Source organism: Bos mutus, chromosome 7 (assembly GCF_027580195.1).
Source record: "Bos mutus isolate GX-2022 chromosome 7, NWIPB_WYAK_1.1, whole genome shotgun sequence".
In the NCBI taxonomy this organism is placed as follows: Eukaryota; Metazoa; Chordata; class Mammalia; order Artiodactyla; family Bovidae; genus Bos; species Bos mutus.
The window spans coordinates 18,047,149-18,623,864 of NC_091623.1; the positions used below are offsets into that span (position 1 = coordinate 18,047,149).

Sequence of the window (576,716 nt, forward strand, 5' to 3'; positions counted from 1 at the left end):
GGAGAAGGGGATGACAGAGGATGAGATGGTTGGATGGCATCAACAACTCGATGGACATGAACTTGAGCAAGCTCCAGGAATCGGTGATGGACAGGGAGGCCTGGCATGCTGCAGTCCATGGGGTCACAAAGGGTCAGATACGACTGAGTGACTGAATTGTACTAGGTTTTTATGTGAACCTGTGTTTTCACTCCTTGCTGAATTTCAGAGGGCATGATTATTGATCATATGGCAAGAGTATGTTTAGTTTTGTAAGAAACCACCAAACTGTCATCCAACATTGGCTGTACCATTTTCCATTCTAGCAGCAATAGAATGGAAAAGGAGCAGTCCTATCATTCCCCTGCCCAGAGAAGGGTTTGGTTTTGTCAGGATTCCAGATTTTGTCCCTTCTGATGGGTATGTAGTGGTATCTTGTTATTTTAATTTGCATTTCCCTGATAATCATTTTATATGTTTATTTGCCATCTGTGTATCTTATTTGCTGAGATGTCTTTTAAGATGTTTCCCTCTTTTCTCAGTTGGATTGTTTGTTTTCTTATTGTTGACTTTTTAAAGTTCTATGTATATTTTAGATAACAGTTTTTTATCAAGTGTATCTTTTGCAAATATTTTCTCATAGTCTGTGACTTGTCTTACTCTCTTGACATTGTCATCCACAATACAGTTTTTAATTTTAGTGGAGTCCAGCTTAGTTCCTTCATAGCGTGTGCTATTGGTGTTATATCTAAACAGTCATCACCATACCCAAGATTACCTAGGTTTTCTTCTACATTATCTTCTAGGAGTTTTATAGTTTTGCATTTTTCGCATTTAAGGCTCTGATCCATTTTGAGTTAATTTTTGTGAGGAATGTAAGATCTATCTCTAGGTTCATTTTTTTTTTTTTTTTTTTTGCATGCAGAGGTCCAGTTATTCTATCATTGTTTGTTCAAAAACTATGTTTTCTCCATTATATTACCTTTGCTCATTTGTCTAAGATCAGTTGATTAAGTTTATATGGGTTTATTTCTGAGCTCTCTATTCTGTTCTATTGATCTGTCTATTCTTTCACCAATATCACCCTGGGTTGATAACTGTGTCCGTCGTGTCAGTCCTCCAACTTAGCTCCTCTCCTTCAGGATTGTGTTGAATATTCCAGGTATTCTGGGTCTTTTGCCTCCCCACACAAACTTTAGAATTTGTTTATATCCATAGCTATAACTTGCTTGGATTTTTATTTGGATCTCATTGAATCCATAGATAATGGGAAGAATTAATCTCTTCACAAAATCTAGTCCACCTTTCCATGAGAATGGAATATCTCTCCATTTTTAGTTCTTCTTTGATTTTGTTCATCAGAGATTTTGAGTTTTTTCATATAGATCTTGTTCATTATTTGTTAGCTTTATACTTGAGTATCTCATTGGGGGGCTTATGTAAATAGTATTACGTTTTTAATTTCAAATTCCAGTTGTTCATTGCTAGTATATAGAAAAGCAGTGAAATTCTGTATATGAATTTTGTATTCTGCAACTTTACGATAATCTCATTAGTTTCAGTTTTTTGGACACTTTTTTGAGTTTTCTATACATAGATAATCACATACCTGCAAAGAAAGATGTTTACCTTTCTTCACAATCTGTATGTCTTTCCTCCCACCTTTTTTTCTTTTTGTCTTATTAGCTGGGACTTCTAGTACCGTGTTGAAAAGGAGCAGCGAAACTGGCAGACCTCTTACTTTTGACCATGTTTTATTCTCCAGTTCCTACTCTGGAATTGAACTTTAGTTCTTGAAACTTTCTTCAAGAATGCTGTTTTTGGTTCTTCTTTCCAACATGCCCTGTAGTTGTTTTTCACTCTCATACCTAACCTGAATCCCAGAATTCTAGTCCCGACCAAAAGTACTAAGCTGCTTCTCACCCCAGAGAGCAGCTCAGGAAATTTTGGAATGGTCTGTCACATAATCATGGTCCAAATCATTGAGTGGCATGAAAGTGAAAGTCGCTCAGTTGTGTCTGACTCTTTGTGAACCCATGGACTGTAGCCTGTCAGGCTCCTCTGTCCTTGGAAATCTCCAGTGGAGATACCCTTCTCCAGGGGATCTTCCCAACCCAAAGATCGAACCCAGGTCTCCTGCATTGCAGGCTGATTCTTTACCATCTGAGCCACCAGGGAAGCCCAGTATTGGCATGGTGAATAAGTAAATAATAACAATAGTAAGTAACTGAATTTATGATCTCAGAGATATTTTGTGATATTGTTAAAACTGGGAAAAACACAAAGCCTAAAAAACATTTTATAGCATCCTATGTTATAGTATGGGCTTCCCTAGTAGCTCAGATGGTAAAGAATCTGCCCGCAATGTGGGAGACTTGGGTTCAATCTCTGGACCAGGAATATCCCCTAGAGAAGGGAATGACAACCCACTCCAGTATTCTTGCCTGGGGAATTCCACGGACAGAGAAGCTGGCAGGCTATAGTCCATGGGTCACAAACAGTCGGACATGACTGAGTGAGTAACACACATGTTATAATATGTCCCTGAAAATTTCCTATTTTGGACCCTACTTTATAATATGTTTTTTGATCAGCAGACCATTCTCTAAATTAGTTAAGATTTGTAAGTCATAAACTGAAACATTTAAACAGACTCATATGACTTGAAAATAGAGCAGTTAGAATTTACGTATAAATGTTGTGCCTGGAATGTAAGAGGGTGATGACTTTCAATAACATGATTTAAATGGAATAGTGAGCTACTTGTACATGGAAGCCCAGCCCCAAATACCCGTCTATTTGCCAAAAGAGCCCTGACTATCCTGAAATGGGGCTTCTCTGGTGGCTCAGGAAAGGGGACACAATATAGGGAATGCAAGTTCTATCTCTGGGTCAGGAAGATCCCCTGGAAAAGGAAATGGCAACCCACTCCAGTATTCTTGCCTAGAAAATTCCATGGACAGAGGAGCCTGGCAGGCTACAGTTCATGGGGCTGCAGAGTCGGACACAACTGAGCATGCACACACAACATGTTGTGGCTACTTAGAGCCACAGAGAAACATATCACATCTACTGGTAGTATCCATTTTACCTCATAAGCAGAAATTTAAAATCTTATTTCGCTGTGACTGAGACAGAACTGCATGATCTGTATCTCCCCTCCCCTCTTTTTTTCCCCTCTGACCTCATCGCCTCCTACTCAACCCATCATTCACATTGTTCCTATCACACCTTGTTCCTTGAGCAACTCCAACTCCTGCCTCAGGGCCTTTGCACTTGCTCTTTACTCTGCCTGGAATGTTCTTTGTGCAGATATCTGGATAGACGGCTATCTCACTTCCTTCAGGTATCAACTCACTTATCCTCACTGAGGACTTTCTTAGCCACTCTATTAAAAATTATACATCACTGTATGGCAAAAAAAAAACACACACACCACAATATTGTAAAGTAATTAGCCTCCAATTAAAATTAATTCATTAAATAATTATATATCTCCATCTTATATTTTTGAATCTTCTGTGTTTGATTTACTGTTTCTCCATAGCACGTACTGCAATTTAAAATACTGTACACTTTATTGTTTACTTTTATTATCTCTATATTCCACTAAAATATAAGCTCCATGAAAGCAGAGGGTTTTTTAAGTTATAGAAAGATATACAACAGTAGAAAAATATTAGAGTGAATCTCTATTATCACTCAGCTCTAACAATTTTTAATATTTAGCCAATCTTGGTCCTTCAATTTTGCTACCATATTTTATTTCTTTTAAGTAGTTGAAAACAATTCTTAGACATAAGAGTTCATGTTATTCACATATGAATTCCTTAGTGTGTCTCTGACTGATAAGGCTTTAGTTTTTAAATTTTTAAAAATCATCAGATCATTATCAAATTAATGCTAATTCTTTTGTACCATTTATTCTGTTTGCATTCAAATTGCTCTGATTAATTTACCAATGTGCGTTCACATTTGATTTATTTCTGTTGGAATCCCAACATGATCCATAAATTACACTTGATTTTTCCCTGCTAAATCTTTCCTTTCCCCGCTGGTATTCACTTGTTGGGAAAACTTTGTCCCCTAGCATGTCCCACATTGTGGATTTGGTCTATTAGTTTCTTGAGGTATCTTCCCCTTAATATTTTCTATAATCTCACTGTTATATACAGAGATTCAAGTTCATTTTTATGGGCAAGAATTCTGAATTGTTTCCTGTTATACTGTATCACAGGGCACAAAATGACTGGTTGACAAACTTTAGTGAGGCTTAGATAAATCAGAAGGTTAAAGTAGTATTATCTTGATTCTTCCATTATGAGATTCCCTGTCAAAATTTTACTTGATGGTGTAGCACTTAGTGACAATGGTTGCCTATAACTAGTTATTTTATTTGATACTTTCTGTGCATTTATTATCCGGAATACAGCTTTAAATGACCTTTCTCTTGACCCTTCCTTGTTAAGTGATATGAATTTTTGACATATTGTCTAGGTGTCACAAAAACATAGTATTAATAGTTAGGGCTTTTTAACTTCTTTTTACAAAATTATGGAAGCCAAGATATCCTTTTTCTATGAATCCTCCCTGGAAAAGTTTTTAAATCACTCTTTCTACACTGTATCTATTTGTAATCATATAAAATCAGTTAATCAATTATTAAAAATTACTGAGACCCTATTATGTGTCAGACACTGTCTTAAATGCTGAGAATAAATTATTGTCATGGACCATCAGTATATAGTAGGACTAATACATTTAAAAAATGTATATACACACTTGTAGCCAGCATCTAAAATGGCTCCCAATGATCTCCACCTCCTGTAATTAATACCCATGTTAATCCCCTCCCATATCATACCAGAGTTGGTCTCTATGACCAATAGAATATGGCAGAAGTAATGATACGTCATTTCTGATTAGGTTATAAAGGACAACTTCCATCATGGTTGCTGTTTCTCTCTTGGATCTCTTGATCTGAAGGATGCCAGAAGCCACATTTTTGACAAACAGGCCTTTACACATTGAATTAGCTCTGTAATCACAAGGCTTGGATCTTAAAACACATGTCAAAATATGAAACCAGGTCCTGGCCTGCATAATGTAGGAAATTAAGATTATACCTGGGCACAAAACTGACACTTGATGTGCCCTTATCCTGGTTTGGAATTTAAATTCAAATTTGCTACAAAGTGTAGGAAAACCAACCTCACAAAAAATAAAAAGTAAATAATTAGGTAAATAAATAGGTAATATTGTCCTAGATTCTTGGTCTAGGACATGCATGTGTGCTCAGTTGCGTCCAACTCTTTGAGACATGCACTGTAGCCCGCCAAACTCCTCTGTCCATGGAATTCTCCTGTCAAGAATATTGGAAAGGGTTGCCATTTCCTACTGCAGGGATCTCCTTGACCCAGGGATTGAACCCACGTCTCCTGTGTCTCTGGCATTGGCAGGCGGATTCTTTACCGCTATGCCACCTGGGAAGCCCATCACACATAAATATCAGTGCATAAATTTTAAGTAAAGTTTAGCAGTTAAAATAGGGCTTCCCTGGTGGCTCAGATGGTAAAGCAGCTGCCTGTAAGTGGGAAGACCTGGATTCGATCCCTGGATTGGGAAGATCCCCTGGGAAAGGGAATGGCTACCCAATCCAGTATTCTTGTCTGGAGAATCCCATGGACGCAGTTAAAATCCAACAGCACATTTAAAATAATAATGTATCAGCACGGAGACAGATTCTAAAAATTCAATAAAAAAATAATTACATTATAAGAGTTAAAGAGAAGTATCATGTGATCATCTCCATTTATGTAAAAGAAAACTTTTGAAAAATTTAACACCAATTCTTGTTAAAATCATTCAGATGGATATTTCCACAAAATGTTAATACATATAATATATATATACATATATCAACATATACATACAGATAATACGTATATAATGTTTATGTATAATATATATTTATGCCCATATATAAGTGTATACACACATATATTTTACATATATGCATGTATGTGTGTATGTATGTATATATGCATATGTGAATATATGTGCATACATACACAGGTATCCATTTATATATATTAGTATTAGTATCACAGTGAAAGTAAAACATTGCAGTTATTTGCACTTAGGAAAAGAGCAAGAATGCTCATTGTCAGTACTGCTATCTTTACCATTTTTACCATTATATTTTTTCCATTTTTACCATTATATTTGAAGTATTAGTCAATGTGGCCAAAAGAAAAAAGGTGCATAAAAAACATGTTTAAAAATTTAGAAGGAGAAAGCAAAACTATCACTATCTGTGGTTGACATATTGCATACCTGAAAACACTGAAAGACTTTACTATAAACTATAAATAATAAGAGAATCAATAAATAAACTATAAATAATAAGAGAATCAATAAGGTAGAGAATCAATATCAGTAGTCTGCATATCTAGAAACAGCAACCTGGTAGAAGATAAAATAGAAGAGAAAACTCAGTTTACAATAGCAGCAAAGGGACTTCTCTCGTGGTTCGGTGGCTAGGACTCCACTTTCCCAGTGCAGGGGCCTGAGTTCCATCTCTGGTCAGGGAACTAGATCCCACGTGCTGCAACTAAGACCCAGCGCAGCCAAATAAATAAATAAATACTTTTTAAAGACAAACAATAGCAACAAAAATATTAAACAACTAGGAATAAATAGTTATTCCTAAAGTAAACTGAGGCATAACTTTTAAAAAATGCATAATTTATATGCAAAAATTTAAGTAATCCTAAAATAAATCCAAAAGCTGATTTGAATGAATGAAATGTTTTTAAATAGAAAAATACAACATCACAAAGATATTAAGTCTTCCTAAGTTATAATTCACAAATTCAACCTAATCTCAAAAAAATTCCAAAAGGATTTGTTTAAAGAAATGGCTGGACTGATACTAAAGTTCACACAGAAAAATTAAAAAGAATGGCCAGAAAAAAATTTTAAAAACAAGGGTTGTGAGAAGCAAATAACCAAACCATGTATTAAATTACATTATGAAGCCTTGATCATTAATACAGTGTAGTAATGGCACAAAAATAAGATACCGGAGTGGAACAGAATGGAAAGGTGAAAATTAGACTCATATGCGTCAAAGGATCCAGTGGTATCTTCAGTTCAGTCGCTCAGTTGTGACCAACTCTTTGTAACCCCATGAGCTGAAGCACACCAGGCCTCCCTGTCCATCACCAACTCCAGGAGCTTGCTCAAACTCATGTCCATTGAGTCGGTGATGCCATCCAACCATCTCATCCTCTGTCGCCCCCTTCTCCTGCTGCTCTCAATCTTTCCCAGCATCGGGCGCTTTTCCAATGAGTCCATTCTTCACATCAGGTGGCCAAAGTATTGGAGCTTCAGCTTCAGCATCAGTCCTTCCAATGAACATTCAGGACTGACTTCCTTTAGGATGGACTGATTTGGTCTCCTTGCAGTCCAAGGGGACTCCCAAGAGTCTTCTCCAACACCACAGTTCAAAAGCATCAATTCTTTGGTACTCGGCTTTGTTTATGGTCCAACTCTCACATTCATACGTGACTACTAGAAAAACTAAAGCTTTGACTAGACAGACCTTAGTCAGCAAAGTAATGTCTCTGCTTTTTAATATGCATAGGGCTTCCCTTCGGAGAAGGCAATGGTAACCCACTCCAGTACTCTTGCCTGGCAAATCCCATGGATGGAGGAGCCTGGTAGGCTGCAGTCCATGGGGTCACTAGGAGTCGGACATGACTGAGCGACTTCACTTTCACTTTCACTTTCCACTTTCATGCATTAGAGAAGGAAATGGCAACCCACTCCAGTGTTCTTGCCTGGAGAATCCCAGGGACGGGGGAGCCTGGTGGGCTGCCGTCTCTGGGGTTGCACAGAGTTGGACACGACTGAAGCTACTTAGCAGCAACAGGGCTTCCCTTGTGGCTCAGATGGTAAAGTCTGCCTGCAGTGCAGGAGACCTGGGTTCAATCCCTAGGTCGGGAAGATACCCTGGAGAAGGAAATGACAACCCACTCCAGTACTCTTGCCTGGAAAATTCCATGGATGGAGGAGCCTGGTAGGCTACAGTCCATGGGGTCGCAAAGAGTCGGACACGACTGAGCAACTTCACTTTCTCACTTTCTCAGGTTATTAATAGCTTTTCTTCCAAGGAGCAAGCATCTTTTAATTTCATGGCTGCAGTCACCATCTGCAGTGATTTTGGAGCCCAAGAAAATTAAGTCTGTCACTGTTTCCATAGTTTCCCCATCTATTTGCCATGAAGTGATGGAACCAGATGCCATGATCTTACTTTTCCGAATGTTGAATTTTAAGCCAATTTTTTTCTCTCCTCCTTCACTTTCATCAAGAGGCTCTTTAGTTCTTCTCTTTCTGCCATAAGAGTGGTTTCATCTGCATGTCTGAGGTTATTGATATTTCTCCTGGCAATCTTAATTCCAGCTTGTGCTTCATCTAACCCAACAGTTCACATGATGTACTCTGCAGGTAAGTTAAATAAGCAGGGTGACAATACATAGATTGATGTATTCTTTTCTCAAGTTTGAACCAGTCCATTGTTTCATGTCTGGTTCTAACTGTTGCTTCTTGACCTGCACACAGATTTCTCAGGAAGCAGGTAAGGTAGGCTGGTATTCCCATCTCTTGAAGAATTTTCCAGTTTGTTGTGATACACATGGTCAAAGTCTTTGGCATAGTCAATAAAGCAGAAGTAGATGTTTTTCTGGAACTCTCTTGCTTTTTCTATGACCCAACAGATGTTGGCAATTTGATCTCTGGCTTCTCTACATTTTCTAAATCCAACTTGAAAATCTGGAAGTTCTCAGTTCATGTACAATTGAAGTCTCACTTGGAGAATTTTGAGCATTACTTTGCTAGCATGTGAGATGAGTACAATTGTGTGGTAGTTTGAACATTCTTTGGCATTGCTCTTCTTTAAGACTGGAATGAAAACTGACCCTTTCCTGTCCTGTGGCCACTGCTGAGTTTTTCAAATATGCTGGTGTATTGAGTGCAACACTTTAACAGCATCATCTTTTAGGATTTGAAATAGCTCAACTGGAATTCCATCACCTCCAGTAGCTTTGTTCTTACTAATGTTTCCTAAGGCCCACTTGATTCCACACTCCAGGATGTCTAACTCTATGTAAGTGACCACACCATCATGGTTATTTAAGTCATGAAGATCTTTTTTGCATAGTTTTGTGTATTCTTGCCACCTCTTCTTAATATCTTCTGCTTCTGTTAGGTCCTTGCCATTTCTGTCCTTGATTGTGCCCATTTTGGCATGAAATGTTCCCTTGATATCTCCAATTTTATTGAAGAGATCTCAGTCTTCCCCATTCTGTTATTTTCCTCTATTTCTTCACATTGTTTACTTAATAAGGCTTATCTCTCCTTGCTATTCTCTGGAACTCTACATTCAGTTGGATACATCTTTCTCTCTCTCCTATGCTTTTCAGGGTAAATCAAATGCCACAATAGAAAATTGGCAAATGGGGAAAGGATAAGAACAGACAATGTCAGCTTAAGAAAGAAAGTTTTCCCTTAAACATGAAAAATGTCCCTACATCAAAAGACAAGATAAAATTTTTTTTAAAACTCAATAAGATACCTACAGAGATAATAGTTTGTATTCATCCTCAAATTAATGAGAAAAGAATGAACAACAAAAGAATAGAACAAAGAGGCAAAATACTTGAACTGGAAATTCATAGTAAATATGAATTAACATGAGAATATGAAAAATTCCACTTCAATGCTAATCAGGAAAATGCCATTTAAAAAGCAATGACGGTGTTTTACACTCATCAACTTGTCAAAAATTAAATACAGTTGCTAAAAGTTGAAAACAACCTAACATCATCAAAAAAAGACAGATCAAAAAATAGTGCTATATTCAAACCAAGGAACACTCTAAAACAATGAAAATACTATTGAGTGAAAAATATAAATCTTTGCAACAGTATATGAATTTTTAAAATATATCAAAAAACACTAAGTAATTTTTGAGACATATATTTGTGTATTAAACATATTAAGATACAAATGGGAAAGAAAACACAAATTCAGAACTCAGGAGAAAAAGAGACAGGATAATGGATTGGTAAATATAATTAACAATTCAACTGTATTTATGATTTTGTATTTCTTAAGTTAGGTGATAGGTACTTAGTTTTTCATTTTCTCTTTACAGATTTTATATGTCTGAAATATTTCAGGGAAAAAGGAGATAAAAGAAAAAGAGGACAAAAGCTTTTTGAAATCAGGGCAAAACTCAATTTCAACCTCATCTCTGCAACTCACTAGTTGTGGGACCTTGATGGGCTATGTCAAATAGCCCTGAGCTTCAGCTTCCCTGGGCTTCTGCTTCCTCAACTGTAAAATTTTGATAATCATAATATGTGTACTTCCTGAAACTGTATTTCAGAAGCTAGCAAAGTAACAAGTATGTGGTGTGCTTTTAATGTATTTGATATTTTTCTGAATTATGTCATTAAGGACAATATTGATTAGTAAGTATGTGCATGTACATTCCAAATGTGTGTGAGCATATCTGTGAGTTTACATGACACATACTTCTCAGTTTTTTGGAGCACATCACATGTTGGGTTCTTACTATTTTACTATCCTTTGTTACATATCGTCTTTTTATTTTGCACTTCCTGTTATAATGTTAAACACTGCGCTGCTGCTGCTAAGTCGCTTCAGTCGTGTCCGACTCTGTGCGACCCCATAGACAGCAGCCCACCAGGCACCCCCGTCCCTGGGATTCTCCAGGCAATAACACTGGAGTGGGTTGCCATTTCCTCCTCCAATGCATGAAAGTGAAAAGTGAAATCGCTCAGTCGCTCAGTCATGTCTGACTCTTCACGACCCCATGGACTGCAGCCTACCAGGCTCCTCCATCCATGGGATTTTCCAGGCAAGAGTACTGGAGTGGGTTGCCATTGCCTTCTCTGGATGTTAAACACAGGAGGGACAAATTCTAGACAATCAATAGAACAGCTGCTAGGGGAAAAAATAGAAATGAAATGGCTAAATGATTGAAGGTTGACACTTAAAAGAATTGTTTTGCAGTTAATAGCTATGTATCTCAGAAATAAAATATCTGATAAATACGTGATAATGAAGACCAAAATTGCTGATATTGAAAATTCATACCTAGAGCACCAAAAACTATTGAAAAACAATGACAAAATGTCAGTATTGACCTTAACTTTCTAAATGGGTTATAGTCAACATGAATGGAAGCAGAGAAAATTATAATAAATCCACTTACAAGGTCTAAATTTTATGCCGTTTAAGGCATAAATTAACACTGTGGAAGATACTTTAGATATCATGTTAAGTTCTCAAAACAAGCTTCGGAAATTGAGCAAGTAAATGGCAATGTGCTCTTTTAGCTCTAATAGTTGGTCTCTGCTCTTTCTCTTTTTGTCCTGTGATCTTGGTCTGCCCACAAACACCACACTGAGTCACACACACACACCAGTCTTTTGTCTCTCGTCCTCTCGATGGTGGAGTCCTTTTGTGTTCTCTGTGTGATAAGGGCGCTTATGAAATTAGAGAGCCTGGGTATCCTTCTGTTGAGGTTGCATTTGCTCAGTGTGACACACTGGATACTTTTTGTCTCTGAGCTTCAGTTTTCCTATTGTAAGACAGGCATTAAAGTGAGTTAACATCTAACATAGACCTCTAAGAAGAAATTTGGAAGCATCCCCAAATGCAAGGTATTATTCTTTATTTTGAGAAATGCTGTGACCTGAGTAGTAACAAGGATCAGTTTCTAGGTGGTCTTCCTCCCAGAAAGAAAAATAAAACCTTGGTCTATTTGGTTTTCTGTTTCTGTACCTCCCAGCTACACCCAAAGTAGATTTGTATGAATATCATTGTACTGCCTTCCTTAGCTGATATGTACTTTCCAGTTCACGTGGATGACAAACACATTCACTTATTCATTTAACAAGTTTGAACTGAGTACCTTTTGTACCTTGCACAAGTCAGGCACTGTATTTGGTATTTTGGAAACATCTGTGGGGGGAAAAAAAATCTTGCTCTGTTGGAGCTCAGCATTCAATCTGGGGTGGAGGATGTAACAGATAATAAGTAATAAATATTGAAAGTGACTAGTAATAAATCTTGAAAGTGACTGTATGTTGGAGGATGACAGTGCTATGGGAAAATGGAACAGAGCAGATAAGGGGCTTCAGAGAGCTGTTGGGAATGTCAGCCGATGGACAGAGTGGGCTGGATACATCATCTGTACTGCTCCATGAGAAAGTGACTTTTGAGGGACTTATCCAGGAGAATATGTGAAGAATAAAGCTCTATGAAAGAGAATATGATGTGTTTGCCGTATCCCTGAGTTTAGCACCAACCTTGAATTTGATGCATGGTTGGTTGAATCTGCAGATGCCAAAGGTGGATACTGAGGGCTGACTGTAACTGAGGGCTTCCTGTATTCATTATTCTATTGCCATTATATTAAGGACCTTGAGCACCAGGGATTTTTGGTATCCATTCCTGGAACAATACCCCACAGACACTGAGGGACAACTGTATCCAATGCCAAAGCCCCAAGGGGAGCTTTCTTGGCACGTTTGAAACCAGCAACTAGACTCTTGTGTCTGGAGAGGAGTTCAGGCAGAGTAGCAGGAACGTAAATTAGAAAACAACATCTTCCCTCAAACCACCTTCCCCAGACTTTAAAAGATAAACTTCTTTATTGTGTACATTATTAAAGCAAGAAACCTTCCATTTTTGTTGTGATGCCTAGAATTATCTCAATGAATGTGTGACTGTTTCTTGTGTGTTACTCCTTACTGGTTCATAGGGTTCTCAAGTCTCTTGATGAAAGTGAAAGAGGAGAGTGAAAAAGTTGGCTTACACTATGGAGAACAGTGTGGAGGTTCCTTTAAAAACTGGAAATAGAACTGCCATACGACCCAGCAATCCCACTGCTGGGCATACACACCGAGGAAACTAGAATTGAAAGAGACACGTGTACCCCAATGTTCATCGCAGCGCTGTTTATAATAGCCAGGACATGGAAGCAACCTAGATGTCCATCAGCAGATGAATGGATAAGAAAGCTGTGGTACATATACACAATGGAGTATTACTCCGCCATTAAAAAGAATACATTTGAATCAGTTCTAATGAGGTGGATGAAACTGGAGCCTATTATACAGAGTGAAGTAAGCCAGAAAGAAAAACACCAATACAGTATACTAACGCATATATATGGAATTTAGAAAGATGGTAATGATAACCCTGTATGCGAGACAGCAAAAGAGACACAGATGTATAGAACAGTCTTTTGGACTCTTGGGAGAGGGAGGAGGGGGATGATTTGGGAGAATGGCATTGAAACATGTATAATATCATATAAGAAACAAATCGCCAGTCCAGGTTCCATGCAGGATACAGGAAGCTTGGGGCTGGTGCACTGGGATGACCCAGAGGGATGGTATGGGGAGGGAGGTGGGAGGGGGTTCAGGATTGGGAACACGTGTACACCCGTGGCAGATTCATGTTGATGTATGGCAAAACCAACACAATATTGTAAAGTAATTAGCCTCTAATTAAAATAAATAAATTTAAATTTAAAAAAAAGTTGGCTTAAACTCAACATTAAGAAAATTAAGATCATGGCATCCAGTCCCATCACTTCATGGCAAATAGATCAGGAAACAATGGAAACAGTGAGAGACTTTATTTTCTTGGGCTCCAAAATCACTGTAGATGGTGACTGCAGCCATGAAATTCAGACACTTGATCCTTGGAAGAAAAGCTATGGCCAACCTAGACAGCATATTAAAAAGCAGAGACATTACTTTGTCAACAAAGGTCTGTCTAGTCAAAGCTAGGAAGAAGGAAATGGTAACCCACTCTAGTACTCTTGCCTGGAAAATCCCATGGACAGAGGAGCCTGGTGGGCTACAGTCCATGGGGTCGCGAAGAGTCAGATATGACTGAGCGACTTCACCTTCACTTTTCACTTTCATGCATTGGAGAAGGAAATGGCAACCCACTCCAGTGTTCTTGCCTGGAGAATCCCAGGGATGGAGGAGCCCGGTGGGCTCACACAGAGTCAGACACGACTGAAGTGACTTAGCAGCAGTGAAAGCTATGGTTTTTCTGGTATTCATGTATGGATGTGAGAGTTGGACTATAATGAAAGCTGAGCATGGAAGAATTGAATATTCATTGGAAGAACTGATGCTGAAGCTCAAACTCCAATACTTTGGCCACCTGATGGGAAGAACTGACTCATTGGAAAAGACTCTGATGCTGGGAAAGATTGAAGGCAGGAGGATGAGATGGTTGGATGGCATCACTGACTCAATGAACATGAGTTTGAGTAAGCTCCAGGAGTTGATGATGGACAGGGAAGCCTGGCGTGCTGCAGTCTATGGGGTCGCAAAGAGTTGGACATGACTGAGCGACTGAACTGACTAACTCCTTACTGATGGAAGAACACATGTGGTGTCCTGCCATTCTCTACTCTCCTTCAGCTCTTTCCCCCTTTATGACTATAATCAGCTTTGAAAAGCATGAACCCTTCTCTCTCACACCCTACCTTGGCATTAACAGCTGCAGTAGTTTATAGTTTGCTCTCCAGGTTTTATTCCCTACTTTCCATCAAATTCTCTCTAAATGATTACCCAAAGGGGAAACCTTCTCTTTCCCTTCATGCCTTTCTTCCAGCTGCCCAAAGAAAACAGGGGAAAAACTTAATGGGTATCTTCTTTTTCACAAGAAAAAGAAGAATATGACAAACCCAGTTGCAGATCACATAAATTTTAAAAAATCAAACTTACATTTACCAGGTAAGCCTGTTCTATATTTTTTGCACTAGGAAAGGTTTAGATTTTCTGAGAAATTTTAATAAAACATATACTGTTTCCACTAAGATTATCATTAAAAATTCAGACTCTTTGATCTTTAGGGCAGGATTTTTTGAAGATTTTAATTATTTTTTAACACCTCTATGATGCATCATTATGCTGTTGTATGGCACATTTGGATAAAAATGTTTTATTCATTTTATCCAAATCTTGTCATCATATACATCTGGCATTAAATTGTTTTGTTTAGGATTCTACTTATAAGTATCTGGGTGTCGAAATAACAAAATAAGAAGAATAAACAAAGAGAAAATGTCTTCCCTAGTGTGGCAGATTTTTATGGATGCAATCCAATATATAACAGAGAATCATGTCACTGGGGAATTGAGTATAAAGGGTATTTGAGAGAGCTTGCATTCTTTGCTAAGCGCTGGACTGGAAGAAACACAAGCTGGAATCAAGATTGCTGGGAGAAATATCAATAACCTCAAATATGCAGATGACACCACCCTTATGGCAGAAAGTGAAGAGGAACTCAAAAGCCTCTTGATGAAAGTGAAAGTGGAGAGTGAAAAAGTTGGCTTAAAACTCAACATTCAGAAAACGAAGATCATGGCATCCGGTCCCACCACTTCATGGGAAATAGATGGGGAAACAGTGGAAACAGTGTCAGACTTTATTTTTCGGGGCTCCAAAATCACTACAGATGGTGACTGCAGCCATGAAATTAAAAGACGCTTACTCCTTGGAAGGAAAGTTATGACCAACCTAGAGAGCATATTCAAAAGCAGAGACATTACTTTGCCAACAAAGGTTCATCTAGTCAAGGCTATGGTTTTTCCTGTGGTCATGTATGGATGTGAGAGTTGGACTGTGAAGAAGGCTGAGTGCCGAAGAATTGATGCTTTTGAACTGTGGTGTTGGAGAAGACTCTTGAGAGTCCCTTGGACTGCAAGGAGATCCAACCAGTCCATTCTGAAGGAGATCAGCCCTGGGATTTCTTTGGAAGGAATGATGCTAAAGCTGAAACCAGTACTTTGGCCACCTCATGCGAAGAGTTGACTCACTGGAAAAGACTGTGATGCTGGGAGGGATTGGGGGCAGGAGGAGAAGAGGACGACAGAGGATGAGATGGCTGGATGGCATCACTGACTCAATGGACGTGAGTCTGAGTGAACTCCGGGAGTTGGTGATGGACAGGGAGGCCTGGCATGCTGCAATTCATGGGGTCGCAAAGAGTTGGACAGGACTGAGCGACTGATCTGATCTGATCTGATCTGTGCATAGTCACTCAGTCGTGTCTAACTCTTTGCAACCCCATGGACTACGTAGCCCATCAGGCTCCTCTATCCATGGGGATTCTCCAAGCTAGAATACAGGAGTGGGTTGCCAAGCCCTCCTCTAGGGGATCTTTCCAAACTAGGGATCAAACCCAAGTCTCCCACATTGCACTCTGATTCTTTATGGTCTGAGCCACCAGGGAAGCCCTCTATGCCAAGTAGGGATTATTAATTGGTACAGTTCAAAGAACTCTAAAACCTTATAGTTGTCTATTCTTACCTAGCCTGCTACCACCAGTTTGGTTAATTCTGATTTATGGACAGAAAAAACACATGTCCCCTGTATAGACACATTTCATCTCCTGAAAATGCTGTATTTCCTAATGGGAATGGATAGAACCATCACTACTTTCCAACCATCTCAGCAATAGACAGACATTGTTTCTGATGTCCTAGCCTCCCAGAGATCGAGTTGCTGGTTTCTATTTGTTCAGAAAACCAAGGTTTACATTGTGTGTGGGTCATCCTTCAGGCTCTCTTGAGGAAAGTAAAAGGGATCTGGCAAAAGCACACATGCTACAAAGTTTTCTTCTGCCAGTTTTCAAGATCAACATGATCCTTTTTTGAACAAGTGATCACATTAACCAGTCAATCAATGACAAAGGATAGAGGAAAACAGTGGGTATCTTGAAAGTGACGGGGGAATAAATAATGAAAAAACATTAGCAGATTTGACTGTATAATGAATTTTCTTTATGAAACTAAATACATTTCCATATATCAAAATATCATAAATACATAAAGTATATCTCTGGAAAGAAATGCAGAAATGGGTTTCAGTGGTTGTCTTCACTGAAGGAAGCACTAAGAGATTAATTTCAAAGACAACAGTCTGCTTGATGGGAGCACAGTGAAATGGGCACTCTCAAACTGCTATCTAAATCAAGCATGCTGTCAAAAAAGCAATTTGCAATATCAATCAAGGACCTTAAAATTTCTGTCCCAGTAATTCCATTTTAAAGAATTTGTCCTAAGGAAATGAACTAAAATGTACAGGAGTGTGTTTTTACACAAAGCATGTTAGTATAATATTTCTTATAAAAGTGAAAATGTAGGAAATTGTAAAGGCTACCTATAGGGTAGGTTTAAGTAATCCTTTTCCTATTTCCTGATTATTTTGTACAGACATTTATTTTAGCAGCTGTCATGCTGGGTTCTTTTTATTTGCACAAGTATCTCCTTAAGAAACTTAGGGCTTGGAATGGGACAAAGAACTTTCATCTCTTAGATCCCAGAGTCTACTGTAATAATTGGGTCCACTACCAGGGCTTCCCTGGTAGCTCAGATGGTAAATAATCCACCTACAATGCAGGAGACCGACTCAATGAACATGAGATTTTGAGTGAACTCTGGGAGTTGGTGATGGACAGGGAGGCCTGGCGTGCTGGGATTCATGGGGTCGCAAAGAGTTGGACATGACTGAGTGACTGAACTGAACTGAACTGAACCGGTGGCTCAGATGGTAAAGAATCCACCTGCAACGCAGGAGACTTGAGTTCAATCCCTGGGTCAGGAAGATCCCCTGGAGAGGAGAATGGCTACCTACTCCAGTATTCTAGCCTGGAGAATCCCATGGACAGAGGAGTCTGGTGAGCCACAGTCCATGGGGCTGCAAAGAGTCTGACATGACTGAGTGACTAAGCACACACAAGCTGTCTTAAAAGGAAGTCTATTGAATTTTATCCTCCTAGCTCAACTTAATCACATCCCAGGGCAATGAAAAAAATTGCAGAAGAGTTCATGGAATGCTTTTGGAAAACTGTTTTAGACTGTCATTTGAAAGTTGCCTGCACACAGAAGTGTAACAGCTGCACTTCACTTCAATCCGATTCTAGTCTTTGTATTTTACTCTAAGATGTGCCAGTCTTCAGTAAATTATGTGAGGAGGGAAAAATGCAATCATTATTTATCCAAATTGTAATGCATTCCTATCTTACTCCGGGAGTAAAATTCAGTAGGTCAATAATTGAAAGGGTTCATTTGTGGAGGATTAAGTACCCACGCATGCAACTTTTATTCAGGTTTTGAGTGGGAGGATGTAGAAAATGATTTCAGTATTAAAGAATTGGAATGCTAGTGGGTTTTTTTTTTTTTCCAAAGGTGTGAACAATTAAATCCACTTACTCCTTGAGAATCAAATCTTATAAGTGGATCATATTTTTAAAATACATGAAAAAAAATTAACTGATGGGCAAGAAAGAGAAAATTTACCTTAAACAACTCAAGCAATTCCTCTAGGAAGGAGAAATTAGGAAAGGAGGAGGGGAAATGGTAGGAGGGAGAGTGGGAGGGCAGTGGGTAAAAAAAGAGCTTGTGGAGTGCCAAAGCCACAATCATACAGGATGTTGATGACCTCCCAACCAGATGGACCACAGAAGAGCCCTTAACCACCCTGAAGGCAGAGAGTACAGCACACCAGAAATATGTGCATTAAAAACCAAAAGCCCTAGAATTCTGAAACTCAGTTTTACTATCACCATCTGAAACAATCTGTTCAAAATAATTTGTCTCCACTTCCACATATGAAAATGTGCTTCGTTCATACCATAATATCTTATAGGGTAAAATAATACATTTTCTGCATAACAAAACTTTTTCCAAGTACCACTCAGTAAGTAGCACATTTCCTGCTTCTCGGAGATATAGGGTCAGGGTGCATACCAATCCAAAGTTTATTTTCTGAACTCTTCAAAGATTGGTGTTGGTACTTTTTAGATGAATGAAATGCTTGTAGCTCCAGGAACCCTGCATATGAAGCTGAGTCTTAACTTAGGACTCATGAGTCTTAGATTTAATGTAGAGAGAGTACAACTGAGTTTTATATTGTAAGAAGGTTGTTTGAATATATAGTTGAGCCTTGAACATCAGAGGGGTTAAACTCAGAGTTGGAGTAAAAACCAAATAGCAAAATGGATGGAACATTTTCCCCCTGGTCAATCCTTCATTGGTTCATTCATTCAACAAATAGTTTATCGATTAGTACATATGAAGAAAACACTCTGCTAAGTGCTAGAGCTATGATGGTGAGCAAAAGTAGACGTGGTCTTCCATGTAGCTTAAAATCCAGGAACAGAAAGTGAACAAAAAATTCCTAGACTTGGGGTAAAGGGAGGGTTGTAGTCAAGATGGGTGTTCTTTAGGAAGGTATGCTCAAGCTGAGATAGGGTGAGTCAACTGGCTTAACCAGCTAAGGGTTGGGGGGAGTCTCAGTTAAGGACAGAGGGGAAATTATTTACGATAACCCTGCTGTCAGAGGGAACCTAGCACATCTGAGAGTAAAAGAAAATCTAAATGGCTAGGATAGGAGTAAAGGGGCAAATAATTGAAGGGGAGAGGGGAGGTTGATAAATGTCAGATGATTTTCTTTTGAAATGCAATGAGAAATCATTGGAGGGTTTCAAGCTGGAGGAGTGATGTGGAGAGAAGAGTAATATGATCAGATTTGCCTTGTGAAAACTCCCCTCTTCCTAAGGTGTGAATGGGAGGGGAGAACAAAGCTAGATAAATCAGGAAGCTATTGCTGTAAGTAACTGGTGCAAATCTAAGTCCATTGTAAATGTTTTTAGTTGCTCTTCCCTCTCTGAGAAGCTAGGAAAAATACTTTAGTTCCCAGAGAAAACTCACCTTCTATGGTGAAGATGGAAGGAAGTGGATTAATTGAATATTTAGAAGATAAAGTTGACTGCTGCTGCTGCTGAGTCGCTTTAGTCGTGTCCGACTCTGTACGACCCCATAGACGGCAGCCCACCAGGGTCCCCCATCCCTGGGATTCTCCAGGCAAGAACACTGGAGTGGGTTGCCATTTCCTTCTCCAATGCATGAAAGGGAAAAGTGAAAGTGAAGTCGCCCAGTCGTGTCCAACTCAGCGACCCCATGGACTGCAGCCTACCAGGCTCCTCTGTCCATGGGATTTTCCAGGCAAGAGTACTGGAGTGGGTCGCCATTGCCTTCTCTGTAAAGTTGACAAGACATAGTAATTAATCAGATATGGATACAAGACACTAGCAGTAGTCCAGGGTTTGGACAACTGGACAGAGGAGAATGCCACTCATTCAGAGAAGGCTAGAAACTTACAATGAACCAAATGGGTAATATTTACTGAGCATGTACTATGCAAGCCATTTTTCTAACTACTTTACACATTTCATAAAACTTTCTCTTTATAAAAACTCTGTGTATAGGTATTATTAGACTTCCCTGGTGGCTCACACAGTAAAGAATCTGCCTGCAATATGGAAGACGTGGGTTCGATCTCTGGGTCAGGAAGATCCCCTGGAGGAGGGCATGGCAACCCACTCCAGTATTCTTACCTGGAGAATCCTCATGGACAGAGGAGCCTGGTGGGCTACAGTCCATGGGGTTGCAAAGTCAGACATGACTGAGCAACTAAGCATACAAGCACACACATAGGTATTATTATTGTTCTCTCCATCTTAAAGATGAGGAATTGAAGCAAAGAGATATTAAGTGACATGTCCATGTACGCATAGAAACAAGTAGTGGATCCAGGTACTGAATGCAGAGCCAGGCTTTTAATCAATTTACTATGCTGTCCCGGTGCTCATAAACATCTCCAGCTGCCCTGCTCCCAGAGTTGTTGCCCTTGGGTTGCTCACGCAAAAGGACCTTGTAATCCTTTCTACCTCAGTGGCTTTCCTTCTCTAATGTTCTCAATGATAGTTTCCTTTTTTTTTTTTCAATGATAGTTTCCTAATAGCTAAGTCGCTATCAATTCAATTCCACAAGTCAAAAAAATATTTCTGTCTCTGTGTTGATACCTCCTTTCAGGGCCTCAAGTTATCACTGTGAATTGGGGTTGAAGGAGGCAGAGAAAAATATTCCAATTTGTGTTCCTAATGGTCAGATATAGGTTTATGGACAAAATAGATTTTCTCAGTCTGCTCAGACTGCCTTAACAAAATATTATAGATTGACTTAACCAACAGAAATGTGTTTATTCACAGTTCTTCGGGCTGGAAATTCAAGATCAGAGTGCCAGCATGGTCAGGTCCTGGTGCAGTCTCCCTTCATGACTTACAGATGATGGCCCTTCTTGCTGCATCCTCATGTAGCCTTTCCTCAGTGTGTGTGCTTGAAGAGAGGGAGAGGAAAATATCTCTCTTCCTCTTCTTATAAGGCCACTGATCCTGTTAAATTCGGATCCCAGCCTTATGAATTAGTTTAACCTTGATTACCTCTGGAAAGCCCTATATCTGAATGCAGTCATATCGGAGGGAAGGGCTTCAATACATGATTTTGGCAGAGGGGAAAACAATCTAGTCCACAGCATGGACCCAGGGATCTTCTTTAAGAAAAACAATGCAGAATTAGTACAGACCTCTCAAAGGCCCCTGACACTGCGCTTTCAAAAGTTTCACAGTAATTCTGCCTCTGATTAAGAAGCCCATTAGGCTTCCATTCAGATCTAACTTGGTGGAGTTGAGGAAAGCATGTAGGCAACTCATTGAAATGAAGACTTGGGAAGATAGGGGAGGCAACTCTTAGTTGAACGAGCATGACTGAATGAAGCAGGAGGTCACCCTTGCAGGGAGTGTTGGCAACGGCTGCTTCTAGATGCTTCAGAAACCCCAAGCCCTCAACTGCAGTTCAGTTCAGTTGCTCAGTCATGTACGACTCTTTGTGACCCCATGAATCGCAGCACGCCAGGCCTCCCTGTCCATCACCAACCCCCAGAGTTCACTCAGACTCACGTCCATTGAGTCAGTGATGCCATCCAGCCATCTCATCCATCCTCTGTCGTCCCCTTCTCCTCCTGCCCCCAATCCCTCCCAGCATCAGAGTCTTTTCCAATGAGTCAACTCAGTGATGATCACTAATGTCCATTTCAAAAATGGAGGCTAAGAGGACTTGCTCAATAGCACAGATGCAGCCTCTTCTAGGGACTCCAGAAATAAGCAAAACAGGTTATGAAGTGAGTTGGAAGGCCAGATATAGCAGGTGGGAGTATCTAGAGAAGGCACTGAAACTCTGATTCTGCATACTTCATTCCCAGTGGTGAATCCTGCTGCTGTTGCTGCTAAGTCGCTTCAGTCACGTCTGACTCTGTGGGACCCCATAGATGGCAACACACCAGGCTCCTCTCTCCCTGGGACTCTCCAGCAAGAATACTGGAGTGGGTTGCCATTTCCTTCTCCCATGCATGCATGCATTCACTCTAAGTTGCTTCAGTTGTGTCCAACTCTGTGTGACCCCATAGACGGCAGCCCACCAGGCTCCTCTGTCCACAGGATTCTCTAATCAAGAATACTGGAATGGGTTGCCATTTCCTTCTCCAGGTGAATCCTGAGGGCATACACATACATGACCTCATGACCTCACCCAAGTTAACATGGCTCTAATTTTAAGTCAAATTTAGACTAAAATATTCTTCCACCAATGTTAAACTCTAAGAGTCAGTCTCATGCAAAACATTCATGTATTCTTATTTTTAATAGCATAACTCTAAGCATATTTGCTCTATGACAATTACCGGGGGAAGCTGTCCTTTCAGTGCTAAAACCTGAACAGTCCAGACAAACTGGGACACCTTGTCACTCTAAATCTAACTCTGACTCTAAGAAGGTAGGAGATTTCTGCTTGATGGGACCAGAGAAAATATTGTCACCATGTTCCCAGCATAGGGTGCCTAGACCCAGCAGGTAATTCTCTGTTCTGATTCAACCTGGAAGTGGATCCTTCTTCTTCCTTAGACTCTTGAGAGATAAAGAAAGACTGTTATTTGATCAGAGCCATTGTGTTATATGCAAAAACAAGTGGCTGGCCCATGGCTATAATTTGTTGATTTGATTTTTTGAGAAATTGCCTTAAATATTACTTATATTGATTACTGTGTTTGGGGGCTTCCCTTGTGGCTCAACTGGGAAAGAATCCACCTGCTATGTGGGAGACCTGGGTTCGATTCCTGGTTGGGAAGATCTCCTGGAGAAGGGAACAGCTATCCACTTCAGTATTGTGCCCTAGAGAATTCCATGGAGTCACAAAGAGTCAGACATATACTGCGTGACTTTCACGGTGTTTGGATTACCCCTTAAATTTTACTCCTGGGACAAAGGTTCATTTGTTTCACTTTACTCTGGCTTTCCCAACAAGCCACAGGCTTAGAATTCAGGTTCTCAATGCTCTTAGTGGCAAGTAACTGGCCCCCAATAGTCCGGTCCTCAGACTTTTCCATCAGATCAAACCCACAGTCAGACTAACCTGAGATCCCACTGGCCTGCCAGGTGGACTGTGTGATACTCAAGCATGTAGTGGGTTAACAAAGTTAGGCTTAGGTTCTGGGGTCTTTTTCCATACTTGTGTTAAAATCAAATGTTGGTGATTTGATTCTTGGAAAATAAATATACAGTTCAGTTCAGTTCAGTTGCTCAGTCATATGCAACTCTTTGCAACTCTGTGAAATGCAGCATGCCAGGATTCCCTGTTGATCACCAACTCCCAGAGCTTGATCAAACTCATGTCCATCTAGTCAGTGATGCCATCCAACCATCTCATCCTCTGTCAGCCCCTTCTCCTCACGCCTTCAATCTTGCCCAGCATCAGGATCTTTTCCAATGAATCAGTTCTTTACATCAGGTGACCAAAGTATTACAGTTTCGGCTTCAGCATCAGTCCTTCCAATGAATATTCAGGACTGATTTCCCTTAGGATTGACTGGTTTGATCCCCTTGCAGTCCAAGGGACTCTCAAGAGACTTCTCCAACACCACAGTTCAAATGCATCAATTCTTTGGCACTCAAACTTCTTTATGGTCCAGTTTTCACATATATAATTGACTACTGGAAAAAACATAGCTTTGACTAGACGGACCTTTGTTGGCAAAATAATGTCTCTGCTTTTTAATATGCTGTCTAAGTTGGTCATAGATTTTCTTCCACAGAGCAAGTATCTTTTAATTTCATGGCTGCAGTCACCATCTGCAGTGATTTTGGAGCCCAAGAAGATAAAGTTTGTCACTGTTTCCATTTTTTCCCCATCTATTTGCCTTGAAGTGATGGGACCAGATACCATGATCTTCGTTTTTTTAATTTTGAGCTTTAAGCCAGCTTTTTCACTCTCCTCTTTCAAATTCCTCAAGAGGCTCTTCAGTTCCTCTTTGCTTTCTGCCATAGGGTGGTATCATCTGCATATCTGTGGTTACTGATATTTCTCCTGGCAATCTTGATTCCAGCTTGTGCTTCATCCAGCCTGGCATTTCACATGATGCACTCTGTGTATAAGCTAAGCAAGCAGGGTGACAATATACAGCCTTGATGGATTCCTTTCCCAATTTGGAACCAGTTTGTTGTTCTACGTCTGGCTTTAACTGTTGTTTCTTGATCTGCATACAGATTTCTCAGGAGGCAGGTAAGGTGATCTGGTATTCCCGTCTCTTTAAGAATTTTCCACAGTTTGTTGTGATCTACACAGTCAAAGGCTTTGGCATAGTCAATAAAGCAGAAGTAGATGTTTTTCTAGAATTCTCTTGCTTTTTCTACGATCCAATGGATGTTGGCAATTTGATCTCTGGTTCCTCTGCCTTTTCTAAATCCAACTTGAACATCTGGAAGTTCTCGGTTCACGTACTATTGAATCCTTGCTTGGAGAATTTTGAGCATTACTTTGCTAGCATGTGGGATGAGTACAATTGTGTGGTAGTTTGAACATTCTTTGGCATTGCCCTTTCCTGATGGATCAGAGGTTAAAGCATCTGCCTGGAATGTGGGAGAACCGGGTTCGATCCCTGGGTCGGGAAGATCCCCTGGAGAAGGAAATGGCAACCCACTCCAGTACTCTTCCCTGGAGAATCCCATGGAGGGAGGAGCCTGGTAGGCTACAGTCCATGGGGTCGCAAAGAGTCGGACACAACTGAGCAACTTCACTTTCCTTGGGATTGGAATGATAACTGACCTTTTCCAGTCCTGTGACCACTGCTGAGTTTTCCAAATTTGCTGGCATATTGAGTGCAGCACTTTCACAACATTATCTTTTAGGACTTGAAATCACTCAACTGGAATTTCATCACCTCCACTAGCTTTGTTTGTAGTGATGCTTCCTAAGGCCCATTCAACATCAGACTCTCTAGGTGAGTGATCACACCATCATGATTATCTGGGTCATGAAGATCTTTTTTGTACAGTTCTTCTGGGTATTCTTGCCACCTCTTCTTAATATCTTCTGCTTCTGTTAGGTCCATACCATTTCTGTCCTTTATTGTGCCCATCTTTGCATGAAACGTTCCTTTGGTATCTCTAATTTTCTTGAAGAGATCTCTAATCTTTCCCATTCTATTGTTTTCCTCTATTTCTTTGCATTGATGGCTGAGAAAGTCTTTCTTATCCCTCCTTGCTATACTTTGGAACCCTGCATTCAGATGGATATATCTTTTCCTTTTCTCCTCTGCCTTTCACTTTTCTTCTTTTCTTAGCTATTTGTACATCTTCCTCTGACAACCATTTTGCCTTTTTACATTTATTTTTCTTGGGGATGATCTTGATCAGTGCCTCCTGTACAGTGTCATGAACTTCCGTCCATAGTTCTTCAGGCACTCTTGTTTATCAGATCTAATCTTGTATATATAATGTACAGCATATACAGTAATAAATATACAGTATATACTTTAAATTCCACAGCAGAGGTGTATAATCCGATGCAGAAGACAGTATGATGTTAGGAAGAGCACAACCCTTAAAATCAGAGGAGGGCTCTGACATTAACAATTACTTTGGACAAGTTAATTAACCTAATGAACCTCAGTTCCATCAACTGTAAAGTAAAAACAATACCTACCTCACAGAATTGTCTGTGAGGATTACATAAATCAATAAATGTAAAGTGTAAGTCGAGTGCCCTCGCAGAATGGGGATGCTGTGAATGCTGATTCCTTTCCCTCGTCACACAGCCCGCATGGATTCCTCACCACTTCTCGAATGCTGATTCCTTCCCCCGTCACACAGCCCGCATGGATCCCTCACCACTTCTCGAATGCTGATTCCTTTCCCCCGTCACACAGCCCGCATGGATTCCTCACCACTTCTCGAATGCTGATTCCTTCCCCAGCCACACAGCCCGCATGGATTCCTCACCACTTCTCGAATGCTGATTCCTTCCCCGTCCACACAGCCCGCATGGATTCTCACCACTTCTCGAATGCTGATTCCTTCCCCCGTCACACAGCCCGCATGGATTCCTCACCACTTCTCGAATGCTGATTCCTTCCCCCGTCACACAGCCCGCATGGATCCCTCACCACTTCTCGAATGCTGATTCCTTTCCCTCGTCACACAGCCCGCATGGATCCCTCACCACTTCTCGAATGCTGATTCCTTCCCCCGTCACACAGCCCGCATGGATTCCTCACTTCTCGAATGCTGATTCCTTCCCCCGTCACACAGCCCGCATGGATTCCTCACCACTTCTCGAGTGCTGATTCCTTTGCCTCGTCACACAGCCCGCATGGATCCCTCACCACTTCTCGAATGCTGATTCCTTTCCCCCGTCACACAGCCCGCATGGATCCCTCACCACTTCTCGAATGCTGATTCCTTCCCTCGTCACACAGCCCGCATGGATCCCTCACCACTTCTCGAATGCTGATTCCTTTCCCTCGTCACACAGCCCGCATGGATCCCTCACCACTTCTCGAATGCTGATTCCTTTCCCTCGTCACACAGCCCGCATGGATCCCCTCACCACTTCTCGAATGCTGATTCCTTTCCCTCGTCACACAGCCCGCATGGATCCCTCACCACTTCTCGAATGCTGATTCCTTCCCCCGTCACACAGCCCGCATGGATCCCTCACCACTTCTCGAATGCTGATTCCTTCCCCCGTCACACAGCCCGCATGGATCCCTCACCACTTCTCGAATGCTGATTCCTTCCCCGTCACACAGCCCGCATGGATCCCTCACCACTTCTCGAATGCTGATTCCTTTCCTCGTCACACAGCCCGCATGGATCCCTCACCACTTCTCGAATGCTGATTCCTTCCCCGTCACACAGCCCGCATGGATCCTCACCACTTCTCGAATGCTGATTCCTTCCCCCGGCCACACAGCCCGCATGGATCCTCACCACTTCTCGAATGCTGATTCCTTCCCCGTCGCCACACAGCCCGCATGGATCCTCACCACTTCTCGAATGCTGATTCCTTCCCCCGTCACACAGCCCGCATGGATCCCTCACCACTTCTCGAATGCTGATTCCTTCCCCGTCACACAGCCCGCATGGATCCCTCACCACTTCTCGAATGCTGATTCCTTCCCCGCCACACAGCCCGCATGGATCCCTCACCACTTCTCGAATGCTGATTCCTTCCCCCGTCCACACAGCCCGCATGGATCCCTCACCACTTCTCGAATGCTGATTCCTTTCCCCCGTCCACACAGCCCGCATGGATCCCTCACCACTTCTCGAATGCTGATTCCTTCCTCGTCACACAGCCCGCATGGATCCCTCACCACTTCTCGAATGCTGATTCCTTTCCCCGTCACACAGCCCGCATGGATCCTCACCACTTCTCGAATGCTGATTCCTTTCCCTCTCACACAGCCCGCATGGATCCCTCACCACTTCTCGAATGCTGATTCCTTTTCCCGTCACACAGCCCGCATGGATCCCTCACCACTTCTCGAATGCTGATTCCTTCCCCCGTCACACAGCCCGCATGGATCCCTCACCACTTCTCGAATGCTGATTCCTTCCCCCGTCACACAGCCCGCATGGATCCCTCACCACTTCTCGAATGCTGATTCCTTCCCCCGTCACACAGCCCGCATGGATACCTCACCACTTCTCGAATGCTGATTCCTTCCCCGTCACACAGCCCGCATGGATCCCTCACCCTTCTCGAATGCTGATTCCTTCCCCCGCCACACAGCCCGCATGGATCCTCACCACTTCTCGAATGCTGATTCCTTCCCCGTCCACACAGCCCGCATGGATCCCTCACCACTTCTCGAATGCTGATTCCTTCCCCCGTCACACAGCCCGCATGGATCCCTCACCACTTCTCGAATGCTGATTCCTTCCCCCGTCACACAGCCCGCATGGATCCCTCACCACTTCTCGAATGCTGATTCCTTTCCCCGTCACATAGCCCGCATGGATTCCTCACCACTTCTCGAATGCTGATTCCTTCCCCCGTCACACAGCCCGCATGGATTCCTCACCACTTCTCGAATGCTGATTCCTTTCCCCCGTCACACAGCCCGCATGGATCCCTCACCACTTCTCACTAAAATCATTCCCGTGACTCTAGCATTTGTGGGCCTAGAATTTTGCCTCAAGAAATACACGGGACATATTTTTAAATGTTTTAGAAAGAAAATAGTTACTTTTGGCATTGTACTATTAGGTTCAAAGTATAGTTTGCTTTGTGTTTCCCTGAAGTGTTTGATACCTGAAAAGTAAAACACCAGGCTAAACGTTTCTAAAATCTGATATGATTTTTAAGAAAATATATATTGAGCACAGCAATTTTCCTCTCCAGAGTCCCTTGATAATACTGGTTCTCTACTTCAGGCTTGGATATGAAGGTTGAGAGTAGAATGCCGCTGTTTCCAGTACTCTCAACCAAGAGCTCCCCTTGGGCAAAATGCCTTCCTCCCTCATACTCTCTCTGTCCTTGGGCTCACTGCTTTCGCAGTCCTTGCTTCCAGCAGTTACTTCTCTGTGAGTTAAAACCTTTCCATCATTATCATGTGGGAAAAAACCGCTCACAGAGCAATCTCAATTATTTTTCAACATTAAAACAACAACAACTTGATTTAGAAAGTACATGATAAAAGAAGATACTAGGAAAAATACCGGTGGCAGCTTCTCTGGCTACTTCTTTATGCTGAGACATAGGAGCAACGGAACTTTTTAAATCTCTTGTTTCATGCTACAACAGTAACATAAAGAACACTAGATTCAAAACAGACTATCATCTATTAATGCCTGCATTTCAGTGGGGAATGTAGTGTTCAGAATCTAGTTCTCTGCTTGTGGTTCAATTCTTAAGTTCAGTCACTCAGTCATGACCAACTCTTTGTGATCCCATGGACTGCAGCATGCTAGGCCTCCCTGTCCATCACAAACTCCCAGAGCTTAATCAAACTCATGTCCATCAAGTCAGTGATGTCATTCAACCATCTCATCCTCTGTCATCCCCTTCTCCTTCTGCCTTCAGTCTTTCCCAGCATGGGGGCTTTTCCAATGAGTCTGCTCTATGCATCAAGTGGCCAATGTACTGGTGTTTCGGCTTCAGCATCAGTCCTCCCAATGAATATTCAGGACTGATTTCCTTTAGGATGTACTGGTTGGATCTCCTTGCAGTCCAAGGGACTCTCAAGAGACTTCTCCAACACCACAGTTCAAATGCATCAATTCTTCAGCACAAAGCTTTCTTTATAGTCCAAATCTCATATCCATACATTATGGAAAAACCATAGCTTTGACTAGATGGACCTTTGTCGGCAAAGTAATGTCTCTGCTTTTTAATATGCTGTCTAGGTTGGTCACAGTTTTTCTTCTAAGGAGAAAGTGTCTTTTAATTTTATGGCTGCAATCACCATCTGCAGTGATTTTGGAGCCCAAGAAAATAAAGTTCTATCACTGTTTCCATTGTTTCCCCATCTATTTGCCATGAAGTGATAGGACCAGATGTCATGATCTTCATTTTTTCAATGTTGAGTTTTAAACCATCTTTTTCACTCTCCTCTTTCACTTTCATCAAGAGGCTCTTTAGTGCCTCTTCACTTTCAGCCATAAGGGTGGTATCATCTGCATATCTGTGGTTACTGATATTTCTCTCAGCAATCTTGACTCCAGTTTGTGCTTCATCCAGACCGGCATTTCACATGATGTACTCTGCGTAGAATTTAAATAAGCAGGGTGACAGTATATAGCCATGACGTACTCCTTTCCCAATTTAGAACGTCTGTTGTTGCATATCTGGTTCCAACTGTTGCTTCTTGACCTGCATACAGATTTCTCAGAAGGCAGATAAGATGGTCTGGTATTCCCATATCTTGAAGAATTTTCCACAGTTTGTTGTGATCTAAACAGTCAAAGGCTTTGGCATAGTCAATAAAGCAAAAGTAGATGTTCTCTGATTCTCTTGCATTTGCTATGATCCAACGGATTTTGGCAGGTTGATCTCCGATTCCTCTGCCTTTTCTAAAACCAGCTAGAATATCTGGAAGTTCATGGTTCATGTACCATTGAAGCCTCGCTTGGAGAATTTTCAGCATTACTTTGCTAGCATAGGAGATAAGAGCGATTGTGCAGTAGTTTGAACATTCTTTGGCATTGCCCTTCTTGGGATTGGAATGAAAACCGACCTTTTCCAGTCCTGTGGCCACTGCTGAGTTTTCCAAATTCGTTGGCATATTCAGTGCAGCACTTTCACATCATCATCTTTTAGGACTTAAAATAGCTCAACTGGAATTCCATCATCTCCACTAGCTTTTTTTGTAGTGATGCTTCCTAAGGCCCACTTGACTTCACATTCCAGGATGTCTGGCTCTAGGTGAGTGATCACACCATTGTGGTTATCTGGGTCATGAAGATCTTTTTTGTATAGTTCTTCTGTGTATTCTTACCACCTCTTCTTAGTATCTTCTGCTTCTGTTAGGTCCATTCCATTTCTATCTTTTATTGTGCCCATCTTTGCATGAAATGTTCCCTTGGTATCTCTAATTTTCTTGAGGAGATCTCTAGTCTTTCCCATTCTATTGTTTTCCTCTATTTCTTTGCACTGAAAAGAAAAAGTCTTTTTCTTTTTGCATTGAAAAGGTCTTAATCTTATCTCTCTTTGCTATTCCTTGGAACCCTGCATTCAGATGAATATATCTTTCCTTTTCTCCTTTGCCTTTAGTTTCTCTTCTTTTCTCAGCTATACGTAAGGCCTCCTCAGACAACCATTTTGCCTTTTTGCACTTTTTTTTCTTTGGGGATGATCTTGATCAATGCCTCCTGTACAGTCACAAACCTCCATCCATAGTTCTTCAGGCACCCTGTCTATCAGATCTAATCCCTTGAATCTATTTGTCACTTCCACTGTATAATCATAAGGGATTTGATTTAGGTCATACCTGAATGGTCTAGTGGTTTTCCCTACTTTCTTCAATTTAAGTCTGAATTTGGCATTAAGGAGTTCATGATCTGAGCCTCAGTTAGCTCCCAGTCTTGTTTTTGCTGACTATATAAAGCTCTCCATCTTTGGCTGCAAAGAATATAATCAGTCTGATTTCAATATTGACCCTCTGGTGATGTCCATGTGTACAGTATTTTCTTATGTTGTTGGAAGAAGGTGTTTGCTATGACCTTGGCAAAGCTCTATTAGCCTTTGCCCTGCTTCATTTTGTGCTCCAAGGCCAAATTTGCCTGTTACTCCAGGTACCTCTTGACTTCCTACTTACATTAAGTTCGTTTCTTAATGAAATTCTTTTATCTTTCCAACAACTAATGGAATATACCCCAAGGCCTGGTGACATCAGATGCATTTTAGAAAATTACTATTTTATATGAGAACTATTATGCTTATTTTAATTGATGGGACTTGCATTAAATCATCAGAAAATAGTTATTTTAAAGGAAATAGTGGCAATGATGTTTGCAACTTTTTTCCCAAAATGTTATAATGTATCAACTTTCAAATTGCTGTGTGTGTGTGTGAGAAAGAGAGAGAGAGAGATTCATAAGAGACTTGATTTTATCTTCTGACCTTGACCTAATCACAGAGACTAGAAGAAATCATGGAGATTTTCTAATTCTACAGTTCATTTTACAGATCGCAAACATTTTAATGACATTCCTGAGGTCAAAAATCTGGGTTAAGGCAGATCTCCAGAGCTAGGATTCAGGTTTCCTGGTATCCAAACCAGGACTTGTCCCAGCCAACTGCACTCCATAATTTTTGCAATGGTGTCGTTGCATCTTCCTGTCCACAAATATATTTATCTGATAAGAAGAATGAGCTGTTCACATCATAGTCCCCTTCAGGAAAAGTGGGGCTGCATGATAGCTTCCAAGTGGAAAGCTCAAAGACCTGAATTCTAATATACAATATAAGATATAAACATCTGTTAAAATTTCAGACTAGAAGAGGAACTCCTGTCCCTTTTTCTTGTCCTCAAAAAGCAGAAAAATCAAAAAGCAGAAAGAAAGAAAAAATTCTAAATTTCTCAAGTTTCAGGAAAAATGCTCTATTAGTGAGTCAGACTTTCAAAATAATGTTAGCAGAGGAAGTGACTGTCAATGCGTGGGCGAGATTTTTTTTTTTTTTTTTTTTAGAAGTCACATGAAAAAAAATAGCTCTGTGTGTACAGTTCTGGAAATTATTTCTCCGCTCTTCAAGACTTCCTCAAACGATCAGGCTGCCATGGACTAATTTAGGTTTATTTTTCTTTCCCACCTTCTGCTTCATGCACCCCAAGAATCAATCCAAGAATACTATCACTTTCTTCCAATAATCCATGGGTCTTAGCAGTTCTGTGACTTTGCTATTGCTCTTCTGTCTGCCTGAAATATTCCCCTCCTTCTCCACTTTGCAGAATCTTAGGCATCCTTCAACGCCTGATTTAATACCACCTCTTCCTTAACTCCTGCTGATCTGCAAACTCATAATGACTCAGTACTCCCATAAATCTTTTGTTGTACCTCTTTGAGAAATTAATCCACTCTACCTTGTTCTGTACAGACCATGAATGTCTTCCCTGCTAGACTCAAATCTATTTGAAGTCTGGGAAAATATCTCATTTTCATACACGCCAGGGACATGCTGTATCCAGGATTTCAGAGTCAAACGATAAGGCCTCTGGCTTTAAGAAACTATCTAATGGCTACCATGCAAACTTAGATCGTATTCACGTATCAGAAAGTAGATTTTGGCAAAAGGATTTGGATGCGAATAGTTTATTTGGGAAGTGAGGAGGAAGAATATGAGCTATTAAAGGAAAGAAAGCCAAAAGAGAAGCATTACTAGTGAGCAGATTTCTGCAGAAACAAAGATCGGGGATTACCCGGGCATGAGGGGTAGGGCAAGTGGGGAAATGTTAGTCAAAGGTTATAAACTGTCAGTTATAAGATGAATAAGTTCCGTGGGTCTACTGTACACATTCAGTTAATAACACTGCATTGTACACTTGACATTTGCTTGGAGAGTAATCTTAAGCATTCTAGGCATTCTCATGACCGAAAAAAACAACTGAAACTCTGTGAGGTAATGGATGTGTTAACTAACCTGACTGTAGTAAACACTTCACCATGTATATGTGCATCCGATTATCTTGTTGCGCTTTAAATATGTAGTTTTATATGTCAAATATACCTCACTAAAACTGGGGGGAAAAGAATGGACTGGTTTCCACTGTGGGCAACCAGCGTCCAGTCCTGCTGAGGACCCTCTGAGAAGCCAGATAGACCGTGCCTGAGATGAGGGCCTAGGGTGTAAAGCCCACAGTTCTGCCTTCCTCGTCTCAGGGTTGCTGCTGCGGAGTTCACTGCAAGTCACCACTGGCCAGTCTAGCATTCCTCCCTGTGGACAGAGAAGCCCCCGAGGCAGAGACCTAAGTGTTTGAAGCAGGAAGCTCTGGAAGGGCCTGCTCGTCCACCACAGCTGATATGACCTCGGGGTGGGCCAGAGGACAGAGGCGGAGCAGCAGCAGCCTCAGGGCCATAAATGCTTACTGTGGAGTTCACTTAAACTGTTGAGTTGAAACGAATCTAGTTGCCGCACTTAACAATATGTAAATGCTGAGAAAGTATTGACTTCATTCTTTTCCTAGGAAATGAAGGGTGGTTTTTTTTTTTTTTTTTTCAGTTTAATTTCTTTACTAAACCAAAGTATGTATCGGTTGATTTTCCATGAATTACTGAGTTATTAAAAAAAAAAAATTCTGCTCTCATGAATAAATTAGATTGTTCCCGATATAGTTCAGTTCAATTCAGTTCATTTGCTCAGTTGTGTCCGACTCTTTGCAACCCCATGAATTGCAGCACGCCAGGCCTTCCTGTCCATCACCAACTCCTGGAGTTCACTCAAACTCACGTCCATTGAGTCGGTGATACCATCCAGCCATCTCATCCTCTGTCGTCCCCTTCTCCTCCTGCCCCCAATCCCTCCCAGCATCAGTCTTTTCCAGTGAGTGAGCTCTTCGCATGAGGTGGCCAAAGTATTGGAGTTTCAGCTTCAGAATCAGTCCTTCCAGTGAACACCCGATATAGGCTACTCACCAAAAGTAGGTTTGGAAACTGCTTCTTATCAGAAATAGACTCTTTATTTTCCTGAAGACTTTATCTTTCTCATGTTTAAGAGAAAGATGGTAGTTATAGAAAACCACAAGAAAATAAAATAATTTGGTTCCACCAAATACTTGTACAGAAAAATAACATGGAATTACTCTGATGGTAGGTCCCAAACGTTTCCCTTAATAGGATTATCTACTAAATAGTGCCTCACTATGTTAGTGATAAATTTATTATATAATAAATTTATATTATATATTATAAATATATATAAAAATATATTAAAGGCTGCACTTATTAACTATCATTTTAAAAAGCCTTCTCAAGCATTATCAGCAGCCTAAAGAAAGTATTGCTGCTTATGATAGCTCAGACGGTAAAGAATTTGCCTGCAATGCAGGAGATCCAGGTTTGATTCCTGGGTCAGGAGATGCCCTGGAGAAGGAAATGGCTACCCACTCCAGTATTCTTGCTGGAGAATTCCATGGACATAGGAGCCTGGCAGGCTACAGTCCATGGGTTGCAAAGCGTTTAAAACGACTAAGCGACTAACACTTTCAGTTTCATAGTGCAGCCGTGGAATTTTTAAAGCTATGTGTTTGTTTCTGCTTTCTAATTATTCCAAACAATGGTAAGAAATTGTAGTCAATCTGATATTAATATCCGAACATACTGAAATTTCATCTTGACCTAGTATATGACTGGTTTTTCTTAAAATACGAATTTCTCAGAAAAGCTTTATAGCCATAGCTTTTTGTAGGATATGTTTGTCCCACTTTCTTCATACTAAAATCTTGAGGCTTTCTTAGATAATAGTATTGTACTACACTTCGCATATTCATTTACTAACCAAACATTTTAATAGGTCCAATGAGTGTACCAGTTTTGTCAGTTATGACCCCCTTCAAGAGGTCATAGATAGAGTCTGCTCTTCTACTCGTTATAAACTTGAAAGAATAAAGTTCTCTGAATGTTATCCAGAGCATGTTGAGACAATTTTTCCAGGAGCGAAATAGAGGAACTATGTATTCAGGATATATGCAGAGAAATACAGTCCATTCAATCCTATGTCAGAAGGATACCTCTGTCTAAGTATACTGCTCAGAATTAAGCTACAAATTCACAAAGCATTCCTCATTATTTCTCATGAGACCAGCTCTATTCTTCCTGAAGCTCCCATGTTCCCTTAAAGTTTACAGAAAACTCAGGAGATAAAGAAAGTTGTGAATATGAAAGAAGATGTAGTCCTACCATCTTCTAGTCATCCTCAAAGGAGATGACAAAACTGTTTGGAAAATAGTCTGTCACCAGAGCATGTAGTCTGCTTTAAAAATGCATTATAGGCGGTTCTCAAGAGATTTCCCATTACATTCTCTGAAGAACCAAGAACTTACAACTCCAGAAATATCCCTGTAACTGTAAGAAAAAAATATTAAAGAATATATAAAAGAAATGAACTTGAATCCTTGTGCAATACATCTTTTGTGATACTACTAAAAGTAAAACCAAATAAGAAGGTGGAGCACACAGAGACCACACTGGTTTATTGAACAAGACTCTTTAAGCAGTAATAAAATTCAGCTTCTGCAGACAGTCGACTGTAGAGCTTTTCTATTCTTTTGGAGTCTTCATAAAACTTGACCTTGTTGGAGCTTTGACTATGAATCTACTACCACATCTCCTATTGGTCTTAATATTAGAAAATGTATTTCTCTGAAAAAATATGTTTGCTCCATGTTCAGATAGCAAATTCACAACTTTTGGACAGTTATGTGTGATTAAATTGAGAACAGGCTACATTAATTTTGGGAGAGAAATTTTTCACTGAGGATAACAATGAGTCATCAGATGACATTGCTTCACAGTTTAAGAAACTGATTTCCCGTCCTGAAAGAGTTAATTACTACAGTTTACTAAGAAATCCAAATTCCAAGAAAGTGGTTTATAGATTAGAACAGTACCACCATTTTCTAACGTAAATTCTGAGATACAGTCTCTAGGCCTACGGAAGTCAGTATCTCTTGGTTTGGGTGGTGTGAGGAAATACAGCCCCCAGTCTCATACGTATATTTGTACATACACACACACACACACACACACACACACACACGCACACACATGCAGATTGCCAAAATGGAAAAAAAGAGAATTTTCTTTCCTCCTCGAGAGCAGTAGCTAATTGTTTTTTTAGTACCATGAGAGGCAGAGAGAGAGGCAAAGAGAACTGCTTTTAATATAATCTTTGCCCCTTTTCCATAATATCTTACTATTACTCTGAGTTTAAGGAAACTATGCAACTCTCTTGCTTCTACAGCTGATAATCCAAGCAATGCCGCATTTAAGACACAATGTCCTAGACCTGTTATCAAGAATATCAAAAGTAGTAATTTGATTCAGATCTAAAATGTATAAAATTTAGAGTTGCAGAAGCAAAAACAGAAACTGGTTAGTGCTGTCATTTGCGTCAATGCAACAAGATAAATGAAAAACATCCTGAATGTCTTCACTGGTTCTACCTAAACTTTCAAAGGTTCTAGAATGCTTTTGCTAATACAGAAAAACTGAGATGTAAAGAATTTAATTTGTTCCCTAAAGATGTAATGAAAGAATAGTCAGAAGTATTTTCATCCATGAGGGACAAATGTGACTAAAAATTGATTGTATCAACAATTAAATCCTGCTCTAAGTTACCTTTAGTAGTTTAGAATATATATATTCTTACTGGCTTTTAAAATTAGCACTGAAGATGTTAGAGTATTAATTACCCATTTCATCCTTAAAAATAAACTTATGAATCTATATTCTACATCCCAGAGGCTAAAACTATAGTGATTTAAATAATTTGGCTAATCTAATGTGTTTTGTGTTCCAGAATATTCTACTTCAGTTTTACTTGTAATATTGTTTAATTTACTGTATACTCCCAGAATATATCAAAACTTATGTGTATTATAAACAGGTATATTGGAAACAGAACATGCACACATGTAAAAGACAACATTTCATCTAGCCAAGAACTATTCACTGAACATTTACAATGTTCCAGGCACAGTGATAGATCTTTTCAAATAAATGTTTGTTTAGAGAATGTCTTCTTGTCATCAAGTAATTAACTAAATATTTAAGTATTTAGAATGTATGTGTATAGAGAATACTTCCTACATGACACACACATACATATAAAGAGAGAGAGAATGCCAAAATAAAACTCTTTAAATTACTTTATTACTTATACGTTATTATTTTTCTGGAGAAAACCTATACTGTTATAATTTATTTCAGAGAGATAAAGGATTACTTAAGAAATGCTTAAGTTTCTACTACAAAGGTACATTTTTATTCAATGATATTTTAAGTGGCAATATCAAATTCACATATCGGTGTGGTTTTAAGATGCAAACAAAGATGTAAAGATCTACTTATTAATATCATAATCCTAAGCTCAAAAAATATTCAACAAATATTTATTCAAACTTCATTCTGTCCCAGGAATTGCTTTAAGTCCTGGAAACGCAGCCGTTAACAAAACGAAGATCCTATCTTCATGGTGTTTAGCACTATTATGCAATGCAGTGGAATCAACATTACAGTTTTTCTGATTATCTTTATCATATGCTCTCAGAACTTTGATTACCCATCTTGCAATCAGACCATGTTTCATACTCCATGGACTGATAATAAATATTAATCAAGGAGTATAATAAGTCCTAGAAAGAAGAAGCCTTCCATTATGGTTTTGATGAACTAGATACATGGTAATGCAGATTGATATATGTGAGCCAGATGCATTATTTAAGTTGTTAGTTGGTGCATATAGAAATGAAATTACATTCTAAATCTTAAAAGTAAAAGAATCAGGCACCAGCATAAGAATATGAGTATTGAAAGCATTCCTCTGTGCCTGATTTATTTTACAAATAGACTTGTAATCTTTATAAAGCCACTACTAATTGTTCCACTTGCAAAACATTTAATTAAAAGGAAGGTTTATGGCTCCAACACTATTACAGTAGCAGGAAAAAATGTCCAGCCATAGGGCTAGGAACTGGGAATTGGCTTTGGTTTGAGCAATGATAATTATGTTACCAACATCTAGAAATAATACAGACCAGACTTGTATCTTACTCTTACTTAAAATGAGTCATTATAATTAATAACATTTTTAAAATACCAATGTTACCATGCACTGTATGTTTCATGAGATGTGCTGTGCTTAGTTGCTCGGTTGTGTTCAACTCTTGGCGACCCCATGGACTGTAGCCTACCAGGCTCCTCTGTCCATGGGGATTCTCCAGGCAAGAATACTAGAGTGGGTGGCCATGCCCTCCTCGTACATTTCATATATATCATCTATTTGCTCCACAGTAAGTGTTTCTACCAGATGGGCATTATTCTCCCATTTTACTGATGAGGGAACTGAAACTAAGGGAGATGAAGTGACCTGTCCAAAACCATAAAGGAAAGGCAACATTCAGAATGCATTTTTGTCCCCAAAAGTACCAGACACTTTGGTGCCTATTTAACCTACTACACCCACTAAATGAGCCCTGAGTGTCAAAGTAGAAAGTCTGTCATAGAGCATATAATTCAGTCAACTAGAGCAATACAAATGATTTGGAAAAAAAATTTTTTAATGTGTTGAAGTGAAGTCGCTCATTCGTGTCTGACTCTTTGCGACCCCATGGACTGTAGCCTACTAGGCTCCTCTGTCCATGAGATTTTCCAGGCAATAGTACTGGAGTGGATTGCCATTTCCTTCTCCAGCAGATCTTCCCAACCCAGAGATCGAACCTGGGTCTTCCGCATTGTAGACAGAAGCTTTACCGTCTGAGCCAACAGGGAAGTTTAATGTGTTAGGGTCAGGGATATTTCAGATAGAGTCTGGATATTTCCTTGGCTTTCTACTTTAACTTTTCTTCACATTAATCCATAAAAGGAATGAGCCTGAAAACACAGGCAATTAAGCCCATAGTTATTGTTATTTTATTATGAATGTACTTGGAGAAAACCTTCTCTTGAATTCTCTGAGTTGGCTAAACAGTCCCAGAAAATCCTATGTTGTGACCAATGGTCTAAATTAAATACATACATATTTACCATAAGCCAGATTTGTAATATCTTAAACTATGACCAAGTGCCGCTGAGTAATTGGGTGTAATAACAGTCTCCATATTTCACTCCTCCTCTTCCCTCCAGTATCGTACTTGCTCTCCTAGTTCAGTAAAATAACTTACTCATGAGGAAGTTGCAGTTTAGCTTGACAGATACATAAAAGGGCAAGAGGTTACTTTTTCCACTGTCAGGGTCTTTTGGAGTGTTGTTGCTGTTCAGGGGGCCAGTCGTGTCCAAATGTTTGTGACCCCATGGACTGCAGCTTGCAAGGATTCCCTGTCCCTCACCATTTCCCAGAGTTTGCTCAAGTTCATGTCCATTGCATCAGTGATGCTGTCCAGTCATCTCATCCTCTGACGCCCTCTTCTCCTTCTGCCCTCAATCTTTCCCAGCATCAGAGACTTTTTCAGTGAGTTGTCTGTTCTCATTGGATGACCAAAATACTGGAGCTTCAGCATCAGTCCTTCCAGTGAATATTCAGGGTTGATCTCCCTTAAGATTGACTGGTCTGATCTCATTGCTGTCCAAGGGACTTTCAGGAGACTTCTCCAGCACCACAGTTCGAAGGCATCAATTCTTTGGCATTCTGCTTTCTTTACGGTCCAGCTCTCACAACTGTAAGTGACCAACGGGAAGACCATAGCCTTGACTATACAGATCTTTGATGTCAGAGTAATGTCTCTACTTTTCAACACACTGTCTAGATTTGTAATCGCTTTCCTGCCAAGAAGCAATCATCTTCTGATTTCAAGGCTGCAGTCACTGCCCATAGTGTTTTTAGAGCCCAAGAAGAGGAAATTTGTCACTACTTCCACTTTTCCCATTCTATTTGCCATGAAGTATTGGGGCCAGATGCCATGATCTTAGTTTTTATTTTATTTTATTTTTTAATATTTAGTCTTAAGCTGGCTCTTTCATTTTCCTCCTTCACCCTCATAAAGAGTTCCTCTCCACTTTCTGCCATTATCATCTGCATATCTGAGGCTGTTGATGTTTCTCTTGTTGATGTTTCCAGCTTGTAACTCATCCAGCTGGCATTTCTCATGATGTGCTCAGCATATAGGTTAAACAAAAAAGGTAACAGCAGACAGCCCTGTCGTAGTCCTTTCTCCGTCTTGAACCAATCAGTTGTTCTATACAGGGTTCCAACTGTTGCTTCTTGACCCGCATACAGATTTCTCATGAGACAGGTAAGATGGTCTGGTATTCCCATCTCTCTGAGCTTTCCACAGTATGGCATGATCCACACAAAGGCTTTAGAGTGGTCGATGGTACAGAGATAGATGTTTTTCTGAAATTCCCTTGCTTTCTCTATAATCCAGCCAATGTTGGCAATTTGCTCTAGCTCCTCTTCCTTTTCTAAACCCAGTTTGGACATCTGGAAGTTCTTGGTTCACCTAATACCGAAGCCTAGCATGCAAGATTTTAAGCATGACCTTACTAGCATGGGAGATGAGTGCAATTGTCTGATGGTTAGCACATTCTTTGCTACTAACCTTCTTGGGAATTGGGATAAGGATTGACCTTTTCCAGTCCTGTGGCCACCTCTCATCTTCCTGATTTGCTGACATATTGAATGCAAAACCTTGATGGCATCATCCTTTAGGGATTTGAATAGTTCTGCTGAAGTTTCATGGTATCCACTAGCTTTATAAATAACAGTGCTTCCTAAGGTCCACTTGACTTCACATTCCAGAATGTCTAGCTCTGGATGGCTAACCATACCATCATAGTAATCCAGTTCATTAAGATCTTTTTTATACAGTTTTTCCATGTATTCTTTCCATCTCTTCTTGATCTCTTCAGCATCTACTAGGTCTCTACCATTTTTATCCATGATTGTGGAGGTGATCCTAATACAAATAGTGTGTTTGGTGGCATATACACATACAAATAGTGTGTTTTGTGGCATACACTTTCAATGTTTTTCTTCATTATGAATTAAGATATCCAATGGACAAATAGTGGAATATATGGGCTTCCCCTGTGACTCAGCGGTAAAAGAATTCACCTGCAATGCAGGACAGAAAGGAGATGAGGGTTCAATCCCTGCATTGGGAAGGTTCCCTGGAGGAGGAAATGACAACCCAGTCCAGTATTTCTTGCCTGGAAAATCCCATGGACAGAGGAGCCTGGTGGGCTACAGTCCATGGGGTCATAAAGAGTCAGAGACAACTGAGCGACTGAGCACACATACTGCCAATGTTTTTCTTAACTATGAATAAAAATACTCAATGGAAAAATAATGCAATATGTAGTGGTTGTTCTCATTGACGTCTCATGTTCTAGATTTTGGTAATTAACTGGTGAGAAACACCTGGAATTTAGAATTGACAAGTAGACATTTAAGGTAAAGAAAATTTTGGTGGTAGACTTTCTCATGGTGAACATTCAAGAGAGGAATTTTGAAATCCATCTGCTTTATTTTGAAAGCGGCCTTTGATGGAGCTGTTTCCAAATGGGTGAGATTCATTTAAATAATTTCCTCCACCCAAAGAACTTGACTTTGACAGACATGGACTAAACAAATCTAACCTGTTTTTCAATATCAGGATCTAGTGGGAAGCCAGCCAACCAAGTAGAAAAACAACTGTGTAGTGTAGGAGAAACAAAATCACATAGAGAAGAGCCAAGGGAAATGTAGTTAAAGAAGGCCACTCTGATCTGTCAAAAGTAGGCTGAAATTTTAGGAGTCAGTCCCCAAACCAACTTTGGACTCAGGATGTGGAAGAGAAGAGGTTAGTGAAACAGGTATGTGGAAAGAGAAAAAATGCCTTTCTTTAAGTTGGTTAGTGAGTCCTTCAGAGGTGCGGCCTGGCTGAATGCCAAAAGCAACAGGAAAACTAAAGTATTTTGCCAACCCATGCCTAAAGACTGGTATTTGTATGGTGAGACTGTGCTGGGATTAGCCTAGGAGCAGAGAGGGGTCCTCTTAAAAAAAAAAAAAAAAAAAAGTATGTTTGAGGCAGAAGTAGTGCCAGAATTGGAAATTTAAGACTCAAATTAAGGAAAAAAGAAAAGTGATACTTCTAATTTTCACTTTCTAATAAGTATTCACATATGGACCTTGATAATATCATTACATGGTATCTTTCAACAAATTTGTAGACAGCCTAAGCCTCTGGAAAACATGAAGGTATTTTCTTATAAACTCTAAACTCATGGGAATATAGCAATTGAAAAACAAAGATTCTCTGATTTCATTTAGGGGAGATAAAAAGGCATTGTCTATCAGACATTGAGAACAGACTTGTGGACACAGTGGAGGAAGGAAAGGGTGGGATGAATGAGACAGTAGCATTGAAATGTATACGTTACCATATGGCAGACAGAGAGCTAGTGGGAAGTTGCTATATGACACAGGGAGCTCAACCTGGTGCTCTAGAAGCAGGGGATGGGGTGGGGGGTAGAAGGGAGGTTCAAGAGGGAGGGAACATTTGTGTACTTACAGCTGATTCATGCTGTTGTATGGCAGAAACCAACACAACATTGTAAAGCCATTATCCTCCAATTTAAAAAAAAAGGCATTGTAAAAGAAGATAGGGAATATGTTCCACTATTTAGAATCTCAATTCTTTCTTCTATTTAGGACCCAAGATCTTTTTAATTCTAGTACTTGTTTCCTCTTTGCCTTGCAATAAAATGAGTTTGGATTTGCTGTATATAAATGACATAGATAGTTGCCTAAATGAAGTTTTTTAAGGAGCATTAGAAGATCCTCTCAAAATTTCTTCCATGGGCCTTACATTCTGCCATTATCATCATCCCTTGGCTCATTGGATCATCATTCCTAGGGTACACAGTTAAAGCACACTAATATTTCAGAGGGCCATGACTCATTAGACTGTCATGTGGTATAACCTTTCCGTGATGATTTGTATACCAGATTTCATTCCATGGTAGCAACTATCTGAGAGGAAATCCAATCGAGGGTAAGCTCCTGATAAACATTGATTAGAAAGAAGAAGAAGACAGAAATGGACTTCTAAGAGTTAATCACTGAAGAGACTTACTCCAAAACCAGAGCTGAAAACACATATGCACAACATCTGGTGGGCCTAAAAATATATTTCCAGCCCACAAAATTGATACTAACCTCACCTTTAGCTTTACTGATATAGTTTTATTTCAGATTTTATTGTTAAAAAAAAAAAAAAAGATGATCTAGCTCAAACTGTTCTAATAGAGGACATGAAAACTGAGACCCGGACCCATGTTAAGTGATTTGCCCGAGTTTACTAACAGGTCAGTGGCAGAATCCGCTCCAGACAACTAGGTCAGCTTTCTCCTTGTTACTCTATGCCATTGTTTGCTATTTTACAGCCATTTCTATTTCCTTTTTACTTTTTGCCTCATCTTACCATCACCAGTACTATATTTTTTTTGAAATTTATTCACTGTTTTTGACGTAATACATTTATGAAAGAAGAAACTTTTTATTACTACCACAAATAGAAAACCAGAACCATAAAGAGAAAGTAATGGTAAATATTAATACAATAGGATAAAAATAGCAAAATGTAGTAATATATTTTAGCTACTATCGTACCTGATGAAACTCTGTCAGAACAGCTCTACCTTGTTAAAATGGAGGATTTAAGAAATTCAGACACAGATTAATACCAAAATACAATTTCCTCCTTTATATAAATTACAAGGATTGAAAGACACTTACAGAGAAAATAACATAGTCCTCATGTCCCTGTGGATGGTGAATGAAATGAAAAGATGAAAATGAAAGGTGAAATGAAAAGATGTTTCCTCCTTGGAAGAAAAGCTATGATCCACCTAAGTGATGTATTAAAAATCAGAGACATCACTTTGCTGACAAAAGTCCTTATAGTTAAAGCTATGTTTTTTCCAGTAGTCATGTACAGATATGATAGTGGGACCATAAAGAGGGCTGAATTCTGAAGAATTGATGCTTTTGATCTGTAGTGTTAGAGAAGACTCTTGAGAATTCCTTGGACAGCAGGAGATCAAACCAGTCAATCCTAAAGGAAATCAACCCTGAATATTCATTGGAAGGACTGGTACCAAAGCTGAAGCTCCAATACTTTGGCCATTTGATGCAAAGAGCCGACTCATTAGAAAAGACCCTGATGCTGGGAAAGATTGAAGGTGGGAGAAGGGGACGACAGAGGATGAGATGGTTGGATGGCATCACCGACTCAACAGAAATGAGTTTGAGCAAACTTGGGAGATGGTGAAGGACAGGGAAGCTTGGTGTGATGCAGTCCATGTGTTGGCAAAGAGTTGGACACGACTTAGTGATGGAACAACAACATGTGATTCAGTGCTAGTTAATGCCATATCTGTGAAATTTATGTCATATCTGGTGCCCCTCAATTGGATATTACGCGTGGTAAATGTCCCATCCTTCTGAAAAGACACTGCTTAATGATACTCTGGATTGATAAACGGAGTTAAATAGAATAATACTTAAATTTCATGGGATAATGCTGATTGAATTCCAGGTCCAATAGACATATCAATTACCTGATTTTAATTATTTGGTGGTGACTTAAAAGTTTCTTAATTGCCACCTGAGAGGGCTTCAGGAATTCCACTAATCTGATGTTTTTTGGATAATCAATATCTTAGGGGTTGATCTGTGGCCTTCAAAGCCCAGGTGGCGCTAGTGGTAAAGAACCCTCTGCCAATACTGGAGACGTAAGGGATGCGGGTCCAATCCCTGGTTTGGGAAGATCCCCTGGAGGAGAGCATGGCAATCCACTCCGGTATTATTGCCTGGAGAATCCCATGGACAGAGTAGCCTGGCAAGTTACAGTCCATGGGGTTGCAAAGAGCTGGACATGACTGAAGCAATTTAGCACAGCACACAAGCACCTAGCATGAGGGGCTGGGAGAGGGCTGTTCCAGATGCCTCATCCTGCTGGGGTCACAGTCTGACCAGGCTACATCCTGGTACAGAAATATATCTGTATCCCAAACTCTCAGTAACTGCACTCTGCAGCTGAGAACAGCACAGCTGCCGGATGACAAAACATTAAAAGTAAACATGTGTCTCAACAGCTGAAATACCTGAATACCCAAAAAAGACTCCTATGCAAGTAATTACTAAATTATAAAGGACATTTTTTTTTTCCAGTGACTTGCAGGATACTGAATTACTTGAAATTATGGGCTAAAAGCCCGAATACTAACTCTTGACTGATAACTAATTTCTGATCAGCTCTTTGGTTCAGCACGTAACAGAGCCAGCCCTAAAAGCCATTGCCTCTCAACTCCTGGGCCTAATACTGGCCAACCTTTCCCCACCCAGAATCTGCCTTCTATTCTTGTGGGTTAGTGACTATGCAGTCAGCTATAAATAAAGTGAAAGTTTGTCCCTCCTCCAAATAACAATCATAATTATTACTAACACAATGAAAAAGCATATAGAAGCTTGACTGTACTTGTATTTACCTTGGAATCAGAGACCCACATTTAGACACTTAGTTAGCTCTACCGTTTAATAGTTAGGACAGCTGGGGAGAAATCATTAGTGTAGCATATTTCTGCATTAAGAAAAAATGGATAATTAAAGTATTCATGGATTGTTACAAGAATGAAATTGAGTTAACATTTCAGGCTAGTTGGATTTGACTAAATATTGGTTTAATTACTTGATGTGTTCATTCATTAAAACTTCATCGTTCTCTAAAGTTCTTTATTTTCCTACAACAATACTATGAATAGCTTGTCTATGGCTATAGCTCTAAAATAATACTTTGTAAAAATTAAGCATATTAGTAGATTTAAATATTTTGTATTTTAAAGAATAGGGGAACTAGCATGTTGAAACCCACTCTTTAAAAATATTATGCTTATTATCAATCATCTCTTACTAAATCCCATGACTACTTTTCCAAACAGAATTTTTTAGAGTAATCTTTCCTGAGTTTTCAAAGAATATGACTTGTGAGTAATAGACCAATAAACAGACTATGCAAAAGTATATGGTTAAACTAGGATAAACTCTGTACCAAATTACTGAGTTCATCCTTGTTTTAATATTAATAAATAATATAACTCTCAGCAAATTCAATTTTTTCAATAATACATATTAAGGGATTAGAAACTATTCCTAGCATAGTTACAGATTTGGGAAGATAGAGAATACTTCAGGATGTCCTGAGAATGCTGAATGTGTATGGGGGAGAGGAGGTGTAAATAATATGTATATGTGAAAATAAGTTGGACTGATCAAAGAATAAAGAACATCTAGCCAAGTATATAGTGTTACAATTGAGTAATGACTTTATTTTCATATCTTAACTGCTGCTGCCGCTGCCAAGTCATGTCACTCGTGTCCAACTCTGTGCGAACCCATAGACGGCAGCCCACCAGGCTCCCTCGTCCCTGGGATTCTCCAGGCAAGAACACTGGAGTGGGTTCCCATTTTCTTCTCCAATGCATGAAGGTGAAAAGTGAAAGTAAAGTCGCTCTGTCGTGCCTGACTCTTAGTGACCCCATGGACTGAAGCCGTCCAAGGTCCTCCGTCCATGGGATTTTCCAGACAACAGAACTGGAGTGGGGTGCCATCGCCTTCTCCGTATCTTAACTTACATTCTACTTGTCTTTCTTGATGTTTGGCATTTAAGCTATAAAATATTTCCTAAAATGAATTGTAAAACTATATTTTCACCCTATAGCACCTCAGAATAAAACCCTTGCAAAGAAAATCAAGAAATATATCAATACCTTTTTCCTGTGTAAGCAGCTCTTTCGAGATAACTGTGTATAAAGTTGCAGTCTAATTTTAATTTTCTCTTTGCATCAGCTCTGCTATTTAAACCACCTCTACAGTGTTTGGGTTCCAAAGTTGTACAAATAGTCGCTATGTTTAAATATCCAAAGGTAGGTGTGCCTCACAAAGTGTGTTGTGATGACTGTTTTTATTAAAAATCAGCTGAGAGGGCTGATAAAAGGCCAATCTCCTGGGCTCCACCACCCTAATCCTACTATGGTAAGCAGATAAATGGCTCCCTAAAGATGCTTGCATTCTAATCCCCAGAACCAGTGACTGTGTTATTCTATATGACAAGGGAGAATTAAAGTTACGGATAGAATTAAGGTTGTTTGTCAACTGATCCTAAATTAGAGAGAGATCCTAGATTATCCAAAATAGGTCCAATGTAATCACAAGGGCACTTAAAAAAGTAGAATAGGAGGCAGAAAAGGGAAATCAGTTTGAGAAAAATGCAATTATGGAAGAAAGATACAAAGCAATGCAATGTTGCTAGCTTTGAAGATAGAAGACAGAGTCAAGAGACAAAGAATGTGGGCAGCCCATAGAAGCTGTAAAGGGCAAGGAAACAGATTTTCCCCCTAGAGGCTCCTAACACCTTATGTTAACCCAGTGAGACCTGTGTTGGACTTCTATAAAACTGTAAGATAAATCTGTGTTGTTTAAACCACTAAGTTTGTGGGAATTTATTACAATAAGGTATTATATAATTATATGATGAATATATATTATATAATTTATTATAATAGCAGCAAGAAAATAACGTACCTACCAAATCAGTGTACCTGGATATGAAGTCCAGGAATTTGCTTTTTTATCATTCTTCTAGGTGATTCCTTTATACTCTAACATTTGAAAACCTAATACTCATTTTGGGTTTTAATATTAGTCTTGAGTTCCTTTTTAAAGCTTACAGATTTTTAAGGAAATCTTAATTCCCATCTTTAATTTATAGGCAGAAAAGAAGGAAAAGAGTAATCAGGTTTTGGTTTTAAAGATTTACAAACTTAGAGAAGTTAAGAAATAACAAGGTAATCGACTTATTCAGTGATGTATACTGAACACTTTTTACCAGGGTTATTAAACTTTTCTTAAAGGATTAGACATAATGTATTTTCTATTCAAGTGCAATAGAATGTAAAGAAGAGAACGATTAATGTTAGTTGGAAACGATGTGAAGGATTAAAGGGATTTTCAGTGACATGTGGGATTGAACATACATGAAGTGTTAAAGATGAGAGTATTTAGAAAAGATACAAAGATACAATGTTGAGAACTGGAGTGGTATATTTGGATGCTCCATGAAACTAACTTGATTAATGTGTGGCAGGGCTGCTAGTGAAGCTGGGAGGAGACAGTACCTGTACTAGGGAATTCTGGGACATAAATTCAGACGGTTAATGGTAATAGAAAGCTTTGTCAGCCAAAAACTTTTGCCCAAACTTTGGACAAGTTATTGTTGAGTGGAATGCTGTTGGGTGTTTCTTAGCAAGGTTATCTGATAAAAGTAGTCTTTAAGGGATCGACTAGTGCTGTGTACAATAAATAAGGGAAAGAGCCAAGGCAACCACTCAGTCAGGAGGCTTTCAAGTAATTTATGCTTACAGTGTCTAAGGCTGGATTCCAAAATATGGTAGATACTAGACTAGAGGTGGAGACATTAATATGAACTCATGCTTAGCTTAATATAAATACAGATGGTCACATATAGAAGTATTTATAGGCATGTGTATATACATAGACTAGTATACATACATATATTTCCTTTCTGTGTCAGTTGAGAAGGCTTAAAAGCAACAATATTTCAACAACAATGGGTACACTCAGTGCCCAAATTGTGGCTTCTAATTCCATTCTCCAATAAAAGGAACTTGGACTCTGGAGAAATGGTTGATTCAATGGCTATGGCAGTATGATAGAAAGAATAATCCCCCCCAGAGATATTCGCATCCTAACTCTCAAAACCTGCAAATGTTATTTTAAATGGTGAAAAGGCATTAAGGTAGCAGATAGGATTAAGATTGCAGATCAGCAGACATCAATATGGGGAGATTATTATGGATTTTCCAGGTAGGCCCAGTGTAATCACGAGGGTTTTCAAATTGGAAGAGGGAGGCAGAAGAGAAGAGCCAAAGAGATTGCTCTAGAAGAAAGATCAAGCTGACATTGCTGGCTTTTGAGATGAAGGAATGGGGCTGTGAGTCAAGAATGCCACTGGACTCTAGAAGATAGGCAAGGAAGAAAAAAGAAAGAAAGAAGAACTCTCCTCTAGAGCCTCCTATACATCGATATATACAGCCTTGCTTATACATCGATGAGATTAGTTAGTCCAATGAGATCTATCTTGGAATTCTGACCTCCATAATTATAAGATAATAAATTTTGTGTAATTTTAAGCCACTAAGTTTGTGGCAAGTTTTTGCAATAGCAATATAAAACTGATACCAGCAAAAGTACACAAGATGACCCTAGAACATCTTACAGTGTCAGAAAGTAAGGAAGTGCTATAAACTATATGGAAAAGAATTTTTAAAAAGAATATAGATGTATACATATATATGTATATGTATTACCAAATCACTTTGCGGTACACCTGAAACCAACACTAAATTTTAAATCAACTATACTTCAATAAAAAAATTTTTTTGAAGTAAGGACGTATTTAAAACAAACACACACATCAGGAAAGTCTATCAGAGGGACATAGGAGCTAAGTGGAAGATCTCCCAATGGCTAAAGGTGGAACAATTTGAATAAGAAAGTAAATAACACAGTATTGCATTATAACTCTAAGTTTAAAATACATATCCATGAGTCCACATTGATATAAATTAAGTCAATAAATGGGAATCCTATATAAATCTCCATGCAGAATTCCACATAATTCTGTAGATACTCTGTTTTCAAGCGGAGATTGAAAAGAGGTGATTACCTGCTCTTTCAGTGTGGGCTGCACATAATGACTTTCTTCCAAAGAATATAGTATGGAAAGGCAGAAAAAAGAATAACTTTATGGTGGAGAAGTCTGACTAACACAACATCAACCAGATGAACAAAGTTAATGCTGACAGTACTAAGTCTTGTTGAGAGCATCTACTTTTGATGTGACATGATGAGAATAGCACCTTACCTCAGTAGTCTTTCTCTCCGAAACTTATCTCAGTCTCCTTGTGAGAAAAACTTAAGACTTACTCCGTCTGAGGGGAAATATACAAAATACCTGACCGATATTTTTCAAAACTGCCAGGGTCATCAACAACAAGGAAATTCTGAGAAACTATCACAGCCAAGAGGGATCTAAGGAGATACAACCAAATGCAATGCGGTATCCTGAATGGGACTCTGAAACAGAAAAGACATTAGGTAAAAACTAGGGGAGTCTGAATAAAGTATGGACTTTGGTTGATACTAATGCATCAATATTGTTTCATTAGTTGTGCCAAATGTACCATACTAATGTTATATGCTAATAACAGGAGAAATTTGTTATAGAGTATAATGGAATTCTTTGTACTATCTTTAATCATTTCTGTAATTCTAAAGCTATTCTAAGACATGAAAGTTATTTTTAATGACAGAGAGACTTTAGAGGAAGAAATGTTTTATGCAAGATTTTAGAGGAAGTAACAACTGGTTTGGTGATTAACTGAATACAGGAGATCAAAAATAATGAGTCACAGATAAGGCTTGAATGGTCAGGAGAATATAATGCCAGTGACAAAGAGTAAAAATGAGAAAGGAAGCTTGCTAGTGGTTGAGCAAATGGTAAATTTGGGCACAACAAATTTGAGACAAAAATAGGAAACTCAAGTATAAATACAATCAGTAGCTGGAGATGAAGAATTTGATGTTGGGTAAAAGCTCATGAATGGAAATGTGAATTTATACTTAATTAGTCAATAAGAAGATATACATAGAACAACTGCTTTTAAGCCCTTGTATAAAGAAGGTGAAGGAAGTATATACTAACACGCAAAACACTGGGGAGTTGAAGCTTTTGTCTACATAAAGATGACAACAGAAAACAGTGCCCATGTTGAATAAGAGAGCAAAAACAAGCAGCGTGAGAGTTTAATATAGATGCCCCAGCAAGCATACTTCATTAGTATAAATGCAATCTCTGAGGAAACATGGTGTTATAAATTGGATGTTTATGTTCCCCCCAAAATGCATATACTCAAGTCCTATTCCCCAAGGTTGATGTCTTTGGAGGAGGCACCATTAAGAAATAATGAAAAGAAATCATAAAGGCGGGCCCCTGATCTAATAGAATTAGTGTCTTTGTGAGAAGAGACATCAGAGACCCTTTCTCCACCCCCAAGCACAAACCAAGGAAAAGCCATGTGAAGACACAGTGAGAAGACAATCATCTGCAACAAGAAATAAGGCCCTCATCACAAACTAGAACAACTGAAGCCTTGATCTTGGACATCTAGCCTCCAGAACTATAAGAAAATAAAATTCTACTGTTTAAGTCTGTGATACTGTGTTACTGCAGCCTGAACAAACTAATACAGGGGGTCATAAGAGGGCAAATGAGGAAATGTGAATAAGAGGGTGGTAAGAAGAAAACCAAGCATATACGTACACCAAGGAAGCCAAAGAAAAAGAAGACTGCATATATTCATAAATATTTATTTAGAATTTATCTTGTACCAGACACTGTATTTGGAGAAGGCAATGGCACCCCACTCCAGTATTCTTGCCTGGAAAATCCCATGGACAGAGGAGCCTGGAAGGCTGCAGTCCATGGGGTTTGAAGAGTCGGACACAACTGAGTGACTTCACTTTCACTTTTCACTTTCATGCATTGGAGGAGGAAATGGCAACCCACTCCAGTGTTCTTGCCTGGAGAATCCCAGGGACGGGGGAGCCTGGTGGGAGGCCATCTATGGGGTCACACGGAGTCGGACACGACTGAAGCAACTTAGCAATAGCAGCAGACACTGTATTAGACATAATACATAATAAACAAGACTCAACTGCTACCTATATAGAACTTATATTCTGTGACGAATCACAAACAAGAAATAATATAGACAAATAAATCGGCCAGATCAAGACCATAACAAATACTCCAAAGGGAGATGCAAAAAAGAATAACTACATATTGTGCAGGTATGCCTTGAACAGTCAAGGAAGAACTCTGGGGAGTTGGCATTTAACCTGAGACATAAATAATGAAAATGAGCTAGATGTGCAAAATGCTGGGGTAAGAGCTTTGTAGGCAAAAAAAACAGGAAGTGCAAAGGCTGGGGTGTCAAAACACATTTGGGGAATTTGACAAACAGAAGAGAGGCAAATGCGATTGGTATATGGTAATCAAGAGAGAACATGATGAAGGAATCTTTGTAAAGATAGATGAAAGCCGCATCATACAGTCTTGTAGGCCAGCCTCAGAAGTATGGATCTATTTCTAAGATGCTGAGAAGCCATTGAATGGATCTAAGGAAAAAGTGACATGGCCTCACTCATGTTGTTAAATGATAACTTTGGTTGGAATGTGAAAGAAATATTTTTGAATAAGAACAAAAAGAGAAGCAAAGAGACCAGCTGAAACCTACTTCAAAATGTACAGAGAAGAGATTATGGTGGCTAAATTTAGGATGGTGCTATATTGAGGGAGGGAAGTGGCAAAATCAAATATATTTTGGTCATAGAAACAAAAGAACTGGATGATGATTGGATGTGAGGAACTGCAGACAGGAATTAAAGCTGATATCTAAGTTTATGCAAGAAAGTGGTGCCAAATACTGAGAGGAAGAAGAGTAGAAAAAGACTAAATTTGTGAAGAAAATCGGAAGCCCAGTTGGGCAAGGAATTTAATTTTGAAATCCATCAGCTTATTTTAGTCCACCCTCTCTGTCCATGGGTTCTGCATTCATGGATTCAACAAACCGTGGATAGATCAAAAATTTTTAGAAAAAATATCCCAGAAAGTTCCAAAGAGCAAAACTCAAATTTGCTGCTCTGGCAACTATTTACATAGCATTTATATCATACCAGCATTATAAGTAACCTAGAGATGATATACAGTATGCAGGAGGATGCATGCTATATGCAAATACTATGCCATTTTATATAAGGGACCCAAACATCTGAAGATTTTAGTATTTGTGAGGACTCCTGGAACCAATCCCCCATGGATACCAAGGGACAACTGTGAAAATACTTAAACCTATGAAAGTGAATGAGATCACTTCAGAAGAAAGTTCTGAAAGAATTTAAAAGAGGACTAGCTCTGAGCCTTGTTAAAGAGAAGGAATAAGAGAGTGAGGCAAGAGAAAAAAGCAGGAGGGTGGTATCAGACAGCCAAGAGAAGAGAAGATTCCAAGGAGGGTGTGTCTATCTGTGTCACACAGTTAAGGCATCTGGTGAGATGACAGAGGAGCTAAGTTTGGCAATACAGAGACTGGGAAACCTTGACAAAAGGAGTTTCAGTGCAGAGGTGGAAATGGAAGCTAGATTAGAATGGGGCGAAGAATTAATTAGAAGTAATCAAGAGATGATAGTAAGCAATGATAACATGTTCCATATGTTTAACAGAAAGATACAGAGAAATAGGGAAATATCTGCAAAAGAACATGAGATCCACAGAAGGTTTTTTATTTTTTATTTTTTTTTAACATGGGACATGTTAGTGTGTTAACTGGCGTAATCAGGAGAGAGTGAGAGGTTGAGGAGACAGATGCAGATTTCCGTTCACAAGAAAGCAAGAGGGGATTAATTCTAGAGAAAAATAGATGGGTTTGCACTTGATTGGGCCAGGGATATTTCTTTCCCAGTAACCCCAGGGCACAGGTTCTGTTTGACTAGATTAAGAGTGGGAACATGAGGGCGTTTGCCGTTGATGCATCTTATTTCCTCAGTTAAAATGTTAAAGGTAAAGAGAAGGTTTAAAACAGTCATCTAAAAAAGTGAAAAGCAAATTTACTAGGAAAACATACAAGAGTACTAGGCAGTACTGAATGAGCTTTTGAAGTTTGAATTTTAAGTATTATCCGTCAGTCTTGTTTTTTTCTGCCAATCTTCAGCTTTGTTGTTGCTATTGGTTAGTCACTAAGTTGTGTCCAACTCTTGTGGTCCCATGGACTGTAGCCCCCCAAGTTCCTTTCTCAACAAGGTTTCCCAGGCAAGAATACTGGAGTGGGTTGCCATTTCTTCCTCCAGGGGATCTTCCCAACCCAGGGATCGAACCTGCATATCCTGCATTATCAGGTGGATTCTTTACCACTGAGCCACCCCAGGAGAGCCCCAGTGTTCAACTACTGAAGTCTGTAGATTGGATGACAGTGGGTTAAAGAATTGCAGTGATGGTAGAACAGAATGCGTGAAATAAAACGGAGGTGATGGTCATAAAGTAGGATACCTTAAAGATTTAGGTGGTGGTTTATTTACTGATGATGACAAATCCCAGTACTCATGTGAGCAGGTGGCAAATGTGGAGTTGAAGAAGAGAGTGAGGAGAAGTCAAAGAATAGAGAGGCTGACATTTAGGGTATTTCGTGCACATGGTTCTTGCAATCACTAAGAACAATGGCAGGAATTAAGATATACAGGAAGGCAGTGAGTCAGTAGTTGAAGTCTTAAATGAATGAGGAGAAATGATTAGAAAGGTAGCTAGGAATTATCACCAAGAAGTTATAGGTAATAAAACTAGATAGGCATCCACAGAATACCTGTTCAGCTAAGTCTATAAGGCTATTGTCCTGAAGACAATGCAGCATGGCTTTATAAAGTAAATTATATGTATATTATACTATCACATTACTACTAATGCTTTCTAAAATGAATGACTTTCTTACAAATCACATACTTCTATCAATAAAGATTTTTATTATATACTATAATATTTATGTATTTATAAATTACATATATGCTACTCTAAAGATATTTATCATGAAAGACATTTTAAAGGATGAAATTCATATGAAATAAACTATACTTAAGGGCTTCCCTCATACCTCAGTTGGTTAAGAATCCGCCTGCAACGCAGGAGATCCCAGTTTGATTCCTGAGTCGGGAAGATCTGCTGGAGAAGGGATAGGCTACCCACTCCAGTATTCTTGGGCTTCCCTTGTGGCTCAGCTGGTAAAGAATCTGCCTGCAATGTGGGAGACCTGGGTTTGATCCTTGGGTGTTGGGGAGATCCCCTGGAGAAGGGAAAGGCTACCCACTCCGGTATCCTGGCCTGGAAAATTCCATGGACAGTATAGTCCATAACGAGTTGGACACTACTGAGCAACTTTCACTTTCAAACTATACTTAAACCTATTTCATTATTACCATTACATAACCTTTTTGCTCTCACTAGAAAACTACTATTAATCATTTTATAATTGAAAATATTTTTTACATCCTATTTTATGCTTTGTAACTGAGGTATCTGAAGGTCTGGTATTGCTTAGTTTATATCATTCCATGTTTTTAGTGACTTTCCTAACTGACAGAGAAACTTCACGAAAATATTTATATCCAAATGAAAGAAATATATTGTTAGTTCTGTTTACCAAATTCTGGTACTCATTTTTAATCCCATCTGACATGACTGAGCAACTGAACTGAACTGAACTGACCAAGTATATAAATATTTTTAATAATTTTATATGATAAATTTCTCTTTTTTTTAAATTGAGATATAGTTGATTTACAATGTTGTGTTAATTTCTGCTATATGGCAAAGTGGTTTCATTTACATATATATATATATGTATATACACATTCTTTTTTTCATATTTTCCATTATGGATTATCATAGGATACTGAATTTAGTTCTCTGTGTTATATATTAAGATGCTGTTGTTTATCCATTCCACATATTTAATAATTTATACCTGCTAACTCCAACCTCCCTCTCCAACCCTTCCCCAATCCCCCTCTGCCTTAGCAAAACGTCTGTTTTCTGTGTCCATGAGAGTCTGCTTCTGTTTCACAGATACGTTCAGTTGTGTCATATTTTAGATTCCACTATAAGTGATATCCCATGGTATTTGTCTATTTCTGAGTTACTGCACTTAGTATTATAATCTCTAGTTGCATCTAGATTGCTGCGAATGGCATTATTTCATTCTTTTTTACAGCTTTTTATGGCTGAGTAGTATTCCATTTTTTGATTGCACTGTTTGGTTTTTTGTTATTGAGTTGTATGAAGTGTTTGTATATTTTTGAAATTGAGCCCTTGTTGGTTGCATCATTTGTAAATATTTTCTGCCAGTCCATAGGTTGCCTTCTCATTTTGTTTATGGTTTCCATTGTTGAATAAAAGCTTGTAAGTTTCATTATGTCCCATTTGTTTTTGCTTTTATTTTTGATAGCCTTGGAAGATTAACCTAAGAAAACATTGGTACAATTTATGTCTGAGAATGTTTTGCCTGTGATCTCTTCTAGGAGTTTTATGATGTCATGTCTTATGTTTAAGCTTTTAAGCCATTTCAAGTTTATTTTTGTGTATGGTGAGAGGATGTGTTCTAACTTCATCAACTTACATGTGGCCTTCCAACTTTTCCAACACCACTTGCTATAGAGATTGTCTTTTTCCCATTGTATATTTTTACCTTCTTTGTTGAAGATTAATTGACCACAGTTGTGTGGGTTTATTTCTGGCTCTCTGTTCTGTTCCATTGATCCATATGTCTGTTTTGGTGCCAATACCACACTGTTTTGATTCCTGTAGCTTTGTAGTATTATCTTAGGTCTGGGAAGATTATGCTTCCTGCTTTTTCTTCAAGATTGCTTTGGCAATTCTGGGTCTTTTAAGGTTCCATATCAAATTTTAAGATTATTCATTCTGATTTTATGAAAAATATCATAGATAATTTGATAAGGATCTCATTAAATCTGTAGATTGCTTTGAGTAGTATGGCCATTTAAACAATATTAAGTCTGCCCATCCAAGAGCATAAGATATCTTTCCATTTCTTTGAATCATTTTCAGCTTCCTTTATTAATGTTTTATTGTTCTCAGTATATAACTCTTCACCTCCTTGATCAGGTTTATTCCTTTATAGATGCTATACTTAATTGTTTTCAGTCATGATGTCCCATAAACATGGAAAATTTTGTAAAGATTTATATTCAAAATCCTTTCTCTGTAACATTCAGGTCTCTCAAAAATAAGTTATTCTCTTACTAACTGCTAAAATACAATTTTTATCTTTAAGAAATAAATTTAATGTAAGCATTTTTTAGAACATTGCTGGGTAAAATACATAACAAAGCAATTGTCTTTTGTGATGAAAAATGGCATACTCATTTTGGCCTCATTAGTCCTTGGGATCTTTGTTCACTTACTCCAGCAGCCATTGCAACAACAGTCTCTCTGGACTTCAACCAACTTCACACACATGCAAACTAACAGTGCCTATCCTCCAGCCCTGAGACTCTCTTTTTGATGCTAAAACATAAAATACCATAAGACTGCTTGGCAGACGTACAAAAGCCAGAAGTGTGGGGGAAATTAAAGCCCAATGGGCTGAATCTTTGTGTTAGTTAGGGTCCTCCAGAGACACTCCATGTGACTTCCCTGGTGGCTCAGACAGTAAAGCGTCTGTCTACAATGCGGGAGACCTGGGTTCCATCCCTGGGTTGTGACGATCTGCTGGAGAAGGAAATGGCAATCCACTCCCGTACTATTGCCTGGAAAAATCCCATGGACAAAGGAGCCTGGTAGGCTACAGTCCATGGGGTCGCAAAGAGTCAGACACGACTAAGCGACTTCACTTTCACTTTCACTTTCCAGAGAAACAGAATCAGTAGGACATGCTGCTGCTGCTGCTAAGTTGCCTCAGTCGTGTCCGACTGTGTGCGACCCCATAGACAGCAGCCCACTAGACTCTCTGTCCCTGGGATTCTCCAGGCAAGAGTACTGGAGTGGGTTGCCATTTCCTTCTCCAATGCATGAAAGTGAAAAGTGAAAGGGAAGTCGCCCAGTCGTGCCCGACTCTTAGCCACCCCATGGACTGCAGCCCACCAGGCTCCTCCATCCATGGGACTTTCCAGGCAAGAGTACCGGAATGGGGTGCCATTGCCTTCTCCGGGTAGAACCATTAGGGCTCCTCTACTACCTGTGACCCAAAGATGAGTGTTGGTCCCTCTGCTCTCCAAGTCAAATGCCATTGTTTTATTATACAGAGGCTACCTGAGAATCTTTTTCAGGAAGTCCAACAGGTAGGTGACTTTCAAAACTGAAGTGCCAACAATAGGACATATGCATATATAAAATGAGATTTATTATAAGATATTGACTTATGTGATGATGGAACTAGCCAGTCCCATAATCTGGCATCTGCAAGCTGAGAACCAAGGAAAGTCAGTGATGCACTTTGAAAACCTTAGAGCTGGTGTAGATTCCAGTCTGAGTGTGAAGTTTTGAGAACCAAGAGTGCCAAGAGCAGTAGAAGATTCAGGTCCCATCGCAAGCGCTCGTTCAAAGCAGAGAGTAAATTCAACTTTTGTCTGCCTCTTGTCCTTTTTAAACCCTCCACAAATCCAATGGTGCCCCCTTCCTGGACACTTCCCAGATACTGCTGCTGCTGCTGCTAAGTTGCATCAGTCTTGTCTGACTCTGTGCCACCCCACAGACGGCAGCCCAACAGGCTCCTCTGTCCCTGGGATTCTCCAGGCAAGAACACTGGAGTGGGTTGCCACTTCCTTCTCCAATGCATGAAAGTGAAAAGTGAAAGTGAAGTCGCTCAGTCGCGTCCAACTCTTAGTGACGCCATGGACTGTAGCCTACCAGGTTCCTCTATCTGTCGGATTCTCCAGGCAAGAGGACTGGAGTGGGTTGCCATTAACACAGCTTTGTTTTGGCTCTTTCTCATTCCTGCCACACTACCCTTTTCTCTCACATGAGACTGTAACACATAAACCTTCCCTTCAGGCTTTGAACATAGCTAATATACATAGTTTTCCCCGAGGTAAGTTATGAACCTTTTATTATATAAAATATATTCATGGTAACACCTCTTCTATAATATTTCAGATAATATAGGAGGTATAACCACCTGATCTATTCAGCCAAAAACTCATAAACTGCATTATGTGGTAATATGATTTTACACAAATGTTCCCTCCATGGTATAGTGAAGTCATTAGTCATCTATGCCCCACAAAGAATTATAGCCAAATAGGTAGGGAAAATAATATTCAGAAATTATAAAAAATTAATTTAAATTACTTCCTGAAATGATACAAGGCAATGCAGAGGATCTTTTTCTTGAACAGTTATTTGTTAATTTCTTTCTCAGCATCTAAATATAAATAATTATTCATTTTGAGATAAATTGCTCTATCATAGGTTTTATGTATCATCTACCACTAATTTCATATTTTAAGTATAGCTATTAATTCTGAGCCTCAATTGAAAATATTTGGCATTATATTCATAATTATCAAGGACTGATTTAAAGTATATTTCCTCTGATATTAGTCATCTCCTGCCCAACTCATTTACACTTTAGCCCTTAAACTGATATTTTCTATTCTATAAAAAGTAATATGTTTATTCTGCATTTTTTTAAGAATATGTATTTAGTTCATAATAAGCTTTGCAGACATTTGGGGAAAGTTTACCTCATAAAACAGGTAAAATTCTAACAGCTGCATACTGGCCAAAGGTTAAGTAAATAATGTTTAAAGTTATAATTTAAGCACCAATTGTGATTAAGTATATTATAAGTTTTTCTGTATAACTTAAATAATTGTATATCAGATGACATTTTAATCATAATCTCCAATTTGCAGGAATATTACAGATATCTTTTTAAAAATGTTCATTTGTTCACTCTCATCTTTCTAATCTAAGATGACTGCCCTATAGCCAGTCTTAGTATCATAATAGTAAATAGTAATACACTATTTACTATAACATTTATAAAGCAAGTAAACTTTCAGATTACATCTTCTGGGAAGATGGCTCATAATTGGATCATTCTCTTAATGTGGATTTGCCAGAAAGCATGGCCTGGAAACCTGGGCTGTTACTTTATTATAGGGCCTAGTTCCAGGGAAGCAAGAGTGAGAAAAACAGGCTGAGGCAGAGTGCAACAGAAAGAGTGCACTCTCCGGTTACCATTGTTCGGTATCAAGCACAACAGATTGCTTGTCATGCGACTGTCTTCCAAGAGACTATATAAATCACTGCTTCTCCAGACATTCCATAAAAGAAGGGAGAAGAATTCACAGGCCAGTTCTTATTTCCCACTGGAAGTTCTCTGCACAGGAAATTACTCTGTTGCTCCGCCAAGCTGGGCATGCATGGGTTATGACTGAGTCTTAGAGCCTCTTATGATTCAGAGACAACAGGGAAGTCCTGGCGTGGAAGGTAAGAGGCAAACGACACAGGCCTGAGGAGATGTGCTGTTGCACTGTAGCCGGGAGAGATTGATTCCACAGACACAGCACAGCATAGCCGTAGAAGAGTTCATGCCAACAGTGGTGGCTGAGGTAAGACAAGAATGTCTGAGGAAGTATCAGAGTTGTCTTATGAGTCACCAACTGTGTATCAATTTCCCTCACTTAAACAAAAATCCAAAAAGTAACACAGTTCTCTCATGGAGAAAGAGTATTTTAGCAAGAAAAACACAACCAAAATTACTATTTTTATTTAGTTGAATCCTCATCCAAAATTATATTTGTTTCCTTTCATTACTCATACAAAGGATATCTAAATTTTTCTAAAACTATTTACTTAAATAAACATATTAATACAATCTCATGGTAAAATTTCAAAATAGAGAAAAATATAGATACAAGTGAGAAAGCAACCTCCATTTCTCAATCATTCTTGTCCCAAACCCTCAACCTTGTCCAAAATAATAGTTGGGTGTAGGATTCTGCCAAGTCATTTTCTCTACATATATATGTATATACACATATATATATGGTTTATAAATAATATACTTTATTTTTAATAAGTAAGATTAAATATAGATTATATGTATTAAATACATATAAAGATCATATATATAAATATTCCATGAACTACATTATTCATTTAATTGCATCTTTCATATATTTCCATGTTAGAATACCTCAAAATATGCCAATCTTTTAAAATTATTTATTTATTTGTTTATATTTATTTATTTATTGGTTGCACTGAGTCTTCCTAGCTACATGGGCTTTTCCCTAGCTGCAATGATGAGGGCTACTCTTTAGTTGAGATGCATGGGCTTCTCACTGAGGTGGCTTCTGTTGTTGCAGAGCACAAGCTCTAGGCACACAGGCTTCAGTAGCTGCATCTCTTGGGCTCAGTAGTTGCGGCTCATGGGCTCAGTGCTGTGGCGCATGGGTTTTGTTGCTCCACTACATGGAGAATCTTCCCAGACCAGGGATTGAACCTGTGTCCCCTGCATTGGCAGGCAGATTCTTAACCACTGGACCACCAGCGAAGTCCTATGCCAATCTTTTTAGATAGTTTTACAGAATTACACAGTATTAATACATGCAATGAATGTAACTTTTTAATGAATATTTGTGTAGTTTTAATTTTTTCACCATTGCAAACAATTCTCAATGAATATTTTTGTTCGTATATCTTTATATACATTATTATTTAAGAGTACAGCTTTCCTCAGTTTTCTCATTTGTAAATAAACATATATATATATTGCAGATTAGTTCCATTATCAGTTATTACAAGATACTGAATATAATTCCCTCTGATATACAATAAATCCTTGTTACTGATCTATTTATGCTTAGTAGTTTGTATCTGCTTATTCCATATTTTTAATTTATCAGTCCACACTTCCCTCTCCCCTTTGATAACCATAAGTTTGTCTCTGAGTCTTTCTGTTTTGTATATATATTTGTTTATATTATTTTTTAGACTCTGCATATAAATGATATATAGTAGTTGTCTTTCTCTGTTGGACTGATTTCACTATGCATAATATTCTCTAGGTCCATCCAGGTTGCTGCAATGCAGTGACAATATTTCATCCTTTATGATGGATGGTTGAGTAATATTTAAAGATAGATAGATAGATAGATAGATAGATATAGGCTTCCCTGATTGCTCAGCTGATAAAGACTCTGCCTGCAATGCAGGAGGCCCCAGTTGGATTTCTGGGTCGGGAAGATCCCCTGGAGAATGGATAGGCTACCCACTCCAGTATGCTTGGGCTTCTCTGATGACTCAGTCAGTAAAGAATCCAACTGCAATGTAGGAAACCTGGGTTCAGTCCCTGGGTTGAGAAGATCTCCTGGAGGAGGGCATGGAAATCCACTCCAGTATTCTTCCCTAGAGAATCCGCATGGACAGAGGTGCCTAATGGGCTGCAGTCCATGGGGTTGCAGAGTCAGACATGACTGAGCAACTAACACAGTACAGCCCACATCTTCTTAAGCTGATTGTTTGTTGATGGGCACTTGGGTGATTTCTTATCAAAATGATACATTGTCAGTATAAAAAGTTTAAACAATAAGGAGAACTGAAACAAAAACATCACCCCAATTCTCACTGTTGACAAATTTTCATTGAATGTTTCCTTTGTTCATTCAACTAGATACTGAAGATAAAGCAGTGAACATATCCAATAAATTTTCCTGTCCTCATTGTGCTCATATTCTAGAGGGTCATAAATCCTATTTGACATTGGAATAAAAATAATCCCAGACATCTCTTTACATAACTCTATACAAATGAGAGAATAGTTTGATAGAAAGAAGTAATATGTTATAATGGGATGACACACCCTGTTTCAAATGAAAATATTAAAGTTAATTTTACTGGAATTTGCCAAAGGTAAGAAGTCCTAAAATAATTGAAACAAATAACATCACATAATTCTTTCTTGATCTCCAAAGATATTAGGTGCTTTTTGAATCACTCCACCTTGAGAAGATATTAAAATCATTGAGTTTGAAGTCATTGTGTGTTTTTTAAAATTTCTTGTTTTAATTTATCCATTGTTGATTGACTTCCTAATAATAAATAGAGGGATCCAGCATGCTTAAAATCTTCCTTTTGTCTCCCTTTTATTAGCTCCCAATTTATCAGCTCCCAATTCCTATTGGTGTTTACTTATCAATTTGAATAAAATCTACCCTCTGTCCTCTGACTAATATCCTTATTACTTAGTATTAGTTTTAGATTTAAATGCATTCAATATTCACCAGAGTCCTTTTATCACAATTTCCCCATTTCTGAATTTTATTGTGATCTTTTGTGTCTAGTTTGGCTGGACTTATTTGAATCACAACTCTTCTCTGGGTCTCCAGCCTGCCAGGCTACCTTGCAGATTTGGAGCTAAACCTCCAGAATTGTGTGAGATTTCAAAGTTCTCTCTCTCTCTTAATGTATATATCCTGTTGATTCTGTCTCTGTGGAGAGCCCTGACCAATACAGTAGTAGAAATTCTTTCATTATTTTCTTCTAACAAACTTTTCATGGTTATTCTCATATTCCAAGTCAAATTAAAAGTTATCTTGTGAATTTCCGTAAGCAACACTATTAGAATTTTTAATTTTATTACATCAAGCTTGTATATTAATCTTAAAATGATTGGTATTGTCTTAAAATGATTGGTATTGTCCAAAAATGAATTTTTTCCCTTCAGAAATAAGGAAAATCTTACCAGTGACTCAGAGTTCTATTTATGTTCTTAAAAAGCAGAAACTAATACAACATTTTAAAGAAACTGTAGCACAATTTAAAAAAAAAAAAAAGAGAAAAGTTTTATAACTTTCTTCATAAGGAATTGTACACATTCTCTTCTTTTATTTACAAATCATAAATATTTCAAACATATAGTTAAATTAATATAACGACCATATACTCAGAATTCAGTTGAAAACAATATAAATGTCCTCCCATGCTTGTTTAAAATTTTTATTTAAATAAATAAAATATTTGAATACAGTTGATACTCCTTTGGTAGTTGTCCCCGAATTCCATTTCCTTTGCAACATTATTAAAGTACCTAGTGATTTTCCTTCTTGCCCTTATTTTTATACATCTAGATAATTATAGGAACCTGGACAATATAAAGAGCCCACCTGTCAATGCAGGAGACATAAAAGATGCGGGTTCAATCCCTGGGTCAGGAAGATCCCCTGGAGAAGGGAATGGAAACCCAATCCAGTATTCTTGCCTGGAGAATCCCATGGACAGAGGAACCTGGCAGGCTACAGTCCATAGGGTCGCAAAGAGTCACAGACAACTAAAGTGACTTAGCAGGCATGCACACAAACAATATAAAAATTAGTTTTTTAAAATGTATAAAATGATTTGATATATTATCTTTGTGTAATTTGTTCTTTTGATTAAAAAAATACATTTTGGAAAAATATCTGTATGGATACTTATAGGTCTAGTTCACTTATTTAACTTGATCCGTATCATTCTACTGTAGAAATATTCAAAAATGTATTATTTGTTCATTAAGGGACAATTAGATTGTTTCCAGTATTTTATGGTCAGTGTTGCATTGTGGATGTTGTGCACATGTGCAAGATTTCCTATAGGATATAAAATAGATATCCAATTTCCAGTCTTGAGGATAAGAACATGTTCATCTTTACTATATATTGACAAATTGCTCACCAATGTAGTTTGCTAAATAGGGTTGTTATCCAACCAAACTTAGGTCAACTTGCCCATGCAGTAAAGTCAATCTACTGACCCCAGGTTGTGGTGAAGGAAAGTGTAGCGTTTATTGCAAGACACCAAGCAAGGAGTCCAGGCAGCTAGTGCTTAAAGGGCTCAAACTCTCCTGTGGCTTTAAGAAAAGTTTCTAAACACAAGGTGAGGGAGAGGGGTTGTGGAATGCAGGATCAATTCACGGCCATTCTGATTTGTTAATGGTGAGGTAATCTGGAGTCAACATCATCAACCTTCTGGTTCCAACCAGTCGGGGGTCTACATGCTTGTGGGCAGCATACAGTTAAATTCTTCCACCTGGTGGGGGTTTCAGTTTCTGCCAAACAGCTCAGGATATTATCTAAAGCCCTTGAGGGGGAATTAAAGATCCCTGACTTTGTTTAATTGCTCAACAATCATTATTTTGTCTTGCTTGACTATTTTCCTTTCTTTCTGTGTTTTCTCATTTCTCTGATTAAAATTATTCTTTGGAACTTGGAGCAGTCCAAGGAGACTAGTTTTTCTGCAACCAAGAGATGGATTGAGGAAATGGGGAGGGGTATCCTGTCCTGGGATAGTCCCATAGGTACCTGCTCAGTTATAGAATGGCATTTGGCTGCAAGTGTAAAAGAATCTAAGTATAACAACTGATATGCAAGAGATAGCAATTCTCTTTGTCTTTTATCTGTGTGTGGTGACAGGATAGTTGCTACAGCTCCAGCCATCAGTTTTGAGTACAAATAAGGAAGTGAAGTGGCTAGGACAGAGACAGCAAAAGTTTTCACAGAAATAGTCCCAAAATATGTATCCTTTGTCTTATTGGCCAGAAAAGCTTCATAAGGAGCTGCTGTCTGCAAGGATGGCTGAGAGAAAGGAGACAAGTCATGACTGGGTCAGACTAGTTATGCTTCATCATCTGGGCCTCATCGTTTTTTGTACTGCACAATATTGTGCACTTATTCTTTAGGAAGGTAGATAGGCAGCTAACAATCAATGTCTGCTACAGCGGTTTTTCAAGTTTATGCTCTTATTAGCAGATTTTCTGTTTTTGTTTTAGTTGGGGGTATGTATGTGTGTCTTTTACATGCTTTAAAGCTTTTTTTTTTTTTTTTTTTAGCATACTCTAAAGGCGTTTTTTTCTGGTTAATTCAAGTTCTATATGGAGAAGGCAATGGCAACCCACTCCAGTACTCTTGCCTGGGAAATCCCATGGACAGAGGAGCCTAGTAGGCTGCAGTCCATGGGGTCGCTAGGAGTCGGACACGACTGAGCGACTTCACTTTCACTTTTCACTTTCATGCATTGGAGGAGGATGGCAACCCACTCCAGTATTCTTGCCTGTATTCATCCCAGGGATGGGGGAGCCTGGTGGGCTGCCGTCTATGGTGTCGCACAGAGTCGGACACGATTGAAGCGACTTAGCAGCAGCAGCAAGTTCTATATATCTGTCCTGTATTATATATAAACTCAATTGTTCACATTGGCATGCATTTTTCTAACACTGAAATAGTTGAGCATTGTTTCATATGTTTATTAGCCTCTGAGTCTCTTCTGTTAACTGTGTTTATGTCTGTTTTGCTATTCTTCATCTGTTTGAGGAGCTCTTTATGTAGTCTAGATATGAAATATTTTATAAGTTGTATATGTTGTAAATATAACGTCTGTGACTCGGACATGACTGAGCGACTGAACTGAACTGAACTGACTAGTCTTTTAATTTTATTTTGATGTCTTTGTTGGATCATCGATTATTAATTTAATGTTATCAGATTATCAATATTTTCCTTTTTGCGTCTAGGTTATGAAATTCTTTCTTATCCTAAAGTCATAAATTCTCCTATATTGTCCTTTTGTTCTTTAGAGTTTTGCTCTTTATTTTTAAATTTAATTCATCTGCATTATATTCTCAGAAATAGTGTAAGGCAGAGATTTTTATTTCTTCCCATGTGAATAATAGTTGTCCCAGCATCTTTTATTGAGATGGCTTTTTCTTTCAAGCTCTGAATTGTAATTCCATGCCTTTCATATGCCAAGTTTTTACATATGTGTGTCTATTCCTATCTCTGGGTTTTGTTTTATTGGTCTATCAATTTATTCACAAAACAACAACACAGCTTTATTAATATAATTTTAGGATATCAATATTCAGTAGGAAAATATCAGTGACACATTTATGCATTGCACGGGGAAATGTTAAAGCGTTGTTTCAACCTCATTAGCAGCTGGCATACAGATATTCTATTGATTTTGGTACCTTGCTCTTGTAGTCAGAAACTCTGCTTAACTGTAACATTAATTCTAGTTGTTTAGTTGCAGATATTATTGGATTTCTGTTCAAATAACCTTCAAATAATAAATATTTGATTCTTCCTAAATCATACAACTGTTATTCTTTCTTATTTCATTGGCTAGAAACTCCAGAGCAATGATGATTACTTGTGGAGCTAATAAGTATTATTTGCTTGTTCCTAATACTTATGGGAATGCTATAATGCCCAAACATTATCCTGGGATAAATCATCCTCACCCATAATGTACTTTAAAAAAATACTCATTTGATTTAATTGGTCAACACTTTAAGATATTTGCATGTGCATTCATAAGAAAGGTTAACCTATCATTTTGTTTTTCTCTTATTTGCTTTTCTGGATTGGGTATCTAAAATACATTAATCTCATAAAGGCAGCTTTAGAATTTCCCCTTTTTTTTTTTTTTAATTTTCTTCATAAAAGAGGAAGTTTTCTGTCCTTTGAAGCCTGTCTATAAAATTGTCTGGACTTCATGCCTTTATTTATGACAGATTTTTCCTGCTGTCTTGCTTTCTCTGGTGGTTGTCCACTCAGATACAAGCTTACTGTTTTTGAGTTAATTTAGATAATTTAAATTTTTATAGAAAGTTTTTCATTTGAGTTAGTCTTAAAATTTATTTTATAAAATTTAACATAAAATTTATTTTATAAAATTTAACATAATTTTCTTAAGATTTTGGGCATTTTAATTTGTACTGTATCTGTAATTATTTTATTTTATTGTTAATATTACTTATTAATATCTTCTCTTCACATTATTGATCAATCTTACTGAGGATTCTTTATTTTTATTACTCTTTGGAGGGTCCATCTTTTGGTTTATTGATCAATGTACTTAATCAAGGACCTAATCATCTTTCTCCTTGTGGTATACAATCTTCATCATGTGGTCTCCATGGTCACCCCAAAATGGGAACAGAAAATGGAAGAGCGAAAGTGAAAGTCTCTCAGTCATGTCCAACTCTTTGCAGCCCCATGGACTATACAGTTCATGGAATATAGTCCATGGAATTCTCTAGGCCAGAATACTGGAGTGGGTAGCCTTTCCCTTCTCCAGGGGATCTTCCCAACCCAGGGATTGAACCCAAGTCTCCCGCATTGCAAGCAGACTCTTTACCAGCTTGCCCAACAGAAGACAGGGCACATAAATGATTTTTGTGTATCAGGACTAGAAGTGTCATGGATCACTCTGTTCACATCATCCCAACCAAGTGGAAGAGATCTGAGAAATGTATTTGAACTGCTGTCCTGGAAGAAAAAGGGAAAGGGAAACTTCTGTGACCATTTTACTCTATTTCTACATGAAGAATATACTCATCTTCTCCCAGGGAAGACAAACTGAAGTCCCTTTGAGTCAGTGCATTCAAAGTCCAAGATATCCAAGAAATGTGCAGTCTTCTCCAACATGTGACTATTTGACTTCTCCTATAATGGGATCCTATGAATGACAGATAAGTTTGGGACTTTCCTGGTGGTGCAGTGGATAGGAATCCACCTGCCAATGCAGGGGACGTTGGTTCAATCCCTGGTACGGGAAGGTTTCACATGCCATGGAGCAACTAAACCTGTGTGCCACAACTACTGAAGTCCATGCAGTCTTGGGCCATGCACCACAGCTACTGAGCCTGAGTGCTGCAACCACTGAAGCCCTCAGATCTAGAGCCTGTGCATCTCAACAAGAGAAGCCACCACAAGGAGAAGCCCACACACCACAACAAAGAGTGGCCCTCACTTGCCATAACTAGAGAAAGCCCACACATGGCAACCAAAAGAAAGAAAGAAAGAAAGCGTTGTTTAAAAAAAAGGAAAGACAAGCTTATCTTCACCATCATTCCCAAACACACATCTAAAAAATATATAATAATGGATCACAACTAAGATAATTATGAGAAAAATCTGTTCAGTAAGGGAAAAATGGAGGACATATAGAAGAACCTAATGCATACCTGTCTTCAACAACAGATCTCAAAAATCACTGCAGAATGGAAGAGTCTGAAAGATCACACATCAAAAGAGCTAATATACCAGACCTGCTGCTGCTGCTGCTAAGTCGTTTCAGTTGTGTCTGACTCTGTGCGACCCCATAGACGGCAGCCCACCAGGCTCCCCCGTCCCTGGGATTCTCCAGGCAAGAATACTGGAGTGGGTTGCCATTTCCTTCTCCAATGCATGAAAGTAAAAAGTGAAAGTAAAGTCTCTCAGTCGTGTCCAACTCTTAGCGACCTCATGGACTGCAGCCTACCAGGCTCCTCCATCCATGGGATTTTCCAGGCAAGAGTCCTGGAGTAATATACCAGACCTAGAAGTACCAAATGTCACTTGGATATATCCCATTGGCTAAAAATCAACTACATTGTTGCAATAAAATTATAAGAAGCCTATGGAAGGAGTTTATCTATGCACCAAAAAAGAAGAGGGGAAAATGAATATTTATGAACTCTAGCAGTCTCTCACCTCAATCAATTCATCCTTTTATCATTAGGTAATTAACTTCCTTAACCCTAATAGTGATACTGCTATTAAGAATTTGTTTTTTGTTTTTTTTTTCTGATATCAGTATTACTCTGCCAGATTTATTTTGGCTGGTTTCTTTGTGTAACCCTTTTCACTCCATTATTATCACCTCATTATTTTCAATTTGCTGAAATTATTATATTTTAACTGTATTTCTTGGAAAAAAAAAAAAGTATAGCTTAAGCTTAGATATAATGAAATCTAATCTGAGGATCACAATAAACTGTGGAAAATTCTGAAAGAGATGGGAATACCAGACCACCTGACCTGCCTCTTGAGAAACCTGAATGCAGGTCAGGAAGCAACAGTTAGAACTGGACATGGAACAACAGACTGGTTCCAAATAGGAAAAGGAGTACGTCATGGCTGTATATTGTCACCCTGCTTATTTAACTTATATGCAGAGTACATCATGAGAAAAGTTGGGCTGGAGGAAGCACAAGCTGGAATCAAGATTTCTGGCAGAAATATCAATAACCTCAGATATGCAGATGACACCACCCTTACGGCAGAAAGTGAAGAACAACTAAACAGCCTCTTGATGGAAGTGAAAGAAGAGAGTGAAAAATTGGCTTAAAGCTCAACATTCAGAAAACGAAGATCATGGCATCTGGTCCCATCACTTCACGGCAAATAGATGGGGAAACAGTGGAAACTGTGGGTGACTTTATTTTTCTGGGCTCCAAAATCACTGCAGATGGTGATTGCAGCCATGAAATTAAAAGACGCTTACTCCTTGGAAGGAAAGTCATGACCAACCTAGATAGCATATTGAAAAGCAGAGACATTACTTTGCCAACAAAGGCTGTCTAGTCAAGGCTATGGTTTTTCCAGTAGTCATGTATGGATGTGAGAGTTGGACTATAAAGAAAGCTGAGCACAGAAGAATTGATGCTTTTGAACTGTGGTGTTGGAGAAGACTCTTGAGAGTCCCTTGGACTGCAAGGAGATCCAACCAGTCCATCCTAAAGGAGATCAGTCCTGGGTGTTCATTGGAAAGACTGATCTTGAAGCTGAAACTCCAGTACATTGGCCACCTGATGAGAAGCGCTGACTCATTTGAAAAGACCCTGATGCTGGGAAAGATTGAGAGCAAGAGGAGAAGGGGATGACAGAGGATGAGATGATTGAATGGTATCACTGACACAATGGACATGGGTTTGGGTGGACTCCAGGAGTTGGTGATGGACAGGGAGGCCTGGCATGCTGTGATTCATGGGGTCGCAAAGAGCTGGACATGACTGAGCAACTGAACTGAACTGAATCTGAGTATCTCTACATTTTTCAGGTGAAGTTAATCCATTTTCATTTTTACAAGTTTGATGCTAGGAACAAATATCTTTAAAGAGTAAAACTATTATTCAAAATTTATTACAAAAAAAAGACAGTTTTCAGGAAAAAAAAAAAAAGAGTTCATCATTTGAAAACCCTCCTTAAAAGAAATGCTGAAGTATGTGGGATGCAAGAAGCAATGCCAATGTTTAAAAAAAAAAGTGGTAAACATGTTGATAAATTTTATTAGACACTGTAAAAAGTGACTAATTTTAGAGTACTTAAAAACACTTAAGAATTTAAAATACAGTGTAACTAAATATAGGAGTGGGATATCAACCTTAAAATATTTCAAACTAGTTGAATTTGGAGGAAACTAAAGAGAAATAGTTGTGGAAACTGTGGGCTACAGGAATAGATTTGGCAACTACTAATAAAGACAGAAGGAAATCGGAAGTATTTTTGGATGAAGCTCTTTCTCTAGCAGGACAAGAGTCTAAGTTATTCTAGGTAATATAACAAGATAGCCTAACAGCTCTGAAGAAGAATTCAAAGTGTACAATGGCTCAAGCACAATAAAACTCTCTTTTTCGCACAATAAACAGACCAAGACAGCTTCAGGTTCCTGGGTGGAGATAAGATTTGGCCCCATGCAGTCAATCAAGGACCCCGGCAGAAGGTTTTTCTGTATCTTCCACAAATAAATTTCCAGGTCATGGTGAGCATCAACATCCAGCCAGTGCAAAAGAAATGAGCACATTGGGCCTTTCTCACTGCAGCATAGCAGGAGGCACAGGTGCTATGTGTCTTGAAGTTGACATCATCAGTATGAGATGTATCAGCATCACATGCCTCCTGCTATGATGCAAAGAAAATGGAACATCACTTCTGTGACGAACTTTCCAAAAATGCTGAATCTGAATGTAATCCTGAGGAGGTGTCAGATAAACCCAAACTGAGTCACAATTTTCAAAATATGTGACCTTTACTCTTCAAAAATGCCAAGGTCATTAAAGACAAGGAAATATTGAGGACTCTCAGATTGGAGGAAACCAAGGAGACATGACAGCTAAATGCAATGGGTGATCAATTAATGGCATTTGAATAATATCTATAAATTAGTTAACAGTTTTCTCAACATTAATTTCCTGCTCTATAGTTGCTGGTAATCAGATGTTAACATTGGAACTAGCTAAGTGAAGTAAATACAGAAATTCTTTGTAATATTTAATAATTTATTCAGTTGTATCCAACTCTTTGAGACCCCATGGACGGTAGCCCACCAGGCTACTGTGTCCATGGAATTCTCCAAGCAAGATTACTGGAGTGGGTTGCCATTTCCTCCTCCAGGGATCTTCCCAACCCAGGGATCAAACCCACGTCTCCTGAGTCTCCTGCATTGCAAGTGGATTCTTAACAACTGAGCCACTAGGAAGTCCCAATAACTTTTATAATCCTGAAATACTTTTATTTTAAAAAATTGCTAATGAATAAGCAAATTAATTCCCATCGTGCTTCCACATAGAGGGACAGCTGTTGTCTGACAGAAAAAGGATTGTAAAGACCACTCATGTGCCACTACTCTTCATTTTTCATCCTATATCTAACCTCAGATATTCAGATGATACCACCCTAACGGCAGAAAGCAAGGAGGGACTAAACAGCCTCTTGATGAAAGTGAAAGAGGACAGTGAAAAAGCTGGCTAAACTCCACATTTGAAAAACTAAAATCATGGCACCCGGTCCCATCACTTCATGGCGAATAGATGGGGAAACAATGAAAACAGTGACAGATGTTATTTTCTTGGGCTCCAAAATCACTGGGGATGCTGACTGCAGCCATGAAATTAAAAGATGCTTGCTCCTTGGAAGAAAAGCTGTGACCAACCTAGACAGCATATTAAAAAGCAGAGACATCACTTTGCCAACAAAGGTCCATATAGTCAAAGCTATGGGTTTTCCAGTAGTCATGTATGGATGTGAGAGTTGGACCATAAAGAAGGCTGAGCACTGAAGAATTCATGCTTTCAAATTGTGGTGTCGGAGAAGACTCTTAAGAGTCCCTTGGACAGTAAGGAGATCAAACCAATCAATCCTAAAGGAAATCAACCCTGAATATTCACTGGAAGTACTGATGCTGAAGCTGAAGCTCCAGTACTTTGGCCACCTGACACAAAGAGCCAACTCACTGGAAAAAAACCTGAGGCTGGGAAAGACTGAGGGCAGGAGAAAAAGTGGGCAACAGAGGGTGAGATGGTTGCATGGCATCATTTACTCAACAGACATGATTTTTAGCACACTCTGGGAGATAGTGAAGGACAGGGAAGCCTGGCGAGCTGCAGTTCATGAGGTCGCAAAGAGTTGGACACAACTAGTGACTGAACAATAACAACAAATATCTAAATTATCATTAGATTAGCTACATTGTGTAATCTTTTTAATAACCCATTTTGGAGCGTAGCGAACAAATAAGTTTCCCTGAGAGTATAAAGGTTCAATCCCTCACAGTCCTGCAATAGTAGGCATTCAGATCACAACTTTACCAGCTTTTCAAGTTTCCACACTCTCTCATTTATGCCTCCAGCATTCCTCTCAGGCTCATTAGTGTCTGGAGAGACAGGGAAGTCCAGTCTGCCTCCAAGCATTAGCAATGGCAGAGTAGCAGTATGGAAGGTGGGTGATACCTGGGCTCTCAAATGTGTCAGATTCTAAGGTGGTATTGTCTCCAGCAATCTTGACTAATCCTAATCCAGGATTACATTCAGTTTACAGAGTTTTTATCCAAATCCAGGGTCCTTTGAATTAAAGGAAATGGAACAGTTGAGATTATGGCCAGTGCTACTGAGCCCAAGATGATATGGGAACACGTCATTTTCTGTATAAATGATACAGGCTTAGAGGGAAGGCTCTAGTGAAGACTCAGCTGAAAGGGATGGGCTACAGGAAAAGAGCTGGCAACTGTTCTCATTTAAAAAGAAAATTATAAGTGTATTCTCTGATGGGGTACTTTGTCTAGGTCACTAAATTAGCTAGGATATTCTAAACTGACTAAGAACTGTAATAAGTTGACCCCAAATTGCATAATGACTCAAACATAATAGATGTGTATTCATGTTTTTTAATTTTGTTATTGGTGTATAATCGCTTTACAGTGTTGTGTTAGTTTTTGCTGTACAACAAAGTGAATCAGCTACATGTATATATATATCCCTTCTCTCCTGAGCCTCCCTCCTGCCCTACCCCCATCCAATCCATATAGATCACCTCAGAGCACTGAGCTGAACTCCCAGGGCTATAGAGCAACTTCCTACTAGTTATCTGTTCTACACATAGTAGTATATATATGTCAATCCTAATCTCCCAATTTGTCCCACCCTCCCCTTCCCCTGTTGTGCCCACATGTTCATTCTCTATATCTGTGTCTTTATTTCTGTCCTACAAATAAGTTCATCTGTACCTTTTTTCTAAATTCCATAAATATATTGGCTTTTCTCTTCCTGACTTGCTTCACTCTGTATGACAAACTCTACATCCATCCACATCACTATAAATGACCAAATGTCATTCCTTTTTATGGCTTATTAATATTCCACTGTATGTATGTATCACGTCTTCTTATCCATTCATCTGTTGATGGACATTTAGGTTGCATTCATGTCCTGGCTATTGTAAGTAGTGCTACAGTGAACATTTGGGTGAATGGATCTTTTTGAATTATGGTTTGCTCAGGGTATATCAGTGGTGAACCACTCCAGTACTCTTGCCTGGAAAATCCCATGGATGGAGGAGCCTGGTAGGCTGCAGTCCATGGGGTCGCACAGAGTCAGACACACTGATGTGACTTAGCAGCAGCAGCAGCAGGGTATATGTCAGGGCTTCCTTGGTGGCTCAGCAGTAAAGAATCTGCTTCTGCACTGCAAGCAGTGCAGATCTTCCTGGGTCAGGAAGATCCCCTGAAGGAGGACAGGGCAACCCACTCCAGTATTCTTGCCTGGAGAATCCTATGGACAGAAGAACTTGACAGGCTTCAGCCCATAGGGTCACAAAGAAATCAGACACACTTGAAACAGCATACACGCATGCAGGGTATATGCCCAGTAGAAGTATTGCTAGGTCATATAATAGCTCTCTTTTTTAGCTTTTTATGAAACCTCCATAAAGAAAGAAAGTGTTAAGAGCTCAGTCATAGCTCAGTCGTGTCAAACTCTTTGAGACCCCATGGAGGGTAGCCTGCCAGGTTCCTCTCTCCATGGAATTCTCCAGGCAAGAATATTGGAGTGGGTTGCCATTTCCTCCTCCAGGAGATCTTCCCAACCCAGGAATCCAACCTGGGTCTCTTGTATTGCAGGCAGATTCTTTAGTGTCTGAGCCATCAGAAAACCTCCATAATGTTCTCCAATTTACATTCCAACCAACAGTGCAAGAGGGTTCCCATTTCTCCTTGTCCTCTCTGGCATTTATTGTTTGCAGATTTTTTGATGATGGCCATTCAGACCAGTATAAGGTGATACCCACTGTAGTTGTGATATGCTTTTCTTTAATAATTAGTGATGTTGAGCATTTTCTCATATGTTTGCTGGCCATCTGTAGGTCCTCTTTGGAGAAAGGTGTATTTATATTTTCTGCCCATTTTTTGATTGGGCTATTTGGTTGTTGTATTTTTAATATATTGAGCTGCATAAGCTGCTTGTATATTTTGGATATTTTATTTCTCTCATACATAAACAGACCAAGGAAGCTGAAAAATTTTAGGTAGCATTGAGATTTATTTGCCTCACTGTTCATTTAGTGGTTCAAAAGATAGACTGCCAACTTCCACATATGCCTTCCAAGGTCATCCTTTAGAAGTGAAAGGGAAAGGAGCATGTGAGATCACATGGACCCTGGTCTGATAATGACACACCACACTTTCTCTTACATTCCATTGTCTAGAATTCAGTGGTATGGACATACCTAAAAGCAAGGAATGCTGAGTAATATTTAGTGGTTTGTTCAGTAATAAAAGAAAATGTTGTAATGAACAGAGGTTAGCATGTGTCAAAGATTTCCACATATACATGCTTTGTAAACAATTAAATTTTTAGCATTTTTATATAGGCTCAGGAGACTTTAAATATATATATATATAAATATATATATGTACATATTAGAGTCTTTGTTCTCTAGAAAACTACAGAGATTATAGATGTTAGGATATTGGAAGCACTCTACTTTACTCCTACTCTTCCTAAGGTATGCGTGTGTGTATGTGTGTGTGTGTGTGTGTTAGTTGCTCAGTCGTGTCTGACTCCTTGCAGCCCCATGGACTGTAGACTGCCAAGCTCCTCTGTCCATGGGATTTCCCAGGCAAGAATACTGGAGTGGGTTGCCATTTCCTTCTCCATTCCTAAGGTATAAGCTTTACTTTATGACAGATGGAGAGGAGGTCAGACTTAAAGTAGGAAATATGTGTTCCTTAAGAGTATCGTTCTCTCTTGTGAGACGAATAGACCACTAGCGAGTACTGGTGCTTGCATCAGATTGCAAACCTTCAAAAGTTAGTTCCTCTTCACTACCTTTTTAAAATCCATCCTTCCTATCCTTCTGTAATTAATAAACGTTTCTGTAAAGTATTTTAAGAATCATGAAATCAATCATGATATCATCACTTGGGAGATCCATCAGATTCCCTTTGTTTTGTGGCTGCTCCTTTTGATTTCTTTCAGTTGATAATAAGAGAGTCAAACCAAAGTAATTTATGCAAGCAATTTCTATGAAACAATTCAAAGCCTTCACAACTTTTAGAGAGAACATGAATACAATTTTTAAAATAATGTTAACCCCAAAGCATCTCTTTATAAACTAAATACAGCATGTTGTTGTAAGAATACAGGCAAACTGTGGGCTGTCTATACATTAAGATGCTAACTGGAAACAAATTCATTTCTGCAACTATAGCTACTCTCTCTTAACTGTTCCAATTTTTAGATCCAAAAGTATATTGGATTCAGAATTAGAGAACAGTTCTAGTTCCTATTCTGCCACTCAGTAACCTGAATTTTGGCAACCTGCTTTCTCTCTGTAATTTATTCATCTGTAAAATGGGGATAACAAGAACTGCTGTGCCTCACCAGGATGTTACAAGGTAGAAATGAAATACAATATATGACAACTTTTATATCACTATACAGATTACATTTTTACATGATCACTAATGGTCTTGAGACCAGAGTGACAAGAATCTGACCCAGGGTGTTTTCTTACTTCTGACGTTACCTCATGCTCTTGGCCATGGTTGTTGACCTTCAGGGCATTGTGCCAGAGATACCTTTTTGTGTTTTTATTCCGTTCCTGGTTTCCTGCTAGGATATGTTTTTTTACTTCTGTTTTTTATGCAAAATTTCATTCTTCAGCAAATGTATTTCAGTTGATTATGGTTTTTATTTTTATACCACCAGAGCTCTGTCATTTATAAATCCATTTTATTAAATTTAAAAATAAATTCATTTCAAAATGATTAAATAATTTTAAAAGGCCAATAGAAATACTCCAAAGATTTTCACAAAAAAAGGGAAATTCATTGCTATATCTTAATTACAAAAAAATTTTGACAAAAGTGGTTAATATGAAAAGAAAGCATTATAATGAAGGAAACAAGTAAATTTCCTATGATCAGTGATAACACATAAAAATATGTACATATATCTAATTATTTATTATAATATGGAAAAGCATTTTAAAAAACAGTAAGTTTTCCATGCGCACAAATGTTCCTTTATTTGCAGATCACTGCTGCAAAGTTACTGGTTTACTCAGACTTTCCCTAGGAAACAGTCACCATCTGCCTGATTAGTCTGTTTCCTTGGTATCCTGCCCATTCTCGCTATTTAAGTTTCTGCTCTATTTCGAGAAACGCACTCATTAGGATGGTCACATCTGTTATCATTTGAAAAGAAGTACACATACTCAAAAAACAAAATAGAACCTTGATATTTTATTAACTATAAACAGGAAAAGTCTCTTTTCAACTATCTTATCCTTAAGTGCTAACAAAGGATAGTTTGATCTTTCAGGTCCCTCTCTCATATTCCATGAACCTGAAATAAAGAAGGAGTGCTCAGATAGTAAAATGACAACTCACACATTTTCATTATGTGCATACTGAGAAGCACATTAAAAATACCATCTATTAAAATTAGTTGACTGAATACTAGCATAGAATAACAAGTAAAACAGGAATATTTTGCTGTTCTTAAGACTATTTATATCTGGCTATCTCCTAAAACTAGTAATATACTAGAATCTTTCATATATATGTATGTATACACACATTAAACAAAATACTCATTATTACAAACTTCATACTCATCAGCCTATGATCAATGGAAGGTCTCCGACCACTGTCAGGATTCATGCCTAAATGAACAATCATTCAAGAGATAACAAAAACAACATTATTTTACCCACACTAATAGCTGTTATAGCACTGTTGTTTAGCTGCTAAGTTGTGTACAACTCTTTTGTAACCCCGTGGACGGTAGCCCACCAGGCTCCTTTGTCCCTGGGATTTCCCAGGCAAGAATACTAGAATAGGTTGCCATTTCCTTCTCCAGGGGATGTTCCCAACCCAGGGATCAAACCCCTATCTCCTGTATTACGAGTGGCTTCTTTACCACTGAGCCACCAAGGAAGCCCAATTCAACCTATATTTCCCCTAAACTTTTTAGAGCGTATGCTCCACATCTTACACGGTATGGTATTTTCATATTAAAGAGTCAGACACGACTGAGCGACTGAACTGAACTGAACTGAATGTGTCCCAAGTACTGGGCCACATGTAAATATCTGACTCTTAGGTAGAATTCTATGATGTCCTTCCAAGATTCCCAGTCCCTGACATACACATATCTTCTTCCACTCATTCAGTCAAAAACTATGTGTTGGTGTGAAGGGATTTTACAGATGTAAGTAATGTCTAAAATCCATTGACTTTAAGATAGGGAAAGCACTCTGGTGGGCCTGAACTGATCATCTGAGTCTTTAATAACAGAGTTTTTCTCTGCTGATCACAGAAAAGGAAGTCAGAGAGATACATTTTGACTGGCCTACAAGACAGCAAAATATTGTGAATAGGGCCACGCAGCAGGGGATAAAGGGCAGCCTCTAGCAGCTAAGAGCAGCCCACAGCTGAATGCCAGCAAAGTAGGGTCCTCAGTCCTGCCAGCACAAGACACTGAATTTTTCCAACAACCTGAACGGGCTTGGATGAAAACCTCAACCCCAGATAAGAAGTGCAGACTCGAGCAACACCTTGATTTCAGCTTGATGAGACCCTACGCTGAGAATCCTGGAATGTTGTGCCTAGACTTCTGACCTAGAGAACTTAAAGTTCCCTTTGATCTGGCCACTCTCGTGACCTCTTTTTTTTTTTTTTTTTTAATCAAGAAAAAAGGATCTTCCAGCCTTGGCAGATGTATTTTGAACAAGTTTATAGGTCATAGTTAGGGAATAAAGTCAAAGAACATGTTTTGAAAGTGACAATATGGTACAATGAATTAATAATACATCAAGGCAGAAACAAAGTTGCTTAAAAAGCATTCTGATAGGGGTATATTTCCCCTGATCTTCACCACCGAGTACCAGAAGATTTTCTTTTCCTTTCTTTTTTAATTTATTTGTTTTGACTGTGCTGGGTCTTTGTTGCTGTGTGCAGGCTTGCTCTAGGCGCAACAAGTGAGGGCTGCTCCTCATTGTGGTAGGCTGCCACTGTTTGCAGATGATGCGATTGTGTACATAGAGTATCCAAAGACGACATACCAGAATTAATCTAAGATGAATTGTAGAGCTAAACGTGAAAGCTAAATTATTAAGCTTCAAGAAGAAAACATAGAAGAATATCTTCATGTCTTTGGAGTAGGCAAAGATTTCTTAAATGCGACAAAAAGATGACAAACTGAAACAAAAAAAAAAGATGCATTGCCCTCTTTTAAAGCTTAAAATTTTTATTTATCAAAAGATACCATTAAGAAAGTAAAAAGGCTAGCTAGAGTGTGGAAAAATATATTTGCTGTTTATATGATTAACAAACATTTCAAATCTAGAATACATAAATAATTTACAAATAAAGAAGAAAATGACTGATAATTCAATAGATAATTGAACAAAAGACTTAATAAGGCACTTCACCAAAAGTATTTCCAAATAGGCAATAAAATATGAAAAGGTAAACAACTTAAATATTTGTCAGGCTAATGCAGATTAAAACCATGAAGTGACAACACTATATTACCAGCATTGTTAAAATTTAAAAGAGACAACGTCAAGCAAGTGCTGGTGAGGATATGGAACAACTGGATCACCTATATGCTGTTGAGAGTGTAAACTGGAACAACCGCTTTAGAAGTGTTTGGCAGCACCTACTAAAGCTGAATATATGCATATGTTCTAGGAATTCCATCCCTTGTTATAAACTCAACAGAAATGTAAATATATGTTCAATATGGGTAAAATGCTTATAAGACTGATTGTAACAGCCAGAAGTTGGAAACAAGCCAAATGTCCATCTACAGTGGAATAAATAGTTGTATGTTCATACCATGGAACACTAATGACAATAAAAATAAATGAACTACAACTACAACATAAATGAATATCACAAACAAAATGCTGAGTAAACGAATCCAGACATTAAAGAGAATATACTGTATGAGTCTATTGATACAAGTTTCAAACAGGCAAAATGAATCTGTGGTATTAGATTCAAGTTAATGGTTACCACTGGGTAAGAAGTGTAGGAACAGGAAACAGGTTTCTGAGATTCTGTCATTGTTCTGTTTACTGACCTTGTCACTGACTACGCAGGAGTGCTCATTCCGTGAAGTCAATTTAGCAGTAGTTATTTGTATGAGTGCATGCATGCTAAGTCACTTTAGTCATGTCCAACTCTTCGTGACTCAATAGACTGTAGCTTGCCAGGCTCCTCAGTCCATGGGATTCGCCAGGCAAGTATATTGGAGTGGGTTGCCATGCCCTTCTCCAAGGGACCTTTCCAACCCAGGGATCGAACCTACATCTCTTGTGGCTCCTGCATTGCAGTTGAAATCTTTACCACTGAGCCAAGAGGGAAGCCCCAGTTATTTGTATACCTACATGTATATAAGTCAGTAATATCTTATTAAAAAGTTAAACTAAAACATTGTCCATCTCACCACCAAAAAGTCCTTAACAGAATAGCACTTTACTTACCTGTCTCTATGTACCTGAAAACACAGAATAACTGAAAACTTACACTTCAAAGTTTGTTAAGCTGGGAAATGTAAATCAAAACTACAATATCATTAGAATGGCTATCATGAAAAAGAACCCAAAGAACAAGTGTTGGTGAAGATATGGAGAAAAGGGAACCTTCATACACTATTGGTAGGAGGAATATAAATTGATGCAGCCACTATGGAAAATATTATGGAGGTCTCTCAAAAAACTAAAAATAGAATTACTGTGTAAACCAACAATTCCATTCCTAAGTATTTATCCCCTAAAATCAAACCAAAAATCTCCCACTACTTTAAAAAGATATACACACTCCAATGTTCATAGCAGCATTATTTACAATTGCCAAGATACGGAAGCAATCTAAGTGTCTATCAACAGATGGGTGGATAAAGAAGATGTGGTACATATATATAATGGAATACTACACAACCATTAAAAAGAAAGAACTTTTGCTATTTGTAACACCATGGATGGATTTGAAAGGCATTATGCTATGTGAAACAAGCAAGACAAAGACAAATACTATGTGATATTACTTATACATGGAATCTAAAATTAGTAAATATAAAAATCCACCTGCCAATGGAGGAGCCGCAGGAGATGCAGGTTTGAACCCTGAGTCAGAAAAATCCCCTGGAGGAGGAAATGGCAACCCATTCCAGTATTCTTGCCAGAATAATCCTATGGACAGAGGAGCCTGGAGGGCTACCGTCCATAGGGTCACAAAGAGTCAGACACAACTGAGCAACTGAGCATGCAAGAGTGAATATAATAAAAAAGAAACAAACTCACCAATATAGAGAATGAACTAGTAGTTGTCAATGAGGAGCTTAAAGTGGAGAGGAAAAATATAGTGGTAGGGTATTAAGAGGTATTATACAAACTATTAGGTATAAAATAAGATACAAGGGCTTATTGTACAACACAGGGAATATAGCCAATATTTTATAATAACTATAATGGGGTGTAACCTTTAAATGTTGTGTAACACTATATCATATACCTATAGCTTATATAGTGTTGTATATCAACTATATACTTCAATAAAAAAATAAAAATAAAATATACTTGGTAAAGAACTATTAGAAAATTTTTAAAAAGATTGTTAAGCCTATTGCTAAAACTTTAGATAAAACTATACAAGTACTACATATTCATTTGAACAAAAAACATGCTAGTAATATATAGATATTACACACAGATGCACACAGTTTCATTCTTTTGTAATACCAAAGGTAATTATTTATAATTAATCAGCATCTGGACATTAATTTATACTTTAAACATGTGACTAAGAATATTGTCAAATTATGTGATTAACAAGGATTGAGGAGGAGGTTTGGTTTGTCAGTGATAATTAATCTTCTAATTGGATGTTCTAAAACATTAAGATGACGGTAGTCCAGAAGTGATTCGATTACTAATTTATGCCAGAGGCCATTCAAGTCTAAGGTTTGAATAATTAAGAACAAAGAAGTACATCAACCAGGGTCATCCGTGTCTAAAAATTTCAAAAAATAGGGTGTGACACTAATATTTAATGTGCAAGATAAAGCAGCAAGTGAATTATAATAAAGTTATAGGTGCCATGTTTTCTATTGTTGCATAAGGAATTGTCACAAATTTTGCAGCTTAAAAAAGGCACAGACTGACTTGTCATGGTTTCCATTGGTCAGGAATCCAGGTAGGAGTTAACTGCGTCCTCAACTCAGGCTCTCACCTGGCTGAAATCACAGGGGCAGCTGGAGCTCTGATCACATCTGAAGCTCTGGAGTCCTCTTCCAAGCTCACTGCTATTGGCAGAACTCATTTTCTCCCCATTGCAGGACCAAGTTCCCTGCTTTTTTGCTGGCTGTCACCTGGGATCTGTTCTCAGCTTCTGGTGGCTCTCCACCATTCCCTGCTGCTTGGCTGTCTCCATGATATGGCAATTCTTCAAGGTCAAAGGAGAATTCGTCCCTTCAGTCAGCTTCGGTGGAGTCGTATATAATGTAACCTAATCGAGGGAGTGACTATCCGGCCATATTCATAGGTCCTGTCCATACTCAAAAGGAGTGTCTGTAGACCAAGAAGTGTGGTTACTAAGGGTGATTTTAGAATTCTGCTTACACAGGTGCATATTAATCATATATGAATTTCCAACATAAGAAACACATTTAATGAAATCTTAAAAACCACTCTGTTACAAGGCGAAGATTAGAAAGGAATGTGAGAGATTTATTTAAAGAAGGAGGAAGAGGAGGAGAAATTGTGATGGTTTGCCAACAAAGGTCCATCTAGTCAAAGCTATGGTTTTTCCAGTAGTCATGTATGGATGTGAGAGTTCGACTATAAAGAAAGCTGGGTGCCAAAGAATTGATGCTTTTGAACTGTGGTGTTGGAAAAGACTCTTCTTCAGAGTCCCTTGGACTGCAAGGAGATCCAACCAATTCATCGTAAAGATCAGTCCTAAGTGTTCATTGGAAGGATTGATGTTGAAGCTGAAACTCTAATACTTTGGCCACCTGATATGAAGCGCTGACTCATATGAAAAGACCCTGATGCTGGGAAAGATTGAGGGAAGGAGGAGAAGGGGATGATAGAGGATGAGATGGTTGGATGGCATCACTGACTCGATGAACATGAGTTTGGGTAAACTCGGGGAGTTGGTGATGTGCAAGGAAGCCTGGCATGTTGCAGTTCATGGGGTTGCAAAGAGTTGGACATGACTGAGTAACTGAACTGAACTGAATGTTAAAAATACATAGGCAAAACAACATAAATGTAAAATAATAGAAATTTAATATTATAATCCTAAAGTACAATATACAATTTTAAAGTGGAAAGAAACCATTTGGGTCACCAATATTTATACTTTTTATCCTAAAATAGCTCATCTTAAGAGAAACAACTCATGCAAGGATGTTATTGAATTTTTCTAATCTCCTACAAAAAGCGTTGCTCTAGAGATTATTTGCAAAAAGACAGGAAGATTTTTTTGTAGCTAACACATCTGTGAAACAAACTGTCATTGAATTTGTTTAATAACTTTAAGCATTTTATATATATCCACAAGCATTTACACATATCCTAGAGCTTAAATTGTATTCAGCATTTCTAAAATAAAATGCAGCATTTTATTCCCTGAAATTCCTGTTCTTTCTGGATTGGTCTATTTCCATTCATGGCATCATCATCCCCCTAGTCACTAATAATAGAAACTTCAAGTCATCTTACATGCCCTTCCCTAACTTATTCACATAACAAATAGTGTCACTAAGTTGTATTATTCCCCTTATTCATTAAATAAACATTTAGCAAGGACCGGCTGTCTTTAGGCACATGCCAGGCACCAAAACTGTCACAATGAGTAAATCATAACTCCTGCTTCTGGGAAGGACCACAGGGCCCAGTATAGTGGCTCTTCAATGTTTTCTTTAACTTCCATTGTCATTGCACTTGCTTTATGTCGAAAGCCTCCTAAATACTTGTCTCGCCTTTAAATTCTCCTTATGCTTGCTTTGTCCTGCATACTGCTGCCAGATGAATAATTCACTCATTCAGTGGCAATTCTGTTAGACACTTGTCTATGTGCTAAGACTACAGCAGTAAACAAGTTGGCCAAAGTCTCTGCCTTCAGGGAGCTGCGTCACTAGACGCTAGCTCAAGTAGGAAGATACGTGTGTAAAAAAGTGCATCGTACAGCATCAAGGAGCCACAGTTATTCTGCAGAGCCTCCTTCACTGTGTCGCTCCAGCTCAATCTTCATCTGCATTTAATGCTTAAAAAAAATCAGTCTTTAACTTTTGGGCCTTCCTCAGTGAGCTTTTTCCTCCTTTTCATTTTTTTTTTTTACAAACCATCCCTTTAGTGAGGCTAGCTTTTTCAGTTCTTCATTTTACAGCTTGCATGCCCATGCCTATCTTTCTTCTCTCCCTTCTGGCTTCCTTCTTCCTTCTACCTGACTCTATCTAAGCATTCTCTCATTCACTGACTGATTCAACCCAAAATGTTTTCCCTCTTCTGGCCTACTGAGAGTATCAAAGCTCATGTTTTCTGGTATTATCGTTAGTTGCTTTTTTGCAAGGATATATGTGTCTCATATTTCTACCAGGTCCCCCTGCTCCTGGAGGGTAAAAAACTGTTTCTTTTGTGTCTCAGTATCTTCAATACTAATTTTAATGAAACTAGAAATGAATTATTCTCTCTTTCAGAATTAATCCCGTATTCAATACATAGTCCCTGTAGACAGCAGTCATTGTCAGATAATTAAATCATTTATATATAATTTTTCCTCAGAAAAAATGGAAGGGTACTTCATGTAAAAAAAATTAATTGTAAAAAAATTAATTTTGTATTGTAATCACTAATACAAAAGTAAGAAGGTTGTGGGAAATAAAGTCCTGATAACTTCTTGTAGAAAGTCTATAAAAGTAACAAGACTTCCATATCCAATCTATTTTCATATTCCCCAGAGTGCATTCTTTCCAAAATTTTGTCATCTCCAGAGCACCATCACTTTGACATCCTAGTCACTCATTCCATAATATCTATATTGAGCACTAACTATGCTCTAGGCATTATGCTGAGCATTTTATAAATATCGTCTTCAAACCTTACCCCTGTCCTAAGATAGCCACTATTCCCCAGTTCACATAAAGACAGCCTTCCATTTCCAGTACTATGGCAATTTATGTCTGAAAAATCCTCCAAAAGAACACACCTGAAAATGCTTGATAAATTATAAGAAATCTCCTTTTGAACACATAACTGAGCTTACAAGAAAGTAGAGGAAATTGACCTAGAGGTCTAGAGCTTAAGGTGTGAACTGATGGTGGGTTGTCTGAGGGAGGGCACAGGAGGGATCCTCACTTGCTATAAGCATAGATATGAAGGGGGCACGACTTGAGTCAGGTAGGGTGAGGGGGTTAGAACTGAAACCCTCTGCAAAAAGATAGACTCACTGCTATTCAGGGAAATGGTGACGTAGAAAAAATAAACCCAGTGTACCAGGCGACAGAAAGGCATGTCATTGCCCTGCATTCTGGATGAGAAAACAGCCTCCCCAGAATTTACCTCAGAGCAGCTCTCAGATTTGAGATTAGATGTTTCACTCTCTGCAGGGCCTGGAAACCTTTGAGCCAAGAAATTCCCAGCCTCCGTGCCCACTCCCTGCCTCATTCGTCTAAGACCTGCTCTCTTCTCCCTGTGTGTCCATTAGTATCAAAGCTAATAATATACATAGGGAGTTTGCAGAAAAAAACACCAAATCAGTATATAAAATGATTTCTTTATCCTTGGCAATATTTTTTTGATTTGGAATTGATTTTATTTGGGTATTTCTATAGCCACTCCAACTTTCTTTCCTTTGGTTAGTGTTGGCATTGTATATTTTTTCTATCCTTTTCCCTTAAAACTATCTTGTTATTTAAAGTGGGCTTCTTGGAGATAGTGAATAACTGCGTGCCTGTGTGTGCTCAGTGACTTCAGTTGTGTCTGACTCTTTGAGACCCTAGAGTTAGGTCTTGCTTTTTATCCAATCTATCAATCTCTGACTTTCCATTAGGATGTTTAGAGTTGAGGAGACACTCTAGAGGTCTCTAGAACTCTTTCCCTACACAGTTCTCCCCTTCTTGATACTATGCAGTGTAAACTCCAGCCTCCTTGGCCTGCCCACATTTCTGGTTCCACCTCTTTACCTCAAAAAAAAAAAAAAAAAAGCCAGTCTCCTCTTCTATGCCCTTTTCCTGGAGCTCACCTTACTCGTTTCCCATCTCTCAGGATTCATTGTCTTTGTTGCTTAATGTTGCTTGTCTTTTAAAACTGTTGCTTAATTATTTTGTCCAGAAATTTAGTTATTTCAGGCAGGAGGATAAATACAGTCCCTGTTACTTCATTTTACCTACAGGTGAAAATACAAACTATTCAAGAAGGACACACAATACAAGATTACCACAAATATAGCTCCCATTGCAATGCACTCACAATCCAAAATTATAAAACACATGAGGAAATAATCCATTGTGAGTGGGTCAACACATACAAGAGATAGCAGGCTTAGATCCAAGAACTTTAGGAAGCAGTATTATTTAGATATTGACTATAATGTATTTCAAGTAACTCAGGATTTTTTAAAAAACCTGGGAAAAGCAATAGTCTCAAATAGTATACTGGAGAAGGAAATGGCAACCCATTCCACTATTCTTGCCTGGAAAATCCCATGGACAGAGGAGCCTGGCAGGCTACAGTTCATGGGGTCACAAAGAGTCGGACACAACGGAGCAATTGAGCACACAAATAGTATGAAGCAACTTTGAAAGATATCAAATAGGACTTCTAGAACTAAAAATATACTCATTGAAGTTACATGTATATAGAAGTAGAAGTTTGTTAAGTTTGATTTGCCTAAGATCACTCTACTTGTATGTGGTGAATTTGTAAAAACAATGCCCGTAATCCTTTTGTTATACTGTATTCTGAATTTAGTGGGAAAATGAATAAGCAAAGAGGGCTTTCTATTTATAATTTCTCCTCCAGTCTTTTGACTTTATATTAACTAATGTTTGAGTCATTGATAATGAAATTAATTTAGCATCTTTATAATTGTGACCTTAAAAAGAAGCACTAACACACATGCTTTAGGCTAAAGCAAGCTTAGCTCATTTTATTGAACTGAAACTTGAATAAAACTGGGCCTACTCTATTTCAGCTTCAGACCCATGTCAATACATCCAAAATAAATATAGATATTTATTTATAGATATAACTCTAAAATCAAATTATGCACATTCCAATCACCCTTCAAAATTTCATTAAAACCTTTTTTACATGGCTTGCTTTCCCTCAAAATCCTTTCTCTGCCTAATAAAATCAACACACACAACCCTCCTCCCTGCCTCCATATTGCTTTTTTCCTTATTCCTTCTTTATGATGCCATGTCTCTATTATATTCAATCTTATTCTGTTTCTCTCATTTACATCTTTGTGACATACTTGAAAACAACTTTTATTTTTTATTTTTCTTGGTCCTTCCACCTCACTGTATACCTTTCTTTTTTTTCTGAAATAGAGATGAAAATAAACATTATTTAACTTCTGGCTTGAATCACCAAGAGGGATCTGGCTTGGCAACTAACCATACCACACTCACTAGCCCTTTCCTCCTGTTCTTTTAACTAACATTTTTGCAGAAGTGAATCCTGATAAAAAATGAAGCTATACAATTAGAAAAAGTTGAGTGAGAATTCAGTACAAATGTAGCTTTAATGTACCTCAAGCTGTTTGTCTTAGTTCATTTCAAATCAAAGGATATTTGAATCTTAGAATTGAAATAGATGTTAGAGGATATATATATACACACATATATATATATATATATGTATGTATGTTAATTAGTTTATGTATTTTGGTCCTCTCTAATTTAAATGCCTTGGTGTTTTTATTTTATATTCTAAATTTGCCTTAACAGCTTGAATAACAGTGAAGAGAAAGACCGTTTGTTAACAAAAGAAATAATAAATAGCTACAAAACTATGACATAATGTCCTAAAAGCTGGGGTGTGATATTGACTCATAACAACTAGTCAACCACACTACTGGAGTGTTGTAATGCAACTTCAGTCTAATGAAAAGACATTGTGTTTTTAAGAATGTTTGGTAGATGTCTTCAGATCCATTTGTACTGTCCTCCTTTCAGGCTTTTCCTTCATCTTGGCTTGTCAAGGGTTATTTCTGAATGCTTGGGATATGGTAACTTTTTATTACTAGTTGTTGCTTTCTGAGGTGAGCCCTTCTCACCTCTTGCTGGAAATTCTTCTCCCACTGTTCTAAGGATCTTTATACAAAGTGAGGTATAAATCACTAATCAAAGTTTAAAATGTTACACTTTTCCTTTCATTATGGAACTTTTCAGGTATACATTAAAGTAGAATGAATAGATGATAAACCTCCAAGTACCATCATCAACCAGCTTCAACAAGTACTGAAGTTTTTTATATTTTCTAAAATCTATTTTAATAGGATTCACATTAATTTAAAGGGGATCCTCCTATAGTCTATGTGCCTAACCTAGGTTATAATTTAAAGGAGCTCCTCCTATAGTCGGGAATCACGATCCACTCAAAGGAAACAACGCACGAAGCTTATCTCCTCTACAGAAAACAAGAAGTGATTCCTTGTTTTGTTCAAAAATAGTGTTTTACTACCAAAGACCTCTGTTTAATTTTCAAAAAGTGTGGTGCCAGAAATCTTTATTTTTGACACACACAAATTTTTAGCAAAATTTTGTATGAGTCCTCATGTTTCCCATATATTTATGGAAGTTTCTCTTTTCCTCCTTGGCATTTTCACTCCAATGTGGGTGTTTGTATGAGGTAGAAGAAGCAAATGGCATTTCAAAAAGGTTGATCTTGATCTCCCATTATCCAAACTTTTAAATATGATAGAAGCTTTCCCTGAAGGCCTAAAATAATTAAAATATGATAATCTTAATGGCTGGGGCTTCCCTGGTGGCTCAGATGGTAAAGCGTCTGCCTTAATGGTACTTCCTCCTTTTTAAAAAATTTTATTGAAGTATACTTGATTTACAAGTTATTCCCTACTTTTAATAATACCTCATTCTGAAAGTCGAAGATTTTTTAAAAGCAAAGTGAATGTGTAAGGGGAGGAAAAACAAAGACAATAATATGTGTATGAGGAGGAGGAAGTTACATTTAGAGAGAGAGAGAGGAAGAAGGTGGATGACTACTTCACTCCTTATTCCAAAACAAATTCCAGATGAATTAAAATTTAAACAACCTAGAAAACGAAACCATTAAAGTACAGAAAATAACTTAGGAGAATTTCTAAAAATAATATTATAATGGAGAAAGTTTTTTTTAACAATGACAAAAATCCAAAAGCCATAAAAGAACCCAACTGGATCACAAGGCCCTATTTAGTTATCAGGTGGATAAGAATTGATTTTCTGCCAAATGGGAACAGAGTTGTTAAAGACTAGCTTGGAGCAGTTAGTATTCATTGCTCAAGCAGGCTATAATGCTCTTCTGAAGAAGTCATGATTCAGTTAGCAGGAAAGGAGGTGTAAGTTTAAGGATAAACAACTAACAAGATTTGCCATAAGCACTGTGTCGGTTCTCTGCAGAATCCTTCAGCTTTGTCATAACGTTGCCTGATTTTATCTTCTCCTAATATTTTAATAACTCGATGACTAAGCAGTAAATAATCTGCCTGCAATGCAGGAGATGCTGGAGATGCGGGTTCAATCTCTGGATTGGGAAGATCCCCTGGAGGAGGAAAAGGCAACCCACTCCAGTACTCCTGCCTGAAAAATCCCATGGACAGAAGGACCCTGCTGGGCTATATAGTCCATAGGGTTGCAAAGAGTTGGACATGACTGAGAACAATATTTTAATTAAAATAAAAGTAAAAAAAAGATGCCATTTCAAAAATTAATAAAATATATAACATAAAATATTTGCTAAGACAGAACATGAGACTAACATAAAAGTTTATTTTAGATAATATTATTGTTATAACATGGAACAATATAATAAATTAAAAGACTATAAAAGAGCAAATTGTTTTAGATAAAAATAAATCACAGATTTTTATTCCTTTAATAAATTTCAGAACTTTTCTTCACATCAGATGAGCAATATAATATGAAACATTTATAGTTGCAAAATATAGAAAGGGAAAAATAAATGTAACCATATCATCTTCCAATAATTAAAAAGCTAAATAAACATATATCACCTAAGAGCAAGATTATATAAGCAGCATATTACCCATGACTTCAATCAGAAAGCTCAGGAAATAAGATCATCAATACATAATACATTTAAAAAACGTAAGGTCAAAATCATTAATGTAAATATTAAGTCTGATTACTTGAGAAAAGCAAAATTTTAAAAAATTTATTTATTTTTATTTGGAGGATAATTGCTTTACAATATTGTGTTGGTTTCTGCCATATTCAACATGAATCAGTCATAGGTATACATATGTCCCCTCCCTCTTGAAACTCTCCCCCACTTCGCACCTCAACCCACACCTCTAGGTTGTCACAGGGCACTGGGTTTGAGCTCCCTGTGTCATACAGCAAATTTCCACTTGCTATCCAATTTTACACACAGTAATGTACATGTTTCAATGCTACTCTCTCAAGTTGTCCCGCCCTCTCCTTCCCCACCTATGTCCACAAGTCTGTTCTTTACATCTGCATCTCCATTATGCCCTGCAGATGGGTTCATCAGTAACATTGAGGATTGCACAATTTTAAACAAATCAGGCTATATACATAAGTCATAAATTTTTAACTACTAGGAGAATAATATGGCTCTATATTTTTCAACCTATTGTTTTGATTTTTCAGCAAAAAATTATTGACCAGCTTTTCTAGTTGATTCAAGCATCTTAAAAAGTATTGAAATTTAATGGATATCCTTTTTATTAGCTAAGACTTAAAAAGTATTTGTACCAAATAACAAAAAAAAGTATACCAAAGTAAAAATTCAGAAACCCTCATAACCTTTATAATTCATTAATAAACAAAGCAAATGGACAGATGGCAAATTTGAAAATATAAAATTAGTTCTAAAAAAATTGGATCATACTCTACATGTTTTTATAACTTACTTTATTCATTCCCTGTTATATCGTGAATATACTTCCTTGTCAATAAATTTTAGTTCTAATACATCAGTCTAAAAGAAAAAAGAATTTCCATTCCGAACAAAAACATAATTATCTATGTTATCTATTATTATGATGATTGCTCAAATTCTGTAAATAACTTAATGCATTTTGACCTTAATGGCTATGTAGACAGTTCTGTAGATAATTCAGATTTTAAAACCTTTCATTCTTCAGTAATCTTCATAATCTTATGATATTTTTGTTATTCCGTAAGGTAAAAAAGCTTATTTATAATTCAGATTTTAAGCTATATAAACTTGTAGCATTCTCAATCCATTAACATAATCATAAATCACCATTATTTTTCACTATGCTGCTGCTGCTGCTGCTAAGTTGCTTCAGTCGTGTCTGACTTTGTGCGACCCCATAGACGGCAGCCCACCAGGCTCCCCTGTCCCTGGGATTCTCCAGGCAAGAACACTGGAGTGGGTTGCCATTTCCTTCTCCGATTTTTCACTATATTTGACTCTATTTGTTATAGGCCCATCACTTTTATCAGTCAGTTTTGATTCAGGAACAAATGATCCTAGAAATCATTTAACTTTTTCCTTGCACACATTACATATTGACTAACAAGTTTGCCTACAGTTTTACTCCGTGCATATTTTCATTTTCATTTTCTGGGACCTTCACTGGAAACAGTCTCTATGTAGAACATTCTATCCTTATTAACAATGAGAAAGACCAAGACTGTTGGTAGAAATATTCAATGGCATGTGTGGCTTCTGTGTACACACCATTGACCAAAACAAATCACATGACCAAACCTGACAAAGTGTTAGGAGAGTATACTCCTTTGGACAAGAGGCACTGCAAGTCCCATGGCAATGGGTAGGGGCACATAACCATCTTACAGATAAGCAGGGAGCAACTCAGGAGGAATACAGTCTATCAGTCCTATTCTGTTGGGCTTAAAATATTGGCATCATTTTACAAAAGCCTTTGTCGTCTTTGCTTCTCACTTCCAGCCAGTTCCAAACTCGCTCCAATTCTTTCTCTGGAGTACTGCTTGATTTGAAGATCAACCTAAGAAGAATCTACAATCTAAGAGAAGTTAGAGAATACTAATGGCAACGTGGTTGTGTGAATGGACTCCAACAAAGAGTTTCACAAAAATTACATCTTAATCTACTGAAACAATTTATCGATGTGATTATAGACTCCCTGATAAACTGGATGAGTTGTTATAATGATTATAACAGAAACCAGAAGATAGATGTTGGATACATGTTCTGATTAGAAGAGTACTGTAGTACAGGGTGACTTTGGCAAGTAGTTTATACTTGGGAACTTTGGCTTTCCCATTACTAAATGGGACTAGTAATACCACTTCTATAAGGCTACTGACAGGATTAAATGAGGTAAGATATAACACAGAGTAGAATTTTAAAATATTAGCTCTTTCTTCTATTAAGAAAAGTTTTCAGAAATATATAATAAATGTATCAGTGCCTAACAAAGCTTTAGTAAACATTATCAACCAACTGCCTAGAGTTTAGAATGAAAACAATGACTAGTTATGTTCACCAAGAGGAAATTCACAACAAGATATATCAAACTCTCCTTCATTTTATTTTGTTTTGTTTTTTAAGGTTATTAATATGATAGGTGGAAAAATGCTGTAAAGATTCTTTTTGAAATTAGCAAGATTTATTCAAAATCACTTATAATACACATAGAAATAAGATAAAGGTGGGTTAAGAGAATGTATTGCTTGTTGAACAAACTAAGATCATGGCATCCGGCCCCATCACTTCATGGCAAATAGATGGTGAAACACTGGAAACAGTGGCAGACTTTATTTTTTTGGCTCCGAAATCACTGCAGATGGTGACTGCAGCCATGAAATTAAAAGATGCTTACTCCTTGGAAGAAAATTTATGACCAACCTAGACAGCATATTAAAAAGCAGACACATTATCAACAAAAGTCCATCTAGTCAAGGCTATGGTTTTTCCGGTAGTCACGTATGGATGTGAGAGTTGGACTGTGAAGAAAGCTAAGCGCCGAAGAATTGATGCTTTTGAACTGTGGTGTTGGAGAAGAGTCTTGAGAGTCCCTTGGACTGCACGGAGATCCAACCAGTCCATCCTAAAGGAAATCAGTCCTGAATATTCATTGGAAGGACTGATGTTGAAGCTGGAACTCCAATACTTTGGCCATCTGATGTGAAGAGCTGACTCATTGGAAAAGACCCTGATGCTGGGAAAGATTGAGGGCAGGAGGAGAAGGGGACGACAGATGATATGGTTGGATGGCATCACCAACACAATGGACATGGGTTTGAGTAAATTCTGGGAATTGGTGATGGACAGGGAGGCCTGGCGTGCTGCAGTCCATGGGGTCGCAAAGAGTTGGACACAACTGAGCGACTGAACTGAACTGAACTGAACAAATACACCTAAATAGTATTTGAAAATGGATTCATGATCACATTGAGAGGTTTCTGCTTTGTAGTTGTTCATCATATTATTGATTTGACCCTGAGTGGTAATATATATAATTTGCTTTTCACAAGTTTGGAGTCTGTATCTGCCAGCGTTCTCCAGAGGAACAGAAATGAAAGGAAGTAGATAAATACATGATAGACAGATAGATAGACCTATCTATCTATAATCTATCAATTGATATCTCTCTTGCTAAGGAGATCTCTCTACATACTTACATCTGTCTCCATCTCTATCTATATGTCATATATGTGTGTGTGTGCATGTATCTCAGAGAGAGAGAGATTAAGATATTATTTTTAGGAATTTGCTTACATAATTGTGGAGGAGGCAAGCTAAAAATCTGCAGGGCAGGTCAGCAACCTGGAAACTTGATAGGAGCTGACACTATAGTCTTAAAGTAGATCTTCTTCTCCAGGGAATCTGTTTTTGCTCTTCAGGCCTTAAACTGATGAAGCCTAGTCATATTATTAAGGTTGATATCCTTTATGTATAGTCAACTGTTGACCTCATCTTCAAACTGCCTTCAGAGTAACACCTAGACAGTATTTAATTAAATAACTAAATAATATAGCCTAGCCAAGGCTTAGGCTTGACACAAAATTAGCCATCATGGATATGAAAAAAAAGTGGAATAGTCAAAATATTTTATTATATAATATGGATTAAAAAAAATCTTGAAAGCCTAAAATATTAAAGTAAAAGTATGCACCAGATTAAATGCTATGAACTGCATAAACACAGCATTGGGGAGACTTTACTTGGTTGAATGTTCATAGGGAAAATGTTTCAATAGTAATGGTTCTAAACTCAACATTTTTCAACAGCAGGTGTGAATTACCAAGAATTCTATTCATTCCTTTCATTCTTCCTTCCTCCTTTCTTCTTTTTTCTATTCTTCTTTCCTTCCACAGAGATTTGTTAGGAACTTACTACATGGCAGGCACTAAGCTCAGCAAACAGAACACAGCAGTTAACACAGGCAGAAATCCTGCACTCACGAAGCATATAATCTATCTGTGGAAGCAGACATTAAGTAAATAAATAAAAACATGCCATCACTTCAGGCACTGAAAAGCACTAAGATGGAAAGTCAAACAGTGTAAGTGGAGGCTTTTTGTGGTTAAAGCGGTCAGTGCAGGACCTTATGAGGATATGACATTTGAGCAGAGTTCAGTGAAGGGAGGAAGTAAGCCAGGGAAAGTTCTGTTGAAGAGTAATTCATGCAGAGGGTGAAGTAAATTTAAGGACTCTGAGACAGTAGGACTGTTGGGTGTATTCAGCAAGACATTCACTGTGACAGCACTGTAGTGGAGGGATAGAGGTGTGTGTGAGGAAAAGGTCATGCCCCGGAGGACCTTACAGATCATGGGAAGAAGTTCTCATTCTATTATGTGTGATGGGAGGATCTTAAAAAGGAATATGAAGTGATTCGATTTACATTTTTAAAAGGTCATTCTGGCTAATGTGTGTAGAATAGGCAAGAGGAGTAAAAGTAGAAACAGGAAGATTGTTAGAAGATTCTATTGTAAAAGTCCAGGTAAGAGACGATGCTAGCTTAGACTGGGTTGGTAGCAATTAAGACCGAAATGTAGTTAAATACAGGATATATTGTGAAGGTAGAACTGACAGGATGAATGCATGAATTAAATGTGGGATGTGAGAAAAAGAGAGGAACCAGTGATGTTATTTAAGTTTTTGGCCAGTAAGGGAGCAGTGATACCGCTTGCTACAGTAAGATTCCGAGAGAGGAGCTTTTATGTGTAGGAAACTCAAGAGTTTTATTTTGAACTTGAGATATTTGAATGAAGTTGCCAAGGGACAGTTGAGCTAAGAGGAGATGCTGGGGTTAGAGATGTTAATTTGGGAGCTATTTGCATATACTGTACTTGGTATTTAAAGTCATGGATCTGGATCAAATTATTTAGAAGTAGTAGACAGTAAAAAAACTAAGGGTACGCCCAACATTTACAACTTATAAAAGGTGTCTTGAAGGACTTACTTGTATCCTCAAGTATTAAAAGGGCTCTATTTTCAATACAAATTTAGAAGCACGAACCAGGACTAACGTGCACAAGTCACCAAGGAGCACATTTCTGTTCAATAAAGGGAATCACTTTTTAACACTTATAGCTAATGCCATGTCTTAAGAACATGGACTCACTGCAAATGTTCATATTTTCACCAAGTCACAGACTTTCCAGAAAGGCCTTTTGTATTGGGTAGATTTTTCTGGGCTCCAAAATCACTGCAGATGGTGACTGCAGCCGTGAAATTAAAAGACGCTTACTCCTTGGAAGGAAAGTTGTGACCAACCTAGATAGCATATTCAGAAGCAGAGACATTACTTTGCCAACAAAGGTTCATCTAGTCAAGGCTATGGTTTTTCCAGTAGTCATGTATGGATGTGAGAGTTGGACTGTGAAGAAGGCTGAGCGCCGAAGAATTGATGCTTTTGAACTGTGGTGTTGGAGAAGACTCTTGAGAGTCCCTTGGACTGCAAGGAGATCCAACCAGTCCATTCTAAAGGAGATCAGCCCCTGGGATTTCTTTGGAAGGAATGATGCTAAAGCTGAAACTCCAGTACTTTGGCCACCTCATGCGAAGAGTTGACTCATTGGAAAAGACTCTGATGCTGGGAGGGATTGGGGGCGGGAGGAGAAGGGGACGACAGAGGATGAGACGGCTGGATGGCATCACTGACTCAATGGACGTGAGTCTGAGTGAACTCCGGGAGTTGGTGATGGACAGGGAGGCCTGGCGTGCTGTGATTCATGGGGTCGCAGAGAGTCAGACATGACTGAGCGACTGATCTGATCTGATCTGATTGGGTAGTACTTACCACAAATTCTAATGTCTTTTCAAGATTTAAGACTCAATGTTCATCCTTCAATTTTTTTTCATGATGATCTTCCTTATTCAATAATCTTCAGAAGCTGCCTGTTTGCCTCAAGAGAAAATCCTAATGCCTCTGATTAGCTTTTAAAAACTTCTTAACTTTGCCCTAACTTGTAAGTTCATCTTCCTTTGTGAATCCTCCACTCTAGTAAGGCTGTTTCTTCCTTCTCTACCACAGAAAAATGTTCTTCTTACCTTCTCACCTTTTCTTATCCCCTGGCCTGGGAGATCCAGTCCTTCTTCTTTCACAGTTAAAGGAGTTAGAAACTCAAGGAAAAGCTTTGCCCTTTTTCTTTAGGATGCAATCTATCTGACTCTTCTGAACTGCCACTGTGGCAGTATAACTCATGTTCAGTTCAGTTCGGTTGCTAAGTCATGTCCTACTCTTTGCAATCCCATGGACTGCAGCACACCAGGCCTCCCTGTCTATCACCAACTCCTGGAGTCTACTTAAACTCATGTCCATTGAGTCAGTGATGCCATCCAACCATCTCGTCTATTGTCCCCTTCTCCTCCTGCCCTCAATCTTTCCCAGCATCAGGGTCTTTTAAAATCAGTCAGCTCTTCTCATCAGGTGGCCAAAGTATTGGAGTTTCAGCTTCTACATCAGTCCTTCCAATGAATATTCAGGACTGATTTCCTTTAGGATGGACTGGTTGGATGTCCTTGCAGTCCAAGGGACTCTCAAGACTCTTCTCCAGCACCACAGTTCAAAAGTATCAATTCTTCGGCACTCAGCTTTCTTCACAGTCCAACTTTCACATCCATACATGACCACTGGAAAAACCATAGCCTTGACTAGAAGGACCTTTGTTGGCAAAGTAATGTCTCTGCTTTTGAATATGCTGTCTAGGTTGGTCACAACTTTCCTTCCAAGGAGTAAGCATCTTTTAATTTCATGGCTGCAGTCACCAACTCCAGTGATTTTGGAGCCCCAAAAAGTAAAGTCTGACACTGTTTCAACTGGCACTTAATAAATATTTTAAGTGGAAGAAAAGATGTAATAGAAGCCACAAGTAAGTAAGCAGGAATCACGAGATAGAGAGTTGGGGAGAGAGGGGTGGTTGAGGGTGTTTGGTACTGGGGTCACAGTCAAGATGAGTGATTGTGTTGAGTAGAGAAATAGAATGAAGTCGTGACAGGGTTCTTGAGTCATGGGAATGGTGTCGCCACTAAAGGAGATAATAACATGGTCCCCATTCTTCAGACATAACCACAAGCATGCCTGCTAGTTCCCAAGAGCTGCTTGTGGATTCTGAACAATAAAAAATATTACAGTTCCCTATGAGACTAGATATTTTACTGGGGGACAGTTTTCTTATTTTCCCTTATTCTCCAGGAATCCATATAATAAACCTCATCACTTAAGGCAAGTCAACCACACCTTTGGAACTCAAATGCTTACAGATTCGTTAACTGAAGACAGTAATATTGTCATACTTTTTCAGAATTGTGAAAGAGTGCACGTGAAGTCACTTTGACAATTTAACATTTTTCTACGAATACAAGGCATGAATTTGGACCACTTTTAATAAAGCAAAACATATTATCACATTATTTCTTCACAAATGCCATTGTAATACTCATGATAACTCTCCATGAATTTTTCCCACTTGGTTGTGAATAAGGAGCCCGGTAGTCTACAGTCCATGGGATCAGAGAGAGTCAGACACGACTGAGCGACTCACACTTTCACTTGTTATTGTTGTTCGGTGGCTCAGTCATGTCTGACTCTTTGCAACCCCATGGACTGCAGCACTGCAGGCTTCCCTGTCCTTCACTATCTCCTGGAGTTTGCTCAAACTCATGTCCATTGAATTGGTAATGCCACTTAACCATTTCATCCTCTGTTGTCCCCTTCTCTTCCTGCCCTCAATCTTTCCCAGCATCAGGGTCTTTTTCAATGAGAGAGCTTTCACATCAGGTGGCCAAAATAATGGAGCTTCAGCTTCAGCATCAGTCCTTCCGATGATTATTCAGGGTTGATTTCCTTTAGGATTGGCAAGTTTGATCTCCTTGTGTCCAAGGGACTCTCAAGAGTCTTCTCCAGCACCACGGTTCAAAAGCATCAATTCTTCAGTGCTCAGTCTTCTTTATGGTCCAACACTCACATTCATACATGACTACTGGAAAAACCATAGCTTTGACTGTATGCACCTTTGTCAACAAAGTGATGTCTTTGCTTTTTAATAAGCTGTCTAGGTTTGTCATAGCTTTTCTTCCAAGGAGCAAATGTCTTTGAATTTCATGGCTGCAATCACCATCTGCAGTGATTTGGAGCCCAAGAAAATAAAGTCTGTCACTGTGTTCATTTTTTCCCCATCTATTTGCCATGAAGTGATGGGACCAGATAGCATGATCTTCTCTTTTTGAATGTTGAGTTTTAAGCCAGCTTTTCACTCTCCTGTTACACCCTCATGAAGAGACTCTTTGGTTCCTCTTCACTTTCTGCCATTAGGATGGTATCATCTGTATATCTGAGGTTATTGATATTTCTCCCGGCAATCTTGATTCCAGCTTGTGCTTCATCCAACCCAGCTTAACACATGATGCACCCTGCATACAAGTTAAATAAGCAGGGTGACAATATACAGCCTTGACGTACTCCTTTCTCAATTTGGAACCAGTGTATTGTTCCATGTCCGGTTCTATCTGTTGATTCTTGACCTGCATACAGGTTTCTCAGGAGACAGGTAAGGTGGTCTGGTATTCCCATTTCTTGAAGAATTTTCCATACTTTGTTGTGATCCACACAGTCAAAGGCTTTAGTGTAGTCAATGAAGCAGAAGTAGATGTTTTTCTGGAATTTTCTTTTTCTATAATCCAATGGATGTTGGATCTCTGGTTCCTCTGCCTTTTCTAAATCCAGCTTGTACATCTGGAATTTCTTGGTTCATGTACTATTGAAGCCAACTTGAAGGATTTTACTAACATGTGAAATGAGTGTTATTGTGCACTGGTTTGAGCATTCTTTGGCATTGCCCTTCTTTCGGATTTGAATGAAAAACTGATGTTTTCCAGTCCTGTGGCCACTGCTGAGTTTTCCAAATTTGCTGGCATATTGAGTGCAGCACTTTCACAGCATCATCTTTTAGGACTTGAAATAGCTCAGCTGGAATTCCATCACCTCCACTAGCTTTGTTTGTCATAGTGCTTCCTAAGGCCCACTTCACTTCACACTCCAGAATGTCTGGCTCTAGGTGAGTGATCACACCATAGTGGCTATCCAGGTCATTAAGACTTTTTTTTTGTATAGTTCTTCTGTGTATTGTTGCCACTGTCTTCTTAATATCTTCTGCTTCTGTTAGGTCCATACCATTTCTGTCCTTTAATTGTGCCCATCTTTGCATGGAATGTTCCCTTGGATCTCTAATTTCCTTTTAGAGATCTCTAGTCTTTCCCATTCTATTGTTTTCCTCTATTTCTTTGCATTTTTCACCCAGGAAGGCTTTCTTACCTCTCCTTGCTATTCTTTCAAACTCTGCATTCAGATGAGTATATCTTTCCTTTTCTTCTTTGCCTTTCATTTCTCTTCTTTTTCTCAGCTGTTACTAAGGTCTCCTCAGACAGCCATTTTGCCTTCTTGCATTTCTTTTCTTTGGGAATGGTTTTGATCACCACCTCCTGTACAATGTTACAAACCTCTGTCCGTATTCTTCTGGCACTCTATCACATCGAATTCCTTGAATCTATTTGTAACTTCCAGAGTATAATCATAAGGGATTTGATTTAGGTTACACTTTCACTTATACTAATCTATTTTATGTCCAGCACATAATCACTTCTGCTTCTATTCTATCATTTAGCTGAAAATTCATGTTAAAAAAAATGACAGAAAATATATTTGGAATCAAGCAATAAATGGTTCCAAAAAGAAAATCACTCGCTCTGGCCAGAAATGCTCCACTGATAATACACATGACTGGGAAACGATGAGTTCTCATCCCAGTCACACCATGATTAACACTGATTAAGCTTCTTAGCCATTTGTGCTAAATAGCCTTAGTTAGGTCATAGGATAGGATAAATTACATATAATGTGGTTCAAGTGTAACAAATAACATCCCTATATTTAACAGAAATACATTCTTCATCACAGGGGTTCTCAAACCCTGCTGTAGTAGAACTGCCAGTGTCAAACCCCTACCCTCTTGGCATCCACCTATTCTACGCAAGCAGAGGCCTGTCACTGCTAATGCTAGTTACCCTCTGCCTAAGGGCTTTCTCTGGCCTGGGGAGATGCTCAGGCTGTACATTGGGCAGTTTGGAGGTGTTAGCAAGGAGATGTTTTCAGAAGCTGCCCTCAGCCAAGGGTAAGCGGGAGCTGAAGAATAAAAACCACAGTTTCTGTGTCCCTCAGGTGTGCCTCCTCCCGGGGGCTCTGTGCGATCAGCCAGACCTCCGTGGTAGAACTGAGCCCCAGTTGCTTTTAGCAGTAACCAGCTCATTAACACATTCTGTATTAATTTCCTTCCCTTCTCTACTCTATTGAAATTTCCCAGGATGTCCTCCCAAATAAACACTTTAACACTCAAGTCCTAGTTTCAGTGTCTGCTTCTGGGGAAACCCAAATTAGGATACCTGGTCTATAAACCAATGCCAATTTTTAAAAATCCATGGAAAAATGGAAAAGAAGGACATAATACATACCCTGCACATTTCATGAAGCTAAATTTATGTGATTCAAAAGACTTTTTTCCCCTGATATTGATTCTTCTTTTTTTTTCCCTCTGTCCCTTCCTTCCTCTCTCCCTGTCCCCTAGTCCCTGATCTCCTTTTACTATTTCTGACCTGAAATGTCTTTTCATGAAACAGAGTTGTAGAAAATTGTTGTTAATAGTAACAAAATATTCCCCACTTCACAAAATTCGTAATTCAGTAGTTTTTGTTGATGTAGATTCTGTAAAATCTAGAAAACTAGAAGTTACTGCTGCTATATATACTATATGTTACATATCATTGTTATTTTCACAATTAGATAAAGAAAAAAGAGAAAGTTAAAAAGTTTAAGATAACAAGTGAAATTGAGTTCTTCAAAAACATGTATTAAGAAAAATAGTTAGAAATATCTTAGAAAGATAGTTTTAGTTAGGTTAAGTTTCATCACCCACAACTTCTTCTGATGTACTTAAAACTCTCACCTTATTTTATCTATAATTATCTCAAGGTGCTATTTAACCCTTTCATTGTATAGTTATTTTAAAGCCTATTGAAGGGGCTTATGTATTTGATGTACTAACTAAATTTAGAGAGGATTGGGTTACTGGGAGCTCCTCCAGTAAATCCAAGAAAGCAACCAGAATTAAGAGACTTTGCAGAATTCCAAGGTGAAGAGGCCAAAGGTTAGTTGGATTCCAGGACTCGGTTTCAGGTGGTATTTAAACTGTTTCAGGTGTTTCAGGTAGTATGTAAATTGTTGCCACAGAGGCAAAGAATAGGAGTTAATTATGAGGAAAATGTGAACTGGAGTCTCACACAACCCTGAGTCCCCCATTTCCCTTGCCCTAAAACCATTCCGCTTCCTTTTGTCTTTTACTTCTAGCATAGTGCATTATCAGGTAAAGGAACCCAGGTGCGGAAAGGAAACACAGAGGAATCTAGTAGATAAAGAAAAACAAACTAGAAATGATGGAGAAAAATTTCTGATGTAGAATAATGAAAGACCAAAAGATAAAAAACAAACACATTTTTCTACTCTTTCAAGAGAAGGGATATTTATTCTCAATCCAATTGATCTAAGCACCTTTAACCATGAAAAGTGAAAGTGAAAGTCGTTCAATCCTGTCTGACTCTTTGCGACCCCACGAACTATAAAGTCCATGGAATTCTCCCGGCCAGAATACTAGAGTGGTTAGCCTATCCCTTCTTCAGGGGATCTTCCCAACCCAGGAATTGAACTGGGGTCTCCTGCATTGCAGGTGGATTCTTTACCAGCTGAGCTGCCAGGGAAGCTCCACCTTTAACCATATATAAGCTTAAATGTTTTAAGAGGGCTCTAATAATTTTCTTTAAAGTTTTACAGCTTCAGTTCTTTAATTTCTCCATGGTGTTTATAATTTTCTTCAAGCTTATTTAGTTATTATACCACATACTGTAATTTCTGAAGAGCTATTTACTTTTTCATCAAAATAATTTCCATTAACCTATATCTCCTCAATGTTATTTGCTCAAAACATCTTCTTAGTAAGGAAATTTATGCTCTTGAAAATTTTAAGATGAGGTCAACAAATGCACTAAGGATATTAGAGGTTAGGAGTAAAATTTTGGGGTCAATGAAACCTTTAGACATTATTTACAGAAACCTGGAAGCCTATTTGTTTAGCTGAATGTGTACGAGGGCATGAAACACAATTATGCTCTTTATCACTTCTTGCATAGTATTCCCCTCAGAAATGTTCTCTAAAATTGTATTACTGAGTCAGTTATCTTTTCACATATTGAAGTACCAAATCTGTAATATATTTTAGAGTGCATTATATTCATATTCGAGTTACCAGTAAAATCAGAATGAGTCATTCATTTTTTAGACAATTAAGTGTTCAGATTCTTTTTACCCATATATCTTTGCCTGGCATTTCTGATTATTTGTTGTTGTTGCTCAGTTGCTAAGTCATGTATGACCCTGGGAACCCATAACTGCAACATGCCAGGCTTTCCTGTCCTTCACCATCTCCTGGAGCTTGCTCAAACTCATGTCCATTGAGTCAGTGATGCCATCCAGCCATCTCATCCTCTGTCACCCTCTTCTCCTCTTGCCCTCAAATCTTTCTGAACATCAGGGTATTTTCCAATGAGTTTGCTCTTCGCATTAAATGGCCATGGTATCAGAGCTTGTTTCAGCATCAGTCCTTCCAATGAATATTCAGGGTTGATTTTCTTTAGGATTGACTGGTTGGATCTCCTTGCTGTCTAAGGGACTCTCAAGTCTTCTCCAGCCACAGTTCAAAAGCATCAATTCTTCAGTGCTCAGCCTTCTTTATGGTCCAACTCGCACATCCATACATGACTACTGAAAAGCCATAGCTTTGACTATACAGACTTTTGTCAGCAAAGTGATATCTGTGTTGCTTAATACTCTGTCTAGGTTTGTCATAGCTTTTCTTCCAAGGAGCAAGAGTCTTTGAATTTCATGGCTGCAGTCACCATTTCCAGTGATTTTGGAACTCAAGAAAATCTGTTACTGTTTCCATTTTTCCCCCATCTATTTTCCATCTATTATTTATTCTTCATTAAATGCTGTTTAATTCTATATCCGGAGTAACTTTTATCAAATCACAGATATCAAAGATTGTTTTACTAAGAGTAAAAGCTATTTGGAATTTTCCTCTCTTTTTTTGTATATTGTTCGGTTTTTCAGTGCCTCCCTGTTTAATATTATCTGTGAATTTAATTAGCAGACTGTTTACTTCCCTTTGTTAACTAATGTTACATAACACCACACCTAACATCAGTCCCTGCAGAAACCCTGTAATGCCTCTCTTCAAATAAATATTTCATTAAAAAAAAAATGTTCTTCAGTTTTTGACTTAAGAAACTTCAAGGAGTCCATTATCTATGTCAGGAAATTCAGGGACTTGGAAGAAAAGGAAAGGGAAACACAGAGGTAGAAATTGAGGGAGAAATTAGCAGAAAAAAATTAGACTGTAGATACTATAAATGAAAGACGGAGAGGTCAAGGTGAATAGAAAAATAAAAAAGGCAATAGAAAAAAATAAAGAAGGCAAAACATTTAGCCTTTTTTGGAAAAAAATAATTCACTGAAGACAGAAGACTGATTTAAGGGAGTACACAAAGAATAATAAAGATCAAGGCCTAGATCCATCCAATAAACAGAATCTGTAAAACATTTGAAAATATCTCATCAGAAATGTGTGGTAATCTCTTTAGATGGAAAAGACAACAGTACTCTGACTGAATATAATCTAAGACAGTGGTATTAGGTTGATATATACAGAGTAGATCTCTCACACTGGTTGAGCAACTGATATCTAAAGATGTGAGCTGATCTAATTTAGTATTTTTTAAAAGAATCGAGACCTGTTCAAAGCAATTGACAAAGATGCCTAGCATTAGGTTAGGCAGTAGGTTAGACTACAAGTTGTGTCTGCAGTGTAGGAACTACAAAATAGTACACGTGGGTATGTAATTGGTGTTGGACTGCATTAAATATTGACCTTTAGATGCTAAAGAATTTCCAGAAAAGGGAATAGATGTAATTCTGCAAATTAGTGAGTCTGACCTGGAATCTCAGGCAGAATAACTATGCTGTGTGTTAACCCAGAGCTGGTGATTACCCACCAGTCCAGCGTCTTATGTTCAGAGGTGTTGCATACCATTCTGAACGACAATGGTGTTGCATACCTTTTTCTTGTTTAGCATACTATATTGGTTCTTAAATGTAAACGTGCAAATTTGGAGAATTCATTAAAACAAGACTACTGCATTTTTCTGATTCAAGAGGGTCTGCGGTGGGGGTCTAAGAATTTGCATGTCTAACAAGTTCCTGGGATACTGCTGGTCTGAGATTATTATTGTGATTAGCCCTTCACTCTCCCTACTGCATTAAGAGGCAAGAATGAAGGAGTCCTTAGGACTACTACTAATTACATTGTCATTGATTTGGCAACCAGGGTTATGGAAATATACATTTCTAAAGGAAAACATTTTGTGTGCACCTTGCCACCTCCTTTAGTCCTCTTTTCCTTTTTCCCTTGGCCTCTTGTTACATGAGGCTTCCCTGGTGGGTCAGACAGTAGAGTGTCTGCCTGCAATGTGAGAGACCCAGGTTCAATCCCTGGGTTGGGAAGATCCCCTGGAGAAGGAAATGGCAACCCACTCCAGAACTCTTACCTAGAACATTCCACGGACTGAGAAGCCTGGTAGGCTACAGTCCATGGGGTCGCAAAGAGTCGGACATGACTGAGCAACTTCGCTTTCTTGTTACACAGCCCCTTCCCATCCTCAATGTGCTTCTTGTGGGTTTGACTATTACCCTTAGTAGAGAACATATTAATCTCAAAGATCAATATTTAATGGTATTTAGTGTGAAATTCCTCCTGCTACTGCTACTGCTAAGTCACTTCAGTCGTGTCCGACTCTGTGCGACCCCTGAGACGGCAGCCCACCAGGCTCGCCTGTCCCTGGGATTCTCCAGGCAAGAACACTGGAGTGGGTTGCCATTTCCTTCTCCAATGCAGGAAAGTGAAAAGTGAAAGTGAAGTCGCTCAGTTGTGTCTGACTCTGAGCGACTCATGGACTGCAGCCTACCAGGCTCCTCCGTCCATGGGATTTTCCTAGGAGAATGTAAAATAAAAGCAATATATATGAATCCAAAAGGTCTAATCACAGATACTGGAATTAAAAAAAAAAAAAGGAAATTATTCCTCCACCTACCTTTATACATTTGTTGTTGAGTCGCTCAGCTATGTCCCACTCTTTTGCGACCCCATGGACTGTACCCAGTCAGGTTCTTCTGTTTATGTGATGTCCACGTGTTCTTCCCTCCTCCCAGACAAGAACCCTGTAATAGGTTGCAATTTTCTTCTCCGGTTCTCCGGATCTTCCCCAACCAGCGATCGAACCTCCGTCTCTGTCATTGCAAGCGGATTCTTTACAACTGAGCTACCAGGGGAGCACACTTTTATACATATTCCACTATAAAAAACAAAATCCATTGTATTTGGATATGTAAAGGGTGAAATTTCAGTTTATTATTTTTGAGGATACATAATTGTAGCTGACACGTTGGCTCCTTCTTGACATTTGCTGGTTGAAACTGCTCTGTACATTCATACGTATACCGTGGAGTGTGCCCTGCCGTGTTTTGTGCAAAAAAAGTGCATTGATTAGCGTTGTCTGGGGACCTCTCCTCTCCTCACCTTATTATACACAACAGACTTGCAGTGGCAAAGGTGGTGTATGTGGGTGTGAAAGAAAGGGAAAAGAAAGAAAAGAATACAGGGAGAGTCGGAGAAGACAACAAAATGCGTACAGTGACAGAAATCCGACTCACAACCACTGCTTCTACTAAAATTCTTAGCCCTCCCCATGTCTCCCCAGTTATCCATTTCGTTTTGAGTCTTCAGTTCAGTTGCTCAAGTCGTGTCCGATTCTTTGCGACTCCATGAACTGCAGCATGCCAGGCCTCCCTGTCCATCACCAACTCCTGGAGTTCACCGAAACTCATGTCCACCGAGCCGGTGATGCCATCCAGCCATCTCATCCTCTGTCGTCCCCTTCTCCTCCTGCCCCCAATACCTCCCAGCATCAGGGTCTTTTCCAATGAGTCAACTCTTCGCATGAGTCTTAGAATCTATTTTAAAATTTTTTATTATTTTTTTTAGCTTGAAATAGTCATATAGTCATTTATATAATGAAAAGAGAACGGAAACACTAACAGGACTCTCTCGGACCTCCAGGCAGGTATCCCTCCAACCGCCAACCCCCGCAGGCCTCGGCCGTCGGGTTTCTGCGCCGCCGGCCACAGCGTCCGCTCTACAGGTCAGGAAGCGAGGAACTGGCTTTGCCGCATCTTCCTTTCTCTTTCCCTCTCTCTTCCCTCTTCAATAACCCCTCCTCGTCGCTCATAGGTTTGTACCGCGCTGAGCGGCCGCGTGCTGGGGACCCACTCTTCCCCTCCGCCGCCTAACCCGCCTCTCAGACAAAGCCCAGTCAGCCAGGCGCGCGCCACCGGCCACACCGACCGGCGAGGCGGCTGTGCCGCCACGCGCTTCCCCACCGGCTCGGGACGGTGAGCTCGTGTCCCACACCGCGTATCCCCGCCGCTTCCTTCCCTCCAGATTCTTCCTTTCCCTCCTCCAGGCCCAGCGCGCCACCCCCCACCCCAACCCGCCGCCTCCGCGCTGGGAGTGCGCCTGCGCAGAAGCTGCCCTCTCGCCCCTCCTTCCCCTCCCTTCCTTCCCTCCGCCCCTCCTCCCGTGCCCCGCCTTCCTTTCTCTCGTCGATGTCACTTTAGCGCTCCAGGTTGGGAGCCTTTAGGTTGATTTCCCCGCTACCCCGCCCCCCTTCCTCTTTTTCTCCCCACCCCTCCCGCCTCAGCCGGGTGGAGGATGAGGCGGCCGCAGTGGCCCCAGCCCCTGCAGCGGCACCGGCGGTGGTTGCGGTGGGGGTGGCCGGAACTGGGGTGGTGAAGAAGCGGTGGCGGCGGCGGCGGCTGAGGGAGCAGCAGCCGCCTCAAGCCGCTTTCCCCCCCCCACCTCGCTTCCCTTCCTCTTTAGTGCAGCCAGGAAGTTTTTCGCTTCTGTGCATGTGTGTGTGTGTGTGTGAGTGCGCGCGAGTGTGGGTGTGGAAGGTGAAGGTTTGGGCGGCGTTTGTGCAGGCGTTGGGGTTTTTTGCCCACTTCTCTTCCCGTAACCCGGGGAGCTCCCGATCCTGGGCTGTGGCCCGGAGAGGGGGCGCGGCGGCGGCGGGCTTTCTCCTTTTGTTGTTGTTTCCTCCGCCCGGGGAGCTGAAGAGGGGACGCGCCTGGGTGGGGCGGCTCGGAGCCCGGGCCTGGTGGCCCCTGGGGGCTCCCGGGCGGGCAGGGTAGGGCCGCGTAGAGCGGGCTTCAACATGATGGCGGCCGAGGCCGGCGGTGAGGAGGGCGGCCCGGTCACCGCCGGGGCAGCGGGAGGCGGCGCGGCCGCGGCCTCGGGTGCCTACCCGGCGGTGTGTCGGGTGAAGATCCCCGCGGCCCTGCCCGTGGCCGCCGCCGCCCCCTTTCCTGGGCTGGCGGAGGCCGGCGTGGCCGCGACTCTAGGTGGCGGAGCCGCTCTGGGGTCAGGCTTCCTGGGACCTGGGTCTGTGGCGGGGACCCCGGGGGGAGTCGGACTGTCAGCCGGAGGCGCTGCCGCCGGCGTGGCTGGTGTCGCCGCCGCCGCCGCCGGAGCCGGCGGGGAGATGGCTTTCGCCAAGGGGACCACTTCGTTGCCTACTGAGACCTTCGGGGCCGGCGGCGGATTCCCTCCTCTGCCGCCGCCTCCTCCTCAGTTGCCCACTTTGGGCGCTGGCCTGGGAACAGTGGACGAAGGTGACTCTCTGGATGGACCAGAATACGAGGAGGAAGAGGTGGCCATCCCGCTGACCGCTCCTCCGACTAACCAGTAAGTCAAGACCGGCGTTTTGGGGGAAGCTGACTCCTCGGAGAGAAATAGGAAAAACAGGTCTAGTTCTTTTCAGCTGTGACTGGTAGTGCTTTCAGCTGTGACTCGTAGTGCTTTCCGCTGTGACTCGTTCAGAAAAAGTTTTGAAGCTCAAGGTTCCGTGCGTACGGATTTAATTTGATCACTCATCTTCCCTACAGGCACACTCCCTGGCGTCTTGGTGTATTTATTGCTCCTCTGGGAAGATGTAAAGTTTTCAAGATGGGAAGCATGGGAAAATGTGTATCCAGGGACAACCGGATATGGTTCTGTCCCTTGCAGATTGAGGTGGCGTCCTGGGATTCAGCTGAGCTTGCAGCTACCGAGGCAGTCGTAGTCTGTATTAACCTGGTTGCATTCCCTGTTGAAGCTAGACGATTAGTGAGAAGCTTTGAATATTTGAGTGAGTATCGTGCTAGTATTGTTTGAAACATGCCTTTGTCGGATTGCTTTGTTTTTGTTACACTGCAATTCCTGGCTTCTGGCTGTTGAAAGCACTGCGATGCAGAGAAGTCTTTGGATTGCTTTTGAGAACGTGGGTCAGCGAGAAAGGAAAGTTCTGTTAATTACTGGTGTGGTTAAGGGCCTGTACTCCAACAATATTTAACATGTGCAGTAGAATTCCCATTTACTAATATGCTACTATAATTCTTCCGTAAGTTGAAACTTTGTAAGTACAGTATTGAAACGAACTAAAATTAATATTGTGCTTCCCTTCAACATCTTTTGTTGGTGGCAAATACAGTATTCTATTTGAAAATTAATTTTGACAATCTTCTGCAGAATATACAGGACAAATGACTTTTATATATATAGTACCTTCCCCCTTGTTCTCTTCGTAAGTGAACTTAGGTTTGGATCCTGAGAGGAACATGTTGATGGGCAGTAGGCAAAACTTGTTTTATAGATCCCTCATATCTGTCTTAATTGTCCTTTAGAATTTTGACAACTTTGGTGAAGTATCAGAGGAAGAAAGATTTGATTCCTGTGTTGACAATCACTCTAAGACAGTTGAAGGTGTTTTTCGTGTCTGTGTGTGTTTTTTTCTTTTCTTTTTTTGGATAAGCTTCTTTAGAAGATTTAGAAAGGACTTAACAAATTAAGACATTTTTGACTTAAGGCTACATACATCTTTTGATGGAAAAGTAAAGTTAATCTTACGTCAGCCATGGAACAGGGGAGTTTTATTCCTTTGATATTGTTCATCATGAGTTCAATTTTTTGTCTAATTTAATTTCAGCTTATCATTTCTTATCTACATATTGCAGACTTCTCTGAAGGTGTTCTGAAAGTATTAAAAATTCAAAATTTACAGCACTGTTTACACATCTTTAAGCCTTTTTTTCAAAACTACTTAAGTATTAAGGGCCCTGTGGTTATGATAAAGTTCATCTTTTCATAATGAAAGAATATAGTCTTATGCCAGTTCTTAACTAAATTGAACTAGGCATATTTAGTGTGTTGCAGTTCTAAGGTTTTTTAAAAATAGAATTTATTTGGTAGAGCAGTTTTAGGTTCACCGCAGAAATGAACAGAAAACAGTGTTCCAATTAAATTTTTAATAAATATAAGTGAGAACCTAAGAAAAATTATACTTGTCAGAAGTCCACTGTAAGATCTTCAACATTTGGGTTTGGGAGTAAAAATATTATTTGTGTAACTGTGTATATGAGAATTGTTCATGTTCTAAAAAGTATCGTCTGTTTCAGTATAGTTTTTAAAAGTTGCCACCGAGAAGCACAAATTTCCCTCTCTTTTTTTTTTTTCTCTTTTTTTATCTTAGATATCAATCCAGACTTACTGGAGTCAATACAGTGTAGGGGTTAAGTGTGCAAATTCTGAAGTTAGACAAGATTTGGGTTGGAATCCTGACTCTGCTACTTACTAGCTGTGTAATCTTGCAAAGGTCAGTTTCCCCATCTGTAAAATGGGGTAATAATGGTATCTCCCTCATATGATACTTTTTAAGGTTAATGAGAAATCCCTGAATGTATTCAGCACAGTATCTGATACGTAGTAAGTGCTCAATAAATTAGCTCAAATAATATATAATTTTATCATTAAATTGCTTACCAATTCTATAGGAACTCCCATGCTAATAGCTGTTTGAGAGAATGTTTTGAATTCCAAGGGCCTGTCTACCATGATTAATTATATCAAAATTTTAATTTAAAGGCTTTCAGCAGGTGAAGCACGTTTAGAGATGGAATTCAAATGTTTTCTATAAATTCCTAATTTTAAATAAAGGGAAAAGCCTTAGAGACTTTGTTAAATAATGTAAAATCTTTCATGAAAGTATTGAAGAAATTTTTTTGGCTAAATTAATATATGATTACCAGTGACTGGTCACTTTAGTTATTGTGACTAAAATAACTAAATAACTAAATAATATTTAGTTATTATTTATATTAAGGAGGTTCGAGTTCACAGTGGTTTGTTAGATAGACTAGGGTTCCTGAATCAGAGTTTCAACCATGTGTCCAGGTTGTTCAGTGCTGTTGGTCACAAAAGAATCAAGTGACAATATGTAGATACACCAGTGCAAATATAACAACACTATTATTTGTATCTTGTTTCTCTGTGTACATGGTGAATCATTAGTCTCATGTTTATTACTGAGCATTTGCATTCATTTGGTTAAGGCCAGAAGTTTAAGTTTGTATAATTGTACCTATTACATTTATTTGAATACTCTTTTTTTTTGCAAAATTTAGGAAAAAAATTTTAAAAGAAAAATATTCTCTGCATACATTTGTTATGTAGAAAATGTCCTGTATCTAAAACAGCTAATAATTTTTTTTTTTTCCCCCAAGAGAGAAAAGTTCACTGATACTTCGTTTACTATAATGGAGCTTTTTTTTCGTGGTCCTCTTTTCTTCCTTTCTTCCTCAGAGGTGAGGGGTGACAGTAAAGTAGTGTGGTTCCTTTAGTCCACCTTCTATTATGTATAGAGATTTTAAACTATGAGCCTGCAGTAGCAGGAGCTTCTTGGGCTGAATCCAGTTGAGAGATACATAATGCTTGTTGTTAGTGTATTTGGAGCATTGAGTGGATTAGTTGCCACTTTTAAAAATAGCAAAACTTCATGTTTAAGAAGTCTTGATTTCTAGCATCACTTGAGACTTGGCTTTACCTGGTTGCTGCTAGTGCTGGAGAATAGTTTTCTATAGCTGAGTAGTGATTGCCCCACTGAAGTTCTGAGCTCTACAGTTAACTGTGGTCTCCACCAGGCCTGCTTCACCCTTGATATTATTTGTGTGGCGTTTGGCTAACTAGATCTTACCCTGGACCTAAGATCTAAGATGGAAGTTTTCTCAAGCCTGAAGGTTGAAGAAAAAAGAAATAAGGAATGTAAATAATACTTTTCATTTCCTTAGAAATCGTACTGTTTCTACAAAAATATAAATCATTCTTAAGTCAAATAATTGTTAAATGTTAGTACTAAGACATGTAGTGTGCATTAATTTTGTCACTGCATTATAACTCTGGGTGAGTCATTTCTTAATAAAAGCGGGAGTGAGAATTGCAGAGATTAGGTATGGACATAGTGACCATAGAACCTGAACATGACCAGATATTTGTATAAGTAGGAGAGCAGTGTAGTAGGGGCTTAATTTAAGAGATACAGCAATGAGTAAGATATTCCTTTTCTTCATGAGTCTCTCTTCCAAGAGAGTTTTTGATCTAGTAGAAAGTTAAATGGGCTTCCCTCATAGCTCAGTTGGTAAAGAATTTGCCTGCAGTGCAGGAGACCCTGGTTGGATTCCTGGGTTGCGAAGATCCACTGGAGAAAGGAAAGGCTACCCACTCCAGTGTTCTGGCCTGGAGAATTCCCTGGACTGTATATGCCATGGGGTCGCAAAGAGTTGGACACTATTGAGCAACTTTCACTTTCAGAAAATTAAGTAACTTCAGTAGCTGAAGAAAAATATCATGAGTAAAGTATGAGCACATGGTCATGGGAGTTAAAATAATAAGACTTACATAATTATGATCAGTAAGTTTTTAGAGGAAAAATAGCAGGTATGTTTTCAGTAATTGATTCCTTTGACCTTTGCCTAATAATTCTGTCAGGTAAAAAAGAATTACAAATTAATGAGTATAATTTTTTGATCTTTAGTAAAGTGTCTGTCCTCAGTTCAATTGCTCAGTCATGTCCGCCTCTTTGCAACTGACCTCATGGACTGCAGTATGCGAGACTTCCCTGTCTATCACCAGCTCCCGGAGCTTGCTCAAACTCACGTCCATCGAGTCGGTGATGCTATCCAACCAACTCATCCTCTGTCGTCCCCTTCTCCTACCTTCAATCTTTCCCAGCATCAGGGTCTTTTTAGAGTCAGGTCTTCGAATCAGGTGGCCAGAGTGTTGGAGTTTCAGCTTCAGCATCAGTCCTTCCATTGAATATTCAGGACTGATCTCCTTTAGGATGGACTGGTTGGATCTCCTTGCAGTCCAAGAGACTCTCAAGAGTCTTCTCCAACACCACAGTTCAAAAGCATCAATTTTTCAGCTCAGCTTTCTTTATAGTCCAACTCTCACATCCATACATGACCACTGAAAAAACCATAGCTTTGACTAGAGGACCTTTGTTGGCAAAGTAATGTCTCTGCTTTTTAATATGCTGTCTAGGTTGGTCATAGCTTTTCTTCCAAGAACTCATAATTATTTACCTGTGGTGTGGAGTAGGTTGAAGGGGGTGCCTACAGTAACTGAGAATACAGAGCGCTGCTGCTGCTGCTGCTGCTGCTAAGTCACTTCAGTCGTGTCCGACTCTGTGCGACCCCGTAGACAGCAGCCCACCAGGCTCCCCCGTCCCTGGGATTCTCCAGGCAAGAACACTGGAGTGGGTTGCCATTTCCTTCTCCAGTGCATGAAAGTGAAAAGTGAAGGTGAAGTCCCTCAGTCGTGTCTGACTCTTCGCGACCCCATGGACTGTGCCTACCAGGCTCCTCTGTCCATGGGATTTTCCAGGCAAGAGTACTGGAGTGGGGTGCCTTCTCTGAGAGCACTGCTAAAGGCTTGAATTAGTCTGGGTCATAGATTAGTCACTTTCAGGAAACCAGGCAAGCATTATTGACAGAGACAAAACAACACAAAAATCCAACAGGGGTAATTTAGGAAGAAGGGGAAAATGAAGAGGTCTTTCAGTTGCTTCGTTCCCTGTTTACTAGCTGTTACAGAAATGAAAGATTGCCTTTAAGAGCAGCTCAGATACTCCAAAGAATACCTTAGTGGGGGCAGGTTGATAGAACTTTTGTTATTGACAGTAACCACTATTACTGCTGACATTTTTTGGTTGCCTACTACCTAATAGGAACTGCCCTTATTGATTTACTGGTGGTGTAGTTGTGTATTGCTTTGCTCCAGAACTTGGTTGCTAAAACGTTTATTTGCTCTTAATTCTAAAATTTGGGCAAGACTTGATGGGGACTGCTCCATGTGTCACCTGTTGGCTGTAATGTCCAAGGTAGCTTTTTAACTTGTAGATCTGGTACTTCAGCTGGACATGTGTGTGTGTGTCCATGTCCCAATAGCCCACCCCCTGCCTGTACTCTTCATTCCGTTAGCTTGAACTTCTTCACAGCATGGCAGATGGGTTCCATAGGGAGTGTTCCTGAAGGACAAGATGGACCATGCCAAAGCTCTGTGTTCTTCATGTTTGCTAGTGTTCCAGTGGCCAGTGCTAATCATGCGACTGTCTACATGTAGCGTGGGAGTGGGCTATACACGGGCACCAGCAACATCAACAGTATATGATGTTAAATTCGTCCCTTCTTATCCACGGCTTGATTTTCCACCATCTCAGTTACTCTTGGTTGGTTTCTTGGGGGTGTCAAGAGTAACTGCCTACTGCATGTGTTATTCATCTACAAGTAAATATTAGATAATATTAGAGTGCTAGTAATTAGGGGAGGCATACAAGAAAGGGCAAGTACTATGAAGTTTTTTTTCTTAGGGTCTACATGGCAAATTGTCTTTCAACAAATGGTCCAATTATCCCAACAATATATTTTGTATCTGACCACCATGATCTTAATTTTAAACCACAAATGCTGAATATGGATGTTGTTTATGGCTCATTGCTTGAATATGCAAATATATGTATATGTATAGGTGTGTTATCTTGAAATCACCTGGAGTATATTTCTGTTGTGGGCTAAATAAAAAATAGTTATCAGGTAACATTTACAAATAACTTTTCCCTATGTCTAACCACATCAGTGGGATTTGGATAAGCCTTATAGGTATTTCAGTGATTACATGATTTTGTGAGTGAAACAATGAACATTATGGGGGACGGAAATATAAAAGAATGTATAGTCTAGCTGGACAATAAGGCATTAATGATATAGAAAGAGGATAAAATTAACCTATTGACACATCGTTCAAATGTATTTTTCATATTAAGAGGATAGTTTTGGAAGAATTAAAGAGTGATTTTGAAGTTTTATACTAATTCTCTTAAGTTTTATAGAAAATTTGAGTAGCTTTTGTAGCATCAGTATATGACATTATGGGACTTGCCTGGTGGCTCAGTGGTAAAGAATCTGCTTGCCAGTGCAGTTGACATGGATTCGATCCCTGGGTCACGAAGATTCCCTGGAGAAGGAAATGACAACCCACTCCAGTATTCTTGCCTGAGAAATCCCATGAACAGATAGAGGAGCCTGGTGGGCTACAGTCCGTGGAGTTGCAAAGAGTCAGACACGTCTTAGTGACTAAACAACAAAAACCTATGATGTTAAACTAGTCTCTCCTTATCCACGGCTTCATTTTCCACCATCTCAGTTACTCTCGGTTGATCATAGTCCCAAAATACTAAATGAAAATGTCCAAATATAGGCAAGTCATAGTTGGAAGAAGTGTACACTTTTCATTGTACAGGGACAGGGAGCAAGGCCATTCCCCAAAAAAAGAAATGAAAAAAAGCAAAACAGCTGTCTGAGGAGGCCTTACAAATAGCTGTGAAAAGAAGAGAAGCAAAAAGCAAAGGAGGAAAGGAAAGATATACCCATTTGAATGCAGAGTTCCAAAGAACAGCACGGAGAGATAAGAAAGCCTTCCTCAGTGATCAATGCAAAGAAATAGAGGAAAACGATAGAATGGGAAAGACTAGAGATCTCGTCAAGAAAATTAGAGATACCAAGGGAACATTTCATGCAAAGATGGGCACAATTAAAGGACAGAAATGGTATGGACCTAACAGAAGCAGAACATTTTGAAAAGAGGTGGCAAGAATACACAGAAGAACTGTACAAAAAAAATCTTCATGACCCAGATAACCACAATGGTGTGATCACTCATCTACAGCCAGACGTCCTGGAATGTGAAGTCAAGTGGGCCTTAGAAAGCATCACTACAAACAAAAGCTAGTGGAGGTGATGGAATTCCAGTTGAGCTATTCCAAATCCTGAAAGATAATGCTGTGAAAGTGCTGCACTCAATATGCCAGCAAATTTGGAAAACTCAGCAGTGGCCACAGGACTGAAAAAGGTCAGTTTTCATTCCAATCCCAAAGAAAGGCAATGCCAAAGAATATTAAAACTACTACACAGGTCACACTCATCTCACATGCTAGTGAAGTAGTGCTCAAAATTCTCCAAGCCAGGCTTCAGCAATACGTGAACCATGAACTTCCAATTGTTCAAGCTGGTTTTAGAAAAGGCAGAGGAAACAGAGATCAAATTGCCAACATCTGCTGGATCATCAAAAAAGCAACCAGAAAAAACATTTTTTCTTTTTTATTGACTATGCCAAAGCCTTTGACTGTGGATCACAATAAACTGTGGAAAATTCTGAACGAGATGGGAATACCAGACCACCTGACCTGCCTCTTGAGAAACCTGTATGCAGGTCAGGAAGCAACAGTTAGAACTGGACATGGAACAACAGACTGGTTCCAAATAGGAAAAGGAGTATGTCAAGGCTATATATTGTCACCTTGTTTATTTAACTTATATGCAGAGTACATCACGAGAAATGCTGGGCTGGAAGAAGCACAAGCTGGAATCAAGATTGCTGGGAGAAATATCAATAACCTCAGATATGCAGATGATACCACCCTTATGGCAGAAAGTAAAGAAGAACTAAAGAGCCTCTTGATGAAAGTGAAAGAGGAGAGTGAAAAGTTGGCTTAAAGCTCAACATTCAGAAAACTAAGATCACGGCATCCAGTCCCATGACTTCATGGCAAACAGATGGGGAAACAGGGTCAGACTTTATTTTTTTGGGCTCCAAAATCACTGCAGATGGTGACTGCAGCCATGAAATTAAAAGACTCTTACTCCTTGGAAGGAAAGTTATGACCAACCTAGACAGCATATTAAAAAGCGGAGACATTACTTTGCCAACAAAGGTATGTCTAGTGAAAGCTACGGTTTTTCCAGTGGTCATATATGGATGTGAGAGTTGGACTGTAAAGAAAGCTGAGCACTGAAGAATTGATGCTTTTGAACTGTAGAGTTGGAGAAGACTCTTGAGAGTCCTTTGGATTGCAAGGAGATCCAACCAGTCCATCCTAAAGGAGATCAGTCCTGGGTGTTCATTGGAAGTACTGATGTTGAAGCTGAAATTCCAATACTTTGGCCACGTGATTCAAAGAACTGACTAATTGGAAAAGACCCTGATGCTGGGAAATACTGAAGGCGGGAAGAGGAGGGGATGACAGAGGATGAGATGGTTGGATGGCATCACTGACTCAATGGACATGAGTTTGAATAAACTCCGGGAGTTGGTGATGGACAGGGAAGCCTGGAGTGCTGCAGTCCGTGGGGTCACAAAGAGTCGGATGTGACTGAGCAACTGAACTGAACTGACACTTTTCAGAGCAGTGTGATGAAATCTTACTCCATCCTGCCCAGACGTGAATCATACCTTTGTAATCATATCCAGTGTATCCTGCCTTCACATAGTAGTTGTTTCTTGGAGTTCAGATCAGAACTCTTGCAGTATCACAGTTTTGTGTCAAGTAAGCCTTATTTTACTTAATAATGCCCCCAAAGCGCAAGAGTAGTGATTTTGGCAATTGGGATATATCAGAAGAAGCTGAAAGTTTTCTTCTTAATAGGGAGCAAAAGAAATCATATGCTGCGATTATGATCTGTGGTAGGAGTGAATCTTCTGTCTGAAATTGGGAAGGAAAAAGAAATCCATGATAGTTTTGCTGTTGCACCTTAAACTGCAAAATATACCATCAGTGTGTGATAGGGTTTAGTTGAAATGCAAAAGGTGTTACGTTGTACAATAAGACATTGTGAAAGAGACTACATTCACATGACTTTATTACAGTATATTGTTATAATTTTCTATTTTATTATTATTGTTAATCTCTTACTCTGCCTAATGTATAAATAAATTTTATCATGGATATCTGTATATGGGAAAAACAGAATGTGTATGGGATTCGATACTAATTCAAGGTTTCAGGCATGCCTGTGAATCTTGGAATGTATCCCCTGAGGATAAGAGAGAACTACTGTGTAATCAGGACAGTGATACGCATAGATAAATAGCATTTTAGTGATAGAGGAAACTGTCATTGCCCAGTGTAAAAACAGACTCCAGTAGAGTGACTCGAGGTCACACATCTAGGTAGTGGTTGGGAATCCATTTCCCATGATGTTTCAAATGTGTTTATATTTGAGTAATAAAATGTTTAAAAATTTTTTGTGTGTGGGGAAGGAAGTGGAAAGGCAGAGGCCCATTACTGAGTAATCATTTACTATATTCTAGGTACTTTACATAGGCTATCTCATTTAATTTTCATAATTATGTAGAGGGAATAGATATTATCCACTTTTTTATTGTTGAGAAAACTAATAGAATTGGATTTCCAATGCAGATGCTACGCTTGTTCCTTTGTCTTACCCATTCCAGTACATATAATATACACAGATAGAAGTATACCCACACAAAACTTAATATACTCCAGAACTGACTAATCACTGGGTATAATGGACTGAATTATATCTCTCCAAAATTCATAGATTGAAGCCCGAACCTCCAGTGTGACTGTAGAGTTAGGACATGTAAGGTGATAATTGAGGTTAAATGAGATCATAAGGTGGGTCCATAATTCACTAGGACTGGTGTTCTTAGAAGAGGAGGAGACAAGGAGTGCACATGTGCAGAAAAAAGGCCGTTTGAGTTCACAGTGAGAAAGTGGCCATCTGTAAGTCAGGGAGCGATGCCTCTCGAGAAACCGACTCTATCTGTTGTGTTGTTTGTAGTCTTTCACTTGTGTCCGACTCTTTGCAAACCCATGGACTGCAGCCTGCCAGGGGTTTCCTGGACAAGAATACTGGAGTGGGTTGCCATTTCCTTCCCTAGGGGATCTTCCTGACCTGGGAACCAAATTCATGCCTCTTCTGTCTCCTGCATTGCAGGCAGATTCTTTCCCCACCGAGCCCGAACTGTTGACGCCTTAATCTTGGATTTAGTCTGCAGAACTGTGAAAAAGTAAAACAACTGTGTTATTTAAGCCACCTAGTATATGGAATTTTGTTATGGCATTGTGAACTGACTGATAGACTGGGTAATCCTGTGTCTTTAAAAATCCTGCATCTTTAAAAATGGCTTTGGATAATTTTGCAGCAGATTAAATGCACATTTACTGCTTGAGAAACGGCCTTCATTGTTTTATTGTCTTTTTTTCACTGTACGAAGGAAAAACTAGCTTCTTTGTGAGTTAGTGACTTATATTTCCTCTTTTGGCTATAGTTGTATTGAAAGATGGGAAACATTTAAATGCATGTCTGATTATTATAGTGCAAAAAGATCCATGTTTAACCATGGGTGGTAGCTGTATGATATCTGTGAGTGAAACATTATTCCAATAGATTTTCTGTATTCACTCTGTGAACACTGTAACATTGTTACTTGTCATATTCCTTTCTATTTTGTCTGTCTCTAGCTAAGGGAAAGACCAATTCTTTATAAAGTCTTTGTAGTTAGTAATTGTTCACAGTTAAGATACATGTATAATAGAACCATATTTTTCTTTCATCCATGTCTATCTACCTAAATATTGACTTATCTCTCAGATTTTTCAAAGTAAACTTATTTTGAGGTAATTGTAGATTCATATTTAGTTGAAAGAAATAATGCAGAGATGTTTCCTTCACCCATTTTTCCTCAATGGCAGCATCTGGTGGTATCACAACTAGGAATCAGTTTGAATTGATGGAGTTCACTTATCTTACTCAGATTTCACCAGTTCTGTGTACAGTGTGTGTCTATGGTATGCATTTAAATCTATACAGTTTCATTGCATGTGTTCAGTTCGGTTGCTCAGTCATGTCCGACTGACTCTTTGCGACTCCATGAACCGCAGCACACCAGGCCTCCCTGTCCATCACCAGCTCCCGGAGTTCACTCAGACTCAGGTCCATCGAGTCAGTGATGCCATCCAGCCATCTCATCCTCTGTCGTCCCCTTCTCCTCCTGCCCTCAATCTTTCCCAGCATCAGGGTCTTTTCAAATGAGTCAGCTCTTCGCATGAGATGGCCAAAGTACTGGAGTTTCAGCTTCAGCATCAGTCCTTCCAGTGAACACTCAGGACTGATATCTTTTAGGATGGACTGGTTGGATCTCCTTGCAGTCCAAGGGACTCTCAAGAGTCTTCTCCAACACCACAGTTCAAAAGCATCAATTCTTTGGCACTCAGCTTTCTTCACAGTCCAACTCTCACATCCATACATGTCCACTGGAAAAACCATAGCCTTGACTAGACGGACCTTTGTTGGTAAAGTAATATCTCTGCTTTTTAATATGCTGTCTAGGTTGGTCGTAACTTTCTTTCCTAGGAGTAAGTGTCTTTTAATTTCATGGCTGCAGTCACCATCTGCAGTGATTTTGGAGCCCTCCAAAAATAAAGTCAGCCACTGTTTCCATTATTTCCCCATCTATCTGCCATGAAGTGATGGGACCAGATGCCATGATCTTAGTTTTCTGAATGTTGAGTTTTAAGCCAACTTTTTCACTCTTCTCTTTCACTTTCAAGAGACTCTTTAGTTTTTCTTCGCTTTCTGCCATAAGGGTGGTATCATCTGCCTATCTGAGGTTATTGATATTTCTCCCAGCAATCTTGATTCCAGCTTGTGCTTCCTCCAGCCCAGCATTTCTCATGATGTACTCTGCATATAAGTTAAATAAGCAGGGTGACAATATACAACCATGACATACTCCTTTTCCTATTTGGAACCAGTCTGTTGTTCCATGTCCAGTTCTAACTGTTGCTTCCTGACCTGCATACAGGTTTCTCAAGAGGCAGGTCAGGTAGTCTGGTATTCCCATCTCTTTCAGAGTTTTCCACAGTTTATTGTGATCCACAGTCAAAGGCTTTGGCATAGTCAATAAAGCAGAAATAGATGTTTTTCTGGAACTCATCACCAAAGTAAAGATTTAGAATAGTTTCATTACCACCAGGACCCCTCGTGTTTTCCTTTTATAACCAAACCCGCCTTTCTTCATTTCTAACTCCTGGCAACTATTAATCTATTCTTCATTTTGTCATTTCCAAAAGATTATATAAATGGAATTGTGTAGTATGTAATTTTTTGGGATAGCAATTACCACTGAACACAATTTCCTCAAAATTTATCCAAGTTGTTGCTTGTATCAGTACTTCCAATAGTTCCTTTTTGTCGCTGAGTAGTATTCTGTGACATGAATGTAGTACAGTTTTTAAATCATTAACTCATCACAAAACATTTGGGTATTTCTGGTTTTGACTGTTATGAGAAAAAAACTGCTGTGAACGTTTGTGTTTGTTTTTGTGTGAACATAAGTTTTTTTTTTTTTAGAATAATGTCCAAGAGCGCAACTACTGGATTGTGTGGTAATTGCATATTGACTTTTATAAGAAACTGCCAGTCTCTTTTCTAGAGTAGCTGCGTCATTTTACATTCTCACCAGCGGTACATGAGTGATGTTGATTCCCTGTATCCTCACTACTCAGTTTTTAATTTAAGGTGTTCACATAGATGCCTAGTGATAGTCTATTGTGGTTTTGATATGCATTTTCCGTAGTGATTGATACTGAAAATCTTTTTAGGTGCTAATTCGTCATCTGTTTATCTTCCTGGGTGGAATGTCTGTTAATCTTTTGCCCCTTTTCCAATAGGATTGTTATGGAGTTTTCAGAGTTTTTATGTATTCTAAATATTAGTCCTTTATCTGATATGTGGTTTGGGAATATTTTCTCTTATTTTGTAGTTTGTCTTTTTCTCTTTTTGACAAGGTCTTTCACAGAGCAAAAGTTTTTAATTTTAATGAAACTTAATTTATTAATATTTTTCTTTAAGGTTGCACTTCTGGAGGCAAGTCTAAGAACTCCTAGCCTGGGCCTCATAGATTTTCTCCTTTGATTGTTTCCAAAAGTTTTATAGTTTCATGTTTTATAGTTAAGTTCATGATCCATTTTGGTTTCTTTTTTTTTTTCATGAAAGATATGGTTTAAATTGATGTTCATACTTTTGCTTCAGTTCAGTCACTCATTTGTGTTCGACTTTTTGTGACCCCATGGATTGCAGCATACGAGGCTTCCCTGGCCATCACCAACTCCCGGAGCTTGCTCAACTATGTTCGTTGAGTCGCTGATGCCATCCAACCATCTGATCTTCTGTTGTCCCCTTCTCCTGCCTTCAGTCTTTCCAAGCATCAGAGTCTTTTCAAGTGAGTCAGTTCTTTGCATCAGTATTGGAGCTTCGGCTTCAGCATCAGTCCTTCCAATGAATATTCAGGACTGATTTCCTTTAGGATGGACTGGTTGGATTTCCTTGCAGTCCAAGGGACTTTCAAGAATCTTCTCCAACAACATGTATCAAAAGCATCAGTTTTTTGGCGCTCAGCTTTCTTTATGGTCCATATCTCACATCCATACATGACTACTGGAAAAACCATAGCCTTGACTAGACAGACCTTTGTTGGCAAAGTTGTTTCTGCTTTTTAATATGCTGTTTCGTTTTGTCATAGCTTTTCTTCCAAGGAGCAAGCGTATTTTTTTTTTTTTTCAAAATTTGTTTATTTTAATTGGAGGCTAATTGCTTTACAATATTGTAGTGGTTTTTGCCATACATTGACATGAACCAGCCATGGGTGTACATGTGCCCCCCATCCTGAACCCCCCTCCCACATCCGTCCCCATCCCATTGCTCAGGGTTGTCCTAGTACACTGGCTTTGAGTGCCCTGTTTCATCATTGAACTTGGACTGGTGATCTATTTCCCATATGGTAATATACTATAGGTTTCAATGCTATTCTCTCAAATCATCCCACCCTTGCCTTCTCCCACAGAGTCCAAAAGCCTGTTCTTTACATCTGTGTCTCTTTTGCTGTCTCACATATAGGGTCATTGTTACCTTCTTTCTAAATTCCATATATATGTGTGTGTGTGTGTGTGTGTGTGTGTGTGAATATACTGTATTGGCGTTTGTCTTTCTGACTTCACTCTGTATAATAGGCTCCAGTTTCATCCATCTCATTAGAATTGATTCAAATGCATTCTTTTTGATAGCTGAGTAATATTCCATTGTGTATATGTACCACAGCTTTCTTATCCATTCATCTGCTGATGGACATCTGGGTTGCTTCCATGTCCTGGCTATTGTACACAGTGCTGCGATGAACATTGGGGTACACGTGTCTCTTTCAGTTCTGGTTTCCTCGGTGTGTATGCGCAGCAGTGGGGTTGCTGGGTCACAAAGCAGTTCTATTTCCAGTTTTTTAAGGAATCTCCACACTGTTCTCCATAGTGGCTGTACTAGTTTGCGTTACCACCAGCAGTGTAGGAGGGTTTCCTTTTCTCTGTACCCTTTCCAGCATTTATTGTTTGTAGACTTTTTGATAGCAGCCATTTTGACTGGTGTGAGACGGTACCTCATTGTGGTTTTGATTTGCATTTCTTTGATAATGAGTGATGTTGAGAATCTTTTCATGTGTTTGTTAGCCATCTGTGTGTCTTCTTTGGAGAAATGTCTGTTTAGTTCTTTGGCCCATTTTTTGATTGGGTCGTTTATTTTCCTAGTATTGAGCTGCATGAGCTGCTTGTATATTTTTGAGATTAATTCTTTGTCAGTTGCTTCATTTGCTATTATTGTCTCCCATTCTGAAGGCTGTCTTTTCACTTGCTTATGGTTTTCCTTTCTTGTGCAAAAGCTTTTAAGTTTAATTAGGTCCCAACTGTTTATTTTTGCATTTTTATTTCCATTACTCTAGGAGGTGGGTCATAGAGGATCCTGCTGTAATCTATGTCAGAGAGTGTTCTGCCTATGTTTTCCACTAGGAGTTTTATAGTTTCTGGTCTTACTTTAGATCTTTAATCCATTTTGAGTTTATTTTTGTGTATGGTGTTAGAAAGTGATCTAGTTTCATTCTTTTACAGGTGGTTGACCAGTTTTCCCAGCACCAGTTGTTAAAGAGATTGTCTTTTATCCATTGTATATTCTTGCCTCCTTTGTCAAAGATAAGGTGTCCATAGGTGTGTGGATTTATCTCTGGGCTTTCTATTTTGTTCCATTGATCTATATTTCTGTCTTTGTGCCAGTACCATACTGTCTTGATGACTGTAGCTTTGTAGTATAGTCTGAAGTCAGGCAGCTTGATTCCTCTAGGTCCATTCTTCTTTTTGAAGATTAGGAGCAAGCATCTTTTAATTTCATGGCTGCAGTTACTATCTGCAGTGATTTTGGAGCCCACGAAAATAAATTACGTTACTGTTTCCATTGTTTCCCCATCTGTTTGCCATGAAGAGATGGGACTGGATGCCATGATCTTAATTTTTTGAATGTTGAGTTTTAAGTCAGCGTTTTCACTCTTTCACTTTCATCAAGAGGTTCTTTAAATACTCTTCACTTTCTGCCATAAGGGTGGTGTCGTCTGCATATCTGAGGTTATTGATATTTCTTCCAGCAATCTTGGTTTCAGCTTGTGCTTCATTCAGTCTGGCATTTCGCATGGTGTACTTTGCATATAAGTTAAATACGCAAGGTGACAGTATATAGCCTTGATGTACTCCTTTCCCAATTTGGAACCAGTCCATTGTTCCATGTCCTGTTCTAACTGTTGCTTCTTGACTTGCATACAGAGGCAGGTAAGGTGGTCTGGTATTGCCATCTCTTTAAGAACTTTTCCGTAGTTTGTTGTGATCCACACAGTCAAAGGATTTGGCATAGTCAGTAAAGCAGAAGTAGATGTTTTTCTGAAACTCTCCTGCTTTTTTGATGATTGGCCTTAATATTGGGTAAAGTGATTCTTCTCACCTTTCAGTTTGGTTTTAGCTATTCTAAGACTTGTGTCTTTACATACAAATTTTAGAACAGGCTTGTTCATGTCTACAAAAACTTTGTTGAAATTTTCATAGAAATTACATTAAACCTTTAGATCAGTTTTGGAAGAGTTGACATCTTTATTGACATGGTATGTCTCCATTTATTTAGTTCTTTTTCCCTTTAATCAGCATTTTGTAGTTAATAGTATATCAATCCTGTATTAATAGGCTTCTCAGGTGGAACTAGTGGTAAAGAACCCACCTGTCAATGCAGGAGATGTAAGAGACATGGGTTTGATCCCTGGTTCAGAAAGATCCCTTAGAGGAGGGCATGACATCCCACTCCAGTACTATTGCCTGGAGAGTCCTATGGACAGAGAAGCCTGTCAGGCTACAGTCCATAGGTTTGTACATAGTAGAACATGACTGAAGCAACTTAGCATGCATGCAATCCTATATTATACCTGTTTAATTTGTAATTAATTTTTTTGTTTTCTTTGAAGCAATTCTGTTAATATTACTGTTAAGTTTCCACATGTTTATTGTTAGCCTATAGAAATGTGGATTGATTTATGTATGTTGGTCTTGCACCTTTGACCTTGCTAAACTTATCTTTTAGTTCTAAGAGACTTTTTACAGATTCCATAGGATTTTCTACATAGACAGTCATGTCAAGTGCAAATATGGAGTTTTCTCTTTCTGATTTTTATGTTATTTCTTGTATATACAGTGACTAGAAATTCTATACTGTTGAATGAGAGTGGTAAGAGCAGACATCCTTGCTTTGTCCTTTGTCTTAGGTGGAAAGCCATCAAATATGATGTTAAATGTAGTAGACTCTTTTGAGAAGAGTGGATAGATACTCATTATCAAGTTGAGGTAGCTTGCCTCTCTTCCTAGTTTACTGTGAGTTTTTAACCATGAGTGGGTGTTGGATATTTTCAAATTTTTTCTTAGTCAATTTATGTGATTATATGATTTTTTTCTTTAGCACGTTGATGTGGTGGATTATACTGACTTTTTTTTTTTTTTTTAAATATTGAACCAGCCTTGTGTGCCTGGAATAAATCTCATTACTGTATGGTGTATGCTAAGCATTGCTGAACTCAGGTTGTTGGTATGTTGAGAATTTTCGTCTTAATGAGAGAAATTCTTCTCTAGTTTTCTTGTGATATCTTTGTCTTGCTTCATTATTTGAGTAATACTGGCCTCGTAGAATGGGGTAAGGACATGTTCCCTCTTCTGCTCTTTGGAAGAGTTTTTGACATATTGGTATTAATATTTGGTAGAATTTTCAGTGAAAACATTTCAGCCTGGGATTTATTATTTCTTTTGGAGATTTAAAATTATGAATTCACTTTTAAATGGTTATATGTTATATTTATTTTATTTTGGCAATATGTGCTTTGGGGTTTTTTTTTGCTCTTTTTTTTTTTTTTTTTAAGTTTCTTGAGGAATTTAAAGTTACTGATTTGGGACTTTTCTTGTTTCCCAAAGTAAGCATTTAATGCTATCACTTTCTCTCTCAACACCTTTTTGGCCTTGCGTATTCTGTATCTTTTGATATGTTGTCTTTTGAGGCATTATACTATCCCTGATAGCTCAGTTGGTAAAGAATCCACCTGCAATGCAGGAGACCCCAGTTCAATACCTGGGTTGGGGAGATCCCCTGGAGAAAGGGAATGGCTGCCCACTCCAGTATTCTGGCCTGGAGAATTCCATGGACTGTATAGTTAATGGAGTCACGAACAGTTGGACATGACTGAGCAACTTCCACTTTCAGTAGTAGCTAGGCTGTTTTTAATGGTAGCCATGTCTGAGGGTTCTAATTGAGCCATGTTCTCGCCATCACTTGTATTTTCTGTTTTTGATTTTTCTTTTTGGATAATAGCTATTCTGATTGGTGTGAAATGGTTTCTCCTTGTGTTTTGATATGCATTTTTCTACTGAATAGTGATATGGAGCATCTTTTCATGTACTTACTGTCCATTTGTATATTTTCTTTGGAGAAATATCAGTCCTTTGCCCATTTTTTAATCAGGTTTTTTCGGTTGAGTTTTGGGAATTCTTTATATATTCTGATTATCAGTCCCTTTTCGGATAACTGGTTTGCAGATATTTTCTTGTGTTCTGAGAGTTTGCTTTTTTACTTTGTTGATGATATCTTTTAATAAACAGGTTTTTAACTTTGAATTCCAGTTTTTTATGAACTCCAGTATGTTATGCCTATGTAGTTTTTATTTCATCCATTTATTATGATTTTAAAACTTCTTGAGAGGAATGGTGGTCTGTTGAGTCTATTTACCCATATTTGTGCTTTTCCCATTGTCCTTTCTTTCTTCATGTGCCAAGAGTCCTGTTTTATCAATTGAAGAACTTTTTTAACCACTTGAAGGATATGTCTGCAAATGACAGATTCTTTTAGTTTTTCATTTGCCTGCTATGTCTGTTTTCCCTTAATTCCTGAAAGATAATTTTGTCGGATACAAAATTCATGGTTGAGAGTTCTTTTTTCAGTGCTTGAAAATTTTTTTGTTACTTTCTTTGACCTATGTGGTTTCAGATGAGAAAGCTATCATTTGAGTTTGTGTGCCCTGCATCCTTTCTCTGTAGTTGCTTTCAAGAGTTTCCTTTGTTTTCAGATACCTGTGTCAAGTTGTAATAAATGTGGGTTTACCTGTCTGTGGTTTGCTCAGTTTAACCCATAGATTTACACCTTTCTCCAGATTTGGAAGTTTTCAGCTGTTTGTTGAATATTCTTTTCTCTTTCTCTTCTCTTCATGGGACGCTAATGAATGGATCTAGGTCTTTTCATTATTGTCCCATCTGTCTATGAGACCTTGTTGTTTTCAATGATTTTTCTTTTTTTTTTTTCTGTTATTCAGATTGGGTAAATTCTGTTGATCTGTCCTCAAATTCATCAATTCTGTCCCCTGTAATTCCCACTGTTGAGTGCATCTAAAGAGTTTTTAGTTTTCTTTCTTATTGTAGTTTTCAATTCTGTAATTGCCATTTGGTTCAATTTTTAAAGTCATTTCTATTTGTTGGCTTAAATTTTGCCTGTTTTAAAAGAATTTGTAATTGACGGAGAATTTTTATGATAGCTGCTTTACAATCTTTGTCGGATAATTCTAACATCTAATTCATATCAGTATTGGCTCTGTTGATTGTCTATTTTTCATTCAAGTAGTGATTTTTGTTGTTGTTCTTACTGTGATGGGTGATTTTTGATTGTATTTTGGACATTGTGTTTTCCATGTAGTTTCTTAAAATCACTTTGTCCCCTTTTACTGTTGTCGTTGCTGTTGTTGTTAGTCACTCAGTTGTGTGCAACTCTTTGCAACCCATGGACAATACTCTGCCAGATTGCTCCATCCATGGGATTCTCCAGGCAAGAATACTGGAATGGGTTGCCATTTCCTTCTCCAGGGGATCTTCCCAACCCAGGGATTGAACATGGGTCTCCTGTATTGCAGACAGGTTCTTTACCGTCTGATCCACCAGGAAAGCCCTTGTCCCCTAGTATGATTAATACATACTTACTGTAGAAAATGGGGACTATTGGAAAATACAAAGAAAAATGTCACTTTTTTTTATTGCCAAAGGTAGTTCCTATTAAATTTTTATATAAATATGTAACATACATATGAAAGGGAGATATGATAATGTGAGTTTCATTCCAGACCACCACAACAAAGTGAATACAGCAATAAAGCAAATCATGTGAATTTTAAAAATTCTATTAATTTCAGTATATTCATGTTAAAATTATAGTTGCAGTGTACTGTCATGTCTGTTAAGTGTACTGTAGCATTATGTCTGAAAAAAGCACATACTTTTTAAATTAAAGATATTTTTGGTTAAATATTTTGTTGCTAAAAAATTTTATTGCTAAAAAGAAATTAAATGTTAACTGAACCTTCAGTGAGGCAAAGTAGTAACATCAAAGATCACTGAGCAAGTTTCACCGTAACAAATAAAATAATAATGAAAAAGTTGAAATATTGTGAGAATTACCAAACATGACGCAGAGACATAAATTGAGCAAATGCTGTTGGAAAGATGGTGCTGATAGATTTGCTCCTTGGAGGGTTACCACAAACCTTCAATATGTACAAAAGCACAATTATTTGCAAAGGACAACAAAGTAATGAACAATACAATGAGATATTTCTGTGTGTATTTTCATCCTCCCAAATATAACTGTAGCTAACACTTTCACATACGAGGAAATTGAGGTAAGGAGAGTTTTAGGCAACTTTCTCAGGTCACAGAACTACCAAATGACTCAGATGCAAGCTTGTAATCCCCAGGTCTATACTTTTAACCACTGTAGTACCATCTGTCTTATTCTGTTTTTTTGCTTTTACTTACCACTTCAGAAAAATTGTTTCAACTGAAAAATGAACTTATTTTGGGAGGGATAATCAATTGACTAACAGCCCTCTAAAAGACATGGTGAATAGTGTTTAAATAGTTCAGTTTATATGTCTATAGATATTTGAATATGTCTAGGTGCATACATGTGTATATTTATGTATTTTGGAAGATTATCTTAGAGAAAGGAGTTTTGATACCTCTGTTTTAGGCACTGGGGGTATTTAAATAAATACCTATTTATAATTAGATGGGAAGCAATAATAGGCTTTTTTTTTTTTTTTCTTTTTGTAAAGTTTTATCTTCTTTGAAAAGGAGGTGGTTGGTTTTTGGTTTTGTTTTTTAAAGTAAATAATGGTTAGTTTCCTCACTCATTTATTGAGGAGCAAATTGTGTAGAAATTATTCCACACATTATCTCACTTGAGTGACGATAAGGTCACCATCGCATATATATATGCAGTGAGCTCGGTTGTTAACCAATAACAGTGAGCTTTAGGGTAACTGCCTAAGCATGGATTTAGGGGAAATTCCTAATTACTATGTTAAATAGTGATTGTATAAGAGTTTAGGAATAATTCACTGCCTTTTAGTTTCTACCTAAGAAAACTAATCCAGGTATCTATAGTGCAATTGTTCCTGTATGTATTTTTACTTGCTTTTTTACACCATGGTAAGGTGATGGTAAGAGAAATTAAATTTAAATCTTCATTAGTTCTTTAGAATCCTGTAGAATTCTCTACATTTGTCATTGCCTGTGATTAAAGACTCCTTAATGGTGTGGTTTATGTTTGCTTTTTTAATCATTACATAAATTAACTATTCATGGAATTCAGGAATAAAAAACACTTACAGGGGACTGTATCCTTTAGTTAGTATTAGAATATATGAATAGTACCCTTAGAATATTTTCGTCATGAATCCTTTTTTGAAATAATTATACAAGTGAATAGTATTTACAATACTTAATCATTTCATTTTGCTACTGTTTTTTAGGGACCTATGTACTTTGGTAATACAATATTTAACATTGTAGAGTCAGAAATCATACAAAGTCCTGAGGAGAAATAGTATATTTTATTAAATTAGTATTAACTCTCATGGAAATGGTATTATTTGCTTAGGGAGCAGAGTCTGTGAGTACAGTGGAAGAAAAATTGAAATATAAAAGCTAGCAGACATATGTTGTAAATGCAATGGTAAGGAGCCTGAGCATTCTCTTGTAGATGTGTAGAATTATAGAATGCTGTCTTTTTCTACTTTTTAAAACTTTAAAAAAAAATTTCAGTTAATTTGCCTTTTTCTTCTTTCTCCACTCCAGTGTAATCATCTCCTGTGATGGTTCTTTTCTATTTCCTAAATTGCTTTAGAATCTAACATTCTTTTTTTTTTAATCTCCTGTGGCTTCAAACCCTCATTTTCTCTTTTGTCCTGTTGGAGAAATCATTAATTTTTCCCTGTCCCCTGTCTCTTTCTCTGCCAACTAATAACTCTAATGGCTTTGAAAATTTTCTAATTTCATTTAAGTAAAAATTAAGAAATTTATTGTACATTGTGACAGAACTTGTGTGTGTGTAAATGCCAAAAAGAAAAGAAAAACCAAAAATGTAAATTGCTGCTTCTGATACATTTTGCTTTCTTTTTAACTCTGCTCTGTTCCACTTAAAAAAAAAAAAAGACAACAAAACTGGTGGAGAGTAGCTAAATTGAATTTGAGGCTCCCAGCAGTTAGAAAAACTGCTTTATATTACTGCCCGCATGATTTTATAAATACAAATTTTACTGTACACTCCCTTTGAGACCTTTTTGTAAGTCTCTGTTGTCTAAAGGAATAGTGGCTTTCAAATCTAATTTTGACCATGACTCGCCAAAAGAAATAGATTTTACATTTGTGACCCAGCACACACATGTAAACAAACATATATAACATGAACAAAAGTTTAACGAAACAGAGTGCATCACAGGTAGGAAGGGTAAGCACTATTTACTGTTCTGTTCTGTTTCACTTTATTTAAAAACAACAATAACAACAAAAACCTGATTAAGACCTACTGATTTCTTGACCCAGTGGCTTGAGATGGGAAAATTAAAGCTTTAGTCTGACATACTATGGCGTTGTACACTATTCTCCAGTATTTACTTTTTATTAATAAGTGGAGAGTGAAAAAGTTGGCTTAAAGCTCAACATTCAGAAAATGAAGATCATGGCATCCGGTCCCATCACTTCATGGGAAATAGATGGGGAAACAGTGTCAGACTATTTTTGGGGGCTCCAAAATCACTGCAGATGGTGATTGCAGCCATGAAATTAAAAGACGCTTACTCCTTGTAAGGAAGGTTATGACCAACCTAGATAGCATATTGAAAAGCAGAGACATTACTTTGCCAACAAAGGTCCATCTAGTCAAGGCTATGGTTTTTCCTGTGGTCAAGTATGGATGTGAGAGTTGGACTGTGAAGAAGGCTGAGCACCGAAGAATTGATGCTTTTGAACTGTGGTGTTGGAGAAGACTCTTGAGAGTCCCTTAGACTGCAAGGAGATCCAACCAGTCCATTCTGAAGGAGATCAGCTCTGGGATTTCTTTGGAAGGAATGATGCTAAAGCTGAAAGTCCAGTACTTTGGCCACCTCATGCGAAGAGTTGACTCATTGGAAAAGACTCTGATGCTGGGAGGGATTGGGGGCAGGAGGAGAGGGGACGACAGAGGATGAGATGGCTGGATGGCATCACTGACTCGATGGACGTGAGTCTGAGTGAACTCCGGGAGTTGGTGATGGACAGGGAGGCCTGGCGTGCTGCGATTCATGGGGTCGCAAAGAGTCAGACACGACTGAGCGACTGAACTGAACTGGTACTGTTTATTCCTTCAATTTGCGGTGCTAATTTCTGTCTATTTGCTATTTATTCAGTGTGGAATGCCCTCTCTCTTCCTTGATTGTGTGATGAACTTCATTCATTTTTCTGAACATAGCTGAGATGTTACTGAAGGTTGTGCAGAATGACAGAAATTTTCTTTTCAAGGAATGACAGTGATCTCATCACACAAACTTGGCAAGAAGTGTTTTCTTAGAAAAGTAAAACACAGTATATCAGTTGAATTAACATGTGATGAATTAAAGATGCTTTCTGTTTAGGAAGACATGACAATAACCAGTTGGTGGTATTGACATGTTTAAAGAGGAAGTTATAACAGGTGACATAGTCATAATGGACTCATAGGAAATGGAGATTTATTAAGGGTGATTGTGTCAGTGATCATCTAAGTTCAAGGGAATCGGAGCCCAGGGATGAAACCTCTTTGTTTCTGGTTCACTTATTTTTCTATCTTTTTATATACATCCACATATTGTATATTATTTTTACTAACCTCTGAGTTACTTGCAGAGATCATGTCACTTTCCTCCTAATACTTATATATCCTAAGAATAAAGGCAATAGCTCACATCATATTCATATATCCTGAATTATTCCTATATCCTTTATATCCTTTTTAATTTTTATATCTCTTTAGTTTCCTTTTATCTACAACTGTTCTCCCAACTTTTCTTCCATGATACTGACCTTTTTTAAAAGTCTCAGACAGCTGTTTTGCAGAACTTATTGCAATTTATATTTGTCTGATTGTTTCCTCATAATTATATTCAGGTTAAACATTCTTGGCAGGAATACTCCATTGGTCATGAGTTATTGGTACATCATGTCCAGGACATACGATGTCAGTTGTCTTATTGATGACATATATAAGTTCAAACTTGCTTTAGGTAGATTCACCATATTTTGCTATTAAAGGTAATTAATAAATAATGCATACCCATGGGTTTTTAATCATCACTTATGATTTTTACCTGAATCAGTTATTACTCTGTTGTACTGTAAAATGGTGATGAGTGTTTTTTTCTTTTTATCATTGCTTTGAAACTTATTAGCATTCTTTGGTACACAATCTTGTGATTATAATTTGGCTTCCCATTTAACCGGCTTGCTAGGGGGAATAATCTGGGAAGAGATGTATGAAGGCATTTATTTTGTTAATAGAAAACTTGTTTTGGTTTCTTAGTCATTTGTGAGCTTTGTAAGGATGGATCAACAACCTGGAATCCAGGCCACTCTTGAAACTTGACTAGTTTGAATTTGAGTAGCAGATCCTGGGGAAGTCACCTTGGGTATTGCTACTCTGTAAAGTCTCTTGGCAGCCAGCAAGTTAATTCTGTTTAGCACCTTACCCCTTTGTTTCATTGTTTTAACAGTGATCTTTTCAAGATAATAAGGGCTAGGAGGATGCATTTCAGAAAAGGTGTTGAGTTTAATGTTGAAGATGATGGATAATTAACAGGAATGCTATTTGAATAAAATGGTAAATGCTTGTAGATAAGCTTAAGGGGTGGTATTTTTTTCCGACTCATTTTTTTTTTAAGGTAATAAACTTAAGTTTTTCAGCAATTTAAAGTTTGAGGAAAAAGTGAACAAAAAATACAGAGAGTTATTATATATCCCCTGTCCCGACACATGTACCTCATCCCCTGCTTTCAACATCCTACGCTGCAGTGGCACGTTTGTTGCAACTGGTGACCCTTCTTTAACACATCCTTCTCAAAGTTCATGGTTTATATTACAACTCATCCTTGGTGTTTTACATTTGATGGGTTTTGACAAATGGAAATGACATGTGTCCACCACTGTAGTAGCACAGGGAACAGTTTCACTGCTTATTCTATTCTTCCCTCCCCATCCCCCCACTTGCAACCCTTGGCAGCTTTTTTTTTTTCCCCTCACTATCTCCATGGTTTTACTTTAAGCCTTTTCCAGAATGTTACATAGTTGGAATCTTACAGTACCAAGCCTTTTCAGTTTGGTTTCTCCAGTCCATCCTAAAGAGATCAGTCCTGGGTGTTCATTGGAAGGACTGATGCTTAAGCTGAAACTCCAGTACTTTGGCCACCTCATGCAAAGAGTTGACTCATTGGAAAAAGACTCTGATGCTGGGAGGGATTGGGGGCAGGAGGAGAAGGGGACAACAGAGGATGAGATGGCTGGATGGCATCACCTACTCGATGGACCTGAGTTTAAATGAACTCCGGGAGCTGGTGATGGACAGGGAGGCCTGGTGTGCTGCGATTCATGGGGTCTCAAAGAGTCGGACACAACTGAGTGACTGAACTGAACTGAACTAAAGGTTCCTATATGTATCTTCATTGCTTGGTAGCTCATCTCTTTCTAGTGGTGAATATTTTTGTATTGTCTGGATGTTCCTCAGTTTATTTATCACTTCACCTACTGAAAGACATCTGGTTTGCTTCCGTATTTTGGCAGTTACCAATACAGCTTCTGGGCTTCGCTCGTGGCTCAGCAGTAAAGAATCCGCCTGTTAATACAGGAGATGCAGGTTCAGTCCCTGGTTCTGGAAGATCTGAAGAAGGAAATGGCAACCACTCCAGTATTCGTGCCTGGAAAATTCCATGGGCAGAAGATCCTGGCAGGCTACAGTCCATAGGGTTGCAAAGAGTCAGATGTGACTCTGTGATTAAGCACTCATGAGCATGTAGGCTAACTTAAGGCTTAACAAAGCTGCTGTAAACATCCATGTACAGGTTTTTATATGGATAGGTTTTCAGTTCATTTGGGAAAATACCAAGGAGCATAATTGTTTAGTTTTATGGTAAAGAGTATGTTTAGTTTTGGGGCTTCCCAGTGGCGCTAATTGTAAAGAACCTGCCTGCCAGTGCAGGAGACAGAGAGATGCCGGTTTGATTCCTGGGTCTGGAAGGTCCCCTGGAGGGGAGGGCATGGCAGCCCACTCCAGTATTCTTGCCTGGAGAATCCTATGGACAGAGGAGCCTGGTGGGCTATAGTTTCGTTTTTAGGAAACCCTAAAAGTGCTGTCTAAAGTTGCTGTACTATTTTGTATTCCCACCATCAATGAATGAAAGTTCCTGTTGCTCACCATTCAGGCAAGCATTTGTGTTGTCACTGTTCCAGATTTTGGCCATTCTAATAGTTGTCAGTCCTTTGCTAAATGTCTTTTGCAAATATTTTTTCCAAGTCTGTGGCTTGCCTTCTCATTCTCTTGACATTGTTTTTCATAGGTCAGAAATTTTGATTTATAAAGAAGTTTAGCTTACCTATTATTTCTTTTAATGCCTTTGGTGTTGTATCTTGAAAGTCATCTCAGTATCCACTGTTGTTTAGATTTTTACCTATGTTATCTTTCAGGAGTTTTATAGTTTTGTGCTTTATATTTAGTTTTGTGATCTTTTTTGAGTTGATTTTTGTGAAGGATATAAAGTCTGCCTAGATTGTTTTTGTTGAAAAGACTACCTTTCCTCCGTTGTATTGCTTTTGTTCCTTTTCCAGTATCAGTTTGACTATATTTATGTGAATCTGGTCCTGGGTTTTCTTTTTGATTTCCATTGATCTGTTTGTCTATTATTTCACCAGTACAGTCTTGTCTTGATTAGTGTGGCTTTGTAGTAAATCTTGAAGTCAAATAATGTCAGTCCTCTGACTTTGTTTTTCTTTTTTAATATTGAGCTGGCAGTTCTGGGTCATTTTTGCCTTTTCATGTAAACTTTGTATTAGTTTGTTGATGTCCATAACATAACTTGCTGGGGTTTTGAATGGGATCCCCTAGAATGTAGGTCAAGTTAGGAAGAAATGACATTTTAACAATATTGAGTCTACCTATCTCTGTACATGGAATATCTCTCCATTTAGTTCCTCATTGATTTTGTTCACGTTTTGTAGTTTTTCTCATGTAGAACTTGCACGTGTTAAATTTATACCTGAGCGTTTAATTTTTTGTAGCGCTACTATAAATGGTAATATGTTGTAAGTTTAAAATTCTACTTGTTCATAGCTGTATATAGGAAAGTTGTTGGCCTCTATATATTAACATTGTATCCTGATGTGTTGCTGAAGTCTCTTTTTAGTTCTAGTGGAGTTTTTGTTGATTCGTTTGGATTTTCTTCATGGATAGTCAAGTCATATGTGAACAATGAAGTTTTGTTTCTTCCCAATCGTGTGAGCTGTAGCTCCTTTCCTTGTCTAAGCATTAACTCTTCCAGTACAACATTGACAAGGAGTGATTTGAAAAGACTTCTTGACTTGTTTTTGATCTTAGTGAAAATGGTGAAAATCTGTTTTTTCACCATTTTAAGTGTGATGTTGCTTGTAGGTTTTTTGTAAAGTTCTTTAAAGTTGTGAGATCTTTATCTAGTTAAAGAAGTTCCTTTGTGTTTCTAGATTTTTGAGTGATTTTCTCATCATTAATGGGTGCTGGATTTTGTCATATTTTTTCTGCATCTGTATACTCGTGATTTTTTTCTTTAGTGTGATTATGTGGTGGACTACATTGATTAATTTTCAGTTGTTGAACCAGCCTTGCATACTTGGGATAAGTCTCACATTATCATGGTGTCAGTCAGTTCAATTGCTCAGTTGTGTCCGACTCTTTGTGACCCCATGAATTGCAGCACACCAGGACTCCGTGTGCATCACCAACTCCCGGAGTTCACTCAAACTCACGTCCATCGAGTCGGTGATGCCATCCAGCCATCTCATCCTCTGTCGTCCCTTTTTTCTCCTGCCCCCAATCCCTCCCAGCATCAGAGTCTTTTCCAATTAAGTCATCTCTTCGCATGAGGTGGCCAAAGTATTGGAGTTTCAGCTTCAGCATCATTCCTTCAAAAGAACACTCAGGGCTGATCTCCTTCAGAATGGACTGGTTGGATCTCCTTGCAGTCCAAGGGACTCTCAAGAGTCTTCTCCAACACCACACTTTAAAAGCATCAATTATTTGGCACTCAGCTTTCTTCACAGTCCAACTCTCACATCCATATATGACCACAGGAAAAACCATAGCCTTGACTAGACAGACCTTTGTTGGCAAAGTAATGTCTCTGCTTTTCAATATGCTATCTGGGTTGGTCATAACTTTCCTTTCTAAGGAGTAAGCGTCTTAATTTCATGGCTGCAATCACCATCTGCAGTGATTTTGGAGCCCCCCAAAATAGTCTGACACTGTTTCCACTATTTCCCATCTATTTCCCATGAAGTGGTGGGACCGGATGCCATGATCTTCGTTTTCTGAATGTTTAGGTTTAAGCCAACATTTTCACTCTCCTCTTTCACTTTCATCAAGAGGCTTTTGAGTGCCTCTTCAGTTTCTGCCATAAGGGTGGTATCATCTGCATATCTGAGGTTATTGATATTTCTCCCGGCAATCTTAATTCCAGCTTGTGCTTCCTCCAGCCCAGCATTTCTCATGATGTACTCTGCATATAAGTTAGGTAAGCAGGGTGACAGTATACAGCCTTGACGTACTCCTTTTCCTATTTGGAACCAGTCTGTTGTTCCATGTCCAGTTCTAACTGTTGCTTCCTGACCTGCATACAGATTTCTCAAGAGGCAGGTCAGGTGGTCTGGTATTCCCATCTCTTTCAGAATTTTCCACAGTTTATTGTGATGCACACAGTCAAAGGCTTTGGCATAGTCAATAAAGCAGAAATAGATGTCTTTCTGGAACTCTCTTGCTTTTTTGATGATCCAGCTGATGTTGGCAATTTGATCTCTAGTTCCTCTGCCTTTTTACTTACAGGCAATTTCTCATCTAAGCATAAAACTACTTCATTCTATAACAGAATCGAGTCACTTTTACCCTCTTTTTTCTCACAGTCCACATCTACTATATCATCAATCTTATAGTTTAAAATTTTAAAAATGTCTTCTCACAAGTCATGCCCTGCTATCCTGGTATAAGCCACCATCAGCTATTGTTTGGGATGATACAGGACTGTTGAACTGGGCTCTGGGATGTTGGCAATATGATCTCTGATTCCTCTGCCTTTTCTAAAACCAGTTTGAACATCTGGAAGTATCGTGGTGTATAATTATTTTAATACATTGTTAGATTTGATTTACTAACATTTTGTTAAAGAGTTTTATATCTGTGTTGATGAGATATTGGTCTACAGTTTCTTCTTGAAGTGTCTTGATCTGGTTTTGGATTTAGGATAATGCTGGCCTCACAGAAACACAAAGTATTGTCTCTACTTCTAGTAGAGAATTTTATTCTCTCTTCTGTCTTCTGGAAGAGATTGTAGAGAATTGGTATAATTTCTTTAAATGTTTGATGTTTCGTAGAATTAACCAGTGAATTCATCTAGGCCTGGTGCTTTCTGTTATTGGAGGTTATTAATTATTGATTCAGTTTCTTTAGTAACGATAGCCTATTTATATCATCTGTTTGATATGTGTGAATTTTGGCAAATTGTGTTTTTCACAATTGATCCATTTGATGTGGGTTATCAAATTGAGTGTAGAACTTTTTATAGTGTTCATTTATTATTCTTTCAATGTCCAAAGAATCAGTCATGATGTTCTGTCAATAATTTGTGATATTATTAATTTGTGTCTTCTTTCCTTTTTTCTTAGCTAGGTTAGAGGTTTATATTAGCTTTATTGGTCTTTTCAGAGAACCAGCTTTTGAATTCATTGGTTTTTCTCTATTGATTTCCTATTTTCAGTTTCAAAAAACTGAGTTTTGCTCTTATTGATGTTTATTTTCTTCTTACTTTTGGTTTATTTGCTTTTTTTCTAGTTTCCTAACATGGAAGCTTAGACTACTGATTTCATATCTTTTCTAATTTATTTAGTTAATGCCACCTGATGTGAAGGGCTGACTCATTTGAAAAGACCCTGATGCTGGGAAAGATTGAAGGCGGGAGGAAAAGGGGATGACAGAGGATGAGATGGTTGGATGGCATCACTGACTCAATGGACATGAGTTTGGGTAAACTCTGGGAGTTGGTGATGGACAGGGAGGCCTGGCATGCTGCAGTACATGGTGTCTCAAAGAGTCAGACACAAGTGAATGACTGAACTGAACTGATGGTCTGTCTTGGTGAATGTTCCATGTGGGCTTTGGGAAGAATCTGTTAACTGCTGTTCAATGAAATAGTCTATAGATGTCAGTTACATTGGTGGTCTTGAGTGCAACTGTGACCTTAATGGTTTTCTGCTTGCTGGGTCTGTCCATTTCTGATAGAGGATCATTAAAGTCTCCAACTGTAACTGAATTCCTGTGTTTCACATTGCTGTTCCATTAGTTTCCGCCCCCCGCTGCCCCTCAGTATTTTGATGCTCTTTGTTAGGCATGTCAACACTAAAGATTGCTAGGTCTTCTTGGAATGTTGATCCCTGTATCATTATGTAATATCTCTCTATCCTCAATAATTTTCCTTGCTCTAACATTTGCTGTGTCTGAAATTGATGTAATTACTCCAGTGTTTTTTTTTTTTTTTGATAACTGTTTCTCTTTTCCTAAACACATTATTTACCTACTTTTTTTTGGTAATAAGAAAGTTTAAGCTCTCCATCTCTTTGTGTGTGTGTGTGTTAGTCAGTCACTCAATTGTGTCCGACTTTGTGACCCCGTGGACTGTATGTAGCCCACCAGGCTCCTCTGTCTGTGGAATTCTCCAGGCAAGAATACTGGAGTGGGTTGCCATTTCCTTCTCCAGGGGATCTTCCTGATCCAGGAATTGAACCTGGGTTTCCCACATTGCAGGCAGGCTCTGGGAAACCCCTCAATCTCTTTATGTGCCTTTATATTTAAAGTTGCTTTCTTGTAGGCAACAGTTGAGACTTGTTCTTTGATTTACTCTGACAGTCCATTTTTTAATTGGCATATTAAACTGTTGACATTTAAAGTGATTATTGATATTGTATGGCTGAGTCCCTTTGCTGTTGACCTGAAACTGCCATAAATAACATTGTTAATCAGTTATGTGAAGTTGCTCAGCTGTGTCCTACTCTTTGCCACCCCTGGGAATGTAACCTACCAGGCTCTGTTCATGGGATTTTCCAGGCAAGAGTACTGGAGTGGCTTGCCATTTCCTTCTCCAGGGGATCTTCCTGACCCAGGGATTGAACCTGGGTCTCCTGCATTGCAAGGAGACGCTTTACCATCTGAGTCACCAGGGAAACCCCAATACAAAATGATTCTGGTGTTAAAAAAATTTAAAAGAAAGTAATTATTGATATAATTGGATTTATCTGCCATATTTGTTGCTGTTTTCTTTGTTGCCCTTGTTTTTATTTCTGTTTATGTCCAACACATTTTTTTCTACCTTTTGTGGTTTTAATTGAGCATTTATGATTGTTTTTGCTCTTTTCTTAGCATATCTGTTATACTTCTCATTTTACTCCTTTTAGTTTTTGCCCTAGAAGTTGCAGTATACATTTACGCCTATTTTAAGTCCACTTACAGATAATACTTTCTTGCTTCACAGATAGTGCAAGTACTTTCCCATAACAAAATATTAATAATTCCTCCCCCTTAAAAATATTAATATTTCCTCCCCGTCACTTGTTTCCTTGCTGTCATTCATTTGTGATCTGTACATAAACGTACCTAATCAAATATATTGTTGCTGTTATTTGGGACAGACTTTGGTAGATTAATTAAGAATAAGAAAAATACAGCTTTCAATTATGCCCTCACTGACGCTCATTTCTTTATGTAGATCTGAACTTGGGACCTATATCATTTTTCCTTTCTCTGAAGAGTTTTTAACATTTCTTGCAAAACAGATTAATTGTGAACAAATTTCCTCAATTTTTGTCTGAGAAAGTATTTCTCCTGCACTTTTGAAGGATATTTTCACAGGGTACAGAATTCTAGGTTGGGGTTGTTTCTCTCTGCACTTTGAATATTTTATTCCATGTTCTTCTTGCTTGCATTGTTTCTGAGAAGTTGGACTTACTTTTAGTCTTTGCTACTCTCTAGGTTTATCTTTGACTTGTGTGAAATTTGACTATGCTATGCCCAGGTGTAATTCTTTTGGCATTTATCCTGCTTGGTGTTCTGAGTTGCCTGGATCTGTGATTTGATGTCTGACATTAACTGGGGGGAAATTATCAGTCCTTATCCAAGCTTGGAGAAGTTTGAATGTTACTTTTCATTTTTCTTTTGTTTCTCCTTATAATATTCCCATTTCATGTATATTTTTTGTAGTTGTCTCACAGCTAAATCTAAAAATTTGAGCTCTTAAAAGTCTTTTTTTAAACTGAAAATGTAAATTTATAAATATATTCAGGAATTGGAATGTTGTAGGTGGCAAATTTTATATTGATGAAGTTCATTATTTTATGGGAAATAGATGGGGAAACAGTGGAAACAGTGTCAGACTTTATTTTTCTGGGCTCCAAAATCACTGCAGATGGTGACTACAGCCATGAAATTAAAAGACGCTTACTCCTTGGAAGGAAGGTTATGACCAACCTAGATAGCATATTGAAAAGCAGAGACATTATTTTGCCAACAAAGGTCCGTCTAGTCAAGGCTATGGTTTTTCCAGTGGTCATGTATGGATGTGAGAGTTGGACTGTGAAGAAGGCTGAGCGCCGAAGAATTGATGCTTTTGAACTGTGGTGTTGGAGAAGACTCTTGAGAGTCCCTTGGACTGCAAGGAGATCCAACCAGTCCATTCTGAAGGAGATCAGCCCTGGGATTTCTTTGGAAGGAATGATGCTAAACTGAAACTCCAGTACTTTGGCCACCTTATGCGAAGAGTTGACTCATTGGAAAAGACTCTAATGCTGGGAGGGATTGGGGGGCAGGAGGAGAAGGGGACGACAGAGGATGAGATGGCTGGATGGCATCACTGACTCTATGGACGTGAGTCTGGGTGAACTCCGGGAGCTGGTGATGGACAGGGAGGCCTGGCGTGCTGCGATTCATGGGGTTGCAAAGAGTCAGACATGACTGAGTGACTGATCTGATCTGGTCTGTATTTACTTAAGACAAATTGACTGGCTTATAAACACATAGAATGTACTTTATTGCCCACGAGATGTGATGTGTATCCTTCAGAAAAGCTGAAAGGAAAATTAAAAATGCTAAATTCACAACTAAATTTCTTGAATATTCTTTTTTTTCCAGTTTTTTTTTCCTCTTCTTCTTCGCTTTGCTTTTCAATTTTGAAAGTTTCTGTTGTCATATCTTCAAGTTCAGAGTTTCTTTCCTCAGTTGTTTCCAGTCTACTAATGAGCCTATTGAAGATCTGTTAAGTGTTATTGATCTCTAACATTTCTTACTGTTGCTTTTGTATAATTTACATTTTTTGCTTATGTTATTCTATTTTTGCATATTATTTTTTTCCATTGAAACTCTTAGCTTTTTTAAAATATTTAGTTTTGGCTACTTTGGGTCTTAGTTGTGACATGTGGCATATTTGCTAAAGCACGGCCTTCTCTGTAGTTGTAGCACATGGGCTCAATAGTTCTGGCTCATGGGCTTAGTTGCATATGGCATGTGGGATCTTAGTTCACTGATCAAGGATCAAACCTGAGTCCTTTGGATTGGAAGGTGATTCTTATCCACTAGACCACCAGGGAAGTCCCCAATTAGAGTTTTCTAAAAAAGATATCTGAGATAACCCTAGCATTCCTGCCATATCTGACTCTCGTTGGGGGACTTGCTCTTCTATCTCTTCAAACTGGCTTTTTTGCTTTTTAGCATGCTTTGTAATTTTTTTTGTTGAAAAGTGGACGTGATATACTGGGAAAGGTAACTGTGGTACATAAACCTTTAACAATGTAGTGCTAAGGTCTGGGAGGTGGGGGAGGAGGTGTTCTGTAGTGGTGTGATTAATTAAGTCTTAGTCTTTTGGTGGATCTTGTGACTTTGGATTGTGAACTTCAGTGCCTCGGTTGTTTTTGTTTTACCCTTTTAGGTTGAATAGAATGTTTATAGAGCACTGGACTTGGGTATTTCCCTTTCTTCAGGTGCATTGGGACTCCTGATAAAACCCTAGCGTGTTAAGCTCTGGTAAATTAATTCCTCTTGAGGACGGACCTTGTTAAGAAAAACAGCATGCTCTGGTGTATTTCAGAATGGTTTCTTTCCCATCTACTTCTAAAAGCATGAGGTGGTTTTTCTCAGATATTCACTGTGAGGATCTGGTAGAACTTCTGAAAGTCTTGGGCCTGCCTTACAACGGAGTTAAAACTCTGAGTTGACCACAGTGAGCCTCCAGTAATTTGTCAGTCATAGTTCAGGTTTCCCTACTCTAGTGCTGGCTCCCTGGGAAGATTTCTGCTTAGGTAAGATACGATTCCCTTCATTTGCTTGTCAGTCTCAGTATTAAGGGCAGTGGTTTGCCTTATGGCTTCAGTTCTCTGATGGATCTAAGACAAATTGTTGATTTTTTAGTTTGTTCAGCTTTTACTTGTTCTTAGGACAGAGTCGCAACTTCTAAGTTCCTCATATGCCTGATTGAAAACTGGAAGTGGCTTAAAGAGGTTTTAGGTTAAAAGTTTTAATGAGGTCAAAGAGTTTGGTTTATGGGAATTTGGTGAATAAATTCTTCAAGAGAATAGTAGCCCGAGGTGATAGCAAAGTAACGGGAACAAATTTTTCAAAGTAAAAGTTCTTCTGAGAATATTTTTATTCCTAATAGTAAATATTTAGATGTCTTTTGAAACACTCAGGTTGAATTCTTTGTTTTTATTCAAATTAATCCAAAGCAAGTTGTGCTTTATTTTCAGTCTATGTTAATACATTTACTCAAATCTAAAGAATTAAGGTAGAGACTTTATCACTGAAAGAAAGTAGCTTGAAAAATGGAGGTGATGACTAACCAGTCAACAGGAATCTACTGTTTAGGTGTCCCATAGTATTTTGTAAATTGCACACTGCATTGTTCAATTATAGGAATTGATTGTGACTTTATGTTTAACAGTTAAATAATTTGGGTCTGTGTTCTTGGAATTATAGAATGCACATAATACAAGATTCCTTAGTCTTTAATATACTAAGCAAATCTTTTTAACTCTGCTTTTCCTAAACTTAAGGACATGCTTAATGAATATTCTTTGTAGAACACGCTTTGAGAAACATAGTTGCTGCTGCTGCTAAGTTGCTTCAGTCGTGCCGACTCTGTGCGACCCCAGAGACGGCAGCCCACCAGGCTCCCCCATCCCTGGGATTCTCCAGGCAAGAACACTGGAGTGGGTTGCCATTTCCTTCTCCAATGCATGAAAGTGAAAAGTGAAAGTGAAGTCGCTCAGTCGTGTCTGACTCTTAGCGACCCCATGGACTGCAGCCTACCAGGCTCCTCTGTCCATGGATTTTCCAGGCAAGAGAAACATAGCAATAGCAAGTAACTAGGTTTCTATCCACCTGGTGCTTACGTGGGAGGTACAGTAATATAGAGGAAGAACTCATAGTTTAGTCTTTGGAAAACTTGAGTTTCTGTTTGCTTTTAGTGAATCCCTATATTGGAAAATTTATTTAATTTCCTCATGCTTTAATTTTCCTTTTGTGAAATACGGTAACTTTTCTCCTTTTCAATTTAATTCACAGTGATGTTGATGTTCTATAATTATTTAAAAAAAGCTTTAGTAAAACATTTATACGTAAAGTTTGTATGTGGTTCTTACAGAAGGTAAACATTTGATAATCTCTCTTTTGGGAGCTGGCGCAGCTGATGTGCATTGTCATAGAAACCAGAAACCTGTTTAAATACTGAAATAGTAAATGAATTAAGTACGTAAGTGAATGGCTTGTTAATGTTAAGTCAAAGCAGCAGGTTTTCATGTAGTTTTTTTCCTTTTGTATATACTACAATATGTGGCCAGGATAAGATAACAGTGACGCAAGAGTAAGTATATATTTTAGTGTTATTCATTAAGATTTACAGGGTTAAGAGGAAGTTTCCTTAATATGAAAGTTTATCCTAATTATTAATGATACAAATATAAACAAGATAGAATACTTGAGGTAAAATCATGCAGTTATTTTTGAGATAACATCTATACTTCTACTTGCTTTTTTTCTAAGAAAGTTAAAACTGAGTTTTAGAATAATGCCTACAGTAATTTGGGGTGGAAGAGCTTTCTAAATGAAGAGTGTAAAGTATTCACATTTTTATTATTGAAAAAACTTAAAAGTGATATGATTGAAGTTTACATAATTACTTAATAAAGTGAAAAATGGTTACAAAATCTTGAGAGGTATAAAAATACACATGCCAAAGAGGCAGAAACATGTGTTCCCATCAGATCTCTAACCTTAGTTGTCATAAGCTGTTAGTCACAGGAGACAACAGGTGAGAGAGGGCTAGAGCCCGGCTCTGTGTCATCCATTGACTCAGCTGCTAGGACTGATTATTGGGCAGAACCTAATGTAAATTTGCAAAACTTCCCACAGTCTTGACATGTGCAAACATTTGGTGGTATTGAGGGTTAAGGGAGTTTAAGTCCAAGATCATATAATAGATGAGGGGGCGGGCAGCAGTATGCTGGACAGTTGTACAGTATGCTGGTATGGGGTATATAATGTAGATTTAACTTTGACTACATAATGTTGTTTGTGTATAAATGTGTATTTAAGCATGTGCCCCTTTAATATTAAAATTAAAGTTTAGTGTGAAGAGTTTTTCTATATTTCAGATTACTTTTTTAAAGTATGCTTTTTATTGAAGTATAATGCACATATAGTATAGCATTGTAAGTTTTCATCTCAATGAATTTTAGCAGTGTTATTAGTAGGTATTATATATGCATGATATGTATTAATACATATTATTTTTTACTATTATTTGCTAATAATATCTGTTACCAGCATCCTAGAAGTCCTTTTCTGTCCCAGTCTAATACCCATGTCACTTGTCCAAAGTGAAAGGCGCTCAGTCGTGCCTGACTCTGCGACCCTAAGGACTTATACAATCCATGGAATTCTCCAGGCCATAATACTGGAGTGGGTAGCTGTTCCCTTCTCCAGGAGATCTTGCTAGCCCAGGAATTGAACCTAGGTCTCCCACATTGTAGGCAGATTCTTTACCATCTGAGCCACCAGGGAAGCCCAAGAATACTACAGAGGGTAGCCTATCCCTTCTTCAGGGGATTTTCTGGACCCAGGAATCGAGCCAGGGTCTCCTGCATTGCAGGCAGATTCTTTACCAGCTGAGCCACCAGGGAAGCCCACTTGTCCACAAGACAAATGCAATACTAACTTCTTACTCTGTAGATTATTTTTGGGTCTTAAAATTTTCTATAAAAAATTTTTTTTTCTATAAATTGAGTCATATACATTCTTTTGTGTTACTTCATTAACTTTGTTACATTTATGAAATATATCCATGTTGTTGCTTGTACAATATTTCACTCTTTCTTGGCTTGTATTTGTTAACACTGACTAACCTGTGTATTATCTTTTCTGCTACAGATAGACATGACAGGGTGTATCTAGTTTTGTCTATTACAAATAGTACAGCCATGAATTTTTATTGTGGTTTTTTTTGTCAGTATATTTATGCAGTTAGGATTAGGTTTACTAGTCATAGGATGTTCATTTGATAGTAAATAGTTTTGCAAAGTGCTTATCCCAATTTACATTCTCAGTAACAAAGTATTTTGGTGGGCGTGTGATGAAATAACCCTTGTGGTTTTAATTAGAATCTTCCAGATGTAATGAATAATAATGGTGTGTATCTTTTCATATTGATTAACTTGTTTGGATAACCTCCATAAATTGACTGTTCAAGTCCTTTACCATTTTTTCTGTTTGCTTTTCTTTCTCTTTCCTAATTTTGAGTTGTTCTTTTTCCTGGCTATGAGTCTTTTGTTGGATATACATCTTAAAGATCTCAATTTTGCATCTTGCTTTATCCTCCTCCCTGTTCCTCCTCCTCCTCCTCCTTCCCTGACCTGCCATTCCCCCTCATCCTTTTAAAAAATATTGATGTCCATCAATCCAGCAACATTACTGAACACCATATTCTTCATGTTTATTGTCATAAATTAATGGCAGTCTGTGTGTGAGCCTATTACTCATCTCAGTTCTATTCCTTTGGTTTACTTGTCTGTTTTTGCAGTAAGTCTTGATAAATGAGAGTGTAGCAGAACCTATGATTCCCTTTTCATGACTGAAAATGACAATTTATGACTTCTTTTGATTAGTTTTGCTAGAATTAACAGTTTTGTTCATCTTTCCTGAAACCACTTTTGATTTGTTTTCTGAAGTTTCGTTATACCTTTGTTCTTGATTTCATTAATTCTGTTCATTTCTATTTTTTGCCTTTTTTATATTTAACTTTGTTCTTTCACTGATTTCTCGAGGTAAATACTTAAATAATTATTGTCATTCTCCTTTTTTGATATAAGCATTTAGGGCTACAGATTTAATTCTTAGGTATAAGAATTTTGGCTGTATGTCACAGCATTTTATATGTCTTATCTTCATTATCATTCATTTAAATACTTTGTTTTCCATTGTGGTTTCTTCTTTGATTAATAGTTAAGAGGTATGTTGCTCAATTCCCAAATAGTAGTGCTGTTTTGTTTTTTAATTGTTTGGGGTTTTTTTTTTTTTTTTGGTTGTGATTTCTTAATATCAGTCCTGAGAACATTGTTCTGAATGGTTTCAGTCCTTTGAAAGGGGTCTTCCTTTTTGATATAGCATATAGCAATTTTGACTCTTGCCTGGAAAATCCCATGGACGGAGGAGCCTGGTGGGCTGCAGTCCATGGGGTCGCTAAGAGTCAGACACGACTGAGCGACTTCACTTTGACTTTTCACTTTCGTGCATTGGAGAAGGAAATGGCAACCCACTCCAGTACTCTTGCCTGGAGAATCCCAGGGACGGGGGAGCCTGTGGGCTGCCGTCTCTAGGGCTGCACAGAGTCGGACACGACTGAAGCGACTTAGCAGCAGCAGTTTTGACACATGTTGCATGTTCACTTGAAAATAATATTTATTCTTTTATTATTGGATGTTATTTCTGTGTAGGTCATTACATTATGTTTATGAGTCTTGGTCATATATTTTTATGTTTAATGTTTTGTTTTCTTTTGTTTGCTGCTTTTATCAACCATTAAGAGAAGCATGTTAAAGTTTCCCAACCTACTGTGGTTTATATTTTGATATTGTGTTATTGGTTATATGCCGCATCAGCTTAGCTTAAATTCCTGGTGAATCGGTCCTTTAATTATTATGAAATGACCCTTATTATCTGTATTAATACTTAAAATCTAGCTTGTCTGGTGTAATTTTTTGTTTCGTGCTAGCATGGTATGACTTTTTCCGTCCTTTCACAATCAACTTTCCTGTGTTCTTTCATTTAAGATGTATCTCTTGTGTTTTATTTTTTTATCCTTTCTGACAGTCTTGATCTTTTAGTGGTTGCCCTAGAGATTACAATACTTATCATTGACTTATTGCAATCTACACAAAATACTTACTTTTACCACTTCCTTAACAATGCTAAGAACTTTGAACACTTTAACTGTACGTATATTATACTGCTGCTGTTTTATACATTATTGTCCTTAATTTTCATTTATGCTTCAGTACTCATTAAACAGTATTGCTTTATATGGTTGGTATTTATTTATTTATCTAAATATATACTTATTTACTGTTTTTACTTTATACTGCATTTCTATGTTTTTCTATGGGAGCCTTTTTTTGTTTTCCTATAGAACTCTTTGAGTATTTCTTTTCCTAAATATCAACTGTCAGCAGATTTGCTCTCTGTTTATCTAAGAACATGTTCATTTTGGTTTTTGAAGCATATTGTTTTTGGGCATAAAATTCTAGGTTTGCAGTTAACTGTCCTTCAAAAACGTGAAGATACTCCATTCTCTCTGGTTTCCAGAATTACTGTTGCAAAGTCAGCAAGGATTTTTATTATTTCTTTGAAGATACTGCCTTTTTGTTTTGTTAGTTATTAAAATGTAGCCTTGTCTTTGATTTTTAGCATCTCTTCTGTAATGTATAATACCTAGGTGAGGCAGGCAGTCTGTCTTTCCTTCTTTCTCTTTTTCTGTCTCTTTCACCTTCTCTCTTTCTCTCCCTCCTTCCCTTCCTCTGTCTCTCATCTTGGGGTTGATATCTTTCATTAGATTTGGGAAATTGTTGTCCATTTTCTTTTCAGATTTTGCCTTTGCTCCATTCTCTTCCTCCTCTTCCTCAGCTGCCACCTTTGTTGTTGTTCAGTTGCTCTGTCACGTCTGACTGTTTGCGACCCCATAGACTGCAGTATATCAGGCTTCCATGTCCTTCCCCGTCTCCTGGAGCTTGCTCAAACCTATGTCCACGGAGTCAGTGATGCCATCCAACCATCTCATCCTCTGTCATCCCGTTCTCCTCTTGCCCTCAATCTTTCCCAGCATCAGGGTCTTTTCCAGAGTCAGCTCTTTGAATCAGGTGGCCAGAGTATTGGAGCTTCAGCATCAGTCCTTCCATTGAATACTTAGAGTTGATTTCCTTTAGGATTGACTGGTTTGATCTCCTTGCAGTCCAAGGGACTCTGAAGAGTCTTCTCCAACACCACACTTGAAAAAATTATCCCATTATTTTATATGCTCTTTTCTCTATATTCTATCCTTTTTTTCTTCTTAATGCTTCAGTAAAGATGCTTTCTATGGCAGTTGCCCATTATTAGGTTTTTAAAAATATATCTAGTCTGCTGTTACTCTTACATATTTAGTTCTTAATTCTGTAAATTCAGTTACTTTTTAATCATTCCAATTTTATGACTAAACTCTAGCTTTATCTTTTCACATATTTTCTTAGATTATTAGTCTTTCTTTTTAAATTTCAAATTTATTCACCTGTGCATCTGAGATTGATAGTTTGTAACATTTTTCTTCGTTTGATCAGTGTTTTTAGAATTTCTCCAAGTTATTAGTCTTTCCAAGAGCCAACTTTTTTTTCCTGCAGTTTTATAGTGCATCTTTGTTTTATTTTGCAGTATGTATAAAAAATTACTCTTTAGTTACCAAAAAAAAAAAAAAATTCCCTTCTACCATTGACTTTCAGTTCTCTAGTTAAACTTTCTAAGATCAACTTAATCAGTTTTTTTTGATATTTATTTAACAGATAAACTTTTTAGAACCTGTCTTATACCAGGCACTGTTCTAGATGCTTAAGATAAATGAATGAATAAATGAAGATACTTTGTTTTTTGGAGATTATATTTTCCTGGGGGAAAGATATAAATGTAAATTATATAAAATATAGAGGAGATAAGTGCCATGATTAAAAAAAAGGAGACGAAATTGAACAGGATTAAGGGGTATTGATAGTGCCAGAAGGGAGTGTGCAAATTTTAATTAAGGTGGTCAGAATAGGACTCATTGAGGAGATTTTGTACTTGTGTATGTTTGGATTATTTTTTTTAAGTGGTTGAATGGTTTTCTGTTGGATATACATAATTTATTTAATTAGATCTCTAGTTATTAAATAAGTTTTATCTATCCTTTTGGTATTGTAAACAGCTATAATAATGGTCCTTGAGTGTGTTACATGAGCACACGTGTGCCTTTAAAATTTTGCTTTTTATCTTGACATATGAAGTTTTTGTGCTGTCAAATCTCAATCTTTGTATTTTTTTTTTCTTTTTTGGCTTTTCAAGCCTGGATTATCATGTATTAAGATTTATATTTAACCTGTTTGATTTAAAAATAATAATTTAATTTCTCTGGCACTTGTTTTGTATATTTTGTTTGGGAATCATTGCTTGATTACTTTCTAAACAGCTAATTGATTATTGCAGGACTGTTAATGAATACTTTTTGTATATTCAGTTTTTATGTGTCATAGGGTCCTTTTCTAGAATTGATGTGCATGAAATGGTTGAAAGATGTGCTGTTGGTAGTGTGTGATGGAAGGAAGTCTTTAGGGGGAAGAGAAAGGGCGTATATGTAATGTTTTGACTGGAGTAAAAGCATGGGTTACTCACGGTAGCAAGTCCTGTCAATGAGCTTATTGATGTTGAAGGTCAGTTAGTGATTGGCTGATTAGAAGTTCATTTCTTTGTGTATAATTTAGACTTATCCGTAAAACAACCCTAAATAACTGCTGAAACTATTTCAGAGGTAAAGAATGTAGCACACATCAAGGAGAAACTAGGGAATTTTAAATGATTTTAAGCCTGTGAGTCAACTGAAGAAAAATTAGTAATCTAAAGAAAATGGAATTGATCATTAAAATATTAATAAGTAGAAGAAAGATTTCAAAGCTCAAAAGTTAAAATCTGAAACATATCAATAAAATTTATGTTTGAATGAATAAAGTATTTGGAAATAGGGTGCTTTGTAACTGAGTTGATCTTATATACAAACAATGACAATGCCAACTTCATAACTAATAGAATCTGGGTGAGGTTAGCGTAAAGATATAGAGAGGGAAGAATTAAATTTTGGGTTACACTATTGATAGTGGCCTTGTCTTCCATTTAAAAGATGGCAGACAGGCTTAGCTCAGATGGTTTAGGTTAGAATAGCTTCCCTAGAATAGACTCTTGTAGTCTGCTTTGACTAGGATATTGACTTCAAAACTTGTGGTTCTTTGAGACCCTTTGGAGTTCTGTTAAGGTTTTCATAATACTAAGCCATTATTTGCCATTTTTACTTTGTTGACATTTGCACTGATGGTGCAAAGCAGTATTTCTATAACTTCAGTATAAATAAATGTAGTGTCACCAAACTGTACTAGATTTCACCACTACCATATAGTTGTAAAGAAAAAAACAAAACAGTTTCAGTTAAGAATGTCTTTGGAGCAGTGAAAATTATTAGTTTTATTAATTTGCAATCCTGGAGTGCATGTCTTTGATTTTTCTTTCTCGCGGCACTGATTTTCCTCTGCTGTATGTGGGTTTTCTCTGGTTGTGCTGAGCAGGGGCTACTGGCAAGTCGTGGTGCATGGACTTCTCACTGCAGTAGAGCTTCTGTTGCAGCACATAGGGCTCTGGGAGCCTGGGCTTCAGCATGTGAGGTGGGGGCTTCAGTAGTTGTGCTGGGGGGCTTCAGTAGTTGGGGCGCACGGGGCTTCAGCCGTTGTGGTGCAGGGACTTAGGTGCCCCACAGCAACTAAGGTCCTGTGGGATCTTTCCAGACCAGGGATGGAACCTGTGTCCCCTGTATTGGCAGGATTCTTAACCACTGGACTGCCAAGGAAGTTCAGGCATATGTCTTTTCAATATTTAGTGTGATAAAATGGAAAACTCGTAATGCTACATCCCTAAGTACACTGTCTTGAAAAGCAGTTGTGTGGTTATTTGAGTTGGAGCTGAACTGGCCGCTTCTTTTATGGCACACTATCTTACTATGGTTGGTCAGACTTGAGTATTTGATAGAAGTTTTTTGGGGGAAAAGAACAAAGTGAGCCCCTTAACAACTGACAGTGTTTGGTGCTTTCAAGCAGAATTTGAGCATTCAAGTAAATATTAGAATTTTGGAAACCTTGTTATCTGCACTATAAGTTTGAGAGCTTTCTAAATACTTAAATGCCTTTTCCAATGACATTTTTTCTGGGCAGAGATTTCTTGTGGCACTATAAAACTGCTTAGCATTTTTTCAAAATGTAACAACTATTTGGATGAAACATTACATACTGTAAGCTTCATATACTTTATATGCTATACTCATATACAGACTGTGTATAGTTTAAGAGAGATTTTTGCAGCTTGTTTCCAAAGAAAAAAATCATTTGTTAAGAATTTGTCTCATGCTCCAAGATAAAGTGGCATGCTTATATTTAAATTCCTAATATATTTAAAATAATACCTCTGATGTTAATAATTTAGACTCTTTTCTTGGGCTAAGAAAAAATGTCAGTTGACAGGCATCTCCAAAAATTTCAGGTCAATGTTTAAATAAACCATTTATTTGAAACGCTAGCCAACCCGTAAACTACAATATATTCTTCACATATGCAATTATAATAGCTAGAATTAGCAACAAACATGACATCTTACTAAAACAAAACAAAAATTAAAACCTTTATGCTGAATTCTAGAACATGACTGTGGTCAGCAAGAAAACATGTAAAATATGCACATGCGGTGCTTTGTATTTCTTGAAGAAAACCTACCAAACCCAGAGTCACGTCAGTTTTTTGAAAGCAGTGCCACTTTTCCTTCATAGTTACACTTACTACCTGAAGGGATTTATGACACCCATGTTATATTGGTGGTTGTTGCTGAAGGTTCCTAAAACCACCTTCAGATTCAGTGATTTTCTAGGGGGACCATCAGAACTTGGCAAAGCTGTTGCACTCACTGTAACAGCTTCGTATAGCCAAAGGACACAGATTACAATCAGCTAAGAAAGAAAGTGCATAGGTCAGAATCCAGGAGAGACTAATTGCAAGCCTCTGGTTGTCCTTGCACAATGGAGTCAGATAGATAGTTCTTAATTCTCCTGGTCACAGTGTGGGGCAGGATGTATGAAGTATTGCTGATCAGGAAAGCTCACCTGAGCCTTGGTGTTTAAAATTTTTATTGAGGTTTAGTCATGTAGGCCTTATGCCCCCTTGTGGCTGACCTTTTTTTACTCCATCAGTTTGACTTCAGAGGTGAACCAAGTCCTCCACTGCAAATAGTGTAAATGGTCTGGCATGGTCCAAGGTTCTCAATAAACAAAGACATTTTTAACTGGACAGGATTTTCAAGTGCGTTGAGGTTATCTCCTAGGAGCGAGGCAAAGGGGAGATAGGCAGTTTAAACAACCCAGGCCAACTGTGTAGTTGTCACACAAAGAAAGTGATATTTTTATATTATAAAATAAAACATGTTAACATTTGGAAGATCTTCATAACTCAGTGAACCAATATTGCCAGGTGGCTAGCTAGTTCACGATGCTACAAAATGTATATGAATAAATGGCATACCAGTGGATTTTATTAGCAGTGTATGGAACATTTCTGGGTGTGGTTAGAGTCTACATTTTAACTTTTAAGTAGCTACATCGAATAGCCATTTTCATAACTTATGAACCAAAACAACCAACAACTGATTGAATTCAGAAACAGATATGAGAATCCGGCTCTCTTAAGTTAGCTATTAAAGAGTATATGCAAATGTAAAATAATGCTAGTCTTTTCACTAAATATTCTTTTGGAACTTGTCTTACATAAGGAATATGTTTTTTATATTGACAGTAGTAACTATTATGTGTTCATTTCAAATATTTGCTATTGATTTAAAATTTTCTCTGTTTCAATTTTTATTAATATTTATAGAAAGAACTTACATAAGCACATTTCTTGGGGGTCAAGTAAGTTTTTAAATATGTCAGAGGACCTGGAGACGAAAAAACTGGTCTAGAGGTAATAGAAGGACGAGATGAACAGCTAAATTAAGGGACGAGTAGGCTTGTAACTGGGATCTCAGATAGCTAAGTAGGGATTTGAATGTTCTCATGAATCTTCAGTTCCATCCTGTCACCTTCATTCTTTGTTATTACAGACTGGCTCTAACAAGTAGTGGAAAACCTAGCAAGCATAATGAACAAAGATTCTTTCTTGCATCTGGTAGCATTTACCTTCAGAAGAAGACTGATTTTCACTTTCAGTGTGAAAAACCCTGCTTGTACCCTGTACCATGGCATGACCAGTATTGACTGGGCTACATTCTTCAAAGAAAACTCCTCAGGAGCTGTGTTGTTGTAAGTGGGGGAGAAACAGTAGCCAGAGGGTGGTGTGAGTGTTGAGTGATTTTCCTGAATGGGATGGGTGCCGAGTATCAGCATCTTCGAGTGTCAGAAATTTGTATAGATTGCCAGTATTGTGGGAGCTCAGAGCAGGAGAGGTTGGGGTATTCAGATGAGGAAACTTAATATCTGCTCAGTTTCTCTTCTAGGAAAACAGATATAACCACAAGCATCATATACTAGATGATTTTTAGATCAAACCATCACGTGGGGCAGAATGGTCTTTGGGAGATGCCATTGAGGAGGTGGAATTTGCGCTCTGCCAGGAGGCATGGTGTTCCCTGGAGGGAAGAGTGATAAAAAATCTCTAGAATGGAGGTGGGAGGACAGTGCAGGTTGAGGAAATAGCTTGAATGGGAGAATGCAAGGCATTCACCGTGTGAATTCCAGTCAGGGATTATGACTTGAAAATTTCAGTGTAGGCAGGAATTTTTGACAAATTTGTTTTTCTTAGCTTCCCACCTGTCAGTGCCTACGATTGTGCCAAGTGCTAGAGTAGAGGACTGTGAAGATTACTTAAATGTCCCAGTATCCTCAAGTACTTTTCAAATCTAATGGAGAAAACAGATATGAAAGTGACTGACTATATTGTTGTTGTTCAGTAGCTAAGTTGTGTCCAGCTCTCTGCAACCCCATGGACTGCAGCATGCCAGGCTTCCCTGTTCTTCCCTATCTCCAATATTTTGCTCAAGCTCACGTTCATTGAGTTGGTGATGCCATCCAACCAACCATCTCATCCTCTGTTGCCCCCTTCTCCTCTTGCCGTCAAGTCTTTCTCAGCATCAGGGTCTTTTCCAAGGAGTTAGCTTTTCTCATTCAGGTGGCCAAAGTATTGGAGCTTCAGCATCAGTCCTTGTGTTGAATAGTAAGTATTGATTTCCTTTAGGATTGAATAGTTTGATCTCCTTGCTGTCCAGGGGACTCCCAGGAGTTTTCTCTAGCACCACAATTTGAAAGCATCAATTCTTCAGTGCTCAGCCTTCTTTATGGTCCACTCTTACATCTGTACATGATTGTCTGAAAAACTAGCTTTGATTATACAGACCTTTGTTGGCAAAGTGATGTCTCTGATGTTTAATATACCATCTCTGACTCTGTGACCCCATGAACTGTAGCCCACCAGGCTCCTCTCTCCATGGGGATTCTCCAGGCAAGAATATTAGAGTGGGATACCATGCGCTCCTTGGGATCTTCCCAACCCAGGGATTGAACCCAGGTCTCCCACACTGAAGGTGGATTCTTTAATCATTTGAGCCACCAGGGAAACCCAAGAATACTGGAGTGGGTAGCTTATCCCTTCTCCAGGGGAACTTCCCGACCCAGGAATCAAACCAGGATCTTCTGCATTGTAGGCGGATTGTTTACCAGCTGAACTACAGGGAAGCCTGACCTTTGTCGGCAAAGTGATGTCTCTGATTTTTAATTCACTATCAAGGTTTGTCATAGCTTTTCTTCCAAAGAGCAAGCGTCTTTTTAATTTCATGACTGCAGTCACCATCCACAGTGATTTTGAAGTCCAAGAAAAGAAAGTCTGTCACTGTTTCCATTGTTTCCCTAATTGCCATGAAGTGATGGGACCAGAGGGCATGACCTTCATTTTTGTAATGTTGAATTTCAAGCCAGCTTTTCCACTCTGCTCTGACTGTCATCAAGAGACTCTTTAGTGCCTCTTCACTTTCTGCCATTAGGGTGGTATCATCTTCGTATCTGAGGTTGTTGATATTTCTCTTGACAATCTTGAGTCCAGCTTGTGCTTCACGTCGCCCAGCATTTTGCATGATGTATTCTGCATAGAAGTTAAATAATCTGGGTGACAATATATACCCTTGATGTACTCCTTTCCCAATTTGGAATCACTCCATCTTTCCATGTCTGGTTCTAACTGACGCTTCTTGACCTGCATACAGATTAATCAGGAGGCAGGTAAGGTGGTCTGGTATTCCCATTCCCATCTCTTGAGGAATTTTCTACAGTTTGTTGTGATCCACACAGTCAAAGGCTTTAACATAGTCAGTGAAGCAGAAGTACGTGTTTTTCTAGAATTCCTTTGCTATCTCTGTGGTCTAACGAATGTTGGCAATTTGATCTCTGGTTCCTCTGCCTTTTCTAAATCCAGTTTGTACATCTGGAAGTTCTTGGTTCATGTACTGTTGAAGCCTAGATTGAAGGATTTTTAGCATTAACCTTGCTAGCATGTGAAATAAGTACAATCATATGGTAGTTTAAACTTTGTTTGCCATTTCCCTTCTTTGGGCTTTGAATGAAAACTGACCTTTTCTAGTCCTGTGGTCATTGCTGAATTTTCCAAATTTGCTGACATATTGAGTGCAGCACTTTAGCAGAAGCATCTTCTCGGACTTTTAAATAGTTGAGCTGGAATTCCATCACCTCCACTAGCTTGGTCTGTGGTCCTAAGGCCCACTTGACTTCACACTCTAATGTCTGGCTCTAGATGAGTGACCACACCATCGTGTGTAACTATATTATAATAAGACAAAATATCAAAAAAATCGTGTAAGAAATAAGCTGGAGCTTGATAGAAGAAGATTAATTATGACCGGAGGTTCAAGGAGATGGCACTTGTGATAGGCATATGATGAATGGCATGAATTTCTGAAGACAGTAAGGACATTTCAAGCCAAAGGAAGAGCATGATCAAAGGGATAGAGGCTTGAAAGTATGCATTTGATGTGTTTAGGAAGCGACAAATGGTCTTGTGAAGAGTGGAAAAGAATTCAGTTCTTTACTGAAAGGGCTGAATTCTTTACTGAATGTCATGTCAATAGTTTGGATTTTATTCTTTTAGCAATGGGACCATTTCAGTTTTTTGAGATGCAGGTCAGGCATAGCTGTTTGGGGAAGTGTTACCGCAGATAAAGGAAATAGAAGAGCAGGAATTACTACAGGACATGATAAGGAAGGATACTGACAGTGGGAAAGGAAAAGATTAGATAAATAAAAGGAATTTGGGATTGTCCAGGCTTTTTGACCAGTTGGATATGAGATAAACAGAGGACTAAGAGCTACTGATGAGAAGTTTCCACTAGGTTGAACAATGTGTAATTTTTTTTAACCTTAAAAATATAGCAATATATAGTTTTAGTTAATAATTTGGGAGAGTGGATTGATGTATAACATAAGTCAAGATGAGAACCAGGGGAGAAGGAAGAGAAAGGATGTGGGAAGTATTATGGTGAGGTCATTTTTTGATGTGTTGAATTTGACTTATCAGTTGAGATATCCAGGTTGAAAGGTCCAGCAGTTGGAAATGCAGGTTGTCAATTATGGCTGGCTGTAGAGTTAGGAATGATTTCTGTTGAAAAATACTGTATTATACCAGGTGAACCTGATGGTTATGTGTTCTAGATCATATACACTCCTCATATTTTGGAGATGCTAAAGAAAATCCTTTTGAATATTATACATGTTGTTGAGTGCATTATATCGGGAATTAGGCAGAATGAAATTATTTAAAATACAGAGTTTTATATTAATATTAAAATTGATGTATTGTTAAAAAAGGGATGTTTTAATTTTCATAGTCACTGTGTTTATAAATAAGTACAGAATTATTTTGCAGCTCTTATTAATCTTAGGGGCAAAAGCTTTCTTTTTAATAAATGTTGTGTTTTTAAAGAAGTAGCTATCTTCTAGGGTTTTCAGAGAATGTCTCAATCTGAAATTATTACAGAGTACAGTTTGTCTCCTGTTTGAATGCTGATTTGAGAGAGGGTTAAACAGCTGTTGGTGTTATGTTTTATGTACTTAAACAAGGAGCAGTTTCAGAACAATAGTCTTTTTTTCCATTGTTTTTATCTAATAGTAATCAAGCAAATTAAATACTTCCTAGCAATTATGGGTATTTGTCTTGCTTAAGAATCAACATTGATATGAAATTGAATATACTTCAGGTAAAAATAAAATTGAATATACCAGGTAAAAATAATTTTTAAAAAATGAATACAGGCTAATCCTTTGATTTCTATTAGTGGAAGTTCAAAAATTTAATCAAATTTTTCTGTGACTTCTTAGGTAATTTGCTACACAATCTATAATTTTATTAACTTTTAGAAAACATGCAAGACAGATGTTCAAATCTATCAAAGTAGGAAATAGAGGAAATGGAAAACTAGAGAATAGTTTGCATGTTTCAACTCCAGTGATGTTGGAGATGCAGTTTGCAAGTTGGCAGAAGTGTTATGGCTAGAGAAATAGGAAGGAGTCAGTTTTGCTTTTGAAATTTTGAGTCTGCTAACTGCTAAGTCGCTTCAGTCGTGTCCGACTCTGTGCGACCCCATAGATGGCAGCCCACTAGGCTCCTCCATCCCTGGGATTCTCCAGGCAAGAACACTGGAGTGGGTTGCCATTTCCTTCTCCAATGCATGAAAGTGAAAAGTGAAAGTGAAGTCACTCAGTCGTGTCCGACTCTTAGTGACCCCATGGACTGCAGCCCACCAGGCTCCTCCGTCCATGGGATTTTCCAGGCAAGAGTACTGGAGTGGGGTGCCATTGCTGTTGCCATTAACAGTATAGAGGAGTAAAGCAGAAGGGGTGTGTGGATGTATGTGTTTGCTTAAGGATAGATGCTGACCTGTAGTTGCCTTAGGGCTTCCCAGGTGATGCAGTGGTAAAGAATCCATCTGCCAGTGCAGGAGACACAGGAGACATGAGTTTGATCCTTGGGTCAGGAAGATCCCCTGGAGTAGGAAATGGCAACCCACTCTAGTATTCTTGCCTGGAAAATTCCATGGACAGAGGAGCCTGGTGGGCTACAGTCAAGAGGGTTGCAGAGAGTCAAACATGGTTGAGTGCATGCACACACACGCAGAGTCACGTTAGTTGAAACTTCTTAGAGGGTACTTGGTAACATAGAAGCTTAACAGGAAAGTCAGCCTTGGAAGAATTTGGGAATCATCATCACAGAAGTTATGCTTTGAGCTTAAGAGATACAGATATTTCCATGAGTAAGAATAGAGAAATAGAAATTTCTGAGGAAATAAAGACCAAAAAACCCATAGAAAATAAAAATGTAGGATGACCTTTGGCTTAGTTGCATTATCTTTTCATCTCCTTAAAAAAAAATGTTAAATAGGAAACATATTTTGAAAAAGCATAGGGAGGAAAACTAAAACAGTGCCTAAACATGGTAGGTGCTTAAATATTTGTTGAATGAATAAAGGTAATTTGTTTAGGATATAAGGGACGTATGTGCTGTGCTTAGTTGTTCAGTCGTGTCCTACTCTTTGTGACCCCATGGACTGCAGCCCTCCAGGCTCCTCTGTCCACGGGGATTCCCCAGGTAGAAATACTGAGGGTTGCCGTGCCCTCTTCCAGGGGATTTTCCCAACCCAGGGATTGAACCCAGGTCTTCCGCATTGCAGGCAGATTCTTTACATTCTGAGCTACCAAGGAAGCCCAAGAATACTGGAGTGGGTAGCCTGTCCCTTCTCCAGGGGATCTTCCTGACCCAGAAATCCAACCAGGGTCTCTTGCATTGCAGGGGGATTCTTTACCAGTTGAGCTACCAGGGAAGCCCTTATAGGGACATATAGGAGAGAGTAATGGACTCGTAGTGGAGAACTTTGAGTGACGTATTCTGATATCCCCAGCCCAGGAGATTATTGTTGAGAGCAGATGAGTGGATCGATCTGAGAATATTTTGAACTTTTAAAATGTTCTTTGAGATCCTCTTTGAGGTACTGAGAAAGTTCAACGAGTGAGGTCTTAAGTCTAGTCTAATTCAGGAGGTTATATTCTTTCCATATTATCTGATAAGAGTTAGACTTGCAAAGTATATTTTGAAAGTTTAAAATATTTTCATGTTCCCATATCTGTATATAAGCTTTTTTTGGCCTTTGCTTGCCTTTACATTTTCCCTCTGCCTGTGACATCTTTCTCCCATTCTCAGTCCTTTGCTTTCTCTGAATTAGTTGCTCCTTACCTTGTAGGTTTCCATTTAGCCATCAGTTTTTTTTCAGAAGGTGCACACTAAAATGCTAAGACTGAAGTTTTCCATTTGCCCCCACATTCTAGTACTTGATGTACCAGATCACCGTTGCCTGTTTTGTCTGTATTCTCCTCGAGATCAGAAACCGTAAACTTAAACGTAGTGGTGTTCTGTGGTGGTACTTGTTTTTCTACCAGGTAGCACAGTTGGCGCTTAGTTTGTTGGCCATGGACTAAAGACCATGCCAGACTGAAGTTTGCTTTTAAACTTCAGACTCGGTATTTTAAAGATGTATCTTAAAATACAGGTTAAGAAATGTTGTAATTACAGTAGGTAGCCACTGAATCACCATACCCTCCAAAGTTTTAGATCGAACACTGAAATTTTTTAAGTGTTTTTAAGAAGAAAAACTGCCCTTCAAGATAGTTTACAACTGTGTTACAGTAATGCATTCATTGGACCAGATAGGTGGTCTCGAATCTCATTTTGTTGCCCCTTTTTTGTGTTCTTAGTTACTGGCATGAACTATAATTGTTGAAGTTCTAAGGAAAACTAAACTGTGAAAAATGGTAGTTTTCTGATAAATGAAATGCCACAGATATAATAGCTGGAAGATGTGAGGTAGGAACTGTTAGTCTCCTGCTGGTAAGTATTATGCTTTTCCTTTTTTTGGTTACTTTTAAAAAAATGTCTTTAATGTGTTTGATTAGTGTACAGCATTTTTGGAAATGGTATGGCTCTCTCTGCCTTTCATTATCTGTTTTTTGAAGTGACAGGAGTTAGGTTAGTGAGAACGAGACTATCTTGGTTGAGTGTACTTCGCTTTAAATTTTTGATTGCATAAGCATCATGTTATTTGGTCCTACCTTTAGTAGGATCAGTCTGTCAGTAAACTGAATTTGTGAATATATAATAGTGCTGTTTCCTTAAAACTACTTCTCCAGAACTTAAACCTCTAGGTCCAAAACCCTGTAAATATGTCACCTGTGGCAAAAGGAAATAGAATTTCTGCTCTTTTCATGAGCTAATTTGAGATACACAACCAGCTGCATAGACACACACACACACACACTGCTTATTGCCTGAACATACAAGTATACTCAAGAGGGCGAACATACACATGAGTATTAATTTTACTGTAGTTGGTCTAAGGATACTACAGCTCTTAGACTTAGTCTAGTGATTGTTCATGTGAATTACTAGTGACCAGATTTTAGTCTGTCTGCATAGTGATATGGGGGAAAAAAAAGACTGAATAAAATCGTTTACTGTAAGGTATCTTTACTTTCCCCTCTAAAAAGTCCATTTATTTTTGTTAACCACCAGCTTACACTGTACAACTGTAAGAAATGTGTTTGTTAAGAGGAAATGGAAGTTGCAGGAGGTTTATAGTAGTTTTAGCATATGTTTTTAGTTTATGTCTTACCGGTCTGAAATAACCAATTTAATTTCAGAAAGGACGGCACATGAGAAAATCTGCTTAACACATCTTTGAGAGTTACAGAAAAACTCTGGTTTGTGAGACGACCAGGCACACAGCGTTCCAGGTGACTCAGGTGACAAGAAATGTTCTGGCAGTTAGATTCCTGCACATGTTTCTCTGAGAACTTCGGTGCCTGTCAGCGGCATAACTAGGAGGAATAGCCTGGTGGAAAGTAAAAGTGACCTGCTAGGAGCTTCAGTGTAGTTTCCTTTTTAGACAAAGGATGTTTGTTGATAGTGCTATTTTAATTGTTTTCTACTGAGTAGACAGTTTCCATTTAGTATTGCCAGATTAGTTAAATAGTTCGAGTTAAGTGTCTCTCTATATTCACACCAGGTTGCTTTCTTATTGTACAGATTTCTTCATTATTCTCCCTGATTAGCCTCTCCAAAGTCCCTTAAACATACTGCACCAGTGTAAAACATGCGTTTATAAAAACATTTATGTGATTCTAGATTTAGAAATATGATGATCCTGTAGCTTGCCCAACTTGTCTTTTCTAGTTAACTTACTTAATATGTTTCATGTCAGATGTTTTATCTTAGATATAGTGATTGTGTAGTGTCTACTATGTCTGCTTGTAAGATTTCTTAACAAAAAATGGCAAAACTAGCTGAGAAAAACATATTTACTTCTTAAATTTCCTGCTGTTTCTTTTTCAAATCTTCCTTAAAAGAGAGACAGAACATGAGAGAGGGATAGCTTACTTTTAAATAGGAGAACATTAGATATTTTACTATTAAAGTATTAGGCAAATTTAAGTCACAGTATCTCAAATGCATGTTGTCCTTGCTATCCCTCCAAAAAATATATCCACATTGGGGCAGAATGAGGCTATTTGAGGGCTTCTAGAAGCCTAGAATTGCCAGGAGGAATGAGAATATTCCAGTGTCAATTAATATGTGTGATCTGTAAAGTTCAAAGAGATGTTTTGGGAAAAGAAATTTCCTCTTAAAATCAGTATTTTAGTAGAAACAAAGATTGGTATTTCCTGTCCTCATCCCAAAATTAGATGGAAAGTAAACAAGACTGGAAAATAGGAAGATAACTGAGGCTTAGGTGATCCACAAATTCAGCAGTCAATTAGTATACAATTTGAGATTTTCATTGATGACGTTGATTTAGTCTTGTAGTCTGTGTATATTGTTTATAATTTATATGTATCAAGTTTTGTATGTATTTATTTATAATAAATTTATGCAACCTTCTGTGAAGTTAGTTGTTATGTGCCTATACAGCCTGTGGTAGTGCTTTTTCATTTTTATGTATTTCTCTGAAGGAGTTTAGGACAAATATTTAATATATTTTAAGGCTGAGATGAAGATTATTTTCCCCCCTTTTTACAAGTGATGGTAATGAGGTACAAAGTTTAGAGACTTGACCATGATTATGGAGGTTTCTGGTAAGTCCTAGTCCCACCAGTCCATTTAGTCTCTTGGAGAAGGAAATGGCAACCCACTCCAGTATTCTTGCCTGGAGAATCCCAGGGACGGGGGAGCCTGGTGGGCTACCATCTATGGGGTCGCACAGAGTTGGACACGACTGAAGCAGCTTAGCAGCAGCAGTAGCAGCAGCAGCAGAGGTGCCATTGCAACCATCTTATCTGCGCAGATGCAGTTGAAATATTCTTGTTAGTATGATTCATCTTGATAATTTGAAGTGAACATAGATCAAGAAATTCTAAGTTTTCTGAGTAAGACCATTCAGGTTTTTTCCTTGAACCTCAGAGACTTGTAGCAGTGTAATGTTTGAACACTTTCGAGAATCACATTCAACTCCATATATGCTCATATGCCTATAATTTTGTTATAGTCGTAATCAAGAATTGACATGTTTTACCTAATGTATTCAAAACTTAAGGGATTTTTGCATAAAGGGACTTACTTATAATCAGGAAACAAACGTTGTTTATTTAGTTTTAAGTCTCTGTCTTGAACTGAATACGTGTTCAAATGCCAGAATCTTACGGAAAGTACTTAGATGTAAAAATTGAAAATCACAGATATAAGTCTTTAGTTACAGGTTTATTATAACGTAGGATTGTGTAATGCCTCATGAACCTCCATGTATCATCTTACAGTGAGCTTACAAAATGAGATTAAAAAAAATCTTTTAATTTTGACGATTTCCTTAAAATACAACAGAAATTTAACATATCAAGTACACAAAAATACTTTGTTTCAAACTGTCCTTAATTTTGTCTCTATTGAACCTGTAAATCTGCTCTCTGTGTTAACTCCACTACTTCAGGTAATAAGGAATGTACCTGTTTGACATTCCAAAGTTGAACCATGTATTTTCACAGCTAAATAAACTTCGAGACTGGAATTTCAAAATTTTGTTCTGATCATCTGTAATTGAATTTTAGCTTTTCAAAGAGCTTTAAATGATCATTGGTCCAGGCCTTTCCTATTAGACTTTAAAAAACCACAGATCTTAATAGTTAAATTTACTTGTCAGTAGCCTCAAAGACGGAGAAGGCAATGGCACCCCACTCCAGTACTCCTGCCTGGAAAATCCCATGGACGGAGGAGCCTGGTAGGCTGCAGTCCATGGGGTCGCTGAGGGTAGGACACGACTGAGCGACTTCACTTTCACTTTTCACTTTCATGCATTGGAGAAGGAAATGGCAACCCACTCAAGTGTTCTTGCCTGGAGAATCCCAGGGACCGGGGAGCCTGGTGGACTGCCATCTATGGGGTCACACAGAGTCGGACACGACTGAAGTGACTTAGCAGCAGCAGCAGCCTCAAAGAATGGTTGAAGTGAAGACTAGGATTTTAGAGGAATGCAGTGTTTATTTGTTGTTCTGCTTCTTCCTCTAATACTAATGGTTTATGATTGTTTTTTTCCTGTTGAGTTACAGTGAAGCTCCAAGACTGTTTTTTCATTATTTGTCTTATACACAGATTTTCAAATAAATAGGTTGGGTTTTAGAAGAAAATTAAAAGTAATTCTTGTGAGAAGTTTTAAGTGTTTTTTTTTTAAATAAACTAAGAAGTCAAGAATAGTAAACTTTCACTACATCAAGCTTACAGAAGCAGTCATAGTACTATAATAATTTTAACTGTCAATTTATGGCTAGATAATACGTCAATGTATTGTTAATGTAAATGTTTATTGTTTTCCTCTCAATGTTTCAAGTTAAGACTGTAAGTACCAAGGATAAATTTGGATGACTAATATAGTGAAAGTGTAAAAATATTTTATAACAGTTACTTTGTAGATTTGTTACTATGCTTATGTGAAAATTCCAATTTGTTTATTTCAATCCATGTGGCTTTTATAGGCCTAGATTGGTAGTGTGAATGATGCTAGGGTTGTAGCCACTCATTTAAGCAGATTATCTAGTAGTATGGTAGGTAGAAGATAGTTAAATTGAGAGCAGGAAAATAGACAAAGTTATTATTTATTTTCCACCTGTTTGTTATATTTGAAGAGTTCAAATGTGTGGTTATGGAGTGGATCATCTTAAGACAAAAGGAAATAACCAGTTTCATATTGAAATGGAAAATGAGAATAGTAGCCTTCAGACAGCATCATTTCCATTTGTCCATCTTACTCTTATTTTTCTAATTAGGCATTTGATTGTAAGAAGTGTTTGTATCTTGAACAGACAGACAGTTCTAGGGGTTTGAGAGATGGGCTGAAATAGAAGAGGTGAATATGTGAGGTGTTTAGTTAAGCCTGAGCTTTATACAACAGATTAAAAAGTGAGTAAATGAGTTCATTATTTTTGAGAGACTAGGAAATTAAAAATAATTGAGTTAAAATTGGAATGAATGTTTCAGAGTAAAATGTAAATGTTACATGTAGGTATGCAAAGTCTGTCATAGTATGTTTTTCAATTACCAATAGTAATTTTATGGTTTCTATTTTTATTCTTATGTTTTAACTTTCTTTCTTAGGTGGTATCATGGAAAACTTGATAGAACTATAGCAGAAGAACGCCTCAGGCAAGCAGGGAAGTCCGGCAGTTACCTTATAAGAGAGAGTGATCGGAGGCCAGGGTCCTTTGTACTTTCCTTTCTTAGCCAGACGAACGTTGTCAACCATTTTAGGTAAGTCTTTATTCCTATTATGAGGCTACATCCTATAGCTGTTTTGCTGTAGTATTCATAAGTATACCTGCTTTAGTGACATTTAAATAATGGATAAAGAAATGTGTTTTCAATTAAATGATTTAATAAGTGTTTTAGAATAGATATTATTAATGCTTATATTTTTGTTTTTAAACAGTATTATTGGACTTTTTGTGCTGATCATAAATACAGTTACTGCTTTTAAAGTACAAAGAATTACAAAGAAACTTTGGTAAAGCAGAAATGATGGATATTTTCAGATCACTGAGTGATAGAAAATGCAGAAACTGTATTTTAAAAGTGCCCTTTATTTCATTTTACCTTCTCTGTTCTGAAACTCTTTCTAGACATTCATTCAGTTAAACAGGTATCTGGATTTTCAAGTACAGCTATAAAACTCTGTATCAATATATTTACATATAGTGTTGTCTTTGATTTCATTTTTATGGGAGATGTTGAAAAAAATCTAGTGCCTGTAAAGTTAAATGAAAAAGTGTTTTATACGCTTAATTTTTAGATTTTAAAATATGCTTTAAAAGTACTATCATCACACATGTGGAATGTGAAATTATTATACTCTAAATATTTCAAGAGCTCTGTAAGCTACTTTTAGCCTAAGAAAATTATTAAAATTGCTCTTTTGTCTTAAATATGGAAAGTAAGGAGAGGTATTTGAGGATGGATTTATAAATATTCTAATGAATTAAGTAATTGAGGTTTATAAGTCAGATACGTATTTCATTTCAAATGTATGCATATATCTTTTCAAAAAGAAATAGCCTCAACTAACTTGGATATGGTGAAGGTATTAATAAGTGGTATTTTAATACAGGGATGCAGGTAAAGGAAAAGTTTGAGAATTACAGATTTCTAATTTCTATGGAACTTGGTCTTAAAAATTGACTATAAAAGTTTTTCTTATATTGTATTTTTTTTTTCCTGTACAAATAGGATTATTGCTATGTGTGGAGATTACTACATTGGTGGAAGACGTTTTTCTTCTCTGTCAGACCTAATAGGTTATTACAGTCATGTTTCCTGTTTGCTTAAAGGAGAAAAACTGCTTTATCCAGTTGCACCGCCAGAGGCAAGTAAAATGTCTTTCAAAACTTTATTATTTCACTTTACTAATAGGATTAGCTCTTGTTCAGATTCTCGTGATGTTTATTATATAATTAAAGATTTAATTCTGGTTGTAGTGTCAGAGCAAAATTGGCAACTTCTTTTAAAAGAGTGATTTTACTTTGTGTTTACCAGATTTTTTATCATACCGTATGATGATACCCTAACAAATATTTCTTAGTAAATGAGGAGTAATTACTGATATCCTAGTACTAATTTGAAGTTGCTCTAAGATTCTGAAATGTCTTGTGCATTATTGGAGAAAGGTTAGTTTATATGTTCTGCAGTTTAGTTAAAATTAAGTGATAACTCATAATACCTTGTTAAAAACATTGGTTATACTGTTAAAAGAATTTTTGTAAAAACAAAAACATAACAAGATGAGCATTTCTAGGATTTGTATTTTTAGAGCCCCAGTAAAAAATAGTTTGATCTTGGGTTCTATAATGTGGATTTTTATTGAATTTTTATGTGGACATACCCAATTTGACTTTGACATAGAAAAGTTTTCTTCTGTAAATCAATTTTTTTATGGTTTCTAGCCAGTAGAAGATAGAAGGCGTGTCCGAGCCATTCTCCCTTACACAAAAGTACCAGACACTGATGAAATAAGGTATTTTATAATATATTTTCATTTATAGGCATTTGAAACAGACTTTGAAAATTTGTAGCTCTTGGACTAGGAAGGTTTTAAAATTGAGGAAAGCGCATCCAGCAAAGCATGTCTTTAATGTTACATCCATTGTTCCTGTCTCCCTGTGTTGGCTTACCTGTTCAGACTGTGGATTTGGATCAGAGAAGCCACAGTGAAGATGACGGAGAAGTAACTTAGCTTTTATTAGACTATCTTACAAAGTAAGGAGAGGGCTGTTATATTCAGTACTCTGTTTTAATTTGTATTACATGACATTTATGCCTCAGCTGTAAATGTTACTCAAGTGATTTAATTTTTATTTTACATTTGAGTGAATAATTTTATTGTTATTAATGGTATAAAACTATAGAACATGATAAATTTTGTTTTTTTATTATATAGTTTGTTTTTATTATGTCTGTATAATTTGATTTATTATATGAGTTGATAACGATCAAATTTACTATATAATTTGATAATCAATTATCAAATTATCTGTATCTTTCTGTAAGCTACCAGCTTTCTGATTTGTTTCTTACTCATAAAATGTTAAGGCTGCTTTTAATAATTACTGGCCCTGAGTTAAACCTTCTCATGGAAATCAACAGCAGCATTTAAAATGTAGTGATAACTTTCGGAAGGTACTAAAAGCCAAAGACAGTAAAACTGTTGGTGCCTTAGCACAAATCAAGACAGTGTAACAAATATATAGTGTTTTTCACTGCCCCATACTTGCAGTTAAACAAAATCGCTGGTTTCACTTATGACTGTTCTTGGTGAGATACGAAAGCATGTTTATTTTCTAAATCTCAACCTATGGCTACATATCTTTTTAATACCTTTGTAATGAGATGGGACATATTCACAAAGCACCTCTACTGTGTACCAAAGTTCAGTGTTTTGAGGAAAAGAGGTACATTGAGAGCTGAACCAACTACCTTTTTTGTGCACACCATTTTCACTTGAGAGAATAACTGACAGGCAAATTATGGTTATTCACACTTGAGTATCTGACCTTTTTTTAAGAGGAATAACTGACAGTATTTGTTGCCAATGACAATTTGAGCTTTTAGGGAAAAATTAGAATTTTGGATACCCTATATTTGCCATCAGGAGTTTGACAGCTTCTTAGATGCTTCATGACTTTTCTGACAAGATTGGTGGTGATATTGAAGAATGTGATGTTTTGATACTATATAACATATTTTTGAGGTTACCAAGTTATGGCTGGGCAAAAGATCTACTCAAAGGGTAAAACAGACCAATAGACGTTATTGGAGTGGTATAGAAAGTTCATAGATGCGTAGTTTAAGATTCCACATTATAATCAACCTCCAAAAAAATACTACTGTCAAGGTTTAGGTTTAATGTCATAGAATATCTATAGTTATCTGAAAGGCTATTAATATACTCATCCCTTTCACAGCTACATATTTGTATAAAGCCAGATTTTCCTCATATACTTTAAGCAAAAAAACTATATAGCAACAGATTGAATACAGAAACAGATAGGAGAATCCAGTAGTTAAGCCAGACATGTACAAAAATGCAAGACAATAATATTCTTACTCAACTTGTGAAAATTATAATTACTTTTTGTATTATGATAATGGGTATGTTAATATTTTAAAGGAGTTAATAAATATTTTTAAATATTTACATTTTAAACTCTAATATGGTAAACATCAATAGATATATAATTCATGTAAATGAATAAATGAGAAAACCTATTTAGGGTATCAGTTTTTAAAAGTGTAAATGGTTCCTGAGAGACCTTCCAAAAGTTGAATACTTCTGATCTAGGAAGGTGAAAATTTAAACATAAATTAGAATGACATAAATATGTATGAAGTTGTGAGTCTTTTTAAGTTTGTATATACCTGAGAGGGCTTCCTTGGTGGCTCAGACAGTAAAGAGTCTGCCTGCAGTGCGGAGATATGGGTTTGATCCTTTCACTGGCAAGATCCCCTGGAGAAGGAAATGGCAACCCACTCCAATATTCTTGCCTGAAAAATCCCATGAACAGAGGAGCCTGGTGGGCTACAGTCCATAGGGTTGCAAAGAGTTGGACATGACTGAGCAACTAACACACACAAGTAACTGAGAAGTTTTTTTTCATAAGGAAAAACATCTGAAGATAAATAAAATTTAATAAAGCACTTTAACCTGTGTTGAAGAAAAATGCAAAATAATACATAATGAATTTTAGGATTATGTTATGTTATCTTACGAGGTGCTAATAAGCTTTTTATTTTTTTTTTTTTTTTTGCATCATAAAAAGTTGGTAGTATAACAGCAATAAAAGAAGTAAACAACTTAAAAAAAACCTCTTATGACTGTATTTGACCAAAAATGAAACATGACATTTCTCATTTCTCTTTGACTTCTTGTCCATATGCACTCCCTTTTTACTTATGATTATTTTCTTAATGTATCTATTTGGTTCTGGAAAAGAATAATTTATTTGGCTAAGTGGTTATGTCTGCCACCTTTCAGCTAGTAAAATATTGGTCACTGTTAAGACCTTTAGAATCAAGGTAGAATGCAGTATTCTGTGCTTATTCAAAATGAGTGTATTTCAAGCATGATACTACTCCAAGTAACCATGAAGCTTCAGAGAGTCTAAAGAAAAACAAAGTTTTCAAAGACATGAGAAGAGATTTACTTACTACATCTTTGGTTTGTATATTAAGTTTGAATATTTGGTTTGAATATTAAGACTCAAAGGCAAATTTGATTAAATAAATACATATATATGACAGATAAGGATATAGATACAGGGTTAGTTGTAGCATTCAGTCAATCTTAAAATCTTAATCACTCAAAAGCATTTGTTCAAGCCTAAAAGGAAAAGTTCAAGGAATTATTAATGGGTTTTATATTGATGAAATACATTAACAATTTTTTAGTTCTGTGATTGGGTAAAGATTGAAAACATCTAGATGACAATGAAAGTAAACTATAGTGTGTGTGTGTGTGTGTGTGTGTGTGTGTGTGTGTATCCCTCCACTTGGATATTGATGACAGAAAAAACATGCATGCATTTTCATACCACTTGGTTCTACTTTTGGAGAAAGAGTGCTATACTTGTTGGACCGTGATAGCTAAGTGGATTAAATAAACCCTTTTTTTTTAATGAGAGAAATGTTAGTTTCATAAGCATCTGTGTGATAAGGCTAAATATGCTTATTTAAAATCAACTTTTTATAAAGTAACCTGTGTATGTGGAATGAGTTCATGTTTATGTTTATAATTTTAGTTTAACCTACTTTTGAAAGAGTAATAACATTGAAACTTAAATTTTAAAGTTCAGTTTTCTTGTAGTTACACCCCCAAAGCTGTAATATATGTATAATTACTGTCCATATAAATTCCAGTTTGAGTCTAATAATAATCCAGTGATATAGTACAATTACCATTATTAAACCCATTTTATACATGATGAAATTCAGATTCAGGTTTACAAGTATCTTCAAAGTTTTACATGTAAATGATGACAGAAACAGAACAAAAATCTAGGGTATTTGACTTTAAAAAAAACCCTTGCATTTTTATAGTATTATCTCTGTGATGTGGTATATGATCATGTAAATTTCCATGTTTCAAAATTTCATTTAATTTTGATAACTTCATAATTACTATTTTCAGTTTCTTAAAAGGAGATATGTTCATTGTTCATAACGAATTAGAAGATGGATGGATGTGGGTTACAAATCTAAGAACAGATGAACAAGGTCTTATTGTTGAAGACTTAGTAGAAGAGGTGGTAAGTTTTATTTTTTCTTCTCCTTCTTAAAACTTTAAATACTTCTTAAATTTGAAACTTGCCCATAATCAGGGAAATCAGCTATAGATACATTTCTTTTATGAAACCTTAATTCATAAATGCAAGTAATTTTTCATTAAAATGCATTTACTGTTGGTAAATGCTATTTATTTGTAAAGCGCACATCCAAGTTAACCACATCATTCTGTAGCTGCCAATTTTCAGAAAATTTTCATGAGTTTCTAAGAATTAAAAATGTTTTAACGTTTGTGCTTGTTTGTATCCCTTTTTAAAAATCTTCTTGGTCTTCCTCGTAAATGATGTTATGTCAAACTGACTGTGGAATCTCAAATGGTTGCACGTGTTTGCTTTCAAATTCTTTATCTCCCAAATATATGTATAATTTTCTAGTAACCTTGGAGAAATTTAGTTACATTACACGTATATTATCACATGGTTTTATATTGTGAATATTTGGCTTGTTTTCAGTGTCATCAAAAAGTACATTATCAGCAGTCTTAGACACAGTATAAATAATTCTATATATGCATTTTTAGATACAGATCAGCATTCAAGCAGCATTTGCACTTCAAATACAGTATTCAGTATCACCAAAACATATTAAACGTTATATTATAGTTTAGGAATTCACTCATTTGGATTTGTCCAGCAGGATGGAATGGTTTTCTGTTATTCTTTTCACAACCTTCAGAGTGACTATTTTTAAATTATGCCTTGAACCTGGTAATATGCTGAAACATGTGCTCTGATTATTGTTCCAGGAGGACGGCAGTGGAGAATATTTTTCTTTGCTATTAATTCTCTTGTCTGCCTATTCTGGCAGCCAGATCTTGATATGTAGAAGTAAAACATACTGAGGAAAAGTGGGAAGAGTTGAGGAAATGGTATGATACATTCCATACTCACAGTCACATCGTTACTTAGGTAGAAGAGTTGGGATTAGAACTAAGGCCTAGATTAGAATTCTGTATTCTACAGCAGAAGAGGTATTTATTCTCTATGGACAAGGCGTATTCAAACTGGAGAATCTTATTATCTAGGTTTACTTAAAAGTTTCTTCATAGTATGTTGAATTTTCTTCCTGCTGTAACACACCTACCCTCATTATGCTGATTATTTAAAGGAATTGAAGTATAGTTAAACTTTTCTTTCAAGCTCTTGGGACTCTGGGTCAAATTTAACAAAACAAATTTTAATAAGGATAAGTGAAAATTATCTGATGAATACAGAAAAAAAAATCCAGTTTGAGATAAAGGAGACATGACCTAACATAAAAGGAAAGAAAAAAGGAACAAGTTAACAGCCCAATATGAGTTAATGATGTGACGTGGCTGTTAAAAATGAATATGGTCATACTTTGAATTAGTAGTGGAATAATCCCAAATTAAAATTACAGTTTTTCTCCAATATTTAGAATGGTCTTTATTGGGACATAGTTAATCCTTGAAGGTTAAAGAGCCATCTGGTGATTATCTAGATTTCAGACATGTGGTTGGTGGTTAGATTTGAGAGATTTTCCACTATGACATTCTGTTTTTAATTACCATTCACCAAACACATTTGTTCTGTTATGTCTTAGTTCTAGAATATAAGCTCTCTGAGGATTTTTGTCTCTGATTCAGTGATATGTTGCCATTGCCCAGAATGATGCCTTGCAGTAGAGGCAGTCAGTCAGTGTTTGCTGAATGAATGGCTGTCTCTATGCCTCTTCTTTTTCATCTTCCTTGACATTCCTACCCTGCTGGACTGATTTGGGAAATCTGATTGTCTCTCAGTTCAGCTCAGATGTTGCCTTTTTTCTTTCAGAGAGATTTTATGCTTTCTGAGACTAAATTGTTCTTGTGTTTTTCCATAGCACCTTGTTAACTTTGTATCCCATTACATTGTAAAATAAATTTATTCTGTAAACTCCCCTTTGGGTGAGAAAATAATGCATTTTGTTTTTATGTCATTTTGTGTTTTTAGTGTTTTGTAGTATAGAAGGCATTTAGCAAGTATTTGATTTTACTTTGGTTAGATATTTGAGTGAGGACCAAGTTGAGAGAAGTATTAATAAATCTACATATACTTAGCCCATTTTTCTATTCCTACCTTTATTATTCAATGGAAACTTGATGCCACAGTATACTGGCTGGGTATTAGGACTACAATTCAACAGATACTCAGTGAAAATTATGTGCCCAGCTTTGTGCTAGTGGTTTGGTGGTAGTCGGTATTAACACAGAATGACTAAGGTCTTAAGATGCTTATAGCCATGATAATGAAATTAATATCACCCAGTATATTATAGCAATATCTAATAGAGTAAGGTAAAGTTCAAGAGATGATGAAAGATGTCTTTTCTACTCAGAGTAGAAGTTGATATTTATGTTTTAGGGACGCAGTGTTATAGAGTAGGCACTGTGTTTGAGAGATCCTGCCTACACAGTTTAGGTTTTAACTAATAGCTAGGAAAGTAGTGAGTGGAAAGGGCATTCTAAGTAAAAAAGAACAAACGACAGTGGTGGGAGAATGTAGATTAGCAAAGAGGCAGTTTATGTGCCTCTATATACCATGGTTACAGTATATAGATACCTAAAGAGAAGTGAGATCGGAAACGTAGACTTGATATCCATATGATAAAGGATTCTGGTTGTAAAGTGAGGAATTGTAGGGAGTAGAGAAGTGTTAAAGGTCTTGTTTTTAAAATTTGTTTACTTTTGTTTTGTTTGGTGTTTCTTAATGCAGGGCGGAGTCGAAGTTGAAACTGATGACTCCATATTGGAGTGGTGTGGGGCACAGAGGTAGTTATACTAGTTGGGCTACTGTTAATAGTTTAAGAAAAGGAAGGAAAAGTGCCTGGATTAGAATAATCGCAGAGAGAGAGAGGGACTAAGGGGAAGAGTTTTGAAAAGACTTTACATAAACAGAAACACCTTTTCCTGTATATACATAAATAAATATGAAGGTTGGGGTGTAGATATATTTGAAGATACAATTTTATTAATTTAATCAAAAATGTATTAATAGTTACATAAAATACTGTCTTGATGTCTTCCCCTTTAGGGCCGGGAAGAAGATCCACATGAAGGCAAAATGTAAGTTTGTGTTAATTATTAAAAGGAAAAAATATACTGTACAATTACTAATTGGAAAACTTTGATCTAAAAATGTTTTAGAAGAAAAGTGATATTTTTTTGAGCTGATTAAAAAATTTATTTGACTCAAGAATTGATTTCTATTTTCTTAAGGACCTAGTGATAATGAAGGTGGCTTATACCTACATACAGCTCTTAGATCACCAAACTAACGACTTTTTGATTAACAGTAAACAGTACATTAGTAACATTATGAATATCATAATTCCTCACACTTTGTTTTCCTGTTGATTACTTCTTAGTTGCCATGGATTGTTTTTGAAAAGGGGAAAAAAAGAGGTCAAATACCAGTAAATATCTAAAGCTATGTCCAGTTTTCTAAGTATAAACTGTAACTCCCACTGGCATTGGGAAATCTTTTTTTTTTAATAATATCATTGTGATTTTTCCATTTTCTGAACTTCATAATTTTCTACTCATTTGGTATTTAGCATAAGATAAATTTGCATTGTTGGTTTATTTTATGTATTTGTCAGCTCCCTGTAACTTCTTAAGGTGTTGACTGGCAGTAGAGCATCCTCATTAACATCCTGGAGTGCTCTTTGAGACTAACCAGAAGGTATAACTAGCTTTATTCCTTTGATGTAATGATCACCTCCCAGTTAGTTTTGCTTGACACTTTAGTTTCCTCAAATCCTCTCTTCCAACAGCTAGAACACCTAAAACATGTATCTGACTGTATTACTTTTCACTTAAAATTCTTATCTGATTTTCTACCTTAGCAGAGTCTGAAAAGTTCTCCTGATCCAGCCCTTGTTTCCTTACAAGTCCCATCTCTTGTCATTTTTAGTTTTTTATCCTCCTCTCCAGCTTGCAAATGTGTATCACTGTTTTTTCTCCTTTGCTCAAGCTACTTCCTAGGCCAGAATTCCCCTCTGTTGTGTTGGTTAATGCCTATTCTTACTTAGAGACTTAACTCATTTATCACTCTTGCCAGCAAGTCTTCTGTAATCTTCTCCCTTACACACCCTACAGAATTGGTGCTCTGTTATTCCAAAAATGCCCTCAGCATGTACCTATCACAGTGCTTTATTATATTTTCTACATTCTTTTTATAGTTACACAATATTTATGTTCCTTTTTCTTACTAAAAAGAGGTCTTTCCTAAGGTCACAGACCCATTTTTCTATTATTGATACAAACCATGTGCTTGAAATAGATTCATTTTACATATAGGTGGTAAATCTCTGAGTGAGGAAACTGATCTAATCCTTTCAGAAAGTGGTATTGCTGATTTGTTGTATAAATGCCATTTGTTGCCCAACACCCCACCCCACCCCCACCTTTATATTCCCCTTTTCTCTTTTATTCTACCTATAGAAGTATAGGATAGGCCTTCAAGGTCATCTAATCAGCTCTCCCTTAGAATACAGAAATCTTGTTCTGCATTGTAATAAATGGTCATTTCGGCCATAGTTGAATGCAGTATGGAACTTTACTGCTTTTTAGGGCAACCTGGACTATTCCAGATATTGTATACTTGTTTTACTTTATTCATAATTAGCAGTGGGAGCCTCAGGGAATTTGAATTCATGAGTTAATTGTTAGAATAAAATTAAAAAGAGGATTTAAATGTTTAACATTTTATTCATGTGAAGAGATAAAAATCCAGTTTTATTTATACTCTGACCAGTAATAATGTAGATAATTTAAAACAGTGGTGAACAGCCTCTAAACTTGTAACACTGGATTTTAGGGCAATTATATGTCTTAATTTTACAGCATTATTTTTAATCATGACTGAAAAGAACAAGTTGGAAAGTGAAATACTATACCAGACCCTGAGAATATATTGTCAGCTTGGTATTAACATACATGTGTTAATTGGCAAGATAGATAATAGTCCTTCAGGTACATGAGAGATTTTAAGTAATTTAATCACTAGTAATTAATTTTTTAAATCCAGATGTATCATTTTTTTCTGAGGTAAATTATTTAAATATTATATGCAGTAGATTTTGGCTGTAATGTCTTCTATAACATTTTCTAAAGTCTTAAGTATCAGAATAGAAAATATTGTAGCAATCTGATATGATAGGCCATTAGCTCAAACAGATATCTACTCTTTCTCATCACTCAATCTTATTGTCTGGCTTTCTGTAAAGTATCAGTACACCACGTTGACTGAAAAGGGAGAACTTTCACGGAAGTTCACTTTGAGAGAAGTATGAGAAAATTAATTGACTAATCTTTTTTGGCAGTTTTGGTGGGCTCTACCTGTACCACTCCCCACTCCTAATAAAAAGAAAAAAAAGAATACTAGCTATGATAATAATTTGTCATTATCAGAATTAAATCCTATTTTTTGTATTGGTAATTAATATGGAAATTGTAGTTCATACTAGATGGCCCATTGTATATTTTGTTGTTTACAAAACATCTGTTTACAGATGTTTACAAAGTGTAGTAATAAATGTCAAAGGAATGAGGTCATTTGAATTGCATTACATTTATTTCATTATGTCAGCTTGAATTAAACTTAACTGTATTGTGTTATTTAGTTTTGATTTAGTTAACAGCAAGAAAGACTTTTTGATTTACATATTTTATTCTCTTTTTAAGATGGTTCCATGGGAAAATTTCCAAACAAGAAGCTTATAATTTACTAATGACAGGTACTTGTATATTCACTTTACTTTTCTAATGTTATTTAAAAAGAAAAAACAACACTTATCATGTGTTTTGCCTTTAGCATTCTTTTGATTTTTATGCACACTGTAATTTCTTGCCTAGCACAGAGAAATTGGTATTTCTGGTGTTTTTTAGCTGAAAACATACATGCAGTATAAAATTCAGTGCACAGTGTGTTTTCTTTCTGGACCAGGGTCCTACAGTCTTCCTTAGAAGCAGTGCCAGATGAGTTTTTTCCTGTATTTCTAGAAGTTTTCTGTCTGTGTGTGCCTGCCTTCCTTACCACAGTGTATACCTTTATACATACCTCCTCACACATTCTCACAGGAACATGCAACACACTTTTTTCATTTTAATACATATTTTGGGAGATTATTCCATATCTGCATATTTAAAACTTCATTCTTTTTAATGACCATAAACTTTCCATTGTATAAATACCATAATTTGTTATAAGTTTCCTATAGAGCAATATTATGTTTTCATTTTCTTGTTGTTTAGGCACAGCAAATGTTCTTGAATTTATCTTTATACACTTGTAGAATTATATACTTGGGCCTTCTTGAAAATATAGTTGTTTTAATATTTCATAAAACTGTTGTTACAGAGATAGGCAAAATAAAAATTGAATGTATTGTGGGTTTATTATTTAAAAGAAAAAGTATTCCATCATTTCATCCTAACTAAAACTTAAGATTAAATTTAATTACCAAATATGTCTTCAGTAAGCCATACTTTAGAAGGCCTTCAGACAAGTTTAATAATCTGTAATTTATAAGTCTTAGTTCTTTAAAAAAAAAAAAAAAAAACGACCAGAGTTCAGTAGTTTCTGTATGCAGTGAATAAACTACTGATTATTTAAAACTGTTATCTGAGTTACTGTTCAAGCCATGGGGCATTACATTTAATTTAATAATACTTTGTTCTTCTGAAACAGTTGAGGCAGTTTTATTAAGTATTCAATTATAGTGTGAGGATACAGATTAGAAATAAAGAACATGATAATGCCATATGGTAGTAACAGATGAAATGCTAAACCAAAGTGACATCCTATCTGCTTTCAAAGTGGCACCAAAATATTTATTTTAATGAATTTACTGAATTTTGAATATAGTTTATATTTTTTGAATTTGCACCAAATACCTGAGGCACTCACTGTTGTTTTAGGCATGTAAATTAAAAAAGAACTAAACTTAATTTTCTTAAATTAGTTTTTATTTCCTTTGGGTCATGTGCTCTTTTAAGAGGCTGGTGATTTCCCGCCATGAAAGGTACACATAAGCACTTGCAGGCACAATTTTGCAGTAGTTCCTATTCTTTGTATTGAACATAAAACTACTTGGTAGCAAGTGGTTTGGCTTGATGATTGGAACTATTAGTAACTTACAGAAAAACATCTGATATTTTAAGTTTTCATTGTGCTTTCCCAAAAGCAGTCAAGTTCTGATCTTTCCTATGTCATTAGGACTTAAACAGAGAAAAGGTAGAAAAGCATCAGTGGTAAGAGTCATTGCTAATTGCAGATGTCAAAAAGACTTCTCTAAAATTAATATGAAATATCTGATATATGATTTGCTGCTTATGATTTTTTAAGATCATGCCTTTTAAATGAAATATAGTGCATGTGTATTAATTTTGATTAGGTACACAAATATTTCAGTTGTTTTCATCTACCTTTATAAGTTTTTGCTACTATTTTATTATAATTATGACTTTTTAATGTTTAATCAGAAGTATTAAGTACAGAGTATGCGAAAGTAAAATTCACTTCAACTTTTTTTTCACTTTTCTTATTCTGAGATTTGCAAACAGTGTAGCAGTTTTAGCCAGTACCCCCTACCTGTGGTTACAGTATTCTTTCCAAGTTATGACAGATACGTATATTATTAACCAGAAGTCATTGCTGTGAACTTCTGCCCTGTATTTTTATGTAATAAAGACAAGTAACATCATGGGTGGTTGTGACTCATAAACCAGAAAATACAAAAAAATAATTGCCTTAAGATTTTTTATTATAAAACAAGTACCTGGTGAAAATTAAAATTTGTATATGCTTTTGAATGTACTTTGTAATTATACTACTTAACTCTTTTTCTTTTGTAATTTGATAATTAGGGAATAAAACTAACAGATTAATTTTTACAGTTGGTCAAGTCTGCAGTTTTCTTGTGAGGCCGTCAGATAATACTCCTGGGGACTATTCACTTTATTTTCGGACCAGTGAAAATATTCAGCGGTTTAAAATATGTCCAACACCAAACAATCAGTTTATGATGGGAGGCCGATATTATAACAGGTAAGTTGGGAGAAATTTATAGTTATCTTTTACTTTTGGTGAGTAGAGTTGAAATATCATAAATAATAGTTTATCAGAATCAAAATTATATAAAAGTTTCTGACTCTGTAATATTTGAAATTATAAGACATTTAATGTAATTTAGTCATCATGTCCAAGGATTTTTTAGACATTGTCAAACATGAATATAAATTAATAATTTATTTCTTCCAAAATAATGTATATAATTTTTTGATTATTAATGCACAGGTTATTTGCAGCAAATTTGTTAGTAAGTTCATACATTATCTGTAGGAAACAGAACATCTAATCTAAGAAAATGTATTAGTCTTTTATCAGTGAGACATTTTAATAGGAAAAAAGTTAAAGAATGACCTAAGACTTACTGATATTGTTACCCACCAATATTAGGTTGTTCCCAAGCTGGTATTAATTTGTAATTGTTGGTTCCTACTTTTCACCTTTAAAATTCTTTGCTTGTCTCATTCCCCTCACCCTATCATGTTAAATGCTGTCTCTGGTATTTAGTTCATATTCATCTGTACTTTTTTTTATTAATCTTTTCAACTCTTCTGTTTTACTTTTTAATATTATACTTTATTTATATTTAACTTGAAATAATTTTGTAGTAGGGCAAAGATATTTTATCATCAGTGATAAATATATATGTGTGTATATACACATATGTATCTCCAAAGATAAAAGATATATACATTTCAACTATTCTTTCAGTAGGAAGAACTATGAAAAAAAAGTGAATATATATCCAGTTATATATAAATATACACCTATGTGTATATAAAACAGTTATTGGATCAGTAGGAAAACCATGAAAAAATCAATTGATAAATTAACAAGATGTTTTGAGAAATGTTGCCTAGCTGTCACTAAAATATCCTTTCCTCTAGTGTATTAAAGGAAAGTTAAAAATTCTAGGTTTTACATATTTAGGACAGTAAAATGGCAAACTGACTATAGAGAAACATTTTTATACTTAGAAAAACTCATGTTAAAGTTTGTGTTAAAATACATTATATAATGTCATTTTCAGTTTTTTATTTGTAATATTTTCCAAATATATTTTATAGTGTTTTAATCAAAATCATCAGTAAGCCTTTCCTGCTGTAGCTGTAATCCTACATATAAGATTAGCTCCTGGTCTGCCTGCCTTCTTCCTTCCTCCCTCCCTTTTTTGTTTCTTCTTTCACCTTCTATTTGTCTTTTGACTCCATCTTATTATAAAAGCAGAGTATGTAAATGATAACTTTTGATAAATTTATCATTTGGATGATAAAAATTCTTAAGTTTAACCTGAACTAACTACTTGCTAAATAAATGTGATTTGTCTGTCATTTCTTGCTCAAACTCTCAGATATTTTTGTCTAAAAAAAAAAAGGAAAAAAAAGTAGACTTTTAATCCTTTCCTCACATAGTGATGCTTGGAGTAGTGTGTAGAAAATTGAAATCTCTGAGTCAAATATTTCTGACCTGTAAATCAATATTAGGAACATTCTTGCTTTTCTAAAGTAATGTGACTGTAATGATCATATATTCTATTAATATATTCTGGCTATATACTTTGGGAAAAAAACTTGCAAACAGATAATCCTTGCTAACAAGGTTTGTGTGTATTTTTAAGATTTGCAATTTTTATGAGACAAATTATGTCAGTGTTAGTAATTTTTATTTTAACAGCATTGGGGACATCATAGATCACTATCGAAAAGAACAAATTGTTGAAGGGTATTATCTTAAGGAACCTGTACCCATGCAGGTCAGTGTTGTTTTTCTTTTTGCAGTAATCAGCTTTTTAATTTAAAATGCTTTTTTTGGTGATATGGTTATGCACACATCCATGCATTTGAAATTGGATAAAATTTAAAACTGCTGATTATTCAGATTCTTTCAGAAAGTGAATATTTGTAAGAGAATCTCTTAGTTTTTATGTTGGTTCTAGATAATTAGGAAGTCCTTGGTGGCTTTTTGAGAGTAGAGGGAGTGGTGGGGACAGAAGCCAAGTTGCACTGGGTCAAGGAGTGAGTTTGTTGGAGGCAGAAGTGGAGACAGCAAAGATAAATCACAGCCAGGTTTATCTAGGTGAGCTTGGGAAGTAAAGAAAATAAAAAACAGTAGCTAGAAGATGATGTAGGTAAAAAGGGGTTTAAATTTATAACTTCTTTGTTTTATTTGCCTGAAGTTTTATGGTGAGAGAGTTTTGAGCATGTGTGTACTTGAGGAAAGTGAGTGGTGGGTGAGGGATGGGGTAGTGGCAGTACTCCATGTATAAGGTCCTAGAGAAGGCAAGAGTGACTGAAATCCAGAACATAAGAAGGACTGGCCTTGAACAAGAGCTCCTGCTGAATGTTAGTTGATTAATGCCTAGGTGATTGATTAGCGTCTGTATCTTGCCCATACTTCCTAAAGTGTGGTCGGTAAAGGGTTGTAGCAGGGTAAGTAAAAGGTACTTCAAAATAGTGATTAAGAATTTTCCTATGTGGAAAATGGGGGTAGTGAATTTCCCGGGATGTAAAGAAGGATTGTGAGGGGTTTTGGGTCCCCACTAAACTTCCACAGTGATTTGTAGTGTCGTGAGTGTCTCATTATTTCCTCCTAACCAATTAGTTTCTGACGGTTATAGCCGACTATTAATTGCTAATTAAGAGAGAAACATTATTCTGATGCTTAATATACATTTAAGAATCATCTTGTCACATTTTAATATAATCTTGCCTCATTTCTTCATGCTTTCCTGGTAGATGGAAAGTTCATGAGGGCAGTTTTGTGTTGTGTTTCCAGTGCTTTGTTGCGATCTCCATGTTAGCTTCTTCTTGTTTGCCTTTCAAGTTTACATCTCAAGTTGCACTTCCTTGTTGACACCTTCCTAATATCTGTAGTTAGCAATTATGTACCACTTTAGTTGGGGCTTCTCTGGTGGCTCAGATGATAAAGAATCTGCCTGCAAGGTAGGAGACCCAGGTTGGATCCCTGGGTCGGAAGGATCCCTGGAGGAGGGCATGGCAACCCACTCCAGTATCCTTGCCTGGAGAATCCCATGGACAGAGGCTACAGTCCATGGGGTCGCAAAGAATCAGATATGACTGAGTGACACACACCCCTCCACACCCCTTTTGTTGGCAGTTCTGGCAGACTTTGCCTAACGTTTTTCTACGTAGTATGGTATGTGCTTTCTAGAAACCACTGCTTAGGATCTTTTTATTGGATCAGAGATGCCTTTACCTACAAATGATGGATCCTGCCAGTCACTTCTGTTGCTGTATTCTGCATTCTAATTCAGATTGGCTTTTTGAGTAATAAATTTTATTTGCTCACAAGTCATGCACACATTTTTCCAATCCTAAATTTGTCTTAGTAGAATTTTCTAACTAAATTTTTTATAGTTAGAAAAATGAGTAGCATTTGACATTTAGTAAACTTTTTTCTAAAATTATAGCATAGTTTTAAAACTTAAACTTACTTCAGATATACATTGTGCCTTATTCTTGTGTCACTGTTTCATAACTGAACAAACTTCCAAGTATTATCATTTGCAAAAGTGCCTATAATGCTTTCAGTACTTCAGAAATAACTGATGCTGATTACAGAGCAATTTGATTACTTCATAGAAACCATTAAATGCTATTTGAAGTCAATTATTTGGGGCCTGGAGTAAAAGTAGTTTACAGAAAATTTGAGAATCGTAACACTTACCTGTCCTTCCCAGAAGGATTCTAACTGTTAGAGAACCCAAAGGCTAGTAATGTCCTTTTATTATTGTAAAAGTGATTAGCTAACAGAATCAGCTCATTCCCCCTAAGGTTACCCTGCATACCCCTACTCAGGATAAGATGCTAAAAGAGAAAGCACAGTGGTCTTTCACTTGGTGGAACTAACACTTCCTGAGACAGATACTAGAAGAAAGGAGGAGCCTTTTGAACACTATTTTAGACATCATATCTAACATGTATTAATTTATTTAACTTTTTAAACAATTTGATGAGGTTGATTCTGTAATTATGCCCATTTTACAGATAGGAAAACTGGGACCAGAGAAGGTAAGTAAATTACTTAAAGCGTCAAGTCATCCTTGACTCTTCTTTTTGTCTCTTACACTCTGTATCCAAAGTGTCAGGATCATCATGCCATCTCTGCCTTCAAAGTATATATATAGAATTCAACCATCACCAGAAATATTTTGGGCCTGGAGTAAAAGTATGTTCCAATAGAAGTTTGAGAAATGCAACACTTACCTATCTTTCCCAGCAGGATTCTAACTATTAGAGAATGTCATCTCTTTGTCTCTACCTCCTTCTGCCCCCAACTCCCCTTTAAAAGTGTACCACAAAACAAACAAACAAACAAACAAAAACAAAAAAAACTGTACCACAGTCAGAGGAATCCATTTAAAATGTGAGTCAGACCATTTCACGCCTCTGTTTAATACTAAGAGGTGGTCTATTTCATCCAGAGTAAAAGCCAGAGTCCCTGCAGTAGCGTGCAGTGTCCCGTGGTCCTCTGAACTCTTCCTACCATCCTTCCCTCTCACTCATCTCCACTCACACTGGCTTCTCTGCTATTTAAAAAAAATATGTCAGGATCTTTGCTGCATTAGGATTTTTGCTACAGCTGTTCACTCTGCCCAAAATGACTTTCCCTTAAATATCCACTTGCCTCATTCTTTTACTTCTTTCAAATTTCACTTAAGTTTTAGCTTCACAATTGAGACCTACTCGTACAATATTATTTATTGCTGCTACTTGCCCTACCCTGTAGAGCACTTACCACCTATTAACATACAATTCAATTTGCTTATTCATTATGTTTATTATCTCTTTCCATCTTTGGAATGTAAGTTCCTTGAGGGTAAGGATCTTTGATTTATTCACTGATGTATCTCAAGAACTACAACACTGGCACTCAGAGAACTATTGAATTCATTTATCAAATGAGTTTTCTTAGCCATTACCTGAGAAAGGCAGGATTTACAACTGGAGTAGGAGCCTGCACACCTAAGGTCTGTGCAAAAACTTGCTTCAGTGGTTGTTACACTCTCACCAATCAGATAATCTGTTTCCCTTTGGGAGGAATGTATGAGACTTCCTTCTCCAGAACTTTGTAGAGAGAGTAGGCTGAGAAGCCTTCCCTCCTGTCATCTAGTAACTTACCAAAACTTGGAACGTGAGGTCGTATCCCTGCCTGTAGTGTCTTCGAATGTAGGTATTGTTGATTGGTTGACCAGCCTTTATGTTAAATAGGGAAGATTTATATAATCCTGAAATCAGGTATTTAAATCCACATGTCAGTGTTGTAATGTGTTAAATGAGGGAGTGAAAGTGGCTCTGTCGTGTCCGACTCTTTGTGACCCCAAGGACTGTAGGCTGCCAGGCTTCTCTGTCCATGGAATTCTCCAGGCAAAAATACTGAAGTGGGTTGCCATTTCCTTCTTCAGGGGATCTACCTGACCCAGGAATCAAACCTGGGTCTCCTGCATTGCTGGAAGTCTTGACTGAGCCACCAGGTAGACTACAAATATGCCCCATTCTGTACTGAAGAGTAAATATTATCACTACTGTGATGAAGATTGATAAGTGCAAATCTATACAACTAGGGACATAGTCATCACTATTTATCATCTGGGTGCAGTGTATCTTTAAAATTTTTTAATTTTCTTGGTCATTTTCTGAATAATTTGTAGGAGTAAGAATGAAGATTTAGTACAAAAAAAAAACTTCATTAGAAATTTAATAAGAATTAAAAGTAGTAAACCCCAATTTTTGTTCTGTATTTCCTTGGTTATAAAGGCTTGTTCCTGAAATAGAAGGCAGCTAACTGTTACCCACTGTCATGTACGGACCTGAATCATATCCATCTTGTAAACCCTAATTTCAGATACAGCTTTTATAATAGTTCTTGCTTAAAATTCCTTTGGTTCTTTTCACATTTTTACTGTCAAAATGCAGTACTGATTCTAGATTTTAAATATATTTCAGCTGCGTTCTAGTTTGATTCTTTCTTGTTCTTGCAACATCAGCTGTAATACTTTGGAAAACTTTGTTTCATAATTTTGTTGTATAGTACAGTCTTCTTTACTCTGTAAGTGTAATATATTTTTATGTTTAGGTTTGTAAACATCAATTAGAATGGTTAATATGGTGAATTTTAAAATTTCGACATTATATGTTTCCTTCCAGTAATGTTTAAATACAAAATACCTTTGTCCATTTATAAGCCATATTGAGTAAATCTTGATGCAAATCATAAAAGTTTTAAGAATCCTCATTTTCTGTTAGGAAACAGGTTTATCTAGATTTCTTGTCACAAATTATTGCATGATGTCCTTCTTGTTGAATCACTAACTAGATGAGTGCACCATATTTCCTTTATTTCCCTAGAAATACAACATTTTCTCAGCACATTCTTGAGTTTGAGAAAATTCATCAAGGATATTACCATATCAAGAATTATAGTCTGAAACTTTGCTTATAAAAATCAATTTTATCATCACAGTAGATCAGAGTATTGATGTTGCTTTGCTTTCATCATCTGATTCCTTTTATAAGTGTCAAATATCTTTTTCACTTTTTTCTTTTTGCTGATATGGGTAAAAAATTAAGAATTCTGAATTTTGATCTGCACTCAGTGAAAACTAATGAACAGATAACAAAGATGGCCTTTTGTATTTTTTGAAAGATGCTGCAGTAGTTGGCAACAAAGGAGAAAGCGCCAAAGGTGATGCAGTAGTTGGTGTATTTCACTGGTGCATCAGCCTCTAGGCCAGAGGTCGGCAGACTTTTCTGTAAAGGACCAGATAATAAATGTTTTAGATTTTGTGGGCCATTCAGTCTCTGTCTCAGTTACTTAAACTTTGCCTTTGTAGTGAAGCAACAACACACAGTATGTAAAAGAATGACCATGGCTGTGTTCCAGTAAAACTCTACGTCCAAAAACAGGCCGTGGGCTAGGTTTGGTCTGTGTGCCGTGGTTCGCCATTCTCTTCAGCATACTTGAGTGTAATTGTTCAGTCATGGTGAAATGGTTCCTAGGATGATAAAATAGCCGAGTGTTTAAAGATGTAGGAAAAAATAGGATTCATGAAAACTCTATAACATATCTTAGATATAAAACAGTCAGCCGGATCCATGAATCTCTAAGAAAAAGTCATAAAATATTAATTCTTGCATTAATTCTTATTAATTAATAAGAGCTGCTCAAACAAGAAACTACAAACTAAAATTGGGTCCATTGGACTAGATGGTAATATTGAAGATTGACTTCTTTGGGGAAGATCATTATAAAGGCACTTATATCTTTATATGCTTTCTGACATCCTAATTCTTTTATTGTAGGGGGTTGTGGGGATTTAGCAGTTACGATACATGCCTTCCTATAGTGCAGTGTCATAAACCAGTAAACCCCACAGGATTATGGGAAAGGTGGAGTTACGGGTACAACACTGAAAAGCATCATCAGTGACACATAAAGATAAGAAACTAGTAACAATTAGCAGAGTTTTTATATGTGGTAATGGGTAAGAATTATTTAAAATGGGTAAGAAATATGCTAAACGGGTAAGAAATATTTAAATACTGCTGCTGCTAAGTTGCTTCAGTTGTGTCCGACTCTGTGCGACCCCATAGACGGCAGCCCACCAAGCTCCCTGATCCCTGGGATTCTCCAGGCAAGAACACCGGAGTGGGTTGCCATTTCCTTCTCCTATGCATGAAAGTGAAAGGTGAAAGTGAAGTCGCTCAATCGTGTCTGACTCTTAGCGACCCCATGGACTTCAGCCCACCAGGCTCCTCCATCCATGGGATTTTCCAAGCAAGAGTACTGGAGTGGGGTGCCATTGCCTTCTCTGATTTAAATACTAGGTTGGTGCAAATGTAATCGCGGGTTTGGACCATGAATTTTAAATCATTGTAGCGAGACTCAAATACATCTTTATTAATCAAAGTAGGAACCATTACAATCAACACATTTTTTTTTGCCACTGAGAAATAAGTTTGTGTATTCCTGTAACATTAAAACCATACTTCAGGATTCAACAAACTCTTGGAAAGCATTTTCTGCATCCTGGCTGGTTGTGGAAGTGTTTTCCCTGCAAAAACTCATCAGAGATGCTTGAAGAAGTGGTAGGCATTTGGCGAGAGGTCAGGTGTATATGGCGGATGAGGCAAAACTTCATAGCCCAATTTGTTCAACTGTTGAAGTGTTGGTTGTGAAATGTGCAGTTGGGCATTCTCATGGAGAAGAATTGGGCCCTTTCTGTTGACCAAAGCCAGCTGTAGGCATTGCAGTTTTTGGTGCAGCTCATCAAATTGCTGAGCGTACTTCTCAGATGTAATGTTTTGCCAGGATACAGAAAGCTGTAGTAGGTCAGACCAGCAGCAGACAACCAAACACTGACCATGACCTCTTTTTGGTGCAAGTTTGACTTGGGAAGTGTTTTGGAACTTCTCACTCCAGCCACTGAGCCGATTGTCTGTATAAAATCTATTAGTTGCACATCATAGTTTGATAGAGAAATGGTTCATTGTTGTGTAGAAGAAGAGAAGATGACACTTCAAAATGATTTTTTTTGAGTTTTGGTCAGCTTATGAGGCACCCACTTAATGGAGATTTTTCACCTTTCCCAATTTGCTTCAAATGCCAAGTACTGTAGAATGATTGACACGAGTTCTTAAGCGACTTCTCACGTAGTTGTAAGAGGATCAGCTTTGATGATTGCTCTCAATTGGTCGTTGTCAGTTTACGACGGCCAGCCACTATGCTCTTCATCTTCAAGGCCTACTTTGCAAAACCTCTTGAACCACCACTGCACTATATGTTCATGTTCCTGGGCCAAATGTGTTGTTTATGTTGCTAGTTATCTCCGCTGCTTTACAATGCATTTGAACTCGAATAAAAAAAATCGCTCGAATTTGCTTTTTGTCTTAACATCATTTCCACAGTCTAAAAACTAAACAGCAATAAGTCATTAGCAAAAAAGCATAAAGCGAGAAATACGCATTAAAATGATGTATAACATAAACACATTTATTTAAGAATGTATTCCAAAATCAGATGGCAGAGTTCAACAATGCAAAAACAGCAGTTACTTTCGCATCAAGTAGTACAATAAATAAGGCACTTTACCTTGAAAAAGGCCTGAAGTTTTCTTGTGGAAGAGGCCATCAGAAGGGTTGTAAATAGTGGGAAGTGGTAAAAGGAGGACTGTCTGAAATCAGACACATTAGGACGCCAGATGTGGCTGGATGGATATGGCTTATAACACTCAGTGAATCTGGGCAGGCCGTTCGGCTTTTGGGATGTATTTTGCGTATTCCTAGGCATCGCATTTCAGCTGGGTGCAGCTTTCTGCACTGACTTAGAATTTCTCGAGGATGTAATTGTGCATAAGCAAACATGAATTTGCTTTATGCTCAAATTGGTTCAAATCTATCAGTTATGCTGGGACAAATGCATGTTTTCAAAACAGTGTTGCTATAAAGCACACAAAAAACTGTATTTTAAAAAATAGTTCTTGAGAAATGGTAAGGGCACCTTTTTGAAAATTTCTTTGGAAAGCAGAATCTCTTAATATGTATGTTACATTATTTTAGATTTTGGTATTATTATTTTTTTAATGTCTAGACAGGAACAATCTGGTTTTTAAGTTGGTAGTTTAGTAGATTTTACTTCATTTCCATAAAGAATTCATGAAATAATTTTAATATTTTTGAAAATTCAGGATCAAGAACAAGTACTGAATGATGCAGTGGATGGCAAGGAAATTTATAATACAATTCGTCGTAAAACAAAGGATGCCTTTTATAAAAATATTGTTAAAAAAGGTTATCTTCTAAAAAAAGGTAAGTGTAAACTTTTAAGATTAAAGATTCAGCTTCTTAATAGAAACATTGTGAGTACTGGGCATAAATCTTATTGAGATATGAATTTAACAAGTTGGCATCTGATTCTTGGTCCCCTGGTCACCTGTCCATAACTTTTTTTAAGTGAAAATTCTTATTGACATTTATCACATTCATGGTATTGAGGTTTCTAGTTTATATATTTGCCTCAGTTTGGCATTAAGAAATGTGGGGGATGAGGGGTGCATGACTAGCAGAAGAGATTTTTTTCCCTTAGGACCAGAAAAGAATTAATGCTAAGCGAGAATTTTAATGATTTATTGTAATGAAATCTCTAAATACACTGTTAAGGTACCCTTGTCACTTACCTTGTAATTCATTAAAACAAGGAATATAACAAAATATTTTTCTACAGATAGATTACATTTTTCTCATTTTATAAGGATTGGTATTATTGAAGCTTTGGGAATAAAAATTGAAATATGAAATATATTTGACTTTTTTTAAGCAATGATCATTTGTATGATTTTACTATCGGTGATTTTATAGTTCATTATTTGGCTAAGGGAGAACAATTTGTTTTTTTTTTAACAGGAAAGGGAAAAAGGTGGAAAAATTTATATTTTATCTTAGAGGGCAGTGATGCCCAACTTATTTATTTTGAAAGTGAAAAACGAGCTACAAAACCAAAAGGATTAATAGATCTCAGCGTGTGTTCTGTCTATGTTGTTCATGATAGTCTCTTTGGCAGGTAAGAAATTGGTTTCCTATATATTTTTGGAATTGTTTTAATAATAAACTAGTATGTTCAGATCATTTCAAAGCATAGCAAACCAATTTTGAGAGCCTGAAAATCATCTGAAAATGTCATGTTTACTTTCTAGGATAATTTTTGTTTTTCTCTTTTAGACTAACTTATGCGTAAAATTCTACTTCCACTATATCACATAGAAATCTATGGATCTCTTGTATATGCAGTGTGCTTCCCTGCACTTACTGCCAGTCTTTTGAATGACTTTGATTCTTGTCGCCTTTCTCCTATTTTATCATTCTTGGTTAACTCAATGCATCTGATAGTACTAGATCACTCAGTTGTACTATATTAACTTGATTCCTAAGAAAGCTGATGTTGAGAGACAACTGTAGTATAAAAACAATTATTTCGGGGCGGAAGGGCTAAAAAAAAAAAAAAAAAAACAATTATTTCAATAGAAAAGAGGAGAGAGTATTTCAGGTTTGAAATTAAAACTTTTTTTCTTACATTAAAGTCACAGTTTTTAAGAAAATAAATAGAAGTAAATCCTGAACATCACAAGGCAAATTCAGCACTTAATTCCATCTAGATTTTTGTAACAAGGGCCTTTCTTTACCTTTCACCATCAGTATTATTAATAAACCTATTTGACCACTTAAAAGATGGACTATGTTATGAATCCATTCTAGTGTTTTTGGGTATACTTAGCAATTTTATTACGTATTGCTATGGGGGCTTCCCAGGTGGCACCAGTGGTAAAGAATCTGTCTCTCAATGCAGGAGATACAAGATACGCTGGTTTGCTTCCTAGGTCAGGAAGATCCCCTGGAGAAGGAAATGGCAATCTACTCCAGTATTCTTGCCTGAAAATCCCATGGACGGGGGAGCCTGGTGGGCGAACAACCCATGGGGATGGCAAACAGTTGGACATGACTGGGCGACTGAGTAAGGCACACAGGCATGATGAAGGAAACACAGATAATTACAACAAATTTTTAACAATCTGTTTTCTGCTGCAGGATGGCATTTCTACTAGGCAACTTCAGTTTTTCCTATTTAAGTTGGGAAAGCTTCAAGAGAAATACCTGTAGAGTGTACAAGCTTGTCATTTTTTCCAAATTGTGTTTAGGAGATCACATTAGTATTATTTGAAATTTAACAGTGCCTCTTTTAAGTGATTGAATAGGTTTGGGAGATGCTGAATTGAACAAATAATTTTCCAGACAGTGGGACATTCTGAAGTTGTAGCCCATGTTTGTATTGTGAATCATCAAGAGTGAATCAACATGAAATACTATGAATCATCATGAAATACTATGTGAATCATCATAAAATACTATGAAGTATTTGATGAATTCATTTAACCTTGATACTCTTGCTTGATACCCAGCCCCAAACACTTCTTAATATCTCTTGAAGACAGCTGTCCAAAAAACAAAAAAAAGACAAATCTGGGTAAGATAGGAGTTAAGATTTTTTCCCCTCACTTAACAATCTGGGAAACGTGGCCTTCAGATGTAGCCAGGTCAGACCTCTGGCTTCCTCTCAGTCTTGCTGCTCTGCCTTGCTTTGTGTGTACTGGGTTTTTGTCACAGAGCCACTTCCTTCATGAGAGCAAAGGTGGCAAACAGTGCCAGAGAAAGGAGCAGTGAACATTTCCTCCAGTAACTACTGAAAATACTGAGAATACACTATTTGTTGTGTTATCAAATAGATAAAGTCATTGTATATTTCTTGCTTTGTGTAAGTGTAGAGCCCCGTATACTGACTTACCTTGAGCATCTGGGTGGAGTCTAATGTGAAAGTTCATGGCAGCCTACAGCAGTAGAGATGACTGCAATGCTCACCCAGCCTGTGGTGTAGGAATGCTGGTCAGCCCTGCTGTTCAGCTGTTTTCTCCAGTGCTTTAGTTGTGTAGCTGTGCAATTTTTCCAGGTTTTTTCAGTATTATTGAGATGTCTCTAATATTGTTTCTTTATATTAAACTTCTGACTTTTAATACTGCTTTACTTTAAATATTAACTGTTTCAGAAGCACAAGTTGAAAGACATTTCAGTCATACAGAGTTATTGCTGTACTGAATATTTACATGGGAGTTTTGCACCTTTATCTTTGCTTAGGCTGAATCTTTTACTGTGGCAGTATTTATTGTTTTATCTTTTTAAGAAGGATGTTTTTGATGGATATTACATTTTAGGTTTGGTGATTATTTTCTTTCAGCCTTGTAAAGAGTCTCCAACATTTTGTCATTCTGATTGTTTCTCTTTTGGAGACTATAGATATTTTTTTTTTCCTTCAAGGTGTATACTTATGTCATCTTTCTCTGGAAGCTTTGAGATCTTTCCTTATTCTTAGATTTTCAAAGGTTAAATCAATATGTGCCTACTTTAAAAAAATTTTTTTAAAAATTTATCGTGTTTGCAAAGCTTCTTTATTCTTAAGACCTGATGTCTCCTGTCGGTTTTGAACAATTCTCCGTTAGTGTCTGTTTAAACAGCCCAGCTGCCACTCTCACTTGACTCTTCTGGAATTCACATTGCATGTTATCAACCTTCCACTACATCCCATGTGTCTGTTAAACAGTTTCCTCTATGTTTTTCATAATGTTTTTTTCCTTTCTGTGCCTCAGGTTAGATATTTTCTTCTGATTTGTCTTTCAGTTCACTATTCTTCTGTAGTTAAATGCATTTGTTAAGGTCTTAATTTTATTTATTACATTTGCCACTTTATAATTTCCACTTGAGTCATCCTTTATATTTCTAGTTATCTAACAAAATTCTTTTTTTTATCTTTTTCAAAGAATTTTAATTACTATTAAAAATATTTGAAAGTTGTATCTGTCCTCAACATCTATATTATATGTAGATCTTTCTCATCTGTTTTTCTTTCAGCTTTTCAGTCATTTGATCCTGTAATGTCAATTTATGTTTGACTAAATAGTGGACATAGTATGTGACAAACTGTAGAAGCTATACATAATGTTATTGCCTCCAGAGAGGACTGTTCTTCTGCCAGATAAGTTAGAGTAGGGGTAGTTCATATTGATCTGCCTAGGAAGCAACTGCAAGTATTGGTGAAGGCTGTTTTATCTCTGATTTGCTCTTACTTCTGAAGGCATAGCCCTTCAGGTGTCTCAACAGAAAGCCAGCTCATCTAAAGGCCCTGAACTCATTTGTCTCTCCCAACACTTGTGAAACTCTGAATGTGCTTGGTTAGCTTTTTAGCCTCTTAGATGCTTTCTGCTTATTGCCTCAGCTTCCTGCCCTAAGCAGTTTAGGATTTGGCAAACACCTTGAAAAGAACGGCTGTGGAGAATGTCAGTCTCACCTCGTTATATCTTGGTCCCTCAAGTCTTAGCCACCTCATTGTTCTCCAGTGACTTCATACAGTTGTGTTTTGTTTGGTTTATATTTTATCCATCCAGGAGGGTTAGTCTGGTACAAACCACTTTCAGAGTCAGAAGTTTTCAGCTGACATATTCCACTGTTCTATGGTATTCTTAAAGCATTGAAGACATGGTTTTTTATCTTTAATCCATATGTTAAGCTTGTACTCTGTGTATTTTGCTATGACCTTCTAACACCAAGGTCTAAGATATTTCTTTGGTTAAAGCAAGAAATACAAATAACACTTATTAAATTACAAAAGTTTGAAGGCCCTTTTAAACTTTCAAATCTAATTGGAAAAACAACACATCTTCAAAAAATATGTAAACTACTAATATTGTATTTACTCGTCAAGTAAATCATATGTAGTACAGTACATACTTATAGGAAGAACAGAACTAATATTTAGTGTACGCTACTATTAGGTCATCTGATCCTCAAAATACGCTTGTTGACATTTCCATTTTAAAAGATGAAAAGTGGCCAGTTGTTAAAAAATTTTTAAGTTATAAAGAAGAAAATTAAAATCACCCATAATCTACTGAGAGATAGCCATTAAGAACATTTTGGGTCTAAAGAACCCAAATGTCTAGTCTTTCCTCAGTACATAGAAATGTGTATTATATATCATCCTTAAGCTGCAAGTTTAGTAACATATTTTATTTGTTTTAAAGTCTTTAGATTAGCTATATGCAATTCTAGCACTTCTGCTTCAATTTTGTTTTAACTTTTCAATTTTCTTGTAACTTTTCTATTTTAAAATAATTTACATAGTACTTTGAAATGTTTTTAAACTTTGATAGATTTCAGTACTACAGACAGAAAGCTTTCTAAAGTATATGCAGCTGACATATTCTTTTTAGTAATCTAGTACAGTGGATTATTTCTCTAAATGAATTGTTAATTTTGTATAAATTATATAAGTATATTGATTTTTTTTTCTAAAGTTGGTATAAGTGCTGTAATCAGTACATTTTGTTGAACTTCCTAATAACTTTTTGTTTGTATTTTAAAGGCCAAACTGTTTCCAGATAGTGGTTCAGCACTTTAGTGAAGAACATTACATCTTCTACTTTGCAGGAGAAACTCCAGAACAGGCAGAGGTAAGTTAAATGTTTTTTCAACCACTATAAACCTTTAGTCAGTCCATATTTTCTTAACTAGAATAGAAAACTATTGTACTTACGGTGATAAAAAAAGATGTCTGAAATCTAATCATCCTTTAATTTAAGCAATAAGAACTTGCATGTGTAAAAAAATTTTTGAAAGAAATGCAAAAAAAAAAAAAAAACCCAAAACACAGTGAAGGGTTATTGGTAAAATTCCATTCTAAATTGACCTTAAAATACTCTTATGATGTTCGGCTCAACTGAGAATGCTCATTTAAAATCTTCTCTGAAGAAAGGTTGTAGATCAGATCAGATCAGATCAGTCGCTCAGTCGTGTCCAACTCTTTGCAACCCCATGATTTGCAGCACGCCAGGCCTCCCTGTCCATCACCAGCTCCCGGAGTTCACTCAGACTCATGTCCATCGAGTCAGTGATGCCATCCAGCCATCTCATCCTCTGTCGTCCCCTTCTCCTCCTGCCCCCAATCCCTCCCAGCATCAGAGTCTTTTCCAATGAGTCAACTCTTCGCATGAGGTGGCCAAAGTACTGGAGTCTCAGCTTTAGCATCATTCCTTCCAAAGAAATCCCAGGGCTGATCTCCTTCAGAATGGACTGGTTGGATCTCCTTGCAGTCCAAGGGACTCTCAAGAGTCTTCTCCAACACCACAGTTCAAAAGCATCAATTCTTCAGTGCTCAGCCTTCTTCACAGTCCAACTCTCACATCCATACATGACCACAGGAAAAACCATAGCCTTGACTAGACAGACCTTTGTTGGCAAAGTAATGTCTCTGCTTTTGAATATGCTATCTAGATTGTTCATAACTTTCCTTCCAAGGAGTAAGCGTCTTTTAATTTCATGGCTGCAGTCACCATCTGCAGTGATTTGGGAGCCCAGAATAATAAAGTCTGACACTGTTTCCACTGTTTCCCCATCTATTTCCCATGAAGTGGTAGGACCAGATGCCATGATCTTCGTTTTCTGAATGTTGAGCTTTAAGCAACTTTTTCACTCTCTACTTTCACCTTCATCAAGAGGCTTTTTAGTTCCTCTTCACTTTCTGCCATAAGGGTGGTGTCATCTGCATATCTGAGGTTATTGATATTTCTCCCAGCAATCTTGATTCCAGCTTGTGTTTCTTCCAGTCCAGCGTTTCTCATGATGTTCTCTGCATATAAGTTAAATAAGCAGGGTGACAATATACAGCCATGACGTACTCCTTTTCCTATTTGGAACCAGTCTGTTGTTCCATGTCCAGTTCTAACTGTTGCTTCCTGACCTGCATACAAATTTCTCAAGAGGCAGATCAGGTCGTCTGGTATTCCCATCTCTTTCAGAATTTTCCAAAGTTTATTGTGATCCACAGTCAAAGGCTTTGGCATAGTCAATAAAGCAGAAATAGATGTTTTTCTGGAACTCTCTTGCTTTTTCCATGATCCAGCGGATGTTGGAAATTTGATCTCTGGTTCCTCTGCCTTTTCTAAAACCAGCTTGAACATCAGGAAGTTCCTGGTTCACATATTGCTGAAGCCTGGCTTGGAGAATTTTAAGCATTACTTTACTAGCATGTGAGATGAGTGCAATTGTGTCGTAGTTTGAGCATTCTTTGGCATTGCCTTTCTTTGGGACTGGAATGAAAACTGACCTTTTCCAGTCCTGTGGCCACTGCTGAGTTTTCCAAAGTTGCTGGCATATTGAGTGCAGCACTTTCACAGCATCATCTTCCAGGATTTGAAATAGCTCAACTGGAATTCTATCACCTCCACTAGCTTTGTTTGTAGTGATGCTTTCAAAGCCCACTTGACTTCACATTCCATGATGTCTGGCTCTAGGTCAGTGATCATACCCTCGTGATTATCTGGGTCATGAAGATCTTTTTTGTACAGTTCTTCTGTGTATTCTTGCCACCTCTTCTTAATATCTTCTGCTTCTGTTAGGTCCCTACCATTTCTGTCCTTTATTGAGCCCATCTTTGCATGAAATGTTCCTTTGGTATCTCTGATTTTCTTGAATAGATCTCTAGTCTTTCCCATTCTGTTGTTTTCCTCTATTTCTTTGCATTGATCGCTGAAGAAGGCTTTCTTATCTCTTCTTGCTATTCTTTGGAACTCTGCATTCAGATGTTTATATCTTTCCTTTTCTCCTTTGCTTTTCGCTTCTCTTCCTTTCACAGCTATTTGTAAGGCCTCCCTAGACAGCCATTTTGCTTTTTTGCATTTCTTTTCTATGGGAATGGTCTTGAACCCTGTCTCCTGTACAATGTCACGAACCTCATTCCATAGCTCATCAGGCACTCTATCTATCAGATTTAGGCCCTTATATCTATTTCTCACTTCTGTATAATCATAAGGGATTTGTAGATATTCTCAGTATACTCAAAAAGGCAAGTCAGTTAGTTTTGCTAATAAGCGTTGGCTATTCTTCACTGGTTGAACTCTGTATCTAAAAATAGAAATTCAGTTATCACAAGGAAAAATTTGAGGAATTTTTCTATTTTTCTTCTAAGTCTAGATATGTTTTCTTTCAGTATTAGCCATTGATCCAGGTGCAGTGCCTTTATTAAAACTTTTATTAAATTTTAAGTAATGTGAAGAAATGTTTTTAAAGATCTGCTTTTAAAAATACATTGATTTCTCTGAACCACAGTATTTCTGGGGTGTTCAGTGGTATTTTGTAGATATATGGCTGTATTTTCTTCTGCTGATACTCTGTGGAAGGAACCTGAAAGTAGTTTAGAGGTTAAAGAACGTGACTTTATTGAAAAAAGAAGATAATTTGCCAATTCTGGGTATGAGACAGATGCTCTTAAAACTCTGGATCCTGGCTTGGGTCCTGATTCATAAATTATGAAGATATGTTTGGCTGTAGAATAAACTTGATGAACGAGCCATTGTGTTTTATGGCTCATAATTGCATATCATTTTTCATGTCATGGAAAAAATATCACAATTGAATACTCATTGTTAGCTTGTAATACACATAAAAACTTGTTTCATGGGTGAAAAAAGTGAAAGTATTAGTCTGACTCTTTGTGACTCCATGGACTGTAGCCCACCAGGCCCCTCTGTCCATGGGATTCTCCAGGAACAATACTGGGGTGAGTATTCATTACTTTCTCCAGGGGATCTTCCAAATCCAGGGATCAAACCCGGGTCTCCTGCATTGCAGGCAGATTCTTTACTGTTTGAGGATGGGTATTTATCCCTAATTTGCAAAAATAGGGCTCATAATATTTGGGTAACTTTGGCATTTTTTTTAATCATTAGAAATTGAGTTAGGAACGAAACTTAAATTTGAGTATCCTGTCTTTCAGTTATTTTATCATATTCTGTCTTTCTAAAGATGTGTTACACAGCTTGATGACATTTCAGTATGTTTTGGGTGTCTCACATAATGTATATATACAACATTTTCTTATTTATCTGTACTCTTTACATATTTCGTGTTTTCATATACCTCTTAAAGTCCAAATATGCCACTGGTATTCCAAATTTTTGTTACTTTGGTGACCTGTAGGATCTCTGGTTATTGTCTTCTCTTTATAAAAGCTATGATAATTGATTTAGTCTTAAATTTGCCCATTAAAAGACATACTCTAAACATTGACAGAATTCAGATTCATTGAAGTAGCCAACACACTGAAGACATAATTGAGTGAAGCAATAGTACAGAGCTTACTAGAAACATGTATGCCAAACATGGTTATAATTTATAAACCTAAAATTATTCTCTCCTTTCTCCAGTGTGGTAGGGTATTAAACATTTGAGAATATATCTGCAACTTAGTTTTAATATTAGGCTGCAATATTTTATATCTAACATTAATATTTGAAAGGCTTATAAATCACCCAGATCCCCTTATATGTTTCATGGTCTAAGGTAATTAGAAAACTAGTCATCAAATCAGTCATCACATTATCAGTTGGTTTTACAGTCAGCGTTCCTTTCACAAAGTATATCAAGTTAAATTCTGCCTTAGGGTGCCTCAAGTTTAACTGCTTAACTACATGTATATTTATTTTTTGGCTAATAAACAATCACTCATTGACACTTAGGATTAGTTTAGAGATTCTGCAATAATACAATCAATATTTTGCAGAAATTATTACAACTGTTTTGGTCACTATTTTACTTTGTTGGAGCACAGATATATTTAAAGTGCAGGATACTCTTGAGTGTAGAGAAGAAAAGAACTATTGAATTTTGAGGAAGATCCCAAATTGATGACTGGAAACTGCATAAACTGTTATATAGAATATTTCTTTGAAATGCTGTTACTCTTTTTCGTAGGATTGGATGAAAGGTCTGCAGGCATTTTGCAACTTAAGGAAAAGTAGTCCAGGGACATCTAATAAACGCCTGCGTCAGGTGAAATTTTATTTTCTTTGATTTGTGATTGTTACAGATTTGTGATTGTTTTCTGCTTTATCACTTTGCTCTTTCTTTGAACTATTTTGGGCAACATTTCAAATACTTTAGATTTCTTAAGAGAGGTTAATCTTTTTCAGGCATTTTAAAGCCATGCTCCCACTTGACTTCAGCAGCAGGAGAAATAGTTATTTCTTTATGAAGAAGAATATTCTTATATCCTTGCTGGGTTGTTGTTTAGTTGCTAAGTTGTATCTGACTCTTATGACTCCATGGACTGTAGCCCACTGGGCTTCTCTGTCCATGAGATTTCCCAGGCAGGAATATTGGAGTGGTTGCCATTTTCTTCTCCAGGAGATCTTTCTGACCCAGGGATTGAACCCGCATCTCCTTCTTTGCAGGCAGACTTCACTGCCTTGTATAGGGTACTTAGTCCCTAATGCCATCTGTTGACTACATACCAGGGCCTTTTTTCTTCTACCTAAAGTTCCAGTACCAAGTCAGCAACAACAGAAAGTATTCTGCTTGGCACTATTATTCTTTTCTTCAAAAAATTACTTTGGCCGGTGTCAAAAAAGAACTAAAAGTGCTCATGGAAAAAACCATCTGACTGACAGTACGAATCCTGGTAACTCGAGTGTTTTTTATAGTAATTGCTTTTGAAACCTATTACGTAACTTACAGGTAGTATCCTATCTTTTTTGAAACCTTAACATGACTGTCCTGCATGTTCATTTATGCAGAGTAAAGCTAGGCTTTCTCTTTTTTTTCTAGGTATGTAAAGTCAACTGTATACCCTCCATTTCTTTGCTTTTTTCTTCTAGTTATCCCCAGATAATTGAAAAAAAGTTAAGTAAATTTTAGCATTCTTGGAATTTTGAGGAAAGCATAGTACCGTATTTATTGACTAAAGTAACTCTTGTTTTATTAATACTTATGAGAATTTCCAGTAAGCTAGGTGAATTTAACCAAGAAGTGGATGAATGGTTATTTTTAGATGACTCTAAATTTAACGTTCCCTGTAGCCAGAAGTCTGATAATCTCCCTAGGGACATACATGTGCCAGCTTTTTTCCACTTGTGCTTTTATACATATCATTTCTAATCTTTACAACAATTTGCAGTGTAGACTTTATCCTAAGTTTGCATCTGAGGAAGCAGAGGCCCATAGAAATTGACTTGTGCAAGTCCATACAAATAGCAGGTGGCAAGAGGGAAAGAGAACCCGATACTAGAATTTTGGAATCAGAATCTAAATTTTGGCATCAAAACTGAAAAACGGCTTCTTTGGATCTGTATCCTTTTCTGTAAAATGAGAAGGTAGAATCAGTATTTTTAAAATATTTTCTAGCTGTGGAACTCTATATAGAAATAAAATCTTCCAGAGGAGCATTATATAGTATGTTAGATTTTGCTTTGGGTGGTGACAGTTATTTACTTAAATTAATAAAGAATCCTCTTCTCAACTTTATTTCCTGTGAATCATGGTTTTATAGTAAAAAAGGTATATTTCATTATTTTTGTCAGACTGTAATTGGAATAATAACTTGTAAAATACAATTATATTTATTTTTTAAGTGAGAATTTGCTGAATGCTTGAATGTCATATTCTATGTCACTTAAAAAGGAAAACAACTGAAAGTCATGTTTCCTGAAAAAGAGGGGGATAAGTCACTACTTTGGGTTTTTATAATTGCCTTTGAAACCTAATGTGTAATTCTTGAAATCTGGGGTAATACTTTTTGTGTTTTCTTTAGGTCAGCAGTCTTATTTTACATATTGAAGAAGCCCATAAACTCCCAGTAAAGCATTTTACTAATCCATATTGTAACATCTACCTGAATAGCGTCCAGGTAGCAAAAACTCATGCAAGGGAAGGGCAAAACCCTGTATGGTCAGAAGAGTTTGTCTTTGAGTAAGTCTTATTTTCTTGTTACATTAGATGATTTTCTTATCCCATAATGCATTTTCTTTTTTTTTTTTTTTTCCTTTTAACTCTGTATCTAAACCAGTCAGAACAAGGTGCCAGGCTCAGGCATTTTAATAGTACCTATATTTGTTTTTTATCTTATCTGTTTACTTTTGTTAGTAAAGTGCTATGTCCATGGTTTTTCACCTAGTTATTCAGTGATAAATCCAAAAGCATCTACTAACATACGCATACAAAATATTTATGAGGGTTTCCACAGTGTACTTGGGGAAGTTAAAGATGGTAGGCAAAGTGTAATTTGTCTGTATTCTTGTATACCAAATGATAAACCTGTTTTGAATCTAGTTTTAAATCTACCACTTTGAACTGGGTTAAGTAGCAGAAATAAATAGGGAGCTTATTCGATACTAGAGACAAAGGAATTAGATAGTTTGATGCCAGGACATTTTCTTAATTCTTTTTCTCCCCACATGCTTCTTTAGTGATCTTCCTCCTGACATCAACAGATTTGAAATAACTCTTAGTAATAAAACGAAGAAAAGCAAAGATCCTGATATCTGTAAGTTAATACAGAAATTTATTTCTAAAGTAAAAAAGTATGTTTTATATACTTTGGAAATTCATAATGAAGTAGAGTCTAAAATGGAAATTATAAAGGTATGTAAGTAGTGTAACTTGAGATTGCTTTTTGTACGTATGAAAATATTAGTTGTTGAGAAAGAATGTGTCCAAAAAAGAAATAAAGACCAAAATGGCTAAATTGTATATACTCTAATCTTAAACCCTTAAAGTAGTGTCTGTTCACCCTCCTCACTCAATGAATAACAAGAAAAAGAAAATAGTGACAGCGGTCATCTTTCTGTGATGCTTCCTTACCCCTTCTTCCTACTTTTTAGGTTTCTCCTACTCTCCTATCCTTTGCATGGACATGAAAAAAAGCACTCTATTTTTCCTTTAAAACACTGTTCACTTCTAGTGCCAGTCCTTGTTCTCAGCAGCATGCTTTTCCCAGCCCATTTTGGAAACAGGTGACAGTGGGATTTAGCCATTCACACAAGAGTGGATTAGATTAATCCTTAAATATCTTCTTAAAAATCAGGCTTAGGAAGAAAAAAGTGATACATGTTAACAGAATCAAAGCCTGGATTTTTTGCTATATTCTGTAACTTCTGTACTGTTTTAAGTGGTTAACATTTTTTAGTGGTTCCCATTATTTTTAAGATAAAATCTAACCCCCTAGTAATGATACAGAACCTTTCCTGACATACTCCAATCTTCTGTATATTGTATCCTTGTATATTGTATCTATCTTGTATATTGTATATTGAATCTATCCTTCTCTCCAGCTGCACCAGCCTTCTTATTGCTCTTAAATTATCTATGGATTTTAAAACCATCCGCCATACCTTGTGTTCAGACTGTGTGCACACTGCCTTTTTTTTCTCTACCTTTCTACTTAGTTACACCTCCAGATCCTGTTACAGTCAGCTTAACGGGTATCTGTTTGGAATGGATGTTTAGAACTTCACGGGCTGAATTACAAATTGTTTCTCTGTACTTCATCAGCATTAACAACTTTATAGCACTTACTGCAGGGTACCATAATTGATTTCTTGCCTCCTTGGCTACACGGTGATCTCCATGCATGTCAGAGACCATGTATTAATCATGTCTGTATTCCACATCCTTGCCTATCAGAGAGTCTGGCACATAGTAGGCATTCAGTAAATGAATGAAGTAAGCATTAAGTGTTAAAATTTGTGGTATTACTTAAATGATTACTGTCTCAAAAGATGACACTGTAATTAGTCCCACAAATTTTCCTAATGTTATATCTTCTCTATAGTGTTAAACACTTTTCATTAAAGGACTTTTAAGTAATACCACAAAAAGTGTTTAACACTATAGAGAAGATATAACATTAGGAAAATTTGTGGGACTAATTACAGTGTCATCTTTTGAGACAGTAATCATTTGATATTTTTCTGTCAAAGTATTTATGCGCTGCCAGTTGAGCCGGTTACAGAAGGGGCATGCCACAGACGAATGGTTTTTGCTCAGCTCCCATATACCATTGAAAGGTATTGAACCAGGATCCCTGCGTGTCCGAGCACGATATTCTATGGAAAAGATCATGCCAGAAGAAGAGTACAGCGAATTTAAGGAGGTATTTAAGTTATTTACCAGACTATTTATTTTTAAAAGCATTAAGAGAAATAGTTAACTTTTAATGAAAGGTCCATTCAGTTAAATATAATAATTTCATAGTTTAGTGGCACAGTGACAGAGAAGATTGAAAACCTGTGCAGCAGTATGACATTGGTATTAAGTCTATGAATATAGAGGCTACAATCTCATTGTTTTTAGTACATGTATTCAATAGAACATACTCCTAAATTGAGAATGTATCAAGCCCATCTCTCTCATGTCTCCTGCATTGGCAGGTGGGTTCTTTACCACTGGTGCCACCTGGGAAGCCCATAGAAGAACATATTTTCTGTTAATCTGAGAATGCTCAATATTGTATACTTTCAACAACCTTTCTCCATGTCTTTTTTAGCTTATACTGCAAAAGGAACTTCATGTAGTCTATGCTTTATCACATGTATGTGGACAGGACCGAACACTACTCGCTAGCATTCTACTGAAGATTTTTCTTCATGAAAAGCTTGAATCATTGTTGTTATGTACACTAAATGACAGAGAAATAAGCATGGAAGGTATAGTATGGATGTGTTAGTGTGATACTTTTAAAAACTGGGTTAATGATTCAGTTCAGTCACTCAGTCGTGTCCAACTCCTTGCGACCCCATGGACTTCAGCCTGCCAGGCCTCCCTGTCCATCGCCAACTCCCAGAGTTTACCCAAACTCATGTCCATTGAGTTGGTGATGCCATCCAACCATCTCATCCTCTGTCGTCCCCTTCTCCTCCTCCAGCATCAGGGTCTTTTCCAATGAGTCAGTTCTTTGCAAAAGTGGCCAAAGTATTGGAGTTTCAGCTTCAGCATCAGTCCTTTCGATGAATATTCAGGACTGATTTCCTCTGGATGGACTGGTTGGATGTTGTCCAAGGGATTATCAAGAGTCTTCTCCAACACCACAGTTCAAAAGCATCAATTCTTCGGCGCTCAGCTTTCTTTTATAATCAAGTATATATGGACTTTATCTTAAAACATTAAATAATTAAATCATCTTACAAAGGAAGTTACTCAGTTTTTCCTTCATTAAAAAATTAGTTGGAGTGTCAGTTGAGATTCGGAGTGTCAGCTGAGATTGTTACGCTGGCTAATATAGGAAGCAGGGGGTTACTTATATTTAATACAGGTTTCTATCATGGCAAATTAGTATTAGAAGCAATAAGAAAGTGACTTCCATGTCCAGATCATTGGTTCATAGTGTGTCTGATTATTAAGAACAGTGTGGTATGCTTACCATGTTCTTGTTTTTTTTTTTGCTTATAAATTCACTGCACAAAAGTTGGGTGTCAGCTGCATTTTATTTCTAGCGTCTATATAGATAGGTAGTTTCTAGGCAGCTGGACACATTGTACTTTGTAACCACGTGGAAACACATCAGAATAACCCATTTCCAGCCAGCACTTTGACTCAGACAGTACTTGCTTCTAGGTTCCCCAGGTATTAATAAACTGTAGAATCTAGAACTATTTCCTCCTACTCATAGAAAATACAAAAATATAAAGTGGTGGTAACATATTTTATACTGAGATTTTTTTCTTTCAATATTTGTTTTTTAGAATTTTATTAAAAGTTGTTAATGGCTATATGTTAGACTACTAAGTTAATCTGTACTGGGATTTTATGTTATATGCTTGTTTGGAAATCAACTCATAGTTTCCAGTGTGGGCTCAGTGGAAAGCAAGGCTGGATTCTGGTGCTAGTTTTGTCACTATTTGGCTCTCTAGTCTTACTGATAAGTCACAGAACTGTCTGAAGCCTTTGTGTGTTCATATGAACATGGCAGTGTGAATCCCTTCTGTTTATGATCTTAGGAAGTAATAGAAGTCTTTTGAAGAGTTAAGTTTATAGAAATACAGGACATCATTATATTTAGTAATGCTGCATGCAGATAAACGTGCTTAAATGGCTATAATTGGTTAAGGAAAACAAGGAATTCAATTAATTTCCAATTTGATTCACAATAGTACAATCCTTTACAAATAATTTTGTAATATTAAATATTTATGTAGATGAAGCCACTACCCTCTTTCGAGCCACAACACTTGCGAGCACCTTGATGGAGCAGTATATGAAAGCCACTGCTACACAATTTGTTCATCACGCTTTAAAAGACTCTATCTTAAGGATAATGGAAAGTAAGCAGTCTTGTGAGGTGAGTAATGTTGTATTTTAGCAAAGAGCATATTTTAATAGGTGAAAATGTATTAGCTGTCTAAAACTGTTCATCAGAGCAGTTATACCTTTTGTAATACAATTGGAAAAATGTTATGTAAAACAGACTTCAAAAGGATGTACTTTATTTGGGGATTAAAAACCTCAAATTGTGCCAGAGATACATGAAAGTACTTTTATCATAAAGTGTATATTACTTTCAGAAAGTGTGCATAACATAAATTCAAGTTTTTGTTAAGAGAGTTCTCTTGTGTAAGTTCTAAATAATATCTAGGTTTGTCCTTAGGGTTGTTTTTTTTTTTTTGGTGGCAGGGAGGTGGGTGGTAGGAACGGTAGAGGTTATCTCCTTAAAAGCAAATAAAAAACATCCTTTTAGGATTGATTATTAAAGGCTTCAGGCTTCCCTGGTGGCTCAGATGGTAAAGAATCTGCCTGCAATGCAGGAGACCTGGGTTTGATCCCAGGGTTGGGAATGTAAACTCGTAACAAACCATTAAGAAAAAGAGTAGAATCTCATTTATGTGACTATTTTATCATTTTATTTTGAAGGTAGAGGAACTACAGAAGGATAATATTTTTTAGGTCTGATACAGAATAAAAGAATTGCTTTTGATAATGTATACTGGGATCAGTCAAGATGTTAATTCTGCACTAAGTTGTCAGTTTTTACTTATTAACTTAAAGAGGACAAATTGATAATATAGTATTGCAGACCTGGGTTAACACCATAGTTAGCCTAAGTATAAAGGATACAGAAATGCAGCAAGTCTGCAGAAAGTCTCTGGATGTTGAATCCAGGCTAAGGTATTTAGATTCCCATAGATACATCTACTCCATTGATTCTAGACAAGAATTCTTACATATCAAAAGTTACTGGAAAGTTCATGATGCTGCCACTGAGGCATCTGGTATTTTATCAGTCTTTTAAAAAGTCTTGCTCATAAAAACTTTTCTAATAAGTTTTTTCCTCACATAAATTTAGAATTAAGATAGGTTTTATAATAATATATAGTGATCTTTCTTCCCAATTAAAATACTCCACTGTATCTATGAATATGTGGCCACTTAAACAGGGTTTTTGTGTTTTAGTTGGGAATATTATCTTTAAAATAGTCTAATACAGTTTTGTGTCCCTGTAAAGTCTATGGTAAAATGTGGTAAATGAATAAAATAAAATTTTATTGATTAGTATTAACCCCAAGGCAACTGAAAATTGTTGAATAATCATTGCTTGCTCTTCAGTTGAGTAGTTGGGAATAAACAGTAATAAGCCCATTAGGAGTTCCATAGAGTAAACTACTTGAAATTCCCATTTAGTCCCACTACCAACACCAAAAGACTAATACAGATTGAAAAATGGAAAAATAGAGAACTCTGCAAACAACTGTTTGATTACCTTGATTCATTTGCATTTATTATTGTCAAGATGCATTTATATTGATTTATTCCTTCTCTTAGTTAAGTCCATCAAAGTTAGAAAAAAATGAAGATGTGAACACTAATTTAGCACACCTATTGAACATACTTTCAGAGCTTGTGGAGAAAATATTCATGGCTTCAGAAATACTTCCACCGTAAGTGGTGAAATTTTAATTTGACAAGAAATTGTATATTGCCTTTTTAAAATCTGTATTTATAAAAACATGTGTAAGCTTTTCCACTATCCGGATGTTGTACTTTGAAAAAGTAAAGTTTTTAACCTTTACATGATGAATTGTGTTTAAGGAAAAAGTGACTTGAAGAAACCAAAGTGAAATATTTGCATTAAAATAAACCATGTTTTTATACAGGCCAGTATGTATGGTTTATCTAGTAACTTGGGGAATGAATAGAAGCGTATAGTCTCAGATTTGAGATCATGAAACGTATGCACCTCTCCCATCTATAGTTGAATATCTTACTAATTATGTACACAAGGTAATTACTTGGTATCTGCTTAGTGGCTTCCAGTGTTGGTGAATTCACTTATTCAGGCAGAAGTTAACTTGCATTAAAATCTGCCTCCTTTCTAGTATCTTTTCATTCTTTTCATTAATATAGAAGTAATCTGAAAATGGTAGGGTTTCCTCCATAGTAGATATAAAGAGCTGGCTAAATGAATTGACGAAAACCTAAGTTTCCCTTATCCTTTGCTAAATATCATTACTTGTAGCAGAGTACTTTTTTTGGGAAAAAGGTTAGTTGCATTTAAAAACGTCATAAGCTTTAGACTGCAATAAGATCAGTATTTTCATTTGCTTTCTGTATTGAGATGATTGTGTTATTTTGGCAGGACACTGAGGTATATTTATGGGTGTTTACAGAAATCTGTTCAGCACAAGTGGCCTACAAATACCACCATGAGAACAAGAGTTGTTAGGTAAGGCTTATTAATTGATTTGTTAAATCATTTTAATAGCCTGCACCAACAGTCAAGTGCATAAAAAGACTAACAGTATATAGTATACAATTAAAGACCTTTTTTGTTTGAATTTTATGTCAGGCCCTGTTGAATATTTTCTAAATTCAGATAGCTCCTAAACTTTAACTTACTGTGTGTTTTTTTTGAAGTTACTATGAAATACTTAGCTAGCTACTGTTTTGCATTTTCTAAAAACCTGAACATTCAATGATAGTCAATTAACTATTTGGGAAGGTCTTTTTTTTTGTTTTTCAACCATACAAAATGAGGTTAAAAGTTATATAACCAACAAAAATATGTAGCTAATGTCACATAGTACCCTTCATACACACACATATACATTCATGCATATATATGTATTGTTGTTTAGTCACTGAGGCATGTCCAACTTTTTTGCAAACCCATGGACTGTAGCCTGCTGGGCTCCTCTCCGTGGGATTCCCCAGGCAAGAATACTGGAGTGGGTTGCCATTTCCTTCTCCACGGGATCTTCCTGGCCCAAGATCTAACCTGAGTCTCCTGCATTGGCAGGCAGAGTCTTTACTGCAGAGCCACCAGGGAAGCCCATATATGTGTATACATACATAGAGAAGGAGAGAGAAACAGGGGTAGAAGAAGAGGGAGGGGGGAGACCAAGATTAGTTAATGTGTCTCTGCTGCTGCTGCTAAGTCGCTTCAGTCGTGTCCGACTCTGTGCGACCCCATAGATGGCAGCCCACCAGGCTCCCCCGTCCCTGGGATTCTCCAGGCAAGAACGCTGGAGTGGGTTGCCATTTCCTTCTCCAATGCATGAAAGTGAAAAGTGAAAGTGAAGTCGCTCAGTTGTGTCCGACTCTAGCGACCCCATGGACTGCAGCCCACCAGGCTCCTCCGTCCATGGGATTTTCCAGGCAAGAGTACTGGAGTGGGGTGCCATTGCTTTCTCCAATGTGTCTCTAGGAAAAGCAATAATTGAACCATACAGATATTGATTAATTGGTTTGTAACAGTCTGTGTCTTGGTGCTCCTCTCCTGCCAGAGTCTATAGTTCAGAAGCTGTCTCAGTGTGTTAGTTGTGGAGTAATTAGAAGGAATTGCTCTGTCAAGTCATAGAATTTTTTAGCTTATATAGGAGGACTTTGGTATTATTTTAACTTTTGCAACGAGGAAGGAGATCTGTAGATGCTGAATTTGCTTAAGGTTATATAGTTAGTGGCTAAGGCAGAACTAAAGGCAAAAGATCTAAGACCCAATCTAATATCCTTAATATCTGAAAGGCTTTATAAGCACACCACAACCTATTCAAGACAGTAGGAAAATTACTGCAAAAGCATCAGAGAATTCAGCAGTCTAATCATAATAAAATTTATCATATAGAATATATGCTGCCCATCATGTTACAGACCATTTAAAAAAAAAACCCACTGGGCATCTACTGAAGACACCAGTATCACAGAATTAGTTTTGAAAATGTGCATTAATCCTGTCCCAACCTATATTTGTAGAGAGATCTCATTTTACAGATAAAATCTCTTGCTTACTAATGATATGACAAATATTTAAGAATTGTCGATTTTACATTTTTTGGCTTTAGTAGAGATGAGAGAATAGAAAAGAATTACAAGCATATGTTTCAGTATGTTTGTTAAGCAAACAGCTGGAAATTCTGCTATGCAGTTTGATATGACAGGGTATTTTAATAAGGGGCATTTATGGCCTAGGTGGTGACTTCTGCCCCTAGTTAAGCTTTTAAATATACATGTAGATACCTAGTATCCCTCTTATATTTAAAGTTACCTGTAAGAATTCACAGAAAGTAGATTTGCACACTGAAATTCTTTTATAATTCAGTGTGGTTAGGTTATATTTCAGATTCAAAGGCAAAGATATCAAAATGTTTTCAAGTAAAACAAACAACATTGTTGGGAGGTGAATGCTGAGAAGTGTTATTCACTCTAATAGAGAAAAGAGATTGTGTCAGTAATTTCTAAAAAGAATTTTATCAACTTGGAAATAATGTGTGTCTTTCCAAGGGCAGGTGAGAGGTCAGTTATGAGTGTGGATCCCTCTTTAAGAGTAAATTAGAGAAATATTATCTAAATGAGGACTATACCAGTAACTGAAGGGGGCAGACTAGCAATAGCTATATACACTTGTAGATGTACTTTGTCCTTTGTTCCCAGAGTAAGATTAGCAGGTAAAATCATCTGACAACTGTTGTTAAATGTGCGTTTTTACTGTGTTGTTTTGCTATTAATATTTTGTAATCTGAGAATTTTTTAGACTTTTAGAATGCATAATGTCTTTTCCTCCATTGCCTTAAAGGCTTTTCAACATTATGTTTGTATACTTTGTCATTTATTAAGAAGTCACTTTTCCCCTAGTACAATGGATTCTTAATTTTTACATAATAATAAGTGAACAAAGTCAGTATAACGAACTTGATTTATAACAGACTGTTCTAAGAAAGAGGAAAGAGAAGTGAGAGAACGTCAATTTTAAGACCTTTACAGAACTATGTATCTATTAAAAAGGCTTGCTTGTACTCCTATAATATTTTAGAAATTCCTAGTGTTCCTAAGGACACTCCTTCCTCAAAGTAAGTATAAAATGCACTGTTGGCCTGAAATAAACAGTGAATTTTAGATATAACTTAAATTTTCCCAAAGTAAACCTACAATTCTAAATGAGAATGTTTAAGAAGCAGAATATATATATATAAATATATATGTACGTTCTTTAAAATAGCTTATTTTCATAAAGTTGTATATTTGGTCAGCCCTACATTAGTTCAAAGTTCATGGTTCTACAGGTATTAAAATTTTTATTATTTTAATGTGACACATAATAGTAGTTTTCTAAAATAACAAAATTTCCCTCCCATTCAGTGGTTTTGTTTTTCTTCGACTTATCTGTCCTGCCATCCTGAATCCACGGATGTTTAATATCATCTCAGGTAATAAATTTTGAAATTAAAAAAAGTTTCATACTCTTTAGTGAGGTTATTTTTTCTTTTAAATCTGATCTTTAAATTATTTACTTCTAAGACTTGGTATAAAAAAGCACCCGACTTGTTTTTGCTGTTTTACCTTTTCTTTCCATTTTGCTTTTTTTCCTTTCTTTCCACTACTATCTGAAGCCTGAGATGGCATAAGTAGACACATACCATTTTCTGCCCTGTCCAAACCCATGTCTCAGACTCTTAGGACTTTTTCCAGTCTGCAGTATTGGCTTTTTCAGGTTGGGGAGAAGAGTTTTCTGTGTGCTTTTAGCTCATGCTAGACTCTCGTCACTACCATTACAAGTTGGATTTTAAAATTATAGCTGCAATTGTAGTTGTACTCTGCAAATACTTATGAAGGAGCCGTTTGAGATTTCCCGGTAGAGATTTCTTGTCACGAACTACATAATGATAATTGGCATTTTAAACTCCCAACAAACCAGATTCGGTTTTGCATTTTACATATGCCCATTATGGACTGGTAGTAGACTTTTCAAATAAAGGATAAGAATGATATTTGTGACTATAAATGTAATCATAAGCCATTATTAGCAGAAGGAATCTGAAGCATTTTTGTCTTAATAATTTGAAGCTTAAAACTGTATTAAACATTTTTGGGATATCTTAAATTTTACCTTTATAGCCATTGTATCTTTGTAAATACTTTCTGTTGCTACTAAAATGGTTAAATCTTTGGGTCTATAAAGAATTAAGGGTTTAGAATTCTTTTGGAGAGATGTGTTTATCTGAATGTTAGACTCTGAACCACTAGGCAATATTATTTATTGTTTAGCAGCTTAAGATAAAAAGAATACAATCTAAAATCAGGCAGCCAGATAGGCTATCTGTAGGCTTTTACTATAAAACAATTTCGTTTCAGAGCTTAAAATTAATAGACAAATACTTTTCATTTACATCCTACTGTCAATATAGGGCAGTATTTCCTGATTATATGTTTTTCTCCTCAAAATAAAGCAGAGATTCCAGACTTTATTTTTGTTATTGAGCTTTAAAGTGAATTGACTCACTGGAGGCTGGGAGCAGGAAACTGTTCATATTGCAAATTGACAACCCGGGTGGGTTGAAATACACAATTTGTGAATTGTCCCCAAAGGGTATGTGGAGTGACAGTCTTTTTAGTGATAAAGTTTTGAGGTATTTTATAATACTATCAACCAGCTGGGAATTGCTGAGCCTTGTAGTACCCTTTTCACAAACTACAGGTGCTAATAAGTGTGTTTGGTTTTGGTTTCCCCCCTTTAAATCAAGCTCTTTTGATTTCATACAGGTCATACACTTGCCAAAAAAAATTGCATTCTGAATGGAAGAATGTTAGTATTTTTAACTGTAAAGAAATATTAAAGTGCTAAATTTATAATGGTTTACCTGGAAGTACCTTTGGAGTTGGTGTCATTAGCTGTGCCCAATTCTCTTATAGATTCCCCATCTCCTATTGCTGCAAGAACACTGACATTAGTGGCTAAGTCTGTGCAGAACTTAGCAAATCTTGTGGAATTTGGAGCTAAGGTAAAAACATTTTGATACTTTAAAATGTCATTTTTGAGTGAAACCTCAACACGACAAAACCATAAAATATAAGTAAATTTTCAACAGTGGATATTTCATAATTTATGATATTATTGGTATGTTCACATATTTAATGTTTTTAGATTTTAATTTTAATAATGGAATTTTTAAAACCACTGTTTTAGCTAGTATAGAAAACTTTTTTCAGTATAATTTCCAGTATAATCAATGTCTTCCATTTTTAAATATAAAAATCAATTACCATATTTTAAAATGTACCCCAGTTGATTTGTTATGTATTACATACTAAACATTCTCTGTAATATTAAAATTTAGATGAGTTTTTAAACAACCTATATGTAATCCTACTAAGGACAATTGACTATTAATAGGTCACCTGCTTCTGTCATTATTAAACTTCTTGTTGTATCTGGAAATATGTAATTATTTTTCTTAATCCTTATTTAATGCCATCATGTAAATGTTAAGTAGTCTTCTACTGGATACTTAGATGACTTCCAGTTTGTCACTGTGCCTTATATCTGTATCTATCTACACACACACACACACACACACTTCCTTTCAAACTTGTCCAGTTATTTCTTTAAATGAACTTTGGAGCAGAATTACTAAGTCAGAAGACTTTTTGCTTCTCTCAGCCTTGCCAAAACTCAGCTATTATTACTCTTCTATTTTTGACAATCTGATAGGCATACCACTTTGTGTCTCCTTATTTCATCACTTTTAGACTATATGATTTTTCATGTCTAGGTCCTTATCTCACTTTACTGAGTTTAAAAGAGCTTGTGTTAATACTAAACTTTTCCTATTGTAACATAGCATGTTTTAGAATAGGTTTAAGACTTTAGAAAGAAGCAGTTTGTAGCCTGACTTAGCTTTTGAATGTATCTGAATTGAGGCAGGTTATGAGTACTAATTTTTTTAATTGTAGTCCTAATCATACTGTATTTTAATTTATTATATTCTCTGCTAGATTCTAATAACCTCTGGGTACTTGGCAAGTAATTATTTTCTCAGTAATTATTTTTGAATGACCTACATATAAACAGTTTGTTTCTGCTAGGCTATGTATGCTAATTTTTTTTCATCCAGAATTTGCTCATTAAAAATATACCCCTATTCCTTAGAATAGCTGCTTGCTTATATTAGAAGGAAAATAGTCATTTTATGATTAAATTCTTACAAATATGTTCTGCTACTGATAATATGACTTATAAGAATTTTTACTATATGTATGGTTTTTGTTACAGATCAGATGCTTTTCATCCATATAGTAAGACTTTTATTTTTATATTTTTAGGAGCCTTACATGGAAGGTGTCAATCCATTCATCAAAAGTAATAAACATCGCATGATCATGTTTTTAGATGAACTAGGGGTATGTATATAATTTTTTTAAGTATTTTGACACCTAAAAGCTTCTCTATCCAGAATTGGAAAAAAAAAATTCAAAAGCTGCATATTTTTGTCTACCTTCCTAAACAAATTATTTCATTTGATTATAACCATTTATTCTTATGATAAGTAGTTTTCACCAAGAATACAGTATTGTGGCTTTTGGATTTCTTGTGTCATTTTTCAGTTTCTGTCTTGTCTTTCGTTATCTTCTTAGCTGCCCACCTCACCACTATGTCAGTCTGCTGCTGCTTTAGCTGCTTTAACAAAGTAGTGGAACTTGAAATAGTAAAATCAGTATTCAGTCTGGTAGTACTGTAATGACACAAAGTTACTTTATGAAACTTATCTGAAGATAATTAACATTGATTTCTATATGTTAGTTATGTGTTTGTGGCATAGTCCACAGATAATTATAGACCTAAACGGTTCTCGTTAACACTTGTCATGTAGCTCTTATATGTGCTGATGAGTTTGGACAAATTATACTAGTTTAATCATGAAAGTCAGTCTGAAAGAGCCTAGGAATTTTAAGTTTGGGTTGCCTTTAATCCATATTAAAGAGTTAATGCTTGCATTATTTACCCTCCAGATTTTTTTTTTCTTTAAAAAAAAAAACTTCATAGATTTAAAAAAAATTAGAAAAACCATTTGCTTAGAATAGCAGTAATAGTGCACGATATTTTGTCCTGTGATTGAAGAAAATGAAACCTGATTTTTGTGTGAATATTGAGGTCATAAAATCTATCAAATTGAATTTTAAGAGATTATTATGTATTAAATTTTATCTACTGTACCAGTTAGGATCTTTTCAGAAGAGATAGTAGTGTCGTATTTCTAAACGCAGTTTTATGATTCCCTTAAAGAATGTACCTGAACTTCCGGACACTACAGAGCATTCTAGAACTGACCTTTGCCGTGATTTAGCAGCATTGCATGAGATTTGTGTGGCCCATTCAGATGAACTGCGGACGCTCAGTAATGAGCGTGGTGCACAACAGGTAGGTTTTTGCAAGCCTTTGTTAACAATATTATTTCTTTACATGTAAGCACAATATCAGCATAAGATTCTTTGAGAGCTGATAAATAGCTAAATTACAATTAGTCTTTATTAATTATATTAAAATTTTAAGACTCTGAATCAAAATTCACAAAGATCTCAGCAAACAGGAATGATAAGCCCAGATTAAGATTACATATTTTTGATACCACAAAATGTCAAACCTTGCTTCTAAGCTAATGTGAACTCTACTAAAAAAATGGAGGTGTTTATACGCTTGGTGGTATGTATGAAGTGGTAAGTGAGCTAACAGTCAATCAGTAGTGATGTAGTGTTTTTCTGTCTGCTTCTGTCACACACACACACCGTGCATGGCCAGGTAACTTTGCAAGCTCTCAAACACATGAGAATTATGCATGCGTTTTAAGATTGATAAAAACATTTCAAGATCCAGAGATTCTGGAATATGGCCTTAAAAACTAAGCACTGTCACCAGTGGCCGACACGTGGCAGGGACCTTACAGGAGAGGTTAACACGTTGAGTTCAGTGATTCCGAGTTCTCCTCAATCTGAGATTCTACAATTCTCGTTTCTTCCCAGTTTAGATAATAATAGCACAATTCAGTTAGGTTTCAATCACTTTAGAAGCTCAGGCAGAATATGTGCCATGAAGTGAAGTGGCTCAGTCGTGTCCGACTCTTTGCGACCCCGTGGACTGTGGCCTACCAGACTCCTCTGTCCATGGGATTCTCCAGGCAAGAGTACTGGAGTGGGGTGCCACTGCCTTCTCCAGGGGATATTCCCAGCCCAGGGATCGAACCCAGGTCTCCCATATTGGAGGCAGACACTTTAAGCTCTGAGCCACCAGGGAAGCCCCTAATATGTGCCATAGACCTACTTATATGCTGTTGGCATGTGAATTGCCTTCTTGCTACACTGGAGTTGGGTTCATTAAATGGCTTGCCTTGAATACTTTATTTTTTTGGAGAATCTGGCCCAATTAAGACTTTCTAAGAAAGATAAAGGAGCTGAATGATTTAATTTTAGGCCCAGTGTTGTCATTCTTTTCATGATTATAGCGTTTGATTATAGCGTTCATTAGACTGTAGCCTGATTGCCCTTATGTGCTCTTACAGGGCTTGAGGTGTGTTATTTATAATGATAAATCTGTCTTCTGATAAGATGTTCTATCCTAGAGATTGTTCAGGCCCAAGCAGATATGAGAATGCCAACAGAAATGAGTTTGTTTAGAGAGTAAAAAATTATATCTCAACCAAAATAACATGACCAGAACTATTCAGTCAAGGACTGAGTAATACATACTTACAATTGTATGCTTTTTTTGAGTAGAATGGTAATGTTATTTTATGAATCCCTTTGAGTTCATATGGTATTTTTCAAATCCAGGTTTCCCATCCCTGAGATTTGACAGAGCTTTCATTCATTTACTAATTAGTTTCATATTGTTTTTCTTTGTCTAGCATGTACTGAAAAAGCTTCTGGCTATAACAGAACTGCTTCAGCAAAAACAAAACCAGTATACAAAAACTAACGATGTCAGGTAGCAGCCTTCGCCGCAGTGTTCTGCATGGATTCAGCATGCCCAAAATGGTAAATCACATCAGTATAATGTCTCCTTTGCTCTTGCCAAAAAAACAGCACACCTTTCCACATTCCAGTGATGTGTGAGCTATGCAAATAGAACTGAAGATTCTGCTGGGAACTGCTCCAGCAGCTTTGTAAGCTATATCTTTACCAACCTCTGAGCCTTGGTGTACAGATCACCTTTCACACAATGTTATGACTGTATCTTGAACTTTGAAAATATATTTTCAATACATTCAATTGCCAAAGTTTTGCTGTTTCTTGAGGAAAGAACTATGAAAAAGCATTCTCTGTTGACAATTGAGTATAACTGGATTGCAGACTGTTCTTACATTACTTCTTCCTGAATTAGGAATATGACCGTCTGACTGTTCAATGACTATTTGTATTTACAGTTTCCAGAATTTGCCATTACAATAGGAACAATCCTTGCTGTATACTTTTTTAAAATAACTGTGCGCTCTCTGCTGGAACTGTTGAAAGAAAATATATAGAGTGGATCTATTGCTCATCAGCTTTATTTTTTAAACGTACCACTTATTTTGTTGGAATTGTCAAAGACTGTATTTAGAACTCATAATGCTTTTTGTTTAATGTTTACAACAGTAAATAGTTTGAATTCAATAAATATTATTGGTCATTGTGTACTGATCAATGCATGTTACCCATTCAACCATTTATAAATGACCAATTTCTTCTGTATGTTAAAAAAAAAAACCTGGAATACTTTCCTTGAACATATTCATTAATTCCAAGTTGATTTTTTAAATTATGCGAACAATTTGATCAGCCACTGAACAACTATCCATCTTTGACCTTCTGACTACTTGTTGTATCTGCTGGATATTTAGTTTGATTGTATAGTTTTATTTGCTTCTGTATGTGTATTTTTGTGAATTATTCACAGGGTTAAGTTAAAATAAAACCAAGGGATATCTTAAAATTGATTACTTCTGTCTAAATACAGCTAAACATTTAATTTCATTATTTTCTTCCTCCTTTAGGGGCAGTTCAAAATTTAGTACCAGAGCAAGGCCCAGGGAAAAGATAAAATTTGAGCTTTTTTTTTCTGGCTAATGGTCTCTTTTGAAGGATTCTATTAATTCATATGTATTTGTTAAAACAGTTCTTTCCCTCCCATAATTGTCCAGGGGGAGACAAGGCATACAAGGTGGTTCTAAACAAGTACGTATTGAGAAAAGCATTTCCCACAATAAAGAAAAATTTTCTAAAGGCCTACGTTCTAACAGAAACACTATTTCTTCCTGTATTTTAAGCATTAGAGGGATAGAATACAGTGTTAAACTTGAGGGTTCACAAAATTTCTACATAGTATAATTTTAAGTATTAAATGCTGGTATTTGTATGGAGGTAGCTAGCCCTAATGGAGAAGGCAATGGCACCCCACTCCAGTACTCTTGCCTGGAAAATCCTATGGACGGAGAAGCCTGGTGGGCTGCCGTCTATGGGGTCGCACAGAGTTGGACACGACTGAAGCGCAAAGCCCTAAAGTAGCTGCAATTTTACAAGTTGAACAGTGTTACCAAAATACTCAGCATTATCCAGTGTGCCTTTCTTTTCAGCTAGACAGTGGTATGCCATTTGGACTCCTTTGGTGTTCTAGGATAAACTAGAAGGGACACAGGCTAGTGATAGCTCTGAAAACGTTTTGAAAATGAAAAGGTCCAGATCTGAGTGCTTGGCAATTTGGTTCTCTCCCTCTACTCACACCTCAGTTTTAACCATACTAACCTACCTGCCCTTTCCTGATCTCGACTACTCCTCCTCCTCCTGCCTTTTATTAAAAAGACAAAAACAAAAACACACAAATATAAAGAAAGACACCCTGCTTTTCATATTTAATGACATGCTTATCTCTTAAAACTGGAATAAAAAACTTGTTATTTACCTTTGTAGGACTTAGAGTCACTTAGCTGATCAATGATGAAATAAAACCTCTACACGTTTTTTTTTTTTTTTAAGGGGCTTGGTAGGAAAATCTACAGAGATAAATATGGACCTTGTTCTGATGCCAAACTTTAGTGACCTAAAAGAGAAACAAGCTACTTAACTGTGGACAGTTTGCCTTCCTGTCTAGAGCCTGGAGCGCTGCTGCTTCATCAGGACTGTACTGGAGGATCGGCAGTTTCGGCTTCTACCCCTTCACTTTCCTAAGATCATACTTTATGAATTTTATTCCTCTCATTTCTCAATGAGAAGGAAACTAAAACCAAAAAGCTCAAGCCTAAAATACAAAGAATTATTAAAGAATATGCATATAGTAAATTTTACTTTCAAAATTTGAAATGTAATTAAATGGTACCTATACTTTATGGAAAAGCGTATCCTGGGAGGTACTGACACTGAGGAGAGGTGTGTATCTGGAAAATTGGGATTTAGGACAATTGCATTTCTAAGAATTTCTTTAACCCCATTTTCTAGCCAAAAAAAACGGACTGAACATCATAATTTGGTTCCAACTCTAGAAACTAAGATCACAGTTAAATAATTAAATGCTATAACAACTTAGATTGACACTTTATATAAAACAACATTGGCAAATTATAGCTTTAATTTGTTATCAATCATGATGGGTTAAGGTTACCCAAACCTGGTGTTACTCTGGCTCCTTTGAAGATGTTTTATTTCACATAAAGCTACCCTGAAAGGAAAAAATTTTAAATAACATAAATAGAAAAGTTTAATATATTTTGATGCTTTCACAAATAAAGTTAAATGCCAGACATGCTTCATCCATCTGATGATTAGTTAGCATTGACAAATCAATTTCAAATGGCTAGAGAGAATCTACCAGGTCATCGTCAGTCCATTCTTCCTAAGAAGGAAAGAAAATGTCATAAGGATAACAGTGTACTGAAACATAACCAGTATTGTTTACCTTCTTGCCTCTCTTTAGGAAATTGTTCTTTTGCTTTGTTGAATATAAGGTAAATAAATCAGGAGAATGTGCAGCAGTTTAACCTTACAATAATACGGTGTGGTCTTACCAGGTTAGCCTAGTGACAGGAATCGGTGTTTCAGTTTTGACGTTCTGGGCCTGATTATTCATTATCTGACTTGACATGTACAATTTTCTTAAGGGTAGGAGAAGACTCCTTGAAGATCAAGAAGTATATCTACTACCTTCTATAACCTTAGGAAGGATTCTTCATCAAGTAACTATTATACTACTTCAGAACAGGCCAAAACAGAAGTGAGGAAAATTCCTCCAATAATGGCCAAGATTAATAAAAGATACAAAAGAAAGCTTTCCAGTACCTCTCTCTATAATGCTTGTACTCTAGAACAATAAAACCTTAACATTATGGTTGTACCAGAATATACAACAGTAATTTACATTTTACCTTTGGAGAACATACCTCCTCATGTTTGGATTTCTTTGAAACATAATCATCATCTTCGTAACCTTTTCTCTTCTTCCTATAATTAAGCAGCCATCAATAAGCAACCTAATATGGGCAACAGAATAAGTTAGCAAGGCTATCAGATATATTTACTGAAGACCAAAGCCTGGACAAATGGAAAGAGGTGAAAAGTTCGGATAGGAAAACTCTTTGAAATTACTCTCTGAATTCAATGCAATTCTAGTTACACTCCAAAAACAATGACTTGTGGACTTAGCAAGTCAAACTCTGACCTGGGAAAGATTAGCAAAAGAATCTGAAAACAAAGCAAGGGGGATCTTGTCCTTCACGACATCAAAATATACACCTATATTTGTAAACTATGGTAATTAAAAATGTGGCACAGTTGTCCCTTGATATCTGAGGGGGACTGGTTCCAGGAACCCCCAGAATACCCAAATCCTCACATGCTCAGGTCCCTTATATAAAATGGCAATGGTAGAGTGGTGCTTTGCATCCAGAGGGCTGACTGTATCAGCAAAGAATCACAGAGATCAACGATCAGAGCAGACGGGCGAAAAACGAAGTATATACAGGGATTTAATCTGTAGTAAACGAGTATTTAAAATAACTAAGAATCAAAGAGAATTTTAAATGGCTGGTACAATGGGTTACTTATTTGAACAAAAATTTTAATATTATGAGATTTCTACCTCAGACCAGGCACAAATAATTGTAAATGGTTTTTACAGCTGAACAAAAGGCAAAATAATACTTTAGGGTAAGAAAAGGTGTTTAGATGTTAAGAGTGTGAAGCAAAAGACATGTTGCCTACATCACAAAGTGAAAGGAACAACGGAAGAAAATAGTTGTATGATACATAGAAAACGTCAAGAAAATGACACCGGGAAATTGAGTAGGGCTTATAATTATGCAATGCAGAAGACACGCAAGGGATTCTGAAACACAGAAATATCAATGCCTCAAAGGAATAGGGGAAATGAAAACTAAAAGATACTATTTTCTTTTTTACCCAGACTGGCAACAGTTAAAGATTGACAGTATTAAATGTTGTACAGTTTATATGATAACAGTGGAAAATTATTTCTTCCACACATACATAGAGAAAAGCTTGGCAGAGGTAAATGCCTCTCAGGTCACAACTGGGACTGGAGTTTGGTCAAAGAGAACTTTGGTTTACCTGTATTAACTGGCTTTAATAATGATAATATATATTACTTGTATACTGAAAAAAGATAAAAGAATCTTAAAGACCAAGGAAAAATATTTTATCCCAAAGCAATGCTTGTAACTGTGGGTCCATGGACCGATGATGTTGGTCCACGAACAATTTCCAGTGTGCAATAAGTACAGAAACTGAGTGTATGTTTAGAAACTTTATAGCAATTTGATAGAATAATTTATGACTGTTAAATCTAATAAAATTTACGCCTATCTTTATGTGTTTTTTCTTTTTTCAGTAATTGGTAACATTTTACGAAGTATAAACATCTGTAATGGGCTAGAAATAAAATCAACAGTCCCTTCCAGACAGTTTGAGAAGCACCACTTAAGTATTCATGCAAGATTTGACTGACAGTACAAAGCAGATGGTCACCTGAAATATTATGTAAATTCTAGCAATTAAGAATTTTCAATTACAGTCCTCTACGTAGCTATGAGAGTTAACATTAACAGTTCAATGGTCTAATTCAGAGGTTGACAAAATTTTCTTTAAAAAGGCCAGATTGTAAGTATTTTAGGCATGTAGGCCATGCAGTTTCCATCACAACTACCCAACTCTGTTACTGGGTGAAAATAGCCATAGACAATAATGCAAACTAGTGGCTGTACCTATGCCCCAAGGAGACTTTGTGTGAACAGGCACTGGCCCAGACTTGGCGTATGGGCTGTAGTCTGGCAACCCCTGGTCGAAGCCCATGTCAAAATCAACATGAAAAGATTATCAATCAGTGCTGCAGTGCTTTTCATTAGTCAACATTTTTCTTACTTCTCTGTAACCATTCCTTCCTTCTAGTCACCACAGAAACCCAGGAGTGAAATTTATCAATTTTAAGTTCTGTGCTAAGCCATGTTTTGCAGTTACAACTACAAATATCATAAAAGTGTCTCATATTTTACACACTATAACTTTAAAGAGTCATGTGTACCTGATATGAAGGCCTTAATGCTGTGCTGGCTTACATATTATCTGATAGTGTAGGGACTATATAAAGATCAAAAACATTTTAAATGCATCTTGACTGTTAAGATGCCAGGGCTAATTCCCAGTAAACTTTACAGACTACAGTCCACGAAGAGAAGTTTCACCATTCCTATTGCCCTGCCCAGATCTTCAACTGTTCAAACACCTAAAAGGTTTAAGTAGATATTTCAAGTTGCAAAGCATAAAGAGCCCAGGTACAGTGATTTCCACATTCAGCCTACAAATCAAAAAAACAGCATTATGGTGTTCCTTGTAGCTGCAAGAAGACACTGAACAGCACATCTGCCTATTGGTTCTGTCTTCAGCATAAAATTACCACAGAGAAAATATGCCAAGTTTCTCTACCTTAGCTAATAGATGTTAAGTCTAGAATAGTGCACTTGTCTTCAGAAGAGATAACCAGACCACAAAGAACCCAAAGATTAAAAAGGCAAGAAGTAGGTTCAGGAATTCCCTAGGAAGACTGCCCCGTGGATCCCACAAGGAATAATGGGACAGGGCCTGCAAGCTGAAGGACACGTCAGTCAGAGCAGAAGCAGAATATACTCTTGAAACTCAAACTCATAATAATTTATTATGTTGTGTTTAATCCTATTAGAAATCTCCACTCAAAAAAAAAAGCAGATTTGGGGGTAAGTCAGTCTTCCCCACATGAACAAAACTTACCAGTTAAATAATTCACTTTAAAGACTAACTGCTGCTGCTGCTAAGTCGCTTCAGTCGTGTCCGACTCTGTGCCACCCCATAGACAGTAGCCCACCAGGCTTCCCCGTCCCTGGGATTCTCCAGGCAAGCACACTGGAGTGGGTTGCCATTTCCTTCTCCAATGCATGAAAGTGAAAAGTGAAAGTGAAGTCGCTCAGTCATGTCTGACTATAGCGACCCCATGGACTGCAGCCTACCAGGCTCCTCCGTCCATGGGATTTTCTAGGCAAAAGTACTGGAGTGGGGTGCCATTGCCTTCTCCAAAAGACCAGCTGGACACAGTAACAACTCTATTCTTGAATGGCAGTCTCACATCTACTTACGTAACTACATTAAGTGCAAGCTCAGCAGAGTGACACCTCTCCAGCTTCTGTTTCAGAGCAGCAACTTCTTCAGGTCTGGGTGGTTCGTATTTTTTTACCAAGTTCCTCATGCCTATGTGGAGATCAATAAAAGGATTTAAACCAGGTAATAAAAAGCCCTGTTCCCATAAGGTGGTTAAATAATTTCCCATCTAGTTTTGGGAACCAAAAACACTCCTGAAATGTGATTATTCTCAATATTAATATTGTTCCACATTAAAATCCAATGGCCACCATACTTCTTGTTCAAGTCATTACAGCCATCTGCTGCTTAGCCCACATCATGTACAGCAAAAAGGTAAACTTGCTCTACTAGTATTTTTTTTCCCAATCTTAACCATGGTTACTTTTTGCTCAAGTTTTACAGGCTGTTAAAAAAGCCCTACATGATTTAGTAAAGACATGCTTTGTCCCCAGCCACCAACCATATTCATAACATTCTATCCCACAGATAGATGGAGGGCTGAGTATACTTATTTACAAAGAAGGCCGTTATTACATAATTGGTAATGAAGGTAGGATGCTTAGTAAAAACACGTCAGCCATCCTTTGCTTTAACAAAATGGAAAACTTAGACAATGAAGTATCACCAAGAAAATAAAAATGTCCTCATTAAGCTAAAAAATTCAGTGACTTTAAAATCGCAGAAACATCCTCTACCTAGTCTATATTTAATTCAACTACAATAAACCAAAGACCATAAAGCACAAGATTTATTAGGGGAATGAGAGATCCAGGGCTTGTTAGTCAGCCATGTGCTCCAAGTGACTGACTGACTTCATAATGCAAGTAAAGTGGTGTTTTCAACTAAATTTATACTTGTGACAGCACCCTAAGGACAGTACCTGTGTGTGAAAAATTATGAATAAGATATCTTAATATCATTAAAGCTCTGAGTGTTAACAAGAGCTATTCTTATAGTAAAACAAGTGGAGTAAAATAAAGCTACTGAGAGAATCACTGACAAAACTGTCACGTGTATACACACAGCACAGTGAGTTACCTTTAAGATCTCTGCTGCTGCTGCTAAGTCGCTTCAGTCGTGTCCGACTCTGTGCGACCCCATAGACGGCAGCCCACCAGCCTCCCCCGTCCCTGGGATTCTCCAGGCAAGAACACTGGAGTGGGTTGCCATTTCCTTCTCCAATGCGTGAAAGTGAAAAGTGAAAGTGAAGTCGCTCAGCCGTGTCTGGCTCTTCGAGACCCCATGGACTGCAGCCCACCAGGCTCCTCCGTCCATAGGATTTTCCAGGTGAGAGTACTGGAGTGGGGTGCCATATCTACTAAATTCCCTGATCCTTGTGTCTATGGCCAAATCACAATTAGCTTTGGAAGTGAACCCTCTAGTGGTAAAACTGAAAACCTACAGTTTTATGATTCTTAAATCACAAATTCATTTTTCTCAAAGAGAGAAGCCCTCAAGAACATTTCCAGCAAAGAACTTACATAGTCTGAAGCATCTTGACTTTTGAAACATAAAAGATGTAAGTACTCCATCATCCAAGATCAAGATCTGCAATCTCATATTTCAGTATTTAAATTACAGATTTTATTAACAAGGACAACTGGCACAAACGGTTTGGAAACACTGATTTTAACCCTAAAGAATAGCCCAGCAGCCCTGAGCATGCAGTGTGACACAGGCAAGAATGAAAACGGAGAGGACTGGCTAACCTAGCTAGTAAGTTAGGTGGCGGTTCTAACTCAACTCAACCTAACGTACAGCTAAGCGAACTATCTATATTCAATACCTTGTAATAACCTATAATAGAAAAGAATCTGAAAAAGAACATATATATATACACACACATATATATATATAACTGAATCACTTCAACATACACCTGAAACTAACCCAAATATATTTTTAAAAAGTTAAAGGGAAAAAAAACACACAAAAACCCAAACCCTCAAGACAGTGTTTCACAGCATCGACAGTATTGACAGCAGTTTGGGCTAGATGATTCTTTGTCATGAAGTGCTGTGTTAGTTTCCTAAGGCTGCTGTTAAAAACTACCACAAACTTAGTAGGCTTGTTAAAATCACAGGATGGATTCCCCGACAGTTCTGAAGCCCGAGAGTCTGAAATCAGTTTCACTGGGCCAAAGCACAGACACTGGCACAGGGGTTTCTCTGGGGCTTCTGTTCCCACCTCTGGTGGCTAGCAGCATTCCTCAGCTGTGGCTATATTACTCCAATGTTTAGGGCTGGCATCTTCAAATCTATTCTGTCTTTACATTGCCTTCTCTGTCATACCTCCTTTGCCTTCCTCTATTAGGGACACTTGTGATTACATTTAGGCTCTATCTGGATAATCCAAGATAATGTCCTTAACTTGATCAAATCTGCAAGCCCCCCCCCCCTTTTTTTTTTTTACCATATAAAGCAACCACATTCAGTTTCCAGGGATTATGACGTGGCTATCTTTGGGGAGCCACTTTTCAGCCTACCAAGGGGCTGTGCTGTGAGTTCTGAAATGTACAGCAGCACCCTTACCTCCATACTAGATGATGGTAGCAGCCACAAACACCCCACCCCAAAGTGGTAACAACCAAGAATGTTCATAGACGGGAAAAAAGAAAATTCACCCCGTTAAGAATCATGGCTTTTGTAATATCAGATGAGGAAGTGACTAGCAAATGGCACACATTAACTAATTAAAGCTAATTTATCTACAAAATAGAAGTTTCAAATTTACTTAGCCTTTAGTTCCCTAAGACCTTTTTTAGTGCTCATCATATTTGCATACACTTTAAAAGGGCCTTGTTTTGAATCTCAACCCTTTGTGAATCTCAATATTTTTCACTTTCCTAAAAAGTTATGTGTAAAAACTACTTCGTGTGCCTTCTATTTGTTCTTCACCTTCATGATACAATAATAAGTAAATCTAAACAATAACTTGTAATTTCAAGTTAAAATACCAGTAAGTTATTTATTTACAAAGTAGCTCTGTAATAGAAGAACATTTTATAAAGTGTTCTGTTTTACTTACTTTTCATTATATCTAGTAATTGGGACAAGGAAGTTCTGTTCTCCTTGAGCATCAGACTTTCTGATAAATAACTGGAAAAGACAGGGAAAAAATGTTTTAATCTATTGCACACATCGAGAAAATATGACATCATAAATTATTTTTCTTCATGTTCTTCATCAAGGTGAATTTTTAAATAAATTTACTTGAAAACTGTTAAATAACAATACTTTGAACTTTACTAAAACTATAATCTCTCTCTCTTACAGTCTTAAGAATCTACTACAACTTGTACTAGGTTAAAAATGCTTAATGTTCAAGTTAATTTGTTTAACTTCCATAATATGTTGAGGGAAAATGATATGAAAATATTAGTAACAATACTCAATAATACTTTTGATGTTAAGTGAAGTGAAGTTGCTCAGTCGTGTCCGACTCTGCGACTTCATGGACTGTAGCCTACCGGACTCCTCTGTCCATGGGATTTCCCAGGCAAGAATACTGGAGTGGGTTGCCATTTCCTTCTCCAGGGGAACTTCCCCACCCAGGGGTCTCCCGCATTGTAGGCAGATACTTTACTGTCTGAGCCACAAGGGAAGCCTTTGATGTTAAGTGTTTAATATTTAAACCCTAACTTCACTTTATAGGTGAGGAATCTGAGTCACAGGGACAGACAAGTCATGAATAAAGTCAGGGAGTAGCAGAACTGGAACGTGGCTCTAGTAAGGATTCTCTCGCCTCTTATTATCAAGTCCATGTTAACTATAATTGCTCTTCTTGAGACAAACAGGTATTCCTGATAACCAGTAAGAGCATCACCCCATGTTTTACAAATCTATTACATCTTTTCTGCATCAAGTCCAAATCAAAAGTGTTAATACTGGGTTGGCCAAAAGGTTCATTTGGGACATCTTAGGAAAAACTTGAAAGAACCTTTTGGCCAACCCAGTAGTATTCCTTAATTGGACATAAAGCTCAGTTAACTGTTTTCCTGGAACCAATGATAGTATTTCTATATTTATATTTTTAGCCATTCTGAGGTTTTATATACTTGAACTTGATCTATAATTAATAACAGCCCAAGTGAACAGATTCCCAAAGTAACCTTTGAGAATAATCTTTCAAACATAAATGTAATAAAAACTGTTAATTTTTCTCTTAGGTGAAATAGTTACAAAATTTAGGACAATTTTTAAAGAAATTTTGTTGCTATATGTCTTTTAAACTATCAAAATTATTTAAATTCTATTACAACATTTTGATAACTACTTTTGCTATTATATTGTCTTCATCCAGTGTGAGAATTCATTTTAAATACGGAAATCAGTAACTCCCTTAACAGCAAATACATTTCTAGTTTTCAGTAATTCAAAGTAGCAATTAGTTTTTTCCCTTTTCCTTTCACGCTTCTGCCGTCTTTTTTTCTTTTCATTACCTAAAAAGTCAAACTAGGAGATGTGAAGTAAAGCTCTAAATCCAATGAAAAAGAAGAAACCCCAAACCAACAACAGAATATTCCGTAAGTAATTATCTTCAAACATCATTCAGAATATAACAACAGCACAAAGGCTTCCCCCTTTTGAAATCAGTAATCAACATAAAAGAAATTTCCATGTATCCCAAAAGTTGGAAAGGAAGTCAGAAGTTAAAAATTATTTGAAAACATTTTCTCAAAGGTAAAAATGCCCAAATGTCTAGGCTCTGGGAATGCAACAAAAGTGTGTTTAATTTGTAGTGAGCCCAAGGTACTATGGGGCTTCCCTGGTGGCTCAGATGGTAAAGAATCTGCCTGCAATGCAGGAGATGGGGTTCAATCCCTGGATTGGGAAGATCTCCTGGAGAAGGGAATGGCTACCCACTCTAGTATTCTTGCCTGGAAAATTCCATGGACAGAGGAGCCTGGTGGGCTACAGTCCAAGGGGTTCCAAAGAGTTGGACAAGACTGAGCAACTAACACTATCAACTTGCAAGGTACTATAATTTCAACCTCACCTGCCTGAAATTATAACCAAACTTTTCTAAGATGAAATAAACTCTACTTTAGACCTTAGGATCCTTCATCCTTCTCTACTGATATAAGAACAATCTTACCATTGAAAAATTAGCATATAAACTGCATAAGATACAATGCTTAAACAGATTAAGCAAACAACTGGTTATCTGAATTGTGGAAATGACTTTCTTCCCTTACACTATGGAAGCTCCACATTTGCAAAATCCATAGTATCAATTTGTATGGCCGTCCTTCCTAACTAGAGCAAGGATAGCTTTTCAGTCTTAAATTTCTACAGTAGAGTGCATGATATATAGAAGGCAATCTGGGGGGAGGAAAAACTTCCACAAAGGTTTGCTTAGTAAATAAATGAAGGTATAGATCACTTTGGGATTAAATTTATATATTAATATACAACTGATGACTTCTGTTTATAGAGAAGAGGCATACCATAAATTAAACAAAATATAAACCCACAATCCCTTATCTTGGATTTGTTTTGAAATTCAGAATTATTCATGTTTTAGAAAGCTAACATGTGTATATACCATGAAATGTGAAATATTTCAGAGTATATATACACTGCCCCAATGTCTCTGGGGCTGTATCCTGTAATCAGTTATATTAATAGCTATGCAAGGAATCTTACAAATATTCCCATTCAGTTGAATAAAGACTAAATCACATCTGTTCATGTTTCCTGCCACCATATCAATGGATTTTGAAATTACAGACAAGGGATTACAAACATAGAAAAATTTAAATTTAGAAAGTTTTATCATCTTTCTTCCTCAGCTATTTTAGGAATGAATCAAGCAGAAGTTCAAAGGTATAAAGAAATTAAATGTGAAAGTTTAAAAAGTCTAACTTACTACTTGCCTGGGCTTAAGTTAATTATAAATGAATACAATAAGTATCTAGTTAACCTCTGTACAAGACATTACTGTAAGAATCACGTGAATTTAATTCATGTGCTTATCACAGAACTCAGTTCTCAGTGTGCACTTGTGTATCAGCTATTATCGTCTACAGCTCACTGAAACTCATTTGGACATTCTCTAAAGCATCCCTCACTCAACAAGTCTTTACTGGATTCCATGTGCCATCCATGAAGATTAATGATAAAACAAGGCAGATGTATTCATTGTACTCACACTGCTTACCAGTTCACAAAACTTCTAAATTTTCCATATATTGATAGCTGTTATCAATCTTTTGTTAACAGTAGATTTAATTCTACTTTGATCATAAATGGATCATTTTAGCTCAAAAATATCTTACTCAATTTTTAAATATTTCCTTAAAAGGTGCTTCCAAGTCTTCCCTCAGTTGTCCTCACCGATGCTCAAGCATAAGAACATGAAAGACTGCAGTCACAAAGTGAACCTTACTTAAAAACCTGGGACTCCAGGAAGGAATAAACTGAGGGACTGAGTCTGATCGAAGTTAAAACACAAAACAATACCTTTCCATAGTAATTCCTGCTCTGGATGCACTAGATAAAATGGCAGTCAGAGCAATCTGGGAAGGTGTGTATAAAAGGTGAGCATCCGTCAATGCAACTCTATTAAGAAAGTCATCAGCTGTTTTCCTCAAAATCTCTGGATTCTCCAACAGAGGATAGCGAGTCTAGAAAGAGAGTTTGCAAATGTTATCACTTCTGAAAGTTTAATGGAGTAATAACAAGACAAAAATATTTATATAAACCAGAAAGTGCTTAACACAGAACACTTTTGTAAGTATAGCCACTTTTATATGTGTAAGCCACATTTAGAAACCAAAGCACCACTTCATTTTGATTTGAAATTCTTTCTACCAAAAATTTACTTTTTGGAAGTAAATGGAAATGAATCTTGGTTTGATTATAGAATGATTTTTAGTATATGCCTAAGATATATGAACCATCCCTTGTAAATGCTCAGTCATGTCCAACTCTCTTGCCACTCAGTGAACTGCAGCCTGCTAGGCTACTCTGTCCGTGGAATTTCCCAGGCAAGAACACTGGAGTGGGTTGCCATTTCTTCCTCGAGGGGATCTCCCCAACCCAGGGATCGAACCTGCGTCTCCTGCCTCTCCTGCACTGGCAGGCAGATTCTTTACCACTGAGCCACCTGATGTTCCCCTATTTTCTAACAATTTCTACCTAATGAACCCTAATCTTAAGCCCTCAGATATATTTCGGATATCCACATTCAAGTCCCAAAGCAGTTAGAAATCTTATACTCTGAAACAAAACAGCCAGAGTCAGTTGTGCAGTCAGACCCAGGTCTTGTCATTATCCCGAAATGCCTGCCCTGATATTACAACCCCAACATTCTGCTCTGACCACAGCGCTCCCTTTCCCAGGACCCAATACTTCACAGCTGTTCTCTGACTTCCTCCTCAGAACCTCTGGTTCCTTATCCCTATACTTGCTCCTACTCACCAGTGTCCACTGGTTCCGATTTTCCTCTTTAATTCCCTGCCCCAGTACGCTGCAAATGTATTTCCAGCAAAACGTCAATAGCAGTCAAACTCAACCAACCTTCTTTACAACTGTACCCAGATTTCTGGGTCCTGCTAAAGAAAACAATACAACCAAGAGGTCCGGAAATATTCATATAAATTCAAGTTCACTGACCTCAAAACGGCTCTCAACACTGCCTAGATATGATGATAATACTCCGTTGAAAATGTGTTCTCCCCCTTTTTTGGTGATTAAACACTTTCCACCTGACTCAAAGTCTTTGATAATTCTCAGAAACTTCACTGCTCTCAGAAAATGAATTTTGCTGATAACAAAGACACTATTTCCTGCTACAGTCAGATCCCCAGGCATAACGTTATCCTTCCCTATGTTTTCCTCTTTTCCTCCATTAAGAGAAACAGCCAATTCTTCTACCTTGCTTCGAAATCCCGTGTCAGGCCCTTTCACCACACTCCAAAGGAAAACTCAAGCTACATATATTCGGTTACATTTTACTAGCTCTCTGCATCAGTTTCTTACACTAAACACAACAAAAAACTGTTCCTTTCTTCTAGCAGTCCCCCTGCACCCCATCTTTTCAATCATCCCACCTTCTTTTTCCACTTCAAAGACAAGCAATTTAATCCAAGATATGGATGCATTTTCTCACCTTCGATTTATCCCCCAACCAGCTCCAATCTGCTTTCTTCTTCCACACTCCACAAAGACTAATTTTACCAAGATCACAAATCACCTTTGGCACTAACTCCAGCAAATGTCAACTTTTACTTTGCCTGAATTCTCAGCAGGTTTGGAGAGCTGTCCATGATCATATTATAAAAGCATTCTACATCTCCAAAAGTCCTACCTCTCTGGATATTCTTCAGTCTTCTTATTTTTCTCTAGCTACCCTTTAAATAGTCCTTATGACCAATCCACTTGAAATCTTCCTGGGGCAATCGTGCCCAAATCTATACCTCCTGCCTACCCATCTTCTCTGACCTCCAGACATAAACATATACCAACAATCTACCTGTATCAGACACAATCTACCTGTATCATAAATGTACCACCATCTACCTATATGATCAGGCCAGAAAACTGGGGATTCTCCCACTGTCTTCACTCTATATGCAATCATTCTTCAAGCTCTACCAACTCTGCCTATCCCAAGCCCAAGAAGCTCTCTCTGTAGCCAGTGCCACCACGTGAGTCAAACCAACCATCTTCTGCCTGAACTACTGTTACTGGGATCCCTTCATCCATTCGAATCCACTCTCCTCATTATGCCTGACACATAGCACAGATGTGCAGTCAACACCCGGTGCAGACTGATACATGAGCTTGCAACATGTTGTTTAAAGCTGCAAACCTAATCATGCCACTCTTCAGACTTGAACCCTTCACTGGCTTCTTGTCACTCTGTTCAAAATCTGTAACGTTACTTCCGCAGTCTAGACTGCCTTCCACTCAGGCAGACATCCCCATCTCTCTCTCAGTTCTGTTTAGGTTCTTTAGTGTACCATGGTTTTTAAAATCTGGGCCTTTGCCAAAGAGGTCTCTGAGCAGGATGCTCTTCTACCCCCCAGTCCCTACTCTTGCTTTGAATTTCACCTTGTTACACTTTCTCAGAACTGTCTCCTCTTCCTCTCAATCTGCCATCTGCTTCTAAAGCACCCTGAATTTCCCCTTCTGTTAACACTTAGCACATTGAATATGTGATACTGTCTTTCTCGTGAGACTATAAGGCCTATAAAGTTGAGGCTGTTCCTGTCTAGTTCTTGATTAATCCTTAAGCACAGTGTTTGGCATACAGAAAGTACCCAGATTTTGCCACTCAAGATGAATGAACCAATTTCTGACTTCTGTTTACTCAACTCACACTATTCAAGCCCTTCTTCAGGACGGAAACAACTTTAGTTGTTTTTGTTAGTGTTCTGACAAAACATTTTATTTACTGTTACTTTTGATGCTTATGTATTGATTTTAGTTCACAAGGTCCTAAAAATAGAAGTCACTTAGCAATCTTCTAGTTTAAAATTAAGCCTTCTGTATCCAAGACAGTATACTTGAGTTAGAAGAGTTAAGTCTTTAAAAGTGTTACTATAAAGACACAATGGTCTTCATTAGGGTCCCTGGGCTGGTATTTGCAAATCTACTAAATCAGAATCTCTGGGACTAGTCTGACAATTTCAGTTAATAAGCCCTCCAGGTGATTCTGAAGCACTAAAGCACACTGAAGTTTGAGAACTATTGCCCTAGGAGTCCAGGCCAAACTCATATTTTAGTTAAGCCCATTAGGATCATTATAAATTATAGCAAAATTTTGATTCTTTTAACAATAGCAAAGGAGTTCACTCTACCAATTTACTTTACATCAGCAAGATTACCTTTAAATCAATGAGAAAGCCCTCAAAGGGTCTATAAGGATTGTGGACAATAAGGTGGAAATTAAGTTGCTGTATAAGAAGCAGTTCATATTCCAGAATCTGTTCGAGTGCTTTCTCTTGTCCAAGAGGGCTCTCCCGCAGATTTCCAACAAACTGTGGACTAGATACATTGAATTCATCTACTTTGCAAGCCAAAAATGCACAAGTGAGCCTAGAGGAAAAAATAAGGGAGGAATATGTATAAAATAATGAAATATTTCTAAACGTATGTTCTAAAACTGCCTAATAGTCACAAGTGACTATACTAGACATCTTTGGAAATTGGTTAAAAAAAAGTTTCCTGTTTAATCTTTTTATTCATAAGGTGACTAAAGTTTTAGGTTGAACTGTGTAATAGTGTCATAGCATTCAATTATTAACTTAATGGCAGTTCAGCCTAAATATCTGGGAAAACAATAGGAGTAAGAGAACTCAGCATCATGAAAATCAAATGGAAGAGGGGGGAAAAGCACACACATAAGTACATATGGGCCTGGGAAGAAAGTTATATCAGAGAAACATTATGACAAGCCATCAGTGGAAGTCTCTAAGGGCATTTAAACAGAGGGTTATTACCTCAAGAACAAACCTATTAAACTCTCATGGCTGCTACATAAATTTTAGACTGAGAAAGATTACCACAAAAAACCAATATGGGACGTACCAGGGGCCTGACCAAGACTGGTAGAAACGGGAATAAAAAACAAAAAGTATACAGGAACAGTATGACTGACAGCAAGTTCTTTGCGACGTCTCATACTAACTTCATCTTTATTTTTAATGATAAGCACAGCGCTTAGCAGAGACCAGAAACAACAGATCTTTGTTCAAGTGAAATGAATATAGAACTATAGGACTTGTAAATTTGTAGAGAAAGAGGAGTTACCGTAAATGATTCTCAGAGAAACTGAGTGAAGAAAAGTTCCACTAACAGAAAGATATTAGGGTAGCTAATTTGAGAGAAATAGAATGTGAATTTGGACAAGTGCCAGTACAGATGTCATCAGAATTAGTGGGAGTGATCCTAAGTTCAGAACAGAATACAAGTATAAATTACCCTTTATTAGGAAGTCATTTTCACACACATACATGGTCACATAGTAAAAAAGTATTAAGTGAAAATCAATAAATTATACTTACATTATTATCCGGGGGTGGTATTCCATTACTGAATTATTAAGGTAAAAGCGCTTGAAATACATACAAGCTGTACCCTAAGATTAAAAATACACATATTATCAGAACCTACATACAAGTTGTTCTGTATTAAAAAAAAAAAAAAAAGCTTATTTATGCAACATTCCTTAAAAAAGTCACTGGTAAAAAATACCAAAACTTATTTTTTCTTAACTCTAAATAAATTGCGATAAATTACTACAGAAGAACCACAGCCAAAAGACCTTCTGTTGTCCTTCCACACCTACTTTGGGTTAGCCTTCCTGTGGTCACTGACTTCAATTAAAAACTGTATGGTGGTTTTATACAACAGGCTCCCCATTCCAGTATTCATGGGCTTCCCTGGAGGCTCAGATGGTGAAGAATCCGCCTGCAATGCAGGAAACCCGGGTTTGATCCCTGGGTTGGGAAGATCCCCTGGAGGAGGGCATGGCGGGCTACAGTCCACAGAGTCACAGAGTTGGACACGACTGAGTGACTAAGTATACACATATACTTGTATAATTTATACAAATGATCAAAGCTTAACCAGTCAATCTTATAAAATATTGATAGAATAACACTGTTAGAGCAATGAGTCTTCTCTTTAAATCCACTCTAGATCTGTGATCTAACCATGATCACTGCTGCCAAACCAAACATCAGAAGCAGCAGCTACCATTTACTGACTGCATCCCATGTGCCACATTTTGTGCGAAGTACAAAACTATCACCTTATTTTAATTCTTATAACAATTTGGTGAAGGGTTGCTATCCCTACAGAGAAAGAAACTGAATATCAATGAGGTTAACTGACTTGCTCAAGGTCACACATCTAACAGGAACAGGGATGTTTTCAACCAAGGTCTGCCTGTACTTTTAACCCCTATTTCATTTGGCTAGAACCAATGAAATAAATATCTATTTTAGGATGGAAAAAATATATTTCTTTTTAAGTACTTCTGAAGTTTAGTTTGGTCACTTTACATGAAACAAACATCAAAACTATCAGTTATAAAAATAAGTTATATAAAGGCAAATTCCACAAAGAAGTTTATTCAAGGATTCAGTTTCTTCACCTGAAAAGATCACTTAAACCTACTGCCTCATGTTATAGCTTCCTTATCAGAAAAGGCTAGGACCGAATCTGGAGATGGAAAGGAAGCACGTCTAAAATTTTACATAAATCTGATCTCAGATAAAAGTCTGATTAAAAAAAGAAAATACTATGAATACTTTTGGACTATATTTTCAATATACTTCATTTATCAATTTTAAAAATGGAGATTATTTACTAGGAGCTTATTCTTTTGTGAGTCATAGATTATTCACTCAGTTTAACTTTAAAATGTATGATCTACTTTCACTTAAGGCTTTCATATTGATATTCACAACAAATCTGTGAGATAATATGGAAAAAATAATTTATATGCATCCTTTTTTAAATCTTGCAGCTTTTAAATTTATTTTCTATCAACAAGAATACACATATCCAGATGGGAAAACAAAATAGTACCCCAGTAGAATAAATGAAGTGGAGACACACAATCTACCTGTAAGAATTCAGATTAAGGATGGTAGAGATAGATGATCCAAGAACTCAGAAAAAGAAGAGGCATAGATTAAGACAAAAGAAATGTTTAACAAAGAATGAGGAAATATAAAGGACCAACAGAGATGACCAATACCTTAACTCAAATAAAAAATACATTCGAATTCTACCCAGCAAGGCTCTCATTCAAATTCAACAGAGAAATCAAAAGCTTTATAGATAATCAAAAGCTAAGAGAATTTAGCACCACCAAACCAGTTTTACAACAAATGCCAAAGGAACTTCTTAAGGTGGAAAAGAAACGGCCACAACTGGAAACAAGAAAACTACAAACGGGAAAGCTTTTATATACCAGCAAAGGCATATATACAGTAAAGGTAGGAAATCATCCACACACACAGTAGCAACTGTGAGGAGAGTACAAATGCAGGATATTGAAAATGCATTCGAAACTAAGAGACCTGAAACTTAAAACAATCTAGTGTACATTTACACACACACACACACTCACACACACACAGACTTCCATGGTGGCTCAGTGGTGAAGACTCCATCTGCCAATGCAGGAGACGCAGGTTCAATCTCTGGGTTGGGAAGATTCCTTAGGGAAGGAAATGGAAACTCATTCCAGTATTCTTGCCAGGGGAAATCTCTTGGGCAAAAGAGCCTGGCAGGCTATAGTCCATGGGGTCACAAGAGTAGGCCATGACTTAGAGACAAAAGCAACTATATATATATGTAAAATCCTCATGCTAACTGCGAACCAAAAATCTATGACATACACACACACAAAGGAATCCAAACAAATAACAATGAACAAAATGGCAATAAGAACATGCACATTGATAATTACCTTAAACGCAAATGGATTACATGCCCCAGCCAAAAGACATAGACTGACTGAAACAAGACCCATATATGTACTGTCTACAAGAGACCCCACTTCAGATCTAGGGACACAAACAAACTGAAACTGATGGAATGAAAAAAGATTCCGTGAAAATGGCAATCAAAAGAGAGCTAGACTATTGGGGCTCATTCATATCAGACAAAACAGACTAAAGACTGTTGCAATAGATTAAAAAGGACACTACATGATGATCAAGGGATCAATGCACAGAGATACAACAACTGTAAATACATCTGCATCCTGCATCAGATCAGATCAGTCGCACAGTCATGTCCGACTCTTTGCGACCCCATGAATCGCAGCATGCCAGGCCTCCCTGTCCATCACCAACTCCCGGAGTTCACCCAGACCCACGTCCATCAAGTCAGTGATGCCATCCAGCCATCTCATCCTCTGTCGTCTCCTTCTCCTCTTGCCCCCAATCCCTCCCAGCATCAGAGTCTTTTCCAATGAGTCAACTCTTCGCATGAGGTGGCCAAAATACTGGAGTTTCAGCTTTAGCATCATTCTTCCAAAGAAATCCCAGGGCTGATCTCCTTCAGAATGGACTGGTTGGATCTCCTTACAGTCCAAGGGACGCTCAAGAGTCTTCTCCAACACCACAGTTCAAAAGCATCAATTCTTGGCGCTCAGCCTGCTTCACAGTCCAACTCTCACATCCATACATGACCACAGGAAAAACCATAGCCTTGACTAGGCAAACCTTTGTTGGCAAAGTAATGTCTCTGCTTTTCAATATGCTATCTAGGTTGGTCATAACTTTCCTTCCAAGGAGTAAGCATCTTTTAATTTCATGGCTGCAGTCACCATCTGTAGTGATTTTGGAGCCCAGAAAAATAAAGCCTGACACTGTTTTCACTGTTTCCCCATCTATTTCCCATGAAGTGGTGGGACCGGATGCCATGATCTTCGTTTTCTGAATGTTGAGCTTTAAGCCAACTTTTTCACTCTCCACTTTTCACTTTCATCAAGAGGCTTTTGAGTTCCTCTTTACTTTCTGCCATAAGGGTGGTGTCATCTGCATATCTGAGGTTATTGATATTTCTCCCAGCAATCTTGATTCCAGTTTGTGTTTCTTCCAGTCCAGCGTTTCTCATGATGTACTCTGCATATAAGTTAAATAAACACGGTGACAATATACAGCCTTGACGGACTCCTTTTCCTATTTGGAACCAGTCTGTTGTTCCATGTCCAGTTCTAACTGTTGCTTCCTGACCTGCATACAAATTTCTCAAGAGGCAGATCAGGTGGTCTGGTATTCCCATCTCTTTCAGAATTTTCCACAGTTTATTGTGATGCACACAGTCAAAGGCTTTGGCATAGTCAATAAAGCAGAAATAGATGTCTTTCTGGAACTCTCTTGTTTTTTCTATGATCCAGCAGATGTTGGCAATTTGACCTCTGGTTCCTCTGCCTTTTCTAAAACCAGCTTGAACATCAGGAAGTTCACGGTTCACATATTGCTAAAGCCTGGCTTGGAGCATTTTGAGCATTACTTTACTAGCATGTGAGATGAGTGCAATTGTGCGGTAGTTTGAGCATTCTTCGGCATTGCCTTTCTTTGGGATTGGAATGAAAACTGACCTTTTCCAGTCCTGTGGCCACTGCTGAGTTTTCCAAAGTTGCTGGCATATTGACTGCAGCACTTTCACAGCATCATCTTCCAGGATTTGGAATCGTTCAACTGGAATTCCATCACCTCCACTAGCTTTGTTCGTAGTGATGCTTTCTAAGGCCCACTTGACTTCACATTCCAGGATGTCTGGCTCTAGGTCAGTGATCACACCCTTGTGATTATCTGGGTCGTGAAGATCTTTTTTGTACAGTTCTTCTGTGTATTCTTGCTATCTCTTCTTAATATGTTCTGCTTCTGTTAGGTCCATACCATTTCTGTCCTTTACCGAGCTCATCTTTGCATGAAATGTTCCTTTGGTATCTCTGATTTTCTTGAAGAGATCCCTAGTCTTTCCCATTCTGTTGTTTTCCTCTATTTCTTTGCATTGATCACTGAAGAAGGCTTTCTTATCTCTTCTTGCTATTCTTTGGAACTCTGCATTCAGATGTTTATATCTTTCCTTTTCTCCTTTGCTTTTCGCTTCTCTTCTTTTCACAGCTATTTGTAAGGCCTCCCCAGATAGCCATTTTGCTTTTTTGCATTTCTTTTCTATGGGAATGGTCTTGATCCCTGTCTCCTGTACAATGTCACGAACCTCATTCCATAGTTCATCAGGCACTCTGTCTGTCAGATCTAGGCCCTTAAATCTATTTCTCACTTCCACTGTATAATCATAAGGGATTTGATTTAGGTCATACCTGAATGGTCTAGTGGTTTTCCCTACTTTCTTCCATTTAAGTCTGAATTTGGCAATAAGGAGTTCATGGTCTGAGCCACAGTCAGCTCCTGGTCTTGTTTTTGCTGACTGTATAGAGCTTCTCCATCTTTGGCTGCAAAGAATATAATCAATCTGATATCTGCATAGGAGCTCCTCAATATATAAGGCAAATGCTAACAGCGAAAAAAGGAGAAAAGGGCGGTAACACAATAATAGTGGGGGACTTAAACAACCTAGACAGCATATTCAAAAGCAGAGACATTACTTTGTCAACAAAGGTCCGTCTAGTCAAGGCTATGTTTTTTCCAATGGTTGTGTATGGATGTGAGAGGTGGACTATAAAGAAAGCTGAGTGCCAAAGAATTGATGCTTTTGAACTTAAGTGCTGGAGAAGACTCTTGAGAGTCCCTTGGACTGTGCAAGGAGATCCAACCAGTCCATTCTAAAGGAGATCAGTCCTGGGTGTTCACTAGAAGGACTGATGCTGAAGCTGAAACTCCCAATACTTTGGCCACCTGGTGTGAAGAGCTGACTCATATGAAAAGACCCTGATGCTGGGAAAGATTGAAGGCAGGAGGAGAAGGGGATGACAGAGGATGAGATGGTTGTATGACATCACCGACGCAATGGACATGAGTTTGGGTGAACTCTGGGAGTTGGTAACGGACATGGAGGCCTGGCGTGCTGCGGTTCATGAGGTCGCAAAGAGTTGGACATGACTGAGTAACTGAACTGAACTAAACACCCTACTTACATCAAGAGACAGATCATCCAGACAGAAAATCAATAAGGAAACTCAGGCTTTAAATGACACATTAAACCAGATGGGTTTAACTTAAATTTATTGAATATTTCATCTGAAAGCAGCAGAATAAACATTCAAGTGTACAGGGTACACTCAGACAGATCACATGTAACCCATAAAGCAAGCCTTGATAAATTAAAAAAAACTGTAATCACATCAAGCATCTTTTCCAACCACAATACTATGACATTAGAAATCAACCACAAGAAAAAAATTGTGAAAAACACAAACACTTGGAGGCTAAATAATATGCTACTAAACAACCAATGCATCGCTGAAGAAATCAAAGAGGAAATCAAATTCCTAGGAACAAATGAAAACCAAAGCAGGACAATCCAAATCTTTAGGATGCAGTAAAAGCAGTTATACAAGGGGAGTTTATAGAAATACAGTCTTACCTCAGGAAATAAGAAAAATCTCAAACAACCTAACCTTACTCTTAAAGCAACTAGAGAAAGAAGAGCAAATAAAACCCAAAGTTAGCAAAAAGAAAGAAATCACAAAGATCAGGGCAGAAATAAATGAAATTAGACACGAAGAAAATAATAAAAAAAACAAGCTAGTTCTTGGAAAAGATAAGCAAAATTGACAAACCTTTAGCCAAACCCGTCAAGAAAAACAGGGGAGGGCTCAAATCAATAATGAAAAAGGAGAAGTTACAATGGATACCACGGAAATACCAAGGATCACAAGAGACTTGTACAAGCAACTATGTGCCAATAAAACGAACAACCTAGAAGAAAAGGACAAATTCTTTGAAATGCAAATCTCCCAAAACTGAACTAGGAAGAAATGGAAAATATGGACAGACCAACTGTAAGCACTGAAATAGAAACTATGATTAAGAATCTCCCAAACAAAAGTCCAGGACTAGATGGCTTCATGGGTAAATGCAATGAAACCTTTAGAGCAGGGGTCCCCAACCTCTGGGAGCCAATGCCTGATGGTCTGAGGTGGAGCTGTTGTAGTAATAATAGAAATGAAGCACACACTAAATGCAATGTGCTTGAAATCACCCCTAAACCGTCCCCACCCCAGCCCTCCAGGTCCACTGAAAAACCGTCTTCCACAAAAACAGTCCCTGGTGCCAAAAAGGTTGGAGACCACTGATAAAGAGAATAGTTTAGAGACTAGTTAACACCCATCCTTCTGAAACCCTTCCAAAAACTGCAGAGGGAGAAACACTCCCAAACTCATTCTATGAAGCCACCATCACCCAGATGCCAAAACCAGACTGACACCACAAAATACCACTCATGAACATAGATGCAAAAATCCTCCACAAAATACTAGCAAACTGAATTGAACAATACATTAGAAACATCATTCACGAGGACTTCCTTGGTGGCTCAGTGGTAAAGAATCTACCTGCTATTGCAGGAGACACAGGCTCAATCCCTGGTCCGAGAAGACCCACATGCTGTGGAGCAACTAAACCCACGTGCCACAACTACTGAGCCTGCGCTGTAGAGTCCAGGATCCGTAACCACTGAGCCCACGTGCCCTAAGGCCTGTGCTCTGCAACATGGGATGCCACCCAATAAGGCCGTGCACTTGCAACTAGAGGAAAGCCTGTGCAGCAGTGGAGACCAAGCCCAGCCAAATGGTCATATGCTGTGATCAAAGGGCATTTTTCTTAGGCTACAAATATTTTTCAATATCTACAAATTAATTACACTGATATACCACATTAACAAAATGAAGAATAAAAACTATATGATCATCTCAATAGACACAGAAAAAACCTGACAAAATCCAACACTGATTTGATTAATACTCTCCAGAAAGTGCACAAAAAGAACCTACCTCAACACAGTAAAGGCCATATATGACAAACCCACAGCAACATCATGCTCAAGAGTGAAAAGCGGAAAGCATTTCCTCTATCATCAGAAACAAGACAAGGATGTCCACTCTCAACATTCTTACTCAACAGTTTTGGAAGTCCTAACCACAGCAATCAGAGAAGAAAAGGAAACAAAAGGAATCCAAATTAGAAAACAAAACAAAAAAACTGTTACTGCTGGCAGATGACATTATACTAAACATTGAAAATCCTAAAGATGTTACCATAAAACTACCAGAGCTTATCAGTGAATTCTATACATTTGCAGGATACAAAATTAATACACAGAAATCTCTTGCATTTCTATATACAAATGAAAGATCAGAAAGAAATATTAAGGAAACAATTCCATTTTTGACCACATCAAAAAGAATAAAATACCTATGAATAAACCCACCTGAGGAGGCAGAAATCCTGTACTCTAAAAACTGTAATACTCTGATGAAAGATATCAAAGATGACAAAAACAGATGGAAAGATTTACCATATTCCTGATTGAAAGAATCAACACTGTCAAAATAACTATATTACCCAAGGTAATCTACAGATTCAATGCAATCCCTATCAAATTACCAATGGCAGTTTTTGTAAATCTAGAACTAAAAAAAATCTTAAAATTTGTATGGAAACACTGCTGCTGCTGCTGCTGCCAAGTCGCTTCAGTCGTGTCCAACTCTGTGCGACCCTATAGATGGCAACCCACCAGGCTCCCCTGTCCCTGGGATTCTCCAGGCAAGAACACTGGAGTGGGTTGCCATTGCCTTCTCCAATGCATGAAAGTGAAAAGTGAAAGTGAAGTCGCTCAGTCATGTCTGATTCTTAGCGACCCCATGGACTGCAGCCTACCAAGCTCCTCTGCCCATGGGATTTTCCAGGCAAGAGTACTGGAGTGGGGTGCCAAAGACCCCAAATAGCCATACCAATCTTGAGAAAGAAAAACAGAGCTGGAGGAATGAGGCTCCCTGACTTATGACTATACTATTAAGATACAGTAATTAATACAGTATGGTACTGGCAAACTATTAGAATCCGCCTGCAATGCAGGAGACCCCGATTTGATTCCTGGGTCAGGAAGATCCGTTGAAGAAGGGATAGGCATCCCACTGCAGTACTCTTGGGCTTCCCTCCTGGCTTAGCTGGTAAAGAATTCCACAATGTGGGAGACCTGGGTTCAATCCCTGGGTTGGGAAGATCCCCTGGAGAAGGGAAGGCTACCCACTCCAGTATCCTGGCCTGGAGAATTCCATGGACTGTACAGTACATGGAGTCACAAAGAGTCAAGACACAGCTGAGCAACTTTCACTGGCAAACCAACAGACACATAGATCAATGGAACAGGATAGAAAGCAGAGAAATAAACCCACGCACTCATGGTTATTCTCAACAAAGGAGGCAAGAATATATAATGAAAAAAAGACATTCTTCAATAAGTGCTGCTGGGGAAACTGAACAGCTACCTATACAAGAATGAAATTAGAACACTCACTAACACCACACACAAAAATAAACTCAAATGGATTAAAGACCTAACTGTGAGATCAGACATCATAAAACTCTTAGAGGAAAACAAAGGCACAATACTCTTTGACATAAATCACAACAGTATCTTTTTGGATCCACCTCCGAGGGTAATTAAATTAACAAATGAGATCTAATTAAACTTAAAAGGTTTTTGCACAGAAAAGGAAATTATAAACAAAACAAAAAGACAACCCTCAAAATGGGAGAAATGCAAACAAAGAACCAACAAGGGATTAATCTCTAAAATATACAAAGAGCTCATGTAGCTCAATATTAAAAAAAAAAAAAAGAAACCCAATCAAAAAATGTGCAGAAGATATAATATAGACATTTCTCCTAAGAACATATACCGATGGCCAAAAAGCACATGAAAAGATGCTCTGCATGGCTAATTACTAGAAAAATGCAAACCAAAAATACAATGAGGTATTAACACACATCAGAATGGCCATCATCAAAAATTTTACAAACAATCCATACTAGAGAGGGTATGGAGAAAAGGGAACCCTCCTACACTGCAGCTGAGAATGTAAAATGGTACAGACACAGTGGAGAACAGTATCACTTCAGTTCAGTCGCTCAGTCGTGTCCGACTCTTTGCAACCCCATGAATCGCAGCTTGCCTGGCCTCCCTGTCCATCACCAACTCCCGGAGTTCACTCAAACCCACATCCATTGAGTTGGTGATGCCATCCAGCCATCTCATCCTCTGTCGTCCCCTTCTCCTCCTGCCCCCAATCCCTCCCAGCATTAGAGTCTTTTCCAATGAGTCAACTCTTCGCATGAGGTGGCCAAAGTACTGGAGCTTCAGCTTTAGCCTCATTCCCTCCAAAGAACACCCAGGGCTGATCTCCTTCAGAATGGCCTGGTTGGATCTCCTTGCAGTCCAAGGGACTCTCAAGAGTCTTCTCCAACACCACAGTTCAAAAGCATCAATTCTTCGGCGCTCAGCCTTCACAGTCCAACTCTCACATCCATACATGACCACAGGGAAAACCATAGCCTTGACTAGGCGAACCTTTGTTGGCAAAGTAATGTCTCTGCTTTTCAATATGCTATCTAGGTTGGTCATGACTTTCCTTCCAAGGAGTAAGCGTCTTTTAATTTCATGGCTGCAATCACCATCTGCAGTGATTTTGGAGCCCAGAAAAATAGTCTGACACTGTTTCCACTGTTTCCCCATCTACTTGCCATGAAGTGATGGGACCAGATGCTATGATCTTCATTTTCTGAATGTTGAGCTTTAAGCCAACTTTTTCACTCTCCTCTTTCACTTTCATCAAGAAACTTTTGAGTTCCTCTTTACTTTCTGCCATAAGGGTGGTGTCATCTGCATATCTGAGTTATTGATATTTCTCCCAGCAATCTTGCTTTCAGCTTGTGCTTCTTCCAGTCCAGCGTTTCTCATGATGTACTCTGCATATAAGTTAAATAAGCAGGGTGAGAGTATACAGCCTTGACGGACTCCTTTTCCTATTTGGAACCAGTCTGTTGTTCCATGTCCAGTTCTAACTGTTGCTTCCTGACCTGCATACAGGTTTCTCAAGAGGCAGGTCAGGTGGTCTTGTACTCCCATCTCTTGAAGAATTTTCCACAGTTTATTGTGATGCACACAGTCAAAGGCTTTGGCATAGTCAATAAAGCAGAAATAGATGTTTCTCTGGAACTTTTTTGCTTTTCTGATGATCCAACAGATGTTGGCAATTTGATCTCTGGTTCCTCTGCCTTTTCTAAAACCAGCTTGAACATGTGGAAGTTCCCGGTTCACGTATTGCTGAAGCCTGGCTTGGAGAATTTTGAGCATTACTTTACTAGCATGTGAGTTGAGTGCAATTGTGTGGTAGTTTGAGAACGGTATGGACGGCTCTAAAAAACTAAAACCAGAGCTATCATATGATAAACAATCCCACTCCTGGGCATATATCTGGAGAAAACCATACTTCAAAGATACAAAGACCCCAATGCTCATTGCAGCACTATTTACAACAGTTAAGACATGGGAGCAATCCAAATGCCCATCAACAGAAGAATTTAAAAAGAATATGTGGTACACGTATACAATGGAATATTACTCAGCCATAGCCAGGTGGCCCAGTGGTAAAGAACCAGCCTGACAATGAAGGAGACATAAGAGACATAAGTGATATAAGAGACGTGGGTTCAATTCCTGGGTCAGGAAGAGCCCCTGGAGAAGAAAATGGCAACCCACTCCAGTATTCTTGCCTGGAAAATCCCATGGACACAGGAGCCTAGCGGGCAAAGTTCTCGCAGTCACAAAAGAGCTGCACATGACTTAGCAACTGAACAAAAAACAAATATTCCATTTGTAGCAACATGAATGGACCTAAAGATTAACATACTAAGTGAAGTCAGAGAAAGACAAATATCATACGATATCACTTCTATGCGGAATCTAAAAATTACACAAATGAACTTATTTACAGAACAGAAACGGACTCACAGACTTAGAAAACAAACTTTTGATTAACAGAGGGGAAAGATGGGGGATGAGGGATAAATTATGTTACGATTAAAGTACACACACTACTGTATGTAGATAAACAACAAGAACCTACTGTATAACACAGGAAACTCTAGTTAATACTCTGCGATAACCTATATGCGAAAAGAATGTGAAAAAGAATAGATATATGTATCATTGCTGCTGCTGCTTAGTCGCTTCAGTTGTGTCTGATTCTGTGGGATCCCATAGACGGCAGCCCACCAGGCTCCCCCGTCCCTGGGATTCTGCAGGCAAGAACACTGGAGTGGGTTGCCATTTCCTTCTCCAATGCATAAAAGTGAAAAGTGAAAGTGAAGTTGCTCAGTCGTGTCCAACGCTTAGCGACCCCATGGACTGCAGCCTACCAGGCTCCTCCACCCGTGGATTTTCCAGGCAAGAGTACTGGAGTGGGGTGCCATTCCTTCTCCGAGATATACGTATATGTATAACTAAATCACTTTGCTGAAACATAACACTGTAATCAAATATACTCCAATTAAAAGAGAGGATAGAAAAAATTACAGAGACAGCATATACAAATGCATATAGCCAAAAAGTTTTAACTACCTATTTTTCCTCAACAACACCCTATCACAGTACAAACACACAGAAACACACAAGCACATACACAAACATCCGAAACAAAGGCATGAGAACCCAGAGGGAAAATAATTTTTTTCTTTCCCTATAAAATGAGAATGTCATGACATATCCAGCAGACCTCAAAATTCTTTTGACATGAAATGAGTTTTGAAACATTGTGTAAGATACAATGTAAGAATTCATAATTTAATGCATTCATTGAAAAATATGTGACAACAAATATTGATGCATAAATTATATACATAACTAAGGTGCATTTTTGAGTAAAGTGGATAGAGAATTGAGTTAAATATTTATAAGAGGATATAAGTTAGCTTATAAGATTAATCTTTATAAGCTCTTGTAAGTTAGCTACAGAAATTTATACCTCATTACCACTAAAGCTTACCACAACAGATCTTGGCATTGCTGGCTTAAACACCGAACAGAATTCCAATAATCTTTTCTCATAATACTTGCAGAGCGTTATTTCTTCATGAGGCTCAAGAAAGACGGGGTCATTTGGAAGAACCTTTAGATCAAAAGTTAGAACAAAAGTTTAATAAGTTAGATAATCTTAATATTTCTCTGTGCAGATTTAATTAAGTTTTTATCTCTAACCAAAGGGAAATGTACCTCATTTTCTCTTTACAGAATTGCTAATATTACACAAAAATAAGTTTTAAAAAATATTCAATAAACTAAAACTGTGCCACAATTGCATAACTTCTCAGAATGTCAGCTGAATATTTGCTCACTAAGGTATAAGCAATCATGAGGAGCGTGTGTATATGCTCACAAGTTTGATGTCACTTTTACAGATCAAAAGGAAGAAACCGTCAATGGTTGGAAAACTTTCAATAGCCCTTTCTCAGTCGGTTATTGAGTCACAGAGGTTGAAGTAAAAATCAAGTGTCTCAAGGATATTTCTGACCCTTAACATATTACCTCTTCTGCATCTCTATAAAATTTCTACGAAATACACTGTAGGGTTAATAAATACTACAATTTTACAACAAAAAAATCTATTTGGTGCCACTACTGGTTTAATTACAAGTGCCAAAAAAGGTATGTTGAGTCCTAACACCAGTACCTCACAATGTGAGAAAATAAGGTCTTTGCAGATACAATTAGTTAAGATGAGGTCCTACTGAAGTAGAAAAGGCTTCTAATCCAATATGACTGGTAGCTTTGTAAGAAGAACATATAAAGAGACAGAGACACAGGGAGAACACTCTGGAAAGAAGGAGCTAGAGGCTGGAGTTGGCTGCCACTAGCGGAAAAACACCTGGGGTTACCAGAAGCTGAAAAGGAAAGGGTCTAGAAGTTGTAGAGAGCACTACTCCACAAACACCTTGGTCTCACACTTCTAGCCTCCAGAACTCAAACAATAAATCTCTGCTGTGTTAAGTCACTTAGTGTATGGTATTGTGGCGGGCCTAGGAAACTAACACAGGTGGGGCTCATTTTATAGAGATAGCATGGCATTGCGATTTACAGAAGGACAGCTGAAACCAGATTCCATGGGTTCAAATCCTGGCTCTGCCACTTACTAGCTATAGCCTGAGAAGTTATTCAACCTCTCTGTACTTCAGTGTCCTCAGATGTAATGCAAGGATAATAACAGTATCTACCTCATGGGGTACTTGTGAGGATTATATGAGCTAACAGTTGCCAAATACTGAAAATTTAGCAAAGGAAGTACTACTCTGTACAGCACAAAAATAAAATGATATGAAGTAAACGAGAGTTACAGGTAAAAGTAAAACTGGAAGGGCGTGGCGGACAGACTATAGTCCAAACCTTCTGTAGTCAACTGGTTTGTGCTAACGGTGTCTCATCCCCCTTCTTCTGCCCTGCCCCATCCAATCAATCCAATCTTTCCCAGAAAGCTCTTTCTAGAACAGAATCTGACAAGATTAATTTCCCATTTAGAATCTTTCTAAGGTTTCCCATCTCTCCATCACAGAGTTCAAACTACTTACTTCCGCTTACAAGTTCCCTGCCTGTGTTCTCCAGCCTCTCAACACTCTGCTTCCGCCACACACGATCAAGAGCGTTCCAGAGACCAGCTCTGCGATTTCTGAACTCCGCCTTTGCACCTGTGGCTCTGTCCGCCGGGAAAGTCCTTTCCCCATCTCCACACCAGCCACTAAGAGAAACCTACCCCCGGTACATTAGCATCCTACAAAGTGTTTTCTTTGCCTTGTTACTGACTATACAGTCCGCCGCTCGACTGAGGGGATGGACGGCCTTGTCCGTCTCCTTACCCACTGTACCTGGCAAGGTGCTCGCTGTTGATTAGATGGATAAACGCACTCTGCGCCGAGGAGGCGGGAGGGAGGTGTGGGGTACGTCCTGGGGGAGGGGGGGGACAGGCAAGAGTTTACAGAGCCCGAGCCCTCACCTTCCCGTTCGCCACCGCTTTGCATTTGAATTTGCGGTTGGCATCGGCCCGCAACCGCGCCAGCTGCTCCTCGCTGGCGAAAGTCCAGTGCCTCTTCTGGCTACTGTTGTGGTACATCGGGAAATCGGAGGCGAGGCCCAGGGAGCCTGTAGAGAGAAGACCACGAACTGTACAAAACCTGACGTAAAGCACCTAAGCCACCTCCAGGATCCCACGGAAGCCAAGTCAGGACAACCCGGCGCGGGGGCGATGACGTCAACCTCACGTGGTAATTCCGTCCCCAGTCGCGTTTCCGGAGCGGATTAGGAGGAGAATGGCTCCTGGTGTCTCCAGCGCCTGCTACCCCAAGTGGGCGTGGCCCACAGAAGCCGCTCCTCCTTTCCTGGCTCTAGCTCCGCCCCTTCCCGACAAGATTTAAAGGAGAAGCGACGCGGAGGGCTGTTCAAAAGGGAATAGCAATACATTTAGGACTTGTGAAAGCTAACCTGAACAATTTAACGTGCTGCGATTCATGGGGTCGCATGGAGTTGGACACGACTGAGCGACTGAACTGAACGATTACATGGGGATGACATTGGGCAGATCAGATTGAACAGCCAAGATCGTAAAACAGAAGCATTCCTGGTTCTTTTAACGAAGTATGTCTGGAGCCGTACCAAATTCTCGGCCTCAGAGAGACTGGAACATGGTTGGAAAACTAGAAGCAGTGCGTGGGTATTGCTCTTTACTATTCTGACCCTAATGTGTCCCTGTCTTATTCTTCCTGCAGTAAATAACCTAGTTTCTCTAAAACAGAACATTACTAAAGGAAAAGAAGAAATAGCATTTAAAAAATATCCTCAATATAAATTTAACTCCCCCCAAATTCAAACACTTTTTCTTTTATATTTTAGGACTACTGAAAATTAAGATGTAAAGACAGTATCAGTTCAGTTCAGTCGCTCAGTCGTGTCCAACTCTGCGACCCCATGAATCACAGCACGCCAGGCCTCCCTGTCCATCACCAGCTCCCGGAGTTCACTCAAACTCACATCCATCGGGTCGGTGATGCCATCCTGCCATCTCATCCTCTGTCATCCCCTTCTCCTCCTGCCCCCAATCCCTCCCAGCATCAGAGTCTTTTCCAATGAGTCAACTCTTTGCATGAGGTGGCCAAAGAACTGGAGTTTCAGCTTTAGCATCATTCCTTCCAAACAACACCCAGGACTGATCTTTAGAATGGACTGGTTGAATCTCCTTGCAGTCCAAGGGATTCTCAAGAGTCTTCTCCAACACCACAGTTCAAAAGCATCAATTCTTCGGCGCTCAGCCTTCTTCATAGTCCAACTCTCATATCCATACATGACTACTGGAAAAAAAATAGCCTCGACTAGACGGACCTTTGTTGGCAAAGTAATGTCTCTGCTTTTGAATATGCTATCTAGATTGGTCATAACTTTCCTTCCAAGGAGTAAGCGTCTTTTAATTTCATGGCCGCAGTCACCATCTGCAGTGATTTTGGAGCCCAGAAAAATAAAGTCTGACACTGTTTCCACTGTTTCCCCATCTATTTGCCATGAAGCACTGGGACCAGATGCCATGATCTTAGTTTTCTGAATATTGAGCTTTAAGCCAACTTTTTCACTCTCCTCTTTCACTTTCAAGAGGCTTTTTAGTTCCTCTTCACTTTCTGCCATAAGGGTGGTATCATCTGCATATCTGAGGTTATTGATATTTCTCTCTGCAATCTTGATTCCAGCTTGTGCTTCTTCCAGCCCAGAGTTTCTCATGATGTACTCTGCATATAAGTTAAATAAGCAGGGTGACAATATACAGCCTTGATGTACTCCTTTTCCTATTTGGAACCAGTCTGTTGTTCCATGTCCAGTTCTAACTGTTGCTTCCTGACCTGCATATAGGTTTCTCAATATATTGAGGAGCAAATTCTAAAAATCCATATTCAATTCAAAATATCATATTAAATCACTGTACTGAAGGTTTGATACTAATTATTAGGTGGTGGTGATGATGGCAACGGGGACACAAAAATGGCTATTTCACAGTCCTATCTCAGGGTCCTTAGAGTATAGTAGAATGATTATGACATGGACAAATAAAGTCCCTTCTCAATGATAATAACCCTTGAGTAGGGTCCAGTAGGGAACTAGGTAATAAGATTTCTTATCCCTGAGTGCTGATACCTGGTACTAGTGTAGGTACTACTCTTTAGTGACTTGAAAACCAACGGAAGACCCATAGTTCATTCAGCCCCAACTAGGGACCATTCAGTCCAAAAGGCTTAGCATCTTTTCTGCTAACTAGAGGTATGTAATCAACATAAAGGTAATTCCTGTGGCTTTTAAAAAAATCACTGTTAATTCTTCCCAAAACAAATTAACAAAGAGTTGGCCTGTTACAATCATGATTGGGAGTAATCTGTCACCACCTTATCCTTTTATTATACTAATTAATCAAAAGTGAATAGAACTATTATATAAAGTATCATATGGTCATTTCCAACACAATTTTACAGCAATTTAATAAGATGGAATACTAGGCCACCTTGCCTGCTTCCTGAGAAATCAGTATGTAGGTCAAGAATCAACAGTTAGAACTAGACGTGGAACAACAGACTGGTTCTACATCAGGAAAGGAGTATGTCAAGGCTGTATACTGTCACCCTGCTAATTTAACTTCTATGCAGAGTACATCACGCAAAATGCCAGGCTAGATGAAGCACAAGGTAGAATCAAGATTGCCTGGAGAAATACCAATAACCTCAGATATGCAGATGACATCACCCTTATGGCAGAAAGCAAAGAAAATCTAAAGAGCCTTCTGATGAAAGTGAAAGAGGAGAGTGAAAAAGTTGGTTTAAAGCTCAACATTCAGAAAACTAAGATCGTGGCATCCAGTCCCATCATTTCATGTCAAACAGATGGGGAAACAGTGAGACACTTTATTTTGGGGGGGCTCCAACCCCACTCCAGTACTCTTGCCTGGAAAATCCCATGGACGGAGGACCCTGGTAGGCTGCAGTCCATGGGGTCGCTAAGAGTTGGATACGACTGAGCAACTTCACTTTCACTTTTCACTTTCTTTTTTTTAATTTTATTTTATTTTTAAACTTTAAAATATTGTATTAGTTTTGCCAAATATCGAAATGAATCCACCCCAGGTATACATGTGTTCCCCATTCTGAACCCCCCTCCCTCCTCCCTCCCCATACCATCCCTCTGGGTCATCCCAGTGCACCAGCCCCAAGCATCCAGTATATGCATTGGAGAAGGAAATGGCAACCCACTCCAGTGTTCTTGCCTGGAGAATCCCAGGGACGGGGAAGCCTGGTGGGCTGCCGTCTATGGGGTCGCACAGAGTCAGACATGACTGAAGTGACTTAGCAGCAGCAAAATCACTGCAGATGGTAACTGCAACCATGAAATTAAAAGACACTTGCTCCTTGGAAGAAAAGCTATGACCAACCTAGACAGCATATTAAAAAGCAGAGATATTACTTTGCCAACAAAAGTTCATCTAGTCAAAGCTATGGTTTCTCCTGTTGTCATGTATGGATGTGAGAGTTGGACTGCAAAGAAAGCTGAGCACTGAAGAATTAGTGCTTTTGAACTGTGGTGCTGGAGAAGACTCTTGTGAGTCCTTTTGACAGCAAGGAGATCAAACCAGTCAATCCTAAAGGAAATTAGTCCTGAATATTCACTGAAAGGGCTGATGCTGAAACTGAAATTCCAATACTTTGGCCACCTGATGTGAAGAACTGACTCATTGGAAAAGACCCTGATGCTGGGAAAGATTGAAGGTGGGAGGAGAAGGGGATGACAGAGGATGAGATGGTTGGATGGCGTCAGCGACTCAATGCACATGAGTTTGAGTAAGCTCTGGAATTTGGTGATGGACAGGAAGCCTGGCATGCTGCAGTCCATGGAACTGCAAAGAGTTGGACATGACTGAGCGGACTGAATAAGATGGAATGCTCTCATTTGTGATTCAGTAGACCTAATATTTCAAAGCTCACAATCCCAGTTTTACTACTTGCTATTGAATATTCTTTGAGAGTTACTTCAATCTATTTTACCCTGAGTTTCATCCTCTGAACAGTGAAGAAAATCAGTGTAGCTAACTCACAAGGTGGTTTTATGGGATTGAGTTAGTTACTGCATGTGAAGATTATAGCAGTGTGACTGGCTTCTACAATTATTCAATAAATGTTAGTTATTACTTAACTGACACATAGAATATAACATTTATGTACATTTTTATTTGTTTTTTATATTTAGCAAAGGCATGCTATAGGTAGAAGGGACGTGATTGGTCAAAGCAGGGTACAAAGTATGAGATGTATCCAGAGACCAGAAAAAGAACATAGCTTGGTTGGTTGGAGAATGAGCTAAATTAACTGAGATATGAATTAGTAAGAAGATTAGCAGAGGGTCTTGAATGTCAAGCTGAGTAATTTGTATGTAATACAGTCAAAAATTTTGAGTGGGAGCATAAAATGATCAGAGTTGCATAACTTTAATTTGGATATTATTTGTGATTGTTTTCATAATGAGGACTTTATAAAGCCCAAATTAAAGTTTATTAAAATAGAACAAGGGAGTAAATTCTAATATGAGGCCCAAATGTCTACTCATGAGTAGCTACATAAAATTTAAGAATATAGGAGTAAATTCCTCACCATGTTCCCAGATGGACATATAGTATATCATATATATGTGTCTGTGTATGTGTGTGTGTGTGTGTGTATATCATATGTATCATATAACATATGTTTCAGTTCAGTTCAGTTACTCAGTTGTGTCCAACTCTTTGCGACCCCATGAATCGCAGCACACCAGGCCTCCCTGTCCATCACCAGCTCCTGGAGTTCACTCAAACTCATGTCCATCGAGTCAGTGATGCCATCCGGCCATCTCATCCTCTGTCATCCCCCTTTCCTCCTGCCCCCAATCCCTCCCAGCATCAGAGTCTTTTCCAATGAGTCAACTCTTCTCATGAGGCGGCCGAAGTACTAGAGTTTCAGCTTTAGCATCATTCCTTCCAAAGAACATATGTTTACATTTATATTATACATTTTTCTGTGTAATTCTGGAGCAGGGCCTGGGAATTTTATAAAACTCTTAGGTTTTTCTGATAATTAGCATTAGGTTTGGAAATTTTTGCACATGTAAAGTTTATAGGATTTGGCAAAGGTCTTATAGGTTGGATGCAGTGGTGGGATGAAAGAGAAGCACCAACTCTAAAGTAGTGACTTTCAAATATGAACAAGCATAACAGTCATCTAGGAGCCTGTTAAAATGCAAACCAGAGATTTCCACTCAATGGGTCTGCAAGAGAATTCCAGGAATCTGGAAGGATTCTTAACAAGAGTTATACTGAGTTTGGCAATTTTCAAATTTTAACGTTCATCATACCCACTTGGAGAATTTTTAAAAACATAGATTGCTAGCCCCAGTCCTCCTCCCTCCCTCTCTACCCTGCCCCCTCTCCCTGTCTTGGGGAGCTGCAAGAATTAACACTGGGCTGGAAGAAACACAAGCTGGAATCAAGATTGCCGGGAGAAATATCAATAATCGCAGATATGCAGATGATACCACCCTTATGGCAGAAAGTGAAGAGGAACTAAAAAGCCTCTTGAAAGTGAAAGAGGAGAGTGAAAAAGTTGGCTTAAAGCACAACATTCAGAAAACAAAGATCATGGCATCTGGTCCCATCACTTCATGGCAAATAGATGGGGAAACAGTGGAAACGGTGTCAGACTTTATTTTTCTGGGCTCCAAAATCACTGCAGATGGTGACTGCAGCCATGAAATTAAAAGACGTTTACTCCTTGGAAGGAAAGTTATGACCAATCTAGATAGCATATTCAAAAGCAGAGACATTACTTTGCCAACAAAGGTCTGTCTAGTCAAGGCTATGGTTTTTCCAGTGGTCATGTATGGATGTGAGAGTTGGACTGTGAAGAAAGCTGAGCACTGAAGAATTGATGCTTTTGAACTGTGGTGTTGGAGAAGACTCTTGAGAATCCCTTGGACTGCAAGGAGATCCAACCAGTCCATTCTAAAGGAGATTAGTCCTGGGTGTTCATTGGAAGGACTGATGCTAAAGCTGAAACTCCAATACTTTGGCCACCTCATGCAAAGAGTTGACGCATTGGAAAAGACTCTGATGCTGGGAGGGATTGGGGGCAGGAGGAGAAGGGGATGACAGAGGATGAGATGGCTGGATCGCATCACTGACTCGATGGACATGAGTTTGAGTGAACTCCAGGAGCTGGTGATGGACAGGGAGGCCTGGTGTGCTTTGATTCATGGGGACACGACTGAGTAACTGATCTGATCTGATCTGAGAGAGTATAAATATCTCTATAGTTATTATTCTATTGTTATAAAATCTAGAATTTAGATGATAAAAATAATTGAAAGGCTAACTTGTTTTCCTACTGATGTTCAGTATTCTAAGACATAGTTGGCAAACTATGGCTCACAGACCAAATCTACCTAGTGTCTGTTTTTGTATGCCCTGTAAGCTCAGAGTGATTTTTAAATTTTTAAATGGTTGAAAAAAAAGAAAAAGAATAACAGTATTTCATGACATGTGAAAATTATATGAAACTCAAACTTGCTGTCCATAACTATATTAATCAGGGTTCTTCTCCAGAGAAGCAGAACTAATACAATGAATATATGTATGTGGGTTCCTAGGTGGTACAGTGGTTAAAAAAGAAAATAAAATCTGCCTGCCAATGTAGGAGACGCAGGAGATGTGGGTTCAATCCCTAGGTCGGAAGAATCCCCTGGAGAAGGAAATAGCAAGCCACTCTTCTTGCCTGAAAAATCCCATGGACGGAGGAGCTGGCAGGCTATGGTTCATAGGGTCCATAGTTGGACACAACTGAGCACCCCACATTCTCCCTGCATATATGTAAACACACACACAAACACCCACACAAATATATATACACATACACACATATGTATACATGTGTGTGTATATATATATATCTTTTGTTGTTGTTGTTTAGTCACTAAGATGTGTTCAACTCTTTGCAACCCCATGGACTGCAGCCTGCCAGGCTCCTCTGTCTATGGAATTTCCCAGGCAAGCATACTCGAGTGGGTTGCCATTTCCTTCTTCAGGGGATCTTCCCAACCCAGGGATCTATCAATACCCCAGCTCCAAAGTGAAAGTGAAAGTTGCTCAGTCACGTCCAACTCTTTGTGACCGTCCATGGAATTCTCCAGGCCAGAATACTGGAGTGGGTAGCCATTCCCTTCTTCAGCATATCTTCCCGACCCAGAGATCAAACCCAGGTCTCCCGCACTGCAGGCAGATTCTTTACCAGCTCAACCACCAAGGAAACCCAAGAATACTGGAGTGGGTTGCCACTCCCTTCTCTAGGGGATCTTCCTGGCCCAGGAATTAAACTGGGGTCTCCTGCGTTGCAAGTAGATTCTTTACTAGCTGAGCTACCAGGGAAGCTCTAAAACAGTCAGGCAAAGAGAACAAATTCACTTTAACGCCTCCTTTTGTTCCATTCAGGCTTCCACCAGATGGAAAAGGCCCACTCACATTGAGGAGGGCAATCTGCTTCACTTAGTGTCCAAATTCAAATGTTATCTAGAGACATTCTCACAGACACACCCAGAACAATGTTCAACCAAATACCCGGGAAGCCCCTGTTGTAGTCAAGGTGATACATGAAATTAATGGTCACAGTAATAAAGTTTTATTGGAACCCATCCAGGCTTTTTCATTTGCATGCAGTCATCTTTGCTGCTTTCATGCTAAGCAACAGAGTAGCCTGTAAAGCCAAAAATGTTTGTTATCTGACCTTTTACGAAAAAAAATTTACTGTCAGTATTCTGAGAGTGCTTTAAAATGTTTAATATCAGTACCAATCACCTAGCATTCTTATTAAAATGCAAACTGGGATTCAGGAAGCCAAGACCAAGATTCCCTGTTTCTAACATGATCCAGGTTGAGGCTGATGCTGCTGCCCTGCAAACTGCATCCTAGTTCTCCGTTTTCGCCCTTGACCTAGTACCTGACCATAATGCCCCAAACTCCTCCTTGTCTATACAGATTTCTTTTAGGTCCATCTAACTTAAATCCTGTTACTTCTATGACTTCTAACTATTCCACCTGACTGTGATCTCTCCTTCCTCACTGCACTTAACTTTGCTTCTTTTGGTTTTTAATGTTTCCTGTTTGACTCTTAGATGTGTGACTCTCTTACCTCCTAAAGACTTAAACTCTCTTGAAGTAGGGATCTTGTTTTTAGATATCACCTGTGATGCTCATATAGTACCTTACATCTGGAAGGTATTCTAAAAATATTTATTAACTTAATTACTGTTTTGGGCTTCCCTTGTAGCTCAGCTGGTAAAGAATCCACCTGCAATACAGGAGACCTGGGTTCGATTCCTGGGTTGGGAAGATCCCCTGGAGAAGGGAAAGGCTACCCACTCCAGTATTCTGGCCTGGAGAATTCCATGGACTGTATAGTCCATGGGGTCACAAAAAGTCAGACACGGCTGAGCGACTTTCACTTTCACTTAATTACTGTCTAACATTAGAAAGGACATTTTTTGTCATCAGGACATCATTACAGTAAATAAGGCAATACTTTTATCCATTCACATTTTCAGAACTAATGTATTTTTCCTTTAACAGATTTTGATAAATTTCAGTGGTGAGGATCATGCTTCTTCGAACAAAGATGTTTTGTAGTAAAAGAGACATCTTTGAATTGATATATTAAGTCAGATTATAAAACTGAAATTTAAATTTGGTTCAAACCTTGAGGTGAAAAGTACAATTATGAACTGAAAAGTGCTTGTTGAGCAAACTGTCTGGAAGCTGGAGAATTAGAAATGCAGTGTTAATTTCACTAGTTTAATAATCTCATTTTCAGAATTTGCTTGAAGAGATATTGATAAATTACAATAGTCAATCATGTATGAAAGTTTACAGACTATGAAGATGTTTTATTTTGCCATTAAGAATCACACATTTCAAGCTTTTAAAGAGAATTATGTGAGTAGTTAAATAAGATGAGAAACTTCTGCAGTCATAAAAATTAATCAATTTATTTTTCTCTTTTTCTAATCACTTTAAAATTTCTACCTGAATTATTTCAGTATATCCTAAGAATAAGAGTGGTATGATTATGAAGCTACTTTGAAGGAATTCTATAATGATAAAAAGTAATTATAAATGTTCAGCATTTCGATTCATCAAAGCAACATTCTTTACAAATCTTTTACCCCCAATCAAATGTGATAATTTCACTATACAATAGATTTTTAGATTTAATAAACACTTTTTTGTAATATATGTGCCCAAGCAAAAGTTCTATAGCAGTTTCATATGTAAAGCATTATATCAGATTTGAAAGAAGTATTTGAGTGCTAAATCTTTTCAGGTAACCAATACATATTTTTCTTCTAATTGATGCACCATTTTTGGCTTTTTAACTTATTTCTACTAGTATTCTCACGTTACAGCAAGCAGGATCTGAAGGAAAAAAAGCAATCAACTGACTTGATACATCACAGTTTATCCACATGGTGGAGCCATGTGGCTAGATCCTGGAGACACAAGTTTTTTTCCGCTTCTCCGTTTTGAGATAAGTCATGCTAAATCCAAAGAACCACACTTCTTGTTCCTGTACAGAATTTTCTCGGGTACTATTAATTTAGTTCCTTTTTATCTCTTACTTAGCACATGACAGTCTTGCTATATTCCACTCTTAGGTAGCAAGTGGTTTTCCAACTTTGGCTGCACATTATAATCACCTGGGCAGTTGTTAAAAATTTCATCTTTGGGGTGCTACCTGAGGCTAATTACACAGGAATCTTTGCAGTGTGAGGCTTGAGGACTGGCAAATTTCAAGGCTCTGCAAGTGATTCAATCTTGAAAGCAAGACTGTAACTCGATGCTCCATTGTTGTTCAGTCTCATACCTGTGTGACTCTGTGACCTCATGGATTGTAGCACACTGGGCTCCTTTGTCCTCCACTGTCTCCTCGAGTGTGCTCAGATTCATGTCCACTGCATTGGTGATGCTATATAACCATCTCATCCTCTGCTGCCTCTTGTCCTTTTGCCTTCAGTCTCTCCCAGCATCAGGGTCTTTTCCAATGAGTTGGCTCCTTGCATCAGGTAGCCAAAGTATTGGAGCTTCAGCTTCAGTCTTTCCAGTGAATATTTAGGGTTGATTTCCTTTAGGATTGACTGATTTGATCTTCTTGCAGTCCAAGGGCCTCTCAAGAGTCTTCTCCAACACCAAAATTCAAAATCATCAATTCTTCAGCACTCAGCCCTCTTAATGGTCCAACTCGTACATCCATTCATGACTACTGGAAAAACCATAGCTTTGATTATACAGACCTTCATCAGCGAAGTGATGTCTCTGGTTTTTAAAAACATTTGTCTAGATTTGTCATAGATTTCCTTCCATGCAGCAGGAGTCTTTTAATTTCATGGCTGCTGTCACCATCTGTAATGATTTTGGAGGCCAAGAAAATAAAATCTGTCACTGCTTCTACTTCTTCACCTTTTTTTTTGCCATGAAGTGATGGGACTGGATGCCATGATCTTAGTCTTTTGAATATCGAGTTTTAAGCCAGCTTTATCCCTCTCCTCTTTCACCCTCATAAAGAGGCTCTTCAGTTCCTCTTCAATTTCTGCCATTAGAGTGGTATCATCAGCATATTGTTGATTACTGATATTTCTCCCAGCAATCTTGATTCCAGCTTGTGATTCATCCAGCCTGGCATTTTGTTTGATGTACCCTGCATAAGTTAAATAAGCAGGGTAAATAAATAAGACAGTATACGGCCCTGACATACTCCTTTCCCAATTCTGAACCAGTCACTTGTTCCATGTCTGGTTCTAACTGTTGTTTCTTAAAACCGCATACAGGTTTCTCAAGAAACAGGTAAGGTGGACTGGGACTTCTATCTCAAGAATTTTCCAAAGTTTGTTGTGATCCACACAGTTAGAAGCTTTAGAATGGTCTATGAAACAGAAGTAGATGTTTTTCTGGAATTCTCTTGCTTTCTCACTGATCCAACAAATGTTGGCAATTTGGATCTCTGGTTCCTCTGCCTTTTCTAAATCAAGTTTGTATATCTGGAAATTCTTTGTTCATGTATTTGCTGAAGCCTAGCTTGAAGGATTTTGAGCTTATATAACCTTGCTAGCTACCCTTGTGGCTCAGCTGGTAAAGAATCCACCTGCAATGCAGGAGACCTGGGTTCAATCCCTGGGTTGGGAAGATCCCCTGGAGAAGGGAAAGGCTACCCACTCCAGTATTCTGGCCTAAAGAATTCCATGGACTGTACAGTCCATGGGGTTGCAAAAAGTTGGACACAACTGAGTGACTTTCACTTTCACTTTCAACCTTGCTAGCATGTGAAATGAGTACAACTGTATGATAGTTTGAACATTCTTTGGCATTGCCCTTCTTTGGGATTGGAATGAAAACTGACCTTTTCCAGTCCTTTGGCCACTGCTGAGTTTTCCAAATTGGCTGGCATATTGAGTGCAGCACTTTAACAGCATCATCTTTTACTGTTTTAAATAGCCCAGCTGGAATTTTGTCACCTCTACTAGCGTTGTTCATAGTAATGCTTCCTAAGGCCCACTTGACTTCACATTCCAGGATGTCTGGCTCTAGGTGAATGACCACACCATCATGGTTATCCAAGTCATTAAAACCTTTTTTGTACAGTTCTATCTATTCTTGCTACCTCTTCTTAATCTCTTTTGCTCCTGTTAGGTCTTTGCCATTTCTGTTCTTTATCGTGCCCAGTCTTACATGAAATGTTCCCTTTATATCTCCAGTTTTCTTGAAGAGATCTCTAATCTTTCCCATTCTGTTGTTTTCCTCTGCTTCTCTGCATTGTTCATTTAAGAAGGGCTCCTTATCTTACCTTGCTATTCTCTAGAATTTGCCTTCAGTTGGGCTATCTTTCCCTTTCTCCCTTGCTTTTCACTTCTCCTATTTCCTCAGCTATTTGTAGAGACTCCTCAGACAACCACTTTGCCTTCTTGCATTTCTTTTTCTTTGGGATAATTTTGGTCAATGCCTCCTATACAATGTTAAGAATCTCTGCCCGTAGTTCTTCAGGCACTCTGTCTACCAGATCTAATCCTTTGACTCTATCCTATTCATCATCTCCACTGTGTAATCATGAGGGGTTTGTTTTAGGTCATACTTGAATGGCCTAGTGGTTTTCCCTGCTTTCTTCAATTTAAGTCTGAATTTTGCAATAAGGAGCTCATGATCTGAGCCACAGTCAGCTCCATGTCTTGTTTTGCTAACTGTATAGAGCTTCTCCAGCTTCAGCTGCAAAGAATATAATCGATCTGATTTACTCTGAGGTCAAACATGCCTATTATTCTAAGTATGTCTTGACTTCCTACTTTTGCATTCAATCCCTATGATGAAAAAAAAAAGGACTTTTTTTTTTTTCCCCTTTGGTGTTAGTTCTAGAATGGCTCAGATGGTAAAGTGTCTGTCTGCAATGCAGAAGACCCAGGTTCAATCCCTGGGTTGGGAAGATCCCCTGGAGAAGGAAATGGCAGCCCACTCCAGTATTCTTACCTGGAAAATCCCATGGATCTCGGAGCCTGGTAGGCTACCATTCATGGGGTTGCAAAGAGTTGGACACGACTGAGCGACTTCACTTTCACTTTCACTAGAAGGTTTTATAGGTCTTCATAGAACCATTCAACTTCAGATTCTTTGGCATCAGCAGTTAGGGCACAAATTGGATTACTGTGATATTGAATGGTTTGCCTTAGAAACAAACTGAGATCATTCTGTCCTTTTTGAGACTGCATGCAAGTACTGCAATTCTGACTCTTTTGTTGACTATGAGGGAAACTCCAATTCTTCTAAGGGATTCTTGCCCACAGTAGTAGATATAATGCTGCTGCTGCTGCTGCTGCTAAGTCACTTCAGTCATGTCCGACTCTGTGCGACCCCATAGACGGCAGCCCACCAGGCTCTGCCATCCCTGGGATTCTCCAGGCAAGAACACTGGAGTGGGTTGCCATGTCCTTCTCCGATGCATGAAAGTGAAAAGGGAAAGTGAAGTCGCTCAGTCGTGTCCAACTCTTAGTGACCCCATGGTCTGCAGCCCACTAGGCTCCTCTGTCCATGGGATTTTCCAGGCAAGAGTACTGGAGTGGGGTGTCATTGCCTTCTCCAAGTATATATAATAGTGATCTGAATTAAATTTTCCCAAATCTGTCTATTTTAGTCCACTGATTCTTAAGATGTTGATATTCACTCTTGTCATCTCCCTCTTGACCATGTCCAATTTACCTTGATTCATGTACCTTTTTCTTGTAGTCATGTTCAGATTTGAGAGTTGGAAATAAAGAAAGCTGAGTGCCCAAGAAATGTTGCTTTTGAATTGTGGTTCTGGAGAAGACTCTTGAGTCCCTTGACTGCAAGAAGATTAAACCAGTCAATCCTAAAGGAAATCAACCCTGAATATTCATTGGAAGGATTGATGCTGAAACTCCAGTACCTTGGCCACTTGATGCAAAAGCCAACTCATGGAAAAGACCCTGATGCTGGGAAAGACTGCAAGCAAAAGGAGAAGAGGGCAGTAGAGGATAAGATGTTTAAATAGCATCACTCACTCAATGGACATGAGTTTGAGCAAACTTCAGAAGGTATTGAAGGACAGGAAGCCTGGCGTGCTGCAGTCCCTGAGGTAGACAAGAGTCAAACATGACTTAGCGATTGAACAACAAAAACATAGATCTAACATTCCAGGTTCCTATGCAGTATTGTTCTTTATACCATGGGACTTCACTACCAGCCATATCCACAACTGAGCGTCGTTTCCACTTTGGCCCAGCTGCTTCGTTGTTTCTGGAGCTATTAGTAATTGCCTTGGTGCTTCTGCAGTAGCTTACTGGACACCTTCAGACCTGGGGGGGGCTCATCTTCTAGTATCATATCTTATTGATTTTTCATATTGTTCATGGGGTTCTCTAGGCAAGAATACTGGAGTAGGTTGCCATTTCCTCCTCCAGTGGACCATATTTTCTCAAAACTCTTCACTATGACCTGTCTGTCTTGGTGGCCCTGCACAGCATGGCTCATAGCTTTATTGAGTTACACAAGCCCCTTCACCATGACAAGTCTTTGATCCATGAAGGGGAATCCTTCATACTACCACTATAAGTTATCTTTCTAAATTATATATTTAGTCACATCATTCTTCAATTAGATCTTTCATTGGCTCCTCAACAATTTTAGGATAAAATCAACTTCCTTAACAAGGCAAACAAGCTCCTTCAAAGACTGACCATTTCCTTTTTAAGCGTCATCACCATCTCCCACCTTTCAACTCCCAAGACACAGCCTGCAGAGTTCAGTTCAGTTCAGTCGCTCAGTCTTGTCCGACTCTTTGTGACCCCATGAACAGCAGCACTACCACCAACTCCCGGAGCCTACCCATACTCATGTCCATTGAATCAGTGATGCCATCCAACCATCTCATCCTCTGTCGTCCCCTTCTCCTCCTGCCCTCAAACTTTCCCAGCATCAGGGTCTTTTCAAATGAGTCACTTGCAGGCTAAAATCCCCAGGTTTTGCACTTCTTGAGGCCTGGGCTCATCTCTCTGGCAACTAATACAGTAGGCACTAATGAATATTCATTGAATGACCAAATGAATAATGTAAAACAGCTTCATCTTACTTAGGACAGGGATGTTTATTTCTGCCAAACAACTCCCAAGTGTTTGCTTCTTTTTCGGTGGCTTGGACGGCAGAATGTGGCATCAGGTGAACCAACAAATGTTAAATATATTCTAAAGTAGACACTGTGTTCTGTCAATTTCTTTGATCCAAAGGGAACATTTGAATGGTTCCCTAGGAACAGCTGCTTCTACACTGTATCTCTTTCCCATCTGAATTTTTCAACAGTAACATTTGTGTTTAAGTCAACAGTGAAATGGACTACTTGCCTGTGGGTGATGGTATTTTGCAGTTATTCTTTATAAATTAGCAGGTCTTTGGACTCACTGGCTAGCCATTTAGAATCTTTGGTCTCATAACAGTTCTCACCCCAGAAATGCCAAGAAACTGACTGAGCTAGAGTTTCAGGGTTGGGTGTTCATGCAGAGTTAAGAGGTATGATTTGGGGGAAGACTGCCTCATCCATTGGGCGTGGTAGAACAGTGCCTGGTGACCACGATGTTTTTAGGTGTCCATGAATATGTTTTAGTGTCTTTTAAATTAGAATTAAAAATAGAATTCCAGGTCAAAGAAAATGTTTCAACGTGAGATAGTAATATACTCATGGTTACGTTGGCACAGTGATAAAACACTACTTGTAATTACTTTTATGGAGAAAGGGGCCAAGAAGGCAAAAGTGCCTGGAGTCCAGGACTGTCATGTGGCCCTGATTTCAGGGCAGCTAGAGAAGGGATCTCCAGCCCTAAGTGCCTCCCCACTCATGCCTGCCAGCCGATATAAATGCTTATAATGGTTACCTGGGTATCCTGGTCTTTATTTTCAGGCCATCAGTATCTATTCCAATACAATTCAGTTTTGGGGGGAGAGATGGAGGTAGTTGCTGGTACTCATTACATGAGACAAATATAAAAGGTCTCGCTAATGATTCCCTAAACCTGCATTTTCACTATGGCATATACCTTTCTTTTGGATAAAAGTGAGTCATTTGGCATGTAAAACCATCTTTTTTGAACAGACACATCTTGATGTTGCTCTGATACAAAGGTGTCAACACTATTAATAGGAATAGGAGCAGGCATAAAAAAATACAGTCTTCTCATGTGTACAGAACCTTCAAAAGCAGTCTTCTAAAATGGCTTCTAGTGAAAAAGTTTGCCAAACTTTTCAGGTTTATGAAAATAAATGTCTTTGAACGTGTTCATCATTGCAAAGAGCTCAAGTTTAGCTGAACACCTCTGATGTCAAAATCCACGCTTAGAATATGGATGCTACTTATGTGCAATACTAAACAGGTGCTTTTCTAATGTAAGTTCAAACATGCTGTTGAATCAATTAACTAGTGTGTCTGTGACACTGGATAGACTTAGTATAGTTTTTATATTAAAGATAAATAATAAACTCAACTGCCTTTATTGGTCTTACCAGGCAATCCTTTTTTGATGATGGGAATATTTTAGGGTTGATGATCCTTGATAATTGCAATGTGTTTAGAATACATCTCTTGGCTATACAGAGCATTATTTTTTTTTAGTTTATTTTACTTTTTAACTTTACAATGTTATATTGGTTTTGCCATATATAAACATGAATCCACCACATTATTATTTTTTAACCTCCTCTATCATGCTCAAAAATAGTCGGAGGCTCTTATTAGCTATTTGGGTTCTGACTTCCCATATGGTGTTCAAGTTACATATTGATAACAATTGATCTTCTTTCTTTGACAAAACTAAACCAATAATATTAGTAAGATTAGCTCAAAATTTTAAAATAGATACATAATTGTCTAATCTAGTGTTATGGACATTTCTTTGCTTGGCTTGCCCAGCATCTTTCTCTTCTGAGATTTAAACTTGCCATTCAGCAAAGGTTGCTAATTACAGTACACGAGCAGGCACCTGATATATATATTATGCCAATCAGACTCCTCCTTAGTAATTTTAAATAAGTTAGAGGCATGTGCACTTTTATTTCAAGTGGTGAAGATGTGAGGATATGAGTCCAGGAGTTGTAGGTGGTAGTAATTTGGCATGGACTGCATACTTTGAGCAGACAGAAGAAATAAAAGACAAAAAGGAACCAGAGAAAAGAAGGCAAGAAACTGAGTCCTGAGGAGAACAGTCACATCTCTACTTCTAATAACCTGGTATCCTTGAAAACCCTGTTTTTTGCAGATCCCGGTCCATAGTTCCAATTTATGAGCTAATCCAATGTCCTCCAAATACACCCTCAAGTACACCCCTTTTCCGATGACCTCTTAATGCCTGGCACGCTGTAGTCCATGGGGTCCCAGGGAGTCAGACACAACTGAATGACTGCACAATGAACAACAACCCTAAATTTATCCATGTATTTCGGTAGAATACTTTAAAATATTAATATTAAGGATGAAACATTAAATATGTTGTTAACTGGTTGAAAAAAATTGAGGATAATGGAATTTTAGGATCAAGCAAAATAATATATATCAAACATTTGATCAGTGTCTGGAATATGATAATTCAGTAACAATGTTAGTTATTATTTTTAAATTATCTGTCCTGGTTACTTCTACAACACATTTTGAGAACTATAATAATTAATAATATGATTATATTATTTTGGAACTCTTGGTTTCCACCAGGCAAAAAGCCAACTTCGATACATTTTCTACTTATTAGCATAAGTAGCCATTCAAATCATGGAAATCTACCTATCTCCAGGGTATACAGAGTCCAGGGCAAATCTTTTTCTGTTGGCTTCTATAAGACTAATTTGATTTTAAAATGTATTATGAAATTCACAGGCCCATGTGAATTACAGTGACATATTGATAAAAATTTAGAATAATAAGCAGAGTTTTGAGGGTTTTTTTGCATTTGTTTACTGCCCAGTCCGTGCACCTGAAAATTTGTTGTGGTATCTGCAAAAGCCTGTGAAGGCTGAGAATTTACCCTCCTTGCAATCCAGTAAGTAAATTTGTTTCTATTTCAAGGATGCTAGCAAAAGACAGGGGACTCCTGGGTTAGAGACAAAGGCCCTATTGGTTCACAGCATAGAAAACAGCATGATCACATCAGAATATCTACACTAGTTGTTTTTGCCAAGTCCCCACAAATGATGCAATGGGCTCAGGTAACGCCTGCAGAGGCAGTGGGTTGCGTTAGAGGACAGGACCCGAGGACCAAGAGTGCAGAACTTTTTGAGCAAATTGCAAATCATTGTAGCAAGCAGCAAATCATACAGCCCTGCCTTCCACCCCCAGTCTGTTGCAGTCACCTTAAACTACTTAGTATCTATGTTACTAGTTACAGAAATAGGATCAAGAGCTGGATAAACCTTGCAAACCAGCACATAGAACAACAACATGAAGGACTGCTCAGGGCCATTGTTTCTTCCTGCTCAGGTTCAGGACCATCTCCTCAAGTTCTGTACTGTCAAATGCTTCATTAATAGCTAATTTCACATCTCTCATTGAGAAAAATGATACTAACATTATTATTACTCATGTGTCATAGCTCTTTGAAACCGGCTTATATTGGAAAATATAGATCTTGCCTTTGCATTCTCTAATACCATTTATTTAATTCAGGTTACACAATGACTCATGACTGCCTGTCTTCCCTCCATACACAGCCATCAGAGAATAGGTAAGGGTCTTGGGGAGAGGGGAAAGCAAAAGAGCAGTCTAATTTGTGCAAGGAACTTCAATTCAGAAGAGCATGGCATCCATCATCAAAAAATCTACAAATAGTAAATACTGGAGAGGGTATGGTTACCAGGGGGTAAGGTGGGGAGGATAAATTGGAAGATTGGTGTTGACATACACACACTACTGTATGTAAAACACGTAACTAGCAAGGACCTACTGTGTAGCAAAGAAACTACTCAACTCTCTCTAATGGCCAATATGGGGAAAGAATCTGAAAAAGAGTGGGTATATGCATATTTATAACTTACTCACTTTGCCAAACACCTGAAACTAACAACACTGTAAATCAACTATTCAATTCAGTTCAGTTCACGGACTGCAGCATGCCAGGCCTTCCTGTCCATCACCAACTCCCGGAATGTACTCAAACTCATGTCCATTGAATCACTAATGCCATCCAACCATCTCATCCTCTGTCGTCCCCTTCTCCTCCTGCCTTCAATCTTTCCCAGCATCAGGGTCTTTTCAAATGAGTCAGCTCTCTGCATCAGGTGGCCAAAGTATTAGAATTTCAGTTTCAACATCAGTCCTTCCAATGAACGCCCAGGGCTGATCTCCTTTAGGATGGACTGGTTGGATCTCCTTGCAGTCCAAGGGACTCTCAAGAGTCTTCTCCAACACCATAGTTCAAAAGCATCAATTCTTTGGCGCTCAGCTTTCTTTACAGTTCAACTGTCACATCCATATGTGACTACTGGAATAACCATAGCCTTGACTAGACAGACCTTTGTTGGCAAAGTAATGTCTTTGCTTTTTAATATGCTGTCTAGGTTGGTCATAACTTTCCTTCCAAGGAGTAAGTGTCTTTTGATTTCATGGCTGCAATCACCATCTGCTGTGATTTTGGAGCCCCCCAAAATAAAGTCAGCCACTGTTTCCACTGTTTCCCCATCTATTTGCCATGAAGTGATGGGACCAGATGACATGATCTTAGTTTTCTGAAAGTTGAGCTTTAAGCCAACTTTTTCACTCTCCTATTTGACTTTCATCAAGAGGCTCTTTAGTACTTCTTCACTTTCTACCATAAGGGTGGTGTCATCTGCATATCTGAGGTTATTAATATTTCTCATGGTAATCTTTATTCCAGCTTATGCTTTACCCAGCCCAGCATTTCTCATGATGTACTCTGTATATAAGTTAAATAAGCATGGTGACAATACACAGCCTTTTCTTATTTGGAACCAGTCTGTTGTTCCATATCCAGTTCTAACTGTTGCTTCCTGACCTGCATACAGATTTCTCAAGAGGCAGGTCAGGTGGTCTGATATTCCCATCTCTTTCAGAATTTTCCACAGTTTATTGTGATCCACACAGTCAAAGGCTTTGGCATAGTCAATAAAGCAAGAAATAGATGTCTTTCTGGAACTCTCTTGCTTTTTTGATGATCTAGCGGATGTTGGCAAGAATCAACTATACCCCAATTAAATAAATTAAAAAAAAGACCACATGGGTCAAAGGCAAGAGTGATATTCAAGTAAATCCTTGGACAGATGCGTATAGCCACACCCAGAGATGTGTCAGATGTGCAGCATGGAGTTTGCAGAGGGGACAGGTGACTCACTAGTGGCCAGTGGCCAGAGGTGCATAGGGTAATGGACGCCTTTGGATGCTAGACCAGAGGTGGCGTTGTGGTTAGAACAGAGATGGGTGGGAGTTCATTCATAAGCCCACACACATGGCTCAACTCCATGATTTTCCAGGGATCCTTGGTAGCCCAACCAACATCTGCCATTTGTAACTGCCACTCTGGAAACTCAATCTCACATGATCCTGGAAAATGAAATGCTACGCTGACCACTGGGATCACTGGTGACCACTGGTGGTCACCCTTCACCAGTCCACTCTCCTAAAACAGGGACCAACTTTGGGGTGCAGAACAACTCCATCAGTGTGAGTCCTCGGGGCCTTTGGTTGACTTTACATCTTGGGAAGAGGGCTAGAGTGTTCCTCAAAGTGGAGAAATGGGTACTGAAACCCTGTGGTTCATGATTTGAGCTCAGAGAGCACTGTCAGTGCTCCAGTGTTTCCTTTGCTCTGTGCTCAGTCATGTCTGACTCTTCATGATGCCGTGGGCTGTAGCCCGCCAAGCTCCTCTGTCCATGGGATTTCCCAGGCAAGAATACTGGACTGTGTTGCCATTTCCTCCTCCAGGGGATTTTCCTGACCCAGATATCGAACTGCATCTCCTAAATCTCCTGAATTGCATGCAGATTCTTTGCCCCTGAGGCACTGGGGAAGATCCAATTTTTTTTCATATTTAATATTTGTGTTTTTTTTAATTTTACATGGAGGATTCAAGTGATTTGTAGTTGCTAATTAAAATAATTCTGTGGTTAATGAGTGGAGTTTGGCTGTTATAGGTGTATTATTTCATTAGACCTTTAGACTGACTTCTATTTTTATAACAGTTTGCTGTGATTATATCTATTATTTTATTTGCTCCTCACAATACATTTGGGCATATGACAGCCACTTTTGACAGATGAGGAAACTGAGGAAAGTGACTTAAGGTTGTCCACGGTTATATGTTTGGTGTCACAGTCATGAACAGAACTGGACTTGCTGGACTCCTCATCTGATGCTCATGCTCTTTTAGTAACTAGCACTTGCTTTCCCCAGGTATACCTGTCATGAGCAAGTTAGTATTTATTCTGAGTCTTTTTTAACGTTCACTACGTCAAAGAAGATAACATGTCATTTTTCTTTGTTTCTTGATGCCTCTACTGCTTCAAGGGAATACAGTTTTAATATTCAATAGTGAATATTAAATATGTCTATTAAACATGATATATGACAAGAAATCTATATCCTGCATTAAGAATTTTACTGTTACTCAACATTCTGATTTGTATGTCAATGCAATGAACACAGCAGATCCTCCTGCCAGTCACGTACTAACTACCTAAATCTCATAGTGTCTCAGAGTTGCAGGTAAGAGGATCTTGCTGCATGCCCCCATGTCCTTTTCTTAATTCTACACACACACACACGCTCCCCCCCCACACACACACAGTATTAGTATCAGTATAGGGTTGGTCACTGATAAGCCGAACTGTGCTCTACATTTTTAAAGTGATGCTCTCACAACCTGCCCTCAGGGTTCCAGCACTGTTTCTTGGCACTGCACAAGACTGCAGGGAGCTGGCATGTTCATGATGATCTCCTAGGTGTGCAGGCCGACTTTATACAGTTGGGGGGTGGTACAGCATGACGGGATACAGCAAGAATTCTGGAGTTGATCAAACTGAGCAGACTTACTTAATTTACTAATTGTGGGTTATGGTCAAGTCATGTGTTTGAAATCCGTTTGTAGTCACATCAACATGTATTTTTTCAACAACTTCCCCAATGAAAACTATGTCACATTCTCTTGAAATGACTTGATCCCTTGACTTCTTTGATATCAAAGTCTCTAAGGTTCTAACAGTGGTTTTAGGACAGCCCATGTTCATCAGCAGAAGGTTGGGACAGAAGTAAGGTCCGTAAGTTCTGGGAACAAAGGTTCAACATTCTACACTATTTCTTTCTAGTTCTTTTTTTCCCCTTCTCTTTTTGATGATAAAACTTCAGTTTTAAAACATTTTTTTCACTACTATAATAATTAGTGATATTGTAAATAAACTATATGCTAATAAAAACTAAAACAATTTTTCCTGATATCTAATATAGTATATAAAAAGAAGAGGCATGGCAGGCAATGATGTACATTAGAAGAAACAGATGCAAGACTTGACTTTGACTTGTTTTTTTATCATGTTAATGCACTTTAGGTCCCCTTAGGAAAATGATGCTACTTGACGAAGTCCTCTGGAGAAGATGTGTGTGGGAAAAGTAGTGCAGATCAATTGTCTTTATGACCCTATTTTTTCCTTCCTTCTACATCACAACCAAAGTGCTTAAGTCAATCTGAATGTATTAAACGGTTAACCAAAACTAAAAGTAGTAGAGAAAGAATTGTAAATGAATATGTTAGACATGGCTTTCCCTTAGTCCAAAGGGAAAGCACCTATGGATTTCCACCTTTCTTGAGGGTCCTCTTAGGAAGGTATCCCAATTCCCAACCTTATTCTATCTCCAGGTTTTTCAGAGTTTCTCCTTGACAATCTCTCCAATCACTGTTAGAAACTATGTATTATCCACAAGGGTTACTTTTACTTCAGAATCTATTTCCTTCATTTCCAGAAGTATATTCTTCTAAGTATGAGTTAGAATAATTCCATGGGAGCTGAAGTTCCAATTTGGCATTCACACTCCACATCTCATGGAAAGGTTTGAGCTTTGTCTCTAAGAGTCTCCTAAATGGTGTTATTGCAGATGGGCATCTTCATGCACAGTGAGTAGGTATCAAATCACCCACACACAAACACATGCTCATTCACACATGTACATACCCCTGTCCAAAGGCAAATATTCATGTTCATGGATATAAAAGGCTAAACCCATAAGAGGAGAGAACTGATTTCCTTGTCTATAATTTTCCCCATTATCCAAAATTTTTCTTGGAATTAATTCTTTTCATTTACCCCTCATTTTCATTTAACTCCCATTTCCAAATTGTGTCTCCTAAAGATACTAGATATGAGTAAGTGACTGATCCATGTTTTTTATGGCTGCTTCCTTAGCTGTGTATGAAAAAATCAAAACACAGACATTATTGCTCTTACATAATGCACCAATTCTCTCTGGTTTTGGGCAGGGTCAGGGCACAGATGCAGTCAAGAGGCAAGAAGTAGGGTAAGAGGTTTCATTTTTTTCTAGTTAACAACTGTAGAACTAAATTGCTTTGGCTAATGCACTTATGGGATAATGTTTGAAGTAATAGCCAAATAAAATTTGTTTTTTAGGGATACTGGAAGCTAAAAACTCTTTGTGTATTTAACAGTAGAAGGTAAGTACTAAACTTGATACTAAATTTTAGCTATGTAACTCAACACAAATGTAGTAAAGCGGTGGAACCAATTATTTGCATTTTGTTAAAGTATAAACTTCTCTTAAATGATAAACTTAATTACTAAAATAACAATAAAGAAGTAATGTCATTTGAGACTATAAGAACTCAGAGACTGTGAATCTGCTATACTGAATAGTATTTTCTATTTTTCATGTGAACTTCCCTTATATAGAAATATTGCTTTTAATTTAATTTTTGATATGCAAAATCATGGAAAGAGCAAGGAATTGACGAGCAAGCTGACAAATGTCAGGGGGAAAAAAAAGAGATGCAATTATGGCTCCAGATGATGTCTAATTTTCCCACAGCATTTTCCTAACACAAATTCCTGAAATCAGGGGCAAATGAAATCTAAATTTTATAATTGGCCAGAGAGATATAAAATTCATTTGATATCATCCATTAAATCTTTTAAAAACATAATAGAAAGTAATAACTGAACTTAAGATTCTCACCTTAATTCTTTTACTCTGGGTGAAGGTCAGACATAAAGGTTGATTTTCTTTTACAAAGTTATTGATTTCAGAGATTTATATTTCTGTCACTCTCAGTGTTGGGATAACTGTGTACATATTTTATCATCTTTTCTCTTGCATTAATATATTGTGTGAAAAACTCTTGCCCTTTTACTGATAATATTTCATGACTGCATATAATTTTGAGTGTTTTTTATGTAAGTTTCTCAAATTTTAATTCTCTGTCCTGGACACTTACATATTCTGGGCAGACCCTCTTTTAAATGTTTTGGTTTTATTTATGGGACAGAATGGTTTGGGTTTCTGGTGCAGAGTAAATCACTCACAGATACATCTTGTAAAAATGAATAACAGATCAAAATCAAGTATCTATTCATGCCTATTCTCTGTGCTGTTAATTAATGTAGCCAGTTAATATATGTTAAATACTTATAAAAGTGGTATGTGGTCAGAACCCAAGAACTGCCAGGCTCAAGGAACTGTAATCCCTATCCCCCCCACATTTGTAAAATAATATTTTTGAACTACTGCAGTGGTTTTCAACTTAAGTATTATCTGGTGATCTTCAAAATTCTCCAGGCGTCACCCCAACTAATTAAATAAAAAATTCTGAGGGTGGGACTCAGTCATCAATTTTTTTTGCCAATACTTTATCTTGAAATAAAATACATCAAGCCTATATAATATTCACTTGAATAGTAAATTGACGTCCATATTCCCTTGTGAGTTTTGCTTTCTCTCTCTGCTGCTGCTGCTGCTAAGTCACTTCAGTCGTGTCCGACTCTGTGCGACCCCATAGACGGCAGCCCACCAGGCCCTGCCCTCCCTGGGATTCTCCAGGTAAGAACATTGGAGTGGGTTGCAATTTCCTCCTCCAATGCATGAAAGTGAAAAGTGAAAGTGAAGCCGCTCAGTCGTGTCCGACTCTTAGCGACCCCATGGACTGCAGCCTACCAGGCTCCTCCGTCCATAAGTATTTATATATATATATATATTTTTTTTACTCTTGAAACATTTGAGAATAACTTAGTCTCAAATTATGAAATTTTACCTCCAAATGTTTTCTCATGTAGCTCGAAAAATAGGACATTTTTTAAATATAATCACAACACAATGATCACACTCAAGAAATTTACCAATGATACATCATTTACTGATATATAGTCCATATTCAAAATTGTCCACTTATCTCAAGTAAATCCTTTATAGCCTTTTTTTCTTTTTCAAACCAGGATCTAGTCAGATCTCATATTATATTAATTTGCCTTTCTCTCCTTTTTCCTCCTTTAATCTAGAACAGTTTTCCAGCCTGTCATTGACCTTCATGAAATTTGGTTTACCTTTCAACTTGGATTTATATGGTCATGTTCATGATTAGATTAGATTAAATGTTTTTGGCAGGAAGACTATTTCCCTATCTGAGAGCATGCTATGTCATTTGCTCTATTATTGGTGATACTAGCTTTGATCTCTTAATTGAGGATTTCTACAATGAAATGTACCATTTTTATTCTGTGATAACTTGATAAGCAGGGTGACACTTTGAGACTGGACCAACATCTTGTTTCCAAACAACCTTTCGCCTGATGGTTTTAGCGCTCATTGTTAATTTTCACCTCAATCAACTATTACAATGATATTGGTAAAAAATGATCATTTTCAAAATTCTTATTATGCCTTTACCTTTATAAGTTGGTATTCTAAAGAAATTGAAAGAACTCCTATGAGATCTCAGGGCTGGAGATTGAAGCTATAGAGATGGATGATATTTTTCCCTCTGGTAGTTTGCTGCAAAGTCGCTTCAGTCATGTCTGACTCTGTGCGACCCCATAGACGGCGGCCCACCAGGCTCCCCCGTCCCTGGGATTCTCCAGGCAAGAACACTGGAGTGGGTTGCCATTTCCTTCTCCAACGCATGAAAGGGAAAAGTGAAAGTGAAGTCGCTCAGTCGTGTCCGACTCTTAGTGACTCCATGGACTGCAGCCTACCAGGCTCTTCCGTCCATGGGATTTTCCAGGCAAGGAGTGGGGTGCCATTGCCTTCTCCGACTGGTAGTTTAAGTTTCCCTTTATCTCACCTCAGTTTGCATCTCTTCTTCAATCTTACTTTTGGGTGTTTTGGAGAAATCTTCTTTTCCTAAGAGAATCTTTTCAGGAAAAGTATTTTTCAAACTTCTTGCACTGAAATTCATAAGCATGTAAAATTCCTCTGCTGTTATTTCTTTTTAAATAAAACACTGATCCTATTCTATGTATTGATCCTCAGTCCCCTCTGGGGTATACAAGCAACTCCTTGGCGTGGGATACTAGGCTTTTTTTACCTGCCTCTTTTGCCTCAGTTCCAGTCCGTACTGTGCTGCACCCCAGGCTCCAATCATTTGGAATTATTCTAGTCAGAGCTGTCTCTCTGGCTTGACAGACTGCTGTTTTCACCTGAAATGACCTGATCTCATTTTTTTTGACAAGTGAGCGTCTACACAGCCTCCCAAATGTAGCTCCTCTATTTATTCCCCTTTTTAACATCCACTTTACTAAGCAGAGCTGATCACACCTACCTTTGTATCCTTTTACAATTGACCCTTCAGTAGATGTCTTTCTACTAGCGCATTTACACTGGGTTTCTATTTTTTTTTCTATGGTCCTTGCCCTTTGGGGTTGTGAGCCCTTTGAGGGAAGAAACTTTCTTAATTACGTTAACCACATTATTTCTCTAGTTTTGAGTCTAGAGCTTTAAACATAGCAGTGCTTCATAAATATTTGTCAAAATAATGAAAGCTCACAAAGCCAGTTATTAATCCCATAGTATTAAAAACCTAGGAGTAAAACATAGTAAAAAAAAAAAAAAATAGGGGTAAAAACCTGGGTAGTGTTCAGTACATTTTAAATCTCTGAAATAAGGTCTCTTAACCTTTAGTCATGTTTGTGAACTTATCACATTACAATATTTTTAAATTATTATTTTTAAAATGGAAATGCTTGTTTTTCAACCCTATCCGAAGCAATATTAACTATGACCATTAACGGTTTTTATGGGATAGTTTATTTTTTCTAATGTACATTCAAATATATTCATTAACAATTAAAGATGGATTTTCTGACTGTACCACCTGGCTTGTGGCACCCTAGTTCCCCATCCAGGGATTGTACTTGGGCCACAGCAGTGAAAGTGCCAAGGCCTAATCACTGAACTGCCAGAGAACTCCCACAATTAAAGATTTTTAAACAGCCTGTCTCTACAGCAGCTATAATCAACTTTTCTGTCCTCAATGGTACACATATTATTCTTTTAGAAACCTTCTTTAGTATAAAGCTTAGGCAATTTTTAAAAACACACAGCCACAGCACATTTTGTAGCTATGAAGTAGATTTTTATGACATTTGAGCTTTACAAAACCAACAAAAATTTATAGGCCAAATGAGTCTTCTATTTTTGATACTTAAAGATAGATTCAAGAGATATATTGCCTAACCAACATTTTTACTGGGCCATCACATTTTTATTAGCCTCATCCACTCTTTCTAATATCACAACAGTTGCTCGAGTGGCAGGAAAAATCATCCAGATATCACCAGATCAGTCAATCAAATCATTCAATCAAGTAAAGCCCATACACTTATACACATATGTGTATGTTAGGTGATGTGCAGAATACTTATGAGCATAAACTCAACACTTTCCTTCAAAGAATGTGGAGTTTAACTGGTTCTATTAATATATTAAACATATTTAATCAGACAATTACATATTAAGTGTAATATAAAAGAAGAATGGGCTTTCTAGGTGGCTCAGGGTCAAGAATCCGCCTGCCAATGTGGGGTATGCAGGAAACGGGGGTTTGATCCCTGTGTCAGGAATATCCCCTAGAATTGGAAATGACAACCCACTCTAATATTCTTGCCTGGAAATTCCTTGGACAGAGGAGCCTGGGAGGCTACCGTCCATGGGATCACAAAGAGTTGAACACAACTGAGTGACTGAGCATACACACAAAAAGAACACAGGATTTTATAATAAGACAAGTATTTTCACCTAGATAAGTCAAGGAAGCCTTCTTGATTGAGTTGACATTTGATCTGAGAATTACAAGATAGATAAGATTTAGATAGGCAACTCTGAGACAAAGTTCCACAACAGAAAACCACAAAGTGTGTCCAGTGGATTATGATTACACTCATTTGATTGATTCATTTATTCACTCAATCATTTAATTATGCATTAAATAATTATATGTTGAGCACCAGGTATGTGTCAGGTGTTCAAGCAGACTCAGATAAAATGATAAAGAAAACAGGCACAGTATCTGCCATCATGGAGTTATAATATGGTGTGGTGAAGGGAATAGGAAATGAAGCTGGAGCTTGAGCACAGGGACTTGTTATCTTAAAGACTTTAGTCTTTATTACAAGAGCAATGGGAACCAACAGAAGGATTTTAAGCTAGATGGAGACATGAAATTTGTGTCTGGAAAATAATTTTGGCTGTAGTATGGAGAATGATGGATTGGTTGGTGACTCTAGTCTACTAGTCTTTGGAGACTAGTAGAATAAAATCAAGAGATGATGGTATTCTAGACCAAGACTACTCTGATGGAGCTAGAGAGAAATAGAAGGAAGAGTATATTTAGGAAGTAAGACCAACATGAGCTGATGATGAATTGGGACCAGAAAGATGAAATGTCAAGGACAGAGCCCAGGTTTCTGGCTGGCAGAACCAAATAGATGCAGACTACCCACTGATATAGAACATCAGAACAGAAAAAAAAATTAGGAGAAAACCATGAGTTCAGTTTTCATTTAAAGTGTCCTTGAGACATCTGGGAGATGACTTAGTAACTGTATACATTTATAGGTTTGGAAATTCAAGGAAATATAACTTTGTGAGTTATCTAGTATATTATTTTGGCTTCTCTGAGAATCAGATGCTGATTTGGAGTTACAAGTGGAAAAGATTTATCAGGAATGTGGAGAGTTGATAAGGTAAAAGAGTGAAAAAAAAATTAATGGCCATGGAACGCGTTCACATCATGATGATGTGACACCAGGCAGGACAGACACAGAATTGGATAGTGAGGACTTTAGGATGACACAGTCCTGGCCAACTCAAGGATGAGCCCCAGATCAAAGATTGACATTAGAAGAGTCCCTCCATAGGGCAGAAGGCCTTTGTCACAGGCTAGGTGCTTCCCATGAAAAGCATGGCCTTGCCTCAAATACTGTGCTGAGTTTTGACAGATCTACAGCTAAAGCCTCTCACCTACTAGCCCTCCTCACCACTGAACGATAGGCTCTTTCTTGAAGGGAGATCTAAGTGTCACACATTCCTGGTTGTCTGGTGCTGGCTGGAGAAATCCATGTGGATAAAATACCCTATCAAGAAAACTAAATCTGAGACAATATATGGAGAAATATTTATTAAAGAATGACTGTATTTTGGTGAAAGGTGGATAAGATTAAAATCATGTTCTGAAGTGTCAAAGTGGCATATAAGAGGTTTGACTGATACATTTATGTATTTTATTAAAATAGTTCACAAGAGTAATTAAGTCGTTTCTACAGATATAGAAAAGGCAAAGGAACCAGAGATCAAATTGCCAACATCCGCTGGATCATTGAAAAAGCAAGAGAGTTCCAGAAAAACATCTATTTCTGTTTTATTGACTATGCTAAAGCCTTTGACTGTGTGGATCACAATAAACTATGGAAAATTCTGAAAGAGATGGAATACCAGACCACCTGACCTGCCTCTTGAGAAACCTGTATACAGGTCAGGAAACAACAGTTAGAACTGGACATGGAACAACAGACTGGCTCCAAATAGGAAAAAGAGTATGTCAAGGCTGTATATTGTCACCCTGCTTATTTAACTTCTATGCAGAGTACATCATGAGAAACGCTGGGCTGGAAGAAGCACAATCTGGAATCAAGATTGCCAGGAGAAATATCAATAACCTCAGATATGTAGATGACACCACCCTTATGGCAGAAAGTGAAGAAGAAGGAAAGAGCCTCTTGATGAAAGTGAAAGAGGAGAGTGAAAAAGTTGGCTTAAAGCTCAACATTCAGAAAACGAAGATCATGGCATCTGGTCTGATCACTTCATGGGAAATAGATGGGGAAACGGTGGAAACAGTGTCAGACTTTATTTTTGGGGGCTCCAAAATCACTGAGGATGGTGATTGCAGCCATGAAATTAAAAGACGTTTGCTCCTTGGAAGGAAAGTTATGACCAACTTAGACAGCATATTAAAAAGCAGAGACATGACTTTGCCAACAAAGGTCTGTCTGTCAAGGCTATGGTTCTTCTAGTAGTCATGTATGGATGTGAGAGCTGGACTATAAAGAAAGCTGAGCACCAAAGAATTGATGCTTTTGAACTGTGGTGTTGGAGAAGACTCTTGAGAGTCCCTTGGACTGCAAGGAGATCCAACCAGTCCATCCTAAAGGAGATCAGTCCTGGGTGTTCATTGGAAGGACTGATGTTGAAGCTGAAACTCCAATACTTTGGCCACCTGATGCGGAGAGCTGACTCATTTGAAAAGACCCTGATGCTGGGAAAGATTGAAGGCTGGAGGAGAAGGGGATGAGAGAGGATAAGATGGTTGGATGGCATCACCGACTCAATGGACATGGGTTTGGGTGGACTCTGGGAGTTGGTGATGGACAGGGAGGCCTGGCGTGCTGTGGTTCATGGGGTCTCAAAGAGTCAGACAAGACTGAGCGACTGAACTGAACTACAGATATGTTCAGTAAAATAATAAAATAAAATTTAAAATGTAATGAAGAAAACATGACAAAGAGGAGAATGAAAGTAGGTAGAAGATGGTGTAGCAGGAACAAGTTCTTTCAAAAATCATCTCATAGTTACATACACTGAATAGAAATGAAAACTGGGCTCTGAACCTTCTAGCTGCCAATGAATGAGGAGAATATAATCACCTATGATTCACAGTGTCTTGAGACAAAAACAAATAAACTGTTTAAGAGAAACTCATTTTTCTTTCTGATACTAAGATGAGGAAGGATGTATGGGTCTTCAGAAAGAGTAACATCACATAAGGAAATGGGCAACATCTTCACAAGCATTTTTATAAGAAATACAATAAGAAGTTACATGACTCTGACTCAAATTTCTCTCCAGGATGACTAACACAATTCTAGGTGGGGGCCTACTGACTACATCAGAGAGAGATTTAACAGAATTTAGAGAGAAAAAAATAGTCTGAATGTCCTACAGACAATTCAAAATGGATTAGGATTGAAATCATCTCATAAAATTCTGAGGAACCTTGTCAGAAAAATAAGCCATCCTACTTCCCAGAGAATTGCCTTGAGGGACTATCACTGAGGCAAACCAATAATCAAGAGGTAGATTTTATTTTTTTAAGTTACAAAGACAAGAGCTTTGGCACTACACATTCCCTGCTGTTGACCATGGTTGGAGAAATATCAGCATTTAAAAAATTAAAATAATGAACTGAACCAGTCCTATTTAGTCACTCAGTCATGTCTGACTCTTTGCAACCCCATGGACTGCAGCACTCCAGGCCTCCCTGTCCATCATCAATTCCCCGAGTTTACCCAAACTCATGACCTTTGAGTCAGTGATGCCAGCCAACCATCTCATCCTCTGTCATCCCCTTCTCTTCTGGCCTTCAATCTTTCCCAGCATCAGGATCTTTTCAAATGAGTCAGCTCTTCACATCAGGTGGCCAAAGTATTGGAGTTTCAGCTTCAGCATCAGTCCTTCCAATAAATACTCAGGACTGATTTCCTTTATGATGGACTGGTTGTATCTCCTTGCAGTCCAAGGGACTCTCAAGAGTCTTCTCCAACACTACAGCTCAAAAGCATCAATTCTTCGGTGCTCAGCTTTCTTTGTAGTCCAGCTCTCACATCCATACATGACTACTGGAAAAACCACAGCTTTGACTATATGGAACTTTGATGGCAAAGTAATATCTCTGCTTTTTAATATGCTGTCTAGGTTGGTCATAGCTTTTCTTCCAAGGTGCAAGTGTCTTTTAATTTCATGGTTGCAGTCACCAACTGCAGTGATTTTGGAGCCCAAAAAAATAAAGTCTGACACTGTTTCCACTGTTTCCCCATTTATTTGCCATGAAGTGATGGGACCAGATGCCATGATCTTTGTTTTCTGGATGTTGAGCTTTAAGCCAACTTTTTCACTCTCCTCTTTCACTTTCATCAAGAGGCTCTTTGGTTCTTCTTTGCTTTCTGCCATAAGGGTGGTGTCATCTGTATATCTGAGGTTATCAATATTTCTCCTGAAAATCTTGCTTCCAGCTTGTGCTTCATCCAGCCCAGCGTTTCTCATAATATACTCTGCATATAAGTTAAATTAGCAGGGTGATAATATACAGCCTTTTCCGAATTGGAATCAGTCTGTTGTTCCATGTCCAGTTCTAACTGTTGCTTCCTGACCTCATATAGGTTAGTCAAGAGGCAGGTCAGGTGGTCTGGTATTCCCATCTCTTTCAGAATTTTCCACAGTTTGTTGTGGTCCACACAACTTTTCAAAGGCTTTGGTATAGTCAATAAAGCAGAAATAGATGTTTCTTTGGAACTCTCTTCCTTTTTCGATGATCCAGCATATATTGGCAATTTGATTTCTGGTTCCTTTGCCTTTTCTAAAACCAGCTTGAACGTCTGGAAGTTCATGGTTCATGAACTGTTGAAGCCTGGCTTGGAGAACTTTGAGCATTACTTTACTAGCGTGTGAGATGAGTGCAATTGTGCGGTAGTTTGAGCATTCTTTGGCATTGCCTTTATTTGGGATTCATCGAAATCTGACCTTTTCCAGTTCCGTGGCAACTGCTGATTTTTCCAAATTTGCTAGCATATTGAGTGCAGCACTTTCACATCATCATCTTTTAGGATTTGAAATAGCTCAACTGGAATTTCATCACCTCCACTAGCTTTATTCATAGTGATGCTTCCTAAGGCCCACTTGACTTCACATTCCAGGATGTCTGGCTCTAGGTGAGTGATCACACCATTGTGATTATCTTGGTCGTGAAGATCTTTTTTGTACAGTTCTGTGAATTCTTGCCACTTCTTAATATCTTCTGCTTCTGTTAGATCCATACCATTTCTGTCCTTTATCGAGCCCATCTTTGCATGAAATGTTCCCTTGGTATCTCTAATTTTCTGTAAGAGATCTCTAGTCTTTCCCATTCTATTGTTTTCCTCTATTTCTTTGCACTGATTACTGAGGAAGGCTTTCTTAACTCCTCTTGCTTTTCTTTGGAACCCTGCATTCTTTCCTTTCCTCCTTTGCCTTTGGCTTCTCTTCTTTTCACACCTATTTGTAAGGCCTCCTCACACAACCATTTTGCCTTTTTGTATTTCTTTTTCTTGGAGATGTTCTTGATCTTTGCCTCCTGTACAATGTCACGAATCTCTGTCCATAGTTCTTCAGGCACTCTGTCTATCAGATCTAATCTGTTGAATCTATTTATCACTTCCACTGTATAGTCATAAGGGATTTGATTTAGGTCATACCTGAATTGTATAGTGGTTTTCCCTAATTTCTTCAATTTAAGTCTGAATTTGGCAATAAGGATTTCATGATCTGAGCCACAGTACGTTCCTGGTCTCATTTTTGCTGACTATATAGAGCTTCTCCATCTTTGGCTGCAAAGAATGTAATCAATCTGATTTTAGTGTTGACCATCTGGTGATGTCCATGTGTAGAGTCTTCTCTTGTGTTGTTGGAAGAGGGTGTTTGCTATGACCATTGTGTTCTCTTGGCAAAACTCTTATTAGCCTTTGCCCTGCTTTGTTCTGTACTCCAAGGCCAAATTTGCCTGTTACTCCAGTTATTTCTTGACTTCGTACTTTTGCATTCCAGTCTCCTATAATGAAAAGGACATCTTTTTTGGGTGTTAGTTTTAGAAGGTCTTGCAGGTCTTCATAGAACCATTCAACTTCAGCTTCTTCAGCATTACTGATTGGGGCATAGACTTGGATTACTGTGATATTGAATGGTTTGCCTTGGAAACGAACAGAGATCATTCTGTCATTTTTGAGATTGCTGTACTCAGCCATGTACTGTATTTAAGACTCTCTTGTGGACTATGATGGCTACTCCATTTCTTCTAAGGGATTCTTGCCCACAGTAGTAGATATAATGGTCATCTGAGTAAATTCACCCATTCCAGTCCATTTTAGTTCACTGATTCCTAAAATGTCAATGTTCACTCTTGCCATCTCCTATATGACCACTTCCAATTTGCCTTGGTTCACAGACCTAACATTCCAGGATCCTATGCAATGTTACTCTTTACAGCATCAGACTTTACTTCCATCACTAGTCACATCCACAACTGGGTGTTGTTTTTGCTTTGGCTCCATCTCTTCATTCTTTCTGGAGTTATTTCTCCACTGATCTCCAGTAGCATATTGGGCACCTACTGACCTGGGGAGTTCATCTTTCAGTGTCCTATCTTTTTGCCTTTTCATACTGTTCATGGTGTTCTCAAGGCAAGAATACTGAAGTGGTTTGCCATTCCCTTCTCCAGTGGAGCACATTTTGTCAGAACTCTCCACCATGACCCATCCATCTTGGGTGGCCCTACACAGCATGGCTCATAGTTTCACTGACTTCGACAAGACTGTAGTGCATATGATCAGATTGGTTAGTTTTCTGTGATTGTGGTTTTCAGTCTGTCTGCCCTCTGATGGAGAAGGATAAGAGGCTTATGGAAGCTTCCTGATGGGAGAGACTGACTGAGGGGGAAATTGGGTCTAATGGCTGGGCCATGCTCAGTAAATCTTTAATCCAATTTTCTGTTGATGGGTGGGGCTGTCTTGCCTCCTTGCTATTTAAGTGGGGCCAAACTATGGTGGGGAGGGGAGCAAGATAATCATGATGGTGTGATCACTCACCTAGAGCCAGACATCCTGGAATGTGAAGTCAAGTGGGCCTTAGAAAGCATCACTACGAACAAAGCTAGTGGAAGTGATAGAATTCCAGTTGAGCTATTTCAAATCCTGAAAGATGATGCTGTGAAAGTGCTGCACTCAATATGCCAGCAAATTTGGAAAACTCAGCAGTGGCCACAGGACTGGAAAAGGTCAGTTTTCATTCCAATCCCAAAGAAAGGCAATGCCAAAGAATGCTCAAACTACCACACAATTGCACTCATCTCACACACTAGTAATGCTCAAAATTCTCCAAGCCAGGCTTCAGCAATATATGAACCATGAACTTCCAGATGTTCAAGTTGGTTTTAGAAATGGCAGAGGAAGCAGAGATCAAATTGCTAACATCTACTGGATCATGGAAAAAGCAGAAGAGTTCCAGAAAAACATCTATTTCTGCTTTATTGACTATGCCAAAGCCTTTGACTGTGTGGATCACAATAAACTGTGGAAAATTCTGAAAAAGATGGGAATACCAGACCACCTGACCTACTTCTTGAGAAGTATGTATGCAGGTCAGGAAGCAACAGTTAGAACTGGACATGAAACAACAGACTGGTTCCAAATAGGAAAAGGAGTATGTGAAGGCTGTATATTGTCACCCTGCTTATTTAACTTATATGCAGAGTACATCATGAGAAATGCTGGACTGGAAGAAGCCCAAGCTGGAAATCAAGATTGCTAGGAGAAACATCAATAACCTCAGATATGCAGATGACACTACCCTTCTGGCAGAAAGTGAAGAGGAACTAAAAAGCCTCTTGATGAAAGTGGAGGAGGAGAGTGAAAAAGTTGGTTTAAAGCTCAACATTCAGAAAACTAAGATCATGGCATCTGGTCCCATCACTTCATGGGAAATAGATGGGGAAACAGTGGAAACAGTGTCAGACTTTATTTTTGGGGCTCCAAAAGCACTGAGGATGGTGATTGCAGCCATGAAATTAAAAGACGCTTACTCCTTGGAAGGAAAGTTATGACCAGCCTAGATAGTAAATTGAAAAGCAGAGACATTACTTTGCCAACAAAGGTCCATCCAGTCAAGGCTATGGTTTTTCCAGTGGTCATGTACAGATGTGAGAGTTGGACTGTGAAGAAAGCTGAATGCCAAAGAATTGAGGCTTTTGAACTGTGGTGTTGGAGAAGACCCTTGAGAGTCCTTTGGACTGCAAGGAGATCCAACCAGTCCATTCTAAAGGAAATCAGCCCTGGGTGTTCTTTGGAAGGACTGATGCTAAAGCTGAAACTCCCATACTTTGGCTACCTCATGCAAAGAGTTGACTCCTTGGAAAAGTCTCTGATACTGGGAGGGATTGGGGGCAGGAGGAGAAGGGGACAAAAGAGGATGAGATGGCTGGATGGTGTCACCAACTCAATGGACATGAGTTTGGGTGAACTCTGGGAGTTGGTGATGGACAAGGAGGCCTGGCGTGCTGCAATTCATGGGGTTGCAAAGAGTCTACACGACTGTGGGACTGAACTGAACTGAAACTATTGTGGACTTCCCTGGTGGCTCAGATGGTAAAGCATCTGCCTAAGATGCAGGAGACCCGGGTTCAATCCCTGGGTCAGGAAGATCTCCTGGAGAAGGAAATGGCAACCCACTCCAGTATTCTTGACTGGAAAATCCCATGGATGGAGGAGCCTGATGTGCTATGGTCCGTGTGATCACAAAGAGTTAGACACAACTGAGCACATTCACTTTCACTTTAAACTATGGTGGAGGTAATGTAGATAATGGTGACCTCCTTCAAAAGGTCCCATGCATGCACTGCTGCACTCAATGCCCCCACCCTACAGCAGGCCACCACCAACCCACGCCTCTGCCAGGCGTGGGTTGGACTACTGGACACTCACAGGCAAGTCTGGGTCAGTCTCTTGTGTGGTCACTACTCATTTTTCCTGGGTCCCGGTACACACAAGCTTCTGTTTGTGCCCTCCAAGAGTCTGTTTCCCAGTCCTAGGTAATGTCTGGTAGCTCTATGGTGTGGTTAATGGCAACCTCCTCCAAGAGGGCTTATGCCATACCCAAGTCTGCTGCACCCAGAGCCCTTGCCCCTGCGGCAGTCACTGCTGACTCATAATCTACAGGAGATGCTCAAGCACAGTTCTCTCTCAGTCTCCTGGGGTCTCTGGGTCCTGGTGCACACAAGGTTTGTTTAAGCCCTCTGAGTGTCTCTGGTAGGTATGGGGTTTGATTCTAAACATGATTTCACCCCTCTCCCTATCTTGCTGGCTCTTCTCCTTTGCTTTTGGATGTGGGGTATCTCCTCACAGTTGCTCCAGCACCACACACTGCCACTCCAGTGCTGCGTAGCCGCTGGATCATGGCATCTGGTCCCATCACTTCATGCCAAATAGATGGGGAAACAGTTGAAACAGTGGCAGACTTTATTTTGGGGGGCTCCAAAATCACTGCAGATTGTGACTGACGCCATGAAATTAAAAGATGCTTGCTCCTTGGAAGCAAAGCTATGACCAACCTCGACAGTATATTAAAAAGCATAGACATTATTTTGCCAACAAAGGTACATCTAGTCAAAGCTATGGTTTTTCCAGTAGTCATGTATGGATGTGAGAGTTGGACTATAAAGAAAGCTGAGTGCTGAAGAATTGATGCTTTTGAACTGTGGTGTTGGAGAAGACGCTTGAGAGTCCCTTGGACTGCAAGGAGATGAACTAAATATTTCAGCAAGGAATGACCTGAATATTTACCTCTTTTTTAAAAGAAAATATTTAAAAAGAAAATCCCTACTCTCAATGAAGTGTTCACAGGACATCTAACCTATGGTATTTTTAGCTCTACCTCATGAAATCCTCAGAAGATATAATCTATATTTAAGATTTTCTACTGATTAAATTTTTTCTGTGGTGGTTTTAAATTACATCAACAAATTCTATGATTCTGACTTCAAGAGGTGGAGCTTAATTCCTCTTCTTATTTAGTGTCTCCCTTCTAATGAATACAATACAGTGCAAGTGATGATTTGTTTGAGGGAATATCCTTCTTAAATATATTCAGTAAATATGTTTGTGTTCCCTTTAAATTTTAGTCAATGGGTACGTGCTTCCTGCTGCTGTTACTGCTGCTAAGTCGCTTCAGTTGTGTCCAACTCCGTGCGACCCCATAGACTGCAGCCCACCAGGCTCCTCCATCCCTGGGATTCTCCAGGCAAGAACACTGGAGTGGGTTGCCATTTCCTTCTCCAATGCATGAAAGTGAAAAGTGAAAGTGAAGTCGCTCAGTCGTATCCGACTCTTAGCGACCCCATGGACTGCCGCCTGCCAGGCTCCTCCATCCATGGGATTTTCCAGGCAAGAGTACTGGAGTGGGGTGCCATTGCCTTCTCCGACATGCTTCGTAGCAGTATATTAAAAAAATATTCAAACTTTTGAAATCAAAGAATAACAACTGATTTTAATCTCCTTATATTTTGATATGTTGAATACATTCTTAAATGAACTCAATATAATTTCTGTGAATGTCATTTTATGACCCAGAATGGGATAGTGGGTCAAACTCTACAGCTTTGGGTGTGTAAGCTTGGGAAACTTATTCAACAGGACTGTGCCTCTGTTTTCTTCCCTAAAATAATTGGTGAAAATAATAAAATATAACTTATATAATTGGTATGAATAGTATATAAATTTATATAAAGAATATAAAATAGAAAATAGTGTCTAACATACTATAACTCCTGCTGCTAAGTCACTTCAGTCATGTCCGACTCTGTGCGACCCCATAGACGGCGGCCCACCAGGCTCCCCCGTCCCTGGGATTCTCCAGGCAAGAACACTGGAGTGGGTTGCCATTTCCTTCTCCAATGGAAAAATGATTGATTCAGTATTTGTTTTCATTAAATATATTTTAAAGGAATATTTCTTGAAACAAGTTTTTGGTACATTTGATCAGTCAATTTTGCCATTCATAAATCAGTTATTCAGTGAATCGATTTTTATAGTTTAATTTTCTATTAATTCCTATGCTTTCTGTTGATGATTCTCTATGTATCCGTTGTTTATGACTGAGCTTTAAAATTTTATTTCTCCAAAAACCATGCCAGAGACGCCATACATGAATAAATATGCAATTACTATTTTAAAAGCAGAAATTAGTATAAAAGGTCCTTAAGACTTCAAAAACTGATATTCAGAGCACATATGATTAGAAATCTGATTTACCGACCAACCAGAGAAGATTTCTCTATTTTTCACCCCTAACTGAAAAAGGAAATCTATGAACATTTTGTTATATTATTTTCATGCTTGTTTATAAAGTTACAGAAATATATGTGGAATGTATGAGTTATAAGTAAAGGAAAGGAGCTTGTTGAAAGAAAAATACACACTCTGAATCTTCTAAATGACAATTAATCCAGAGTCACAAGAAAATACCTTCGCTTTTACGGTACTTGTACAATGTTTCCTAATTGCAATTAATGGAAAAATTTTTATCAGCTCATTCTCTAAACTAAAGGGATGAGAACATAAATCTTTGCCTTTGGTTTTGTTGCTAGCCCAAGGTAGACTGAACATTAATTAATAGTTAATAGCCGAACAACTCAGGCAGCCTGTTTTGGATCCAAAAATATTCTTAAAGATGGAAAAGCCATATTAACTGCAGTAAGCTGTAATATCCAGCTGGTTCTGCTGATCCCAAATCGTAGGATTTCTGCTTTGCAAGGGGCTCTGTAAATCATCTAGCCCGAACCTTCTATTGAGGCTATTTAAGGGAAGTTTTTAGAGACTTCAAAGGCTTCATAAGACCGTATATTTGCTAGGACTACTTATTACCGCTAAATCCTCCAAGGCTTTTGAATGTACCCATGTACTGAAGAAATTATTCAGCTAGTTGAAGGTCACTTATTAAAATGTGGCTCTGGGCGACTTGGAGAGAAAGACAAGCGTAAAAGGCAAGGAGAGGCTAGAGGGAACTCTCATGTCAGGTAGCTGCCGCTGCTGCCCAGGCTGTGACTTGGGTGAGCAAGGATAATTTTAGACACAATACACAGGCTTCTAGTCTACCAGGAGAGGAGGTACACTTGATTGTCACACATGCTGCTACTACAGTGTCTTCTAAGTTATGAAACCATCGTGTGATTTTCTTTAGCCTTTCCCCCTGAAAGGAAGCACTGGGTTTGAGAAATTTCATATAAAGAAATTTATGATCTGAATATCCTAGATATTTACTGTTATGTGTAATGCTTGGAAAACCGAGATGCAAAGTGTCTAGCCTTGCATTGGTGTAAGCATGTTAAGAACATCTTAAACGGGATTCCAATCTTTTTACACATCCCTTCTGTCCTCCAGCCTCTCATGCTCCCTGAATTTATCGTCCATCCTATCTCTCCCACGTGGAGCCCACCAGACATTTCACCACCTCCTCACCATTGTCAGCCTCCTGTGAAAGGTAGTTTGTCTTTTACCGTTTCCCTCGAGAGTTGACCGAGTGGATTTAGACGTGTTTCTCTCAGAGAGTAGGGAGCAGGAGAAGTTAAATGGGATATGCCCCAATGCATTTTCACTGGGGACTGGGGTGGGGCATGAGATGGTGAAGGAAAGGGTACAAATTTCATACATAAATTCCTGTCCCATTGGAGGTTATGTAAACTGTCAAACCACGTATGCAATCTCTCTGATTAGCTCTGCTGCTTCTACTCTGTGGTAACTGACATTTGAACCTATCAATCAACTACAAAGGTAATTCAAGCATTTGCAACTTGTCAATGCCCTGATTGGTCAGGCACAGAGTTGATACCTTATGATGGTTGGTTATCAGAACTAAGTTCCTTAATTTGATTTGTGGTTTGTGCCTAACAATAAAATGATAAGGTTATACTCATATTAAGAATATTATGGGTACCCTTGCACCAGGTTATGGATTAAAATAAAGGCAGACAGTTTTGTAGCTTGTCTTGCATACGGCTCTCTCTTTGGGGCTGTTTATTAAAAAGATTAAAGCTACATTTTGGGGAGCCAGTCAGATTTAGACAGACAGTTCTAAATGTTGCCTGTCTCTTTTTTTCTTTCTCTCTATTGGCACGCATGACTAAGTAGCTCCTACATTGCATGGGAACTGGGTATGTATTACATTTGCAATTAACTTTTCAGTTATGGCTAACCTAGACACCATATTAAAAAGCAGAAACATTACTTTACCAACAAAGGTCTGTCTAGTCAAGGCTATGGTTTTTCCAGTAGTCATGTATGGATGTGAGAGTTGGACTATAAAGAAAGCTGAGCACCGAAGAATTGATGCTTTTGAACTGTGGTGTTGGAGAAGACTTTTGAGAGTCCTTGGACTGCAAGGAGATCCAACCAGTCCATTCTAAAGGAGATCAGTCCTGGGTGTTCTTTGGAAGGACTGATGCTAAAGCTGAAACTCCAATACTCTGGCCACCTAATGTAAAGAGCTGACTCACTGAAAAAGACCTTGATGCTGGGAGAGATTGAAGGTGGGAGGAGAAGGGGATGACAGAGGATGAGATAGTTGGTTGGCATCACTGACTCAACGGACATGAGTTTGAGTAAATTCTGGGAGTTGGTGATGGACAGGGAGACCTGACGTGCTGCAGTCCATGGGGTCACAAAGAGTCGGACAGGACTGAGCTACTGAACTGAACTGAGCTGAACTTTCAGGTTTTCAGGAAAGGAAGCCTGGATTTAGTATTGGGTTACTGGGAAGACAATCTTTATCTAGAAAAAAAAATGGAATTAAATTAGTATGGTCAACAGCAATTCATTATTTTCCTGTTCATAATCTTTTAAAATAAATTTGGATTTCTCTCTCAAGGCCTCAAGTATATCTAAAATTCTCAAAGATGATGATAAGAACGTAAAAAGGGAGTTCCAGAAGACAATTTGGAGATGCCTACAAGGGGAAGGGAGAAGGAAATGGCAACCCACTCCAGTGTTCTTGCCTGGAGAATCCCGTAGACAGAGGAGCCTGGTGGGCTGCTGTCTATGGGGTCGCACAGAGTCAGACACGACTGAGGCAACTTAGCAGCAGCAGCAGCAGCACAGGGGGAAATTTGAGGGCATCTATTTTGTGAGACTGCCTATAAGAGCGGTCGAGAAGCTGATGGATGAATTGTGGTTCTGATTGGGCTGACAGAGATTTGGAGACAACTTGCTTCTGTTTTTGTATATTTGACAGGTTACTATTACAATTTGTGGGTATTGGTTTACATAGAATGTCACTCTTGAGAGCCTAAGAAAATCAACCTTTTAAGTTTAGTATGGTTCTCTGCGGAGGTCTTCTAAGGTCCTCTGTATAGTAGCAATGTTCAAGGACCACCCTCTATTACCATTCAAGAAGACACAATTATATATATGTTACTAAGCAGGACCTGCCTATGAGATGAAGTTCCAGGTTTGTAAAAGAATAAAGGAAGCTGACTGAACTCTAAATAGTGTTTTTTACCAAGAGGTACTCATGACTACATCTGGTTCCCATAAGCAACTTTTGGCTTTTATGGTTCTTTCAGATTAGTTTTTTCGTGGAGGAGGTGTAATCTTGTAGTAGAGTTACTTGCATAATTATCTACTATGTCTACAGCTTTTTTTATAGCACCACTGATTTCAGAATTTGGTATACTTTGCTTACTCTCTACCATACTCAATTTTATACATTCAATTCAATGTAACAGATGTTTATAGAACATAGCAATAAATGCTAGAAAACCAGAGTAAAACAAAATGTAGTACAGGAATTGATTGTTTGATGTCTTATAGATGCACAGGCGATAGTGTAACTGTGCTTTTAACTGTGTTCATTCAAAGTAGTTACTGTGTTTTATTGATTTTCAGAGTTTTGCTTTATGTTTGTTTCCTAGAACCAGTTTGACTATGTTGCTAAGGAGTCCAAGAAGAAGCCAATATTGGATTTGTAAGAACAGTTACCTTTGTGACTTACGGTTCTTTTACAAGCATATATCAGCTTTCTTTTTATTTACTCCTGATGCTCTTGTTTGGCTAGCTGGCTTGTTTCATAACTTAACCTGACCCCAGGACCCAAAGAATCTCAGTCTTTCTTGCACTGGTTTTCAAAATCTACTCCCATAAAAGCCCTTTCGCTGATCACACTGCCTGCCAGGGACTGCCTCAGAAAGATAATAGGGCACCATCCTGACCCAGGTCTTGGGCCTCTGATATGCCAAGCCCTGTCCTGTCCGGGCCTGACACATGATACTCTCTTCTGCAATCACAAGTGTGGCTTGGAAATTGGTGTTTTTGCATACTTAAATGTGTGAATGTGGTACCTTGTAGTCACTAGCACATATGCATAGAGCAGTTTTAGAGGACTGATTCTGTTTTTCGTTTCCCAGAAGTCACTATCATGTAGATTTTCTGAGAAACGTTTGTAAGTAACAGGATAATGTACCGGTTTTTGTCTTTTTTGTTTCCTGTTCTTATTCCATGCTGTGATGTTGCCCTTCTTGAGAGACAATGATGCCAGATAGTGGAATGGACAGGCTGAACACAAGAATCAGAAGGAAGTGGTTTCCCTAGCAACAATAACCATGCAAGGGGAGCCATAATACTTATCCACTACTCATGTCTCTTCCTCTGGTTTAAATAACACAGAGGATCTAAATGCTAAGTATCTGATTCTGAATCACTTCTAGTGGATGGAATTATGGCAAATCAACACACTCTAAAAAGAATTTGGAAGTTTGACGAGTGCCATATACTTTCCCATGTTAATAGACACCTTCTAAAGTATCTCCTTCCTATTGTGTGTTGTTGCTTTTGTACTTTTCATGACATGAAGCTGAGATATAGTTTTCTCCTCAAAGAAAAGGCAAGCAAAGAATTTGCAAAAATACCAGATTTTAAAAAAATCATAAGAAAACTCTCATTATATCTCTTACATTTCAAAATTATCCTCCCTACAGTGGCCAAAAACAATCTGTAGATGAAACGATATAATGATAATAAAGGCCAGGAAGTTACTCTAAGTTAATAACTTCATTCTAGTTCTTCCTGGTGCTTTTTTAAGAAGTCTTTGCTCTTCTCTGAATTTTGCACTTATTTTACTGATGGCTTGACGTGAGTGTATTATTATTCTGATGTGATTATTAGTCATTGCTGATTAAATATTTATTAAGTGGGAAGAATGGTGTGTTAAATAATGCTCTCCGTATTTGCTGATCAGCACTTCACACAAAGACACACACACACACATATCTATCTCATCCCACACAACCAGGTATAATTTTGGTATCTGACAATTACACACAGCCTAAAGTCAAAAAACTGTCATTGTATCTGAAAACAACTAACTATTGATGAAAGAAATGACCACTTTTTAAAATACTACCTCTCAAACACTGACCCAACTTTGAAAAATCAGTCACTACCCATTATTTTCTTAACTTCTGACTTAAAACTGATGAAATCTAAAGTAATGAATAGTTACATATTCCTGAACAAAAATTCACTGAGCTAAACTGGGTAAAAGTATAGGACAAGGCTATCTAATAGAAATATAATCTGAGTTACAAACACAAGCTACATATGAAATTTTAAATTTTCTAATAGCTGCTTTTATTAAAAAAAGGAAGAACAGATGAAATTAATGTTAATAGCATCTTAAGCAAATATCTAAAATATTATCATTTCCATATGTAACTAACGTAAGAATTACTAGTGAGGTTTTACACTGGATTTTTCATACTCAGTCTTCAACATCTGAGTTGTATTTTACATTTATGCACATCTTAGTTTGGCCCAGCCATATTTCTAGTGCTTAACAGCCACATGTAGCTGGTGGTTACCATGTGGGACAGCACAGGTCTAGAACATCAGATATCACAAAAGGCATATGAGTTTCTTTCAGTTTCTTAAAAGTTAAAATGCTGACCCTATAGGTAAGATTTAAGTAAAATAAGTGAAAAAAAAAAGTATTTCTTGAGCTATCTGGAAAAGTTAATAAATTGGCAATGTTTTCAGGATTCAATAATAGGTGCTCCTGAAAAAAAAGTTTAAATAATCAATAATAAGAACTTTTCCAAAGTTCTTCCCAGAGATCTTAATTAAGTTGATGATAATATGATTTCAGAGACTAGAAAGCAGTGGCAAATTTGTAATTCTGTTAATCCCATAAGACATTCTTGGAAAAAAATTCTTTGCAGATTTAGTATATCAGGTTGTTGAGTTAGAATAGCAGAATTGAGAATATCTTGCAGAAACCAGCTTTTTGCTGAATTTCTTTATAACTAAAATCTGAGGGATGTAAATATACACTATGGACTGAGTGACTAAACTGAGGAAACCATTAAGATTTTTTAAAGGAGGTTTCATTCCAATCTCGTCAATTACAGAGAGATATTTGCCTTTTCTGAATGATATTACAGAGAAGAAACAGAGAAAGAAAGGGTATGAATGGTTTAGCTCTGCCAACTGGCTGAGTCAAGAAAATGCCTTTTACTCTCTTACTCTCTGTTTGCTGTAATATTTAGAGATCACTTTTAGAAAGACTGGTTAGCAGGAATCACATGCAAATTTTTAATAATTTCCAAGGATATCATAAGTACAAAGATATTTGGAATAAATAAGGAACTATTATGTGAGCTCACAAACTCATTTATAAGCTTTCTATTCTCAAAAAAGTTTGAGACAAGTGTTTCATTTGGCAATTCCCCTACTTACCATTTATTAATTCTATTAACGGTCAAACATGATTTCTGAGAACCTATTCTCATTAGACAACTTGAACAAGTCCAAATTGTCAATGATTAATAATAACCAACTTGTGAATTCAAGTGAAAAATTATCTATTATAAAATGGATCAGACTAATAGAAGAACTAGATTTCTACATGTTCAGGGATGAAAGTGTCTTGTGAGATACAAAAACAAACAGCAATAATTGGGGGTATGTTACCATTACATCCTTATTTGCTTCATTTACTGAGCCAATCAGTATTTTTTTAGAACTCTATAAACAATTTAGAACTACTATAAACAAATTGCTTTTCTTAGAGGAAGTGGGAACTCAAAGACAAATCAAATGTGAATTCTACGTTTACGGATTTATAATGTAGTGGGTGGAAAAAAGACCATAAACAACTACAGAGGAGATCTAAGAATTTTGAGAGCTCTGAAGACTGGAGAAAGATCAATCACCTCAGATATGCAGATGACACCACCCTTATGGCAGAAAGTGAAGAAGTACTAAAGAGCCTCTTAATGAAAGTGAAAGAGGAGACTGAAAAAGTTGGCTTAAAGCTCAACATTCAGAAAACTAAGATCATGGCATCCGGACCCATCACTTCATGGCAAATAGATGGGGAAACAATGAAAACGGTGACAAACTTTATTTTTTGGGGGGCTTCAAAATCACTGCAGATGGTGACTGCAGTCCTGAAATTAAAAGATGCTTGCTCCTTGGAAGGAAAGCTATGACCAACCTAGACAGCATATTAAAAAGCAGAGACATGACTTTGCCAATAGAGGTCCATCTAGTCAAAGCTATGGTTTTTCCAGTAGTCATGTATGGATGTGAGAGTTGGACTGTGAAGAAAGCTGAGGGCTGAAGAATTGATGCTTTTGAACCGTGGTGTTGGAGAAGACTCTTGAGAGTCCCTTGGACTGCAAGGAGATCCAACCAGTCCATCCTAAAGTAGATCAGTTCTGAGTGTTCATTGGAAGGACTGATGTTGAAGCTGAAACCCCAATACTTTGGCCATCTGATGCAAAGAACTGACTCATTTGAAAAGACCCTGATGCTGGAAAAGATTGAAGGTGGGAGGAGAAGGGGGTGACAGAGGATGAGATGGTTGGATGGCATCACCAACTCAACAGACATGAGTTTGAATAAACTCCAGGAGCTGGTGACGGACAGGGAGGCCTGGCGTGCTGCAGTCAATGGGGTCACAAAGAGTCAGACACAACTGAGTGACTGAACTGAACTGAAGACTGGAAATCAGCTTCAAGGGTAGGAGCTGGTATTGTCAGGAAAGGAGGCAGAGCCACTTTCCAGCAGTAGATTTAAGTAGATTTGAGCTGGGCCTTTATGAATGGAATGAACTGAGTCTTCGGTAGAGAAAATGCCAGCAAAGGCAAGACTCTTGCAGGAACACAGGAAAAAAATCTGATCTGGAACTAGTGATATTTGTCTATACATTTTTCAAAGATCTTGTTCTGCACGGAAAAAGTTTTACCACATTAAGGTTTAGCCAGAAAAAAAGGAAAATAATTTATTTGTAGCAAATGGGAAAAAAGCTTAGTTTAAATAATATGAATTATAATTTGATATTATCAGTAAAAAAAAAGTTTTCCAGTAAACTTTGGCTTTATATTATTATTTTATAGCTGATATTATGCTGATATTATGATATTATGCTTTTATGTTATCTATATCAGAGTTACAGACAATTTTCTTAGCAATTTCTTATATTATTTATAATTTTCCTAGTGATTTCTTATATTACTTATATGTTCACACCAAGTGTCTAAGATTCCTTGATGATTTATATTGTGGCCAATACATGTTGTTGTCAGATTTGTAAATTTATGCCAATGATAATGTTAAATGATAGCAAATTATTTGTAATTTACATTTTCCTAACAACTAATAATTGTTATGAAACTCTTTTGCTATGTTTATAAGCTATGAATATTTTCTCTTCTATGCAATATCTGCTTTCTTTTTTGTGGCCTTGTTTTCTACTGAATCTTCTTTTATCTTCTTTTTATTTATGAGTTTTTCAGTACCTAGTTCCTAATCATTTTCAAACAAAATGTCTCTTTGCTGAAAATATTTCAGTTTGTAGTATATTTTTGTTTCCTTCATATGTATTTTGAGGAAAAGAAACTCTTAATTTTAATGCAGTTAAAGTTAGCAGTCTCTTCTTATACTTTATAATTATTATTTTTTGTGCACTGCTTAAAAAATTCATCCCTATCCTGAGGTCATATTTTTCTCCCAAACTTTTGCTTAATGAATATATCTTTTTATGTCTTAGTTAAGAAATCCCTTCTATGATGTCATAAATATATTTTCTCTAAAATTGTTTACCCTTCACACTTATTTTTATTTCTTCAGTATTGGACTTTTGCTTATGATATTGGTAGACATCTAACTGCCTTTTCCTTTTCCATGGATAAGTAATTGTTATATCAAAGTTAAAATAAAGCCGCCACTAATTTTTTGTACCTACTATCAAGTATTCCTGTTAAATCTGAAACTTTAAAAAGAAGAGGACATATACAAGCAGTCATAAGAATAAATGTAGATCAGCAATCAGAAGACATTTGGCCTTTTTGTTAGCTTAACAGATAGTGGAGACTATGAAAGAGAAGGAAGAGTGATTTTTACTGCAGAGACAAGCATCTTTCAATGCTATATTGAAAGCGAGATGGTAGAAGAAAGGAAAAATCAAAAAGGAAATGGGCATCCATTAGGGTGAAGACAGTTAGATGGATCCTAAGTTGGAGTCATTTATAATGTCCAGGATATTCATGAGTATGAATGTGGAATCAGAAACCATCAGAAGTTAACTTTAAAAATCTGCTCTTAAGAAGACCTTTATTTATTGTCCACTTTAATTCCTTCATCTTGTCAGATATACATGTAAGACACAGAGATATGAAGTGACTCCCCAGAAGACACATGGTGGGTTGGGGCAAAGTTATGATTATAGTTCAGATTAGACTTGTCAGGGTAGCAGACCTATAGCTAAATAAAAATGACAGGGACACAGGCTTTTTGTTTTAATCCATCAACACAGTTTTAAAAATTTTGGCTTTTATTTGTTAAATGTATAGACACGCAAAACCTAGCATAAAGCAAAAAAAAAATGCATTTTGAAATTTTTCTTCTCTATGCCTCTACCAAGAAGGTAGTATAAGCCTGAAGATAATTTCTATCATATTCTTAGCATGAGTGGATTTCCTCTTTTAAAGCTTATCAGTTGACTTCAGCGTGGAAAACAGCAATAAAATATTTCTCTCTTGATAAACAAGTTGAACTTCCTCACCTTTGGTTAGCATGGATAGTTTTGTTTGGCTACAGACAAATAATAGTTTGAGGATAGTATAAAAGACTAACCAAAAAGTGCACATGTTTAGCTTCACTAGACTTCTTTTATAGTTGATAAAATGTTACAAAGCCCACAAGCTATGATCCATGTATTTATGACTTGAGGTTCTATAATTTTATTTTCTCTTGTGGACAAAAAAACAATAGTTATAATAATTTGTCTTATATATAGAATTTTCATTCTTTGACAAAGATTGTCTGTCTGGTACATGGGTTATAGCACTTGACTGCCAGGAAATTATTTTCCAGCCTACTATCTACAAAAGCAACTTTTCTTTTATAAATACGCATCAGCAGACTGGAACTCTGGAAAGAGCTTCTTCCTTTCTTCTTTAAAACAGAATTATTCTGCAAATACCCATCAACTTCTTAGGTTTATGAAGTACTATTTAAGTTGTTTCTTAGTTTTTTATTGCATCCTTAAAACTTGACTGTATCTTAACATTGTTGTTATATCAAAAGGGGGACCCAAACCACAAAGGGAGGCCAAGTCATTTTATAGGCACGTGGGGACATGAAACTGGCAGCAGCTTGCTCTTGCATGTGGACATTGGTGCTGATGAGCCACATCTTAGAATCCTCCTTCTAGCTTATTACTGGCTTCCCAGGTGGTGCTAGTGGTAAAGAACCCACCTGCAATGCAGGAGAACTATGAGATGCGGGTATTACTACTAGGACCCAACTCTGCCCACCAGCCTGTTGGCATCAGCATTACTTGGATGCTCAACCCAAGGAGTTAACTGGGAAGAAACACAGCCCCATCCACCAGCAGGCCTTCTGACTTAAACCCCCTGAGCCTATAGCTGCCCTAGGAATGGCCCTGTCCACCAGAGGGCACAGGACCCGGCAGTACATACCCATGCACTGGCACTAGCCCCAGGGACCCCAGGGCACTGCATCCAGAGACCTTAGGACCCAGCTCTGTGCACAGTGGGCAGACACCACCCCTAGGACCCTCCACTCCCTGGCTGTACCCACCAGTGAACTGGCACTACCCTCAGGATCAGCCCACCCACCAGTTGGCAGGCATTAACCCTGGAATGCCCTGGGCCCCAGCTCCACCAACCAACAGGCAGATACCAGCCCTGGGACCACTGCAATCCCACAGCCTGCCATGATAGGACTCAGCCCATCCACGGGCAGGATGGCATCAACCCTAGGGCCACTTGGGCTCCAGTCCTGCCCACTATCAGGCCAACACCAACTCGGAGACACCTTGGACCCTCAGCCAGCCATCCCAGGATTTAGTCTCAACCACCAGCAGGCTGGCACCAGCTTCTGGACACTATGGACCCTGTAGTCAGCGGTGTCAGGAAAAGACCTCACCCACAAGAGAATCAACACCAGCTCCAGGAGCCTCAGGGTCTATAGTCAGAGACCCCAGGATCCAGCTCTGTCTGCTGTGGGCTGGTAGAGCACCTGGACTTGGCTTCACCCACTGAAGGTCCAGTACCGGCCCTAGGATCTCGTGGGTGCTGACACCACCCATCAGCAGGTAGACATCAACCCCAGGACCACCACAGCTCCTGCCCTGTCAGGACCCAGCCAGCCCACCAGCAAGCTTGCAGCAGCTCCAGAATGCTATGGGTCCTGGTACCACCACACAGTAGGCCAACACCAGCTCTGAGATACCTTGGACCCCTTGACCAACTGCCTGGGATCCAGCCCTACTCATCAGTGGGAGAGTACCGGCTTTGGGACATCTTTTGACCTGCAGCCAGTCATATTAGGAATTGATCCCATGTATCAGCAGGCCGACACTAGGAATTGACTGGGAATACTGACCTCACAACTACCCATCCCAGAACCTGTTTATGTGTACCAGTGGGCCAGAACCAGCCCTGGGATCCCCCAGGGTCCCATATCCAGCAATCTCATGACACAGCACTGCCAACCATTGGCCAGTAGTCTCCACACAAAGCAGAGCCTGGCAACCAACTGGACCAGGGGTCAGCCATGCCTACTGGACTGCCCACAGTAGTCAGCCTGCCACAAGAGAAGGACCACAGAGTCCAAAATAGGAGAGACCACTGCAGAATATAGGTCAGAAGACCAGAGGGGAATGCACTGCTAAGATGCATAGGATGTCTCCTAAAAAGGCCACTTCTCCAAGTTGGGGGATGTAGTCAACCTACGAGATACAAAGGAATAAATACAGCAAATTAGGCAAAAAGAGATGACAGAAGAAGGAAGGAAGAAGACAAATCCTCAGAAGAACTACATGAAGTGGAGATGGTAATGACCATAAAGATTAGCAGAGACTTGAGAGAAGAATAGATGAATGCAACAAGAAGTTTAACAAGAGTTAGAAGACATAAAGAAGAACTAAACCAGAGCTGATGAATACAAAATTGAAGTGAAAAAAAAAATACACTAGGAAGAATCAACATATCTTAGAAGATACAGAGGGATGAGAATGGATCAATAAGCTGGAAGGCAGAGTAGTAGAAATCACTGAAGCTGAACATAAGAAAAAAATTAGGACAGTTTAAGAAATCTCTGAGACATCAAGCATATTAACAGTCACAATATAGGGATCCCAGAAAAAGAAAAGAGAGAAAGAAGCAGAGAATACATTTGAACATAATAGCTGAAAACTTCCTTAACTTGAGAAACAAAACAGATATCCAGATCTAGGAAGCACAGAGTCCCAAACAGTATCAACCCAAAGAGGGTCAAGCCAAGACACACTGTAATCAAAATGGCAAAGGCTGAATATAAAGAGGATATTAAAACAGCAAGGGAAAAGCAACAAATTACATACAAGGGAATTCCCATAAGGCTATAATCTAACTTTTCAGCAGAAACTCCATGGGCTAGAGGTGGATGGCACAATATATTTAAAGCAATGAAAGGGGGGAATCTACAACCAAGAATACTCTACTTGGCAAGGCTTTCATTGTGGTACTTACGTGGGTGCACATGTTTATCAAAACTCACTGAACTCTTCACTTAAAATGAATGCATTTATTGTTTATAAATTACAGTTCAATGAAGTTCAGGACTTTTTGATCTCTATGTTTGTAAGCCTGAATCTTGTTATATTTACTGGTTTGTTGTGTTTTTTTAGATTCTACATAAAAATGGGAATTAGATTCTACATAAAAATCATATAGTATTTGTCTTTCTCTCTCTGACTTATTTCACTTAGCATAATACCTTCCAAGTCCGTTCATGTTGCTGTAAATGACAAATTTTCATTCTTTTTAATGGCTGAGTAACATTCCATTCCATTCCATATTCTATACCTTCTTTGTCCATTCATCTATTAATGGACACTTAGATTTCTTCTGTATTTTCTAACTTTGGGTTTTGTTGGTTTTTCTTTTTCTGGTTCCTTAAGGTGTGAAGTTAGTTTGTTTATTTGAGGTTTCTTTTGTTTCCTGAGGTAGGCTTGTACTGTTATAAACTTCCCTCTTGGAATTGCTTTTGAAGCTTCCATGGATTTTGGATCGCTGTGCTCTTATTTTCATTTGTCCCCAAGTATTTTTGTCCCTATGTTTTCTTTCAGAAGTTGTGTCATTATTTAGAGTTCATATTTAGTACTATGGTCCATTTCAAACTATTGCTGTGTATCACATGAGATGACCTCTATATAGCTGTTCGGTCGTTCCAACATTATTTGCTGAAAAGATGATCCTTTCCTCCTCGATTTCTTTTCATGCCTTGTAGAAAATTAACTGAGCTTATATAATGTGGGTCAATTTTTGTACTCTATTTTGTTCCCTTGATTTGTCTATCCTTATGTGAAATATTACCTTGTATTGATTACTATAGCTTTATAATAAGTCTTGAAACCAGATAGTATAAGTTCTTCTGAAAAACATTGTTCTTTTAAAAAATATCTTCTGGCTATCTTTGCATTTCAGTATGAATTTTATATGAGTCTGTCAATTTTTAACAAAAGCCTGGGGTGGGGGGTTCTGATTGGACTAAATCTATAGGTCGATGCTAACCAATGGGATACAATGTTTCTTAGTTCATTCAGGTTACTAAAAAAAAAAATACCACAGACTGAGTGTCTTATAAACAGCAGATATATATTTCTCATAGTTCTGGAGGCTGGAAGTCTCAGGTTAAGGTACCTGCATTTTCAGGTTCTGTGTTTGGTGAGGGCCTGCATCTGGTTTCTAAAAAGTAGTATTCTAGGGCTTTTCTGGTGGACCAGTGGTTAAAAACAATAAATGCTGGAGAGGGTGTGGAGAAAAGGAACCCTCTTCCATTGTTGACCAGAATGCAAACTAGTACAGCCACTATGGAGAACAGTGCGGAGATTCCTTAAAAAGCTGGAAATATGACCCAGAAATCCCACTGCTGGGTATACACACCCCAGAATTGAAAGAGACACATGTACCCCAACGTTCATGGCAGCACTGTTTACAATAGCTAGGACATGGAAGCAACCTAGATGTCCATTGGCAGATGAATGGATAAGGAAGTTGTGGTACATATACACAATGGCATATTACTCACCTATAAAAAAAGAACACATTTGAGTCAGTTCTAATGAGGTGGATGAAACTAGAGCCTGTTACACAGAGTGAAGTAAGTCAGAAAGAGAAACACCAATTTTTATTGGGACAATCACTGCAGCCCCAGGGATGGGGCAGTATGTTGGGGTCAGTAGGAATCAGGGTTCCACCCAGTTTTTAGCTAGGGAAGTAGTATAATAAAAGCAGTTCCCATTAGAATTGCATGGAAGCAACCTAGATGTCCATTGGCAGATGAATGGATAAGGAAGTTTTGGTACATGTAACTTTACAATATTGTATTGGTTTTGCCATATATCAACATGAATCTGCCACAGGTATACACGTGTTCCCCATCCTGAACCCTCCTCCCTCCCTGTACCATCCCTCTGGGTCGTCCCAGTGCATCAGCCCCAAGCATCCAGTATTATGCATCGAACCTGGACTGGCGACTCGTTTCATATATGATATTATACGTGTTTCAATGCCATTCTCCCAAATCTTCCCACCCTCTCCCTCTCCCACAGAATCCAAAAGACTGTTCTATACATCAGAGTCTCACCTATAAAAAAAGAACACATTTGAGTCAGTTCTAATGAGGTGGATGAAACTAGAGCCTATTATACAGAGTGAAGTAAGTCAGAAAGAGAAACACCAATACAGTATATGAATGCATATATATGGAATTTAAAAAGACGATAATGACTACCCCATAGGCAAGACAGCAAAAGAGACCCAGATGTAAAGAACAGACTTTTGCTCTTTGTGGGAGAAGGTGAGGGTGGGAAGATTTGAGAGAATAGCACTGAAACGTGTATATGTAAAATAGATGACCAGTGCAAGTTTGATCATGAAGCAGTGTACTCAAAGCCAGTGTTCTGAGACAACCAAGAGGGATGGGTTAGGGAGGGAAGGGGGAGGGGGGTTCAGGATGAGGGGACATATGTGTACCCATGGCTGATTCACATCAATGTATGGCAAAACCACCACAATATTGTAAATTAATTAGCCTCCAGTTAAAATAAATAAATTAATTTAAAAGAAAACCCAAAAAGAAACAAACAAAAAAAGAATCTGTCTTGCAATGCAGAGGACACTGGTTCTATCCCTGGAGACTAATTAATTTATAATATTGTGGTGGTTTTGCCACTCCATCCCTCTTGGTTGTCGTCTTTCTAAATTCCATATATATGCATTAATATACTGTATTGCATGGATGGATTAGGGAAGGAAAAATTCCACAAATAAAGGGCTATTTCTATTAGGATAATGTAGTGCAGGGCCCTTTCATGGATCACAGCCTTGTTGAGGAGAAGGGGTTTTCATAACTCAAAGAAGCTACAGGCCATGCCCTGCCAGGCCATCCAAGACAGACAGGTCATAATTAAGAATTCTGACAAAACATCGTCTACTGGAGGAGCAAATGGCAAACCACACCAGTATTCTTGCTGCAAGAATCCCATAAACAGTATGAAAAGGCAGAAAGATATGATATTGGAAGATAAGTCCCCCCAGATCAGAAGGTGTTCAATATGCTTCTGGTGAAGAGCAAAGGGCAATTATTAATAGCTCCTGAAAGGATGAAGCATCTGGGCCAAAGTGGAAATAACACTCAGTTGTGGATATGGCTGGTGGTGAAAGCAGAATCCGATGATGTAAAGAACAATACTGCATAGGAACCTGGAATGTTAGGTCATGAATCAAGGTAAACTGTACATAGTCAAGCAAGAGATGGAAAGAGTGAATATCCACTGACTTCTTAGGAATCAGTGAACTAAAATGGACTGCAAGGAACAAATTCAATGCAGATGATGATTCTATCTACTACTGGGGGCAAGAATCCCTTAGAAGAAATGGAGCAGCCTTCATAGTCAACAAGAGTCTGAAATCCAGTACTTGGGTGCAATCTCAAAAACGACAGAATGACCTCTGTTTGTTTCCAAGGCAAGCCATTCAATATCACAGTAATCCAAGTCTATGCCCCAACCAGTAACGCTGAAGAAGCTGAAGTTGAATGGTTCTATGAAGATCTACATCACCTTCTAGAACTAACACCAAAAAGATGTCCTTTTCATCACAGGGGACTGGAACGCTAAAGTAGGAAGTCAGGAGATACCTGAAGTAATAGCAAGTTTGGGCTTTGGATACAAAATGAAGCAGCACAAAGTCTAACAGAGTTTTGTCAAGAGAATACTGCTCATAGCAAACACCCGCTTCCAACAACATAAGAGATCACCCTACACATGGACATCATCAAATGGTCAATACTGAAATCAGATTGATTATATTCTTTGCAACCTAAGATGCAGAAGCTCTATACCATCAGCAAAAATAAGAGCTGGAGCTGATGGTGGCTCAGATCATGAACTCCTTATTGCAAAATTTAGGCTTAAATTGAAGAAAGTAGGGAAAACCACTAGGCCATTCAGGTATGACCTAAATCAAATCCCTTATGTTTATACAGTGGAGGTGTCTGACAGATTCAAGGGGTTAGATCTGGTACAAAGAGTGCCTGAAAAACCATGGACAGAGTTTCATATGGACAGAGGTTCGTAACACTGTACAGGAGGCAGTGACCAAAACCATCCCAAAGGAAAAGAAATGAAAGAAAGCAAAGTGGTTATCTGAGGAGGTTTTACAAATAGCTGAGGAGAGAAGGAAAGTGAAAAGCAAGGGAGAAAGGGAAAGATATACCCAACTGAATTCAGAGTTCCAAAGAACATCACTTTGCTGACAAAGGTCTCTCTAGTCAAATAATGGTTTTTCCCGTAGTCAAGTATGGATTTGTGAGTTGGACCATAAAGAAGGCTGAGCACTGAAGAATTGATGCTTTCAAATTGTGGTGCAGGAGAAGACTCTTGAGAGTGTCTTGGGTTGCAAGGAGGTCAAACCAGTCTATCCTAAAGGAAATGAACTCTGAAGAGTCACTGGAAGGACTGATGCTGAAGCTCCGACACTTTGGCCACCTGATGTGCAGAGCTGACTGATTGGAAAAGATCCTGATGATGGGAAATATTGAAGTTAAAAGAAGAAAAGAGTGGTAGAGGATGAGATGGTTAGATAGCATCACTGACTCAATGGACATGAATTTGAGCAAATCCTTGGAGACAGTGAAGGACAGGGAAGCCTGGTGTGCTACAGTCCAAGAGGTTGCAAAGAGTTGGACTTGACTTAGCAACTGAGCAACGATACATGCAGGGCAGGTTATTAGTTTAACAAGACAGCTGCTATCTACTACCCCATATAAGCACTTCTAGAAACTGAGATTTTAGGGGGCTCCTTTTTTAAATAAGGGAAGTTTTCAGAGTAAGGAGTTGGTGATATTAAGGGTTATACACTTTCCCTCTAGACTTGGATATATGACTTCCTCAACTATGCAAGATGTGGAATTCAAAGCATTTTCAATTTCTATGGCCAAATTATTCCCACAGAAACTGAATGAGTGGTTCAGTTCTTAAATACTCAAGCCAAAACTACTTAAATAGCAACAGTAATATTTCAGATACACACACGAACCATTAAGTACTCCTAAGCTACCCATTTCTAGAAAGAATTCTCAATTTGATGTCAAGAATTTGCATTTAAAAAATGCCACACAAGACCTTATAGTGTTACAACAGGGTTTAGTTCTTCAGAGAAATTCATATCATCCACAGGATGCCAAGCTCCAGGTCAAAAAATATATGACTTTGAAGACTGAACTCTCCGTTTTAAATTCCTCTTTAATTCATGTTAGATTACACCACAATACAAGAAGAGAGAGAGGCTACCTATGTTGTCAAACTTAATGGCAAAAGATACACAGAATTAGCTAATTAAATAATAAGTGGATTCTGACTTATATTGAGGTGAATGTCAGAATTCATCAGTGTGAGTGTGACTTGACAGGGGTGATAAATCCTGTTCTCTAAGGTTGGTATTTTTCAATACCCTTGTGCATCCTAGGGCATTTCAAATAGACTGAGAAGGCTGGAGTAGCAGTAGCCTGATTTCACTGATACTTTTGGGGTGGCCACTCTAATTAACACATATCTGAGATCTTTAAGGAGTTTAAACTGGATTCATGCAAAGTGAAAAGAGATGGTGAAGATAACAGTATGTGTAATCTTAGAATTCTTAGAAGTGTAATATATAGAATATTACAGATGCCTCATATACAAGGAGATGCTGAAGGAAGCCAGAGTGGGCTAAGAGAACAAAACAGTTTTATTGAAAAGAGTTTCCAAAAATGAGGAAACGAGACAAATTATCTTCAGGGCTTACAATTCACTGCCAAAAACAAAGAACCAAATTTCAATTAGTCAATGAAAACACTTCACAGTAAATCATTGATTTGGAATTTAAAATGTGCAAGGAAGTGAATATACAGAGATATTTTATATTTATGGAGTTCAGATCACTCTTTTGGTTCTCCTTTTCCTCACTCTATATTTTCCTTCTGTCACCAGCTCTACCTTCGTCCAGCTCCCGGTCTGAATCTGTTGTGGCAGACCACACACTGGCCTGCAGGAAATGTTACAAGCTCACGTGTTCTTAATTCAAAAATGTAGAAATTTAAGAGAAAAAAAACCCACCATGTTAGTGTTGGAGCCCCTCCACTCACATAGCCTTGGGCTTTATGAAATCACAGTGACAAACTAGTAAAGACTAACTAGTCTGATTTACAGAATCCTAGGAAACCTACTGACCTCACATTGTACAATGGAATTGTGGTAAATATGATGTAGCTCATCATGCTGAGCTCTCAGAAGTCTCACAAAACTTTATATTCTCTCTTTTGACACTGAATTTTCACTTTGCTACATTGTTTAGCTTTCTTTTCATCGTTAACAAGAACGAAAGAAGAAGTCAGCAAGGAAAAACTTCAATAGCAGTTGATTATCTTTAGTAGCCCCATTTGCTGAAGACTTGCAGATGGTGACCTCTGATAACTCCAGCCAATCAACAATTAAATGCTGAAGGACCCCAGTAGCTAGGGTCCAGGGATATTATTCAGGTCATATGTGTTTTGCCTATTATCCAAAACTAATAAATAATTTGAAGATCAGGAATATATTGGTACTCTATAGCAGATGTGTTCAATCATAAGGAATATAGGTTGTTAATGAGAATGCAGGATATTTTCTCATTAAGACCAGTAGCAACTTTACTCTGTAAAGAGCAAAGGACTGAGGACATTATTTAGTATGTAAGAATGGAGAGAAATATAGGTCAGGGTAATAAGGGAATGTGAGTTACCCACTGTAAGATTTTTGTGGCCTGGGCACACAAGATTGCTTACTTCAATTCAATCTGTACAGCTCAATTTTGAAAGTCTTTCCAACAATTCTACCAAGGGCTAAGACCTAGGTATTTTGTTCTATTACTCAGTATTTGTTGAACTCTATTTTGGAGATAATAACTCAAATATACATTAACTTTCCCAAGTTATCGATGAGCAATAAAATGAAGCAGAAATCAATATAATTTTCCTATCAATTTTATCAAGAGTACAAGCAGCAGTAGTAGCAACAAAGAAACTTTGTGTGTTAGGGGCTGAGGTTGAAGAGAAGCATGTAACTCAACCCCTTAATGGGTTTATGGTTAATTTCTAAATATCCTTTGTAAATGGAATTATTTGAGTAAATTAGACACACAGAAATAGTATCTATTGATATTTATGAATGGCACTTTTTACACTTTTACATACTGTGGTGGTCTTAAATACTTTTCAGCACTTAGAATTACATATCTAAATATGCCTTTGAAAAATAAAACAAGCTTTTGTATACAGTAGCTCAAGCCAGCTTCTTTAAGGACTCAACTTTGTTAATATTAGAGTTTAATTATTGAAAAGCAACTAAGAAGACTTTCACCTTTTAAACCCACATTTATTATAAGTTTAAGCCACTAGTGTACTAATTCTTATCAGCTACTTAAAAGAGGAAATAGAAAGCAAAATTGAAGGAGCAATTTCTATATCTTTAAGAAACACATTCATTATTCTAGGCATGGGATGCTAATATAGTTACTATTATACCTACGAAGAAGTCAAATTTAAAGATATGCAAAGCACCAGTACATTTAAAATTTTGTAAGATATATTCAGTATGGAAAGTAGTCTACAAAAATCAGATGTATAATATTATCTCAATTTTGGTGGGCTGTACATATATATTTATGAAGAGATATACATGGAAACATAAAGTTACTGGTAGGCTTACAGATGACTATTGTAAATTCTTTATAATGGTCTTTATTTTCCAAAATTCCCACAATAAACAATTATCATTAAATTAAATGTTAAATTAAGTGTTTAAAGACATTGAAGATAAAATTGTTCATGTATCTATAAGCTCATGTGTGCTGATTAGCTGTTACATGATTCAGGGGAATTGTGGGTGGAGACCTAACTCTGTGTAGTAGGCGATACAATGTTCATTGTGAAGTGTGGCACTAGCAGCACATGGGCATTTTCAGCCATAGTTGCACTTCCAAAATCATAATATATAATCTCATAGTGTCATAAACAAAGAACAGCAATAAATAGAGGTATAGAGAAATATTAAGGATCTGCCAGCAAGAAATTCATGGCACCCCACTCCAGTACTCTTGCCTGGCAAATCCCATGGACGGAGGAGCCTGGTAGGCTGCGGTCCATGGGGTCACTAGGTGTCGGACACGACTGAGCGACTTCACTTTCACTTTTCACTTTCATGCATTGGAGAAGGAAATGGCAACCCACTCCAGTGTTCTTGCCTGGAGAATCCCAGGGACTGGGGAGCCTGGTAGGCTATCGTCTCTGGGGTCACACAGAGTCGGACACGACTGAAGCGACTTAGCAGCAGCAGCAGCAAGAAATTCAATAGGAAATAAAACTAGTATATTTTAAAGCTATTAAGTATATATGTAGGTGATGACAGACTTGTTATAACTGAGAGTGTCTTTTTATTTTAAAATTTAGAATCAGATTAGTTTGAGCATCATATAACTATATAAGCAAAATGTCCTACTTATTTCTTGTCAGAAGTTACTAGTGTAATTACAGAATAGCTTTATCTCTCTTCTCGGTCAAAAGATGAACATCCTAAGGGAAAAAGAAAATAAGTATTTAAAACTCTAAGACAGATCAACAAAGTACAAAGAAAGCATGTACTACTATCTGTAGCAACTTCCTAAATTGCCACTTCCTCGTTTGTCTTCAGCTGGTGAAAAACTGCGCTAGGTGAGTGGTGACAAATGAGTGGCTTCTGAAACTAGTGTAAGCAAAACGGTGAAACTGCTAAGGGTTTAACACGTATTTGCAAGCATGATTTGAGATAATTTGAAACTTATTGCTCCTAAGAAATACATGAGTTATGAGAAATATGTCTTTTATAGTTTGACGTGGTTGGTTGATCAATAAAATATTGTAGGTTGAGAGAGAGAAGGAACATTAACTTACTGTTCGTAATTTCAAAAACTGGTGAAAAGTGCTTTCAGAGAAAAATATCCTTTGCAAGAGAATTTCTGGGCATATGTGGGGAAAGTTTCTTCAACATATATTTCTGAGACTGGCTGGGGAGCCTGGCTGCAGGTGGATATCCCGTGGGGCAGGTCACAGCCCAGTCCTTGGGTGCGTTTGAGAGTCTACACTTGCTCAGAAGTATAGCCATCCTCAGAGGGCATGACAGGTCAAAGAAGAGACCGTAGGAAAAAGAAAAACTTTCAGTATTTTACTACATTTCATGGTACCTTTTTCCTATATTTTGAGTAAAGGATCCCACATTTTCATTTTGGTCTTGGCCCCACGAATTATGTAACTGATCCTGGTGTCAGGAAACACAACACAAGAGATCTATAATTTATGATTATGAACATAGCATAATCAAATTTCATCTTATTTGGGACCATGATTTTAGCCTGATTACTCAGACAATGCATTATTTCTAAGTTCATAAACTTGTAACTATTTTCCTTTTCAGGTTAGAGAAAGACTATTTATAGCAAAGCTTCTGAATAAACAAAAGGTTTATTTGATTTTTTTTTTATTGTGCAAGATTCCTGGTCAAAAGTGTGATTTGTAGTTTCCTACAAATTAAAGCTGTATAAAAGGCTCAAAGGAGATTTTTTAATCATAAAAATGAAGGAACTGTACTTAAAGATTGTGCAAAATTAATAACAAATACCACTTTAACTGGTGGGAACCTAAAAATTAACATTAGTGATAATATACATCATAATTATAATTCAACTTGTTTTCAGGGTTGTAGAGAATGGAGTAAATCAGAAAAGTGAGTCAGAATAGAGATCCTAGTACATATGCATGTGTTAAGTCACTTTAGTCGAGCTAGACTCTTTGCAACCCTATGGACAGTAGCCGGCCAGGCTCCTGTGTCCATAGGATTCTCTAGGCAAGACTACTGCAGTGGAATGCCATTTCCTACTCCAGGGAATCTTCCCAACCCAGGGATTAAATCCACTTCTCTTATGTCTCCTGCATTGGCAGGAGGGTTGTTTTCCAGTATATGTGGCACTCGAATATATCAAAGATGGTTTATCAATTGGTTGGGGGAAGAGTACATTTTAAATAAGTGGCAGCACAGGTTAACTATTTGGAAGAAAATGGAATCATCCTTTAACTTTTGTAAAAAGCAGAACATAATTCCAGGTGGAACTAAAATGTGAATGTGAGAACAATACAAATTTAAAAAGAAAACTTAGAGTACATGCTGAGGTACTAGAGGTAACATTTTAATCAAGATAAACCATTAGAGAAAAGTAATACACACTTAACCATTTTAAATATCTTAAAATAGAAAGATATCAAGCCCAAAGTAAACAGGACAGAAAATATTCTTTAAAATTTCAAATTAAAGATTTAAATACAACACACAAAGAACTCATAAGTTATTAACAAAATAATTAAGAATGGCTATTGGAGGCAGTTCATCAAAACGTAAATTCAAAGGTTCTAATAAACAAATGGCCAACTACTTTTATGAAAGGAAATGCAAAATAATATAAAAATAGGTCATTATTTTATATATATTTGGCATAATTTACAGAGAGGTGATACCTATTGGTGACAGGGATTCAGGGGAAAAAGTATTTTATCTGATAGTAGAAATATAAATTACTTTGACGAATACTCTATCAATAAATATCAAAATTGAGAAGAGCCCTTGCCCCTTGGCCCTTAAATCCCATTGCTATGCCATAGGGGAAGACTCACTACCCATGCAAGGAGATACACATAGCAGCTCAAATATACACAAAATATATAATAAATAGTGAACCAAAAAGTACATAAAAGAAATGTCTATCAATATAAGAATGGGTGAATAAATTCTGAGCATCTTTATTATGAAATGTTACGTAGCTATTATAAATACTGAGGAAGGCCTTATAGCAGTTGATGTAGATGTTTTCTGTGATGTATATAAAATAGTAGATGCAGACAAAAGTATATCTATCACCTTCTTAACATATATAATGCACATGCACACATCATATATATGATCATATGGCATTTTTTATTGAGAAGCCAATTTAAAAAAATTACTGTCCTTTCTCTTGCCACTTATATGCAACATAGCTTTGGAAGCCACGACAATCAGAGAAGAAAAAGAAATAGAAGGAATCCAAACTAGAAAAGAAGAACTGTCACTGTTGGCAGATATAATGATTCTAAACCTAAAATGATCAACCTGGTAATTATGAGACAAGGCTGGGCGCTTTATGAACTATGTCTATTATTAAGCTTACAGACAGTGATCAGCATGGAACTCAGTGGATTTGTGGCACTAATTTACGGCCTTCACATCTACAGGGATGGCTATGAAGGTGTAGCCTGGGATTCCCATGAGTTTAAGGTCATACGTGTTAATGAACTAGAGGTAACCCTAACCAGTCTACCACTGGTATGATCCCAGTGGGTCAAAGATCTGTATTCTACTGGTATGACCATTTAGCAGTTTGTGTGTGTGTGTGTGCATGTACCTTCAGTGAGGCTGGAGGATGTAATTGACCATATCTAAGTCTTAACAACTTTCATAAGCTTTAAATGATAGTAACTGGGCTATTAGCCTATTGAATTCTGAGAACTCTATGATGAGAAAGACATTGCTACACAACTGCAAGGCCCTTGACACCTTATACCATCTCAGAGAGCTATCTCAGGGTGCTATAATTCAAACTGAATGTTATATTTTCATACCTGGTAAACCCTTTAATGTAACACATTTGAACCACATGAAACATCAGTTTTCTGCTCTAAGTGACCCATTCCCTAGTCTTAACGATCTTTTAAAAAACTGGTGTGGGAGGCTCATGGCTAAAATCTTTACTTTTAATTCCACTATACCGTTTGTCGGAGAAGGAAATGGCACCCACTCCAGTACTCTTTGCCTGGAAAATCCCATGGACGGAGGAGCCTGGTAGGCTGCAGTCCAGGGGGTCACTGAGAGTCGGACACGACTGAGTGACTTCACTTTCACTTTTTACTTTCATGCATTGGAGAAGGAAATGGCAACCCACTCCAGTGTTCTTGCCTGGAGAATCCCGGGGACGAGGGAGCCTGGGGGGCTGCCGTCTATGGGGTCGCACGGAGTCGGACACGATTGAAGCGACTTAGCAGCAACAGCAGCATACTGTTTGTACTTTGCCTGTTTCACATTATTTCTTGTATTACCGAGTGTATGACTGAGCCTCCAATGAAAATGATGACTAGACTTGAAGCAGTTAATCAAATGTATAGCTCAATATATGATCAATGATTGTAACAGTGTAACTCTAGGTATGAAAAAATGCAACAAGAGGGAATACTTTCCTAGACCATAACTAGAAGACAGGTGTCCAGAGATCTTTGACTATTAAGACCTAGTCTACTAATGGCACATTGAGTGCCTTATCAACAAAAACCTTCTTTAGAACTGGGATGAGCCTTCCCAGAAACACTGGACAAATGGTCATGAAATGCCCCCCAAAGTATGGTGGGATTTATGACCACAAGTGGCCTGTGTCAGCTACAAATTGGCACTTATCAAGAGCACTGCCAACGACTGAACAACAAACGTGTTTGCCATCTGGCTCTACGGAGACTGAACCCCATGCTGCTATAGCTGTTGACCTTCAACAACCCTGGAGGGAGTTCAGGGTGGAGTAGAGCCAGACAGCCTGGAATGTGAAGTCAAGAGGGCCTTAGAAAGCATCACTACGAACAAAGCTAGTGGAGGTGATGGAATTCTAGTTGAGCTATTTCAAATCCTGAAAGATGATGCTGTGAAAGTGCTGCACTCAATATGCCAGCAAATTTGGAAAATTCAGCAGTGGCCATAGGACTGGAAAAGGTCAGTTTTCATTCCAATCCCAAAGAAAGGCAATGCCAAAGAATGCTCAAACTACCGCACAACTGCACTCATCTCACACGCTAGTAAAGTAATGCTCAAAATTCTCCAAGCCAGGCTTCAGCAATACGTGAACCATGAACTTCCTGATGTTCAAGCTGGTTTTAGAAAAGGCAGACGAACCAGAGATCAAATTGCCAACATCCGCTGGTTCATCAAAAAAGCAGGAGAGTTCCAGAAAAACATCTATTTCTGCTTTATTGACTATGCCAAAGCCTTTGACTGTGTGAATCGCAATAAACTGTGGAAAATTCTGAAAGAGAGGGGAATACCAGACCACCTGACCGGCCTCTTGAGAAACCTATATGCAGGTCAGGAAGCGACAGTTAGAACTGGACATGGAACAACGGACTGGTTCCAAATAGGAAAAGGGGTCCGTCAAGGCTGTATATTGTCACCCTGCTTATTTAACTTCTATGCAGAGTACATCATGAGAAACGCTGGACTGGAAGAAGCACAAGCTGGAATCAAGACTGCTGGGAGAAATATCAATAAGCTCAGATATGCAGATGACACCACCCTTATGGCAGAAAGTGAAGAGAAACTAAAAAGCCTCTTGATGAAAGTGAAAGTGGAGAGTGAAAAAGTTGTCTTAAAGCTCAACATTCAGAAATCTAAGATCACGGCATCCGGTCCCATCACTTCATGGGAATTAGATGGGGAAACAATGGAAACAGTGTCAGACTTTATTTTGGGGGGCTCCAAAATCACTGAGGATGGTGACTGCAGCCATGAAATTAAAAGACGCTTACTCCTTGGAAGGAAAGTTATGACCAACCTAGATAGCACATTCAAAAGCAGAGACATTACTTTGCCAACAAAGGTCTGTCTAGTCAAGGCTATGGTTTTTCCAGTAGTCATGTATGGATGTGAGAGTTGGACTATGAAGAAAGCTGAGCGCCGAAGAATTGATGCTTTTGAACTGTGGTGTTGGAGAAGACTCTTGAGAGTCCCTTGCACTGCAAGGAGATCCAACCAGTCCATTCTAAAGGAGATCAGTCCTGGGTGTACTTTGGAAGGAATGATGCTAAAGCTGAAAGTCCAGTACTTTGGCCACCTCATGTGAAGAGTTGACTTGTTGGAAAAGACTCTGATGCTGGGAGGGATTGAGAGCAGGAGGAGAAGGGGATGACAGAGGATGAGATGGCTGGATGGCATCACCGACTCGATGGATGTGAGTTTGAGTGAACTCTGGAAGTTGGTGATGGACAGAGAGGTCTGGTGTGCTGCAATTCATGGGGTCACAAACAGTTGGACATGACTGAGTGACTGAACTGAACTGAACTGATGCATTCTGTGCTTCAGGGAATCTGGTGGGACATGTCTTTAGATATTTGGATATTTTTAGGAATAGATTTTCTGATCTCAATCCTTGCATCTCCTCATATCTAGAGAAGCACTAAAGCCCTTCATGGTGATATTAGATCTTCATGATTAACAAGAAGCCTTTTGTAAAATGAGTGCTTCATGGTATTGAACTCCCCCTTCACAAAAACTTTGTATACTGTCTTTCCCCCACTGCAGCTTTGGAGCTGTCTCTCAGAGCTATCTGAGATGCTGCCTCCTGGGCTGTAGTCCTCAATTTGCCCCAAATAAAATTTAACTCACACACACACAAAAAGAAAATCCTAAAAATGCTACAAGAAAACTATTAGATTATCAAATGTGTTTAGTAAACTTGCAGGATACAAAATTAATAAACAGAAACCTGATGCATTTATATACACTAATAAAAGATCTGAAAGAGAAATTAAGGAAGCAATCATATTTAACATCACACCAAAAATAATAAAATACCTAGGAATAAACTTACCTAAGGAGGTAAAGACCTGTACTCTGAAAACTATAAGACACTGATGAAAGAAATCAAGATAACAAAAACAGATGGAAAGATATATCATGTTCTTGGATTAGAAGAATCAATATTGTCAAAATAACTATCTTACCCAAGGTAATCTACAGATTCAATGCAATCCCTAACAAACTGCCAATAGCATTTTTTTTTTTTTTTTCAAATCTAGTACAAAAAAATCTTAAAATTTTTCTATAAATACAAAAGACCCCTGAATAGCCAAAGTAATACTGAGAAAGAAAACAGAGCTGGAGGAATGAAGCTCCCTGACTTCAGACTACACTATAAAGTATAGTAATCAACAGAAGCAGAAGTTATTAAGACGAAGTGCAAGAATACATAGAACCATACAAAACAGATCTTAATGACTGAGATAATCATGATGGTGTGTGACCATTCTCCTAGAGCCAGACATCCCAGAGTGCGAAGTCAAGTGGGCCTTAGGAAGCATCGCTATGAACAAAACCAGGGGAGGTGATGCAATTCCAGTTGAACTATTTCATATCCTAAAATATGATGCTGTTAAAGTGCTGCACTCAATATGCCAGCAAATTTGGAAAACTCAGTAGTGGTCACAGGACTGGAAAAGCTCAGTTTTCATTCCAATCCTAAAGAAGGGCAATGCAAAAGAATGTTCAAACTACTGTACAATTGCACTCATTTCACATGCTAGTAAAGTAATGCTCAAAATTCTCCAAGCTAGGCTTCAACAGTACATGAATTGAGAAGTTCCAGATGTTCAAGCTGGATTTAGAAAAGGCAGAGGAACCAGAGATCAAATTGCTACCATCCATTAGATCATAAAACAAGCAAGAGAATTCCAGAAATTCTGCTTTGTGACTTCTGCTTCAATGACTACACTAAAACCTTTGACTGTGTGGATCAAAACAAACTGTGGAAAATTCTTCAAGAGAGGGGAATACCAGACCTTCTTACCTGCCTCCTGAGAAACCTGTATGCAGGTCAAGAAGCAACAGTTAGAACCAGACATGGAACAACAGACTGGCTTCAAATTGGGAAAGGAGTACGTCAAGGCTGTATATTGTCACCTTGCTTATTTAACTTATATGCAGAGTACATCATGTGAAATGCCAGGCTGGATGAAGCACAAGCTGGAATCAAGATTGCTGGGAGAAATATCAATAACCTCAGATATACAGATGACACCACCCTTATGGCAGAAAGTGAAGAAGAGCTAAAGAGCCTCTTGATGAAAGTGAAAGAGGACAGTGAAAAAGCTGGCTTAAAACTCAGCATTCAAAAAACGAAGATCGTGGCATCTGGTCCAATCACTCCATGGCAAATAGATGGGGAAACAATGAAAACAGTGACAGACTTTATTTTCTTGGGTGCCATTATCACTGCAGATGGTGACTGCAGCCATGAAATTCAAAGACGTTTGCTTCTTGGAAGAAAAGCTACAACAAACCTAGACACCATATTAAAAAGCAGAGACATTACTTTGCCAACAAAGGTCCATATAGTCAAAGCTATGGTTTTTTCAGTAGTCATATATGGGTGTGAGAGTTGGACCATAGAGAAGACTGAGAGCAGAAGAATTGATGTTTTTGAATTGTGGTGTTCGAGAAGACTCTTGAGAGTTCCCTGGACTGCAATGAGATTAAACCAGTGAATCTTAAGCAAAATCAGCTGTGAATATTTATTGGCAGGACTGATGCTAAAGCTGAAACTGCAATACTTTGGCCACCTAATGTGAAGAACTGACTCATTGGAAAAGACCCTGATGCTGAGAAAGATTGAAGGCGTGAGGAGAAGAGGATGACAGAAGATGAGATGGTTGGATGTCATCACTGACTCAATGGACATGAGTTTGAGCAAGCTCCAGGAGATGGTGAAGGACAGGGAAGCTTGGCATGCTGTGTCCATGGGGTCACAAAGAGCTGAACCTGACTGAGTGACTGAACAACAACAATATAGTCGTATATGCAGTGTGGTACTGGAATACAGACAGACACACGAATCAATGGAATAGGATAAAATAGTCCAGAAATAAACCCACGCATCTCTGGTGAATTAATCTACAACAAAGGAGGCAAGAGTACACGATGGAGAAAGAATAATCTCTTCAATAAGTGGTGCTGGGAAACCTGAACAACTACATGTAAAAAAATTAAATTAGAATATTCTCTAATACCATACCCCAAAATAAATTCAAAATAGATTAAAGACCTAAATGTGAGATCAGACAATCTAAAAGTCTTAGAGGAAAACATAGGCAGAACACTCTTTAACACAAATCACAGCAATATCTCCCTGGATCCACTTCTGAGAGAATTAAAATAAATAAATAAGTGGGACCTAATTAAACTTAAAAACTTCTGCACAGCAAAGAAAATCATACACAAAATGAAAAGACAACTACAAAATGGGACAACATATTTGCAAAAGGTTTTTCTGATGAAATATACAATCAGCTCATGCAGCTCAATATGAAAAACTAAAAAATCCAATAAAAGTGGAAAGGAGATCTAAACAGACATTTCTCCAAAGAAGACATACAGATGGCCAAAAAGCACATGAAAAAAATGCTCAGCATCACTAATTATTAGAGATGTGTAAATCTGAACTACAATGAGGTATCATCTCACACAGGTCAGAAAATGGTAATCATCAAAAAGTCTACAAACAATAAATGCTGGAGAGAGGGTGGAGAAAAGGGAATGCTCCTACACTGTTGGTGGAAATGTAAATTGGTACAGCCATTATGATGGAAAACAGTCTTAGAAAACAAACTTATGGCTACCAAAGAGAAATGGGGGGGATAAATTAGGAGGATAGTATTAACATATAAACATTACTATATATAAAATAGACAATCAGCAGGGATCGCTACTCAATCGTCTGTAATAACCCATATGTGAAAAAGGTGAAAAAGAATCGATATAGGTATATGTATAACTAAATCCTTTGCTGTACATTTGAAACTAACACAACACTGTAAATCAAATACACTCCAGATAAAAAATAAGTTAAAAAATAAAAATTATAGTCCTTTCTAAAAATTACAGAACTTTGTCAGAATTAAAACAATATAGATATGTGTAACATGAAATATGAAAATTTCTTTTTACCTCTTCCTCATGGTACTGTTAAGAGCTTGATATGCATTCTTTCAGAACTTTTTCTGTATATACACCACACACACAGATTTTCTCTTAAACATAGAACAGTATCCTATTTATTGTGATTTTATTTAACCTGCTTCCCCTCTGCCTCCAAAATAACAGCACAGCTTAGACATTCTGTTCCCCATTCCAACAACTATGCATCCAACTTATTCAAGGCCTATTTCATAAAATGGATGTATTTATAACATGTTGAATCATTTTCATATTTCTGTATAGGTTGGATCCAATTTTTGCTATTACAAATATTGCTGTAAGCAATATTCTTTCTCAAAGAGCTGTTTCTGCCTGCCCACTGAAGACCCCCAGAAAGTAATTTGGGTTTATTGCTTGTTGCAATAAGGGAGATCATGCATCATGGTGAACCATGAGGGATCTCAGTAGGAGGGTATTTGAAAACACAGAATGTGGGTTTTGGTTTGGCAATTTTGGGTAAGACTCCAAGAAGCTATCTTTTTTGTTTTGTTTTGCTTTGGTCTCACTCCATCACAGTCACCAAGTGACCTTGGGCAGAGTTCGTGTTCTATGAGATTTTTCAAATGTCCAGCAGAAGAACACCTCCTTCTAGCTGTGGGTGCCAGGTAAGCAATCAGCACCATCAAGGCCTCCCTGTGTAAGGCCAGTTCCTGGATGTCAGGGGCTGCTTTCCCCCGTCTCAAAAATCAATCCTACAGAAATATTCATGCAATGTTAAGATCAAGAAGTATGTGTATTTTAAATTTTAAAACTATTTTCAAAAGGCTGTACCAACACATATCCTACCAACAAAGGAGGGATGATGAAAGGAGAGGTGCAAGCTCCAGTGGGAAGTTTCCCCTGAAGAGCAGCTTTGTGAGAGCTGATGCATATAGCCAAGATCTCTCATCTGGTAGTTCTGTGAAGGGAAAGGAAGTGGGAAGAAATCCAGAAGTCTTTACTACCTAGAACCTTTAACTTCAGCCAACACGTTACTAAAATGCAAAACGAGAGCAGAACCTTGTGGCTTTTTCATATTTTTTATTTTCTACAAAACGGGGAAGAAAACATTGCTATAAATAATTCTATTCGATGTGCAGCCTTGTTTTCTGCCCTTTTTTCCCTCTGAGGAAACAGACCTGCTGCTTTTACAATGATCTGGCAGTTGGTAGTTTCTTATCACTTTCAGTTTTTAATCGATGATGTCTTGCTTGGTATTTCACAGAGACCAAGCAAGAAAGAAAGGTTGCTTCTGGTACAGAACAATGAATAGAAAGAAGGAGCATGAGACTGGCCTTGAAGAACCACTTAGAGAGGTATCATAGGCCATTAAATAGTCCGTAAGTGTGAATTTAAACTGAATTAATTCCCTACGGCATACAGTTTGTGGTAGAGAAATGTAACATGTTAGCTTGCACTGTATAAGGATACTTGAATTTGTTCAGCATTAGAAGGTTAATTGAAAAGAAAAAAAATTTATTAAATACAATCCTGATGCTATCTGGTCTCTTGAAAAACACCATTCTCTACAGGGGTGGGAAGATCTTAGTTTATTTGAGAATCATCCTAACCACAGTTTGAACATATCATCAGGGATTATTTTGCTTAATTCTTTGATGTGCCAACAACTTTTTTTCTCTTTTTTAAACAAATTAATAGTCCTCATATACTCAGTTATAGCAAAGCAATCACTATACTCAAGGCTTCTGAATGTTTAAAAATTAATTTTTTCCGCTCTTAATTATCACCTGTCTCCTCTTTTCACTTGGTCATTTGTTTAATCTCTCTGCATAATGGTAATAAAGACCTCAAAAATAAGATGGCTTGAGGACCAAACTTGTTTTATTTAAACACGTTCCTAAGATAACACTTGGAGAAGGCAATGGCACCCCACTCCAGTACTCCTGCCTGGAAAATCCCATGGACGGAGGAGCCTGGTAGGCTGCAGTCCATGGGGTCGCTACGAGTCAGATACGACTGAGTGACTTCACTTTCACTTTTCACTTTCATGCATTGGAGAAGGAAATGGCAACCCACTCCAGTGTTCTTGCCTGGAGAATCCCAGGGACGGGGGGAGCCTGATGGGCTGCTGTCTATGGGGTCACAGAGTCGGACACGACTGAAGTGACTTAGCAGCAGCAGCAAGATAACACTAACCAATTCTCAAGGCTCGCCTTATTCTGACCTCATCTAACCCATTTGTTTTAGAGAACCTAGATCAGAGATGTCTCTTCCTTTGCTCAACTCCTCATTAAGTAATTAGTTATTTCCACAAACAACTGGCTCAGAACTAAAACTCAGAATTTATTAATTAATTTATTTATTTTTGACTGTTGTGGGTCTTTGTTGCTGTGCGGGCTTTTCTTTAGTTGTGGAGAAAGGGGCTACTCTCTGGTTAACGGTGCATAGGCTTCTCATTGCTGTGGTTTCTCTTCAACGCTGACTCTAGAGTGCTCAGACTTCAGCAGATGCAGTGAGTGGGCTAAGGAGTTGCAGTTCCTAGCTTGAGAGCACAGGCTCAATAACTGTGGCGTACAGTTATTAGTTGCTCTGTGGCATGTGGAATCTTCCCCAACTAGGGACTGAACCCATGTCTCCCACATTGGCAGGCAGATTCTTTACCACTGAGCTACCAGGAAAGCTGAAAACTTAGAATTTTAGGAGGCATAAACAATCAAAAGATATTTCTTTTTTTAAAACAAACCATATTTTTAACTCTAACTTTTAAAATTATAGTATATAATATAAAATTTACCATTTACGTGTACAATTTGGTGGTATTAATATCTAGTGAGTTAATTTTAGAGTTAAATTTAGGCCTCCCTGGTGGCTCCGTGGTAAAGAATCTGCCTGCCAGTACAGGACACACGGGTTCGATCCCTGAGTCAGGAAGATCCCCTGGAGAAGGAAATGGCAACACATTCCTATATTCATGCCTGGAGAATTCCAGGGACAGAGAAGCCTGGTAGGCTACAGTCCATGGGGTCCCAAAGAGTCATACAGGACTTAGCAACTAAACAACAATACTTTGATAGTATGTATATTGGGTCTTAGCTCTTTATTGCTTTTTTGATTGGTTGTTTCAAGTTCTAGAATAAGTTGAGATTTATCGTCCGTATCATGTTGTTATTGTAGAGTAGATAAATCGTGTCCAGCCCTTTGTGACTGGCTGGGCTTCAGCATGCCATGCTCCTTTGTGTTTCACTATCTCTTGGAGTTAACTCAAATTCACATCCTTTAAGTCAGGGATGCTATCTAACCGTCTCATCCTCTGCGGCCCTTCTCCTTTTGCCTTCAATCTTTCCCAGCATTAGGATCCTTTCCAGTGATTTGACTCTTTGCCTCAGGTGGCCACAGTATTGGAGCTTCGGCTTCAGCATCAGTCCTTCCACTGAGTATTCAGGGTTGATTTCCTATAGAATTGACTGGTTTGATTTCCTTGCAGACCAAGGGAATTTCAGTGTTATGAGGGCCTACGGAAAAGAATCTTTTGTCTACAGCCCAAACTCAGAGGAAATGATTTGCTGACTACTTTAAGAGAAGGTGAGCTGGTGGGATTTCCTCTTTTATCAATATGATTGAGAGTAACACCACCCAAATATAACTGTTCTTCCTTAGGGCACCAAGAAGTAGTATTTTTATAATCTCTGATAGAAATGTTAGAAAATAGACATAATTTCCCCAAACAGAAGACAAGACTTGCAGAATAGTCCATGCCTCTGTTTCCTCCCTTCCTCATGGATCACAGCCTTGTTGTGGTGAAGGGGCTTGTGTAATTCAATGAATTTATGAGCCATGCCCTGCCAGTTCACCCAAGATGGACGGGTCATACTGAAGAGTTCTGACACAAAGTGGTCCACTGCAGGAGGCAATGGCAAATCACTCCAATATTCTTGCCATGAGAACACTATGAACAATATGAAAAAGCAAAAAGATATGACACTGGAAGTTGAGCCCCCAGATTAGAAGGCGTCCAATATGTTACTGGGAACAGCAGAGGGCAATCACTAATAGCTCCAGAAAAAATGAAGCAGATAAGCCAAAGCAGAAATAATGCTCAGCTGTGACTGTGTCTGGTGGTGGAAGAAAAATCCCATGTTGTAAAGAACAATATTGCATAGGAACCTGGAATGTCAGGTCCATGAATAGGATGTGGTCAAACAGGAGATGGCAAGAGTGAACATTAACGTCTTAGGAATCCTGAAATAAATGGATAGGAATGGGAGAATTTAATTCAGATGACCATTACATCTACTACTGTGCACAAGAATCACTTAGAAGAACTGAAGCATCTCTCACAGTCAACAAAAGAGTCCGAAATGCAATTTTAAAAATTTGGGCGCAATTTCAAAAAGGACAGAATGATCTCAGTTCATTTATAAGGTAAATCATTCAATATCACAGTAATTCAAGTCTATGCCCCAACCACTAACATTCAAGAAACTGAAGTAGAACGGTTCTATGAAGACCTGCAAGACCTTCTAGAACTAACACCATAAAAAAATGTCCTTTTCATCATAGGGGATTAGAATGCAAAAGTAGGAAGTCAAGAGATACATGGAATAACAAGCAAGTTTAGCCTTGGTGTGCAAAATGAAGCAGGGCAAAGGCTAACAGAGTTTGGTCAAGAGAACACACTGGTCATAGAAAACACCCTCTTCCAACAACACAAGAGATGACTCTATACATGGACATCACCAAATGGTCAATATCAAAATCAGATTGATTATATTCTTTGCAGCCAAAAATGAAGAAGCTCTATACAGTCAACAAAAACAAGACCTGAAACTGATTGTGGCTCCTATCATATGCTCCTTATTCCAAAATTCAGGCTTAAATTGAAGAAAGTAGGGAAAACCATTAGGTCATTCAGGAATGACCAACCTGAATCAAACCCCTTATGATTACACAGTGGAGGTGATGAATAGATTTAAAGGATTAGATCTGGTAGACAGAGTACTTGAAGAACTATGGACAGAGGTTTGTAAAACTATGCAAGAGGCAGTGACCAAAACCATCCCAAAGGAAAAGAAATGGAAGACGGCAAAGTGGTTGTCTGAGGAGGCTTTATAAATAGCTGAGTAAAGAAGAGAAGTGAAAGTAAGGGAGAAATAGAAAGATATACCCAATTGAATGCAGAGTTCCAGAGAATAGCAAGGAGAGATAAGAAAGCCTTCCTCAGTGATCAATGCAAAGAAATAGAGGAAAACAATAGAATGGGAAAGACTAGAGATTTATTTAAGAAAATTAAAGATACCAAGGGAACATTTCATGCAGAGATAGACACACCAAAGAACAGAAATGGTATGGACCTAACAGAAGCAGAAGATATTAAGAAGAGGTGGCAAGAATACACAGAACTATACAAAGAAGATCTTAATGACCTAGACAACCGTGATGTATGATCACTCACCTAGAGCCAGATATCCTGGAGAGTGAAGTCAAGTGGGCCTTAGGAATCATTACTACAAACAAAGCTATTGGAGGTGCTGGAATTCCAGGTGATTTATTTCAAATCTAAAAGATGATGCTGTTGAAGTGTTGCACTCAATATGTCAGCCAATTTGGAAAACTCAGCAATGGCCACAGGACTAGAAAAGGTCAGTTTTCATTCCAGTCTGAAAGAAAGGTGTTCAAACTATCAGACAATTGTGCTCATTTTACATGCTAGGAAGGTTATGCTCAAAATCCTTCAAGCTAGGCTTCAGTAGTATGTAAACTGAGAACTTCCAGATATACAAGCTGGGTTTAGAGAAGGCAGAGGAACCAGAGATCAAATTGTCAACAGTCACTGGATCATAGAGAAAGCAAGGGAATTCCAGAAAAACATCTGCTTCACTGACTATGCTATAGCCTTTGACCATGTGGATCATACAAACTGTGGAAAGTTCTTAAAGAGATGGGAATACCAGACCTCTTTACCTGTCTCCTGAGAAACCTGTCAAGAAGTAACAGAACTGGACATAGAACAATGGACTGGTTCAAAATTGGGAAAGGAGTACAACAATGATGTATATTGTAACCCTGTTTGTTTAACTTATATGCAGTTATAAGTTATATATAACTTATAACTTATATGCATCATGTGAGATGCCAGACTGGATAAATCACAAGCTGGAATCAAGACTGCTGGGAGAAATATCAACAGCGTCAGATATGCAGATGATACCACTCTAACGGCAGAAACTGAAGGGTAACTAAAGAGCCTCTTGATGAGGGTGAAAGAGAAGAGTGAAAAAGCTGGTTTAAAATTCAACATTCAAAAAGCTAAGACCATGGCATCCAGTCCCATCTCTTCATGTTAAGTAGAAGGGAAGAAATTGGAAGCAGTGACAGACTGTATTTTCTTGGGTTCCAAAATCACCGCAGACAGTGACTGCAGCCATATATTTAAAAGATGCTTGCTCCTTGGAAGAAAAGCTATGACAAACCTAGACAGCGTATCAAAAAGAAGAGATATCACCTTGTTGACAAAGGTCTGAATAGCCAAAGCTATGGTTTTTCCAATAGTCATGTACGGATGAAAGAGTTGGACCATAAAGTAGGCTTAGTACCCAAGAACTGATCATTTTGGGACATGACTTACTGTTTCCTCCCACTGTTATAGTTTGTGTAAACTGTGTTTGGGAGGAAAGACGAAGGACTTGTAGTCTCCTATTCTATGCTTAGTGAAAGTTTTTCAAATCAAGTGTCAAGATTTTTTTCATGATAAATAGTCTCAAAGGCAGATAGTCTATGTTTCTCAGTATAGTATTTAATATATATCCTGTTAATTTAAACACACAACCTCTATTCTGTAGTGAAGATAATTTCTCTGTCTCACTCATTTCTTATTTATCTATTTAATTGTTCACTTTTTTTTTTCCTCAAAATATTTTTTTGGGGGTGTTGGAAAAAATAAAACAAGACTGCTGTAGTTATACTAATGAAATGGGGTTGGTGGTTAGAGTGGATGCCTGCGGCTGAAGCAGTGCTGGGCCTGCTAGACTGGTCTGGAAACACACCTGAGGACTGGTCAGTCCTCCAGGCTCACATCACATCTTGTCTTTGCTCTGCATTTCTACATCATTCTCCAATCTACAGACTTGAATCCTTAAACAGTAAAGGAAACTGTAAACAAAACAAAAAGACAACAAATAGAATGGGAGAACTTTATCTACAGACAATGCAACCAACAAGGGATTAGTCTCCAAAATTTATAAACAGCTCATGAAGCTCAATTAAAAAAAAAAATCAAACAACTCAGTCAACAAATGGGAAGACCTAGACATTTCTCCAAAGAAGACATACAGATGGCTAAGAGGCACATGAAAAGATGCTCAATATCTCTAATTATTAGAGAAATACAAACCAAAACTGCCATGTGCTTGCACCAGTCAGAATAGCCATCATCAAACAATTTATAAACAATATATGCTGTTGGTGGGAGGAAACTGATACAGTCACCATGGAGAACAGTATGCAGGTTCCTTAAGAAATTAAAAATCGAGTTACCATAAAATCCAGCAATCCCACTCTTGGTCATATATTCATAGAAACATGTGATTTCAAAGGATACACATACCACAATGTTCACTGTAGCACTATTTACAATAGCCATGATATGGCAGCAACCTAAATGTCCATCGACAGGTGAATGAATAAAGAAGATGTGGTACATACATACAATGGACTATTACTCAGCCATTAAAAAGAAAAAAATAATGCCATTTGTAGCAACATGGATGGAGATTAGGAAGTAAGACAAATATAATATTATATCATCTACATGTGGAATCTTAAAAAAAAAAAGGACCAATGAACTTACAAACAGAAATAGACTCACAGACTTAGAGAAGTAACTTATGGTTACCAAGGGAAGGGTGAGGAAGAGGGATAGTCTGGGATTTTGGTATTAACATGCATACACTGCTACATTTATGAATTTTACCTTTTATCATTAAAAATATTCATCTTTGTTTCATTTTAAATAAATAAATTTAAAAAATAGATAACCAAAGACCTACGGTATAGCACAGGAACACTACTCAATATTCTGTGATAACCTAAATTGGAAAAGAATTTGAAAAAGAATAGAAATGTGTATAACTGAATCACTTTGCTGAACACCTGAAACTAACACAACATTGTTAATCAAGTATGCTCCAATATAAGATAGTTTTTTTTTAAATTTAAAAAAAAAGGAAAAAAAAAACCAAAATGAGGTTAAAGAAAGATAGAAGGATAAGAAATAAGTGTGATAAAACATATGTGATAAATGTAGAGTCTAGGTAGTAGGTATACATGTGTTTGTTACAAAATTCTTTCACTGTTCTCCCATATTTGAAATGTCCATAATAAACTGCTAAAAAGATTTTTTTTAAAAAAAGACAGTGCTCACTCACAACCTTGCTTCACTCGTAGCCTAATTTGTGGCACCTTTCTATGGCCTATGGGCTGCCAAGTAGCTCTGTTTTTAAGTTTAGCTGCCTCAAAATGAGTTGTTGATTAGATTTGTCATTTCACAGACCTAGGGAACTGAAAAAAATCATAGTGCAAAATCACAAACCTAGATGCCTGCATTGTGTTCACAATCTCTAGGCACATTGATGTGTGCTGTGTGACCCTGAGATCACTTCTGCTTCGGGTGAGACTACAAGGGAGGTAAACTTAGTTGACAGGTTTTGTGATTTAAATTTGTCTTCATGAGACTTAGTATGGGCTAACTTTAGCATTCCTTGTGTTGCTTAGAGGTGCTTCCTGCATACCTAACAGACATTGAAAACTCACCCAATACCAGAGGCTTTCTGCTTTACCTACTTGCGCCAGAATGTCTGTGCGTCTTGGTACTGAAAGAGTTAATAAGCAGCTAATGTTATTTTAAAAGGGTTACAAATTGTTAAAATGTATTCTCAATCCTCAGAGCAAGATATTTTCTTCTTTATATATTTTTTAAAAATCACAAGGAATTGGCTTTACTAAATAAGAGCAAGAAGGCTTTAAGTGGTGTGGTCTGACAGTAATTTGTATTAGAGTCTAGAAGAGCACATTTGTAATGTCTTGTGGTAGGACATTTATCTCTTGGTGACAGAAGGAATAATTGCTTTAGAGAGCGTATCAGTGGCTGTTTAAAAATTTAACTCTTTATTTCCTCACACCTAAGGCTACACATTTGAGAAGAGAAAAAGATGATGAGAAATAAAACCTAGGTACAACAATTATAAAATAGTTATAAAAATTTGGTTACCAGTGAAATATATACATGTTCATTTCAAGGAATGGTGAAAAGTCTGGAAAAGTAATGAAAACGCTTTCATTACAGATAGGTATATATTAGCTACTTATGGGTGTTACTATCACATACTATTACCATTTCTGCCTATTTTGTCTCGGGAACCGGTTTTCAAATTAAAGACACCTATCTGTCGTAGTTTTTGCTCAAAGACGAACTATGTCTGGTAAGTTGTTAATTAGTCTTTACTGTCCTATGTTCTCAAATTTAACACTTTTAATGGCCTCTTGACTACTGGCTCCTTTGTGAAGGCTGTTCATCCTTCTGGTCGTTGGTTTCCTCTGAAATATCTGTTGATATTTATGTCTCTCCAGGTGTCCAACGGCAGGAATGACATCTTAGTTGACACCATTAGAAAGCACATTGTTTGTGTACACATCTCAAACTAGGGGGATCACATAATTTATTTTTTAAGTGGATCACTTCTGAGAGTGAAAGAGACTATTATACTGAAAAAGCAAATGTCAATTGTCTCAATAAAACTAGGATGCATGATTACTCTTCCTCAAGACAGCCAGGGGAAAACAAAGGTAGAATACTATTGGAATCAAATTTTTAAAAGTGAATTGAGTATTCCTGAATTATAGCATATAAAGATTTAACCAGTAAAATACGTTTTCAGTTCAGTTCAGTCACTCAGTCATGTCTGAATCTTTGCGACCCCATGGACTGCAGCACGCCAGGCCTCCCTGTCCATCACCAACTCCCGGAGTTCACTCAAACTCATGTCCATTGAGTCCGTGATGCCATCGAACCATCTCATCCTCTGTCACCCCCTTCTCCTCTGCCTTCAGTCTTTTCAGCATCAGGGTTTTTTCCAATGAGTCAGTTCTTCGCATTAGGTGGCCAAAGTATGTATCAGTCCTTCCAGTGAATATTCAGGACTGATTTACTTTAGGAATGACTGGCTGGATCTCCTTGCAGTCCAAGGGACTCTCAAGAGACTTCTCCAACACCACAGTTCAAAAGCATCAATTCTTCGGTGCTCAGCTTTATTTATAGTCCAACTCTCACATCCATACATGAGTATTAAAAAAACCATAGCCTTGACTAGATGGACCTTTGTTGGCAAACTAATGTCTCTGCTTTTTAATATGCTGTCTAGGTTGGTCATAGCTTTTCTTCAAAGGAGCAAGTGTCTTTTAATTTCAGGACTGCAGTCACCATCTGCAGTGATTTTGGAGCCCCCCAAAAATAGTCTGTCACTGTTTCCACTGTCTCCCCATCTATTTGCCATGAAGTGATGGGACCAGATTCCATGATCTTAGTTTTCTGAATGTTGAGCTTTAAGTCAACTTTTTCACTCTCTTCTTTCACTTTCATCAAGAGCCTCTTTAGTTCTTCTTCACTTTCTGCCATAAGGGTGGTGGCATCTGCATATCTGAGGTTATTGATTTTTCTCCCAGAAATCTTGATTTCAGCTTCTGCTTCATCCAACCCAGCATTTCTTATGATGTACTCTGCATATAAGTTAAACAAGCAGGGTGAAAATATACAGCCTTGACGTACTATTTGGAACCAGTATGTTCCATGTCCAGTTCTAACTGTTGCTTCCTGACCTACATACAGATTTCTCAAGAGGCAGGTCAGGTGGTCTGGTATTCCCATCTCTTTCAGAATTTTCCACAGTTTATTGTGATCCACACAGTCAAAGGCTTTGGCATAGTCAATAAAGCAGAAATAGATGTTTTTCTGGAACTCTCTTGCTTTTTCAATGATCCAGCGGATGTTGCCAATTTGATCTCCGGTTCCTCTGCTTTTTCTAAAGCCAGCTTGAACATCTGGAAGTTCATGGTTCACATACTTTTGTTTTGTTTTGTTTTGTTTTTTTTCATCAGTGTCTCTTTTGCTGTCTCGTATACAGGGTTATCGTTACCATCTTTCTAAATTCCATATATATGCGTTAGTATACTGTATTGGTGTTTTTCCTTCTGGCTTACTTCACTCTGTATAATAGGCTCCAATTTCATCCACCTCATTAGAACTGATTCAAATGTATTCTTTTTAATGGCTGAGTAATACTCCATTGTGTATATGTACCACAGCTTTCTTATCCATTCATCTGCTGATGGACATCTAGGTTGCTTCCATGTCCTGGCTATTATAAACAGTGCTGCGATGAAGCCTGGCTTGGAGAATTTTGAGCATTACTTTGCTAGCATGTGAGATGAGTGCAATTATGTGGTAATTTGAGCATTCTTTGGCATTGCCTTTCTTTGGGATTGGAATGAAAACTGACCTTTTCTAGTCCTCTGGCCACTGCTGAGTTTTTCAAATTTGCTAGCATATTGAGTACAGCACTTGCACAGCATCATCTTTAGGGTTTGAAAATAGTGCAACTGAAATTCCATTCCACCTCCACTAGCTTTGTTCATAGTGATGCTTCCTAAGGCCCACTCAATGAAATTATGAGCCACGCCGTGTAGGGATACCCAAGACAGATGGGTCATGGTGGAGAGTTCTGACAAAATGTGGTCCACTGGAGAAGGAAATGGCAAACCACTTCAATATTTTTGCCTTGAGAACTCCATGAACAGTATGAAAATATCTTTTACTTACTTTTATTATAACCTGTGGAAGTGTGTTTGTGTGTTCAGCCATGTCCAACTCTATGTGACACCATGGACTGCAGCCCACCAGACTCTTCTGTCCATGGGATTTTCCAGGCAAGAATACTGGAGTGGGTTGCCATTTCCTACTCTGGGAGATCTTCCTGACCTAGAGATTGAACCTGAGTCTCTTGTGTCTCCTGGATTGGGAGGCATATTCTTTACCACTGCACTACCTGGGAACCCCATTCCAACATACTGTAACCCAAAGTTTAACATTAAATACTACATTTTATCTCCTCAAAGTGACTTGTGTTTAAAAAGAATGAAGAGTGTATATACGTATATATACTATATAGATATACATATATTATATATATGTATTTATTTATATACACACACACATATATCAGTATGATGATGGTATTCCTTGATCTGCTTGTATTTTTTTTCTGAAACCTGTTTTGTACAATGCAGGAACATAGAATTTTGAGAGAGATTTATTTCCTAGAATGACCAGTTATCACAGGAGGGGTCAGAACTCCAAACTAAAATTAACCAATATTTACTTTGTGGCTGGCACATAATAGGAATTCAATAAATACTGGATGAATGAATAAATAAATGAGTGATAAATTCCAGCTTAGATTCTTCCCCCCTGAAGGACCTGTGGCAAGCCAGTGTTTTCATCTGGTTCATGCTGTTTCTTCAATTTATCGAGGTCACTTTGAATTCTGATCTTCTCTTCTGAAGTGTTAGCAAGCCCTTCTAACTTGGTGTCATCTGAAAAATACTACCTGTATGAAATGTGTGACTGAGTGAAGCTAGGAATGTCATGTTGGATGGTTTCTTAAACTAGAACACAGCTGGAAATTATTACACAACCAAAAGCATACTTCATTTCAGTCTTATCAGGCCAGCCTTGTCCACATTTGACTGATTTTTCCTCTTATCATACATAACCGATCACTCAGCTTCTTCACTAAATAGAAAATAAGATGCACGACAGAGCCTCATGAAAATTAGAGGACAAAAGAGGTAATAGAGAATGGGTGAGGACATGATAAAAAAAAATACCCTGTAAGCATACTTTATAAATTATACTCCTGTGCATACCTGCTGTATTTGCCTCAATAGACAAGTCTTGACATATAATTGACATATAATGTATAGAAACAATCTACTATAGACAGTCCCATAGGGCAGATGTAAATTCTCTAATACATTCACATGTCCTCTCAAAAATTTGGTAGAAAAATATCTTTTAGCTGAGAGTGTAATTCTCAAGGTCCACAACCAATTCACTATTTTGTTATCAATTAAGCTTTTATTTAAATCAAGAAATAATAATAATCCCTCATTATGTTAAATTCAAAATACTTAATCTAAAATGCACAGAGAAAAATTTTTAGTTTTTTTTTAATAAATAAGGATGAATAGCAGGAAATAAGTCAATCAATGACTATATATGCAACACAAAGGAAATAATAGAGATAATTATACTGATAATTAAAAATAAGATTCTCTTTTGTCTACTTGATAAATGAGGTAAAAGTTGCCTCATCTGAGTTTATGTTTGTGGACTCGTGCCACCACAGAAGCTACTAAAAGACACTGCTCAAAAATTAGTGGACTGTATCTGCATTTTGATCTTTTCTTTCTTATTCTTAAATTTAAAGAAGACTTTTACATTTTCTTCCTAACTACATTTACACTCTCTTTGATACTAACATATCAATAATTAATATCTTAATGTTGTGCCACGTGCCTTTTTTTTCCTTTGAGGAAACCATGAAAATGTAGGTAAAAGACCAATATTTCCATGGAATAAGTTTCTAAAAGAATTCCTTTTGTTTACATAACAAAGGAAAAAACATCCTTCTAAAAGACCCCACTTCTAAACATGTTTAAAATTCCAGGAGCGTGATGTGTTTTAATAGCTCAGAACCGCAGCGGCAACACCCCCTTTGACCCATAAGTGGCAGTATGTGTTTGTATGAGGAGGTACGGTTGGCAGTGTGAATTCCCAATGTTGATGATGATCTGTATGTCACAGGCTTCATCTCCAACAATGCTACATGCAAATCAGTGATAGCTTCATGCCAGGGTAGAACACCATTCACCCAGTAATTGCTAGCATTTTTCCTGGTCATTCTACACATGGAATGAAAATAATAACCATTTAGGGACCTATTTCTATGAATTAGCAGAATAAAAGCATTATGGCGTACACATTCTTCACATTATTTTTATCACAATTAGAGATGCTGTTTTTGGTTACATATTTAATATTATATAAAATGGAATTGAAATATACTTTTAATATTTAACCTACTCTGCATTTTTAAAACATACTGATTTATGTAGTTTAGTGTATGAGAACTATTTAAAATAAATTCTGTTGCAAATTATTTGAAAGTCTTTAAATGCCATAAATAAAATACATGACTATTAGATGTGTGAGAAATTATTCTGTTACTGTGGTAGTACATGGAGCACAAATGTTTAATCTCTGCTTCACCTGTAAGTGTTTGCTGTTTCTGAGCTTTTCCTTTCGATTTCTAAGAGGAACAGGATACGTGGAACTAAGCACGAATAATGGAAGGGATAACTGTTTCTCATGACAAGCGCTTAAAACTCTTAAGGAGGGAAATTCAGCAACAGATTTTGTATATGAAGTGAGAAAAAGGTACTAAGAGGTGAATTAGAAACCTAGAAAATCTCTCTTATAGCATCTGTAGGCTTCCTCATTCCATTTAAATTTTCTCTCATTTGAGAAATGTAGTGATATGTACTCCTCCTTTTCAGTTTCACATGCAATAGTGAGGCAACTGCTTCCTCCCATACACAAAATGATTTGTAAATGCATTCTGTGAATAAAACACATTAAATGCCATTTGCATATAGTACGTTAACACATGTGAAAAATGGTTCACACAGTACATTAGGAAAGGAATAAACAGAAGTGACTTCAAAATGCCTGCTATATTTATAACAATTTAAGAGATAACACAGCAATGAATTTCAGGTGCACTGGACTTAATTCTATGACAGTGTTTTCTTTGGAAGCCCTTATTTATTATTATTATTTTTTTTAAACACTCCTTTGCCAATTGCAGTGTTACGCTGCCAGATTTTCAGAGCTGACCAGGAGGTGGAGAGCTCATGCAAATAAGCTCTTCTCTGCTGGCAGCCCACAATGACTGATTCAAAAGAACACTTTAACCCAGAAGGTGAGTCTGAGCTGAATATCACTAGCCAGAAACCACACCGGTGTTCCATGTTACGTGGGAGGTTGCCTTCCAAACACTATTTTACCTTCCAAAATTCACTGACTGTTCTCAGTGATGGAAGAGTTCATTTCCTCCATTTTTTAGAAGTGGAAATCTCCATACATTTAAAACCTCCCAATCTTTAAATAAAATGCCTAGGCACCATTTCTATTTCCCTCAACTTATATAACACCCATTAACAGGAATATGTATGTACATCTTTATTCCCAGGCTGTCTGAATTATATATGGCTAAGTTTCAGTGTTTAATAATAAACGGAATCTGAAAGAAATGTTGAAAAATATACTATGGGTGTGAGCCTCAAAGTTTTATTAGGTTTCGTAGTGTGAACTGGCATATGATGTAATTTTCAAGAATAGTATAAAGGGGGGTATGTTGAACTGGCGAGATGCAAGTCCAGCAGTATATTATAACATCGTCATTTTACCTCAGATTCTGGTTTCCTATATACTTCCGCCTTTGGTAATTTACATAAACATGCATAGGCTATGAATTATGCATAAACCTTATTTTAAATGCAGAGCTTTCAACTCTCACAGTGCACTAGTATACACACCCATTTGATTGGCTCTGCCCTGTTTTCATTACTCGCAATTTCTTGGAACACAAAAGAGGTTGAAAAGGCTGACAGGAATGGACAGTATTTTTTCTTGTGTGTGGGGGAAATATTTGTTTCCTTTTCAAGGCAATTGGTGTTGCAAAGTTTTGCCGGTGATTATTGCTCCTAGTTGTTATTTTTTTCCAAGGAAGAATGCATTCAGTGTCTGAACCTACAAAACAGCAATCACAATCAGATACTTTATTTTTTCATTTTTAAAGGACGCTGCAGAAACTGTTCTCTCTTTGAATAAATCTGAGCACATGGCTATAATAAAAGAGCAACCACTAGATTTTGGGGGATGTCCCAATTATACTTTAAATAAGTGGGTAATCCTAAATCACTGATGAAATAGTTAGGCATCCAGAAAATATTAAAATTTTAGTATTATAGCTGTGTTTATTCAAGTAGAATTGAATATTCTGATTAATGTACACATATAATGAGTCCTCTGCTTTTGAGACATTGTATGATTACTCTATTTTCATATGAACTCTATATGTAATAATCTATCCAATGCTATAAAGAAACAGATTATAGACAGTTCTACTACAATGGTAGTACATTAAAAAAAATCCAGTGGCATGTAAACAGAATTTTAATAAAATATCTTTATCTCTGTTTATGAATTATCCCGTAGTTTAATATTAATACTTCCAATGTTATTACTTAAATAATGTTTTAAAAATGGTGGGAACCTTCAATTCTGTTTCAACATCTACTTTTCACTGCTGTCTTTCATTCTTTCCTTCATTTTCTTATATACTTTGAGAACTTTGTTCCTTTTTATTTTCTCTGTTTTTTCCCCACTTCTTTGCATAACTTTTCTTTTACTCCCAATTTAACACATTAGTAGACATTATTCATCAAAATATGCCTGCTATTGTCTTCCCTTTTATTAATTCTTTCTATTAGCTTATTTCTCTTAACATCTAATTAAGCTTTTATGAGAATTTCTTTCTCTTGATAAATTCATTTGGCTTAAATGAAAAAGGAGAAGTCTGTGCTACTGGATTTACTTGTGGGAGCACTACCTTTGAGGACCATACAATTTTTATTTCACTCTGTTGCAGGGAATTACCAAGTCCTCCCTCTGCAGGTTTACATCAGAGACGGACACATGGAGATTAATGACGAAGAGGAACCTTTGAGTTTATTTTGTCCCGATTTTATGCACAGCTTTCATATAGGGAGCATCTATTCCACCAAAAGACAGACTTAAAAATCAGGAAAAGAGGTGTGAAGCTGAAAACTTAGGTTCACATTTAGTGACTGGAACTCAAAAGGGCCAACAGCAAACTCAAAACAGTAAACTTTACCTAAGATAAGAAGAGGCAATTTGCTTCAGCATTCACTCTGAAAACAAAAACTATACTGGCAGACGTTTCTCTGCTAATGTAGGGGGAAAAAAAAAACCAAACACAGAACAGTCTCCCAAATCAATAGAAATAAAATAAAAAATAAACAGTGGGGCCTAATCAAATTTACAAGCTTTTGCATAGCAAAGGAAATCATAAACAAAGTGAAAAGACAATCTATTAATTGGGAGAAAATATTTGCAAACAACGCAACTGATAAGACTTCATTTCCAAAATATACAAACAGATCATATAACTTAACACCAAAAAAAAAAAAAACCCCAAAAACAACCAACCCAAAAATGGGCAGAGTATCTACATAGATATTTCTCAAAAAAAAAAAAAAATACAGATAGCCAATAGGCACGTGAAAAGATGCTCAATATTGCTAATTACTAGAGAAATGCAAATCAAAACTGCAATAGTGTACCAAGGCTACCCACTCCAGTATTCTGGTATTCTGGCCTGGAGAATTCCAAGGACAATACAGTCCTTGGGGTCGCAAAGAGTCGGATACAACTGAGCAACCTTCACTTTCACTTTTCACACTTGTTACAGTGGTTATCATAAAAAAGCCTACAAACAACAAATGCTGGACATGATGTGGAGAAAAGGGAACCCTCACATACTGTTTACTATGGAAAACAGTGTAGAGATTCCTTAGAAAAACTAGAAATAAAATTACCATATGATCCAGCAAAAACTATAATTCAAAAGACACATGCACCCCTATGTTGACGCTAAGATCATGGCATCCGGTCCCATCACTTTATGGCAAATGATAGGGAAACAATGAAAACAGTGGCAGACGTTATTTTTGGGGGCTCTCAAATCACCGCAGATGGTGACTGCAGCCATGAAATTAAAAGGTTCTTACTCCTTGGAAGAAAAGTTATGATCAACCTAGACAGCATATTAAAAAGCAGAGACATTACTTTGCCAACAAAGGTCCATCTAGTCAAGGCTATGCTTTTTCCAGTAGTCATGTATGGATGTGAGAGTTGGACTATAAAGAAAGCTGAGCACCAAAGAATTGATGCTTTTGAGCTGTGATGTTGGAGAAGACTCTTGAGAGTCCCTTGGACTGCAAGGAGATACAACCAGTCCATCCTAAAGGAGATTAGTCCTGAGGTTTCACTGGAAGGACTGATGTTGAAGCTGAAACTCCAATACTTTGGCTACCTGATGCAAAGAGCTGACTCATTGGAAAAGACCCTGATGCTGGGAAAGATTGAAGGCAAGAAGAAAAGGGGATGATAGAGGATGAGATGGTTGCATGGCATCACCAACTCAATGGACATGATTTTGAGTTGACTCTGGGAGTTGGTGATGGACAGGGAGGCCTGGCATGCTGCAGTCCATGGGGTCGCAAAGAGTCAGACACGACTGAGCGACTGAACTGAACTGACTGATGTTGATAGCAGCACTATTTACAATAGCCAGGCCATGGAAACAACCTAATGCCCCTCAACAGATGACTGGATAAAGAAGATGTGGTACATTTACATGTGACCTGCTTTTACTGGCAATACAGTGGAATACTACTAGGACATAAAAGGAACAAAATAATGCCATTTGCAACAACATGGATGCAAGTAGAGATTAATACTAAATGAAGTAAGTCAGAAGTAGAAAGATAAATACCACATGATATCACTTATATGTGGAACGCAAAATATGACACAATTGAACCTATCTATTAAACAGAAACAGAAGCATGGACATAGAGAACAGATTGGTGGTTGCCAAAGGGGAGAAGGTTGAGGGAGGGACAGAGTGGGAGGTTGGAGTTAGCAGACGTAAGCTTTTACATGTGGAATGGATGGATGGCAGAGTCCTGCCACGTAGTACAGAGAACTATGTTCAGTGTCCTGTGATGGACCATAATGGAAAAAGAATATTATAAAAGGGAATGTATGTGTATATTTATGGGCTTCCCTAGTGGTTGGGCTTCCCCGGTGGCTCAGACAGTAAAGAATCCGCCTGCAATGTGGGAGACCTGGGTTCAATCTCTGGGTTGAGAAAATCCCCTGAGGAGAGCTTGGCAACCCGCTCCAGTATTCTTGCCTGGAGAATCCCCATGGATAGAGGAACCTGGTGGGATACAGTCCATGGGGTTGCAAAGAGTTGGACACAATTGAGTAACTAAGCACAGCACGGGTATATATATGACTGAATCACTCTGTTGTACAGCAGTAATTGACACAACACTGTAAAATCAACTATACTTCAGTAAAAAAGAAAAGAGAAAAAGAGGAAAAGTTGGAGATGTATAAGCAGAAGCAGTCAACAATGTTACCTTGCTTCAAGAGAGTTATTCAACTTAAGTTTAAAATTAAAACTAAGATCTATCTATCTACTTATCTAACCTCTGGTAATCATATTTGAGAGTAAACAATACATTTCTATTTAAATAACATCTTTGCCTTTACATATCTGATTTTCTTTCATTTTATTAAGTAATGAGTATGAATGATTTCATTCCAAACTATTTAACTGAAAAAACACTAAACTAGCATTCAGTGGTCTAATCACAGCCAAAACTTTTTTTGTGAGGACCTCTGTAAAACTATGTAAGTTTGTGTAAAATGCTCATATCCAGTAACTCAGCAAAAAGCCTGGTGAAAAGAAGACTCTGAAGACGAGGCAGCTTTCCTACACTGGGCCCGTGGTCTTGCTTACAGTGGTCAGTCGGCATACACTAGAACAGATGTCTCTAACTAAAACACCTGGAAGAGAATCCTTTAACTTGGGGTTTTATGACAACAACAAAAGAAGTTAAAAGAGAACAGTTAAATCTATATCATGTAATGAAACTGCCTATAGTCTAAGACACATTAAGCAAAGGCATCAACTTTTAAGTTCAATATAACTAGATTTTGCTATATTATGCTTCCCACTAAAAATCTTAAGCATCCATATCTCACTCTACACAACTTTTTCCTATCCTCATTTTCAAGCTCATCCTACTAAATCTGCTCTTCAGATTCTTAGACACATCATTTCTTGATTCCTGTTTCCTCATTATTTATCCTTCTTTGGGTCTTACTTACTTTTCCCTACCCGAAACCATATGGCTGAATATCTTCTCCACTGTCTCTCATTAAAATCTCAATTGTTAGATGTTCTTAATGTTTATCATACCTGTTAGCAAAACACAACGTTAAGCAGTTCTTCAATGAGTCTTCTATGCTATTACTGGCGCAGAAGTACTGCTAAATGTATCAAACAACCATACTTCAGTCCACTTTCAGGTCAGTGCAAATTCATGGTGTCTAAGCTCATCTGTCCTTAAGTGAAGTTCAATAGTATTTACCTTTCATGATTGTTTCCTTTCATACTTTTCTGACAGGCTCTTTCTTGGATTCTTTAAGTTAATCTCTTTCCATCCCTTACATGTTAGTACCCAGCAGGGTTCCATCAATGCCCCTCTTTGTTCTTCTCATATGCTTCTGTTGGAAGTTCCCATCAACTTTTATGACTTTAACTTCTGCAACTGAACTAAAGACTTTAACTTCTATATCATCCACTCTACACCTACCAACGCAAAACTTCAGATTCATTTTCTCTCAGTGAGTAAACAAATTGTTTACTCTGAAAGTAAGAATGAGCCATTAAAAGGCAAGTCAGATAATGACACAATTCTGTCAAGATCCCCAAGTCCCCATCTTTACCAAAATTAAATCCAGAATCACTGTCTGCCTCTGAGAATTTGCATTCCCCTTTTTCCTTCTGCTTTGAAGCATCCTTATATATACCTCACTCCTTATGTTTTACAGTGTCCATCAACACTTTTCAGTGAGAATTTTCTTGACCACTCTATTTAAACTATACCATTTCCCCAGCCTCCAAACACACACACTCCTCATATTTCTTGACTTGTCTTTTTCCCTAGCATCTATGACCATCAATGCATTTTACTTTTTATTTTATTATTTATCTTCTCTCCCATCTTCTCTCTCCCAGTAGCATGTAAACTCCTGAGAGCAGAATATTTTATTTTGTTGACATATCTCCAGAGTCTATTATAGTGCCTGGGGGATGATAGATGGCTTACAAAATATTTGAAGGAATGGAAAGATCAAGGCCTTGGAATTGTAGAGAGTTCATGGATGATATTTCAGAAGGCTGTGCTCATAGGAAGGAACATTTGACTTTCTTAAACCTCAGAGATACTTTTAAAAGGGTATCTGGAAAAAGGGAAGCTTACTTGTGTATCTCTTCTTTAGTAATTGCTGGTATGAGAAGAGAAATAAAAAGGAAAACATGGGCATTCAGGTTACATGGAAGACTATGCATTGAGAAACATTTGTGGGGCTTCCTTGGTTAAGAATGTGGTTAAGAATCTGCCTTGCAAGGCAAGGGACACAGGTTCAGTCCCTGGTCTGGGAAGATACCGTGGGGCAACTGAGCCCATATGCCACAACTAATGAACCTGTGCTCTGGAGCCTGTGAGCTGCAACTGGAGAAGCCTCTGTGCCCGAGAGCCTGTGCTCCTCAACGAGAAGCCAGCATGAGAAGCCCTTGTAGCACAGCTAGAGAGTAGCCCTCATTCTGGGCAACTAGAGAAAGCCCACGCACAGCGACCAAGACCCACCACAGCCAAAAATAAAATCAGTAAAAAAAAAAAAGAAAGAAACATTTGTAATAAGGAGGGAAAATGAAGACTTTAGCTAGTTCATTAGCTAAACTTGACTTCTTATCTCTGATTTGGTTCAGAACCACTCTGTGATGCCAGCCATGTGATCACCTCGCTCTTTTCTTTCTCTCTTCCAGCTCTCATTCACTCTCCTATCAGTCTGCTGCTCTTTTCTTTTCCTCCAGTAATATTCTTATACAAATATATTTGTCTTACCATAAAAATGACTGTTTCTGCATATCATCCAATCTTTGCAGGGAGACTGATTCAATTACACTAATGATCTACTGGTGTAATCAATTCAAAGATGGCCAAGAAAACATTCTGCCATTTCTGTACCCCAGCGCTACTTGAAATAAACCCATCAGTCAAATAAAAGAATTAAGTAAATGAAGACCTTCAAATCTAGTTTATTTTAGCACATTCCCTAATTATCAAGCGATTTTTACTAATCTAGGAAGTTGGCTGTAATCTCTTGCAACTCAAAAACAAAGCATGGAAATTGATAGTTCATGTAGCCTCATAGCCACAAATATTTTTTTCCTGTGCTATGAATGTGTAATTCTTCTTGAAATTTGCTGAGGTATTTGGCTCACTAAAATCTTGTGGAAATGAGTGCTGTAGATTTATTAGGCGCTCCATAGAAATGTATTTCCTTTGTGTTTTAAATTAGTTGCATTTTAATGTCATTGAACATGCCCTTGTTCTTGTTTCCATTTGTGGTCTTGTATCCAGTGGGAATTTATAGGGCTCAGATTTATTTAAATTATGCTGATGTATTTGATCTTTCAACATACAGTGCATGGTAAAAATGGGTGTCTGTCCATATCCATAAATGAAATATGAGGGAAAAGGCATGCTGATAAATTCTCCACTAAATCAGGTTTAATTAGATATCAAAAAGGGATAAAGCCAAGCAAAGTTTCCACTCTAAGTGTTACTGAGATCTAAGATCAGAAAAACAAAATAGATATTCAAACGCATATTATAAAACATTTTCTTGACTTTTATAGATGACAAAGCAAGAAAATACTTCTAATTCAGCCAATTCACTTGTTGAGCAGAAACCTCCTCTTCATTAATTCTTCCAATTTCACTTTATAAATAGCTTAGGAAACCCTCTCTACCCACCAAAAAGGTAATTAGGCTTGTAAAATTATCATCATGCTTGCCTACAATAGATCCTAAGAGCTAGAGATTAGTCCCCAAGGGCCATCCTGTCCCTTCTTTCAGTGTCCCTAGGCCAGGGCCCATGTTTTCAGCCTCAATCCCTTCAACTTCTACCCCTCGCCGCCCGCCTCCACCCCAAACCTAGTCTTATGCACATGGCTATGAATTATATTGACACTCTCTTGTGATATACTCTACAGTGGCTAAATTCAAATCTGGAGTTGTGGGCAAACTAGCTGTCAGTAATGGCTGCCCCCATCCCCAACCAAGGGAGGCTGAGGAGAAAGGTTAGATTTTGTATTCAGATACTTTTGGTGTGTATTTTGGAGATTTAAAAATATATTTTTGGATGGTTTACATTCAACTCATGCTCTATTTCAGTACCAATGGCATTTAAAAAGGCATCAAGAAAAAAAAATTATTATTGACCCACATTTTGCATCACTATGTTTTTGCTTTTGGAATTTGGGAAAATAATGATACATTTTTGAAGGACTGTAAATCAGTTCTTAGGTTTATTGCCCTGGGGAGCACTTGCTAATTTAAAGAAGTTCAAGAGAAAACATTCATGACAGGAAATAATCTTTTCTAAAGTAAATAATAACCTTTTGATTTTTTTTGCACGTATCAATTATTTTCATATGAGCTTACTTAAAGTGAGATCTAGTCTTAAAAGTTTCATGGATCCATGAATGTGTGCACAAAAATACATTTCCTTGTCACAAAGGTATACAGTGTCTCTTTTTACTTACTCTATGTCTGTCCACCCTTCATCTGTTTTCTTCTAAAACATCTGCCAAAGAAGAAAGAAGTTCCATTAGAATAGTTTAGGCATGGGAAAGACATGTCAAGCATGTGGAGGAATAAATGTCATATGTACCTCCCATTTCATTTGTCCCCCATGTTCACTCTTTCCCCCCATCTCACCTTTCCTTATACTTCAACTTTTGGTGAGGGATGTAGAACATGACAGAAACAAGCAGAATTAGATGTAATTGACATTGCTAAAATTATGTTTGTGGTTTTTCTCTATGTCTCTTTTCAAATTATAAAAACACTAAAATTTGAGGGTTAACAAATACATTAAATGTTCTATTTTATTAAAAAACAAAGCAAAAAAAAAGTAGTAGTAGATGCAGTGTATTATGACTGAATGCATTTTAACATTAATTAAATACATGGTATTCAAAATGCTGGTGGCTCAGCGGCTAAGTCGTGTCCGACTCTTTGTGACCCCATTGACTATAGCCCGCCAGGCTCCTCTGTCCGTGGGATTTCCCAGGCAAGAATACTGGAGTGGGTTGCCATTTCCTTCTCCAGGGGATCTTCCTGACCCAGGGATTGAACCCACTTCTCCTGCATTGGCAGGAGCCATCTGAGAAGCTCTATTCAAAATGCTACCAAACCGCTAAAAGAAACAATTGCAACTAAAAATAGAACATTTACATCCTTTATAGATGTAGGTAGATAGTTCATTTCACCAATTTCACTATTTCCTATGCTGAAGAAATTTGAAAATCTGACTGAGACTTCAGAGTTTCCTGTAACTGATTGATTTGCACACTCTTAAGCTTCCATACCTAGATTTAAGTTTCCCTCATATCTCCACTTGGACTTCCCTGGTGGCTCAGACAGTAAAGTGTCTGCCCACAAAGTGCGAGACCCGGGTTCAATCCCTGGGTTGGGAAGATCTCCTGGAGAAGGAAATGGCAACCCACTCCAGTATTCTTGCCTGGAAAATCCCATGGACGAAGGAACCTGGCAGACTACAGTCCATGGGGTAGCAAAGAGTCAGACACGACTGAGTGACTTCACTTTCATATCTCCACAATTCTTTAAAACTTTCACCAACAGTTCTGAGGCTCTGAAATTTCCTCCTGTCCTTCTAATGCCCTAATTTGTCATTCAGTATGATAGCCATACTCATCACCTAAGCCACCATGACAACTGCTCCTTTCCTCTATATCCAATATGTAACCACTCTCAGTACAAAGCGGATTCCAAATTCCGGAGTTACAGTTCTGTGTAAGTTTTTTTCCAGAATGCTGGATCCATGCTTCAAATTCTATTTGGAAATAATTCCCTACGACGTTATTCTGTGCTACTGATTCTATCTCCTTCTGTCCCTTCTGGGGTCACTTTCCACCAGTCACCCTTCTCTCCCAACTCTCCTTTCATCTTTTGTCCACTGATTTTTTTTTCCATTGCTATCAAAAGTTAGCAGACATTTGGTTATGTCTATACTGTCCATCAGAGAAGGCAATGGCACTCCACTCCAGTACTTTTGCCTGGAAAATCCCATAGACGGAGGAGCCTGGTAGGCTGCAGTCCACAGGGTAGCAAAGAGATGGACACGACTTTAGCGACTTCACTTTCACTTTTCACTTTCATGCATTGGAGAAGGAAATGGCAACCCACTCCAGTGTTCTTGCCTGGAGAATCCCAGGGACGGGGAAACCTGGTGGGCTGCCATCTGTGGGGTTGCACAGAGTCGGACACGACTGAAGCGACTTAGCAGCAGCAGTATACTGTCCATAAAACATGCCAAAAGGTCCTTGATATTTGTTCCTATCCAAAACCAAATGGCATTGACCAAACACACTCATGAACATTTTGGATAGGATCAAATTTCAAGGATCATTTGGCATGAACCAAAACGTCTTATCAAAAAAAATGTTCTATGGACATTTTGGACGGGACCAATTGTAGCAAGGCTACAAACATATTAAACACTTTTATTCTGAAAACATTTCCTTTAAGTCTATTCTCACAAATTAGTCTATGTTATAATCACTTCTTTCTTTTCTTGTATATTAGTTAAAGGTATCAGCATTTTTGGTGCCCCTGACTTTTTGCTGTTTATTAACATGAGGACTATTCTCTTAGTTTAGTCCTTTTAGATGTGAAAATAACATCTCAGTTATTTCCTTTCATTTCTCATCCATTTCCAATTTGAGAATATCAAACATTTCTTCTTGGGAAATGCTCCTCTATTGATTTTAACAAGAATAGCTAACAATCTTTTTATATATGCATGGAGTACTTTATATATCCTTAGACACTGGTCTAAGGATTTTACACATATTCACTTGAATAATGTTCCATTAACCACCCTTATTTCACAGATGAAGAAACTGAGACAAAGAGGTTAATTACCATCCCAAGATCACACAGTTGTGGGATTTAGGCTCAGGCTCTAGAGATTATTCTACAACTATCTTGTCTTCATTGTTAGTTTCTGGACTGTTTTCCATTTACTACTCTTGTACTATCCTTTGTAACTATTTTAAAGGCTATCTATCAATCTATATATCACAACTGCACAGTTTCCATAAATGCGTTCTTGAAGAATTACAGATAATACAAAATCAAACAGGATGAAAAATAAGTTTTCCACTATCTCCCTACCCCAATTCCAATGCCACACCATGAAGAAATAGTATGTTGTGTGTTTTCCAGACTGCTTTCCATGCATTTACTTACAAGGATGGGTATACACATTTACTTAAGTTAAAAAATATATTTCCAAAAAGGGGATCATAGTATACATTTTCCCATGAGTTAGCTTTCTTCACTTAATAAAGTGCTTAGGAATTAAGTAGCTTGAGTTTATTTCAGTACATACAAATCTGTATCATTCCATTTAATGACACCATGATATTCCATAAGATAAAAATGCCATGTTAACTGACTTTTAAGTTGTTTTCTATTTTTGTTACTATAAATAAAGATGTAATAAATATTCTTATACAAATATCTTTGTGCACATGTGAAAAAATCTTCCTGTAAAATAAATTTCTCTAGATTGAACTGTCATATCAAAAGGGTATATCACTTGTAATATTGATAAGTACTGACAAATTTTTTCCAAAAGACTGCACTAATTCAAATTCCATCAACAGTGTACCAGAAATCTTATTTTTTTCAGTTTTTCTATCACTTCATGTTATCAGTAATAAAATTTGCCCATCCAATAGAAAATTGTTTTACTTTCTTATTTTAGTTTGTAATTCCTTGACTGCAAATGAGTTTAAGCATATTCTTTGTTTCCTGCCTTTCCATATTTTTAGTTCCATTTAAATAATTATTTCTTGTCATTTCCTATTAATTTATGTGAGGCAAATATTATTAATTCTTCTAAATTAGGAAATTTTTATTTATTACAATATAAATATATTTATATTACAACTGTTTTATCCTATTTTTTATATAGAGTTAATATTCCCACTTGCTACTTGAATTAAAATTTTAATTTGTCATTTTATGCTTTTATCCCCAATAAAGACATTAAATCGAATTTATCTTTCAATTCTATCTTATCTACATTTCACAGATATAGTATGTAGCCCCTTCTCATTGCCATTGACTTCTGAATGTTATGTATTTTCAGTTTTAATTTCCTCTTTCATCTAAAAGCTAAATAAAAGGATGTTTATTTTTCTAAGATACATAAAATAATATGCACAAAACATATATATATATAGGTCTGTGTGTTTTACATGTGTGTTGACGTGCTTATTTATTTACAGCTTATTTATGATTTTGTTATAACCCTTCAGGGGTATTCTGAAATTGGTTTTGTATTACTTAAGTTAAATGTGAATTTGATGCTTTGTTTCAATAACAATAAGATTCTGAATATGTGTCCCTTCATCATATCTATTACTAAGCAAAATCAGCACTCTGTTACACACACTGATTGAAAGGGGCTTGGCGAGGAGGATGGGCAACAGTGGGCACTGGTGCTTCTGCTTATCTGGTCTCAGAGTAGATCATTTAAAAATACCTTCTCTCCTTTATCTAAGAAAATTATTTTCAGTAATAACCATAAGATGAAATAAATATATTTCATGCATATTTATGTATATTCTTCACACCTATAAAATTTGCATTTATGAAATATCATACTTCTTCATTTGCTCACTGTTCTGGTTTTAAACATTTTGCTGCTGCTCAATCACTCAGTCATGTTCGACTCTTTGTGACCCCATGGACTGTAGCCCACCAGGCTCCTCTATCCAAGCAATTTTCCAGGCAATAATATTGGAATGGCCATTTCCTACTCCAGGGAACCTTCCTGAACCAGGAATCAAACCTTGCATCTCCTGCATTGCTAGGTAGATACTTTACTGCTAGGCCACCTGGGAAGCCCTCTTAAATATTTTAAGCACAAATAAAAACTCCACGTGGTCACAGAATGATAGAATCGAGATAACTCAGGTTCTGTTTCTTTGTCTTTATAATCATTGCACTATCATTGTTTATTTTGAGTCTACTCTTTGAAGGCAGCAACATGTGATATCTTAGGGGATGAAGACACCAACAGTGCTGGGAGCAAGTCAAAGATCTGTAACCTTAGGAAATTACTTGCCAAACAAATGCATGTAGCTAAATCCACACCTATATGGGAGGCAACTATAACTGAGGCTCTTTGAATTAACATCTAAGGAAAATACTGTCTTTGTTTAGAGGATAAGTAGTACAATTGTTCTTATTTGACACTTACATATAAAAACTCAGCCATAATTGCAATAGATATTAATATTTAGGACAAAAGCAAGATTATTTTAGGTGGAAGCAAGCTTTATCACTAATATTGTTTAGAATTGCTTCAGCATGGTGATAATAAAAAGCAAATCCACTTTGAGTAGGTTTTATTGATCCCTGGGACAGGAAGAGTCCCTGGAGAAGGGAATGGCTACCCACTACAGTATTCTTGCCTGGAGAATTCCAAGGACAGAGGAGCCTGGTGGGCTACAGTTCATGGGGCTGTAAAGAGTTGGACATAACTAGAAACTAACTTTCACTTTTCACAGACACTATACCCCTGATTTCCTACACCTCTGAGGTCTATTCATTCCCCAAACAGCTTGCTATGCTACTGAAGGAAAGAGGAAAAACACACAAATAATAAAATAACAATAAGGGACTGAAGATTGATGTGGGATTTTCAGTACAGGTTCCTATAGCAGTCTACTTTGAAATAAGGTAAAAGGAGCAAAAACCTGTGCCGTATTGTTTGTAACATTTCAGCACATTTCAGAAAAATTTTGATGATATAACTATTACAAGAAATACAATAAGTCATACCTACCTAGACCTTCAATTTAAACAACCAGTTAACTGTAAATATCAATATATTCCTTACAGAAATAAAACTTTCTCTGAGATTATATTACTAGGAGGATTAATTTTTTAAAATAGACTTTCTAATATTTCCCATTGGTGAGGCAATAGTATAGAGACTCACGAGAAAGCCTGTGCCTTGGTATCTTGAAGAACCTTAAAATGAGGACTAGTAAAATTCACCAAGGTTTATTCTTTGCCCTCAAGACTCTTGAAAGTTTTCAAAAAAGAAATTAGAGGATAAAACCTATATGCTGCACCCAGATGTAAAAATAAGATTTGGTTATTTTTAGTGACAATGGAGATTTTGGAGGGGTGGGAGTGATCATGGTTGGGCTAGTCAGAGGTGAATGCTCCTTTGGCTTTGATGACTCAGTGATTTCCATCTTCCACATGCTGTAATACTTATTTATTCTGTTCTTCATTGTCACCCTGGGTGGCTGAAGTCCATATTATGAGTTTCTCATGTAACAATTGCATGATGATTGTAGAATCTTTATACTTTCCTTCCTCATTATTTCCAGTTCTGCAATTGCATCATCCAAAGGCTCCTTGTCAGTCTGCAGCGTCCAGTAGGGGAACTGAGTGCTTTATACAGTAGAATATGAAAAATTATGAGGCCTAAGCTGAATAGGTTGCATTGAAGAACTCTTCTGCCACTTCACTAACAACTTTATAAGCCCTGGTAAGTTCTATGAAATCACCATCCTGTCTTCCTGTAGCAAATTTAACTGGATGCCTATTGTAGATTCTTCCCTTTCTACATTAGAGACTTATCCCTCAGTATCAGCTTGCTGAAAAAGATTTGCCTGTTTGTCCAGAAAGTTATAAATGATTTTAGATTAATTTTATTTGGTCTTAAGTAAGTTGCATTTTCCAAAATTCTTTCTAGAATGTTTTCTCATCTTTTAATTTTTTTCCTTTCTGTTCAGTGCATCTACAGATGACTCTCATTTTCCAATCATGTATTTATATGCATCTGAGAAAAAGCATCTCAGTGCCAACACTATCTTGATTCTTGCTCTTTTCTTTCTTCATTCCATGATACCTCTGTATCATTATGACTGTTGTGCCTACTTCTCCTTTTACATTAGATATTTCTAATTGTCCACCATAGCCACAACTCTGTGACAGAATCTGTGGCTTAATACCTGATTGATTTTTATAAACTATCTGTCATTAAAAGTATATTTAACAGTAATACTCAAAATATTTATTTTATCAAATCTAAGATACTACTGATTAACCAAAGCATTATTTCATGTTCTAAGAAAGAAAACTCATTTTCAATAAAAATTACATTCCATTGATTGTACAATATATCATATTTAGACCTACAACATGGAGAAGGCAATGGCACCCCACTCCAGTACTCTTGCCTGGAAAATCGCAGGGACAGCGGAGCCTGGTGGGCTGCTGTCTATGTGGTCGCACAAAGTCGGACATGACTGAAGTGACTTAGCAGCAGCAGCAGCAGCAGACCTACAACATGAATGGCCTTAAGGGTACAATGCTAAGTGAAATAATTCAGGCAGATTCATTTATGCAATATTTTTAAAAGCCAAGGAAGTAAAGAAAGAACATAAATGAAGAAACCAAACCAAACAAAAACAAACACACAGTTTGAGAGAAGGAAGTAGCAGTTACCAGAAAGGAAGGGAGGTAAAGGAACAAAATGGGTAAGAGAACTCAACCTTATGGGGACGACTGGAAACTAAACTTTTGGTAATGAGCAAGCTGTAGGGCACACAGAGTTAAAAATATTAATGTACTATTGTAGACATGAAACTTATATGATGTTGTAAACCAGTTATAAACTGCAATAAAAAGGAACTCTTTGACCTGATAAAAAGGTATATATTTGACATGCTTGGCCATTTTGTTATTCAAATATTCCAAATGATTCCAGTTTTCCTTTTTAAAAATAGAAAGTTTCATCAATATGTACAAGCTGCAGTTTGCAGCCTTGTAACAAAAAAGTGTGTTTTCCTGCCATGTACCACCCTACTTCTCAACCTACCTCTTCAGCAAGTACCATATTGAGTCTTAAAAATTGGTCTATATTTCTAGGTGTTTTTTAATTTAAAAATTTTAGATATTACTCATTTTCTATTATATTGAAGATTTAGTTTATACATGATTTACATACTACCTCCTATCTGAATATATGTCATAATTTTTATTAGTGATAGTCAATGTTTCCATCATTCACTTCAGTTCAGTTTGGTTCAGTTCAGCTGCTCAGTTGTGTCCAACTCTTTGCGACTCCGTGAATCGCAGCACGCCAGGTCTCCTTGTCCATCACCAACTCCTGGAGTTCACTCAGACTCACATCCATCGAGTCAGTGATGCCATCCAGCCGTCTCATTCTCTGTCATCCCCTTCTCCTTCTGCCCCCAATCCCTCCCAGCATCAGAGTCTTTTCCAATGAGTCAAGTCTTCGCATGAGGTGGCCAAAGTACTGGAGTTTCCATCATTATGAGTATGCAAATATCACTTATTGCTGTACCAATTTGTTAATTATGATTATGTTTCTTTTCTAGTAGAACATTTCTTCTTGTGGGAGAGGGAAGTAATAATTACTTCATCTCACCTTTGCTTTGTTTCTTATTTCTAGCTATCATTTTCTTTTATTTATTTCAGTTGGAGGATAATTGTGTAGCTATCATTTTCTGGCCATTTTTTCCCACAGATGTTTCAAACAGCTATTAGAATTTTTTTCAAAAGCATACATACATATGTCAAATAATCTGCTGCTGCTGCTGCTGCTGCTGCTAAGTCACTTCAGTTGTGTCCGACTCTGTGCGACCCCATAGACGGCAGCCCACCAGGCTCCCCCGTCCCTGGGATTCTCCAGGCAAGAACACTGGAGTGGGTTGCCATTTCCTTGTCCAATGCATGAAAGTGAAAAGTGAAAGTGAAGTCGCTCAGTCGTGTCCGACTCTTAGTGACCCCATGGACTGCAGCCCACCAGGCTCCTCCGTCCATGGGATCCTCCAGGCAAAAGTACTGGAGTGGGGTGCCATTGCCTTCTCCTTCAAATAATCTAGTTGTTCTATTTAATTTTTTTCTATATACCTCCTTCTTTTATCCCTCTACTGCTTTGACTTGGTTTCTTTATAGGGTTGGTACAGTACTACCATCCCAACACCTCCTTTCACTATTCTTGTGAGTAGGAATCCCTGTTTCCTCTTGATTTGATTCTTCATTTTTCTTCAGAATATACTGGAGTAACTTAAAAAAGGATGAATAAAGGTTACTTTTTAGAAGAACTGTATTATGAAAATGTTCACATTATCTTTCTACTTGCTTGGTAGCTTACCTAGACACAGAATTTTAGATGAAAATGTATTCACCCTCAGAATTTGGAAGGTAATCCCTCCCTGTCAGGACATTCAATACCGCTCTATAAGTCTGACGGCTGATGCCATTTTGATGTCTGTCATTTGTATCTCACTATTTTCTTTGGAAGAATTTAAGTTCATTTGTTGGTAACCAGTATTCTAAAATTTAAGAGAAAGTGACTTAAAGGGGATTGTTTTTATCCTTTTTGTTGGATCATTTGTGGGTTCATCTGAATTACAGTAAGACTTTTAGTTCCAGGAGATTGTCTTCTATTAATTCTTTGATTACTTCTTTACCTTCCTTTCCCCTAATCTCTCTGGAACTCTTAATATTTAGATGTTTCTGGATTAATTACACTTTATTTCTTATACTTATTTTTGCATTCTGGTTCTATTCTATCCATAACTAAGTAGTTTTGCTAATTTAATTTCCTAATACCTCTGTTGATATTTTTCACAATTATCCAAGTTTTTATTGTTTTAGAGTCCCTTTTTACTCTTGATTATGCTTTCTTCAGAGAAATCTAGTATTGCTTTATGGATGCAACAGCATCTCATTACTATCTGGGCAACATAATATATACTCAATACTTCCTTATGTAGAGGTAGTCTAGTATAACCGTCCCCCTCCCCTTCTTTAGCTCAGCTTCATTAAGTTCTAATTTTTAAAAAAATCACAAAAGTAACCATTTTAAAGTATACAATTCAGCAGCTTTGAATATGTTCACAGAGTTGTGCAACCAATACCACTTTCAAACTTAAGAACATTTATTCAACTAAAAAGGAACTCCACACTCATCAGCAAAATCCTGCCTCCAGCCCCTGAAAACCATTAATCATCTACTTTCTGCATGTATGAAATTGCTTATTCTGGATATTTTAGTTGATGAACTCATACAGTATGTGACCTATTGTGACCAATTTCTTTGACTCATTAATGGCATAACATTTTCGAGGTTCATCTTCATTGTAGTATGCATCAGTACTTCATTCACTTTTATGGCTTAATAATATTCTACTGTATGCATATATGACATGTTGTTATCCATTCAGCAGCTGATGGACACCTGAATTGCTTCCACTCTTTGGTTGTTATGAGTAATGTTGCTGTAAGCACACACGTACATGTTTTTGAGTGGATGTATATTATTAGCAAGTCTCCAGGATATATACCTAAGAGTAGAGCTACTGGGTCATAAGATAACTCTAAGTTTAACATGTTTAGAAACTGAAAAAAATGTTTTCCAAAGTGGCTGAACCATTTTACATTCCCACCAGTAATGTTCACCAGTTTTACACTAGGTTGTTCGTATTTTAATGACGTAAGTTTTAAGAATTCCTTATGTGTTACGGATGATTGTTGTTTAGTCACTCAGTCACGTCTGACTCTCTTGTAACTCCATGGACTACAGCCCTCCAGGCTCCTTTGTCCATGGGGTTTCCCAGGAAAGAATACTGGAGTGGGTTGCCATTGCCTTCTCCAGGGGATTGTACCCATGTCTCCTGCACTGGCAGGCAGATTCTTTACCATGAGCCACCAGGGAAGTCCTATATGTTCTGAATACTAGACTCTTACCAAGTACATGGCTTTCTATATTTTCTCTTATTGAGTGGTTTGTATTTTCACTTTTTTGGTAGTGTTCTTTGAAGCACAATTTTTTTTTTTTTTGAAGTACAATTTTTTAAACTTTGAATAAGTCCAGGTTTTCTTTGGTTATTTGCGCTTTACATGTCATATGTAAGAAATCATTGCCAAGTTCAAGATTACTAATGTATACATTCATATTTTTTCCTAAACATTCTTCTAAGTATTGTAGCTCTTCAGTTCAGTTCAGTTGCTCAGTCGTGTCCGACTCCTTTGCGACCCCATGAACTGCAGCACGCCAGGCCTCCCTGTCCATCACCAACTCCTGGAGTTCACCCAAACTCATGTCCATTGAGTCGGTTATTTAGGTATTTGATTAATTTTTGAGTCAGCTTTTGTATATGGTGTAAAGTAGGGGTCCAAATTCATTCTCTTGCATGTGTATATCCAGTTTTCTCATCAAATCATTAAAAGTATCCATTCCCCCCAACTGAAATATCTTAGCATCCTTGCCTAAACTCAATTGACCATAAAAAAATTTTTATTTCAGGAATCCTGTTTTAATTACACTTATCTATGTATCATGGATGTACCTTGGGCTTGTATGATACAGTATTACTTCAGCTTTAAGCGCATTTTGAAACTGGGAAATTTGAGTTCTCCAACTTTGTTCTTCCCTTTAAAGACTGTTTTGGCTATTCTGGGCCCTGTGCATTTCTATATGTGTTTTAGAACCAGTTTGTCAGTTTCTACAAAAGAGCCAAGTGGGATTTTGTTGAAATTGTACTGAATCTTGAGATCATTATTTCTATCTTAGCAATATTAAGTTGGCAAACCCATGATGAGAAATCTATTTACTTAAGTCTTCATCAATTTATTTTTACAATACATTGTAGCTTTCAGTGTACAAGTTTTAAACTTTTGTCAGATCTATTTCTAAGTATTTTGTTCTTATCGATGCTAGTATAAATGCAGTTGTTTTCTCAATTTCATTTTCAGATTGTTCATTACAAGTGTGTGGAATAAACAACACAGTGACAAAATATCTTTGTTGCAAATATTAGTTTCTAAATTTCTAAATTCTTAAGAGAGATAACTAGAATAATTACTAAGTCAATGGGTATGCATCTTCTTCAGTAGTTCTTAAAAACTAGATGTATGCTAGCCAACATACACTACTATATTTGTTAACGCTGCAACTGGCTAAAAAATATTATCATAGAGTTTCCTTTGAACTTTTAAAAATTGTAAATGAAATAAAGCTTCTTATAAATTTTAGTTTTTAGAAATCAATTCTTTAGTTATTTATAGTAATTTTTGCTTTCCACTGCATATGTTAGTTTAACCTTTTTTTTTCATTTTTTAAATGTATTTTTAAATTAAAGTATAATTGATTTACAATGTTGTGTTTCATGTGTACCACAAAGTGATTCAGTTATATTTATATATAAGATTTTTATTTTCCTGTATAGGTTATTACAAAAATATTGAGTATAGTTCTCTGAATGATACAGTAGGTCCTTACTGATTATCTATTTTATATATAGTAATATATATATCAATATGTTAATCCCAAACTCCAAATTTATCCTTGCCCTCATTTCTCCTTTGGTAACCATAAATTTGTTTTCTACATCTACGGGCCTATTTCTATTTTGTATAAAATTTCGTTTTACCATGTTTTTGATTTCACATATAAATAATGTCAGGTGATATTTGCCTCTCTCTATCCTGGCTTACTTTCACTTAGTATAATAATCTCTAGGTCCATCCACGTTGCTGCAAATGAAGGTACTGCATTCATTTTCATTGCTGAGTAATATTCTATAGTGTATATATACCCCCTCTTTATCCATTCATCTGTCAATGGACATTTAATTTTCAGTCTCTAACAAACTACCAATAGCATTTTCACAGAACTAGAACAAAAAGTCTTGAATTTGTATGGAAACACAAAAGACTCCAGATAGCCAAAGCAATCTTGAGAAAGAAAAATGGAACTGAAGGCATCAGACTCCCAGACTTCAGACGATATCCTACAAAGCCACACAAATCAAAGCAGTGTGGTACTGGCACAAAAGCAGACCATGGATCCATGTACCAGAACACAAAGCTGAGAAATACACCCACACCATCAACAAAGGAGGCAAGGATATGTACATGTAGAGAGAAGGCAGTGTCTTCAGTAAGTGTGTTAGGAAAACTAAACAGCTACATGTAAAGAATGGAATTATAACATTCTCTAATACCATGTACAAAAATAAACTCAAAATAACTTTACTTTTATCATAGCTTCTGAATTGCTCTTCCTTATACTCTTGCAATCTACTGGGCTATTCTCAACTCAGCAACTAAACATTCTATTCAAATGTAGCTCAGCCCTGGTCACTCCTTAGGGTACAACCCTCCACTGGTTTGTCATTTCAATCAGAGGAAAGCCCTTGCAATGGCCTCAATGATGTGACTCCACTGCCATTCTAATCTCATTCCTACTATTTGCTGTTATGACTCTATTCCTCATAAATTCCCTCCCAACTGTGCTGGTTTTCTTTCCATTCCTTCAAACCTCTCAGGCCTCCTGTGTATCTCAAGGCTTCAGTTTCCTCTGCCTGGAATATTCCTCCTCAGATCTCATGATTGTCCTCTCGTGTCCTTTAAGTCTGGGTTCAAATGTCACTCTCTCAGTAAGACCTTCCTTGCAATCCCAATTTAAAATTATAGGCACCCTCAGTTTTTGTTGAAATTGCATTACATCTATAAAATAATTCTCAAAAAAATGTAATTTTTAAAATAATATTCAGTTTTCCTACCTAGGGAGGAGGTATGCTTTTTCATTTATTCAAATCTCTAACATTATGTGTAAGGTTTTCTTCACAAATATCCTTTTTTTTTTAAAGTTTATTCTTAGATACTTATTTCTTGTGACAACAGTTGTTTTTGATAAGCTTTTTACTATATTACATTCTCTTCCATGTTATTTGTGTTCTATGGGAAAACTATTTTTATATATCTATCTTCCAACTAGTTTTAAATTCAATTAATTTCAATTTTAAGTGACTTTCTTATTTTCTGACATATAGTCAGATGATATGCAAATAATTTGCTTCATCTCCAAGCCAGGCTTCAGCAATACGTGAACCGTGAACTTCCTGATGTTCAAGCTGGTTTTAGAAAAGGCAGAGGAACCAGAGATCAAATTGCCAACATCCGCTGGATCATCGAAAAAGCAAGAGAGTTCCAGAAAAACCTCTATTTCTGCTTTATTGACTATGCCAAAGCCTTTGACTGTGTGGATCACAATAAACTGTGGACAATTCTGAAAGAGATGGGAATACCAGACCACCTGACCGGCCTCTTGAGAAATTTGTATGCAGGTCAGGAAGCAACAGTTAGAACTGGACATAGAACAACAGACTGGTTCCAAATAGGAAAAGGAGTAGGTCAAGGCTGTATATTGTCACCCTGCTTATTTAACTTCTATGCAGAGTACATCATGAGAAACGCTGGACTGGAAGAAGCACAAGCTGGAATCAAGATTGCCGAGAAATATCAATAACCTCAGATATGCAGATGACACCACTCTTATGGCAAAAAGTGAAGAGGAACTAAAAAGCCTCTTGATGAAAGTGAAAGAGGAGAGTGAAAAAGTTGTCTTAAAGCTCAACATTCAGAAAACGAAGATCATGGCATCTGGTCCCATCACTTCATGGCATGTAGATGGGGAAACAGTGGAAACAGTGTCAGACTTTATTTTTTTGGGCTCCAAAATCACTGCAGATAGTGATTGCAGCCATGAAATTAAAAGACGCTTACTCTTTGGAAGGAAAGTTATGACCAACCTAGATAGCATATTCAAAAGCAGAGACATTACTTTGTCAACAAAGGTCCATCTAGTCAAGGCTATGGTTTTTCCTGTGGTCAAGTATGGATGTGAGAGTTGGACTGTGAAGAAGGCTGAGCGCGGAAGAATTGATGCTTTTGAACTATGGTGTTGGAGAACACTCTTGAGAGTCCCTTGGACTGCAAGGAGATCCAACCAGTCCATTCTAAAGGAGATCAGCCCTGGGATTTCTTTGGAAGGACTGATACTGAAGCTGAAACTCCAGTACTTTGGCCACCTCATGTGAAGAGTTGACTCATTGGAAAAGACTCTGATATTGGGAGGATTGGGGTCAGGAGGAGAAGGGGACGACAGAGGAGGAGATGGCTGGAGGGCATCACTGACTCGATGGATGTGAGTCTGGGCGAACTCCGGGAGTTGGTGATGGACAGGGAGGCCTGGCGTGCTGCGATTCATGGGGTTGCAAAGAGTAGGACACGACTGAGTGACTGGACTGAACTGAACTTCCATTACAATGTTTCTTAGTTTTGTTTTATATTTTACTGTATTGTAAGAACTTACAGCTTGCTCTTTGGAAGAAAAGCTATGACAAACCTAGACAGCATTTTAAAAAACAAAGATATCACATTACCAACACAGGTCTGTATAGTGAAAGCTATGGTTTTTCCAGTAGTCACGTATGGATGTGAGAGTTGGACCATCAGGAAGGCTGAGTGCCCAAGAATTGATGCTTTCAAACTGTGGTGCTGAGGAAGACTCTTGAGACTCCCTTGGACAATAAGGAGATCAAACCAGTCAATCCTAAACAAAATCGACCCTGAATATTCACTAGAAGGACTAATGCTGAAGCTGAAACTCCAGTACTTTGGCCATCTGATGCAAAGAGTCAACCCATTGGAAAAGACCTTGAAGCTAGGAAAGACTGAGGGCAGGAAGAGAAGAGGTGACAGAGGATAAGACGGTTGGATGGCATCACCAACACAATGGACATGATCTTGAGCAAACTCTAGGAGACAGAGAAGGACAGGGAAGCCTGGTGTGCTGCAGTTCATGGGGTCTCAAAGAGTCGGACACAACTTAGTGACTGAACAACAAGAACTTCCAGAATAATGTTAGAAATAATTTTAGAAGAAGTGGGGTTCCTTATTAGAAAGAAAAAAAGACAACAAATTTTAGTCTGCTAGAAATTATCTATAAAACTAATATATAACCTCTTTAAAATCACTGAAGAGCTACACATAGAAAGAACATAAAAAAAAACAACCCTCCCAAGGGTCAAGGAATTGGAGGATGTCTTTCCTATTTGGGCTTCCCTGGTGGCTCAGACAGTAAAGCGTCTGCTTGCAATGTGGGAGAGCTGGGTTTGATCCCTGGGTTGAAAAGATCCCCTGGAGAAGGAAATGGCAACCCACTCTAGTACTCTTGCCTGGAAAATCCCATAGACAGAGGAGACTGGTAGGCTACATTCCATGGGGTCACAAAAAGTTGGAGATGATTGAGTGACTTCACTTTTCCTACTTGGGACTAGCTGCTGAGGTTAAGGTTAAACAGGCAGAGAAGTGAAATTGCTATGAAAGGTCAGTTTTTGGTGGGATGAGGTGAAATCAGTCAATATTTTGACAAACTATGGGCTGCCATGCTGGCTTTAAACCTAGTGGAGCCCCACATGCAAATGTAATCCTCTCTGTCAAAAGTTTCACATGATAATTTTGCAGAGAAAGTAGGAGCTGGGGACCAGAAGGGGAACACAAAAGAGATCATGTGGTCTGGTAGTTTCAGTCTTACAGAGTGGAAAAGTCTCCAGATTTAGTCTTCAAACTCACTACTCCATGGTCTCAACTACCAGGCATTAGGACAAATAGATTAATGGAATCCTTCATTCCCCTCCCATCAGTCTCTCACTCTTGATACCAAGGGAAGGAATTCCTACAACTCCGAAGTTTCTTCTCAAACGGTAGAGGCTGATCACATTAATAAAGCGTTGTGGACCAGAACTTGACTGTGCTTGAGGCCTATTTCAAAATTAACTGGCTTGTTTTTATCAGGGAATTCATGAGGCTTAAGTTGGATCTCAAAGAATAAAACAAATAAAGCATTATGAACTCAGCAGTAAAACTAACAGATAGCCAGGGCTCAGAATGTAGGTTTTAACTTAACATTTGTTTCAAACTAAATTTCCTAATAGTCAAAGTATTCATCAGTGTTTTAGGTCTGATTCTCTGGAAGGAGATCCTGAGACAGACATTCTTGTTCATGTGATTTATTAGGAAGTCATTTCAGGAGAAGACAATGAGAGAAGTAGGACAGAACAGTTGAGACTGGAGTCAAGCTTTAGTCTGATTCCAAAGAAGCCCTGGAGCATAAACTACATTGAGTTCATCCCATCCTGAAGCAGCGCAGTGGCCTTCTGGTTTCTATGTCACCTTTCCATTACAGACGGACTTCTCTAATCTATGATGATCAAGAATACTACAGGTTCTACTACCTAGTAAAACCTTAGTTGCTCAGTCGTGTCTGACTCTTTGCTACCCCATGGACTGTAGCCCACCAGGCTTCTCTGTCCATGGAACTCTCCAGGCAAAAATACTGGAGAGGGTAGCCATTCTCTTCTCCAGGGGATTTTCCTCACCCAGGGATCAAACATTGGTCTCCTGCATTGCAGGCATATTCTTTACCATCTGAACCACCAGGGAAGCCCAAGACACTATTTTAAAGGCTCATAAGATTGGATATAACAAAGTTGAATGTGCATGAGTATTAAGTCTCTTCAATCATGTTTGACTCTTTGCAACCCTATGGACTGTAGCCCTCCAGGCTCCTCTGTCTGTGGGATTCTCTAGGCAAGAATACTGGAGTGGGTTGCCATGCCCTCCTCCAAGGGATCTTCCCGACCCCAGGATCAAACCTGTGTCTCTTATGTCTCCTGCGTTGGCAGGCAGGGTCTTTACCACTAGTACCACCTGGGAAGCCCTAGTAGTTTCCATTTTCTTTTTACATTTAAACTTGTGATCCAAATGGTAATTATTTTATGTGGGGTTTTGAGTTTCCCTATGAACTCAATTAATAAAGTTGCAATAAACTTTCTCTAACATTGTTTACTGAATTACAAATCTTTTCAAAGCTGATTTGAAGGACTTCCCTGATGGTCCAGTGGTTAAGAATCCACCTGCCTATCTTTCTCTGGCTATTCTTGCTTTTTATTTTTCCACATGAAGACACTTTAGAATAAATCTATCGTGTTTAATAAAAACATCTCACCTTTATTTTTATTAGGATTTTGATACGTTTATCTTACTAACAGTTGATAACACTGTGATAGTGAGAGAGTCATTTCCTAGGCAGGTTGATAGGGAATCTAGGGGTCCCCAAGGAGAGAGGGGTCTGGAATTCTCAAGGAGGAAGAAAGGACAAACTTTTTTCTTTCTCCACATTCCTTAGGATTATATACCAATAATGTATCCTGCCTAAGGACAGTCTTTGGATTCAACCTTCTGTTATTTTAAAATGTTAATTATGGGAGTATACCTGGTCTTTACAAGGATGTATCTTGCCTGAGGACAGTGTTATCTTAAAACGTAAATTATGGGAGTAGGTCGGAGGAGGTCTTTACAACCTCCAGACATTCTTTGGATTATATAACCTCATTGTTAACACTAGCAAGCGGGTACTCTTTCTACCCCCTTCTGATCCCTATGTCAGAAGCTTTCTCTATCTCCTTTATACTTTAATAAAACTTTATTACACAAAAGCTCCGAGCGATCAAGCCTCGTCTCTGGCCCCGGATTGAATTCTTCTCCTCCGGGGGCCAAGAATCCTGGTGTATTCGTGTGATTCAACAACAACCTTTCAATAGTGATTCTTCATTTTTTTTTTTTTTTCTTACGCACCACCCCCCATCACCACCACCTCCGCTTCCAGTTTTCAGTTAATATCCTTCACCTACTCAAGCGATCCTTCCGGTTCCCCTATGGGAGGATCCATTCTGGGCCCCAGATTCTCTTTCTCCATCTTTTTTTCAGAGTCAGATTCTTCCATCGTGCAACAAGTCTTTTCCAGTCTCTTCTAAATCCGCAGTACTCTCTCTCTTTTTTTTTTTTTTCCTTGTTCACCCCTTCAGCCGCCTGTTCTCGTCGCCTGCGGTCCTTAGGCCTGTTCTATTCTCGCCTCCGCCTTTGTCCGCTGGGGGTCCGCTTTCCGCACGGTTACCTTTACCGACTGGAACTTGGCCTCAAGGCACCGCCAAGCCGGCCAGATCAAAGGCTAAGTGATTCGGTAATGCAAAGGAAGAGATGGAGGATGAGAAGGAAAGAGGGATAGCGGGAGGTTCGTCTCAAGTTTGAGCCTCAGGATCCAACGTCTTGAAACCCAAAGGGGACTTCACTTGCAAAGAGGTGGGGATGAGGAGGGCAGAGGTGGCAGAAAGAGCAGACCCGCGCCGTAAGCACCAAGCGATGAATGCCTCAGTAGGCTTCTTGTTCCCGAGCCTAACTGCTCCGGAGAGTCCGCTGGAGGCAGCGGCGACTACGACCTCGTGATTCTTCATATTCAAGATTATGTAATATTACTGTCTGCATGTTTATTTTCTTAACTGAAACAATTTTAAAGTTTTCTTTATGCAGCCCTTGCTCATTTCACCTCATGGTTCCAACCTATATAATATGGCTCTTTGTATAAATAAAAGCTAATATGCAGCAAAAGCAGTTCTAAGAGAAAAATTCATAGTGATAAATACCTACATCAAGAAACAAAAAGATCTCAAATAAACAACCTAACTTTATACCTCAATGAACTAGAAAAGGAACAAATGAAGCCAAAGTTAGCCGAAAAAAAAAGGGAATAACAAAGATTGGAACAGAAACAAAATAAAATAGAAACTAAAAAGACAACAGAAAAGATCAATGAAACTAACAGCCTGTTCTTTGAAAAGATAAACAAAACTGAAAACCCTTTAGCTAGATTCACCAAAAAAAAAAGAGGAGTCAAATAAATAAAATTAGAAATTATAGAAAACCCATTATAACTGATATCATAGAAATACAAAGGATCAGAAGAGATTAGTATGAACAATTATATGCCAACAAACTGGACAACGTAAAACATATAGATAAATTCCAAGAAACATAAACCTCCCAAGACTGAATCGTGAAGGGCCAGAAAATTTGAAAAGATTGATTTCTAGTAAGGAGGTTGATTCAGCAATGAGAAACCTCCCAACAAACAAAAATCCAGGACCAGATGGCTTCATTGATGAATTCTACCATATTCAAAGAATTAATGTCAGTTCTTTTCAGACTCTTCCAGAAAACAGAAGAAGGAACACTTCTAGACTCATTTCACAAAGCCAACATTACCCTGACACCAAAACCAGACAAGAATGTCACAAGGAAACAAAAATTTTAAATATTATAGGCTAACAGTCCTGATGCACACAGATGTAAAAATCCTCAACAAATATTATTAGCAAACCAAATTCAGCAGTACATCGTAAGATGAACTTATTCCAGTTCCAGAGATGCAAGAGAAGTTTGACACCTACAAATCAATCAATGTGATATAACACATTAACAAAACGAATGATAAAAATCATGATCATTTTAATAGATGCAGAAAAGGTGTTTGACAAAATTCAAAATCTGTTTAGGGTAAAAACTCTCAATAGAGTGAGTACATAGGAAACATGCCTCAAGACAATAAAGCCCATATATGACAAGCCCACAGCATGTATTACACTCAGTAGTGAAAAGTTGAAAGCTTCTTGTCTAAGATCAGGAATAAGACAAGGATGCTCACTCTTGCCACTTTTATGCAACATAGATTTGGAAGACTTAGCCAGAGCAATTAGGTAGGAAAAAAGCAAAAGGCATCCAAATTGGAAAGGAAGAAGTAAAACTGTCATTGTTTGCAGATGACATATTAGATACAAAAAACTCTAAAGACTCTATCAAAAATTTGTTAAAATAAATGAATTAAGTTTTAGAATATAAAATCCATATACAGAAATCTGTTACTAGGAAAGATTAAAGACAGGAGGAGAAGGGGATGACAGAGGATGAGATGGTTAGATGGCATCACCGACTCAATGGACATGAGTTTGAATAAATTCCGGGAGTTGGTGATGGACAGGGAGGCCTGGAGTGCTGCAGTCCATGGGGTCACAAAGAGTCAGACACGACTGAGCAACTGAACTGAAATGAAACATTTCTATACACTAATAACAATCAATCAGAAAGAAAAATCAAGAAAACAATTCCATTTACAGTTGCATCAAAGAGAAAAAAAATGTAGGAATAAATTTAACTGAAGCAGGAATTGAAAAACTTATACTAAAAACTAAGATAACAATGAAAAGTTGAAGAAGATACAAAAAAGTGGAATGATATTCCATGCTTATGGATTGGGTGAATTATTATTATTAAAATGTCCATACTCTAAGTAATATATAGATTCAAAACAATCTATCAAAATTCCAACACCATTTTTCATAGAAATACAACAAATAATGCTAAAATTTGTATGAAACCACAAAACCCACAAGTAATCAAAACAATCAAGAAAAAAGAACAAAGCTGGAGGCATCATGTCTCTGATTTCAAACTATATTGCAAAGCTATAGTAATAAAAGCAGTATGGTAGAATTTACAAATAAACCAACGCTTGCATGGTTAATCAATTTATGACAAAGGAGCAAAGAATATACAATGGAAAAAGGATAATCTCTTCAACATATGGCATTGGGAAAACCAGACAGTTGTATGCAAAAGAATAAAAATGAAATACTGTCTTATACCATACACAAAATTAACTCCAAATGGATTACAGACTCTCATGTAAACTATAAAACTCCTAAAAGAAAACATAGGTGGTAAGCAGCTTGATGCTGGTGTTGCTAATTAGTTTTGGGGCTTGACACCAAAAGCAAAGGCAATTAAAGCAAAAACAAACAGATGAGACTATATAAAAATAAAAATCTTTTGAACAGCAAAGGAAATAATCAACAAAATGAAAAGGCAACCAACAGAATGGGAAAAAATATTTTCAAATCATATGCCTGGTGGTGGTGGTGGTTTGGTCGCTAAGTCATGTCTGACTCTTGTGACCCCATGAACTATAGCTTACCAAGCTCCTCTGTCCATGGGATTTCCTAAGCAAGAATACTGGAGTATGTTGCCGTTTCCTTCTCCAGGCGATCTTCCTGACCCAGGGATCAAACCCATTTCTTCTTCACTACAGGCAGATTCTTTACCGCTGAGCCACCAGGGAATCCTATACATCTGATAGGGAATTATTATCCCAAAATGCTTATATAACTCTATAGCAAAATAAACAACTGAGTTTAAAATGGGCAGAGGACTTGAACAAACATTTTTCCAAAGAAAATGGTCATAGGTATACAGAAAGATGAAAAGATGCTCAACATCACCCATCATCAGGGAACCTCAAATCAAAACTACAATAACATATCCATCTTACACACATTTGAATGGCTATTATCCAAAGGGCAAGAACCAACAGTGTTGAGAAAGACGTGAAGACAATAGAAAACTTGTGTACTGCTTTTGGGAATATAAACTGGTGCAGCCACTATGGAAAACAGGATTCTCAAAAAATTAAAAACAGAATTTACCAAACGAGCTAGAAATTTCACTCCTGGGTATTTTGAAGAAAACAAACAAATAAAAAACTAACTTGAAAATATATATATGCACTCTCCATATTTATTGCAGCATTATTCTCAATAGCCAAGTTAATGAAACAACCTAAGTGTCAATCAACAGGCGAATGGATAAAAGAGAAGTTGTTTGTGTGTGTGTGTATATATATATATATACACAACAAATATTATTCAGTCATAAAACAGAATGAAATCTTGCCACTGTGACAGCATGGATGAACCCCGAGGGACTCAGTCTAAGTGAAATAAGTCAGACAGAAGGAAATACATTATGATCTTACTTATAGGTAAGACCAAAAACCAGAGAACAACAATAACAAACCAAGCTCATAGATTCAAAGAACTGACTGGTGGCAAGTCTGGCAACAGAACAGAGGCAAGACGTGAGGTGGGAAAACGGTTGAAGGGGGTCAAAAGATACAGACTTCCAGTTATGAAATAAATTATGGGATGTAATGCACAGCATGATGATTACAGTTAATAATACTGTTTTGCATATTTGAAATTTGCTAAGAGATAAACCTTAACAGTTCTCATCACAAGAAAAAAATTCTGTAACTATATATGCTGATGGCTGTTAACTAGAATTACTGTGGTTATCATTTTGAAATATATACAAATATAGAATCATTATGCTGTATCCTTGAAACTAACATAATGTTGATTTCAGTTATACCTAAAAAACCCTCTGTGTGATGATTATAGTTAACGACAATGTACTGTATACTTAAAAGTTGCAAAAGAGAAGATCATAAATGTTCTCACAATAAAAGCTAAAAAAGAATTAATTACCTATCCATCTCCCAGAAACTTTTTGTAATAGTACAAGTAGTTCTGTATTTCCCAAGATACAATTATATTACCTACAAACAATGACACTATCATTCCTGATTATTGTACTGATAACATTTCCCCTTTTATAAATATATCAACTAGTTAGAAATACTATGTTGTTATCTTAGCGTCTGGCTTCCCTGGTGGCTCGGTTGGTATAGACTCTGCCTGCAATGCAGGAGACCCAGGTTTGATCCTTGGGTCAAGAAGATCCCCTGGAAAAGGAAATGGCAGTCCACTCCAGTATTCTTGCCTGGAAAAATCCCATGGACAGAGGAGCTTGGTGAGATACAGTCCGTGGGGTCACAGGAGTCAGACACGACCTAGTGACTAAACCACCTCCTAGTGTCATCCTTGCTTTGATTCAGACTTTTATAGGCATACTTTAGAATTTTTCATCAAGAATGACATGCTCAGACATGCTTCCCCTTCCAACTCTGCCTGCAAGGTCAGGTGATCTTCTCACTGGACTTGCCCATGGGTGTTCAGAAGCACTGGCCTTAACCATCTTTCTTTGACTTATTTATTTTATCAGAAACAAGGCTTACTGGCCCCCTTGGATTCTCCTTTTCTGAGAGAAAAAGATGCCTTTTTCCATCTGAAGATGCAACCAGTCACATGCCTGGGGAGTGCTACTTCCTCACCCTTGTGTTCCACAATGCAGCAGCACACAGGGAATTCCTGGATTTTCCTGCCCCTGTCACATCTAGTATGGGGTCAGACATCTGGACAACTGCTGAAAGGGGCCAATCCTGAAACCTGGGAGTATGGGGGCGGGAGCAGTCTATGTGTCCAGTGTTGATTGCTGGGAAGGAGGAGGGGAGGCCCCTGCAGGTCCAGCGCCCTCCAGCCCATTTCCCACCGGGGACTGGAGGCTTGGCTTCTCCTTGTGGCCTCTCTAGAGAAGTCTGTGTGTTAGCGCATCTACCACATGACTGATTAGTTTCCTTGTCTTGTGAGGCTGTGCTGTAATGTTTCATTTTGTATGGCTTCTCATACTTCCTTGCTGCACTTCTCTTTTTCTCATCCTTAAGGACTTCCCAGATAACAGATTTTTGCTTCACTCTATGTCTCAGTCTTTGCTTTCTCAGTAACCAGGGATAAAATGCTTGAATGAATGACTATTTCCTCCTAAATCACACTTAAAGATGCAAAGGTTTGCCTATTATTGCCTCACATTCTCTGTTTTACCCAGGAGACAAGATTTACTAACTTCAGAAATCAAAATATTTTTCTTTTTAACAGGTCAATAAGTAGCAAAATAGTGTCTTCTATCAGCGAGGGTTCTATCGAAGAAACCAAAGTACTGGGAAAAATATTGAATAAAGGATCATTATAGGGATTTGATTTTAAGAAATTGCAAGGACTGGTAAAAATAGCCTTTGTGTGGCTGTTTTTTCCGTGTGGTCCTGAGCCTGAGGACACACGGCAGGATACTGGGAGGAAACGAGGGAGCAAAATGAAGGGGAGCGGCAACAACTAGAAACCAGGAGGAACAAGCTGAATGAAACCTGCGTCCATCACCAGCAGAACTGTGGCTGGCCTCTCTTCATCTCAAAGTCTCCAACCCCATTTCCATGCAAACCGCTGGAGAAGCTACTGTTTTGCTGAGGAGCCACACTGGTAGCTTACCCAAAACTCTGAGAAACTGAAGAATGATTTGGCTGTAGCTGGAGGAGCTTTGAGCTCTGCTGCTGTCCATGCTGACAAAGTGACGCACTAGACCAGTGAAAACTTATGTGGGCCCCAAACAAGGCCTGAAGTACGGTGACCTTCAGACAGTAAAACATGGCTGTCCCTTGCCTTCTACCCTCTAGATCTCATACAGATGCCTGTTGTGACCACTCTAACTGGGAATATTCCAGGAATTGAATGCTGATGAATGCAGTTTAACTTAGCCAAGTGTATACGTTCCTATGTTACACGTAACAGGATGAAGCACCCATCTCATGTATAGGTGAAACATGCTAACCCTCTCCCCACAAAGGATACAATGTTCCACTATCTTTGGTTAATGTTTATTCTTTAGCTGAATTCACTTTGATAGTCTTTAACTTAATATGGAAGTGAGAAGTGGCCTGTTTTCTGCAGTACCAGTAAACAAGAGCTGTCATAGTCTGCGATTGCGGCCATTGCCAAGGGTGAGCGGGGGCAGCCCTGAAGGAACTCAGGAAGGAAAAGAATACCTGCTATCTAGCAGCCATCAGACTGCAGCCACTCCCTAAGGTGAGCCCTGAGGAAACTCAGGATGTGAAAACTCACGATACTGGCCCCAGATAGCTGACGTGCATATCAAAGGAATGATTTCAGTGAGCCCAACCCAAACCCTTGCATCTTCCCAAACATAGAAAAGCGCTAAATTTCTTAACTTGAGCTATCTAGTTTTATTTAATTAACAGTAATCTTTTTATGTTTCGACTATCTGCCCTTTGCTGCAAAACTCCTGTATATCCTGGTTCCCCTCTCTCCTCCTTGGAACAGTTCTATCAGGGTTACTTGAGATGCTGCCTCATGGGCTTGACGTTCTAAAAATTCCTGCTAAATAAAACATAACTCTCAACATTTAGTTTGTGTATTTTTTTTTTCAGTTGACAGAGGTATAAACTTAACTACTATTAACATATGATAGATGATAGGAGGGCAGCCTCCTTGGTCAGAAATGAGGCCATGAAAATGTCTATGATGGTGGATGAGGCAAATGTATTGCCACAGTGTCTGTTTCAGTAAGAACCAAGCACTGCTCCTTTCACGATAGAAGCAATCCGATTTAACAAACCTGTTACCAAGTAGCTGGCTTTTTCTTTCCAGAATGGAACCATATCAGGACTTCAGGGTTGGTCTGTGCTTTTGGAAGCTTGGATACTCAGCAGTTGGCTGTAGCCAGACGAATCTTAGGGAAAATCACATTGCTTCACCCATGTATCATCTCTATCTGCTGCCATGGCCACTTTCTTCATGAGTCCACTGAGCAATTAAGTGGTTGGAAATAGATGCTGACTGAACCAGTCCACTCTAAAGGAGATCAGTCCTGGGTGTTCACTGGAAGGAATGATGCTAAAGCTGAAACTCCAATACTCTGGCCACCTCATGAAAGAGTTGACTCATTGGAAAAGACCCTGATGCTGGGAGGGATTGGGGGCAGGAGGAGAAGGGGACGACAGAGGATGAGATGGCTGGATGGCATCACCAACTCGATAGACATGAGTTTGAGTAGACTCCAGGAGTTGGTGATGGACAGGGAGGCCTGGCATGCTGCGATTCATGGGGTCGCAAAGAGTCAGACATGACTGAGCGACTGAACTGAACTGAACTGATATCCTCAGATGGGGTAATCTTCCATCTGATTGTTAAAATCTTCCTCTAATGAGGTCATAATTTGGTGAGCACTCACAAGAGATACCAATATCTTCATACTAGTGCATATACAGAGAGATTTTTCCAAAAGATTTTATCCTATCTCTGACTATTTATTTACACTGCTAGTTACAGCTCATGTATTGACATAGACCTCCATATCTGGCTATCCCCTTTTCTAGGCAAAATGAAGCCCTAGGTACACAGCTTGAAGTGGGTCTGCTGAAAGGACCTCCCTTCATCCTTCCCTTCATTGATGTTGGTCAGAGCAAACCTGGGGTGGAGTTATAATGCTGCAGCTGTGCACTTCTAGGGGATGCCTGCATATTGCCACACGCATACCAATGATGAGCTTTTTGTTCTGCTATTTGAACATCTTTTTATATGTTTATTAGCAATTTAGTTTTTCTCTTTTCATTGGCCATACATATTCACTGTCCACTTTTCAACTGGCAATCTCCAAATAGTGATCAACATGTTCATCTTGATCTTCCTTTTTCTTGCTAGGATTTTTTAATGTTGATAATGTTTGTCAGAGTGTTTATGAATGAAAGCTTAGTATAAATTTCCTTTGCATTTAACTTTTCTTCTTCAATGTCATTAATTTGCAGGGGCGGGGGGTGGTTAGGCAGGTAGAAGAGGGTAGGTTGCTTGTTCTGTACTGATAGGCATGATTTCCTGAGAATGTTTCTGAAGCAGGCAGGTGTCCTCAACTGCACAAGTAAATGAGACTTTACTCCAGACGTGAGTAACTTTAGAATATTCGACATCTGAGTGGATCTGACTTTTTTTCTTTTTTCTTCAGTGTGTCATTGGAGGTCTTAGCTATTTTTTTTTTAAATTATTGCTGTTGCCAATATCAGTTGTGAGTCTCTCCCCATAAAAAATACCCAGTCTTGACAGACCATCTTTTAGGTTTTATCTTCTGCCCAAACTCTACCATTGCTGCCAGTTGTGATCATAACATATACATATGGAAGGCAGAAAGGGGAAAGGGGGCTCTACTGACTCAGCTGGGCTGAAATGAGCTCTTCAATGACTGCTCCTGCTACGTGAACTGGCTGACTTTGAGTAGGGAGTTTTCTGTCAGTCCCATTGGAAGGACTCACATCTTGATTCTGGACAAATATCCCACATGTGAAGCTTGATGCAGTTTATAGGGATCAACAGAGTTTTATTTAAATAAAGGTAGTATTAAAGCAAACCCCAGAGAAAAATTATCTCGACCAATTATATTTCTGTATGGCTAGAGAGGACATAAATATTTTATATAAACATAACACCAGGTTTGCCACTTACTTTTGGTATACTTTTGGGCAAATTATGTAACTTTTATGTGCCTCAGGTCTGCTTTTATAATGTTCCCTGTGCTGTGAAATTTAATTAGTTGACATATGTAAAAAGTAATTAGAATCACGACTAGCAGAAATGTGCTCTAAATTATCTTCTATTATTCTTCATATCTCACCATTTTAGGCTAAACAAATATCTTTTGCATTTGTCACTGTTTATACAGATGCAACACTGACATTTTTTAAAAATGTCATTTTAAAATTTTGAAACAATCTCAAACTTACACAAGAGTTTCAAATGCAATAAAAAAAAATAACATTGCCCCTGAATCATTTGAGAATCATTTACCACCTTGGGACTCCAAATACTTTACTGTACGTTTTCTGCAAACAAATATATTCTCCAGTATAACCACAACACTACCATCAGTATTAAGACATTAACACTGATACTTATTATAATATAAAGCTCAGACTCCAATTAAGTTTCATGTGTTGCATTTAGCTATCTTGCCTTCTTCTGTCTAGACCACTTTCTTAGTCTTTCCTTAGCTTTTGTGACCTTAACACTTCAGGAGATTATAGAAGCATTATCTTGCAGAATGTCACTCAGTTTGGTTTTGTCTGACATTCCCTCATGATTTGATTCAGTTTAAACATCTTTGGCAAAGTATCACAAAAGTGATGCTGGGTTCTCATCATTGCTTCCTATAAGCTGGTGCACAGACTTCAATTTATCTTGGTATTCTAATGTTTTCTTTCATCCCTTAAGATGATGTTTAGATCTCCATTTTCAAGTTACTCTCTTAAACTCTGTAATTAATTAGTACTTGGAGGGACAATTTGTGAAGCTGGATACATTACAAAATCTTTCAATTTATTCATTCATTAGAATGGACTATGGTTTCCTATTTTATTCAATAAGCTACAGTCTATTAGTGTTATTTATTTGGTGCTATATTGTCCAAAATTTGGCACTGGGAGCTCCTTGAAGCTGACTCCTGTTCTCTTTTTGACATGACCCCTCTATTCCTTGAACACTTCTTTCTTTCCCAGCACAACAGAATGTTTCAGACACATATATATTTTCCTGTCCCAGCTCTGGAAACAGACATTTCTTTAGGAGGCCGGATTCTTCCTGTAAGTGGATAATGATGTTCAAAACCAAGATCTGATGCTACCTTTGCTCACTGCTTTGTTTTTATTTTCAAACTAGTTTTAGGCCTTCTTAGGGGAGAGAGCTAAGGATATGCGTAAATAATACCACATAAAAATATGTATATATTTATTTCTATCTCTATTTTTATATTTGAAAACCAGTAGTTCACTGATATCTGATTCCAGATCAACAGCACAGAGTTCAATACAATTTTGTCCCTTTTTATATTTGTGATTCCTCTTTTCTGACAGTAAGAAATGCGGTTATTTGTATTCACTTCAGCACTCCCTTGTATGCACCCTGTGTCCCGTGCACAGGCCCACTTCATCCCACCGGCTCTGACATCCTGCTTGGATGCCCTCCTTCCTCAACTCTGGTTTCAATCCCCTGAGCAGCTCTGCACCACTGTATAGGAACTCTCCTCACTCCACCTGGGCCCTGAAACTCACTCTGGACCAATTCCCGCCCCCCCATGCAGAGTCCCTCTTCATCTCATTTGGACTTTGATTCTCCACACTGGGCCTTCACCTCTCACTCTCACCACATACAGACCACCTAATAGCTCTAGTACTGAATTGTCCTGCAAGGGAAAAGGTAAGAGACAGGGAGGTTCTGAGAGGGCTTTGGCCAGAAGAAACAGATGTGGGGGATCTATAGTAGACACAGTGATTATGGATGAAATCATTCACTTCTTACAGCTTGTGGTCGTGTATCCACTCCTATATGGTCACTGGCCTCAATGTTCAGGGCCTGTACCTGGTTGGAAACATCCATGATCCAGCTAAGTCTGGGCTCTAGTTTCATTTCTCTCTTTTTTCTGATAGCCAGAGATTTCTGATGTTTTCTTTTATTAACTTTATCATGCACTTGAAATTTCTACTTGTTATGTGTCCAGCCTACCTATGAGTTGGTAATAAGAAAAATTTTATTCGTATAAGTTTAGCTCACCATGTTGCCATACTTCCTTTGAATACAACTTTTAAACATTTTTTTTTTCTGTCAGGTTTATGTGATCACTTTCTAAAATACATTCAAAGGACAGAAATAGAAGACGACAGATGTTTCTATTTAGTATTTATCAAAAATGTTTCTAGCAGTTACTATATTTAGGACAGTTATCATAAAAGTAATTTAGCTTAAATTGTTCTCTCTTAAATGGAATGACCCAGTGTACTATGTTAATGGTACACTTCTCATTATAGTTTACGAATCTGTATTGAATAATATTGTGACATATTAAAATAGCAGGAGGGTGCCCACCTCCATGTTAGGCTCTTATCCAGGCAAAGTAGTCATGGGCAAGAGGAGCCAGAGAGCAGAGAGAAGTATGGCATTGTTGTTTATTGCATTTCAACATCTGTGGTGTAAATTTAAGGAAGAAAAACATGCAGTTACTCTCTGTGATAGCTGCTTACACATCTCCTGACAGAATGGGGATAAGTCACTATATGACTGAATTTCTGAAAGCTTATTGAGTCAGGAATGGCAGTCCATTCTCTGCCTGAGCAAGGCCACCCAACACTAGGTAAGTCATGTGGTGGTCAAGTCAGACCTTGCAGACCCTCCAGGCTCCGTTCACATGAATGTTGTATACTGTCTGTGCCAGGTCTGCAAAGGTCCTTCCTGATGCTGCGTCATGAGGACTCATTAGTTCCTCTTCTGATGGTCCAAGGCCATTTGAAGACCAGCCTTCAGATGCTTTTCAGATCAAGCGAGCAGAGGCCAGCTCCCAGGGCTGTTCGTTTAGGTTGAATACCACACAAGGAGCCATGCCTGAGGGTGCACTGGATATCTGGTACATGACTCCACTAATTGGAAAATATTTGCACTTATCTTATGACTTTTTTTGTCTCCACAATAAGCTATTTGTATATTACGTAAGTTTGTAAATTTGTGTATCTCCACATATAGACTATTTGTAAGTTTGACAATCCTACAGTAGATGGCAGTAGAGTGTATTATTCTAACAAATTCAGCATATTAGGATAATTTTATGACAAATGAAAATAAAGTATCTTTTTCTAATAGGATTGATATTTCTATTTTTTTCTGGAGGAGCATACTCAGTAACTGAAATAAGTTTCTGATGTAATAGCACTTTGGTAAAGAGCTTCTGCTCCTTTTCCCACTGATATTCAGATTGGTATCTTCAAATAAAACAAACATAGAAGATACATTTTTTTGCATAAATGTAGTGGCTAATTTGACATTTTGTATTTCAATTTATATTATCTGCCATTTGTTGACTGTTAAGTCCCCATTTAAAATTCTTAAGGACCTCCATTATGGCATGAATTACTATGTAATCTATATACATTTATCATTAATAATCCAAAAAGTAGGTATCAGGTAGATATAAATTAAGGATTGAAAAATACTTAGATAATTATATTATAGAAATTGTTTATTTTTAATATGGGAGTTTCATCAGTACAGAAATTAACTTGGTTAAAACATAGCAGCTTAATTAGGTCCCATTTGTTTATTTTTGTTTTTATTTCCATTACTCTAGGAGACGCATCTAACAAGATGTTGCAGTTTAAGTCAAAGAGTGTTCTATGTTTTCCTCTAGTTTTATCATATCCAGTCTTACATTTGGGTCTGTGACAAAAGCTTTTGCACAGCAAAGGAAATGATAAACAAAATGAAAAGACAACCTACAGAATGGGAGAAAATATTTGCAAATGATGTGACCTTCAAGGGATTAATTTCAAAAATATACAAACAGCTCACACAACTCAATATAAAAGAAAAAAACCTCAATCCAAAACCGGGAAGACTAGACATTTCTCCAAAGACATACGGATGGCCAAAAGGCATGGGAAAAAAATCTTCAACACTGCTAATTATTAGACAAATGTAAATTGAAACTATAATAACATGTCACCTCACTCTGATCAGAATGGTCATCATCAAAATGTCTGCAAATAATAAATGCTGGAAAGGGTGTAGGTAAAAAAGGAACTCTTCTACACTGTGGGTGGGAATGTAAATTGGAACAGCCACTGTGGAGAACAGTATGGAGGTTCCTTAAAAAATTAAAAATAGAGCTGCCGTATGATCCTGTAATCCCACTCCAAGCCATTTATCCAGTGAAAACATGAAAACATATATATAATTCAAAAATATATATGCACCCCATGTTTGCTGCAGCACTGTTTACCATAGCTAAGACATGGAAGCAACCTGTGTCCATCAACAGATGAATGGATAAAGAAGATGTGATACACACATAACAGAATATTACTTGGTCATAAAAAAGAATGGAATAATTGTTTTTGCAGCCACCTGGATAGACCTAGAGATTATCACAGTAAGTGAAGTAAGCCAGACAGAAAGCCAAATATCATATCACTTATATGTGGAATCTTTTAAAAAAAACCATACAAATGAACTTGCTTTCAAAAGAGAAGGAGAATCACAGACATAGAAAACAAACTTAGGGTTACCAAAGGGGAAAGGGGGGAAGGAATAAATTAGGTTGCAATTAATATAAATACACTACTATATATAAAATAGATGGCTTTCCTGGTGGCTCAGACACTAAAGAATCTACCTGAAATGTGGGAGACCTGGGTTCGATCCCTGGGTTGGGAGGATCCCCTGCAGAAGGAAATGGCAACCCACTCTATTATTCTTGCCTGGGAAATCCTATGGACAAGGAACCTGACAAGCTAGTCTATGAGATTGCAAAGAGTCAGACACAACTGAGAAACTAACATTTTCACTTGCATATAAAATAAATAACCAACAAGGACTATAGCAGAGGAAACTATACCCAGAGATGACTCTACACATTAACATCACCAGATGGTCAGTATTGAAATCAGACTGACTATAATCTTTGCAGTCAAAGATGGAGAAGCTCTATACAGTCAGCAAAAACAAGGCCTGGAGCTGTCTGTGGCTTCTATCATCAGCCCCTTATTGCAAAATTCAGGCTAAATTGAAGAGAGTAGGGAAAAACCACTAGGCCATTTAGGTACGATTTCAATCAAATCCCTTATGATTATACAGTGGAGGTGACAGGTTCAAGAGATTAGATCTGATAGACAGAGCGCCTGAAAACTATTGATGGAGATTCATAATATTGTATAGGAGGCAGTGATCAAAACCATTCACAAGAAAAAGAAATGCAAGAAGGCAAACTGGTTGTCTGAGGAAGCCTAACAAATAGCTGAGAAAAGAAGAGAAGCAAAAGGCAAAGGAGAAAGGGAAAGATATACCCAAGTGAATTCAGAGTTCCAGAGAATAGCAAGGAGAGATAAGAAGACCTGCTTAAATTAACAATGCAAAGAAATAGAGGAAAACAATAGAATGGGAAAGACTACAGATCTCGTCAAGAAAATCAGAGATAGTAAGGGAACATTTCATGCAAAGATAGGCACAATAAATAACAGAAATTGTAAGGACCTAACAGAAGCCAAAGAGATTAAGAAGAGGTGGCAAGAATGCACAGACAAACCATACAAAAAAGCCCTTAAGGACCCAGACAATCAGGATGGTGTGGTCACTCACCTAGAGCCAGACATCCTGGAATGTGAAGTCAAGTGGGTCTTAGGAAGCATCACTATGAACAAAGCTAGTGGAGGTGATGGGATTCCAGCTGAACTATTGCAAATTCTAAAAGATGATGCTGTGAAAGTGCTGCATTCAATATGGTAGCAAATTTAGAAAACTCAGCAGTGGCCACAGGACTGAAAAAGGTCAGTTTTCATCCCAATCCCAAAGAAAGGCAATGCCAAAGAATGTTCAGATTACCATACAATTTCTAGCAAGATTATGCTCAAAATCCTTCAAGCTATGGCACGGCAGTATGTGAACAGAGAACTTCCAGATGTACAAGCTGGATTTAGAAAAGGCAAAGGAACCAGAGATCAAATTGCTAATATACACTGGATCATAGAAAAAGCAAGGGAATTTCAAAAAACATCTACTCTGCTTCCTTGACTACACCAAATCATTTGACTTGTGTGGATCACAACAAGCTGTGGAATATTCTTGATGGGAATATCAGACCACCTTACATTCCTCCTGAGAAACCTATATGCAGGACAAGAAGAATATGTATATATACATATGAATCACTGTACTGTATACCTGAAACTAACACAGCATTGCAAATCAACTATACTTCAGTTTAAAAACTTGTATGTAGTTTGGTGGTTTTCTATGTTCATGAAATAAAAAAATTCAGCAGCTTAATATATTTTATTTTTAAAAGCTACAAGTTGAAAGATAAAATACTAATTTTTTATCTTAAGAATATTATGGCCTTTCTGTGTGGTCCACAGATGAACAAGATTGGCACCATATGAAGTTAGAAATGCAGAATCTCAGGCCCTGAAATGATGAACTACATTTTAACAGGATCCCATGTGGCTTACATATATATTCAGGTTTGAGAAGCACAGTTCTAGATTACACAGATAATTTGAAGAACTACACAAAAATGATATAATACAGCTATGTAAAAATTTACATCTAACACAACAATGAACATAGTAAAGGAACGTGGTTTTGATGGAACATGAACATTTGAGGAATTTTAAAAACTACAGTTGTTTTCTAAAATGAGGTATGATTCCTTTTGAAATACTGCAGCAGTAATCATTTAAAAGACAAGATTTCTAAATACTTTCAGTTTTCAGTATCTATTTGACTACTTGAATATCATTTCTTATTGGAGAATGTTACATCTCAAAAGTACAAATTATTAAGAACTTAAAGCCATTAATGTCTAAGACAATGTTTCTGTGTAGTTACATTTTCTATAAAAATGAAGATACTGGGGCAAATAAGCATCAAAACTGCCACAAAGAATATCGCTACCATGAAAGCAAGAAAAATGACTATTTTACAACAAATTATATCTTAATGACATGGCTCTTAATTTTTAATTTTCTTTTACCTTAGATTTCATTATTTGATTTGTGTAATTTATATGAACTATGTTTGTTTTCAACATTGCAAGCTAAATAATATACTCCTCTAAACCTTTTTTACTAAGAATTTTTTTTTTTTTTCCACATTCACATGGAGATTCCATAAGTGTTAGCAGTAGATAGAACCAATTGATCATGGTTGGGAAAAGGAAACTCCTTGACATGGCCAGGGTCAGAGCGGAGGAACTAAGCCTGTGATCTCTCTCTGGCTGAGATAGTTGCAGCCCCAACCTCTTTCAATAGCATTAGTGTAGTTCATTAATTTACCCTATGATTACTGTTTTCTTGCTCTGGGATTGTTAATGTAAGTTTCTAAGACAGTCACTTTTTTATCTTTTTTGTTGTTTTTCTCTCTGATTGATCTCACTTATAAAAAACTTTTTTTTTTCCTGAAATCAATTGCATAAAACAACATTCATTCTAACTAATTTCTAAGACCACTTTAATCCCTTTAATACTGTGTGTGTGTTTTGCTTTTTACTTTTATTTTAGGAACTTGGTTCCTAAAGGTACTAGGTCATTTTTATTTCAGGTGCTTTTGAAAATAATGCTGGGCATTTTAATGTCAGCCTATGCATTTTTTTTTTAAAGTATGTCTATAGCCTTTCTTAGGCTCAGTAAGAAAAATGAATAAAATGAGAAAGGGCTTTAAAAAAATCTTAATAAGCAGAGTGCAGATTTATCATATGGGGAACCTGCTTCGTAGGAATGCAGCGATACATGTCCATTGGTCAGTCTCACTCACATGAGGCAAACTCCATTACTTGCTGTGAGCAAGAAAAAGGTTACCTGACCCAACTGGAGAGTATTAGCTTTTTTGTTCAGCTATGAAAAAATTGGTTTGCCACTTAGGTCAGCATCATGATGTAAATCTTAATGAAAGTTTCTGAGATGTGAGAGTAAATCAAGCTGTTTGGCCACCTTGATGCTCTCTTAATCTGCCTTTTTTTTTTTTTTTTTTTAGCTTTATTTCCTTCTGTCAGAGCACAGATCTCAATGCAGACTCATCTGCAGAGTAATCGTCACTCCACCCAGCCATCTTGGCCCTTTTGGCAGCCAAGGCTGAGGATACTGGAGATTCATGCATTACTTCTCTTTCTTTGTGGAATAAAAGGGGAAATAAACCTTCATTTCTTTTGTCTCACTTGAGATTTCTTAAAAGCTTCCTTTTATTTGGGATCCTATGTCTCTTGCACAATGAAAAATTGAATGAGACTGCTATTATGAAAGAAAAGTTATCTGGATTATTTTAACAGATGAGTAGGGAGCACAAAGATCCTAAACAAACTAGATTGTTTTCCTGATTCCTACGATCTTTATAGGAAAGCTATTGAATTAGATTCTGCTTTTTATCATAATTACTTTAAAACACAGTAGGGCACTTAAATAATCTAGGTGAAATTAAATAATCTAGGTGAATGCAAGCATATTGTATGGAAAGAATACAATATGCTTATTTGGAATGATTTATTCATTCATTCAATCAGCCATATCAACCACTACTTACTGAATGTCTATTTAATTAGTATAAACATGTCAAGTCCTTTTCTTGGTAATGAGGACACTGATGAATAAGACATACAAGGACTTACTCTTATGTAAATCATATGACAGGAATGGAAGAAAGAAAATAAATAAGATACTTTTTGTGGTAAACAGCACTAAGCACCATGAAAACAATGAAACAGGGTTCTATGAAGGGATAGGGCGGGGATCAAAATTTTCATTGGATGGTCAGAGAAAGCCTCATTGAGCATATGACAATTTTGGCTGAAGCATGGATGACATAAAATAACCAGCATTAGGACAATCTTCTAGTAGAGAATTTCAGTCAGAGGGTATAAGAAATACAAAGACTTTAAGGTAAGAATAAACTTGGAGGAAGACCAATAGATTTGGAGTCCAATAGATAAGAGGGAAATTTCTGGATTATTTAGGGCCTTGCAGGCCCCATGAGAAGAAATTTGATTTTTTCCAAGAGCAATGGGATGCCAAAGCACAGGTTTAAGTAGGGTTGTGACATATTTTATGTCTAATTCATATTTTAAGAAGACCACTTTGGATATATCTAGGAGTAAAGGAGCATGAAACTGCAAGTCAGGAAGTCATTGGGGTTACCCAGATGAGAGATGATAACGCTCTAATAGTGTAGATGAAGGAGGTGGACTCTTTGTGGATACATTATTTTTTAATTTATTTATTTTTTAATTGAAGGATAATGGCTTTACAGAATTTTGCTCTTTTCTGTCAAACCTCAACATGAATCAGCCATAGGTACACATGTATCCCCTCCCTTTTGAACCTCCCTCATATCTCCCTCCCATCCCACCCTGTTAGGTTGATAGAGAGCCCCTGTTTGAGTTTCCTGAGCCATACAGCAAATTCCCGTTGGCTATCTTTGAGCCAACAGAACATGCTGATAGACTGGATGTAAGGGATGAAGAAAAAGAAAAAATTGTTGACTTGAGCAATTGCATGGATCTGACCTCATGCATTGATCTAGGAGAGACTGCAAGGGAAGAGTTTTCTGGAGAAAATTCTAGGATTTGACTAAGTGTGACAGGTCAATTATATATCAAGTAAAGAAATCAAGCAGACAAATGGATATACAAGTTAGGAGATTGAGGGCAGTTAAGGCTGGAGATAAATAATTTGGAATCATCTGCATACTGATTATGTCTTTTAATTGTGAAGTTTATTGGCATCCAATAAACTGAAAAATACACTGATTATTAAGAGCACAGAAGCACATTAAGGAAGACAGAAATGCAAAAAGGCAAGTGAATGAAGTCAAGTAGAATTTAAAATAATACTAGGAGAAAATGATAGATATAAATCACACAAAAGCAACCCCCAAAATGCATAATTGGAGTCCCAGAAAAAAAACTAAAACAATGAGACAATACTACTTAAGACTGTAACTAAATACTTGCCTGAAGTAAACAAAATCACTTAAAATTTCAAACTGAAGGGGGAAACTTTTAGCAGATAAAGACTGTCCCAGAATATTCCACACAGGCACACTGGTAAAATTATTGGACTTTAATAAAGATTGTCTTAAAAAAAAACCTTACATTTATCCAAGGAAACAATGTTCAAAGCCCATGATTTTATTTTCAATCGAGATTATTTCAAGTATAAAGGCTATGGCAAAACAGTTTTGAATATGCAAGTGCTTAGGAAATACTGTCCAAATAAACAGCTTTGAGGAAAGTACCAGATGGCAAAATTCAAGTAATTGAAAGAGAACTGATAAAACTTGGGTGCAAGGACCAGCAGTTTTGAAACCTTCAGAAGATTTATAAATACATACTGTTTCGGTGTACGAACATAGTTAAAACGTATGGTTAAAATTTCCAAGTAGAGGGCTTCCCTGGTGGCTCAGTGGTGAAGAATCCACCTGCCAGTGCAGGAGACACAGGTTAGGTCCCTGCCACGGGAGGGTCCCACGTGCCGCAGAGCAACGAAGCCCGTGCTCCACAACTATGGAGCCTGTGTTCTAGAGCCCAGGAGCTGCAACTACTGAGCCCAACGGCTGCAGCTCCTGAAGCCAGTGCATCCTAGAGCCCATGGTTTACAACAAGAGAAGCCACTGCGGTGAGAAGCGCACACACCACAAATAGAGTAACGCCTGCTCGCTGAAACGACAGAAAAGCCCACGTAGCAATGAAGATCCAGCAGAGTCAAAAGTGAATAAACAAAATTATTAAAAATATATTTCTGAGTAGAAGAAGAATATGATACTAATAGATGATAATTCTAGTTGTATATGTAAGAGGTCCACCACTATTTATAAAAATTATCTACTACCATCTATTAAATTTTTGCCAATATAGTTGAGCACTTCTTGGATTTACAGAATGTATTAGATAACTAGAGGTCTTAGAATTTGATATATTAATTATATAAAATTTCAAATGAACTGTTTAACTCTCTGCCTAAGTAGACTGTATGCATAGGGGAACATTAATCCACAGAAGCATGATACTCAAGATCTCATCTGTGATCTTATCCAGACAGTAAAATTTTAGAGTCCACTAAGGCTTATGGATCTTCATTTTCATTGTAAGTGAGTCATCAGCTGAATAGAATATGACTTTTTACTTCTAACAGAAAATAAGGTAAATATTTTAGAATTCACTAGGAAAGACTGAAAAATATGAAACTTAAAAGAGTTCGATTAGGCAAATTGCTACATTTATAAGACAATAATATATTCTTCTTTACTCCTATTTCTTACTGCATGACAAAATACAATAAACCAAACTTTGAAAAATGATCTAAAATGATAGTGAAATATAATACTCAAAGCAGTAACTATATTTAATCAATACCAAAATTAAAAATGTTTTTAACTCAGAAAAAAATCAACTAAAGTCAATTTAATGTTTTGGAAACAAATATAATTCTATCAACATGTAACACTTTGGGGCCAATGTCATGTCAAAATGCCCAAAGTGATACCAATATGATTTAGAGTAAGAAGCTGTTTGAAATATTAACATAATATTGACATCATCATAGAATGTTGGAAATACCTATTTCTTCACTTAATGCAACTAAGATTAATAGTTTCACATTTTGTGGAAAGATAAGTATGAAGAAGGAATTGGGGAAGGAGCTTGAGCTAGGAATTATTTGTTACTTAACATGATGGTGACAGTTTGTTTTATTTAATTATTCAACATTTATTCACATAGACTGTTTCTGCCTGTCCTATACCCGCTGAAGCCATGTGCCTAGCTATTTTATGTCCTTATTGTCTTCCTTTTAGGATACCTCTTACTCTGACCAGTGGGTTTCTACTTCTGTGGTAAAGAGAAAGAAATTACCATCTATATTTAGCCTCGCTGTTTCTACAGACTAGGAATAGATTTTGCCTCCAGCGAATCACATATTATAAAGGATGAAGTTATGAAATTAATATTTTAAAAAGACAACCAATATAATCTACAGAAAAATGTAAAAGAGGTTTAGAAAGAAGTTGTACTATATTTGCTCTCCAATAGAACAAGCTATAAATGATGCTGAAGCTTTAGTCTCTGGTCAGATATGAACTATAAGCATGAATTCGGAATAAGATATGGAAAGTCTGTCAAGTCACCTTGGGTCATGTCCAATAAAATACTAAAACCTGAAGTTAGGAGTGCACATCAGATCATGTTTATTTATTTATTTATTGAGTCTAAACAAAATCACACTTCATAGGTACTATCAGGGAGCCAACCACTCCTGGGTAAAGATTGAAGAATGAATGGTTCAGTTCTCCAAAAGCCACTGGGAAATGTCAGCAGCATCTAGTTAATGAATTCCTGATTTGTTTGGCATTTGTACTTTCTTAAGAAATTGCTGATGTGTTTAGACTTCCTCTTTTCCTCAGCAGCAGTGAAATTTGTTGATTATGATGGCCTTATATAACATCATCCAGGCAGAAAGCTAAAAGATTACACATTAAAAAGAAACAGGCCTGTTTATTACCAAGCATTGTGCTCTCTCATATGCATATCTCTGTTCCTCAGTCTTTGACCAGGGTGCTTTGTGGGAAATGCTTTGTTAAAAGTATTTCCATGGCAGGCCTCCACTCATGAAAATGTCATTTTCTCTGCCTGGTTATGATACGAAGTCTTTTTCACCTATTGAAACCTGTTAAATTTCCTTCAAATATTTTTGTTTAACTCTTAGAAAAATAGGTAGTGAAGGACCATTTGGAAACATGTAGATTTAATGAGGAATTGATGTTTGTACTTAAAAACATTTTTCAAAGAAACTTGCCTCTGTTTAGCTGAATAAAAGCCTGCAATCTTTACAGATTTCATTCGACCTGGTCAAACAACCCCAGACTGTCTGTATTCCACATCATTTTCCCTTAACTTCTTTTAACCATGTTTGTTTTAGGAGATATTCCACCAGAGATAAGAAGTCTGCCCACTTAAGATTTGATAAGAATCAGCCTGGTAAGAAGCTGTAACAATCTTTGATATGGCTCTATGGGAGAAACAGAATGGGCTTAATATTTTCTATCTAAATACTATTGCCGTGATCAGACTAGTACTGCAGGTTGTATCCTGTATTACATAGTTATTCAACCCCATGGACTATGCAGTCCATGGAATTCTCCAGGCCAGAATACTGGAGTGGGTTGCCTTTCCCTTCTCCAGAGGATCTTCCCAGTCCAGGGATTGAACCCAGGTCTCCAGCATTGCAGGTGAATTCTTTACTAGCTGAGCCACAAGAGAAGCCCAAGAATACTGAAGTGGGTGGCCTATCCCTTCTCCAGCAGATTTTCCCGTCCCAGGAATCAAACCAGAGTCTCCTGCATCGCCAGTGGATTCTTTACCAACTGAGCTATGAAGAAAGCCCAATAGTTCTTTGAACAGTAAACTAACTTATCGTTACCATGCTTCATATTCTTATTTATTCTAAAGGGACAAAATTCCACCACTAGGCAGAATCCTGCATTTGATGACATGTTTCTACTCCCATGGATCTCCCACATGTTTCATTTTGTTTTTGTGAGACAGCCTTTTACTCTGGCCCTCAATTGTCCTTGACCCTCATGGCTGTCCCTCTCAGTCCTCTCTTGCTCATGACCTTAGCTCTTACTCTTCTCCATCTCTTTTTGTAAAAATATGAATCATACAACCAACACCCATAACCTATAAGAATAATTCTTCCCTATTCAGAGAACCATTTTTGACCAGTGAGTTTTCAAGTTAACTTTAACTTTGACAGTTTCTGCTAAAAATTTTGGTCTCTTTCTCCAAAACAGGTATCCCTCCTTTCAGAATCTTCTGATGGCTTGCATTTTTAGCACAAAGGCTGATATCAGGATTTCTCAGTTTCTACACTATTGACATTCTAGACTGGATAATTCTTAGTTGTGGGAGTCTGTATAGGATGCATTGTAAGATGCTGAGTGACATCTCTGGCTTCTACCTCCCAGAAGCCAGCAGCACAGCCACTTCCCACCCTTCCAAGGTGGGTCACCAAAAATGTCTTCAGACATTGGCATGTGTACCCCGTGTCATTGCTCACTGACCCACCCCTGCCCTGAATTGAGAACTACTGGCTTATGCTATGGAGAAGGCAATGGCACCCCACTCCAGTACTCTTGCCTGGCAAATCCCATGGACAGAGGAGCCTGGTAGGCTGCAGTCCATGGGGTCGCGAAGAGTTGGGCATGACTGAGCGACTTCCCTTTCACTTTTCACTTTCATGCATTGGAGAAGGAAATGGCAAGGCTTATGCTAACAGCTGCTCTGATTAATTTTCTTCCATTGTCTTCAGTGCTGGGGTTTGGATTTGGATCAGGCTCAGGTCCTCTGCTGCTCCACCTGGACCACCTTCATCAGGACGCTGCTGGGGATCCTCTGGCATCTCCCTGCTCGGCGTCTCAGTGACAGGACAGGTAAACAAGTCATTTTTTCAGCTCCTAGTACGTAGGCAGTGATTCTGCATCAACATAGGTGAAGATGATGGCCAATCTCCCTTCTTGTATAGCTTCAACTCTTGGTCAGGATCAGATTTGCATAATCTAAATACGGGCTTGCTTGTAAGAGGACCCTGGCAGGCTACAGTCCATGGGTTCGCAAAGAGTTGGACGTGACTGAGCTACACACACACACACACACAGACATCCACACCCACACACCCACACACACACCCTTCTAAGCAAAGACAAAAGTCCACTGAAGAATTTAGGACTGTGCGACCCTCTGATATCAATCCATTGGTTCATCTCCTTGTGAGACCCAGAAAAAAAAAAAAAAAAAAAAACAACTTGGTTTAAAAAGTAAAAAAAAATTGATGATCAAACTGATATAAGGTGTAAAGGTCAAAATTTGACTACAGATTGATATAAATACAGGATAAGGCTGCACAACTGCCTTATATACTTTCTTTTTTGATGGTCTTAAATCTGAAGTGGCAGATTTAGTCAGAAAACAGGCTGGCAGGCTATCTCTGAATTCCAACAATTTATGGAGTATTTTGAAGATATTTTGACTTAGGAAAAGGAAAATTTGCAGACTAAATTAATAGCCCTTTAGAGTAAAAAAATTAAAAAACCGAAAGACAAGCATACCTCTGTGTCTAGTCTACATAAAGATACTTGCTGATATTATAATGACAACACTGGAACAACCACCATTCTGTGTTGGAGTGATAGGTAATGTCTTAAAAATGAAAAAAAAACCTGACAGATTAAAACCCTTCAGAGTAAGTAGCTGCTCTGATCTGCCAACAACTGCCCTTAACAAAAAAGACAAAGACTTCCTTAAGCCAAAAAGATTTCTAAAACCACAATGTTCATTTCTTGTTGATACCAGGACTATAGGCTTATTAAAACTTAACCACTTAAAAAAATAATTTCTCTGAATAGTAAAAATGTTTCAGTTTTTTGTTATACCAATTATATCTCAATAAAGCTGTTTAAAAAATGTTTCATTGGTAGTATCTCACATTCACTTCAGACTCTGCCTTCCTCCTAGCCAGTGGTAGATCTGTGCTCAGCATTCTTTAGAATGGCCTTGCATTCAGATCTAAAAACTCTCTTGATGAAAGTGAAAGAGTAGAGTGAAAAAGCTGGCTTAAGGCTCAACACTCAGAAAACTAAGATCATGACATCTGGTCCCATTACTTCATGGGAAATAGATGGGGAAACAGTGGAAACAGTGTCAGACTTTATTTTCCTGGGCTCCAAAATCACTGCAATCATGGTGATTGCAGCCATGAAATTAAAAGACACCTACTCCTTGGAAGGAAAGTTATGACCAACCTAGATAGCATATTCAAAAGCAGAGACATTACTTTGCTAACAAAGGTCCATCGAGTCAAGGCTATGGTTTTTCCAGTGGTCATGTATGGATGTGAGAGTTGGACTGTGAAGAAAGCTAAGCGCCAAAAAATTGATGCTTTTGAACTGTGGTGTTGGAGAAGACTCTTGAGAGTCCCTTGGACTGCAAGGAGATCCAACCAATCCATTCTAAAGGAGATCAGTCCTGGGTGTTCACTGGAAGGAATGATGCTGAAGCTGAAACTCCAATACTTTGGCCACCTCATGCAAAGAGTTGACTCATTGGAAAAGACCCTGATGCTGGGAGGGATTGGGGGCAGGAGGAGAAGGGGATGACAGAGGATGAGATGGCTGGATGACATCACCAACTAAATGGACATGAGTTTGAGTGAACTCCATGAGTTGGTGATGGACAGGGAGGCCTGGCATGCTGCGATTCATGGGGTTGCAAAGAGTTGGACATGACTGAACGATTGAACTGAACTGAACTGAACTGCATTCAGATCACTGTAACCATTTGCATCACTTGAAAATCAGTAATACACATAGACAATCATTTTTCAAAGGTTTACAAAAGCAATTTCTTACTTCTTGTAATTACATAAACTAAATCTGAGAGATATCCAATTCTCTCATTATACATTCTTAAAAATACATATTTTATAGTCACATTTATATGAAATGTTGATCAGTTCAGTTCAGTCACTCAGTCGAGTCTGACTCTGTGACCCCATGGACTGCAGCACGCCAGGCCTCCCTGTCCATCACCAACTCCTGGAGTTTACTCAAACTCATGTCCATTGAGTCAGTGATGCCATCCAACCATCTCATCCTCTGTTGTCTCCTTCTCCTCCTGCCTTCAATCTTTCCCAGCATCAGGGTCTTTTCAAATGAGTCAGCTCTTCACATCAGGTAGCCAAAGTACTGGAGTTTCAGCCTCAACATCAGTCCCTCCAAAGAACATTCAGGACTGATTTCCTCTAGGATGGACTGGTTGGATTTCCTTGCAGTCTAAGGGACTCTTAAGGGTCTTCTCCAACACCACAGTTCAAAAGCATCGATTCTTCAGCCAGATCATCTGACCTGCCTCTTGAGAAATCTGTATGCAGGTCAGGAAGCAACAGTTAAAACTGGACATGCAACAACAGACTGGTTCCAAATAGGAAAAGGAGTATGTCACGGCTGTATATGAAATGTTGATAGTCTTCTGTTATGAATGAAAGATTGAAAGTCGTGCAGAATTTATTCTCTCTCTTTGCTGACAGTGTTATTATAAAAGGTACACAAAGCATCTAAATATCGACTAAATATTAATTTTATTAGTCTCAAGTCCATTATCTAAGTAATGACATCACACATCATGGTAAGCCTCCTTCCCTAAAAAATTAAATGTTATTGGTGACTTTTCCAGTCAATTACCAATGTGGAGGATTTCCTGATCTCTTGGGATAAGCGAGGAACCTTATCTGAACTGGTTGCTCCTGTATTTGAACTGTTGAAAGCTGGCATGCCAGACCCTTTACCAAACTCACTAGACTGTCATCTGTAACTTAAAATAAATTCCCCAATCACCATTAACATTTCTTCTACTTGTATATGAACTTTGGGGATTCCAACTCAATAGCACAACAGATATTATCCAGTTATTCCACTTAATGCAGCTATGAACATTTTATTACTACTGTCTGCTGTCTAGAAGACCTTCCTTGTTAAAAACTAACTGCTTGAATAGTAGTAAATAAATTTTAGGTTTTGGTAATATCCCTATATTTGTCTAGTGAGAGAGATAGATTTGTCTACTCATTTTACCAGAACAATAATTAAGGGATTCTTAACTCTTTACCTGTCACTCTTAAGTTTTACAGCCTCTACCATAACCAGAACTCAGAATGAATGACATATTAAAACTGAAACTGGCAAAACTATCCAAGAAACTTCAGTTGCTGTGGCCAAAGTCTTGACTCATAGTTCTTACAGCCATTAGGTGCTCTCCGACAGGAATTCATGGACATATCCATGTATGAGCTGGTTGCTGAATGCCCTCCAAGGACTGCCCTTATCCTTTACTCTGTTATTTTTAAGGCTGATATGGCCAAATATCATAGAAGTTTAATGCAGTATACAAAAAGATCAAGGTATTTTCGCCAAAGACAAGCCATACAACTCCTGTGACTTTTATCCTAGAGACCTGATTTACTGGAGATGATAACAACATAACACTGCTCTTGAAGCTCTTAGGAGGAAGCTTATCAAGTACTGTTAACCACAAATTCTGCAGTTAAACTCCAGGAACTGACCCTTGGATTTCTGTCTCTCAATTAAAAAGACATCTTGTATCCACCTCTTAAACTTTCATGCCAATAGGAAACTGAAAAGTGAGAATGTCTCAGGACTCTCCAGAAACATGGCATTTCAAAGGAGACAGGTTGGGTGATACCACATAGCCATTTATTCAAGAAGTGAGTGAAATTTTACTGCAAAGGATAAAGTGAAATTTATCCTTTATAAATAGCCTGGTCTTGATTTTTCTTTTCAGTTTCATACTCTTTCATCTTCCCTTTCCTCATTTCCTCTCTACCTTTTAGTTTTTGTTGTTGTTGTTGTTCCTTTTCCTCCTCTATCTTTGCTTTCCCCAACTGTTCCTCTTCTTACTTTCTTTGTGCCTATTACAGCAAAAGCATCTCTGCTCAGCTGTCTAACAGGAGTTATGGCGGCAAATACAGCAGTTCTGTGTAGAGAGGCAGTAGCTAAAATATAGAGGCTTTTCTTCTTAACCTATGATACTTTAAAAGGACCCTCTGCCCCAACCCTAGCTCCATTTCAAGTCAAATCTGATCTTCTTTTTGTACATCTTGTTGTCATATTCATGGTATTCACTGGTTTGTCTGGACTTTTATTACTTAATCTGAGACCGAGTCACTTATGACATTGATTACACATTTACATAAATTGTATCTTCCTGAAACCAAAATAATGTGTTAGTCTTGATTTAAAAATGTATTTATATATTAAAAAAAACAGCTAAACTAGCTGTTGGGTGTTATGTGCGTGTCATAAATTCAAAGTTTGTTAGTTCCAATTTTTCCAGATTTACAGAACTTTTCCAGATTTACAAAACACATTTAAAAAAGGGTAAGAAAAACAGAATTACATTCAAAAAATAAAAATAATTTCTAGAATCTGTGATTAAAATGTTGAACTGAGCTCACATGTTTTTTAGTGACTTTTTCTACCAAAACTTCATTAAAATAACAATAAAGAAATATAAAGGGCATTATAACTGGTTTATTGAATGGGTTGGAATTGGTCTAGATACAAGAAAGCAAAACAGTTCTAAAAATTTTTTTTAGCCTCCACTTTCAAGTTGAATCTCCCTTTCTTCCTTGGAGATGTTCCAGATGTGTCAATATGCTATAAATTTTTTCTGTAATTTTCGAGTAATAGAAAAGTCTCCTTAGTTTAACCCCAGCCCAAATTTCTATTTCATATTCATTTCAAGGATTGTATTCCCATCCCTCTTCTATTCCCACTCCCAGCTGAGGTCTAATCCAGGCTTGAAAACTTGCAACAAGGTCAGGAAACATGTTTTGTATTTTTCTGAGCTCACTCAGAATCACTACTCTGACTTTGGCTCTTCCAAGATTAAAATGGGAAAGAGTGATGAGTGATAAAGGAAAATACAATGTTTGTTTATTGAGCTTATGCTGCTTATGATTCTGGGCTGCTAGGTTAACTTTGTGGCCGCTGTCTAAAAGTTGTCTCTTTCTTTCTCTCTTGAGGTATTTACATGTCTTCAGATGTACCTATTTTCCAACTCCACCCTTCTAGAGCTGCGAGTCTCTCCCTCACAATCCTCTGATGTAAAATGTTCACTCTGTCCTGTTAAGACTTCTCCTTGACTCTCTCCCTGGCAGAAGACCCTATCTCTTTTTTGGTGCTGTGCCCTTTCACCAGACATAGTCTCTGACAGTGTTGAAAGTGACCTCAAGTCATCTCTAGCCAAGTCGTTTTCTGTGGTATTTCCTTAGCTCATGCGGAAAACCAATGACAACAAGATCAACAAACATTATTTTTGCCCCACCCAAATTTGAGTGATCAAGTTGCAATCACTACAGTTGTCTGTCACCACTCAGTTGCTTTCCAGCTGAGATTAAGTCACTGATTTTAAAATTCCAGACTTCACAGAAAACAAGTCAAGTGTTGGCGAGAGTTTTCTCCTAGTGCACTGCTCTGGTTCTGTGATGGAACAGAGTCAATCATAAAGAAAAAGGAATCCAACCAACATTAGATACTTAATCGGTAATACTGAATGCTACAAGACTACAGTTAATCTTTGAAATTAAAAAAAAAGTTATTTCAAACCTAGAATTGTATCCCAATTATATTACCATCGATAGTAAAGAAAGAATCAAGTAATTTCAGACATGCCAGAACTCAGAAATTTTACTTACCACGTAAAACTTATTAGTAAGCTATTCAAGGATATATACCAGGGAAATAAGAGAGTAAACCAAAAAAAAAGGACATCACAGACTTCAGGAACAGCAGCCTCAACTCAAAAAAGTAGGGAAGGACAAAGTTGCCTGGTAGGTCAGATGACAACAAGTCTAATCTGGAGCAGAAATGATTAGTCTCTTCTCAGAGAAAGGTCTCAAGATTTAAAAGGGATTTGATATAATATACTGTAGTTGAAAGTTTGAAAAAACTTGATATACCAAATATGTAACAATCAATATTTATTGTTCCAGGCTACAAGTTGCCCTCTCACCAAAAGATAGAAACCAGGTAATAGTCACCAATGGATCTGAAGTTCCTATTTTAGTTTCTGACACTTAGAAAGCACGGCAAACATACTTTTAATAACTCAGTCATTATTGTTGTTATTCTGTAAGTAGAAGTCTTTCTCCTTGAATAGACTGGTTGAATTCTCCCACTACCTCGGACTTCCACTACTACTGTATCTTATAGCTTTGCAATATCTAATACTTGTGCTAATTTACAGCTCTTATACAAGCTTATTATGTTGATGCTAATAAGTTGCTTCAGTCGGGTCCAACTCTTTCTGACCCTATGGACTGTAGCCTGCCAGGCTCCTCTGTCCATGGGGATTCTCCAGGCAAGAATACTGGAGTGGAATGCTGTGCCCTTCTCCAGAAGATCTTCCCAACCCAGAGATTGAACCCATGTCTCCTGCATCTCCTGTATGGTAGGTGGATTCTTCACCGCTGAGCCCCTGGGGAGAAGCCCAAAGCTCTCCCTGTGCATGCTAAGTTGCTCCAGTTGTGTTTGACTCTGTGCCAGGTTTTTCTGCCAGGTTTTTCTGTCCATGGGATTCTCCAGGCAATAATACTGGAGTGGGTTGCCATTTCCTTCTCCATATCATGTTTATACGTAAGTGTAAAAGTACTGATAATATAAGTGGTCTCAAGCAACAGAATACCTAGGAACTATATTAAAAGGCAGATTCCCTGAAATTCTGATGATTGCATCTGAGATGGAGTCCAGAGAGCTGAATTACTGACAATCACTCCTGGAGATTCTGATACAAGTGGTCTGTGGCCCCAGTCATTAGAAACTATGCTTTCAGACTTTATGACTCTGTCCAGGGAATTCAGAACTAACTCTAGGGTGGCAATTGTTTTAATTATCTTCAAATATGGGAAAAAACTATTTTTCCTAAATTTATCACCCATTTTCCATTTTAGTATCTTACATAAAACTATAGCAAGAATAGATAATAATTTGTTTTAAAGGAGTAGGTAACATTATCCCTTAGGGAAGAAAAAAATCAAGATTATTTTTTTTTATTCTGCCTCAGTTACATGCTATGGTAGTGGCCATATTTTTCTGTTGAAATTGCTACTTTTCATCTGTCTAGACTTATAACTACCTGAGAAGAAATACGAGCATGAAAGAATAAAAGTAATTTAGACTGCTGTGCTAGCATGCCTCTACAGTGCTAAAGTTGTATTGTTTAAACATTATTTCAAAAACCTATTAGATTATTGGCTTTCTGGTTTGAAATTCTTTCCTGAGTGTTCCTAAGTTTTCCTTTTCTAAATATTTGTACAGAGTATTACATTATGCAGCATGTGTATCTTTGTTCATTTATAGATGCATTTCCTTAAGAAGTGGAATATTAGTGATCTCCACTATATACAAAGAGATAGAAACTATGCATTATTTTCCTTTCAAAAAAATTAAATTGATGCACAAAATGATTGTTTGCTAGTAGCTGAAGTTGCAGCAGAGGGGTATACTTGCCTTATTAAGATGAAATTTCTGGTTTTATTTATTCTGGGAAAAAAGCTCTATCCCCAAATAAAGGATTAGTCTAGGGACCTGGTGCCGTATCGAATAGAGAAGTGAATGGGATGAATATTATAGCTCACTATTTATATTGGTTTATTTGTAGGTAGGAAAAAATGAGAAATTGGAGAAAGTATTAGTTCACATTAAAAGGTAAAACATGAAGAGGCCACTGTCAATTCAGGCTGTGTTTGTTGATTTCCAAATAACAACCTTGTCTCTGGAGTCATTAAAGGTATTGCTCTCCTGAGAAAAGGCTGAGGTTCTCTGCCTTTGAAGCTGAATAAACCTGGTGTATCATTTTGTCAGCCTTTATGAGAACTTGGCCCTGAGGACCTTAAAAAAAAAAACAGCTACCAAAGATTATCTATGCCACTTCCTTTACAAAAGGATGTTGGCACATGCATTTAGAAAATTTATTACTCATAAAGCCAGCAAATATTTCAAATTCTTTAGAGTTAACATTTCTAAAGAAGATGTCTCAGTGGGTACCACTGGTAAATAATTATTTGCTTGATTAAAAAAAAAAACATTATATTCTGTCCAGATAAAGTATTTTTAAAAATCCATAAAGAACATTCTTAACCTAGAAAATATGTGAATATTAAACTACCTAATGTGATAATAGATGGAAAGAAATATAAAAATTTAAAGCTTTGTTCTACTATTTCCCAGGGATAAATAAATACTATACCATATAAGTGTACAACTAGTTTTGTATCTAGACATGGAGGTAGAATTTGCCCCATCAGTGCTCTGCTGGGACAGGCTGAAAACGCCCTTTTCCCAATGAAGTTTTTTAGGGGGTGGCTGTACGCAGGATACCTGGAGACTCGTGTCCTTTAAGATGTGTGTATTAGTGACCTCAGCTCTATCCACTGTAGACCATATACTGACAGGAGAGGGTCTTGGGTAGTGGATTCAGTGCTCTGAATGAAACGGAGTTAGTGTCACAGTTAAGGAACAGCAAGTGTTCTCACAAATCACGAAGGAACCGTGAACTTCCTGATGTTCAAGCCGCTTTTAGAAAAGGCAGAGGAACCAAAGATCAAATTGCCAACATCTGCTGGATAATTGAAAAAGCAAGAGAGTTTCAGAAAAACATCTATTTCTGCTTTATTGACTATGCCAAAGCCTTTGACTGTGTGGATCACAATAAACTGTGGAAAATTCTGAAAGAGATGGGAATACCAGACCACCTGATCTGCCTCTTGAGAAATCTGTATGCAGGTCAGGAAGCAACAGTTAGAACTGGACATGGAACAACAGACTGGTTCCAAATAGGAAAAGGAGTCCGTCAAGGCTGTATATTGTCACCCTGCTTATTTAACTTATATGCAGAGTACATCATGAGAAACACTGGACTGGAAGAAGCACAAGCTGGAATCAAGATTGCCAGGAGAAATATCAATAAGCTCAGATATGCAGATGACACCACCCTTCTGGCAGAAAGTGAAGAGGAACTAAAAAGCCTCTTGATGAAAGTGAAAGTGGAGAGTGAAAAAGTTGGCTTAAAGCTCAACATTCAGAAAATGAAGATCATGGCATCTGGTCCCATCACTTCATGGGAAATAGATGGGGAAACAGTGTCAGACTTTATTTTTGGGGGGCTCCAAAACCACTGCAGATGGTGACTGCAGCCATGAAATTAAAAGACGCTTACTCCTTGGAAGGAAAGTTATGACCAACCTGGATAGCATATTCAAAAGCAGAAACATTACTTTGCCAACAAAGGTTCGTCTAGTCAAGGCTAAGTTTTCCCTGTGGTCATGTATGGATGTGAGAGTTGGACTGTGAAGAAGGCTGAGCGCCGAAGAATTGATGCTTTTGAACTGTGGTGTTGGAGAAGACTCTTGAGAGTCCCTTGGACTGCAAGGAGATGCAGCCAGTTCATTCCGAAGGAGATCAGTCCTGGGATTTCTTTGGAAGGAATGATGCTGAAGCTGAAACTCCAGTATTTTGGCCACCTCATGCGAAGAGTTGACTCATTGGAAAAGACTCTGATGCTGGGAGGGATTGGGGCAGGAGGAGAAGGGGACGACAGAGGATGAGATGGCTGGAGGGCATCACTGACTCGATGGACGTGAGTCTCAGTGAACTCCGGGAGTTGGTGATGGACAGGGAAGCCTGGCGTGCTGCGAAGAGTCAGACATGACTGAGCAACTGAACTGAACTGAACTAGCGAATTAAGGAGCACTTAAACTGTTCATCTGACTATTTAAGATATTAAGATATTTACCCTTGATCGACTTTCTGGGGTCATATCTTTTCCCATCTTGGAAACTCCTTTCTCCAGAACTGTCCTGACTCAAGATGCCATAGATCCTCTCTGGCATTTCTTAAGTTTACTCTTCAACTCATTCAAATGATGACAATGTAAATAGTGTTGTATGGAGATACTTATTGGCAGTTAAAATTATCATTTTATTAACACTTATTGGGTACCATTATTATTTTGGTTGATAATGCAAAATAACTGATGCGGTTCAAAATTTGTCTTCATTTACATTTATGATAACTCTGAGAGGCTTTGTTTGACTTTTCTTCCATTTAAAAAAATGAGTCTATTTAAATAAATTATACATTTATTGGGTGCTGCTAAGAAGTATGGAGCTTTTAACATGCAATATAGAGGAAAAGAAAAACAGCAGTTAACTTGTGCGGTGAAAAGAAAAATGTAATTTAAGAATACTTCAATTTGGCGTAAAGGCTCATTTCACCACCTTGTCTCTACTACAGGGGCATAATTTTATCTTTAAAAAATAAGTTTTATTTAGACATAAATGGTGATCTCTAAAGAAGAATGAAAGCTTTTGAAAGCTTTTTTCTTTAAGGCCCTTTCTTAATATAGCTAAGTATTTTAGTTCTTACTAATACAACATTTTAAAAAGTTTTATTATCTTTGACTGCATATTGTTTATACAATTTAAAGTACATTAAAATAAAAAACTGAAGAAAAATTACAAGCTCTAAATTTTGCAGGTTATTTCTTAAATTTAAAAAATTACAATATTGCATTGCATTTTATACTTTATTTTATTGTATTTTTCTATAACATTATTTCCAGTCTGCTAAACTTTCATTTTTATTCCCATTCAAATGTATTTAGTTCCTGTAATTGTTGTTTATTCTGTTTTAGGTAGCTACAAATTGAAATGAAAAGTGAAAGTTGCTCAGTTGTGTTGGGCTCTTTGCGACCCCATGGACTATCCAGTCCATGAAATTCTCCAAAATGGAATTAAAAGAATTTTAGGATTTTACTTTTTTTACCATCTAGGGTAATTTGGGGGTAAATAAAAGATGAGGATATCTTGCCACTGGAATTTCAAATGGCTAAAACATAAAGTTTGATGAAAGTGAAAGTGGAGAGTGAAAAAGTTGGCTTAAAGCTCAACATTCAGAAAACGAAGATCATGGCATCTGGTCCCATCACTTCATGGGAAATAGATGGGGAAACGGTGGAAACAGTGGCAGACTTTATTTTCCTGGGCTCCAAAATCACTCAGATGGTGATTGCAGCCATGAAATTAAAAGACACTTACTCCTTGGAAGGAAAGTTATGACCAACCTAGATAGCATATTCAAAAGCAGAGACATTACTTTGCCAACAAAGGTCCGTCTGTCAAGGCTATGGTTTTCCAGTGGTCATGTATGGATGTGAGAGTTGGACTGTGAAGAAGGCTGAGAACCAAAAAATTGATGCTTTTGAACTGTGGTGTTGGAGAAGACTCTTGAGAGTCCCTTGGACTGCAAGGAGATCCAACCAGTCCATTCTGAAGGAGATCAGCCCTGGGATTTCTTTGGAAGGACTGATGCTGAAGCTGAAACTCCAATACTTTGGCCACCTCATGCGAAGAGTTGACTCATTGGAAAAGACTCTGATGCTGGGAGGGATTGGGGTCAGGAGGAGAAGGGGACGACAGAGGATGAGATGGCTGGAGGGCATCACTGACTCGATGGATATGAGTCTGGGTGAACTCCGGGAGTTGGTGATGGACAGGGAGGCCTGGCGTGCTGTGATTCATGGGGTCGCAAAGAGTCGGACACAACTAAGCGATTGAACTGAACTGAAAACATGAAGGCAAACATTAAAAATATAAGTAATCTAGTACTAAACAAAAATCCTAATTTATATCATGATCACACTTGAAAACACCAATTTCTTTAAGCGACAAATCTATGATATTCTTTTCTATGTAATTGTCGTGTTTAAACTTAAGCTAGTTTCTTAAGAATGAAGTATTTTATTTATGTGACAAATATTATTCAGTTCAGTTGCTCAGTCGTGTCCGACCCTTTGCAACCCCATGAATTGCAGCATGCCAGACCTCCCTGTCCATCACCAACTCTGGAGTTCACTCAAACTCATGGCCATCGAGTCAGTGATACCATCCAGCCATCTCATCCTCTGTTGTCCCCTTCTCTTCCTACCCCCAATCCCTCCCAGCATCAGGGTCTTTTCCAATGAGTTAACTCTTCACATGAGGTGGCCAAAGTATTGGAGTTTCATCTTCAGCAACAGTCCTTCCAATGAATACCCAGGACTGATCTCCTTTAGATCAGACAAATATTCTAGTTACTTTAAAACATTCAATCTGATATAAGTGAAAATTTATTGAATTCTTACTCAAGTGATCAAAGATTGAAAGAAATATACTAAATATGTATACACTCACATAGAAAGGCTTGGGAGCTGTAATATATTGATAATCCATGATATGCCACTATTGGAAACGTATATAGTATCTATATTGGAGATTAACATGTAACATACTTGTGATACCAAGTCCTATCCTATTTTCAGAGAATGCTTTTTAATCTGTTTAATATGTCACATTCTTGATCATATACTTTAAAAATTCTTTATAAACACAATCTTGTTTTTCAGATTAAATTTATAAGGAAAGTGAAGCCCACCTGACCTGCCTCCTGAGAATCTGTATACAGGTCAGGAAGAAACAGAACTGAACATGGAACAACAGATTGGTTCCAAATAGGGAAAGGAGTACGTCAAGGCTGTATGTTGTCACCCTGCTTATTTAACTTTTTAAAATTTTTTAATTTATTTATTTTAATTAGAGGCTAATTACTTTACAATATTGTATTGGTTTTGCCATACATCAACATGTATGCAGAGTATATCATGAGAAATGTTGGGCTGGATGAAGCACAAATTGGAATCAAGATTGATAGGAGAAATATCAGTAACCTCAGATATGCACCCTTATGGCAGAAAGTGAAGAAGAACTAAAGAGCCTCTTGATGAAAGTGAAAGAGGAGAGTGAAAAAGTTGGCTTAAAGCTCAACATTCAGAAAACTAAGATTGTGTCATCTGGTCCCATCAATTCAGTTCAGTTCAGTTCAGTCGCTCAGTCGTGTCCAACTTTTGCAACCCCATGAACCGCAGCACGCCAGGCCTCCCTGTCCATCACCAGCTGGTGGAGTCTACCCAAACCCATGTCCATTGAGTTGGTGATGCCATCCAACCATCTCATCCTCTGTTGTCCCCTTCTCCTGCCTTCAATCTTTCCCAGCATCAGAGTCTTTTCAAATGAGCCATCTCTTCGCAGCAGGTGGCCTAAGTATTGGTCCCATCACTTCATGGCAAATAGATGGGGAAACAATGGAAACAGTGGCAGACTTTATTTTGGGGGGCTCCAAAATCACTGTAGATGGTGACTGCAGCCCCAAAATTAAAAGATGCTTGCTCCTTGGAAGAAAAGTTATGACCAACCTAGACAGCATATTAAAAAGCAAAGACATTACTTTGCCAACAAAGGTCCATCAGGCCAAAGCTATGGTTTTTCCAGTAGTCACGTATGGACGTGAGAGTCGGACTATAAAGAAAGCTGAGTGCCGAAGAATTGATGCTTTTGAACTGAGGTGTTAGAGAAGACTCTTGAGAGTCCCTTGGACTGCAAGGAGATGCATCCAGTCCATCCTAAAGGAGATCAGTCCTGAACATTCATTGGAAGGACTGATGCTGAAGCTGAAACTCCAGTACTTTGGTCGCCTGACGCAAAGAACTGACTCATTTGAAAAGACGCTGATGTTGGGAAAGATTGAGAGCAGGAGAAGGGGGCGACAGAGGGTGAGATGCTTGGATGGCATCACCAACTCAATGGACATGAGTTTGAGTAAAGTCCGGGAGTTGGTAATGGACAGGGAAGACTGGCGTGCTGCAGGCCATGGGGTCGCAAAAAGTTGGACACAACTGAGTAACTGAACTGAACTGAAGTTCAATAAATCCAAACTACTTGCTCAGGAGCCTAAGGCTGATTTGAATCAGCCTTAGAATCCACAATCTTCTCTAACCTAGACCATTTCTTAGTACTGAGCACCCACAGGAACTTCTTGAATAGAAATGTCTTTATCCTATTAACTCATTTGAATAGCTTTAAGTGCTCCCAGAGAACTGCTATGACTTTAACCCTAAGTTTGTTGTTACGCCATTTGAATTGACTTTTCTCCCCCTCAGTTCTCCTTTTTCTTTACTTATTATGTAATGCTTATGATTAACCTGAAAATGATCGTGTCTGTGTAAAACAGCAAGAGAGCTGGCAAGATTTCAAATATCATAATGAAAGAAAGAGAGAAAATTTTTCATTTATACATTCATTAAAAAGCAGATACACACATATTAACTAGTATGCATGGTGCTGAAGTACAAAATAATATGTTACTTCTTCAAATAATTTATCAATTACAGATATGTTAAAATGTTTATTAAACAGTGTTTGCATTGTTGGGCAAAACCATGTTTTATCAGCATTAGAAAAAACAAAGGCACGAGACAGAAGAGCATAAGGATGTCTTAGAAGGGAGCTAACTTAAAATATATATTAATATCTGGAGCTGAGCTTCTGAAGCACAATTCCATAGGTGTTACGTTGTATTCCTAAGATTGTACTTCCCCCAAATACAGACTTTTGGAATATCCAAAAACTTCACATTGATATGAGTGTTCAAAAACACATTGACATATGAACTTTAAATATGGTAACTGGATTGGACAGCTTTTGCCTTGAGTTAACTATGTGGGCTAGTATTATAACAGCCACCCAAAGTGCCAGTGTATTTTTGGATATGCACTTTGAAGCTGAGCCACAGTCTATTTTTAGAAGATGGTATTATGGATCTCCACATCTGTTCAACCCAACATAATGTGCCTGTTCTACACCTACACTAAAAATAATGTGTGATAGGGCATGGGGATTAAGCATTAATTCCTTTTGATTAGGTTGTTTAGAAAAATTGGTGGATTACAATTCAATTCAAAAGAAGACATACCCAATTGTTATATCACTATTAATCACACTGTTAGAGCTCCTTGGTATGATTTAAAATAATACATTTATTTCTGGACAGGTTTGGGCAACTATAATCAATTCATTGGTACCGTGCTTCTCCAGTGAAGACGCTTATAGAGAGAAGGCAGTTTGACAAGACAATGATGAACTGTGGGATATGGGAACAGACATTTTACAGTATCTGTTTATTCAGAAATGCATCATAAGGCTAGCCTGTTGAGGATGAACAGCTCCTGTACTGAACAGCCTCCCAGATCATATAGAAACTTTCAGTAGTATCTTCATTATAGAAGATAATTAACAGGATAAGAAATATTCAGAACCTAACAGACTTGCAAAACATAGGTAGGTATAAGATAACTTTCAGTCACAACGATCCTACCTTGAATTCAACTTGGTTGGAATGTGGGCAATTTCTCTAGCTGCTGAACAGAGCACAGTTTGAATCTTTGTAGAGTGCCCATCCTCACAGGACACCTAGATTCCTCTCTTTTTGCAACCAAATACCTCTCCTCCTCCCTCCCACGTTTTCTCATCCACTCTACATGGAATACTACTCAATGGTACAGAGAGGACCTTTTTTTTAAACCAGGAAATGTGTCCAGTTTTCATCTCTCAACCATTACTCCCATCCAGTTTTGCCTGTTGAACAGACCAGAGCAATGACAGGCTGCCCATCTATTACTGCCTGCTGTGTCTGTGGGTGATAAGCTGTTCTGAAATCTAGACTTACTACTCCAAAGCAACTGGTTGTTTGGCTAAGGTGATCAATTTCCTTACTGACATATCTCAGGTTTGAAACTTTGACTTATTTGTGCATTTTGTGTTTAAAACTAAGAGTTGTATTTAATTGAACTGAGTTATTTCAAGAGCTCTAGTCTTCTTTGTATGTAAAAAAGAAGTAGATTCTTATAAAATATGTATACACTCCCATAGAAACGCTCCTGTGCTGTAGTGACTGAACTATGGACTCTTGGGAGCCATTTGAAAATCTAGCACATGTTTTTTTTTTTTTTTTTTTTTCTGATGGCAGCAGTAATGGATACTGTGGAAGGAGGTTAGCTTTTAAGGACTTTGAACTTCTTTTCTCCTCCTTTGAATTCCTGCACGAATTCTGCCTTCTCCCTGTCTTAGAAGCAAATCCCACTATTTCCTCTATCAATACGTAATACATGTCGGAAAAGACATCTCTTTATTGCAGATTGCTTTTTAGAAGAGAAAACGTCTAGAGGTTAAAAATGTTTATTTTTTTTTACTTGCTAAATTGCCTTGTAAGTACACTACATATAGAAAAGAATGCTGATTATAATGAAGATGACTGTATTTATCATTGAGAAAATTTCAGTTCCCAAGAAATCACTTGAAAAGATTATAAAGCTAGTTTGTACTAACCTTGGTTTTATAAGTTATAACCTGATAAAACTATATGAAGCTGACTTCTGGAGCTTAAAAGTGTTAGATGCGCCACAAGGAACGGAGTGCCACATTTCCTATGTTTTTATTTTTTGTTCTTTACAGGCCCTCTACGACTGCTGGCTTCTGGATGCCCCTGCAGAATTTTAATGGTCCCAATTTCAGGCACAATTTGTTTTTTTGTTGAAGTGTCAGATCTATTTTAATGGGGGCTAAAACCATGCAACCACTCAGGTGCAAAACAGCTTAAGGGAAACATCAGGAAATGTAAGAGAATGGCGATTGCAATGACGGACTTTCATTTATAGCCTCAATTTACATATCAGGTACCCATATTCTCTTAAAAATAACAATGAACTAAACCCAATAATCAAGTACATGTATGTAGCTCCTTATATGATTTATTTGCATGTGGATAAAAAAGTATTTGAAGTAGATTAGAAGATTAATAACCAAGCCAGCACTATTATAGTATCAAAGAGGAAAAGTCTTCCTTAGGAATTATTTCTTTCATAAAGAGAACCACCTTGTTCCTGTTGGCCAGGGTACATCTTGGGATGAATAAATTTTGGTCATGACTGAATATAGAAAAAATGCCTGCCACATATACTCATACACTTGTGATAACAAGAGGACAATGTCATTTGCTATCAAATGCAGGTGGGAAATGATATAAGTCTCAGTAAGTTTCAAGTCTTAAATAGGGATATATAAAGCAGAAACATGTAGAAATATATAGTTATGATCGTCTTACCTCTCACAATAACATGATATCTAATATTGTTGACAACGAGGTCTCTATGCCCACTTGTTCTTCTCTCTTTACATGTTTACTTTCATCTAACCACAAAATTTATATATGTTAGCTGAAATTACCTCTAGAGTTTACACTTCATTCAAGTCAATCCTGTATGTTTACGTTGACTGTTATCAAAAGGCTTTTTAAAAGTTGCCTGTTTATTCAGAGTTTAAAGAAACAGTTCAATTCTAAAGACTGGATCACAAATAGGACATATAAATGATGAAATGAGGCAATGCAAGAAACTGAAGCACTTTATAAAACAAAATACAAAATCATAATCCATATTTTCTAAGTGTATTTTATCCCATGGGAAAGCCCAGACTTACTAATATCTTAAAATGTGGCATCCTGTTTTTAATCTTCTTTCTTACTATAATTAAAATACCACAGTAACAATTACAGAAATACATCCCCAAAGGAATATTTACAGTGTGACTTTTATATTATGCCATTTCCCCTACATATACTTAATATGTGTATATCCAAGGTATTTGTGTTTTACTTTAATTTGCTTTGCTTGTGACAGAAACTATGTTGTTAAGGCAGGAATCATTAAACTGTATCTTAACTTTGGTAACATTGGTAAGCTATGCATAGGGCCATTTCCTATTAAAAAATAGGTTGGATGATCAAATGTAACTACTGTGTATCCCTGATGTTGTAAGGTCAAGATTTCATTCCTGAAAATATATTCAATGCTGTAACATACTAAAGTTATTAATAAAAGTAAACATTCATAATTAGCGAATACTATGTTAAAAATGATTGCTTTTATATAGACACTCTTAAAGAATAAGCTCCTTGAGAACATGGATTGTGTCTTATTATTTTAAAAATCATTTTATGCTTTTAGCACACTATTAGTTATAATTAGACAAATGTTTATTAACTGAATGAATTTACCCTTTATATATGTGTGTAGTTTTGCTAGAAAAATGTAGATTTATTAGATAGACAATATTATATAGTTAAACACAGAAAACACTGTCTTGAAACAATTTAAAACCCTTGTATATTCCAGGGAACTTAATATGTTTACTGTCAAATACCTTTATTATTATATTTGTTTCCAAAATAATGTTACATCATTTACTCAAATTCTTTCTACTATCATCATTAGATTCTATCTCCTTCATGAATCCTTTTCCATTTATAAAATTCCTTCATTCATTGAACTTTAAATTTAATTTTATTTGTACTTTGACTACATACTTTTCTCTTTTCAGTCTGATTCATTTTATATATTTTTATATCTTCACACATATTTATGTATCTTCTTTTACTGTTCTAGACTGATAGCTCCTTGAAAATAGGACCTGAGTTTTTTTCCTCTTAGTACCTTAGTGGCAATTCACAGCACATACTAACAATACAATAAATTAAATGGATAGAAGACCATAAATTTATTAAGTGCCTATTCTGTGTACAAAAGTGGATTAGATCCCGAGGATACAAAGAAACTTGACAGATAGCTCTTATTTTAGGGGTCTATGGTATGTACAGGAAGTATTCTTATATTTAAAAATATAACAACAGGTATGAGTTCACAATTTTCCACATTTTTACTCATCCTTTATATTTGGGAGTTTTTTTTTTTTTAATTTTCCCCAAACTTTACTTATCATAGTACAATTTTTAAAATCTTTTTATGGAAATAGTTCTATTTTGGCATTTTGCATGAACTAAATTGAAACAACTTTATCAAAACCAAATGGGTTTGAAGACTTCCTAACATTCAGTCTGAACCTTCTATCAGATATTCTACCTCTGTGCTTCTACTGTGTTACTCTTCAAAAAAAAAAAAAAAAAGAAAGAAAGAAAAAACCTGTGTGTGCATGTAGCCCAAATCAGATACAGTACAACAGAGATTATCAGGATAAATTGTATAACTTGTTTACTATTCCTTTAGACTTACAGAGTAAAGTACTTATAGGAGACTGAAGCTCACTGAGTAAATGAACTACCTGCCCACTTCATTCCAAACACCTCTATCCCAAAGGTGAATTTGAGATTTGTTTTCCCTTCTTCTCATCTCTTGTCTTGGTTGCCTTGGGAATAAGCCCTCTCTTTGCCATGAACCTCAGTGTCTCAGCATTTTGGCTCACTGTGTTAGGAAAAATAAACCTGATTCAATGTCAGGACTAGCCAAGAATCTTGATGAACACCTTAGCTATGAATTCAGCCTTCTTGTATATGCTGAAAGAAGAGCTGCTATCTAAAGTGAACTTTGCTAAAAGAATACTAATAAAATTGAGGACCAGGGGACAAGTTGGAGTCGAAGGACCTTAGTACACATCCTCTCGTGAAAATCACAACTAACTGTTGAAAAACCATTGACAAAAAGGGACTAGAACCTACCAAAAAAGATATTCCACTTCCAAAGACAAAGAGCAGCCACAACAAGATGGCAGGAGGTGTGTGTTATGATACAATCAAATCACATACCCACCAGGTGGGTGAACCACAGACTGGAAAATAGTATCACAGAGGTTCTTCCACAAGAGTGAGAATTCTGAGACCCACATCAGGCTTACCAGTCTGGGGATCTGGCATCAAGAGGAGGAGCCCTCAGAGCATTTGGCTTTGAAGGTCAGTGGGGCGTCATCAAGGAAACTCCACAGGACTGGAGGAAACAAACAGCACTCTTGGAGGACACACACAAGGTCTCATGCAGACCAGGCCCCAGGGGTAAAAGCAGCGACTTCACAGGAGACAGGGCCAGATCTACCTGCTTGTCCAGAACGGTCTCTTAGGGAGTTGGGTATGGCTGTGGCTCACTGCCAGGACAAGAACACTGGTGGAAGAAGTACCGGAAAGTACTTACTGGTGTGAGCTGTCCAGAGGCTGCCATTTTGATGCCAAGACCTGACCCCACCCAATAGGGCTTAGACTCCAGTGCTGGGATGCCTCAGGCCAAACAACCAACAGGGCAGTAATGGAGCCCCTCTCATCCGCAGCCCTGTACACCAGAGGAACAAGACCCAGCTCCACCCACCAGGGGGCAGGCTCCAATCTCTCCCATCAGTCAGCTTGCACATGCCTTTCAAACCAGCCGCACAAGCCATGAGGCAGACACCAGAAGCCAGAAGAACGACAATCCAGCAGCCTGGAAACTGCACACACAGAAAGTCAGACAAAATAAGATGGCAGAGGAATATGCTCTAGATTAAAAAACAAGATAAAATCCAAGAAGAACAACTATGTAACATGAAGATAGGCAAATCTACCTGAAGAAGAATTCAGAGTAATGACAGTAAAGATGATCTAAGATCTTGGAAAAATAATGGCGGCATAGATGGAGAAGATCAAGAAGTATTTACCAAAGAGCTAGAAAACTTAAACAACAGAGTTGATAATACAATAACTGAAGTGAAAAATACACCAGAAGCAACAGTAGAACAAATGAGGATGAAGAACGGATAAGTGATCTGGAAGACAGGATGGTGGAAACCATTGCCATGGAACAGAATGAAGAAAAGAAATAAGGACAGTTTAAGAGCTGTCTGGGACAAAACTAAACCCACCAACATTTGCATCAGAGGGGTCCCAGAAGAAGAGAGAAAGGGCCTGAGAAAATACTTGTAGAGATAATAGCTGAAAAATTCTCTAACATGGGAATGGAAACAGTCACCCAAATCCAGGAACTGCAGAGTCCCACGCAGGATAAACTCAAGAAGAAACATGTCAAGATACATATTAATCAAACTGACAAAAATTAAATTCAAAGAGAAAATATTAAGAGAAATAAGGGAAAAGCAACAAATAACATACAAGGGAATCCTCATAAGGTTATCTGCCAATTTTTCAGTATAAAAGTCTGCAAGCCAGAAATGGAGTGGTATATTTAAAGTGATGAAAGAAACTACAACCAAGAACACTACCTGGCAAACCTCTCATTCAAATTTGACAGAGAAATCAAAAGCTTTATAGACAACAAAAGCTAAGAGAATTCAGCACCACAAACCAGCTTTATAACAAAGGCTAAAGGAACTTCTCCATGTGGAAAACAAAAGGCCACAACTAGAAGCAATAAAATTATGAATGGGAAATCTCACCAGCAAAGGCATACATCTAGTAAAGGTAGGAAATCATCCATATGTAAATATAACAACAGCAGCAATCATGAGAAGAGGTGAGTACAAATGTTGGAAATGCACAGATATTGGAAATGCATTTGAAATTAAGAAACTAGCAACTTATATATCAGTCATTTCAATCGCTCAGTTGTGTCTGACTCTTTGTAACCCCATGGACAGCAGCACACCAGGCATCCCTTATATATATCTGACTGCTATCACCAAACTCTCATTTGGTAAATATAAACCAAAAATATACAATAGATATACACACACAAAAAAGAAAAAGCAATCCAAATACAACACTAAAGATAGGTATCAAATCACAAGAGAACAAAAGAGAAAGGGAAGAAAAAAAAAAAAACCTACAAAAATAAATCCAAAACAGTTAACAAAATGGCAACAAGAGCATCCAAATCAGTAGTTACCTAAATGTAAATGGATTAAAGACTCCAACCCAAAGATATAGACTGGCTTGAATGGATTGTAAAAACAAGTCCCACATATGTGCTGTCTACAAGAGAGCCACTTAAGATCTAGAGACACATATAGACTGAAAATGAGGGAATGGAAAAAGATATTCCATGAAAACAAAAATAAAAATAAGCTGGAGTAGCAAGATTCATATCAGACAAAATAGACTTTAAAATACTGTCTGTTGCAAGAGACAAAATAATGATGAAGGAGATCAATTCAAGAAGAAGACATAACAACTATAAATATATATGCACACAGCATAGGAATACCTCAATATATGTCAGATGCTAACAGCCAGAAAAGGAGAAATTGACAGTAACACAATAATATGGAGGTACTTTAACACCCCACTTACATCAATGAACAGATCATCCAGACAGAAAATCATTAAGGAAACACAGGCCTTAATTGACACATTAGACCAAATTGACTTCATTGTTATTTATAGAGCATTGCATACAGAAGCAGCAGAATACACATTCTTTTCAGGTGCACATGGAACATTCTCCAGGATAGATCACATGCTGGACCATAAAGTATGCCTTGATACATCTAACACAATTGAAATCATATGAAGAATCTTTTCAGACCACAAATATAGAACCAAAAAAATTCTTAACGATTTGTATGGAAATATGAAAGAACCCAAATACCAAAGCAATTTAGAAAGAAAAATAAAACTGGAGGTGTCAGGCTTCCTTCTTCAGACTATACTACAAAGCTACAGTAATCAATACAGTATGGTACAGGCACACAGACAGACACATAGATCAATGGAACAGGATAGAAAGCAAAGAAATAAGCCCATCTACAACAAAGGAGACAAGAATATACAATGAAGAAAAGACAAGCGCTTCAATAAATGCTACTGAGAAAACTGGACAGCTGTTACGTACAAGAGTAAAATTAGAACATTCTAAAATACCATACACAAAAATAAACTTAAAATGGAATAAAGACCTAAATGTAAGACTGAATACTATAAAACTCTTAGAGGAAATATATAAAACTCCTTGACATAAATCTCAGCAAGACTTTTTTTGGACCCACCACACTGAGTAATGAAAATAAAAACAAAAATAAACAAATGAGGTACAGCAATGGGAATCAAACATAAGAAAATATTTTCAAACAATGCGACCAACAAAGGACTAACTTCCAAAATATACAAACAATTCATGTAGCTTAAATAAAAAAAAAAAATTCAGTCAAAATATAGGCAGATCTAAACAGACATTTCTCAAAAGAAGACATACAGATGGCCAAAAAGCACATGAAAAGATGCTCAACATCACTATTAGAGAAATGAAAATCAAAAGTACAATGAGATATCACTTCACATAGGTCAGAAAGGCCATCATCAAAAAAGTCTACAAATGATAAATGCTGGAGAGGGTGGGGCAGAAAGGGAAATCTCCTACACTGTTGGGGTATGTAAATTGGTACAGTCACTATGGAGAACAGTGTGGAAGTTCCTTAAAAAACTAAAATTAGAGTTGGCATATGATCCAGCAATTCCAATCCTGGGCATATATCCAGAGAAGAATATAATTTGAAAAGATACATGCACCCCATTGTAAATAGTACTTTTCGCTGCAGCACTGTTTATAATGGCCAAGACATGAAAGCAACCTAAATACCTATCAGTAGATGAATGGATAAAGAAGTTGTGGTGTGATACACATACACACACACACACACACACACAAAAGAATATTACTCAGCCATAAGACAGAAAGAAATAGTGCCATTTGCAGCAACATAAATGGAGCCAGAGATATACTAAGTAAAGTCAGACAGACAAATATCATATGATGTCAATTATATGCAGAATCTAAAGAATGAGATAAATGAATTTATTTACTAAACAGAAACAGACTCACAGACTTTGAAAACAAACTTATGGTTCACAAAGAAGGGAGGTTGGGGGGATAAATTAGGTTGTATAAAATAATCAACAGGGCCTGTTGTATAGCTCAGGGAACTTTATTCAAAACTCTGCCATAATCTACATGGGAAAAGAATCTGAAAAAGAACAGACATATGCATGTGAAAGTGAAGTGTTAATTGCTCAGCTGTGGTTGACTCTTTGTGACCTCATGGACTGTAGTCCGTAGCCAGGCTCCTCTGTCCATCGGATTTTCCATGCAAAAACATACTGGAGTGGGTTGCCATTCCCTTCTCCAGGAGTTCCCGACATAAGGACTGAGCCTGGGTCTTCTGCATTGTATGCAGATTCTCTACCATCTGAGACACCAGGGAAGCCAGACATATGTATACATATAATTAAATCACTTTGCTGTTCACCAGAAACTAACATAATACTGTAAATCAACTATATTCCAATAAAACATTTTTGAAAATTTAAGAAAAAAAGTAAAATTAACCACAACAAAACAATCCCTATCCAAAGTTTGCCAGGCACTGGGAATGTATTTTGGGAAGGAGAATCTATACAGTTCTTTTAGCTAATATCTAACTGAGAGATGTCAAACAAAACTTAAATGTAGCCTCTAAGATTTTTCTTTTTAAAGTCTTACAATTCTTTTTTCCTGTCTTGGTACTAGATAATTAAATATTTTTAAAGGATGCTAAAGCATCAATAACACAAAACAGATACGGGCTTAGTAACTACTGTGAAAAGTTAAAAAGCAGAATAAGAAGGGAATCAAAGCTTCAAAGCTTGACCTTTGCCCTCACCAGCAGATCTTGCCCAGAGCACATATCTATTTCCATTAAAAAGTGCTGCAGTTGGTACCATGTTCTTTCTTTTTGTCATTATGTTACTGATTTTCACCTGTATTTAGAATTTTTAAAGAACTATGTTTTAGATGATAGGTGTTTTAAACTAATAAATAGAGTATTGATGTGTGGGTGGCTATTTGTCTCTTTTTGCACTCTGCAGCTGAATGCCTGAGGGATCTGCAACTGAACAGAAGAGATTTTAAGAAATATGTATATACCCATGCCAGCTAGCAATCAATCTTCCTCCTGCCTTTCTCTCTGTTAAATGTGTGTTTAAAGGCACATACATGCACACGCGCACACACATGTAAATATGTATACTATAGAGGAAAAACATTTCTATGTATGCATAAGCTAACTTTCTTCAACTTAATTATATTTTAATATTTCTGATATTGGGCTAGGTCAAGCAACAAACGCATACATTTAATGTGGTACTGTACCTTGTTTTTTCAAAAATGTGTCAAAGGTAAATCACCCTGCAGTTGATGGTATTATAGAATCAAAAAGATTATGAGTATATATAATAATTTCAGTTTTCTTGCTTGAAAGTTTATTGACTCCAAGGTATCAACTTTGCTTATTCTCTTCCATTCTGTTATTCTTACACATGCTAAGTCACTTCAGTCGTGTCCGACTCTGTGCGACCCCATAGACGGCAGCCCACCAGGCTCCCCCGTCCCTGGGATTCTCCAGGCAAGAACACTGGAGTGGGTTGCCATTTCCTTCTCCAATGCATGAAAGTGAAAACGGAAAGTGAAGTTGCTTAGTTGTGTCCGACTCTTAGCAACCCCATGGACTGCATCCTTCCAGGCTCCTCCGCCCATGGGATTTTCCAGGCAAGAGTACTGGAGTGGGGTACCATTGCCTTCTCCGTATTCTTACACATATGAAAGCATTATACCATGTTTCTAAAAGATTGAAAAACAATGGTCTGCTCCAGTTAACATGAAAAATTCTTCTTTAAAATATGCATGAAAGCTGTTATGAAGAGATGAAGGTGGCTATTTAGAGCAACATTGTTTTGAATTATTTCATGAAGTGATGGCCTTCTAGGTCAAATAAATTTAGTTTACATTTGGTCTTTGAATATTTCAAGCTACACCAATTAAATTTTGTAAAATTTCACTGTTCTATCTCAGGAAAGCATCTTGATGAGGTTAGGTGACAATACACAGACTGAGAGCTGGACACACAGTAGGTTCACTAAATATCCTTCAGTTGGAATGTATTTAAATGTTAAAGTGATTTTTCAATTCCCAGTTCAAAGAAGACATACAAATGGCCAACAGGCACATGAAAATGTGCTCAGTGTCAATAATCAGAGAAATGCAAATTAAAAACACACTTATCACACCTATCAGAATTAAATTAAAAGCACACCTATCACACCTATCAGAACAGCTATCAAAAAGAACACAAATCACAAATGTTGATAATGATATGGAGAAAAGGGAGCCCTCATACACTGTTGGTGGAAAAGTAAATTGGTACAGCCACGGTAGAAAACTTCAGAGATTTCTCAAAATGAAACTGAAAATCGAACTACCATATTACTCAGCAATTCCATTCCTGGGTGTATATATCTTGGAAAAAAATAAAACACTAACTGGAAAAAACACACATACCTCAACATTCACAGCAGCAATTTTTATAATTGCCAAGATATGGAAGCAACTAAAGTGTCTAACAACAGACAAATGAATATGTACACCTATGGTTAATTCATGTTGATGTATGACAGAAATCAAACCAATATTGTAAACCAATCATTAATTAAAAGTAAATACATATTTTTAAAAGTTTTATATATATATACACACACACATATATATACACACACATAATAGAATACTACTAAGCCACAAAAATGAATGAAATTGTGTCATTTGTAACAACATGGATGGTTTTGGAGGGTATTAATGCTAAGTGAAATAAGTCAGAGAAAGACAAATACTATACAATGTCATTTATACGTGGAATTGAAAAACGAAAACCAGTGAATAAAACAAAAAAGAAACAGTCTCATGGATATAGAGAACAAACCCGTTGTCATCAGATAAGTGGGGAAAAAAATTCCTAATTTATATGCTTCTGTACCAAGAGAATGCCACTTCGTTATTGATTCTCTTGTTTTAGATATTCAGTAAGAAAGACTCAAGTCAATTCCCATAGTAATAAAAGGCTGATTCCTTTAGGGAAGCATTATTTTAAAATATATAATGATATCATACTTCATATTGGATTAGCAAATTTATTTGTTGGAAAATTGGACTATTATTTGTAGTCTGTGTGTGAGAGAGAGAAAGGGAGAAAGGGGTGGGGGCTTAAGTGAGTTACTGTGAATTATTAGAGCATTTCACATCAACAGAATCTGAAAAGAGCGAAATACACAATAAATTTCAAGCTGAACTACATGAATTAAAATTCTGCTATAGGGGGCGTTCAGCCACGTGAAATCAGTATGGAGAGTTTTTCAACATACAAAATAGAATACTGATTTAAATATAATATCTCAAAATAGCACAACTTGCAGCAAGTATATAATTTGTGAAGTAATTGGGTAATTAATGGAAAAAAAAAGTTGAGCAGTGCACGAAGCTTGTTCATCTTTCAAAAAATGGAGCTCAGACAGCATATGGCAGAATGTAAGTGCATCTCTTCTCTGTAGCTTTGAATGTTAATTTTACAAACTATTCTAGTTCATCCAATTTGTAAAGCTAAATATAAATTGCAGTTCACATGGGAATTTTTGAATTAAGTCACTTTCTTATCACTTGTTTTTTCAAAATTAATATGAAGCCTTATAGACTATTTCCTAAAATTTTAGAATGTTTTCACCTTATAGAAATTTCTTATCAAAGTTTTCCTTTTTTGGTATTTTCCTAATGTAGGTAATATCTTAGAAACCATGGCAATTACATTTCAAAGTCACTTTGTGTTTTACTTCTTACACACAGGAATACCTTGGTGATGTTGTGAGGTCAGACCAGACCACAGCAATAAAGCAGATATTGCAAAATTTTTTTGGTTTCTCAGTGGGTAAAAAAGCTATGTTTACACTATCCTATACTCTATTAAGTGTGCAATAGGATTATGTCTTAAAAAGCAATGTATATATCTTGATTTTTTAAATATTTTATTGCTAAACCCTGGTAGCTCAGCTGGTAAAGAATCCACCTGCAATGTAAGAGGCCCTGGTTTGGTTCCTGGGTCAGGAAGTTCCCCTGGAGAAAGGATACGCTCTTCACTCCAGTATTCGTGGGCCTCCTTAGTGGCTCGTCTGGTAAAGAATCCGCCTGCAATGCAGGAGACCCGGGTTTGATCCCTGGGTTGGGGAGATCCCCTAGAAAAGCGAATAGCTACCCACTCCAGTATTCTGGCCTGGAGAATTCCATGGACTATATAGTCCATGGGGTTGCAAAGAGTCGGACACTATTGAATGACTCTCACTTTCAAAAAATGCTAACCATTATCTGAGTCCTTAAAAAGTCATAATCTTTGTGCTGGTGGAGAGTCTTGCCTCAGTGCTGGTGACTGCTGACTGATCAGGGCAGTGGTTGCTGCAGGTTGGGGTGGCGGTGTTAATTTTTAAAACAGTAAAGGTGCCCCCAACAACTGATTCTTTCTTCTGTGACTAAGTTCTCTGTAGCATGCTGTTTGATAGTATTTTAGCCACAGAACTTCTTTCAAAATTAGTCAATCCTCTCAAATCCTGCCACTGATTTATCAACTAAGTTTATGTCGTGTTCTGAATCCTTTGGTGTCATTTCAACAATCTTCACAGCATCTTCACAAGGAGCAGATACCATCTCAAGAAACCACTTTTTTTGCTCATCTATTAGAAACAATTCCTCATCCACTCAAGTTTGAGCATGATATTGCAGCCATTCAGTCATCAGGCTCCACTTCTAATTGTCTTGCCATTTCCATCACACCTTTAGTTCTTCCTCCACTGAATTCTTGAAGCCCTCAAAGTCATCCAAATGGGTTGGAATCAACTTCTTCCAAGTTCCAATTAATGTTGCCATTTTGACTTTTCCCCATGAATTGTTAATGGCATTTAGAATGGTGAATCCTTTGCAGAAGGTTTTCTCTTCACTTTGCCCAGGCCCATTAGAGGAATCAGTGTATGGCAGTTATAGTCTTATGAAATGTATTTCTTAAATAAGAGTCTTGAAAGCTGAAATCACTCCCCAGTCCATGGGATACAGAATGGATGTTGTGCTTGAAGCCATAAAAACCAATATTAATCTCCTTGTACATCTCCATCAGAGCTCTTGGATGATCAGGAGCATTGTTAATGAACAGTAATATTTTGAAAGTAATCTTTTTCTGAGCAGCGGGTCTCAGCGTGTGTGTGTTAGTCACTCAGTCATGTCCGACTCTCTGTGACCCCATGGACTGCAGCCCACCAGGATCCTCTGACCATGGAATTCTCCAGGCAAGAATACTGGAGTGGGTTGCCATTTCCTTCTCCAATGTGAATTTGAGTAGAGGTAGTTTAGTTGCTAAGTTGTGTCTGACTCTTGCAACCCCACAGCCTGCCAGGCTCCCCTGTCCATGGGATTCTCCAAGCAAGAACACTGGAGTGGATTGCCATTTCCTTTTCTGGTAGGTCTCAATAGTGGGCTTAAATATTCAGTATGCCATGCTATCATCCAAGTTTTGTTTTTCCATTTACAGAACACAGGCAGAGAAGATTTAACATAAGGACACTAGGCTTTTCAGAATGGTAAATAAGCACTGGCTTCAACTTCAATTACCATCTACATTAGCCACTAACAAGAGACTCAGCCTGTCCTTTGAAGCTTTAAAACCAGATACTGACTTCTCTGTTTTAGCTACGAAAGTACTAGATGACCGTCTTCTTTCTATATAAGGGTCTTTCAATTACTTTGAAAATCTATTACAGTGTAGTCACCTTCATTTAATGATTTTAGCCAGAACTTCTGGATAACTTGCTGCAAATTCTTCATCAGCACCTGCTGATTCACCTTGCACTTTGGTGTTATGGAGATGGCTTCTTTCCTTAAACCTCATGAACCAGCTTATGCTAGCTTCAAACATTTTTTTCTGCAGCTTCCTCACCTCTCTCAGCCTTCTTAGAACTGAAGAGAGTTAGGGTTTTTCTCTGTATTAGGCTTTGGCTTAAGGGAATGCTTGTGGTTTGCTGGTTTGATTTTCTATCTGGATCATTAAACTTTCTCCACACCAGCAATAAGATTGCTTCACTTTGTGATTATGTGTTCACTGGAGCATCTTTTTCTGTTTCCTTTGCATTCACAGCCTGGCCAAGTGTTAGGTGTGAGAGGCCTAGCTTTCGGCCAGTCTCAGCTTTTGACATGTCTTCCTCACTAAACTTACACCAAAAGCTATAAAAGATTAAAGTGAGAGATGTGCAATTCTTCCTTTCACCTGAACACTTAGAGGTCATTATTAGGCCTTGGCCTCAACCCAGGGACAGTAGAGCTTACACTTTACTACTTATGGCATCATGAATTCTGTGCTCCTGACTCTGATGAAGAACAGACACTATTGATGGGTCTAAAATTTTAAGTACAGAGACATATACAGGGTAGGGAGGTGATGTCTTTACCAAGTTCATTTTAAAGCTCACTGTATTTTCTATAGTTTAGTGTCACTTTCCATTTCCTTCCTCAAATCACCCACAAAACCCTTGAGGGCCTGGATCACTGTATTTGGACTGAAAACAGAATGTCAAATTTGGGGCCCTTCAGCCAGGGTCACCAAGAAGAAAAGAGAGAGAACCCAAATAAACAAAATAAGAAATGATAAAGGAGACAGAACAACCAATACCACAGAAATACAAAAAACCATAACGGAATACTAAGGACAATTATATGCCAACAAATTCAACAATCTAGAAGAAATGGGTAAGTTTCTAGAAATATACAGCCCACCAAAACTGAATAAGCAATAGATCATTTGAACAGACCAATCACTAGAGGTTGAATATAATCTGTAATTTAAAATCTCTCTACAAACAAAAGTCCAAAACCATATGGCTTCACAGGAGAAATCAACCAAACACACAAAGAATTTATACTGATCCTTCTCAAACTATTCCAACAAACTGAAGAGGAAGGAACACTCCCAAAGACATTCTATGAAGCCACCATCACCCTGATACCAAAACCAGACAAAGACATCATCAAAAAAGAAAATTACAGGCCAATATCTTTGATGAATATAGATGCAAAAATTCTCAACAAAATATCACCAAACCAAATCCAATAACATACAGAAGATCATACACCATGACCAAGTGGGATTCACCCCAGGCTCACAAGGATGGTTCAACATTCACAAATCCATCAATGTAATGCACCATACAAACAAAAAAGACAAAAGTCACACAATCACCTCAATGGATACAGAAAATGCATTTGACAAAATTCAATATCCATTCATGATTAAAGAAAAAATTCTTCCAGAAGCAGATATAGAGGGAACATATCTCAACATAATAAAAGCTATTTATGACAAACCCACAGCCAATATAATACAAGCTATTTATGACAAACCCACTGCCAATGTAATGCTTAACAATAAAAAGCCAAAGTCTTCCCACTAAAATCAGGAAGAAGAAAAGGATGCCCACTCTCACCACTTCTATTCAAATTAGTATTGGAAGTTCTAATCATGGCAATTAGACTAGAAAAATAAAAGGTATCCAAGTTGGAAGAGAAGAGGTAAAACTGTCATTATATGCAGATTCTATATATGATTCTGTATATAGAAAACCCCAAAGACTCCATACAAAAACTATTAGAAGTGATAAATGAATTCACTAAGATAGCAAGATAAAGATTAACATATAGCAATCATTTGCATTTTTTACATTAACAATATCAGAAAGGAAATGTAAAAAGGAATCTTTCAAAATGTCACACAAATTAAAATACTCAGGAATAAAACTGACCAAGGAGGTGAAAGATATATGCTGAGAATGATAAAAACATTAATAAAGAAAACTGAAGATGATTCAAAGAAATCAAAAGATATCATATCTCATGTTCTTGAATTGAAAGAATTAATACTGTTAAAATGGTTGTACTGCCCAAAGCAATCTACAGATTTAATGAGATTCCTATGAAATTACCCATGACATTTTTCACAGAACTAGAACCAATAATCCTAAAAGTTATATGAAACCATAAAAGACCCAGAACTGTCAAAGCAACCTTGAAGAAGAAAGAACAAAGCAGGCGACATAATCTCCCCAGACTTCAGACGATACTACAAAGCTGCAGTAATCAAAACAATGTGGTATTGCCACAAGAATAGACATGTGGACCAATGGAGCAGAACAGAGTCTGCAAATAAATCCACATACCTCTGGGCAATCAATCTTCAACAAAGGAGGCAAGGACTACAATGAAAACGAGATGGTCTATTCAGCAAGTGCTGTCGGGAAAGCTGGTCGAAAAAATTAACCTCATTACATAAATATGTTAAGATCAAAAAATAGGTTTTTTCTCACAACAGATAGTGTTACAGTTATGTTAGGTAAAAAAAATACACATTTATTGGAACTTTAAAACAAGAGGTTATTTCTCTTACTGTTTTATTTCTCTGTATAATACACACTGAAAATATTTATTCTTGGATTTCTGAGCAGAGTCTGTGAAAAGTGTCATGGATAGTGTTGTAACAATTGGTCAGTTATGTGTGTATTATGCTAGTACCTCTTTATGGAACTGTTGAAAAAATAGACAAGGAAATACAGCGATCCTGTGTTCTTTGTCAGTGCCTGTTGTTGTGTCTTAGAAAAGTCTTAAGAGAAATCAACTGTTTTAAAAAGATTGTTAACTAAAAGTAAAGATTTTCTTGGAAATGTGAAGTCCCAAGTTTATCTATGACCTAATTAGGCAAGTACAAATGTTGAAATGGAAAGTTTTTATAATACAAACCAATACTAATGATTTACATTTAAAAAATCAATTAATGTGAAGAATATTTTAATTGTAATGTATGGTGTTACACAAACTGGATGCCAAAACTACAAAAAATGTTCTATAAATAAAAGTTCTATGGTATTTTTTTGTGTATACTGATTGACTAAAGAGTTGCTTTTCATTTGCAAGACCCCTTAGAATTTTATGTTAATACTTGGTTGACAAAAGAGATGGTGAATTAAGTTAACATGAACATGTAAAGTTTTGCAACTAATACTTTTTTTATCAAAGATTAATAAATCAATTCTTCTAAAGAAAAGAACCAGTTTGTCAATGTGGATGCAAATGTTAGAAGAAATGATTTTTCTTGGTACTTGATTTAGTTATTCAAAAATTTTAAGCATCTTTTTACATCTTTGGTATGTGATACAGTATTTTAACTTTATATTTTCATGAACTGTAAATTAGGTGATTCCAATGAAAATTTGGAATTGAGATATGCTATAATTGTAAATACACAATGGATTCTGAAGACAGTATGAAAAAGACAATGTAAAATATCTTAAATATTTTTCTGTTTATTACATGTTGAAATGATTATTTTGGATCTATTCAATCACAAAATATATTGCTAAAATTAATATTATATTCCTTTTTACTTTTAAAATGTGGCTATTATAAAATTTAAAATAATGTAGTTTGAATTGTATTTGTATTGGATTTTTCTTGAATTGTATGATTTTTCCCTCAAAATATTTTGCCAATATTTTCCAATTCCTTTTTCATTTTCCTCTTGTGTATTATTAATAACAATACTCTAAATATTTAGCTACAAAACTTATCTGGTATTTGTATAGCACACTTTGAGTTCTTTCATTAAATCATTATTTACTCAAAATATGATGACAGTAAATATGGAAATTCTGTTTTATTACTAATCTAAAATTTTCTTACTCAAACATTTTTGTGAGTTAAATCTTTTCCTTCTGGTAAATGTCACACAGAGCTAGCTCTTCAACAGTAACATACCCTGTGCTTCCTTTTGAGTTATTTGTTCTTTAAATCTGAGATTGCAATCAGAATTTGGCAGGAGAGTTTAAGGTAAGAATAAAAGTATATACGTTTAAATATTTTCCAGTTTTGAGTTAAAATCATCAGAAGAAAAGTATTTTCAAATAGGACTTGCCAGCAGAGTAGGCAAAGATAGGTTGGCACATGTGTGAGGTCTTTGGTGTCATGCTTCAGTGCTGATGTATGGTAAAATCCTCTCCACTCAGTCATATAGGAGGTGAATTGGAAATTAGAGAAACGTAACTACAGAATCACTAGACACAGGCAACATACTGTCCTCAAAGGGTCCTAGAAGTAGCTCAAATCACAGCCTCTGGGTAAATGGCACAGAGAGATACTTGAAATTACATGTTGGGACCACAATCTCTGAAACTAATTTAATTATGCTCAGGACCACTAAGATCTGGTCTGGAATGGGATATTAAAGTTGACTTTGAAATGTGAATAATGCTGATTTGTCACAGACTCAGCTCAAAGTGTATTAATGTTTTAGACTGTGGTACAGATGCAGTGGTCCCTTCAGTGGATGTTTTTTAACCTCCAATTCAGATTTCGGACTCTCAAAACAAATACAAACCAGAGGACAGAAGGGAAAAGGAAGGAAAGATGGGAGAGAAGGAGGGAGAAAGGAAGGAAGAAAGCAAGCAAAAAAAAAATCCCCCAAACCCCAAAACATTAGAAGCAGTTCTTGTATTCCTTGTCTAGAGAGTGTTCTGCAGTCTCACATTTCATCATTTTTTGAGGGGCGTGGAATACAAACTAAATACATTTCAACTTAACAGAGTGGTTAAAGAGGGGTTTCCCAAATCCTATTTCTTTTCTTCATTCTGAGGATGCATGGGCATCCTCAGCATCACAATTACTTTTCCCTATCCTGGTAGGTCCCTGATTTTTTTAAAAAAGAGTCAGTATAATTAAAAGCCTAATTTGGGCCCAACTGTCAATCAAAGCTCATAAATTCTTATATACATGTTCAGATGCAAAATGCAAGTACACATACACAAGACATACTGCAGAATCTTCCTGTGATGAGTGTGTTTGGAGCTTAGAATAACGAAGCTTATCCATTATTAGAGCAGCTCACAGTACAGATACATCATCAGTGTTTTAGAAGACCCATGATGCACTTGATTATATTATTTGTAAATGAGATACCGGACAACAATACTGTCATGTGCCAAGCACAATCAGAGAAGGTCAAAGGGAATTACAATTTTGCCAGTAAAACCTTTTTTGCTAGTAGTGGACATGAGCAAACCAATAGTTTATATATATAAAAAAAAGATCCCTGAACTACATAAACTACTTACGTGATTCACTCACAATACACGGTCTAGGCAAGGGAGGGGAAGTGTGTCCAGCTTATTTGATGCATAGAAAGTCTTTCTATGATGTAAATGAAGTAAAGATGTAGATATTTATATGCTGCATAGAAGTTTCTCAAAGATGTTTTATATAAACTACAATTACATGGAAGAAATGAATAAAATAAAATTATAAAAAAGTATTCTTATCCTCTAAAAGGGGTAAAATTATTCAAGAGAGTTGTTGTTGCTTTTTATTTATCCCTTTCAACATTTTGCTTTAGTTTTCATTATGGCTCTACATTCTGACCAACTGATCTTTCCACTTAAGGTGGCAAAGCTATCTGAGGAAACAGACAGTCAGACCAAGTCTGCATGTGGTAAAAAGGCAGTCTCATTAAGATGGAATAAATACTAGCACCACTACAAGTATTCTATGCTATTGGCCATAATATACTGCAGCCTGTCATCAAATACGTCAAATAACATTTGCTGGAGACAAACTGAGAGATCATAGAAAGTCTATCCCTTTCTGTACATCTCAGTTCATAATGATTTCTGAACATCTAAAGAGCCTAGACCCAGCCATAGTGACAGAGTTTCTTGGTATATACCTTATACACATTATATACATTAATGATAGTTTTCATACAACCATGGTTTTGCCACGATCTTTTTCTATTCAAATCTTACATAAGTTGACCTAATGTATGCAAAATCAGTAAGTATTTATTCTTCCCCCCTCAAAATGTATAATCTTAGATTGTTTGATACTAACCTCTCAACTAGTCTAATAAGAAACAGTCTTCCTTTCTACAAAGTCCTCTTTACTAGCATTATTAAATTAAAAAAAACAGGATAGCTATTTCTGTTTCACTGTCTCTTTAAGAAGAATTTAAACAGTTAAGCAAAGAATTTGTTTCTAACATACTGCTACATGGGTCTGCTAAAAATTCATGATTTTAATTCACTATTTAGCTAAGTTGTACCATATAGTGTTTTCTATATTTAATATTTAATCTGCCAATTTATGTTAATTATAGTGCAAGCTGAAAACAATGTACCATGTTACACCTTCCACAACCGTATGTATATGGAAATGTCATGTACTTTTCATGAAACTTATCATTTTTTTCAGTGAGTGAGCATGCTGCAGAGAAGTACAGATGAAGTTTGTATGTACATAATTGGAGAAAAACTAGATGATTTAATAAACAAAGATTAACAGTCAACGTTAAAGTTCAACATGTTTTACTCTTCTAGTTAAAATTATCTGTAACTCTACAGATCTCATTCTATTTGAATAAGAATAATATTCACTACTTACCTATTTTAGCCAAAGTAATTTGAGTATAAATATCATACAATGATTTATGTTAAGTGCTTTGAAATTCTGAGATTGTATATGTCTAAGCTATAAAACAACATACTAGTTCCAAATAAGAAAAGGAGTACGTCAAGGCGTATATTGTCACCCTGCTTATTTAACTTCTATGCAGAGTATATCATGAGAAACGCTGGGCTGGAAGAAGCACAAGCTGGAATCAAGATTGCCGGGAGAACTATCAATAATCTCAGATATGCAGATGACACAACCCTTATGGCAGAAAGTGAAGAGGAACTAAAGAGCCTCTTGATGAAAGTGAAAGAGGAGAGTGAAAAAGTTGACTTAAAACTCAACATTCAGAAAACTAAGATCATGGCGTCTGGTCCCATCACTTCATGGGAAATAGATGGAGAAACAGTGGAAACAGTGTCCGATTTTATTTTTTGGGGTTCCAAAATCACTGCAGATGGTGACTGCAGCCATGAAATTAAAAGACACTTACTCCTTGGAAGGAAAGTTATGACCAACCTAGATAGCTTATTGAAAAGCAGAGATATTACTTTGCCAACAAAGGTCCATCTAGTCAAGGCTATGGTTTTTCCATTAGTCATGTATGGGTGTGAGAGTTGGACTGTGAAGACAGCTGAGCACTGAAGAATTGATGCTTTTGAACTGTGGTGATGGAGAAGACTCTTGAGAGTCCCTTGGACTGCAAGGAGATCCAACCAGTCCATTCTAAAGGAGATCAGTCCTGGATGTTCATTGGAAGGAATGATGCTAAAGCCGAAACTCCAGTACTTTGGCTACCTCATGTGAAGAGTTGACTCATTGGAAAAGACTCTGATGCTGGGAGGGATTGGGGCAGGGGGAAAAGGGACCACAGAGGATGAGATGGCTGGATGGCATCACCGATTCGATGGACGTGAGTCTGAGTGACCTCCGGAAGTTGGTGATGGACAGGGAGGCCTGGCGTGCTGTGATTCATGGGGTTGCAAAGAGTTGGACATGACTGAGCAACTGAACTGAACTGAACCACCTATAATGGCATAAAAATACCTAAGAATAAATATAAATGAAGCTATGTAAAACCCTTTTAGTGAAAACTACAAAATATTATTGACAGAACTAAGAAGACGTGAGTAAATGAAATGTTCAGGGTTGTAGATTGAAAAACTCAATATAGTAAAGGTATCACTCTTTTGATATATGGAGACTTTGCTGATACCTTTAAGGCATAGAAACACAGAGGGTTAGGCAAAATGAGGTGAAAGGTAATACTTTCAAAATAAAAGATAAAACTTCAGAAAAAGAACTAAAATCAGAGATAAGCAACTTACCAGTTAAAGAAATCAAAGTAATAGTCATAAATATGCTCCTCAAACTCAAGAAAAGAATGGATGAACTCAGTGAGAACTTCAACAAAGGGATAGCAAATATGAAAAAGAACCAAACTGAAGAATAGAATTACTGACAAGAGAAATGCACTAGAGGAACTCAACAACAGACGAGGGGATGCAGAACAGAGCAGTAATCTCTATGACAGGGTAGTGGAAATTACTCAACTGAAACAGCAAGAAGAAAACAGAATAAAGAAAAATGAATATAGTTTAAGATACCTCTGGGAAAACATCAAGGAAACTAACATTCATGTTATAGGCATCCCAAATGGAGAAGAGAAAAAGAAAGGGACAGAAAACCTGTTTGAAGAATGGCTGATGGCTGAAAACTCCTCTACCATTCTGGTGATGGAAACAAGACATTCAAGCCCAAACAAGATAAACCCAAAGAGACCCACACCAAGATGCATTATAATCAAAAGGTCAGAAGTTAGAAACAATATAAAAAGCAGAAAGAAAAAGAAACTAATTACATATAAGTTCAGTTCAGTCTCTCAGTAGTCTCCAACTCTTTGCAACCTCATGGACTGCAGCACACCAGGGTTCCCTGTCCATCACCAACTCTTGGAGCTTGCTCAAACTCATGTCCATCGAGTCAGTGATGCCATCCAACAATCTCTGTCATCCCCTTCTCCTCCTGCCTTCAATCTTTTCCAGCATCAGGGTCTTTTCCAATGAGTCACTTCTTCGCATCAGCTGGCCAAAGTATTGGAATTTCAGCTTCAGCATCAGTCCTTCCAATGAATATTCAGGACTGATTTCCTTTAGGATGGACTGGTTTGATCTCCTTGCAGTCCAAGGGACTCTCAAGAGTCTTCTCCAGTACCACAGTTCAAAAGCATCAATTCTTCGGCGCTCAGCTTTCTTTATAGTCCAACACTCACATCCATACATGACTATTGGAAAAACCATAGCTTTGACTAGAGGATCTTTATTGGCAAAGTAATGTCTCTGCTTTTTAATATGCTGTCTAGGTTTTACTTCCCTGGTGCCTCAAATGGTAAAGCGTCTGCCTACAATGCGGGAGACCTGGGTTCAATCCCTGAGTCGGGAGATCTCCTGGAGAAGGAAATGGTAACTCACTCCAGTATTCTTGCCTGGAAAATCCCATGGACGGAGGAGCCTGGTGGGCTACAGTCCAAGGGGTCGCAAAGAGTCGGACACGACAGAGTGACTTCACTTTCACTTTTTCACTTTAAGGATTGTCGTAGCTTTTCTTCCAAGGAGCAAGCATCTTTTAATTTCATGGCTGCAGTTACCATCTGCAGTGATTTTGGAGGCCAAGAAAATAAAATCTGTCACTGTTCTCATTGTTTCTCCATCTATTTGCCATGGAGTGATGGGACTGGATGCTATGATCTTAGTTTTTTGAATGTTGGGTTTTAAGCCAGCTTTTTCACTCTCCTCTTTCACTTTCATCACTTACATATATGGAAAACCCATATAAGAAAGACTATTAGCTTCTTTTTCAGCAGACTTTACAGGCTAAAATGGACTGGAATGATATTTTAAAATACTGAAAAGAAACAAAAGCTTACCAAGAATACTCTACCCAGAAAGTTTGTCTCTTAAAATTGAAGGGCAGATAGTTTCCCAGATAAGCAAAAACTAAGAGTTAATTACCACTAAACTGATCTTACAAAAAATGTTAAAGGACCTCCTTTAAATGGAATAGAAAATCCCATAACTAGAAACAAGAAAATTATGAAAGAAAAAAATCTTAGTAGTAGTAGAGGCAAACATAAAAAAAAGTAATAGATCAATCACCTATTAAACCAGGTTAAAAGAAAAAAGTACATCATATCTAATTAATTAGTTAAGTTATACACAAAATAAAAAGATGTAAATTATGTGGGTGAGTAGAGCAGTAAAAATATAGTATTTTTAAAATGTGCTCAAACTTGGCAACCATCAAGTCAAAATAGACAGCTATAATAAATAAGCTGTTATATATAAACCTCAAGGTAACCATAAATCATATATATGATATATATATCAGATACATATTATATATACATGATATATATCTGATATATAGATCAGTAGAATATACTATAATGTCCAAAAGTAAGCCCACACATGCATGACAGGTCACTTCAACCATGTCCAACTCTTTGTAACTCTGTGGACCATAGCCCTCCAGGCTCTTCTGTCCATGGGATTCTCTAGGCAAGAATATTGAAGTGGGTTGCCATGCCTTCTCCCATCTTCCTGACCCAGGGATCAAACCAGCATCTCACATCTCCCGTGTTGGCAGGTGGGTTCTTCATCCCTAGCACCACCTGGGAAGCCCAAATTAATTGATGAAGCAAGAGTCAAGACTGTACGTGCGGAGAAGACAGTCTCCTTAATAAAGAGTTTGGAAAACTGGACAACTAAATGCAGAAAATCAAACTAGAACATTTTTAATACCATACCAAAAAAAAAAAAAACAACTCAAAATGGATCAAAGACTTAAATGTAAGACCCCAAACCGTAACACTCCTGGAAGAAAACACAGGGAATAGCTCTTTGACACTGGTCTTGGCAATATTGGTTTCTCTGCATCTGTCTCCTCAAGCAAGGACAACAAAAGCTAAAAAACTGCATTGGACTGCATCAAACTAAAAAGATTTTGTACAGCAAAGGAAACCATAAAAAGTGAAAAGGCAAAATACTGAATAGGAAAAGATATTTGCAAATGGTTTATCCAATACGGTGTTACTATCCAAGATATGTAAGAAACACATACAACTCAATATTAAAAAACCACAAGAATCCAATTTAAGATGGGCAGAAGAACTGAGTATTTATTTTCCCCAGGAAAATATGCACTGTCCAACAGATCCATGAAAAGATGCTCATCATCATTAATCATCAGGGAAATGCAACTCAAAACCATAATAAGATATCCTCTCATACCTGTCACAATGGTTATTACCAGACATCAAATAACAAGTATTGGTGAAGATGTGGAGAGAAGAGAACCCTCATACCCTGCTGATAGGAACATAACTTGGTAAAGTCACTACAGAAAACAGTATGGAAATTTCTCAAAAAATAAGAAATGGAACTACAATACAATCTAGCAGTTCTTTTGGGTATTTCTCTGAAGAAAATGAAAACACTAATTTGAAAAGAAGTATGCACTCCTATGTTCACTGCAGAATTATTTACAATAGTCAAGATATGAAAGCAACCTAAGTGTCCTTTAATAGATGAACAGATGAAGAAGAAGTGAGTAATGGAGAATAAAGAAGACTCAGCCATAAAAAGGAAATCCTGCTATTTAGGACAACATGGATAGACTCAGAAAGGGTATTATGCTCAGCAAAATAAGTCAGACAGAGAAAGACACAGAAGTGATTTCACTTATACGTAGAATCTAAAATACAAAACAATTGAACAAACAAAACAGAAGTAGACTCGGATACAGAAGACAAACTGGTGGTCACCAGAGGGAAGAGACTGGGCGTTAGGCAAAATAGATAAAGAGGATTAAGAGGTACAAGTTTCCAATTATAAAATGAATAAGTCACAGGGATGTAATGTATAGTATAGGGAATATAGTCAAGAGTATTGCAATAACTTTATATGGTTACAGATAGTTACCAGACTTTTCATGGTGATCAACTTGCAATGTATATAAATGTCAAATAACTATATTGTATACCTGAAACTAATATGTCAAGTATACTTCAATTAATAAAAAACCTATGGTAATGATAAAGGCCAGTAATAACCTAGACAATCTGAAGAAAAGATTGATGATTTACTCTGCAAATATAAAAACTTACCAAAAAGTTGCAGTAATTAATACAGTGTGTTACTGACAAAAAGATAGACAATAATTCATGAAAATAATCAAGAGTTAAATAGATTCATGATATCCTATGACAATTTATTTTTTGAGAAGGTGATTCTCCAGAGCAGTAGGTATAGGGTGGTCTTTTTGACTACCAATGGTCTGAGTAATTGGAAATCCATGTGGAGAAAAATGAAGCTTGACCTCACTTGATTCCATAGACACAATTTAATTCCAGGTCACATCCAAATGTGAAAGCCAACATCATAAAGAGTACAGACAAAAACCCAGAGGCGTGTCATCATGACACTGGGGTAGTGAAGGATTTCTTAAATGAAACATGAAAAGTGCCGACCATAAAGTAAAATGCTTGGGAGTCTGTATTGTATTAAAATTAAGAATATTTATTAATCAAAAGACATTTTTAAGAGGGTGAAAGTGCAATCCCTGGAGTGGGAGTATACATTCACCACATTATAATAGTCAAAGCAGACGTAGAACATTTGACTGCACACATCACAGTCAAAGGGCTTGTGTCTTGAAGATGTAAAAAGTTTTCCAGAAAGATAAATAATTCAAGATAAAAAAGAGCAATAAAGGGTATCTACCTGACAGATAAACATGAAAAAAATGCCCAGCATCATCAATGATCAGAGAAACTCAAGTAAACCGAAAAAGACTGAGGTCATTGAGTACTGGTGAGTACCAAGTAAATTAAGCAATAGGAATTCTCACACCCTGCTGGTGAAGTACAAATGTCTTTGAACACAATGGACAATCTTATAAAATTATCTTTTGAAGCTGAACCTTCTACGTGATCTAGCAATTTCATTCCTAGATATATCAAAGTACATTTACAAGAGTTTTCCACCAAGAGGTACTCCCTGTAAGAATTAGTAATGCATATACTTCAGGGAGAAGAAAGGCATAGAAAGGAATGGAATGTATTCTTAAAGTGATGAAAGTAATTATAAGATATGTTGGAAATTCTAGTTAAACAGTGTGTAAACAGTTCATTTGTATCAGGTTAGAAATATGTGGGAAGCTTCCCTGGTGGCTCTGTGGTAAAGAATCTGCCCGCCAATGCAGGAGACATAGGTTCCATCTCCGGTCCTGGCAGATTCCACGTGCCACGGGACAACTAAGCCTGTGCACCACGACCACTGGGCCCACCTGCTTCTGCGACTGAAGCCCAGACACTCTAGAGCCTGCACTCAGCAACAAGAGAATCCCACACAGCAATGAAGACCCAGCACAGTCAAATAAGTAAAAGGACTATTAAAAAAATAAGTGGGAATAAAATTTCAGACATTAGAAAAATAGTAGGAAAGTCTTTAGGGCTAGATCAAGGGACAGAGTTCCTTGTTTTATTTTGGAGGAAGATATAAATATTAAATAAATTTAGATTTTGGTAGAAAAAATATAACATTAAATGTATACATTGCATCAAAGACTTTTATGTATTCATATTCCCCCAAATCTTAGTTTTCAATCTCTATAACAATAAAACAAAATAATAAAAACAAAGTGAAAAAATAAAACTCAGATTTAAGATATGTTAAAAAAAAGCATATGTGCACATGCATCAAAAGAGGTATATATCAATATTCACAGCAACATTATTCATAATATCCAAGAGTGAGAACCAACCCAAATGCCCATCAGCAGAAGACAGGATAAATAGTGTGCATTTGTTCAATGGACCACTATAGAGCAACAAAAATGAAGGAATTTATACCTACACTCACATGTGAAAAAATCTCACAAACATAATGTGGGGCAAAGGAAATCAAAAATGAAATAATAGATACCCTAAGAGTTTATCTGTAAAGAATTCAATAAATATGCAATACTAACCTGCAGTGTTTAGGGACACATTTAAGTTAGAAGAGGCATGAGGATGTTTCTGAGTTGCTGGCAATATTCTAATTTTTGGTCTGCCTGACAGTGACATGAGTGCTTATTCTGCGTTACTTCAGAGATGTACGCTTTGTTTTTTATGCGTTGTATATGTGTTATATATCCTTACAGCATACATTTTTCAAAGTAGAGGTTACGTTTTCTGGAATCAGGGAAGTTTGGTTGTTTGTGACACTGGAAATAATCTTGTGATACGTGTTCCAATCAGAATGACATTCCAGGCCTAGCTGCTGGTAAGCTCTGGGAATGAATGTTCTTTAGAAGGAGAAACATATTATTTTCCCCTTGTTTAACTTTCCCTGAGTACAGTAGAGAGATTTTTCAGCCTCCCACCTTCCCCTCTAAAAGCAGACTATAATGTCAAGACATGCAATATATTTTGAAGCTATGCAAGATCTTCCTTCCTGCTGTGCTTAATTTCTGAATCCAATGCTATCACAAAAACAGATGCAATGTGATGCCCAGTGGAAAGAGCAAGTATGATTTTCATCAGCACTCCATGGCCCTACTGTAAATTGGTCTTGTGTACACTGCTCAGGCAGATGAACCACACATTTTTTAAGATTTTAAGGCTGAGTAACAGAAAACAAAGTTCCTTTTTAAATTTAAAAGTAGGCATTTTTTTTTCCTTTCACATGGAACCAAAATCAAAATAAGCAGAGATGAGTTTTTTTTTATTTTCAATACTCTATTTTGAGCTAGAAAGATTATCTGAGATTATTGTAAACAATATTTAGTAAACTTGGTCATGGTAAAAACTAAAAATATGTCTGTTATCTATTTGGGGTCTGATTTCAAACTAACTTGACAATTGGATCCAAAATTTAATGGAAAATGCCAGATCTTAAAAAAAAAAAACTCTACTAATTACAAATGAGAAAAAATAAGGGCTCCATATAGGTCTAAAATGCTAATTTAAGTGGCAAAATAAATATCCTTCCTCCTTTTATCGACTATGCAATCCTCTCAACTGTGAATCCAGACCTATCTCTATAAGTAAGCAGTTTCACAGAAGGAATTATTAAGTATACAGGCCTTCGTCAAGCATTTTTAAACATTGGAATTGGTCCTGCCTTACCAAACCTGCCATTAAAGTACTGTGTGACTGTTTAGGTAGTAGGAGAGGTAGCCAGACAAAAGCTTCATATTCTGTCTATAGATAAGCTTCTAGCTTACCTTATATTTGATGTTACTAAGGAGATTTGATGCTGAAGCTGAAACTCTAATACTTTGGCCACCTGATGTGAAGAAATGACTCACTGGAAAAGACACTGATGCTGGGAAAGATTGAAGGCAGGAGGAGAAGGGGACAACAGAGGAAGAGATGATTGGATGGCATCACCGACTCGATGGACGTGAGTTTGAGTAAACTCGGGAGTTGGTGATGGACAGGGAGGCCTGGCGTGCTGCAGTCCATGGGGTCGAAACGAGTCGGACACAACTGAGCGACTGAACTGAATTAAAGAAGAAACATTTATACTGTGACTTGAATATACTTGTGCTATATATAAACAAGACCTCCACTTTACCAGTTTCAGGGGCAGAAAATAAACTCATATCTGTGGATTATTCAAATCAAATATTGCAAGTATTTCTAAGCATATCTTTCCTTTCATGTTTCCCTTGCTCTACTTCCTTTTTGGTAATTCCAAAAACTCAAGATTAATATAATCCCCAGCCTCATTCCTGTTACAATGAGCTGAGAGCTTGGACTTCTTCAATGGCAACTTTTGACTTGTCCCAGAAAGAGTCAGTGTTAAAATACTGTTATTTTCTTTACCATTCACAAAAAACTAACACAACACCAGAACATCATAAATCAACTATACTCCAAAAAACCCCAACAATGTGAATCTGCCAATTCTTGCCCAGTGTGTGATTAATGAGTGAGGAAGGCAGGGGCAGGGGGAGAGCCATTCCTCCAGAGCCATCCTCTTTGACTTTCATTAAAAAGTTGGTGCCCTGTGACAACCTAGAGGCGTCAGGGGGGGAGGAAGATGGGAGGGAGGTTCAAGAGGGAGGGGACATACTATACCTATGGCTGATTCATACTGATGCATGGCAGAAACCGACACAATATTGTAAAGCGATTATCCTCCAATTGAAACTAAATACATTTAAAGTTTAAAAAGTCCCAGGTCAATTGGCATTTACTGAGCAACTAAGCCTAAGGTGGTTTTCATTTCTGGCATTCTGAAACCTGTTCCTCTACACCCTCTACACCTTTTTCCCTTGCAGTACTACCACTCCCTTTTGCTTTCCTTCTCATAAAAACCTACCCCAATTTTTGGTTCCAAGGATGACTAACATTCTCTGGGGAAAAAATCTATTACTTTGATAGTTCAGAAAGTTTTTCTTGTGATGTCTTTTTTGGCTGAATAATATTCTGTTAGAGAAAGGGGCACGGAGGATGAGATGGTTAGATAGCAGCACCAGCTCAATGGACATGAATTTGAGCTAGTGTAGGGAGATAACCCACTCCAGTACTCTTGCCTGGAGAATCCCATGGATGGAGGAGCCTGTTGGGCTACAGTCCATGGGGTCGCTAAGAGTCGGACACGACTGAGCAACTTCACTTTCACTTTTCAGTTTCATGTATTGGAGAAGGAAATGGCAACCCACTCCAGTATTGCTGCCTGGAGAATCCCAGGAACAGAGGAGCCTGTTGGGCTGCCATCTATGGGGTCACACAGAGTCGGACACAACTGATGCAACTTAGCAGCAGCAGCAGAGAGATAGTGTAGGACAGAGGAACCTGGAATACTGCAGTCCATGGGGTTGCAAAAGGTCAGACACAATTTAGTGACTGAACACATATTTTCTTTATATATTCATCCACTGATAGAAATTGTATTGTTTTCACCTCTTGGCTTCTGTGAATAATGCTATTATAGATATGGTGTACAAATAACTTTGAGACTTTGCTTTCAGTTGTTTTGGATAGATATACCCACAGGTGGGATTACTGGATCATATGGTAACCCTATTTTTAATTTTTTGAAGAGCCTCAATACTGTTACCCATAGCAGTTGCACCATTTTTCATTTCCAGTAACAGTGCACCAGGGTTCCAATTTCTCTACATCATCACTAGTTTATTTCTGTTGTTTTTTTCTATAGTGACCATCCTAATGGGTGTATAGCGGTATGTCATTGTGGTTTTGATTTGCTATTCTCTAACAGTTTGTGATAACTGAGCATCTTTTTACATGCTTATTAGCCATTTGTTTATCGTCTTTGGAGAAATGTCCTTTATTCAAGTTCTTTATTTTTTGTTTGAGTAAGCTCCGGGAGTTGGTGATGGACAGGGAAGCCTGGTGTGCTGCAGTCCATGGGGTCGCAAAGAGTCAGACACAACTGAGCGACTGAACTGAACTGCTTCTTGTTGAGTTGTAGTTCTTTATATATTCTGGATATTTACTCATCAGATATATGATTTATATATATTTTTTCCTTCTGTGAACAGAGCCTCCATTTTCTTTTAGCTTCCGTGTTACTATTGAGATCTGCCTTTCTGATCCTTTGTATGACATCTTCCCTGACCTGCTCTGGGGGAAACTTTTACCATCTCTTTTCCCCTAGTGGTCCCAAATTTCCTGACAATCTAGTTTGGCATTGGTGTATTTTGCTCTGTTTTTAGGGGTCTTTTTCATTCTGAAACTCTCTTCCTTCAGTTATGGGAAATTATACTTTACTTGGTTCTATGGTGATTTCTTTTCATTTTTGGTATCTATATTTTCTTTTATTCTAACACCTGAGTTTATTTTTGAGTGTCTTCTATTAGTTTACATTTATTATGACTGCAATGTGAACTTATTTCTATATTACAGTTTTTCATCTATTATGTTACATTACTGCATTTGCTTCTTTTTCCTCTGCTCCTTTTAGATTACTATTGGATTGTTGGAATTTTATTTTCTTTTTTCTGATTTGAAATTTGTACATATTTTTTACCCTGCATGGTTATTTAGCCTTAAGGCCCTATCTCCTATGTCCCTGTGGTTGTTAGAATCCCAGCGTTATCCCCTTTGCCCGACATTTCATATCCAGCACTTTGTGGGCTGCCTAACACTTGCTGCTAGCTTCTGAGATGGGTCTATTTGTGTCAAAAGGGTATTTGTAGTGGTCTATTTATTATATTAATCCAGCATTTCTGTGTTGCAACAGGAAGAGTTACATTGTAGTGTTCAGTCTATCATGTTGCTTTACTGAGAAGTCTACCCTTAATAAATGTCAAATATAAATATGTATATGTGTATACCTGCATATGTGAATGTATCAATTGAGTGATGAAGTAAAACCAGTACATGATTTTCTATGATTCCACATAATACAGCTTTTGTTAGCATAAACTTGATAAAGAGAGCCATGTTATTTTGTATGAACCAAAGACAATCCTTTACAACTGACAACTTTCAAAGCCTTTGTAGTTTTAGAAAGGATGCCCTATAACCATCTGAGCAGAGTTTGAAAGATAATGAATACTGCAAACAGCAGTGTACTATAACCCCCAACACGAAAAACTTGCAGTTGTTTCAGGGAATGAAATTTGGAAGTACTTATCAGACCTTCTGAACTTTGAACAAAGTTTAAAAGCCTGGAAGCATTTTTTTTTTTTTCCTAAGCAGTGTGCTGGTTAACTTAGAAAACAACTTCTCTATTTGAACCATGGCTTGTATCCCTCTATGTTAGCCACAGCAAATGTTCATCATTATTTTAAAAGCTAGAGAGTAGGAGGGAGAGTAAAATATCTGCCTCGAGCATTTTTTTTCCTCCAAAAATAAAAAGAGAAAGGGAGGAAAGAGGCATAAAACAATATTACGCTGCATTCTCCACTTTGTCGTTCAATGCCTTACAATTGCCTAATTGTTCATCAGGTTCACAAAAGAAATACCTTTTATTTTCTCCAGGCACTTAGAGATGACTAAGTGTCACTTAGTCAATTGGCAGAACAAAGAAGTCAATTATGGATCACATTTTCTCTGTTTCGTTATTCTTGAAAATAATTCACTTTATTGGTGTAGTGTTCTGGAAAGGTGAGGGATTGACAGGCCCAGAGTACAGAAATATCAACCCATAGATTCAGGTTGCACACATGCATTTCTGTTTAAAACTAGAGGTGAAAAGGTAACCGTTTCTCAGTCTCTTCATACTGAAAACTACTCTAAAAAAAATGAAATACTAAGAACTCCTGACTTCCTTCCGATATATTTCAGCTCAACTTAAAGTCACATGCTCACATTTTCTTTCCTCACCAGTCCTAAAGATTAATTAAGCTAGTCCTCAATTATCTCTTTGATATGTGTATAAAGTAGTGATTTAGCATTACAATATAAAAAGCTTAAAGTATAATTTTCATAGATTTCCTCTAGCTAAAATATAGTATTACTCTTGTGGAAATTTGAAAAAAATATACATGTAAAAGGGAAAATAAAAATCATCAGTAACTTCATAACACAGAGAAAATCACAGTTAACATTTCTGTACAATGCTGCCACAATTTTCTGTATTTATATAATAAATTATAATCACATGAATTATTTTATAACTTCATTTTATATTTTGTGAGCATTTATAAGAGATCAAATGTTCCCCTAAAATGAATTTTAATTGCTAAATTATTGTCCATAAATGGACATACTCTAATTTATTAAAGCATTCCTTTTATGTTGGGTAGCCAAAATATTTACACTGTGCCATCACAAATAACCATTGAAATGAATACCATTAAATATATGTCTTATTTTTGAACTTTTTATTTTGTTTTGCTGCTGCTAAGTCACCTCAGTCGTGTCCGACTCTGTGTGACCCCATAGACCGCAGCCCACGGGGCTCCCCTGTCCCTGGGATCCTCCAGGCAAGAACACTGGAGTGGGTTGCCATTTCCTTCTCCAATGCATGAAAGTGAAAAGTGAAAGTGAAGTCGCTCAGTCGTGTCTGACTCTTAGCGGCTCCATGGACTGCAGCCTACCAGGCTCCTCCATCCATGGGGTTTTCCAGGCAAGAGTACTGGAGTATAGCTAATTGTGATAGTTTCAGGTGTACAGCCAATGGACTCAGCTATACATATACGTATCCATTCTCCCCCAGGGAACATGTGTCATTGTATAAGTCTGCTTATTTTCTTACTTGTAACCTACTTGTAGTGGACTTACTACAGTAAAAGTTACTGATGTTAAGACTTACACAGTATGTGGTCAAATCACTTTCCCCAAATTTACTACTTCACTGCCCTAAAAGCAGAGTCAGTTTTATATTTGTAATAAATTTCTGAATGATGAAAATATTAGCTTAATCAATTGACCATGGGTGGCCTTAAGTCACAGAATCAAGCTATTGGATTTTTCTATTAATTGTACAATTAATTTTTCTATTAATTGTAGAATTGTAATTCAATTCTATCCATTGAAGAATGTGTGTTCCTTTATTATATTTGTATTTTTCAATATAATGTTAGGAAAGAAATTCATACTTAACTATCCTTTAATCTTGTATAGTAGTCTCTGAAATAACTCACTATTATTCTGATCACTTTAATGTAAGTTTGTTATTCAGACATATAAAACACATTCACATAGCAACATATTTCTTTATCTTTCCTTATTTTAAGAAAAGTGTCTTAATTATAGAATATCTCATATTTTTTAAATAAGCCAACATGCACTATTCCTTTTAAAATTGATCTAAGAACTTAAGAGCCTAGTAAAAGTTGGAGAAATATCTGGAGAAAACAAGCACAGATGTTTGGTATTTTCTTTAAATCACTTTTTTCCCCAGAAATTGTTTACCAGAATTTACTAAATATGGGAATAAGACTGCTACAGAATACAATCTATATCCACAAATGGGATTATCAAGTTATATTCAATCTATTCTGTATTTTTTAACAGCAAGTGCATTTTCTATATGCAGAGCAAGCTCTGAAGAGCACCACAGCCACAAATTGCGATTAGAAAAGCTGCTTGTTTAGCAGTTTCAAAGAGAACCAACATGACAATCAAACATGGAAAGAGCAGATGGAAAATTTATTTTAGGACATGCAGCAATAATAGAGAAATTAGGGAGCAATTAAAACATGAAAAAAAATCAGCTTAGCTGAGAAAGTGAATCTAAAGATAGTTCAGTTCAATTCCCAATTATGCTTTTTTTTTAAACTGAAGTTTGAATTAGAATGAAATCTGAATGTTCTTTTAAGAAGTACAACTTAGAGTGACATGTGGTGACTTAAAACAGCCTTAGTACACCTATGGGTGATTCATATTGATGTTTGAGAGAAAACAACAAAATTCTGTAACGCAATTATCCTTCAATTAAAAAATAAAATTTTTTAAAAAACAGAGCAATTATTCAATACCACTTATTTTTAGAAGATAAATTATTGATACCTATATTTGATTGCTGGTAGAGAGCAACAGTTTCAAAGTCACAGTAGACAGCCTTGTACGTTTTTTAACTAACTACATTTAAAAATTAAAATTTTTGTTTTAAGTTGGTTGCATAAGAGTAAAGGCCCCATCTATGAATTTCTCAGACATTTTGTACCTAACACATCAGGAGAAATTAATGTGACCTTTGAAAATAAAGTTTCCTTTAAGTCAGTACTACTGGATTTAGATAGAATATGTCAAGGCACAAAAATACCTTCACAGGAATATTTGCATCTCCAAATGGAAATGAATTGTAGCATTCAGTAGAGGTAATTCCAGACTCTCAGCCAGAAATCTTGTTCTGCTTCTGTTGAAACTTAATGCCACCGAAGGCAGTGGGGATCCTACGAGGCAACCCAGCTCAAGGAAGTGCAACGGTTTGTCGGTGCAAATAAAGTAGCATCACAGGCTAGATTCTCTGGAAGTGAATCCTAACCCAAGGAGTCATGTGCTAGTGATCTAATAAAATGCTCCCAGATGAAACCAATAAAAGAGTGGCGAAAACAAAGTCAAGGAGGAGGCTGAAACTAACCAGGTGTGTTTCGAGCAAAGGCCCTTGCAGGGCAGCTTCACCCTAAAGCAGAGGGAATTTTGAAGTATTATTATGGCATAGTTTATCCCAACACATAAATACAACTCCAGGGAAGATGTGGCTTGATTGAATTATGTTGCCACAAAAAGGCTATTGGTCTCCTCCGCAATTAATATCAGATTCCACACCTGACAAGTCAGAATTCAGCCTCTGTGAAAAGTCTAGGCTACTGGGTCCAGGCGTCCTCTCCAATCTAACACCACCGTTGGGGGTGGGGTCATTCAATTTGTAGGCCTAAACAGGGAAAGGATGTGGTTGGAGCAGAGTTGTTTTTGTTTTTTTTTTTGGTGTCAGGAACTCAGGAACAGTTGGTAAACGAAGGATGGTGAAGATTAGAAGCTCAATTTTGCATTGCTATTAAACATCCAGATGAGGATGTCACATAAATAGTTATATACATAGATCTGAAGTGCAGAGAAGGTTTGGGGGCTGAAGAAACAAAAGTTTGGAAATTTTAGTATATTGTTCAGTTGGTAAGTAGTGTCCGACTCCTTGCAGCCCCCATGGACTGTAGCATACCAGGCTCCTCTGACCTCCAATATCTCCTGGAGTTTGCTCAAATTCATGTCCATTGAGTCCATGATGCTATTAAACCATCTTATCCTCTGCCACCCCCTTCTTTTGCCTTCAATCTTTCCCAGCATCAGGGTCTTTTCCAATGAGTTGTCTCTATATCTGGTGGCCAATTACTGGAGCTTCAGCTTCAGCATCATTGCTTCCAATGAATATTCAGGGTTGATTTCCTTTAGAATTGGCTGGTTTGATCTCCTTAGTGTCCAAGGATCTCTCAAGAGTCTTTTCCAGCATCACAATTCAAAAGCATCAATTCTTGGGTGCTCAGCCTTCTTTATGGTCCAACTCTCACATTTGTACATGACTACTCAAAAAACCATAGCTTTCACTCTACAGACCTTTGTTGGCAAAGTGATGTCTCTACTTTTAAATATGCTGTCTAGGTTTGTCAAGGCTTTCCTTCCACGGAGCAAGTGTCTTTTAATTTCATGGCTGCAGTCACCATCTGCAGTGATTCTGGAGCCCAGGAAAAGAGTATCTTTCACTGCTTCCCCTTTTCCCCCTTTTATTTGCTATGAAGTGATGGGACCAGATGCAATGATCTTAGTTTAATGTTGAGTTTCAAAGTAGTTTTTTCATTCTTTCACCCTCATCAAGAAGTTCTTTAGTTCCTCTTTACTTTCTGCCATTAGAGTGGTATCATGTGCGTATCTGAGCTTGTTGATTTTTCAGCATATAGACAGTATTAAAAGCTATGAAACAGAAGACTTCCTCCATGTTAGTTTCAGGTGTACTACATAGTGATTTCACATTTGCATACATTATAAAGTGATCACAGCAAGTCTAGTAGCCATCTGTCTCCATACAAAGTTATTACAATATTTTTGACCATATTTTATGCTATATGTTACATCCCCATGGCTTATTTATTTTATAACTGGAGGCTTGTACCTCTTCTTCATCTATGTCACCAACCTCCCCCTCTGCAACTACCACCCATTTGTTCACTAACCCTAATCTATGAGTCTGTTTTGTTTTGTTCATTTTTTTGTTTGTTTTAGATTTCACATCTCAGTGAAATCATATACCATTTGTCTGTTTCTGACATTGCAGTTAGTATAACACCTTCTAAATCCATCCATGTTGCAAATGGCTAGACTTCTTTTTTCTTTTTAATGGTTGAGAAGTATTCCATTGTATACATATACCACTTCTTTATCCATTCATCTATTGATGGCTACTTAGGTTGCTTCCATATCTTGGCTGTCATAAATAACTCTGAGATGAACATAGGCATGTGTATATATTTTTAAATTAGTACTTTTGTTTTCTTCAGTTAAATACCCAGAAGTGAAACTGATGGATCACATGGCACTTCTATTTTTAGTTTTTTGAGGAACCTTGATACTATTTTTCTTAGTGACTGCACCAATTTACAATCCCACTAACAGTACACGAAATTAACATTTTCTCTATGAGGTCACCAGCATTTATTGTCTTTTGATGACGGTTATTCTGACACATGGGAGGTGATATCTCATTATTTTGATTCACATTTCTCTGATTAGTGATGTTGAGCATGTTATAATGTGTCTGTTGGCTATCTGTGTGTTTTCCTTGGAAAAATGTCTATTCATGTCCTCTTGTCCATGTTTTAGTCAGGTTGTATGAATTCTTTATATATTTGGATGCTAACCCTTTATCAGATATATCATTTGCAAATACTATCTCACATTCAACAGACTGCCTTTTCTCCTTTGCTGATAGTTTCTTTGTACAAAAGCTTTTTAGCTTGATGTACTCCTATTTGGTTATTTTGAAGTTAGTTAAATGAATAAGTACCTGAATGAATGATTATGTGGTTTGGAGGCTTCTTGTTTGTTTTGGTTCACTGTGAAATCTGAATTTGTTTTCATGCCTATGAAGGAGGATAGCATGTATCCATATTGAATCTCTTCTGGATAAAGAAGGCTGGTTTGCTGGAGACAAAAAGAAGTAATCCTGGTCCTAATGAGTTCATCCAGTGGTTTTAAAAATAAAAGCAGAGCTGATCTAGGAAATAATATTTTTGTTTTGTATTAAGTAAAACGTGGTTTTTATTTGTTGAAAAAATTAAACAAAACAGGTATATAATATTCTATTGAAAATCCTGTACTCCAATTCCCCACCTCCACTCCCAGGCGCAATCACTATTATTTGGCATGTATCTCTTTGAGACCTTTCATTAATGTGTCCTGTATATCTCCTTACTTAAAAAACCCTGGGGGGAAGTTATTCTTGATTCTATCACCTTAAAATAATGCATGAGTAGGGACTTCCCTGATGGTCCAGTGGTTAAGAATCCACCTTCCAGTGCAGTGGACATAGTTTTGATCCCTGGTCAGGGACTAAGATCCCACATGCCTGGGAGGCAGGGGAAACCAAGCCCACGTGCCGCAGCCACAGGTCCATGTGCTCTGGAGCCTGCGCACTGCAACCGGAGAGAAGCCCAAGCATTACAGCAAGAGATCCCGCATACTGCAACGAAGATCCAACACAGTCACAAATAAATACGTAAATATAATAAAGCAATGCATGAGTAAAGTGCGAGATTTCCCCTCTGTCCTTTTTCCTCACTTCACATTTAATTTCTAGAAATAATTACTATTTAAACTTTGCATTTATTTCCCCCTATTTTCATATATATATATATATTGCTAATATATATTTATGTAAATACAGTTTTAAGACATAATATACTATTCTTCAGAGAAGGCAATGGCACCCCACTCCAGTACTCTTGCCTGGAAAATCCCATGGACAGAGGAGCCTGGCGGGCTGCCGTCTCTGGGGTCGCACAGAGTCGGACACGACTGAAGCGACTTAGCAGCAGCAGCAGCAGCAGCATGCTATTCTTAGAACTCAATGCACTGCCTTTTTCAGCTAAGAATATGATATGCACACATTTCCAAATTAATATATATAAACATGTCATAATCTTTTTAATTTTTATATAATAGTCATTTTATATGACAGCATAATTTATTCAGCCATTCAGTTTTACTGGACATTACATTACCACATTATTTGTAGGCTTTTGTTTCAGAAAAAATAGTGAAATAAACATTTTTCTGCTGTTATTATACCATTGCTTTTGTAGGACAGATTCCCAGAAAAGGGATTTCTGTATCATAGTACATATATTTTTTTTATTATATATCAGCATTAGACCAGTTTTTAAAAGTAATGAAAAGTCTCTAAAACACATTTAAAAAAATCAATTCTACTGTAACAGATATGTAACTTATTGGGGTGGAATATTATATATTTTATAAAATAATCTAGAACAACATATTTTAAAGATAAACAAAATCTTTGTATCATTTTATTGATTTTTTTCCCACAACTCCCCAAGCTATATATTTATACAGTATGACAAAGCCATGACATAACCCAGTCTCAGACAAAATAATTCTACAACCAAAAAAGAAAATTTTAAGTAACCTATTAATTTGTCTATCTTTACACACCATTCAGGGATACATGTCCTCCAGTGGTACTAATTTAAATTCTCTTTTTCTCCCTCCTCCCTTTTTATACCACACATCCGATATGCTTCCATGTTCAGTCAAAATAACTATCAAAAACTTCTACCTTAGTTCCCGTTTGCATGTCTTCTGCCACTGTTATTTGCGTGTCAAATTCTACACTTGGAATTAGAGTATACATGCCCTAAGCTATGTGTTTTGGGGACACTGCAAAGTGCAGAAATCTCGTTAATCATAGTCGATTAGACCAAGGATAAATCTTTGATATTAGTACATGGCCCAGTCAGAGTCCTTTCCCAAATCTAAATTAGGACTGGACATGAGAGACTGAGAGTCAATTTCTTTACAAGATTGTAATAATAACAAATGGACTCAAAGATCTTTTTGCCCCTAATTATCTTTGTATAGGCCAGAAAGCCATTTGCACTGAAAGGGGTGCCTTGTTCTTTTTCTTATATTGAAGTATAACTGATTTGCAATGTCATGTTAGTTTCAACTGTGTATCACAGTGATCTAGTTTCATATATATATGAAATGTATTTATTCTTCTTCAGATTTTTTCCTTTATAGGTTATTACAAAATATTGAGCATAGTTCTCTGTGCTATACATTAGTAGGTTCTTGTTGGTTATCTATTTAATATATGTTATATATATATTATAACTATATATATATAATATATATATATATATATATATAACTAATATATGTTAACCCCAAACTCCTAATTTATCTTTCCCCTCTTCCTCTTTGATAACCATATGCTTATTTTCTGTTTATGGGCTTCTATTTTATAAATTAGTTCATTTGTATCATTTTTTTAGATTCCACAAATAAGTAATATCATATGATATTTGTATATTTGTCTTTGGTTGGCTTCCTTCAGTTATAATGATAATCTCTACATCCACCCATGTTGCTGCATAGCATTATTTCATTCTTTTTATGGCTGAACAACATTCCACTGTACTACATCTTTATTCATTCACCTGTCAATGGACATAGGCTGCTTCCATGTCTTGGCTATTGTAAATAATGCTGCAATGAACACTGGGGTGCATGTATCTTTACAAATTATGGTTTTCTCCAGATATATGCCCAAGAGTGGCATTGCAGGATCACATGGTAGCTCTATTTGTAGTTTTTCAAGGTACCTCCATATCGCTCTTCATCGTGGCTATACCAATTTACATTCCCACCCATGGTGTAGGATGTTTCTTTTTCCCCCCACCCTCTCCAGCATTTATTGTTTGTAGATTTTTTGGTGATGGCCATTCTGACAGGAGTGAGGTGGTACCTCATTGAAGTTTTGATTTGCATTTCTCCAATAATTAGTGATGCTGAGCACTTTTTCATATACCTGTTGACCATCTGTATGTCTTCTATGGAGAAATGTCTATTTAAATCTGCTGCCCATTTTTTGATTAGGTTGTTTGTGTTTGGTATTGAGCTGTATGAACTGTTTGAATATTTTAGAAACTAATCTCCTGTTGGTTGCATCCTTTGCAAATATTTTCTCCCATTGTATAGGTTGTCTTTTTGTTTTATTTATGGTTTCCTTTTGCTCTGCAAAAGCCTTCAAGTTTAATTAGGTCCTATTTGTTTATTTTTGTTATTCCATTACTCTAGGGGCAGCTTCTTCTGATTTATCTCTTGTTTCTTTAATTCTCTTCCTGTATATCTCATTTGCCATTGTGCTTTGCAGGGAGTTCTTAAGTTTCTCTGCATTTTAGCCACAGAATCAGGATTTTTTTAATAAGCTATATCACTATTCATAATTTCCAGTTCTTATTTGATATTTGGAGATTATCAAATGCATAATTCCAAGTGCATAATAAGCAGAGTTTCTTTATAAACTATCTTATGATTTCTTTGACTAATGTGCCTGTGGATCTATTTATAGTGTTGACAACTGCTTATGTTGTCTTTTCCCCTCATTTTTGATTGGGTGATAGATGTTCTATTTGAAAAATAATTTGTATAAATACTTTGAAACCTAAAATGAAGTTATCTTCCTTTAGCAAGAATTTCCTTTTGTCAGGTATCCGGCTGCTGCTGCTGCTAAGTCGCTTCAGTCGTGTCCGACTCTGTGCAACCCCATAGACGGCAGCCCACTAGGCTCCCCCGTCCCTGGGATTCTACAAGCAAGAAAACTGGAGTGGGTTGCCATTTCCTTCTCCAATGCATGAAAGTGAAAAGGGAAAGTGAAGTCATTCAGTTGTGTCCGACTCTTCGTGACCCCATGGACTACAGCCCACCAGGCTCCTCCATCCATGGGATTTTCCAGGCAAGAGTACTGGAGTGGGGTGCCATTGCCTTCTCTGTCAGGCATCTGGAGGCACAAGCAAAACAGATGACTGTCAGTCAGTATCAAAGTGTGAAGTTTTCTGTGCAACCTAGAAGGCTGAGAGCTCATTGCACATGCTTGCCAAGGTTGTAGTACTTCCTATTTGTCCATGCTTCGTAAGGTATAGCCCACAGGGTTTGTTCACCAGGGCCACCTGCCTTGCTAAGCCTCGGATTTAGCTTTTGTTGCTCAAGATCAAAGAAGTTGTTGAAGCTACCGCACAGCTTCTCAAAGCAAAGTTCTTTTTAGATCTGCAAACATCTCCTGCACAAAAGGAGCCTGCAAGACCTGGTGCTCTTAGATTTCTATATTATCATGGAAATTGACATGGTTATACCTCAGTATCATTTTGAACTCCAGTATTTTTTCTGGTTAGCTATTGTGTTTTGTGGAATATGAACTTAAACAATCTTGGGTCCCTCTTTAAGAAAAAATGATACAAAATTAGATACAAGGCCTTGAGAGAAAACATCAAGTGAAGAGCCCTGAAACCTAAACTTCATTAGCTTTTTGATAAATATACCTCTAGGGGCTTCACTTGCTGGTTGGGTTCAAATTACCTGTTCTGTCATTACCCAACATGGAAGGCACCATAACATGTCTTTAAGCACATGAACTCTATTGAATATGGTGTAGAGTCCCATCATAAAGAGCAGCAGAGCGAACACAGCAGAACACCCCTCCTTGTTCACATGCACCTGCTCTTTGAGTGAAGTGGTAGGCAGAATCAACCATATTACTTATATAGTTATTTATAGCTCATTCTCACTCTTTTTCTTTCATAAAGTAAGCATATTTGAATCTGCAGAAGTTAAATTTTCATGTGATGCAACTCCATTATTATCTGTAATTCCTCCTTTGAAACCTTCTTTAAAAGTTATTTCAAAGAGCATATTTTAGTTCCAGATGAATATAAATTTTCAGTTAATTTTACTGTTAATTACAAACTTCCTTACATTGTTGGTACTATTATAATCTATGTGGGTTATACTTTTTGGAATTATTGAGGCCAAACGGTTAACATTTTAATGTTTTGTGTATGTTCTAAAAGAATGAATATCTTCTAATATTGGTAGGGAGTTCTTTATAAATCAATTAGATTAAATGTGCTTTTAAAATTAAAATATACTTAAAAAAATTTTATATTTCTATAGCCTTACCTATTTTTTGCCTGTATTATTTATTGATTTCTGAAAGAAATGCCTAATGGCTATGCACTCAACAATGCTTTTCAATATGTTTGTGTTTTTTCTTTTCTGTTAACATGCAAAAAAATGGTTATCTGGTGGACCAGAAATTGTGAATAATCTGTGAAAGAAGAAAGAGAATACAACCTAATTGGAAAAAGTTTAAAGCCTAAGACACAGGCAGAGATGTACACTTTTGCCATGCCTAGCAACAGAGATTGGATTTATATCTCCATTGAAAACGATTATAAAACTGGGTTAGATGTCTAAAAGAACTGTTTATATCTCCATTGAAAATGATTATAAAACTGGGTTAGATGTCTAAAAGAACTGTTTAAGACATTGGGGAACAGGCAGTAAGTCATTAAGGTAAACATAAGACTGAACCCTGGTTTCCCCGGTGGCTCAGAGTTAAAGAATCTGTCTGCCTATGCAGGAGACGGAGGAGGTGCAGGTTCAATCCCTGAGTCAGGAAGATCCCCTGGAGGAGGAAATGGCAACTCACACCATTATCCTTGCCTGGAAAATTTCATGGACAGAGAAGACTAGCAGCTATATGTAGTCCATGGGGTCACAAAGAGTCAGACACAACTGAGCACAAGCACCAGTGTTGAACTCTATGACTGCTTGGATTTCTGCACAGAGGGCAGAATGATGCTCTGCTGAACTGACTGCATGGAGATTGGAGTTCAGCGAGGCTGAGGCACCCAAGAGTTGCAGGCCAGAGTTATGGAGAAGAGGAGATATGCACATAAAGAGCTTAAAACTTCTGCACAGGAGCTCGCTTGAATCTTTGCTGAACACTAAGATAGGCAAGAACTGGGTAAAGAGGGACCAGGATTTTAAGCTGAACACTTTCCAGAGCTCACAAAGAGGAGAGTTTACGCAGAGGATTCAACAGAAACTCCACAAGATCCAAACAGAATTAATCCAAATGGAATCACGCTTCTTCTAGTATGAAGGCTACTCTAAGCACCCCCAAACAAAATTTTAAAAAGGCAAGGAAACCATAAAAAAATGTAAAGTCTATCAAGGTAGCAGAATTCAAGATCAATGTATAAATATCATTTTTTATTTCTATATACTAGCAAATCAACGATTATAAATTTAAAAATCATTTAAACTAGCATTAAAAGCATGAATTATTTAGGGATAAATTTCTAGATACTGGAAACTACAAAGATTGTTGTGAGAAATTAAAGAGGATTTAAATACGTGGAAAAATATATCATCTTCATTAAGCAGAATACTCAATATTCTGAAGGTGTCAATTTTTCCTAAATTCACTTGTGATTCAGTGTAACTTCAATCAAAATCCAAGCAGGGCTTTTTATAGAAAATGAAAACATTTTGCTAAATTAGATTAGAACAGTTAAAATGGAAAAGACAGACAACATCAAATTATGGATGTGAAGCAACTGGAATGCACGTTATCGGAGGGAATAGAAAGTAATACACCTACTGTACTAGTAGTCTTCTACTATTGTTAACAAACTACCACAAGACCTTAACATAACCCACATTTATTATCTCATAGTCTCTGTAGGTCAGAAAGCTAGGCACAATTTAGGGAGGGATGTCATCTGCTTAGTCTCATAAGACTGCCATCAAGGTGTGGTCAGGGCTAGGTTCTCATCTGAGGCTTGAGGTTTTTGCCTGACACCCTCAGGTTTTTGGAAGAATTCATTTACTTGTGGCTGCAGAATTCATTCATTCATTTTACTTCTTCAAAAACAAAGGAGAGAGAGACACTCCAGAGTGAGTTTACTTTCAGGACAGAGTCTTATATAAAGTAATGTATTGATTGGATAACATTTCCTCACATTTTCCAATATGCTATTCACTAGAAGCAAGTTACAGTACAAGTTACAGAGGGCAGGTTGAATCCCCTTGCCCATACTCAAAGGGTGGGAGTTATAAAAGGGCATGGACACGAGGAGGTGGAGATCATGGGGACCACCTGAAAGCCTGTCTCCCACAGTCATGTGGAAAACAATTTGGTAGTTCCTTAAAAAGTTAAATTTTATCACATCACTCACTACTTCAAATCCAAAGTATTTTCCTGAGAAAAATTAATGCATATTACCACACAAAGAATTGTTTGCAAGTGTTCATTAGAAAATTTATTTATAATAGTCCCAAAATGGAAATGATCCAAATACCTAGTTACTGGTAAATGGATAAACAAATTGTGATATATACAATGGGATGCTATTTAGCTCTCCTGCTACTGCTGCTGCTAAGTCATTTCAGTCATGTCCAACTCTGTGCGACCCCAGAGACTGACGTCAGCCCACTAGGCTCCCCAGTCCCTGGGATTCTCCAGGTAAGAACACTGGAGTGGGTTGCCATTTCCTTCTCCAATGCATGAAAGTGAAAAGGGAAAGTGAAGTCGCTCAGTCTTGTCCAACTCTTAGTGACCCCATGGACTGCAGCCTACCAGGCTCCTCCATCCATGGGATTTTCCAGGCAAGAGTACTGGAGTGGGGTGCCATTGCCTTCTCCACTATTTAGCTCTAAAAAGGGATAAAACATTTATATGTGCAACACATGAATTAATCTCACACATCTGTACTAAATAAATGAACCCAGAAACTACAGACTACATTCTATTTGTATGAAATCATATGGAATTTATTATAAAAGGAAAATGTAATATTTCATACTGAGAGGCAGGAGACTAGTAGTTGTCTGGTGCTAGGCATGGCAGATAGAGATTGACCAGAAAGGAACACAAAGGAACATTTGGGGATAATAGTGATATCCTGTATCTTTATTATAGCAACAGATTTAAACATGTACATAATGTCAAATGTATGGCTAGCAATTGTCATACCTTTTTCAGTATCATATCCCACTCTGGCTGGCTGATGGAAATTAAGAGTGTATGAAGGAAGTTATATGAGATGTGCTTTATTTCATTGTGTAGGTTGATAGCATGAGTTTATATTGTACTCAAAACAAACAAGAAACCTCAAAGATCATATGCATGACTATATGGGAATAGGAGTAAAGGAAATGTATGTGGGATTTATTCCTAGATAGGAAAGCCCTTGAGGTAAATAGTTGAGGAGATTCAAACCCTTTCTTATGGCTAATCATGAAATTCATGTTGGACAGAGAAAAATAAAAACAGAGATACCCTCAATGCAATGAGAACGAAAGGTTAGATGGAATAGATGAAATAGGTGAGCTGAATGTACAGGAGAAAGAAAGGTATACAAATATTCCAGGGGATGGCAAGCTTCAAAGTTTGTAAAAATGGAATTGAGAAGTTCAGAGTAAGAAGGTTGAGTCCAGAATTTCGGAAGGTACAAAAAGTGGAACTTGAAAATACCAAAACTGATTGGGCTTCCCCTATGGAAGATACCAAAACTGATTATAAAAGATGTATTGGAACTGAACTCTTTATGTCAAGTAATTAACTATTTGAAAAACATAAAAGAATAGATAGGAAGCCTGTAAGTTATGGTAATGAAGTTAGGGCAATGGAAGTGGGAAGACCATGATGCAAACAGATGCAGTAGACTGCAATGGCACTGAAGTAGGACCATAGCCTCAAGACAGTAGTTGTTTGGTATTCTGCAATGTTCTTATTGAAATACCAGTCTGTGCTCTGAAATATGTAAGTTCAGAAGCTAACTCAGTAAATGAGACTCAGGGCTGAAACAATAGAACTTACGCTAGCATTAAACCATAGGTTAAATCAAGCCATCAACTGGAGGTTCCCTGTATCCTCATGAAAATGAAATCTGTACCATGTTTGTAAATTATTTTTCCAATGAATTTAATATTATGTCTTTGTATTGCTTTTAAAGCTTAAATTAGGTGCTACTAGAACCAATACTGTTTTGGCAGATACTTGCTTACATAGAGTGATTTGAAAGATTCATCTGAACCAAATTGTCTCTGCCACTGGCCTTTTTATTATCTACTAAGCAGTTTCAAATGAATTTATCAAGTTAATTTCAATTAACAAGACATCAGTCAGAGCACTCAAAAAGAAACAGTAAAAGGAATTTTGAGATGTAGAGAACAAAAAATCAAGAGGAAGGCATATTGCCCAGGAGAGCTGAATGTAAAGGGCCTGTCTATAACATGACACAGAGTCCACACAACCCAAGCAGAGCAAAGGGGAATAAAAAGGAAGAAACGCTGGCCTACTTTTCAGTTTGGGGCAAAGAGGACCTAGCTGTCCCTGCACAAGCTTCCCATCTTTATGTGTAACAAAATCATAATGTTCAAAAAGCAGTTAAGCTTCTTTGACCTGATTTAAAATATTTTTTTACCTACAGGAATATAGCATTTTTTTAGAAAAAAAAATCTATGCAGTGGTTTTACTAAACAAGGGGTTGTATCTAACTACAGGTGAAATTTCTTACACTTGTGAGAAATGCTTAAAAAGGACTAGGTAAACTGCAACCCCAAACCTATAGGTTATTAGTTATTATTGGTGAGATTGTAGAGTGAATAGATTGTTTCTCCATTACAAATTAGAGAAGGAAATGACAACTCACTCCAGTATTCTTGCCTGGAGAATTCCATGGATAGAGAATCCTGGCAGGCTACAGTCCACGGGGTCGTAAAGAGTCAGATGCGACTGAGCGACTATCACTCGCTCACTCCATTACAAATAGAAAAATTGACTTCTTGCGATTGGACTAGAAGACTGCAAGTTTTCTTGCCAAAGGGTTCATATAGATGGGCCTTCCCGAGTAGCTCAAATGGTAAAGAACCTGCCTGCAATGCAGGAGATCTGGGTTTGATCCTTGAGTGGGGAAAATCCCCTGGAGAAGGGCATGACAACCCACTCCAGTATTCTTGCCTGGAGAATCCCATGGACAGAGGAACCTGGCAGGCTACAATCCATGAAGCCGCAAAGAGTCGGACACAACTGAGCAACACACACATACACTCACACACACACACACACACACACAATCATAATCTTGGGCTTCCCAGGTGGCCCAGTGGTAAAGAATCTGCTTACCAGTGCAGGTGGCATGGGTTCAATCCCTGGGAAGATCCCTTGGAGAAGGCAATGGTAACCCACTCCAGTATATTTTTCCTAAGAGATCCCTTGGACAGAGGAGCGTGGCAGGCTACAATCCATTGGTTCACAAAGAGTTGGACATGACTGAGTGAGCACACAATGAGATTCTGCGCATGCCAATCAGAATCTTGGTTTTGTGTTGAGGCCCTGGAGAAGATGAAGGAGTTCTCAAGAGTGTCTGAGCACTTTTTTTCTTCTTTCTCCACCAAATTAGAGAGACAGAGTATCAAGTACAAATTATGAGTGGAAACAATGAGGACTGAGATCCCTGATGAAGCCACAGATAGGTTTTAGAAAACTGAAGTACCTGAAAATTGAAGCAAGGAGAAAAGAGAAAAGAACCCAGGGATTCTCCCTTTGAAGTTATTACTAAAAAAGGACATAGTTAACAGTAATGTACCTACTGTAGGGTATGTGTGTGTGTGCTTAAGTTTGCTATAGGAAAATTATCTGTAAAATATTAGTATTGATGTTTATTTCACTTTTCTATTCAAGAATTTTTTAAATTTTATTTTATTTTTAAACTTTACATAATTGTATTAGTTTTGCCAAATATCAAAATGAATCCGCCACAGGTATACATGTGTTCCCCATCCTGAACCCTCCTCCCTCCTCCCTCCCCATACCATCCCTCTGGGTCGTCCCAGTGCACTAGCCCCACGCATCCAGTATTGTGCATCGAACCTGGACTGGCAACTCGTTTCATACATGATATTTTACATGTTTCAATGTCATTCTCCCAAATCTTCCCACCCTCTCCCTCTCCCACAGAGTCCATAAGACTGTTCTATACATCAGTGTCTCTTTTGCTGTCTCGTACACTGGGTTATCGTTACCATCTTTCTAAATTCCATATATATGCGTTAGTATACTGTATTGGTGTTTTTCTTTCTGGCTTACTTCACTCTGTATAATAGGCTCCAGCTTCATCCACCTCATTAGAACTGATTCAAATGTATTCTTTTTAATGGCTGAGTAATACTCCACTGTGTATATGTTCCACAGCTTTCTTATCCATTCATCTGCTGATGGACATTTAGGTTGCTTCCATGTCCTGGCTATTATAAACAGTGCTGCGATGAACATTGGGGTACATGTGTCTCTTTCCCTTCTGGTTTCCTCAGTGTGTATGCCCAGCAGTGGGATTGCTGGGTCATAAGGCAGTTCTATTTCCAGTTTTTTAAGGAATCTCCACACTGTTCTCCATAGTGGCTGTACTAGTTTGCATTCCCACCAACAGTGTAAGAGGGTTCCCTTTTCTCCATACCCTCTCCAGCATTTGTTTTTGTTGATGTTATAAAAAGAATAGCATGACAATGTCTGATAAAAGTGGAAGTGTCAAAATGCTTCTACGGAAGCAGTCTGACTACCTAGTGTCAATTACCCTTTGTATCGATTACATTTTATTCTCAGTTACTTCTTGAACAACAGATTTATAAACATACACCTATCAAATAAAAATATAAAAATCAGACAGTATAGTAGATTGAAAAATAGTCTCAAAATTCAGAATGAATGTGACATCATTCAATTGGATGTCACAACTCCAACTCGAATGCCTCAGGACAAAATTCAGATGCCTCCAAGGACAGCATAAAAGAGCAAGAATCCTGGTGAGAAGGGATAACAGATGGAGAACGAGGGATCTGCTTAGAGGGAGCAGGCCTACTTGGGTTCAGGGGGTTGTTACTTGGTGGCAATGCAAGCCCAGATTAAAGCTCCTGATTTTCCAAGAAAATCAGAAAGTTCTGTTTTGTTTTTTTAATGTAAAATCTTATAATTTGGGATCCTGGCAACTAATTTTAAAACATTTATAGATGAAAATTTTTACATATTTATTTTTTAGGGTGTGGGGAGAAGCCGGCCCCTGGCCAAATTCTATATCTGGGCCAATGGACTATCAATTGATTTACTGAGTTTTAGTTGCTTCTGTATATTCATTTACTTTCTTTAGAATAATTACATGAAGTCAAATGAGTTGGCTTCAAAAGAGAGACTCAGCTTGTAACCTAAATGGCAAATGAACTGAACCTTTTCTCTTTATGAAACCTTTATAAGAACTTGTAAATAGTTCTTTAGGATTTCATTGTGACCACACAGTACACAATTGAAAGAATTATGAAACTGGAAATTATGAATCTATCATTCAAATCAGTCAACCCAGTCTCAAAAGATTAGGGTTATTTCATATGGAATAGACAATTTTAGCTTTCTACAGAACTTAGTTCACTGAATAAACTACTCTTGCCCTGCATAGGTACAAGATAAGAGGTCTGAGGTGACCATGCCTTAGGGCAGTTTGGATTTGGTTTATAAATATTTTGAAGATGTGAGAAACATCCTAGAGTTGTACAAGGGCCAGAGATTAAGAGATTCAATCCAAGAAAAGGAAAGAAAAATTCCACTAATGAAATCTGGAATCAGACAAAGGATGATATACTGATAACTCACTTATGTTTCGCTTTGGCAGTTCATTTGTATGTGTGTATAATGTGTTTCCTTTGAAAACAAATATTTTTCTGAAGGAAATCTTGGCTTTCTTGTAATCAAGGTATGGTCAATGCAGCTTAAATCAGCAATAACTGCTCTTGGTACAAATATGTTTGAATTTTAATTTTAAAGTTGAAAAATTTTGACTTTAAAAATAATTCAATTTACTAACATGAAAATGCATTATTACATTGTTGACGGGTTTTGTAATTTTAGCATTTTTTTCCAGAACTTTCAATGAGAGTACTTACATTGAAAACAAAATCAATCAATAATATTAACTATTATTATTAGTTATTACTAGCTATTGGAGTATATATAATCAGCAAAGTGTTTCTATTGGTAATTAAGCTACATGAAAAACTGTTCTCTAGAGAAAGAGTGGGGGAACAGACCATTAACTACATCCACTGGGTTTAAAAAAAAAAAAATATTTAGAAAGGGAAGCTTCAAAAATGCAACTGCTGTTGATTAACCTAAATACTGTTTCTTAGATGTTTTTAATATAATATTACTTAATCAGAAACTATAAGAAATTACTACTCCATCTTCTAAATAATATGCTCTTAGATCAATAAAAGAGAAAGAACTGCATGATTACTAGGCAAGTGGACTACTAGTTACCCATTAATTTTTATTTTGTATTTTGGAACAGATATGTATGAATATAATGATTAATAAATCAAATGAAATAACTAATAAACAATAATGGAAATTCACAGTTTCCAAAATTTTTCCAACTTTACTCTAAATTCATGTCAATCACACTGTGTTTCTCAATTCAATTCTGAAACTTAAGAAAAGGGAATCTTCAGGAGATATTAATTAGAATCAATACATACATGTAATATCTGTTATAGAAAACATATGTGGATTTATAAGTGTACATATATGGGGGTTATTCTCATGGAAGGTCAGTGAGCAACTTTAAAAGAAAGGAAATTATTTGAAACCATAAATCTATACTTAAGCAACCACAGGTGCCACAAATAAGTCTCTTTCTTTTTAAATGCCTTCCAGAACAACAGTGTCCAGGTATTGGATCTGGTCTCTTCCCCTTTACCCCACCTTTCTTGAGGTCCAATTAATACATTAAAAACTGCTCATATTTAAGGTATAAAATGTGATGAGTTTAGACATATGCATACACCCATGATTAAGGTAAGAAATATTGGATTTAGTCATTACAACATTTATGATAAGTGTAGCCAGATTTGTATAGATGCTTACGATGCTTTGAATATTTTTATTATTTAAAAGCAATTGAAAAGTAAATGTAGTATGGGGGAGACCAGAATGACTGTGGAGTGAGGATGTCAGAATTATTAGGAAAATACTGGAAATGGTAAATACTCTTTAAGTCAGTGGTAACTGCCATGAAAAACACTGCCCTCTTAGTTTCAAGTTTGGGAGGTATGTTCCAGAAAACAAAGAGAAAAACCAAAGAAAATAAAAAGCCTATCAGGTGCATTCCAGCATTTTTAACCATCTCCATTTCTTACTCATTAAAAAGTAAAAAATGGAGAATACCCTTGACAATGTAAACATTTTATGCCAGACATGCATTATATTATTTAAATATTATGAATCCTGTCAATGCCTATAATTGGTTCTCACATACATATGTGAGGACTCACATTTTTTCATGTTTAGGATACAACATATTAGCATGCATTTCAGAGAATGTTATTGCATTTGGGTTCCAAAAGTGGAAATTCTTGAAATTTAAAACTGCATGTGTCAGAATCTACTTGGCCAAAAGACTCACAGTATCTATTCTAATATAAAGTAATCTCCATTTCAAATGAAGCAGATATGTATCAGTATTAAGAAAACAAAGAGCTCAACCTAATGCTGGAGGTCTTCTATTGACACTTCACTCCCTCGTAAGATTTTTCCACTAAAAGATTACTGCATGGGAGACTTCACAAAGGGCCACATGTGGCCCTGGATTTGGTTATTAGTGTAGTGAATTATATTTTTATTATAATTATTTCCTCTTTACTATTCTGTGCTTAAGGGACTTGCTCTTATAAATGACTACAGGATAAATATAGCTGACAAACACAAATGACGGTATCTTTTGGCATTAAGATAATTATAGATCATTACATACTAGGAATAGTCAACAGTCCTAAAGTAATATGATTAAATAAAGCACTTTAAAACTGTAATTCACCTAGGCTTTTTAATATTTTACTATTTCTCCTTTGTTGCTCCAAAGCTATGAATTTCAAGATTTATTTGTCACTACTCTCTATATTTTCTGCTGTACACAGTATTTGTGGGCTATGGCAACCAATCCCCTTGGGCTTTCTTTTGCTTTAATTTGCATAAACACAGGCATCATATGAATATTCAGTGAGTGGCTTTGCATTAAGTAAGTGCCCTTAATCAGCTTTTCAGTTCAGTTTTATTGGTTGCACGCACAGTCAGTTATTTCATCCAGAAAATCTGAAGGCCCTACAAACTAACCAGGTAAGGTTGTAATTCCTTGATGCATTTAATGAAAGAATATTATCATTTGATTACATAGGTTCTGAAGAATGCTAAAAGCATGGTGGGGTTTTTTTTTTTCCCTGTGTTTTTTTCTTCCTGTAGTGGTCAGGTGGGTGCATGATTCTCTAATTTGCATAAACATCAGCTCTATGAATAATTCATCAGGGTTATTTTAAACACTAGGCTTCTACTTTGGATGGCACTAGGGTACTTCCATTTGATTGGCTGAAGGCTGTTTTCATCACCAGCAGAATTCCTATAACATGAAAGCACCTAAAGAAGCTGAATTGAATATACAGTATTTGTTTTTTTTTGAAAAATGTCTGTTATCTTTTCAAAGCAAATTGTGCTGCTTTTCCCTCTCCCTAACATTAGGGCTTCTAGCTTTTCATGATAAATACATTACAAGCTCAAATGTGGCTACCGTTTGTAGACTTGACCGGTGTCTGTGATTTCTGGAGAATGGGGTAGCAGCTGTATTCTTCTGAACATGCATAAACATGAGCGACATGTAAATAAGAAACTGTCACATGCATATGGAGCCCTGGACAGCTCCATTTCTAGGATCCATCTATTTTCCTTTAACAGATTTCTCTTTTGGAATAGACAACTTTGAGACTGTTTCATCTATTTTAGAATGCCATGGACAATTACGGTACTATATATGGGGATAATAGGCATATATGATCTGACAAATTATTTCTTATTGAATACGCAATTTATAGTTCCTCTCAGCCCACCTACAGATTTTTAAATTTGGTACTTCTTTGTAATACAATAGTGACAAGAGAAGTGTTAATCAAGAATGACCAGGTAATTAATTTAGATATTAGGGTGTAATTCACTCCCATAATTTACTAAAGATAAATTGTGCCTTTCTTTATGCTTGTGGAGATGAGGAATATGGAGGTTCATGCCATTCTTTGTTAGTCACTTGGACATTAACTATTTGCACTTCTGGTCTGTGCTCTCACTGACAAGATTCTCATTGTAAACATTTGTGATCCTGAAACACTACAGGCATACGGGATTAGAGAATGGTGTAAATTGAATTTAGTCTTTGGCACATTCTACTTTTGTTTTCTTCTTCCATAGAGGAATGCATCACAAACAAGATGCTGAACAATTACTGTTATGAAAGGTATATTGAATGATGTGTATAATCAGTTAGTCTGTGTAATCAACTATAAAATCTTCATGTTCTATTTCCTGTACATTGTATGAGAAAAAATACCAAAGACATCTTTAATAGTGAATAAAGAAGGCTGAAAATTTCTCAGTATTTAATAGGTTTTCTATATAAATGTTTAAAAGTTCACTCTAAATCATTGCCCTATAACATTCCTCACTGATTTTTTGTAATTAATATTCAAATATGAGTTTCATATAATACTGAAACTGAAAAAAAATAAAATTCCTTTCATTTTCCTTCCTCCATATCTATACATGCAATGGTAGTGTTGGGTTTGTTCCCATTTTTCTTTATTTGATTATGTATAGTTAGGTGAGGATCTATTTCCGTTTCCTAGCTTTCTCTTCTTTTTCTTTTTTACTATATCTTTGGAATCAATAGATACAGAAATATCTCTGAGACAATATTCCTTCATTCAGAACCAACTTTCATAAGGACATTTGACATATTTTATCTGTTGAAAAAACACTTCATAATAAAAACTAGGATAAGAAATTCAAAACAAAAACTGTTTAAAATGAGATTAAATTGCATATTTCTATTGGAATTCCATGTACTCACATGAACTATTGTGTCTAACATGTAATTATAAATCGTGATTTAAATCTCACATCTGTAGTGTGCTATGTTTAATTAAATCTTGCAGGATTCAGTAAGGATGCTGTTTATTTAATTATCAGCCATTAAATGTTTACAGCTGTAATAAACACCAAGAATTCTTTACCATTTTATACAGAGACTGTAGCTTTGGAACTATTTAACCAAAGATTCTCATTCAAGTGATACTCAATCTACTGAACACTTTTTATATGAAATCAGCTAAACTTACATTTCTTCAATATTTATGCCTTTCATTTGTTTCAAAATAATTCAAATAATTTTCTGAACAAGAATGAAGAGTTATAATTTCAGGAGAGAGTCCTATCCTTCCTTAGATCTGTGACAGCATGTTTATAATTCTATTTAGATGTGTAGAGTTTTGAAAATGAAAAATTCTCATCTAACTCTTTCTGATGGAGATATTGTGAAATATCCAATTTAATGTGATAAACTGAGTTCCTTTATGCTTTTGCCATTTAAATTATTTTTGGTAATCACTAAAGCTCTTTAAAAAATAAAACATTTTAATGAACTTGGAAACTGTAAAGCTAGTGAATGACCACAAAATGTACCTTCCATTTCAGTGAGAAATTCTTCCTAGAAGGACAGGTGTCATCTTGTTTTGTATAAACCTTGTTTAAAGAAAAGAAAGTATTTGTTTAGATTTTAGAACAAAATCATCACGTAAATAGAATTAAAATTATAATGCATTATATCGCTAAGGAGGAAAAATAACTTGTATCTTGCAACTATAGTCTTATTTCATGTAGTGCTTTTATAGGTTTAGACATTTAAAAAGAAAAGCAGTGAGGCATAATATATGTTTATTTTGTCATTTAAAAAGATTTTTTTTTCACCATGTGATCATCTTGTATTTTGTAGATAAAAATAAATATGCAGATACTATTATCTTAATATTTTCATTTAATCTTCTGATTATATTGTCAAAAATCATTGGTGAGGAATTTAAGCAATTAAAGCTGTGTGTATATCCTTGCTAAATCCACTAGTAGTTAAGGAAAACTGCAACCAACAAGTGCTTTGGTCTGTGTAGAATAAAACCTAAATTGATCTACAGAAGGTGAAGCCCTAAACTTGAGCAACATTTGTCTGAGCAAAAGTTTTGCAACTGAATATCACCTTAAGGCAAGAGATATCAATTACTTTGTATGGATTCCCCTAGCAAATCCAAGCATCTTTATAAAAGATTAAATCTTCTCAATGAATGAGGATATCCCTTAGGAACTCTTAATCTAATTGATGGCACAAATGTATGACATGATTACCCATATACAAATCCTTCTATCCAGTGTCACTTGTTTCCCAGGAACCAAATCATTCAAATTTGCAAATATACTAGAAACTTCCTTTGCATTTTCCTGAATGGATACTGTTTAAATCTAGATTGTCTTGTTGAATAACCTGTGTGGGAGTTCACCATTAAGTTTCTTAGTACAGAGAAGGATGAAAAGGAGGAGAAGAGATGGCACAGCAGCTTACTTTTGAGCTCTCTCATTCTGATTGGAGTTCCTCTCTGCTACCCTGATTGCGCAATTCCATTAGAATTTGTACACTCAGTATTTTAATGGGGCTGAGGTTTAATGAAGTTATTGGGTAACTTGACTTTGTACAGTCACTCTGAAAATATGATATGCATTATATTTAGGTTGCCAGCCCTATCAATAAAGATGCTATAAGCTGAGGTAGTATTTTATTCAATGTTTAGTTCAAATCTTCTTTAAAATTTCCCAAGTATCAAAAACTCAGAAGCATCCTGAACTAAGCAATGAGGAGAGTAAAAATAATATTTGTAATTAAAATTCTCTTTTAAAAGTTAATTATTTTGGAGGGAAATAAAACATTTCCAGGCTTCTATATCACATTCCTCTTGGAAGAGTTGCATAATATATTGAGATTCTACCTGGCACGAGTACTTAAAATAGAAAGACCCTTTAGGAGAAATATTTAATAAGGGAGGCTCTTTTAGGTTTATCAAGTGGTCTCTGTTTTAATGCACTATTAATTTAATGCACTATTGCATTTATAAACTTTTTAATAATGAACTTTTAATAAATCACTCTGGATTCAAATAATATTGTGCACAGTGTTCTTGCTGTTTAAAGGTTGGGTGTTATACTTTTTGTCAAGTTTTACTATCAAAATTATATTAGTTTTATATAATGTGTTGGGCAGCTTTCTTCTTTTTGTGTTTTCTCTGACACAGGTTGTATATGAATTACTATCTCTGAGATTTTATATTGCCTATAAATCTATCTGGGCCAGGCATTTTTGGGGGGAAATATTTTCTTATTGATCCAATTTCTTAAGTGGTAGTGATCAGTTGGGTTCTTTCTTTCTTACTATATGCATTTTGATCATTTCTATTTTTCTAGGAAGTTGTTCTCGTCATCTAAGTTTTCAGCTTCAGTAACAAACTTCTTCATTGTATCTTCTTATGATTTATTAAATGTCTACTATATGTGTATGTTCCCCCCTTTATTTTGTATTTTATTTATTTTTGATTTTCTATTTTTCCTTTGGTAATTCTTCTAAGAGTTTTGTCTATTATCACTATTTTCAAAGAAGCAGTTTGGGGGGTTTTCATGTTATCTATAGGCATCCCTGGTGGCTCAGACGGTAAAGAATCCACCTGCAATCATGTTACTCTGTATTGTTTCCTAGTTATTTTATTTATGTCTGTTCCTTAAAGCTTTGTCTCCTTGAGTTCCTTACAGATTATCTGTAAGCTTTGTTCTAACTCCAAAATTCTATGGTTCTATAAAAATGTTATTCTATGTTTAGAAGCCAGTAGAACACTTACATAAGCATAAAATGAAGTGGGATGTTAGTTATTATTTTGTGAACTTATTCTTTTATAAAGAAACCCTTTGTCTTCAGTAATCACAGCCAGACTATTTCACATGGCTATCAGTAGACTTTAGCCTTTGAGGAAATCTACTTGGAAATACTCTTATCTTGCAGTTCCTGATGATCATGTGATTTTTTTTTTTTTTTTAGTGATTTTTAAAATCTATCACAATTTTAGTAGAGAGAACTCAAATAATCTGCAGAGTAGTATTTGGAATATGTTGCACTTAGAATTAAATAAGGGCACATTAATTACTTAGAAAACGTTCGTGAAAATTACAACACATGATCATTTGAGACTCATACAGAAGGGCACTAAGTCTAATAGGGAATCTTTGCATTTTCCATTTTGTGAGTTGACCACCCATATAAAATTATCTCAAAATCAGGCAAAGCTAATGAAAAAGTGCATCAGTATTCCAGTTTGCTTGCTTTGAAAGTATTTTCTTAGTAAAAATCAAATTCATGCCTTTCGTATTTTAACATTAAATCAAATTAAAACTCTCAGTTAAGAAACTGACACACACACAAGAATCACAGACTGAAAATTCTCATCTGTATGAAGAGTTGGCTTTTGTTCTTTTGCTTGCTTGTCCAGTTCCTTGTCTGTGCATTGTCCTAGGATGAACTGTTAGTGCACACTAGCATCCATTCTTCTTCTCTTAGCCTGGGAACATGATAAATAATATGGACTAAACAAATGTTGTGATTGAAGTTACATATTGGTTGTTTGAGATTTCATACAAAAATACCTTAAATAAGTTCCAAAGAGAAAATAAGAATTTCTTGAAGAAAGTATTGTAGCAAAATGATCAAATGTCTTGTGGAATATGATAACTTTGACTGATAGCTGTAACATTAGAATTTTGTCATCAATTATAACCTCCTTACAGTTTTTTTAATTCATAGTGATTTGACCTACTTTAGTTAATAAAGACTCTGGTTCATTTATCTGCCTCAACTATAATAAAAATCTGAGGAAGAAAAAAATTATTTAAGTGTTAACACATAAGTGATCCAAGATGTAGAAAATAATTTTCTTTTAAATCAAGTCATAGATTACTAAAATATATTTTAGTCATGATTATTTTCATTTCAATGTGATCAATTTTACATTCACTTTTTAACATGATTTCAAGAATAATTTTCTGCTTATTTCAAGGTCTGTAAATTGTTTAGTTCCATATCTAGTTCCCAGATACTTGTATCAAAATATGTCTGAGCTTGCACCCATATTTTCACATTAAATTAGACCATTAAACCTAACTTCAAATACCCAACTCGGTGATTCTTTTTCTCTAAGAATATCCAAATTCCTTTGCCACCAATTTTAAAGTTTTCTGGTCATGGTGAGAAGAATTTTGCCTATCAACAGACTCTCTTAATAAGTCATACAAAGTACCCTGGAGAGAATTTGATTTCACATAGAATAGAGAATAAAGTCTCAATCGCAGTTGTTTCTTGATACTTCTGCGACAACAAGGAGTATTTTTAAAGTAATAATACAAAGATTTTGAGGGTTTTCACTTATAATCAACTCACAGTACTTCTGTGTAATGTTGTAAGATTTTTACCTGATGGCAGATGTGTATGACATAATGGAACAAGCTGGGAAAAGACTCAAATCTCATAACAAATCTTGCAATTATATAGAAACTCACCTTTGAAAGTTATCATTCTTTTACATGTATGATGCAATATAATATTACCAGTACTTGTATTTTGTAAATCAAACATTGAGTGTCTTCTATTTTTGATTCTGTGAGAAGTAAATGCTAAATAACTTCTCTAAGTACTAAGACCCACATAAGGCAATCTATTAAGGGGCAGCTACAAAAAAAATATGTTGCTTGAAAATACTTCCCTTTTCATGTCAAAATATGTAGCTTTTTTCTCTTTGTATTATCAGAAAAAGAGAGGAATCTTGTCTCAAGTATTCATCTACTTTTGTTTATTCTCTACCTGATATGTTAATCCTTGATTATTATATCACAATAATTTTCATTGAGGCTGAATATAATATTTCAAACAATAGATGTGAGCATAAAAAGGAAAATATGGAGTAATAGCAGGTGATAATTTTTTTAAAATCAAAAATTTATTTTTATGTAAATGCCTAGGGGAGAGGGTATGGGGGAGGAGAGTGGAAGGAGGGAAAATGAGGCAAATATATTTCAATTTCACATGCAAAAGAATAAAGTGAACCCTTATCCTACAAAAATTAACTAAAATGAATTAAAAGTCAAAATGTAAGACCCTAAACTATGAAACTCCTAGAAGAAAACAAACGGTAAAAGCTTCAGTATGTTCAAAGTAGGAATGATTTCTTGGGTATGACACCAAAAGCGCAGGCAGCAAAGCCAAAATAGACAAACAGCAATACGTCAAATTTCAATATGTCAAAGGACAAAATACAGATTGAAAAAGCAATCTACGGAATGAGAGAAAATATTTGCAACTGTATCTCCAGTAAGAAGTTAACATAAAGAATATAGAAACCCCTGCAACAAACAATACAATAAAAACAACCTGGGGGCTTCCCCAGTGGTCCAGTGGTTAGGAGTCCACCTACCAGTGCAGGGGACACAAGTTCGATCCCAGATCTGGGAAGATCCTACATGTTGCGGAGCAGGTAGGCCTGTGTGCCATACTACTGAGCCTGCACTCGAGAGCCTGTGCTCTGCAACAACAGAAGCCACCACAATGAGAAGCCTGCACCCCACAAAAGAGTAACCCTCATTTGCCACAACTAGAGAAAGCCCACGCACAGCAATGAAGACCCAGGGCAGCTAAAATAAGTAAATAAATAAATCTTAAAAGAAAAAAAGATTAAAAAATGAACAAAGGACTTGAATAGACATTTCTCCCAAGATGATATACAAATGATTAAATAACTCATGAAGACATTCTTAACATCACTAATCAATGGATAAGTGCAAATCAAAACCACAGTAAGATACCACCTCACACTCATTAGGACAACTAATATTTAAAAAAAAAAAAAAGAAGAACAGAAAATAACAAGTATGGGAGAGGATGTGAAGAAATTGGAACCCTTATGCATTGTTGGTAGAATTGTAAATTGGTGCAACCACAATGGAAAACAGTATGATGGTTCCTCAAGGAATTAAAATCAGAAGTACCATTTTTGACCTAGCAATTTTTATATATCTAAAAAAATTGAAAGCAGGGTCTTGAAGAATTGTTTTTAAGAATTATTTGACCATCTGTATATATATATATATATATATATAGGGTTCAGCTTTTAACATTTTTTAATTCTTAATTGGAGGATAATTGCTTTATAATACCGTGTTAGTTTCTGCCATACACCAACATCAATCAGTCATAGGTATTCATATGTGCCCTCCCTCCTGAACCTTCATCTCACCTCCCACCCCATCCTACCCCCTTGTCAGAGAGCATCAGGTTTGAGCTCCCTGTGTCATACAGCAAATTCCCACAGGCTATTTTATATATGGTAATATATATATTTCAATGTATGAACACCTATATTTATAACAGCACTTTTTATAGTCAGCAAGAGGTGGAAGCAATCCAAGTATCCACCAATGGATGAATACACACATATATAGGAATGTTATTCAGCCTTAAAAAGAAAGGATATTCTGTCACATGCTGCAACATGGATGAACCTGGAGGACATTATGCTAAGAAAAATAAACTAGCCACAGAAAAGGCAAACGCTGTATTATTCTACTTATATGAGGCAACAAATATAAGTAAAGTCATAAGAAATAGCAAAATTGTGGTTATCGGTGGCTAGGGGAGAGAGAAATTCGATCAATGGATAATTTTTTCAGTTTCAAGATACTTTTCTAGAGGTCTATTGTACAATGTGAATATATTTGACTAATGAATTATATACTTAAAAATGGTTAAGATGGCCAAGTTTATGCTATGTGTTTTTTTAACCACAATTTTCTATTATGTGTGTTTTTGTTTTAACCACAGTTAGAAATTTTAAAAAGAGTTAACTCAACATGCACTAGCCCAGCAGTCCCCAACCTTTTAGGAAGAGGGGACTAGTTTCATAGAAGACTATTTTTCCATGGATTGGGAAGGATGGGGGGTTTCAGGATGATTCAAGTGCATTAGATTTATTGTGCACTTTATTTCTAATCTAGTGCCACTGCTGATCTGATGGAAGGTAACTGTCTATGGCCTAGAGGTTGGGGACTCCTGCATTAGACACAATAGAATATTTTTCCAGACTTTTCACTATTAAGAAGAATTGATCTGAAATCAATTAAAAATTTATATCTTTACAAATTATTAAAAGAAAAGTAGTATAATTTCAAGGTTTTTTTTTTTTAATAATGGAGGCCAGCAACATACACAGAGTTTGAAAAATCTGGGTAATTGTTCTATTCTTCAACAAATAGGCAATTGGGCAAACCACAAAATGTTGACTGTATCCTAAGATATCTACTTACAATTGGTTCTAAGAGATTCAGAGCACAATAATGCTTTGTTTTATAGACTGATTAGAATTTTTAACATTTTTTTGCTTCTGATATTTTAAATTATCTAGCTATCCATCTATTTAGCCATGAATGTGTCTATTTATACATAATTTTCCTCCTTCCTTTTTCCCTTCAACCCTACAATACCTGTAGGTGCTTACCAAGATTGTATGTTCCCAAATATTATAACTGTCTAAGAATTTAAAGAATGTTGAGAGGAGTCTTATCAAGACTTTTAAGGAATTACCATAATTCTTGATGAAACTGTGCACATACTTTGTGCTTTTTTTAACCTCTCTATAAAATCCTGCCAAATTTTAAGCAATGGCTAAAGTGACTCATACTTTTCTTAGTCTAAATACAAAAGGTAGCTGCACTGTGATTCACAATGGATGATCTTCTCCTTTACTAATAATGACTATTGCATTTGCTGTTCTTCACACTAGTTGCTATGTCAGGACAACTGCATATTTTGCACAGCACTCTCTAGCAAATGTTTTGAAATTTACCCTCCAGAGACTATCTTCAATAAATGGGCTTCCATGCAGTTAATGAATATTTTATTACCCTCTTTCTTTTGGTCTAGAATAAAAAACACGGGTTAAATGTGAAGTATCAAATTAATAGGAATGTTTCACTGAATCATTCATTCTGTGAAACACTTTTATCAAATATGTGTGTATTCCATGTAATCAATTTACTAATGTAAATATATACCAAGGAAAACATGAGTGACTCACTATGAAATGTTTAATATTTTCTAAGCATAATTTCTGGCACTATAAATACATTTTTGACTGACTTGAAATACAACAATCATTGACTGGTATCTAATAGGTCACTTTTTCTCTAGAAAGCCAAACGCCTTGAAAAAATCTTCTGTAGTGAAATTATTCACCCAATACCATTTTTCTGTTGTCATTATTTGATCATCTTTTGCCTTGTGGCCACGTAAAGTCACGGTGAATTTTTTAATCATTAATTATTTGCCTATCAGAGAATTTCTGTGTGGTTTGGGTCAAATTTGGAGCTTCTTTTTTAGAATAACTCAGAAAATGTCTCTGCTACTGTTAAATGATGTCACGTAACATCATATCTTCGCATTCTAGAAATGGTATATGTTTTCTATGGTCTTAAAAACGAGCCAAAATATGTGAGTTTCAATGAGTTCATATTGCTCTGGCACCCTAACCCTAATCCTAACCCTAACCCTAATTTTACATATTAATGAAAAATTTTTTCATATTAATGAAATTATGCTAATATCTGATACAATGTTAAACATTTCAGTGTGTCATCTAATTATATCCTCACCATCACACTGTAATATGAGCCTCCCTGGTGGCTCAGTCAATAAAGAATCTGCCTTCAATGCTGTAGACCTGGGTTCAATCTCTGGGTTGGGAAGATCTCCTAGAGGGCACAGTAACCCACTCCAGTATTCTTGCCTGGAGAATCCCCATGGACAGAGAAGCCTGACAGGCTACAAGTCCATGGAGTTGCAAAGAGATGGACATGACTGAGTGACTAAGCACGGCACACTGTAATATAAGAGTTAATATCAACTACATTTCATCACTGAGGAAGTTGAAGTTCAGAAAGGCAATTTGTCCTATGCCAACTTATAAGCTGAAGTTTGGGTTAGTCTAATCTAAAAGCCTGTATGATTTCTATTTTCTTATGTGGATCCCAGGTTAACATTGACAGCCCTTCAAAATATGAATGCAGTGATGCTTAATTATATTTTTAATTCACTTTTTAAGTTCAGTTCAGTTGAGTTGCTCAGTCATGTCCGACTCTTTGCGACCCCACGAATCGCAGCATGCCAGGCCTCCCTGTCCATCACCAACTCCCGGAGTTCACTCAGACTCACGTCCATCGAGTCAGTGATGCCATCCAGCCATCTCATCCTCTGTCGTCCCCTTCTCCTCCTGCCCCCAATCTCTCCCAGCACCAGAGTCTTTTCCAATGAGTCAAGTCTTCGCATGAGGTGGCCAAAGTACTGGACTTTAAGCTTTAGCATCATTCCTTCCAAAGAAATCCCAGGGCTGATCTCCTTTAGGATGAGCTGGTTGGATCTCCTTGCAGTCCAAGGGACTCTCAAGAGTCTTCTCCAACACCACAGTTCAAAAGCATCAATTCTTTGGCGCTCAGCTTTCTTCACAGTCCAACTCTCACATCCATACATGACCACTGGAAAAACCATAGCCTTGACTAGATGGACCTTTGTTGGCAAAGTAATGTCTCTGCTTTTGAATATGCTATCTAGGTTGGTCATAACTTTCCTTCCAAGGGGTAAGCGTCTTTTATTTCATGGCTGCAATCACCATCTGCAGTGATTTTGAAGCCCAAAAAACTAAAGTCTGACACTGTTTCCACTGTTTCCCCATGAAGTGGGGACCTATTTCCCATGAAGTGATGGGACCAGATGCCATGATCTTCGTTTTCTGAATGCTGAGTTTTAAGCCAACTTTTTCACTCTCCTCTCTCATCTTCATCAAGAGGCTTTTTAGTTCCTCTTCACTTTCTGCCATAAGGGTGGTGTCATCTGCATATCTGAGGTGATTGATATTTCTCCCAGCAATCTTGATTCCAGCTTGTGCTTCTTCCAGCCCAGCATTTCTCATGATGTACTCTGCACAGAAGTTAAATAAGCAGGGTGACAATATACAGGCTTGACGTACTCCTTTTCCTATTTGGAACCAGTCTGTTGTTCCACGTCCAGTTCTAACTGTTGCTTCCTGATCTGCATACAGATTTCTCAAGAGGCAGGTCAGGTGGTCTGGTATTCCCATCTCTCAGAATTTTCCACAGTTTATTGTGATCCACACAGTCAAAGGCTTTGGCATAGTCAATAAAGCAAAAATTCACTTTTTAAAAGTAGAAATAGGGTAAAAATAAGGCAAGATACTTTCAAATGCTTTATACTGAAACCTTAAAATAAAAATTAGGTTATTTTTATAGTAAATATGATAGGTATGATTGAATTTTGAATTCTGAACTTCATCTCTAGTTAAAGCAGTCCATATTTTTCTCAAATAAAATGGATAGTTGATATTTTAACCTTGTGTAAACACTATAGACAATACATGCTTTGCTTTTAGGTCAGTGATTGAGCCAGTTTTTTCTTGCTAGACTTATTCATGCATCTAATAAATAGTCTGTGAGTACATGCAATATGCCAAGCACCCTTCTAGGTGCTTGAGGTGAATGATTAAAAAATAAATCTGCCTCTATGGAAATTACATTCTACTGAATTTGATCTCTGGAACTAACTCATACACTACACTGAAATATATTACTTGTAGGCAAGATGCCTATATAACTTTCATTTGCCATTTGCTGAATTGAAGGTATCAGGATAATCAAAACATTAAACTTAAGGTGATTTTTAATCTACCAATGGTAAGACAATTCCTTCCTTGTATGTGCATGTGTTTATCTCAACAAAATGGAATACAAGGAAGTGTTGAGATGTTCAGTTGAAACAGACTTTCCTTCAGTCAACAAATAACGGTCAACAGCAAATTCAGAAATGGAGTAGGTGGTTATGTTCATGAGCTTCTTTTAATTTGTTTTTGGTAATCTTATTTCTTATGGTCTTTTGTTTTTTACTTGCTTTACATGGTTCTTATTTTTTTTAATTTTATTTTATTTTTAAACTTTACATAATTGTATTAGTTTTGCCAAATATCAAAATGAATCCGCCACAGGTCTCACTTTATATTTGCTATTTCTCATTTCTATTTCCACTCTTAGTGATCTTTCCTTCTATTTCTCTGTTATTTTCTTACATCTAAATTCATGGTATGAAAAGATCCAAAGTCCTTGTGTGCAGAGGAGTCACTTCCTGTGCTTACAGTGCTACCATATAACACACTGAATTACTATTCAGTGTGTTATATGATATTCACCAATTCTGGCGATTGGTGAAAGAATAGAATATTTGTGAGCCTAAATGGAAACTGGGAGACCAGGTAACCAATGACAAAGGTAATCTAGGTGAGAAATAAAGTAGACTGGACTAGAGCAGTAAGAATGAGGTGTCAAAAGGGGCCAAATTCAGCAAATAATCAGCAGTTAGAACTGACAGGAATTGCTGATGTAGGAGGTATGGTGTGGGGTGTTTTGTTCAGAGTTGGCACAGAGAGCAGATGAAATTCACAGGGACAACATTCACACGTTGTGGCATTAAATAAAACGTTTTCATTTCATCCTGAGAAAAGACCGCTTTCCTTAAAAGACTCGACTTGTCAGAGGATAAAGGGAGTCACAGAAACCTTTATAAGAATTCTTATTGATGGCTAACAATTCTTATAAGTCACTAATCAAGAGGTGGAGGGAGAATAATAGAGTGATAGTTTTTTTGATGATTATAATTTTGTAAACAGTGTAAATTATCTGGATTGTAAACCACAAATATTGAATATTTCTGTTTTTGCTTTGCCTTAGACTTTCACTTGTCTCCTTGGTAACTGGCAATTTTAATTATAGTAAGAAAAACAAAAAAACTGACCACTTAAAAATTTATAAATCAGACTGGTTAAGTTGAAAGGATTCTCTAGTGCTAGTTTTACTTATTTTTTAGTTATTGGGTACCATCAGGAAAGTAGACATTCAGAGAAAGAAGAGCATATCAGAAAATTGACAGCTTTGTGGATAGCTTGAAAGGCATGAGTAAGATACACTAAAAAAGAAAATATCAGTGAAAATGAGTGAAGCTTCCCAAACAAAGAGAATTCAGTGATTAAGTGTGTTGTCAACAGATTCTGACAGTAGGCATGCAATGAGAGTTTGGGTATTTCACACACAGGCACTATTGCATCAGACAGATAAACAGACATCACTAATTTTCTCATTGGGTTTGATGAGTTTATCCCAGTTCTTTTGTAGTCAACAAGACTAGTACTTAATGTATTTATTGTTGATTCCACTGGGAACATCTATTTGGAATATGACTGATTTGTGATCACAGTGAGAGGTAAATCATTTGGAGATGATATAGATGGATAGATAGGCACTGAAACGATTGTAGCTAGCCTTTTGTAGCCAAAAGAAAGGTATAATATATTTAACAGACCATTACGTAAAATTCTTGTTTGTTTGTTTTTTACATGATAGCTCTTACTTAGACATTCTTTGCAATTTTAGAAGATAAAGCCTAAAAAGGAATTAAAGAATAAAATGGATTATTTGGAAGCACTCAAATTTAAACACTCAATTCTCACTAAAAATATCAATGTTGGAAGTTACTAAAAATGAAGCATGATCAAATAGCATCAGAAATAATATATGTTGCCAAGGCAAAGCCTGATCTAAGTTAAGCTAGGTTATCGGGTTCACTGTGTGAAAAAGGTAACATAGTTGGAACTAGTGGTTAGTAAATTGGGACTGTGCATATAATAATTTCATTTAGCATTCAAACAACTCTAAGATGTAGTTGTTATTATCTCTACTTGATGAGGTAAAGAAACAGAGGTTCAAGAAGATAAATATTACCTAGGACTTGTTAAAAAAAAAAAAAAAACTAAAGTAAGTGGTGGAAGTATAAGTCAAACTCACATTCTCTTCATGACATTTCTACACCCTTCTTTCAGTAAATGTCTTCTTTAGCAGTAGGAAATTTTCCATGAGTTTAGAAGAAATGGTCAGGAGGTAAATTTCAGCACCATAAAAAGAAGCACCTTCTATCTATTAAGCACTCTGCAAGGACTTGGTGGTCCACGGGTTAAGAATCTGTCTTGCAATGTAAGGGACACTGGTTAGATCCCTACTCCGGGAAGATCCCACATGCCATGGAGCAACTAAACCTCTGTGCCACAGCTACTGAGCGCATGCTCTAGAGCCCATGAGCTGTAACTACTGAAGCCCATGTCTCCAGAGCCTGTGCTCTGCAGCAAGAGAAGCCACTGCAATGAGAAGCTGGCGCACCACAACGAACAGCAGACCCTGCTCGCCACTAGAGAACGCCCACATGCAGCAACGAAGACCCACCGCAGTCAAAAAGAAACAAGTAAATCTTAAAAAATAAAACCCAAACACTCTCCAAGCAAAGTGGACTTTCTCAGGCGCTATTTCTATCTCTTCTAACTGTAAGATGATAGGAGTCTATGATTACATTTTATAATCATAATGAAATAAATCAGGAATTGAATTTCATCATACAATTCAACTTTTAAAAATGGAGTTAGGTAGACATATATCATTGATAACAGCACTGAAAGATGAGGAAAAATGACTGTAACCCCTTCACCACTGTATACAGACACCTGAATAATCACTGTTTATATTCAGTTGCTTTATAAGGGCCAAAACCCTTGGATTAGGAATACCATCCACGTGGCACTACTCATGAGTTGATCCATGCGTATTTTAGATCAACCAGTAAGAGAAAAATACACCAGATATTTTCTGACTCTTACCTCTTACAGGTTTTGAAATCAGATCTTGTATCTACTTTGTATCTTGACAAAGTAGTTTCTGTTCTTTGATAGAAACTAAACCAAAATTGATATTTCTCCCAATAATCTTGATTCCAGCTTGTGTTTCTTCCAGTCCAGCGTTTCTCATGATGTATTCTGCATAGAAGTTAAATAAGCAGGGTGACAATATACAGGCTTGACATACTCCTTTTTCTATTTGGAACCAGTCTGTTGTTCCATGTCCAGTTCTAACTGTTGCTTCTTAACCTGCATACAGATTTCTCAAGAGGCAGGTCAGGTGGTCTGGTATTCCCATCTCTTTCAGAATTTTCCACAGTTTATTGTGATCCACACAGTCAAAGACTTTAGCATAGTCAATAAAGCAGAAATAGATGTTTTTCTGGAACTCTCTTGCTTTTTCCATGATCCAGCAGATGTTGGCAATTGGATCTCTGGTTCCTCTGCCTTTTCTAAAACCAGCTTGAACATCTGCAAGTTCATGGTTCACATACTGCTGAAGCCTGGCTTGGAGAATTTTGAGCATTACTTAACTGGCGTGTGAGATGAGTGCATTTGTGCGGTAGTTTGAGCATTCTTTGGCATTGCCTTTCTTTGGGATTGGAATGAAAACTGACCTTTTCCAGTCCTGTGGCCACTGCTGAGTTTTCCAAATTTGCTGGCATATTGAGTGCATCACTTTCACAGCATCATCTTTCAGGATTTGAAATAGCTCAACTGGAATTCCATCACCTCCACTAGATTTGTTCGTAGTGATGCTTTCTAAGGCCCACTTGACTTCACATTCCAGGATGTCTTTCTCTAGGTGAGTGATTACACCATCATGATTATCTGGGTCATGAAGATCTTTTTTGTACAGTTGTTCTGTGTATTCTTGCCACCTCTTCTTAACATCTTCTGCTTCTGTTAGGTCCATACTATTTCTGTCCTTTATCGAGCCCATATTTGCATGAAATGTTCCCTTGGTATTTCTAATTTTCTTGAAGAGATCTCTAGTCTTTCGCATTCTGTTGTTTTCCTCTATTTCTTTGCATTGATCGTTGAGGAAGGCTTTCTTATCTCTTCTTGCTATTCTTTGGAACTCTGCATTCAGATGGGAATATCTTTCCTTTTCTCCTTTGCTTTTCACTTCTCTTCATTTCACAGCTATTTGTAAGGCCTCCCCAAACAGCCATTTTGCTTTTTTGCATTTCTTTTCCATGGGGATGGTCTTGATCCCTGTCTCCTGTACAATGTCACAAACCTCAGTTCATAGTTCATCAGGCACTCTATCTATCAGATCTAGACCCTTAAATCTATTTCTCACTTCCACTGTATAATCATAAGGGATTTGATTTAGGTCATACCTGAATGGTCTAGCAGTTTTCCCTACTTTCTTCAATTTAAGTCTGAATTTGGTAATAAGGAGTTCATGATCTGAGCCACAGTCAGCTCCTGGTCTTGTTTTTGTTGACTGTATAGAGCTTCTCCATCTTTGGCTGCAAAGAATATAATCAATCTGATTTCGGTGTTGACCATGTGGTGATGTCCATGTGTAGTCTTGTGTTGTTGGAAGAGGGTGTTTGCTATGACCAGTGCATTTTCTTGGCAAAACTCTATTAGTTTTTGCCCTGCTTCATTCTGTATTCCAAGGCCAAATTTGCCTGTTACTCCAGGTGTTTCATGACTTCCTACTTTTGTATTCCAGTCCCCTATAATGAAAAGGACATCTTATTTGGGTGTTAGTTCTAAAAGGTCTTGTAGGTCTTCACAGAACCATTCAACTTCAGCTTATTCAGTGTTACTGGTTGGGGCATAGACTTGGATTACTGTGATATTGAACAGTTTGCCTTGGAAACGAACAGAGATCATTCTGTCGTTTTTGAGATTGCATCCAAGTACTGCATTTCAAACTCTTTTGTTGACCATGATGGCTACTCCATTTCTTCTGAGGGATTCCTGTCCGCAGAAGTAGATATAATGGTTATCTGAGTTAAATTCACCCATTCCAGTCCATTTTAGTTCGCTGATTCCTAGAATGTTGACATTCACTCTTGCCATCTCTTGTTTGACCACTTCCAATTTGCCTTGATTCAAGAACCTGACATTCCAGGTTCCTATGCAATATTGCTCTTTACAGCATTGGACCTTGCTTCTATCACCAGTCACATCCACAGCTGGGTATTGTTTTTGCTTTGGGTCCATCCCTTCATTCTTTCTGGAGTTATTTCTCCACTGATCTCCAGTAGCATATTGGGCACTTACTCACCTGGGGAGTTCCTCTTTCAGTATCCTATCATTTTGCCTTTTCATACTGTTCATAACCTTAGATATGCAGATGACACCACCCTTATGGCAGAAAGTGAAGAGGAACTAAAAAGCCTCTTGATGAAAGTGAGAGTGGAGAGTGAAAAAGTTGGCTTAAAGCTCAACATTCAGAAAACGAAGATCATGGCATCCGGTCCCACCATTTCATAGGAAATAGATGGGGAAACAGTGGAAACAGTGTCAGACTTTATTTTTTAGGGCTCAAAATCACTGCAGATGGTGACTGCAGCCATGAAATTAAAAGACGTTTACTCCTTGGAAGGAAAGTTATGACCAACCTAGACAGCATATTCAAAAGCAGAGACATTACTTTGCCAACAAAGGTCTGTCTAGTCAAGGCTATGGTTTTTCCAGTGGTCATGTATGGATGTGAGAGTTGGACTGTGAAGAAGGCTGACCGCCGAAAAATTGATGCTTTTGAACTGTGGTGTTGGAGAAGACTCTTGAGAGTCCCTTGGACTGCAAAGAGATCCAACCAGTACATTCTAAAAGAGATCAGCCCTGGGTGTTCTTTGGAAGGAATGATGCTAAAGCTGAAACTCCAGTACTTTGGCCACCTCATGCGAAGACTTGACTCATTGGAAAAGACTCTGATGCTGGGAGGGATTGGGGGCAGGAGGAGAAGGGGACGACAGAGGATGAGATGGCTGGATGGCATCACTGACTTGACAGATGTGAGTCTGAGTGAACTCCGGGAATTGGTGATGGACAGGGAGGCCTGGTGTGCTGCAATTCATGGGGTCGCAAAGAGTTGGACACGACAGAGTGACTGAACTGAACTGAACTGAAACCAAAATTATTGGTCTCACTGGTCTTGCTAATGATAAGATTATTTTGAGTCCAATCAGTTCAGTTCAGTTGCTCAGTCATGTCCGAATCTTTGTGAGCCCATTGACTGCAGCACGCCAGGCCTCCCTGTCTATCACCAACTCCCAGAGTTTACTCATTCTCATGTACATTGAGTCTGTGATGCCATGTAACCACCTCATCCTCTGTGGTCCCCTTCTCTCGCCTTCAGTCTTTATCAGCATCAGGGTCTTTTCAAATGAGTCAGCTCTTAACATCAGGTGGCCAAAGTATTAGAGTTTCAGCTTCAACATCACTCTTTCCAATGAACATTCAGGACTGATTTCCTTTAGGAAGGACTGGTTGGATCCCCAATACAAACACATTTAAGAGACCAAAAAAACGACACCCTAACCTAATCACAATGACATCAATCCTTCCAATGAACATTCAGGACTGATTTCCTTTAGGAAGGACTGGTTGGATCCTCAATACAAACACATTTAAGAGACCAAAAAAAACCCGCCACCCTAACCTAATCACAATGTCCTTATGACATAGAGACTTTACTCAGCTGATGCATATAACTCAACCACACTAGTTACAGTCCTATATTCTGAGAAGTTGTACTTCCTCTAATTTGTTTTCCTTTTGGACCTTTACCTGATGGACCTAGTTCTGATGGACTTATTTGTGACCCCTATATTCATAAGTAAATAGAAGCTATCACTATAATAATGTCTATTTAAAATTTGTTGTGAGCATTTTTATCCTGGGTACTGAGACAAGGAAAATTGACAGAAAGCTGACAGATTTCTCAAGATGCCTTTGAAATATAAATATTTGCCTGTGTCCTCTAACCTCTTCAAATGAATTGTGCTTCATATGTTTATTATCAATAAATATCATCTGATGTGAATGCTAAGATTCTAGCTTTTACATAAAAGATATAGATTGCATTTACTACAAGTGTTGGCAAGCATGTGGAGCAACTGGAACTCTCTTACATGGCTGGTTGGAATATAAAAAATTGTTTACCCACTTTGGTAAATAGTTTGGTAGTTTCTTAAAATTTTAAATATACATCTATAAAATGATCCATTCATTTCATGCTAAGTATCTAATCAAGAAAAACAAATACAGCTGTTCATCAAATTTTAATATGCAAAATGTTCACAGCAGTTTTATATGTAATAGCCCCAAACTAGAAACAACACAAATGTTCACACTGAGCAGATAAATAAAAGTTATATTTCCATACAGTAAAATACTATTCAGTGATTAAAAGGAATGAATTACTGCTTCAAGCTACAATGTGGATGAATCTCAAACTATTATGCTTAATAAAAGGAGTATACATTGTATTATTCCATTTATACAAAATTCTTTAAAAATTGCAAACAAATCTCTAGTGACAGAAAGCAGATCAGTGATTGTCTGGAGAATAAGGTAATAGAATAGAATAGAATAGATTGGGTATGAGGAAGTTAGAGGCTACTGAGGAGCAGGGGAAATTCTGAGGAGGACTAGGTATGTTTACTGTCTTGGTGTTGGTGATATTCTCATGGGTAAATACATATTCTATGCTTCAAGTATGTGTAGTTTATTATATGCCAATTATATCTTAGGAAAGTTATTTAAAAACTATAATATATAAGAAAGTTGCATGTTTTTGAAGAAAAATATTTATATTTAAGACCAGGATCATAATGATATTTAAGAAATTTGCTTAACATTTTGCTAATACATTCAGATGGGAAGACAAGTCATTTTTTAAAAAATGACACAAAATGCCAAACAACAGTCAAGGAATACATGTCACCCTGACAACAACCTCTTGTCTATTCCAACGACATATTTTTTTTAATAATATTTATTTACTTATGGCTGTATTGGGTCTTCACTGCTGCAAGGGCTTTTTCTCTAGTTGTGGTCAGTGGGGACTACTCTCTAGTCTTGGTCATGGGCTTTGGCAGTTATGGCACGTGGGTTTAGTTTCCCCACAGCATGTGGGATCTTCCCAGATCGGGGATTGATCTCGTTTCCCCTGTGTTGGCAGGCAGATTCTTTACCACTGAGCAACCAGGGAAGACCCCAAATGACAAATTTTTGATTGTAGAATTCATATAAGTGTTTCAAGGAGCTGATCTTAAAAAGAACTTCATATGTATAATCTTTACCTCTATTCACATTTGAGATCATCTTTGGTCTATGTTGGAGCTTCCCTGGTGGCTCAGACAGTAAAGAATTTGCCTTCAATGTAGGAGACCCAGGTTTGATCCATGGGTCAGGAAGGTTCCTTGGAAAAGGGCATGGCTACCCACTCCAGTATTCTTGCTTGGAGAATTCCATGGACACAGAAGCCTGGTGGGCTACAGTCCACGGGGTTGCAAAGAGTTGGAGACAACAGAGCAACTAACATTTTCATTTTCACTAGCTTCATATTGGTTTCATCTCTATCAAAAAGCAAAGAGAACTTTCACAATGAAAACTAACCTCTTTTATAATGAAATCTAAATCTACTACTCTCTGTAGGTGCCATTTACAATAAAATGTTACTTAAGCTACAATAATTCATGTAGTGAGAATAATAGTCACTTTGAACAGTACTCAACTCCAGGAATAAAGCAATTTTACTCTGGAAAGCATCTTCATTTAACGCTACTCAACCATGCTGGGCTTCAGTACGAATAAGTTTTTAAAAATTTAGTACTAATACACCCATCTTCTGGTAGTAGCCTCAGTACTATCATATATCTTTCTCTTTAATGATGGAAAAACACTTTTTGTTTGTATTGCTAATATTTGTTGTCATCTAAATATAGCATGATGTCTTCCAAGTTTAGTTCTAATCAGACAGAGTAATATATTGTGAGAGGGGCCATAGTATGCTGTTGTCCAGTCACCCAGTCATATCCAACTCTTTGCAACCCCATGGACCACAGCACACCAGGCCTCCCCGTGCCTCACCATCTCCCAAAGTTTGCCCAAGTTCATGTCTGTTGCATCAGTGATACCATCTAGCCATCTCATCCTCTGATGCTCTCTTCTTCTGCCCTCAATCTTTGCTAGCATCAGGGACTTTTTCCAATGAGTTGGCTGTTCGCATCAGGTGACCACAGAATATAGGCTGCTGCTGTTGCTGCCAAGTTGCTTCAGTCGTGTCCAACTCTGTGTGACCCATAGATGGCAGCTAGTATTTAGGTATAGTTTTCCTTTGTACAGGAAGATCCTCCTTTATTCCAGATATTTACTATTTTCAGACAGGATCCGTAGAGAGTCTCATGTCTTCTAACACTTTGATGCTCACTGACAAGCTGTATGAGATAGTTCAGTTCAGTTGCTCATTCGTATCCAACTCTCTGCAACCCCATGGACTGCAGTATGCCAGGCTTCCCAGTCCATCACCAACTTCTGGAGCTTACTCAAATTCATGTCCATCGAGTTGCTGATGATAACCATCTCCTCCTCCGTCGTCCCCTTCTCCTCCCACCTTCAATCTTTCCCAGCATCAGGGTCTTTTCTAGTGAGTCAGTTCTTCGCATCAGGTGGCCAAAGTATTGGACATTCAGCTTCAGCATCAGTCCTTAAAATGAATATTCGGGACTGATTTCCTTTAGGATGGACTGGTTGGATCTCCTTGCTCTCCAAGGGATTCTCAAGAGTCTTCTCCAACACCACAGTTCAAAAACATCAATTTCTTTATAGAAAGCTAATACAGGTGGAATTAAATATCCAAATCCTAACTGTGAGAAAGTTTCTTTTCTCCAGGCATTTAAAAAGATAAACTGATCACTACTTATGAACCCGGCTATCCCCAACAACCTCAATACTGAGTAACTCATTCAGGAAAGATAGAAAACAGCTTAAAGGTCGAAAGCACTAACTTAAGGGCAGGGCTAGTTTGACAGGCATAAGACCTGCAGTCATACGGTACCCTGTCCTTCGAAGGGCCCTTTGGTTTAATGTTCTGTTGTCACCTTATGACGCTCAATAATTTTGGAACAAGAAGTCCTACACGTTCATTTCGCCTTGGGTCTCACAAACCAGGTGTGTATGCAGGTGTTCAGTCACGTCTGACCTTTTGTGACCCTATGGACGATAGCCCGCCAGGCTCTTCCATCCATGGATTTTCCCAGCAAGAATAGTGGAGTGGGTTGCCATAGGTAGCCAGTCCTACTTAGGACTCAAACAGACTATAAATTATGTGACCTCAGAACCAGTTTCCTCACTCATAAAATAAAGATAATTATTGTAGCTACCTCCCATGATTGATCTTAGGAGTATATGAGAAAGTAATTACTATATGAGAAAGAATTTAGCTTCATATCTGGCATACAACAAATACTAAAAAAAAATACTGACTGTTATCTTAGTTAATAACATTAAATGATCTCATTAATTAATACCCACTGTTTTAAAATGTCTATAAAATAGAAATTTTTACTTTGATGATGTGGATTATATTGTGCAATGTATATTGGTGTGTTAACTTTTAGCATACACATGTGTATAATATAATTTTAAATGGATTATATATATATCAGAGATTTATATGCCATTCCAGAGGAATTCCCCCAGTGGATTAAGGCTAACACACTGCATTTTACTGCATCCCATACTCCAGAATAATTCATGATCAAGAAGATCTTAATGTTCTCTCAGCTTGACTATACTTTAGACAGGCTTCATCTGATACGAGGCCCTGGCCTTCCCTTTTCTTTGAGCATTTGCTTTAGAAAATTTGCAATTATAAATTCCTTATCTGCACCTTTGTGATAAGTAGTCTTCTAGACTCTTGACAATTTTATAACCCAGAATATCTTCCTTAAGAACCTAGAAGCCATCCTTTTCAGTAAGCACCGAGGAACACAGTGCCTCTGACTTCCCATCTTGGTGGGAAGACAGAGTCTAACTTGAATAAGAAACAATTAACAAATACAGATGGCCCAGTCACACTGACCAACCTTCCCCTGTCACCCTTCAGTACTTCTTTCACTAGCTTACCCCAGTACTTAAAAACCCTCCACTCTGTTTCAGTGGAGTTGAGTTCAGTCTCTCTCCCCATTGCTATAGTCTTAAAGTTTTCCTTGCCAATTTAATTCTGTCCAGAGCAACTTTTCTTTGACATTGAGGACACTCTAAGGACAGGCTTTATGACCTAACATTTGAAAGTGTGGCCAGGGAACCAGGCTCTGTGGATTCAGATTCTGGCCACACCATTTATCAGGTAGGTGTGCTTGGGCAAATATCTCAACCCCTCTGAATCTCTGTTTCCTGATTTATAATGTTAGGAATATTAACAGACTTTTATGCCTTATGAAGTTTTAAGAAATAAATGAGACATCCATTTATAATTCTTACCTAGGTTTTAAGCTTGGCTAAATAAATGTTAGCTGGAAACAAATATCTCAATAAAGCGTCATTAATTTTTTTTAAGGGTTCAACAATGCATGATTTTTATTCCCTTGCTCTGAGAGCTTGTATCAAAAAAATATATATTAAACCAAGGAAAATAACTGAAGATTTATGGGCCTCTTGTGCTTTAAAAAGGAAAAAAAGATAGCCACTAATTTGCTCAGATACAGCAAGCTTAGTGGTCTTGTATTTTCAACATTTTAAGAATGTTTCCTAAGGTAGGAGGAAAGGGGAAACATTCACTACCCCTTCCCAGAATTTAAACAGAGAGCAGTAGACATTCTTTACACCCCAATAAAACTATGGCAGCAGTTCACTTGTGACCAAGGTGAATATAGAATGGAGATGTTCTAAACACAGCTGGGACTCTCAGCAAAGCTAAGACACTAAAATCGTGATTACATTTTGAAAGAAAATGCACAAAAACCAAATATAAATTTTGAGATTTTTCATTTGAGGGTAAATCTTAATGCTATTAAATTCACAAATATGCTAATTTAAATACCCAATTCTATTATCTAAAACACACACTGCAAACATACAAATATCTATTCTCTCCACATGTCAGAGCCATTCATTTCATGGTTTGGAAATGGGAAGAATAGATTCCCCTTAAACTGCAAGTCAGCAGGTGTTTCTTTACAGTTAACTTTAGCAAAATTCATACAAAATAGTAATTAACAATGATCTTCTTTACTTGTTAACTCACAAGGAAACACCTTCAAAACTGCATTTTGTTAAAGTTTCTGTACTAAAATGTAGAAAAAGTTAACTACACAAATATTGAAAAGTTAAAAATTCCTTAATTTTTTATTCCTGGTACCACTAACACAATTTACAGGGCAATATACCTGATGTAATGAAAAGAAAAAGACAAAGCTACAACAGATAAAAGACCTCAGGAATGTACATCTAACTGACACTACATTGCATTAATCAATAGCTACACTTTTTGCAAACTGTGGCTATGACAGTCCTGAACAAGAAGGGTTTCCTGTTTAAGCTGCAGTTAACTTTTCTGACTATGGATCATCGTTCCTTTTGTGGCAGATTTTTACAGTTCCTCTAACGTATTTGGAACAACTGTCTCAAAGTAACCTGCAGCTTTCCTGATAACTCCTCGCTCTCTTTCCTGCTAAGAACTGTAGCCCTTTTTTCTGAGTTTTTAGAACCTTCTGCTACCATATCCACCACTTCCATGACCAGATCCATAACCACCACCATAGGGACTGCCCGAGCTTCTTCCGCCAAAACTACCCCTTTCATGGGTCCATAATTTGACTGCTGTTGTCCACTATAATTTCCAAAATCATTATAGTTTCCACCACCACCATAGTTACTCCAAAATTTCCTCCTTCATTGTAACCATCATATCCTCCACCACCGCCACCATGTCCACCACCTTGGTTTCCATATCCTCCTGGTCCACCAGCACCGTAACCTCCTCTACTACTATAACCAGGACCACCGCCATAGTTGCCACCATCCCCTCCAAATCCATTATATCCACCATCTCCTCCTCCATAGCTCCCTCTGCTGCCACCACCTCTGCCACCATAGCCTCCTCTTCCACCAAAGTTTCCACCACGGCCAAAGTTACCCCCACCACCTCCAAAGTTTCCTCCACAACCCATAAAGTTGCCAGATCCACCTCCACGATCTCTTTGTGATCCAGCAGATTGCATCTCTTGTTTAGACAGGGCCTTTTTCACTTCACAATTATGCCCATTAATAGTGTGGTATTTCTGAATAACAATTTTATCAACTGTATCATGATCATCAAAAGTTACAAAAGCAAATCCTCTCTTTTCCCACTCTGCCTGTCTTCCATAACTTCTATGGTTTCAATCTTGCCATACTTTTCACAGTAGTCTCTCAAATTATATTCTTCTGTATCTTCTTTAATACCACCAACAAAAATTTTCTTCACTGTTAGATGGGCACCAGGCTTTACAGAATCCTCTCTAGAAACAGTTCTCTTTGGTTCCACTACACCCCCATCAGCCTCATGCGGTCGAGCGCACATTGCTGCATCCACTTCTTCAACAAAAGAGTAAGTCACAAAACCAAAGCCCCTGGAACGTTTTGTTTGGGGGTCTCTCATCACCACACAATCTGTAAGTGTGCCACATTTCTCAAAATGTTCTCTTAGGCTATCATCTGTAGTTTCAAAGCTCAGACCACCAATAAACAGCTTTCTCAACTGCTCTGGTTCCTTGGGATCATGACCCTCCTCCCACCAGCAGCGGTGGCGGCGACAGCCAGAGTTGGGCTGGGGGTGACCGGGCGACGGTTTTACCTCCATTTTGAGACCCAGTAAAATGCTATTAATATTTTAATCACAGCATAAAATGAAATGTTATTTGGTCTCTGCTAATAAATTAGGCCTTCATCATCTCTTTTTGTGAATATTGAAAATGTTTCTGATTTCCTTTTCAAATCTACAGTCTTGAGACCTCCCTGGTGATCCAGGAGCTAACACTCCATGCTCCCAATGCAGGGAGCCCAGGATCCACCTAGATCACACATGCCTCAATTAAAGACCAACTACAGATCCCACATCCCATAACTAAGATCCAGAACAGCCAAATAAATGAAAAAATAAATAAATTTAAAAAAATCTATAGTATTGCCCACCCCTATATTCACAATATACTACCTTTCTAAAATTCAGCTTCTATTATTTTTTTTTCCCATTCTTCTTACTTCTAAATGCTTTCCCATTAGTTTCAGGACAAAGTTCAAATTGCACTGTATGGCCTTCAAAGGGCACTCAGAGCTAGCCCTGGCCATCTTTCTGGCCTTATTTCCTATGATCCTCCCCTTCACATGGCTCTCACTGAGTCCTGTCCCTCATCATTAAGGTTTTCTGCAGGGTCCTGGCGGCACTGCGCTATCTACTCCATGGCTCACACTACTCATTTCCCTAGAAAATCCTTCCCTTTCTTATCTCCCCACACATGGAGATTCACTTAAGTGTCGACTCCCCTGTGAAACTTTTATGTTTGTCCATTTTTATCCTGTCTTCATTTATATTTTAATTTCAAAATAACCTAAGTTTATCATATAATAGTCACACAATTCAAAGATAAGAGTGTAAAGATCATTTGCTTATTAACATTTCTCCCCTTTTTCATATCCCTTCTGAAAGCTAACCATTTTTAGAGTTTGGTTTTCTTCTTCTTTTAATTGCATTTATAAACATTCATATGCAAGAAATGACTTTATATACACAAAAGTGTATTCATACTGTACATACAATTCTGAAAATCTTGTTCCTTTTTTAAACATAGTATTTCATGAGTAATATGGAATAGGAGGCATTGGTATCTCCTATTTTCCAGCTGAGAAAACAGGTTCAGAGAAGTTAACTCTGTTGGTAAATTCCTGTGGAGAGTAAGAAGCATAGATGGACACAAAATAAAACAGGCAGAAGTGGATGTTTGACTCCACAGTGCTTTATCTCAATAAGCATGTTATGTTAGTATGTTGATAGACTCGATAAACAAGAACCAGGCTGGTGATGGATCAGGAGAATTAGGATGCGGTTGAGGGGCCAAAAGTGTTGATAAGAACAGGCAGGAAGCTCAGCAGGAATAGGTAGTAAGAGGCTGGGAGAATGGAAGGTGGTCATCAAACAAAGGCTAGCATTTGATGTCTCAGCAGTGGAGGAGTCTCGGGGCTAAGTAGGCCTAAAGGGAAGTGCTGCTATGGGTAACCGAGAAGCACAAGGAACTTTGAAATCCTCAAGCTCCCTTCTCAGAGCAAGTGGTAGGGGCCAGTGAGCAGAGTTCAGCTTCCAAAAGCTGACACCTGCTGTCTGGGTTTATGGGACTCTGTGAACTTCTTTGCTTAGGAAATTGGGAGGAGTGGTAGGGAATGCATGGCTTTGTTTCAAGTGGACCAACTGTCCTGATTTGCCCTTTCCCCATTACATGGGGCTTGCAGTGCTTACAGGAAAAATGAAAAAGTGGAAGTGAAGTCGCTCAGTCGTGTCCGACTCTTTGTGACCCCTGGACTGTAGCCCACCAGGCTCCTCTGTCCGTGGGATTCTCCAGGCAAGAATACTGGAGTGGGTTGCCATTTCCTTCTCCAGGGGATCTTCCCGATCCAGGGATCAAACCCTGGTCTCCTGCATTGCAGGCAGATCTTTACCCTCTGAACCACCAGGGAAGACCACTTTTAGGAAAGTACCAACCAAACCAAGATGAACTGGTCACCTTGCTTGAAAACAACCTTTTGGAACAATTCTTCCCGCATTTCTACTTCTGCCTCTTACTCCTATTTTAAATCCACTTAGCCTTGAAAGCCCAGTTCATACATTACATTTTCCTTGGATTTTCACACCATCCACAATTCAGAATTGTAACTGCTTTCCTAAACATTTTTTAAACTCAATATTTAGAATTTGCATTATTTTATCTTCAGTCACATTTTTGCTGACATCTATCTCTCCCGTACTAGAATTTTTTTGATTGGTGTGAGTTAAACAGGTACAATTTATTTTTTACACATAAAATAATCCCAATTTTTATTGTTAAGTAACTGAGAAACCTCTATGCAGGTCAGGAAGCAACAGTTCGAACTGGACATGGAACAACAGACTGGTTCCAAATAGGAAAAGGAGTACGTCAAGGCTGTATATTGTCACCCTGCTTATTTAAGTTCTGTGCAGAGTACATCATGAGAAACACTGCACTGGAAGAAGCACAAGCTGGAATCAAGATTGCCGGGAGGAATATCAATAACCTTAGATATGTAAATGATACCACCCTTATGGCAGAAAGCGAAGAAGAACTACTAAAGAGCCTCTTGAAAATGAAATAGGAGAGAGAAAAGTTGGCTTAAAACTCACCATTCAGAAAACTAAGATCATAGCGTCCAGTCCCATCACTTTATGGCAAATAGATGTGGAAACAGTGGCAACAGTGGCTGACTTTATTTTTCTGGGCTCCAAAATCACTGCGGATGGGGACTGCAGCCATGAAATTAAAAGACGCTTACTCCTTGGAAGGAAAGTTATGACCAACCTAGATAGCATATTAAAAAGCAGAGACATTACTTTGCCAACAAAGGTCCGTCTAGTCAAGGCTATGGTTTTCCAGTAGTCATGTATTAATGTGAGAGTTGGACTATAAAGAAAGCTGAATGCCGAAGAATTGATGCTTTTGAACGGTGGTGTTGGAGAAGGCTCTTGAGAGTCCCTTGGACTGCAAAGAGATCCAACCAGTCCATCCTAAAGGAGATTAGTCCTGGGTGTTCATTGGAAGGACTAATGTTAAAGCTGAAACTCCAGTACTTTGGCCATCTGATGTGAAGAGCTGACTCATTGGAAAAGACCCTGATGGTGGGAAGGATTGAGGGCAGGAGGAGAAGGGGACGACAGAGGATGAGATGGTTGGATGGCATCACCGACTCAATGGACATGGGTTTGGGTAGACTCCGGGAGTTGGTGATGGACAGTGAGGCCTGGTATGCTACAGTCCATGGGGTCACAAAGAGTCGGACATGACTGAGTGACTGAACTGAACTGAAGTTCAATTATTACTTAGAAAGAATTACTAAACAATTATTCCAGCATCATATGTTGAATAACTCATCTTCTCCCACTGACCTAATGTGCTACCCCTCTCACATGGTGAGTTTCCCCATGTACGGTTGTGTTTCTGGGCTCTCTCTTAGAATTTAAACTCACTGGAGAGAAACCACTATCCAAGTCATTTTAAGTCACCACCATTACCAGTACCAATGCCAAACTCTATACCTCCTTCTTGGTAGATATTTGATACATATTTACAGAATTAAAACAAGCCTATTATTGTTACAAGCCCTTTTGGACTTGTATTACCTTAGATCCAATGAGAGGATTCATGGCAATTTTATATTTGCTAGATCTGAAAGGACATATCATTTAGATATGCTTGTTTACAAAGCCACAAAAACCTGTTTAATATTTTCATAACTGTTCATTTAAACTGAATTTCAAATATGACATTAGATGAGGCTCTAGAACTGAAAAATACCACTTCAATTTGAAGGAATCAAAATGAAACTAATACGAAGATTAGAAAATAGCTTTAAAAATTTGGGTAAACATGGAGATGTTACTTATGAAATAAAGTATTAAAAATATTGATATCCTCATGAAAATGAAACTATCTGGTAGCAAAGGAATGGGTTTTTGGACAAAACCTATAGAAGAGTATTGTCAAGTTTCAAGCTTTTGTTTTGGCTGGTAGGTTCATAAGTGTTTAACATACTAAAAGTAATTAATTAAATAATATTAATAACTAAAACATAAGCCATGCATAGATTGGTAAAGAGAGCACATTATGAACTACTCAGGTTATGATTCCCCCAATTCCATGAAACTGAAATACAATAAGAAAAAAATGATGAAGTTGTCAATAATGTAGATATATGGAAATATGTTGTCAATACTGGCTCAGAGGATGAGATGACTGGATGATATCACCAATGCAATGGACACGAACTTGGGCAAATTCTGGTAGATGGTGAGGGACAGGGAGGCCTGGTGTGCTGCAGTCCATGTGGTTGCAGAGTCGGACGCTACTGAGTGACTGAACAACATTGACTATATTAAATATCAGCTCACTCTCAGTCGTGTCTGACTCTTTGCAACCCCATGGACTGTATGTAGCCTGCCTCTCTGGCCTCTCTGGCCATGGAATTCTCCAGGCAAGAATGCTGGAGTGGGTAGCCATTCCCTTCTTCAGGGGATCTTCCTGATCCCGGGACTGAACATGGGTCCCCTGCAGTACAGGCAGATTCTTTCCCGGCTAAGCCACCAGGGAACATATATAGTAGAAAGTAATTATTTTGAGGTCATTAGAAGCTTTTTTATTTTTATTAAAGGAATTACTATCATAGAAATAGAACCAGTAATATAAATTACTCAATTTTAAAACTGCTCCTTGTGCTTTTGACCATGCACCTCATTAATTACAAAATTTCAAAAATATAAATTCAATGTAGAAATATTTATTTATATTCATATATATCTTTCACTATCATTGGCTGTTTTAAGGGAAAAAGTACATTTAGACATTTAGGGAAAGGTGAGCTGTTAATGATAATGGAGGAAGCCTTGATTTCAATACTCGTCTTTTGAGGGTCTATTTTTAACTCCTTCTTATTTCATCTGATTATATCATCTCCAGATTCCCTTACAATATGGCTGACATAGAACTTCTTCTTGAAGTTGTAGGAATTTCAGCTCTGCCATTTCCCTACATACTAGTCATAAGTATACTTTGTTCAATCATTAATTTCCTCACCCATTTGCAGGAGATATTTTAACTAACATAAAATTATACACTCTGGAAATTCACTTAATCAGTTGCTTGAAAGCAATCAGCTGGAGATGAAGAAAGGTGTGAGGGCACCTCGAGGCCTCTACATGACAGAACACCCTCATACATACCCAGTGCAAGCCCTTGTGCAATATTTCTGAAGAACTGACTTAAAAGTTCATGACAAAAGCAACAAAGATTCTCCAAAGTCAGACTTCTGAGAATTCATGTCAGGGAAACGATCAGTAAAAAGACCAAGATTTACAAACATAAGTGTTTTCAGAATATTCTTTCAATACTAAAAATCGTAAACTAATTAAAAATTTCAACAACTGAAAAATGTTTTAACAATTTATATTCATCCACATGCTAGAATAACAGGCAGCCATTAACATGGTATTTCTAAAATATTTAATAACAATGAGAATTGCTTTAATAGTAAGTAAAAACAGCAGGACACAAAATAGCACCTACAATTTGAAAATATAAGTGTAGGGAAAATTGTTAGTTAGTACATTTTATTTTTTCCTTTATTCTGTCCTTTAAATTGCAAATTATCCACAATAAGCATGTATTACATTTATAATAATAAATCCTCTTATAAAGTTATTTTAAAAATTAACCCTTACAATCCTGCCACTCAGAGATCAGATCAGATCAATCACTCAGTCATGTCCGACTCTTTGCGACCCCATGAATCGCAGCATGCCAGGCCTCCCTATCCATCACCAACTCCCGGAGTTCACTCAGACTCACGTCCATCAAGTCAGTGATGCCATCCAGCCATCTCATCCTCTGTCGTCCCCTTCTCCTCCTGCCCCCAATCCCTCCCAGCATCAGAGTCTTTTCCAATGAGTCAAGTCTTCGCATGAGGTGGCCAAAGTACTGGAGTTTCAGCAATATGTGAACCATGAACTTCCTGATGTTCAAGCTGGTTTTAGAAAGGGCAGAGGAACCAGAGATCCAATTGCCAACATCCGCTGGATCATGGAAAAAGCAAGAGAGTTCCAGAAAAACATCTATTTCTGCTTTATTGACTATGCCAAAGCCTTTGACTGTGTGGATCACAATAAACTGTGGAAAATTCTGAAAGAGATGGGAATACCAGAACACCACTCAGAGATAACCATCAACAAAATTTTGATCTCTTCTCTTCCAATATTCTATGTATATTAATATACTTGAGATCACACTTACATATATGATTTTAGTATCCTGCTTTTCAAAGTCAACATGAAAGAACAAGCAGAAAATTAGCATGTAATTGTACTTAAGAGGCCTTTGAGTCAAACACATCTGGGCTTCAGTTCAGTTCAGTTCAGTCACTCAAGTCATGCCCGACTCTTTGAGACCCCATGAACTGCAGCACGCCAGGCCTCCCTGTCCATCACCAACTCCCAGAGTTTACTCAAACTCATGGCCATTGAGTCGGTGATACCACCCAACCATCTCATCCTCTGTCGTCCCCCCTTCTCCTCCCGTCTTCAATATTTCCCAGCATCAGGGTCTGGGCTTAAGTCCGATTTTGCCACTGACCAGTTGTACAGATAGAATTATGTTTGGCTGCATTCAATTAAAAAAAAAAAAGTTTAACTTCTGTGACCTAATCAAACAGCATTAAAGGCCTTGGGAAAACGTGGGCTGGTGCAGTTCTCAAGAATTCCATCAAGGTCCAAGCTTCTCCTTACTCTTGTCCTGCCATTCTTAGGCTGTGGTTTTCAGCAATGGTTACAAGATGACTGCTCCATACACAGGTTTCATATGCTTACTTGAGAGAAGGAAGAGGAATGCTGAAGGCCAAAAGTTTGAGAATGCTTATTCCAGTTGAGTCTTTCATTAGAATAGCCATCTCTGCTTAAATTGCATTGACCATGTTAGGCACACAGCAGCCTCAACTGTGCTAGTCAGTCTGATGGTAAAGTATTTTTAGCTGAGTACATTACAACCCCAAACAAAATCAGAGTCCTGTTAGTAGGGAAGAAAAGACAGTGAATTTTAGATGTACAACCAGCAAAGACTAAACCAGTGCTGTATAATCCTCAACAGAGCACTCAGTCTATCTGAGATTCAATTTTTTCACACATAAAAAGGGATCAAGGAAAGTATCTCATGGGGTAGATGCCAGGATCTAAGGCATATAAAGTGATTGGCACAACATCTAGCGTTTAGCCTCATTCAAGAAATTTCAGCTATCAGTTACTAAAACTCCTAACAGTCTATCATATGGACATACCTCAATTTCCTTGACAATGCTAATTTATTTTGGTTATTGCATTTATCTTTTGTAATTATAATAACTCCACTGTTATCTAATGCTGCTATGACTAATGTGTGCAGTTTTTCCTTCAACTGCACAATATTCTTAAGAAAAATCATAGAAATTAAATTAATGGATCAAGGGATAAGAACAATTTTAAAACCCTTAATTCATTTTGACAGTTTGCCCTCCAAAATGTTTTTTTACACAGTTGATTTCCACAACAGTTCTCATATCTTCCCTCTAGCTTTATCTCATTGCAGATAGTCGTTAATTGCTAATTTGAAAGATGATTTGGGAAAGGCTATTAATACCACCTTCTCATCAAAGCCCATGTTCTCCTCGTCTTCCTGATCATACATCTTATCTATATATCCCAACCTCCCTTGCCAGATAGGTGTGTTTATGTGGCCAAGTTCTAGTCAGTAGAATACGATGGGCACCAATTCCAGGCTTAGCCCATAAAAGTTTCTGACATGTGTCTCTCCATGTCTGTTTCCTCTTCTGGCTGACCGAGATGGGAACAATGGTGGAAACTCAGGAAGCTACACCCTGAACATGGCAAGCCTCCTTCAGCTGGTCCTTGGATCACTCCCTGAGACCGCCTTCAGCTGATGCCGGCACTCCTGCTCTGTCTTCCTGTGCGGGGACGTGACATGAGCAGGCAAGAAACATCCATAGCAGCGGTCCTTCACATGAGGCTCATGGATCTCTATGGCATCCACAGAGAAAATTTAGGAGTTTGTGAACATGGAATGAGGAAAAAATGTTATTTCTAATTAACTGCAATCTAGCATTTTTTTCTATTACAAACATAGGCCACAAACTAGTAATATCAGTAGTACATGTGACAGGTATCTTTGTATCATGCTACAATTGTAGCAGGTATCAAATTTAGTTCATAGTCAACAAGACCTTGAAATTATGGTAGAAATTAAACCTGATACTATATTTGGTTATTTCATGTTTTATTAAAGAAGCACCTTTATTATCAGATCACAAGTTATTTTAATATTTTATAGCTACATTTCAATATAACTGGTTCTTTGAAATCTTTTAAATTTTATTTTATGTATTTAAAAACAATATTCTAAGAAAAGATCTACCAGACTGCTAATGTGGCCCTGGTACAGAGAGGTTAAGAATGCTTGTTTACTCTATGTTTGAGCCATTTTACATTTTGGGGTCTTTTGTTATACGTTTTAGCATTACCCTAATTTACACAAGTAATAAATGGTGGTGTTGGGATTTAAGTGTTATAAAAATTAAATTTTATGTCATTACATTTTTATATGTATTTAATACATAAATCCTATGAGATTATCATATTTGTTGCAAATGTTTTTACCAGTTCTTGCTTATATTTTAGTTTTATGATGTTTGATGTACTGAAAGGTGTTTATGTGGTTATTTCTATCAGTCTATTTTATGTGGTTTTTATGTTGCTTTCTCATTGAATAAAATCCTTCCCCAATCAAAAATTAGCTACATTTTTACATTAGGGTGCTAACATTAGGATGCTCACCCAAGAGGGTGTGCCATTCACATTATTGTTTACATGAATATAACCCCCAGTTGTACAGCATACAGCTTGCACAACTATACTCAGTAATCCCAGTTTGTTAAATACTATATATTTTATTTTAATTCTTTAAGCCACTTGGAATATATTTCATTCTCTGTTTTGAGGGAGATAAAAAAGAAGGATAATTTTTCTAACAGCAATTTTTGAACAATTTAACTCTTGCACCTCTATTTCCTTTGGAAAACTGCAAGTTCTTTAATAGATATGGGTTTGTTTTTGAAGTGTTCCACGCTAATCTAATACCAGCATCATGTGTTTTTAATTACTGTTAATTTTACTATGTCGTTTAATAGCTGGTTGGACAGGTTTCCCTTTATTAGTCATAATTTTAAAGCTTTTTGATATGCTGAAAAAATCTTCCAGAAAAATTGCAGAATGTACTCTGAGCAGAATGAAACTTTGACAGTTACAAGAAAAATTGTATTTCCATACAAAGAATGATTCCAAGATTTCTTTTATATGTGGCCCTAAAGAAAATATTGTACTTACATTTTACCCACAAATGTATGAGTGATCTCACTTCAACTTTTCTACTTAGACTTAATGGTGTGGTGAGAAGAACTCTGGAAAAGAGTCAGAAATCCTCAACTTGAAACCATATTTAATTTCTTCCAGGTGTCTAACCTGAGACAGGCTGCTTATTGTCTCAAAGTCTTAGTTTCCTTATGAGTAAAATGTGAGTAAAATTTCTATTCTATCTATTACACTGGGTTGCTGTGAAGAGTAAATTAATACATTTGAAATCCCTTTAAAAACTGCAAAGTATTGTAGACAACAAATTAATATTTTATTAAAATTACTGTTTCACTGGAGCTGGAGATTTATTTACTGTTGTCGACACTTGTATCACCACATTCTCTCGAGCAGAATTTGATACAAAACAACTGTCTTGGATATTAGCCAACAAGATTTAGTTTTACTGGAGAAAGCCAACTTATACCTCATTATAAGTTAGTCCCATGACATGGATTCTGAGAATGCTAGTAGACATAGGTTACAATTTATGTAAATACTTTCCAATGTTGAATAGGGTAATTGGGGAGATGGGTGTTAGTACGCTGACCTGACATGAGCCCAAGTTAAAATTTGGAGATGGAAGCTGAGCATAGTTGTACTAAGAGAATGAGAGCCTGGTTTTAGTTGTATAAAAGAGAAACCTTTTGGAATAGGGGTCAGGATTCCAAATGTTTCAGAGTTGTCCAATTTATATAGGTCAAAGTCCTCTTTGGCAAGGAGCTGTGAGTGCAAGGTGGAACACAGTGGTGATCTATTCAGGAATGCTTATTGTAGAGCTGTACTTTATTTCCTTGCATAACAAACATATTCCTCGGAGAGACTGTACAACACACTGTGTCTTCCAAAATTATATGTACAAATTGTGATTGATATGTTTCTGCTCTAAAATTACTGTAATGTGTGTATAGTCTTCACTGCTGTTGTAGAGAGAGTTGTCATAAGCGTCAACAGGAGGAGAGCATTTCCTGTGAAATGAAGTCCAATACTGTAAATATGTTTACCAAAAATGCAGTGCACTCTTTAAATAGATTCCAGGTGAGGTCTTCTATTGCACTTTTTAAAATAAGAAAAAATTTTCCCAATTATGAGGGGAAATAGTGAGGGATTTATAGGCTCCTACTATGTGCCACTCACATGTTAGGAGTATATTATAATCATAGCAATGAGTGCTCCTATGCACAACAGCTTTGCAAGTTGATTTCTAAGTTTACCACTGTTAAATTTATAAAGCAGAGGCAGTTTTCCATAGTGTATGGACTACAGGCCAGCAAACTAGGTCTGGAAATCAATTCTGGCTCCTCTATAAAAATTACTTGACCTCTCCGATTTTAAGCTTGAATTTTCACTCCATTAAAATGGAGATACCACTACTACTACTAGTACTATGAGTGATGATATTAATACGTACAGGCAATAGCATGTTATTATTAGGTAATAATAAGGATAGTTATCTGATTAAGTTAATAAGTTAAAGAATTTATTCAGTGTCTAAACTTAGTAAGCAATAAATAACTATTGACAAGTATTATAAAGACTGTAGAAATTTTTACTGGTGAAAACAAAATTTTCATATTAAATTATGTTTTCACATACATTTTATTTACATTTTACTAGAATTTATGAAGTTCCCTCTGTAATTTAGAAACTTTTCATTGAGCCTGATGACTAATTCAATCTCTTTAATGTGTATAGCTTCTCAAGCAGATAGCACTCCAACCGTGCTTCATGTTAAGTTTCTTGATTGCTAGCAAAATGCCATTGCAGCGAAACTGGCTAATTCAACTTCTGGCTTCCAGAAACAAAAATAATTTTTTTTTGCAGCCTGACAGATTTGACATAAAGGAATCTATTTTAAAATTCATACATGCATATATACTACATAAAGTGAGCAACTGGCAAGTTTTAACAAACCTATAAAAATAAACTATACTTCCTTAATTTCTCAGAACATTATCATTATTAAAGGGAAAACTAAAATTCCCTTATATTATATTCCAGTGACTTTTGGCTCAATGGCACCCCACTCCAGTACTGTTGCCTGGAAAATCCCACGAATGGAGAAGCCTGGTAGGCTGCAGTCCATGGGGTCGCTAAGAGTCGGACACAACTGAGCGACTTCACTTTCACTTTCCACTTTCATGCATTGGAGAAGGAAATGGCAACCCACTCCAGTGTTCTTGCCTGGAGAATCCCATGGACGGAGAAGCCTGGTAGGCTGCAGTCCATGGGGTCGCACAGAGTCGGACACGACTGAAGCGACTTAGCAGTAGCAGCAGCAGAGAAAAACTAATACACTTAGAATATGCTACAAAGTAGTAAAGAACTTTCCACCCCCAGCTCCCTGCCCCCAACACACACACTTTTCCTGCTAAAGACTTTGATTCTTCCTGCCATCCCTCAGTTCTAATCACACCAACACTTTCACCTAGACAGGTGGGCTCCCATCTGTTTTTTCCTGTAGTTGGAATGCTCCTCTCAAGATACCCTGATGGTTCCTTCACTCATCTCTTTTGGAGATTGACTCAAACGTGACATTTGTGGCAAGACCTACCCTGACCCTCCTCATAAGCAACTGCCTTTTCCCCCAGTACTCTCTGTCTCCATAATATGGACGATTAGTTTCCTCTACAACTCCTGTCAATCACCTTATATACTTTTAATTTTACTTTATATTCTTTATTATTTATTATTACAATGAAATATAAGTTGTATAACAACAGAGATTTCAGTTTAGTTCACAAATCTACCTCCAGTGCCTAGAACCGTCCCTAGTACATAGTAGACACTTAAATTTTGATTGAACAAATACATTCTTTCTTCCAAAGTAAAAGTTTTAATTGGTGAATTGAATATGGAAAAAAATGGACATATACCTTGATGAGACACTAAATATTAAGCACTGCCGACTTTCAGTTTAAGAACAAGAAAAAACTCCAGGAGTTCAACTTATTTAAAACGACATCCACACAAAATGCTATATGACTGAAAGGAATGAAAAAAAAAGGGGAATTCAATGCTAAGTGGGGGAGTGGAGCCTGGGGCACTTAAGGGAATCTTCAAATGCAATGGGGACAATTCACTAATTCATCATATGAGAAACTATTGGAAAATGTGCACAAATGAGAACTTCTGCACTAAAATGAAATAGTGTTCAACTGAGGAATAAGACATATTTTAAACTGTAAATAAAACATGTACTGATGCTATGTTCCTCTTGGTTTTTACACTGAATTATTTGGGGTGAATTTCAAAATGAAATTTTGTAGACCTAGACTATTACTTCAATGGACTATTTCTATTAACAGTTGTACATACAATAAAATTGCCAGTACTACAGTTTTGCAAATAAACTAGCAATATTTTTGTCTTAAATCTGCCCAACTTTTCCAAACTCCACTCTAAGGTCACACTGCACCCTTTGATTGTGATCAGATTGATACATTTAAGCCCTCTTCTTACTTTGAGAATGCCACCCAGACATAAAGGTATTTCAATGCCTATAATGGAGCCAAACAGTACTATGGGAGAAGGAAAGGTGAAATGGAATTCACTTGATTGTTGTGAGGGATGCAACACATCTTACTCATGTAATAAAACCCTAAACATGAGGCAGTATCTGCAACCCTTAGCTGGGTGGTAAAGAGCATGTAAAAATTTCTTCCATGAAACAAGGGAGATGGCTTATCCTTATTAAACAATACAACATTGTGAAAAGGATGATGGTAAAATGATCTACAAATTTTGCATGATATCTTTATGAACTCTGAACTTCCCTGGTGGCTCAGACAATAAAGAATCTGCCTGCAACACAGGAGACCTGGGTTCGATCCCTGAATTCAATTCCTGGGTTGAGAAGATCCCCTGAAGAAAAAAAATGGCAACCACTCCAGTATTCTTGCCTGGAAAATCCCATGGACAGAGGAGCCTGATGGGCTATAGTCCATAGGGTCACAAAGAGTCAGACATGACTGAGAGACTAACACTCTTATGAACTTTTTGGATTATGGAGCCTTTTTATCCCACGTGAAGAGCAAGTGAGTAGCTGTCTGGAAGCAGTGCACAGCAGGGTTTGTGATAATGTTGCTAAGAGAAGAAAAGCTGTTTGCTTCTAATACAGAACTGTGATGACAGAAACTTATATTTTGTTACTTTTGTTATTTAATGTTATCTTTCTCATGGAAATGATTACTAAAAATATCTACCTACTCATTCTAACTTTCATCACTGGTTCTTATAAAGTGCTAAGAATGTTTCTCTAAGTGCTAAGAATGTTTCTCAAAATGTTTAGTTACCATAAACATAGGCCTTGTAACCATATCGCAGAATGAGGAGGACTCCAATATTTCCAAATGTTACAACGACTCCAATAATGTGATTTTTAAAACATTAAAAACAAAAAACATTAAAAATAATGTTATTTTTAACAACATGAATTGTCTAAAAGGTATACTTGATCTGATTTAAACTGTTGTCTCACATTCATGCCTCTATTCTACCTCACTCCCTGAGAGCAGAAGAGGAAATCATTACTTTTATTTCAAAGTCTTTCCTCTTCCAGGCCGTTGTTCCTATTAAATTATCCTTATAATATAAGACTCACGGTTTTTGGTTGAATGGAAGTCAAAAGACATGACTCTAAAATTGTAAACATTACTATATACCACAAATTTTGCTGCATTTGAATAAAATACACAAATACCTCTGGATACTCTGACCAATCTGCTTCAACTCTCTTAGCTGCCCATCCTTTTTATGAACATAATTGAAAACAAGCATTTGAAATCAAAGGAAAAAAACAAAGAATGTGGTGAGCCAATGGACTCTGCCTGGTATGTCTGCTCTATGAGCAGGCAGATCAGGATTTATTCATGGAAACCTAACATCTCGTTTTTCTTGTTCATCCTATGATATCCTTGCTTGTAAGGATATTCCAGAAACACACAGATAATCTTATTTGAAGCTTTCTACTTTCCAATCAGACACCAGGAATCATTGTCACATGTTTACTGTCATGCACTTACAGGTTGAAATCAAAGGAAAAAAACAAAGAATGTGGTGAGCCAATGGACTCTGCCTGGTATGTCTGCTCTATGAGCAGGCAGATCAGGATTTATTCACGGAAACCTAACATTTCGTTTTTCTTGTTCATCCTATGATATCCTTGCTTGTAAGGATATTCCAGAAACACACAGATAATCTTATTTGAAGCTTTCTACTTTCCAATCAGACACCAGGAATCATTGTCACATGTTTACTGTCATGCACTTACAGGTCTAGAGTTTCAGAATTTACAGTATGAGAAAGCCCACTGCTGACATGTTTAGCACTGTCTTCTGCTCAGGCCTTACTTTCCACTTTTCAAAGTGCTTTCTCAAAAAAAGTGAAAAGTAACCATTTCCCTGTGAGAGTTACATTGCCATATGTATCCAGCTGAGGCATTAAGGAAGTTAAAGTAAAAAATAGTGCAAAATAATTTTTAAGTGTTCAAAATCTGTTTAACAGTATCAAGTAAATGTGACATAATTACTGGATCATTTTTCAATCCTCAATATATGCAGTGTGTTGACACAATACTTCATAATCTTCTATCTAATTTTACTTGAAATCTTTCCAACATCTTTGTTACCTGGGTTTAGCAGGGATCTGAAATAGAATGATTGAGCTCCCTTTTTGATCACTACCTATGACAACACTTTGGCAGTAGTCCTAACTTTTCTTTTAAGAGGTTTAACTTTTACAAGAGCAAGTAGCATGGGTGTCTTATTTAAGCACTTCTCCCATTTTTCAGTAATCTAAAACAGATCATTTAAACCAATAAAATATCTGAAGGATAACTAAATTATTAATGATAATAATTACACATTTCCTATTTTTCAACCCCTTTTCAAAGCACCTAACACACTGAGAGACTTCACTTTCACTTTTCACTTTCATGCATTGGAGAAGGCAATGGCAACCCACTTCAGTGTTCTTGCCTGGAGAATCCCAGGGACAGGGGAGCCTGGTGGGCTGCCATCTGTGGGGTCGCACAGAGTCGGACACGACTGAAGTGACTTAGCAGCAGCAGCAACACACTTCATGTCATTTCACTCTCATAACAACCCTGTGGGAAGGATTGACTGTTATGCAGAACCTGTTTTATAGATGAGGGAGCTGCAGTATAGTGTCTTTCTTATCCATAGGGAGGACCAACTCCACCCAAGGTCAAACGGCAAAGCATGAAACTTATCTTGACTAATAAGCTTGTTTAACAGATGGAAACTTCATCTTTGCAAAAGTTAAACTTCTTCAAATATTTCAACTAGTAAAATGTCTAAAAGAACACATGAGCAATTTCAGATTGTCCTATGCATACCAGAGATTTGGAGCATGGCTTCATGCAATTAAAACTAAAAGCATATCATCCTAGGTATGTTTTCTCGATTTTTTAGAATCTCAGTTTGCTTGTCTTCCATAGTCTCAATATTAATATTGATTTAATGAGAATTAAAATAAACTAATAAACATGTAAGGACCTAATAGCTTCGGTTTATCTTAGGTTCTTAATACATATTAATTTTCTCTTTCTTGCAGATCCAATATCCAAATTATATGATACATACTTTGATTCTCACCCTGCACTGAAAATTCAGATCTAACTTATTAAAACTTTTTAAGAATCCTTGCTCTTAAATTTCTCATGTTTAAATACTCCATTGTATAAATGAATTCCATTTTATAGCTTAGTTTCATATTTCTATCTTCTATTCCAAATCTCTCTTTAATATTACAACTCTTGTCAAGTTCAATAGGAGTTGTAATTTCTAACAACTGACCTAGGAGAAAAATTACTTTCGTCCCTATTGAATGTCCTTCCTACTTATATATGGCAGAGGTCATTGTTACACTGAAAGTCTATGGTTGTAGTTCAGATTCTAGTGCAACTTTTATCTACTTTAACCTGTTATTAAAATTTGGTCTTTTTCCTTTAAATATGAAGCTCAGTCATGTAGAGTGTAAGTATCACTGCTTGTGAGTGTGCCATGGAGGCATCTCAGTCACATAAAGGGAAACAAAAAACTTCTCATCAAAGATTTAAATTCTAGAGGGAAATATATTTCTAGACTTAAATGATTTCCCATGTTGATGCATTTCTTCTGTTTCTTTGTAATATGATTATTTTCACAATTGTTCTGCAACATGTCTTTACTTAAATCTCTGAAACCTTGATCTTAATTGATACACAATCCTCTACCTACTGAAGAATATTACAGGTAGAAGAACGCAATAAATTCCCATAAATAACTGTCTTGCTTATCTCAGAGGTGTACAAAATATTTTCTAAAGCCCTGTCTGCAAAGTCAGTGTGAACCAAGGAGAAACATCACAATAATTCACACATAATATGCCAATATATTTATATATTCCAAGGCCATGAATAAGAAAGACAAATTATTATTAATAATTATTATAATAGCTATTTCTAATCCTTAGATATATATAGTATGCATCTCCATTTAGCAGCTAAATAAATGTAATGCTAACTCCATGTGATTAGGCTATATAATCTACTATTATGTTTGGCTTAAGACTAGATTTTCAACATATTTTTTTAAGGTTCTGCCTGGTCTCAGTCACTGTATACCTTCTCCTCTCCTCCCAGTGTGACTGTAAGACTCAGCCTTATCCGCTCCCCCATCACATCCAAGGACCATGACTTGTTTTCATCAGAAATAATGACTTCCTATGGTAGTAATTTTCAGTAGGGTGGGAGAAAATAGGGAAATCAAATCCAAAAGGGTGTTGATCCAAGGAAAAAAAAGAGAAGGGTCAAACTAGTTTGTGGTGCCTTCTGATGCCTTCTCTCCCCCATATTCTCCAGGCTAAATTCTGACCAGAGGCAAGAAAATGTTGAAAGTAGTCTGGCTAAATACTCTAACACTCACAAAGCTACCCTGGAAGCAGTTTAAACAGCATGACGTTTGAGCATGTGTGGCTTCTACCTCGGTTACCAGTCCCACTCTCCACCTCAGGCTCGATTTCATTTTGCTAGGCTCCTGCTAAGTTCCCAGGCACTTTCTACTCAGGCGCGCATTACCCACCCAAGCCCCTGCCAGGTTCTTGCTTGCCTCCTCCCTCGGACTGTACTGTTTGTGTGCGCTGCAGCACAAGGCAGCATCTTAAATCTGAAAAGGCTTTGAGAAACCATTGACTAGAGTATCGTCCTTTGTGAAAACCAAGAATCAAAACAAAACTTTCCAGTTAAGTGCTAAAGGACTGGCATGAGTATGGCTCATCATTCAATATGTTTTCCTTCTCACTGTGACCCAGAGTGGTGTGTTTTCTATAAATTAAGATATTCCTTACCCAGACTTGACATATGTGTCCTCCCTTCTCAAGTTCGCTTCCTTCCTGGGTGTTACACTGACTGGGTCTTGTCCCACCAGCAGAGACATCTCTCTCTTGCACACAACACAGGTCTGTACAAGGAATAGGTGATGGTCTCCATTCAGATCTCCTTGCTATAGAATAACTTATTCTTTCTCAGTTCAGAGAAACCAGGAGGTGTCTGGCGGCATCTGTTAAACAGATAGAAAAATGCCACTTAACCTGAAGAAATAGAGTCAAGATACTGATTTTAAAACCTGTTCCATTTCCAGCTTTTCTATCACGTGGCCTGTTGCTTATGTATCTCCTGCTTCCACCACAATCACATGTGCTTCAGAAGTGGTCCTGGTGTGAGAGACTGAAGCTTGAAAAGCTTTCTCTAATGGAAACAATGTGAGATGTAGCTGAAATAGTGCTATTATTATCATTGTTTAAATCTATTAAGGTTTAAATAGCTTTTTTTTCTCTTCTACTCTTTTCTAAGAACATAATTAGCAGATACACAAAATTTCAATGGAAAAAAAATATGTTTTAAGAGCTAAACAACTAATTTCAAAATTAACCCACATTTTAACTCACATAATCCATTAAAAAGTTCACAGGTACCAGGACTTATCAGTTTAAAGCTGTCTCTAGTTCTTGTGATATTTGTGGATGGTGTTTCAATACAACTGAATTTCTTTCCTTGATATTCTCTTGTTCAGCATTGACAGTTAAGGGTTTACATATCAAGATGTGTAAGAGGTAACAATTCATTCTCAAATGCCTGTTAAAGCTCTTTTATTCCTAGCTGCATGGGCAAAAAAAGGATTCTACATAATGTAAAGCAAAAGACAGAGTTAAAAGGTCAAGGTTCTGAACAAAATTGGCCAGGGCCTGGCTGTTTGACCTCAGGTTGGTTACTTCAGCTTACAGTGAGTCATATTCCACATCTATCAAATACCCTCAGTCCTTGTTTGTAAAATACGGAAAAGTCCTTGAGAAAATTCACTATGTGTTATAATGCAGAGTACACTTACCATTGAGAAGAGTGTGTTTAAGGGCTCATAGTCCTCTTTTTGTGAACATAAAATCAACCTATGTTCCTGGAAATGCATAGGCTGTCAGGATTGCAGAAAAAGAAGGCATTTAATATACCAAGGGGTTTTACTAACCAAACACTGGGTTCTACAGTCAGATACTCAGGAAGAGGGGCCGGCAATCTTTTGTCTAATGAATCTGTGAAATTCATCTTTCTATAGCCAAAGAAATTGCTCTATCAGAAGGAGAAAAAAGGGAGACTAGGTTATATATGGGCGTACTCTTATTTAATAAAACCTAGGGAAAGCTAATTGCTCCTGGCTGAGGTCAGGAGGGATATGACAAAAGTGAAAATGTGAATTTGCTTTACAAACTTTCCCAGTGTGTGGACATACAATGAATGACCCATCCAGGGCTCTAATTTTGTACAGGGCCACAAAAACAGGCAAATGTTTCTAAGATGGGCAAAATGAACCCAGCAGAATAATGATCAGGCAATTCAGATGCAGACTGCAAGTCTAGAGGAAAAGGGTGGGAATTTGCAGTTATGATGGGTAAAATAACTGACTTCAGTCGTGAAGTGTTAAATGTGTGTTTGCTTTGTTAGGGATGAGTTAGGTTGATCAAGCGCTGTCTGTGGTTGTGGTAACTAAGAAGAAAATGACTGTGTGCTGTGAGTGCCTGGCAAGTGGTCTCACCCTGTGTGACTCTGAAAAAAAGTCCGTATTACTGTTTCCATTGGCCAAGAATGGGATCATTTCTAGGTCATGAAAAAAATGCATATAAATTATATAAGCACAGCAATGTGCATTATGTCACAATGTGATGCAAACTCTAGTTAGTAGGCATTAGTACTGTTAAACACAGGGAATATGAAAAAGGGTGTTGAAAGTGAGATAGCAAAACTATGTGACTAATAATACTTTGACGTAGAGGCAAGGAAGTGTCTCCAGTGTTGGAAAGACCGTAAGTTCTGACATATCAACTCAGCATGTCCATATTAACAAACTACTCTAGGCTTAGGACTGTGCCCCATACTGTGAGGGGTTAATTCAAGGGAGAATAACCAGCAAGGGAAGACCATTTCTTATGAAAAACAACAAGAACAACAGACGCATGTTCAAGTGCTATATTGTAAGCCTCCTATAGGAATTGAGAGAAGAAATCATTCAGAATAAAAATGAAATGAAAATTTACGATGGCTCATAAACGATCATATTTGACCAGCAGGAAACACACAGTGTGACAGAAAATTAACTATATAATTTTAGAAAGGTTATTCATTTTCTCTGAGCTTCAGCTTCAGTTTTTGAAAGTGAAGAACCACTCCAGTAAGAATAAGCAAGACTCACTGGTAATGTATTCTATGCATAATTTCAAACTATACTTTCACACTAGATTACAAAATGTTATTTTACTCTTAATGCCTTAACTTTGTGTTCCATAAATTAAAACTTATTAGATCAGAAGTTTCCAGATTTGAAGTTCTATAATATGTCAAAATTGACTGAAGTCAGTGGGGATAAAAACAAAACATAACTATTAAATTAACAACAAAGAATGGATCAGGCAGTGTATATGGAGAGGTAATAACTGTATAATTTCTGGTGGAGTTATCCTTTAGAATACAAGTTGGAAATATCTATTATGTATATCTTTTGATCTAATAATTCCATTTCAAGTTATCTAAGGTCTAGCTGTAGTGTAGAAAATCTATAGTGTAACTGTGCTCACTGCAACCTTGATCAATAGAGCATAGATTTAGATATAACTAAATAAAAAAACAGAGGACTGATTAAGGAAATTGGTGGAATACCACAAGACTACTGAAACTACTGAATTAAATTCACCCATTCCTATCCATTATAATTCACTGATTCCTAAAATGTCGCTGTTCACTCTCTCTTGCCATCTCCTGCTTGACCATGCCTAAGGACCTAACAGAAGCAGAAGAGATTAAGAAGAGGTGGCAAGAATACACAGAAGAACATACACAAAAGGTTTTAATGACCTGATTAACCACGATGGTGTGGTCACTCACCTAGAGCCAGATATACTGGAGTGTGAAGTCAAGTGGGCCTTAGGAAGCATTACTATGAAGAAAAATAGTGGAGGTGATGGAAATCCAGCTAAGCCATTTCAAATTCTAAAAGAATGCTGTTTAAGTGCTGCACTCAATATGCTAGCAAATTTGGAAAACTAAGCAGTGGCCATAGGACTGGAAAAGGGCAGTTCATTCCAATCCCAAAGAAAGGCAAAGCCAAAGAATGTTCAGACTACCATACAATTGTGTTCATTTCACACAGTAGCAAGGTAATGCTCAAAATCCTTCAAGTTAGGTTTCAACAGTACATGAACTGAGAACTTCCAGATGTACAACCTGGATTTAGAAAAGGCATAGGAACCAGAGGTCAAATTGCCAACATCTGCTGGATCATAGGAAAAAGCAAGGGAATTCCAGAAAAATATCTATTTCTGTTTCATCAACTATGCCAAAGCCTTTGACTGTGTGGAAAACAACAAACTGTGGGAAATTCTTAAAGAGATGGGAATACCAGACATTACCTGCCTCCTAAGAAACCTGTATGCAGGTCAAGAAGCAACAGAAACAGACATGGAACAATGGACTGGTTCCAAATGGGGAAAGAAGTACATCAAGGCTGTATATTGTCATCCTGCTTAGTTAAGTTATATATAGAGTACATCATGTGAGATGCCAGGCTGGATGACTCACACACTAAAATGAAGATTACCTGGAGAAGTATCAACAGCCTCAGATATGCAGATGATACCACTCTAATGGCAGAAAGGGAAAAGGAACTAAAGGGTAGAAGAGGAGAATGAAAAAGTTGGCTTAAAACTCAACATTCAAAAAACTAAGATCATGGCATCCAGTCCCATCATTTCATGGCAAATAGATGGGAAAAAAGTGGAAACAGTGGCAGAGTTTATTTTCTTGGCTCCAAAATCACTGCAGACAATGACTGCAGCCATGTAACTAAAAGATGCTCACTCCTTGGAAGAAAAGCTATGACAAACCTAGACAGCATGTTAAAAAGCAGAGACATCACTTTGTTGACAAAAGTCCGTATAAGTCAAATCTATGGTTTTACCAGTAGTCATGTATGGATATGAGAGTTGAACCATAAAGATGGCTGAGAGCCTAAGAACTGTTCCTTTTGAACTATGGTGTTGGAGAAGACTCTTGAGAGTCCCTTGGACTGCAAGGAGATCCAACCAGTCCATCCTAAAGATCAACGCTGAATATTCACTGGAAGGACTGATACTGAAGTTGAAGCTCCAATACTTTGGCCACCTGATGTGAAGAGCCAACTCATTGGAAAAGACCCCGATGCTGGGAAAGATTGAGGACAGGAGGAGAAAGGGGTGACAGAGGATGAGATGGTTGGGTGGTATTACCGACTCAGTGGACGTGACTTTGAGAAAACTCCAGGAGGCAGTGAAGACAGGGGAAGCCGGGTGTGCTGCAGCCCCTGGGGTCACAAAGAGTCAGACACAACTTAGCTCCTGAACAACAACTAAAACTTCTGCTACTGATAGTTATAAAGACTGCAGTGAAGGCAACCCAAACGTCCATCCGAGTGGGACTAGATGAAAAAGACTAGTGGTACAGTCAGCGTTGCATTACACACAGGCACAGGAATGACACAGAGTGATAGACAACATAATGCAGAAGTCTTAGGGACTTCCCTGTGGTCCAGTGGTTAGGAATCTGCCTTGCAATGAAGAGGACGCAGGTTTGATCCCTGATGAGAGAACTAAGATCCCACATGCTGCAGAGCAACTAGGCCCACGAGCTGAAACTCCTGGGCCTGCACACCACAATCAGAGAGTCTATGTGCCACAGTGAAGGATCCCACGTGACACAATGCAGATCCTGTGTGCCACACTAAGACCTGATTCAACCAAATAAATAAATAAATAAAAATTTTTAAATGTCTTAGTTATAAGCTTATTAAATTTAAAAAGTAGATTCTAAAAGATTACATTCAGGATACTAAACTCTTTATAAAGTCAGAAATAAGATATAAACTGTAAATACAACTCATAATTTATATATGGATATATATGAGAAATATATACATATATAATATATACAATATAACATGTATATTTCAAATATATGCAGTAAGGGAATGATAAAAATGGAATTTTGAATGATTACTATCTTCAGTGGGAGGAAGGCAGAGGGAGAAATGGGGGAGGTAGTGTTTGAGGTAGGCTATCACCAAGCTCATAGCTTTTGGGGGGATGGTGGTGAATTTACTAGGGAATTTATAGTATTACAAATAAAGTATATGTTCAAGCCACTAATGAGAATGTTGTTATGAACCAAGAACTATGATTCCTGCCATTATGTATATACCTAAGGGCCAAAGTGGGGAAAAGGATTAAGACACATTTTTTAAAAAATACAAAATACTTTGTAACGATTCATTAATGAAAACACTAAAAGACAATAAACAAATACAGGCTTTGTTACTGTGGTGACTATGTATTTTCGTTTTCAAACTTTTAAAAACATATTATTTTAATGAGAACAAATATTTAAACTCCTTAAAAATTGTATACAGAAAACCATGGGTCTGTAGGCCAATTAACTTTTGTAAGCATGAAGAAGACAAATGAAATACTATAAAATTGATCAGCATTTCATCAGGTTCTTGACCAATTCCCATTGCTGGGGGACCCGAGAGGAGTAACTACTGACCTTGCACTGACAACTAATTGAAGAATCAATCAAGAAAAAGAAATGTGACTATTTGTAAGAGCACATGCCAGATCCAATTCGTAATGAAAAGTTACATTAACTCTTAGAAAAATCTCTATCTAGCATTGACCCAGAGTATGCAACTGCTGGGTTTCAAACATGACTGACATGCCCTCCTGTTATTTCTGCAGAGGCTGTATGTAGAAGAATTTTAGATTAACATATATAACATGGGCTTTAAGTCCATCAGCTGAATGTTGATGTGGAGGAAACCAATAAGAATAGGCCGTGATTCATAATACAAGCAAATTGATTGGACACTTTGACAATGATGTTTAGAGAGCACGACACTGCTGCATGCTTGGATGTTAATGCACTAGGAGGCTCGTTCAGAATTAGAAAAAATATTATACCAAATTATGCTTTTATAAAAGATTTAGCTATTAACCTTTCTTGTACAGATATTTTAGATCATTTTCCACCTCTTTTAGCTTATAAGCTATAAGCCATATCACTTTAAAAAACATAATGATAATTTTCATTATATCTGAAGGATTCTAGATGAATTAGATGAGTGGCATACTTTGCAGCACTGTATCATATATATTTTCCTCTAATTTAGTATTTTCTTTCTAGTACACCATCTATAATCCACATAAATCAATTTCACAGTGTATTTATTCCAGTTTTATTTGATCAGTAATTGAAAAAAAAATCTTCTTGGGCAAGAAGTAACTTTCAGAAAATAATCTTTTGGGGGAATTTAAATATCTTTCCTTTCTTTTTTTTGTCTTTTGTGCTGTTTCTTATAGCAAAATAAAAACTGGAAAATATTTTGTGAAGTAATTACTTATAATTTAATATCAATCATATTTTATGATCAAAGTGTCTTGATTTTCTCTTCTTTCAAGTTATTTAAAGGCTATGGGCTTCTATGATGAGTATGGAAGGTTATGTGATAAAATAAAACAGAGCCTCAGGTTTGAAAGAAAAATAGGTGAGTTTGAATTCTCATGCTGCCACCTTGGAAAAAACATGTAAATCCTCTAAAACTTATTTTATTTCCTAACCTGTGGGAAGGAATGACATGAAAGTACCCAACATAGCTCACAAGATTCTTTGGAAACTAAATATATAAATGTCTATTCAAATGAGCAAAACTCACGTTGTTTTTAACAATAAAAGGACTTAAGGGCAAGCTCCCCTCCCAGAGTAAGGTGGACCAGGTTGTAACAAGAGCACGTGGGATTTTTTGTAAGGAATTAAGGAAAAGTCTCTCTTTGGAGCTCAGGCACCCAGTGTGGGACAATGCCAACACCTCCATGCTTTCTGGAGGGTGAGCATGGTTGAGCTTGCGCTCTGCAGACAGGGCTGAACTGGAAGACTAAGAGCTCCAGGGCAAGCACCTATATAGCTGGGCTGCTGTGGACACTGTAGACATGAGGCATCACTGTCAGAAAGTAGAAAGAAACACATGTGCACTCTTATAAACTTAGCACCTCGTCTAACACTTCTTGTGCTGCTATATATCAAGACACGTATTTCAAGATATGTATTCGGTTGTTTTGCATTTTAAAAGTATTTAAATTTTTCATGTTAATGTAGAAATAATAGAAGTAACAAAATCAAGAAGAAAAAATTACTCACAATACTACCTCCAGTACCACTACTGGCCATATTTCCACTATTACCATTACTACTATTCACATATAACCACTAGTAACATTTTGGAGAATAGTTTTTCTAGTTTATTTTCAATGTGTATAGATGAAATAAATGTATCTTTAAAATAGGACCATAAAAGAAATAAATGTTTTGAAAACTACCTTTAACATTTAGCAACATATCATCAAAATATTGATCAATATAGATTAACATCATCACCTGTGATGACTGGGCTTTCCTGGTAGCTCAGCTGGTAAAGAATCTACGTGCATATGTACCACAGCTTTCTTATCCATTCATCTGCTGATGGACATCTAGGTTGCTTCCATGTCCTGGCTATTATAAACAGTGCTGTGATGAATATTGGGGTACATGTGTCTCTTTCAATTCTGGTATGTGGAGGGAGGAGGGAGGAGGGTTCAGGATGGGGAACACATGTATACCTGTGGTGGGTTCATTCTGATATATGGCAAAACCAATACAATATTGTAAAGTTAAAAATAAAATAAATTAAAAAAAAAAAGAATCTACGTGCAATTCAGGAGACCCCAGTTCGATTCTGGGTTGGGAAGATCTCCTGGGAAGGGATAGGCTACTCACTCCAGTATTCTTAGGTTTTCCTGGTGGCTCAGCTGGTAAAGAAACTGCCTGCAATGCAGGAGACCTGGGTTTGATCCCTGGGTTGGGAAGATGACCTGGAGAAGGAAGCAACTACCCACTCCAGTATTCTTTGGCTTCTCTGGTGGCTCAGCTGGAAAAGAATCGGCCTGCAATGTGGGAGACCTGCGTTCTATCCCTGGCTTGGGAAAGATCCCTCGGAGAAGGGAACGGCTACCCACTCCAGTATTCTGGACTGGAGAATTCCATGTACAGTATAGTCCATGGGCTTACAAAGAGTCGGACATGACCAAACAACTCTCACTTTCACTTTGTGATGATTGGATAGAATTCCACTTTATAGATACATGAATTATTCAAGCAATAATGTCTGGCAGCACATTTATATTATTTTCACTTTTTCCCTATTATAAATAATAGTGTAAAATATAGATCACATTTTTATGACTCCGATTATTGAAACAAATTCTTGAAAGTGGAATTTCTGAATTAAATACATTGCTTCCATTACACTTTAGAAAGTTTCTACTAATTTTACTTCTGCCAGCATCTGAGAGCTTATTTTTTTCAGTCTCAGCTGTATGGGGCATTTTCCTTCTCTTTGACTCTGATAGCTGATGAGAATGGAGAGTCATGATTACTGCTGCTGCTGCTGCTGCTAAGTCGCTTCAGTTGTGTCCGACTCTGTGCGACCCCAGAGACGGCAGCGCAGCAGGCTGCCCCGTCCCTGGGATTCTCCAGGCAAGAACACTGGAGTGGGTTGCCATTTCCTTCTCCAATGCATGAAAGTGAAAAGTGAAAGTGAAGTCGCTCAGTCGTGTCCGACTCCTAGCGACCCCATGGACTGCAGCCTTCCAGGCTCCTCCGTCCAAGGGATTTTCCAGGCAAGAGTACTGGAGTGGGGTGCCATTGCCTTCTCCCATGATTACTAGTAAGATCAAATGTTTCTATCATATATTATGAATCATTTATATTTCTGATTTTGTACCTTGCCTGTTCATATCCCTCACTCACTTTCCTACCTGGTTATATGTTCTTTTTGTTACAAGTTTGTAGGCTTTCTATGTATTAAAGACATTGACCCCTTTCTATCGCATATATTTTCACTTCTCTATAATATGCTCTTGTCACTTGAATTGTGATATTTTTCTCCACTCAAATGTCTTAAATTATTTAACTAGATCCTTCCTTTTTTGCCTGGGGCCTTGATTAAAAGGATTTTCTTCACCTATAAATATGGACCATATTTTCTACTAGTAGTTTTAAATTTCATTATATGTATTTATATTTAATCCATTCAGATAATTAATTTTACTTTAAGGTGTGGATTAGGGCTCTAAATTTATTTTGTCAAGTGGTTCATTGGTTTCCACAATAATTTTTATAAAATTGTACACCTTTTCCTCCCTGATTTTAAATGACATTTTTATTATAAACTAAATTCTTCCTTGTAGTTTTCTCTGTATCTGAACTTGTTCTGTTACATTGATCTATGTTGTCACAAGCTTCATATGACTTTAAATTTTGAAGCTTTATAATGTTTGCTTCAGCAGTATATGAACCGAGAACTTTCAGAGGTATGAAAGGGGTTTCAAAAAGGAGAAGGAACCAGAGATCAAATTGCCAACATTTGCTGGATCGTGGAGAAAGTAAAGGAATTCCAGAAAAATATCTACTTCTGCTTCACTGACTATGCTAAAATCTCTGACTGTGTGGATCACAATGAACTGTGGAAAATCCTTAAAGAGATGGAAATCCCAGACCACCTCACCTATCTCCTGAGAAATGTGTATGCAGGTCAAGAAGCAACGGTTAGAACCAGACATGGAACAATGGAAAGGTTCCAAATTGGGAAAGGAGTACAACAAAGCTCTATACTGTCACCCTGCTTATTTAACTTATATGCAAAGTACCTCATGCCAAATACCAGGCTGGATGTCTCTCAGGCTGGAGTTAAGATTGCTGGAAGAAATATCAACAACCTCGGATATGCAAATATTACCACTCTAATGGCAGAAAGTGAAGAGAAACTAAAGAGCCTCTTGATGAGGATGAAAGAGAAAGTGAAAAAGCTGGCTTGAAATTCAACATTCAAAAAAGATCATGGCATCCGATCCCATCACTTCACGGCAAATACATGGGAAAACAATGGAAACTGTGACAGACTATTTTCTTGGGCTCCAAAATCACCACAGATGGTGACTGCAGCCATGAAATTAAAAGATGCATGTTCCTTGGAAAGAAAGTTATGACCAATCTAGACAGCATATTAAAAAGCAGAGATATCACTTTGCCAACAAAGGTTTGTATAGTCAAAGCTATAGTTTTTCCAGTAGTCATGTATGGATGTGAGAATTGGACCATAAAGAAAGTTGAGTGCCTAAGAACTGAAGCTTTTGAATTGTTGTGCTGGAGAAGACTCTTGAGAGTCCCCAGATCTGCAAGGAAATCAAACCAGTCAATCCGAAAGGAAATCAGTCCTGAATGGTCATCGGAAGGACCGATGCTGAAGCTGAAGCTCCAATATTCTGGCCATTGATGTGAAGAGCCGACTCATTTGGAAAAGACCCTGATGCTGGGAAAAATAGAAGGCAAAAAGAGAAGTGGGTGGCAGAGGATTAGATGGTTAGATATGATCATGGACACAATGCACATGAGTCTGAGAAAACTCTGGGAGACAGTGGAGGACAGAGGAACTGGGCATGCTGCAGTCCACAGGGTTGCAAAAAAATTAGCAACTGAACAACAACAAAATATTGTCTTAAAAGTTCATGAAATATGTCCTATAATTATTCTGTTTCAAAGCTTTCTTGACTCATTATTCCCTGTTTAGTTTTCAAGTTAAATTTTAAGATCATTTGGTTGAATTCTATAGAAAAACAGTAAGGATTTTGACAGCAGTTTTCTCAAATATTAATATATAGGTCATCTTAGGAACAGCTGACTTTTTAGAAAAGTTCTCCCATTCAAAACATGGTAGTTGTCTCTACATAAGCATGTAGTTCCTAATATTTCTCAAGAAAATTTTAACAAAATTCCTGTACAATTCTTGTGAGATGTATTCTAATTTATCAGAAGTTTTTGTTTTACACACATATTTACTTATTCAGTATATTCATTAACACATTGTATTTCAGGTTTTGGGCTAAGTCTGATGCTTAAGAGAGACCAATAGCTAAGGCAACACTATTCAACAAAAATACGATGTGAGAAACATTTCTAACTTTTAAAACACTAGGAGCTAACACTAAAAAAGTAAAAGAAACATGAAATCTATTTTAATGATATGCTTTATTTACCCAGTATATCAAAAATAATCATTTTAACCTGTACCCAATATAAAAATTGAGATAATTTATGTTCTTTCTTAATCTACATCTTCAAAACTCAATGTGTATATTACACTTATAGCACTTCTTAATTTGGACTAGCCACATTTCAAGTGCTCAAAAACCACATGTTTAGTGGCTACCAAACTTTATAGTATAGGACTAGATAATTTGGTGTCATTAGAACCAGGATCATAAACAAAGCTTTTCTGCCCTTGAAGTTGGTCCAAGTAGAGTGATTGGTGAGTATGAAAAGACAGCCTGCAACAAAAAACAAAGAAGGGACTGAGTTAAATACCAAAGAGAAACCTGTGGAAGGACAGAGAGAGAATGGCTTAACAAGTAGCATAAAATAAGAGAAGATTTGAGACTTGAGAGATGGAAAAAAGATTTCTAGGAGCAGGACTAGAGTTTCTAAGTTAGAGAACTTCACTGGCTTATCAAGTTGGATCTTCCAGGTATAGCTGGATATCTTATAAATTTAACAGCATGAGAAGTAACAACCAACAAGTGTTTTAAACTGAGCCTCTAACAAATTCAGGTACTTTGAGAAGAATTTTGACTGTGTAACAACTTCTAATGAATCTAAAATATTTAGTTTTTCAGTTCAGTTCAGTCACTCAGACATGTCTGACTCTTTGCAACCCCATGAATTGCAGCACGGCAGGCCTCCCTGTCCATCACCAACTCCCAGAGTTCACTCAAACACATGTCCATCGAGTCGGTGATGCCATCCAGCCATCTCATCTTCTGTCGTCCCCTTCTCCTCCTGCCCCCAATCCCTCCCAGCATCAGGGTCTTTTCCAATGAGTCAACTCTTCGCATGAGGTGGCCAAAGGATTGGAGTTTCAGCCTCAGCATCAGTCCTTCCAAAGAAATCCCAGGACTGATTTCCTTCAGAATGGACTGGTTGGATCTCCTTGCAGTCCAAGGGACTCTCAAGAGCCCTCTCCAACACCACAGTTCAAAAGCATCAATTCTTTGGCACTCAGCTTTCTTCACAGTCCAACTCTCACATCTATACATGACCACTGGAAAAACCATAGCCTTGGCTAGACAGACCTTTGTTGGCAAAGTAATGTCTCTGCTTTTTAATATGTTATCTAGGTTGGTCATAACTTTCCTTCCAAGGAGTAAGTGTCTTTTAATTTCATGGCTGCAATCACCATCTGCAGTGATTTTGGAGCCCCCAAAAACAAAGTCTGACACTGTTTCCACAGTTTCCCCATCTAGCTGTCATGAAGTGATGGGACCAGATGCCGTGATCTTAGTTTTCTGAATGTTGAGCTTGAAGCCAACTTTTTCACTCTCCTCTTTCACCTTCATCAAGAGGCTCTTTAGTTCCTCGTCACTTTCTGCCATAAGGGTGGTGTCATCTGCATATCTGAGGTGATTGATATTTCTCCTGGCAATCTTGATTCCAGCTTGTGCTTCTTCCAGTCCAGCGTTTCTCATGATGTACTCTGCATATAAGTTAAATAAGCAGGGTGACAATATACAGCCTTGACATACTCCTTTTCCTATTTGGAACCAGTCTGTTGTTCCATGTCCAGTTCTAACTGTTGTTTCCTGACCTGCATAGAGGTTTCTCAAGAGGCAGGTCAGGTGGTCTGGTATTCCCATCTCTTTCAGAATCTTTCACAGTTTATTGTGATCTACACAGTCAAAGTCAAAAAATTGACTTTGGCATAGTCAATAAAGCAGAAATAGATGTTTTTCTGGAACTCTCCTGCTTTTTCCATGATCCAGCAGATGTTGGCAATTTGATCTCTGGTTCCTTTGCCTTTTTACCTACAGGCAATTTCTCATCTAAGCATAAAACTACTTCATTCTATAACAGAATTGAGTCACTTTTACCCTCTATTTTTCTCACAGTCCACATCTACTATATCATCATCCTTATAGTTTACAATTTTAAAAACGTCTTCTCACAAGTCATGCCCTGCTATCCTGGTATAAGCCACCACCAGCTATAGCTTGGGATGATACAGGACTGTTGAACTGGGCTCTGTGATTTCACCCAAACTTCCGTATTTCACTCTGAGTCAGAGTGAGCCTTTTACAAAAAAAGTCACTTCCTATCATTCCTCTGCTGAAAACTGTTGGACAGCTTTCTAGCTCTCTTAGAGTAAAGGGGAGCATACATAAAAATTTCCTGTAAGTTTCTCCATGATCAGACCAACTGCCTCCTAAAGCAACTCCCTCTTCCTTCTGCCAGTCATCCTAACAATCCTTGAACCTTGCAAGCTGGTTCCCGCTTCTGAGCTCTCTCCTCCCCTTTATCTGAATCTGACAATATATCCCTTTACCAAATAGACCTTTACTGGCCTAATAAAAGAGTAGCTCCTTTTCTTTTGTTCTATGAATTTTTATCCCTGTTTAATTTTCCTTTACCATACTTCTTACCATTTCACTTCTGTTCTGTCGCATTCTGTTGTATTGTATTCTATTTATTCTATTCTACACTATTCTGTAGTCTCTCCTCCTACTAGAATGCGAGTCTCACAAATGCATGGGCTTTCTTTTGTTCACTGCTGAATCCTCAGAGCCAAGAAGAGTGCTGGCACTTAGTTAGTGTCCAATATTTCTAACTAACTGAATGAATGAATGAACATTTGTCTGGATATTAAAAAAAATCACCCCAGGTCTTCTAAATCATTGCTGGCATTAAAAGTAACATTTCCAATTTTGAAGTCTTTTAGAAAGGGCTTTTTCTCCCCAAGAGAAGATTCAATTTCATGCTTTGAAAGATTAAATGAAAGGGAATTTGAGTTATGAAGACAGAATTTTGGAATATTACACTTTTAAGAGATTCTGACTGATACAACTTTATTGTGGAAATTGAGAATAAAAATATTTTTCAAAAGGTCATATAGCATAGAAGTGAAAAGATTAACACTCTGGAGACTTTAGTAAGATTTTCTAGTCTGGAGAGAGCCACTACTTCCTAGCTGTATAATTCTGAGTATCCCTCTAGGCCTCAGTTTTCTCATCTGTAAAATAAGACAAACAATTGTACCTATTTATAAAACTTTTGAGGATTAAATAATTCAAATTATGTAACAGGTTTAAAACAGTACTTCCAACATAGTGTCTCATAATAATTTACTAGTATTTATTTGATAATAGAGCTTCCCTCCTGGGTTAGACAGTAAAGTCCGTCTGCAATGCAGGAGACCTAGGTTCGATCCCTGGGTCAGGAAGATCCCCTGGAGAAGGGAATGGCTATCCACTCCAGTATTATTGCTTGGAGAATTCCATGGACAGAGGAGCCCGGTGGGTTATAGTCCAGGGGGGCAAAGAGTCGGACATGACTGAGCGACTAATACATTCAGTTTCAAATTCATTTGTTAATATAATAGTATTATTATTTAGAAATGAGACAGGTGTTCTTATTGATAAATTTTGTTTGTTTGCTATTTTTGTTTCCATTGATTCTAAGGGGAAAAGCTCATAGGAGAAATCTAGGATAAGAGAATTGAGGCAATTTCTAGCTGTCTGCATAAACTCCCTATTTTTTTCACTATTCACTACTTTTCACTATTTCACTCCCTATTTTTGTCGAATTCAGACAAATCTTTTGGGTCTTCACAGTTAGCAAATGAATGTTTTGTTTCTTCATTTCCACCTTATATACATATACGAAGTTAAAGAGAAAATAAGGTGAATTGGAAAGGGATGGTTAAATAGAATGAGATTCCAATAGATCATTTCTTATGCCCAGAGAAAGGCTATTTAGAGGAAGAAAGAGCTCCATCCTTGAGACTGAGTCAGAACAGTCCAAATGCACAAACCACAGGTTTTAAAAAACTGACTATGAAAAAGTCAGGCTCTGCAATATTTGTTCTCCTCAGGTGAAACTGATTCAAACTATTCATCCATACTTTTTTTCCTAGAACATAATTCTAATGATTGTTTTTTTTAGCCTTCCAAAATACTTAGAAATTTTATATATTACATTTGGTAAATTCATTGGAATGATGCTATTAACAGTCATAATTGATACTGAGGCATAGATTAACTGTTTGCATCATCTGTGTTTATGTGTATTTATCATTCTATTTGACTGAAAGCTTTCTAAAATTAGCTCTTCCACATCTTTAGTAAGTCCCCAAAGATCCAAGAACATTGTTCAGGAAACAGGATTATTGGCAGAGATGTAACAATCAAACAAATTATTAAGGACGTTATGTTTCCTCTCTCAACTTTTATTGCTTTTGAAAAATATAATTGGTTATTTAAAAGTAAATTTTAACAAGGGATAGATTATTGTTCACATGTAAAACATTTGACATGATTTCTTGAACACAGTGAACACAACTAAAGTTGATTTCTCATCTCCTGCCCTGCTCTGAGGCATCTTTAGTAGCTGTTCCCTTACTGAATGTCTCAGCCTAAAACCCTGGAACAATCAAGACTTGATACTGAATTAAATTGAGCAAAATATTCACTTTAATAGAAAATACAAACGAATTAAATGAAATATTTTTCCTCAACTCTGACCCAGGGTTTACAATCTTGTTAGATAGCAAGTCCTACCAACAGGAAATGGCATCTTATGAAATGCGGAAACAACCCTGATAGAAAGAGAGAGAAGGGAGTCTTCACTTTGTCACATTCTTAGTCTGGGAGAAAGTTGGGACTTTGGCTGAACAAGGTATGCAGAGTTTGAGGAACCAGAGGGAAAAAAGACGTGAAGAATCTGGCTTTGGAAACTTTGTTTTTTAAAGTTTTCACTAGAATATATTTACACATGAACTTTTAGTCTGAAAAGGGATCCTGCCCATGTTTGTAACCTTTGCTTCTCCCTAACCTGTATGTATTCAGTTGTGTTTGATTCTTTGTGGCACCACGGACTGTATCACCGGGTTCATTTGTCCAAGAAATTTTCTAGGCAAGAATACTGGAACAGGTTGCCATTTCCTATTCCAGGGAATCTTCACGACCCTGGGATCAAACCTGCGTCTCTGGCAACTCCTGCATTGGCAGGTGGGTTCTTTACCACTGACACACCTGGGAAGCCCTTACTCAAAGGTGATTCAGAGTCTTTATAACAAAGTTCAGAAGATCAATCTGAAACAAAAATCTCATGAGATTGTAAAAAATTATTCCCATTTTTTAAAAATAATGAAAGATTTATTCTGCAAGGAGAGAAATGTTAAGGAAGGGGAAAAGTAAAATATACCCTCAACATTCATCATAATAGAATCTAGTGGAAATTCCCTGGCAGTCTAGTGGTTAGGACTCAGTGAAATGAAGTGATAGTCACTCAGTCGTGTCTGACTCTTTGCAACCCCATGGACTACAGCCCACCAGGGTCCTCCATCAATGGAATTCTCCAGGCAAGAGAACTGGAATGGGCTGCCATTCCCTTCTCCAGGGGATCTTTCTGACCCAGCAATCAAACACAGGTCTCCTGAATTACAGGCAGATTCCTTACCATCTGAGCCACTCGGGAATTATGACTCAGACACTTGAATTGCTGGGGCCCAGGTTCCATCTCTGATTGGGGAATTAAGATCCTATAAGTTGAGCAGCACAGTCAAAAAAAAAAAAAAATGGAATATCTTCTATTTTGTCATTTACATCCTAGGGAAACACATTATATACTACATTCTGATCTACCCATCTTTCCTTTTATCTCTTTTGTTAAAAAAAATTAATATGAGAAAAAAGTCCTTAAAGTCACCATTATCAATGTAAGTTATAATTTTAAATGAACTAAATAAAAAGCAGTTGTTTTATTATTTGCAAAATGTGGTTCTTCTGAAAAATAAACTACTACCATCACCATCACCACAAAAATTATTTATAGGATATAATCTAGTGGGAAGCAATAGATTAAACGAGACGAGGGAGGGGAAAAGGTAATCAGTTTAGATTCCTGGCTTTATTTTATTTTAATGTGCACCATCCAGAAAAAAATCTTGCATCTTAATTTTAAAAGAAAGGTATTGATCTAGGATTGGGAAGGGGTTGGGGAAAAAGGATGAGGGAGATAGAGGGGTTGGGAGAAATTTATAGCTGGAGCTGATACTGAGTGAAAATTTAGAGTACATTCCTAGCATGTTTTGTGCTTCCTTTCTTCCAGAAAGGAAATGACACTTTAGATTCCCTGGGATGCTGGAGCCACATGCAAAAAAGGACCGGCAAATTTGTCATTCAGAATTTATGAAGGATATTTTTTCTTCTCACTGACTAAAAAGAACAAATCAAACACTAGGTTTCCAATTCTGAAAATTAGTAGACTCTGGAGAGCCAATTAAACATTATTCCCCTATCTCGACTCTGTTTTAACATCCTTCTTTATTGCACGCTGTTTCTTTCGCTCACGAGGCAGGTAGATGGTGTTATCAGGCTAATTTGGGGACAGTTATCATTATAATGTAATTTTTTGCAATTATGTGGTAGACCAGGTGGCAAGACAGCATGGCTTTGCATTGCCAAGGTGCAAAACAAATTCAGTGTTCAATCAACCTGAGAGAGAAAGGACAATTCTCATTTGCATAAACATGTAGCCACGGAAACGAGATGCACAGAGGTATAAGGGGAAAGAGACCTATTTTACATGATGTGCATAGAATATTTGACAGTTTAGATTGGAGGCGTCATTGATGTGGGTTGGAATGGTACGGTTGGTTGCCATGGATATGGTTTTCCCTACTGGCAGTGCAGAGATTGGCAGGGATGGATGCTGGAAAAAAAAAAAAAACCCAAACCACTGCAACACTCTGGCAGCCTCATTCTTTTCTTTTGTTGAAAAGCTATGTATCCTTTCTGCACTAATGACAGCTCATCAAGTATGCAGTGTAATCTAGAAACACTGATATTTCTGTAATAAATCATTCATGTATAATATATATGTATTTATACATTCTATGCACACATATATTTGGCGATCTACATGTATATATTTGGAATAACATGTATGCCGATTAATAAAAGATAAGATTCTGGAGGAAAATATTTACCTTTTTGTTACTCTTTTTCTATTTAGCATTAATTTGGGAAATCCTTAAATAAAAGGATTTACTAAACAAAGTAGACAAAGTATAAATATACTGAAATATCATCTAACCTAGGAATAGAGAATTGCAGTTTGTTTCCGTGGATAAGGCAAACAATGAGAGCAAGGAGGAGTGGCTCATTCCGACGGCCTAGTCTCTGATTATTTGACCCCTGAAGTCACCACTCTGCTGTAATATGACTGCACAACTGGTATTTGTCCATGAGAAAAAAGGCAGTCTCTATTTTCTTTACAATTTTGGCACAACATTTAGCATGGTATAAACCCAAATAGGCCATTTATGCAGTTTTTAAAAAAATTTTTTAAAGCAGCGAAAGGCCCTTTTTATTTGAAAAGTTCACCCATTCATTATCTTGTTTCCCCACAGTCCAGATTTTATTATAAGGATTGCAAGATGCCTTTTGTCTTTAAGAATTCATTCACTAGCATATGGTGTAAATAGGGTGGAGATGGGCAAAATCCTCCAGCGCCCGACTCTGCAGGGTGAGAACTAAGGATCTTTGTCGGCTAAGAGAGCTTTGCCCCTGGCCACACTCGAGATTCCAATGCTGACAGATGCGTTCTTATGACTTTGTGCGTTTCCTCTCTGCTCAGACCAGACTATGAAGGCCTACTGAGTGGCAAAGCATTTTCTAAATTATATGTCCACCCAGATACTGGAAACTGAGGCAAGAGTTGGAAATAGGATTTCATTTGCCCTTAATAACTTTTCTGGCCATATAGCCAAAATTTCGGAGAAGGCAATGGCACCCCACTCCAGTCCTCTTGCCTGGAAAATCCATGGACAGAAAATCCATGGGGCCGCTAAGAGTCGGACACGACTGAGCGATTTCACTTTCACTTTTCACTTTCATGCATTGGAGAAGGAAATGGCAACTCGCTCCAGTGTTCGTGCCTGGAGAATCCCAGAGACGGGGGAGACTGGTAGGCTGCCGTCTATGGGGTCACACAGAGTCGGACACGACTGACACGACTTAGCAGCAGCAGCAGCAGCCAAAATTTGGTGGATAATTACCAGTCAACTAATCTGTATTTAGATTACGACTTAAGACAACGTGTAACTGAAAGAACAAAATGTTCTTCCCTTGCCTTATAAGAAAGGTTCTTTAAACCGGCAAAATGAAGGAAGACTGTATTGATGTTACATAATTTCCCCTTGACTTAAGGGAATTATTTTAGGTGAAAAATCTATTCATTGATAAAGCATCTGAAAGGTACTGGTTATTTTTTGCTATTTCATTTTTTTACATAAAGCATCTGAGCGAGTAAGTTCCTGTAAGGACCCTTACTCCACAACCCCCATCATGTTCTTAGCTTTCTCTGGAAACCTCTCAACAACTGCCAGACTTCTTTCTATGATAAACTAGTCAGCAATCTCTTCCTCAAGTGAAAATCAGCTGTAATCATACCGTAGCTTTTTCATTATCCTGTTCTTAGTTTACTTTTATCTGTGCTTCTTAGAGTGACGAGCTCTTATTTATTCCCTCAATTCATTTGTTTCCAGTTGTGCACGTGGACATTAAAAAATATTTGGTGCAAAACAATAAAAGTAATTGCTTTAATCTCTGTATTTCATTGTTCCCTAAGTTTCTAGAAATTAAATAGGATCTCTAAATTCTATCTGGATGATAAGTTTACCAGATTCAGAAGGTTCAGAATGATTAAAAAGTGAATGCGGACAAATTTTAATTCAGTAAATTAACAAATTTAAATTAATGCACAAAATCAACTTGGCTACATAAACATTTAAATTGCCCATGAACATTCGTGTCCAGACCTTCCTCTTACCTTCACTTATTGTCTTATGTATTTTTATTCCCTTATTTTCTATCACATGCTGTTGTTCTCTAATTTTCTTTCCCCCTACATACTTCCTGTTTGTGTACTACTCTTCTATCTGTAATTGATATAAAAAATACTACATTTTTTAAAAGTTAAGTAATGATGGGGCATGTTCAGCAACGCCCAAATCTCTGGGAGAAACTTGCAAGATTTTAGCCTGTTCCTTTATCGCATATAAATATTTAGGTGCTATAGCACTGAGCTCCTTACACATAATTATAGAGGTGAACATGGAGAGCTCATATTACGCACAGAAATAAAAGTTCTAAAACCATGCTTCTATTTCAAAGATACAAAATTGCTTGCTCATCATTAAAAAATCAATTCTTAGTCCTACCAGAATAACGAAATATGTATGTGGTTATTTTATGAGCAAAGACCTGATTATTTCATGCTGTGAGTGTGATTCTTCAGTGGTCAGAAGGGGAGTTCCAGAGAGGTCTACTTTTCCTGGGCAAGTGGGCGCTTGCCTCAATCTCACTCATAAACCAGGAGACAGTCACATGCACTAAGCCTTAAATGTGTTCATTTCAAATCAGGCAGGAGGCCTGACTCACATACTAAAATTTCAGGATTAGCACTACCAAATCTTTATCATTATATAAGTAGATTGATTTATTTTCAGACTCTGGTAACTGGTTCAAGAGTATATATTTTCAAGGACTTTGTTGAATTTCTTATTTTCTCTTTTATGTTGTTAAGACATACAACTTTACTTGTTTTAGTCCCTTCCGTAAAAGAAAAGTGTAAATTTTACATTTTACATCATGGGCACATCTTTTGGCCCAAAAAATAGACATCCTTGTTTCTCAGATGCATTCAAAATATAGGCACAGCATTTCTTTCTAGAAAGGAGAAAAAGGAAGCAAACTGATTATCTGTTGTGATCAGGCTTATTGAAACAAAGCCAGAAAACCAGAATGTATTTCCTCGGTCTGTCATTAGGTAATTAGAAGGGGAAAGTTTCTTTTTCTTGTATGATTTTCCTCATGTGTAAAATGACATCCTCTGATAGAGGAAGACAATAGAATGGGAAAGACTAGAGATCCCTTCCAGAATATTTGAGATACCAATGGAACATTTCATGCAAAGATGAGCACAATAAAGGACAGAAACAGTATGAACCTAACAGAAGCAGAAGATATTAAGAACAAGTGGCAGGAATACACAGAAGAACTATACAAAAAAGATTTCAGTGACCCAGACAACCATGATGGTGTGATCACTCACCTAGAGCCAGACATCTTGGAATGTGAAATCAAGTGGGCCTTAGAAAGCATCGCTATGAACAAAGCTAGTGGAGGTGATGGAATTCCAGTTGAGCTATTTCAAATCTTAAAAGATGATGCTGTTAAAGTGCTTCACTCAATATGCCAATTTGTAAAACTCAGCAGTGGTCACATGATTGGAAAAGGTCAGTTTTCATTTCAATCCCAAAGAAAGGCAATGCCAAAGAATGCTCAAACTACCGCACAACTGCACTCATTTCACATGCTAGCAAAGTAATACTCAAAATTCTGCAAACTAGGTTTCAATAGTACATGAACCAAGAACTTCCAAATTCAAGCTGGATTTAGAAAAGGAAGAGGAATTAGAGATTAAATTGTCAACATTCGCTGGATTATAGAAAAAGCAAGAGAATTCCAGAAAACATCTATTTCTGCTTTATTGACTACACCAAAGCTTCTGACTGTGAGGATCACAACAAACTGTGGAAAATTCTTAAAGAGATAGGAATACCAGGCCACCTGACCTGCCTCTTGAGAAATCTGTATGCAAGTAATGAAATTTGGCAAAACTAATACAATTATGTAAAGTTTAAAAATAAAATAAAATTAAAACAAACAAACAAACAAAAAAAAAACAGTTAGAACCAGACATGGAACAATGAACTGGTTCCAAATAGGGAAAGGAGTATCAGTTCAGTTCAGTTCAGTTGCTCAATCATGTCCGACTCTTTGCGACCCCATGAATCGAAGCACACCAGGCCTCCCTGTCCATCACCATCTCCCAGAGTTCACTCAAACCCATGTCCATCGAGTCAGTGATGCCATCCAGCCATCTCATCCTCTGTTGTCCCCTTCTCCTCCTGCCCCCAATCCCTCCCAGCATCAGTCTTTTCCAATGAGTCAACTCTTCGCATAAAGTGGCCAAAGTACTGGAGTTTCAGCTTTAGCATCATTCCTTCCAAAGAACACCCAGGGCTGATCTCTTTTAGAATGGACTGGTTGGATCTCCTTGCAGTCCAAGGGACTCTCAAGAGTCTTCTCCAACACTATAGTTCAAAGCATCAATTCTTCGGCGCTCAGCTTTCTTCACAGTCCAACTCTCACAGCCATACATGACTACTGGAAAAACCATAGCCTTGACTAGACGGACCTTTGTTGGCAAAGTAATGTCTCTGCTTTTCAATATGCTATCTAGTTTGGTCATAACTTTCCTTCCAAGGAGTAAGCGTCTTTTAATTTCATGGCTGCAGTCACCATCTGGAAAGGAGTATATCAAGGCTGTATATTCTCACCCTGCTTATATAACGTCTATGCAGAGTACATCATGTGAAATGCCAGGCTGGATTAAGGACAGATGGAATCAAGATTGCCAGGAAAAATATCAACCACCTCAGATAATCAGATGACACTACCCTTATGGCAGAAAGTGAAGAGGAACTAAAGTGCCTCTTGATGAAAGTGAAAGAAAAGACTGAAAAAAAATGGCTTAAAACTCAACATTGAAAAAATGAAGATCAAGGCATCCAGTCCCATCACTTCCTGGCAAATACATGGGGAAACAATGCAAACAGTGGCAGACTTTATTTTCTTGGGCTCAAATATCACAGCAGATGGTGACTGTAGTCATGAAATTAAAAGACACTTACTCCTTGCAAGAAAAGCTATTACCAACCTAGATAGCACATTAAAAAGCAGAGACATTACTTTGTCAACAAAGGTCCATCTAGTCAAATATATGGTTTTTCCAGTAGTCATGTATGGATGTGAGAGTTGAACTATAAAGAAAGCTGAGTACTGAAGAACTGATGCTTTTAAACTGTGGTGTTGGAGAAGATTTGAGAGTCCTTTGGACTGCAAGGAGATCAAACCAGCCTATCTTAAAGGAAATCAGTCCTGAATATTCATTGGAAGGATTGATGCTGAAGTTGAAACTCCAATACTTTGGCCACCGGATGTGAAGAACTGACTCATTGGAAAAGATCCTGATGCTGGTAAAGACTGAAGGTGGGAGAAGGGGACAACAGGGAATAAGATGGCTGGATGGCATCACTGACTCAATGGACATGAGTTTGAGTAAGCTCCGGGAGTTGGTGACGGACAGAGAAGAAGCCTGGCATGCTGTATTCAATGGGTTGCAAAGAGTCAGACACAACTGAGCAACCGAACTGAACTGATCTTTATAAGCACATTTGGCATGATAACACAAGCAAATCAGGATTTCCAAATTCTTTGTGATGAGGAGCAGTGATTGACTTTCCTTATGTGTTCTGAGTGCAGCTTCTGGTGGGATGTATACCCAGCTGACCATGACAGAGCTAGTTTTTGCTGTAGGTAGTGACAAGATGGGTCAATGGCCAGGAGATTCGAGGCAAATCCTGACTTGGACTGTCTGTTAGTCAGTACAAGGCTTTGAGAGAGAGTGTGACACATTATGTCAATCTCTTGAGAACACCTAATTGTATATGTCTTAGAAGTTCTTGTAGAATGCACTGCCTATGCTGATATGCCCTCTATACCTCATCTTCTTCACCTCCAAATAAAATTAAAATCCTTTTACCTTCCATGGAAATCCATCCCCTTTCTTGGTATAGCCCGAGCACTGAGATGATACAGCACAGGAAGTACATTTATTCTATGAAAGGAATGAAAATTCCTAATGTAGCATACACCTCATTATGATGGCATTCCTTTCATTCTACTAAAATATATTATAATATAATATGTTATAAAAAGTATTGTTTTCACCCGCAAACTTGTCTGTCACTTACTCTTAATAGGACCCTATAACCCTCCCATCAATTTGTTTTCCTTTCAGGCTGCTTCTAAAAGAGTTAATAGGAACAACAACAAAAAAACCTTTAGATCTCAGCATTACTTGATTGTGTTTCCTTATCTGGCAAAGATAAAACACTTTCACTCAAAGCTTACCTCAAATTTTTACCTTTCTGGTCTTCAAAATGCCGCATGCCATTTTCTCAGTGTACCACTGTTCCATGTCATCCATGACAACACCAAACTATGTGCCAATGTGAACTTACCCTTATCCAGTCGCTCAACAGGATGATGCCCTTCACCATTCAAATTAAATCTGAACCCTGTGTCACTGCTCCTAAGCTGCTATTCATCAATTTTTTCCTGTTGTCATGTAGCCATGCTGTGGCTTTTTCTAATGTCCTTATCGCTATCATTAATTTTACCTTCTGATGTAGTAGTACTGAATGATATGATTTACAACTTAATAAAATGAGTTTTTAAAACATTAGATAAACTAGTAAATCAATTTTTGTACGAGTCAGCAGTCTAGAGTTCTGAAGGTAGACTTAATTTACCTCCTTTGCCTGATTTCATCTCAGGTGAACTGAATGGCATAAAACAATACAGTAAACAATGCAGTCATGCATAATACATAGCCGTTGAATTCAATTTTAGTGGTTCTCTTAATGGTGTCCAGGTGAGGACAGGGTGGGAATGGATGTGTTGATAGGTGTTCTGAACATCTCCTTGACTTTGAAAATCTCACTTTCTTCCTTTTTTTAACCTTTATGCTTGAGAATAAAATTTCTCTCTTTGAGCACAGATCCACGGGCCATGGAGGGAGCAGGGGTGGTGGTGTTTTTCACTGCTTGGAATGCCAACATTTTTAAAAATGTACTAACTTGAAGAAAAGACTAACATAAGAAAGAAATATTAATAAATAACTGGGTCTAGTTTTCTGCCTTTAGACAGGTAATTAGCAAACTCCCTAATACAGATATTTAAAACAATCAAAGATATTTTATCTTCCAGGAAGGAAAAAAACATTTTGCTCTCCCTACTTACCAAGATGAAAATTTAAGGGACAAAGACAGTTCCAAATATTACCCAAATGTGTGTCTGCTATGGTAATCTGAATTCTAACACTGGATGCAGGCAAACTCCAGGGTACTTAATAGAATTTAGGCTGTTATAAGACATTATTGGAGAAGGCAATGGCATCCCACTCCAGTACTCTTGCCTGGAAAATCCCATGGATGGAGGAGCCTGGTAGGCTGCAGTCCATGGAGTCGCTAGGAGTCGGACATGACTGAGCGACGACTGAGCGACTTCCCTTTCACTTTTCACTTTCATGCACTGGAGAAGGAAATGGCAACCCACTCCAGTGTTCTTGTCTGGAGAATCCCAGGGACAGGGGAGCCTGGTGGGCTGCCATCTATGGGGTCACACAGAGTCGGACATGACTGAAGCGACTTAGCAGCAGCAGCAGCAAGACATCATACTTTGGAATAGGTATGGACATGGTTGACTGTTATTAATCAATTCATGAAACTCAAATACAAGCTCTCCATATCATCCCAAAGAACTGGTATGAATATTTGTAGGATCTATTGCCAAGCGATCAAAAGAAACTATCAAGAGGATTTTTCAGTGGCCTGAAATGGTGGGTGTAGAAATATCTTATTTCTGCCATTCCTTCCTACCACCTCATCCTCCAAAGGGAGGAGCCCTAAGTGAAATTTCTAAGCTTTAAGAAGTGCTTTTCCTTTCTTCATTTTGAAATGTCTATGTAAAGAGACTAAATTCAAGTAACAATTCACAGTGTGGATGAAAATGAAGAAAAGCAACAGATGAACTTCACAGTAAACAAGGGTAGGTTACCATTATTCTTTTAGTGAGAAATAACGGCAGCTGTACTTGTAAGAATGAAGTGCCAGTGAGACCAAACACAGGAGCTTTGTAAACATCCCTGAAGGACATTGACCTCAATTCCCTCTGCTTTGGTCCCTATGAATAAAGGTTTGGGTAACTTCTCGACTTACAATTGCAATGTTATTCTGCAGTGTCAAACTCAAAACAGTTGTTGGACCTCATTAAGGAACACACTGGTGATGGGGAAAAAAAAAACAGATTTAAATTAAGGGTGCATCTGCACTGAAATGTTCCTGGCATGTCTCTTTCTTTAAATGAAGAAAGAATACCTGGCATATAAAACACAGGGGGAGTCTGTGTTAAAAATTTAAGTCTGGGAAAAGATCCAGGTCCCAGTAGCACTTTAATCCCAGTATACAAGAAGTATTTCCATTTAGCAGCTCAGAAAGACAAAGGCTTATTGGATGTGGCATCAAAGTTTACAAAATCATGAGAAAGGTCTATTTAAAGGTAAACAGATTATCTCATCAAATCCTGAAATACTAGATCAACTGAATACCCACAGAAAAACTTAATTTTACCACAGGTCAGTGTACCAGGAAGTATTTTATTACCTACCATATCCAACACAGTGCTAAATTCTTTTGGTGGATATGAAAGTATAATTCATGATTCATACTGCCCAAATGGTTACAATCTAGATAGGAGGCAAAACAATAATGAAATACAAAGGAGTTGACAAGTATGTGCAAAATTTTGTAGTATAGACCACAAATGTACTGTTTTATTGTTTTTACTGGGAATGGTGTAAGATGGTCAGTCTTCAATAGAATGAAAATCCAAACAGCAGAATAGAGTGCCCAGAGTATGTAACTAAAGACACTAATCATAGAGAATACCCTTAAACATACAGCTTTGGAGGTCAAAAACATTGTGTATGATATCCCTGCTATTGGGTATTAGCAATATATCTCAGCATACTGAAGGCTCTAAGAAGTCAGCCAGAAAAGTAATCCTTATAATTTTGTTTAATCCAGTATTTTCCAAATTTAACTTACCATAGGACCCTTAATGTCTCTTAGCATTTGTATTTCTCCAACAGCTTTAGAAAATGCTAGATTTGGTAAATTCATAAATTACAGAACTATAATGTAGTAGTAACTGAAAATAAGAAAGACAGAAATATGTCTGCTTTTGTAAAGACAAATTTCAGCATGGCAATCAGGATCTCAGTTGATAACATTTGGCTGATGGACTATGGTCCATCTTACATGACTCTTTGTAACATTCATCACGCTCTTAGGAATTCAGTCTTAAATATTCAGCCTAATATTTTTGTGTGTGTTTTACAAATTCACAAAGGTATACATGGAGGAAAAGTTATTATAAAAAATAGTCACTGATTTAACTGAGGAAATCTCAGCAGCGCATTCTTAACTAACCCATGCATGAGTTAACACAAGTATGCCTGCTGATGGGTTTGTCCTTGACAACATGAGTTTGGTTTTGATGGTAAGAAGCTTTGATTGAAAATTCAGTTCAGTTCAGTTCAGTTGCTCAGTCGTGTCCGACTCTTTGCAACCCCATGAATTGCAGGCCTCCCTGTCCATCACCAACTCCCGGAGTTCACTCAAACTCATGTCCATCGAGTCAGTGATGCCATCCAGCCATCTATCCTCCTTTGTCCCCTTTTCCTCCTTCCCCCAATCCCTCCCAGCATCAGGGTCTTTTCCAATGAGTCAACTCTTCACATGAGGTGGCCAAAGTATCGGAGTTTCAGCTTCAGCATCAGTCCTTCCAATGAACATCCAATGAACACCCAGGTAAAATGAGGCACTGACTTGACAAAGAGCTTTAGTCTAGGCCCCTCTGTGACCTTTCAGGCTAAATTACATTATTTAAAGATTTATTCTTGGGAAAGAAACACAAACACCTTCAGTTTCTTTATTTCACTTTCTCCATCTCCAATAAAAAGTATTTCATAAGTTAGTAACAGTGCCATCAATATTTTAACTGAAATAATTGGCCCACATCATTTTATATCACACTCAACCAACCACTGGGACCCAAGTATTAGCGCTCCGTATAGTTACTGTAAAGGCTTACGTGGTGACTCAGTGGTAAAGAATCAGGCTGCCAATGCAGGAGCAATGGGTTTGGTCTCTGAGTCAGGAAGATCCCCTGGAGGAGGAAATGGCAACGCACTCCAGTATTCTTGCCTGGGAAATCCCATGGATAGAGGAGCCTGGCGGGCTATAGTCCATGGGGTCGCATATAGTCAAAGACACAATTGAGTGACTAAACAACATCAACAACGTAGTTACTGTAATTCTACAACCTCTTCTGTCATTAGTCTACCTGTACCTACACTGATACAAAGTCAGTGTATGCTACACTATTCATGTAGAATAGTGCTTATAAGGATTTTTATTATTACTATTCCATGTATTGTCCATTGCAGACCCTTGACTCAGAGCAGTGCTTCCCAAATTTTCAAGTGCAAAAGTATGACCTTATTAATATGCATATTCTGATTCAGGGGGGTTAGGAGTTGCCCCCAATTCTGCATTTCTAATAACCTCCCAGGAGACACTGGCCCCTGAACCACTCACTGACAAAGTGTAGGAGAAAGCCTTGCTCCTCCCCTGTCCTGGGAGTTTGTACTTAGTCGCTTCATGTATATCCAACTCTTTGCAACCCTGTGGGCTATAGTCCCCCAGGTTCCTCTGTCCATGGGGATTCTCCAGATAAGAATACTGGAGTAGGTTGCCATGCTCTCCTCCAGGGGATCTTCCTGACCCAGGGATCAAACCTGTGTCTCTGAAGTCTCCTGCAATGGCAGAGGGGTTCTTTACCAACACCACCCAGGAAGCCCACTGGTCCTGGAAGCCTATTGGGTTTTCATTCCCCATGCATCTGGTATAGGGATACCAGGTGCCAAAGCACGCATTTGTGTCAAAGAATGCCCTTCTATGTTTTGCCCCTAGTCTCTAAAATTTAAGTCTTTGTTACATTCAGAGAAGTGTTTGGTTAATGGGTAGTTTAGTTCTTCACATAAATTGTTGATTACTTATTTGACTTCAGATTTTTTAAAAAGAACAAAAAGTTTTTTCCGATCAGTCAGTCTCCTTTTAAAAGTGAGCCTGGACAGATACACTGCCCTTGCCTGGCGGTACTGCCTGAAGCCAACAGAGCCTTGCACAAACGTGGCTGAGAGACGATTTGTGGTTGGTTAGGCTTTAAATCACTCAGTGTGTGCAAGACACTCCTGGGATTGGTCAGAGTATGGCAGGGCAGTCTTCAGGGAATGACCACTTCATTTTACTCCTAATGAGGCGGCAATGCCAAGCTGCTGTGGATTTTACCCAAGGTGTTGTGTAGGCACTTTTTAATGAAGTCTCAGACATATTTTGCATGCTTTTACCCAGCAGCCTAACCATGCTTCAAAGTTGCCTTCTTTTGATTGATCTTGCTATCTTGTTTGGGGGTAAGGGGATGGGGGGAGGTGTCTGTAGCTGGTCAGAGGTTGATCCCACAAGAAAGCAATAAACTTCAGAATTGAATAAAAATCTAATTTGTGCACGCTAACTCTTTTTGGCGGTGTTAATATATTTTTTTAAATTCTGTGTGTACACTTCCCTGGCCATCACTTCCCCTTCGTCGGACCACTCATTAACTATAGCCCACAGCAGTTAATTTCCTGCCTTTCCCTCCCACTACTTCAACTTTATTTGTTTAGCTGACAGGCTTTTGAAGCAAGTCGGCTAAAGCCGGCAAGAATTCCTGGCTTTTTTCCTCCTTCATTCTTGTTATTATTAGGAATATGGACAAGGTGCTCATATGCGTATGCCATCTGAAAACTGGGCTGCAGATTCTCTCTAGGGAAAGAACCAAATTGCTTCATAATCGTCACGGACCCAATTCTGTAACTGTTCATAGACAAAGTTTCTTGTTAGTGCCAAGGGGAGTTTTGCCCTCATTTAAGGTTACAAGATCAAGTGGTAAATGTATTTATAGCCACCTTGCTCTCCCTAAGAAAATAAGTTAAACTAGATGTGGGGAAAAAATTACTAAATATATTTTAGATGCTTTGCTTTTCACTAAGATAAACCTTAAATCAATGAAAAGTCTTACAAAGAAAAAAAGAAAAATTACAAGCTGACCAGTATTTCAACTAACAATTATATTCTCTCTCACTTCTCATAATAATCTTTTTTCTTGGAGGACACAACGGCATATAAAAATCAGTGGCTCTTCTTTCTTAAACAAATATGGAGTGTACAGTCTGGTCATCTGCCTTTCATGATATTCACAGAAAAGCTAAAAAGTTACCAGGCTCTCTGAAGGTCAATTACATTCAACCAATGCTTTCTTTCCAAAAAAATATGCTGACCTTGACTTTGTCAGCACCCAGCTCACTCCGTTGGTGTACCTATGCATCTCCCCAGCCCCTCTTCTTGGTCTTTCCCACTCATACTTCACCTTTAAGAATAAAAAGACAAAAAACAAAACTGTGGAATAGAAGAATCAGAGAACTCCAAGCCAGAAGTTTTGCTCTATTCTCATTTTACAACTACCCCCCTGGTGGAAAATGCTTGACCTTTCTGGTCTTAATTGCCTCATTTATAAATGAGTGAGGTGGATTAGCTATTCTCAGGTTTCTTCTGGATCAAATATCCCATTATGAGAACAGGTTATGAATATTACATCAATATTTAACTTTATCTACATAAGGGAGAAACTGAAAAACGAAAAGCCAAACAGCATGCCGTACTTTCCATTTCCTATACAACTCAATATACCTGTTTGTAATTTTTTTAATTAAATAGATCTCCAGCAAGAGGAGAAACTTTGAACTAGAGAAAGACTTTCATTAGACTGTGGGCTCTGTAAGGTGACTTTGGGCAAGTGACTAAATCTCAAAATAGAAATGTGTAACTGACTCATCAGTAAAATTGGGATATGAAAATATATCTTATTGGATTGGTAAGAGAATAAAGCAAGACTTTTCCTGCCAGACACATAACAAATGATAGCTGTTCTGACTACTGCTAAGTTTTTTTTCAATCATGCCTGACTCTTTGCGAGCCCATGGACTGCAGCCCACCAGGCTCCTCTGTCCATGTGATTCTCCAGGCAAGAATACTGGAGTAGGTTGCCATTCTCTTCCCCAGGGGATCTTCCTGACACAGGGATCGAACCCTCTGTCTCTTATGTCTCCTGCATTGGCAGGCGGGTTCCTTACCACTAGTGACACCTGGGGAAGCCCTGTTAGGTGTATGCTATGCTAAGTCACTTCAGTAGTGTCCTGTGTGATCCCATAGATGGCAGCCCACCAGGCTCCCGTCCCTGGGATTCTCCAGGCCAGAACACTGGAGTGGGTTGCCATTTCCTTCTCCAATGCATGAAAGTGAAAAGTGAAAGTGAAGTTGCTCAGTCGTGTCCGACTCTTAGCGACCCCATGGACTGCAGCCTACCAGGTTCCTCTGTCCATGGGATTTTCCAGGCAAGAGTACTGGAGTGGGGTGCCATTGCCTTGTAGGCGGTGGTTAAAAACAACATAGTTTCGGGCATTAGAATGTGGATTCTAGTTTTAGTTCTTCTGCAGCCAAATCATAGTTTTCTCATTTATTAAAGGAAGTATTTTTAAAAGTTTCTTTGACTCTCTTTCTGGGCTTAATTTTTCACAATTTTAATATGTGTGAAGACTGTATTGGGGCTCCCCTGATAGCTCAGTTGGTAAAGAATCTGCCTTTAATGGGGGAGACCCCGGTTTGATTCCTGGGTCGGGAAGATCCGCTGGAGAAGGAATAGACTACCCACTCCAGTATTCTGGCCTGAGTAATTCCATGGACTATGAAGATTTCATTAGGCTTTTGTCATTCAAAATTCATTTATTCTTTTTTCAGAAAGTTTTAAATAATCCTGATTGTTTTTAATAATAGTTCACTAGAACAGTTCTTGTGCATCTTTGACTTTGCTAATAAATATTCAACTTTATTTCTCTGGTATCTGCATTAGTGGTTCTTAGAATTAATGTAGATTTTTCAAGGACAAACAATTGGGTCCACAATCAAAAACTAGGTCTTTGAATTTTATAACAAAAGACATTTAAAATGTCAAGAATTTTATTTGTAATATTTAAATCAACTTCTTAGTAATTTGACTAGTAAAAACCAGAAAGAAGAGAATATTAAAAAGCCTCCATAGAGTAATAATTATTTAAACACACAAACATTTCCCTTGGGTTGGTAGTACAGTATGTTTCTTTCCTATTCCAAATGAGTCTATAATAAAATATGCTAAAATCATAATTGACACTTTTTCCTGTGTAGAAAATGAGTTGCAATTTATATTTTCAAGTTCATACTATTTTACACTGTGAGGTATCCACTGGGATCATACCTTCATTTGGGATTGAAGAGTTTACATAAAATGAAAACCCGACTGACAATGTATTAGCCATTGATCAATAAGTTCCCCGCTTTGAACAAAACAAAACTTTCTAACAAGTTATCTCTTACACTGTACATGTAGCCCCCTAAATAATGATGATCACTTCAGAAATATCCTTACTACTGTAGCTGGATTTTATGGACACAAAGATGACTTGGCTAAAAAAAAATATTTGGAAGGTTGCAGCTAACTTTGTATTGAAACTACCAAACTATCAATGACAGATAAAGATCCAAATCTATTTACTAGGACAAATTTGTCTCCCCAAAATGACTCCATGAAATTCACATCCATTTTAGAGGGAAAAATGCTGCGAAAATGTCAATAAGTTTTTCAAAATGATAAGGCTAAGAACGTTGTTCGTGTATCACCTGATCATAAATGTGAAATGGAATATATAGTGTGAGGAACCTATATACATATTCTTAAAGACATATTGAACCATCATTAAACCATATTACTGTTGATTTTCATTTAGATAAGGGTTGAAAACTGAAATGCCTTCAGGGCCTAAGCAAGTATTATAAACGTAGGAAGGAGTCAGAAACTAAACAATTGAGAGGGGTTGGGACTGCAATTTACAGGACAGCATATGCCTCACATAAAACCATTCAAATCACATTAATAACAAAATGAAAACTGTGATAACCAAATTAAACATATCTGGGGTGGAATTCTTCGAAACCACTAAAAAAGTCAAATTCACGCAAAAGCCTTGGAGCTGCATTCCTACTTTAAACCATGGATACTGAGATGTTAAGAATGGACTAGGATTAAGTGGAAAATTATTTCAATTCAGGTATTCAGAAGTTATGGAAAAGTATATTTTATTATCCAAAGAACAGACCCACGACATTTCCTTGGTTATCCAGAAAGGAAAAAGGAATCGGAGCAATGATAGAAATGTTCTTCTGATCCTTTGCTCTAATAATAAAAATCCCATAATCATAGCTGAAAACCTGGCAGAGTTATCAATTTCAAGGTCTTTCAACTTCTCTGTAATAAGAACATCAATTTTTTTTTTTTTAAAGTGAAGAATGTGGAAAAGAAAGAAACAAAGGAAGGAAGAGAAGAAAGACCAGAATATTTTCTCTGGCACATGAGTTTATAAGATTTGACTGAGACAAATACACCAGATCAAATTCAGTCAGCATTCAGTGCATTGAGACAGTGGAAGCATGTGGTTAAAATTTTCTCCTGTCTGAATGGACACATACAGTTTATCAGTTTATTTTAACTTCAAGCAAATCGAATTATTTTCCTACACATCTGGTTGATCACTTATTGTCCCTAAAATGACTGACAAAGAATTGTCTCCACAGCCTCTCAACCTGACCAATAATGAGAGCAAATCAACTTCAAGACTTTCAAAACAACCTCACTGATGACTAGGATCAATTCAACTGACTCCGCTACTTAGAAACTAAATCCTTAAATGAAGAAAGTTTCGATCTATGCCTGAGTGGAATCTGAGAATTCAATACCCAGCCACGATCAAGGGTTGTTGTTGTGTAGTTGCTAAGTCAACTCTTTTTGTTGTCCCAAATTGTCCAACTCTTTTGTGATCCCATGGACTGTAGCCCATCAGGCTCCTCTGTCCATGGGATTTCCCAGGCAAGAATACTGAAGTGGGTTGCCCTTTCCTTCTCCAGAGGATTTTTCTGACCCAGGGAACAAACTTGCATCTGTGGATTCTTTACCACTGAGGCACCAAGGAAGCCCCAGAATCAAGGATAAGAGCTCTTAAAAACATGGAGAACAAAATGTCTTGGTAGTTAGGTTCATTCTGTCTGCCCTCTGATGTAGAAGGATAAGAGGCTTTAGGAGTTCCCTGAGGGGACAAAAAACTAAGGGGGAAACTGGATCTTCTTCTGATGGTTTGGGCCAAGCTCAGTAAATCTTTAATCCAATTTTAGCCTTGTCTGACTCAATTAAACTATGAGTCATGCCATGTAGGGCCACATAAAACTGACAAGTCATGGTGGAGAGTTCTAATAAAACATGGTCCACTAGAGAAGAGAATGGCAAACCACTTCAATATTCTTGCCTTGAGAACCACATGAACAGTATGAAAAGGCAAAAAGATAGGACACCGAAAGATGAATTCCCCTGGTCATTAGGTGCCCAATATGCTACTCAACCTGACCCCTCAGAAGAGTGGAGAAAGAACTCCAGAAAGAATGAAGAGACAGAGCCAAAGCACAAACAACACCCAGTTGTGGATGTGATGAGTGATGGAAGTAAAGTCCGATGCTATAAAGAGCAATACTGCATAGGAACCTGGAATGTTAGGTCCATGAATCAAGGCAAATTGGAAGTGGTCAAACAGGAGATGGCAAGAGTGCATATTGACATTTTAGGAATCAGTGAACTAAAATGGACTGGAATGAGTGAATTTAATTCAAATGACCATTATATCTACTACTGTGGGCAAGAATTCCATAGAATAAAGGGAGTAGCCATTATAGTCAACAAAAGAGTCTGAAATGCAGTATTCAGATGTAATCTCAAAAATAACAGAATGATCTCTGTTCATTTCCAAGGCAAACCATTCAATATCACAGTAATCCAAGTCTATGCCCCGACCAGTAATGCTGAAGAAGCTGAAGTTGAATGGTTCTATGAAGACCTATAAGACCTTCTAGAACTAACACCCAAAAAAGATGTCCTTTTCATTATAGGGGACTGGAATGCAAAAGTAGGAAGTCAAGAGATACCCGGAATAACAGGCATTTTGGCTGTGAAGTACAAAACAAAGCAGGTCAAAGACTAACGGTTTTACCAAGAGAACACACTGGTCATAGCAAACACCCTCTTCCAACAACACAGGAGAAGACTCTACACATGGACATCACCAGATGGTCAACACCAAAATTAGATTGACTATATTCTTTGCAGCCAAAGATGGAGAAGCTCTATACAGTCAACAAAAACAAGACCGGAAGCTGACTGTGGCTCAGATCATGAACTCCTTATTGCCAAATTCAGACTTAAATTGAAGAAAGTAGGGGAAACCACTAGACCATTCAGGTATGACCTAAATCAAATCCCATATGATTATACAGTGGAAGTGACAAATAGATTCAAGGGATTATATCTGATACAGTGCCTGAAGAACTATGAACGGAGGTTCATGACACTGTACAGGAGACAGTGATCAAGACCATTCCCAGGAAAAAGAAATACAAAAAGGCAAAATGATTGTCTGAGGAGGCCTTACAAATAGCTGAGAAAAGATGAGAAGCTAAAGGCAAAGGAGAAGAGGAAAGATATACCCATTTGAATGCAGAGTTCCAAAGAATAGCAAAGAGAGATAAGAAAGCCTTCTTCCGTGATCAATACAAAGAAATAGAGGAAAACAATAGAATCGGAAAGACTAGATACCTCTTCAAGAAAATTAAAGATACCAAGAGAACATTTCATGCAAAAATGAAAGTGAAAGTCACTCAGTAGTGTCTGACTCTCTGGGACCCCATGGACTATACAGACCATGGAATTCTCCAGGCCAGAATACTAGAGGGGTAGCCTTTCCCTTCTCCAGGTGATCTTCCCAACCCAGGGATTAAACCCAACTCTCCCACATTGCAAGCAGATTCTTTACCAGCTGACCCACCAGGGAAGCCCATGCAAAGATGGGCACAATAAAGGACAGAAATGGTAGGACCTAACAGAAGCAGAAGACATTAAGAAGAGGTGGCAAGAATACACAGAAGATATATACAAAAAAGGTCTTAATGATTCAGATATAACCATGATGGGGTGATCACTCACCTATAGCCAGATATCCTGAAATGCAAAGTCAAGTGGGCCTTAGGAAGCATCACTATGAACAAAGCTAGTGGAGGTGATGGAATTCCAGTTGAGCTATTTCTAATCCTAAAAGATGATGCTGTGAAACTGCTGCACTCAATATGCCAATAAATTTGGAAAACTCAGCAGTGGCCACAGGACTGGAAAAGGTCAGTTTTCATTCCAATCCCAAAGAAAGGCAATGCCAAAGAATGCTCGATCTACCACACAATTGCACTCATCTCACATGCTAGCAAAGTAATGCTCAAAATTCTCCAAGCCAGGCTTCAACAGTACATGAACCGTGAACTTCCAGATAGTCAAGCTGGATTTATAAAAGCTAGAGGAAACAGAGATCAAATTGTCAACATCCGCTAGATCATCAAAAAAGCAAATGAATACCAGGAAAACATCTACTTCTGCTTTATTGACTATGCCAAAGCCTTTGACTGTGTAGATTACAACAAACTGTGGAAAATTCTTCAAGAGATGGGAATACCAGACCACCTTACCTGCCTCCTAATAAATCTGTATGCAGATCAAGAAGCAACAGTTAGAACTGGACATGGAACAACAGACTGGTTCTAAATAGGGAAAGGAGTATGTCAAGGCTGTATATTGTCACCCTGCTTATTTAACTTATATGCAGAGTACATCATGAGAAACACTGGGCTGGAAGAAGCACAAGCTGGAATCAAGACTGCCAGGAGAAATATCAATAACCTCAGATATGCAGATGACACCACCTTTATGGCAGAAAGTGAAGAACTAAAGAGCCTCTTGATAAAAGTGAAAGAGGAGTGAAAAAGTTGGCTTAAAACTCTACATTCAGAAAACTAAGATTATGGCATCTTGTCCCATCACTTCATGGCAGATAGATGGGGCAACAGTGGGAACAGTGGCAGACTACTTTTTTGGGCTCCCAAATCACTGCAGATGGTGATTGCAGCTATGAAATTAAAAGGCGCTTGTTCCTTGGAAGAAAACCTATGACCAACCTAGATAGCATATTGAAAAGCAGAGACATTACTTTGCCAACAAAGGTCCATCTAGTCAAGGCTATTGTTTTTCCAGTGGTCATGTAAGGATGTGAGAGTTGGACTATAAAGAAAGCTGAGTGTGAAAAAATTGATGCTTTTGAACTGTGGTGTTGGAGAACACTCTTGAAGAGTCCCTTGGACTGTAAGGAGATCCAACCAGTCCATCCTAAAGGAAATCAGTCCTGAATAGTCATTGGAAGGACTGATGCTGAAACTCCAATACTTTGGCCACCTGATGCAAAGATCTGACTCATTGGAGAAGACCCTGATGCTAGGAAAGATTGAAGGCGGGAAAAGGGGACGACAGAGGATGAGATGGTTGGATGGCAACACCGATTCCGTGGACATGGGTTTGAGGAAGCCTAGGAGTCAATGATGGACAGGGAAGCCTGGTGTGCTGCAGTCCACGGGGTCGCAAAGAGTCAGACACGACTGAATGACTGAACTGACTGAGTTAGGTTCAGAAGCTTCTTAAAGATGGAGGAGTAATGCTCTCTGCAAGGAAGACAAAGGTAGGGTTCTGACCAGAGCTCAGAGCAACAAAAACTTTCAGAGAATAGATTGCTATTCAGCTGAGTTGCCAACTAGCTTCATGACTGCTTCTGGTCACCAACAATAATGCTGTGTCTAGAATATACCCACTTCATTCAAAAGCAATCAGCTAGAGCCTTATTATTTCAATTTTATGAACAGAAGTATCAAAGAACCCTTGCTCCCCCAGTCAAGTCAGTAAGTGCTGGCAAATTACCAAAATCTAAATTTAATAAAATTGTATTAGTCACTTTCCAAGGTGTCACCTCAGAGTAATGCTGAGATCAAAACCATGATTTGAACATGTCAAACCAATTACAGGATGCCAGGTGGCTTGTGTGTTGAAGACAAGCTGCTGACATGAGGGTCTCTGTACCTTTGTTGGTAAAAGAAAATAATTTTGCCTCTGGAAGTCAAGACCCAGGCATATCCTTCTTGTCTGAATACACGTCTGCCAGACCCTGGGCTATATTTTGTATTTATACATAATAGCCAGCACACAGCAGTCAATGCTCAGTAAGTGTTTTAGGCTATTGTTCCACACTGTGGTCAAGCAAAATCTTTAAGAACAATGTCCTCCTAACCAGGATGAAGTGGCAAAAACAATGAACGTTAGGGTCAGGAAAAAAAAAATTATCTCTGTTCTCTGCTTTCTAATCTGAATAATGGCAATAATTCTAACTCCTCAGCCAATAGCAAACTATAGTTTTAAGGGTATGATTTTGTAACACATGACAGCATGCCATAAACTGTAAATCACTATACAATACACAAATCCAACATTTAGTTAACAAATATTTATTATGTACATACTGTATGGCAGGTGCAGGTCCACATTCCTGGGACAAATCAGAGAACAAAAAAGAACTACATGTGCGTTCTTATGGAACTCATAATCAAGCAGGGGAGACAGAAAACAAGCAACACATGTTTACAAAACAATACATGTCACCACAGGTCAAAAGGAGTGGTATGATGGAAGGAGAAAAAGAAAAATGGAGCCAGGTAAAGAGGCTCCTAAGTGTGGGGCTGGGGAGGGGGTTGCAAAATAAACTAGGGATGTCAGGTGAGGGTTGGTCTCTTTGTGAAGGTGACACTTGAGCAAAGACTGAAAGGTGGCGAGGGAGTTGGAATTGCAGACATTCGTGGGGGAGCTCTGCGGGTCAGACAAATGGCCCCAAGGTAGGAGCACATAATCGTGTGGGTGGAGTAGAGTATGTTGGAGGAACACTGGTCATAGGTGGAAGGGAACAGTGGTCCTGATGGTATAAGGCCCTGTAGGCCTTTGTAAGGACTTTAGTTTGTACTCTGAGCAGAAAAGGAAGCCATTGCAGCCTCTGCACAGAGGAGTGGCGTGCTCTGACTGTTACTTTGGAGCATCTTTTTTTTTTTTTTTTGCCTTCAGTACTAAAAGTAGGGGGCCAAAAGTACAAGATTCCTACCATACTTCCTACGGAGGTACTGAGTAAACAGTGAACTCTGTGAATCTAGAGATCAGAAGAGAAGTCTAGAGACATAAACTGGGAAATATATCAACATATTAATTAAATTATCAAATTATTAATTAAATCCATGAGATTCCACAAAATCACCCAGGAAATGAAATACGGAAATGAGGAGACCTAAGGACTGAGCCCTGGGAAACTGTGATGTGAACTTTGTTGGAGACGCAAGAAGGAAAAAGCAGAGGAGACTGAGAAGGAATAGCTAGGGACACAGAAGGAAAATCAAGAGAGTGTGGTGTACTAGAAGGCAAGTGAAGATAAGTTTCAAAGAAGAAGAAGCAACTCTGTCAACTGCTAATGATAAGTCAAGAAAGATAAGTACCAAAACTGACCATTGGATTTAGTAACATGGCTGTAAGTAAGAAAGAATGCTTTGAAGGACGTATTCCCAACCTTCAGTTCCAAATGTATGAGAATTACAGAAGAAAAACAAACAACAACAAACCCACCCACACCTGAGAGAGATTTTAAGGAAACTAGCCTTCTCGGGGAAAATCCAGGTTTCCATTCGAGTAAAAAAGGTGATGGGAGTATTTGGAGAAGTTGAGGATTCAGGGGATTCTGTTGACTACAGACCATGAATTCCAGAGGACACAGTGGAAGGATTTCATGAACTGGAAGTGGTGGGAGAGGGGAACAGGTCAGAGGCTGTGCAGAGCCCTGTGAGAACTAGAGTGACAAATAGGAGGGGTGATTGGGAGCCCAGGCTTCTTTTGATGAGTGACGTAGACAGGGGCCATGGGAATAATGGGATTAGCCCTGGTAGACTCAAGCAGAGCATGGTGGAAAAGCAGTAAGTGTGAGGAGATTAGGAGGTGTGGAGGTCTTGACTGCCTTCTATAGACCCCTATTGGCAGAGGCCAAGAGATCTTGGGAGGCTGTGGGCAGTCTAAATCTGTGAACTCAGCCTTAACACTTATGGGTGGAGGTGAGACTCCAAGGAAATCAGATTTTGCTCTGACTTATAATCCCTTCCTTTACCCCTGAGGAGAGTCAGAAGGCTGAGAGGAGTCACAAGCATTGTCTTCCTTTGAGGGGTCCCTTTAGACCTCTGATGGTCTAAAGAGGAGAATGGAATGACCACAAATATTCCAACTCTCTTTTGTCCCTTCTTGGTGGAACTGAGGACTGCCAGAGAAGTCAGGCATGATTTCTACCACTATGATGGTGATCTAAGACCTCAGGGAAGTCTGGCTTTAGGAAGATGTAATTAGTTGAAGTCATATCACTAAATAAATAGGATAAGAAGGTGTGGGATGGGAGAAGATAACAGACATTCATTGAGTGCCTATTATGCGCCAAGTTACCATATATTCATGTTACATTTCATGTCATCTACAATGTTATAGTTAAATAACAAGCAAATGACATGCTTGTGCCACTAACTCTGGATTTGAGATCAGGTGTGATTCTATTATGGAGATTTTGCAGAGATCAACTTCCATATGTATTTCCATCTTTTTCAGGGATATACACTATGGATAGACAGTATGTCTAATTCCAAATATTTTATGGAGTTGCTATATGTTTTTAGTAATTATTCTAAAGTAGCTAGTATACAGGTTGATTTTCAGTGTATGTTTGCTTGTTGATTGAAAGGTTCATTAATTCAATCTCTTTTCTTTCAACTAATATGGGTGTTTACTATGTATAAAGCACCATAAGGTCCTTCCATCACACTTTCCATTAGCTGTCCAACTTGGTTAACTGAATCTCATTTTATTTTCATCTTTAATGCAAACTTCTTTTACACGTCAATTCTAAATGCCATAAATTCCTTAAATATTGCAGAGTCAGAGAAAAAAAGATGCCTATGGATGTTAAAAAGAATCCACCTGCAGTGCAGGAGTCCTGGGTTTCATTCCTGGGTAAGGAAGATACCCTGGAGAAGGAAATGGTAACCCACGCCAGTATTCTTGCCTAGGAAATCATATGGACAGAGGAGCCTGGTGGGCAACAGTCCATGGGGTTGCAAAGAGCTGGACATAGCAACTAAACCAAAATATTGGGCATGTAATGTATTCATGCGAAACATTGAATAGAGGTTTATATTTTAACAATTTACTTTTGTAAATGGGTTTATTCATGTGACCAATTCACTAAAAACTTCAGGGCAATGATTAAGAGTCCTTGTTAGGCAGATTTAGGATCTTGGCTTCATGTATACTAGTTGTATAAGTTTGTGCAAACTTCTGAAACTCTCTAAGCTTTTGTGTCTTCATTTGTTAAGTGTTAATAATAAAAATGCCTACTTCACAATATTCCTGTAAGGGTTAAAGGAGATAATGAGTGAAAACCTTATAACACAGTGCCTGGAACATCTGCTGCTGCTAAGTCGCTTCAGTCATGTCCGACTCTGTGCGACCCCAGAGACAGCAGCCCACCAGGCTCCCCCATCCCTGGGATTCTCCAGGCAAGAACACTGGAGTGGGTTGCCATTTCCTTCTCCAATGCATGAAAGTGAAAAGTGAAAGTGAAGTCGCTCAGTCGTGTCTGACTCTTAGCGGCCTCATGGACTGCAGCCCACCAGGCTCCTCCGTCCATGGGATTTTCCAGGCAAGAGTACTGGAGTGGGGTGCCATTGCCTTCTCCGCTGGAACATACTAGAGGGTCACCAAATTCTATCTCATATTATTACTATCATTATTAATTCTACACTATGGGCAAGATAAAAGTGAATGAGACCTGATCCCTAACACCAATGAGCTGAAAACTAGATGTATACAAGTAATCATTACAGCAGCCAATATAACAGCCAAGAAAAAGGTCTGAATCAAGTACAGAGGAGGAATACATCACTTTTGCTTGGATAATCAGGTGAGATTTTGGTAGAGATTGATCATTAGTTCACAGTTTTTGAATCAAACATTGGCCATAGGTTGAGGGAAAATTAAAGTGAACCTAGGAATTTGATGAAATTTACATCAGACAGCCATCAGAGGAGTCTAAGGAAGAACTATAGCTTCTGAGGGCAAAACCAGAATCCAATACTAAGTTATGAAGATGGGCGGTTGTAGAGAACTGAATGGAATGAATTTTGGAGTCACAATTATAAGCAAAGCCAGATCAAGAGCATCCAGAAGCAAATAAAGCATCAGGATCTGCTGTGAACTTAAAGAGAAGGCTTGGGTGCCAGAACTTATTTTCAGCATTAAGTCTCCACGCATACTTTCCTTTATAAAATAGCAAGAGCACACCTTCACAACCACATCGCTCCTTCAATCTGCCATTGCCAGGCAGAGTTTGGGAAAAGAGATGTCTCTAGGGAGGAGGGCTTCCAAGTGAGGGCAGTGGCACACACAGCGGTGCAGAAGTGGGAAAGCCCGATGGGAGAATGGTCATTCTCCTCTGTAGAGCTTTGAGATACACTCAGGAAAGAAAGTCCTCTATGTGACGGAGAAGGCAATGGCACCTCTATGCGAAGCCATGACTATTTGAGGCAGAGTGAGATTTTTAAAATCCAATCCGCAGTTTGCTTTGCCTTACTTTGTAATTCAGAGTTGTACTCCTAGAAGACTGTTTTGTGCCATTCTCTCAGCCTCCCTGCCCATTAGATGCTGTTATTTTTGTCTTGGGCTCATTAAACAAAGTACTGGCAGGGTATGGGCTCTGGCTTCCCTTGAAAGTGACTTCATCTATTGTAATCATGTTGTGCGACAATGTAACAGTAAGCTCTCTGTCAGAGCCCTGAGTCCTAAAATAGAGCGGCAGGACCTCGCTTACTTAGCCTGAGCAAGTCACCATTGTACTGTGGTTCTGACAGTGCTGGCAAGGAAACCCAGAGGTGGGGCTCAATCCATTTGTTCTCATCTCAAAGACCTTATAATATAGTAATAGTAGCTAGAAGCATTCCCAAAGGAAGCAGATGCTCATAGAGAACCTAGACTTTATTTCAAAGACGTGGGGCACAAAGACTAGCTGATTAGAAAGGCAAGAGAAAACTCACTCAATGATTGGAGACTGGATTGCCTCCTGCTTTATTAGAGCACAGGCCCTGGAGTCAGACCAACCTGGAATAGAATTTTAAGTCTCCCACCAGACCTCAGGTAAACTAGTTATCCCCTCAAAATCTCAGTTCCTCATCTGTAAAATGGGGAATTGTAATATCTCTCGAAGAGTTATTGCTGAAAAGATAAATGATGTAACGTATATGAAGCACTTAGCTTTTACTTGACATACAGTAAATACTGGACAGACTGTTGCTATCTTCACCCACAGACCCAAGCATCCTATATTGCAAAAAGAATCGCTACTCTATCCGTTTAACGAGGCTGGAGTTATGCACCTTTAGTTAAAAGAGTTAACAGTAAGGATAAATGTCCCAGAAAGAGGTTTCCCAGCGGTTGGAGGGCCCAGCAATGATCTCTGGGTTCACTCTGTGATGATCTCTACCCTCTTCTTTATCTTTCATGTCCCTAGAGCCTGGTGGACTTTTCCACTGGCATGAAGGGCCAAAAATTCTGGCACTTTGAAATAAAGGTCACCTGGGTATTGGGTCCCTACCTCTTCAGACCAGAAGGAGAACAGACCCGACCATCTACAACAGTGGCACAACACCCTCTAAGGGACACTCGTGTCCAGGGAAGCCATGCACTGCAATAAAAAGAAGAGGACTGCAGTGAAAAGGGGGAAAGGGCCCGTACACTCCCAAAGAGGAGCACAGAGTATAGTTTAAACGATCAGAATTGCCTGGGTACTTATTTAAAAAGCAGATTCCTGGACTTCTACTTCAGGCTAGTGAATCAGAGCCTCCGGGGACGTGGATTCCTAGAACTTATATTTCAGACAAGCCTCCCCACGTGATTCTGGCTTAGGTGGCCCTTGTGCTCCACATAAAGGATCACTGGTTTGAATAAAGCTCTAATGTTCTGGGGAAATGCGACAAACTCCTAAGTACAAAGAAGCCCAAACGGCTGAAGTCATTTTTAAGGGAAAAAATACAAATAAAAAAGATTTCGGCCTATTTCAGCTAAAGTAATGTGGGTTGGGGAAAGGTGGGTTCTTTAGTAAGCTGCAGTTGAAGTTTATTATTATTTACAATGATGAGAGACACTTAATTAATCGATTTGGCTGCAATATCTTTTTGGACTCTCCTGCAGCAGCTTCTTAGGTATGTCAATCTTATTCATAAGGAGCAATAATAAAAGGCAATTTATTTTTCTAGGCCATTCATGCTTTAAGACATCCAATATTTATCAGCTCTTTACAGTGCGAGTAGTAAAAAGCAAATTAAAACAAATAAGAAATAAGAGCTAAGTGGTTAGTCCATCCTTTTGTCCATGATCAAAATTTAAATTAAAATTAAAATTTTGTCCATGATTAAAATTAGAATTCTAGCAGGACTGAAGATTTCTATAAGCTTCAACCTAGGGAATTTGCATCTTCTGGTTCTTTTGCCCTATTTGATTTCCCTCTGTTGCCAGCGCAGCATTATTTATTTTTTCCAGGATTGCCATGTGTTTATTATGAGGATTTCCTTTTAATTGCTTGAATACAATTCTCTGCTTCAGCCAGAGCACACGACAGTAGATTACAGTATTCATTATCACCATTTGCAGAGGAAATTTGGACACAGATTTGGATAGGGCAATGGGAGCAATGTTATTTTTCCTTAAAAACGATGACATTTCTGTGATTTTTTTTTTACTTACTTTCCTGGGGTTGAGAATTTTTTTTTTTTTTTTTTACATATAATGATAAAATATTGTGATAGATGGCAGTTCTTCTCTCTTAATTGCACTAAAAGCAAAACACTTATTCCTAAGGGATAGTTGTGCCTTATACAAATACACATCTTTTTTCTTTTCAATATAGAGTAAGCCACTCTCCATTTAAAGGATCAGCCCGTGTACAATCACAGTCCCTGGTAGTCTGCCAAACACAATAGGGCATTAATTAACATGTGCTGGGGGATTCATCAACATGCACAGTGGTAGCGAGCAATTGGAACCTTTTTTTCCCTCCCCTTTCCTCTCTACGTTGGCAGAATTCATGAAAGATCTACTCTAGTATGTAAATCAGTTCTTGCTAAACGCCGCGTAGTGGAGTTCCTTTATTTTTCAAAGCTGTTGTCAGAGCTACTCACATATCCTAGAAAGACACTTAGTCTGTCTCTTTCTCTGTGTTTAAAATCCAACTACAGTGGGCAAAAATAACACATTTGTTTACTTGTCATGCAGACTGCACTGGAAATAAATCATCTGATAAATTACTCCCCCAAAAGAACAGAATGAGATTCATTTCCCTTAATGTTGTACTGGGGTGGGGTGGGGCAGGATGAGTCTCCTGTTACCCCAGGGTGACAGGTCGCCGGCCTGCTAACTTCCATGGATATTGAGAGAAGCACACAGGTCATCCTGTGTCTAGCGCCTACCACCTGGCACAAGCAGGTGAACAAAAAATGAGTAAATTTGATTTTAATTAGTTCTATAGTGGGTCTTTGGTCTCAGTCTTACCTTGTTAAGCCCTTGCTAACTGACTTCACTTTCCTTTATATGTTCTTCGGGTCCAAGGCATGGATTAATCACTCAGACCTCTATTTACCCAACTTTGGACAACAGAAAATTGGTCCTCTTGGAGTGAGAATAGAAACAGGGAAATGGAAAAGTGTGCCCATATTTTCTACTTCTGAGAAAATATACATACATATTTCAATTTAGTTTGAGATTTAGATTGTAAAATTTGTGGCTGGTTTTTTTTTTTTTTTAATGAAATAATACATGCAAAGTGTTTTGCAAAGTACCTAAAGTAAATGCCTAGGAAATGGCAGTAGAAATTATTCTCGGAATTGGTGGTAGAGGTGTTGTTAGTATCATTTATTGTCTTTTATAGCCCAGAAATTACTAGTGTTATAAAAAACACAATGCAATTTTTCTGTTTTAATCATTTTCAATACATATCAACAAAATGCCTAGTTGGGGAATGTAGAGGAGACGTGGAATTTGAAGGCTGCGTGGGATCCTGTCAACCACTCCATGAACATGTGCCCTTTGTGTGACCTGAACTAAAGAGCAGTGGTGTAGTGATTCCGATGTCTTAGGAGCTTGCAGACTTGGTTTCTATCCCATCTACTGCTGTGTGACCTTGAGCAAATTCTTTAGCCACACAGCGGTGCACTTGCTTCTTTTGTGAAATGGGTTAGCCATAAGGATTCAGTGAGATGTGTAGCAAACACTTGGCAGCATCCTGGCACACAGAAGTGACTCCATACTGGTAGAGACGCACTCTTCATGTACCAAAAACCTCCCTCTTCCCCTGCTGAAAGACACAGGAACCTTGCTTTGCTCCTGTTCAGGGTGAGCCTGCCTCCTTTTCCTCTGGCAAAAATGAGGGACTCCTGGTCCACCCATTCTCAGACTGAGAAAGCAGGCTGGATGCTGGGCATCTATGTTGCAGCTACTTCTTGATTTCCGTCCCCAGTTTCTACTGTATCATTAATAGTCAATGAGAGTCAGATAATTAAAACTGCTTGTTAAAATAAAAAAGCAAAACCAATCATTTTAATAAATAGGAAGTTCTGAAATATTAAAATCTAAAACAAGTGAAAAATTATCTCTGTAAATACACATTTTTCTCTTATTGGAGATTTCTAGGAAAATATTTCTGTTCTATGAGCCTTCTTTCTACCATGGGTTCCAGCATAATTTTTTTTTTAATACTCTTTGAAATGCTGGAATACTCGGGACACTATTCATACTATACTTCCTTGAAGTGTGAAGAATTAGATATAATATCCTATAAATTGTTTCTCTTTGAGAACATTTCGGGGGTAATTAGTACAAATGTGTTGGTATGTTTTCTTGGATCCATTCTGCCCTACAGCCCTATTTATAACATATTTGATTTGTGAGATATTAAATAATATGTATGTCAGATTTACTCATACATAACAAGAAATTATGGGGTAATTTTACTATATGAATTTTACAGACTCAAAATATGATTGAACTTGGAGTTTATGTGAAAAAGAAGTCATAAGCATGGGACTGTCTATATTCCGAGACCCCTGCTGCTATGGGGAAGTCAGTTAATTCTCTGAGGAAAAAACTTTCAGAGAAGACAGTTACTCACATGAAACAACAGAGTATCTATTGTGCTTCATATTTGTTACTTCATCTTAAAGAAATAGATAACTGCTCAATTCCTTTTTGGGTTAGAGCAGACATACATAGGGTACATGCATGCATGAGTCTCTTCAGTGGTGTCCGACTCTGTGTGACCCCGTAGACTGTAGCCCTCCAGGCTCCTCTGTCCTTGTGATTCTCTAGGCAAGAATACTGAAGTGAGTTGCCATGCCCTCCTCCAGGGGATCTTCCCAACCCAGGGATCAAACCCGGGTCTCTTGCATTGCAGGTGGATTCTTCATTCACTGAGCTACCCAGGGAGCCTGTACATAAGGCATGCTTCATGTTAACTACGAAAATTTGGGCATGTGTGTTTTTCATTGAGACCATTTAAGAAGTCTGTCTGCACAGCTCTTCTGTAATTGCAATTTCAATGTTAACTGAAGACACATTTGGAAGAACCACAGAAGCTGTTCTTTTCTAAATTGCAGAGAGCCTCAGAAAAGCACCCCATGGGTGTATAACTGAGTCTGAGAGATTTGGGCTCAATGAGTTAGGCATGGGTGGAAGAGTGCAGGGCAGCAGAACTTGGATTTTTCCTCTCACTGCTGCTGTCCTTAGAGTTTTTTAATTTTTATTTTATTTATTTACTGACCATATCTCAAGGCATATGAGAGCTGAGTTCCCCAACCAGGGATCAAACCTGAACCCCCTGCACTGGAAGTACAGGGTCTCAACCACTGGACTTCCAGGAAAGTCTCTGCTGCTGTCCTTTTATGAAGAGATAGTTACGGTCACTTAAAGTAACCATAACCATAATTCTTGGTCTCACGATGTTTGCTGAGAACATTTATTTACTACAAATGCTAACATGGAGCTCTCCATGTACTATATACCCCTTCAGATCACCTTGTGAACAACTCACTTAATCTTCATAACAACCCTCTGATTCATGGACCTTTGTTACCATCCCCAGTTTACAGGTGGGTGAACTGAGGCACTGAACAAGTTAGAAGCTGGCCTCCCAGCTAGGACACAGCTGAGCTGGGATTGCAGCCCGAGGCAGACTGGCTCCAGTGTCCGTGCTTTTCATCACCAGGCCATCCTGCTTCTCCAGCAAGCCGCTTTAGTCTTTTTTATTCCAATGAAAAATGGAATTGAAAGGAGGGAGAAGATGAGTGGCAGCGGAAGGGACTCCACAGCAGCCTGTCACCCATTCAAGGCCACCAGCATGCATACCTGGTGTCCCTTCAGGACCAAAGGTGAGACTGGGACTGATTGCAGCAAACTCATTAATTCAACAAGCGACAAACCAGAATCCAACAATCTTAATTAACTGACTTGTGGTTACATTCTTCCCGATTATTGAGTATTTTGTAAAGAATGCATAACGGCTAATCAGTTAAGGACTACCAGTGACTTCGAATTACACATTATTTTGAATAAATCAGCATTGGTTTAACAAACCTTTATTAGTTATTAATGGCTATATCTTTGTTAATATAAAAAAAAATATGATTGATACCAGTTGACTGTAAAATGGCTGTAATTTGAAGCAACTGCCAAGCTCTCCCATGGCTTTTTTTTTAAGGTCCTGGAAGAACAAACGATTAAGCAGTCAGGTCTTTGTGTTACCATCTTAACTCCTCACCGGACTACCCAGTCAGTGTGAGAATTAGAAATGAGAGGGGGGTGGGGGAAGAGGATTATTTAAGGAGAAAAGTTTCCCAACGTTTTTTGAAAACTCTTGTTCTGAAAATATTTTCCACAGCCAACATACAACACAATGGCATAAACCCATTAATCTTCCATGCATATGTAGCTCTGTGTATGTGTGTGAAAAAGATAATCTTGCCAACTACCAATAACAAAACACACAGAGAAATGCCATATTCAAAACTAAGATCTCATGATCTAAAACAATTTAACTTTCTTAGATGTCTAACTTTTGTGTTCCAAGCAAAGTCCACTAAATTAAGGTTAGGACCACAAACCTCAGGCAAACTGAAGTCTCATACATCATTACCACAGGCTTTGCTACCAGGTAAGGACCTCTTTCTGCCCTTTCCCCTCCTCTCTTACCTCACTCATACAAGCACACATGTGCACACACAGCCACACACAATCACATCCTGATGCCGCACTTAAAAACCACCACAGTCCATTGGAGAATGAAGAATGGACGTCAGTTAACTGAGTATTTCTGTCCACTCTGACATCTAACAATTTGTCTCATTATCCTTCCTGCCACCAGAGAGGCCAAAACCATCAGCAATTAAACTGACTCATTTAAAAAAAAAAAAAAATCAAATTGCCTACTGTTCCCTACTAAAGTCACCTGGTTCGGCAGTGGCTGACCGTGGCCTCTGACCCACGCAGAGGCTTCTCTTTGTTTGCACCCTCCTTTCCAGGGTTCCCTCGCTGCCTTTCCCATCGCTTTTGGAGTGGGGCTTCTCAGCCTCCTCTCTACGGAATCTTAAGTTCATATTTCTTATTAACCCATTGCCTGTCTGACACATTTTGGTAGAAGACCTCTTTCTAATTCCTATTAAGTATAAATTACTGGATCACTCACAAGGGACACAAACTAATTTGCAAAATTCTACGATCCTCAGGGGCCTTTCCTGTCAATAGGGTGGACGAGCCCTTGTGCTCAGTGAGTGAAGGAGGGAGTCGGGGGTGTCATAGTAGGCGGGCAGGAGGTGCTGTCCCTCCTCATCATGTATTTAATATTTACCTTATGGATACTGAAATGGGCATGATTTTGAGACTTCTAAGCGGCCCAGTGCAGCACTTCCCAGGCAGAGGAAGCTCAATACTGATGTCAACTACAAAGCACCATCCTTCCAGATGTACTTTCAGATGCATAGTGACGCTGTGCCGGAAAACCAAGTTTGAGAGCTAGATTTGGATCAGAGGCAGGTGACAAATGTTGGCACAGATGGTTTATTTCTTTAAAGGAATTTACCTTGACACATGTGGGTTGGGAGAAGGAATGGGAGAAATACTTTCTGGGTTCTGTTTTTGTTTTTTACCAATAAATATTTTTGAAGGTGTCTGTGGCAATTATCTCTGACACTATTTTTAGTGAGTCATTTGGTGGTCCCAAGTTTTTATTTTAGAAATTTTACAGTACTTAAGTATAAATCTCTGATGAGAGATGCTTCATTGTCATTCTTTGATTAAATGAACAATATTAAAGAAAGTAGGAGAGACTCTTTGGAGTCTTGTCTCCCATTGACATTCAAGGGCTTTTCATGAGTAAGATCCATCAAGGTTAATGAAAGTTACCCTTGCAATTCCTTAGGCTCTGGTGGGAGAATAGATCATTTAATTTCTCTTCTGATGGCATCCCCACATGGAGTACCTGATCTGTTGGAGAAGTGAAGGACACAAGTTGGATGAACTGGAAGCTGACATACACAGCGGGTCATGCAAAATTGAAATTAACTTTTCTATTTGTCACCTGCCTAATTAACATTATGTGACCAAACTACTAGAATGGAATATTATTTAAATCTTTTTACCCCACTGGAACATTTACTCTGTCCTCACAAGGCAGAGTGAATTGAGGCAGAGGTAAAACCTGAAGATACTCACTCCGCCCAAATAAAGTAACAAAATAACATTTCTTTTTGGAACTAGCAAGCTTTTAAAATTTCAAAGGCAAAGGTCCAACCATGTGTTCCTGGCTTTGTTTTATTTAAAGTCATAATTCACCATGTCTGATAGTCATCCCTAAACATTTGTGCTTAGTTATCATGAATGAAAACTGTCCTCTCAGCTCACAAACACTGGATTGGAGGGATCATTAATTTGATCTCATTAGGTGACTAAAATAATCAGTCAGTGATCCTACTTGACTATTCAACAGAAAACATGACTCGTAGACTACCTCTGCAACATACGCACAAAAATGCATCATGACCTTTGCACCAAGGTCATCAGAACCCAAAATCGGTTGAGAGCATTAGAAACTACTTTTACCAAAATCTGAACCGCGTGCCACCCCACCACCTTACCAGTTATCTACCCCTCCATGCCTCTCTGCCCCACTGCGGTCACCCTGGCCCTTCCTGTCCATCCACACACCAAACTCCCTTGTGATGTAAGGCCCCTGCCCTTGCTATTTCCTCTGCCCACAAAACTTCTCTCCCTGCATCTTCATAGTTTATCCCATCAGTGACTTCATGTTTTTGCTTAAAGTCAAAGATGTCTCCCCCCATCATTTGTAAAATGGCAACCCATTTGCTTTATTTTTCTTCCCATCACTTATCACCATCTGACATATTATACATATACATATACATATACATATATATATATATGGCAACCCCACTCCAGTATTCTTGCCTGGAAAATCCCATGGACAAGGAGGAGCCTGGCAGGCTACAGTGCATGGGGTCACAAAGACTCAGAAACGACTGAGCAACTAACACACATACACATTTTTTTAAAGGTTCCTTCCATACTCTCTACCACCAAAATGGGAGATCTCTAAGGGTTCATTTTGGTTCCTATTTCCTCAGTCCCCAGAATACTGGCCCACAGGAGACCCTCAATAAGTATTGGCTGGAAGAATGAAGGAATGAAGAATTTCTCCTTTGACCCATTCTTAACATCAACCATATCATTCTCCAAAAACTCTACTTTAGGGAAGCAGTATAGTTAAGGGCAGGAACTTGACTTTGTAGATCGAGACCTGAACTTAAATCACAATTTTATAATTTATAAATTATGAGAACTGGAGCAAGATAAAAAATAACCCTGAGTTTAGCTTTCTTCATCTGTAACATTGTTATGGTAACATCTATCTTACTGAGGCATTAAAAAAAATACAAATCAGGGTCTACTACACAGTCACTTTTAATATACGGGTACTTAAAAATATTGAAACTTCATAATCTGCCACTGCTGCTAAGTTACTTCAGTCGTGTCCGACTCTGTGCAACCCCATAGACAGCAGCCCACCAGGCTTCCCCGTCCCTGGGATTCTCCAGGCAAGAACACTGGAGTGGGTTGCCATTTCCTTCTCCAATGCATAAAAGTGAAAAGTGAAAGTGAAGTCGCTCAGTCGTGTCCGACTCTGTGCGACCCCATGGAATGCAGCCTACCAGGCTCCTCCATCCATGGGATTTTCCAGGCAAGAGTACTGGAGTGGGGTGCCATTGCCTTCTCCAACTTCATAATCTAATAGGCATGAATTCTACCTAGAGGTATTGGCATCCTCATCATATGTTTATCTGGAGATCTAGGTAGAAACAGGAATTCCTATTAAGCTATATTTCTTTGAGGCTTTCCTTATGGCTCAGCAGTAAAGGATCTGTCTGCAATGCAGGAGAGACAGAAGATATGGGGTCGATCTCTGGGTCTGGAAGATTCCCTGGAGGAGGATATGGCAACCCACTCCAGTATTCTTGCCTGGAGAATTCCATGGACAGAGGAGTATAGTGGGCTACAGTCCATAGCATTGCAAAGAGTCAGACATGACTGAGCAACTGAGCAAGCTCACGAACATATTTCTTTAAAGGCAAAATAAGTTACTGGAAAATATGAGTCATCTAGCCTTTTTGCTAGTTGCAGTGTCTGTCAAATATTACCCACAATAATCATAATTCCTTTTCTTTTCTGTTTCCCTTTCTTTTTTGTAACTTTTAATTGCAGCAATTTCAAGTAAAAGGAGAAATAATATTTGTACATTAAGTTCAACATCTCAAGCCAGAAAAAAATATCTAAATTAATGCCATTATTCTCAGGTTTTCAGCAAATGGTTTTCTAGTTTTGAAATTGCAAAAGACTAATGCCCAATTTTAAAGCTTATATATATAAAATATTTTTACTCCTAATTATAAAGAAAGAACAGCATTTCCTTTTAATCCAAGTGGCTTATGAGCATTACTTTCCCACTGCTCCATTGTATCTGCCTGCTTCAAATACTGAGTGTGAATCGGGGGCCACTAATTTAATTATTTTAGTATCAAATTGTTTCAACAGTCAGAGAGGCTAAATATTTACCAATTTATCAGATAAAAAGCTACATGACACTAAAATGAACAGAATGTGTTTGATCCATCATCCACCTATGTATACCAGAAACAACTAATCTGTTAGGCCATCAGAATAACATTTAGCCCATCTTCCAGTTCTAATAATCTCATGCATAATAACCTGTCCTCCCTGAAAACCATTTATTGTCATTGTTTAGTCCCTAAGTTGTGTCTGACTCTTTGCCACCCCATGAACTGCAGCATGCCAGGCTTCCCTGTCCTTCAGTATCTCCCGGAGTTTGCTCAAATTAATGTCCATTGAGTCAGTGAGGCTATCTAACCATCTCATCTTCTGCCACCCCCTTCTCCTCCTGCCTTCAGTCTTTCCCAGCCATCAGGTTTTCTTCCAATGAGTCGGCTCTTCACATCAGATGGCCAAAGTATTAAAGCTTCAGCTTCAGCATCAGTCCTTGCAATGCATATTCAGGCTGATCTCCTTTAGGATTGACTGGTTTGATCTCCTTGCAGTCCAAGGGACTCTCAAGAGTCTTCTCCAGCAGCACAATTCAAAAGTGTCAATTCTTCGGTGCTCAGCACTTTTTATGGTTCATCTCTCAGATCCATATGTGACTACTGGAAAAATCATAGCTTTGACTAACTAGATGGACCTTTGTCAGCAAAATGATGTCTCTGCTCTTTAATACTTGTCTAGGTTTGTCATAGCTTTCCTTCCAAGGAGCAAGCATCTTTTAATTTCATGGCTGCAGTCACTGCCCCATTAATTCTGGAGCCCAAGAAAATAAAATCTGTCACTGCTTCCACTTTTGCCACTCTATAGTTGAAATTCTTGCTGCCATTTCATCTCTGCCATTTCAATAGTCTCATCTTTTTAAAAAATAAGATTTTATTTTTCATAGCTTAGAGTAATATAAAATTTAGAAAGAGATCATTTATATCCATATTTAATTAGAGCTTGAATTTGTAAAATATAGGTACCATAGAAGTCTTAGGAAGAGAACTGGATGGCAGTGGGTGGAGCTTACTGAGCACTGCATTTGAATAATATGATGATGTTGTATGTGATCTAATCAGTGTGTTTTACTCTTTGTATCTTTACCAAAAGTCAACATTTAGAAATAAAATTGTCCAAAGTTTGGAAATAAACCTGCAAGTTTATTTCTTAAAAGCCTGAGATAAATTTTTTCATCCAGTTTTGTTCCAGAATGTGAACAAGATGTCCCTGTTCTGCTTTCAAAGAAATTTAAAATGGTTTCTGATTCCATGTAACTCAGAAGTAATTCTGAGTACTTTTATAAAATGACAATATGCAATATCCCCTAGACAGAGTCGCAAAATCACTATTGTTACTATGGAATTTCTTAATGACTTCGTTTGGTTCCCAAATGGACATGAATGCTTGTGTGTGACACAGATTCCGACTTCTCTATCCCTCTGATTTAGTTCCAACAGGAGGCGGAGGTGGGGAAGAGAATTGAAGTTCAAGAAAAATCTTCAGCAGTATAGGTAAAAACATAAATTATACATGAGAAGAAAGAAACAATATTTTATGGACTTTACAAATCCAATTCTGATAGACACGGTTTTGCTCCCTATTGCCCTATTGGCCATAGTACCGGAGAAGGCAATGGCACCCCACTCCAGTACTCTTGCCTGGAAAATCCCATGGATGGAAGAGCCTGGTGGGCTGCAGTCCATGGGGTTGCGACTGAGCGACTTCACTTTCACTTTTTACTTTCCTGCATTGGAGAAGGAAATGGCAACCCACTCCAGTGTTCTGGCCTGGAGAATCCCAGGGACAGGGGAGCCTGGTGGGCAGCCGTCTATGGGGTCGCACAGAGTTGGACACGACTGAAGCGACTTAGCAGCAGCAGCCCATAGTACCACAGCCCAACTCCAAACCCTTTAGTTGACTCATTGTGTGTCAACAGAGACGCTCACTCTTGACTTCCATCACTCTACCTCAAGGAGCTTGTTTATATCCAGTCCAGGTACTCCTTATCATACAAAAATGTCCTGCATTTGCCCACTGTCATGCTTTTCCTCTTGCCATTGTCCCATCTGGGATGTATTGATTGTACCAGATTGTGTCTGTCCCTCTCCTACGGCTACCCCAACTGAATGCATCTTTCAAGGCTGTGTTTAAGTCGTTTCTCCTCTGGGAAATATTCTGTAACTCAGTCAGAAGAAATCTCCCTGATTTGTGACTTTCTGTCTTTATTCATCATAGTCTACCTTTTATTATGGTTGTGCACTTTACTTTTTTCATTAGATTGTAGAATTCTTAAGAATAGAGAAGACGCCTTACTCATTTTTATTATATTACTCCATGATCCTAGTGCAATACCTGACTGGTAGTAGGAGATCAAGAAATATTTGTTGCATTCAGCAGAACTGAATTAACACTAACTTCCCAGAGAATCCAATAACCAAGATTAGATGTTTTAGTATATTTATTAACTAGATTTCTCTCTCTCTGCCTCTTTTCCTTTTAAGTGAATCTGGGATATTTAAAACCACTTAAGGAAAAATTAGAGGTCTTAAAAATTAGTCATGAGCATAGTTCTCATTAAATTCTCATGAAATGTGAAATAGATAGAAAGAGGAAATAAACCAGAATCAGCATTGTATGGCCCCCAAAATATACATTGGCTGTGATTATGAAAAATTACCAGGGAGATGGCTTTGGGGCTAATGATGTCACAAGTTATTTAAATTGGCTGTCATTTAGAAGTGGTATACCACGGCGTTCCACCTTGACTGAACTTGAGGCTCTTGTCAAAGGGAACCCACCAATCTAAAGAGGCAAAGTTGTATAACCTCCTTAATAACCACCCAGTACTTTTCAGTGAACTGTGCTCTTCCACTGGGACAAATGCCTTCTAATATTTTATATATTCCTGGTCAGTGACTTAAAAAAAAAAAAACCTACCCAATTGCAGTCTGCCATTCAAAAGGAATATTTCTGTAAAGAAAAAGATGTGAAAATGTAGGCATTCAAGTGAAAATTCAATCCTTCACAGTACAGAGCCTCTGCGAAGTCTTTTAAATGACCCTTTTTATCATGGTGCCATGTCTGTACCTTTCTGAATAGTGAGACCTGGTAAGAAAAATAGATGTATGTATACAAGTGGTTGAGTAATGTATTACTCATACGCACTTTGTTCTTTTTGGCAAACTGACCTTATCAAAGGGAAGAAAGCTATACATTGTGACAAGCTAAGCCTCACCAGAAAGTCTGAATTAGAAGTGCAAGTCCTCTGTTATCTGGATTAAAATGTGATCAGAACAAAAAAAAAATTGTCATTTAACCTCTTGAGAAGTAGAGATGACAAGGAATTGAGTTCCTTTTAAATCAAAACTTAAGCTTTCTTGTTACATTTAGATTTCACCGTCAGAGATGATTTATGTTAAAAACAATAATAATCATACTGTTTTCCTCTAAACCCTTGTCAGTTGTTTTGAAATGTTCAAATGAAGTGTTAGATTTTTGATTGCTTATACTTGCCTAGAGAACTATTAATAAGAAGAGGGTGACCAAATTTCCTTCCTCACTTCATCCAGGGCAAATGCTGTGCCTTTTTTTCCACCTACATAGATAACTTTTAAGTGGAAAACTAAGCTTTCACATTTATATTGCACAGTAATTAGAAGGCCTTGGCAGTTATCTGAGAAGCCCCTGGAATTCAAAAACACTCTTTCCTCATGCTGATTTAACCATTCCAGTGCAAATATCAAACTATTTTTAAAATCAGTCAATGGAGGCATAGTGAATCAAATTCATTCCTTTAAAAATAAAGACACGTGAGTCAAACTTGCTCATCTGCAGTCTTTTTTTTCTTTGTGATAACCCCTTTTCGAGCAAGTACATAAAGATGGACAAAATAATCTGGAGTGGCTAAAGCCAAGAAGGGGAAAAAAAGACATCTGACATAGCACACAGGCGCAGAGAAGTACTGCTGTTTCATTCACATTACAAGAGTACGTATGTTGCTGCTGGCCAGTTATTGTGCATGTGTATCCGCCAAATCCTGACGTATTTGCCCAATTAATTACTCTGCTGTTCAACAATGATGGGTAATGGTCCAAGCAGCTCGCTCCTCCTCAGATCACCCGTGGAATTCATGCACGCATAATGTCCTCTCTTCAGAAAATGATCCCAACAAGCTCTAGAATTATTTTTTTTCCTTTTGAAATAAAGGCACCCATTCAATTATATGTGAAAACAGTTTGTAGGAGAAGAAATGGAAAGGAAGCAGGACGATCTCTCTCTCTCTCTCTTTACCTTTCTGAGTAGAAAGCTGGAAGAGGAGCTCCCCCAACTCTACTCTTTCCAGGCGCCAACGTCGATATTAAAAAAAAAAAGAAAATTGCTGATCATCCTCTTCCCCCAACTCTACTCTTTCCAGGCGCCAACGTCGATATTAAAAAAAAAAAGAAAATTGCTGATCAAAACTGTTCATCATTACCCTTAATTAGTCTGTTGGTTTTCAATAGTTTTCTTGGTTAATACAGATAAAGGTGTGTTCTGCCATGTTTAATTATACGTGCTATCCCTCTGTGCTGGTGAGCAGATGACTAAGCTTATGATGTAGCAGATCAAACAAAGAACCCTCGTGTACAAATGCACGGCAGTCCCATAAACTGGGCTAATTAGCATTGCAATTAACTCACGTGATGACTAAAACAAAATCAGAGTAACCCAAGAATCAGTTAGAAAAGATACCAAACGGTATGTCCCCCTTTGTCTCCAGTGATGGGGGAGCCGGGAGGAGCCGGGAGTCACTCCCTCCTCCCAGCCTCCCCACCTCCTGGGGGCACAAGGCTGGACAGAAAAGGCTGCACAGGGCTCTCCCACATCTGCTGCAACAATGCTGTTTGGATTTTAGAGTAATGCAGCATGTTATTGGTTAAAGGTAGCTTACGGGGAAGAAAAAAAAAGCTTCCTCCTTTGCCTTTGCTGAAATGGACAGACACAGTTCTCTGTCAGGAGAACTGGAAGCAAGAATGAACACGTGGGGCTTCTTTTCACATACGTATCTGCTTAGTTAGGAGAAAATATAAGTATAGCACACAGAGGGATACTCCTATACTTCCACACTGACATCCCTTATAAAACAGAAAGCCCTGAATGGGGCCCACAGGCCTCAGTGGTTTTCTCTGGAATTTTACGTATAATGATCAAGGCATCTTGCTACTTGCTACAGGATTCTTACTAATTTTATCCAATTAGGAAAAAAGTTCCCAGGTTTTATTTGGAGCAAGAAAGGACAGAGACTGCCAATAAAAATCAAAGGGAAAAATGACCATTGCAGGAAAACAAGTCAGTATCTGGAACAACTTAATTCATTCCTTAAATAACTTTGTGTCACCTAAGATTAATAATTCCTTATTCAAGCGTTTTCACCCTTTTATTTCATTTGATCCTTACAATTATTCTGTGGAAGAGGTACAGATTTAATTCCCATTTTAAAGAATTGAAAATGACCTTAGAGGTGCTAAGTAACAGAAATGCTCTAGTTCAGGGAGGTATCCATTATGGTAGGGCTTCCCCAGTGTCTCAGATGGTTAGGAAACTGCCTGCATGCAAGAGACCTGGGTTTAATCTCTGGGTCGGGAAAGATACCCTGGAAAAGGAAATATCTACCCACACTAGTATTCTTGCCTGGAGAACTCCATAGACAGAGAAGTCTAATGGGCTATAGTCCATGGGGTTGCAAAGACTGGGCCAGGACTGACTGACCTTTCACTTTTTTCGTTATGGCAAGCTGACCATGCTTAATTTAAAGCTTTCATTTTTCTTAGGTCAGTGAGACTGGGAAAGATTTGTTGGTTTTTTTTTTTTTAATTAGTCCTGGTCTAGCAACGGCACCCCACTCCAGTACTCTTGCCTGGAAAATCCCATGGATGGAGGAGCCTGGTGGGCTGCAGGCCATGAGGTCGCAGAGAGTCAGACACAACTAAGTGACTTCACTTTGACTTTTCACTTTCATGCATTGGAGGAGGAAATGGCAACCCACTCCAGTGTTCTTGCCTGGAGAATCCCAGGGATGGGGGAGCCTGGTGGGCTGCAGGCCATGAGGTCGCAAAGAGTCAGACACAACTAAGCGACTTCACTTTGACTTTTCACTTTCATGCATTGGAGAAGGAAATGGCAATCCACTCCAGTGTTCTTGCCTGGAGAATCCCAGGGACGGGGGAGCCTGGTGGGCTGCCGTCTATGGGGTCACACAGAGTCGGACACAACTGAAGCGACTTAGCAGCAGCAGCAGCAGCTTAAACTCAGTTCAAATTTAAATTTATTGACAAACTAAATTGCTTCCAGTCTGTTGTTATCTTCAAAACTCTCTGAGTATATGAACTATCATTATTGAAAAAAAAATGTAGACTAATTCTATTACACATTTAGCATCATATAAAATTGATAATCTTTAAGTCTCATGGCATATCCACATTTTTCTAGTGATCAGAGTAGGATTTACTGAAGATAGATACTTTACCTCTTTTCCAGAGCCCACTGTCAATGTATTTTGGTGACAACTACATTTGCAATAATAACTGATACAACTTTAAAGGTATATTCATGTGATTAGCATCCATGAAAATATAAAAATTTTGACCTAATGAGTCAACTGCTCGTTTGATTTGTTATCTATTGGTATCACAGTTTACCCTATTTGATAGAATTTGATCAATTCATTTTCAAGATAGCAGATTTAGTCTTATGTTAGATGGAGCCTAAATGGCAGTATTAGATTGTTGATTCTCAGGACTGACAATGAAAGCTTGGTAAATATTCATAAAATGTCATTTGAGATTTCCTAAAGGATCAACCTAATGAAAAAAAATGGATATATCATTAGTAAAAACTTATGTTCACATCCTGTGTGATATGTGAGCACTTTTAATTAAGACACAACTTGTTCTTGGTATCCGCCAGAAAATTAAGTAGGGATGAGCTTGCTCTGAACATAAAAGAAATAATAAAAGACCTAAAGAAAGGCATTTGGAATGACTATTGGGAATCAGACAGCTGATCCAAAGAAAGTGTGTATCTTCCGCTTGTGCTTTTTTGTCTTCTTTTGTGGAAAGAATGTGGGGAAATGAAATTAGAAATACATTGGCTACTATTTAGCCAGCTTAATTATGATATGGGGCATAGGAGTAAGTGGACAGAAGGGTAATCAGTACTACATGATACAATAGACTCCTGTACCCCTTTCTCCAGTCTTCAGATTTTTTGGTGTTAGAAATAGAAAAGGGAGGATCCCAATGCAGATTTCTTTTAAATTTTCAAGCCCTAAAATAATTTTGGACAATGTTTACTCTTTGATTTTGAAATTTAAAAGAAGAGATATGAAACACCAGTTTTCAAAACAGGAAAGAATTTGTATCTGGCTTTGCATGCTTAGTTACTCAGCCATGTCTCACTCTGTGCGACCCCATGGACTGTAGCCCACCAAGCTCCTCTGTACATGGGATTTTTCAGGCGAGAATACTGGAGTGCATTGCCATCTCCTCCTCCAGGGGATCTTCCCAACCCAGGGACTGAGGCCACATCTCCTGCATCTACTCCATAGAAGGTAGATTCTTTACTGCTGAGCCATTGAAGAAGCCCATATCTAACAGTGTGGAGCAAAATATGATATCCTGAACTTACCATTTAAGCATGAAAGTAGTATTTGACAGACCAGTTACATGAAGTAAGATTTTTTTTAGGAGAAAAAAATTAAGGATAAAAGGAAATATTATCACACATCAAGGCCCCAAATAGTTAACAAACTAATAAATGCAGTGTAGCAATGTAAAATATGCAATATGATCTATTAACTTATTTTATCATTATGCTATTTTTATTATTGCATTTCTTCATGATGGTGCCATCACTCTCTGCTTTTTCATTCATCCTCTACATCTCAGGCCCAAAGGGGGGCACTTCCTGGCACCCATGATCCCCTGAAATTGCACAAAGATTTCTTATGCGAGTATATTTGTATACCTGTGAGAGGATGATCCATAACTTTAGTTAGATACACTAAGAGGCACATGCCCCCAGATGGTTAATATTCAGCATCTGGCAGCTAATTAATAACAATGTCTCAATGATTTTTTTCCTTTAAAATTTTTCCATCTAGACCTTCAGTGTTTCACACCCAGACTATGCCTCCCTCCTGCCTCCTTTCTCTAACCATCTTCTAGAGCAAAAACCACCAAATTAACTTCTTAAAAACATCATCTCTATCATGTCTCAAATTCAAACAAACTAACCACTGGTGCCTTTCACTTTACTTACAGGGTCAAGTTTAGATTTCTCACTCTGGCATTCAAATCCACCTAATATTGGATTCTCTACCATCTCTACCAGGAGTAGCTGACATGAGTAGAAATAATGTGCCAGCAACTGTGCTAAATGCGTTGCATAAATGGACTCACATAATCTCTCAGGTGGTGATATAATATTGGCCCTATTCTAATCAAAATGCTTGCAGATGCCTTAAGGAGGCTTAAGAGGTGACGACATCCTCCCAAATTTACATAGCTAGTAATTGACAGAATCAGAATTCAAATCCAGGCAATCTGGCCTTGCCTGAGTTTTTAGCCATGAAGTTCCTTCCTGCCTAACCTAATTTACTTCTTGTCAACTGAACCTTCCTCTCTAGACAGCAGGGGATTCTTACGGTCAGCTGAACAGTGCACATTTCTGACTTGAAGCTTTTTCCTTACTCCATTTTCCCCATTCTCCAAGGTTGAACTCAAGTCTCACCTCTTTTTTATAAAAGTCATTAAGCTCTTGGAACCATAACATTCATTGGCCATTTCCCTTGCCTTGGTCATACACACTTTTGCATTAGGATTTTTCTCTGGTTGGACAGTAACCCATTGGTGGGTGGGGCTTTGAGTTTACGTTTTATATCATCTTCAGCACATCGACCAGTGCTTTTCATCAAGTGTGCATTCAAAAAACTTATTGAGAGAATAAATTAACCTGAACTTCCAGAGAATGTCATGTTTGAAAAATGATACTATAATTAGTTCTCTAGCATTCTATTATGTCTTGATAAAAGCTCCTGTGTATTGATGGCAGGTGGGCTTATCAACTATTGCTACCATGCTGAAACTGGTTTTCTATATTTTTTCTGTTTGCCTGGGTAAATCTGATAGGCAATAAAAAGAAACTACCCAAGGTGAGTGTCTGCGTGTGTTTGTGTATGTGCCCGCGTGTGTGTGTTGTGGGAGGTATTCATTTTCATTTAAGAAATCCTGTGTTATGAATACTTTTTAAAAACTATGCTGCCAGCTTCTTGTTCATTTAAATGAATTCAGTGCTACTGCATTAGCTTTCTCTCAAGAAAAGGATCTATTTAGAGAAGAATGTCTCTCTGATCTAGAGACAGAATTTCTGCTCAAAAAGGCCAAGAAAATTTGAAGGATTCACTTTACTAGGAAGTTATTGGAAAAGTTAGGTTCTTCTGTTCTTTTAATCCTTCCTGGGGATACATGGAGCAGTATGTAAGTTTCTAGCACTTGGGCCAAAGTCAGACTTCCCCATTAACACGTATTGGGAACCTGGATTCTTTCTCACCATCAGATATTCCAGCACCAACTGACAGAAAGACAAGGAAGAAAGAGTCTTTCTTTCAAGAGACTGCTTGAAAAATCAGTCTCTCAGTTAGCTAGGCAGAACTCAGTTCAGCCGCTGAGTCGTGTCCAACTCTTTGCGACCCCATGAATCGCAACACGCCAGGCCTCCCTGTCCATCACCAACTCCCGTAGTTCGCTCAGACTCACGTCCATCGAGTCAGTGATGCCATCCAGCCATCTCATCCTCTGTCATCCCCTTCTCCTCCTGCCCCCAATCCCTCCCAGCATCAGAGTCTTTTCCAGTGAGTCAACTCTTCTCATGAGGTGGCCAAAGTACTGGAGTTTCAGCTTCAGCATCATTCCTTCTAAAGAAATCCCAGGGCTGATCTTCAGAATGGACTGGTTGGATCTCCTTGCAGTCCAAGGGACTCTCAAGAGTCTTCTCTAACACCACAGTTCAAAAGCATCAATTCTTTGACGCTCAGCCTTCTTCACAGCCCAACTCTCACATCCATACATGACCACTGGAAAAACCATAGCCTTGACTAGACAGACCTTTGTTGGCAAAGTAATGTCTCTGCTTTTGAATATGCTGTCTAGGTTGGTCATAACTTTCCTTCCAAGGAGTAAGCGTCTTTTAATTTCATGGCTGCAATCACCATCTGCAGTGATTTTGGAGCCCAGAAAAATAAAGTCAGCCACTGTTTCCCCATCTATTTGCCGTGAAGTGATGGGACTGGACGCTGTGATCTTAGTTTTCTGAATGGTGAGTTTTAAGCCAACTTTTTCACTCTATTTCATTTCAAGAGGCTCTTTAGTTTTTCTTCACTTTCTGCCATAAGGGTGGTGTCATTTGCATGTCTGAGGTTATTGATATTTCTCCTGGCAGTCTTGATTCCAGCTTATACTTCTTCCAGCCCATCGTTTCTCATGATGTACTCTGCATATAAGTTAAATAAGCAGGGTGACAAAATACAGCCTTGATGTACTCCTTTCCTATTTGGAACCAGTCTGTTGTTCCATGTCCAGTTTGAACTGTTGCTTCCTGACCTGCATACAGATTTCTCAAGGGGCAGGTCAGGTGCTCTGAACTATCTACACTGAAAGTCTGTTTTCTTCTCTTAAAAACACACAGGACACCTAGTGTCTTTCATGTCTAACAGAAATACATTTAACCCATTTTATTGTTCATATTTTAAAACATGGAAGATATTTTGTATAATAAATCACATTACAGTCAATCTGAGAAATTTCATTATATACATATGTATGTGCAACTTTAATAGAAGGCTTTTACTATTTTAAAAATCCTTTTGAAATTTTTAGAAGGCACTCACTCCTGAAGCATCTAATCCTCAGTGGATAACACCCAGGACTTAGATGCATCACTGTAAATGACTCAGCTTTCCTTCTAATTCCTGATTTCAAGAATCACTTAAATGCTTATAGACAGAAGGCCCATAATGAATGCTGGAGGTGGGCTTGGTGGAAATCTCTCTAAGAAGTACTAGGACTGGGGCAAACTGGAGAAAGCATGCCCTCTCTAAAGAGAATAGCCAATGCTCAGCCTCAGCTGATCTTACCCTACAAGAAAGAGGACCCAGTGTTACAAAACCTTCTAGTTCCTCATAAGAAGCAGGGCTTTTTAAAAATGTGGAATTCCATGTTTTTTTTAGTTAACTTTTTTTTAATAAAGAGGCAGGCCAAACAAAACATGTATGTGGATGGGATTTGGCCCCAAAGCTCCAATTTTTTACCATGGACAAAATGATCCATCCCTGATGCTTTCTGACCAGTGCAACATGCACATATATATGCAACTATTTCCTACACAAGATATTTCAAAAACACTTTAAAAAATTAAAGATATTCAGTCATAATCAGTATGTGCTGTGCTCAGTCGCTTGGTCGTGTACAATTCTTTTTGACCCCATTGACTGTAGCCCAGAGACCAAATTGCCAACATCTGCTGGATCATGGAAAAAGCAAGAGAATTCCAGAAAAACATCTATTTCTGCTTTATTGACTACGCCAAAGCCTTTGACTGTGTGGATCACAATAAACTGTGGAAAATTCTGAAAGAGATGGGAATACCAGACCACCTGATCTGCCTCTTGAGAAATCTGTATGCAGGTCAGGAAGCAACAGTTAGAACTGGACATGGAACAACAGACTGGTTCCAAATAGGAAAAGGAGTACGTCAAGGCTGTATATTGTCACCCTGTTTATTTAACTTCTATGCAGAATACATCATGAGAAACACTGGACTGGAAGAAGCACAAGCTGGAATGAAGATTGCTGGGAGAAATATCAATAAGCTCAGATATGCAGATGACACCACCCTTATGGCAGAAAGTGAAGAGGAACTAAAAAGCCTCTTGATGAAAGTGAAAGTGGAGAGTGAAAAAGTTGGCTTAAAGCTCAACATTCAGAAAACGAAGATCATGGCATCCGGTCCCACCACTTCATGGGAAATAGATGGGGAAACAGTGGAAACAGTGTCAGACTTTATTTGGGGGGGCTCCAAAATCACTGCAGATGGTGATTACAGCCATGAAATTAAAAGACGCTTACTCCTTGGAAGGAAATTTACGACCAACCTAGACAGCATATTCAAATGCAGAGACATTACTTTGCCAACAAAGGTTTGTCTAGTCAAGGCTATGGTTTTTCCTGTGGTCATGTATGGATGTGAGAGTTGGACTGTGAAGAAGGCTGAGAGCTGAAGAATTGATGCTTTTGAACTGTGGTGTTAGAGAAGACTCTTGAGAGTCCCTTGGACTGCAAGGAGATCCAACCAGTCCATTCTGAAGGAGATCAGCCCTGGGATTTCTTTGGAAGGAATGACGCTAAAGCTGAAACTCCAGTACTCTTTGGCCACCTCATGAGAAGAGTTGACTCACTGGAAAAGACTCTGATGCTGGGAGGGATTGGGGGCAGGAGGAGAAGGGGATGACAGAGGATGAGATGGCTGGATGGCATCACTGACTCGATGGACGTGAGTCTGAGCGAACTACGGGAGTTGGTGATGGACAGGGAGGCCTGGTGTGCTGTGATTCATGGGGTCGCAAAGAGTTGGACACGACTGAGCAACCAATCTGATCTGATCTGACTGTAGCCCGCCAGGCTCCTCTGTCCATGGGGATTCTCCAGACAAGAATACTGAAGTGGGTTGCCATGCCCTCTTCCAGGAGGATCTTCCCAACCTGGAATCAAACCCAGGTCTTCCACATTGCTGGTGGAGTCTTTACTGTTTGAACCACCAGGGAAGTCCAAGAACACCAGAGTGGGTAACCTATCCCTTCTCCAGGGGAACTTCCTGACCCAGGAATCACACTGTGGTCTCCTGCATTGCAGGTGGATTCTTTACCAGCTGAGCTACCATAGATAGCCTAATTAAGAACAATTTCACTTACTCTATTACAAATTTTTGATAGAGGAATGGTAATAGCTATCATGTATTGTAACTTCCACAAAACTTTTCATTCTGGTCATTATGATGAGTGTGTGTGTGTGTGTGTGCGCGCTCAAACTCTTTGCGACCACATGGACTGGAGCCCACCAGGCTCCTCTGTCCATGGGATTTTCTAGGCAAGAATACTGGAGTGGGTTGCCATTTCCTTCTCCAGGAGATTTTCCCGACTCAGGGACTAAACCTGTGTCTCCTGCACTGGCAAGAGTTCTTCACCACTGAGCTGCCTGGAAAACCCCCCACCCCTATAAACTATGGTGAAGATTAAATTTACAAGGGGATATACAACTGTACCCAGAGAAAGTTATTGGATTTAAAAACATCCCAGAAAATGTTTAACAAATAATGTTCTGTAAGGACAAGTCTTGACTTCATCTTATTAAAAATGTTTTTCTAATGTATATGATAGAATCAAATGTCGTTTTTTTTTTCTAAAACTGGCTAATTCACAACCTGTCATCCAACCTGGTTCCATTTTAACCCTGGGACAGGGTAACTCTTCTTTGAAGCATTCCACTAAGCACATTGAGTGAATATTATAGAAATGTTAAGAAATGAAAATTGTTGCCCCTTTAAAGGCTTTGAAATGACTTAAGATTTCAAGCACATATGTGAAATGAAACAACAAGTTTATTGTATAAACTGATGTGGTAGAAATTAAAGCTGAGCAGTGCCAAGACAGACAGGAATCCAATCAATTGAGAGCAACCACCACAAACTCTCTGAAGGTAAGTCTTGTATTGGACTTTTAAGAATATCAGAGGCCAGGCAAGGCAGAGATTAACAAGCCATGCTAGGGCTACTGGGTTTAATGCTTAATGGTCAGACAAATGAGGCAAGTTCAAGAATCTCTCGGCAAATGAGATAAATAGTTGTAGATATGAACAAGGGAAAATGGTGCCATTTCATAATCCTTAAAATGGAACAATGATATAGAATATGTGAAAGAGCATAAGTACTAGATTCATTCATTAAAGACAGTTCTAATATTGTATTAAAGCCAGTTTGTTAGCATACAACACTTGATTTTGACCAAAGAATAATGTTTCAATTATTGCCGTACCTGATTAAAGTTTTGTGTCAGCTTTTTATAAAAAGTAAATATTGTACATATATTTCTATTTACAAATCTATAGTTAGTTCAATTTTAGAAGAATTTAGGCAAAGTCATAGGCTGTACAATCAAACAAATGATTTACATATATTTGAACAGTTTCTGATACATACTAGAAATCAGCATGGCAGGGAGGAAAGAAGTTTTGTGGGGAAACGAAGCAGACATGGGTTTGAATCTGTTTTATCATTTGCTAGCCTGGTGATCATGGGCAAATCGACCAAATTCTCCTAGTCTAAGTTTCTTCTTGTATGAAATATAAGTAGTTCCTATTTTGTGAGAGTGTTCTCTAGGATGAGCAAAAATAAAATGTAAATCATTGCAGAAGACATTAGTTATTATTAAAGTTATTTTTCCTCATATAACAATTGTAACTTATAAAATTCACCAACACTCAGGTAAGGAATCAATTTCTAAACTGCTATTGTAATAAAGGCAGAACAACCTTCTTAAGTTAGGAACTCAAGGTTTTGTAAACAGAAGTATATTACTCAAATTTCTTTATCTTAAGTTCTTAATTTATATGTTAACCAGTTTAGAATCTTAGTTACATTTTTCTACAAAATATAATCAGATCTTTGCAATAGGTTAAGTTAGTGTGTTTTTGATACAAAGGTCGGGATGGGGGAGACAATTCCCTCTAGGATTCTTGTAGAAAATTAATCTGCTAATTTCTAAATCTCACTGTGATTCAAAATGCCTTTTGAGTCTTGAACACATGTATTGTTTTAAATACAGCAGGTGCTTCTTGTGTAGGGCATGGTTTTCCACCCTCGGCTTCACATATAAGCAGTTAGAATTGGGTAGTGCTGCAGCCTAGCTGTGCAGCCCAAAAGAGGAGTATAGCCCAGAAAAAGAGAAAGAAGGACCCACTCTTCAGAAAGTCTGCTAGGGCAGCATTAGGTGGGGAACACCTGAGTGAGGACGTTTATCAGGAGATTTCTATATGCCAGATACACTCCTACACATGAAAGGGAGGAAAGGGCTCCCTTGATTTGTGTTCATGAGGTTGCAAATCATTCCTGTAGGAAAATACAGAAAGACTCTCCCTCTGGTATATAACATAACTGCCATAGTCAATTCATCCCATCAATTCCACTAAAAGGAATTAAAAGTTTCTGAATAAAAACTGGAAAATTCTGACATCTGTATTGATCTAAACATTTCTCCTTGGACATGTGTGTGTGTGTGTGTCTGTGTATCCAGTTAAATTCATCCTAGAATAAAAAAATGGCAAAAAGAGAGATGCAAAATATAATGCTTACAGAGAATTGTTTTCATCAGGATTCAATCCGAACATCTAAAGAATGAGCCAAATTATTTATCCTGAAAGAGACCAAGATCAAATTACAAAGATCTTAACATTTTCTGTATCAAAAATATTTTTAATCATAATTTGAATTCTCTTTTTCTCCAGTTTTATAGATGGAGCTTCTTTCTTTATTTTACTTTATGCAGAAAGGATATAAAAAAAGAAAGAAAATTACCTATAAGAGCTTAGTAAAACATATACATTAATCATAATTAGTTGATTTTTATTTGTTTAAATACTTGTGGATTCCTTGCTTTTCAGTAATTTTGAATATCAAATTCATAGCAGCCTGTGGCCTAAAAAATGATCAACTATACATATTCTAAAGCACCATTTTTCCTATCATAAAGCTACAAACATCTGCACTGATTACAATTAAAAACAGTGTAAAAGATTATCACTCCAATTATAGCTTCTTGTTCTCATCAAAATTCACAACTGTCCTCAGACAGCAATGTGTGTGATGCCCATATGCCTTTTTCTCTGAAATAAAACCTTCTTGAGATTTTTGCCCCCACTTCTTTAAAATAATGAATATATGTAGTTGTAGTGAATTTATCTTTATCAAAAAGAAATATTTTATTGAGACATGTTTTAAAAAATTTTTGAAAGTCTATCTTTTCTGTCTCTGTGAATCTTCTTAGAAGAAATGCAGAAAAGCATTAGTATGCCACCCAGCAAAAAAGTTTCTAGTGTTCCAAAATTTTTTGAATGCTCTTTTAAAGGAACATTACTCTCTATGGTTTTCGATATTATTGATAGTGAGAAGTGTGGAGAAGCTACTGAATTTGAAATACATATTCATTAAATTAACACAAATATTATATTAAAAACTAGAACAATATTTCTCAAAATTTTATAAGTACCTTTTTTGCATATGGAAATAAAATGGAAGTACATTTGTAATAAGTAATAGAAAATGTAGAAAACTGAATACAATTTTAAAATTATTTAAAGTTCAGATAAGAAATTACACAGGAAAATTAAAAATCACTAAACAGTTGAACTACATTTCTTGTTTAGGATCTAATATTGCCATTTAAGGATAAAAGATTCGGGGAAATTATTCAATAATTTTCCTAACATGAGTTTTCCCTCATAGTTGTTTAAACTTTACAAACAAGGAAAAAAGTTAAAAACCAGACTTCTCTTTAAGCAATTTATACTAAAATTTAGTACCAAGTGGGAAAATTAAAGAACATTCTCTTTGGCTCGTTATTTTTAAAGGAGTATTCTTACATTAAGATATCTATCTGCTTATTGTCAAAATCAAATGTTCAAGAGGAATACAACTAAGGCAACACATCCCATCAATCAAAGATTGAATTTCTACTTTGTGAATTTCTAATTTTGCTCATAACTGAGTCTTTGAAAGTGAGTATTTTAATACATATGCCAAAAGTAAAGCAAATATCCAATTTTATTGGATTATTATTCTCCCTCTGTGATGTTACTTTAAATGTATGAAAAGTTAAAGCTCCACACCTCTTAAACAAGTACTAAATTCATTTACTAGAGCCTTTCAAGTTGGGATGTTTTATTAAAATATTTATTTTTCTATTGAACACCATGTCTATAGTTACAACTTGTATTTCTTATTGATCTCCAACCATAATGAAAAATATGTGATTCTCATTCCATGAGGTCTTCATCATTCCCGGTTTATATATGCAGCACTGCAGCCCTCCCCCTTTTTGGTGACTTTAATCCTTGATCCATAACTAACACTATGCAGATACTTGATAAAACAAATTTAGAAATCAGCTTCCTTGCATCATTAAGAGACATCTATACTTCACGGCAAAAACATTATAAATCTAATCTTTCCACATTATCCAAGAAGGCAATCCTGTACTGCCAGAGTAGAATGCTTTAAAACGAAAGAATCAGTGGGTTCAAAGGCGGAATCCCTTCGCCTGCGAAACAAATCTATAAAAGGAAAGATAGAAATGTGTGGTTTATGGTAAAGTATCCTCAATGCCAGCTGAAGATTAACTTATTTAAGAAAGTTCAAGTACATTCTACATACATATAATGTGACTAAGGCCACCTTAATGATAATTTACAAGGATAACAGTGGAAAGCTGTATTTCTGAGAATGACAATAATACCTTAGCTTGTAAATCTTGGCAAACTGAGGTTCCAAGTGCTGTTGCTCTGGCGGGGCTGAGGGTGAGGGTCAGGGAAGAGCATCAGAAAATAGAACTATTTTAAGTGTTTCCAAGGAGGTGGTTCTTTGACTTTATGTCCAAAGGGGACAATTTATTGAAAAGTGAAAGCCTGCTAGATTCAAGAAAAAAAAAAAAAAGAGGCTTCCACTTTTGGAGAAAATGAAAATCCAAACAGGAATTTTGAAGAGAAGTTGGGGAGAAATTTAAAAAATGGATAGGAATAGAAGAAGAATCCTAATTCTAGGACTAGATCCACCCAAACTAAAACGGCACCAACAACTAAAAGCCAGGTTATTTAAACCTCTGAGATATTTTAAAACTAAAATCTTTACATCTTTCAAGAAAAATAGCTCCTTTTTGTCTGAATTCTCTGAATTAACTATGACAATTCCTCCCCTTCCCTTGCCTTGTAGACACTCTCTCCACACGAACAGGAATGCTTTCCTGAGACCAGAGGGTCTTGGGGAACTTCTCATGGCGCCACTAGATGGCATGAAAGCACCGCACTGGGTCACTCCACCACCGCCGCCGGCGCCGTGGAGGGGTTTACACTCCTGCTGAGAGCTCAGCGTTCAGTCACACAAGATGCATTTTCTTTCAGAGACATCTTTCTGTGTCGCAAGACACTTTTCAGGACACAAAGAGGGTCCTCCACCCTCCCTCCCCCCACGACACTCAGGAAAGTCGAATTAAATTTGGAATAGTGAAAATCATTTCAGTGTTTACTGGGGTTTCCTGAGAACTTTACCTTTCGGCTCTTTAGGGGCTAGCCTGCTATTTGTTATGCAGCCTCCCCTCCTAGGTAGTTAGAGGCAAAGAGAAGTCCCTTCAGCATTAGCCTGGCGCTCAAACCACTGCACACAAAGTTTTCATATTCTCAGTCATTTTGCTCCCTTTCCCGATTTTTTTTTCCATCAAAAATTCTCTTTGTCTTTCTTCATCTGGTATTGTGGAATCCCTCATTAAGGATTGCAATATGAAAAGCTGGATTTAAATCTGCTGTCAGAATGGCGGTTGTCCTCTTTTAATTCTTTACCAGCCAAAAGGAAATACCTTTGTTCTTGCTTTTCAAATGCGACGCTTTTGCTTCATAGAGTGTTTCTGCTTGATCACAAGGTATCTACTAATCTACCCTCCAAACTTGGAGATACACTTTTATAAGGGGTGCATTCCCAGCTTCTTGATATATGATATATACAGAAGGCATATACCTCCCTGGGCCTCCACAACAGGAACAATTACCATATTTCCCCAGATATTATCACCATCTCGCTTCACAAAATGTCCATTGTAAAAGCTGTTTTGATCTTTTGGATAAGTGCCTTAATTTAAAATAATAGCAAAAAGGTAAAATTAGGCCTCTATGCTCAGCAGGGCATGAATGACAAATCTGCTGTAGTTTGGGGTATATCTTAAAAGATTCCTTTTAAAACCTCTTATAGCAAATTTACATATGATCAAAAACTACATTACACATTGAAAAACTGAACTGCATAATTTATTTCATGTGCTACTGATACAGCTATGTTTATACATATAATGGGTTTTATAATTCAAAATTTGAAAGATTTCTAAAGGCAATTTTTTTTTTTTTTTTAGTTTTGAGCCACTGATGAAAAGGTTTCTTTTTTCCCCTGTGTGTTGCCTCTCAGAGGAAGATTATCATTTCCGGATATCCTCTTAGCCCTGATTTCAATGAATTTGTGAAAACCAGAGATTTTATGGTGACATTCAATTAAAACATTTAGAAATGTTTTAAATAAGGATTCAATAAAATGTAATCACATTTCTTTAAAAATACAAACATTGGAGATCAAAAGGACAACCTGGCAAAGTTACTTCACAGGCAACATTATATCATTTTACCCTGGGTATTTTTAGTTTATGGGAACTTAAGCTAATTTGTCATATTAAATAAATCCATGAATTGAGTCCTGTGAGTCATATTTTCAACGACTCTAATCTTTGGTATCATTTAATATCTACAATTTTAGTACAGTCTCCAAAACTCCATTATTATTATTATTATATGCTGCTAAGTTGCTTCAGTCGTGTCCGACTCTGTGCGACCCCATAGACGGCAGCCCACCAGGCTCCCCCGTCCCTGGGATTCTCCAGGCAAGAATACTGGAGTGGGTTGCCATTTCCTTCTCCAATTATTATATGAGTTGCTATAAAATAGATATAGGTAGGTAGATAGATAACTTGAAATAGGAGCCTTACGTGCACATAACTGACTTGCTGTCTTTAGACACTCTATAGAATTCACAGTTGGTCATAAGAGATACAATACAGACTAATGGTTTAATACTTAAAATGAGTGGTTTTAAATGCAGATCTAAAACAATTTCTAGAAGTATGATTTCAACTGACTGTGAGAGGCAACTAAGTTTTTTGTGGTATCTAAGTATTTAACGCCAGTGGAGCAGAAAGTCACTTTATGCTTGAAAAGCCACCTGCGGGTATATACATATATGCTTTAGAAACTGCCCGCTCAGTTCTATTTGATCACTTGCTGAAAAATAATAGCATTACACTGGTTCTGAGAGGGACAATGCATCCATAATAACTGTGTTAATTATTTCAATGAAAGTGTTTTCTAAATTAAAAAAAAAAATTGGACCCCTATGTGAATGAATGACTAAACTATTTCCACCTAATGGAAAACACCAACACTCCCAAGTTTTCATGGAAGAGGGGTAATGGGTGGAAGCAACACAGACTAATATTTTGTGTTGTTCTTTTTGTATTCATACATTCAAAGAGTCTGACCAAACTTGCAACATCATTTTATGCAAAAACCACCTGTAAATGCTTTTGTAGGTGTACCAGGTCAAGCTTAAAAGGCCACATGCACATTACATTTGGAGTCACACCAAGAAGAGTCGACTAGTACTTGAAATGATCGGTAATGCATTACATTCTCATTTGTCAATTGGTTTTCTATAGTATTAGTATTATAAAATATAAAGAAAATCTACGGATCAGAATCTTACTTTTAAAAAAAGACTTTTCTGTGGGTTTTGTTTCTATTTTTTTCTTGAGAGAGTTTTTTTTTTTTCCTTAAATACTGGTTGGTTTATTTGGCCAACCAATTAACTAAATAGCAAATAATTTAATAATTGAATATTCAAACAACTAAATGTCCTATTCATTCTGTGACAATAAAAAGCACACACTAATAACAGAGTAGTGATTACATAGAAATAAGCTCCTCAACTTATCTAGTGATATTTTATTTCATGCTCGTGGTCAGGCTTTTACAAAGCCATTGTTATCTTTAAGAAAAACTAGACACCCATTAGTAATTTGGAAACTGTTAATAAAATAAATACACTTCTTTGGGGGGAAAAAACCACACTCGGTTTGGAACATCCTAAATTTGAGTTACATTTTTTAAATAAAAATCTTAAGCTGGAATAAAGTAGAAAAATAAAAATTAAAGAAGATCATAGAAAGCATACAGGCCATAGAAAGCACTGCAGCATCTTAAGGTCCTAAAAGTCTTCTCTCTTTAGTATGCAAAACATGGAAGAAATGATTAAAAATTCACCAGCGGTTTGGGGAAAGAAGGATTTGTTGGTTTCATTTACTTCCTTCACAGAAACTTCAGTGGTTAAGCCAGCTATCCTAAAACTCAGGGCACCTACTTTACCAATATATTAATTCTAGCTTCCTAGGTGTTTTCTCCATAAGCCTTCTCACAATGCACTGCCCTAAACACTGGATCTGTGACCGAGGCTGAGCTGTCCATCCCCCAGGTCCACAGAATGAGCCCCCGTCTCTATCTCCATTCACAGTAGCTTCAGCTTCAGAATTTTTAGTTTTTCACCAATTTTCAACTACCCAGGACTACATTTCCACTTCTACTGAGTATAATACTCAACGAACAGACCAAAACAAAGTGAAACAAAATTAAACTAAACCACCAATATTTGAATAAAATTAAGGTTGGACCCGTTATTTGATTACACCAAGGATAATATGTCACTCTGCTCCTTCTCTGATTTGCTGCTTGAGTGAATCGTTTACAAAACATAACATTTTTCTGAAATGAACTGGGAAGCAGAGAGAGAGAGCCAGGAGGAGGAGGAAGGAAGAAACGGTTCAGATCAAATGGAATCTAGAAATCTGAGCAGGAAATGCAATATGAGGGCCTATTACCCTTTCAAAGGTTAGCCTGAGTTAACAACAATATACAACTTTCTAAAACTTCTCTCTCTGCCTCTGTTTTCTTTCTCTCTCACACACAGACACGTGAGCACACACACACCCAGCCAGACCTCTCCTCAAGCTGAAATAAAGAGGGAGGCACGTTGATAATCCTTATGAACAACCATTTACACCTAGCACTGGTGATGGCCACAAAAAGCCAACCGCTTCTCCAAAGCTATTTTCTACAATATAGCTGATTAAAATGCCACCGATGAGGGGCTCACGTGAAATAAAAATATAGAATCCTATTCCTGAAGGAGAATGTTGGTAACCAAAACCGAAAGAAGCCCTTGCCCCAGTCCAACTAAAATACCAAATAGATAAACGTGTATGTGTGTGTATGTATGTGTGAGTCACTTAGTCATGTCCAACTCTTTGCAACCTATGGACTGTAGCCTGCCAGGCTCCTCTGTCCATGAAATTCTCCAGGCCAGCAAACGGAGTGAGTTGCCATTTCCTCCTCCAGGGGATTTTCCCGACCCAGGGATTGAACCCAGGTCTCCTGCATTGCAGACAGATTCTTTACCATCTGCGCCACCAGGGAAGGCTATATAAACGCTCTTATTCAAGATGGAAAAAGAGCGCGGAGCATGGAGCATTATGTGAAAAAGAACAGGAGCACTTAGTCTGAGAGAAGGTTTGAAGGAACATACGTATGCAAGTCACTGAGATGTTTTCCGTGTCTTCACCAGTCCTCCAGATTCTCATTGTTTACTGAATGATCACATGACAGGCTAAGTATCTGACCCTGTGGATCACTTTCATCATTTTCCAGAAAGACTGAGAAATGAAAATGCTTGCTGACAACTTCAGCGGGAATCCAGTGACTTAGGTAGAATTAGAATTCAAGACATCAAAAACCTCAATACCCAATTTAATCCTTTAACCACTAGGCCGCACTCTTTCAAAATCGTTAATAGAAACAACATTGCCCTTTTTGTACAGCTGTAGATGCCCTATTGATCTGTATCACATACCATTTAACACTGGATGATTTGGCTAGGAAAAGCAATGTTCACTGTTCCATGGCAAATCAGACAACAAAGCTCAGATTGGCTACAGAACCAGGAAAATAGCAAAGGGGAGATGGGGAAACAAACAAGCACAAAGAACAAACCTCATCTGCATGCTCTTCGCAGCTACTTTTTTCCTCCACAAGAAAGCAAAGTAGTAGAGTGCCACTGTGTTAAAACTATTTCTGCCTAATGCAGGTGTGGATCATGGCAATGGAAGCCTAATAATAAACCAACAGCTGAAGGCCACATTATTGCCCTAGCCTCCTCCCCTAGCTCATTTAGAAAATGACATGTTTTTCTTCACAATGTTTTTACCCTCCTCTCTCTTTAGTGGCAGTAATGCTGAATGCTCTTGACATAATTCTTCGTTCACCCCTGACAGTCATTTTTTTGAATACTATCCTGGTAATAAAACACCTGACCTCGAGTCTTTCAATTGGCCATTGGCTTGGGTTACCCCAATTAGTGGGGCTCGTTTGGAAGTATCCAGAGGAGTCGGGTGTCTTACTCTTCCCTAAACTCAGCATTATGAGGGAATACATCGTTTTATTCAGGTCAATTTATTCTTCTAGTGGATGTCTTTACTTTTGTATGATCTAAACATAGCAATATAACAGGTTTAAAAAATAATCTAAAAGTACGTAGAATTCTGATACCTAATATTTCCGCCTTGGAAGTCAAATACAATACCATTTTCTAGTTCCCTGAGAGCTGCTTTTCAATATTTAAAAATAATTGAAGGAATTATGTGTGTAAGCATCAATGAAGAGCTATTTTATTTACATACAAGGTAGCTACATGTCGGCATAACTTAATGAAAAATACGTACGCACTTAGTGCAGAGCACACATCTCTGGATTTCTGTGTGTCCGGGTCAATCTATTTTTGGGGTACAGATCTCCCAAGTCAATAACTCTTTATTAAAAACTCTTCAGGTGGGAAAGAAAATCTGTACCCTCTAGAGTCAAAAGTGTGTTGATTATATGTTTGTGTGTTAATTAAATGTAAGATTTTACCTCAAGAATAAAGTTGGGAGTTACTATAAATAATAACTTCTTGAGGTTTCTCAAAGAACTTCGGCAAAGGAATGTGGGCATTTTCAACATAAATGAGATGGAAGAGAAATTAAGAGAATATTTAAATTGTTTGAAAGGAAGAGTCCTTTCATATTAAAATTATTTAAAAAGCATCTTTGTGTACCTGATATAGCACTGTCTTTGCTCCTTTTATTTGTGATTTAGCGTCTATTAACAGGCACAGGACTTCAACAAGAGTATAATTTTTCTTCACAAATCTTTAGAATCTGTGTGTGCTATGCAATTTTATCATTGGTCACATTTTCATTCTCTCTTGGAAAAGGTAAACCATAGGATTTCTTGATAGACAGTACTTGAAATAGAATAAGAAGCCCACACAACTGAAGGTGGACAAATAATACAGACTGAAATGAGCACATGTCTTTCAAAGACTACAAGCCTGCCTTTGACATTCAAGCAACTATGGAGGGAAAGAGAAATTGAATTTAGCTGATGCAAATGAAATTAAAACTAAATTGGTTGTCATATCAAACTGATGTTAACTATGTAAATGTTTTCTGTTTATGGAACTACAGTTTAGAGTGTATAATGCTGCAAAAACACGAATATTTTCATGTTCGTTTAAAATAAAAATTCAAAGACAGACTGTAAAAATTGCTTAAAATCTTAGCTACTTACACAGGTAATATTTAAAGGACTGTGAACCATGACAACTGTGGACATAGACAACTGAGATAAACACACACACACACACACCCACACACACACACACACATCAATACACAGGCATGCTTTTCTGGCCAGGCAGTATCCCATTACATCATTGCTTCAAATGCATTCATTCTCTTCAATATTGTTGGCTGTTTCAGGTTAACTACCAAAATCATTTGCCTGAGAAGCGAGATTTAATTGTCTTACAACTACCTCTGTGAGGTACAATAGGGATTACAAGTACCCATTGATTATACTATTGGGTAGAATAAGGGACTCTTATTCTAGCATTTCTCATTCATTTTGTCATTGCATTCTCTTTGAAAGAGACCAAATGGGTCCCAGCAGGTGAAAGCAAAGAAACCTGAAAGGCCCCCTTTGATGAATGACAATACCACAACCACCCTTCCCCCCCCCATTTTTGGGAGATTATAAAACCTTATTAAATCATGCCCTGTTAGATATTGATTGAGAGGGAGCTAAACTAAAACCAACAATAGCAGCATGGATCAGAGAACACTGCTTTCATCAGTGGGCACTAAACACAGCTAAGCTTTCCAATCCTTTTTTTTTTTGGGGGGGGTGGAGGTGGGGGAAGGGGCTTTTTTTAACTATTTACTTTTGTTTAAACCATTATCCCAGAAAGTCATACAATTATAGCAGCTTTGTCAGTCAAGAATAGATCGTAGTTGTCTAGCACTTCATCTTTTTGAATGTAGCACTGTATTACACAAACAATATTATACTTGGTTAGGATTCAGGATTATTATTATGATTATTTGGGGGTTGCAATTCTAGGTAATTATCATAATTATTCTTGACTCTGGGACCCCTTTGATGACAAGGCTGCTTTAAAGTAAACCACTTGGACATAACAACTCAAGATATTTGAAAAGAGGCTGTTGCCAGAATCAGAGTTGAAAACTCACCCATATTTTAAGGCTATCTTGATTATCAGGCTGTTTGCGTTCCTGGGCTGTCTTTTCTGCCATCTGTGAGCACCACAGCAAACAACCCCTTTATGACAATCACCTCAGTATAACTTGAATATGTCTGCTTTAGAGGAGATTTCTGTAATAAGACTCTGTGC

At 37.7% G+C, this 576,716-nt stretch overlaps 2 protein-coding genes, 1 non-coding gene and 1 pseudogene across 15 annotated transcripts; 2 read left to right on the forward strand and 2 right to left on the reverse strand.

Annotated features, from left to right (window-relative positions):
• The first annotated feature begins 108,220 nt into the window (after positions 1-108,220).
• RASA1 (RAS p21 protein activator 1) lies at positions 108,221-219,750 on the forward strand. Of its 3 annotated transcripts, none has more exons than XM_070373092.1 (25): positions 108,221-109,344; positions 166,865-167,017; positions 167,990-168,129; positions 168,707-168,773; positions 172,443-172,560; positions 175,627-175,658; positions 178,281-178,333; positions 180,495-180,645; positions 182,341-182,419; positions 190,373-190,493; positions 191,088-191,244; positions 195,649-195,736; positions 200,034-200,111; positions 201,868-202,025; positions 202,523-202,599; positions 204,035-204,207; positions 204,601-204,760; positions 206,249-206,391; positions 207,870-207,985; positions 208,684-208,770; positions 211,680-211,747; positions 213,231-213,319; positions 214,641-214,718; positions 215,602-215,736; positions 219,324-219,750. In XM_070373092.1, the coding sequence occupies exons 1-25, from the start codon at positions 108,815-108,817 to the stop codon at positions 219,381-219,383; spliced, it is 3,111 nt and encodes a 1,036-aa protein (XP_070229193.1). In that variant the 5' UTR covers positions 108,221-108,814; the 3' UTR covers positions 219,384-219,750. The 3 variants fall into 3 exon arrangements, with proteins under 3 accessions (XP_070229193.1, XP_070229194.1, XP_070229192.1); XM_070373093.1 differs by lacking the exon at positions 219,324-219,750 and adding an exon at positions 215,972-217,196; XM_070373091.1 differs by lacking the exon at positions 219,324-219,750 and adding an exon at positions 217,217-219,027 and having other exon boundaries at positions 108,222-109,344.
• On the reverse strand, positions 187,615-435,467 carry CCNH (cyclin H). 11 transcript variants are annotated; one of them, XM_070373101.1, is made up of 10 exons: positions 435,390-435,467; positions 342,699-342,739; positions 249,453-249,598; positions 247,455-247,577; positions 234,979-235,052; positions 233,800-234,010; positions 230,429-230,592; positions 226,992-227,062; positions 223,961-224,072; positions 220,664-220,781 (listed from the first exon to the last, which is right to left on the reverse strand). In XM_070373101.1, exons 3-10 carry the CDS (start codon positions 249,567-249,569, stop codon positions 220,664-220,666), a joined length of 990 nt encoding a protein of 329 aa, XP_070229202.1. In that variant the 5' UTR covers positions 249,570-249,598; positions 342,699-342,739; positions 435,390-435,467. The 11 variants fall into 11 exon arrangements, with proteins under 11 accessions (XP_070229204.1, XP_070229200.1, XP_005905880.1 ...); XM_070373103.1 differs by lacking the exons at positions 342,699-342,739; positions 435,390-435,467 and adding an exon at positions 187,615-187,681 and having other exon boundaries at positions 220,721-220,781; positions 249,325-249,634; XM_070373099.1 differs by lacking the exons at positions 342,699-342,739; positions 435,390-435,467 and adding an exon at positions 187,646-187,681 and having other exon boundaries at positions 220,706-220,781; positions 249,325-249,634.
• On the forward strand, positions 285,738-285,810 carry TRNAL-AAG (transfer RNA leucine (anticodon AAG)). The gene has a single exon. It is a non-coding gene; the product is annotated as a tRNA-Leu (tRNA).
• Positions 435,468-478,646: 43,179 nt separating the features above from the next.
• Positions 478,647-479,786, reverse strand: LOC102288034 (heterogeneous nuclear ribonucleoprotein A3-like; annotated as a pseudogene).
• Between the last annotated feature and the right edge of the window lie 96,930 nt (positions 479,787-576,716).

Coding starts and splice junctions, on each gene's coding strand:
- RASA1 (XM_070373091.1), top strand. CDS start 108,815: ATGATGGCGGCCGAGGCCGGCGGTGAGGAGGGCGGCCCGGTCACCGCC. Junction 168,774..172,442: donor CCAGACACTGATGAAATAAG/GTATTTTATAAT, acceptor TACTATTTTCAG/TTTCTTAAAAGGAGATATGT. Junction 207,986..208,683: donor GCTTCAGAAATACTTCCACC/GTAAGTGGTGAA, acceptor TTATTTTGGCAG/GACACTGAGGTATATTTATG.
- CCNH (XM_070373095.1), bottom strand. CDS start 249,477: ATGCAAAGCGGTGGCGAACGGGAAGGTGAGGGCTCGGGCTCTGTAAAC. Junction 247,578..249,324: donor AACAGCGAGCACCTTGCCAG/GTACAGTGGGTA, acceptor TTTGATCTAAAG/GTTCTTCCAAATGACCCCGT. Junction 235,053..247,454: donor CAATGCCAAGATCTGTTGTG/GTAAGCTTTAGT, acceptor TTTTAATCTTAG/GGTACAGCTTGTATGTATTT.